Source organism: Homo sapiens, chromosome 5 (genome assembly GCF_000001405.40).
Source record: "Homo sapiens chromosome 5, GRCh38.p14 Primary Assembly".
Classification (NCBI taxonomy): Eukaryota; Metazoa; Chordata; class Mammalia; order Primates; family Hominidae; genus Homo; species Homo sapiens.
In genome coordinates, this window is record NC_000005.10 from 129,400,532 (window position 1) to 129,977,247 (window position 576,716).

Genomic DNA, 576,716 nt, shown 5'->3' on the forward strand with positions numbered 1-576,716 from the left:
AGGAAAAGTATCCATCAAAGGAAAATGTATTATATTACTAAATAAGTTGTATTTCTTTATAATATCACTAGGTGGCATATAACTGACTCGAACAAAAAAACTAGAGGAGAGCCAGGAAAGTTGATTTAAAAAAGAAAACAAAAAAGCTATATCTGGGAGTTGTCTGTATTTGTTTATTTGCCTATACATTTGGCAGCTCACAACTCAGATACGTCAGATTTGTATCGGGGATCAAGTGATATAATACATGTAAAAGTGCCGTTAGTGCCTGGTGTATAATTAGCACTAAATATATGTTAATTTTGTGTTACTAGTTGTCGTAGAAAGCATTTTTTGTTGCTTATATTGCCATTCAAATGTATAATCTTATTAATAAGAGTGGGTAAGAATTTCATTAACTAGGAATATGTTTCCAAGTGGTTTATAGATTTAAAATAAAAAATATGAAATGACAAAGTCATAAGCATTTTGAAATATTTTCTAATTATTTTAAATTTAGGTAAATATTAATGTCTTGTGAAAAATTAGATCCATTCAAATTCAAGAAAGGGTTCATAAATGTGCCTACCAAGACTCATCACCATGTACTGAATTCAAGTTTCTAAAATCTAGAAGTATAAACATATGTATCTGTATTACACTCATAGCCACAGGCATTTTTGTAACTAGCTTCTGTTCCTTTAAGAAATGATGGATTAGCTGGGGCACAGTGGTATATGCCTGTAGTTCCAGCTACTCAGGAGGCTGAGGCAGGAGGATCACTTGAGCCGAGGAGTTTGAGACCAGCCTGGGCAACATAGCAATACACCGTCTCTAAAATAATAATAAAATAAAATAACTGATGGATTACCAAAATTCACTCCTAAATATAAAAGAGTTTGATTACTTGTTACACACAAATTTCGCTTCCTTCTTACTTCTATGAAAAATATGTCTCAATACAATAAGAGAGAACCTGCAAGAAAACGGTAGATTTAATAAAGCAGTTTATATATGTTAGATTAGAAAAGAGAAAAATGGGAAGTTGCAGCAACACCTTAGGGAACTGATGATATTGATATAACCCAAGAAGAATAAAGATAACTAGTCAATTGATGTGCATACCATACATTTTCATTTTTCAACATGTAAAAATAATGACAGAATTAGCTTGAAACCAGGATTAAAATGTTCATGTACATTTTTCCCTCTAATGGTTCACTTAGATAGGCAACAATTTGAACACACATTTTGATGATGCCTCAAGTAGAAATTTGTATCACTTCCTCTAACAATCCAAAAATATGGACAAATAATTATAGAAAGGAAAAAACCCTAATCTTCCAGTCTTGGAAAAAGAAAAAGACTTGTTGACTACTTACTTTGTGGAAAACATATTTACATTTTAACAATTAAACAGTAAGAGAAGTATCATTATTATACATTATCTATGAGAAAAATAAAGTACACGTAAGTGAAAACATGCCCAAAGTCACTCATCTAATGTATAGAAAGATATGGATTAATGTTAACAGACATTTGTATTAGGCTGACCCTCACGAACACTTCCAATTAACAGATTTTATGGATGGTGAATTAAAAATACAATGAATTTTCATTAAAAAGTACATCTATATTTGATCACAGTTTTGCAAATAAAGACAGAAATTTGATTTTTTAATGTGCTAATACCTTGCATTGGAATTAAGGGTGTGTTTTATAAGACAACAAATTTAAAATTGATTAAGGATCAGAAATTCAAAGTGGGGCAATCACAAGTGATATTTAAATGATATAATAATTCAAATTGTTGGAAGCCCCTCTACTCCTAGTAAAGTAGATTAGGTAATTTGGACCAAAACTTTCATGAGGATAACTGGAAAACCTGGGGGAAAAAATAATGTGTTCTGAAAACACTGGAGAGTGGAAAAGATAGTTAACATTTGCTAAACCAGAATCTGAGGAAGAAACGATAGAGATCTACTGAGGTAAGCCTGAGACTTGGGGTTGTTTCCCCCCAAAAGTATTTGCCATTACTGAACAGCAAAGCCAAGAAACTCAGAGATGAAGTGTGCATTTTTACAGTCTGGCATAGACAGGAAGCTAATAATTGGAGTATAGGGACCTTCAAAAGGAGAGGAATTATAGAATCACTTTCACTTAAGTTTGGGACTCCAAAGAGCCCCACTCCAGGGTAAGAGTGATTTCTATATAGAAAGATTCTTCTGGAGAATAGAGTTCATGTTCAACTAATCTCAATCCCTCAGATTGGATTGAGGCAACCCCAGATTTCTACTGCCCCCGCATAGCTAGCAGAAGCACAATAAAAAGACTTGGGAACAAGATAACATGTTCATTCTCAAATGATTTCTCCAAACAAATTTCAAACAAAATTTTTAAACTACCCAAAATCATAACCAGATGCACAAGGAGTTAAGGCAGCATGACTGAAAGCCAGCAGCAAGAATAAAACATAGAAACAGATCTACAAGGACTCCAAATATCAGCCACAAATTTTGGAATAATTATACTACTTGTGTGAAGTAATAATAACCAGGATTGAAATTTCCAGAAGAAAATTACAAACTATAAAAACAAATGGAAATTCTAGCAGTGAAAAATAAAACAGTTGTAATGGAGGTCTCAATGGATTTTAAAAGCAGGTGAGAATTTGTTCAGTGAAAGAACTAAGGGGAGATATCATACAAAAAGACAAAAATAAAATAAACAAGAAATGGTAAAAGATATGAAGGGATGAATAAGAATGTTTAACATAATGGTATTTGTAATCCTAAAGTACAGAAGAGAAATGGAACAGAAATACATTTGAATAGATGAAAGACATAAAATCATTTTCCAAAAGACTGTGATAACAAGCCAGATAAATACAAAAAAATCCACAATTATATCAGTAACTGCTGAAAGCTAAAAACAAAGACAAAACTGTAAAGCAATTGGAAGGTTTAAAAAAAACCCTAGGGTTCATATTTTAATATGTTACAGTTAATTTAAAACCTGAGTACTATATCTACAATACAAAACAAGACAGCTCACTGATATTTTCAAAGTGCTGAAGAAAACAACTGCCAACCAGAATTTGATGTACAGCAAATATGCCTTTAAAAATTAAGGTGAAAAAAATATTTTTAGGTGAACAAATTCTGAAAGAATTATCACTAGTAGAATCTACTATTGTTAAGAAAAATACCTCTTCAGAAGGAATACATAAGATCTCATGAAAAATTAGAGATTCATGATGGTAGGAAGAGACAGAAAAATGCTAAAAATGAGTAAATCTAAATAAAGTTGAATGGTATGAAATGATAATTATTGTGGTTTATATTTTGTATGTGTGCTTATATAATTTAGTAATATATTGTTATATATAATAAAAATTTTTAGTTTATTTATAATTACTAAGAGAAAAAAAGCACATAAATTGGAAGTTGGAGTTGTCACTCCAATCTGGGTGACAGAGCGAGACTCTGTCTCAAAAAGGAAAAAAAAAGAAAAATGATAGTCAAATGCAATGCATGATTTTGAAATGGTTCTTTTTGTAATAAAGGGCATTATTAGGGATGACTGAAAAAACTTGGAGCCTGAGGATTATAAAGCAATTATGTGTCAATGTTGATTTTTCTGATTTTGATGATTGTAATGTGATTATACAGAAGAATGTTTTTGTTCGTAGAAATACACAAGAACGTATTCAGGGGTGAGGGGGCATTATGTCTGTAATTCTTTTTTTTTTATTTTTTTTTATTTTTCCCTTTGTCAGGGCTGAAGGGCGGTGGCACAAACATGGCTCACTGCAGCCTTAACTCCCGGACTCAAGCCATCCTCCTACCTCAGCCCCCTAAGTAGCTGGGACTACAGGCACGCACCACCACACTTGGCTAATTTTTGTATTATTTTATTGTTACTGTTGTAGAAACAGGGTTTCACCATGTTGCTTAGGCTGGTCTGGAACTGGTCTGGAACTTCTCAACTCAAGAGATCGGCCTGCTGCAGCCTCCCAAAGTGTTGGGATTACAGGCGTGAGCCACCACACCTGGGTGTAACTAATTCTTAAATGGATCAGGAAAAAATGTTCTCTTTACTGACCTTGTAACTTTTCTGTATTTGAAATGTTTCAAAAGAAAAGAAAAAAGGCAGATAGAGTACCTTCAAAATAAGTGGTGAATTTAGGGGACATTTTTGCACACATATAAACACACATGAATGTTTATAAAGAAAATATTGTAAACACCTCCTTCAATAACATAATTTATAGACAAATATTAGGAAAAATATACATGTGGACCACTTCCTCTATGACAGATTAACTTGGAGGAGACCAATTTTCCAGTTGAGAACAACTAGAAAATCTAGAAGGATTTTTAAAATATGTTTGAAGGATTTGGAGAAGTCTCAGGCAGGACTTGAGCAACCAGATTATACATTTTTTCTCTGAAGGCATTTGCAAATATTATCAACAAAGAGGCTGAGAAGCAGAATAGAAAGTGGCTGCATAGGGACAGGAAAGCCTGACAGAGTTTTTAGTTGTGTGGAAGAACAACTGCAAAATAGACATTTTATTCAAATACATAAAACAGTTAAGAATATATTTTCCATGTAGTGAAGTCTCAACCATTTCTAAAGGATGGAAAACACAGAGAACAGGTTCTCTGATGTCTAATAATTCTGTGAATTATTTCAAAAGTATACAGAAGCTATGGGTGAACAATTAAAATCCATCCAGTTTCCTCTGACTATATCCCAATTTCTCATAGTCACCAGAGTCACAATTATAAGGAATTTAGAGGTCGTGAAAGGAAAAGCCTCTTTGGAATTTGATATACACATTCAGAGATCAAGATACACACTTCTAAATAAACTATGGGGCAATAAAGAAGTCACAATAAAAATGAAAAATGTCTTGAAGTGATTAATAAGGAAAATATTACATGCCAACACAAGTGAGAGACAGCAATAACCATGCTGAGAAATGCCTAACTTTAAATGTATAAGAATAGCATTAGGAGATATACCTAATGCTAAATGACGAGTTAATGGGTGCAGCACACCAACATGGCACATGTATACATATGTAACAAACCTGCACATTGTGCACATGTACCCTAAAACTTAAAGTATAATAAAAATGTATAAGAATAAATGCAAAAATAAATGATCTAAAGTGCACTCAAAAAGCATGAAAAAAAGAGCCAATTAAATGTTAAGATAGAAGAAAGGAAATTAGATAAAGATAAATATTTTAAGCCAACCAACTACACAGCCAAAATTGTCTTTTAGAAAGGCTAGTGAACTAAATCCCTACTGAGAGTGATAGAGGCATAGATAACCTGAGTCAGGAATAAAAATAGTGATATAACCAGAGAACCCGCATAGAAAAAAAAAGACATAATTAGAAAAGATTATGAAAAACTTCATGACAACACATCTAAACATTTGGATTAAGTGAAAAACTTTCCTGAAAAATAAAACTTTAGAAAACTGGCACAAGAAGAGATAGAAAAAAAATGAATAGACCCTTAACTATTTCCAAGCATTCTAGTAAAAAGTAACAAAAATTTACAAAATATCATCTGGAGAATAGAAAACCAGGAATAGTTCCCTGGTTTCATCACATTGATAAAACCATGGTCGCCAAACTCTGGCGATTTTTATGTAGGCTGGTAAAATTTATGCACACACATGCAAAGATTATAAGATATCAAATCACATGTAATCTATAAACAAGACTCAAAAAAGCCCACTAACTGTAAACAAAAAGCTTGATAAATAGGACAAGAATAAAATTAAGAACTTCTGTTTATCAAAAAATATTATTAGGAAAGCAACAAGGAAGTTCCCAGACCAGAAGGATTAACAAAAACAAAACTAACCCAAAGAGGTATTTTTGTTAGTTCTACATATTGCAAATATATTTCACTCTTATATACATACTTAAGAATAACATACATATGAGCAGCAAGAACAGTGTGTAAAATGTTTATAGCAGCATTATTTATAATAAAATAGCTTAATAAGTTTTTATGGAGTCATATAATGGAATATGTGAATGAATAAACAAGCTGCAGACAACATGGTTGAGTCTCAAAAGCAGTGTTGAGCAACATAAACCATATAAAGATAAGAACATACTTTAAGGCTCTAGTTACACATAGTTCAAAAAAATAGGCAGAACTAAAGTGCTAGAAGTCAAGATTATAGTTTCTTTGACAGTGATGGAAAAGGTAACATCTGGGAGGAGAGAGCTTCTGGGAATAGAATATGGTCTCTTTTTTGACATAGGTAGTAGTTACCTATTGACTAGTGTTTGCTTTGTAATAGCTTGCTTTGACATAGGTAATAGTTACCTAGTTGACTAGTGCTTGCTCTGTAATGAGTTGATGAAAAAACTTATTGGGAATATCAAGGGATTATAAAAATGTTAAAGTTACAATGTTGAATAAATACTATAACATTAATACTTCTGTAACTGTACTTATAGGACAACGTAGTAATTTACCTGGTAATTTTATAAGAAATGGGGACATATCAAAATGTGTATTTTTGTTTGAAATTCTGTGAGTTATTTCAAAAGTGTACAGAAGCTGTGGGTGAACAATTAAAATCCATCCAGTTTCCTCTGACTATATCCCAATTTCTCATGGTTACCAGAGTCGCAATTATAAAGAATTTAGAGATTGTCAAAGGAAAAGCCTCCTTGGAATTTGATATAAATATAACAACCTAAGATATGCCCACACTAAAATGACCTATAGGTCTAATAATAATAATTCTAGGTTTAATATATTTACACATAAGGAATAAGGCAGCACCCCTCAGGTATGAAAATCATGCTAGCCCTACTGCTTCAGGATATAAATGGACACAGTAATCAATTTTTTAACTATGCTCTTAAGAATGCCTCTCTAGTAAGAAGTATCAACTTCAAAAGGACTCTTATTTTAGAAACATATGGTACAGATCACTAATAGAAATGCTTTTTATGACAGTTTATTCTTCATCTTTCATTTAAGCAGCTAGCCACTTGTGGCTTTATGAGGGATGTCTATTTTGTGGCCCTAGCCTGAAATCCTTAAATTCGAACATCTCTATGACACTATGATTCATCTTTTTGGATAGCATGGAGTTGAGGATGTATTCTCAATGTTTTCTCCTAATATAGTTTGGCTGTGTCCCCACCCAAATCTCAACTTGAATTCTATCTCCCAGAATTCCCACATTTTGTGGAAGGGACTCAGTGGGAGGTAATTGAATCGTGGGGCAGGTCTTAACCGTGCTATTCTCATGATAGTGAATAAGTCTCATGAGATCTGATGGGTTTATCAGGGGTTTCTGCTTTTCTTCTTCCTCATGTTTCTCTTGCCACCACCATGTAAGAGGTGCCTTTCACCTCCCACCACCATGTAAGAGGTGCCTTTCACCTCCCACCACCATGTAAGAGGTGACTTTCACCTCCCACCACCATGTAAGAGGTGACTTTCACCTCCCACCATAATTCTGAGGCCTCCCTAGCCATGTGGAACTGTAAATCCAATTAAACCTTTTTCTTCCCAGTCTCTTAGCAGCAGTGTGAAAACAGACTAATACATCTCCCTTGCTGATGATTAACTTTAATGAGTATTTAAAATAAAGTGATGTTTGGTTATATTTTTATTTGTAAAATCTTATCCTAGATGGTTAAAAAGTGTTCTAGGCAAGCTACTCAGGGGGCTGAGGCAGGAGGATTGCTTGAGCCCAGAAGTTTGAGACCAACCTGGGCAACACAACAAGACCATGTCTCTAAAATAAGTAAAGTAAATTAGCCAGGTGTGGTGGCACACATCTGTAGTCTGAGCTACTCCAGAGGCTGAGGTGGGCAGATTGCTTGAGCCCAAGAGTTCGAGGCTGCAGTGAGTGATGATCAAGCCACTACGCTCCAGCCTGGGTAACAGTGAGGTCCTGCTTCTATTATAAAAAAGTGTTCTAGGAATACATTATTACAGTTCTCTCAGTATGTTGACAGAAGGAAATTTTAAAAAATAATCACACAACACTGCCCAGAAAAGTCTGGGCTGCAAGATAACCTGAACTCTGCTTCCAGCCTGTGCCCTACATGGAGACATCAATCCAGAGGTGGTGGCCTTTTCCTAAACTGTCCCCCAAAGGGCACTTTCCTGGCCCAAATGATGTCACTATATAGATCAGTTTAGGTTCTGAATTGACCCTCAATTCTGTGTGTGTGTGCACTGACCCAGCTTGTACTACTATGGGTGACCCACTGAGATGTAAGCATTTCTTCTTGCAATCAGTCTTAAGGACTGTCTAGCCCATACCCTTCTTATGTGCATCTCCTTGCCAGAGAGACACTGTGCAAGTGCACTAGTTTTTTCTGCCCAATTGGGTCACATTGCATTCTGTATGCCTCCAAATTCCACTCAAGTTAAATGGAAGACATAGGGTCCTTTCTCCAGAATTCTTTTGCCTGGGAGCACTATAGTTCTCTAAATAACTTTCTGTCTCAGCTTTAGATGAAGCCCTCGAAGGTTAAAAGCAAAAAATATTGGTAGCAACTATGTGCAGACTTTGAAACCAAGTATGGTACTCATTTAGGGCTTACTAAGGATGTGAACATACCCCTATTTTTGTGATGATATCCAGAAAGAAAATACAAAAGGAGAGATTTTGATTCTGCAATTGAAGAAGGCAAGAGAGAACATCTTAGTAGAGGTGTGTTGGAATGCTACAAAATTTCCCATCCCTGGCCCCATCAGAGGGCCCCACACTTTCCCCTCACCTCGAAATAGTGATGTGGCTTCAAGGGGATGATTTAGATAATATTCCCCTGAAATGTGAGGAGGGAGGAGATGGCATCTTGCAGATTCTGATCCCATAAGACCAGTTGCCTCTCGGCACCACATGACCCCATGGTATCACTATTGAAATAATGACAGCCCCAAGAAGAGATGCAAATAACATGATGGTTGACCTTGCCACTAATAATTAGAATGGGATGTGATAAATACTCTAATAAAGGCATGAGGTTTTAAGAGAGTTAAAGGGAAAAAATGATGAGCCCTGTCTAAAGAACTCTACGAAAAGTGATGGCAAGAATAAAAGTTTGGGAGGGGTGATAGAAGGTGTATTGGGGTTATCCAGCTAACTGGAGAAAATGTTCTGGGCAGAAACAATAGGTTTGCTAAGTTTCTGATGAAAGAGAGACTAAGCACGCTTGGATAATGGCCGGGGGCTGAATGCTGCTGAACAGTAAAGAGCATAGATGCCAAAGGTCATAATCAGAGATGGGCTGGAGAAGAAGGTCGGGGAGAATTTGATGACTTTTTATATCATCCAAATATCCTAGAATTTTCAAAACTGACACTGTAGGGGTGAAGTTTTTCTATATTATTGAAAAGTGGAAATAATTACTAAACCTGATGAGAATGTTTGACAATTAGTTATAAAGTATATGTTGTAATTTAAACACCATGTGACTAACTTCTGTTAGATAAGTGAATATGTATGCTTTGCACATTGAAATAACACCTGAGAAAACCACTAAGTTTGTTGTTTAGTTTTCGCCTAAAACCATAAATTTTCAGAGAAAGGACAAGTGGGGCTGCTCTAAGATATGGGCTTCATGAGAATCTTCCACATTTTCACTCAGAGGTACTCTTACCTATCTCTGGGCAAACATGTTAGGGAATATAGGAATATTTGATTTCTTCTTGAGCTGATTGTCCCTATAGCATTAAATACCATAAAGTTTAGATCATTTTTCCCTCTAATAGCTTAATTCACCAGTTAGGTCAAATCTTTCAGATGTGAGATTTTTAAAATTTATGATTTGCTAAGAGATTTTCTTCACAGTAGAGGAAATTGAAGATGGAATATGTAATCTTTCCACTGTACTTTCCTACAATTATAAAAAGTAACCAAACTTCCCTAAAAATAATAGACAATTTCTTAAATTCTTTTAGGATATCCAAATCCATGGTCACTTAACTTTGTTCAAAACATCTTTGCCTCTAATTGTGTTAGAGTAAATTTTGTTGGAATTTGCCCTTGAGGTTACTCCCTAACCACGTCCACAAACATTCTTTTCATATTGTCACATCTAAAGAAGATCCTTCAGCCGTTTCATTTACATCAAGTGCCTCCCCTCTCGGTGTGAGCTTAAGTGAGAGCATAGGGCACACCAGGAAAGCTTCAGCCACTGAATGCTGATGAAGTGATAACTTCAAAGAAGATGTCATTGGCTCGTCACAGCAGGTTGGCAGCTGCAAGACAGGGAGCTCAAGTGTTATGCGCTCAGTGATTCCTATCCTTTGTGACTGCAGAATAGACTTAACACAGTGATTTCTAAGTTATGTCATGTATCTAGGTACCATTGCTAATATGAGAATTTATAAGAGATGTCTAAGAAACGGTGGCATAATATCTCAGAACACAAGTTGTCTATATAACCCTGTTAGTGTTTTGAAAGTTTTGGAATCTCAAGACTTGACATTGTCTTGTAAGCATTTTTTTTTTAAATGAAGCTACATATGTCTTTCTATAGCAGAGTCAGAGTGATGGATATATTGTCACCTGCTTTGGCAGACTCATTGAATATTCTTGAGGCAGAGCAAATGGGAGGACTGAATTCCCAAGATTTTGCCCTTTCACACTCCATGCACCCTACTATTCCCCTCAGTCTCCTCACTATGCATCAAAACTAGCAGGTAAATCCTTGGCTCATGATGCATCCATAAGCTTTTCTCTCACTTTTCTAAAATATTAGAATCATCAAAATAATCATAGTCATATTTTTGTGATTTAGGATTAATATAACCTACAGTCAGTGATATAATATAGATTATGTCATAGCAATGAAAGAAGAATTTGGAAAAAAATAATCTCTGGTATAAAAGCCATAACTCAAAGCACATATTCAACTTAAAGATAGGCTTTAGGTTTTCATTAAAACCCTAAAATCTTTAATTCTTGCTGTGTACTTTAAGAGTTAGAAACACATATTTAAGATAACTCTATCTTACATACAACTTGAGTATGCATTAAATTCATTCATAAAATTTTAGTGACAGCCAAGGCTGCTTTTAAACACTGCCTACTAACATTCTATTTCTGAATGTATAAGGAAGCTACTCATTCACTTTCATTAAGGAAAAGTTGATTAAATACTTTTTCAAAGTACTATTAATAGTTTACAGGGATTCATGCTTCTCTCATTAGTACTTCAACTCACATTCCTATAAGGTGAGTCAAAATATCCAGAATTTAAAAAATACTCTGAATAAACAATTATTCCTATAGAGTTAATTCTATAAATCAGGCACACTGAATATCACTTAGCATTTAACCTAAACAAAAACAATATTACATACAAAATGGAATGGGCTCAAAAATGAGCTCACATTCAAGTCTATGAAAGGTTTCATTTTGTGGATTCACACCCCTCAACCCCAGCATTATGACACTATGAGGTGTACTTAATATTTGCTCTTCTTGATAAATCAGATGAACTAAAATCAAATGACAGATTTTTAACGAGGATCCTAACCATCTAAGTTCTCACAAAGACTCAAATTTCACAGTCCCCTTTTTCCTTGCCTCATGTCCCTTGAGGTAAAGGTTTGGATTTAGTGTATTGTTAAATGTCTGCTATACACTAGGCTTTGGCTTACATATTTTCACACATGTAATCTCCATTCATTTTTAGTTTTTAATTTTTATTATTTTTGGAGATGGCATCTTGCTCTGTCTCCCAGGCTGGAGTACAGTGGCACGATCACAGCTCACTGAAGCCTTGAACTCCTGGGGGCTCAAGTGATCTTCTGTTTGAGCCTCCCCGTAGCTGGGACTACAAGCATTCAACACTACTCCTGGCTAATTAAAAAAAAATTGTAGGGATAGAGTGTCACTATGTTGTCCAGGCTGGTCTCAAACTCCTGGCATCAAGCAATCCTCCCACCGACACCTCCCAAAGTGCTTGAATTACAGTTACAAGCCTCCACACCAGGCCTAATTTTAAGTTTTTAAATGGCACACACATACATACCCCATACCTCTCTCAATAGCACAAATAAAAGGGAAGTTTGTTGGAGTTTTTGAAACCACTAAAGGCCTGGTTTGGGTTAACATGCAATGTCAGTAAATGTGAATAAATATATTTTCATGGATTGTGTTCATAGAAAGATTTGGCCTGATTATTTGAATAGGTATAGTTGCCACACATCCTGAAACAAAGCGAATTTGTTTCACATCTGTTCTGTGTCTATAGTACTTCACATTATCTTGATATAAAGGACATTTGTTTTGCTTACTCTCAGCCTGTAGCCCTGAAGTCTGCTTAGGATTGCTTCACGTTTATCCTAGATGATTCTGTGATTTCTCCAGAAACAGTAAAAAAGGTATGCATGTTATTAACAGTACTGTTTCTACTTTGATCTTTATCACCACACTTCTGCTGAGTCTTATACATGTTCACATTCTCACAAGTGGTATTTGCAGACACCACCTCAACTATGTGCTCTAAGTTAGCTTCACCAACTTTTACATCAAGGATTTTAGGAGAAACTAGGGAGAAATTAGCAAATTTCTGTGGTTGAAAAGCCTGTTTTATTATTATTACTCGATAGCAGTGCTGTTTGAGTATGTCAAAGCAAAACTACTGTTCTCCTCTCCTCAATGTCTCTAGAACTTCATTCACTGTTTACCACCTCCCACTTCTGATTCATTTATCTCCCTTCCTACAAATCATTGTTTCCTGTAGAAAAGCTAACTCTACCGAGGCAGGCAGATTATGAGGTCAGGAGTTTGAGACCAGCCTGGCCAACATAGTGAAACCCCATCTCTACTAAAAATACAAAAAATTAGCTGGGCCTGGTGGTGGGCGCCTATAATTCTGGCTATTTGGGAGGTTGAGGCAGGAGAATTGCTTGAACTCCTGGGAGGCAGAGGTTGCAGCGAGCCAAGATTGCATCATTGCACTCCAGCTCCGGCCACAGTGTGAGGCTGTGTCTCAAAAAAAAAAAAAAAAAAGAAAAGAAAAAGAAACGTTAACTCTAACAACGCACATCTTATTTTTAAAAAAGTCCCCTTGACCCACTTCCTTTTACTTTAGATTTTCATTTATTTCTCTTCCCTTAATAGCAAAATTTTATGGAAAACACATTAATATATCTTGCCTCTATTTCCTAACTACCCATCCAAGCTTCAGTTCATTCCAATTTGGCTTCTATCTCCAGCTTACTAACAAAACTGTTCTTGTCAGTGACCTCCACTTTTCCAAATTCCATTAGATTTTTACTCATATTGTGGAGATTCTCAGCAGCACTTGACGTAGTTACACTATTTTTCTGAAAATGATGAAACTGGAAGCTCTTATCTTTTCCTCTACCCACTGATATACCAAGTAAACATCTGTTCATAGATAAATTCCCTTTGGGAGAAAGTCAGAGACCAGTGGAAAAACTACACCTTCAGCAATTGAGAAAATGTCCATATTGAAGGGGTAGGAAAAGTAGAGACACACTTGGGCATGAACCAAACTTCTATCAAACTTGCATTGCAGAGTGAAAAAGCTCAATATATAGTAGCCCTTCAGCAGCCAGAATGAAACTTGACACTTCATGAGCCTTTCCGTCAGCTTATCCCAATGATAAATCCAGTTCTACCCATGTTGTTCACACATCGAATAACCCCAGCTCCTGGGAGGAGTTTGGCCATTAACAAATGCCACAACTTCTATAACTCCCACCCAAGGCACTATCTCCTTATTGACCCAGACCTGGGAGTCAACAATGATTTGCATTTCTGATTAGCCATAGACCACAGAAAACAAAGAGGTGGACACACAACAGGCACACTGTCAGCATCTATCTCCCCAGGGTCAGAGCACACAGTGGAACATTAGTACAGGTATTTGCCACAGATCCTTTCCCTGGCCTAGTACAGAGAATGTAAAGATAAACACCTGTGCTTAACTTCACCATGAAGATATAAGAAACGGGGACACACGTGCAGCATATTACCATTTCCAGTTACATTTATTATAATAGTTTGGTTCCTACCTTACCAGTCTCAGTACGAACAGGACATGGCACACCTGGAGGATAAGGAGTCACCAGAAACAGATACAGCAGTCTGGACAAACCCAAAGATTTGAGAGACACTTAAAAATCTCTGGCTGGACAGATGAGTGAGATCCTTCTCCTAAAGAAGGCCAGTCTGTCAAGACTGGGAGAGACAGTTATATTACATAATATGCAAAAACCAACAGAGAGTTAAGGAAAATGAAGAAACAAAGCAATATATATTCAAATAAAAGAATAAGATAAATCTCCAGGGATAGACCTGAGTAAAGTAAAGATATGTGATTTACCCAACAGAAAATTCAAAACAATGGCCATAAAGCTGCTCACTGAAGTTAGGGGAACAATACAAAAACAAAGTGAAAATCTCAACAAAGAGAAGGCATTAAAACATACCAAACAAGGTCGGGTGTGGTGGCTCATACCTGTAATCCCAGCAATATGGGAGACTAAGGCGGGTGGCTCACTTGAGGTCAGGAGTTCGAGACCAGCCTGGCCAACATGGTGAAACCACATCCCTACTAAAATTACAAAAATTAGCTGGGTGGGGTGGAACTTGCTTGTAGTCCCAGCCATTTGGGAAGCTGAGGCAGGAGAATCACTTGAACCCAGGAGGCAGAGGTTGTAGTCAGCCAAGATCATGACACTGCACTCCAGCCAGGATGACAGAGTGAGACTCCATCTCAAAAAAAAAAAAAGAAAGAAAGAAAAGAAAAGAACAGTACCAAACAGAAAACAGAGCTGAAGAATAATATAGCTCAACTAAAAAATTCAATAGAAGGGTTTTCCAGCAGAATAGATCAAGTACAAGAAAAGATCAATGAACTCAAAAAGAGGTAATGGAAATCATATAATCTGAGAAGAAAAAATGTAAAAAGAATGAAAAAAAAGTAAATAGTTTAAGAGACATGGAACATCATCAAGCCTAACAACATATATATAATTTGTGTATCAGAAGGAGAGGAGAAAGGGAAAGGAACAGAAAATATATTCAAAGAAATAGTGGCAGAAAAGTTCAAGCCTGAGGAAGAAAACAGAAATCTGGATCCAATAAGCACAAAAGACACCAAATAAGATGAATCCAAAGAGGCTCACATAAAGACACATCAAAATGAAATTGTCAAAAATTAAAGAGTTTTGAAAGCAGCAAAAGAAAAGAAAATTGCTACATCAGGGGACTCCTCATAAGATTATCAGTGGATTTTTTAGCAAAACCTTACAGGCCAGAAGGGAATGCAGTGTTATATCCAAAATCCTGAGACAAACATGTTAACCAAGAATACTATGCCCAGCAACCCTGTATTTAAAAAGAGAAGGGATGAAATAGACTTTCTCAGATGAACAAAAGCTGACAGAATTATCAGAAGTAGACCCACCGTACAAAAATTCTAAAGTGAGTTCTTCAAGCTGAGGGAAGAGGATGTGAAATAGTAACATAAAAACTCATGAAACTACAAACCTCACTGGTAAAATAAGAACATTTTCAAATCTCAAGCAGTCTAACTCTGTAATAGCCATCGACAAATCAATTATATCTCTTGTATATAGGTCAAAAGGCAAACTATTAAAAACAATCATTGTGACAATAATTTGTTAAGGATACAAATTATTTTAAAAATGTATATTGTAACATCAAAAACAAAGCATGGGAGAAGAGGAACTAGAAGTGTGGAGTTCATATGTGATCAAAGTTAAGTTGTTATCAGTTTAAAATAGCCAGTTATAAGATGTTTTAGGTAAGCCTCAGGATAACCACAAAACAAAAGCTTATAATGGACACATAAAAGATAAAAAGAAAAAAGCAAAAGCCACTATAGAAAGCCATCAAACCATGAAAAAGCAACAAAGGAAGAAATAAAAGAACTACTAAACCACCAGAAGATGGTTAACAAAATAGTGCAATTCAGTTATTAGCTATCAATAATTACTTTGAATATAAGTTGATTAAATCTTCCAAACTAAATGCATAGAGTAGACAAAGGGATAATGCATAAGACCAAACTATATGCTGTCTACAATGGACTCACTTCACTGTTAGGGACCCACACAGACTAAAAGTAAAGTGATGGAAAAATATATTCCATGTAAATGGAAACAAAAAAAGAATGCTATATTTACATCAGACAAAATAGACTTCAGATCAAAACTGTAGAAAGAGACAAAGAAGGTTACTATACACTAATAAAAGTTTAATTTATCAAGAGGATGTAACAACTATATACATACCCAATATTGGAGAACCTATGTATATAAACGTTAAGAGATCTGAAAAGAGACATAGACTGCAACACAGTAATAGCAGGGAATTTCAATACCCCACTTTCAACATTAGATCATCCAGACAAAAAAATTAATAAGGAAATGCTGCACTTGAACTATACTTTAGACCGAAGTAGCCTCACAGACATATACAGAACATTCCACTAAACAGCAACAGAATACATATTCTTAAGTGCACATGAAACATTTTCCAGGACAGTTTGTGTTAGGTCACAAAAAATTAACAAATATATGGAAATTGAACAATGTACTTCTAAACAACTATTGGATCAAAGAAGAAATTAAAGGGGAAATTTTAAAATTTCGAGACAAATGAAGATAGAAGCACAACACACCAAAATGTATGAAATTCAGCAAACACATTCTAAGGAGGAATTTTATAGCCATAAATGCCTCCACCAAAAAAGAAGGTAGATCTCAAGTAAACAACCTAAAGTTATGCCTCAAGAAACTAGGAAAAGACAAAGCTAGGCTCAAAGTTAGAAGAAGGAGAAAATAATAAAGAAAAGAGAAAAAATAAATGAAACAGTGACTACAAAACAATAAAGAAGATTAATGAAACAGAGTTTGTTTTTTGAAAAGCAACAAAATTTACAACCCTTAGTTAAACTAAGAAAAAAAAAAGAGAAAAGATTCAAAATCAGAAACGAAAGAGGAGACATTAAAACTGATAACAGAAATACAAAAGATCATAAGAGACAACTAGGAACAACAACATACCAACAATTTAGACAACCTAGAAGATGAAATATTTCTAGGAAAATACAACCTACCAAGACTGAATCATAAAGAAACTAAAAATCTGAAAAGGCCAAAAATAAGTAAGGAGATTGAATGAAAAATTTTAAAAATCTCCCATCAAAGAAGGCCCAGAACCAGATGAATCCTATCAAACATTTAAAAAAAAAAATACTAATTTTTCTCAAACTCTTCCAAAAAACTGAAGAGGAAGGAACACTTCCCAAACTCGTTCTTTGAGGCCAGCATTACACTGATACCAAACCTAGGTAAAGACACTACAAGGAAAGAAAATTATAGGCCAATATCCCTGATGAGCATAGATGCAAAAATCTTCAACAAAATACTAGCAAACCCTATTCAACAGAACATTAAAAGGATCATTCATCATTGTTGGGATTTATTCCAGGAATGCAAGTTTCGTTTAACATACCCAAATCAATGTATGTAATTCACCACAACAGAATGAAAAAAAAAATCTTACAATCATCTCAATAGTTGTAGAAAAGGTATTTGACAAAATTCAGCATTCTTTCATGATAAAAACTCTCAATAAATTAGGTACTGAAGGAGTGTACCTCTAGACAACAAGTCATATATTAAAAGCTCACAATTAGCATCACACTCACCAGTGAGGAGAAAGGTTTTTCTACTAATATTCAGAACAAGACAATTATTCCCAGTCTCATGACTTCTGTTCAACATAGTCCTAGAAGTTCTACTGAGAGCAATTAGGAAAGAGAAAGAAATAAAAGGCATCCAGATAGGAAAGGATGAGGTAAAATTATCTGTTTGCTGACAACATGATGTTATATATAGAAAATCCTAAAGACTCCACAATAAAAAACCTGTTAGGACTGATAAAATCTGTAAAGTTGCAGTATATAAAAATCAGCTTACAAAAATCAGTAGTTTTCTCTACACTAACAAATTTTTTGAAAAAGAAATTAAGAAAATCTCAATTTCAATAGAAGTTGAAAATATAAAATGCTTAGGAATAAACTTAACCAAGAAAGTTCTGTATGCTGAAAACTAGAAAACATTAAGGAAAGAAATTGAACATTACACAAATAAATGTAAAGGTATTCTGTGTTCATGAATTGGAAGAATCTTGTTAAAATATTAATGCTACCCAAAGCAATCTACAGATTCAATGCAATTTCTATCAAAATTTCAAGATTATTCTTCCCAGAAACAGCAATGCTAAAATTCATATGTCATCACAGTGGCTGATCTCAAAATCTATTACAAAGCTATAGTAATCAAACAGCATGATGCTTGCATAAAAACAGACACATCAATCAACAGAATAGAAGAGAGGGCAGAAATAAACCCACACATTTATGGTTGACTGATTTTCACCAAAGGTGCTAAGAACACACAATGGAGAAAGGACAATCTCTTTAGTTAATGGTGTTGGGAAAACTGGATATCTACATGCAGAAGAATGACGATAGACCCTTACTTCACCTCGTATAGAAGAATGAACTCAAAATGAATTAAAGACTTAAACATGAGATTTGGACCTATAAGAACACTAGAAGTAACATAGATGAAAGTTCCGTGACATTGGTCAGGGCAGTGACTTGAATATGATACTATAATAACAGGCAACAAAAGCAAAAATAGACAAGTGGGATTGTATCAAGCTAAAAATATTCTGCACAGCAAAGAAAACAATACTCGAATAGACAACCCACGGATTGGGAAAAATACTTGTAAATCACACATTGGATGGGCTAACATCCAAAATGTACAAAGAACTCAAACTACTCAAATAATAAATAACCCTTTTTTAAATGGACAAAGGACTTGAGCAGATATTTTTAAAAGAAGAATTACAAATGGCCTACAAATATATAAAAAATTGCGCAATATCTCTAATAATTATAGAAATACATATTAAAGCCACAATGAGATATCACCTCACACCTGTTAGATTGGTTACTATCAAAAAATGAAAGATAAGTGTTGGTGAGAATGTGAAGAAAAGGGAACCCTTATATACACTGTGGGTGGTATTGTAAATTAGTACAGCCATTTGGAAAACCATATGGAGATTCCTCAAAACACAAAAAAATGGAATTACCATAGGATTAATTCCAATACTGGGTATATACCCAAAGGAATTGAAATCAGTATGTCGAAGGAATGTCTGCAATCCTGTGTTTGTTCCAGCGTTAACAATGGCCAATACTTAGAAACAACTGTAGTGTCCATCAACAGATGATTGGATTTTAAAATTTTGTTATATATACACAATAAAATACTATTCAGCCTTAAAAAAAGAAGAAAATTCTGTCATTTTGACATGGATGAACCTAAAAGCCATGATATTAAGCAAAATAAGCCACACACAGATAGACCAATAAGGTATGAACTCTCTAATATGTGGAATCTAAAAGTCTAACTCATAGAAGGGGTGTGTAGATTGGGGGTTAGCAGAGGCTGTAGGGGGTGGGGAACAAATGGGGAAAGGAGAGACGTTGGTCAGTTAGAAGAAATAAGTTCTGGTGTTCTATTGTACAGGACAGAAACCACAGTTAATAATAATGTATTATATATTTCAAATTAGCTAAAAGAGAGTATTTTAAATATCCTCATCACAAATAAATACTTGAGGTAAAAGATATATGCTAATTAGCCAGATTTGAACATTCCACAATGTATACATGGATAGAAACATCACATTGTAGCCCATAAATATATATAATTGTCAACAATAAAACAAAAACCTAGATCAATAATCCCAAGATTATTGTTTTAATAATTCAAAGAATCTTCTGAACAGCCCTGTTATACATTATCTACAGCCCTAAATATGATCAACTGTTTGTCTCATGAATGCCATTTTTAAAGGAATTTAAGAGAAATAGTTATGCATGTAATTTAATCAGCATGAATGTTTTTCAACATGTGATTAATAAAACATTAGCTATATATCAACTACTAAATAAGATTTTGATACATTGTCATGATAGAAAACCAAACAGCATATTTAAGTGTATACATGTAAAACAAACAAACAAACAACTATTTATAACATTAAAATAAGAGCTGAAAATACTAACTATGTGGAATTAGTATTCATAGCAGTAATCTCTAGATAGTGGATTTTAAAATATTTGATTGTGTATGTCTTTTTGTATTAAAATTATTTATAATATATTACATTCATAATAAGAAAATTTAAGTACGTAAATAAAAGGCTTGTCTAATCCCTGTTAGGTTTTCTCTTTTTTTCTTTTTTTTTTTTTTTCCTGAGACAGTGTTGCTCTGTCACCCAGGCTGGAGTGCAATGGTGCAATCTTGGCTCACTGTAACCTCTGCCTCCTGGGTTCAAGCAATTCCTACCTGCTTCAGCCTCCTGAGTAGCTGGGCACCACTGCGCCCAGCTAATTTTTGTATTTGTAGTAGAGACAGGGTTTCATCATGTTAGCCAGGCTGGTCTCAAACTCCTGACCTTATGATCCACCCGCCTCAGCCTCCCAAAGTGCTGGGATTAGGTGTGAGCCACCTTGTCTGGCCAGGTTTTCTTCACTAAAGAAAATAGTGATGATTCTTCCTATTCAGACATCGCTAATATTCACTTCACTCACATTAGCCATTTTTTTCTTCCATATAAAATAAAGTCTTTGGCTTATTGGTATAACATATATCTCTAATATATGTAATAATTTATCTTATCGATGCCTTGAAAGTAGTTAAGCCCAATATCTTCCCTCTATTTCATGTCTACAAACATTAGCAAAAAATTTTTATAATAATTTTTATAATAATGAGTCTAAACATAAAGATATCGTGTTGGCATTCATGAGATTTCATTTACATTGGCTTTTTAGTGAAAGATCCATTGGAGCCTTGCTTCAATGATATAAATTTGCCCAAATAATAATAAGTATTTGGGCAAAAACTATATATCAAGTTCAGTCCTAGGCTCCTTAGATGTATTTTATTGCTTAATTCTAATAATAGTGTATGATATGCTGCTAATGCCATCCCAAAAAGAAAATGAGGTTTGGAGTTATGAAGTGATTCTCCCAAAGGCACGTAGCTAAGAAGAAGTGTGGATAGGATTCGAACCTAGGTCTACATAATTCCAAAGTCCATTAAGGCTGTTAGTCTGCATGCTATAGTAAACAGGTTGCTTCAGATTTGGAGGCTGTTCAACAGAAGACCACCTCCTGTGACCAGTTGTTTGTTGTTTTCACTAGTCTCCAAACATGTTTTTTGTTGCATACAACTTCATTTAAAAAGTCATGTTGGTATTTGTCAAAAAATAGTGAAAGCCATAAGCATCAATAAGAGTAGAATTAAAGTCTTTATAAAATAAAAATCAAGCTAAACTTAGACTAACTTTGCAGTTTTAAATTTAAAGAAGTTTAGATTTATAAGCAGGTTAAGTGTAAATATAATGGAAACATTTCCTCTGAAAAACCATTATTTCCCACTGTCTTCAATTAAAGGGTTGGATAGTTAGTTTGCCACTTAATATCCCTATTTAAAAAAGTGAGATGTCTTGGAATCACAAGGGAAGATTCATTGAAATGGGGAAGAGACTCATTTGGAGATCAGATTCTAATCTTTTAATGCTGACAATTTGATCCTCTGAAGCCTCTTAAATGATTTAGCTACATAAGTTGTAGAAAGATTCAACTGTTCTGAAGAATTGTACTGGACTTTGTTAGTAACTTCTAACTCATTATCAAAACCAATGAATAATAGAATTTTAGAGCTGGAGATGAACTGTTACAGTAATCTAGTCCTATTCTCTTAACAATGGAAAATTGTGAAAATGTATTTTAAAGTAGTTAAATTACTAGCTCAAAGTTTCACATCTAGCTATAGTAGATTCATTCAGCGGCCAAACTAGTAACCTTTCCACTAAAATTCAAGTTATAAATTTACACAAACTAGTCAATATTCATGTTCAATGTATAAATAGTTCTTGTTTGCTTAAGTCATTTGTTAGTTCTAGGAAATAATCCTAAAATGACTAGCTTGATATTTCACACCCAGCTAGATGATATTACATCACTATAAATAGAGACTTCTACAATTAGGCCACTGCAATTAAATTATTACAATTATGAAATATTAGCAAAAATTTCAATCTGTTTCCATTCATACATTATGTAGTTCTTACATATATGAATCATTTGTATTATGGACTTGGTTTTTGTAGAAATTAGTTGTCTAATAATTAATTCTAAAATACCAGAATCAGACTATGTGTGTACAGTTGAAAGCAAAAAATAAAAATAAAATTATGCTTAATAAAAGTTATCTAAGTAGAGAATCAGAGCTTACTTCGGAACACCATGAAGAATAACACAAATGTCTGGCCATTTCTTTGTACGTAACCAGCAAGAAGAATCATCCACTCAAACAAGGCTATGTGACATGCCATAGAGGTTTAATGAGGCCAGCATGTTTCCTGAAAACTTGTCTTGCAAAAGGTTTCCCTGTTTACAGTATTTCTCTGCATACTAAGGTATTGCTCTGGCACATTCAAAAGTGAACAAAGAGCTAGTTGTTAATACAAAAAAAGCACCCCCCCTTTCCCATGTTATCTGATACCTCGTGGCTATAAGTGATCTAAAGATGTCTGGGTGCTGAAGCAAATAAATGGAAAGAAGCTGTTCTGACATTTGTACTCAGACTTTTGAGTGGAAAGTTAAATAAGTTCTGCTTCTTACAGCTTCTTATAGATAAGGATCTGTAGTGGGCTCATTTTCCCTTGGCCACTTTCCCACATCCTAATCCAGATTTTGCTGTCAGGTATAGTTACGCATTTCCTTGACTCCTGAGACCAGCACTTGGGTGGGATCTCTTCATGGATTTTAGATACTGAATCATTTTTGTTGTTGTTGTATGTAAATGGGACCTGTGGAGAATGATGGTAATCCTGGAGCTGCTTGGACTGAAATAAGAAAGAGGCCAGCTCTTAAAAGCACTCAAGTGGCACAAAAGAAGAACATATGGGTAAGTGGTCTACAAAGGTGGTCAGCAATAATTTCTCCCATCCTTGTTCATTCATGCATGCCGTGACTTCTATCAAGTAGTGAGGTATATGGCCCCATTCCTTGAACTGAGGCTGGCTGTGTGATTTACTTCAGTCAAATAGAATGGGCAGAAAGAATGTTCTGGGACTTCTGAGCCCAGAACTTGAGAGCCCTTGGACAGTCCCCTTTTGCTGTCTTGAAACCCATCTGCCATTTGCAGAAGTCTGGCTCCCTAAAGGCTGAGACTCTAAAGCGGGGAGCGGGGCATGGGGGGAGGGGGAAGAGAGACCAAGACTGTCCCAGTTACTTCAGCCATCTCAAGTGAGGCCACAGACACATCAGTGAAGCCATCTTAGACTTGCTAGCATATTCCAGGTTCAGCTGAAGAACTTCCCAGATGAACCCAGCCAACTTTAGGAATCATGAGAGGTAACAAATCATGGCTGTTTGAAGCTGCTAAATTTGGGGGTAGTTTGTTATGTACAAACTAATGACTGAAACAGAATCGTGTTACAGTTGGCATAGCAAATAATCTAACTTCAGCCCCACTACCTTCTGTGAATCTGCTTTTGCTATGATTTCTCTACTGTATTTGTTACCTCTGATTACGCATTTTCGAAACTTTAAATGTCTCAATATTTCAAACATGGTTCTAAATTAAGCTACTAAATCATCTCCAGAAAACTGTGCTATTTTAAAGCGATGATTACTTTACCTATTTACTTTGCTCTCTAGCAATTCTTCTGAGCCATACATCTGAGCACCATCTTCCTATTGCCTCTCTTTCATAGTTCATCAGCCATGATATTTTTACATTTGTGACTAGAACATCTCACAGATGTGTCCCTTCATTTTCTTCCCATTTAAACATAAAGGACTCAATATTTATTACCTGAGCTAAATAAACCATCTCCTACATTGTTTCCTTGTCCTTAAACTAAAACGATTTTTCCAAACTGCATATAAAATCATGTAATTTTCTGCTTTAAATCACTAAATGGCTCTCCCTACCATGGGAGAGCTTCCTATTCAGTGTGTTGGGCACAATAATGGGTACGCATATTGGTGAGTCTATAAGTGTTTAACAACCTGCTTTCCATGATAAAAAGTATATACAGACACATACATGTATAAGTTTATTATGTTTTACTGATATAAAGAGTGCACAGCACATAATTTATAAGTAACAACATATGCATTACCCTTTCTTGTAAATTCCATATTGCCAATGAATTCTAACAGATTTTTTGTTGATTTTTGCCAAACTGATGTATCTGGAACAAAAATATAGTTCATAAGCAACTGTAGTTTCTGACATGAATGTTAATATTTTCAGTTATATTTATGGGTATGATGAAAATGAACAGTGACGTATGTTAGAACTTCACTCATTAATGGCAACTGAATCAGACAACAGTTTTCAAATACATATAGCATATTTCAATTTTTGTACTACTCACAATATAAAAACTTTAGATACAGCACACTTAAGTGTAATCTGAATTATTAACATTTTCTCCACCACTTTCTTAGGCCCAGACAACCAATCAACAAAACAACAAATAAAAAGCTGATTTGTAGAGTTTGCTGATTTTTTCCTGGCATGATTTTTCCTGGCCTCTCCATAGCCAATTTCAAGCTATCAACATGATGTCACTATAGGAGGAATTGGAAAGATGCATAGTAGTACAGAATTATATAGTATTTCTATTACTCTAGTCAAGTAGAAATAACCTCACAAGCATACAAAGAGTACAGTATAGTTAAAATCATTGGGAAGTTATAAGTTTTGAATATTTATTACCTTTGTTTTTAATTTGCTTAATTATAAGTTTAATATGATCTCTAATAATGGCTATGTTAATCAACTAGCTTGCATAATTCTTGAGACTTAAACAATCTACCCTGTCTTGCCAGTATTATTACCCGGCTCAGGCACCCCAACCTGTTGTGCCCAAGACCTCCATCTGTTTGCCTCTAGAGGAAGCTGGTAAAGCTCAGGCCTCAGTAATAGCTGAGCTTCTGGCCCTCATCCTCATGTGGAGAACTGTAGCCAATTTTTCACTTTGTAAATCAATCCTCCATGAAATGATCCTTTGCCCATGCAGACAGAGATGACTACTTATTCCCTTATGCCCTACTTTTACTTAGTTCTATGTCCTGCAATATCTATTACAAATATCATGACTATTTGTCATTTTCCTAATACATTAACAGTTATAATAGTCTGTAGTAAGGAACTGTGACCTATAACAGGTATTTTGCTTGTTATGTAAGAATAAATGTATGAAAAGTGAGTGGGTTGTTAGGGCTGACAGAGAACAGAAGATTGAAAATTACCGCCAGAATGCAGAGCTCTCTATCATCCTGGGCAAACCAACTGTCATTATCATCATCTAACATGAAAACCACCAGAGTGGTTCACTTTATTCAGAGTTAGTGAGATAGCACTGAAGAATAACAGAGCAGTCTGTCATCACTCTCCTAAGTAAATGATCAGTAAGTTCCTAAGAAGACCAAAATACTTCAAAGATTCTCCTTGGCAGAATCTGGCAAGATACTACACTACACACTTTGATGGAAACTTTAAAGTAATGAGAGTAGTCAGAGATAAAGCCAGTATAAACCTTAGTGATACAGAAGCTTTGTGAAGCAAGAAGGACTGACATACTTCTGATTAGTATTTCCTCAACACATGCGTAATCTCAGGATCAACTGGCAATATTATAATCACTTCTAGGAAAAAAAAAAGTCAACATCTATGGAAAATAACTGCAGAGCTTTGTGATGTTTTCCAAATACCACTATTATTTGAGCTTAAAAGCAAAGCAGTAAAGGCTGAATCCTGTCTATATTGCCTTCTTCCAATTAAATGTGTAGCTTATGTTTCAACATGTTCTGTTGTGAGGAACTCAATACATCTCTCACTGCTTAGGCTGTATTTGGCAAAACATGAAAACCAATAAGGCTGATAATAGGAGTCTGAAAGCCAGTCTCTGCACTACTTTCAAATCTATTCTTCTGGGCTGGGTAAAGCCTGGCAAAAGATTATACCACACCATGAAGGTCCTACATGACCATGGGTAGCCCTTGGCAGCAGGGCAAAAGGAGCTCTAAAAAAGATTAAAAAATCTGCATGCTTCCCACACTGACGTACACATCATCACAGGATGACCAGCTTGGCATGACCACGTTTTGTTAATACGGTGTAAATTGTTGAGGTTGCCACAGATCTGTAATAATAAAAATCAAAACATTTTTTGAACACCTACTCTATTCAATGCTTATTATCACCCATTTTGTAACAACATTAATGTTAATTGCTTATAGTAAATGAAGAAATGTACCAACATGTTGAATATTCTTATACCAGAACTTGTAGAAAATCTTACATGTGATATCCATATTTATAGATAAATTCAGAGACTCATTGAGGTGAATCTACACATCCCAGTTTACACAGGTGGGAAGTGGCAGAGCTAAATTTGAATACAGACCTAACTTGAAGGTTTATGTCCTTGAACCTACAGCATTCAATAAAGACATACTTCATGCATTAACGTTAAAGTTCCACAAGTTTATGCTGTTAATAATTAGTCAAATGTCAACAATGGCATCTTTAAAAAGAGGTTAGCAATAGCAACACAATTCATCTCACTGTGCTGAAACATAAGCACCTAAAATATTTGGATGTCGATATTCATGTCTAAACATATTCAGACATGCGTTGAAATGCAGAAAATTATGGGGTTCCTCACTTTTTGCTATGCATATTCCTTACTAGGATAAAGTTTATTTCTTTCATTCAGCAAATATTTATTGATTGTGGGTCAGGAAATGTGCTAAGCCTTCCTAATGCCCAATAAACAAGGCAAGAAGGGCTCTTGCTACCCAATGAACATTATAGTTGAAGAAACAGATATATAAATAAATAAATAGTAAACAGGTGAATGAATATCTATGATCATTACAAACTGTAAAACTTATTATGAAGGAAATAAACACTGTGATGTGGCAGAGAGTAACTAGAAGGCAACTACTGACAGCCAAATAATTTCTTATTGGTATTGTTTTCAACAGCAGTAGCACCAAGAGGGAATATTTGAGGCTTTCTTGGAAGGAAATATGTACAAGTGTTTATGTGTGTGCATGTGCATGTCTGTGTGTGTATGTATGTGAGGGGCAGAATTACACACTGATTGATGCTGCAGGTGCTATGGAAAAAGGAAGAAGCTTTATCAAGTGATAATTGTTTCTGAAACCCTCCTCATGTGTCAGCAACTTTTAGTTTTTTGCAGGTAATGATTTTTGGTTTCCATTTTGGAAAACTAAACTTCCCTCTCTTCTATATAGGATTCAACTGTATCACAACTACAGATATTTGAGTCAGTGGGTTTCCCAGGAACTATGAGAAAAAAGTGGCGTGAGTTGAAAGAACCAAGAGCCCCAATTCTAGTCGGGGAAACCCTGCTCCCTAGGATATGTCCTTGCACAGGTTATAACCATTCTTTGCAGTCTCTAAAATGAGAGAGTTGCATTCACCAAATGATCTCTGAGATTCATTCCAGCTCTAAAAATCTCTGATCCTGTGTTTAGGAGTTGAAAAACAAATTAACTGAATTACTAACTACAGATTATGTGTGTGTATATTTACGCACACACACATACATATACACACAATAATACATAATAATATAGTACATAATGTATATAGTTATACTATACACTATAGTTTTTTTAATGTATTGAGAAAGAGAAGTGGAGAAAATTTATTAAAGTAGGGAACACAATTGTCTGTTTGAAATATCCTTTAATACTCTATATTCTGAATACTGATTCAGAAAATCTAAACACATTACTGTAAAGACTTTTGGTGTGTACAACACTTGACTATTTAAAAGTTTTCTAGGGCCAGGCGCAGTGGCTCACGCCTGTAATCCCAGCAGTTTGGGAGGTTGAGGCAGGCAGATCATTTGAGGTCAGGAGTTCAAGATCAGCCTGGGCAACATGGTGAAATGCCATCTCTACTAAAAATGCAAAAATCAGCCAGGCATGGTGGTGCACGCCTGTAATTCCAGCTACATGGGAGGCTGAGGCAGGAGAATCACTTGAACCCAGGAGGTGGAGGTTGCAGTGAGCTGAGATTGCGACACTGCACTGCAGCCTGGGCGACAGAGCGAAACTCTGTCTCAAATAAATAAATAAATAAATAAATAAATAAATAAATAAATAAAAATTTTCTAATCTATTGTCTTCATTTTGGAGAGGAAATGGCAACCAAGAATGATGAGGAAATTGCTATTGGCCAAGAACACAGCAGCAGAAGAAGCAATGGCAGAACTGGTCCCAGGTCTCCCACGGTTGTCTCAGATCAACTCTGGATCACATCACTTCACATATTAAGTTTTCCCATTTGAACCAGCCATGTTCTATTTCTGATCTTTGTCCTTCTTTGTTGTGCTAATTTTATTAGTATTACTAATATTTTGGAGATATATTTCAACCAATATTATCATGACATTGTTTCTGATTCCAGACAATCATATTATAACTCCAGGTTACTGCTCATTAAAAAAAAAAAAAAAACTAGGGCAATACATTGTCACTTAATCTACATGCTTTGTTCTTTGCTCCTTTCGAACTGTATCTTCTCCTTAATGATAAAACCAAATTACTACACTATCATTAGAACAATGACAGTTTTACTGACTACACAGGATTTCAGATTTTATATACGGCATCAAAATCAAGAAATCAAGTCAAGTGGCCGGGCGCGGTGGCTCACGCCTGTAATCCCAGCACTTTGGGAGGCCGAGGCGGGCGGATCACGAGGTCAGGAGATCGAGACCATCCCGGCTAAAACGGTGAAACCCCGTCTCTACTAAAAATACAAAAAATTAGCCGGGCGTAGTGGCGGGCGCCTGTAGTCCCAGCTACTTGGGAGGCTGAGGCAGGAGAATGGCGTGAACCCGGCAGGCGGAGCTTGCAGTGAGCCGAGATCCCGCCACTGCACTCCAGCCTGGGCGACAGAGCGAGACTCCGTCTCAAAAAAAAAAAAAAAAAAAAAATCAAGTCAAGTACAAAAATGATTTAAGTTTTGTAATGCTTTCCCCCCTTGTGACGATGTTCATGCCATTCCTAACAAAGAAGGAAATAAAGTGGGAATTATAATCATGGACACTCTTCTTAAAATTCTTAGATTAATCTGGCTACCCAAATGAAAACATGCATCCACACAAAAACTTGTACACAAATAGTCATAGCATTATTCATACTAGTCAAAGAGTGGACACAACCTAAACATCCATCAAATGATAAATGGACAAACAAAACATGGTATACCTATAAAATGAAATATTTGGGAATAGAAAGAAATGAAGCAATATATGTGCTATATCATGTTGGGTGAAATAACCAGTCACTGGAAACTACATAGTATATGATTCATTTATATAAGAAGTCTAGAATGTGCAAATCTAGAGAGACAGGAAGTAGACTAAGGGGTAGCTGGGGCTAGGAGGTGTAGAAAGAGGGAATGGGAAGTACTCAACTACTGAAGTTGAGTACTTCCTTGGGTTGCTTTACAGGGTGATAAAAATGTTCTAAGGTTGGATTGTGGTGATATTTGCATAACTCTGTTAATACACTAAAACCACCAAATTTTACACTTCAAAGTGGTGAATTTCATTGTATATGAAGAAAAATTGTCTACTTTAGCATCACTTTACTGAACTACCTAGGAGCTCCATGCTCCAACTTATTTCTTAGAAACTGTGAAATGAGAAAGTACTTTCATTAATACAAGTTCAAGTTTCATGAGCTCAAAGGAACTTTTGAATTCATAATAATCAAAAGCTACCCCAAGATGTTGTGGAGCTAGATTACTTAGGATTGAATCCTAGTTCTGCTAGTTATAAAATGTATGACTTTAGACAATTGATATCTTCATTCATCTTCAGATTTAAGAGTATATAATACTATCTAGCTTATAGGTAAATTCCTATTTTGTGCAGTTTTAGCTAATGGGATATGGTTCAAATAGCTGAAGTAAGTCATGTGATAGTTGGAACCCCTCGTTTTATAAATTTAATATTATTGGCATGATGCTTTAAAGAAGTTATGTAGAATTGCACAAAATCATATAGTAAAATGAGATATTTTATAGCTCAGTATTCTCAACTGTAAGATATCAAATACTTTCTACTTATATTTAAGAAATAAAAATTGGATTTCATTTTTTTCACTTAAAGAACTACTTTATTTTTTCATGGAAATGTGTCTCACTTTAAAATAATTTAAGCAATTTAGTCTTTATAGTTTTTTTGTTTCTTCTGAAAGGGGCAATTAGATAAAAGGTAAAGAATATACTTTTTGTTCATACGCTGATTGTTTGAATTGATAGACACTAAAAATAAATTTTGTGTTTAATTCAGTTTATATGAAATGGGTTATCCCAAATAAACATTTATGAATTTTGAAGGCACATAATAGTGATCTTGAGTTCTAACGATATGTATTAAATTAGCCATTTTCATCCAGCAATCTCTAGTGGGGATAATAAAAAGAATTGTAACAAACACTTAAGATGCTAAATTTTCCAAATATTAGAAATAGACACAAATATAAAACAACTCAATAGTTAAATAAAATATTTTCTGCTGGGTTTTATTTCATGCTTTTGATTCCCAGGTAAGATTTAAATTGATTCAGGAAAGTGATCACAAAATTATGTATATTTGATTTGCTGACTTGGGAGACAAAAAACAAGAAAGTGAACAACAAAGAAGGGGAGAGAGAAAGGAAATGACAAAGACATACTAATGGCACTCTGGTTAGCAATTTTGAAAAGGGTAACAGATTATTTGATCTTGATATAAACATCCTTCTATCATAAAGCAGATATGCAACTATGGTCACTGAGCTGGAATGCAAAGTTTTATAGTCTGAAAGCAATTTATGCAACTAGTGTTTAAAAATACTGAAGTCATTTAGAAATGTAAACTGAAAAGCTTTTTAAACAGCATCTTTCTTATATGGAATGAAAGGGATAGGAGCAACATACAAACTTTGACATTTGACTGCATTTATAATCCTGACACATTTGGTAAACATTTTGATAACATTAACTTCAAGCTTAAAGAAATGGCAAGGATATGTTCAAAACTTGGGTTTCTTAAATTTTATATCTGATCAGTTACATCCCTAACTTTTTACATCATCTTCCAAGAAGAAAATATCTGATTAACCCAAGAATCAGTAGTTTCCATTAGCAGAGTTCTAAAATGTACAGCTTAAATATAGAGCAAATAAAGAATAGTTGTAATTGTGGTGTATATTTCATTTGTTCATTCTCCTCAATTAAAGCAAACATATCCCATATATTATTTCAGTTATACCTATTTTATTAAAATATATTCTGTGAGATCATATTCGAGCTATTATAGACATAAGAATTTAAAAAAACATGCTCACCTCTGTTTAAAAGCCCCTAGTCAGTGGAAGATACACACATAACAAATAATGGATTTCAGTTACCTATAATAAATGCCATAATGGAAGTATTTAAGAGCCCTAGGAAAACACCTGGAAAGGAGAGGTAATTATTACCTTAGGAAATCTAACAAGACTCCTTTAGTAGATAACAATTAGGCTGGCCTTTAATGGAAGGGTAGCTAGACAAGTAGCTATGGGTGATCAGGAAAAAAAGTAGAAGAAAGGTACAACAGGAGATAATAGTGTAAACAAAACAGGGCATAGTCTTTAAACAAAAGATTGATTGGTCTGAGCCTCTTTATTCCTCTACAATTCAGTTTTTCTCTCCCTTTCTGGATATCATAATTCAGCAAACTGTTAAGCAGCCATCCAGCATTTTTGCCACACTTCTATGTTCATAGATAATTTCCTAAGACTAACGCCATATTGAAGGATTCAAGAAAATATGACAGTAGCTTGATTCATCTTGGTGTAATACTAATCTTAAAAAACATATAAACAATCTATATGACAAATATTGCTTGATGCTTTTTAAAAATTTATATGGACTTATGTGGTACATTGTAATAACACTGCAGCTAACAAAGTTGAGAGAATTCTTACTATGCAAATACTCAGGTCATTATTTGCATACATCTCGAAAAAGTTAAGTTCTTTCAATATAGTATATATACAAAATTAGCCAACAGGAATATTAATCATTGGACTATGTCTCATGCCAATATAGAAAAAGCCCCTAAACTAGCTATCATGAAAATTACCGGAGTCATAGAATAGCCAGGCCTCAGAAAATCTGGGGACTGGCTAGTTTTTCAACATCCAAAGTAACCCTACCAACTATCTCCTCAGAATCAGAAACCTACCAATACCCATTTTGTTCATAGTTATCGGCTACTTTATTTGTTTCTTCACATTGTATATCTCCATCTTTGGCTTATATTGCTGCTACCAAACCAATATCACTCTTTTCTGTAAAGGTGTTTTTGGCTTGTACTTATACACAGATTCTGTTTACTCCTGTCCACTGCTACTTCATGGTCTCTTTTTCCCTCTCATCACTATCTATTCCCACTACCAGGTTGTAGTAGTCTGTTCTCATGCTGCTAATAAAGACATACCCAAGACTGAGTAATTTATAAAGAAAAAGAGGTTTAATGGATTCACAGTTACACATGGCCAGGGAGGCCTCACAATCATGGCAGAAAGCAAAAGCCATCTTACATTGCACCAGGCAAGAGAGAGCATGTGCAGGGGAACTCTCCTTTAGAAAACCATCAGATCTTGTGAGACTTACTCACTATCAAAAGAACAGCATGGGAAAGACCTGTCCCCATGATTCAATTACCTCCTACCAAGTCCCTCTCATGACACATGGGAATTATGCGAGCTGCAATTCAAGATGAGATTTGGGTGGGGACACAGCCACGGCATATCACAAGCAAACGACTTCTGGCTACTTACAGTTCAGATTGCTAAGAAAAAGAAGATGTGTAGTCCTTATGCAGTTTTTACACTGATAACTAACTGCTCTTGATTTACAGGCCAAATCTAATGTAATCACATTTAACCACAGCGATGGCAGCCTTGTAACAATGTCATGTCAACTTACACAAAAGGAAATTCTGAGGCTAGGTGTAATGTACACGTACTTTTCAGAATACTCAATTCTGTTACGAAACGTGAATAGGTCTACAGTTTGTAAAATATAAAAATTTTTCATGTTTTAAGTATTTAAAAACTAGCTTATAAGCAAAGACCTTGTTAGACATAGGTAGAAATCATAGGCGGTATTAAATATAAGGGATTAGAATATAAATGTTGAACACAGAAAATAATGGACAGATCAGAAGATACATAATATTCATAAGGTCCTTGTGTACAAAAGATTTAGGATATACTAAATATTGAGAATGTAGTAAATATGCATGAAGCATATGAAACACTCAATATTCTTGAGTAATTAGTTGGTCACCGATTGGAGACCCCCTCATTCTGGCCTCATATCACCCCTGCCCAAGAAATTCAAATGAAACTCAAAACTGTTCAGCAGGCTATTGACAAGCTACAGATCTGACAGGTACTGTCCCTGTGTTTCTCTCATAAGAGAAAGTTTATGTCATTGGCCTGGGCCACCTTCCATTTGTGGGCCCTCTTTCTCACATCTAAACTTACCAGTAACCACACCATCAGGGCGGAAGGTAGAAGAGAGAAAGGCAGGACATACGAACATAACATACCCCAAGATTCAGGAAATGTGGTCCTCTCACCCCACGTATGCTATCCTATATGTATTAACTACCTCTGTCTCTTTGCTCTTTCTTCCTGTTAGTGTTCTAAATATGATTCGAGAACATTCGTTTGTGAGCCTTTCTGTTCTGTGACCTCTGAGTTCACTTTCCTGGTACTTTACTTGGAGGTTACCATTGCATTAAGGTAATTTCCCACATGACATTTGATTTTCCCAAGACTCATAAATAAGACATCTTTATTTTAGGTTTGTTGCTTAATATCACCCAAGTGGAGTATAAAAAGGATATAAAACAATAGTATACTAGAAACCAGAGGGAGAGCCTTGGAAAGAAGGGAATTTTATTGCTCCTTGGCCTTTTGGCTAAGATCAAGTATAAGAAGGGAACTTAACGTTCACCTCTTTGTATTCTTTTTAGTATGAAGTAAAAAAAATACCCTCATAGGGTTCTATGTTTAATAGCTAGTTGTATTTATGTTTTATATTTTGTTACTAAGAATAATATAGCTTCTAATCAGGATCTTTCCATTATTGATTTAATGCAAATCCATCAGTATTTGCATTCTACAAAATATTATACCTCAGCTATATTATTACTCTAGTCAAATTTGCCTGAGAAACCCAATTGCTTTCACCATCCCAACATAGTAAAAATTGATATGATTGAAATTCATTTTGTCTTTTTTTTTTTTTTTGAGATTGGTTCTCACTCCATCGCACAGACTAGAGTGCAGAGGCGTGATCACAGTCCATTCAGCCTCAACTTCTTGGGCTCGGGTGATTCTTTCATTTCAGCCTCCCATGTAGCTGGGACTACAAGCACTCAGCACTATACTCAGCTAATTTTCAAATTTTTTGTTGAGACTCAGGCTGGTCTCCAACTACTGGGCTCAAGCAGTCTGCTCACCTTAGCTCCTAAACTGCTGGAAGAAATTCATTTTATATCTTTGTAATTTTCATTGGTAACATTTGGAAGAAACAATAGTCCTTGTTCTATCAATGGTATCAGACTGTATCCATAAAACATTTATGTAATAACTCATTGTTCAAGTAGAAAGGGATTTAATGTACATCTAGCTCAATATTTCCATGGTAAATAGGAGTAAACCCCTGTCCATAGAACTGTCACTCTGAAGGCCCTACAGGGAGTTTAAAAAGAACATGGATTAGCAGAATATCTCCTGACTTTGTTTTAATTATTCTAGTGTAACCTGCAGTTGGAATTGTAGAGTTGGAATTTATATTTGAATTACTTCCTATACTTTCTTTATACTCTGTATTAGTTTTCTATTGATGCCATAAAAAATTACCACAATTGTAGTGGCTTGTAACAATACATTTATTATTTTAGAGTTCTATAGGTTAAAAGTCCAACATAATTCTCATGGAGCCAAAATCAAGGTTTCATCAGAGCTCTGTTCCTTTCTGGAGGTTCAAAGGGAGATTTTATTTCCTTGTCTTTTCCAGTGTTAAGGCACCACCTTCTACCACTTTCAAAGCCAGCAATCTTATATCTCTCTGACCCTTATTTTTTTCATTGTCACATCTTCCTAATTGGGGAAAGGGTCTCCCCTTTTATAAAACCAAGTCTTCACTTTGGGTCTACCCTGCTAATCTAAGATAATCTGCCCAGTTCAAGGTTCTTAATATAGTGGTATTTATAAAGTCCCTTTTCTGAGAGGTAGCATTTATATAGGTTCCAGGGTTAAAATATAGACATCATTGGGTACTGTTAAATTCCTCCTACCATATACTCCATCCTTAAAATGATCCAATACTTTTTTCATTGAGGTTTTATAATCATGTTTCTTTAATGGCCTTTTTTTTTTTTTAAAAAAAGGTCAAGATATGAATATCATCGTATTGGAAGAAAAAATACTGAAAAACTTCTTTGGTAAAAATACAGTGATATACTAATGCAACTCTAATAGGCATTATAATTATTGTAAAACCATTGGTGAAACATATGAAGCTATGACAAACCCTCCTCTCCATTCATTGGTAATGATATCACCATGAAACATGGCCATTAGTTAAGGTCCGTTGAATATGGCACGTCTTTCCCATAAACTGCAGGTAAGAGAAGGCTCCAATAACTTACACAATTTAAATGGCTAGATTTCTACTTCTTAAGGACAGAATTCTGGAAGGTCAGGATAAAGCATGCATAGTTAGGACTAGATCAAAATCTCACCAAAAAGTGAAAGTGCCTATTGTAAAGCTATCAAACTTTGACTACTTTTCCTAATATTAAATAATTTGTTTAGTATTAATGATTTGTTAATACTAGGAAGAACAGTCAATCTAAAGTTGTATCTGATAGCCTCATAACTGCTGTGAAAAACAATGGTTTTATGTTGAATTTAAATATTTTGAGTTTATTTTTACTTTTTTGCTCTATGGCAAGGCTATTCCTAATTTTCCTGCTTGATTAGTTACATAGTCCTTTCAATACTCATTTTAGAAATATCCTGTTGCATCTTGCACTTTCATTTGTATTAAGAAAAATATAATGAATAGAGAGGAAATATAAGAACAAGAGGGCCCAGTTCAGACATATCTCTTCACTACTTGAGTGAAGTGAACTAAACTAGATACCATTTACCTAATGTCTAAAACGAAGGAATAGAATTATCATCCCACTTCTTTCAACTTCAAAACACTATTGTACTAATTGATCTAATCTTTTTCAATCTCAATGTGAAATGTGATTTTCCCCATTTCTAACTTGCAGCTAAGTTTTGTCTTTGATGGAAAAGTTGTTGTCTTTACTGCTAAAACTTTTGAACTGTATTAATGCAGTATCTTTTTTAGTTTAGTTTAAAACTAAACATATTACAAAACATATGGATATGTTCTCCTAATTATTAAACAGTAATACTTAATCTCCATTGAGCCACTCTTCTAAACATACTACATGTCTTTTGTTAAAGCTTTACAACACCCAAATCAGCAATGGAGAAATGACATACTAGCAACCCATTTTTGCTATACCTCGGATAGACATTAGAGCTTGCATGATTAAGACTGCTTATTGAACACAGCAGTCAGAACATTGCCTATAGAGAACATTGCAGAATGGGGAATCTGAGTAGCACTTGCCACTTTGTGTTATTAACTTCAACTGTCAATAGGTTACATGTCCTCCAGCTACAAGAAAGGCTAGCAAATGAGTTTTTTACTTCTACCTTGGGGGGGACATAGACAAAAGAAAGAACATTTCTTAAATATATGTTTGGAGCTGGTGGGGAGCCAAAAACATGACAAATATGCACTACTGTGAGAAATAAAAATTACTGAATCCTTAGTCCCTGTATTAAATGGAGAGGCTGATTCATTTAAACATTAGGTCATGCATGCATGTTAAAATTACAAAGATTAAAAAATAGAACCAGAATGAGAAACTTCCCACCAATAAGAGGGGTTACTAAAATATTTAGTCAATATAGTTTGAAAGAAGGAAAAGAAGAAAAAATTTGATGACTGAAATTTCAAAATAAGACAGTAAAAATAAGTCAAAATTTATCAATAATTATTGGTTAAAAGATAGACACACTGAACTTGTAGATAATAATTTTTAAATTCAGCTATATGCTACTTCTAAATCAAAAGATTGAAATTAAGGGGATTTAAAAATATATATTTTATATGTATGTGTATATATATATAATATATAGAAATAAAAAATATATATAAAAGAAAACAATATATACCTCAAGGCAGAAATTGAATATAGCTGTATTATTATTTTTTTAAAAAAGGAGACTTCAGGCTTCTTGAGCAAGGTGGCAGAATAGGAGGTCACTTGGTTGTATAACCCCCACAGCAATAAGAAGTCTACTTTGGTGCATGAACAAGTCTTTTGTGAGAGCCTGGGATTCAGGTAAGAAATCATGAAACCTCAGTGGATCCCAAGACCTAGGAGGGTCATTTTAAGAGTAGAGACCTGGCTGGGCACAGTGGTTCACACCTGAAATCCCAACACTTTGAAAGGCTGAGGTGGGAGAATCACTTGAAGTCTGGAATTCTAGACTAGCCTGGCCAGCGTGGTGAAATCCTGTCTCTACTCCATAAAAAAAAAAAAAAAAAAAAAAAAGGCATAGTGGCACATGCTTGTAATCCTAGCTGCTGAGGCGGGAGAATCACTTGAACTTGCAAGGTGGATGTTGCAATGAACCAAGATCGTCCCACTGCACTCCAGCCTGGGCAACAGAATGACTTCATCTCAAAACACAAAAACAAAAAAGAGTGCAGACCTGCATCCAGGTGGCAGACATACTAATCCTGCTCCTGGGTTCAGACTTGAAAATGGCCCCATTCCATGCCCTGTTTGGCCTTATGCCTGCTGCCAACACTATCCACAAGGGGTCCAGGAGAAAGCACATACACTAATGCCTCAGTCTTGGAAACAGACCTGAAAGTTTCTGTGTAACTTGACTTTTGCCCCCTTTGTCTGTGGTCCCAGCTTAGTACGACTCACACAAGGACCCCAAGAAAGATTTGCCCTTCTGTGCCACAAAGACAATATGCTGCTCTATCTCACCCCACATCCTGAAATGGCCCTGTCTTGGATCCAGTCCCTGTTGCTGCAGTCTGGGAACTATCAGGAAGGTATAGAGATCTGCCAGATTTGCCCAACTGAGTCCCCAGGCAGGCTTCCCCGCCTCTGTCTCACAGCAGATCCTGAAGGGCCTGGTATCAGACTCACCTGCTCTGTGCTGCGAGTAATCTCTCCCATCCAGAGAACTGATGGACTCACCTATCTGTGCCACCATAAGAGGCATGCCAACCTCCATTCCACAGCAGATCCCTAAGGGGCCCTGAAGCTCAGCTTCCACCCTCTTGGCTACAGCCTGAGAGCAATCTTGACAAACAGTGAACTTCTGGGAGACACATCCATTTGTGCCAATGGGACAGGTTTTCTAGCCTCTGTCCCACAGAAGTTTTTGAAGAGGCCGTGATTATCAGCTCCAGATCCTCTCAGCTACAATCTAGGAGCAAATATGTTCTTTTCTATTTCAATTAGAAAGATCATAAACACTTTGTGTTCACATGAAATAAACAATATGGACTTAGAGTTTTACCCCAGAACTGTATTATCCCTCCAGCCCCCTGTCAGAATACATCACAAAGAAGTCTCAATTTTTCTGGACATCCTCCACAACATCACATTGATCTATTACAGTGATAATTCATGTTGATCAGGTCAGACGAGCAAAAAGTTACCAGTATTCCTGAATCTTTTGTAAGTCATGTGAGCTCCAGAGAGCAGAACATAAACTCTATGCCTAACAAACTTGCAAAATTGTAGGGGTTCATTGATCAGGAGCATACTAGGACATCTTTTAAACATGTTAAAAAGATAAATTGACTCTTGCAGGTTCTACCACAAAGAAGGAAGCATAACACCTGGTGGGCCCCTTGGAGCTTTAGAGGCTGCAAATAGCACACCTGGAGGTAAAGCTCCAGCTCATATGCCAGGTGATGCAAATGGCTGCTTAATTTGAATGAGGCTCAGAGAAGGAAAGGCTTCTACAGCAGGTTCAAGCTTAGGCCATATGACCCAGCAGACCCTATAGTGTTGGAGGTATCCATGGTGCAAAAAGAAGCTATGTATAGTTTGTGGCAAAGCCCCTTGGGAGAACACTAGTGAAGACCTGTGAGGCTGTAGGCATGGACGTGCCATCTGCAATGAGAATTATACATGTATTTTCAGAAACAACCACTGGTATATAAGTCCTTCCTGGTAGAGATGGAGGACCTGACTATAGGACATTAAGTAAATAATAGCCCACAGCCATAGTAGCTCATCATGAGCTGGATCTTGTCAGACCCACCCACTTATAAGTTGGGCAGTTGCAGCAAAATTCATCATAACTCTGAAGTGCAACATCTGGGAACAAGCTTGAGCAATATGAAGCCAAAGCAATCTGTTCTAACCAGTGTTCTCCAGAGAGACAGAACCGATAGGATACAGTGAGAGATCTATGAAAAGGATCTTATTAGGGGAATTGACTTACACAATTACAGAGGCTGAGAAATCCCACAATAGGCCATCTGGAAGCTGAAGAACCAAGAAAGCCGGTAGTGTGGTTCAGACCAAGTCCGAAGGCCTGGGAATCAGGGAAGCTGGTGGTAACATTCTCAGTCCAAGGCTGAAGGCTGGAGAGCCTAGGAACTGCTGGTATGAGTCCTAGAGTACAAAGGTGGAAGACCTAGAGCTCTGACATCCACGGACAGACAAGCACTGCCAAGCTCTAGGAGAGAGTGTGCGAGAAATTCTCACCCTTCCTCTCTCTCCAATCCATCTGGTCCCCCAGCCAATTGGATGGTGCCTGCCCACATTGAGGGCGGATCTTCCTCACTCAATCCACTGACACGCACCAATCTCCTCTGGAAACACCTTCACAGACACACCTGGGGCAGTCTAATCATTCTAATCAAAAGTAAAACTACCTGGGTTTCCCTTTCAGCAGAAGCAGAATGGGCTCAGTGCCTATTGAAACATTGAAAACAAACAATTCAACCTATTCATTTTAACTTCAACCTAGTCAAGTTAACACCACAAATCCTACAAGCTTATGAAAAGTAGCCCCAATTCCCCTGGCACCCACCACTGTTGTACCAGCAGCTTTCCCTCAGATCACGCCTAAGGTTGTTTGGGGGCTGACTTAGTGTATGGGTGCATAATGGATGGTAGCTGAATTACAGCCTAATGCAGGGGTGCCCTGAGACAGTGGGGACAATAGGTAGGAAAAACTTTGTTAATTAACAAAGCTTCAAATTATATGTCTGGTCATCTACACTGTGTAAAAAGAAAAAAAGGCCTGAAGACTCACTGGCAGTGGAAAATGCTTTGGATGTTTGACACGGAAAAAAAGGAAAGGAAAAGATTGGAAAGAAAGCTACAGGAGGTATGAGATAGAGGCATATGGATGGACATATGGAAGCAGCACAGTGTGAATATTGTTACATCATATGTTAACACCCATGACAGAACATCCCCCATAAAAGAGGCATGAATTTAAAAGGATCCAGCTGGTGGTGTCAGCCAGCCCATATCATTGGTCACTCCAGTGCTGGCACAATGGGCATATGCACAAAGTGGCCTGAAAGGCAGATGTGGAGACCATCTCTGTGCCCAACAGCATGTGCTCCTACTAGATGACCTACCTAAGGCCAATGTCAAATGTCCAAACAGATAATAATGAAGACCAACATTGAATCCCCATTTTGGCACCATTCCTTGAGGAGCCCACTGACCAGGTGGTGGCTTATTGACCAAATTTGGAAAGGCTAGCAGTTAGTTATCAAAAGAATAGACATTCAGAGTTTGGGTTTGTCTTTCCTGTATACAGGGTCTCAGCTAGCGTCACTGTTTGAAGATATACAGAGTGATCAATCTACTGGCAGAGGATCTCACCAAATACTGCAAAAGACCAAATGACCAACTTAAGAGCAAAAAAGCCTTTGCTTACCTGGCGCATACACAACCAGATGCTATATAATGTAATAAGAAGATGCAGTGAAAATGTTCTAACAAATTGCCAAAGACCAAACATGGCTGGCATCAGAATGTGTAGCTTCTGGGAGCTGCAGCTTGTCCTCCCTGAATCCCAGCACGTGTTCAAGGTGAAGATTAAGGGAAATCCTGAGAAAGCTTCCCTAGCAAAGTCACCTGGGGGAGAGGAACAATTGCCCCTCTTAGAAATTCCAAACAGACCCATCTCACCAATCTTCCTTAAAGAAAAAAGCCATAATCTTCAGGGGAAACAGAAAGAACAATTGTCACCTTAAGGCACTAGAAACCCCTTGCAACTAGGAAAAGGGAATTTAAAAAATAAAATTAAAAGCTCTACGTGGAGGCGGGGCAGGAATACTTGCTAGTCCCAGTACTACAGCTAGAAGAGGGATGAGAATGATTGCAAAGGCCACACTCCACAAGCTCATAGAGACTGCCAAGACTAAGGTTTAACGAGTACATTAGAGAATACCCTTCCTTCCCAGCTTCCCACCACCTAGGTAACAAACATTGAGTGAAAATCACAGTGGAACACAACTGAGAGAGTGGCAAGAGACAGATTCTCATCAGGAAGCAGACATTGAGAAGCACTCTCCAATAAATTAGCCCACACCTAAACATGTGGTATCACTAAAGGCATACAAAGCCTTTAAGCACTGAGCATGACCATAGCAACATCAAAGTTCAACCCAAACCCAACTTTTGACTAGATCACTACAAACTTTCACACTAAAGCTGTAGAGGAAGGAAAAGTATGCTCACCTCCAAGCATAAAATACACTTGCCTCAAAATCTGCTCTGCTATAGAACATGTCTGGCTTCCGACCAAAATTACAAGGCATTTGACAAGTTGAGAATAAACACAGCCTGAAGATACAAAGTAATTATCAGAACAAGACTCAGATGTAACCCAGATGCTATAACCAACAGGGAATTTAGAATAACTATAATTAATATGTTAAAGGTCCTAATAGAAAAGTTATACAATATGTAAGAAAACACGGGTAATTTTAGCAGAGAGATGCAAACTATGGGGAAAGAATCAAATCAAATGTAAATACTAGAAATAAAAAACACAGTAACAGAGATGAAGTGTTCTATGAACTTCAATTTTCAGATCTCTAAAAATGAAATTTAGTTATTTAGCACTTCATACTTCTACCAATATGAAAGTTCAGACTGATTTGACCTATCAAGTGTTTTTAACTTACTAGTATCTCGTTTGGATTGCTTGAGTAATAAAATTAATAAAAACAAGAAAATCCACCATAAAGTTATTTTACTGACTCAGTTGTGTTTAAGACATGTGTATGTGTTTGTGTGTGTAATATGAAAATGTACCTTTTAACTTCATTAAATTTAATCAAAATAGCTGAATTAATTTCTTCATATAGCCCAATTTTGAGTAGACATGTTGGGGTGCAAAGACGGGAAAGGCCTTTGTGTCTGAAACTAAGAATGTTACTTATTCTATAAATTTCTGCATATCACGGAAGTATGCAACCTTTCAGGCAGCAATAATTTTCTATTACAGCCGAAGGTAAACTTCCTGGAGAATTCTGTTAAATTAAGTTGTTCTGTGAGAACACAATACTCTACGTGATATAAAACAGCCTCCAGAAATTTACTAAATCGCTTTCTCATTAAGCTGTATTTTGGAAAGTATAAATGATCAGTTTAAGCATTTCTACTCAGCAGAGTGCACATAAGACAAGATCAAGAAAAACTTGGATGACAATTCAATTAATGTTCTGTGGAATAGTGCTGTTAAAATACAATAATCATGCAAGTTTTGCCCACAGGTACTGCTGTTAATAATACTCTTTGTAATTTGTTAAGTGCTGACAGTGAGCAGGCACAGCCCCTGCCCTGGGACGCTATAATATAGAACTTAGACAGCCAAGGAAAGTTGAATAAACTATACCAGTTAATGTTAGGCTTTGGGGCTTAGGTCCGTCTATAAATTTGTCTTTCTTTTCTCTTCATTTCCTCCCCTTTATTCTTGTAAAACATCTTATATAAAATAAATACCCTACTGTATATTTTTTTCAGGTTTCTCATAGCTAGTTTACATTAAATAATTCATGAGCTAATTTATAACATGTAAAGTCCTTTACAATTGTTTAAGGCGGTATCGCTCAAACTCCGTGACAACTTTTTGCAGAAAGAATTTGACATTAAATTCATAAACATTGGTAAATAATGAAATATACTAATTACTAAAATTATCCTATCTCATTGTCAGTAAAGGGGTTCTATTTTATAATAGTTGGAAAACAAAAAAGAAGAAAAGAAGGAAATAAGACCCGTTAACAACACTATTTGTTCACAGTCGTTGATATCTTTGTTTCACCTAACAAGTTTTCTGTATTGTATTTGAAGTGGATTTTGTTCTAAAGTGAGTTTGCCTTAAGACGTTATTTTTAAAGTCTTTGTTTGAAGTAATCTCAAACATACACATGTATATTTATAATTTTAAACAAATCTTTTATTTAAGCACATAAATATAGAGTAGAATTAGACATTGAACATTTGGAAATCATGAGTTTGATGTTAATTACTGTTTAGATAAACAGAAATACATTGTTACCTTCATAGAAGAGAACTATACCATCACAAAGCCATTTAAACAAAAACCAAGATCTAGCACATATAAGTATGCTTCTAGGATGAAAATCCAGCTTATAATCTATCTTCAATTTTTATGAGCTTATTTATCCTGAGATAACATTTGAAAGGCTTTCCAGAAATAGGAAAGCACACGTTTCTGGTTCTAATTTAAATAGTCATATGTGACCTTAATGTAGTAAGAGGTATTCCAGCCAGGGTAGTTTCTTCTATGGATCAAGTATATTTTTGTTAAATTGTAAAAATTTAAAACAAATGTCTCCCAAGCTGAAAAAAAATCCTCAAGGGCATCATCAGTCATAGGTTTAAAACACATGCCCAAATAATTAACAGCCAAATCATAGTAGAAAAAAATAAGAGCTTTTCCTGAACAATTTGTGGTATTATTTAAAGTCTTCTCTTACAAGGAAATTGTTCTAGAATGACTGAGTTTCTCTTTGCACTTTCACTCAATAAACATTAATGAGTCGATTATGTAAAAGTAAAGAAAAACAGAGATGCATTGAGCACTTTTGTGATTTTATCCTTTAAAAATTCTTTAGATTTTTTTAAGTTATAGAGAATTAAATGACACGATAGAAAATATTATTTAAAAAGCTTTCCTCTCCCTCAAGCTCCCTTTGATGCCCAACATACATTCCCATCTTTTCAGGTGTTTCAACAGTTTGTTGTCTATTCCCCAATTCCTTTCTACATACTCATACAAGCATATACACACACATCTCAAAGGAAATACTATGTGTACTGCATTGTGAATTCATTAAAATATTGTGATATAATTTATACTCCTTTCCATATCAGTAGAAAATGTCCATTATTAAAAAGTAATCGAGAATTTTTCATAATAAGGTGAGCCATAAATTATTCATTCACCTACTGACAAATATTGTGGTTTTCCTCTAGTTTCATGCCACTATGAACAATGAGCAATAAACATCCTTGTACAATATCCCTATGTGCCCTGACTTATGTATCTCTAAGATGGGTTTCTTCAGGTAATACTTCTGAATCAGCAGCATGTGTCATTTAATTTTTTTAAAGATGGCCAGTTCCGTTTCCCAAGGGGGTTCAGCACGCACTTGCAGAAGCAAGGTATGACTACTCCCACCTCTCACATCCTCATTTCCACTGACTCCTGTATTCATTTTATTTCAATGGGTGAAAAAAAAATCAAATCAAGATGTTTTGGCTATAATCCATATTATTCTCCATGGTGAAGTTGGGAAACTTTTCATGTGATTATTTCATGTATGCATTTCCTGTTCCCTCAATGGCTTATTCTATCCTTTACCCACTTTCCTTTTTGACTACTGCTCTTTCAAAACTAATTTATAAGAGCTCTTTTTACATTAAAGATATTAATACTTTGTTTTATGTGTTTTTCTTACTTTTCAAGTGTGATATGTTATAATACACACATTTTTAAAATGAAGTATATTTTTTAATGACTTTTAGTTTTTCTATATTATTTCAGAAGGCTTTCCCAACCAAAGATTATTCAAATATTCCCTGATAATGTAACATTTGTGTCACTTGCATATTAGGGAATCCACCATAATAGAGACTGTGTAAACTTTAGTAAGGAAAGCTGACATTTGAGAGTTTACGAATAGCTTCCATACATTGTCACCCATGATATTTGCTCGCACTCTCATTGATCAAAGACAAATAAGTGAAGAAAGAGGCTGGCAGATGTCCTCAAAGAGTACTGTCCTCTGTAACCTAAGAATGAGCACCTCTTTAACAGAGGGAAGTTAGAATGAATGGAAGTTAGAGATTATTTAGTCCACTTATTGAGTGGACTTTTAAGGAGTATGCATATGGGGCACAAATGTCTTCTACTCTAGGGCCACTTCAAAGTTCAGGTGCATAATGCTTATGTGGGTTTCTTTCTCAGCATCCTTTGATTGGGTTCCTTCTTAATTTCTTACAACCTTGGGAAACCATAAACCGCTGTTCATTAATCAGTATAGAAACTTATTTCATACCAACCCTCTTTCCAGCCAGGTGGACAAAAAAGGTGTAGATTTGATATTCCGTGGGGGATCTTCAGGACTATCCTGGACACGGCTGTAGCATTGCAACAACGCACTAGTGGTTTGTTGAAGACAGCAAATTTCAGAGAAATCCATAAACAGAATTGTTTCTATTGCTGTAGATTTTTAGAGTTTAAGAGAAAAAATTCCCAAATCCATAGCTGCGTATTAATTATTGGAGGCTATACTTGTTTGCCCAAGTAAAAAAAAAAATCACATCTAGAATAGCAATTAACTTTGATTACATTTACAACATTCCATTATTATTCTCCAGGGCCATCTGTCATCTGCACAGGTGAGTTAAGTAGGAATGTGGAAAAAAAAAGGCAACACTCTTGCATCTTTGAAGCCTTTTACAGAGGCACTAATCACTGCGGTTTCCTCAGTAATTCAGGGTTGCTTTGATTTATTATTTTGGTTTGGAGAAGGAGTTCTAATGGTTTACATTTGGTGTCTGATCACAATAGTTCTTACCTTATATGTCAGGAAAACTCCTGATCTTCCAATTCCATAGTATTTCTATTCATAGTACGCATTCAGCAACTGGAGAAAAAACATAGCATTGTGACAGAGATTGCAACATTTTTACCAAAATACATTTCCCGTTTCTCCTTGAGAACATGTTAGTTTATATTTCCTACCCTCCCATGTAATCAGATTTTGCCAAAAGAATGTGAGCCGCCATTATGTGTGCCACTTTAAGGTATTTTGAAAACAGGTCTACTTCCTTTTGTGCCTTCCCCTTCCACAGGCTGGGTGCAGACAACAAGATTATAGGAGATGAGTAAACCCTAAGAAGAAAGGAGCTTGGTTCCTAAAGCATAAGGAACATTGCCTGGTTTGTTACAAAATTGTGAAATAAATTTCTATGATGTTTGAACCACTTTATATTGTTTGTTACCATTGCCTAATGAATGCAGAAAATATATTTTTGTTGTGTTTCAGCTATATTGAGGATTATATTTGTTACTATCATGAATACAGTATAGATTCAGGATTTCATTAGGCCTATCATATCAGACTCAGATCAAAATACATTTTTGACTTTCAGAAGTCCCCACCCAAGCATGTAAATTGCCACGGATATTGAGTCTTCAGGTATTAGTGTGCTCGGAGCTAGTAAGCAACAATAAGGCCTAAAAGATCTGAGCAGTAGTCTACTCCTCAAAGCAAAGTGATCTTAGTAGTACCAGGTTCTCTTCTGTCAGGCAAGGAGGAGGGTTCACTTACAATATTATCATCAGGTCTTCTCAGGGCCGTCCAGGTTTTCCTTCATTCAAGGGCCTGTGGACTATCTGACTGAGCCAGGCTTGAGAATTCAGTAATAAAACGATTATCTTCTCTTATAATGGGTGGTCAGACCTAGAGGATATTTTTGTTTTCTTGTTCTGTTTTGTTTTTATGTTTTTTTAACCCAGAAAAAATAGGTGGCTCTAGGAAGCTGCCTGTTCATTTTGCCTCTAACAAGCCTATGATATATTAGCAACCACCCAAATCTCTGTGGGTCAGGCCATTTGGATTATCTTGCCAGTAACAAATCTACTTTGCCTCTGAGATTAAGTGCCGCTATGTCACCCAGGATTTTAATTGCCACATTGGAGTCAGGGAGACCATTTCAACTGCATCCCATATCAGCACTGGCAGCCTCAAAGAGGAGCCACTAGTGTATTTTTAAATATGCTGATAAGCCTCTCATCAACTCCTGTCATTTCTCAAGGCCTTGGAGAAAGGAGTAGTTTCTAGACCTTCTTGAGAGTCATAAATTTCATATGATCAATGCTCTCTAGCATCGCAATCTCCTGGCCTTTGATTTTTTTCTTCACCAATACACCAAGGAAGTTCTGAACTGAATGGAAGTTAGAGATTATTTAGTCCACTCATAGAAAGCCCGTGAGTTTCAGCACGCGCTTTAAGCTGATAACTTTGAAATTTGGGCCTCTCATTGGCCTTTTGTAAGGCCATTAGAAGTAGATACCCGACCCCAAAATTCTTATATTCTATATGGCAAATATATGGTTGCAGATAATTCTGCTTTCAGTGCATTATTTAATTCCAGGAGATCGCAGACAATAATTTAAAGAAAATCTTTGTCATGATGTGTCATGGACTGACAGATTCTCAGTAATAAATATAAACAATATTCTTGGCCTCCAACTCTAACTACATACAACTCCCTGGATTTTTCTGTGGTCCCTTTGACTGCAACCTGCTCCCCGATACTAACTTGTCTAAGTCATGGTTCTTACTTGTAGCAACAGAACTGGATTCCGGCTCACCTTGGCAAAAAACAGTTTAATGGAATGACGTCATTGTGTAGATTAAAGAATTGATGGAAGGCTAAAAAAAACCAAGCTGTGAAACAAGGAGAAACCACAGGAAGCTGTCATTATAGCCAAGCCCCTGCCGCTGGAACAGCTGGTGAAGATGCTGGTGCATTGTCTCAGGATACTAAACAAACTACTGGCACCATCACCACCACAATCCCTGGACAATTCTGTTGAGAGGAAATCTAAAGTGCTCTTACCTTTGTGTTACTTGTTTCAGATTTGCCACCTATGGACATTCTATTAGCTGAGGTCATAAACCTGTACCCCAGTAGATAATGAGAATGAAAACCTAGACTATTATAATACTCTAGTGGAAATCAATCCCCATTTACCACCCCAAACCAGCACAATTCTTACCTGTGGGATTCCTATAATACATAACATGGGAAGGGGATTCCCATAATTCTCATCTGTGGGATTCACATAATGAGAAAAGAGGTCAAATAGTGGTCAGCCAAAACCTTAACAAATCAAATGTCACAATATCCTATCGACTTTAAATTCTATTTTCATTTCATGCTAATGGTTACCTTCCCATCTCTAGTCAACAAATAAAGGGAGTACTGTTCAAACTTTTTTTCTTTGCCAATGGACCCCTTTTTGTCTAAGAATAATTCTGATAACCATTTTTACTCACCCTTCTGTCTCTCTCTGTCTCTGTTTCTTTCTCTGTCTCTTACACACACACATACACATTTTGAATACCTGAAATAATCATAGAACTGTAAACAAAAAAGGCCTATATCAGTCTCATGTGAGTCAACCTCTTACCTCTGGGAAAACAGTGACATGGATATGGATGGCATTGTCTTTAGTTTCAGTCATTCAATTATCCAATAAACATTTATTGATTATTTAGCAAATGAGGGCATTCCTTCTAAGACTTGACACTACAAATAGTGTTGGAATTAAGCATCTTGCTAACTGGGAGAAAGGTATCACATTGTATAATGCAAGAAGCTTAAGATTTGTGTCAGACACAGTGATTTTAAGTCTTCAGGTAATGATCATTATAGTGATGATCATTGGTACTCAGTGGGATGCAGCTCAAAGGAATGCAATGGAAAAGTCCAAGCAGGGAGCTCTTGGCCCTGGATCAGTATTTCTTAATCTTGGAATTGGAGTCTCAACGGTTCTGTGTAAATTATGAGTGAAACTTTCAGTAGCAATGAAATTCCTGTATATAAGATCTAAGTGGTATGTGGAAAGGCCTAAAATATGGCCTTATATTTTCATAAAGCCAGAGAACTTTATTATAACATACTTTACTGCTTTGAGAATAACATACTTTATTGTTTTGAAGGTTGGGGATTCTCATTTTTAGATTTTTAATCTTGACCTCTTTTACTATTGAGAGGATCTTAAATACCTATTTAGGCAGAACAAATTCCTATATTGAGTTTTATATGTAACCCAAACAAACCTGAGACAGCCATGTGCTACGCTCAGAAATAAAACACAAGTCCCACATGCCTCCTCCTGTCCCAATAAGAATAGAAATAAATTTCATATGCCTTAAATGCATATATGCATAACTCATAACAAAACTTTGTAATAATCTCTTTTATTTATCACTTTTTCCAAAGCCCTTTTATCACTGCATAGAGGTTGCCCCTACAACATTTTGTATTACTTTCTCGAAAATTTCAATAAAACTCTCAAAACTCAGTTTTCACAGACTATTTTCTTTCTTGTTCTTTTTCCTTCCTTCCCAGTTTTTTTATTTTCATTTAAAAATATTGCTCTTCATACTAATAGGATTTGAAAGACCAGCTTTCATTCTTTTCACCCATTACTTGGCCCAGGTGCTGAGCAGGGGGGATTTAACATGTCCATTAGAAGGCAAAAGAGAGGGAAGCCTATATATATTTCTATCTTTTAATTTTGTGTGTCATATATTATTATGCTGACACTCGTCAATACATTTTTCTTTCATAATAGTCTGGAAGGCACAAAACAGTGATTGCATCTAGGGAGCAGAATTTTGGGATGGTGAGGGGGTAGGACAAAGTCATATATTGAAATGACAATTATTAGGTTGGTGCAAATGTAATTGCAGTTTTTGCCATTTGGTGCCATTTGCACCAGCCTAATATAAATAGATGCTATATCAGTGAAGACTGAATAGAAACACCACGTGCTATAATGACATAAAGCAGCAATGAGACCTAACTTGGTACTTCTGATGCTTGCGAAGAAGAAAGGTATGTGAAGAATAAGGAGGAGTTGTCATTGTTAATCTACAGGATGAGAAGGGACATGTTTCCATTAGAGGAAATGGTAATGTATACACAGAGACAGGAAAAACTATAGTATGCTATAAGAATTTAGAAAAATCCAAAAGGGAAGAATAGAATGTGATGGGACTGAAAATACGAAAGGACTGGGATCACGCAGGGCCTTTAGATTTTGTTAAGGAGTTTGAATTTTGTCCTGAGAGTAACTAGAGAATGACTGGAGGATTTTAATCAGAGGATATTATTTTCATTTTAAATGATCACTGTGGCCACAGAGTAAAGATTGGAATGTGGTAGAGCAAAGTGGAAGCAGGAGAAAGGTTAACAAAGTGTTGCAGTGGTACCACGGAAAGATGACTGCATCAGCTTAGTGCTAGAAGCACTAGAGAGAGGTGAGGAATTTAGGAGCTAAAGAAAAGAAAAAGAGAACACACGGACACAGGGAGGGGAACAATTCACATCGGGCCAGTTGTGGGTTGGGGGGCAAGGGGAGAGCATTAGGAAAAATATCTAATGCATGCGGAGCTTAAACCCTAGATGATGGGTTGATAGGTGCAGCAAACCACAATGGCACACGTAAACCTAAGTAACAAACCTACACATTCCACACATGAATCCCAGAACTTAAAAAAAAAAAAAAAAAAAAAAAACCCATGACTTGACTGGTTGGATGTGAGTGATAAAAAGATGCATGAGTTGGCCGGGTGCAGTGGCTCACGCCTGTAATCCCAGCACTTTGGGAGGCCAAAGCAGGTGGATCACCTGAGGTCAGGAGTTTAAGACAAGCCCGGCCAAGATGGTGAAACCCCATCTTTACTAAAAATACAAAAATTAGCCTGGTGTGGTGGTGGGCACCTGTAATCCCAGCTACGCAGGAGGCTGAGGCAGAGAATTGCTTGAACCCAGGAGGTGGAGGTTGCAGTGAGCCAAGATTGCGCCACTGTACTCCAGCCTAAGCAACAGAGTGAGACTCCGTCTCAAAAAAAAAAAAAAAAAAAAAAAAAGCATGAGTCAAGGACGGCTTCTTAGGTTCATGGTTCGAGCATTTGGGTGGATGATAGTGACTCTCACTTACCTGTGGAATCTTGAGGAAGGTCCCTATTCCCTTAACATTTAGTCACTAATGGCTAAAAATGAAACACTGAGAGTGTCACATATTTAGCTTAAGTCTTTCTGTAAATAGAGTCATCGAGATATAATTTATATACAAAACATTTAACCATTGTGAAGTGTACTATTTGAATGATTTGTGAAAAATATATACAGTTGTGTAATGAGTACCTTAATTGTGATAAAGAAGATTTTTATCACCTAAAATAGTTCCCTCATAGCCCTTTTCCCTCTTTGCCCCCAAGACCATCCCTAGCTCCTGGGACTGAACTGCTTTAATTACTTCAGTATTATCTTTTCTCCACTTTCATATAAAGGGAAGCTTCTTTCACTTAGAATAATGCTTTTGCAATTCATCCATTTTTGCATGCATCAATGGTTCTTTTCTTTTCATTGCTGACTTATGTTCTGCAATCTACTACAATTTGTCTATCTATTCATCAGTTGATTGACATATAGGTTTTTAGTTTGGGGCCATTATAAATAAAGCTGACATAAAATTCACATGAAAGTCTTGTGTATACCTACATTAATTTTTCTTGGGTAAATATCTAGGAATTGTGTTGGTGAGTTGTTGGGTAAATGTATATTTAAGAATCATAAGAATCTGTCAAACTGTTTTCCAAAGTGTCTATGCTAATGCTTTCACATGAACAATGCATGAGAGTTTCAGGTGTTCCACACCCTTGCAAACATTTGGTAATGTAGATAATTTTTATTCACTCTAATAGGTGTGTAGTGTTGTCTCCTTGTGGGTTCAATTTGCACTTAACGTGCATTGTCCTAGTTACTAATAATGTTGGCTATCTATATACAAAAATATGAACCTTGATGCTTATCCTACCTCATTTATCAAAATTAGGTCAAAATGGATAATAGTCCTAAAATTAAGAGTAAAAATTTTAGATCTAGAAAAAAAGTAGGAGAAAAGGATTTGATCTTGGCTTAGGAAACACTTCTTAGAAAACCAGAAAGACATTCTATAAAGGACAAATTAATAAATTGGACTTCATCAAAATTAAAAACTTTTGCTCTTTAAGATATCATTTAGTAAATAAAGGGCAAGCTACAAACTAGGACAAAATATTTACAAACTATGTATCTGTTAAAGGATTTTATTGAGAATATCTACATACAGTCATGCAACACTTATTGATGAAAAATTACATTTTTATTTATTTATTTTTTGAAATGAAGTTTGGCTCTTGTTGTCCAGGCTGGAGTGCAATGGCGTGATGTCAGCTCACCGAAAGCTCTGCCTCCTAGGTTCAAGCGATTCTCCTGCCTCCACCTCCCAAGTAGCTGGAATTACAGGCACCCGCCACCATGTCTGGCTAATTTTTTATATTTTTAGTAGAGACGTGGTTTCACCATGTTGGCCAGGCTGGTCTTGAACTCCTGACCTCAGGTGATCCACCCATCTTGGCCTCTCAAATTGCTGGGATTACAGGGATGAGTCATGGCACCCAGCAGAGGATACATTTTGAGAAATGCATCATTAGGTAATTTAATTGCTGTTTAAACATCATAGAGTGTTCTTATACAAACCTACATGATGTATTCTATGACACACTTAGGCTGTATGGTATAGCCTATATCTCCTTTGCTATAAACCTGTACAGCATATTACTATACTAAACGCTGTAGGCAATTGTAAAATAATCCTAAGTATTTGTTTATCTAAACATACCTACAGAGAAAGGTGAATTAAAAATATGATATAATATTATGGGACCACTGTCATATATGTGTTCTGCTGTTGACTAAAATATGCTTATATGAGGTACATGACTGTATATGTCTTCTTGTTTGCATAAGTTTTGAGGAGAAGTTTGCTGTCATTCTTAACTTTGTTTCTATAGATAATCTGTCTTTTTCCTCTGGCTGCTTTTCACATTTTCTATTTCCTTTCTGTTTTTAGCAATTTGCTTAAGATATGCCTTGGCAAAGTTTTATTAAGTATGTTATGCTTGCATGTATACATTATAGTTTTCATCAAATTTGGAAAATTTTCAGCCATTATTTTTTCAAATAGTTTCTCTTCCCATTTCCATTTCTCCTCTTCTTCTAAAACTCCAAGTACTTATATATTAGATATCTCGTTATTATCCCACAGTTCACCAACACTCAAGTCAACTCTTATCTTTTTCTTTCTGTGCTTCACTTTGGATAGTTAGTTTCTTTTGCTATGTCTTCAAGTTCACAGATACTTTTTTTGGCAGTATCTAATCTGCTGTCAATACCACCCAGTACATTTTTCATGTAAAATATTGTATTTTCCATCTCTATAATTTCAAATTGGGTCTTTTTATGTCACTCTTGATCAGGTTCATGCTTTCCTCTATCTTCATATACATTTACAGCATATCTGTAATAGCTGTTTAATGTTTTTGTTGGCTTATTTTATTACTTCTGTCATGTCTGGATCTGTTTTTACTAAGTGACTTTTCTCCTTGTTATGAGTCATTTTTTTCCCATGCTTGGAATTTATAATTGGATTTCCAGAGAATGAAAACTTTACATTGTTGTTGTTGTTGTTTTAAAATATTATTATTCCTAGCCAAGTGCGGTGTCGCATGCCTGTACCCTAGCCCTTTGGGAGGCTGAGACAGGTGGATTGCTTGAGTCCAGGAGTTTGAGACCGACCTGGGCAACATGGCAAAACTCCATCTCTACCAAAAATACAAAAATTAATCAGGCATGGTGGTGTATGCCTGTAGTCCCAGCTACTCAGGATGCTGAGGTGAAGGGACTGCTTAAGCCCAGGAGGTCAAGATTGCAGTGAGCCATGATTGAGCCACTGCACTCCAGCCTGGGCAATGAAGTGAGACCCTGTCTAAATGAAAAAGTATATATCTATATATATAATAATAATTATTAAGTAAAATGGACCTTGTTCTAGCAGGAAATTAAATTACTAGGAAACAGATGAACCATTTTGCAGCTATCTTTTAAGCCTTGTTGAGATAGGCCCACATGAAACCTTAATTACAAGGCTAATTTAATTTTATTACTAAGCAGATGCTTTTCTAAGAACATTATCTAGTACCCCTTGTATTATGATGACCTTCCACTCTAGCCAGTTGGAACTCATCACATTTGGAGTATTCTTTGGCCTTTAACGCTTTATGCCTCCCCGTCCCACCACTCACCCTATGCTGTAGGTGGTTTCTTCACATACATGTAGAAATCAGAACATAGACAATTAATTCAAAGTTCTTCCAGAAAACATCCAGAATTCTCCCTTCCTCTCTTTGTCATAGCGAATATTAGAGACATCTCAATTGGTTCAATTTACATTATCCTGACCAAACAAATTAAAATTGATCAAACTTTCCACCTGATGGCTGCCAAAACCATTGCACCCAGCTCAGCTACAAACAATAGCAGGGCTTTCAATGGAAATTTTAAATCAGTGGTACCAAAACACTGAAGCATTTCTTTGATGAATTGCAAAAGGAAATGGAATGTGGCTTCCCCAGTAAAATCCTGAAGACAAAGCACAATCAAAGCAATGGCTACCAAGAGGGGGAAGTGGTCCATTCAAAGCAAAAGCAGACCAATTAAGAGCAAAGGTCATGGCAACAGTTTTTGAGATGCTCAAGGAATTTTGCTTGTTGACTTTCTGGAGGGCCAAAGAATAATAACATCTGCTTATTATAAGGGTACTTTGAGAAAGCTAGCTAAAGCTTTAGCAGAAAATCTCTGGGAAAGCTTCACCAGAGTCCTTCTCCAAATGACAATGCTCCTGCTCAGTCCTCTCATCAAACAAGGGCAATTTTGTGAGAGTTTTGATGAGAAATCATTAGGTATCCACCTTACAAGTCCTGATTTGGCTTCTTCTGACTTTATTTTCTAACCTTAATCTTCAAAAGGCATTCAATTTCCTTCAGTTAATAATGTAAAAAAGACTGCATTGACATGGGTAAATACCCCACAGCTTTCAGTTCTTCAGGGATGGGGTAAGAGGCTAGTATCATGGCTTACAAAAGTGTCTTGAACTTGATGGAGCTTATGTTGAGAAATAAAGTTTATATTTTTTTTATTTTTGCCTTTTACTTCCATTTTCCACATACTTTTTGAAGTTCTCTAGTAATTTATGGTCAAGGCAGACAATGATGGTTTTAAAAATATGTCCACAAATTCTTTGATATTTCCCCATTTGAATGTTGGCTGGACTTAGTGACTTGTTTTTTATGATGAGAATATGATAGAAGTGGTGGTATGTCACTTTCAAGATTAGGTTTAAAAAGACCATGGCTATATTTTGGGTGCTCTCTCTCTCAGATCACTTGTTCTGGGGGAATGCATGTAATGAGCAGCCCCTATGGGAAAACCTGTGTAGCAAGATGCTGAGCTTCCTGTCAATAACCAAGTGAGTTTGAAAGCAGAACCTCTTCTTCCAGTTAAGTCTGCTGAAATTATAGCTCTGGCCAAGAGTTTGACTGCAAACTTGAGAGACAGCCTTAATCAGAAATACCTGGGCTTATCCAGGCTTCGATTCCTGACTCTCAGAAACTATGTCAGATGATAAATTGTTTGTTGTTTTAAACTGCTAAGGTTGTTATGTAGCAATAGATAACTGATTCACTCTCTGTGTAGTTCCCTCCTTTCTGATACTCTGCCCTATAAATTCTAGCCTCCTTCTCTGCCTCCTCAACTCAGCTTGTCTTCAGGGCTCTGTTTGGCTTTCTTCTCTCTGTGTTAAGTCCTGAAACTGCCTCCAGGTTGTAAGCTGGGGAAATTGTAGTGATCAATTCATTTACTTCTCTTCTCTCCTAAGTCATAACCCTAGGCTGCCTGTTGTCCAATGTCTAAAAACTTTTATTATGTTTTCTAATTTCCTAAGGTGAGAGTTAACTATGGTCCCTGTAATTCCATTATGGCCAGAACTAGCTTAGGACTTGATGTCAATTTAGATGTGAGTTCTACTGGGAGTTGGTATCTTCATGGAACTCAGTGAAAGGGTTCTTTGTATTTTCTCAAGATTTTAAGAATTTGGTTGGGGGAGGGCGGGTGGATTTAAGATTAGCTTAGGTTAATTTTAACCTAGGGTAAGATTAGGTTGTGAGGGGCTTAGTACCAGTGAGTGAAGAGAATAAGGGAGATTTGACAGCATCAAGGCCAACTTTCTATATGGAGAAGCCTGGATTATAAATGGCAATATCAGCACCAAAACAGTTGATTCCACTTACTCTGATGCTTTGTCATTTACCTCTTCTCCTTCTGTCCTTATTCTGAGAACACAAAAGCAGTGCTCTATTGGTGCTAGCTACCATCTGGTGACATATATAGTGATCTGTCTTACCAACATATTTTTCCCAGCTGCTCTTTTCTTTCCTCTAAGGTTGGTAATGCACACACATGCCTCAGTCCTGCCTTTTCTTCTCTATTTCACCACACACAGTTTACTCAATTCCAAATTAGGCTAGTTCTTTCTTTTATATACATAGGTACTTGAATTCACTTTAACGGACGCTCTCACTTGCATATCTAAGTCTCTCCTAGAGCACAAAAATTCCCCACACATTTCTCTCTTAGGCCTGTTCCTTCTGTAAACCAGATAAGTCATGTTGATAGTTGCTAATCACCAGCAGAGTTAGTGTTGCAACTCCTGATCAAGGAATTCAAATTGGAACAAAATACCATAGACAAATCAATTTCTATCACTTTCTAAAGCACCTTGGAGAGAATTTCCTGATAATTTCTGAACCTATTCAGTGTAAATCCTTGAATTAGTCAGGGTGATATATAAAAGAAATCATTCCTACCTTTCAAAAACATTGATAGTCTAGTAGGAGAAATAAGTACATAAGTCATTAAAACCCAAATGACTTATAAATGTCTCTAAAATATGTAAATAAATTATAACAGTATTTCAAAAGGGAAAAAAGAGAAGAGTTATCTGGGAATTAGACAAATCTTTCCATAACAATATTAACCTTTACCATGAAGGATTGGTAAAGATTATATATTAGTGGGAAAAAAAGGCAGCAATGCAAACTTACATTGGTAAGCTGTGCTTCTGAGTATATTTAACTTAGTTATACAACTCATTTGGTTTTAAAAAATCATGAATGTACTCTAATAAATATATACAATTTAATATGCATTATTCCTTCAGTTCTGCTTTTTGTTGTTGTTGTTAAAATATGTGTGAGAAACGTGTTAAGACTCATCTCCTACTGGAGGTGTTTCATTGAAATTAGCTTTCAATCTAAATAGCTTGCTATACTCAAAAAATAAACTGCCTCTGATTTTTTGCCTAGCTTTAAATCTGTAAAATTGAGTCTCATGAAAAAAAGCATTTAGGTTTCTAAGTAACCCAGATATTTCTTGAGCATCTGGAAACCCACATGTTAGTTACTCCAGCATTAGAGATTTTATAAGACAGCGTTTAGAGGCAGATCACTCTTGACAAAGTCACCTTGAGTGTTTTTGCCTTTGTTTCTAAACTCTGGACAACTCAAAGAAAGTATTATAGGACTCAGCTAATTCAAACAATGGCTTTCCTTTGAAATAAGATCGTCTGCTTCCCTTAAAGGCATAGTAGTCACCTTTGACACAAGGAACAGAAGGTAAAATAACAAAGGAAGTGGTGAACCAACCTCAGTTCTGGAATTAAAAAAAAAAAAAACTGATTTGCATTAATTATCATTTCTAGGTGTCTGGCCTAGTCCAGAGGATGCAAATGGCAGTTCAGATCAATCATCCTTAAATCGGATGTGAACGCTTTGATGTGGCTGAGGGAGAGTTGTGGAAAGGGGAGTAGGTACCATGAAGAGAATTGCAACAAAGGAAAAAAAAATATATGGGGTTGAATTGCCCCAAAGAGGACAGAAACAGCAAAAACATATTTTTTTATGTACAAGTAAAAAGTACAGAAGACAAAATAATCTCACCTGGTCTGAGATCTTTAGAATATAATGTTTAATGTTGATTCCCTTACTCTTACTCCTTTTAGGACTCGTGTGTGTGTGTGTGTGTGTGTGTGTGTGTGTGTGTGTGTAATGGGGTGGGGTAGGGGAAGGAGAGAAACTGATAGTACTGATGAATGGGGAGCTAGAAAGACAAGGAAGGAAAAGAGGCTCTGAAACCTAAGGGTGCCTACTGTCCTGGGAAACTTTAAAGCATATTCCATGACGAATTACATTATCTCCGGGCTTAGAAAATTCCGAAAAAGATGGGAAGACAAATCAAAGGCCTTTGATAAATGAGGCCTCAGTTTTGTGGTCAAGTCTGCACTAATTTTTGCCTTGTGTGATGTGCGAATTTGACAAAAAGAGGCGCTGGATTGAGGAGTGGGATGGGAAGGGGGAGGCACCTCTACCTGCACACGGGGGCAGGGGATGGATGCAAATCAGGCCTTCCCGAGTGGCCAATCAATAGTCAGGTGAGGGATTTTGGGTCCCCACCCCATCCCAACCGGCGTTTGAGCACGTGCACGGTGTTCTGGGACCTTTGTCCCGCAAAGTCACGCTTGGCGGGCACCCCTTGGTCCCTTTTTCTGGTCAGATGTGCTTGATTCTTTTCTGCTCTACAACCCACCTCTCTAGTCGTGTCTTCCCATCTCCCTACTCATTCCCTCCCGCGCCGCTGCGGGTGAGAGCCTTCAGCGGTGCGTCCTAAGGAGCGTGAGGAGTGTGCGGAGCTTGGCACACCAAGTTGCTGAGACTGTGACACCAGCCTCCGCCCGTTCCGCGCGGGTGCAGGCGGCGAGCCTCGGCTCGGACACCACAGCTCTCCTGCCCGCGCCGGGCAGTCCTCTGCCTGTCCAGAGGCAGCACTCCCGGCTCTCGGCTGGCTGTGGGTCTGTCTTGTGGGGCTCCAGCACTAGCCTGCTCGGCCTCGGAAACTCCTGCAGCGTCCAGAACACAGAAAATAGACTCATCTCCTAATTCGCCAGGGAGCTCGAGGGCTGCGGGGCCGCGGGGCTGCCTCCCCCGCTCCTCCCCCAACCCGACCCCACCCCACCCCCGCCAGGGCTTCGGCGGCCTCCCGGAGTCACACAGCCTACCCCCCCACCCCAACACCCCCTCCCCCGGCAGACAAAGGGCCTGGGCAAATTCGCCGCCCGGCCTCCTAGCGCTCCGGGGAGGCCGCTGCGCCCCGGAGTGGATCGCGCTGGAGGCGTGCGCCGGGCGAGAAGCCGCGGCCGCGGGAGCGCAGTATGGGGAAGAACCGCGAGATGCGCCTGACTCACATCTGCTGCTGCTGCCTCCTTTACCAGCTGGGGTTCCTGTCGAATGGGATCGTTTCAGGTAAGTTCTTCCGTGACTTTCTCGCTTCCTTTCCAGCCATCCCAGCGGAGACCGCGAACGTACGGGTCGGCAGGGCTGGTGCAACCGGTGCGTGGAGAGCAGGGCTCAGTGGGTAGCAATAAAAATGAGCTTGAGGTGCAGGTTAAGGGGTCAAGTTCGGAAATGAAGCACACTTCTGCCGGCCTCGTTTTAACCGTATGTGGAATAGTTTCCTTCTAATTAGAGCAATAATATTTGCAAAGGTACGTTTACAGCACCTGGAGGAAAATTAGAACGTACCTAAGTTGATAGCAACGCTCTGCTCTAGCATACACTTCAGAAATCGTTTACTCGTGCTGGAGTCTTTGCATCGGTTTTCTTTTCAACAATGAAGTGCGGTCACCAAACTTTGATTCCCCCTCCCCCGCCCCTAATATAATCGTACTTTTACTCTGAAAATGCTGGGGTCTGTAATCTGATCGCAAGGCTTCTGGGGTTGCAGAGTTTCAGGGTCTAGACGGGTGGTCTCCATTGCATTCAACGCGAGCGCCCTGTATCTATGGACTGTGAGCTTGGAAATGTTTGTGCTACTGGAACCGCGGCACTTTAAGCCCCGCACTTCTGTCTGCCCCGCCCGCAGAGCTGCAGTTCGCCCCCGACCGCGAGGAGTGGGAAGTCGTGTTTCCTGCGCTCTGGCGCCGGGAGCCGGTGGACCCGGCTGGCGGCAGCGGGGGCAGCGCGGACCCGGGCTGGGTGCGCGGCGTTGGGGGCGGCGGAAGCGCCCGGGCGCAGGCTGCCGGCAGCTCACGCGAGGTGCGCTCTGTGGCTCCGGTGCCTTTGGAGGAGCCCGTGGAGGGCCGATCAGAGTCCCGGCTCCGGCCCCCGCCGCCGTCGGAGGGTGAGGAGGACGAGGAGCTCGAGTCGCAGGAGCTGCCGCGGGGATCCAGCGGGGCTGCCGCCTTGTCCCCGGGCGCCCCGGCCTCGTGGCAGCCGCCGCCTCCCCCGCAGCCGCCCCCGTCCCCGCCCCCGGCCCAGCATGCCGAGCCGGATGGCGACGAAGTGTTGCTGCGGATCCCGGCCTTCTCTCGGGACCTGTACCTGCTGCTCCGGAGAGACGGCCGCTTCCTGGCGCCGCGCTTCGCAGTGGAACAGCGGCCAAATCCCGGCCCCGGCCCCACGGGGGCAGCATCCGCCCCGCAACCTCCCGCGCCACCAGACGCAGGCTGCTTCTACACCGGAGCTGTGCTGCGGCACCCTGGCTCGCTGGCTTCTTTCAGCACCTGTGGAGGTGGCCTGGTAAGCGCCTTCTTTCCCTAGCTCTCCATTTTCCCCTGCTGCTCCTCTCCTTGCCCATAGGTCAGGATGATTTGCATGCACCTTCTCCCCTTTCAGTGTGCTCCTTTTGAGCTTGGCCCTAGACTGCACCCCCAGGTGTCTACATCGTTTGCCTCCCATGGAACATCTCCAGGGCAGTTGTGTAAATCGGAAGTTTAATTGGGTGGATAAATGGCCTTCTCCTTCCAGATGGTTATGTGTCTTTCAAAACTGCGTGAAACTCTGCCTTTTCGTAACTTCTTCCCAATGGCTCAACTTCTTTCTGTTCTCCAGAGTTTTCCAAACTAAGCGCTCCACGTGATGTCTTTTAGGAACTCGAAAGACAACCAGTCGGCTCACTGATGAATCTCCTTCGTGTTTGCGCCGCACTCTCAGTTCCTCATCTGTTATCTTAGAGCTTTTTCATAACCTACTTCAAAGTTGAAAGAACAGTTCTATAGGGGATTACTCTGACAGTTGTCTAGAATTTAAACACATCCAGAGTCATACTGGACACCTGTTCACTGTTCTTGTGAAAGGAGTTGGGAGGGACTCAACTGAGAGACTGGAGGTTGAGTAACGGGTGACATTAGAATCCGATCTGTGTTCAAAGGGTTATGGTTCTGTGATTTACATTTCATTTGACAGTAGTTCCTTTTCTTCTTTCCACTTTTTGGAGGAAAGGAGCAAGGTGGAGAGCCTTGTTAAAAGGCCTGTTGGGATGGAAAGTAAAAGCCATTTGCTCTGTCAATGTAGAACATCATTTGATTTTTCTCCCTCTGTCACGATTCAGGGGTTGGGACAAGCTTCTATAAGTTGACCTTTGTGTGTGTGTGTGTGTGGGGGGGTCAAATATGCATAACATAAAATTTACTATTTTAACTGTTTCTAGATGTACAGGTACGTGGCATTAAGTACATTCACGTTGTTGTGCAACACCACCATGTCCTTTATGGTTGTTGCCACCACCATAGGCTTTACTATTAATTGGTTTAAGACAAAACTCATAAAATATCAAAAATGCACTTGTGATTTGTGGCTTCATTTTGCTGTTCATAGTGAGCCACTGAGAAATCCACAAGAACTTGCATGGAAGCAAACTGCTCATTTGGAGAAAATCCAACAGCAGTGGATAGCAGAAAATATCAGCACAATCAAAGCCACCCAAAACTACCACCTCCCCTGACCCAAGATCCCATAGTCAAATGATGTAAACTGTTGGACAGTACTCATAATGATGAATATTCAAATACGGGCATTTTTAGGCATAATTGAAAAAAATTGGCATGGAAAAATTACATGAGAAGCTTTTATTAAAAGGTTTTATGTGGAACTGATGTTTGAACATTTCACTGGGGAAAACATTTTGTGGAGATTTCATTGTCCACTAGCTTTTGGCTGGGGATTAAATAATCACATATAGAAAGTTCCTGGTGTGGTAGTAGCAATGGGGGATAAAGAATTTCACTGTGTTGAAATGTGCACTTTTGGTCAGATTTTCCAAATGACCTATTCCTTCTCTCCATACTTAAGGAAGCAAAGTTAGAATTATAAGTAGGTTTTTTGTATGTAACAAACCTGCAGGTTGTGCACGTGTACCCTAGAACTTAAAGTATTTATAAAAAAAGAATTATAAGTAGGTTTTTCATAGACTGAATAGGAGTTTGACATACATCCCTGTTTATCATGTTGGACTTTTACTCACTGTTCCTATTAGCTACATATGTATATGTTCTAAACTGGGAAGTCTTTGTTATTGAGGAAAACTGCCATTGCCAGTGTTAGGAGTTAGATTTTCAGTAAAAAAGTTAAGCAAATAGCCAAGAAGGGTGGGTTTGTTACTCTAGACTCTAACATGCCAGCCCTGTTCCCTTATGAGCTGGTGGATAAGGAAAGAGTGAGCTGTTATCTGTACTCTGGAAGAGGTTTGTTCCCTGATGATTGACAAGCTCCTTATCTCTTTAGGCTTCAGTTTCCATAAGTAAAATTAGAGAATTAGATGATTTAATTTAAAAAATTGAATGATGGGATTAAAATTCTATTGGATATTTAATGTATTATAGGTCCCTTGTTTAGGGGATAGAATGTTCTGCCTTTTAGGGGCTCACAAGTTAAGAGAAAGATATCACCTGTAAGTGGAAATGACACAAGTAGTCACAAGACAGTGACAGACCAGCATGATGAATCAAATGTTATGCTAAGGTAAAAATCCCTTGGGAGAGGTGGGGAATGCTTCCCAAAGCAGAAGAAGTTGAACTGGATTTTAAAACATGGAGAGGATTTCACCAGGCAGAAAAAAAAGCTGGAGTGTTGTAGGTAGAGGGAGGAGACTGAGTGCAGGCATGAAAATGCAGGACCTGTCAAGGGAATGATAAAGAATGTCTCCTATGACTAGGCCAGAAGATGCAATAGAGAGAAATGATCTTAAAATGTCTAGAGATCAAACTTCAAAAGCCTTGTCTGCAAGAATATGGGCTTTTTCTAACTGAATAGTCATAGAACTTCTTACCTCTTCCTTTATATCTCAAGAATTCTGTGATCCTGTAATTCTAATGTGAGGAATTATGATGCCTTTATATAGAGATGGTGAATCATTTATAAATGCAATGGCCATGAGTTTGCAACAATTATTTTCTTCTCAGGGAAAGCTTTCTTATTGTCAGTTGCAGAGAAGAGGGTAGTTCACTAACTGTACCTTCCCTTACCCTCTCTTGATAGTAAGCTTTGCCTACTGGTACCTGAACTTTTCAATATCTTTTGGATTATTAAATATTTAAAAGGATCCAAAAGTCTGTACCAAAGGAAATAGAACATCAGCTATCCAGTAAAGTGAACATTTATAAGATTGACCATTTCACTCTCCAGGTACTACTCTAACTTGTGTTATCAAAGGATAAGTGCCAGAATGGAGATTTTGGATACAGGGGCAAAGCCTGCCTCTTCAAAGTTTTTAATCTTTCTGGATCTCATATCTGGATCTCTCTCTATATAAAATGTACAAATTGTACTTATATATCTAGCAATTGATCTGTGAAGTGTTATTATTTTTGTTTGTTCTGATTAGTGTATTATTGAATAACAGTCTTATTTGAGTCATATATTAGATCTTATAAGCATGCAAATATACTACCACTAATCAATTAAACATTTATTGAACAACTCTTATGACTAAGGCCTTTTCCAGATATAGAGAATACAAAAAGAAGATGAAGCAGTCTCGATATATTTCACAGGGCCCTCAACCTAACTTGCCAGTTACCAATGAAAACAGGGAAATACAATAGGTTGAGATACGTGAAAATACACTTATACCATGAGTGATCTGATGACACTGTCTTGTTCATCTCTTTTCATTTCCAACACTTTACTTTTTAGTTGGCACTCAATAAAAATCACTGAATAATAAAATACAACACATGAAGTACTTTATGCTACTTTAAAATCATCTTTAAAAATTAAAACACACAAAAGCAATAAATTAAATCCCATGAAACTGTGCAACAATTATCTTTGCTCAAAGTTAACACAATGTTTTTTTTTTTTTTTTTCTAAAAACATGCTTATAAGCGCTGGGCCAAAATAAGCTATATTAGTATATACCTGGCCTATTTTTTTTTTAATGGACTATTGACATGGCAGACTACTTAGATTATTTTTTCCAGATGATGAAGTGTAGATACTAAAACTAATGCCACCTTTTCCTACTTAAATTAAGAGTTTTATACAGTAGTCTTTTTGATTAGCTTTTGATACAGAATCTGGAGCCTTTTGTAAATTCAATTATTTTTTATCTTATTTGCATTAAAGTATTGTATTCTGTGGAAAGTTTTAAACAATTAAATATTTTTGTGACTCCCATTTAGACAAGGCAGTATATCAGTTAGCAGTGTGAAAGCTGCTGTCAGGGCAGGAATGGGTAAAGAGAAATAAACACATAACGAGGAGAACCAGTGGAATCAGTCAACATCCAAATGAAAAAATTAAGATTACAGACTGACCTCATATGTCTACTTTCTTCATTCAAGCAAAATCTTAGGAATGATAGAAAAGATATTCTAAATAAATATAAAGCAGTATTAGAAGAGAATGTCATCAGGACATCAGATATTTCAAATATCTCCTGAAAGATTGAAACAGTTTGGCTTGGATTAAGGGAAACATATAGACTTTAGAAAACATCTGTGACTTGCAGGAGCCATGCCAGAAGTGCCGCTGTACATGCAGGGAAAGGCAATGCAGTGAGCAGAAACGTACCTAGAACAAGAGCAGGATTTCTTTTTTCTGTTATCCCATTCTGCCAAGCACCGGAAGCCACATATGTGTCGCTAACACAGGAACAGAGAATAGAGGCAGAGCTTACCCAGGCCTGTGGGTGACACCCAGGAAATAGTCTCTACTCTCAAAAGATGAGCTGTTGGCTTCTTGCACTGAGTCAAAGGTCCCATCTGTCTCTAACTCAAGGAGAGCTGAGTAAACTGAACTAGTTACAACAGATAGGTGAGCAGGGAAACCAAGAAAAGATGAGCTGACACCCAGGAATATTACATTTTGAAGAAAATAATATTAAGAGTCTCAAACTCTTGTTAATTAATACAAGAAGCAAAAAATTAATAAATAGAATAACAGAAATCTAATGCCCAGAAGAAAAAGAGCAGGTATATATTCATGGAAAAAATAAATTAAAAAAATAGGAACAAACTGCTATCCATAAAAAAAAGGTTAGATACAATGGAACTGAAATTATATTTTTGTTAGAATAAAAACTCAATAGATGAGTTGATAGGTAAATTTGTGATATGGAAGATCAAACCCAGAAATTATCCCAGAACACAATACAAGGGCCAAATGAATATAAAATAATAATAATAAAATAGTTGTAAGCCATTGATTAATAGGTCTAGATCAAATATTTCTCTAATAGGAATGCATTTAAAAAATCAGTATAAAGACTGAATTGTAAAAATACATGCCGTTATACGCTACCTATCAGTTACACTTTGGATGTGAGGCCAGATATTACTTCTTTGAGGGTAGAGGGTAGATGAGATAAGTGGTGTTCTGGATGATCCTTGCTCAGCATACACCAAAAGCAATTTTCAACACAGGTTTCCATATTTGGAATTAAAAATAAAGACATGGAAAGCAGTTTATGTGTAGAATGCTTGATTTTAAAAATTGTTATTCTTTATAATTGTTTCATTTCAAAATTATAGCAAAATTTTTAAACAACTTTCTTATTTTTCCAAAGTGTTCACAGAAACAAAAACGTATTTTGCACTCAGATTTAATTATTTAATATTTAAATATTGATTAAATTATACAATTACAGAATGTTGTACCTACCTGTGTTCAGACAAATATGGCTGACTCTTGTCACAGGCTGACTGGTGGAAATGGTTGTATGCTGTAAGACAAAGGAAGCGTCTGCTAGCTATGAGCATTCAGCATGCTGTATGCCTCAGTGACATATTTTCCAGATGGTGTGTGGCGTATTAAGTCAGCGATTCTAGTTGATTTTGTTGATATAACCAAGATTAGTTAGGGAGAGGTTAAGAGACCAGTGGTTCTAATTGAATTGGTTGATATAACCAAGGTTAGTTAGATAGAGGTTAAGAGACCCCTTTTTCAGCGTCAGAAACAAATTTATCAGAAATAAGACACAAACCTTCAGATTGAAGGACCAACCACAAAACTCAGCATGGCATAAGAGGGACCCAAATCTAGATATACATTCACAGAATATTAGAAAATCAAAGAGAAAGAGAAAATCGTATGCATTTAATAGAGGAGAGATGATCTACAGTGGGATGTGTGTCAGATTGACTTTAGAGGATTGAATCAGTAATACTGGGTGCCAGAGGATCAGGTAACTTCAGGATTCTGAGGAAGAGTCATTTAAAATCCTGGATTATATGGTCACACAAAACACCATTCAAATCTGAGGCCAAAGTAAAATCATTTGCAAAATTATAAGGACTCAGGTGTTACCACACAGAATCTCCAAAAAGGTATGCAATGAAAAATCTTCCTCAAATACCTATTCCCCGGTTAGTACTTAGTTTTCCATCCTAGAGGTAACCAGGGTTATCTGCTTATAGTGTCTGATCTGGAGGTAGTTTATGCATAGACAAATATATATACATGTATACACTTACAGCTTTTTAAAAACCCATACTATTTACACACACACACGTGGTATTACCACAATTGAGTGTGTAAAGAGATTCCCCTTTTTTTACGTCCTCTTATATCTGATTGCAAGGATCTTTTGTAATCTACCTAATGAGTTTGGTGTTCCTGGATATTTGATTGAATACAATATTTTCCTATTAAGAACAAGGCTAAATATATAGGATTCTGTAGAAAAGCTGTTTTGCCTCTAATGTATATCTATGTTAAAGGGCATGAGTATTGGTAATTCGGAGAGAGATTGCTTAATTGTACCCCATAGAGATGGTGCTACTTTACAGTCTCAGACCAGGAGAGTAGGAGAGTTTCTCTTTCCCATGTCCTGTTACCAGTATGGACGTTATTATTAAAATTTTTGACCTTTGTGAAATCTAATAGATAAAAGATGTTATTATTATTATTATTTTTGAGACGGAGTCTCACTCTTTTGCCAGGCTGGAATGCAGTGGCACGATGTCGGCTCACTGCAGCTTCTGCCTCCCGGGTTCAAGCAATTCTCCTGCCTCAGCCTCCTAAGTAGCTGGGACTACAGGCGCGCACCACCACGCCCAGCTAATTTTTGTATTTTTAGTAGAGACGGGGTTTCACCGTGTTGCCCAGGATTTTCTCGATCTCTTGACCTCATGATCCGCCCACCTTGGCCTCCCAAAGTGCTGGGATTGCAGGCGTGAGCCACTGTGCCTGGCCAAAGATTGATGTTATCTTAATATAGTTGTAATTTACATTTTTTGTTGTTATGGTGAGGTTGAGTGTCTTTATATTTTTTATTCTCATTTCCTTTCCTGTAGACTTTCCATTCATATCTTTTACTTATTATTATTATTATTTTAATGATGGATTCTTGTTCTGTCGGCCAGGCCAGAGTGCAGTGGGGCAATCTTGGCTCACTGCAACCTCCGTCTCCTGGGTTCCTGCCATTCTCCTGCCTCAGCCTCCGAAGTAGCTGAAATTACAGGTGCCTGCCACCACACCCAGCTAATTTTTGTGTTTTTAGTAGAGGTGGGGTTTTGCCATGTTGGCCAGGCTGGTCTCAAACTCCTGACATCAGGTGATCTGCCCACCTCAGATTCCTAAAGTGCTGGGATTACAGGTGTGAGTCACCACACCAGGCCATCTTTTACTTATTTTTCTATTATATATTTTTATTTCTAATTCCAAAGTTCTTTATATATTAGTATTTTAAAAAGACAAATGTTAATTACAAAATAATATATTCTAAGTATAGGACATTTAGAAAATATATAAAATAAATAATCTGTAATTTTACCATCCAGAGATAGACAACTAACTTTTTAGTATTTATGCTGAAAAGGACATAAACATATAAAATAAACCTCAATTTTCAGAAGATTTGTTGGTAAGCTAGAAAAAGCAAATTTTCTCAAACATCTTTTTTGGTTTATAAGATTGGCACAAATTATGCAGATTGAGACTATCTAGTGGACATAATTGGGGAACATTTAATCTTACACCTTGTAGGAGAGTAAATTTGTAGAGTCAATATATACTTTTGTGTAGTATCTATTAGAACATTAAATATGCTTACCCTTCTTTTTAGCAATTCTGCTTATAGTTGTCAATTTTAGAGAAATATCTATATATGTGCAAAAGGTTTATGTATAAACCTATTCATTGCAGAACTTAGAACTCTCTAGATATTCAGCAGTAATGGACTAGTTGTATCTATATATTATGCTGAAGGCCAGGAGAATGAAAAGATAAAAGAAACAGTTCTTTGCTTCAAGGTGTTTACAGTTTTGAAGGAACCATTTTCTTTGTCTCAACTTTTTATCCTTTTAGAGTTCATCACAGTTATTCGATTTAGTAAGTACTCAATCTCTCCTTATTAATAAAATAACTGGTTTTTAAGTGTACCTACCTTTATGGCATTCTGTGGATTTCCAGTTTAGCATTAGAGTGGCATGGATAATATAGTTACATGTGAGAGAAGTTTCTGGATTATGAGAGGGGCAATATGTAGATACATCAGTCTTCATTAAAGGAAGCTACATAGTGAATAAACAGAATTGTGATGCTGATCGAATAAGCTACATCGTACATTAAAAATAAACTATTTAATCATATATTAACCTATGTCTTCATTCTCAGAGATTTGAGACATGGGCCAATTTTGTGAGAAGAAATTTTCTTTATTTAATAATGAATAAATAATTGTATGCATTTATTTGAAGTTTGTTAACTGAATCATATAGTATTCTTTTAAATAACAAAATTCTTTATAAGAGCCTGAAAATATGTTTATGCAACACTAAAACAGAGCACATATTTATTGAGTTCATGCACAATTGAATGTTTCCACTTATTTGCAATTACATTTTTAACCCAGAGGGTTTTATGTCTTTGTATTTGCAAAATGAAGAAGAATCAGAGGAGTTGCAGGTTCCTGGTAGGTGGGATATGTTTTGGAGCAGTGGGAGAACCAGTAGTCCCCCTTGAATTATGATTTGGAGGTTTCCTGAAAGGAAGTTTTAAGATTCTCTTAGCAAAGTGAGAACCATAATTTGATGCAGAGTGCATTTAGGGTGCAGCTATAGTGAACACATCCATCTCATCATTATTCTGATGCCAAGCCCTAGACTGAGAGAAGTGAGAAAATGGGAGCTTAGCCATTCCAGTGCTACACAGATATTTTTATAGAATTATTACATGGTGGTGTTGGGAAGTACCTTAGGGATTAGATAGTTTAGTGCCTGCCTTTTCCAGAGAGAGAAACTTGACTTCATCTCATAATTAATGTGCCTATATCTGCAATAAATTATTAACTCTTTAGACTCTAACTCAGATGATCAGGGAATGGTGCTGGTGAGCCCAGGCCAGTTTGGGCATTACCAAATGCTTCTGCTTTTCTATTGTTTTCCGTTTAAAATAAATGAAATCTAAATATGTTTTTTTTTCCTTGAGCACATTCAAAGGATAAACATAAGGATATTTTGCCCTCAACTCTTTTTGTAGTCTACTAGCCTCAGCCTGGCTTTACTTAAAATAAGACCACTTCTGCAGTGAGGCTACATCATCAGCCATTTGACCATGCTCCTTGATGTCCTGTTTCTTCAAGTGTGGTGTGTAGATATCAGGATCAAAATCAGGCGGTGGGATGTATGGGGGCGGGGGTGGTGGGGGGTGGTTTGGTGAGGTAGAGGTAGTTGGTAGAGGAAGTCTCTATTAAAAATAAGGCTTCCAGACTGAATGACAAACCTAAAATATGAAGTTAAAAAGAATCTAAGATAAAAATAAGCCTGGGGTGGTGGCACATACCTGCAGCTCCAGCTACTCAGGAGGTTAAGGTGGGAGGATCACCTGAAGCCAGGAGTTAGAGGCTGCAGTGAGCTGTGATTGCACCACTGCACTACAGCCTGGGTGACAGAGTGAGACCCTGTCTCAAAAGAATGAAAGAAAGACAGAGAAAGAGAGGGATAGGGAGGGAAGGAGGTAGGGAGGAAAAGAAAGGAAGGAAAGAAAGAAAAAGAAGGAAGGAAGGAAGGAAGGAAGGAAGGAAGGAAAGCAGGCAGGCAGGCAAGACTCTGTCTCTAAATAAATGAATAAATAAATAAAAAGAATACAAGGTACTTTTTTTTTAAACTTTCAAGTTCAGGGGTACATGTGCAGGTTTGTTAAGTAGGTGAACTTGTGTGATGGGGATTTGTTTTACAAATTATTTCATCACCCAGATATTAAACCTAGTACCCATTAGTTATTTTTTCTTATCCTTTCCCTCCTCCCACCCTCCACCCTCTAGTAGGCCCCAGAGTCTGTAGTTCCTCTCTATGTGTCCATGTGTTCTCATCATTTAGCTCCCACTTAAAAGTGAGAACATGTGGTTTTTGATTTTCTGTTCCTATGTTACTTTGCTAAGGATCATGGCCTCCAGCCCCATCCAGGTTGCTGCAAAGGACATGATATCATTCTTTTAGGGCTGCACAGTGTTCTATAGTGTGTATGTACCACATTTTCTTTATTCAGTCTACCATTGATGGAAAGTTAGGTTGATTCCATGCATTTGCTATTATGTATAGTGCTGCAATGAACTCACACACGTGTGTGTCTTTATAATAGAACAATTTGTATTGCTTTGGGTATATACCCAGTAATGGGCTTGGTGGGTTGAATGGGGTATTTCTGTTTTCAGGTATTTGAGGAATCACTTCACTATCTTCCACAATGGTTGAACTAACTTAAACTGCCATCAACAGTGTATAAGCATTCGTTTTTCTCTGCAACCTTGCTAGGATCTATTTTTTGACTTTTTAATAATAGCCATTCTGGCTGGTGTGAGATGGTATCTCATTATGCAAGCTAAAATTTGAGGGCAGCCACTCCAGTGGCTCTGAAAACAGCAGAGCTCAAGATTCTTTCCTACTGGATTTGCATCCACTAAACTTCATACCCTAAGGATCTTGCATGAATTTTAATCCGTATATACTCTTTTTGGAAAGTTCCAGTAATGGTAAAATTAGATACGTCCTGTCCTTACTTAATAATATCCTCCCAGAAACCGACTCAGATGCTAGTGAGCTAGAAAGGATTCTATGGATTTAAAATTATTAATCAACACGTTATACATGTGAACTAGTTGGAAGATAACACAATGGAACGTTAATGCCAGCATAAGTGTTTTCCCACTCTTCAAATAAAAAGAAAGCAACAGTTGAAATCTGCTTCCTATTCTAGAATCTGGAAATATTAAATAGAAGTAAGTAGTTTCAGTCATCAGCAATTTTATCAGTAAAATTGTAGCAGGAGAATTACTCCAGCTGTTTCACAATATTATTATAGTTATATATTTATGTTATTATATTTCTTAAATACAATTTTATATTTATGTATTATCTATACATTATATTATTATATTTGTTATAATAAAATTTATCAGAAATACAAGAAGAAATATACCTTCAGACTGAAAGGGACCAACCATACTACCAAGTTCAGATGCGGATAAAGGAAGACCGAGGCACATTGTAGTGGGATATTAGAAAATCAGTGGTGAAGAGAAAATTGTAAACTCTTTGTGAGAGGTTATCTATCCTGGAATAGCAGTGCAGTATGTTCAGGTTAAAAGGACCTTGAAAATGCATAAGAATTGAATGGTAAACTCTCTCAAATGACAAAAAAATAAAAATAAAAATAAAAAAGCAGGTCTTTTCTACTCATTCACATTCCAGGTATTTGGATGTCAAATGTCCTGTAAAACTCATTAAAATAAACAGTAAAAAAAAAAAAAATTAACCTGCCAAGAGCAGTGGACAGGCAGGTGATTATATCAGCTAATCAGATTAATGCATTTGGTCTTTCTCCATTATGATTGGGATTTGAATGTTATGTAAAATGTGATAGGTACATTTCCATTATAAGATTATTATGTTACCAACAAATATGTTAGTCTGCCCAATTTATAGATAGGCAATTAACTTACTGACAGAGGAAATTGTGTATACTTAACATATCTAGGGTGTTTGTGTTGTCTGACTCTGGTTATATTCTTACAGATGAAGTAAATAGAACTTTAAACTTTTATTACAAGATAGAAAGTTTGAGTAATTCATCATGGAAATAATATTTGTATATAAATATAATTGACACATTTAAAGGTTGAGTAACTCATTGTGAAAATAGCTGCCTGTTCATAAATTTAATTATTTAGTGCCCCATTTTGTTTGCTAACATGGATAATTTCTCTGTAGATTGCCACTTAAAATTTTGTTAGTTCAAAATAGGTGGTTCTATTTAGTAATATTTTAAAATATATTGAATTGATATTTTAAAATGAAAGTTCCTATGTAGAAATTTTTCCAGGTGCACCCTAATTATCTCTCATTAGTAAGATACGTTCATGGATATGTCAGGCTGATTTTTTCAGGGTAAATCAGTATTTAAAATGTAACAAACTAAAAAGGATATTGCGAATGCCCTTTTTTCCAACATCTTTTTTGAGGTATAATTTACATACCCTAAAATTCACCCAGTTTAAGCATAAAATTCAGTGTTTTTTAGTTCATTTACAGAATTGTGCAACCATCACAACTTAGTTTTAGAACAGTTCCATCAACTAGAAGGGTCCCTCATCCCCATCTGCAGTCACTGTGTTCCTATCTACAGTCCCAGGCAACCATTCATCTACTCTGTGTCTCTATAGATTTGTCTTTCATATAAATGTAATCATATAAAATTTGGTCATTTGTGTCTGTCCTCATTCACTTAGCATGATGATGTTTTTGAGGTTCATCCATGTGGTAGCACGTATCAGTAGTTCATTCTTTTTTTCTTCATGGATTATTTCCACTGTCCTGAAATACCACATTTTGTTTATTCATTCATCAGTTGGTGGGCATTTGGATTGTTTCCATTTTTTGGCTATTATGAATAATGCTACTATAGATATTTGTGTACATGTCTTTGTGTAGATGGGTATTTTCACTCCTGTTAGGTAGATACCTAGGACTGCAATTACTAGGTCATACAGTAAATTTGTTTAGTATTTTAAGATACTGCCAAACTTTTTTTCAAATTACTATATCATTTTATATTCCCCCCCAGTAATGTATGAGGATTCCAGTTTCTCAACATCCTCAACAATACTTGTTTATATACCACAAAAATCTCCCAATTTAAGTGTACAATTCAATGGTTTTTAGTACATTTACAGAATTGTGCAACCATCACCACAACTTAGTTTGGGAACATTTCTATCAACTCAAAGGCTCCTTTATAACCATCTGGAGTCACTCTGTTCTTATCTCCAGCCCCAGGCAACCATTAATCTACTTTGTGCCTCTGTTGTCTCTTTTGGATTACATTTGTGGATGTGCAGCGGTATCTCATGTGGTTTTAATTCTGTTTTCCTAGTAACTAATTATATTGAGCATAGGTTCATGCGCCAGTTCATAGCCATTGTAATATTTGTCATCTTTGGTGAAATGTCTACTCAAAACTTTTGCCAACTTGTTAATTAGTTTTTTTCTACTATTTAGTTTTAAGAGTTCTTTATATACTCTGGATATAAATATTTTATCAGACAAGTGATTTGCTAATGTTTTCTTCCAGTCTCTCGCTATCTATTCAGTTTCTTAATGGTATCTTTTAAGGCCAATTTTTGAGACTTTTGATAAAAATCTAGTTTATCTTTTTTTTTTTTAATGGAACATGTTTTTGATGTTGTATCTAAGAACTCAGTGTCTAACCCAAAGTCACAAGGACTTCCTCCTGTTTTCTTCCATAATTTACATAATTTAAAGTTTTACATTCAATCCTATGATTCATTAGCTTTTGTGTATGGTGTTAAGAGACTGTAAATTTTTCTCTTTGCATGTACTTCTCCAGTGGTATCTCAGCACCATTTGTTGAAAATACCATACTTTCCTCATGAAATGCCATAGCATTTTTGTTAAAAGTAAATTGACCGCAAATGTGCGAGTTTATTTTTGAACTACTTATACTGTTGTTTTGATCTATATTTATCTTCGTGTCAATACCATACTGTATTGATTTATGTAGCTTATAATATTTTTTGAATTTGGGAAATTTAAGTCCTTTAATTTTAATTTTCTCTTTTCAAAATTGTTGTGGCCTGCCAGACACAGTGGTTCATGCCTGTAATCCCAGCACTTTGGGAGGCCGAGGCAGGCAGATCACTTGGGGTCAGGAGTTTGAGACCAGCCTGGCCTACATGGCGAAACCCCATCTGTACTAAAAATACAAAAATTAGCAGAGCAGGGTGGTGGGCACCTGTAATCCCAGCTACTCAGGAGACTCAGGCATGAGAATTGCTTGAAGCTGGGAGGGAGAGGTTGCAGTAAGCCAAGATTGTACCACTGCACTTCAGCCTGGGAGACAGAGGAGACTCCATCTCAAAATAAAAATAAATTGTTTTGGCCATTCTGGCCTCTTTATATTTCTATATACATTTTAGGATCAGATTGTCAGTATCTTCAAAGAAACTTCCTGGACTTTGATAGGAGGGTTTAAGCTTAATCTGAAATTCAGTTTTCTGAAATTCCATTTTGGAAGAGATTTTATCTTAAACAATGCAAAACCGATTATTTTTTTTTCTCTGTGAAAATGATTATTACTAGAGAATTGGTAGGGTGTGTTTTTGAATACGCTGTTTATTTGTTTGCTTGATTTGAACCCTGACCCTAACAACTTTGGTCTTTTTCATAGCAGTAGGCCTGAAACACAATAGTGGAGTCTTGATTAAAAAGAACAAAATAAGCTACTGGTAGTCCATATTACAGTATTTAAAATGAACAATTTCAAACCACTAACAAGATTTAAATTCCATAAAGGATTTATGAGAACAAGTAATCTAAGCTACTCATTTGGAGGCATACAAATAAGGAATACAAAATAGGAAATCACACAGATAGTGTTTTTGCAGGATTAGGACATGAACCCAGGATTCAGACTCCAGATTCCACTCTTATTTCAGTCCTACTGCTATGAGAAAGACCAAAGTTGTTAGGGTCAGGGTTCAAATCAAGCAAACAAATACGGACAAATGAACAAAACCCAAACTAATCTTTTCAGGAAGTGGATTTCACTCACAAACATTCAGAGTTATTCTCTAAATGTAAGCTTGTACAAAATTATTGTATGTGTTTAGTTAAACAGAACCAAGGATATCAGTACAGTACTTTTTATTAAAAACCAAACCAATATCTCCTCTCTGGTAATGTAAGTTTCAAGAGTTGTCTCCAGACCACAGGAATTATGATTGAGTAAATGTTAGGGAAATAAAGACCCTTAGATAGTTAATCCATTAGTATTAATTTATTAATGAGATAAAGAAACTTAGTAAAGGATAGAAATGCTGTATTTAGTTAATTCCAATGAAAATTTTCTCATTTTAGTAGCTCTTACATAGAGGTGTGTTATGACACTAATGACATCCTGGAGTTATGAAATTTGATATGAAAGCAAATGTGGAATCACTATCATTTTTGGAAGTGAACATTTATAAAGTTCTAGTTGCAACTGTTGCCCTGGAAACACTTGGCTCAGGAAGTAAAAGGGAATGCTATCTGAATGGTTATATTTAAGTCTTTTGCTTTAGAATAATAATATATATAGATATACACAGGAAATCTTTATAATCTTTTAAATAATATGCTTGAATTTCTTCTATTTAAGTTGACTGTAGGTGAAGATTAAATCAAAATTTTATTCCTGTATGTTTTACACTCAGTTTGAGCTTTAAGGGATAAAATGATGACTAGGAATTCTATCAGGAGAGATGTTTTCGAATGGTCAGAGGGAAACAGCCAAGTATCATTTGAAAGTCAGTTCCAAATCTTAGCTGATAAAACAGTAAATTAAAGAAATAGATTTCATTACTAATTTAATGTCCATGGTTGTTTATTTTGCATTTTCAATTTCTGTAGTTCCTTCTTTTGTCAGGCCCCAAGAGATTACACAATTTGTGTGAATTGATACAACCTTCGTATGAGGGAGGCAGAATCAATCATAAAGGAGGTTAGTGGGCGGAAAGATGAAAGAGGAAAAATAAAGCCACTGATGTGTATTTAGAGTGTGTTTTAAGTTTAAGAATATGGAAACCCCTATTTTCATTTGAAATGCTTTGGAGTAACATACTAAAGCATCCTTGGGGACACCCTAACACTGCACATTAATATGGTTTAAAAGGTCTCCAAAGCATTTGCCTATAGTTAGCTCTGTTGTAGTATTTTAGTAAGTGTTCTAATAACTTGGCTGCTCTTGCCTTTGGCTGTGAAGTCTTCACAAGTGCACAGTGTCCAATTTTTGGGTCCTTGGTCACATGGTCTTACATGTTCACGTTCTGAACCTATTAATAACTCAGCATAGGATTGTAAGAAAATACATCAGACTCTATACTGGAACTGCATAATCAACTGTCTACTTAATCCTTCTCTCATTTCTTTCCATTACCTCTCACTGTAGAAGATACACATTCAACCATGTGTTCAGTGCCTGTTTCCCCTTCTATTCTCAGTATTCTTAAATTGATTTCCATAAATTAGCCTTAGAGAGTTAAAAAAATTCAATATAAGTGAAAGAGAAAGCGGAGAACCATCACAATAATATAAATGGTTATAACCATGATGATAACATAGGTTTTTAAAGTATATTATAAACTGTATTTACAAATTCTTATGGCTGTAGTAAGGTTACATACTTTGTAGAAAACAGCTGACCGGCTTGAACAAATGCTTGTGTGTAAATCTAGTTTTTAGAAATGAAATTATATTTTATGGGCTCTATAGGGTGTTGCTATGTAAGGGAAACCAATTGTGATTTTTTTGTCATTAATAAAATAATAACCTAGAATTTAGTATCAGTTCCTTAGCACAAATCTGGTTTGCACATGCTTATTTTATCTTTTAATAATAATGTGGGATACTCTTAGACATTTTGAAGGTGCTATTAAAATTTAAAACATATATGAAATAATTAAACAGCTTTCTATATTATGTCAGTGGTGGATTTTAAATAGCAAGGAACATATCTGCAAGGAATGGGAAAAGTACCACATTCTCCTTTTAATCATACCTACAAGGATACGTAGAAAGTGGAACCCCTACCTTTTTTTGTTTGTTTGTTTTTAGAAACAGGGTCTTGCTCTGTCATCCAGTCTGGAGTGCAGCGGTGTGATCATAGCTCACTGCCACCTCGAACTCCCATGCTCGAGCAATCCTCCCACTTCAGCCTCCCCAGTTGCCAGACTACAGGTGTGTGCCACAGCTAGTTTTTACATTTTTTTTTGTACAGATGAGGGGTCTCTCTGTATTACCCAGGTTGGTATTGAACTGCTGAGCTCAAGTGATCCTCCTTATCATCTCCCAGAGTACTGGGATTATAGGCATGAACCACTGCACCTGGCCACCTCTACCTTTAGTAAAAATCAAATCACAAGAGGAAAATCAATGAATGGAGGCGCTGTAGTTTTCATTTGCATTGATTTTTAAAAACAAAGAGGACCAGAATATAATAGCCACTGTTTATTCAACACTGCTATATGCCATATACATATTGCCATAAGGTATGGCAAATTTTTCACAGAAACCCACTAAGGTACGTGTAGTCACTCAGTTTTATAGATAAGGATGCTGAAGCTGAGGGAGATTAAATGTCACCCTAGAGGGGAAGCTGATGAGGCCTAGAGGTGAAATTTAAAGCCGTATGTGTGTGTGGTGTGTATGTTTGTATATGTCATGAAGATACTTTGTTGCTTCAGTATTATTTATCAGAGATATATAACACATTCACATCATTTTAATCCTTTGATCCAAGATATGGGGTAGAAATTGATGTGGAATAAGTATAGGAGTAGAAATAGTAGAATTTAACATAGAAATTTGCTGATTTGTAATGTAATCTATCTTCTCTTTCTCTTTCTGTTTCCTTTCTGATGTTGGTATATTTAAAATTTTTAAGTAAGAAATTATCACGTTAGGGAGATTTCCTAAAAAATAATCCTGGCGCAGTCCAATATCATCAGTACTTCTAGAAGCAAGGAACTCACTAAGGCAAGAAAATAAATAAAAGGTATTCAGATTGTAAAGGAAGAAGCAAAGCTGTTTTTTATTCACAGAAAACATGATGGTCTATAGAGACAATCCTGCTAAAACAAACGTGCGAGGTTTAGCAAGATGGCGGGATACAAGTTTCATGTACAAATACGAGTTTTTTTATAGTACTAATGAACGATTATAAATTAAAATTTTATAAGCACATTTACAATACTATAAAAACATGAGACACTTAAACATAAATTTAACAAAATATGCCCTGCACCTGTATACCAAAAACTGTAAAATATTGCTTGAATATTATAAAATATTGACAGAGATTAAGGAATATCTACATAAATGGAGATACATACAAAGCTCATGAATTAGAAAACTCAATTTTAAGATGTCAATTATTTCTGAATTGATTTATAGATTTGGTACACTCATTTTTTAAAAAAACAAGCTTTTTGGGTAGAAATTGACAAATATGTTTATAGTTATGGAATTCCAGAGAACTTAGAAAAGCCAAAACAATTCCGACAAGAACAAAGTTGGAGAACTTACATGATCTTATTGAAGTGATAATGTTAAAGCTTTAAAATCCAAATAATCTGATATTGGAACAAAGAGGCATATGGAACATAAGACGGAATCCAGAAATAGTTCTACTTAAATATGGCTAGTTGATTTTCAAGAAAGTTACCGATGTAATTCAATGGAGGAATTCTAGTCCTTGACATATGGTGCTGGAAGAATTTGACATCAATATAGGAAGAATGAATCTTGACAGCTGCCTCACAACAGCCACAAACATTAATTTGAATAAACTATAAATCATTAGAAGAAAACCTTCACTACTTTGACATAAGCCAAAAATATTTTAGGTAGGATACAAAGCTACAACCTTAAAAGAAAAATACATTACATAATTTGGACATCTTAAGTATTAAAATCATCTCTTTTTCAAATGACACTGATATAAAAACATAATACAAAAAGTGGGAGAAAATATTTGCAAAAGATATATCTGATAAAGCATTTGTTACCAGAATATGTAAAGAACTATCTTCATTAATAAGAAGGCAGACAACATGAAAAATAGGCAAAATGCTTGAGCAGTCTGTTCACTAAAGAAGATACCAGATGGAAAAAAAGTTCGTGAAAAAGATGGATAATATTATTAGTCATTAAGAAAGAAATAAAGGTGAATATCCACATAAAAGTTCTCAAAGATTCACAGCAGATTTTTTCATAACAGCCTCAAACTGGAAAATAAACAATAATGTGTTATTGTCCTACAGTAGAGTACTACTCAGCAAAAATACTCATATATTCCGCAAAATGGATGAATGATGGAAGCTAAACACCAAAAATTACATAATATTTTATTCTATTTGTATGAGATTCTAAGAAGGAAGGACAAAACTGTGGATCAGTGATTGACAAAAACCAAGTAATGAGGAAAAATAATTCATTATAAAAGTGCACCAGGAACTCTAGGGGTGATAAAAATATTTTATATAATAATTGTAGTGGTTGTTACATGACTGTATATGTTTGCCAAAACAAACGAAAAGCAACGTGCAGCCTTTTACCCCTGTATTAGTCTGTTCTCACACTGCTATAAAGATACTACCTGAGACTAGTTAATTTATAAACAAAAGAGGTTTAATTGACTCACGGTTCAGCATGGCTGGGGAGGCCTCAGGAAACTTACAATCATGGCAGAAGGTGAAGGGGGAACAGGCACCTTCTTCACAAGGTGGCAGGAGAGAGAGACAGAGAGTGCGAGAGTGCAAGTGCAGGGAAAACTGCCACTTTTAAATTATCATATCTTGTGAGAACGCCTTCACTATCACTAGAACAGCGTGGGGGAAACCACCCCCCATGATCTAATCACCTCCCACCAGGCCCCTCCCTTGACACCTGGGGATTACAATTTGAGATGAGATTTGGGTGGAGACACAGAGCCAAACCATAGCAACCCTTGATTACCTAACCATCCTCTGATTAACACTCTTGCTCCCAGGATAAAAGCAAGTGTCCTTAACAGTTTCCTATCTTTTTGAACCTGGAGGTACAGGTATAGTCTGATAATAGTTGTAGTAACACTGTTACATTTCTTAACAATGCATTTTAGTGGTGCGATCTCAGGTGATCTTTGCTTGTTTAGCCCACATTTCACCTAGTCTGACAGTTCTTTTAAATCAAAACATTAAAGGATTGTTTTGTAAAATAGTAAAACAACACTGAAGTAAGTATAGAAAGAGAATCCCCAGTTCCCGAACCCTCCCCAAAGGTGACTTCAGATAGCAGCTTGATGTGTTTTCATGGAGGTCTTTATACACACTACGTATAAATAGAGTGCAGGTATTACTTGAAGGCCTTTTTGCCCTAAGATCTCCAGGAAATTCCTTGAAGCCCACGAGTGTCTAAGGCCTTGAATCAAGATTTCTATCCAAGCTTGGGGTAAGGAGTTAAAAAGCATGGACATCCTTTCTGAGCTCCTTCCCTCACTCTGCACCTGCATGCATTGCCTTTGCTTCCTCTGCATCAGCTAGCATAGAACATTTAAGGACTTCACTGCTTTCCCAAAAAATAGTTTCAGACCAGTCATTTTTAGGAATTATAGGAAATTTTGATGAAGAACTAGGGTGTTTGAAAATACAATATATTGGAAGACCTCAGCCTTCTAGTACTTCATTTTCTCCCATGCTTTCTCCCTGTCCATCTGTGCTCTCCCCCTTTTCTTTCAGTGTTGTTTCCAGATATTCTGAATTCTTCACCCTCTATCACGCATAATTATTCACCTCTTCACTTCTCTCACCCAACAAACTTTCCATCTCAAATCTGTCAAGGTATACAGAAGAAAAAAGGGCCTTCCAGTCAATGAAATTCTCTTATAAGGAGTCAGTTTGAATTACCACCTTCCTCTTTGGATTTTTGCTGTTCCATATATTTTATAATAGAAGATATTTCATGTGCAATATTTTGGACCTGTTTTTCTCCAAATTAAGGGAACTACCAGAAAATAGGTTTCTTAATTCCCAAATTAATTAGCTAAAGTCAAAATATCTAAAATCAAATCATTTAAAATCAATTATCTAAATTATACAAATTAATGAGCTACAAAGATGAGTTATCATACATGTTTGCAAAATTCAGTGAAGTGTTTTAAGCACTTGTTTATATCACAACAGAACTTATAACAAGCAAGACCTGTCATGATTCATGTGCTATCAATAATGTCCCATGATATCACTCCATGACCATCCCTGCCATTCTCCTAGTTATTACCAACTTCTTATTCACATTTCTATGTTCACAGTATCACCATATGCTCAGTCCCATGTCACATATTTCTTCAGTTATCTTTGTGTTGAGAGTTTCTAAATGAATACTTATACAAAATTATCCTTTTAGGATACTTCCATTCTTATTATATTTTGGTATTATAGGGTCATAAATAACAAAATCTTTTCACATACAAAATTTTGCTCATATAATATAAATGGGATTACATATTATATGTGTTCCATAACTTTTTTACTTGTTTATTGACTTGTAAGAGATCTTTATACAGCTTGAATACTAATCTTTTATTAGCTGTATACACTACAAATATCTTCTCTGTGACCTAGAGATCATTTCATGATATTTGTATACATCTACTTTTTTAAACAGCCATATAATAATCCATCATATGAGAACACAATAATTTATCTAGGCTTCCTATGTAACTTCCTTTTTAAGAGCAAGAAGCTCTGCCTCCTATTAGCTGTGTTACTTTGGATAAGATATTTAATCTCTCTGAGTCTCTGTTGCTTCATATTTAAAATGAGGAAAAGTATTTTCTACCTCATATGGTTATAGGTGAGATTAAAGAAATAATGCAAATAAATTATTCCAGAGCTGGGTTTCTCAACCTAAGTACTAATAATATTTTGGGGCAGGATAATTGTTGTAGGGGGCTGTCCCATGCATTGTAGGCTATTTAACAGCATCTATGACCTCTACCCCTAGATGCTCAGTTGTGACAGCCCAGAATGTATGCAGACATTGCCAGATTTCTCCCTGGTATGTGTGTGTGTGAAGAAGGAGGCACAATCACACCCAGTTGAGAACCAATATTTTGGAGAAGGGCCTGGCAACTAGTGTCAGATATACTACTACATGAAAGTGGACATAGGCACAGCCAAAATCTGTAAGATGCTCTTCATATGGATTACATTATGGGTAGCTCTTGCTGCAGTTGTGCATGGTTGTGGCCATGAAGAAAGGTGGCCATATTGCTAGGCTTTTAGGTTTGTGTCATTTTTACACTAAGGCAAATAACAATAATTTCATAATATACAACTAATTACATAGATCTTTGCATGCCTGTGTGAGCATGCCTGCAAGAGATATTCCTGAAAATGATGTCTTTGAATGGGGGGTGGGGAGACACAGGGCTTGCGTTATTAAAAGTTTTATATATTCTGCCAAATCAACTTCTAAAAATGCTAGACCAAGTTACACTCTCACTAACTGTAGTTAAGAGTGCCTTTTTCCTCATATCTTTATCCATAGTGAATATTAACACAGTTATTAAATTTAAACATACTTCGTGAATTTTTAATGTTTATTTCCACAATTTACATTTTTTCTTTTGTGCATTACATCCTCATCATCCTTTTTATATGTTTCTGTTAATCTTTTAGTCTTTAAATGCTGTACCCAGATCTCGAATTATAAAACTATTAGATTACACAATAAAAGCACAGATATAAATATAGGTAACACCCAGATTTCATGAATGTTAACATTTTATTTTATTATTTTTGCTTAAGACCTTTATTTTAAATTCTGCACATCATGTTGAAGCCCTCAGGGTACTTCTCTCCAACCAATTTTTTATCTGGGTCCCCAGATGTAACAACGATTCCAAATTTGCCTATATATTTCCATTCATATTTTTATAATTTTGTTAGGCATATATGCAGCCATAAAAATGTACATAGCATTGTTTTGTTTTTAAAATTTGCACAAATTTAGTTGTACTTTACAAATCCTTTTAGAATGCCTTTTAAAATTCAAATCATATTTTTAAGGTTTGTTCAGGTGGATGCGTGTAGTTTTAGCCTACGGTTTAAACTGCAGTGTTTATATAATTTTTGAATATTTTATTCATTACCTTATTGATGGAGGTTCATTTTTTCTCATTTTCTTAATTTTTGGGATTATAAGCAATATAATAATGATGATCCTGTTGTAAGTCTTAAGTGTACATGTGCAAGAGTTTCTCTTTGGGTCATAGCTATCAGTAAGATTTTGGCTTGTGAAGATATACATCTTCATATTTATTAAATGCCATCAAATTGTTCTTCATGGTGATTATAATACTTCATCCAGCTGTTTAGTTTTTGACATCCATACCAACCAACTACTGGTACTTTCAGTCTCTATTATTTTTTCTTCTAATCTTTACTCATCTCTCAGTAATCGGTAGAACAAGCAAACAGAAACTCAAAAACAAAATTTAAACAGGGAAAACAGAGCAATACCATCAACCTACTTAACCTAGTTTACAATTAAAGAAAATTTTATATCTATTACACATGGAACAGTTATCAAGATAGATTATATACTGGGCCATTAAATTAGTCTCAACAAACTTGAAATAACTGAAAACACATTGGTGTAATCTTAGGCAGGAGTGGAGATTTAATGGAAATGAATCACAAAAAGATCCTTAAATATTACTTCAAATTTAGAAATAAAACAATGCGCTACTAAATAACATGAGACAAAGAAGAAATCCCAAAAGAACTTATAAAATATTTGAGCTTAATGAAAATGAGAGCAAAATGTCTCTAAACATGTGGGATGCAGCTAAAACAATGGTTATGGGAAAATGTATAGCATTAAATACTTTTGTTAGGAAAGAGGATGGGTCCATCCTAAATTTAAAAAGAAGAAATTAAACCTGAAATATAAAGAATAAAGGAAATAATATAGATAAGAGCAGAAATCAATGAAATTTTTTTAACCTGGAAAAACACTAGAGAAAAATTAATATTCTGTAATGAACAATAAAACTGATAAATTTCCAGCTAGACTGAACAAAGAAAAATAGAGAAAATACAAACTATTAATGAAAGGGAGACATCACTATAGTTTCTTTGAAATTAAAACAATAATAAGTAAATATTTGAACTCCTTTATGTTGAGAAAGTTTACAACTTTGGATAAAAGGGACAAATTCTTTGAAAAATACATATTAAAAATTAATTTTAAAAATGTAGAACATGGTGGAGCTGTCTCTAATTGAATGTGTTCATTTATTTATTTATTTATTTTGAGATGGAGTCTCATTCTGTTGCCAGGCTGGAATGCAGTGGTTGATCTGAGCTCACTGCAACCTCCACCTTCCAGGTTCAAGTGATTCTCCTGCCTCTGCCTCCTGAGTAGCTGGGATTACAGACGCCCACCACCACGCCTGAACAATTTTTGTATTTTTAGTAGGGACAGGGTTTCGCTACGTTGGCCAGGCTGGTGTCAAACTCCTGACCTCAAGTGATCTGCTCGCCTCACCCTCCCAAACTGCTGGGATTACAGACGTAAGCCACCGCGCCTGGCCTATAATTGAATTTCTAATTAAAATTTCTCCCACACAGAACATTCCAGACCCAAATGACTTCATTGGTAAACTTTGTCAAACATCTAAGGAAGAAGTACTAGAAATTCTTTAAGAAATTTGAAAGGAGGGAACACTCCCTATTATTACTTATGAGGCCAGAATTATTCTGATACCCAAAAAGATGGATTAATTATAAGAAAAATCTACATTATAATTCTACATGAACATAGACACTAAAATCCTTAACAAATATTAACAAATCAAGTCCAGCAGTAGATAAAAAGAATAATACATTATGACAAAAAAAGAGTTTATCCTAACACTGCAAGGGTGGTTTAATACTAAAAACATCTGACAGTGTCATTCACCACCATAAATGAAATAAAAAAGAAAAATTATAACAGTGTGAATTACATGCAGAAAGATAACTTGACAAAATTCGGCAGTCATTTATGATCAAAACTGTCAACAAACTAGGAATAGACATAACTATCTCTATCTGTTAATGGACATTTACAAAAAACCCATGGTTAACATCATTCTTAATTTTGAAAAGCCACTTACTTCCCCCTATTATGAGAAATAAGACAAGGATGTCCATTCTAACCACTTCTATTCAACATTGCAATGAAGATTCTAGCCACAACAATAAGCAAAATAAATAAATAAATAAATAAATACAGTAAAATAAATTAAAAATCAGAAGCAGGAGGATAAGAAAAGAAGTAAAATTGTGCTTATTTGCAGACAACATGATCATGTACATAGAAAATATTAAGTAATCTAAAATAGCAACTAGAGCTAACAAGTTTAGCAAGGTCACAGGATGCAATGCCGGTTCATCAGAAATAACCACTGAGTGTGCATGCACATGCATTTATCACAGTCCTTCTCTCCTTTATTTCTGGCATCCTCTTACCCCCTTCCTGTCAGGTTCACATACTATTTCAGCTTTCTACATGTGAAATTTGAATGAGAAATGTTTTCCAAGAATAATTTTTAACAATTAGGGTAAAGTTAGAGGTAACCAAAACAGAATAATTTCTTCCTTAGAAGACCATATAACCTAGTCTTTTTATTTATTTATTTTTTTACATTTTTAAGGCATGGAAGAGTTTATTTTCTTCTTTTCAAAGGAATACTTGGGCACTGCCAAGATATGGATAAAAATTTCAGTCAGGGCTTAAAATGCAGGATGGTAGTTTTTCAATATATGATGCTATATTTTGTGTAAACAACAATGCATTTCGACAATAAATTTAAAACTCTTACCATTTTAAACTTCTAAAATTAATAATATTGCCCAAAAATACACTCTGTAGCACCTCAATAAAAATACTTTTATTCACTCAATGGCTTTTGAGGTCTATTTTTAAATTTAACAAGTGTGTTTTATAATAAACATATTTTTATAATAATATTAGGGAAATCCTGGCTTACCACTTTGTATAATATATAATCCACTTGTAAATATCAGAGTTCTATTTGTGGATCATGATAGTACATATATATGTGTGCTAATTAATTAATGCAACTGGATTTAGAGGTTTTGTGTTTCTCTACTTTTTATGTATGTAAGATAATGAACACGTTGATCTGTTTCCTTGGCACTCAGGGACTGAACTCTAAATAGCGTAATATTTTCTAGATGTGCTTTTTTCTATACATAATTAGTTTCAGTTTGTCTGTAGGAGAGGTCTGTGGCATTACTAATTAAGAATCTAATTCAGCAAAACATATGTCTTCAATTCTAAATTAATTTACTCTGGTACATATTGAATTAATGAGAATTGCCATATATACATATTTCTTTGGGTAGCTGTTGAATTAAACTGAAGTGATTCATATCCATGTATGGATTTGAAGTCTACATGTGGGATAAGTTGAATAAATAATAAATCACAGATAAATTGCAAGATCAAAAGAAAGTAACGTTGTAACTCTGTATTGTGTGTGTGGTACGATTTTATCTCTCTGGTTTTACTTCTTTTGTGTAAGAGACCCTATAAATACTCACAGCAAAGAAAATACACCGAGATTTTATGTTGAATTGAAAATATTAATTATTCAGAGATAAAGTACTTGTGCAGGGCTTTGTGAGATAGAACAAGAATAGTGTAAATTTGTACTTGTAAATAATGTACTTTCTATAGAGATTTATAGTTGTACAAATTGTTCACATATGTCATTTCATTTCACGAACAAAAAGCTGTTATTTGTAAGATAGGAAAGAGTCACTTTAATTTCAGTCTTATTGTTACCTTTTTCTTGACTAAACTTTACACAGACCACTCACACCCATTTATATTTGCCGACACATCAGCCCAGGTCCTCAGGCTGAAAAACAAAGTAATTTGGTTTTTTCAAATTGTTGAGTGGTGTTTAAGAAAATTAATCTAAGTATAGAATATATTTTTAAATGCCACAAAGCTTCAGTGATCTGTAAAGATCAGGTTTTTAATGTTACAATTGAGCTTATTTAGCTGTATTTTATAGTCTCAGTTTACTACCCAAGCCAATAGAAAATAATTCTGAAGTCATTGTCATCAAAGGCCCACATTTCTTGAGTGCCCATTATGAAAAGTAAAATGTGATTTATACATTTGATTATAACAATTTGTGGCACTTTTTATCTTAAAGATTATTACCTGAAAAATGACATGGTGGAAGTGAAAGGAAAATAATGACTACTGAAGAAAAGGGTTACTTGGAATTTCTACTTTCTACACTGTTTTTTGTATTTATCTGTCACTTGATAGGAACATGCTAGTCCATAAGGTCCTTATGGTCCCTAAGGTGATCTCATCTTAGCATACGTTGGGATGCTGATGTTGTTCAAAAATATATTGGCCCAATTGGCTTCAGTTTTCAAACAGAACTGCAGACACTTAACCTTTCCTTTCTTAATAATTTGAAATCTTCCATCTTATCTTTTATGAGAATAAGAACAGTTGGCTCTTAGTTTTCTAGGTGCGTGAACAATTTAGCTATAATTTCCTGAGATTGCTTGTTTTTATATTTTCTAGGAACTAGGAATCATATCATCAGTTGTGTAAATGTTTTAGAAGTGTCCATCTTTTGTAATTAGGGCTTTGGCACTGTTCTTTGGGATAATAGTAGATAGTATGTGTTTTGTACATAATAGTTGATGAGAACTTTTTATAGATTAAACTATTTATTTTTCAGATAGCAGTGATCAACAAGTCTTAGTAGTCCCATGTTAACAATAAGAAAAATAAAGACCAATGTGGTTATATTATTGCTTTAAAGACATACAGGTCCCATGTGACAGAATAAATACTGAGTTTGGTCTTCCAGTGCCACATCTTCTTCCTTTCCCTTTATGCATAAGGTTTCCTCTGGTTAAGTTGAATTGTATGAAATTCTTGATATATGAATATTTGACCTACAGTAAAACAAAATTTGTATGCTACAACCTACAAACAAAACAAAACAAAAAACTGCCAATTAGGAAAAGTACATTTTACATATAGCTAAAACTGAACAATTTTTTAAAATGTTCATTACTATTAGTAAGTTTGAGGGGGAAAAAGACTTAGACATTAATGTGTGAAAATGAAAGGCCAGAGCAAAAAAGTTTACTTTTGGAGTACTCTGGGCTCTCTTAAATTAAGAGTGTGGGCTCAGCAGCCAGAGTGTGCAGTTTCAAATCCAAGCTCCTCAAGTAACTTGCTATGTAACCTTAAGCAATTTGCTTAACCTCCCAGTGCTTCAGTTTATTCCTATTAAGAATCAGTAAGATACTTAGAACAGTATCTGGCATCATTGCAAATCCTGTAAACATATTTGTTAATTAAAATGAAAATGAGAAGTAGAGATAGAAAATGTTTCCTTCCATGCATTAAATAATTTTCTGAACTTTCAAAATGCTACCTATTAGGTACTTTGGAATTAATTAAATTAATGCAGAATAGTAAATTTAATTAACCCAAGTAATATTGTACTCATGGGCAATTTGTACATTAATTTTTCAGGCAGATCTGAAAGAAAATGTATGAAATGAATTACTCCCGGCATTCCAGGAAATGTCTGTTGGTTGGCTGAGCAGTTGAATGAAGTTTTGTCACTACAGTTCTCCTCCCAAAATTCTTTTCAAATTTTAAGTGCTGAAAAGCCATCCAGGAACTGATTTCTAACAGGACTCTAATGCTTCCCCATTCTCTTACAGATAAGTGATATAGTAACTTCCCATGGCCAAGTGATCAACTGTAAAATGCACACCCATGAGATGATGGGTTGATTGGCTTGTTTTCCTATAACCTCCAATTTCCTATGTGGCTTTTCAAAACATCAGAAGAATGTGTAGGAAACAGAAGTGAGAAAAGAATATGCATTGGTAGCCTGCTAGGGGCTGTGCTAAGTACATTATAAGATAAGAATTAATTTGTAATATTGTGATAAAAGGCAACTAAAGCTCTCTAATTCCTATTTGTTTCTAGGAACCAAATAAAATCAAAGGTATATAGAATTATTTTCAGTTGATACATCTACTATCCTGCTTGTGAAATATAGAATAAATACTGGCCAAAGGAAAGTAAAGTCTAGGTAAATAATGAGACAAGAGACCCTAAGTCTTCAAATAAGCCCATTTTCTGGTGCAGATGTGTCAGTTTATCCCAGATTACTAAGAGAATTTGCAGAGTAAACACTGAACTGCTCTCAGTTATCTTTGTAAAACAGGTATTTTATAACGACTTCATTAAAATGCCACAGTCAGAGGTCGCTTAGGTTGTTTTTCGATTTTTTTTTTGGTAAATTATGAGATACAGTTTGCACTGCCAATTTTGTACTCCCTCGTTCTCTTTCGCATTTGTGCAAATATTTTCAGTGAAACTGCCAAGCTGATGAATAAACATATATTGTTGTTAGAGATAATGTGGAATTGCCCCTCAGTGTTTTTTCTGAGATGGAGTCTCGCTCTGTTGCCCAGGCTGGAGTGCAGTGGTGTGGCACGATCTCAGCTCACTGCAAGCTCCACCTCCCAGGTTCACGCCATTCTTCTGCCTCAGCCTCCCAAGTAGCTGGGACTACGGGTGCCCACCACCACGCCCACCTAATTTTTTTGTATTTTTAGTAGAGACAGGGTTTCACCATGTCAGCCAGGATGGTCTCGATCTCCTGACCTTGTGATCCACTCACCTCCGCATCCCAAAGTGCTGAGATTACAGGCGTGAGCCACCAGGCCGGGCCACTCCTGAGTGTTTTTATCACTTTATGCCACTGATAATGTTTCGGAGTACCTGTTTTTCTAATTACCTCTAATTAATTGTCTAATTTTACATTTTATTTCCAAGTAGATGACTGTGAAAAGCATTCTGTTATTGTTTCCATTTTAATTTCCTTGCTTATTGGTCAGGTTGACCATCTTTTCATGTCATCAGCCATTAGGGTTTCTTCTATTGTGAATTTCCTATCATTTAATTTGGAATCCTTCTACTCGATTAACTTTGTATATCAGAATTATTTTACAAATATATTTCTTTGTTATATATTGTACATATTTTCTTCCTGTCTGCCAAATTTATGACTGTTTTGTCATGAAACAGTTTTACATTTTAATGTGGTCAAATTTGATAACACTATCCAATATGATTGTCACATTTTGGCATTCCTTAAGAAGGTTTTTCTTCTCCAAAGTCATAATCAAATCTCACTCTACTATTCTCTTTTAATACTTTTGTATTGCTGAGGTTCAATAAAAAGCAAATTACAGAGTGATACATAGATTATGTTACTTAATTATTATTTAAAAAAACTCACAATATTTGCATTTTCTTGTGGGTACCTATATGTGTATGCATAAAGATATAAACATGCCTGGAAGAAATCACATCAAATTGATAATAATGATTACTTTTGGAGATAAGTTGTATTCGTCTGTTCTTCCATTGCTGTAAAGAAATACCTGAGACCAGGTAATTTATAAAGAGGTTTAATTGGCTTATGGTTCTGCAGGCTGTATAGGAAACTTAGCAATATCTGCTTCTGTGGAGGTCTCAGGAAACTTACAATCATGGCAGAAGGTGAAGGGCAGCATGCATCTCACATGGCGAAAGCAGGAGCAAGAAGAGATATGGGGGAGGTGCCACACACTTTTAAATGTGCGGCAGATCTCCTGAGAACTCATTCATTATTGTGAGAACAGTATCAAGGGGAGGGTACTAAACCATGCACGAGAAATCTGACCCCATGATCCAGTTGCCTCTCACCACCTCCAACACTGGGGATAACAATTCAAGGTGAGATTTGGGTGGAGACACAGATCCAAACTGTATCATAAGTGGAGGGGTCTAAGATTGAGACTGGTGGTCAAAGAGATTATTAAACTTACTGATAAATTTGAAAAACCATTTTGACAGAGAGTACTGATGTATTGCTTGTATAATTAAAGGTCAGTGTGTGTGTGTGTGTGTGTGTGTGTATGTGTATATATGTATGTATGTGTGCGTGTATGTGTGTATGTAATGAAAATAGTGTAACCACACCACATAATAAATTTGAAAAAAAAGAGGGACTTGCTTATGTTTTCATTACCTATAATCACTATTTGAATTTTGCTATACTGCTTTAAATACCAGTCTGTTTTCCTGTGACTGTATTATTTTAAAATAAATTCAAATCATAGTGTATATAACTTTTCCCATTTTTAAAGAAACTTATCACACACATTTCGCAGTATTGCCACATAAACTTCAGTAAAGCCAGATTTAGACTATATAATGTGTTTTTCCCGAACATGCCATAATAGAGTTTACCATTTTCTTAATTGTGGATGTTGAGATAGTTTCTGTTTAAAATTATGAAAAGTGAATATTACACTATATAGTTGCTGCTTTATGTGCTTCTTTAAGAAGAACTTCCCTACTCCAAACTCATAATCAGATCTTCTCTATATATTTTTCTGTAATACTTTTATACTGTTGAATTTCATAAAACAAACAAAGGAGGTCTAATTTTGAATTTAACCCAAGAATAAATTACAAGAAGTGTAATTTGTGAACCCAGAGTGGTAAGTAACATGGTTCTTCAAGGATTTCCCAGAGGGCACTGATTTAATGAGTCATCAGTGAAGTTTGAAGGTCCCAGGTTCACTTCATTTTTATCAACTATATGTTATAATTTTATGTGCTATTTTTAATTGCTATTTGAAACATTGAAATTGTGCCTGATTGTTAGAATTTACATTCTTTTAATTGCTGGCCAAGAATGATCATGATTCCACGCCCGTTTCTCTACTTGTTTTTATTTTTTTGTGAATTATATATATCATTTACTCATTTGGCTACTACAGGTGTGCTATAATCATATGTATACCAAATGTTTTCTCAATTCATTTTGCATTTCATCTGTTAATTCCCCTTTCAGTATTTTGAATAACTTTCAACTAAGATGCTTTGTAATTTTTTAAAAAAGTAACTGTTTAATCACATAGGATGAGAGTATTTGGTAGATTTCTAGCTATTTAATGAAGATTTAATCTCAACTATGAAAGAGATTGCTAGGAAGCATCATGATTCTGTCTTTGACTCTACCTGTTCAATAATTTCAGTCAGTCTCTTAGATAAGAACATTAATGTTTCTAATTCTGTTAACAAATGCTAAAAATAATTTATGAATAGTTATTAATTCCTTCAATGAAGAAATCAGTATCAAAAATATTTTTAACGTCTTGGCTGCATATAGCAGTTAAAACTTGCAAGGATACTAGAGAAGTTCTACCATTAGTTTAAATAAAGCTTTGGATGGATGAACTCATTCTTTATGACAACCAAGATGGAAGACAGAGATGACTATTACTCACATATTGTCTATTTCATAAGAATCACACCCTAGTTACATTTCTGTTTGTTCTTGGTGGATTGCTCTCAAATATTTTATTTTTTATATTTCATTTTCCTTTCAAATTACAAAACTTCTATCCATTAATATTAAAATTATAAAGTCCGTATGTATGCATGATGAATTTTGAAGTTGGATATTTTCCCCATCTTCCATAAAAATTATATTGCTTTTAGTATTAATGAAATAAATAATGGAATGGTAGTTATATTTACTTTTTTCATTTGAATTATAAACAGAGAAATATCTATATTTCAAAATACTTAATTATGAAGGATAGAGGCTATGGAGCTGCTGGGGAAAAGTATTCCTGTGGGGCTACTGATTTTCAGTGCTTAGCTTATCATCAGTAACACTGGAAGTAGCTGATCATGCCTTGGTTCTTGATACATGTTTTTGTCATTGGCCATCCTGGACACCACATGTCTGACTCCTCCCTTTTAGATTGTTTTATTGATTATTAGTTTTCTCTGTGTATCCTTTACACTGGCATGTACTAGTGCTCAGTCTTAGGCCTTCTTTTCTTCTCTGTCTACAGTCACTTGGTAATCTAATCCAGTCTCATGGCCTGAATGCCAACTATCTGCCAATGACTTCAAAACATATAACTCTAGTTCAGACCTCTTTGTTTAACTCTGTGATTGTATTTCCAGCTACCTAGATGAAATTTAAATATGAAATCTAATAGACACACCAAGTTTAACATGTTCTTAACTGAATTGGTCTCTTCTTCCCCTGCAATCTCCAATTCTGCTTTCCCCGCATTATTCTCTATATTATCGATGGCCATATTGACATGGGCCAAAATTATATTGTGATCCTCATATTGTGAATTCTTCTTTCTTTCAAATTACACATCCAAACATCGGTTCATTCTTTTTGTTCTACCTTCAGAGTTTATCTTGATACTGACCAGAGGGAACTCTTAAATAAGTCCAGTCATTTTCATTGCAACATTTGGCAAAGCATATGTAGTGAGAGTAAAAAACCATGGGTGCAAAAAATACCACCATCTTCTGTGTAGTAATTACTTTTGAGCCATAAGAAAGATAATTGGCTTTGGGAAGTTGTATAGGGTCCACTTCAACTGAATCAATAAATTGTTTTTTATTTTTTTTAAAGATCTGTAGCAAATAATTATTAATATTTGTTAAATACTGAGGGTGGATATGTGAGCACTCTATTATTGTACATTTCTGAAGGTTTGAGGAATTCCCTAATAAAGGATGATTAAAGACAATAAATTAAAACACTTTCCATTTTGTTATCCTGTGCCAGTCTGCACCAGGCTCCTAAAGGCATGCTTATAGTCTCTTATTTCAACGCATTCTTCATTCCAGAGACATTTTTCATTCAACATTCATTGCCCTAATTTAGAATCAAAGGAAATTGAATCTAAGAAAAGCATTCATACGCTACAGAACATCCAAGAAAAATACGAATGAAGAAGGACAATAAGCCCATCTCATATCACAAATGGTTATACTAACGGGACCATGAGAATATTTGTCATATATTTGAAGCAGAAAAAGGTGCTTAAGATACAGAATCAGAACTCAGGGTATATAGTTATGGTGAGGAAGCATTCTGGACCTTTTATAAAAACTTTAATGGATAGTCACCACTGTCTAGTAGAGAGTTGAATTGCCTCAGAGTAGTGATTACTCTACTGGTGACTGAAAGGAGTAAACAGAATTTTAAATATTTATCAGTAACATTGATGAATGGTTCCTTCTTTGGGTTGAATTTGGAACCAACTTACCCCTAATTTCTTTTGATGTTCTTCTGTTTATAATTGTCTTTCTTAAAACGTGATGCATGGTCATGCATGGACATAATAGTCTTGACGTGGCCTGGTATACACAGAGTGTTTTGGGATTGATTCAGGGTTTATACCATATTATATCAGCTCTTTAGGTGTATGATCTCCTATAGCAGCCTCTGATAAATCAGCAAGAGATTACAATAGATTTTTAGCCTCTGTTCTCACTGGTGGGATATGTATAAAAGGGAGAGTATGGAAAGGCTGGGAAGAAAAAAAGGTCAAATGTGTTCTTTAAGTTCTCCTTTCATAGCTACATTTGTATTTGGGAATGTCATGATTGGGAAACAGGCCATGAAAGAAAGAATTTTGTTGGTACAAAGTACATTGTTCCTTTTAAGGGGGGGCACATAATTATAATTTCTTGGGTTTTATTTATGTCATTTAGAATGGGAATTGGGGAGAATTATCCAAGGGTTCTAAGTGGGGGAAAAACACAACACCATCACCACATTTTGCTGATGGTGCAAGTGGTAACGAGGACATGAAATCCATAATAAGTAAATTTCTTAATTACTGTAAAGATATTTAAGATTGTCAGCCTGTATTAAAATGACTGTTTTGCACATTGCTATATTTCCTGCATCTGGAACATTAACACAGAGTATACACTCAGTAAATATTGTTGAATACATTATTGTATTCATTTGACCTTTAATTGAATCATGAAAATAAGTTGCAGCAGATTTTCCATTTCTCTGACTACCAGTGCTATGGTCCTTGAGTAGTTTGCTCCACTAATCTTGTTTCCATGGTAAAATGAATTTGCATCTACTCTCTAGGGGTATGTAGGAGGTTGGCAACATCTCTGTCAATTGTGAGGTCACCAGTAAGACCTGGCAGTGATGAGTGCTTCCCCAAATCACAGCTGTGCAGCTTTCTCAGTGGTCTCATTCTCTTCTACTTAAAGCACATAACTAGGCTGGAATTGCATGAGATAAGTGCTGCAAAGGCTCATCACCATGGTGAATGGCTCCAAAAAATCACTGAGTGACTAACCCTTTAACAACTAGGTGTACAATTGAATACACACCAACTCATTAAGTGCTAGGGTGGGTGGCGATTTGGAAGCCACCTTTCTGGTTAAGAAATAATATAGGTCAAAGTTAGTTAATAGATTTAAATTCTTCTCTTAACTCAACAATATGGAACATGTAAAATTTTCTCTTTTGCAACAAAAAGAAGCCACGTTGTTATGACTTTGGAGAATCCTGATGGATGAAGACATGGAAATGTTTCTTTGCTCAGCTCTTGCTATTGAATTTAACAACAGCATGAACACATGTGTTTGATCATCTTGCATAGCACTACTAAAATTTTAAGCCTGAGCAATGTGGGTTAGACACGGGCAGGAGCTTCCTCCGAGTGAACTAAAGGAGAGCTTACTCTTTTCTTTTCTTCAAAGCCAAACTGAGAAGGCATTAATTCTGATTTTGTTTTTTGAAAAAAAAATCAACCTTATACAAGCTTTCACTTTTTCTTTAACCTCACTAGCCCTTCCTCCACAATCTCCTTTGCTTTTTCTTTCTCTTCTTCCCAGTGTTAGGGTCCTCAGGGATTGATCTTAGGCCCTGTTCTGTTCTTTCTCTATCCTCTTTTACTGAATAATATCATTCAGTCTTAGGGACTGAAAAATGATCATTATTTTGGCAACTGCCAGATAGATGTCTCTAGCATAAAACTATCCACTAAGCTTCATTCTCCAACTACTTGACTTTTCCCTTTGGATGTCTCACAAATATATCAGAGCTGATAAGTGCTCATCAGAAACTTTGATTCTCTATCCCTAAAATCTGTTTCAGCTCCATGATTTGACTTTTATATCTCAATTACAGGCAGCTGTCTCTTCCTTCTTAAGTACTAAAGCTAGAAACTTTGGAGTAATCCTCAATTCTTCTGTGCCACTGTTCCCCCATGTCCCAATATCACACCATTAATGCATTTGGATGATTGCCATCTGGTTTGGGTGAGAATCCAAAATAAATGTCAGATCTGTTTACTTTTTTCCACATCCTTAGTCCAGTCACCCTGTGTTGCCTCCTTAGCCTAGCCACTGTGATCTTGCACCTGGATTATTGGAACTGACTTCAAACTGGCCTCCCTCATTCTACTTTTGGTCACCCTAGAATCTGTTTTCTGAAAAAAAGCAAGAATGGTTTTCTTCAGATTTACATTAGATCATGCCATCCACCATCATTTGCTTCCAATTACACTTCAAATAAAATCTAAATGGCTTAGGGTCTTGAGAGCTCTACATGAATCATGTCCTGCCAACCTGTCTGCTCTGTTTTTGCTGCCATCATTGTTTATGTATGACTCCTATCACTGCCTCAGTCTCCACACCACCTGTCAGTTTTTAACTGAGTTTGGCTTGTATGTAGGTTTTCCTAATAGACTTTACACTAATGACACCATTATTTATTGCTTTAATTACTGTAGTAGCCTCCCAACAAGTCTTGTGTCTCTCCATTTCAATCTTTCTTTTAAATTAATCTAAGTCATATGTACATCATTTACAAAGCTAATGCTTACTATAAGAAAGAAAATATCCTGCCCCTTCTCCCCATCTTTGACTTCTGCCCTACAGGAGCAATACCATTTCTTGTGGTACTAAGTATTCTAGCTATATTTATTCTTTATTTTTCATTTTGAAAAATGAAAGCTTTATAAAAGCAATCCTGTTTCTTCTGGTACTAAGTATTATAGCTATATTACTTATTCTTTATTTGTTACTTTTTGAAATATGTTTTGCTGTGACATATACACATGGGACACAAACATGTTGTTATAAATGATAATTAGAAGTGTACACCTTTGTGAACATAAAGTACATTTGTTGAGTTTCTCCCACATATCTTCCAGAATTACAGCCTTGGTTTATGGCATCGCTCACCTGGGACACCATCTTTTCCCAATTTAAGTTCGTTTTCATATGGCAGGCTCCTTCTTTCACTTTAGTTATTGCTTCAAATGCCATCTCCTTAGTTATTGAGCTACCCTTTCTGGCTTCTCTAGCATTCACTCTATTTTTTTTTTTTTTTGATCTTTCTTTGTTTCTTTAATACTGCTTTTTACAATTTAGAATTTCTTAAGTGTATTTTTCTGAATACCTGATTTTTGTCTGTCCTTCCCTCATCATCCCCACTAAATATACAAAGTCCATGAAGACAGGGGTCATTCTGTTTTCATCTTTGAATCCTCAATTACTTGCCTACTGCTGCATGGCAGGTATTTAATAGGTATATTTATAATGAACATTAAATAATCATCAGGAAGTTACAATGGAACATAATAGATTTGGGCTAGACTGGTAAACAACTAAGAAGTAGATTTTAAAATAAATTCGCTCCCTATATTTAACATGTTATTTCTCTATTTAAAGAATTCATAGATAGCCCAAAATAATAATTACAAATTATTACATGTAACAAGATTACAGTAAGGTGAATGGATACAAGAAAGTATATGAAAATAGCTTCTGTTGATATTGAGCAAAAATTAGAATATACAATGAGAAATGAGATAACTATCAGAACAAGAGCAACAACAACTAAAGCAGTCATTTTGAATATCTAAATGTGAGGATGGGGCACTCATTTTCCACTTGACCAGTCTTCACCACTTCCTTTTTACTTCTTCACCACAGAGGCCAAAGAGTAGCTTCTATTTATTCTCATACTTGTGATGTTGTATATGATAGAGTTGAAAAGGCACATTTTGAATCTTTTAAAATCTCTATCTCTATTAAATGTCAAAGGAAAAGATAGAAAAGGCCAGCAGTTTACAAGAAAATGAAGAGCAGCCATATATTTTTCATTTGTAGGAGTGAACTTGTTCCTGTGTAATTATGTAAGTAAAATATGACTGTGTTGAAAGATATACCACAAGAAGCCCTCATGAAGCACACCATGATAAAATTTGTAAGCAGTGTCCAAGAAAATATAGATGGTTTAAAAAACAAAGGGGACATTCATCAGGGATTGTTTTTGAATATGAATCTAGTAAGTGAATCTGCTATGGAATGCCCCTGGGTTTCTTTCTGATAACCATTTCACATTCCCACTTCCCATACATGAAGTCTCTTCTCTGAGGTCCCCTCATTTAAAAGGCCATTTCTACATCACTCTGTAACCCATTCCTAGTACTTGGCACTACTTGAATTCATATTATACATGTATAGCTTTTCATTAAGTAAATAAGACTCAAGGGTCATAATAAAACTCTTGCCCGCCCCTCCTAGTTTTATCTCTGTTGTTTATTTGTAGGTTCTGAGAAGACTTCTGGTAAATTTAGTCACAAAATTCTGGATTTAATCTTTCAAGTATTTATTATATAATCATCAAACTGTCAAAATTCACATAAAGTTAAAATGAATCAGCCACATGCCCTCCGCATTCAGGCTTTCTTAGAAGAAATTACATCCAGTGAAAAAGGGAGAATGAAGTCAGAGTCCTTGTCATTTCTGCACCTATGACTTTCAGTCCTCCTATTCAGTGCACTGGGCTTTCTCTGGCTCCTCTAGCATTGGAACTGTTAACGGACACCCAGAAGGAGGGGCAGGTTCTTAGGTGACAGATGGCATTTTGGGATATTATTGCTGAGCTCCGCATTTGCCAAGTGCTTTAAATGGAGAGTCTTTCATGGGTCACATTTGTGGCTTCTTGGGAGACTCTTTTCTTCAGAGATGCTCCTCAGTCTCTGGGGATCTCAGTCTTTTCCTGTGAGGATGGTGAATTCATCTTCTCAGGTAGTCACTTGCAACGCCTGCCTTAGTCTTTGGGTATCTGTTGGGATACTTTCTGGCTATATTTTCATCTTTGTTTTAATTGCAAAATAGAACACAGACAGAAATAAGATTACAAGTAATCAACATAAAGCTTAGCAACAGATTATGAAGCAAATATAGATCTTTTTGACCCAGCTGGATAAATGGTGCATCATTTTCTTTCCTAGAGTGTAAGTTGATGATGGGCCTTGACCACCTTGTTCACTACTGTTCCCTGAGCTCTAACTGTACAAAGTTGATACTAATAAGCATTTATTGAATAAAGAGTTGGATGAAAAAATAAGTAATAAAATTATGATATATTTAGAGGATAAACTATTATTTGGCAATTAAAAAACACACAAAGATCGCATAATGCTATTAAGAAACAAGCTTTTCTTAAATGGGACAAAGTAGAATATAAAATTCTAAAATATATCTATGCCTGTGTGTACATGCAAACGTATGCCCACACACAGATACATATACAATACAAATATATATGTGTATTTAAATTGACTAGAAGTATATACATACATTCATATGTAATTATCCTGTATGATAGGATTTAGAAGAATTTTTTAAACCATATTTTTATGTTCCACTACGTTTAAATTCTGGTTGTATGATCAGAAAAGATTGTAGGAAAGAAAATAGAAAAGAGAATTAAAAGAAAGGAAAAGGAAAAACAAAAACCTTGAAATATTCTACCAAGTCTGCCATGGGAGAATTGTTGGGGCATCCACCACTGAAGGAAGCCTGGAGGTGAAAACTCAGTCCACTTAGAAAGCCAGTGTGCCTTTGGCAGCCAAGAAGTCTGATCATATAGAACAGTCAGCTCAAGATAAAGTTCAGAGCCTTAATGTACTATTTTTGTCTTTTGCTTTGGGAGGGATGGGGCCTGGCCTGGCTATTGATATCAAATTTTGGATAGCTACCATCTGTGAGGTGTTATGCTTGACGTCCAAACCCTTAGTGTACAATTTTTTAAAGATGAGGATTTTTTTTTGAAATAACACTTATATGGCAGGCCTACCCTTTTGCAGAAAGTTTCACAAAGGCAGTATGTGCTTGAAACCAGACAGCCTTTCATTTGAATCCTGTCTTTACTACATACTGATTTGTGATCTTAGGAGATAATAAATCTTTTTGAAGCTGACTTATTTTTTTTCAATTATAAAATGGATGAAATTAGCGTGTGTCCAAGGCTTTATTTATAGATTAAATGAAATAATGCATATAAAATGCCTTGTAAACAGGCCTATTATTATATTATTGTTTTCTTATAAATAGTTTTAAATAGGCTTGAAAAAGAGTAAAGGTCCATATAATTTTTAGCTTGGGTAACTAAAAAAAGGTACAGCCATAAACAGATATACAAACTTTGAGAGGTGGCACTAGTTTGGAAAGAATAATGATATGACTGAAGTGAAACAAGGGAAGTGAGAGAGGAGAGTTAATCTTGAAGGGTGGCGGTGGACTATGAGTGAGGGGGTTGGGGAATCATCTCCATAAAGGAGGTTATAAAACCATTGAGTGTGATAGATGCAGAGAACAATTGCTGATCAAAAACCAGCCTTGGGATGAGAAACATGACCTGTTTAAGGGAACAGAAATAGTTTCTAGAAACGAAAAGGACCAGGGCAGTGGAAATTCAAGGAGGAGAAAAGTGGGCAAGGATCAAATGCCGCAGAGAGGGGAATAAAAAAGGAAATTGTGAGCAACCTCAGAAAAATTTCTGAAGTTTGGTGATTTGGGGGTGGGGACTAGAATGTAAGTAAAAATTTAAGTAGAGTGTAAGTAGCAAGCAAAGATAGCGTGATGTGTCAAAACCAAAAATTAACATGGAAATTGGGAAGCCTACACTCTAGGCCTGACATTCACATTAACTCTCTGTATAATTTTAGGCAAGCCACGCAATATTTCTAAGGATTGATTTTCGTTATTTTAAAACTCCTGTAATGCTCAGATGATTTCTAACTTTCCTTCTATCATTGGAGTTTTATGATTCTCTTTGGAGCCCTTTGGCTAGGAAAGAAAATGGAATGAGGTTAACAATGTGATCATCTGAAAAGTTTTCCTAAAGATACAACTTGGGCACACAAGGAAGCCAACATTGGAAATGCCCAGTGGAAGAAATAAAATTCTAATTTCCTCTTATGAAATCACAGGTGGAGTGAATACCTGCTCTTCAGAGCAGTGATGGATACATTTTCTGTTATCTCAAGAAGGAAGACTACATTTGAGCACCTGTTATATATTAGACCTTATGTATTGAAGGCATGAAGATGAGCACTATTCCAAAGCCTCAAGTAGCTCATGGTCTAATCAGAAAGACATGAAACTATAACCACAGTAGACATATTAGTGCAACAACAGAAAATGTCTGGTGTAGAATTAGAGAGGGAAGGCAGTGGTTACTTTGGAGAAAGGACAGGGTCTGCTTGATTTTGAAGAATTGATAGCTCTTCACAGGCACAATGGCATTCTGGAAAGAGAAGGCAGTATGTGCAATATGCCAAGATGTAATCATGCAACTAAAGGTTATTTTGAAATGTGTTTGTTCACATAGTAAAAGCTTGTCTGTTATTGTTATATATGAAGTTTGAGTAGTAAAAGTAAAACTGGAGAGGCAGACAATACAATTCTCATAGCCTTATAGGCCTCGTATACCTTCATGAAGGATTTTATCTTTCTGAGCATACTGTGGAAACATTGAAAGGATCATCAGGAAGAGTGTTTTAAGATGATAAGACAATAGGATAGATATGGTGTCAGAAGTGTAGTTTTATACAGATTTATATGTAGATATAGAATACACAAATGCATGACAAATCACTCCCATTTACAGTAATACTGAAATGATATTTTATTTGAATATATCATAAGAAAAACATGAGGTATTATAATTTATGCCAAGCCATATGTCATGCCTACACTTTGAACTATATAATGCTTTATAATGAGATATATTAATAAACTATAACCTTATGAGAAAATACTTAAGAAAATAAAGCCAGGCTGGGTGCCATGGCTCACGCCTGTGGTCCCAGTACTTTGGGAGGCTGAGGCATGCGGATCACCTGAGGTCAGGAGTTCAAGACCAGCCTGGCCAACATGGAGAAACTCCATCTCTACTAAAAATATGTGGGTGGTAGTGGGTGCCTGTGATCCCAACTACTAGGGAGGCTGAGGCAGGAGAATCACGAGAACCCAGGAGGCGGAGGTTCCAGTGAGCCAAGATCATGCCATTGCACTCCAGCCTGGGTGACAGAGTGACACTCCATCTCAAAAAAAAAAGAACCTTACATAGAAGTTCAGATCATGTACTGCATCAGACATTTGTCTAACATGTTTTTACAAGCATATACTGATTCTAAAGCCTTTAAGCAACTTCTCTTACCACTGTTTACAACCGAAACACTTCTGCTTCTTCGAGTGTCTCGCTAATTCTCGGATGTACTTTATATTGGGACAATAGACTTATATCCTAAGATATTCAATATTCAAGACATTGGCTTTCCTTGTCCTATCAAGAACATTGTCATATTTTTTCAATTATATGAGTTTATTTTATTTTCTGGCTATATTTTCCCATTTCTTTGCTCAAACCAGACATCTTCCACCTGTTGCCTAGACTCTCCATCCTATTTGCCCCCACTCATAATGCCTCCTCTATAAGGAGCATCCTTGCACTTGTCTTATGCAAATCCTGCTGTCTCTCAGGACCTTTCTCAGATCTTAAATTTATAATGATCTATCACCTTTCACATGTCCATGAGCACTTAGGACATTTAGTTATTATGATATGCTATATATTTTTAAATTACTTTAAATGACAAAAATTACAAATACATACATCACAAATGCACATATTTTTGGTGTGCAAAATGTTTTGATATATGTATACACTGTGCAAAGATTAAATCAATTAATGTGTCTGTTATCTCACATACTTATCAGTTTTTTGTGATGACCACATTTAAAATCTACTCTCTTGACAATTTTCAAATATACAATGCATCATTTTTAATTACAGTCACCATGTCGTGCAGTAAATCTCTTGAAGTTATTCCTCTTGTCTAACTGAAATTTTGGATCCTTTAACCAACATCTTCCCAAACTCCCTTTCTCTCCTTCTGCTGACCACCATTCTACTCTCTGCTTCTATCAGTCTGACTTTTTTAGATTTTACATGTGAGATTGTGCAGTATTTGTCTTTCTGTACCTTGCTTATTCTACTTAATATAATGCCCTTCACATTCATCCATGTTGTCACAAATGACAGGATTTTCCTTATTAAGTCTGAGTAGTATTCTGTCTACACACACACAGACACACACACACACACACACACACACACACACCATTTTTTAATCCATTCATCTGTTAATGGACACTTAGGTTGATTCCACATATCGACTGTTGTTAATAGTGGTGCAATAAACATGAGGGTGCAGATCTCTCTTTGACATACTGATTTCATTTCCTTTGAATATATACCCAGAAGTGGAATTGCTGGATCATGTTTTTTAAAAATAGGATTTTATCACGACTGTTACAATATTAAGTACCTAATGAATTCTCAATACGTATTTGTTCAACTGAGCCTCAAAACATACCTTAAGCCAGTTCAGTGAAACTTTATCTAAAAATCTGAGGTTCAGGAACATGAAGAAAATTGCAATAAATGAGCATGGAAGAATGAAGAGAAAACTTCAGATAATTGTAGTAGTACTTTGGTTATGTCAGTGATTTGGAAGTGAGATAGTTGAAGCGAAATAGTCATCCCCATAGAAGTGGGGAAAGAATGGAGAGTGTTATATTGCTTTCTGTTCCTTCTAACTTTTTAGTTAGCTCTTATATGCTGTAGGATCTGTTTATCTATTTAATAGCCCATAGTTAACTTGAATTTGAATAAATGAACCATTTATAATTAATGAGGTAAAGTAACAATATATGAACATCCCTGTACATTGTCCAAATCAAATTTTATGTTTTGATTAGAAGTTGGTTTTAGTGTCAGCACATCTACATGGAGATAAAAGTTAATGGTTATTTTAAAAAGCACCGAGCCACATAAATAGAGAAAAAGAAATTTCAACCAGTAAGAAAAGAAATGACTGGTAGCTTATTTTCACAAAAGCAATGCTAAATTGCAAAATATGGAAATTCTTACTAAATTGAGAAATCAAATAACATTAAATGACAAAAGAACAGATGTCATCATATAAGAAAATGCCTATGAAGATAGAAATAAATTAGAAAACAACTGTTAAACCTTATTTTACATCCAGATATTTACATGAAATGACTCGAGTTAAAATTATTTTGAAAAATTTAAAAAGGAAAATATGAAAAACACTTATATACTCTGCATTTATTTTAGATAGTGCATTGTGTCATATTAATTCATATAATCTTATTTCTTGCTAAAATTCAGAGGACGATATTCGCAGTAAAGCAAAGGCTGCCTAATTGTGGATTGCCCAGCACAGGGGCACTTGTGCAGAAAGGTTAATATGGGTTCATGTTCTTTCATAGCTTGTAAAATCACATTGCAGATAAAACAATTTATTTTGTTAATGGAAGAAGTGAGCCCTTTGCGGGGACACAGAAAACCTCAAGATTTCCTATAATTCTGCTTTAATATGAGCCAGTATCTTGAATGACACATATTCATGCTAGGGCACTTTGTGTGCCATAGGATAGTATTCTAGGCCCAGAAAGAAAGTTCATGGTATGACTCTTGGTGCTAAATATGCCAGAGTGAACTGAGTTGGAACACAGTGGTCAGACTATAAACATGTATTGAATGAATGAGTCACCACTTATAATTATTCCAACTTGTTTTTTCCTTTTTAAAAGTAGCTTTCTTGTTTTTAAAAGTAGCTTTCTTGTTTTTTTTTTATTATAGTTTAAGTTTTAGGGTACATATGCACAATGTGCAGGTTAGTTACATATGTATACGTGTGCCATGTTGGTGTCCTGCACCCAGTAACTCGTCATTTAACAAAAAGTGTCTGTAGATAAAATTCTAATACAACAGAAAATGTTATGTAATGAAGAAGCTTCCAAATCCTAACAAAACAACAATATAATTTATTTCAGACTAATTTACCTGCTAACAGGGATACAAAATTTAATAAAGTTAGATCCTTTGGACTTTGTGAGTTTTTCAGCCTGTACTCAAATGTTTGGATGCTTATATTTATTATGATTGTCCTTATTATTAAAATTAAAGTAACAGCAAACATTTATTGACTAGTTACCCATTATCAGAGCATTACCCATGATAAGAGCATTGCTTTCTGTTCCTTCTAACTTATTAGTTAGAAGGATATGTGTATTTTTAAAATATATATATATTTTTTAAAAAGTTATCCTCCAAATAACCCTATGAAGTTGGGGTTTGGATAAAGGTGCTGTAACTTTCCCATAGTTACACAGCTAGCAGTAAGTTATGAACCCAGTTCAGAATCTTTTCTTGGAGTCATTAAATTTTATGTGATAGTGTGCAATTAAATTTTATAAGGTTTATTGTTATAAACCTAACCATGTTTATAACCTGGTTGAAAGGATGTATAGAATCACAAATTTATGATTTTCAGAAACTGAGCATGTTTGCCTGAGCTGTGCTGAGCAGCATAATTCTTATTTTAATCATCAGCCTCACTGTCAATTTTATTGGCAACCTTGAAAACTTAATGACTCTCAGAATTACACTAATCCATAAGACAAGAATAACATATTTCTTTATTTTTAGCCTAGATCAATAATGTGTAACACAACACCACCTATTCTCAATTTATGTGTAGATGTACTACATCTTTAATGGCTATTATTTAATAATTTTATCTTTAATATTTTCTTGTTTCTCATTAAATTAAGCTCAAGGGAAAAACTGCTGGATTTGATGTAATTACCTTAAAATTCAAGCTAGTTTCAGACTGAGAGAAGTAAAATATGTATGGAAAATGAAAGAACTTACTTGAAGTTATTTGAAGGCATATTAAAATTATACAAATATTTGGCCCACATATGTGTCTAGTATTTTAAAGGTTCATTAGAGTAAATCTTTCTTAATTATCCCTACCCCTGAATATATTTGTGTGCCTGTGTACGTGTGTGTGTGTGTGTGTGTGTGCGAGAGCCAGAGTGAGATCTAGAGCGAGAGAGAGAGAGAGAGAGAGAGATTGAGACATAGGGAAAGCAATAGAGGCAGAGAGAGAAAGAAAGGGAGAGAGAGGAGGGGGACAGATCGAGGTGATAAAATTGCTTATTCTCGTTCTTGATAATTTTTTAGTGATAAAACTCATTCAATAAAATGAGATTGATTAGGATTTTAAGATTTACCCTCGATTTACTTTATTTGGTACAGAATGCAATGAGGTAGAATATTGGCAGTGGAAGATGCAATACTAATAATTCAAACAAATTAAAAAAAATTCTGCTATACTTCCAAAGAAAACATGCATTTCCTTCAGGATATATGTATTTGTTTAATTTTCACTTTAGAAAATAATTATATTATTATTGTGCCACTTATAAGTGGATCAAATTGAAATGAAATATACATAAAATTCATATTGATAATTCAAAACAGAATTAAGAACTTTGATATTAGCAGATTGGGTATTAGTAATACAGGTTTTAGTATATGATTTATTCAAAACTATTTGCTAAAGAGATAATATAGTTGAATGTATGCTATCTATATGTATTAATTATACAGAGTTAAATACTAAAAATGGAAAAGATCAAGTCATAGCATGTTCTTTCATGTGGAATACTTTCCTAGTTATAATGTAAATTTATATTCTAGAAAAGGAAAGGAAGAAATGACTAGGCTTAGCCTCAAAATATTACAAGTATACCTACTTGTTATAAGTACTTTTTATTGATCATAACTGTATTATACAGTTTCAACCCTCTGTCTCACAATTGGATGACTTTTAAAACATGTCACTATGTGAAATGAAACTTGTTTATGTAAGTAATGCTTCATTTTTCTCTAACTTATTCTTCAAGGGCTTTTAAAATACGTAGTAGAAGACTTTAAGGATATTTTATATATTAATTTGATGCTTCTTGCATTTGTCTCTTGCATTTGTCTTAATATGTTATATGAATTACTTTATTAAATAATGACTGTCAAAAATTTGGACTGTGCCATGTATGCAATTAAAAACTGTATTGCTCTTTCTGTACATGCTGTACATTTAAGTGACCCCATGGGTCTCCCAAAGTGAGCCTTTAACATTCCAAAATTTTTACTGTGCATCTGTTGCTGGCGTCTAGCCTCCCACCCACACGGATTAAGACTAACTAAATGAAGTTTATGTTAGTGCAATAAAGTACATAAAGATGAAGTAATAAAATGGGAAGATAGTTACCTTGCTAGTGGGGTTGCTAAGTTAGTTTCACTAGAAGACTGTATGCATGTTTGTTAACAAAAACAGAATGTATGAATGGAAGAATCTAAAAGTATTTTTTCAAATGATATTTCTTACATATCTTTTTGTGTTATATATTCCAGATGGGATTTATACAGCTCAATGAGGACTTCATATTTATTGAGCCACTCAATGATACAATGGCCATAACAGGTCACCCACACCGTGTATATAGGCAGAAAAGGTCCATGGAGGAAAAGGTCACAGAGAAGTCAGCTCTTCACAGTCATTACTGTGGTATCATTTCAGGTAAATGCCTTCTCCTGAAAGAGTTTTAAGTAAATATTCAATGTGAGATGACTACTTTAAAAAAACTCTCTCGTCTATTTACTAGCTTTACTTATTTTTAATGTAGAATCTTTTAATTAGTAACAATTAAATGTATCAATTATAGGATTATCTTTTAGTTTTTTATGAAGCACTACATTTTAATATCAAAAAGTAGAACTCAAAAGGACTTTAGAGATGAACATATAATATATCCTATACTTTTCTTGAATTGTAAAGTGTTCCTCATGGGATACTGTTCACTTTACTGGAATAGAAATGACACAGATAATTCCAGATACCCTGAAACTGAATACTGTGAGCTCAAAGCCTTAATTTAGTCCACCTCTGTGAAAGCATCATAGATATCTCTTGGACTAGAAGCATCCTCATCTTCTCTTTCTTTTTCCCATCTAAAATCATTTTGGAGGTTAAAATTAGCTGCAGAATAGGAAGAAGAGTAAAGATTTATACGTTCGAATTTTGTTCTCAGTATTCAAATCCCTTAAGTCTGGAACTTTTCAGAGGCTCATAAACATTCCCAACCATCAAATCCTTGGCTCTTTTTGTCTGCCAGTTCTTTACAGGAACAAAATGAGGGTGACTGTTTCATGTACTTTCTTACTTCCCTTAGGCAGAGATCTGTGGTGTTTGCAAGTATGGTGAGGAAAATGAATGAATTCTGTTACATAAGTAGGATCTGAAAGTCATAGCTAATATTCAGAAAAAAATTAAAAGTTTTCCTAGGAAAAATTTTTAGACATGGAATCCAGACATCTCAGGGTATTTACTGATCTAAGAAATATTTCCAGTTAGAATCTGAGGAAATATAAATTTATTGAAAAATTTTCAGTGTAAGGACTTTAAAATTTGACTTGCAGATTTTAATTGTCAATGTAGCTTGTATCAAGATATCAATTCTAAAATTGATTATGATACTTGAGGCCAGATTAGATATGTGCATGGTGACAATAAATCACATTTGTAGAGACCAGAGGATGTCTATATCATCGATTGCCTAGGATGTTCGGATTCAGAAAAATATTATAATATATTTCTATTTAGAATATATTTTTATCTCAAATTAATCTGTTACTTCTGTTTTCTTTTGTAAAAAGTCATGATGTCAGTCTGTACAAGAATCATCATCAAAAGCAGTTGAGTCTCTCTCCACGTCACAGTATTCCATGTCCACAAAATCAAGCCAGTTTAAATAAGACATATCCCTCTTCTCTATTACAAACACTGTAGATATAAAGGAGAAAAAGTCAGCTGAACAAAAAGTGTAGCATTACGAACAAGCAAAAGAAAAGCTTCTGTATTGGGAAATGATAAAAACGACAGCTATAGTTTGGATTTAGTCCATTTAAGGAGATTGCTTTGTACGAGTTATACTGAAAATCTGCACTGTGTAACTTTTGAATAATTGTTAAGTTCCAGCTGTTCTAATTACTCATGTACTCTGATGACACAAAGCAGGCTCTGTATGCCATTATGCATAGAGAAAAGGTTTCTAGAAAATTCTGAATTATATAGGTTAATAAAGGATAAATACAGAGTTCATGTTTGGCAAATGTTGTGCATAAAGTTTCTGAGATATATATATATATATATATATAGTAGGCATGATTGTTACATGTAAATGTTGACCTACTTGGGCCAAGAACTTGCATGTAAGGAGTGCTAAGCTATCATCAGCTAAATGATTTACTGAGCTTACCTATTTTCAGATGCTTTTTGAGGGCTCAGAATTTTAAAAATCATTTAAAAATTAGGAATCTGTGAAATAAAATATTTATTTACGGGTACTGACATGTCCAATTGTAGCCTTTCTCTTCTTACTTCAGGCTGTTACAGTAACAAATTAATAACATGGTCCAAATTTTGATAATGTTGCAGTATTTGACTCTGGAAAATGAGATTATTAAGTTTGCTTGTCTTCAACTTGGTCTTTGTACTCTCTTAGTGTTTTCAAGGTTTTAGGTAGATTATGTTTATATGTATTGCTTACATGAATATTTTTTTCCAAACAGGGATTTTCCTGTTTTAAAATGACTTTGTTGTGTTATTGTACTAGAACATAATGTAAAGGAGGGGAAAGCACATGAGTTTTAGAGTCAGAGGCCTCAGGTTCAAGGCCCAGCTTTAGTCTCACTCCAGCCTAGGTAATCTTGAGCAATTCATGTAACTTTTGAAACTTAGCTTTTTTGTTTGTAATATAAGCACAACCAGTCACCTTACAGGAATGTGGAGATAAATGACACAGTTTCTATTCTCAAGAGGTGAAGAATATATTATTTTAACAAACTGGTAACTCAGCAATTACACCATAGTGTGATAAGAACTACAATAGACTTAGCATACAAGATCCCAAGCTCCTGAAAATGGACAATTGAGTCTCAAAGATCAGGTAAAACTTATTAAGACTAGAGGGAGAAAAGGGAACAGAGTCCAGGTTGAGATAATGGACTTCGGGATCAGACTGCCTGTGTTCATATCCCTATCTGTCTGTGATCTTGGGAAGTTTACTTTCTCTCTCAAAAGATTCACTTATCATATACAAAATGGGAATAGTGATACTTCAACCTCAAGACTGTCCTCAGAATTAAGTGACATTATGTATTAAAAGTGAGAAACATGAAGTTTTTAGTGCATGCTGTTACATGTTAATGGGTCAAGAACATTTCAGGCAGAAGGAATAACACATGAAAAAGTATAAAGGCATGAGAAGGCATCAAGGGAACAGAAACCAAGTTTCTGTACTTGATAAGACACAGCCCTGGAAAAGTGGTCATGGACCAGAAACTGAAGGGACTTGAGTGCCCTGGTAAGGACTTTATCTTCAAGTGACATTATCAGTTTGTATTAACATTTTAGTATAAACGCATGAGTATGTCTAAGACTCAGTAGGAAAAGAGAAGAGATTTACAGAGCTGAAGACAAAGGTTTAGGCAGGATGTAGAGATCATCTATCTCCATTCTTCGAGCTGACTTAACCAGGCCACTACTGAACTAGTTCCCATACTCCAACCATAAGTATTGTGGAGATTATTGTCAATCTGTGGAGGGCATTAGAGAGAACACACACTGAGTACTGGTGAATAATTCTACATTTCTTCTCTGACTGGAAGTGTACGGTATCAACTGTGTTGTTTTTATACATGCATTTGGATACAACATGGTCTAAAGATTTAGGAGATGAAGAATGAGCTCTGCATAATTGTACATAATAAAAACATCAAAGAGAGCAACTTAATAAAAAGATTACTTCAATATGCATGATTTTCACAGACAATGGATAACTTATATGGCAGAGTCAGCTGTGAAGTTGAGATTCTTTAGAAACCTAGAATCTTCCAGGTAGCCTATTTAAGTGAAAATAAGGACACAGGAAACTGACAGATTGGGGCCAACACAGCTGTCACCAGCTGGGACACTGAGGGAAATATACTTTTCTAACTCTCTCTTACCTGATCTATCTACCACTCTTGGTACAGATAAAAAGCCTCTCATTTTATAAACTATCCCCCTCATTTTATAAACTATCCTCCTTTTACATTTCTTACATCTCCATCTCTGTCTCTTCTATGGGAATGTCTTCTTCCATCTGTTTACCCCTGAATACAGGCATTTCTCAGGACTTCCCTTTTTTTTCTACTTCCTGTTCCACCTACTTTCCCAGGTTGATATAATCCGAAGCCAATGTGGGTTCAGCTTTACATTGATTAATTCCAAAGTGTCTCCATTTCAATTTTTCTCCTGACTTCCATATATATGTAATAGTAACTTCTATTCAGATGTCATCAAGCATCTCAGATTTAATAACTCTGAAACTGAACCCATCATCTCTCCTCCCAAAGGCCTCTTCCAATATCCTCGACTATTTATCTAGTCACTTGAAAATTAAAAATAAACCCCCCAACCAAAACACAAGTAACAACTAAAAAAAAAAAAAGTATTAATCTAACCTTCTGTCTTTGTTCCTCTAAGTCTGATTGAGTTTACTCATGATGCTGTCTACCTCCTAATATTTTGCCTGTCATCTCTTTCTACCACTTCTGTGTTATTATTATAATAAGAACATTTATTTAGCCAGTCACAGTGGTGTACCTATAGTCCTAGCTACTTGGGAGCCTGAGGTGGGAGGATCATCTGTGCCCAGGAGTTTGAGGCTGCAGTGAGCCATGATCACACCACTGTACTCCAGCTTGGGTGACAGAGTGAGACCCGATCTCATCTCTAAAAGAAAAAAAAAGAAAACACATTTCTATAAAATGTACCATGTGCCAGTTCATGTAGTTATGTTACATGTGTTATTTTATTTTTATGTTTTCTATAATCCTTTGAGGTAGATAGTATTTGTATCCTCATTTCTTATTTTTTTTAAATTTTTTTGTGGGTACATAGTAGGTGTATATATTTGTCAGGCACATGAAATGTCTTCATATAGGCATGCATTGTGAAACAAGCACATGATGGCAAATGGGGTATCCATCCCCTCAACCACTTATGCGTTGAGATACAAATAATCTAATTAAATTATTTAAGTTATTTAAAAATATACAATTAAGTTATTATTGACTATAGTTAACCTATTGTGCTATCAAATAGTAGGTCTTATTCATTTTTTCTAACTTTTTTGTACCCATTAACCATCCCCACCTCCCCTCAAACTCCTCACTACCTTTCCTAGCCTCTGCTAACCATCCTTCTACTGTTTATATCCATGAGTTCAATAGTTTTGATTTTTAGATCCGACAAATAAGTGAGACCATCCCATGTTTGTCTTTTTGTGCCTGGCGTCTTTCACTTAACATAATGATCTCCAGTTCCATCCATGTTGCTGCAAATGACTGTATCTCATTCTTTTTGTGGCTGAATAATATTTCATTTGTATAAGTACCACATTTTCTTTATCAGTTCATCTGCTGATGGACACTTGGATTGCTCCCAAATCTTAGCTATTGTAAACGGTGCTGCAACAAACATAGAAGTGCAGATATCTCTTAGATACACTGATTTCCTTTCTTTTGGGTATAAACCCAGCAGTGGGATTGCTGGATCATATGGTAGCTCTCTTTTTAATGTTTGAGGAACCTTCAAACTGTTCTCCATAGTGGTTTTACTAATTTACATTCCCACTAACAGTGTACAAGGGTTCCCTTTTCTTCACATCCTTGCCAGTATTTGTTGTTGCCTGTCTTTTGAATAAAAGCCATTTTAACTGGGGTGAGATGATATCTCATTGTAGTTTTGATGTGCATTTCTCTGGTGACCAATGATGTTGAGCACCTTTTCATGTGCCTATTTGCCATTTGTATGTCTTCTTTTGAGAAATGTCTATTCAAATATTTTGCCTATTTTTTGATTGGATTATGAGATTTTTTCCTACAGAGTTGTTTGAGCTATTTACATATTCTAGTTATTAAATCTTTGTCAGATGGATAGTTTCCAAATATTTTCTCCCATTCTGTGGGTTGTCTCCACTTTGTTAATTGTATCCTTTGCCGTGCAGAAGCTTTTTAACTTGATGTGATCCCATTTGTTCATTTTTTGCTTTAGATGCCTGTGCTTGTAGTGTATTACTCAAGAAATCTTTGCTGAGACCAATGTCCTGGAGATTTTCCCCAAAGTTTTCTTGTAATAGTTTCATAGTTTGAGGTGTTAGATTTAAATCTTTAATCCATTTTGATTTGATTTTTGTATATGGTGAGAGATAGGGATAAAGTTTCATTCTTTTGCAAATGGATATTCAGTTTTCCCAGTACCATTTATCAACAAGACTATCTTTTCCCCGGTGTATGTTCTTGGCACCTTTTTCAAAAATGAGTTCACTGTAGGTATGTGGATTTGTTTCTTTGCTTTCTGTTATATTCCATTGGTCTATGTGCCTGTTTTTATGCCACTACCATGCTGTTTTGGTTACTGTAGCTCTGTAGTACAATTTGAAGTCAGGTAATTTGATTCCCCCAGTTTTGTTCTTTTTGCCGAGGATAGCTTTGTCTGTTTGGGGTCTTTTAGTGATTCCATATAAGTTTTAGGACTGTTTTTTTTTTCTAATTCTGTGAAGAATGTCATTGGTGTTTTGATAGGGATTGTATTGAATCTGTAGATTGCTTTGAGTAGTATGGACATTTTAGCAATATTGATTCTTCCAACCCATGAACATGGAATATCTTTCTACTTTTTGGTATCTTCTTCAATTTCCCTCATCAGTGTTTTATAGTTTTCATTATAGAGGTCTTTCACTTCTTTGGTTAATTCTTAGATATTTAATTTTATGTGTGGCTATTGTAAATGGGGTTATATTTTTAAATTTCTTTTTCACATTGTTCACTGTTGGCATATAGAAATGCTAATGATTTTTGCATGTTGATTTTGTATTCTGCAACTTTACTGAATTTATCTGTTTTAATAGTTTTCTTGTGGAGTCATTAGGTTTTTCCAAATATAGGATTACATTATCAGCAAACAAGGATAATTTGACTTCTTCCTTTCCAATTTAGATGCCCTTTATATTTTTCTCTTGACTGATTGTTCTAGCTAGGACTTACAGTAATATATTGAATAACAGTGGAGAGAGTGGGCATCCTTGTAGTGTTACCGATTTTAGAGAAAAGTCTTTCTGTTTTTCCCCTTTAGTATGATACTAGCTGTAGGCCTGTGGCGTATGATTTTTATTATGTTGATGTATGTTCCTTCTATCCCCAGTTTTTTGACAGTTTTTATACTGAAGAGATGTTGAATTTTATGAAATGCTTTTTCAGCATCAATTGACATGATCATATGGTTTTCTCCTTCATTCTATTTATAAGATGTATCATGTCAACTGATTTGCAAATGTTGAACCATCCTTGCCTCCCAGGGATATTTTCCAACTTGTCATGATGAATGAACTTTCTAATGTATTGTTGCATTCAGTTTGCTAGTATTTTGTTGAGGATTTTTGCATCAGTATTCATCAGAAATATTAGCCTGTAGTTTTTTTTTTAATTTATGTGTCTTTTTTTCTTTTCTTTTTTTTTTTTGTATCAGGGTAATACTGGCTTCCTAGAATGACTTTGGAAGTATTCCCTCCTCTTATATATTTTTTGGAATAGTTTGACTAGGATGGGTATTAGTTCTTCCTTAAATGTTTGACAGAATTCAGCAGTGAAGCCATAGGGTCCTGGACTTGACTTTACGGGAAGACATTTTATTATGGCTTCAATCTTGTTACTTGCTATCTGTTCAGATTTTTGATTTCTTCCTGTTTCAATCTTGGTAGGTTGTATATATCTAGGAATTTGTCCATTTCTTCTACATTTTCCAACTTATTGGCATATAGTTGCTTATCGTGGCTACTAATGATCCTTTGAATTTCTGCAGTATTGGTTGTAATGTCTTCTTTTTCATTTCTGATTTTATTTGTTTGGACCTTCTCTCTTTTACTCTTAGTCTGGCTAAGGGTTTATCAATTTTGTTTAACTTTTCAAATAAAGCAACCTTCTGTTTTATTGATTTTTTTTGTATTTTTTATTTCAATTTCATTTATTTCTGCTCTGATCTTTATTATTTCTTTTATTCTAGGTTTAAGTTTGGTTTGTTCTTACTATTCTAGTTCTTGTTAGGTTTTTTGAGATTTTTCCTTTTTTTTTTTTTTTTTCGATGTAGGCACTTATAAACTTCCCCCTGAGTACTGCTTTGGCTGAATCCCAAAGGTTTTGGTATGCTTTGTTTCCATTATCTTTGTTTCAAGAAATTTTCCAATTTCCTTCTCACTTTCTTCATTGACCCACTGGTCTTTCAGGAGCATATTGTTTAATTTCCATGTATTTGCATAATTTCCAAAATTCCCTCTTGTTATCAATTTCTAGTTTTATTCCATTTTGGTTAGAGAAGATGCCTGATATTATATTACTTCAATTTTTGGAATGGTTTAATGCTTGTTTTATGATGTAGCATATGGTCTTTCCTTGAGAATGATCCACATGCTGAGGAAAAGAATGGTATTCTGCAGCTCTTGGTTATAATGTTCTGTAAATCTTTATTAGAGTCATTTGGCCTATAGTGCAGATTAAATCTGATATTTCTTGGTTGATTTTCTGTCTGGAAGATGTGCCCAGTGCTTAAAGTGGGGTGTTGAAGTCTTCAGCTATTATTGTATTGTGGCCTATTCTCTCTCAATAGCTCTAATAATGTTTTCTTTCTTTATATGGGTGCTCCAGTGTTGGTTGCATATATATATTTAAAATTGTTATATCCTCTTGTTGAATGGACTCCTTTATCATTATATAGTGACCTTCTTTGTCCCTTACAGTTTTTGTCTTGAAATCTATTTTGTCTGATATAAATATAGCAACTCCTGCTCTTTTTTGGTTTTTATTGGCCTGGCATATCTCTTTCCATTATTTTATTTTCAGTCTATATGTCTCTTTATAGGTGAAGTGTGTTTCTTGTAGGCAACAGATCAATGGGTCTTATTTTTTCATCTATTTAGCCATTTTATGTCTTTTGATTAGATAGTTTAGTTCATTTACATTTAATGTTATTATTGATAAGTAAGGACTTATACTCCTGCCATTTTGTTATTTGTTTTCTGGTTGTTTTGTTGTCGTATCTTCCTTGTTTCTTTTCTTCCTGTATTCCTCTAGCAAAGGTGATTTTCTCTGATTATATGATTTAGTTTCTTGCTTTTTATTCTCTATGTATTCACCATATGTTTTTGGGTTTGAGGTTACCATGAGGTTGCAAATACTATCTTATAAACCATTATTTTAACCTGATAACATCTTAACAGTATTTCCACGAACAAATAAGCAAAAAGAAATCCAACAAAAACTCTCTGCCTTAACTTTGTACCCCAACTTTTTAAACTTTTTTTGTTTCTATTTATATCTTTGTACTGACTATGTCTTGAAAAGTTTTTATAGTTATTAGTTTTGATTGTGTCATTGTTTAGTCTTTTTACTTAGGACAAAAGTAGTTTGCACACCACAGTAACAGTGTTATAATATTCTGTGTTTTTCTGTGTACTTACTATTACCAGTGAGTTTTGTACCTTCAGATGATTATGTATTACTCATTAATGTCCTTTTCTTTCTGAATGAAGTACCTCCTTAAGCATTTTTTGTAGGACAGGTCTGGTATTGCTGAAATCCCTCAGTTTTTGTTTGTCTGGGAAAGTGTTTATTTTTCCTTCATGTTAGAAGGGTATTTTTGCCAGATATACTATTCAAGGGGAAATTTTTTTTTACTTCAGCACAGTACATGACACGCTACTCTCTCCTGGCTTGTAAGTTTTCCACTGCTGCCAGTGTATTGGAGCTCAATTGTATGTTTTTTGTTTCTTTTCTCTTGCTGGTTTTAGGATTCTTTCCTTATCCTTAACATTTGAGATTTTGATTATTAAATGCCTTGAGGTAGTCTTCTTTGAATTAAATCTGCTTGGTGTTCTATAACCTTTTTGTATTTGGATATCGGTATCTTTTTCTAGGTTTGGGAAGTTCTCTGTTATTTCTTTGTAAAAACTTTCTACCTTTATCTCTTTTTCTACCTCTTCTTTAAGGCCAATAACTCTTATATTTGCCCTTTTGAGGCAATTTTCTAGATCCTGTAGGTTTGCTTCATTGTTTTTTATTCTTTTTTGTTTTGTCTCTTCTGACTGTGTGTTTTCAAATAGCCTGTCTTCAAGATCACTAATTCTTTCTTTTGTTTGTTCAATTCTGCTATTAAAAGACTGTGATTCACTCTTCAATATGCTAATTGCATTTTTCAACTCCAGAATTCCTGCTTGAGTCTTCTTAATTATTTCAAGTTCACTTGGTGTTCTATCACTCTGTGGCTCTGCTGGTACCTGAAGCCAGTAAGTCTCAAAGGTTCACCCAAAGTCCTCGATGTAGTACCTGGGTGTCACTGCTGGTTATTCAGCGCTTTTCAGTTAGTAGGTGGCAAATACTGCCAGGACTGGGTTCCTTTCTTCAAGGCAGTGGGTTCCCTTCTGGCCCAGGGGATGTCTGGAAATGTCTTTTGGGAGCTAGGACCTGGAATGGAGGCCTCACAACTCTAACTGGCACCCTATCCTGTGTGGTTGTGCTCATATCCTAGATGTAAGACAAAGTCTTCCACACGTTTCCCTCTCCCCTCCTCAAGCACAAGGAAGGAGTCTCTTTGGAGCCACCAGCTATGCAGCCTGAGGTTAGGGGAGGGGTGATGCCAGAACTCCCTTGGCCATCCTAGCTGGTGTCTCAGTATATTGTGTGTACCTCCTAGTCCACTGTCTCTAGCACTTGCCTAAGAGTTGCAGTCCTTATGGCCTAGCCTGCCTTTCAAGTTTTCTTGGAGGCTCAGAGTGCTGTAGCCTCAGTATCAAGGTTTATAGGCTGCCCTCCCTATTCTCATTTTATAGGAAAAAAAAAAAAAGAGACAGGAAGCGGAAAGATTTTTAAGAAATACACAAGGGATGATGTGATTCCCACTATGCCATTTTGCATACCAGGAGACCCTGGACCCTTGACTCTACAGCCAATTTATATATTGCTTGGATTACTGCAGTTTATTGCCTTCTCTGTGTCTTCTTGATTTCCGTCTAACCCTCTCATAATCTAGTTTCCAATTTTTCTAAAAGGTGCATTTTCTGGGATTCTTCACAACTTCAGAGTAAAATTCATACTCTTCAGCTAGGCGCACAACAACCTGAATATGGTAAGTAGATTAAGTGCACCAAAATCACCTGGAGATCAAAGTTAAAATGAAGATTTCTGGATCCCATCCAGATGCACTAAGTCAGAGTTACTGAGGCCGGGACCCAAGAGAATCAGCATTTTAAACATGGACCCCGAAATGTGATTTTTGTGCATATTTAGAGAAACATCTGAGTTTATAGAGATCTTTCATTTCTATCCCTATGTACCATACTCCTTCCTGCCTCTAAGTCTCCTGGTTTTCTTCAAAACTTTCTCTTCTTTTCCTTTAACCTTCTCATCCTCCAAGACTTAGTGCCTTAGGGAAGTCCTTCTGAACCCCCTGGATGCTACTTTCCCTAAGCCTTTCCAAGCTATTGCTTTGTAGTGCTACCATTGCATTTTGTGCATGTGGTGTTACACACTAGGGAGCCTAGTAAAATGCTGGATATAAAGTTTCTTCACGTTAATTCCATAAATATTATTTACTGCATGCCATACCCTGGACACATAAATATGAGTAACGTCAGCCTCTAAAGACAAAAATATGGGAAGACACAATCTTCTTTGTGAAACCTAAGAGAGTAAGATGACATTTCAATGATAGGAAAGATAAACAATGTTTGTAAACACCTTGAGGAAGAATTTGTTTCCACTAATTATTATTATTTGGACAATAATTATTCAGAGTCTTACTCTGTTAAGAGTTGAGATAAATACATTTTTTCCACCAGATATTTTGCTATCCAGTTGTATGTATTTGGACGAGTCATTTCTCTGCCAATTGGAGTAGATACCCATGATTCTGAGATTCATTTACATGATTTCTAATGAGTCTGAAGTTGTAAAATTGTTGTATTTTATTATCTCATTTTCTAAATCTGCATGGTTTTCTCTTATCTGCTGAAGCTCATCGCTCAGGACCCTAAGTCTCAGCTCTGAATGAGAGCTCACCTTTTTTCTATCTCCTGTGATGCCAGCTCCATGCCCTAATTTGTCTCTTCTCTGAACTCCATGAGGTTTTCCCAGTGATACTGTGAATGAGATGGTCACTGTAGTGATATATTTTATATGCTTATAGCTTTCTATTTTATAGCCTTCTAGAATGGAATCCAGTTTTCTCTTTTACAAAGGAAAACATCTTTGAAGGAAGAGATTTTCATGCGGGCTGTGGCATTATTAGATTGCTTAAATATTGCAGTAACAAAATAGTTGCTGTAGGAATTTTCTTGAGTTCTGACTATCAAAAAATAGTTTTAATATGACCAGTGATTATTTACTCTAGGTTTTAGTAAATTTTATTTGATAATCAAAATGTAATAGTTTGTTAAAAGCAAAATTTTTACCGAGAGCACAGAGTATACATCTAGGTGTACCTTTAAACCCATGTAAGTGTGCATGTTCCCATTTAGAGATCAAATAAATATGAAGATTCATTTCCATATTAAAAATGTCATCCTAGTAGCTAACATATTTCACATTTAATATATGAATTAGATATTGCAATAAGCAAGTTACATATACATGCTCACATATTCCTATTCATATACAATTTTTATCTATACAACAAATAAGTAGAAAAGTAAGTTTTTGTCCCACAGTCCCAAAGCTAGTAAGTAGCAAATCCAAGATTTTTATCTATGCATTTTGACCCCAAAGAATTGGTTTAACATCCCCCAGAAATGTTATCTTCCAATGTCCACCTAAGCTCTCTATACTTCGTCTAGCTTCTAGCCTATAGGATGAAGGAAGGAAAGTAGGAGCAAGCAATTTTCTTTAAAGGGTGACCCAAAAGTTTTACATACTAGTTCTGTTCAAATTCCATGTTTTACTACTCAGTCACATAATTACACTCAGTTGAACAGTAGACTGAGAAATGTTTCTGGGTGCATAGCCACACATCTAACCAAAAAGCAGTGGTTGAGTGGGGATGTGGTTAAGGAGTTTTTTATTACTAAAAGTAAGAAAGGGAGAATGAATACTGATAGACAATTAATAGTCTCTACTACAGCATCTCATCCAGCAATGAAGACAGGAAGGTGATAACTGGAAGAAAGTAAGGAAAATGTGGAAAAGTATCTAAGTAGAAGGAGGTGTCTCTTTTTAGTTATTGGATGTATCCATATTAATCTCATTCACTTGGCAGAAGTTGACACTGGTGAGAAGCTATCACTTGTCACAGTTGGTGAATATGTGCTGGATAATACTCAGATTCTCATTTCCCTTGAAGGCCAATTATATATCCATCTAGAAAGGTGATGTTGAAAAAAAATATATATATATATACACACACATATGTATATATGTTAGAATGTAAGTATATACACACACATAATATATAAACAACATATGTATGCGTAGTTGTATGTGTGTGTGTGTATATATATATATATATACACACACACACACACATATATATATATATATATATATATATATATATATGATCAGTTTGGTCTTTGGTATTAACTGCTGGTACTGAATCTGGATCCATAAAGTTTACTTTTAACTATAGTGATTCTGATTCAGATGGCTAGTATTGTTTTTGTCATCTTGCATTGACTTGTTATATGATATAAATAAGGAATATTTGCATTAATTGTTACAACACTTCAGTTAACTTTGTTAACTGATTATACATGATATTTGAGTAAAACTGGATTTATTACATATTTTTAAAATCTCCATCATTGCTAGAAAAAATGAGAAACAGTAACTTATGGGGATAGTCTACATAAGATTAGTTTCCAGCAACAGTGGTGGGATCCGGTTCTTATTAGATCACAGAGCTGACAGGTGGGCATAGAAGTCATAATACAAAGGAAACAGTAACTCAAGAATCCAAGAGATAAGGCTGGGAACAGTGGCTCACACCTGTTATCCTAGCACTTTGGGAGGCCAAGGCAGGCAGATCATCTGAGGTCAGGAGTTTGAGACCAGACTGACCAACATGGCGAAACCCTGTCTCTACAAAAACTACAAAAATTAGCTGGGCATTGTGGTGCATGCCTGTAATCCCAGCCACTTGAGAGGCAGAGGCAGGAGAATCACGAGAACCCAGAGGCAGAGGTTGAAGTGAGCGGAGATCGCGACACTGCGCTCCAGCCTGGGCGGCAGAGTGAGACTCCATCTCAAAAAAAAAAAAAAAGAATCCAAGAGAAGATAAATTAATTCTGTAAAAATGAAAATATGTTAGAGGTCAAAGCAAGGTAGGATATGTGGTTAGTAGAATAGGATAGAATAGAAGAGAATAATAGAATAGAATAGGCAAGCTAAAACCCAGGTACCTGGTATAAGACTCAAGGAATTTATCAGAAACCATAAAGATAGATTAGAACTGTGAGAACACATATCCTGAATTCAAAACACAGTTAGAGACATACAGGGAATCATGACTAATTGAATATACATGTTTCACTCCACTCTTGAAGAGACTTCACTGAATTTGTATTAAATAGTAAAGAAATATAAAAGGTGCCAGTCAACAGTGCAAGTTGTGGAAAGATGATAGCAGCTTAGAGACATCAACAGAATATGATAAATGACAAGGAGAGGGGCAAGTGGTAGCTGATTTAACAATATACCATGGAGATTATTCTTCAACTGTAGAAAATTCTTAAACTTGATTGTACACATGAATGGCTGCATAATGTGACATGTAAGTTACACCTCAATAAAGCTGTTATAATCGCAAATTTATTATTGAAGCACCATGTGCATACAGGAAATTGCAGAAACAGTATGTTCAACTGCTGAAATTTCCCAGTGTGAACATAACCAATAACTACCACTGGGATCAGACTATAGAGAATACCTAGGAATTCAACTTGCAAGGGACATGAAGGACCTCTTCAAGGAGAATTGAAAACTACTGCTCAAGGAAATAAGAGAGGACACAAACAAATGAGAAAAAAAAATCATGCTCATGGATAGGAAGAATCGATATTGTGAAAATGGCCATACTGCCCAAAGTAATTTATAGATTCAGTGCTATTCCTATCAAGCTTCCATTGACTTTCTTCACAGAATTAGAAAAACTACTGTAAATTTCATATGGAACCAAAAATAGCTCGTATAGCCAAGACAATCCTAAGCAAAAAGAAAAAAGCTGGGGGCATCATGCTACCTGACTTCAAACTACCACAAGGCTATAGTAACCAAAATAGCATGGTACTGGTACCAAAACAGGTATATAGACCAATGGAACAGAACAGAGACCTCAAAAATAACACCACACACCTACAACCATCTGATCTTCGACAAACCTGACAAAAACAAGCAGTGGTGAAAGTATTCCCTATTTAATAAATGGTGCTGGGAAAACTAGCCATACGCAGAAAACAGAAACTGGACCCCTTCCTTACACACTATACAAAAATTCACTCAAGATAGATTAAAGACTTAAATGTAAAGCCCCAAACCATAAAAACCCTAGAAGAAAACTTAGGCAGCACCATTCAGGACATAGGCATGGGCAAAGACTTCATGACTAAAACGCCAAAAGCAATTGCAACAAAAGCCAAAATTGACAAATGGGATCTAATTAAACTGAAGAGCTTCTGCATAGCAAAAGAAACTATCATCAAAGTGAACAGGCAGCCTATGGAATGGGAGAAAAGTTTTGCAATCTATCCATCTGACAAAGGGCTAATATCCAGAATCTATAAGGAACTTAAACAAATTTACAAGAAAAAAAAAAAACATCAAAAAGTGGCCAAAAGATATGAACAGACACTTCTCAAAAGAAGACATTTATGCAGCCAGTGAAGTGGCACAGCACATGTACACCTATGTAACAAACCTGCACGTTCTGCACATGTATCCCAGAACTTGAAGGGAAAAAAAAAAAACGAAGGAAAAGAAAATATCAACACCACAGATATCTCCCTTGTGCCCATGCCCAGGCTCTAATTTCTCCTACCCTAAGATATTCACTGAGTTGGTTTTTAAGAGCATTTCTTCCCAGGCTTTGATGTGTCTTTAAATGGAATCATACTACCTAATCTTTTGTACTTGGCCTCTTTTCGTCAGTATTATGTGGATGAACCTCATTATTTGTGAGATTCTTCCATAGTTTCACATGTTACAGCAGCTGGCTCCTTTTCATTGCTATATAGTATTCCATTATATGACTATTCTAACATTTCTTTATCCATATACTATTGATGATTATTTGAATTTTAAAAATAGTGCCACTCTGAGTAGTTTGTACATGCGATTTGTATGCATTTCTGATGGCTGTATGTTTTAGATCATTGATTAATAGGTATGCAAATATTCAACTTTAGTAGACCCTGCAAACTAGGTTTACAAAGTGTTTATCCCAGTTTAATCTCTCAGCGTGTATGCATATGATGCTTCTATTTGTCCCCACAGTCTTGTCAGCACTTGATATAGTAAGTGTCTTTAATTTTAACTTATTCCAGGGATTTTAATTTATTTAATGTATTTTGGTTTTAATTTGTATTTGCCTGAAGACCAGTGAGGTTAAACATTTTCCCATGCTATTAGGCATTTAGATATCCTATTGTGAGAAATGGTTGTTCAAGTTCTGCCCATTTTTCAATTAGACTGTCATTGATTTAGAATAGCTCTTTATTTCTTTATTCTGGAAAAGTATTGCAACTATCTTCTGTCACTTGGTGGCATGATTTCCACTATGATAGTGGAAATGTTTTAATAGAACATTAAACATTTAATAGAACAATAAAACATTTGGACATGTTTTAATAAACGGAAGTTCTTACTTTTTATGTAGGCAAACCTATACATGATTTTTGTTTCTGCTCTGATTTGGCTTCATTTGAGGAATCTATATTCCCAAGCAGTTATAGCTTCTGTAAGATCCTGATGGAAAGTGGAGCTGAATCCTTTGTAATTCATGCATAGTAATTTAGTAATCAGGAGCACCTGCCTGAAATTAGGATGTGTGGTGGCAGTCACTTCAGGCACTTCTTTCAACTAACAAGACCTTTATTTTGCCATTGATGTCAAAAAGAAAATTGCAGTATCTTTTATTTATTGAGTTATTTTGTTTATATTGGAGCTGTTTGCTAGAAATCTAATTAATGTGATCTTATTATAAGCCATCAACAACTCTGAAAGATAGGTGTTATCATTATCCACTTTGCAGATAAGGAAACTCAGGCTGACTGAGTGATGTTAGTTTGCTAAAATGGCAGAACTAATAAGTGGGAGAAGTTCAGTCTGTCTCATTCTAAAGTCATATTTCAAAGCCAAATGCCCTTTAAGATTTTATGTGTGTCGGGAACTTATTTGGGTTTGCTCATTATTAAATATGTTTAATATTATTCACTTTGCCAATATGAAGGTGCATTGAAAAATTCAATTCTCTGTTGCAGATAAAGGAAGACCTAGGTCTAGAAAAATAGCAGAAAGTGGAAGAGGGAAACGATATTCATACAAATTACCTCAAGAATACAACATAGAGACTGTAGTGGTTGCAGACCCAGCAATGGTTTCCTATCATGGAGCAGATGCAGCCAGGAGATTCATTCTAACCATCTTAAATATGGTAGGCAAACTTTAAAGTGCGCTTGGAATTTTTTCAAGAAAACTCTAAGGAAGACATGTGTGAGTATTTATAATGAAATTCTTTAAAATTAACTCATTACTATTCCTTTCTCTTATTGTCATCAGTAAAAAAATACTTAGGTATATAAAATTGATCCATCTCAAAAGCAATATCAAAATAAAAATTCACATCTTGTAAACCCTTGTTAATTTTGATGTGGCAAAGCTCTTTCTATGTTACTCTTTTCTCTCTTTTTTTGGTACTGTTCTTTTCCTTTTTTAAAAAAATGTTTCTAGCCCCATTTTATGTATGTATTTATGTCTGTCTGTATGTATGCATGTATTTATTTATTTATTTATTTTTTTGGTACATAGTAGATGTATATATTTATGGGGTACATAAGATATTTTGATAGAGGTATACTTTTGGTGAAATTATCATAAATATTTTAATATATGTTTATATATGTGGCCCCACAAAAGGACCATAGGTTAATTATGATGCGATATAAAAATGAATGTTGGTAATCCACTGACCTATTATATACGTATGTAAAATTTGATGTCAGATATGATTCTAGTTGATGAGCTAAAATTTTAACCAACTAAATCACAGGTGGCCTACTGGAGTTGATGATTTCTGATTGTAGAAATCCTAGTATCTATCATGTTAGGGATGCTTATTACCAGATTAATCCTTTGACTTAATTGTGTACTCTGTTGGGCAAACCTCATTCAAGGAAGAATCAGAAGGTTGTAGTGAAGAGTGATTCTTCAATGAGAATAAACAGAAATAAATGTTCAAGGCAAATGTCCATTTATAAGTCAATTACCATTTAAGAATGGCTGATGTAAGGATAAATATAGTCCCATTTTTTACTATCTTTGCTATCATTTGGCTGTTTTCCTGGGGAACAGAGTTTTTTTTTTTTTTACACTTTAGATATTTCTGTCCATATTCCATTACCTCCTGAGCACTCCTCTAAAATGCGATATGTGGTAGATTAACACTGCCTAACAACCAGTCTTTTCTAAGTAGAAATATCTCTGAAAGCATGGGTTTGGTGTGTCAGTTATATATTTTCTAATACAAGTTAAATCAATACTAAGTTTTCTTTTAAATTCAATGTAACAAATAAAAAATTACTTTGCTTTACAAGCTTTTTTTTTTTTTTTTTAAAAAAAAAAAAAGATGTCTCAACTAAATTGAGACATCTCCATGTATGGGCCTTGAGAAAAATTAAGATGATTTTCAGTTTAATTTTAGGATTTTTATTTTTATTTGTTTTTAGGTATTTAACCTTTTCCAACACAAGAGTCTGAGTGTGCAGGTCAATCTTCGTGTGATAAAGCTTATTCTGCTCCATGAAACTCCAGTAAGAAAGTCTTGAGTTTTTTATTAAATTAAATGGGGGAGAAATTTTGTTCAGAAACTTTTAAGTAAAGGGAATGTTAAGGATGTGCTTAAAAATCCAGAAATATCCACTGAATCACTTAAAGTATACATAAAACTGGCCTTTAGTTTTGGTTAATGCCCCGATCTTATTTAAAAAATAAGATGTCGTTAGTTTCCAAGAATCCTGAAAACAAATCTTAACTTTCCAAAGTATAATTTTAAGAAGTCATTTTAAGTGACAGTTTTATTCTATTATTTAGATGTCTACTTTTAACACTTTTTATTTATTTTAAATGGGAACTATTCTGTGACATCATTTTGATATGCTGCTTAACTGGCACTTTAGAAAATGGTGTTCTACATAGAAAATGTTGTTCTTAAATTGTAGAAACAAGTTATTTAAGTATAAAAGTTCCATATTCTTAATTGAACCTCTTTGCTTTTTCAGAATACCATTAAACAAATTTTGTAATTATTACACCTTCACCAAGTTTTAAGCTTTTAAGCTCAGGGTAAATTAAACCTGCATGTCTTCCAGGTTCTAATTAATGTTATGGTCAGCAGTTTGCTTTAGTAATTCAAGAGTGCCTTTGTTATTGTTGTTGTTGTTGTTGTTTTGTATATACCTAAGAATAATATGCCTTGTGATGAGCTCTGTTCTTTTGCAGCCAGAACTATATATTGGGCATCATGGAGAAAAAATGCTAGAGAGTTTTTGTAAGTGGCAACATGAAGAATTTGGCAAAAAGAATGATATACATTTAGAGATGTCAACAAACTGGGGGGAAGACATGACTTCAGTGGATGCAGCTATACTTATAACAAGGTAAATTTTCCAATGCCAATTAAATGGCATTCCTAATTCAATCACTGCACTGTTGATCCCATTAATCCCTTAATAGATAATGTTTTTATTTCAGATTTCGTGTTTCAAGAGTGATTTTGGCATAATGATGTTAGTCATCTCCCTCAAATCATAATAACTGATTTGTAAACAGCTAAATATTGGATGGCATATTGACAAAAAATTTGGTTAGTTAATTCTAAAAAATTACCCAAAATTTTTGACCTCAAAGGCATAGTCATTGATAATGATAAGCTAAAACTATGGTGAATTTTGTTGTAAGTTCCAAATTATGAACGTAGACTGTATGTTTTTCAGTCATCACCATATAAAGTAACCTAATATGTTAAATTCAGCAATTGAAAAACTTTCTGGCTCCATGTGAGAAACAATTTCAATTAAGTCTCTGACTGATTAATTATAAGCTACATTGTGAATGTACTACTAACAAATATTTTTAATATAGCATTAAGTATAATATGTAAATAAATGTAAGTGAAATAATGAGCAACAATATGCTCTATATGATTACTATATTTAATAATTATACATAATTTGTCTTGCTTAAAGCTGGTAAAAATAAGTAATTCATTGTGAACTAGCAATTTAATTTTAGTCATCAAAAGTGTTAGCGTTTCACATCACAGTAGCGTAAATTACACATGATTTTCTGAAATGAAATCATTGAAATCATTGTAGTTTCTTGTAATTAATACTAAAGGCAAATAATTCATAAGGTTGAAAAATCTCTATGCAGGAACACAATTGGACTTCTACTTTCGGCTAAGTAGGTAAAACTGTTACTGAGTTTCTGCAACAAGCAATCATAACATTGGAAAATAAGAAGTCACTGCTTTTAGTCATTGGAGAATGAACAGCATAAGACTGCAATTCCTGAAAGAAGGGAAATTTATTATGCAAACATCGCAGTCAACCCAGCTTTTTCCTTGGGAAAAAATTCTTAACTAGCGTAGCAAGCTAGAATCTAGGTAGAGCACAGTGATCCTGCTGAGGACACCATAGATAAAAGTCTTAGGCATGGAGAGGTGCCATGAAGTACGTGTGCTGACTGTACGTGAGAACTTGGCAAGGGCTGGTCTGAAGATAAACAGATAGAGGAAACTGCCCCAAATTTACCATAGGATTGCTGCTATGGAGTTCAGAATTTAAAAAGATAAGAGGAATAAGCAAATTCAAAGCACAAGAGTGGAACAATCTTGTGACACCTTATCAACATTTTTAGCCTTAGGGGAGACAGAGCTTGGAGGTTGAATACCACCAATTTACAGAGGCTTGGGTATCATCTTGGATTTTTGATAGATCTCCCCTACCAAAGAATAAAATCAAATTTATCCAAGTGCAGGATGATGAGCCAGTAATTGAACTGCCTCCTAAAACAGCTGTAAGCACTCTTCAGAGGAAGATAACAGAATAGCAAATCTCTAAAAATATATCATCCACAATGTCCAGAGTATAATAAAAATTAGTCAAGCAAAGAAACATGAAAATGTGACCCATGGTCAGGGAAGAATTAGTCAATAGAAACTGACCTCAAGATAGCCTAGATGTTGGATTTAGCAGATTAATGTTGTTGTAATTGGAGTCTCCGAAGGAGAGAGTAAGAATGGGTAAGAAAAATTATTTGAAGACATAATGGCAAAAATTTCTGCAAATTTGATGAAAGGCAACAAATATGGACCTAGGCACATCATAGGAAAATTGCTGAAAACCAAAGAAAAACATAAAAATTTCCATCAGCCAGTGGGTTGAGCGTTGTGGGGAGCAGAGGGAACATTGAACAGGAGGAACAATGTTCAAATAAATGACTGACTTCACATCCGAAAAACCATAAGTTCAAAAGACAGTGAAACAACATTTCTAATGTATTGAAAGAAAGTAAAATAAAGAAATCCTATCAACCAAAAATACTTATTGAGTTCTTGAGGTACTATCTTAATCTCTGAAAGGGTATCTATCGAAACATATATCTACAACTAATATCACAGCAAAAGGAGAAAACTGAACATTTTCTCCTTACAACTGAAAGCAAGGTAAGGATGTCCCCTCTTACCACTTCTATCCAATATCGTACTGAAGATCATAACCAGTGCAGTAAAGCAGGAAAAAAAAAAAAGGAAAAGCATACATATTTGGAATAAAAAGAAAAAATGTCTCTTATTCACAGATGATATGAAATGGTACAAAGAATATCTTAAGAAATCTAACAAAAATTTGCTAGAATTTATAACTGGGTTTTCAAGGCCACATCATGTAAAATCAGTTTTCAAAAACCAATTATGTTTATATATACTGGAAGTGAACAATTGGAAAAAAACTTATAGTGACTTCCAAAACCATAAAATACTTAAGAAGAATTTTAGTAAAATATGTGTACAACCTCTAAAATGAGAACTATACAGCACTCTTATGAGAAATTAAATATCTAAATAAAGATTAATTCATTGGAATACTAAATATTATTAAATGTCAGTTTTCTCCAAATTGATTTATAGATTCAATATACTCCCAATGAAACAACCTTTTCAGGCATGTTTTGTAGAAATTGACAAGCTGACTCCAGTACTAATTTGTAAAGGCAGAGGACCTAGAAGAATCAAAACAGTTTTGAAAAATAAGAACAAATTGAGGCCAGGTGTGGTGGCTCACACCTGTAATCCCAGCACTTTGGGTGGCTGAGGTGGGCAGACTGCCTGAGGCCAGGGATTCAAGACCAGCCTGCCTAACATGACAGAATCTCATCTCTACTAAGATTACAAAAATTAGCTGGGCATGGTGGTGCATGCCTGTAGTCCCAGCTACCTGGGAGGCTGAGCCACGAGAATTGCTTGAATCTGGGAGGCAGAGGTTGCAGTGAGCCAAGATTGCGCTACTGCACGCCAGCCTGGGCGACTGAGCAAGACTCTGTCTCAAACAAACAAACAAACAAACAAAAAAACCCCAAAATCTTCCCATTCTGTCACAGGAATGAAAATGTTTATATATATATATGTATGTATATGAACAAATTGGATGGACTTACACGATATGATTTCAAAACTTACTATAAAGGTTTGGAAATCAAGATAGTATGGTTTTGGCAGAAAGTCATGCAAATCAATGAAGCAAAATAAATGGTCTAGAAATAAACCCAGATATATAGGGTCAATTGATTTTTAATAAAGCTACCAACATAATTCAGTTATAAAAATAATCTATTCAGCAGATGGTATTAGAATACATCAAATGGTACAAATGGAATATCTGGACACCTTTGCGAAAAAAATGAGTATCAGTCCTATTTAACATGTGTAAAATTAATTCAAAAAGGATCACAGAATTAAACATGAAAGCTAAAACTCTATTGTAGCAAAAAAAATAACATCTTCATGAACAAGAGGAGGGCAATGATTTCTTAGATAGGGTAAAAAAAAGTACTAATCAAGAAATATTGACAATCATCTGGAATTTTTAAAAATGAAAACCATTTCCCATTCAAAAGATGTTACACCTTTTGTGAATTTGAGAAAATAGTTGTCATGCATATACTAACAAAGAACTTGTATCCAGAATGTTTACGTATGTGTGTATATACACATATACAAATACAAAAACATGTTAACCTTTTAAAAATAAGAAGAAGAAATATGAATCTCCAATAAGCATATAAAGAGATACTCAACATCATTAGTACTCAGGAAAATGCAAATTAAATTCACACCCACTTGAAAGGCTTCAGTTATAAAAATTGAAAATACTCAATGATGGTGAGGATATGGAACACTCCTCAGTTGTTGGTGGGATTATAAAATGGTTCAACCACACTGGAAAATGAGTAGTTTCTTATAAAGTTAAACATTTGCTTACCATTTAGCCCACATCCGCTTCTTAGATATTTACTTAAGAAAAATAAAAATGTTATTCACATAAAAAATTGCACTTGAAAATTTATAGAAGCTTTCATAATTTTTTTTCATAATTTTTCATAATTGCCAAAACTTATAAATAAATTTTCATCTACAGGTGAATGGATGTATTGTGTGATCATACAATTGAATACTCTTCATCAAACTGCTAATAAATGCAACCACATGGATGGATGAATATGAATATCATTATACTGAGGCCAGGTGTGGTGGCTCACGCCTGTAATCCCAGCAATTTGGGAGGCCTAGGCAGGCAGGCAGATCACTTGAGGTCAGGAGTTCAATATCAGCCTTGTCAACATGGTAAAACCCTGTCTCTACCAAAAATACAAAAGTTAGGCAGGCGTGGTGGCTTATGCCTGTAATCCCGGCTACTCGGGAGGCTGAGGCAGGAGAATTGCTTGAACCTGGCAGGCGGAGGTTGCAGTGAGTGGAGACTGCACCACTGCAATCCAGCCTGGGCAACAGAGTGAGACTCCACCACAAAAAAAAAAATTATACTGAGTGAAAAAGCCAAATTAGAAACTGATCAGAAGATGATTCCACTTATATAGAGTTTGAAAATAGGCAGAATTCATCTGTGGTGTGACAAATGTTCCCACCTTTAGGTGGGAAAACTGACTGCAAAAAGGCAGAAGGAACTTTCTGTAGTGCTGGAAATATTGCATATATTGCTTTGGATACATGTGGGTTTATACATTTGTCAAAATTCACCAATCTTCTCATTTAACTTGTGTATATTTTATGTAAGTTTTACCATAATAAAGTTGGTTAAGAGTAGTAAATTGGTAGTTTGTATTTCTGTGGGATCGGTGGTGATATCCCCTTTGTCATCTTTTATTGCGTCTATTTGATTCTTCTCTCTTTTCTTCTTCATTAGTCTTGCGAGTGGTCTATCAATTTTGTTGGTCTTTTCAAAAACCCAGCTCCTGGATTCATTGATTTTTTGAAGGATTTTTTTGAGTCTCTATTTCCTTCAGTTCTGCTCTGATCTTAGTTATTTCTTGCCTTCTGCTAGCTTTTGAATGTGTTTGCTCTTGCTTCTCTAGTTCTTTTAATTGTGATGTTAGGGTGTCAATTTTAGATCTTTCCTGCTTTCTCTTGTGGGCATTTAGTGCTGTAAATTTCCCTCTACACACTGCTTTGAATGTGTAACAGAGATTCTGGTATGTTGTGTCTTTGTTCTCGTTGGTTGCAAAGAACATCTTTATTTCTGCCTTCATTTCGTTATGTACCCAGTAGTCATTCAGGAGCAGGTTGTTCAGTTTCCATGTAGTTGAGCGGTTTTTGAGTGAGTTTCTTAATCCTGAGTTCTAGTTTGATTGCACTGTGGTCTGAGAGACAGTTTGTTATAATTTCTGTTCTTTTATATTTGCTGAGGAGTGCTTTACTTCCAATTTGTGGTCAATTTTGGAACAGGTGTGGTGTGGTGCTGAAAAGAATGTATATTCTGTTGACTTGGGGTGGAGAGTTCTGTAGATGTCTATTAGGTCTGCTTGGTATAGAGCTGAGTCCAATTCCTGGATATCCTTGTTAACTACCTGTCTCATTGATCTGTCTAATGTTGACAGTGGGGTGTTAAAGTCTCCCATTATTAATGTGTGGGAGTCTAAGTCTCTTTGTAGGTCACTAAGGACGTGCTTTATGAATCTGGGTGCTCCTGTATTGGGTAAACACCTCTACGCAAATAAACTAGAAAATCTAGAAGAAATGGATAAATTCCTCGACGCATACACTCTCCCAAGACTAAACCAGGAAGAAGTTGAATCTCTGAATAGACCAATAACAGGCTCTGAAATTGAGGCAATAATTAATAGCTTACCAACCAAAAAAATCCAGGACCAGAAGGATTCACAGCCGAATTCTACCAGAGGTACAAGGAGGAGCTGGTACCATTCCTTCTGTAACTATTCCAATCAATAGAAAAAGGGGGAATCCTCCCTAACTCATTTTATGAGGCCAGCATCATCCTGATACCAAAGCCTGGCAGAGACACAACAAAAAAAGAGAATTTTAGACCAATATCCTTGATGAACATTGATGCAGAAATCCTCAATAAAATACTGGCAAACCGAATCCAGCAGCACATCAAAAAGCTTATCCACCATGATCAAGTGGGCTTCATCCCTGAGATGCAAGGCTTGTTCAACATACGAAAATCAATAAACGTAATCCAGCATATAAACAGAACCAAAGACAAAAACCACATGATTATCTCAATAGATGCAGAAAAGGCCTTTGACAAAATTCAACAACCTTCATGCTAAAAACTCTTAATAAATTAGCTATTGATGGGGCGTATATCAAAATAATAAGAGACAAATCCACAGCCAATATCATACTGAATGGACAAAAACTGGAAGCATTCCCTTTGAAAACTGGCACAAGACAGGGATGCCCTCTCTCACCACTCCTATTCAACATAGTGTTGGAAGTTCTGGCCAGGACAGTCAGGCAGGAGAAGGAAATAAAGGGCATTCAATTAGGAAAAGAGGAAGTCAAATTGTCCCTGTTTGCAGATGACATGATTGTATATCTAGAAAACCCCATCATCTCAGCCCAAAATCTCCTTAAGCTGATAAGCAACTTCAGCAAATTCTCAGGATACAAAATCAATGTGCAAAAATCACAAGCATTCTTATACACCAATAGCAGACAAACAGCCAAATCATGAGTGAACTCCCATTCACAATTGGCTTGAAAGAGAATAAAATACCTAGGAATCCAACTTACAAGGGGTGTGAAGGACCTCTTCAAGGAGAACTACAAACCACTGCTCAATGAAATAAAAGAGAATACAAACAAATGGAAGAACATTCCATGCTTATGGGTAGGAAGAATCAGTATCCTGAAAATGGCCATACTGCCCAAGGTAATTTAGAGATTCAATGCCATCCCCATCAAGCTACCAATGACTTTCTTCACAGAATTGGAAAAAGCTACTTTAAAGTTCATAGGGAACCAAAAAAGAGCCCGCATTGCCAAGTCAATCCTAAGCCAAAAGAACAAAGCTGGAGGCATCACGCTAGCTGACTTCAAACTATACTACAAGGCTACAGTAACCAAAACAGTATGGTACTGGTACCGAAACAGAGATATAGACCAATGGAACAGAACAGAGCCCTCAGAAATAATGCCATATATCTACAACTATATGATCTTTGACAAACCTGACAAAGACAAGCAATGGGGAAAGGATTCCCTATTTAATAAATGGTGCTGGGAAAACTGGCTAGCCATATGTAGAAAGCTGAAACTGGATCCCTTCCTTACACCTTATACAAAAATTAATTCAAGATGGATTAAAGACTTACATGTTAGACCTAAAACCATAAAAACCCTAGAAGAACACCTAGGCAATACCATTCAGGACACAGGCATGGGCAAGGACTTCATGTCTAAAACACCAAAAGCAATGGCAACAAAAGCCAAAATTGACAAATGGGACCTAATTAAACTAAAGAGCTTCTGCACATCAAAAGAAACTACCATTGGAATGAACAGGCAACCTACACAATGGAGAAAATTTTTGCAACCTACTCATCTGACAAAGGGCTAATATCCAGAATCTACAATGAACTCCAACAGATTTACAAGAAAAAAACAAACAACCCCATCAAAAAGTGGGCAAAGTATATGAACAGACACTTCTCAAAAGAAGACATTTATGCAGCCAAAAGACACATGAAAAAATGCTCATCATCACTGGCCATCAGAAAAATGCAAATCAAAACCACAATGAGATACCATCTCACACCAGTTAGAATGGCAATCATTAAAGAGTTAGGAAACAACAGGTGCTGGAGAGGATGTGGAGAAATAGGAACACTTTTACACTGTTGGTGGGACTGTAAACTAGTTCAACCATTGTGGAAGTCAGTGTGGCGATTCCTCAGGGATCTAGAACTAGAAATAACATTTGAACCAGCCTTCCCATTACTGGGTATATACCCAAAGGACTGTAAATCATGCTGCTATAAAGACACATGCACATGTATGTTTACTGCGGCACTATTCACAATAGCAAAGACTTGGAACCAACCCAAATGTCCAACAATGAGAGACTGGATTAAGAAAATGTGGCACATATACACATGGAATACTATGCAGCCATAAAAAATGAAGAGTTCATGTCCTTTGTAGGGACATGGATGAAATTGGAAATCATCATTCTCAGTAAACTATCACAAGGACAAAAACAAACACTGCATGTTCTCACTCATAGGTGGGAATTGAACAATGAGAACACATGGACACAGGAAGGGGAACATCACACTCTGGGGACTGTTGTGGGGTGGCGGGTCGGGGGAGGGATAGCATTAGGAGATATACCTAATGCTAAATGATGAGTTAATGGGTGCAGTGCACCAGCATGGCACATGTATACATATGTAACTAAGCTGCACATTGTGCACATGTACCCTAAAACTTAAATTATAATAATAATTTAAAAAAAAGAAAAAAGAAAAAAACAACCCCATCAAAAAGTGGGTGAAGGATATTAACAGACACTTCTCAAAAGAAGACATTTATGCAGCCAACAGACACATGAAAAAATGCTCATCATCGCTGGCCATCAGAGAAATGCAAATCAAAACCACAATGAGATACCATCTCACACCAGTTAGAATGGCAATCATTAAAAGGTCAGGAAACAACAGGTGCTGGAGAGGATGTGGAGAAATAGGAACATGTTTACATTGTTGGTGGGACTGTAAACTAGTTCAACCATTGTGGAAGTCGGTGTTGCGATTCCTCAGGGATCTAGAACTACAAATACCATTTGACCCAGCCATCCCATTACTGGGTATATACCCAAAGGATTTTAAATCATGCTGCTATAAAGACACATGCACACGTATGTTTATTGCGGCACTATTCACAATAGCAAAGACTTGGAACCAACCCAAATGTCCAACAATGATAGACTGGATTAAGAAAATGTGGCACATCTACACCATGGAATACTATGCAGCCATAAAAAATGTTGAGTTCATGTCCTTTGTAGGGACATGGATGAAGCTGGAAACCATCATTCTCAGCAAACTATGGCAAGGACAAAAAACCAAACACCGCATGTTCTCACTCATAGGTGGGAATTGAACAATGAGAACACATGGACACAGGAAGGGGAACATCACACACTGGGGCCTGTTGTGGGATGGGGGAAGGGGGGAGGGATAGCATTAGGAGATATACCTAATGCCAAATGACGAGTTAATGGGTACAGCACACCAACATGGCACATGTATATGTATGCAAACCTGCACGTTGTGCACATGTACCCTAAAACTTAAAGTATAATAATAATAATGATAATAAATACACAAAAAAAGAAAAAAAAGAGTAGTAAATTGAAGTTGGTAGAAGGGATGGAAAGATTTGCATGGATGGAGAGGGGACTTATAAGGTTTGAGGTGAGTCTAGGTTAAACATTTGCATTGGTCAAGTCTTTCTTCCTTCTTAACAGTAATAGATTTGAGAAATATTGCTTCTGAGACTAAAGAAGACGATAATCATAATTTGATTACTGATTTATAATTTTCTCTTATTACAAATGCAATATATATTACAGAAAACTGATAAGTACAAGAATAAAGATAAAAATTAGCTTATAGTCCCACTACACAGGAAAAAGTATAGTTAACATTTTAAAGTATATTTCATCAGTGGTATTTCTTATGTATGCATATAATTAAATACATGGAGTTACATTATTGGGATCATAGTCTACATACAAGTTTTGTTTCTCACCAACAAAATATATTGTGGCATTAATTTTATTCCTTATTTCCAATGCCATTTTTTCTTTCAAAACTCTAAAAAAAGCTTTAGAATTTTCTGCATCCAATTTTTTTAGTGTTAAAAACCTTAAAACTAGCATGTTGAACTGACCACTCTTCATTATTGCCTCCCTTGTTGCTAGCTTTCCCTAGCTATGCAACACAAGAATTCTATTAAAAGGAAAAGAAGAAAGCATAGTGTGATATATTTCATATATACAAAGAGCATAAAGAATAACATAATTAACAACTACCTGTTTACCCCTCCACTTAGGAAACAGAATGTTATCTATGTTGTTGAAGTCATCTTACATACTGTTTTATAATCCATATTTTCCCTTAAAAGTCTGTTTCAAACAATTGCTTATTTTTGTATACTTTTCTTGGAAATGTAGCCTAATATGGTTTTATTTTCCAAGTAATGCATATTCTCATGGCAAAAGTTTAAGTATAACTTTTAAATATATTGTCATATTATAAGCATATTCTTATGGTAAAAGTAAAAGAAACACCTTAGTGTTTACATAGTAAATTAACTTTTACCAACTTCTACTCTGCTCTCCAACCCTAAGGTAATCAATGTTAAGAGTTGGTGTGTATGTAAAGAACATTGTTTCATGCTATACACAGTTTTCTCTGTTTGTTTGCTTTTTCACTTTACGATTATGTCTGGCAAGTATTTTTATGTTATTTATTGTGGGAGGCAGAATAATGTCCCTCCTCCCCAAATATTCACGTTCTAATCTCCAGAACCAGTGAATATGCCATCTTACATGGCAAGGGGACTTTGCAAATGTGATTAAGGATCTTGAGATGGGCAGATTATCCTGGCATATTTGAGTGGTTCAGTGTAATCACAAGAGTCCTAAAATAAGGAAGAGGGAGGCAGAAGTTCAAAGTCAGAGAAGGACTGGAAGATGCTATAAACCCAGTTTTGCAGACAGAAAAACAGGTCAAAAGCCAAAGAATGCCAGCAATGTCTAGAAGCTGGAAAAGGCCAGGACATAGATTATACCCTAGTGCCTCTAGAAGGAATGCAGCTATATGGCACTTTTATTTTGTCCCATTAAGACCTGCACTTGACTTCTGACAAGATAACAAATTTGTGTTGTTTTAAGCCACTAAGTTCATGGTAATCTGTTATAGCAGCAATCGGAAACTGATGCATTCCTATATCGGTCTGCATCATTTGTGAGGGGGAGCTGACATACTATATATTGCATAAAAGTATCCTAATTTATTCAACTACTTATCTGTTTATAGAACTTTCTAATTTTTTGCTGTTAGAGAAAATGTTCTATAAATATGTTTATATATGGTTGTAAACATGTGCTGTAATAGTATTTATTTAGGGTAGATTAAAAAGTACTTGCTCTGTCAAAGGGTACACATATATAAAATACTGACGAATACTGGCAAACTGTTCTCCCTTTACTCACTTGTGGGACAAGGCTTCTGTGGAGGATCACCCTTTCTCCATATTTGTTTCCAGTGCCATAATAGTGAAAAATCACCCCACTAAAGAGAATATTTTATTCCTAAGTGACCTAGTACCATTTGGTTAATAAAGATTAAATGAGTGCTTCATGTAGTTAAGGAAAAAATATCCCTTTCTAGTTAGGGTAAAGATGATCAGCTATTTAGCTTTGTAAGAAAGCTGTGAAAAATAGAATAACATTGGAAAAAATGTTAATCTCCCTGGATTGCATGTTCTTATCCATATTTGGCAGAGTAAACTCAGAACCAGGCTCAGTTTCTAGTAAATGCTCATCGTAGATAACTAGTAAATGTTGGGGGTTATGTGCATACATTAATAGGAAGAAATTTTAGCTCAGGGGTCAAGTTTGGTCTCACATAAAATGCATAATGCTTCTACAAATCCAAACCTATCTGAGGTCATATATTTGTCAAATTGTCCTGTGCAGTACAATAAAGTAAATAGTTTAAAGCTGACCTAGTTATGCTTCTGGGTTCATAGTAACAAAAACACAAAACATGTTCTCTTAACTCTCAACTCTATGATTTCTTAGTGCAATTTTCACATTTCTTATTGAAATCATGGAGAAGGCATATATCTTTATGCCCTTTGAAAATACTCTTTAAAATTCAATTTTATTAATGATAGCTTTGCCTTTCCTATTTGCAGAAATGCTTTTGGTTTACGTATAATACATGTGAAAGTTAGTTTCAAACTAATGCCATTGGCAAGTAAGAGAAAATTTAATAAAACATATGAATTGCAAAAGTAACTTGATTTAATACAAATTACAGAATAATTTTTGAATGAATCACTTATAGGTATATCCCCAGGCACTATTAAACTCTACAGTGAGACTTATTCTCAGATGCATCTTCATTCTTGGAAATTAAAGGCTACATTTCATTTTTTTCAACATAAATCAGAACTTAGGCAAAATTTATTGGCCTTCCCAGTTGCCAAAGTCTAACAGTGTCATTTCTATAAATTCACATAATGAAACTCTGTGATGCAGACTTCGGGTGCACAGTCTACATGAGCCAAAAATGAGAGAATTTGAATCCACATGATCAAAGGTCTAGTCAGCAAATAATCTCTATCCCCATCCCATAAAATAAATATTTGAATATTTTGAATTAGGAATACATTACTTTGGTCTTCTGCAAAGAAGTTGATTATTGGAGAACTGAAGATTAAGAATTATCATCTGATCTTTGGTTTATAATGCTGCTGACAATTTATTTTTCAATTTTAGTGAGAGGTACTTCTAGTGTTTCTGGATGAAATAACTAGATTTTTTTTTTTTTTTGTAATGTGCTTTTTTCATTTGTTTGCTAAGTGAACAGAAATTGGCTACGTGGTGGACTGTAAATGCCCTTGACGATAAGCAGTGCATTTGTCATAGTTTTATCGTGTTGTTTAGTTACAGATGAAGTCCCATGTTTCACATTATGTAAATCAAATAGTCATGTTGCAGGTTCATGCATCATGATATGATGTATTATATATTTAGAAAAATCACCCCAAATCCCTTTCCCCCTACATCTGAATATACTTTATACTTAGTGATTCTTGACCCTAAGGTGAAGATTTGATTTTATGTGGTTCTTTAATTTTTTGCATTGCCATTTTATTCAGTATCATCTGTTTTGGGTGTTTCCTTCTCCATTTGTTTGCTGGCAAAGGCAATTGAATAATAGAATTATTCATTATTTAATATAACTCCCCAGACTTCTTTCTCACTGCTCCTGAGACCCTTACCACGTTACAGAGGTGATATGTTTTACCCACTTCTGTGCCTTTCAAGTAGAAGCCTATTTTATTTATCTCTGTTGTGTCCTTCCCCTTATTTAGTACATGGCATATTAGAGACGCTTAATGTATCCCACAATATTCAGTTGTATAGGCAGTACACTACACAACAGTAGAGGGAGCCATTTATGTTGTGTATTATAAATGTGTCCATAGAATTATGCAGTATACAACTTCTACCACCAGGCGTGATGTTCTCATAAATATTTGATTTCTATAGTTTCCTATGTAGATAAATGATATTTTGTCATTTATTTATAATAATAATGCTAGAAAACCTTTCCATTCATCTTCATCTATAGTTATATTGAGACTCTGAATATGTTTTGCTGCCAGCAGAAATTATTTTCCTTTATCATTAGGATATTGTTTGTTTTGAGCCACAGAGACCAACTTTGCCTAAGTTGAGCAACAGAAGAAATAGTTGGCTTATTTTGATTCGATATTCTCAGAATCAAAGGAAGAACTGAAGAATCAGGCGTCAGGAAAGATAGCAAAGAGGAAAGCTCTAGGCATCTCATCTACTGAGTTTGGATGATTCAGAGCCATTCATATTTTACTATATTATCTCTTTTCCATCCTCTGAAAACATGGGTTTCAATGTGGGGGGATAATCCTATGATTGGAAGCTGATGACTAGAATACACTGAAATACACTGACCAGAAAATATGATGCAATAGAAGGTGATTTCCCAGTGGAAAGATGCTAGGGACTAGAGTTGGGGAAGGATAGGATTTACCTCAGGACTATGAAGGAACCATTTGGCTTCACAAAAACCTTCCATTATAACCCTGGGAATAAATGTTCTGATTGAGAGCAGCCTTGTCTTGCCCAGACTTACAAGGTTTCCTGTTTTGTATCTTGTATATTGAAGGGGATGGTGACTGCTTGGAAAAAGTAGTTGCATGCTGCTTACCATGGGAAAAGTTTAGGGTAGGACAGCTATAGTGATTGTGTTTTATGAGATAAAATTTGGATGTATCTTCCCTCATTTATCTAGAGTTTTCCCTCTAATTTTGGTACATATTTTCAGAAAGATATATATATTTACAGTAAAAGTTATAAATATTAAAACTCCCAATACTGACAATCAAATTATTTACTTCATCAAAATTTATTTGCTTTCTTTCCTATTGACTTTTTAATAATTTACCAAAAAATGCATCTACTTTTCAACATCCATTCTGTTGGGTCAGTAGACTTTTAAGGAGTATGGAAGCAACCTGATAGGATTATATCATCTATATACAAAAGAAGTGAAGATTAGTGTACCAAGTGCTAACAGCCATCTTTAAATTATCAAGAATGGATTAACTAGTTTTTGTTGTTGTTTTTTTTTGTTGTTGTTGTTGTTTTGTTTTTTTTTTTTTAATTTAAGAAGGAGTTTTGCTCTTGTTGCCCAGGCTGGAGTGCAATGGCATGATCTTGGCTCACCACAACCTCCGCCTCCCAGGTTCAAGTGATTCTCCTGCCTTAGCCTCTTCAGTAGCTGGGATTACAGGGATGTGCCACCACACCTGGCTAATTTTTTGTATTTTTTTTAGTAGAGACGGTTTCTCCATGTTGGTCAGGCTGGTCTCGAACTCCCGACCTCAGGTGATTCACACGCCTCGGCCTCCCAAAGTGCTGGAATTACAGGCGTGAGCCACTGCACCCAGCCTGGATTAACTAGTTTTTGGATTTACTAGAATACAAAAATAATAGCATATTTGAGAAAAACACTAAAATTTGTACAAACTGATAAAAACATGTTATACTGTTTCTGTTGTCTGGAAATATACAGTAATCAGTAGACAGCACAGTGTAACATTACATTATGTCTACTGTGTTTTAGGGAAAACCTGCTCCCTTGCCAGTATAATGAGGTGAGCTTTACAGTGGGCAGCAGGCCTTCTTTAGAGCAAAGTTTCCTCTGGATGCATTATAAAGGCAAACAGAGGTAGGGGAAACATGGCCACTAAAACAAACTAAAGCCAAGTATTTGAGGGTGGAGTTAATTAAGTAAGGAAAGAGAGAAGGGATAACATGCAAGCGGGCCTGAGTCTTTGCCTTGCTTAAGTCCTAATGAAATACTGGAGAAGTGTTCTCAGCTAAGAGAACCACAGGAATAATACATCTTCCACTGATACTTCATGAAGCAATTCATGTGATAACCTATCATACTTGGATTATTTTTGTTATTTATAACTAGAGAATGGTAAATGTATTCCTAAATTTTGGGTGTGATTTAAATGAATTAAGTTTACATTAAGTTCATTTTGTGCCTTGTATTGAAAAGATATTATTTAAGGTTATGTTTTATCTTCTCTCTTTTAGCTCTACCTTTTCCACATTACTCTCGTAATTGAGTCTATATTTGTTTTGCATAGTCATCTCTTTCAGAATTTGCCAGGAGAAACAGAGAACAATTTTAATAATTAATGTTGATATTAAAATACTTCATCCCTATCTTATACTCATGGCTAGCAACAAATATTTTTTTCTATCTCCAACCATTTGGAAGAAAAATAACAATATTGTAGTAATCACTTATTTTTTACAATAATTTATAAGTAAAATAATCCCCACTTGTTGAAAGACATTTTTGAAAAACTATTAAATATCAACTGAACATCTTATTGAGACAGCTCTGCAGTCTTTTAAAGCATTTGGTGAAAGTAGCTGCATGATATAAAATGTAATAATAAAAAAGGCCTATGGCTTGTTTCTATATATATTTAGACCTAATGCTAACAATAAACTAATGTATCATTTTACTGCACTTCATTCCTATATGGTAGGTCACAGATTAAGTCCAGTTCTTTTAATTATGTGAGAATCTGGCTGTCTAGATAATCAGAAAATGTTCCCATTATGAACATCTATAAACCATAGCAAAAAATACAATAAGCGCACTTTCACTTGCACAGATGAGCCAAAAACAAAGCAAGTTCTGGCAACAAGTTTAGTAAGCAACTAAGGTAATGTGGTAGCTTCCCTGAGGGAGTTTTTTGAACTAAAAAAATCTAGGTTTTTATGTTTTAATGAGTCTGTGCAAAGTGGGGAAGTGGAACTGAAATGATTACACACAACTAGAATTTGCAGATACTTAGATCCTTAATAAAAGTATGAACTGGTAAAAGTTCTGCCAGCAAGCACAGGTTGTGAACAAAGAAACATTCTGCCTCATCCATCACCCCAGGTTAGGACAAAAATGCTTCCTCTGGGTATTCATTACCATGAATCTGATTTCAAAATTGAAGCACTTAGTGAAAGCATATGCAAAACTGCTCTGAAGGGACTCTCTTTCAACTTACACCATGAGGCAACCACACTTAACATCCCACTGACTGAGTTCATAATATAATTCCAAAATGACCAATGATAACATATTCCATTGTAAGAACCCAGAGGCATATTAAAGAAAAATAATTTTTAAAAAGTACTAACAGGGATTATAAAACAAGCATGTCCACCTAATTAAAAAAAATAAAAAATTTCAAAATATGAGAATAAGATGTTTTGGGGGAAAACAGTTGATTTGAAAACTGATGAAAATAAATGTTCTCAGGAAGAAATATGGAATATGGTATGTATACTTAAAATTTCAATTTCTAAATTGAAGAGCAGATTAGATCCATCTGAAGAGAGCATTAGTGGATTGGATGATAGATCTGAGGGATTCTCCCAGCAGGCTACATAGAGTGGTTAAGAGATGCAAATACACAAAGGTGCCTGAGCACTACAGACATCAGAATGAGAAGAATTATCATATTCCTAAAGAAGTTCTAGGAGAAGAGAATGGAATGTCGGAGGGATTAACTAAATAGATAATGGTAAGAATTTTTAAGGGTTCATGGATCTTTAAGTTGAAAATATACCAAGTACCAAAGAAGATAAATAAAAACATGAACAGACACTTCTCAAAAGAAGACATTTATGCAGCCAAAAAACACATGAAAAAATGCTCATCATCACTGGCCATCAGAGAAATGCAAATCAAAACCACAATGAGATACCATCTCACACCAGTTAGAATGGCAATCATTAAAAAGTCAGGCAACAACAGGTGCTGGAGAGGATGTGGAGAAATAAGAACACTTTTACACTGTTGGTGGGACTGTAAACTAGTTCAACCATTGTGGAAGTCAGTGTGGCGATTCCTCAGGGATCTAGAACTAGAAATACCATCTGACCCAGCCATCCCATTACTGGGTATATACCCAAAGGACTATAAATCATGCTGCTATAAAGACACATGCACACGTATGTTTATTGCGGCACTATTCACAATAGCAAAGACTTGGAACCAACCCAAATGTCCAACAATGATAGACTGGATTAAGAGAATGTGGCACATATACACCATGGAATACTATGCAGCCATAAAAAAGGATGAGTTCATGTCCTTTGTAGGGACATGGATGAAATTGGAAATCATCATTCTCAGTAAACTATCGCAAGAACAAAAAACCAAACACCGCATATTCTCACTCACAGGTGGGAATTGAACAATGAGATCACATGGACACAGGAAGGGGAATATCACACTCTGGGGACTGTGGTGGGGTGGGGGCAGGCGGGAGGGATAGCATTGGGAGATATACCTAATGCTAGATGACGAGTTTGTGGGTGCAGCGCACCAGCATGGCACATGTATACATATGTAACTAACCTGCACAATGTGCACATGTACCCTAAAACTTAAAGTATAATAAAAAAAATTAAAAAAAAGAGAAGATAAATAAAAACAAAATCAGTACCTTGACCCATCTTCGTGGGACTGTAGAATTATAAAGACGGAAAGAGTGTTAAAAAAGTAAGCAGAAAGCAAATGCATGAAAAAAAGGCAAAAACTGTAATCAGAGACTTCTAATCAATATTTATGAATGCTGGAATAAAATGAAATGGTATCTTCAGTGTGTTGAGAGTCAATAAAGTTGACTTTATAACAACTCAGTTACTATTCAGTTATGAATACATGCAAAATAATAAAAATGAAAGCAAAAGAAAAAACAAGCAAAGTTTACCATTCATAGATAGATCCTCATTGGAAGAGATGCTGAAGAATGTACTTAAAGAAAAAGAATAGTGAGATGTCTAGAAAGTAAATTATAACTGAGAAAATAAATTGCTAAATAAATAGGCAAATTGCTACATAAGCCCTGATGGTTTTTAAAAGAAACCGTCTAATTTTAGATTTGAAAAATCAAGATGGAACCATAATTTCAGATTAAAAACACATGAAAAATTGAAGGGAGAGATTGGATTAAAAGAATGTTATATTCTTGCCTTTTTCAGGAGGAAGAGCTTTAGACATTCTAAGGATATGTGGTAGGCAGGAAAAGTAACATCCCCTGCAAAGATGTTTATGCTCTAATTTCCAGAACCTGAAAATATGTTATCCCATATGGAAGAAATGACTGTGCAGATGTGATTGTATTAAGGATCTTGAGGGGGCGAGATTATCCTGGTGTGAGGAAAAGAGAGAGAGTGGAAAGTCAGAGAGGGTCATATGAGGATGGAAGCAGGGGGCAGAGTGATGCAATCATTGACCTTGAAAATAGAAGGAGGCCCTCAGTCAAGAAACCTGGGTAGCCTCTGGAAGCTAGTGAAGGCAAGGAAACATATTCTCATCTAGAGCTTTCAGAGGGAACATGATACTGCTGACACATTGATTTTAGTGCAGTAAAGCCCATTTCAAAATTCGGGCCTTCAGACTGTAAGTTAAAGTTTTGTGTTGTTTTAAGTCACCATATTTATGGAATTTTTACAGCAGCAATAGAGAACAAATATATCATACTTTAGAAAGTAAAAGGAATCATACATCAACCACAATTTAATGTTACTTTCAAAGTAGCCAAAAAAAGTGAGTGAAAAATAAAAGGAAGAAAGAGAAAAAGAAGAACAAAGAAATATAACTTGGCATTGAATCTATAAATAGATTCAATGCCATCCCCATCAAGCTACCAATGACTTTCTTCACAGAATTGGAAAAAACTACTTTAAAGTTCATATGGAACCAAAAAAGAGCCCGCATTGCCAAGCCAATCCTAAGCCAAAAGAACAAAGCTGGAGGCATCACACTACCTGACTTCAAACTACACTACAAGGCTACAGAAACCAAAACAGCATGGTACTGCTACCAAAACAGACATACAGATCAATGGAACAGAACAGAGCCCTCAGAAATAATGCCACATATCTACAACTATCTGATCTTTGACAAACCTGACAAAAACAAGCAATGGGGAAAGGATTTCCTATTTAATAAATGGTGCTGGGAAAACTGGCTAGCCATATGTAGAAAGCTGAAACTGGATCCCTTCCTTACACCTTATACAAAAATTAATTCAAGATGGATTAAAGACTTAAACGTTAGAACTAAAACCATAAAAAACCTAGAAGAAAACCTAGGCAATACCATTCAGGACATAGGCATGGGCAAAGACTTCATGTCTAAAACACCAAAAGCAATGGCAACAAAAGCCAAAATTGACAAATGGGATCTAATTAAACTAAAGAGCTTCTGCACAGCAAAAGAAACTACCATCAGAGTGAACAGGCAACCTACAAAATGGGAGAAAATTTTCACAACCTACTCATCTGACAAAGGGCTAATATCCAGAATCTACAATGAATTCAAACAAATTTACAAAAAAAAAAACAAACAACCCCATCAAAAAGTGGGTGAAGGATATGAACAGACACTTCTCAAAAGAAGACATTTATGCAGCCAAAAAACACATGAAAAATGCTCATCATCACTGGCCATCAGACAAATGCAAATCAAAACCACAATGAGATACCATCTGACACCAGTTAGAATGGCAATCATTAAAAAGTCAGGAAACAACAGGTGCTGGAGAGGATGTGGAGAAATAGGAACACTTTTACACTGTTGTTGGGACTGTAAACTAGTTCAAACATTGTGGAAGTCAGTGTGGCGATTCCTCAGGGATCTAGAACTAGAAATACCATTTGACCCAGCCATCCCATTACTGGGTATATACCCAAAAGATTATAAATCATGCTGCTATAAAGACACATGCACACGTATGTTCATTGCAGCACTATTTACAATAGCAAAGACTTGGAACCAACCCAAATGTCCAACAACGATAGACTGGATTAAGAAAATGTGGCACATATACACCATAGAATACTATGCAGCCATAAAAAATGTTGAGTTCATGTCCTTTATAGGGACATGGATGAAACTGGAAACCATCATTCTCAGCAAACTATCGCAAGGACAAAAAACCAAACAGCACATGTTCTCACTCATAGATGGGAATTGAACAATGAGAACACATGGACACAGGAAGGGGAGCATCACACTCCGAGTACTGTTGTGGGGTGGGGGGAGGGGGGAGGGATAGCATTAGGAGATATACCTAATGCTAAATGACGAGTTAATGGGTGCAGCACAGCAACATGGCACATGTATACATATGTAACAAACCTGCACATTGTGCACATGTACCCTAAAACTTAAAGTATAATAATAATAAAATAAATAAATAAATAAATAAAATAAAAAAAGAAATATAACTTGGTAAATAGAAATCATAAATAATAGAAATCCAAACATATCAATAATAGAAAAGGATTAAATGCATTTAAAAGATATTATATAACTAGCTTTTAAAAATTTCACTATGTGTTCTTTATAAGAGACTCAGAGAAAATGGATGTTGAAAACAAAATGAAAGAGATAGGACAAGCAAATATTAGTGCAGTACTGTATATTAATATTTGTTAGTATCAGACACAATCCACCTTAGCAAAGTAAACATATAGATTTTACACAATAATAAAAATAATAGTTCAAAATAAACAAACTTAGAGACCGAGTACTTAATAAACAATAAACTTTGAGATAAACAAATCAAAAATTAGAATCACAGGGAAACATCAAAAAATTATAAGCACAATGGAATTTTAACAGTCTTTTGTCAGTACAATGTAAAAATCAATCCAGTATTGATTATTCTACTTAACAATTGTATATCAGAGCTTTTAAGAGCTAAATGTAATGAGCATATATGGAACTGCACTCCAAAAAATTAAATATACATTTCTAATATGCAAGGAACATTTACCAACACACACACACATACATATATCTATATATACATATACATGTATCCGTATATGTATATATGTATCTATATATACATATACATGTATCCGTATATGTATATATGTATCTATATATACATATACATGTATCCGTATATGTATATATGTATCTATATATACATATACATGTATCTGTATATGTATGTATCTAGATATACATATACATGTATCTGTATATGTATCTAGATATACATATACATGTATATGTATATCTAGATATACATATACATGTATCTGTATATGTATGTATCTAGATATACATATACATGTATCTGTATATGTATGTATCTAGATATACATATACATGTATCTGTATATGTATGTATCTAGATATACATATACATGTATCTGTATATGTATGTATCTAGATATACATATACATGTATCTGTATATGTATGTATCTAGATATACATATACATGTATCTGTATATGTATGTATCTAGATATACATATACATGTATCTGTATATGTATGTATCTAGATATACATATACATGTATCTGTATATGTATGTATCTAGATATACATATACATGTATCTGTATATGTATGTATCTAGATATACATATACATGTATCTGTATATGTATGTATCTAGATATACATATACATGTATCTGTATATGTATGTATCTAGATATACATATACATGTATCTGTATATGTATGTATCTAGATATACATATACATGTATCTATACATATCTGTATATATATACATATACAGATACATCTATACATATATCTATATATACATATGTATACATATATAGATATATGTATGTATTAACTCACAAATGCTGCTGATGAGCCAAGCAAGATGTGAATTGAAAGCTAACCATTATAAAGATCAATGTGACTTCATTGGTGAATAGGCAAAAGTATTGTGCTTAATTTTAAGTCTTTTTTTTATCATTTAGATACAGCTTTCAGATCCTGTAACAGAGAGGAAATTTTTTTAAAAGGATAATTTTACATTTCTCATTTATGTACACACAAAAAGCCTATTGTAATATTGTTTGTGATAGTAAAAATTGTATAGAACCTAAAAGCTTATTGCTAAGAAGTTGCTTATGTTATGATACACTAATAGCAGCAATAAAAAAAATCCCCAACCAAAACATCACAACTAACTTTTTAGAGCTTACTTTGTGTGTGGCGCTGTTTTCAATACCTTATATGTGTTAATTCATGTCCCTTGCACAGTAACCTAAGTTTTTAAGGTTTTATACATGTTAAATCATTTAAATTGAACAATAAACCTAGGTGGTAGATATTATTACTACCTCTATCTTTATGATGAGGTGACAGAGGAACAAGGTTAAATAATTTGCCTAAGATCACATAGCTAGTAAGAGGTAGATTAAAAGTTTTGCTTTCATATATTCTGCCCCCAAATCTCATAGCTCTTATTAAGGTCTATTAAATTTTGCTCTATGAAATCCTGAATAATTGATAACAACAGTGAAGCATTCTTAGGAATGCTAAGATATAATTTCAGATAAAGAGTAAAAATTATAAAATATTATACATAGATCCCATTTATGTAAAATAATAATTTCCTTATACCATTAATAAAATGATTATCAGTCTTTTAAAAATTTTGCCAGTCTTATGATAGAAAATATTATGTTGTTTTAAGTTGTATTTCTTACATTTAAATCTTTGATCTGGAAATAATTTTTGTGTTACATAAAGTAGGTATCTTCCAGTAATTTTTCAAATGGAAAGCCTTGTCCCAATACCAGATTTTTTTGTAATAAAACAATAGAATACTGTAAAATTCAAAACAAGATGGGATCTTACTTTTGAAATATTGTCCATCATATGGGAACTGTCTAATGTCTGAGGATTAATTATATCATGTGCTATAAAATTTAATTAATCTTCCATATCTTAGAATTAAAAATTAATCTTATTCACAGTTTTATTAGATTCTTGGAGATGACAGATGTGCTTCAATTAATCATATAACTATTAAAAATGAGTCACTTGATGTCTTGTTTGTACAAAATAATTTATCTTTATTTCAGTTTTCTATTTTTCTTTCTAGGAAAGATTTCTGTGTGCACAAAGATGAACCATGTGATACTGTTGGTAAGTGTGAAAATTCTCACACTTTTGGAGTTCTGGAGAACTTGAACATATCACTTGTTTAAGTATAGGAAATTATTTGTGTTCTGGTTATAAAGGAATAACTTCAAAATGTCAGACATACATATTTTCTACCTATATGTTTAATCATTTGTCAGCACTTCAGTGTAAAAGACATGTATCAACTATATATATTGGAGACAATCTTTAAGTGATGCTTTAAGGCTATAATTAGTCCTTTTTTGTTATTTTCTCAGAGATACACACATGGGTTCAATAAAATTTTATTATTATTAATAACCAAAGACAAAATATATTAATGACATTATGTTTGACTAATTTGCAGGATAACAGATTATTTTTTGAGTTATGTATGCTTAAAGACCTTCGCAGACTGTGTCGAAATAAACTGCTAGATTCAGTATGATTCTTCTTACATGAAGTGGCAAATTTTTCACCATTTGTATTAGATATCTAAAGTGCCTAAAACAGAACCAGATAGCCAACAGAATTCATGAAACCACTGTTCTTCTAATTTTGAGAAAATGGTCACATATATGTTCATGTTTTAAAATGTATCTATATAAATATAAATGTATCTATCCAAAGATACCCCAGTCTTTATATATAAATATATATATTTAATTTTAAGTTACATAGCTGTGTGTAACAATATATTATTGGTAAGGTTCATTTAAGAATTGTAATCTAATTTTGGCATATCATGTAGGGTTCATTTCTACAGGATGAGCAGTATTTTAACTTGACCATTTTGTTGTGTCATTTGTTTTTTTATAAAGTGAATAATAAATAAAAGGGTGTAGAAACAGAACATAGGGATATTAGTATTTTAAAAGATAATTCTAACTAGTTCCATTAACCTAATTTTTCATCAACCTCCTCATATGTTTAAAATCTTAGATAATGTAAGGATTTTTGACATGTATTATTCATAAAACTTATGATGGAAAGTAGTTATAATAATGTAAAGTGGATGATGATGGAATCAAGGGAATATTTGGTTCAGAAGGAATTGTCGGCATGAAAAGAGCTGGGCACCTAAGGAAAAGCGGAATTGATGTAGGGACCATCTTCCTACTGTTGACTCTCTTGCCTGCTTCCCCCAGTTTTCTTCTTTTCCTGTCTGAATCTCCAGAATTTAAAACTTTATATCTGGTTTTTGTTACCCTAACCATGGAAGCTTTTGATTACCAGTAAAGCTTGTCTCAAAATAATAACCTTTTCTTTCATGTAAGCAGCAATGTTGCCCCCAAAAGCCTTGTTTGATAGGGACAGCTCAACATCTTGCCTTGCTTGAGCACATGTGAGAAATCAGCAACTCAGGCGCCATCTTCCATAGCTATACACACGAACTGACTCTTTATAGCCTGTAAGCAGCTACTAATAAGAAGAACCAATTTCTGTTTTGATGACAACAGAACTTCACATCTTGCTAAATCTGCTAATTCAAAATTGTGTGTATATTTGTGATATAGTATATGTAAATCTTATTTTCTAATTTAAAACACATTTGAATAATTGAGTACCTCAGTGTGTTCTGATAATCAGAGTATGTAAGATTTGGCAGGAAAGCAATTTATTGAATCTTTGGCTCTGTTTGTCCTGTTCATTAAGATCTTCAAATAAATCAGTTTTAAATATTACAGCATAGGGTGTGAAAAGTCCAGTGCCCTTCCTGAATTCTCTCTGTTTTGCTGATTCCTTAGGTTGTCATCAGCACCTCTGACATCACTAAAGCCTAGTTCTCCCTTCCGTATCTTATGGCAGATTTTTTTCCTTTAGCCCAAATATAGATGGGATCTTTCCCTATGCAGTCTTGACAGAGTAAAAATCTGAAATATTTCTTCAAGAGAGGTAAAATGAAAACTTATAACAACCAAGTCAAATTAATCTGTTTCACCCAAACCCCACAAAAACCTTCTTGTCACACTACCTATGCCTATGTCTGGAGTCATATACAGTCAGCCTTCTGTATTATGGACTCCATCTCCATGGATTCAACCACTTGTGGTTCAAAAATATTTTGTCTAAATAAAAATAAGAAGTAAAAATGCAGCGATAACAAAAAATGCAAATTAAAAGTAATATAGTATAACCACTATTTACATAGCACTTATCTTGTAAGTGCTAGGTATTATATTAGGTATTAAAGGTAATCTAGAGATGATTCGAAGTATAGGAGAGGATGTGCATAGGTTATAATCAAATACCACTCCATCATATAAAAAGGAATTGAGCATCTATGGATTTTGGAACCAATCCCCCATGGATACAAAGGGATAACTGTATATTTATAAGATTTATAAAGATATTTGTGAGACATATACATTGTGGTTGCCACCTCATCATCCATGCATCTACCACTGTGTAGCTGCAATGCTATGTTAGGAAAGGGTAACCCTATGGGGTTGGGTTATGATTAGTCTAGGCCTCTCATGGGGATTGTTTCAGGACCCTAGGCCTAAGCCAGTCAGCACATGCCATTGCCCTAGTTGAGACATATGATCTATTCCCTATATTTGCCTCAACAAGCTGAAAAAGGTAGAATTTTTGATGGTTAGAGCTTGATCATATATGCCTCCACTGGATATAAAGAAGGAAGAATGCAACCCTGATCACTATAATCAGGAAGGAAACCATCCTTAGGATGAATCTGACATCATATACTGCAGAATGAAGAGATGGAAGGTTTCTTTCTCCTGGATGATATTGTTGAATCCTCCAACCCTGGAGCCCAGTCTAATGTTTGGGTTTCTGAATATGTGAGTCAGTATATCCTTATTACTAAGCCAGTTTAAGACTTTTACGTTACTTGTAGCCTAAGGCATAAAAATATTCCCTGATGTTCATATTTTCATTTACAGGGCAAGAAAAATATGGCGCAATATTAATAACCTCTCTATTGTTATTAAGAGAAAATGCTGGTAAACTGCTCTGTGACTTGTTAAAAAATTAAATGAGCATATATATAGCTTATCAATCATCTTAACAGCTATCACTCTCTAGTAAAACAAAGCCAAAGTGATTTAGGGTTAATATCAATAAAATGTTTATTCGTACACATTTTAAAATCTCCTCATGTAATCCAAAGGGATATATTTTTTGACAGATGCTTTTAAGTCATTGTTTACTTCTTTTCTCTTTTATCTATAACCGATGTGAAGTCAGCCATTTTACTTTTTTTTTCTGTAATGAAAATATGGAAAGAGGAAAGAGAAAGGGAAGAAGTGGATTTAGTATTTATTAGTTTGGATCATATAGGGTTGAATGATAACTTTAAGATGCTTCTCCCTATTCTCCTAGGTATAGTAAGAGGAAAGAACAGCACTTACAGGATTTGAATTTATATTATTAATGTGAGTTATAAATGGAGAGGAATGCTTGTATTTTCAAAGCAATGGTAAGATTTATGCTTTGCACTGTAATTCAAACAGTATTTTCATGGACATTATCTCATTTAATTCCCTCAAAATCTGAACTCCCTAGTTTTGTTATCATTATTATTTTACAGATGAAGAAAGCCCTGAAAAACAAAAGGATCATAGATTTTGAAGTCAGATGTCTAGATTTAAATCAGGGCTATGCTACTTATTGACTATGTGAATTTAGGCACACTAATATCTCGAAAGCTTGGATTCCTCACCTTTAAAATAGAGGCTACATCTTCTATCTCACAGAATGCTGTGAAACTGTGACAGTCGCAAAGCAGCTAGTTAACTGGCATTTTATCTACACCAGTTTCTATCACATCCTGTTATTCCCCATGGAGAGGTTACAGATTTTCCCAGAATCACTGATAGTAAATGATAGTGCTAGACTCTACCTCAGATCTTCTGACTGTACTGTCACCTTTCTTTTATAACATTGTATTTTTATACAATAGATAAAAATACAACTAGAAAACTGAATGTGAGAACACTGTCTTCAGATGAAGATATAGAATTAAATTGGAAATGACAAACACAAACTTAGAAATAATTTTATTTACCAATATTTCAACTTTAAAACAATAGAATATTGTGCTCATTCGCTGAGTCAAAAGGTTTGTGCATTTTAAATGAGTTAGGCTATGTTAATGTTACAGAATATTATTAAGCAAGTGCTTCCGTTGATAAATTATAGTTATTTACTAAGCTTATATTTGAAAAGCTACATGGGGGATAAAAAGTAAAAATAATTTTTACCACCTTCTCAATTACACACTTTTTCCTGTTGATATAGTTATGTAGATGGTTTGGTAGGTCAGTAGGTAGGTATGTAGATCATGGAAGAAAATACATGCTATTATATGTTTTAACCCATAAAAATATCAATTTAAAAACATATGTGCATTTTCCTTTTAAATCCCTGAAATTAGGATTCATTTCACAATGAATGGCTTACCAGGGTTGTCAGAATTTAATTCAAAGTTTTTAAAATCTTAGATTGAATGAACTATAGTGGTATACTTAAATTTCAAGGGAAATAAAGTATATTTCATTGTGCAAGTGGCAACTATCTCTTTGCTGCTATTGATTATGAAGTTGCCTTAATTTTTGTGGTAGGCAGAATAATGGTCCTCAAGAGTGTATTTGCCCTAATCCCTGGAATTTATGAATATGTTAGGTTACAAAGCAACAAAGAATTAAGGTAGTGGATGGAATTAAGGCTGCCAATCAACTGACCTTGAAATAGGGAGATTATCCTGTATTATCATGGTAGGCCCAGTGTTGTCACAAGAGTTCTTAAAAGTGGGAGAGTGAGGCAGAAAAGTTCTGAGTCAGAGAGAGACATGATTACTAAAGAAAGACAGAGATACAATATGAAAAGAATTCAACTCATTATGGATGGTTTGAAGAATGAGGGGGTTACTAGTGAAGAAATGTGAGCAGCTTCTAGAACATGCAAAAACAAGGAAATAGAATCTTCCCTAGAGCCGACATAAGTGAACACAAACAGCCTTTTCAACACTTGATTTTAGCCAGTGAGGTCTGTGTCAAACTTCTAACCTAGAAAACTGCAAGAAAATAAATTTGGATACCTTAAGCCACTGAATTTGCAATATTACAAGCAGCCATGGAAAACCAGAACACTTTCTAAGTTAATGTTGCCTCCATCATTTAGAGAAAGAATAAAGAAACGTGGTGATTTCAAATCTTTAAACTGTGGTATCAACAATTCTGTTTCTGTGGTTAGTTTTGAGAACTGGTAAAGAGCTTGAGATTAGATAAAAAGTAGTAATTGGTACCATGATATATAAATATATATATAAGGAGTAACAAACTCAGGTTCTGTTAACAAACATGATTAATTATAGTTAACTATTTCTAGCTGAGAGATTAGCCAAAAAGAAGCCTATCTCTTCTTTTAACAATTAAATAAATTGAATCAATTCTTTAAAAGCTACCCATGGCCAAGCACAGTGGCTCCTGCCTGTAATCCCAGCTCTTTGGGAGGCTGAGGCAGGCAGATTGCTTCAGGCCAGGAGTTCGAAACAAGCCTGGACAACATGGTGAATCTCTATCCCTACTAAAAATACAAACAAATTAGCTGGGCATGGTGACACGCACCTGTAATCCCAGCTACTTGGGAGGCTGAGGCAGGATGATCGCTTGAACCCAAAGGCAGAGGTTGCAGTGAGCCGAGATGGTGGCACTGCACTCCAGCCTTGGCAACAGAGTGAGGCCCTGTCTCACAAAAACTTATAATAAAATAAAAATAAAATAAAATCTACCTACAAAAATACTAGGCTCTGATGATTTTTGTAGTTGATTTCTATGTTCCAAAGATGGATTATTTCAATGTTATACAAACTATTTTAGAAAATAGAAAATGGAGGGATTAAAACTGTATAAATGTCTTACTAAATCCTAAGAGGACAGAGTAAAATAGAAAAATGATAAGCCCTTCTTTATTAGGAAAGAAATTAAGAAAGTCAAAACCAAATATTAGCAGATATTATCTTACAATGCTTTTTTTTTTTAAATAACCAAGTACGGTTATTTTATTGCAGGTTTATTCCAGAAATGCAAGAGTAGTTTAACATTAGAACATTTTAAAATGTAACTATATATTCCAATTAAAGATAAAAACCATATGATCATCTTGTTTGGATAAAGAAAATGCCTTTCATACGATTCAAAACACATTCATGATAAAAACTCTTGGCAAAGTAGGAACTTTATTAACCAGTAGAAGTCACTTACAAAACAACTTGTAAATATCTTTCCTTTTAAACAGTGGAGCATTAAAAGCATTCCTTTTAGAATCAGAAACAAGGAAACAATTCTGCTACCACCACTTCTATTCGACAATGCACTGAAAATTTTAGGCATTACAATAAACTAGATAATTGTATTATCTACATAAAGAAAAAACAGATTATAGAATTAAATTATGAGAAATAGTAGGAGAGTTTAATTGGTGGTTAGATATCAAATCAATATGCAATAACCAATTGCATTTTATTTTGGTAATAGGCAGTAAGAAATTAAAACTTGTTTATTTTATGTAAAATATGAAATATATTGAAATATATCTAATGACAAATATGTAAGACATATGGACAATATTATAGACTATATTACAATTCATTAAAGAAGACCTTGATGAAGAGATACACTCTACTCATGGTCTGAAAGACTAAGTATGATACAAATGTTCATTTCCCTCAAACTGATCTATTAATACAATGCATTCCATTAAAATTCTAACGAGAGTTTTGAAGGAACTAGATAGGATGATTCTAGATGTATAGAGGAACATAGGTCTGAAAATTGCCAAGGTACTGTTGAAGAAAGAATATGGGAAGGAAGGAAACCTGCGCTATCAGATACCAAGATATAGTACACAGTAAATATGAAAATGCAGTTGCCTGTATTTGGAAATTGATGTATACTGCAGATCACTGGGTAAGGCATAGTTCAATACATTATGTTAAGTTGGTTATTCACATGAAAAAAATTTGAGATTAATTCATATGGTTTAAATTTGCAAAAACAGGAGTCTATTTTTGATGTAGAGACAGACAGATTTCTTAGAGAGTACACAGAAATGTTAATCATAAAGAAGCTATATTAATATTTAAAATGTATGCATATTAAAAGACATAGTAATGAAAGTGAACAAAAGCAAGCTTCTGTCAGGGAGAGGATACCATATTTCATGGATTTTAAAGTATCTTCAATTTTCATTGATTTCAAGACATACCATTACTTTATGTATCACTAAATAAATAAGACAATGACTAATTTTAATTCTCAGATATTATTGAAGACATTACAATGTGAAATGAGGTGAATCTTAGAATTATTGATGTATATTAATAGTATTTCCAATACATGTAACCAACAAAGTATTAGAACCCAGAGTATAAAAACAACTTTTCTAAATCAGTAAGTAAGAAACAAACAAGGAAGTAGACATGCCAAATAGGGCAAAAGACTCCAAAGACCATTTTTGGAAGATAATACATCAAGGGTGAATTAAAAAAAAATAAAATGGTAAGATGCCCAACTTCATTAGTAGTAAAGGAAATGAACATTCAGATCACAAGCAGATTTCTACCAGTGGGATTGATGAAATTAAAATCTTACATTATAAAGTGATGGCAAGTATGTGAATCTATGGAAACAATGTGCTTCAGGAGTGAATTTAAATTGGTGTAATCATTTTGGAGAACTTTGGGCGGTATTTAGTAAAACTGGCATTTGTACAACTTGACGTCATTAATTACATTCTTACACATACACCTTAGAGAATCCTATATGCATTAAAGACATGTTTATGATAGAAATGCAAACATATATCCAAGTCCAAAGTTTATCTTTTCTTTTCTCTCAGGAATATAAAGCTCTTAAAACATTCTACATCCCCTGTCCTTATTGTAGGCTGTTACCATTTTTTAAAACAACTTATTTGATTTTTAAAACACACAAGATGTTATGTTTTTCTACAGTCAGTGCTCAATTAGATTTATTCACATATTTATTATTTTATTAGTTTTTATTAGTTCTTCATTCTTTCTTACAAACCAGTTCTCTATCCTAATCTTACTTTCCTCCTATTGAAGCAATATTTATTAGAATTTCCCTTAGTAAAAGTCTACTGGGGACACACACTTAAGTTTTATTTGGTATGAAAATGTCTTAATTTTACTTCAATTCTTGAAAGATATTTTAAGTGAGTATAAAATCCCAGGATTCTGGATACCTATTTGGTATTTTTGTTTTTTCAGCACATTTTGAAGATTTAGTTGACCTGTCCTTTGGCATCCATTGTTGCTCTTGAGGATTTAGCTATCAGTCTAACTTATTTTAATGCCATTTGTTCTACAAAAACAAAACAAAAACAGAGTCTAGGTTAAAGTAGACAAGTTTTCATGCTATAACTTTTTTTTAGGGAGCAGGTTGTTTTTCTTATCATTTCATTGAGTTTAGTTATTTGTGTGGGAGGGTGGGGAAAGATGGTATCTTCTCCCACTCACTTTAATTAGAAGTTTCAGTTCTGAGACCTCACCTTGAACAGGCATTATCTTTGTCCCAGTGCGATGGCTAAGGCTGAACATTTTGGATCTGAGATTGGCAAATGCCTATAGGCAACCAGCACATCAGTGCCAGCTCAGAACTCTTCCCTGCTTTTCCTTCAGCCCATGGAAGGATTTCCCTTAAGAGTGAACTCAGCTATGCATTTAAGATGATTTTTGTTATTTTTACTCCGTCATTTATATGTTCAGGTGATTCGCAACCAGAATTTTCTCACTGCTGGAAGTAGAATTTCAAGGAAAACTTTTTAAGTACTACTGTACTTTATGTATGTATTTTTATACATACATATGTTTATACATCTTGCAGCAACATTTAGTCACACAATTCAGTTTGCTCAACATTCACATGTGTTGTGACACTAACTTGGATAATTGGTTTTATAGTTAAGATGTCACCGCAAGTTTTTTTAAAAAAATAGTTTTAGAAACTGTTTTAGAGATGTTCAGATTGTCTGTATGCCTCAAGGTAGTAATTATTAAACTTTTTGGTCTTTGTACTCCTTTACATTCTTGAATTATTTAAGATCCCAAATAGATTTTTATGTAGGTTACATTTATCAATTATTGCTGTATTAGAAATTAAAATAGATAAATTCTAAAAACATTTTGATTTATTTAAAATTAATAAAACATCAAATGTTAGCATAAAGGACATGCATTCATAATTTTTACAAAAATTAGCTATATTATCTAGAACAATAAAAATAGTGAGAAGCCATGGCTTTGTTTTATATTTTTGAGAGTTTCTTTGTTTGGGTTCTAGAAGACAGCTGAATTTCATATCTACTTCTGCATGTAAGATGTTTCTGTATGTTATTACGGTTGACCTGTATGAGGAAAATGTGGCCTTACCCAGAATGAAGTTGAAAAATGGAGGACTAATTCCTGGCTAACAAGGTGAAACCCCGTCTCTACTAAAAATACAAAAAATTAGCCGGGCGCGGTGGCGGGCGCCTGTAGTCCCAGCTACTCGGGAGGCTGAGGCAGGAGAATGGCGTGAACCCGGGAAGCGGAGCTTGCAGTGAGCCGAGATTGCGCCACTGCAGTCCGCAGTCTGGCCTGGGTGACAGAGCGAGACTCCGTCTCAAAAAAAAAAAAAAAAGAAAAATGGAGGACTATTTTCAGATTATTGTGCGTTTTCTAAAACGCATGTCGTAGTGTTTTAAAAGTTTGTGGAATGGGACAATGTAGAACCTGAAAGCATAGGATGAACTTTCACACTCTATTATATTAATATCTATTGGTATATCTTACACTTTAAATGGATCTTTTAACCCTGCATGACTTTTTAGTATCAATTATCTATTGATTGGAATATATTAGTTCACTGAGTCAGGCAGATCTTCTAAATGTTGACACATTTCACCCTACTATCTATCTATCTATCTATCTATCTATCTATCTATCTATCTATCTAATCTATCTGTTAATATCACCATCTATATTATCAGAAAAGTATTTAAGTTTTGAGAAGCTGTCAAGCTCATGGTGACAGATGAAAGTTTTCCAATATTCTAATTTTTCACTTGAAAACTTGAATTTTATTCTTGGCAAGAAAAATAGTCATAATACCATCAGTTGGTTTTTATAGAGTGACAAGTTCACTTTGTTCATTTTTAGGCAAGTATTGCTCAGATTTCCAAGTCTGAATACTGTTTGTCACTTATTATTTCAGTGAAAAAATGATGCTTCATGAAAAGCACAGCTGGCTCAGCTCATAACTCAAACAATCTCACAGTACTTTTAACTGAGACATCATATTTTAGCCTGCAACAGAAATGCTTTATCCATACTTCCTTTTTGTTACACAAAAATATTTTTTAAATGTATATACTCAAGTGTTGAGATTTGATAAAATGAATAAATGTTACTGCTACATCTGGAAATTTTGAAGTGAAATTGTCATGGTACCCCTCCTGGGAGTAAGCGGCAGTGAATAAAATGACTGACAGTGAAGTTGGTGCCACTGTCTTGACTAGGCAATTTTACCTACCATTACTTTGGCACCATCACTACAAATGTCAACACAGTTTTAACTTTGTATATACCTCTTGAAAAGGTCTTAGAAGACCCACTGAAAGGGTCTTATGGAATCCCAGGTTTCTGCATAACCCTCTTTGAGCAATTCTGCCATAAGCTGAGAATGATTGATAATCAATGGGGATAGTCAGTGTTTACGTGTGTGTGTGCGTGTGTGTGTGTGTACACGTGTTTCATGAGACTTTTTAAGGACTTTAACATATAGAAAATTGGTAAATACTTAAAGCTGGCAAAGATAAATGCTGATTGAATAAGTTTCCTGCTGTGAATATTCCTCTAATACTTGTTGATGAGAGAGGCTGTGTATCCTTTACCACCAAGTTCCCAGCTCTATGATGCTCTGACTCTCCAGGCATTCTATGGAAACTTAGTTGCTTCAACATCCTAACTTTTTTTTTTCTGTCTTTGAGCAGGTTGGAATGATCCAGGTTATTCTTCTCTATGCTTCTGAATATTCTGATTTTATGTACTTGACATATTGTCAAATAGGTATACAGACCACCCAGGAAGCAACTGCCAAAAAGAAGCATATCCATACACTAAAACATATTTAAATAGCCCTTTATGTCAACACTGTACTGTGAGAATCTCCAGACCCTTCCCTTTCCAAACATCAGTACATTCTTCATACCACATTTCAGCAGAAGTAATCATTTTTGCCAGGTGAGAAGAGGTTAAGCTCATTTTAAAATAGCTTAATTTTTATTAAACAGCAATTTGGCATTTTTTTTTTTGCATTATAGCACCTCAACCATAGAGAATTTCAGGGACTTAAAATACTTAAAGCAATTATTGAGGTCATCTTTTTACTTCAATACCTTTTATGATAGAATTATATTGTTTGTACTGAAAAGCCTTATTAGTTTAATATATTACATATTTTTAAGCCTTTGGACTAGGCGAAGAATAGGTTAACTTTTGTCTACATAAATCTTAGTTTCTAATTGAATTGGTAGTGTAATTAAGTATTCAAGGGAGTTCCAATGCATTCATTGGGGATTTATATATTCAAAGTCCAATATCAAGCTCTATGATGGATTCAAGGTTGACAATCAGATTTTTGCCCACTCAGTCTAGTGGGACATATACTTTTGCAGAAGAAATTAGCAAGCATATTAGAAGCCTGTGCCCACCTTCAATGGGTAAACTTTTATAAAAAATATTTTTTGAAAAATTTTTGAATATTTAGAGGTCTTCACATTTGTGAGAGATATGCTGTTATAATGCACTGCTCAGTGATTAACACAGGAAGCTTCAGATATGCAAATAGAATATATTCAGTGTGGTAGACAGAATTCTAAATATGGCAATCCCAAGATTTCTGACCTCTAGCTATTCAATCAAATGCTAATCTAAGTACTGCTGTGAAGGAATTTTGCAGAGGTAATTAAAGTTTTTCAGTTTACTTTAAGACATGGAGATCTAACCAGGTGAAACTTTTTTTTTTTGACACGTAGTATCTCTTTGTCACCGAGGCTGGAGTGCAGTGGCGCAATCTCGGCTCACTGGAACCTCCGCCTCCTGGGTTCAAGCGATTCGCCTGCCTCAGCCTCCCCCTTAGCTGGCATTACAGGCATGTGCCACCATGCCCAGCTAATTTTTTGTATTTTTAGTAGAGACAGCGTTCCAGGTGAAACTCTTAAAGCAGAAGCAAGGCACTGAATTGTAGCAAAAACCTGCATGAGTTTGTAAGCTGATACTTTCCAAAACCTTTAAACAAGAGCACAGCCTGAATGATATATTGACTTTGGCCTTGTGAGACCTTAAGCAGAGAACCCAGTCACGCCCACCCAGACTTCTGACCTATAGTAATGTGGAATAATAAATGGCTGTTACTTTAAGCTGTTACATTAGTGGTAATTTGCTACGAAGCAATAGAAAACTAGCTCATTCTGACTAAAGGATGCATATTATTTCATATTAATTGGGGGCTTTTATATGGGAAGAAAACAAGTCCACCTTGGATGCAAGTATATACATGATCCTTGGTGAGGACAGAATAAGAAGGAAGAAAATGTTTGTTAAGAAATAAAAGTTAAGGGGAGAAATTGGAAGAGATTTTCATTTATCATATCCGATGAGACAGTAAAACAGCAAAAGGATTTTACGAGGATTTTGGAAGGACTTAATACAATTCTGTAATCATTCCAATTTCTCCATATTTAATATTCATTTCCCTTGTCCCATCAGTGATGAACAAAAGCATATTAAGGTGATATGGCTCTAAACACTTGACTGTGGTACAGAAAGGAAAGGGGTCGGGAAAATTGGTCCTTCAAGGAGGTAATTTGGATGGTGCCAGCTTGGAATAGAGGAAATGCAAGTCTCTGGGCCTCCAGCAGAGAAGCTAAGAAAATCCAATGGAGTCAGATTGGGCCTGGGCATGACATTAGCTTTGAAATAAAAAGGCCTGTGAGGTTTATTTATATATAAGGTAAACATATATTTTGTAGTTCATACCAAGGAACTTTTAAAAGTTAAGAGACATAATTATGCTTAGACAAAAGCAGAAGTTGGGATGCCCTAGGCAAAGTAGCCCTATGGTCACTCTATTGTTGATGAACATGTTTAAGATATTAAACACACTAATCAGAATTTTTAATAATAAATTTAAAATTACTTACTTCAGAGATATTAACCATCACAATTATTTCTATAATTTAGATTTTTCATTATTTAATCTCCCAATAATTATAATTAGACTTAATAGGAATAAACCTATGAGCATTTGCTACATGTATTAGAAGCTGATTCTATACCATTTCTCTTAACTTTGTTTTCATTTAATCCAGATGGCCACAAAGCATTGGCTATTGGCACATTATGATGGTCTGGGTCTCAGATATATTCGATACACAGAGAGTAATAACCTTCATCTTGTACTAAATTCTCATATCTGAGAGGCCTGGAAATATACTTTGAAGATAATATGAAATGTGCTACTGTATCCATTTTCCTCAATTTTTATTGGTTCTTGCATTTCAGATGATCTTCTTTTCACTTCTCTTTCTTATCATTTATTCAATTTCCTCCAATATTTTGAAACCCCTATTCTGTGCCCAAGTTTGTGTTAGGTGCTAGATGCTAGAAATAGAGTGGTGCCTAAAATGATCCTATTTATATATTCTTTAAATGTTTTCCTTTTTCCTAGCCTTTCATTATTGTTGCCCAGATAACCTAAAAAGTTTCCTATTTGTCTCCCTTTTATACTGAGCCAACATTTTATCTTTTTCTATCATAGCTTACGAGAATAAATGTATTGATACATATCTCTTAAACATAGAGAAGCCTTAGTATTTTCTTCCAAATCTGGATGTGAAGGGAAAAAAGGTCTGCCATCAAATTTTAATGATGTTGGTTTGATCAGAAAACTCTATTTTGAACTCAGTAGAAATTTTTCTTAGCATTTTTTTAAGCAACAGTATTGGGGAAAATTGGCAAATCTGTTTTTTTCCTTTTTGTTTAATCATTAGTATGCTAATAATATTAATACAATTTATATTATTTTAAAGCAGATGTCTAGTAGGTTAGTTCTACTATGGTGTATAGAATATTATCAATTATTACATGACAAAATATAGAAACTGTATAAGCCCATACAGAAGAAAATCCTTTTGTCAAATATTGCAGTGCTTTGGGACTTTAATATGTAAATAATCTAGTGATATACCAAAGTTGTCTCTGCATTTTCCAGGTCCTTCCCAATCCTGTCCTCTAAGTAGTTGGACAGTGGAAATAACTCTAAAGAATGCTGAGATAATGGAAATGTTTGATTTGCATCATAGAAAAAAAATATAATTCCCTAGGTAGTTTTCTTTGAGTTATAAGATGCTAGTGTTGGTTTATTATTTTTATTTTTTGCAGAGAAGTAACTATCTCTGTCTAGTTTCAGGTAAACTGGAGTAAACACACTCCACCCTTCTCTCTCCCATTGAATGCACCTATAAAACTTGAGAGAATGGAACACCTGTTTGAGGATTTTTAAAAGTAAAAGTAACAGGCTGATTGGGAAGAAGATATGAATTTGAAGTGCCACCAAACCAGCAGTGAGTTTATAATTTTTCTCTCTTTTTGTATTCTCCATCTTGGATTCAACACAGCCCACACTTGTAAGTTGTCATTAGGGCCTGTAGAGATAAAACACTAGGAGAAGCCCTCCCATTCTGGATTAAGGACCAGGAAGGGGCCCTGATGCTCAGAGAAAGTAGGAGAAGCCCTTCCTTTAATGTCTACATTCTCTTCTGCCCCATCTCCCATCTTCTACAATCCCATGATAGCAGCAGCAGGGGTAGTAACAGTGGCAGGAAGATGAGCCATAAAAATTTGGATAAATCTTCCTCTCTGATCTGAACAGCTTTAATCCCATGAGGATGGGGTAGACGCCATTGCTTCTCATCTCTTGATTCCGTCTGCTTGTACGTGGAAACAGACACAATTATGAGAACACAGCAGAGAGGTAACTAACTCCATACTTTCTGAAAGCAGGAAATGAGAACTGCATGGAAGTGGAAGGTGCGAAAAAGAGCATGGAGAGGGAAGGGCTTAGGAAAGTGACCTCAAAGCTGTTTACCAACTTGTGCTCAACCTTAAGCTTTGTATGTGTGGATATGACTCTAAAATTTCTTTGAGAACAGAGCTATTACAATAGCAATGCAAAGGCCTTGAAAATTGACAATTTAACCAAGACACGCAGAAGCCTTGTAAGTTTGGAACTTATAGCATGAACCAAACTAGGTTGATTTTATGCTAAAAAAATTAACATTCTTCATAAGATTTAAATAAGTCTCCTAATGTTATAGGTAAAATGTCTAGAACACAATTCAAAATTATTTTACATATAAAAACATGAAAATCTCAATTTGCATGGGAAAAGACACCCAACAGATGCCAATTCTGAGATGGCACAGATTTTGGAACTATCTTGCTAGACTAAAGCATTTATTATAAAGATGATCTAACAAGTAAGGGCAAGCATATTTCAAATGAATGGAAGGGTAGAAAGTCTTAGTAAATAAATAGAAAGAAAAAGCAAATTGAAGTTTTAGAATTAAGAATAAAATAATTGGAATAAAATCTCTCTGGATAAGCTGAATAGCGGCATGGAGCTGACTGAGAAAAGAGTCAGTGAACTTTAAGACAAATCAGAAGAAACTATCCAATCTGATAAATGAAGAGAAAAAAGATTGGGAAAACAATACCAACAGAGCCTCAGAAACTCACTGGTTCCTGAGGCACAGTAGTTATCATGGGCTCCAGGAGAAGAAAAAAAAAATATGACTGAAGACTTCTCACATTTGGAAAAAAATTTAAACCATCAGATTTAAGAATCTGAGCAACTCCACACAAGAAATACACAGAGAAATGCACAGCTGGAGACATCATAATCAAACTGCTGAAAGCTAAAGACGAACTAAAAATGACACCAAAAAACAAGCTGTTATTTATAAGGAAACAGTGATTCCAATGACAGCCGATTTCTCATGACAAACCATGAAATCCAGAATCCATGAAAGAAAGGATTGTCAATGTAGAATTCTATATTTTCAAAAAATATTTTTCAGACATAAAGGTAAAATAAGGACATTATAAAATGAAGAAAAACTAAGAGAATTCATAGCCAAAATTGCTGCTTTAAGAGAATTGCCAAAGGAAGTAGTTCTAACAGAAGGGAAATGATACTTAAAGGAAACTTGGAACATCAGGAATGCAGAAAGTAAAAGAAATGACAAATATCTGGATAAATAAAATAGACTACTCTCAACCCCAGAATATTTTAAATAGCCTTGATATTTGAAAGCAAAAATTGTAACATTGTCTGTTGGAGTCCATGATGTATAGTAGATTTAATACATAAGACAACAACAGTAATACATGGGGGGGGATAAAGGGACTTTCATGTTGTTAATTAAGCTTTCAATATTCCATTTGAAATGGTAAAATACTGATTCTAAGTAGACTTTTAAGGGTGAATATTATGTAATGTAAAACCTATGGGAAGCAACCACTAAAAATATACACAGAAGGATGAAATTAAAAACACAATAAATACACTGGGCATGGTCACTCATGCCTGTAAGCCCAGCATTTTGGGAAGCTGAGGCTGGTGGATCACTTGAGGCCAGGAGTTTGAGACCAGCCTGGGTAACATAATGAGACCTTGTTGCCACAAAAAAAGTTTAAAAATTAGCCAGGCATGGTATTGTGTTCTGGTAATCTCAACTACTCAGCAGGCTGAGGTGGAAGAATCACTTGAACCCAGGAGTTTGAGGTTACAGTGAGCTATGATGACACCACTGTACTCCAGCCTGGGTGACAGAGCAAGACCTTGTCTCTTAAATAAATAAATAATTAAACAAATCATTTAATATTGAAAAAATATTCAAAAAAAATAGAAGTCAGGAAAGGATAACAGAAGAAAGGATAACAGTAAAAACAACATCAACAAAAAAAATAATAAAATGTTAGGCCCAAATTTTCACATTTCAATAATTCATTAGATATAAATAGTTTGAACACGCCAAATAAAAGGAGTTCTTCAGAACTGATTAACAATTCAAAGACCCCATCTTTGCTATCTGAAAGAAACTCACTTCAACTATAATACACAGGTTAAGAGTAAAAGGATGAAAAAGATATACTGTGGAAAAAGTAGTAAAAAGTAAAAAACAAAAACAAAACAAAAAAACCCTCAAGTGACTATTTATATCAGATGATGTAAATTTCAGACCAAAGAAAATTACCAAGAATTAAGAGGGACATTACATAATATTAAGGGATCAATTAACCAAAAAGATATAGTAGTTTAAATGTTTTAGCACTTAACAATAGAGCTTTAAAACTCATGAAGCAAAAACTGACAAACTAACAGGAAAAATGGACAAATGCACAATTATATTTGAAATGTCAACACTCCTCTAAGTAATTGATAAAACCAGTAAACAGGAACTTAACAGTGATATAGAAAAATTGAAAACCACCGCTAGCTAACCTTTACACACTGCTCCACCCAACCATAGCAAAATATGCATGCCTTTCAAATGACATGGAAATTTTTCCAAAGGGAAAGGAACATTTTCTAGCTCATAAAGCAAACCTTTACCAATTTAAAGGAATTTAAATCAAACAAAGTATATTCCTGGGCAAAATGGAATTTAACTTCAAATTAATTACAAAAAGATAGCAGGAAAATGTTCTCTAAATGTTTGGAAAATAACAAATTCTCAATAATTTATGGGTTGAATGAAACATTTCAAGGGAAATTACTAAGTGTTTTGAACTGAACAAACATGAAAAGACAACATACAAATTGGAGGATGCAGAAAAAGCCATGCTTAGAGAGGAATGTATAGGGTTAAATGTTCTTATTATAAAAAAGGACAGATCTCACATCAATAATCTAAGAATCTACCTAAACTGGCTGAAAAGGTAGAATAAGCAAAACAAAACACACTCATATCAACCAGAAGGAAAGAAGTAGTAAAAATAGGAGCATAAATCAGTAGGAGAATTCCCCTATTTCTTCGGATAATTCTCCTATTGACTCTCCAAAAGAATTCTCCTAAATCAGTTCTCCTGTTGATTTATGTTCCTATTGATTTATGCTCCTGGGAAATCAAAATGGAATAGCAATAGTGAAAATCAGTGGAAACAAATTTTTTTGTGGAATTGTGAGTAAAATTTCAAACCTCTAGCAAGTATGACAAAGAAAAATAGAAAGTAGAAACAGTTTACTGATACCAGCAATGAAAGGGAAGATATCATTATAGACCCCACAGACATTAAAATAATCATTAGGGAATAATAAAAATAGCTCTGTGAGCATCAGTTTGACAGTTTAGATTAAATGGACCAGTTCATTGAAATCCTCAAACAAAACTTATCCAAAATAAAATAGATAATCTGAGCAGTCTTATTAAATATTAAAGAATTTGAGTTTTTATTTTAAAATCACCCAAAAATAAAATCTCCAGCACTAGGATGTTTCATTAGTAAATTAAAGAAAAAATTAAGTTAAAGAAGTTTCATTGGTTAATTAAAGAAGAAATAATACAAATTTTACATTAGATCTTTCAAAAAACAAATGTCAAGGATACTTAGATTTACCGATACTAAAAACCAAACTAAGGAGTACAGGAAAAAAATTAAAAGAAAAAACGTATACACCAATATTTCTCATGAACATAAAAACAAGTATTAGCAAATTGAATTGAGAAATATACGAATAACAGAAGAGAATCAAGTGGGGCTTATCTCAGGAAATAAAGGCTGGTTCAATATTTGAAAATCAATCCATGCAATCAAATACATTAAAAGTCTAAAGAAAATGCATGTTGACCATGTCAACTGATGCAGAAAAAGCTTATGACAAAATTCACCATCTATTCATGGTTTAAAAAACTCTCAGAAGCCTGTGAATAGGTGGAAACTGCTTTAACCTGATAACAAGCATCTACTGAAAAGAAAAAAGGCAGTTAATGTCACATTTAATGGTGAAAAAACGAATGCTTTCTGACTCAGACTGAAGCAAGGCAAGGCTGTCCACTCCATCCCTCTTAGGAAAAAATAATCCCAGATATGCAATTAGGTGAGAAAACTAAATGAAAGGCATAACAAATATGAAGGAAGAAATAAAACTGTCTCTGCAGAAAACATTATTGTTTACATAGAAAATATCAAGGCATGTATGAAAAAACTCCTAAAACTAATAAATGAGGTTAGCAGAATCAAAGAATATAAGATTAACCCACAAAAATCTAATGTATTTTTATGTACTAGAATTGGATACTCAGAAACCAAATTTTTAAATATGTACATGTATATGTGTGTGCATATATGGGTGTTTATGTGTATATGTGTATGTATATATATGTATATGTATAAACATTAGGACATGATATATATGTGTTTCTGTGTGAGTATATGTGTGTGTGTAATCAGAGCTCCAAAATGAAAAAATGAAATATGTAGGTATAAATTTAACCAAACAGGTACAAAATCTGTATACTAGGATCTACAAAATGCCGATGGGAGCAATAAAAGATCTAAATAAATGGAGAGAAATACCATGTTTATGGAGTGGAAGACAGCATGGTATGGATATACCACTTCTCAGACTGATCTATACATTTAACATAATGCAAATAAAAATTTAAGTGCTTTTTTGTAGATATAGACAAGATGATTCTAAAATTTATATGCAACTGAATGATCAACACAATTTTGAATAGAAAAATCGTTTCGGAGAAATACTACTCATTATATCATTTATAAAACAAGGGTTTAGTAATCAAGACAGTGTACTGTCAGCGAAAGAAAACATACATAAATCAATGGACCAAAATAGAGATTCCAGAAATAGATCCACACAAATAGGGGCCAATTGATTTTCTACAAAGGTAAAAAGGCTATCCAATGAAAAAAGTTTTATCTCTTCAAAAAATGGTGCTTAAAAAATTGAATATCAGTATGCAAAAGAATGACCATTATACAAAAGTTAATACAAAATAGACTATTAATCCAAATGTAAAATGCAAAACTATAAAAACTTAGTAGAAAACATAAGAGAAAATCTTGATGACCTTGGATTAGGCAAAGAGTTCTTTCATATGACACCAAAAGCTTGGTCCATGAAAGGAAAAATGATAAACTGGATTTCATCAATATTAAAAAACAACAAAAGTACTTTGTTCTGTTAAGGGATTAAAATACAAGTAATAGCCCTGGAGAAAAGATTTGCAAGTTGCATATCCAGATACTAGGACTTGTATGCAGAATATGTAAATTACTCAACATTAAGAAATCAAACAACTCAACTCTCATACATTGTTGCTGGGAATGGAAAACTTCACAACCGCTTTGGAAAATGGTGTGGCAGTTTATCCTAAAGGTAAATATGCACTTAACATATGACCCAGCAATCCCACCCCTGAGCATTTACTTCAAAAAAACGAAAACTTACATTCACCTAAAGCCTGATCACAAATGTTTATATCTGATCTATTCATAATTGCCAAAATTTAGGAACAGTCCAAATGTTCTTTAACAGGTGAATGGATAAACAATCTGTGGTACATCCATACAAGGAAATGCTATTCAGCAATGAAAAGAAATGAATTAGTGATCCATCTAACTGCTTGGAAGAATACCAAAGCATTATGCTGAGGGAAAGAAGATAGTCTCAAAGGTTACTTACTGTACAATTATATTTATGTGTCATTTTCTAAAAAACAAACATAATGACCAGATGAGTGATTACTATTGATGAGGGAGAGGGGAGGCTGTAAGTTTACAGGAATAGCACAAAGAAGTTTTGGGGTGTGATGGAAATGTTCTGTCCCCTGATTATTGTGGTCATTGCACAAATCAATAGAAGTGTTAAAACACAGAGGACAGTACAGTAAAAAGAAAATGTTACTGTATATGAATTTAAAAATTAAAGTTAGAACAAAACAAAAAAGAGTAAGAAATTTTATCTGATTGTTAGATTTGCTTTTAGCATTACAACTGTGTATTCCACAAAAGGTTTGTGCACGTTGTGCCCTTTGCAAAGGTACCTAATCTATAGGGCCTACAGGGGAGTACATATTGAAATCCATCCCAGACTTCACCTGCCAATCCCTTTTTCTAATCCTTCCATGAACTTGAGAAGCCTTTTAAAAATATCCATCTTCCCAGTTTTGTACCTCTTTTAATTGACATTAACATACTGTCATAAATGAAGCCTTGCTTAGGACCAATATTTTTTGCAGATTTTAGTGAGTTTCTGTGTTCAAATACATTGTTTTAGAAATTCCAAGTGGAGAGCTATTTCTTCGTTGTTCCTTTCTCCCTTTATTCCTTTTCCACATTTGACCCATTCTTCAGAACTCTAAATAAATTCTTTTAGATATCCTAGGTTGTTTCTCAGCCGACCACGCATCACATTTCAGTATGCCTTTCTTATAACTTGCATTTTATTCATTCTGTCTCCCCAGTTAGATTCTCATCTCTGTGTGATCAAGGATCTTACTTAATGCATGTCTGTCTCTTCAGCACATAGCATAGTCACCTGAGCTTCCCATATCTATATATTTCGGAATAGAAGTGAATTTCTGATAAGAAAATATTTCCTATGGTTCACAAGAAAAGCAAAGCTGAATGTAATCATGTTTAATTTTTGGCTGTCTTGTATATTTTATTAGGCACTGGCCAAAACCTAAATTGGACACTTTATATTTCTATTTTAGCAATAGGGATAAAACTTGGATACATTGTCAAAGTTGATTGTTCTTAAGATTTTTCTCTTCTCAAGATTCTTTACTGTTAACAATTGACTTTAATTATAGCATTTTGCTTCTATTAAAAATGTTTTGATGGTGCTATTAAATAATATATGAATATTAAAATATGTTGATTATATCCTTGGGAAATTTAGACCATTTGAATTTAGAAACCCCCCAAAGTCCTCATATTTTTTTTCAGTTGTTGGGATAAACTCTGGAAAATGGCAGCTTTCTATTCATCACACATTTACCCAATGTTGTCAGTGAACAATAATACTTGTTAAGCATCTACTAAGTACCACGGGTTTTAAAATGTCACCTCTTTTAACCCTTGGAGAATTCAATGCAATAAGAGATTATTTCATTTTACAAATAAAGAAAGCCACAGTTTATGTTTAATGGTTATCATATTTTAGACCAGCCAATATATGCTTGAAATATGTGTCTAAATTACTTAGCATTCCTAAGACAAATTATCACAATTCTACCGGTGGGAAAACTGAATGTCAGAAAAGACAACTAACTTTTTTTTCGGCATTTTTTTCTTTATTTCTTCTAAAAATAAATAAATAACAAATACACGTGCAGAACGTGCAGGTGTGTTACATAGGTATACATGTGCCATGGTGGTTTCTGCACCTATTGACTCATCCTCTAAGTTCCCTCCCCTCGCACCCCAATCCCTCGACAGGCCTTGGTGTGTGTTGTTCCCCTCTCTGTGTCAATGTGTTCTCATTGTTCAACACCCACCCACTTATGAGTGAGAACATGCAATGTTTGGTTTTCTGGAAAACTGACTTTTTTATAGTCACAGATTTAAAACTGAGGCTGGGATTCAAACCCTACAGTATTTGACACAAGACCATTGGTTATTATTTTTAGGCAGGTCCTTTTTTAAAAATAAAACATCTTTATTGAGGCAAAATTAATTTATAATAAGCCTGTTTTGCTTATACAATTTGATGAGTTTGGATGTATATATAAATTCTTAAAATTTTATTCTCCTCATTTGACCTTCTTTATACTTAATGCAGAAAAAGGTAAAAAAGCATCTATTATTAAGTTCCAATCAGAAATCAGAAATTTTTTTAAGTATCAAAGCATTCTTGAAAAAAAAAATTAACGTGTTTATTTACTATGGCAATTTCCTCAATGTACAAACCTAAAAACTGATGTCTTAAAAATACATCTACAGTTTGAGTCACTTGAATTTAAATATTTATTCTATTTAACAAATTATGTCAAAAACTATATTAAACTTTATATTTTAAATAGTAATATTTAAGAGCTTCAGATATTTGTAGGTATAATTGCTTTGAAATTATAACTATTTTCTTTATATTTCTGCAGTTTATAGATTACTTGAATAAAAATGCTGATCACACTGAGTAGAAAGCAAGTTGTGAAGAATAACAAAATGATTAAAAATTGGAATGGTGTAAAAATATTGTGTCCAACTGTTTGGAAGTTTGAGTTGGTTTGTAGTTGTAAATGAATGCTGTCAGTGCTTTTGCTAGTATACTAAAAAAGCAATTTATACAGCTTTTTGCTAGCATGATATTTAATTTTTTAATTGTCCCTATTTAATGCCTTCAGGATATGATTATGTTATAACATTGTAAAAATGTGTCAGCCAGAATTCCTGATTTATGTGCAATCAGAACACTTTTAAATTTTTCCAGCTGTATCCTTAAAGTTACTTCATGAAAATCTTTTAACTGTGATTCATCTTACCTATTTTTCAGAGTTATGACAGTTTGTTAATCTCCAAGGCAGATGAAATCATTAAACCTAAATAACTTCTTTGGCTTGTGAGCAAAGTCATATAGAAAGTCTAAGAACTCTGACTTTTATCTTTCTTTTAATTAACATAACAATGAGAATACCAATTTTCAGCTGTTTCTGTGTAGACTGTGAAGTAGTGTTCCCATTACTGATTTACAAGAGTTAGTTGTGTAATCTACCATGTATGACTTTTTGATTGTGTCATAAACATTATATTTTCCGAGGTACACTGAAATCTAAATTAAAAATTTCAGATGGGGTATTTTATTATGATCTGTCAAAACTACAATAATGTATATCAGAGTTTGGCTTAATTCAAAATCTCTAAGGATTTGAGGGTTTATCTTCTAAAGCCATCCAATAATCTACCCTTATATTTTCTGAAGAGGGATAAGATGTGAATGTGAAGTAGGATAAATCTGGAACAGGAGCACAAAAGCTAGCTGCAGACATAATTTTTTTTAACATTCTTCCTTCCATATAAAAGCAATCCATCTCATCATCTTAATGCGGGGAGGAAGGGGGTGGGTGGGTCTCGGTGGTGTAGTTTGTAAAAAAGCTTAAAGGAAATATAAAACAATAACAGCAGAAACAAACCCTATTTTGGAATGTGTTCTTTACTATGACATCCTTCTCATTTCAAAGAGCAGAATTTAGAAATCACCACTGCTGCTCCTACATACCATTGTCCCTGTGATTGAATCTCCTTTCTTTCACTTTTTCTCTAAACATTTACTTGAATCATCTTTCATCTTCTTCCTCCTGTACCATATTAATATTTTATATAAAAGCTTGCCAAAGATGTAGAAGTGACCTATGTGTGTACACACACTTTTAAAAATATAGGTATTTCCATCTGTACTTAATTTTGTCTCCATACACGGAGCAGGGCAAAAAATTATACTAAATTAGGCAAAGAAAATGTAGCATTTAGCTTTCTACAGTGTATTAAATCTTTCTCATAAGTTTCTATTTCACTTAATTCCAAGAAAATCAAAACTTAAAATTGTCAATTTGTGTTATTTTCCCTCTAGTTTAAATTGCTTTATTCTTTTTTTTTTTTTTAGTTAAATACCCATTTTTTCCAAATAGCCCCTCCTAACCTCTCATCTGGTGCTTTCCAAGGAGCTGGGAGGGGGACTTTGTGTAGGTCAGCAATCACAGGTTCTTTCACTACTCTCTGAAACTTTTTTGATCTTTGCAGTAAATTCCCTTACTTCTGGGCAACCAGAGCACACTGTTGGATTTGGTGGCCAACCATGCAGTTGGCGAGTGCAACTTAAGCATATTGGCTGACCTACCTATTCAATTCATCTACACCACAATTTTTTATCTTTCCCCTGATGCTTACCCTACTAGCTTGTACTGCTGAAGACACTGCTGAGCTTCAGGCACATCATCCATAGGTTCCCTGTGTTAAACTGCCCACCTCTCTGACTTCCATGGCAGTCGGAGTCAACGTGGGCTCAGGAATAACTCAGCCCTTCTCTCTGCCTAATTACTCAGTATTTTCACTGCTTTTCTTCTTGAGCCATCCTATACTGACATGGAATAGAGTTCCAAAAGTGTTCACTAATCCTAATTCCTCCTCACCTGCCATCAGAGAGAAGCCTTTAGAGGACTAGAAAGACATCAGTTACATGGAAATAGAAGAGAGATGCATATTAATGCATTTTCAAATTTTTTATTGCTACACTGTACGAAACATACCTGGACTCATAATTTATTCACCTAAATATTTTTCAGGTTCCCACAAAGAATTCCAGAAACTGTTTCACACATTGGGAATTAACATATTGTTTTATTTCCTGTCATTGTTGTGCTTACATTTTGATGGAGACAGAGAATATACATATTAAATAATTAGTTGGTATATTAAAAGATAAAACTGATATAGAAAAAATAGCCCATACAAATAAGGGATAATCCGGGAGTTCCAGGGGAGAAGGAAATTTATAATTTTAAACAGAGTGATCAAGAAATGTCTCACTGAAGAAAGTGACAAGTGATATTTGCATAAAGGTTTGATGATGATCTGGAAAATACATCTAAGGAAAGAATGTTCCAGGCAAAGTGAAATCCAGTCAAGAGGTCCTAAGATGTAACGATGCTTGCTCACATTTGAGAAATGACCAAGAGAAAGCCAAGGTAGCTGGAATTGAATTAATGAACGATTACAGGAATTTCAGATTTTGTATTTCTTTTTTTGACTGATTTGACAAATTGTAAAATTTATTTACATATATTTGTTATATTGCCTTGATATCTTTAAGAATTGTAGAGATGTTTCCTTATTTATTTTGATGCTGGTAATTTGTATTTATCTCTCTTTTATCCTTGATAGATTTACCAGGGAATTGTTCATGTTTTTGCCAACTTTCTTATACATTTATTTTATAATTCATTGATTTTCCTCTTTTTTACTTCCTTTTATTTTTTTAAGCTTTAATCGTCTTCTTTTTTTCTTTAGCTCCCTGAAGGAATTTATTGATTTTCAAACTTACATACACACACACACACACACACACACACACACACACACACATATATACATATACATACATATACATATGCATGTATATGTACGTATACGTACATATACCTATATGCATGTATATGTACGTATACGTACATATACCTATATGCATGTATATGTACGTATACGTACATATACCTATATGCATGTATATGTACGTATACGTACATATACCTATATGCATGTATATGTACGTATACGTACATATACCTATATGCATGTATATGTACGTATACGTACATATACCTATATGCATGTATATGTACGTATACGTACATATACCTATATGCATGTATATGTACGTATACGTACATATACCTATATGCATGTATATGTACGTATACGTACATATACCTATATGCATGTATATATACACACATATACACACATATATATACTTTAAGTTCTGGGGTACATGTGCAGAATGTGCAGGTTACATAGGTATACACGTGCCAGGGTGGTTTGCTGCACCCATTAACCCGTCATCTATGTTAGGTATTTCTCCTTATGCTATCCCTCCCTTAACCCCCACCCCTTGAAGGCCCTGGTATGTAATGTTCCCCTCCCTGTGTCCATGTGTTCTCATTGTTCAATGCCCACTTGAGTGAGAACATGTGGTATTTGGATTTCTGTTCCTGTGTTAGTTTACTGAGAATGATGGTTTCCAGCTTCATCCATGTCCCCACAAAGGACATGAACTCATCCTTTTTTATGGCTGCATAGTATCCCATTGTGTATATGTGCCACATTATCTTTATCCAGTCTATTATTGATTGGCATTTGTGTTGGTTCCAAGTCTTTGCTACTGTGAACAGTGCTGCAATATACATACGTGTGCATGTGTCTTTATAGTAGAATGATTTATAATCCTTTGGGTATATACCCAGTAATGGGATTGCTGGGTCAATTGGTATTTCTGGTTCTAGATCCTTGAGGAATTGCCACACTGTCTTCCACAATGGCTGAACTAGTTTACATTCCCACCAACAGTATAAAAGCATTCCTGTTTCTCCACATCCTCTCCAGCATCTCTTGTTTCCTGACTTCTTAATGATCGCCATTCTAACTGGCGTGAGATAGTATCTCATTGTGGTTTTTATTTGCATTTCTCTAATGACCAGTGGTGATGAGCTTTTTTTCATATGTTTGTTGGTCACATAAATGTCTTCTTTTGAGAAGTGTCTGTTCATATCCTTAGCCCACTTTTTGATGGGGTTGTTTTTTTCTTGTAAATTTGATTAAGTTCTTTGTAGATTCTGGATATTAGACCTTTGTCAGATGGATAGATTGCAAAAATGTTGTCCCATTCTTTAGGTTGCCTGTTCACTCTGATGGTAGTTTCTTTTGCTGTGCAGAAGCTCTTTAGATTAATTAGATCCCATTTGTCAATTGTGCCTTTTGTTGCTATTGCTTTTGGTATTTTAGTCATGAAGCCTTTGCCCATGCCTGTGTCCTGAATGGTATTACCTAGGTTTTCTTCTAGGATTTTTATCATTTTAGGTCTTATGTTTAAGTCTTCAATCTATCTTGAGTTAATTTTTGTATAAGGTGTAAGGAAGGGGTCCAGTTTTAGTTTTCTGCATTCTAGCCAGTTTTCCCAACACCGTTTATTAAATAGGGAATCCTTTCCCCATTGCTTGTTTTTGTCAGGTTTGTCAAAGATGAAATGGCTGTAGATGAGTGGCCTTACTTCTGAGGCCTCTGTTCTGTCCCGTTGGTCTATATATCTGTTTTTTTACCAGTACCATGCTGTTTTGATTACTATAGCCTTCTAGTATAGTTTGAAGACAGGTAGCATGACGCCTCCAGCTTTGTTCTTTTTGCTTAGGATTTTCTTGACTATACGGGCTCTTTTTTGGCTCCATATGAAATTCAAAGTAGTTTTTTCTAATTCTGTGAAGAAAGTCAATGGTAGCTTGATGGGGATAGCATTGAATCTATGAATTACTTTTGTCAGTATGGCCATTTTCACGATATTGATTCTTCCTATCCATGAGCATGGAATGTTTTTCCATTTGTTTGTGTCCTCTCTTATTTTCTTGAGCAGTGGTTTGTAGTTCTCCTTGAAGAGGTCCTTCACATCCCCTGTAAGTTGTATTCCTAGGTATTTTATTATCTTTGTAGCAATTGTGAATGGGAGTTCACTCATGATTTGGCTTTCTATTCATCTGTTATTGGTGTAGAGGAATGCTTGTGATTTTTGCACATTGATTTTGTATCCTGAACTTTGCTGAAGCTGCTTATTACCTTAAGGAGATTTTGGGCTGAAACGATGGGGTTTTCTAAACAGACAATCATGTCATCTGCAAACAGACAATTTGACTTCCTCTATTCCTATTTGAATACCCTTTATTTATTTCTCTTGCCTGACTGCCCTGGCCAGAACGTCCAATATATGTTAAATAGGAGTAGTGAAAGAGGGCATCCTTGTCTTGTGCTGGTTTTCAAAGGGGATGCTTCCAGTTTTTGCCCATTCACTATGATATTGGCAGTGGGTTTTTCACAAATAGCTCTTATTAATTTCAGATACGTTCCATCAATACCTAGTTTATTGAGAATTTTCAGCATGAAGGGGTGTTGAATTTTATTGATGGCCGTTTCTGCATCTATTGAGATAATTGTGTCATTTTTGTCATTGGTTCTGTTTATGTGATGGATTACATTTACTGATTTGTGTATGTTGAACCAGCCTTGTATCCCAGGGGTGAAGCTGACTTGATCGTGGTGGGTAAGCTTTTTGATGTGCTGCTGGATTCGGTTTGCCAGAATTTTATTGACGATTTTTGCATCGATGTTCGTCAGGGATATTGGCCTGAAATTCTCTTTTTTTGATGTGTCTCTGCCAGATTTTGGTATCAGGATGATGCTGGCCTCATAAAATGAGTTAGGGAGGAGTCCCTCCTTTTTCTATTGTTGGGAGTAGTTTCAGAAAGAATGGTACTAGCTCCTCTTTGTACCTCTGGTAGAATTCTGCTGTGAATCCATCTGGTCCTGGGCTTTTTTAGGTTGGTAGGCTATTAATTACTGCCTCAATTTCAGAACTTGCTATTGCTCTATTCAGGGATTCAACTTCTTCCTGGTTTAGTCTTGGGAGGGTGTATGTGTCCAGGAATTTATCTATTTCTTCTAGATTTTCTAGTTTATTTGCATTGAGGTATTTATAGTATTCTTGGATGGTAGTTTGTATTTCTTGTGACCAGTTTCAGAACTTGCTATTGCTGTATTCAGGGATTTGACTTCTTCCTGGTTTAGTCTTGGGAGGGTGTATGTGTCCAGGAATTTATCTATTTCTTCTAGATTTTCTAGTTTATTTGCATCGGGGTATTTATAGTATTCTCTGATGGTAGTTTATATTTCTTGTGACCAGTGGTGATATCCTCTTTGTCATTTTTTATTGTGTCTATTTGATTCTTCTCTCTTTTCTTCTTTCTTTATCTGGCTAGTGGTCTATATATTTTGATAATCTTTTAAAAAAAAAAAGCTCCTGGATTCATTCATTTTTTGAAGGGTTTTTCGTGTCTCTGTCTCCTTTAGTTCTGCTCTGATCTTAGTTATTTCTTGTCTTCTGCTAGCTTTTGAATTTGTTTGCTTCTTGCTTCTCTACTTCTTTTAATTGTGATGTTAGGGTGTTGTTGTTATAACTTTTCCACTTTCTGCTGTGGACATTTAGCGCTATAAATTTCCCTCTAAATACTGCTTTAGCTGTGTCTCAGAGATGCTGGTATGTTGTATCTTTGTTCTCATTGGTTTTAAATAACTTATTTATTTCTGCCTTAATTTCGTTATTTACCCAGTAGTCATTCAGGAACAGGTTGTTCAGTTTCCATGTAGTTGTGCGGTTTTGAGTGAGTTTCTTAATCCTGAGTTCTAGTTTGATTGCATTGGGGTCTGAGAGACTGTTTTGATTTCCATTCTTTTGCATTTGCTGAGGAGTGTTTTATTTCCAATGATGTGGTGAATTTTAGAATAAGTCTGATGTGTTGCTGAGAAGAATTTATATTCTGTTGATTTTGGATGTAGAGTTGTGTAGATGTCTGTTAGTTCCACTTGGTCCAGAGCTGAGTTCATGTCCTGAATATCCTTGTTAATTTTCTGTCTCATTGATCTAGTATTGCCAGTGGGATGTTAAAGTCTCCCACTATGGTTGTGTGGGAGTCTAAGACTCTTTGTAAGTCTCTAAGAACTTGCTTTATGAATCTGGGTGCTCCTGTATTGGGGGAATATATATTTAGGATAGTTAGCTCTTCTTGTTGCGTTGATCCCTTTACCATTATGTAATGCCCTTCTTTATCTTTTTTTTTAATCTTTGTTTAAAGTCTGTTTTATCAGAGACTAGGATTGCAACCTCTGCTCTTTTTTTTGCTTTTCATTTGCTTGTAAATATTACTCCATCTCCCTTTGAGCCTATGTGTGTCTTTGCATGTGAGAAGGGTCTCATGAATACAGCATACTGATAAGTGTTGACTATCCAATCTCCTAGTCTGTGTCTTTTATTTATTTTTAATTTTTTTAATTTTTTGAGACGGAGTCTCACTCTGTTGCCCAGGCTGGAGTGCAATGGCATGATCTCGGCTCACTGCAAGCTCCGCCTCCCAGGTTCATGCCATTCTCCTGCCTCAGCCTCTCGAGTAGCTGGGACTACAGGCGCCCACCACCATGCCCAGCTAATTTTTTTTTTTTTTTGTATTTTTTAGTAGACCATGTTAGCCAGGATGGTCTTGATCTCCTTGACCCTGTGATCTGCCTGCCTCAGCCTCCCAAAAGTGCTGGGATTACAGGTGTGAGCCACCATGCCCGGCCCAGTCTGTCTTTTAATTTGGGCATTTAGCCCATTTATATTTAAAGTTAGTATTGTTATGTGTAAATTTGATCCTATCATTATGATGCTAGTTGGTTATTTTGCCCGTTATTTGATGCAGTTTCTTCATAGTGTTGGTGATCTTTACAATTTGGTATGTTTTTGCAGTGGCTGGTACTTATTTCTCCCTTCCATATTTAGTGCTTCTTTCAGGAGCTCTTGTAAGGCAGGCCTGGTGGTGACAAAATCTCTCAGCATTTGCTTGTCTGTAAAGGATTTTATTTCTCCTTCACTTATGAAGCTTAGTTTGGCTGGATATGAAATTCTGGGTTGAAAATTCTTTTCTTCAAGAATATTGAATATTGGCCCCCAATCTATTCTGGCTTGTAGGGTTTCTGCAGAGAGATCTGGTATTAGTCTGATGGGCTTCCCTTTGTGGATAACCTGACCTTTCTCTCTAGCTGCCCTTAACATTTTTTCCTTCATTTCAACCTTGGTGAATCTGACGATTATGTGTCTTGGGGTTGCTGTCCTTGAGGAGTATCTTTATGGTGTTCTCTGTATTTCCTGAATTTGAATGTTGGCCTCTCTTGCTAGGTTGGGGAAGTTCTCCTGGATAATATCCTGAAGAGCGTTTTCCAAGTTGGTCCCATTCTCCCCGTCACTTTCAGGTACACCAATCAAATGTAGATTTGGTCTTTTCACATAGTGCCGTATTTCTTGGAGGTTTTGTTCATTCCTTTTCATTCCTTTTTCTCTAATCTTGTCTTTGTGCTTTATTTCATTAATGTGATCTTCAATCTCTGATATCCTTTCTTCTGCTTGATCAATTCAGCTATTGATACTTGTGTATGCTTCACGAAGTTCTTGTGCTGTGTTTTTCAGCTCCATCGCATCATTTCTGTTCTTCTCAAAACTGGTTATTCTAGTTAGCAATTCCGCTAACCATTTCCAAGGTTCTTAGCTTCCTTGCATTGGGTTAGAACATGCTCCTTTAACTTGGAGAAGTTTGTTATTACCCACCTTCTGAAGCCTACTTCTGTCAATTTGTCAAAATCATTGTCTGTCCAGTTTTGTTCCCTTGCTGGCGAGGAGTTGTGATCATTTGGACGAGAAGAGGCATTCTGGTTTTTGGAATTTTCAGCCTTTTTGCGCTGGTTTCTCCCCATCTTTGTGGATTCATCTACCTTTGGTCTTTGATGTTGATGACCTTCAGATGGGGTCTCTGACTGGATGTGCTAATCCTTTCTGTTTGTTAGTTTCCCTTCTAACAGTCAGGCCCCTCTGCTGCAGGTCTGCTGGAGTTTGCTGGAGGTCCACTCCAGACCCTGTTTGCCTGGGTATCACCAGGAGAGGCTGCAGAACAGCAAAGTTTGCCACTGGCTCCTTCCTCTGGAAGCTTCATCCCAGAGAGACACCCACCAGATACCAGCCAGAACTCTCCTGTATGAGGTGTCTGTCAACAACTGCTGGGAGGTGTCTCCCATTCAGGAGGCACGGGGGTCAGGGACCCACTTGAGGAGGCAGTCTGTCCCTTAGAAGAGCTCAAACACTGTGCTGGGAGATCTGCTGCTCTCTTCAGAGCCGCAGGCAGGAACAATTAAGTCTGCTGAAGCTGCACCCACAGCCGCCCCTTCACCCAGGTGCTCTGTCACAGGGAGATGGGAGTTTGATCTATAAGTCCCTGACTGGGGCTGCTGCCCTTCTTTCAGAGATGCCCTGCCTAGAGACGAGGAATCTAGAGAGCCAGTCTGGCTACAGTGGCTTTGCAGAGCTGAGATGTGGGCTATGCTGAGTTTGAACTTCCTGGTAGCTTTGTTTACACTGTGAGGGGTAAACCGCCTACTCAAGCCTCATTAATGGTGGATGCCCCTCCCTCCACCAAGCTTGACCATCCCAGGTCGACTTCAGACTGCTGTGCTGGCAGCAGGAATTTCAAGCCAGTGGATCTTAGCTTGCTGGGCTCCATGGGGGTGGGATCTGCTGAGCTAGACCATTTGGTTCCCTGGCTTCAGCCCCCTTTCCAGGGAGTGATTCGTTCTGTCTTGCTGGTATTCCAGGTGCCACTGTGGTATGAAAATAATCTCCTGAAGCTAGTTAGGTGTCTGCCCAAATGGCTGCCCAGTTTTGTGCTTGAATCTCAGGGCCCTGGTGGTGCAGGCACCTGTGGGCAACTCCTGCTCTGCGGGTTGCAAAGACAGTGGGAAAAGCGTAGCATTTGGGGCCGGAATGCACCCTTCCTCAAGGCACAGTCCCTCATGGCTCCCCTTGGCTAGTGGAGGGAGTTCCCCAACCCCTTGCACTTCCCAGGTGAGGCAATGCCCTGCCCGCTTCTGCTTGCCCTCCGTGGGCTGCACCCACTGTCTAACCAGTCCCAGTGAGATGAGCCGGGTAACTCAGTTGGAAAATCAGCGATCACCCACTTTCTGCGTTGATCTGGCTGGGAGCTGCAGACCGGAGCTGTTCCTATTCGGCCATCTTGCCAGCAACCCTCCAGTCTTTTTCTTTCTAATATATATTATGAACTTCCCTAAGGACAGTTTTCATTTTAGGCTACACATTTTTAATGTGTTCTTTTTTGTAATGACTATGTTAAAATATTTTCTAATGTCAATTATACTTTTTTAAAAATAACTTTTGAACACTTGTACTATATCCCTACTACATATTGTTGCATATATTTTGAATTTGGGGAGATATTAACATTAATGTTTTATGTATTCAATATTTGTTTATGGCCAGTCTTCCTGGTGTTCTTCATTTCTTCCTGCATTTCCGTGTTTCAATTTGCAATGATTTTTCTTTCTGTCTGAAGAAACAGTTTTTGTATATAGGAAAACATTCTTATGGTACCTGTATTTTTAAAAAAGTTGTTTCACATAGTATAGAATTAGAGGTTGGCAGATTCTTATTTGTTATAAAACTTTAAACATGCCATTTCATTATTTCCAGCTTGTATTGTGATGTTGCAGACACCTGTCAGCTTTATTGTTGTTACTTTGAAGTGAAGTTTCCTTTTTCTCCTGGGCACTTTTAAGATTCTCTTTTTTTCCTTTTCATTTTCAGCAGTTTTGCATTGTGTTTTGTTCTGTTTGTTTTGTTTGATTCTGCTTGTTGCTTCCCAAGCCTTTAAATTTCTTATAGACTATTTTTTAGAGCAGTCTTAGGTTCACAGCAAAATTGAGTGTAAGGTACAGAGGTTTCTCTTACACCCCCTGTCCACACATATGCATAGCCTCCCCCATTATCAACATTCACCACTAGAATGGTACATTATTTTTACAATTGGTGACCTTACATTCACACATTACTATCACCCAAGTCCACAGTTTTCATTAGAATTCAGTCTTGGTATTTTAAATTCTATGGGTTTAGACAAATGCATAATAGTATCCACATTATAGTATCATATAGAGTAGTTTCTCTGCCTTAAAAAATCTTCTGTGTTCCACCTATTTATTCCTTCTTCCGCTCTTAATCCTTGGCATCCACCGATCTTTTTACTTTTGCCATAGTTTTGCCTTTTTCAGAATGTTACATAGTTGAAATCATGCAATAGGTAGCCTTTTCAGACTAGCTTCTATCACTTAGTAATGTGTATTTAAGTTTCCTCCATCTCTTTCCATGGCTTGATAGCTCATTTCATTTTAGCACTGAATAATATTGTTGGATAGAGATACCAGTTTATGAAACCATTCACCTTTTCCAAGTTTTGGCCATTATGAATAAAGCTGCTATAAACATCCATGTGCAGGATTTTGTATGGACATAAATTTTCAGCTGCTTTAGGTAAATACTAACTAGTGTGATTGCTGGATCATATGGTAAGAGTATGTTTAGTTTTATAAGCAATTGCCAAACTACCTTCCAATGTGGCTGTACCATTTTGCTTTCCAATCAACAATGAATGACGGTTCCTGCTGCTCCACATTCTCTTCAGCATGTGGTGTTATCCGTGTTTTGAATTTGGGCCTTGCTGAGCTTTGTTTATTCTGTGTTGCCTTACAATTTTTTTCGAAATACATTTAATGATTAATTCTCAAATAAAAATGTCATATTTTGTTGTCTGTTTCCTCTAAGATTCAAATTAGAAGAATGCAACACCTGTGATTGTGTCTCACATGTATACTATGTTCCTCTTTAAAACATTTTCTAATTATTTTCTTCTCTGTTGCTGGAATTTGGGTATTTTAAATTAATCCAGGAAACTATTTATCTCTCCTCCTATGTTTAATTTGCAGTTACATTATCTATTGAGATAATAATTTACTGATTATCAACTACTAATTATATATGTAATTATATAATCTACTGATTATAATCTACTACTAGAGATCATAATCTACTAATCTCAAATACTGTAATTTTCAAATCAAGAATGTCTGTTTGATTTTTTTTATAAATCCCAATTCTTTGAGAGTTTCTGCATCTTTTATCAATTTTGTCTAACTTTTACTCGATGTTCTTTTTTTTTTTTAAATCTCATCTGCTAACTGCTATATTTGGTCACTCCTTGGTGACAGTTTATTGTCGTGGTTTGTTCAAATTGACCTGCTCACGCAAGCCTGGTATTTTTTGAATCAATGATTAATTTTTAGAAATCTCTGCAGCAATGGAGGTTCCAGATGATATTATTATATAGGAGAAATGATTTAGTCTTTCTTTGTCTAGACAGATAGTATGGGAACTAATGATCTAATTTGGGACTGTATTGTGTCACAAGTTCACATGGAGATTCTGTTCGGCTCTTCAGAGGTTTGGGGTTTTGCTATTTAAAATACCATTCCATGCCAATTTTAGAATATGGCAATTTTCTTGAAGGAGAATACTCTATGGCTTCTCAATTCTCCAGTTTTGTTACTCCGGCTTGTGCTACTGTCAAAATCTCCAGCCTTTTATGAACAGTAAAATCCAGTGCTGGGTGGCACCTCCCACCCCCAGGTTTTTTGTTGTTGTTGTTGTTGTTTCTTCTGCAGTTGTACTCTTCTGGATCAAGTCCAGCTTCTCAGTCTCTAGTTCTTGCTAAAAATCAGCAAATACTAACAGGGAAAAAGTGCCTTTAGTGATTTTGCTCACCTTTGAGACTCTCTCCTATTTTTAGGATTTAAAAACTTCTAGTCTTTTTTGTTTCTATAGTTCACTGATGCCTTTACAAATATTATTTTCTGTTTTATCCAGCCTTCATAGTTGTTCCCAACAGGAATATTGGAACACTATGAACTACTCTACACTGTGTACCACTGGCTTTGTTATGTAATGAATGGATACGTTTACTTCTACAATATTTATTATTTCCACTGTAGTTCCTCTTCTTTGATCCATACATTATTTAAAACTCTGTTCCAAAATATCCACTTTTTAGGAGGAAGAAGAGAGGGAGGAATTGGAAGGGTAACCATTTTCTTGTTGATTTCTAATTTTATTGCAATGCAGTCAGAGAATATTACCTCTATGACGTTGTTCTTTGTATAGGTAGTAAGTGTTGTTTGGTGGCATTGGCAACTTTAGAAAAAGTTCGATACATGTTTGAACATAATATGAATCTTCTAATTGTTAAAGTCTGTGTGTGTGTGAGAGAGAAAATTAGATAAAACTTTTTAGATGGAATATTTAGATTCTCTGTATCTTTACTTTCTTTTCATCTATTGAATCTATCAATTATTGAAAGATCAGTTATTGATACTAGTTTAGAATTATCTATATTTTATCATTAGTTTGAGATGAAATTGCAACATACACATATATTAAATACTATCAAATACTTCTTATAATTATATAATTATTCCTTTTATGCATAATAATATTTTTACCTCAAGGTATATTTTGTAAAATATTAATATTGTGAGCCAGCTCTTTGGGGGTTATTTTATTTGGTGATTCTTTGTTGTTGTATTAATTATTAAGCTTTACATGTGTTATTTATGGCCAGATATATGGGAATTTTATTAAACCCAATTCAAGAGGTTTTTAAAGCAAGTTCCTTTTACCCTAATTTGACTACTAATATATTTTACTTTATTTCTGTTTTCATTTTACCCGATATTTTCTCTCCAGTTGTTTTCTTTTTTACTTCTATTGCAATGATTATTTTAAATTTTCTTTTCCCCTATTATTTTGCTAGTTATTAATTATAGTTCTTTATATCAGTACTCATTTTAAAAAGTACATATTCTTATATTAACATAGTCTAAAATTAGTTATTTCTATCCTGAGTCTGAACAATAGTAGAGTTTAGATTTGTTCATGTTTTATCTAATTTTATGCTATTGAATTCACTATATTACTTCCTTCATTGCATAAATCTCACATACCTCAAAACTTAGACATTATTATTACTATCACTGTTTTTTTTTAATTGAGAATGTTTATGAAGATTTTCATGCCAGTTTTCTTGTATTTGCCCCTTGTTTCTATGGTCAGCTTCCTTTTTTTTGTAGCACTTTTTTTACTAGTTCCTTCACTGAGGGTCTTTTCCAGATTAATGCTTATTGTAATAGATAAATTTTCATTTATACATTTGTGTAGTTATTTATACATTATAATTACATATATGTTATCCAAATGTATAACGGATATATATGTATACACACAAGTACATTACAACTGTATACATCATACATTTGTGTATTTACTTGAACAACTTTTATCACAGATCAGTGAAAGTTTTTATTCTCAAAAAACTGTTTATTACACCAATAATTGTATATGAAGTATTATTATGAAGTGGTTTCTTTCTCTAACTTACAAAAAGATATATTTGGATTGTGGTGGCCCAGTAAATGTGAACTTCAAACTCTCTCTCTTTATGTTAAAAAAGTATTTATTTCATCATCATTTTTCTCTAGTTTTATATCTGTGGTCTGTCTCTTCACAGGGAAACATTTCTTTACTTGGTTTGTAATTATGATTTGTGAGCTCATATTCAGTGGAACATGTTTCCCCTTTGAGAACTTCATGCTTGCTGAGGTGATAAAGTGTCTTATCATAGTCATATTTCATTTGTTATCACAGGACTAGCAAAGATCTCCACATAATAGGAGATCTTTTATGTTACATATATGGCTTAGTATTTCTTAAGCTTCATACTGATGTTCATGTGCTCACGGTAGCTTCGGGTTTTGATTTCTAGCATTCTCAGATTTTTTTTAAGCCAAGTTTTCTTGATACTTCCCTGCACTGACAGATTCTTAAAGTTATTTTCAAATATGCTTGATGGTAGTTAACAACAGCATTTTCAGGCTTTTTGATTTATGCATGAATCTCCATCCCCTACTCACCAGTACCTGTACTCACAGACATTTTGAAACCACACATTTATTTAATCAGTTATATATCTTATCTGATACTCAGGCAGTGGCAGCATCAATTCATGATTTTATCTCTCCAGATTTGAATTTTTTTAAACTTTAATTTTGCACCTGGGAATTATCTTTTCTTCTTCAACCTCAGCTATACATTCAAAAAAATGTATTTTACCTATGATTTGTGATTTCTACGTGTTTTTAGCGAAAGGGGATTCAGTCTACCATGAAGCTAGAATGCATAAACAACACTTTAATATCCATACAATATTCTATCTTATTTGATCAGAGATTTATTATAACTTTTATTACACTCACTCCTTTCTCTTTCTAGATCAGTTTTTTCTTAGTATTCATAAAAACTGCACGTTAAGAGTGTTGTAAATTACTTAAACATTTAAGAAAATCTAGAAGGCTTTTTTAAAAATATTTTTTTAAAAATAGAAATTAACTGCGCTGACACCAAACTTGTAACTTCCGTAAGAGTATTTTTACATTCCTAGATCACCTTCTTGTCTTTTAATGAAACAGGCAGATTATTAGTCAACTAGTGAGACAACTTATTATTGAAAAATATGTTCAAAGCCCAATTTGAATTTAATCATGTAAATGGGTTTCATATTATCTGGGTACCATTCTTATATCATTCCATATTTTTTTCTCATTAGTAGATAAAATGAATTTTGGTTCTTCACAATTACATTTTTGTTGGATTGCACTGGATCACATTACATGTTAATCTTTGTTTCAGACAATTTCACCTGTGCAGTTCCTTTAACACACCCTTTACTGAGGAAATCCTAAATACAGTGTTGATGCGGAGATGTGCTACATGGTTGGCACCCTAGGCCACCACCTCTGTGAGAGACATTAACTTTCATAAGCATCGCTTGCCCTTTTACCCTGTTTAGTCCTTTGTTCAGGGACTCCCTCCAACTCCCATTGCCTTTCCCTGGCTAACCCCTGCCCATTCAATGGTATCACCAAGTTGTTGCCCTCTCTCAAAGCCTTTCCTGCTTACATTTTTCTCTACCTTATTTCCCTTTTATATTCTCCCATAATATCTTATGTACATCTTTATGTGTTAATGAACAGATTTTAAAATGAGCATTTTAAAATTACACTTTTTTTTTTTTTTCTGAGATGGAGTCTTGCTCTATTGCCCAGGCTGAAGTGCAGTGGCACAATCTCGGCTCACTGCAACCTCTGCATCCCAGGTTCAAGCAATTCTCCTGCCTCAGCCTCCCGAGTAGCTGGAACTACAGGCATGCACCACCACGCCTGGTTAATTTTTGTATTTTTAGTAGAGATGGAGTTTCACCATGTTGGCCAGGGTGGTCTCGAACTCCTGACCTCAGGTGATCCATCTGCCTCAGCCTCCCAAAGTGCTAGGATTACAGGCATAAGCAACCATACCCAGCCAAAGTCACACTCCCAAAGTCATACTCAGCATTTTTGCACCTTCACTGCTTGTCATGTATTATGATTTTTCTTCTGTTATGCTTCAAATAATAGTAAGACTCATAGTAAGACTCACAGATTACAGTCATAGGACCAGTAATTAACTGGAACTTCGCCAGGAGTTTGTACCAAGAGTGCCTGGATTTTGAACTCAGGTAGCTTAGATAATGCTTAAAAACAGCACTTCTGGAGCCCAGAGACTTAACTTTTGTTAGAATGCATCCATCTGATCACATAAAAACTCTGATTTCTTCATTAGTTCCATTATTGGAAAAGGCATCCTGGAGGGTTTTAGGAGTCTGTGATCATCTTATGAGGTGTGTCACATAACATCTGGCTTGTGTTTTGTTTTCTGATGAGAGATTCAATTGACTTCTTGTACATGACTCATTTTTAGTTGAGAAATGAGAAGGCTGTTTTTGTTTGCTTTTTATTTCCAGAACTTTTTGTATTAAAAAAAATTGAGCTGGGTGCAGTGGCTCACGTTTGTAATCCCAGCACTTTGGGAATCTGAGGTGGATGGATCACTTGAGGTCAGAAGCTTGAAACCAGCCTGGCCAACATGGTGAAACCCCATCTCTACTTAAAATACAAACAAATTAGCCGGGTATGGTGGCAGGTGCCTGTAATCCCAGCTACTTGGGAGGCTGAGGCAGAAGACTCGCTGAAACCGGGAGGCGGAGGTTGCAGTGAGCCGAGATCATGCCACTGCACTCAGCCTGGGCGACAGAGTGGGTCTCCGTTTCAAAAAAAAAAAAAAAAAAAAAAGTGCTTTGAAAAGGGCCTCTATTGCATCTATCTTTAAATAACATCTGTGTTAATTCCTTTCCCTTTTAAACTCATCTCTTATTATAATAACACACGTGGGTTATTGAACTGAAAAGCTAGGCTTTTAAACAGAATAATTCAAATCATTTACATTAGTCGTGGTTACAGTCATTCTCTATAACTTTCAAATCAAATAAAAAATTCCTTGGTGTTCCAAATCTAAGAACAATGAAATTTAAATTTATCAGAGTCTCAGTTGAAGATTCTGACTTTACACTTGAGCAAAATAAGAATAGGAATAGATGGTCACTTTAAGGGTTCTTTTGGGTCATTCTTTGTCTTACAGACCTCACCCTAGTCTATAAGAAGTTCTACTAATTACCATTCAAATTTCATAGACATGATTATCATGTTTATAAGACTTTAATTTTCTCATGATAAAACTGTATCTTTTTGTTCATATGAATATATGATGGTATGATATTTTTGATACATAGTTGCAATCATACCTCTATGTAAGTATGCACTCATCGTTTTTGAATATTTTATATTTTATATACATTTACATTTTATTGCATAAACATGCTATTATATTATAAACTATTGGCTTTATCATCGTATTTTTTTACATGACCACATGATAGTCATTGATTTCCTATAACTGGTGTTTATGGGTTTCCATAATCCAGAATTCCAAGAGAGGCCCCTGTATCATAGGGCTGGAACAAGAAAGAAACAAAAGTTGTATACTTGTCACATTCCTCCTGTTCCCCACTGGTGCTTCTAAACCCAAATCTCTCTGATCCTGAAGTTTTTGAGCCTTAGCATCTTAAAGCTGTGATTGATCTTGATTCTCACCCACATTTCTTATGGATGTTGGCCACCTACCACTGTCCCAAGTTCTTTCTGGTCATGTGCAATTTCACGTTTATATTATTAGTTCACCCAACACTATTTAATAATGATTTGACCTCAATCTAGATGACCTCTACCTGCACCCTTCTTTACTCTTGTGACAATACCTAGTCATGTCTCAGAACTTTCTCTCTGAAATCTTAAATACCTAAATCTCACTCCCTGATAAAGTTCCTTTTTTTTGTAAAATGTCTGCTCTTTTTCATCACTGATGATTCCATTCTCTTTACTACTGTATTCTTTTCTCCAAATTATCGGGCTCCCTCTAACCTTACTCTTTTACTCATTCCCCATAGATCCCTGTAAGTGTTATGCCTTCTTTCACTTTCAACTTCACTGACAGCTTTTATACCTTTGGTCTTTCTCCACACATGATCTGCAAAACGTCAACCTAAATTGAATCTAAATTTACTCATCTTTGTTTCAGCCACTAGGATGAATATCACTCAACTGAGTACTATGTTAGTGCTCTCCAAACTCATGCACTCCATCCTCAGCTGAAGCAACATATTTTCTGACTCATTACATTAAGCACTCCTGTAGTACTTATTCAGCTCTTCCATATTTCCCTCAGTGGCTGTTCTAATCTTTGAATCCTTTTCCAAATATTACTAATAAACTTCCATTCACCTTTGACCTATATATCAAATAATGTTGCCTCCTTCTTCACTCAGACATGCATTGATATCAGAAAGTTATTTCCCTAAGTTAGTAAGGTATTCTATGAATACCTTCAGCAAACATCATATGCAACTGTGAAACTGTAAACATTCCTGTTAAACTCAGAAGGAAAAATAAGGAGCTCAGTATTGCCCATATATTTCAATAGTATGTTGGAAATCCTAGCCAATGCAAATTAGAAGAAATAAGAATTAGAAACAAGTGGCAGTACTATTTTTATGTGGGGAAAGTATAATATTAGAATGGATACTGGAGAAGACATGTAAAACTCATTAAAGTGACTGAAGTTTATATGTCCTAGTCCATGTGACAAACAGGTATATGACATATGATAACCCATGTTAGCTGAGTTTTAAATCTGAACAGGGTGGTGGGACTGTTCTAGCTGTGGTGAAAAAAAGTGGCAAAATATATGGGAATCTTAAGAGAAAATTTGTACCAATCAATGGTAGCAGCATGCTAATTACAGTGAGCTTAATTTAGTATTTTGGGGGGACGTTTAATCTCAAATTATTATTTTATTTTCAAATGCTGTAACTTTTAATACCCTATTTAGAGGAGATATTTTCTTTTATCCTCCTTCTTTCTTTTCTTTCTTCCTGCCTTCTTCCATTTGATTATAATGCAAAATTAATTATCTCAAAATCTTCGTTTTCCACTCTTTGTTGTATTCATGTGATTTAGCTCTCTTAAAATTCATGTTATCTTTTATGTTTAAATCAAATTTTAAAGTTTTTATTTCATCTGTTGTTTAATAGAACTATAATAAAAATATGATTTTCTCCTTCTCCCCTCCTCTTCTCCCTTCCCCAATCCCTCTCTGTGTATCCTTACCTTCATCTTTCTGTCCTACTTTGTCTTAATTTAACCTTGAAGTAATTTCAGTTACCTTAATAAGCCAAATGAAGTAACTGGGCTTATCATCTGTCTATTCATCCATCCGTCCACCTAACCACCCATTCATTAAGAAGTCATTTCATCTGTTTGTAGATGATAAATTTCTATAAAATCTATTTTAATTTGTAAAGATATAAAAAAAACTACATCCATATGTGTATTTCGTCTTTTTGCTGTTTCTTCATGTAGTTATGTTTCTAAAAATAATATGTTCATTCTACCTTTTGCTTAAAGATTACATCTCTACTTTCCTGATAGGCCTGTGGATACCAGGCCTTGACATTCTGCGTGAAGGTTTAAATGAGTTGTTGAGAACTTCAGATATACTTTCAGCTAATCTCCATTTTCAACCCTCCTGCATTGCTTTTCCCTAGACCATGTGTGCCTCAGTCTTGAGACTTTCTGGAGTTCCACCCAATTCAGAAGTTCTCTTCTCATCAAAAATCTTCCTCTTGTCATTTAGGCTGTAGCTTTCACTAAATCTGTTCCTATACTTCCCTGAATCTTCTAACTTTGCCACACATGGGCAAGGTGATTCTTTTAAAATTTTATTAAAATAATTTATTTAAATTATTTCTTACCATTATGTTTTGTTTCTGGAGACAGAAAAAAGTCACAAGCAGTCAGTTGACCATCTTTAATTAGGGTAAGCTCTGCATTAAATTTTTTTTAGAAACAAAATATCCAGCAGATGGATTCAAAGGTGAAATTAAGTCCCCATTCCATCATGTTTAGTAATTATGTGATCTTTGGTAAATCAGAACCTCCTACGCCTAAATATCTTAATCTATAAAAGGAGTTTAAAATTTATTTTATGAGGATATGGGAAATAGAGAACATATAGTGGATCAAAAATAATTGATATTATGATAACTTGTTATTTGAAAATAACATTATAACTTACACTTGGTAACAATTCATTTTCTGAAATGATTATTCAAGTATATGTCTTCATTAGTAAAATAGAACATAAATATTTAACTAAAGAATATCAAGGAGTTTAAATATTGCCATTTTTACTGATAATTTATACCAAAAGATCAAATATCTTGCTAAAATTTTATCTTAATATTTCAGTATCATATACTATGCAACACACCATTTAGCCAAGAAATTTTCAAATAAAATCTTTCTAGTATTTTAAATATGATAGATAGCTCTATGCCATATTAGTTAACATAGTATTTCATAAATAGAATTTCACAATTGTATTAATTCAAAATATAAATGTAAGTTCAAGACTGCTTTATATGTAGTTTATTTTGCATTAATTTTTTTGAAACTGTGTTCTTCACAATAATTGAGTATATTTAAAATAATCATTGCTGTTTGATTATATTTTCCAAGTTATAACTATTCATTTGTCTTACATGATGATGAAATTGGTATTTATAACCTATATTCTTATATTATTCCTTTTGGGAACTTGATAATTGGTAAAATAATTTTATCTAAAATATGAAAATGAAAATGATATGAACATTTTTTTGCCTGGCCTATACATATACACTTGCCCCTAAAATTTCATTTATTAGGGCTAGATTTCACAGATTAATACTGACATTTTAGTCGTGACAACTGCCATTTTCATTCCTGCTGCTAATAACTAGTATAAATATTTGCATATTCATTCAGACATATAATAATTAATGTTTGTATTTTTTAGGTATAGCTTACTTGAGTGGAATGTGTAGTGAAAAGAGAAAATGTATTATTGCTGAAGACAATGGCTTGAATCTTGCTTTTACAATTGCTCATGAAATGGGTCACAAGTAAGTAAAAATCATGGCTATGTTAAATATGTTAGCATATAACTTTGTAATTCGAGTTACTGAATTACCTGGATATCTTCTGATTTTTAATTTGGGCTTCAAGTTTTTGAAAAACTAGGGAGACAAGAAGGGGTGAAGACTGACTACATTTAAAGAATGTCTTTTGAGTGTTGCAACTATTCCTGCTTCTTTGAATAAAATCTTATTACATTATTAAAATCCCTATCAAGACAGTCATTACATAGTGCATGATTGATTTCACTACAGATTTGTAAATGATACAAATATTTCCATAATCTTGAGACTACAAAGCTATAAACTTTTCAAACGCTTAGTACAAATGAAAGTAATTCCAGCCTATGGTAGTACCTGTATTTGTTATTACCAGGCATAAGTGAAGGAATTAACCCGCATGGTTTAGATATAATGTATTTGAAAGACAATGAAATTAGACATATAATTAACACATATTGAATATTAACTATGTCTCAGGAACAGTTATAAACATTTTCAATAGATTAGTTCATTTAATACAAAACCCAAAGAGGTAGTTATTGTTCTAATTTTCATTTCACTGAAATTAATAATAGGAATAATTAGTAATAGCAACACTTACATAGTACTTACTATTAATGTTTGCCAGACACGTTTTTAAGTGCTTTGTAAGTACTCACAACAATTTTGTGATGTGTTATTAGTGTACCCATTTTATTGGAAAAATACAGAAATATAGAGAATTTACCCTCCTGAAATTATTAAAATGGCAATTGTTGGAGCGAGGGGTTTGAACTCAAGCCATTCAACTCAGGTCAAACTGTTCCATTAAGTTATCTGTTATCTTCTGGCCTAGATTCCTCGTCAGTGAATCGGGATAATACCTTTGTTATGGGATTAGTTTAGGATTCAAATTACATAAAGCTGTGATCATATTTTTAGGAAGTTTATTAAAGTAGAAATGGAGACCTGGCACGGTGGCTCATGCCTGTAATCTCAGCACTTTGGGAGGCCGAGGTGGGCGGATCACGAGATCAAGAGATCGAGACCATCCTGGCCAACATGAAACCCCGTCTCTACTAAAAATACAGAAATTAGTTAGGCATGGTGGTACGCGCCTGTAGTCCCAGCTACTGGGGAAGCTGAGGCAGGAGAATCGCTTGAACCCAGGAGGTAGAGGTTGCAGTGAGCTGAGATTACGCCACTGCACTCCAGCCTGGTGACAGAGTGAGTCTCTATCTCAAAAAAAAAAAAAGAAAAAAAGAAAAAAAAGAAATGGCACAGGTTGGGGAATCAGACTTAATTTTGAATGCAGGCTTCCCTAATTGCTGGCAGTATCAGCAGTACAAATGAAAGTATTTTAATTGGACTCAGATTTAGTGAGGCCCTACTAGGGAGGTGATCTTTATGGAGGGAGGGCTCTTTAGTTAAAGACATATTTAGTTTGGCCTTCAGTGTTTAAAAAATTCAATTAGTTGCCAACATTAAAAAAGTGTAAATTTGACATAAAAGTAAGATTTGCAGACCTGGTAACACTCAACCCACAGCCCATATGGCAACCATTCCTAGGAGCTGTGTAGGATCTGTACCCTTTAAATTAGACCCATCTTTCTCAGTTCATCAGAGGCCGCAACACCCTAGTATATGGTACACCCAGCTCACTTCATTTTCATTATATTCCTGGAGTCTGTACGCACTTCAGTAAAGTTTAGTTGGCAGTGGAATTTGATTGGTAAAGGAAAGCTTAGAAGAAACAATTTACATTGGACATGACAGTAGTTGATTTAAAAAGTTATTCAAGTAAACACAAGTGATCAAATTGTAATTACACAGCTCACTGAATTAACAAAATTAAATATAGCAATGTATCCATCACCCAGCCCAAGAAACAGAACAATATCAATACCAATTGATTTCTAATTTTTTAATTGACCAAAATTTACTCCATACAAATGTTTTGAAATGTGTATACATTGTGGAATGGCAAAATTGAGCAAATTAACATAAGCATTACCTCACATATTTAGCAGTTGTGTTGAGAACTTAAAATCTACTCTCCTAGTAATTTTCAAGTAATTGATTTTTGATGTCACCATTTTTAAATGTATAGATATGCAGTTGTCCCTCGGTATTTGCCAGGGGATTGGTTCCTGGACCTCTGCATATCCCCAAATCCATGCATATCCAAGTCCAGCAGTTGGTCTTGTGGAACTCACTTATTTGAGAAGTTTGTCCTCTATATATGCAAATTTAGCAACCTGCAAACACTGCAATTTTGATCCTTGTTTAGTTTTTAAAAAATTGCCTGTAAGTGGACCTACACAGTTCAAACCCATGTTGTTCAAGGGTCAAGTGTCCTTTCAGATGCTCCCATACAAGCTTTCAGTCTTCAGTCAACTGACCAAGAATATGAAGAGTTAATTTATTACTTAAAAAAAAAAAGATAAATATACTTTAACATCATCATCCTTTAGGGAAAGTATGCAGTGCAATAACCTTGTTTAATATTTCATTCTAGGAATGATAGGCTATAGATTCTTAATTCCAAAACAATTTTGATAATTGAAAGGTATTTTCAGTTTAGTAATAAAACCTATGAAAAATCATAGGCATCATTTGAAGGAAAAATGCTGAGAATAATGTCTAGAGGCAAGAAAAAATTATTAATAATTAATTTTACAAAGATACATGTCATCATAAATATAATTCTCATAAAATACAGATTTATGAATAATTATGATTTTTGCTCTTGAGCTATGCAGTAACACCTTGATGTACAAACAGTGTATATTTTTGTAAACAGATTTTAAATAATTTTGTCAAGTACCCTGAATAGTTTACTTTTAAAAAGTATATTTTTAAACCGATATGTTTAAAACCAGATATGCAAAATTGATTTCTTCAATCTTCATTGTATTCTAAAATGTAGGAGAAACACTAAGGGAATCAAATACAATACGAGTTAATTTATTAACATCTAAACTGTTGACCATGGAGCTACAACTATTTAAACTAAAAACTAAATGAGGTAATTTAGGGAAAGGCCACTTCAGTTTTATGTAGTAGAAATGTTGGTTTATGACCAGGAGCTCAGATTGGAATAGCTCAAATGGTACGAAAATATTATTTTATTTGACTTTTATAGAGCTGTACCCAAAATCAATAGAGATGTGCCAAAGGTATGTGTAATACTTGATGGACTAGGACCAGAATGTGATATATGTTAAACTACCCCTTTACTAAAAATTCCCCATAGCAGTAAGCAATATTTGTCTCAAAAGTAGTGGCTGGTGTTTTCCTGATGCTAGACAGTGAGAGACAATAGCAGTCAGAATAATGTCATGTTTATAAAAAAACAAACAGGAAGAAAAGTATCTATATGAATTACATCATCATCATTATCATCCACTATAAGATATAAGGCACAATGTAAGAAGAAATGAAGAAAGAAGAATACAAGAAAAAATGTCCATATGCTCATAGTCTCTCTAGTAGGGAAAGTGTTCATGGATGTTAAATAATGGTATCTACAGATTCTATGTGCATGCACCCGTACACACACACACAAACACATACACGCAGAGCCCTTTTATTTAGAGGTATGATTAAGAGCTATGTAAGTGAAACTCTTTAATCCTATATTTTTCTTTTTCGTTTTGGATTTCCTTCTTTCTTTTTTTTGCGTTAAATTTTATAAGTGAAGACTATCTTCTAGAAACTAATAACGAACTATGATACCATGTAATTCTGCAACTTACAATCTTAGAATGACAGAATGATTCCATGTAAACTTTTCAAGAATACCTTTATAATCACATATAAAATGTTTATAAACAGATTTTAAATGAATGTATTTATGTTTGTTGACTTGAATTTGATTTCTAGAAATTCTCAGAACAAGTTCATATATAGCTGGAAAAATCAATACGGTCCACTAAGTATTTAAAAAAATGACTCTTGGGGATGAAAATTTGAGTAAATAAAGAGAACCAACAATTTTTCCTTACTAGTGCAAAGGAATCTAAAACAATGTCAGCAAAAATGTATCGACTTTCTCCTTTGGCAAATTATCAACTTATAAATATATAAAAAAGTGTAAATTAAGATCTACAGTAAGAAAGAGGAAATAAATTATTTAAGCCAACATTTTAAAATTGCCTTTCAGAACAATTTTGCTTCCTAAACAATAAGTAGTAGGAGTTATTATTATTATTATTATTATTATTATTGAGACGGGGTCTCCCTCTGTAGCCCAGGCTGGAGTGCAGTGGCTCGATCTCTGCTCACTGCAACCCTCCACCTTCCGGGTTCAAGCGATTCTCCTGCCCCAGCTTTCTGAGTCGCTGGGATTACAGGTGCGTGCCACCACACCCGGCTAAATTTTTTTTGTTTTTAGTAGAGACGGGGTTTCAGTATGTTGGTCAGGCTGGTCTCGAACTCCTGACCTCGTGATCCGCCCGCCTCGGTCTCCCAAAGTGCTTGGGATTACAGGCGTGAGCCACCACGCCCAGCCAGGAGTTATTATTTTTCTGGTAACTAAAATTTTTGACAAGAAATATTTTTACTGGTAGTGCTGAATTAACACATATTCATCAAATATAATTGGGATCTTCATAATTTAATGTGATGAAGTCTAAAACTTTATTTTTGTGAATGAAAATACTTAGTTTTTCATGAATTTGATGTTTTATTGAATTCATATATATGCACATATTTATTATGTCCACTATATTTTATATGATCTTTATGAACAACAGGTTGTTAAAGTAAGGGATTTTACTTTCATTTTAGGCCAAAACTTATTAATATATTAATTGTTATTAGATTGCTGTGCTTTGAGGGAAGAGGCCCTAAGACTAATCTGAGTTGATTTGCTAGCATAACTCAGAAAACTCAGCAAAGTGGTTTTGCTCATGGTTACAGTTTATTAGCATGGAAGGATATAGATTAAAAGCATCAAAGGAAAAAGTCACATAGGCCAGAGTCCAGGAGACACCAGGCTCAAGCTTCCAGTTGTTCTGTCCCAATGGAGTTGTGCAGACAGTGCTTAATTCTCCCAACAACAATGTGTGAAATCATGCACAAAGTATTGGCAACCCGAGAAGCTATATGAGGCTTGATATCCAGGGATTTTACTGGCGTTTGATCATGTAGGCTTGGTTGACTCCCCACAAGGCAAACCTTCAAGTCTCCATTCCCTCCTGAGGTTAACCTGGCCCTAGTCCCCAACCATAAATCACATTGTTAGCAAAAACCATCCTGGTAGAAGGCCTCCAGCTAAACAAAGATATTCTTGTCAAAGATACTTTGGAGGGATATCCCAAGGACTTAGAGGTTACTTCCAAGGAGTCAGGCAAGGACTAAATAGTTCTTTGGAATGTGCAGATTTTAGACCACTCAAACTTGTGAACTCTTTACTGCAAAATTACACAATTTTATTTTATTTTTTTTGAGACGGAGTTTCACTCTTGTTGCCCAGGCTGGAGTGCAATGGCACGATCTTGGCTCACCGCAACCTCTGCCTCCTGGGTTCAAGTGATTCTCCTGCCTCAGCCTCCCAAGTAGCTGGGATTACAGGCATGTGCCACCACACCCGGCTAATTTTGTATTTTTAGTAAAGATAGGTTTCTCCGTGTTGGTCGGGCTGGTCGTGAACTCCCGACCTCAGGTGATCCGCCCGCCTCAGCCTCCCAACGTGCTGGGATTACAGCACTTCGCACCCGGCCTTACACAATATTTTTAAACTTTCAAAATCCCATATTTTATATTGAGTTGCCAAAGGGTTTCTAATAAAAACAACAGTGTCTTCTTTTATTAGCAGGTATTTTGCTAAATACTATGTATTCATATCTAATTCAACTGCATAAAAATTCTTGAGCTAAGTATTGTTATGATTGTCATTTTACAGATGAGAAAATAAACTAATAGAGATTCATTTTTCAGTTTATGCAATATTAATGTCATTCTCTTTTCATTAAGTATATTGTAAAGATTTTCCTAGTTCTAATAATTGGTTTATTCTTGATTTTTAATGTTTATAACTTGTAGATTTTTTTAATTGTCAAATTTCATACTTTCATAATTTCTTCCGTAGGTTTTTGCAATTACAAGTACTTTCTCATTCTAAAATTAGGGAAACACATTTTTGTATTGTTGTCTTATATTCTCTGTGTGTGTGTGTGTGTGTGTGTGTGTGTGTCTTTCACTGTTTAACACTTTAAGCCATCTAGAATTTACTTTATTATGCATAGTAAATTTCTCTCCACTAAGTTCGTATTTTGCATTAACTGCTCAGTAAATGATCTTACTACTCAAGTGTGGTCTGTGATGAGATAGGGATCTATGCCAGAATATAGGACACTGCTTCCCTCATTGAAAGAGTCTTGACGTGAAAAAAAAAAGCTGAAGTAAACTGTGTGCTTAGTGATGTAGCTGATTTACATTCCGGCACCAGCTACTTATCTGGATACAAATCAGTAATAAAAAGAGTTCATCAAATGGCAGCGAGTGCACAGATCACACTCTGAGTAGCCCTGCCACATAACAGATGTGACAGTCACTGTTCAGTCTAAGTCAGTGTTGCACTAGGAAGTTGCGTGTGAGTTGCCAGAAAGCCATTATTTTTATCTTTGGCCTGAAAGGTGGTCTATACTTGCATATTTTTGTCCTTTTTGTGAAGCATGTAGACATAATCCTATGATACCATTCACTGCAAATAATAAAAGTTGTTCTTTTGTACAAATATTTAGTGGTGTCTTAGATTATTTTGTTATATAAATAAAGATACCATATTTTTATATACACACATACAACGTAGGCTTTTTTTCTTTAGGTCTACAAATAATTCCATTTGCGTTGTGGATTCCAACCAAAAGTAAACTAACCCTTGCATTATTGTGTATGGTTTTAGGAAAATTTAGCCTAAGTCTAAGATATTGTACAATATCTAAATTATCTGGGAAATAATAATTTTAATATACCTATTAATAGCATAATCCCGTGACCATTTTCTGACCTTGCTAAATCTGGACATTTATTGAAGTGCAGAATTTTGCACTGGCTTAGCACATTGAGGCCAAAGACTTCTGCTCCCACCTAAAGATGGAAGGCAATAATATTACTTTAGAGATGATGATTGCCAAAGCTCACACAGCTAATAAGTGCCTGAATCCATGATCAAAGCCAAGTCCATCCAAATCCAAAGCCCATGTTATTAATTACAGTGCTCTGTGAGAAACATGGAAGAGTTCTTCTAGCTAACTTTACTCAACCTACTTCTGGGCTGGCTCGGGATTATCTGTTCCCACTTTATCTCTTCAGCCATACTTCATTTCACACCCCCTTTCATTCTCAGCACTAGAGTTCCCACAGTGTTTCCAAAGTACCATGTTCCAGTGAGAGCACATAGAGACAGGGAGGGGAACAACTCATACTGGGGCTCGGTGGGGAGGAGGTGGGGAGGGAGAGCATCAGGAAAAATAGCTAATGCATGCTGGGCTTAATACTTAGGTGATGGATTGATAGGTGCAGCAAACCACCATGGCACACGTTTTACCTATGTAACAAAAGGCACATGTACCCCAGAACTTAAAAAATACCATGTTCCTTCACACTGCAGGACCTAAGTACATGTTGTTCCTTTACCTGGAGTATACTGACTTTTTAAGCTTAGTTTAATTATCTCCTCCTGCTCAAAGTTCATATACCCCCTCAATAGTCATGTTCTAAAGAAAGCATTCTCTATGGGTCAGTCTCTCTATTAAGCATTTTAGTGGCACCACCTCCTTCGTAAATGCACATTTGTTCATCTGTTAGATATATGCTTCATTAGGCTGTAAGCTTCAAGAGGTGAGGAACCATATCTGTTTTTGCTTATAATGGGATTCTTAATGCATTTGACAGTGCATAAGAAATATATACCAAGAAAACCTGCTTGGTAGATATTAGGCTCTTGATATATATCAAATAAGTGAATGACTGAACATAGTAATCTTAGTAAAGTATCATTATGCATAGATTATCAGTGAAACTTGATTCAAAACAGATGCTGTATGCATATTCAAAGGGTTTAGAATTTTTTTTGATATTGCATGAGACTTTCAATAAAGTATCAGGTAAATTCTTATAAAAACAATATTCTGTATTTTGAAATGTACCCAAGACCACATAAATGAGACTTTATTCTGGTACACACATGCAGAAATGACTACCCCAGCCCTAAAAGTGTTGCCCCTGAAGTCTTCCTATGACAGTAAATGAAGCTCCATCCTTCTAGTGGGACAACCAAAAGCCAAAGAATTATCTTTGAGTGTTCTCTGTTTCTCATAGTCCACATTCAGTTCATCAGCTGTTGACTCCACCTTCAAAATACATCCAGAATCTGATTACTTCTCACTAATTGTCCTGCTAGTTCTTTGGACTAAGCTACCAACACTTCTCATCTGGATTATTATAGTAGCCTCTTAAATAATCTTTCCTTTTTAGCCTTTGCATCCTATAGCCTGTTTTCAAATTAGATTCAGGGAGATTCATTTACAACAAAGCAAATTGCCTGGCTTCTTTACTCAGAACCTTCCAAGAGCTTCCTGGTTCACTCTGTAAAATCCCCAGCCCACACCACAGCCCACCAAGTTCTACATGTTCTAGCCTCCTTCCCTATAGCCTGTCATTCCCTTCTTACCAACTGTGCTCCAGATTCATTGCCTCTTTGTTGAAACTCAAACATAAAAGACTAACAGTCACTTTGGGGACTTGGCCTTTCCTTTGATTTCTGCCTGGAAAGTTCTCCAGAGCAGCCACATGGCTGTCTCCCATTCTTCTTTAGTTCTCCACTCACGTATCAGGGTTCAGTGAGGCCTTTCTGATAACATTTCTTAAAATTGTAAGCACAACCACTGTCTGGCCTTATTCCCCTTTGCCTTCCTTAATTTTATTCATAAAACTTCAAAATGTAACTCTCTACCCTATGTCTCTTTCTTCTGTTTGTATATAATGAGATCTTGTCTACTTAGTTCACTGTCATATTCCCAGCATGTTAGCCATTTATAACTTATGCTTGTAATAGATAGTCAAGAAAATAACCAATATAGCCCTAATAGAGTTTTACATTTGTACAAGTTGAAAGAGACTGCATTAAACATATACCACTTACCCACTGATTGAGAACTTTTTATGATAATTAGACTGTCTACTTCCTAGAGATGTTGAGTTGGGTAAAATTATATGAGTTAGGGGAAATTACTTATATTTCATTTCATTATAAAAATGTCAAGCTTGTTTTGATATGGCCAAAAATGCATATGTATTTTTCATTTTTGTTTTGATTTTTGAACCAGAGAAAAAGGTCTAATATATATAATTAAACTTTGGCATGGAGACATGGTTTTTCCACCAAGTAGGCAATTCAGGAGTTTCTTTGGAACTAAAAGGCTAATGGGGCAACAAATATGCAAAGTTACCTCCTTGAAGGCAATAAATATTTGGGGCACCTGCTAAAATTTTAAGAATTGCCAGAGTACCAAGAATACAGACGTCTTGTGACTAGTAAGCCTTTGGAATCAATAACATTTACATACACACTTACTTCTCTGGAAATTGCGCCTGGATAGAATAGAGGGGAGGGCCAGGTTATATACCTGCTTCTTCAGACATCTGTATTTCTGTTATTGGCACCATTATTGCTACAAGGCCTTTAGTTGAGACATCTGAGCCATCTTTAACTCTTTCTCCCCTTAGTTACTTCCATAATCTGTGGCCAAATTCTATTCATTCTTCGTCCGAGAAAGCTATCTCAACTGTCTATTCTTTCTTCTGTTATTCCTTCTGGCTTGGACTCTTGCAGTATCCACTTAACTGGTGTCGTCTCCTTTGCTACCTCATCTTTCTAATCTACTCACACATTAAGATTCAGCTTCCTGAATTGTGGTCCTAACCTTCATGTCAGAAAACTTTATTGCCTTTCACAACTTAATGAATGAATTTGAAATTCCTTAGCCTGAGATTCATGACTTCTATAGAGTGACTCTAGTCTATTTTTGTAACTTTACAATGGACTTCTCTATTTTATGAATGCAAATGAACTGTAATTTTCAAACATCATGCCTTTATTCATTTTTTTATTATCCCAACTTCCAGCACTAATGATTTATACCTATCCCAATTGTACTTACCTGTTAATGGCCACAACAAATGTTATCACTTTCGTGAAAGTAAATTTGAAAGCCTGGTTGGAAATATGTTTCCACTTTATTTATTTATTTATTTATTTATTTATTTTTGAGATGGAGTCTCACTCTGTTGCCCAGACTGGAGTGCAGTGGCACCATGTCAGCTCACAGCAACCTCCATCTCCTGGGTTCAAGCGATTCTTCTGCCTCAGCCTCCTGAGTAGCTGGGATTACAGGCGCTCAGCACCCCACCCAGCTAATTTTGTATTTTTAGTAGAGACAGGGTTTCACCGTGTTGGCCAGGCTGGTCTTGAACTCCTGACCTCAGGTGATCCACCCGCGGTGGCCTCCCAAAGTGTTGGGATTACAGGCATGAGCCACCACACCCAGCCTGTTTCCACTTTTAAGTCTCTTACACTGATTATTTTAAATATCATTTGTCACTTAGAATTATTTCTGAGATATACTGATTTATACTGATATTTACCTATATATAGGTTCCCAACTGAATAGCAATCTCTGTGAAAATATGATTCATGTCTAATACATTTTTTTCACAGCACGAAGTTGAATGTATTAGACATCATAAGTCTCCAACATATGTTGTACAAGTGAATAAACATTTGTTGTATGAATGCTCATCTGTTGGTCATCTTGAGGTGCAGGACATAAAGCAATTGAGTCCCAGAGTGGAAGAATCAGTTTGGGTCAAGGAATGCAATTGTCTTGACTAAGTAATATGATTTTATGAGAAAATATGGTTTTATTGCTACACAAATATAATGGCAGTATATTTTTCCCTTTTGGTACGTGATATTTTGAATTCCTGTTTAAGATAAACTGTATGAAAATACAATACTTCAATTATATTTCAGTTATGATGAGTCTAACTTAAAGTCTGGTTATAGGCCTGTCCAACTATTTCATCCAAATCCTAAAGTTATGAATGTGAAAGGGCCAAATCTAGCAATTGTAGTAATAGGAATATTTAATTGAAATTCTGTTAATTCACAACAGGTATGGAAACATACCTGCCAAGATATGAAAACAACCTGCATCTGTTAACAGATGAATGTATAAAGATGGATGTATAAAGAAAATGTGGTGTGTGTGTGTGTATGCATATATATATACACACACATATATATATTTCCATTATATAAACAATTCTATATATATAATGGAATATTTATTATATATGTATTACTATATATGTATATATACACACAACAGAATATTCATTATATAATTGGAATTTTATATATATGTGTGTGTGTGTGTGTGTGTGTGTGTATATATATATATATATATATATAATGGAACATTACTAAGTCTTTAAAAAGAGGGAAATTCTACTATTTGCAACAGTGTGGATGAAACTTGAGGGTATTTTGCTAAGTGAAAAAAGCCAGACACAGAAAAACAAATATTGCATGATCTTATTCATATGTGGAATCTGACAAAAACAAAGTCAAACTCATAGTAACAGAAGAATGGTGGTTACCAGGAGCTGTAGGATGAGGGGAATGGGGAGATACTGGTCAAAGGGTACAATCCTTCAGTCACAAGATGTATAAGTACTGGAGGCCTAATGTACAGCATGATGACTATAGTTAAAGAAGTTAGCATATGCCCCAGGAGGCATACATAGATTTGGTTACACTCTCTCAGCTTCCAAGAAGAGTCCTTTTCAGAAGTGAATTAAATTTGGCACTCATTTGCATTGATGTGCAGTAGTATATCTGCTCTAAGAAGAGAGGATATGCTCTAAGAGGAGATTAGATATACACTAAGAACTAAATAGAGACCAGTTATAATGGCTCACAGTGGAGCACACCTGTACTCCAAGCACTTTGGGAGGCCAAGTCAGGCGGATCACTTGAGTTCAGGAGTTCAAGACCATTCTGGCCACCATGCCAGCTTGAGACCTGAGAATTGCTCAAACCTGGGAGGCAGAGGTTGCAGTGAGCTGAGATCACACCACTGCACTCCAGCCTGGTCAATACAGCAAGACTCTGTCTCAAAAAAAAAAGAAAAAAAAAAAGAGAAGAAAAGAACTAAATAAGAAATGCATATAAAGTATATCATCTCCTAAGACTTTTAGAATGGGAAATAGATGAAATAAGAATAAATTGTTATAACAGGCAAAAACCAAATATGCTCTTCTAGAAATACATTGCTCCTTAAAATGTTGAAAATTAATTTTTTTGTAGTTATTGTTGACCAACTATAATTAGTAATGGCTATCTAAATATACTGTCCCCATTGTACTCTTTAGAATTTTCTACAGCAGATGTCACAGATATCTTCCTCTGACACAAATGCCTTGGTAAATGTTAAAAACTACCTATGTGGATAGTTGAGAGGGAAAGTGCATTATTAGACATACAGCCTTGGGCTTGAATTATTGTTCTGCCAGCTACTTAATGAATGAGCTTTGGATAAATCAATCTGTCTGTATTCATTTCCTTTATTCCTAAAATTTGGATAGTTTTTAATTTCAAGATTCATTGTTAGGGTTTGTGATACTCTAGTGTCATGGCACAATGATTGGCACAAAATACAGAGTGACTGAATAATAACAATAATTAGTAGTATTATAGTTATTTTATGAATACCTTAATGTGAAAAGGAGATTTTCAGCCTTCACTGGCCTTTCATTTTTCTGTTCTTTCTTGGAGTGATTTCATGCCTTTTAGAGGTTTTTAACCAGATTGACAGGAAGTTTACTTATCATGAAGACTTGTAGACCACTAGCACGGCTTTCGTATTTGATATTTTATTTAGACAACGATACCACGTAGAATAATAAGCAATTTTTCCAAGTTAACTTTCATAATGAGACTTCAACCAGTATAGATGTGGCAGCTCTCCCATACCAGATTCTCTCCAAATGTAGGTTTGGATGTTGGAGTGAGTTAGTGGAAGACGGAAAAAAATCACCCAGCAAATGAATGACCTTGGAAGAGATAGCTTTCTGTTTGCAATTCTCTGATGTTTCTTGGCAAATGCATGTCCTAGAGTAAAGCAGGCAATCTTCCTGGAGTAGATCATCTATTAACTTTTTCATGTCACAGTTTCTCTGTGTTGGCAAGAGGCCACAGTAGTTTCACATCTCTAATTGTAGCATATTTGGTGTTTCTATGATCCTATATTAGTTGATAAATCAGTAGACATTTAACAAGACATTCAACTAAATAATTAAAGGAAGTAAAAAGAAAATATAACAACTTCTGTTCTCTGAATGCTTACATTCTAGGTAGTGGTATTATATATATATATATATATATTATTTAAAATTAACCAGAAATACGAGGCAGTTCTGATATGTCTTACACACCATATATGTGAAGGGTGTAGAAGTTAAAGATAATGATAAATATGGGCTATAATTTATTGAATAATCCTTTTTAAAGGCAGAAAGTCTGTGTAAACGCAGATTAGAATGGAAGGTATTCTTTTTTATATATTCTTTTTTATCATACTTTAAGTTCTAGGGTACATGTGCACAATGTGCAGGTTTGTTACATATGTATACATGTGCCATGCTGGTGTGCTGCACCCATTAACTTGTCAGTTACATTGGGTATATCTCCTAATGCTATCCTTCCCCCCTCTACCCACCCCACAATAGTCCCCAGTGTGTGATGTTCCCCTTCCTGTGTCCAAATGTTCTCATTGTTCAATTCCCACCTATGAGTGAGAACATATGGTGTTTGGTTTTTTGTCCTTGCGATAGTTTGCTGAGAATGATGGTTTTCAGCTTCACCCATGTCCCCACAAAGGACATGAACTCATCATTTTTTATGGCTGCATAGTATTCCATGGTGTATATGTGCCACATTTTCTTAATCCAATCTATCACTGTTGGACATTTGGGTTGGTTCCAAGTCTTTGCTATTGTGAATAGTGCCGCAATAAACATACGTGTGCATGTGTCTTTATAGCAGCATGATTTATAATCCTTTGGGTATACACCCAGTAATGGAATGGCTGGGTCAAATGGTATTTCTAGTTCTAGATCCCTGAGGAATCGCCACACTGTCTTCCACAATGGTTGAACTAGTTTACAGTCCCACCAACAGTGTAAAAGTGTTCCTATTTCTCCACATCCTCTCCAGCACCTGTTGTTCCCTGACTTTTTAATGATCGCCATTCTAACTGGTGTGAGATGGTATCTCATTGTGGTTTTGATTTGCATTTGTCTGATGGCCAGTGATGATGAGCATTTTTTCACGTCTGTTGGCTGCATAAATGTCTTCTTTTGAGAAGTGTCTGTTCGTATCCTTCACCCACTGGTTGATGGGGTCGTTTGCTTTTCTCTTGTAAATTTCGTTGAGTTCTTTGTAGATTCTGGATATTAGCCCTTTGTCAGATGAGTAGATTGCAAAAATTTTCTCCCATTCTGTAGGTTGCCTGTCCACTCTGATGGTAGTTTCTTTTGCTGTGCAGAAGCTCTTTAGTTTAATTAGATCCCATTTGTCAATGTTGGCTTTTGTTACCATTGCTTTTGGTGTTTTAGACACGAAGTCCTTGCCCATGCCTATGTCCTGAATGGTATTGCCTGGGTTTTCTTTTCGGGTTTTTATGGTTTTAGGTTTAACATTTAAGTCTTTAATCTATCTTGAATTAATTATTGTATAAGGTGTAAGGAAGGGATCCAGTTACAGCTTTCTACATATGGCTAGCCAGTTTTCCCAGCACCATTTATTAAATAGGGAATCCTTTCCTCATTTATTATTTTTGTCAGATTTGTCAAAGATCAGATGGTTGTAGATGTGTGGTATTATTTCTGAGGGCTCTGTTCTGTTCCATTGGTCTATATCTCTGTTTTGATACCAGTACCATGCTGTTTTGGTTACTGTAGCCTTGTAGTTTAGTTTGAAGTCAGGTAGTGTGATGCCTCCAGCTGTGTTTCTTTTGGAAAGATACTCCTCGAGAAGAACAACTCCAAGACACATAATTGTCAAATTCACCAAAGTTGAAATGAAGGAAAAAATGTTAAGGGCAGCCAGAGAGAAAGGTCGGGTTACCCACAAAGGGAAGCCCGTCAAACTCACAGCTGTTCTCTCCACAGAAAGTCTACAAGCCAGAAGAGAGTGGGGGCTAATATTCAACATTCTTAATTTTTGATCTTTTTTAATCTATTTTATTTTATTATTATTATATTTTAAGTTTTAGGGTACATGTGCACAATGTGCAGTTTGTTACATATGTATACATGTGCCATGTTGGTGTGCTACACCCATTAACTCATCATTTAGCATTAGGTATATGTCCTAATGCTATCCCTCCCCCCTACCCCCACCCCATAACAGTCCCTGGTGTGTGATGTTCCCCTTCCTGTGTCCATGTGTTCTCATTATTCAATTCCCACCTATGAGTGAGAACATACGGTGTTTGGTTTTTTTGTCCTTGCGATAGTTTGCTGAGAATGATGGTTTCCAGTTTCATCCATGTCCCTACAAAGGACATGAACGCATCATTTTTTATGGCTGCATAGTATTCCATGGTGTATATGTGCCACATTTTCTTAATCCAGTCTATCGTTGTTGGACATTTAGGTTGCTTAAAGAAAAGAATTTTCAACCCAGAATTTCATATCCAGCCAAACTAAGCTTCATAAGTGAAGGAGAAATAAAATACTTTAAGACAAGCAAATGCTGAGAGATTTTGTCACCACCAGGCCTTCCTACAAGAGCTCCTGAAGGAAGCACTAAACATGGAAAGGAACAGCTGGTACCAGCCACTGCAAAAACATGCCAAATTGTAAAGAACATCGATGCTAGGAAGAAACTGCATCAACTAAAGAGCAAAATAACCAGCTAACATCATAATGACAGGATCAAATTCACACATAACGATACTAACCTTTAATGTAAATGGGCTAAATGCTCCAATTAAAAGACACAGACTGGCAAATTGGATAAAGAGTCAAGACCCATCAGTGTGCTGTATTCAGGAAACCCATCTCATGTGCAGAGACACACATAGGCTCAAAATAAAGGGATGGAGGAGATCTACAAAGCAAAATGGAAAACAAAAAAGGCAGGGGTTGCAATCCTAGTCTCTGATAAAACAGACTTTAAACCAACAAAGATCAAAAGAGACAAAGAAGGCATTACATAATGGTAAAGGGATCAATTGAAAAAGAAGAGCTAACTATCCTAAATATATATGCACCCAATGCAGGAGCACCCGGATTCATAAAACAAGTCCTTAGAGACCTACAAAGAGACTTAGACTCCCACACAATAATAATGGGAGACTTTAACACCCCACTGTCAACATTAGACAGATCAACGAGACAGAAAGTTAACAAGGATATCCAGGAATTGACCTCAGTGCTGCACAAGTGGACCTAATAGACATCTACAGAACTCTCCACCCCAAATCACAGAATATACATTCTTCTCAGCACCACATCACACTTATGCCAAAATTGACCACATATTTGGAAGTAAAGCACTCTTCAGCAAATGTAAAAGAACAGAAATTATAACAAACTGTCTCTCAGACCACAGTGCAATCAAACTAGAACTCAGGATTAAGAAACTCACTCAAAACCACTTAACTAAATGGAAACTGAACAACCTGTTCCTGAATGACTACTGGGTACATAACGAAATGAAGGCAGAAATAAAGATGTTCTTTGAAACCAACGAGAACAAAGACACAACATACCAGAATCTCTGGGACACATTTAAAGCAGTGTGTAAAGGGAAATTTATAGCACTAAATACCCACAAGAGAAAGCAGGAAAGATCTAAAATTGACACCCTAACATCACAATTAAAAGAATTAGTGAAGCAAGAGCAAACACATTCAAAAGCTAGCAGAAGGCAAGAAATCACTAAGATCAGAGCAGAACTGAAGGAAATAGGGATACAAAAAACCCTTCAAAAAATCAGTGAATCCAGGAGCTGGTTTTTTGAAAAGATCAACAAAATTGATAGACTGCTAGCGAGACTAATAAAGAAGAAAAGAGAGAAGAATCAAATAGACCCAATAAAAAATGATAAAGGGGATATCACCATCGATCCCACAGAAATACAAACTACCATCAGAGAATACTATAAACACCTCTACACAAATAAACTAGAACATCTAGAAGAAATGAATAAATTCCTGGACACATACACCCTCTCAAGACTAAACCAGGAAGAAGTTGAATCTCTGAATAGACCAATAACAGGCTCTGAAATTGAAGCAATAATTAATAGCCTACCAACCAAAAAAAGTCCAAGACCAGACGGATTCACAGCAGAATTCTACCAGAGGTACAAGGAGGAGCTGGTACCATTCCTTCTGAAACTATTCCAATCAATAGAAAAAGAGGGAATCCTCCCTAACTCATTTTATGAGGCCAGCATCATCATAATACCAAAGCCTGGCAGAGACACACAAAAAAAGAGAATTTTAGACCAATATCCCTGATGAACATCAGAGCAAAAATCTTCAATAAAATACTGGCAAACTGAATGCAGCAGCACATCAAAAAGCTTATCCACCATGATCAAGTGGGCTTCATCCCTGGGATGCAAGGCTGGTTCAACATACGAAAATCAATAAACGTAATCCAGCATATAAACAGAACCAAAGACAAAAACCACATGATTATCTCAATAGATGCAGAAAAGGCCTGTGACAAAATTCAACAGTCCTTCATGCTAAAAACTCTCAATAAATTAGGTCTTGATGGGACGTATCTCAAAATAATAAGAGATATTTATGACAAACCCACAGCCAATATCATACTGAATGGGCAAAAACTGGAAGCATTCCCTTTGAAAACTGGCACAAGACAGGGATGTACTCTCTCACCACTCCTATTCAATCTAGTGTTGGAAGTTCTGGCCAGGGCAATCAGGCAGGAGAAAGAAATAAAGGGTATTCAATTAGGAAAAGAGGAAGTCAAATTGTCCCTGTTTGCAGACGACATGATTGTATATCTAGAAAACCCCATTGTCTCAGCCCAAAATCTCCTTAAGCTGATAAGCAACTTCAGCCAAGTCTCAGGATACAAAAGCAATGTGCAAAAATCACAAGCATTCTTATACACCAATAACAGACAAACAGAGAGCCAAATCATGAGTGAACTCCCATTCACAATTGATTCAACGAGAATGAAATACCTAGGAATCCAACTTACAAGGGACGTGAAGGACCTCTTCAAGGAGAACTACAAACCACTGCTCAGCAAAATAAAAGAGGATACAAACAAATGGAAGAACATTCCATGCTCATGGATAGGAAGAATCAGTATCGTGAAAATGGCCATACTGCCCAAGGTAATTTATAGATTCAATGCCATCCCCATCAAGCTACCAATGACTTTCTTCACAGAATTGGAAAAAACTACTTTAAAGTTCATATGGAACCAAAAAAGAGCCCACATTGCCAAGACAACCCTAAGCCAAAAGAATGGAAGGTATTCTAATGGAAAGGAACTATACAAAAGGTTAGGCTGGAATTAACTATGAAAATCAGATTGATATCAGTTTACAGATATTTTGAATAATGAGATAAAGAGTGGATTTCATCCTGTAGATCATTGCTTTCCAGAATTTTAAGTAAATAAGAATCATCTAAAAATGTATCAAAATGCCATTTCTTAGACCTTACCTCTAAATATTCTATTTTAATTCGTTGGGGGCAGGCCCATGAATCTGCATTTTAACTACTCTAATGTCCTCATGCCCTATGATTCTGATGCAAGTGGTTCATTATTAACATTTTTAGAATCTCTGTTTGCCAGGGCAAATGAAAAGTTTTTGCATAGGAAACTAGCTTTTTTATATTAATACACTCATAAGAACTAGCACCATTAAAGCATGGTTTAAGAGGCAAAGAGTTAAAGAGCAGGAGGACAATCAGGCAGACAGTACAATAATCTAGAAGTAAAAAGAATCAGCACCAATTTTGGTTGATAGCAATAGAATTGAAAAGGGGCAGATAAGTAAGTAGTAGAGGTTTAAGGAATATAGGACTAACAGGATCCAGGCATCCATTGGCTATCCAAGAGCAAGGGATAGTGTTCCAATCCCAGTAGATAATACACTCTTTGAATGTAGGAACTGAGTCTTACTTATCTTTTTGACTACAGTTCAGCACAGTAGTGGGTTCTCAACAAGTGTATGTGCATTGTTAGATAAACCTGTAATATAATGCACGACAACGTCAAAAGGAATCTCTTTTTGTACCTCTACTTTTCTTCTTTTAACCTCTAATTTTTTACCTTGCTTTTATATAGCCTTTTGACTTGCCAGTAAAAGTAGGTTTCATTGTTTGTGCAAATTGAAATGACTTAAAATATAAAAGGAAATATGATACAAAAATATATTGTATATCTGAATGTCTGAATTTTTTCTCCATGAACACACAATAGTGAAATTATATAGACTTAGATATACCACTGAATTCTAAGAAATATGTAATTAAATGTCATTTTGTATAAATATAATCTACTTCCAGTAAGACATTGTAATAGTTTGTTTCTTTCTTTTATTAATGTTTCCACATAATATATGGCTTTAGTGGGAAATATTATGTCATAAAATGCTTAATGTATTCAGCATAAAAAGCCTACTCTTTTAAAATATTACTGTTTACAAATCAGATCCTTTCCAAATTATCCAAAAAAATGAGTGAATTCATAAGGCTTCTCCTCCCTAATTCTTTGAACATCAAAAGGGACCATCTTCAAAATCCAAATGCTTCTCCAGCTTTCCGCAGGATATCACAAAACTTCCTGGCAAAGATTTTTAAACAAGCTGAGAAGTTTTATAAGATAAAAATATTTTTTCAGTTGACTTGACAACCATGTACAATGTTAGTGAAGAGTTTATTTGCCCAAGGCTCTTTGTCAAAATGAATTTAAACTGAGATTATTAAAATGTAGTTCAATTGCAGTGTGAGGAGAGGTGTTGCTGATGTCTTACTTAGAGAATGTTTTCCATGCAATGCATGTGACTTGGTTACAAGGTTCTACATGTAGAGGTACATTTCTGCTAAAAGAACAGAGGCATTTAAAATTATTCAGAAAACAATAAATCATCTCCAAAAGTGAGAGTTTTGATCCAGAAAGAAAAGCACCATTGTGTGGTAGTTTAGAGGTTCATCTGTGTGAGCATCAAACTGCCCGGATTTGAGTCACAGCTTCACCATTAACCTCAGCACCTTCCTCATTTGTAAAATAGAAGTCATGATAATAGATACATTATGGGAATATTGTGAGGATTAAGTGATATCATTGTCAGTGGTTAATAGAGTAGCTGGCACAGATTAAGGAACACAATTAATTGTTTTATTTCAAACCTGTAGAGTCAGGACTAAGCATTGTTTCCTGATAATTCCAGATGTGTGCTTAAAAAAGCCTGTCCCAATTTAATGATAATCTTTTCTGTTATGAGTTAAATGGCTTTAGGAAAATTTAACTACTGGTAAACAATGCTTGAATCACCAGACCTCCCCATGGCTGAAGCTAATTTCTTACATCAGAATCAGGACCAGGATCACAAAAGGAAAATGATTATCTGGATGAGAGGTTGTAATCATCCATATTTGGAAAATCCTATTACACTATGTTGGGAAAATGTCCAAATTGCCAAATCTTGGAAGCAATCCCTCTCCTTCCCTCATTGGGACACATTATTTAGGAAGGTTTATTATTTTTGAGAAAGACTAGTTACCCTTCAAAAATAATAGCATTTGTGTATGGTTTGAAAGATTATGCCACCACAGATGGAAGAGTCAAGCACGTTCCACATGGCAAGTGTTTGTTAATTAACAGGTCACCCATTGATGTGGGCTGTAGCCAGAATCCATGGCAGAGAGGAGACAGGACACTGATGGGCTGCATTTGAACCACACAGTTAGAATTACATTAAGCCACTTTTACTGATTTGTGATATTATGTCATATTTATAATTTCTTATTTTAACTTAATATCTAAGTAAATTCTTTTGATTGTTATTTTCTTGGTTTTTCTGAAGGGCACACTTTCACCAAAGAAAGCAAAATACAGCAAAGTGAATTTAATATAATTAATGATAAATCTGTTTATGTATCTTTTGACAAATTAGAATCATATAATAAAATTTCTCTGATTTATTTCCCCAGTATAGAGGATCATTATGGTCTGTCTGTATTCCAGGCACTGGTCAGGCACTACATATCATGTGATGCAGTCATCACAACAAATCAGTCAAGGAAGTATATTTAACAAATAAGGCAACTGAGGCAGGTTTATTTATTGTTAAATTGCCTTTGGTCACATTAACAAGGGGAAGATGCAGAGATTAAATCACTTTCTACCTTCAACATCTTTTTACTCTGCCTTCTAATATTTTAATTGAACTGGTTCATACCTATTTCATATAATCTCTTATTTTTCCTCTTTATCTTCAAAGTATGAAAACATTTATCTTCCTATTTTCTCTGTTGTTTATTCTATTAATATGTGTTGCTACAGACTCTATTTGAAGAAATTAATTAGAATAGGAAAGACAAGTATGATTCACTGGTGAATTTTTCTAACACCAAAAGTGAAAAGTAATATTCAATAATGTGTTTTAGTTTTATTTATACCAGAATTTTTATAGTTAAATTTAGCATGGTGATAGAATTAGTCTTAATTCATTAATGATATGGATGGAATTTATTTATTCCTTTCATATTATCTTCTTCCTTCAAAAACATATTTAATTTTAACAATTTTGATTCAAACTCATAATTCATCTTAAAAATATAGTTTGGTAGTTTTTAAAAATTTTATTTTGATTTGCAGAAACATAGATACTCTCATTGTAATTTCCCTTAGCAATTTCTATAACAGTTCTTTTAATTTCATGTTTTAAAACACAATATAGATATTCTTGTGAATTTTTCATTATGAAAACAATTTTATTTAATATCTAGACCATAACAGAAAAGAGAATAATGGACTATCCTGCCATTATCTCAGGCTATGCATGTACAAAAATGGACTTTTCTCTGCTTCTTCAGTACTAACCCTCATCCACAAAAATATTTTACTGGCCTCATTTATGAGAATTCACAAGAGACTATATAATTTTTTTTCTACATGATCATTGAACCCATGATTCAACATTGGTTACAGAGTCTCAAGAATTTGGAGAGTGAACCAAAAGTAAAAATTTATAATGCAGTATAGAAAATGCTGTAACAATGTTGTTCACAGAATCCTATGTTGTTTCCAGAAGAGATAGTACAAATGGGTGAGGTAGGGGATAGTGAAAGAAAACCTGATAGAAGTAAACTGCATTAATGTTGATGATTAAGTAGAATTTGAGTTTGTCCAGGCAAAGGAGCTGAAGGAGAGGCACTTTAGACAGCATATGGGGTTGCAGGATGGAATTTATAGACGCCCAATGTGGAATGGTTAATCATATGAGTTCTAGAGCCAGGCACCTCAGTTCAAACATTATTACTTTCCAATTTCTCAATGTATAATCTTGGACAAGTTACTTCTCATCTGCAAAATGCATATTATAATCATTTCTACCACATTTGGTTGTTTAACTCAAGTTTATAAATTCCCTTATATGATTTATGATACCTAGAAAATGCTAAGTAACAATTAACTGCAAGAAAATAAGAAACAACATAATGTTTGGGAAACTACAAGTCATTTGGTATTGCTGAAGTAAAAAACTAATAATGATGTCGAAGAATATGAAGGGGATATGTATCATGTTAAAGAGCTGGAAATTGTCTTATGGATAATGAGAAAACATAGGAATGGCATAGGCAGATTGTGTTTTAAATAGATCTCACTGGAGCAGGGTAGGAGGAGGGGAAGGGAGAATGTTGGTAAAGATTAGAGGGACAGAATTCAGGTACAATACCATAAAAATTCAAGACTTTGTATATACTGTCATAAGGATACGATACAATAATTTTAATAGTAACTATAGGATAGAAGGGAGATGACAGTTGAGTGAAACACTTAGAAGGTAGAGTTGGCAAGGCTTGCCTCTAACAGTAAACAAAATAGAGGCTATGTGATAATTCAGGAAAGGAAAAAAATAAATGATGACTTGAAGATTCTTTATTTGGTGGAACTTAGTAGCTAGCAAAAGCATAAAAAGAGAGCAAGAGAAAAATAGAATAGAGGAGTAAGTAGAGAATTGAAAGAGAAAGTAAGAAAGGCAGTCTTTAGACGTACTAAATTGAAGGTATTTCTAGAACATCTATTTAGAAATAAGTCCGACTTTTAGAATAGAATTTCAACAGATTCAGGATTCATTAAAAAAAGACAAAGAAGGCCAGGATAATTTGTGCTATATGATGTGGGAGGAAGAAGATGGTCTAATGAAAGACATAGGAAATTAATAGATTAATGAGGTTTCAAATTTGGTAAAAGATGTGTTTGTTTTCAAATCAAATTTTGAAGAAAATTTGATTCAGGCAACAGCAAGAATCTAGTGTGGTTAAACATAAATGTATTATTTCTGAGTTTCATACATACTATTATGCAAAGAATATATCTGTAGGTCATTTCCGTATAAAGGACCTAAACATGTCATTTTATAGGTTGATTAGGGAAATGTTTTTTATTAAATAAAAATATTTACCTTAAATTGGGGTAACAAAATTTAAAAAGTTAACTTAATCTGAAATCTAATTTTATTTTGAAACTAATTTCCTTAAAACAAATTTGGCCCCCAGTATTTTAAGTATTTTAACCGTTATTTAACTGCAGTTATAAAAAGTTAACAAGTAACATTTACTTAGTGTAAATTTTAAAATTTTATTATATTCCAAATCAGCATGGGCATTAACCATGACAATGACCACCCATCGTGTGCTGATGGTCTTCATATCATGTCTGGTGAATGGATTAAAGGACAGAATCTTGGTGACGTTTCATGGTCTCGATGTAGCAAGGAAGATTTGGAAAGATTTCTCAGGTATGGAGGTCACTTATTGTTTTTGCCTTGTGAATGATTATGTGTGCTGTTTCTTTTTACAAATAGAGAAGCCAGTGTGGCAAAGTGGAAAGGCCACCAGAGTAAAACTGAAGGTACTTGGTTCCAATCCTGGCTTTTCCATTAACTCATGGTGTAGTTTGGGACATGTTATTTAACCCCCTGCTTTTTAATTTCTACATTTTTCAAAAAGGACAGTTAAGATTATTTGTAAGATTGAAAAATTGTTATCATGATTTTAAAAATCTGTCACAGTATTTAATTGCCTTTTCAATTTTGCCCAGTGGAAATATTCACACTGTTCATCACCCAGCACGTCTATTATCACGAAGATCAGGGCCCCTCTAACAAAATCTTCACTTTTCGTTTGTAATACATCTACACTTCTAATGTTTTTTCATTAATAAATAGTTTCCACCATTATCATAGCCCTTTCCATGTTCAGTGGCAGTAACACTTAGCTTCTGTCTTGTTCGAAAAGTAAATGAAAAATATTACTGTTATTCTCATTTTCATTTTAAAGCACTTGTTCATTTTAAAGCACTTATTTCTATAATTATAGAAGGATCACCTGAAGCAGTAAGCAATATGCAAAGTAGTTAGTGAGATGTTTAAGGTATCCAAAACAAGTCTTAGTGAGAAATACAGGAACACCTAGCTTGCTAAACTCACTACACAGATGAACTTTATTCACTTTTGTATATCCTTTAAATAGTTAAGCCCATTTTTCTATTAAATGGCTATATGTACAATATATTCTGTGCATGCTGTTTGTCATAACAGTCTAGAGAAGAGCACTCAGAGCATGTGATATTTCAGACACACCATCAGTAGCTGCATCAGCAGCCCTTCTGTAGGCCCTAATGAGTTCCTAAGGAACATGCATGATTTTGTATGGCTGCCTTCACATGAATCAGGACTCCTATGACATCAAATACCACTTTAAAATATATTACAGAGTTGTATACAAAGTTGTATTACAATGTCAAGCACAAATATATCTACACTGTTAATATTCACCTGAGGATGCTTTCCATACATTCTTTAAATCCCCAAATATAGCTGATATCTTATATTCACATACTACTTTTGGGCAAGTTACTCTCTGACTCTGAGCCTGTATACCTATTAAATGCATAAAATAACACCCACTTCACAATGTTATGTAGATCAGCTGAGTTAATTCATATGAATGTGTTTTGTACACCATAAAGTTCTTTTAACTTGAAAATTATTTATTACGATTATCTTCATTGTAAATAAATGATTTTTGACATATAGAATAATTTCTATGAGTATTCAATGGAAGAGCTTAGAGATATATTTTTGATATTATTAAAGTGTTTCTTGTTGTATGCTAACCAATCATATCAGCTTTTTACATTAAATTCAAAAGTTTACACATACCTGCCTATTGCCAGGTCAAAGGCCAGTAACTGCTTGCTACAAACAAATCCGCAGAGTGTCAATTCTGTGATGGTTCCCTCCAAGCTGCCAGGGATGACATACACTGCTGATGAACAATGCCAGATCCTTTTTGGGCCATTGGCTTCTTTTTGTCAGGAGATGCAGGTAAAGATCCAGGTGGGGATTTTGTGCGTTCATTCATTGTTTAGAAGTATTGATTGGTAGGAGAAGGTAACATTATTTTAGGGTTTGTGGATCAAAAGCACCCCAATATATAAAAGAAGGATTTTCTAAGAAAAGGTTTGTGCATTTTTTTCTTATACTTTGGAAGCGATAGAAATAAGATGTGAGCATTTAATCAAAGTGAATAAAGAAAGACCTAATAATTTCTACTTTGAAAATTACATTGATATCAGGGAAGTATTTTTATTACGTCAGTTCAATGCTTCTATTTTAAATCCCATACAGTTTTCTCTCCATTATCTGCAGGAATTGGTTTCAGTACCCACATCCTGTTCCCTGAGCAGATACCAAAACTCCCAGCTGCTAAAGTCCCTTATGAAAAATAATGTAGTATTTGCATATAACCTACCCACATCCTCCCAAATACTTTAAATCATCCCTAGATTACTTACAGAACTTGATACATTGTAAATGCTATGTAATTATTATACTATGTTATTTTATTATTTGTATTATTTATATTGTTGTATTGTTCTTTTTTTTAAATTTGTTTTTATCTGTGGTTGGTTGGATCCCTGGATGTGGAAACTACAAACGGGGAGGGCCAACTGTATTTTCTTATATGGAAATGGGTAAAAATGCGATATGAAAATATAATTGATAAAAATGCAATAATATGAACATGTAATTGTGGAGGAGGAACTATACATTTTAATCCTGAAAATAAATTTTTAGAAGTATCTTTTATAGGAACAAAAATTAAGAGAGTACATTTCTACATAAACTGGAAGAAAAGGGAAAATGTATAATGGTAAAGCAGTGTTTATGTATTAATATTCCAGTAGTCAGTAATTACTCAGAGAGAACAGTAGTGTTAGGTCCTTAAAATCTAAAGGATGAAGCAAAATGACCTTCTTAACTGATGGAAGAGTTTAAGCTCTAGTAACCTTTTTTTTTCTTTCCTGCTGCCCATCCCCTATCTGCCCATCTCCTCTCGCCTCTTCCTAACACACACACATACACATTGTACTTCAGGAATAAACTGATAACCACACTGAGAGTAAATTGGTTAAGTATCGCTGAAACATAGCCTATTTTACCCAGCCACAGTTTCTGTGAATGCCTCAAAGGAGTTTGGCTTTGTTGAGGATAATGCTGTTTTGGGTAACTGTCAGCATAATTAAGATGCTTTATAACGAACAAAGCATATGACATTATAATTTATTGAATGCTCTCTTTGGTTTGTGGTTCTTATTAAAAGAGTTGTGCACTTATTTGTTTATTAATTGCTTTTGATCAGTTTCACCCACCAGTATGTAAGCTGCATGAGGGCAGAGTGAGTTTCTCCAGCATCTAGCCTAGGGACTGGCACAGAGTAAGTGAAATATCCAGTGAACAAATGATTTAGAATTAAAATGAGTGAATGTATGGAGTTGGAGCTGCATCAGATGTGATGTGTAAAAGGCTGTATGGACCAGGCGAGGTGGCTCACACCTGTAATCCCAGCACTTTGGGAGGCCGAGACGGGCGGATCACGAGGTCAGGAGATCGAGACCATCCTGGCTAACACGGTGAAACCCCATCTCTCCTAAAAATATAAAAAAAAAAAAATTAGCTGGGCATGGTGGCGGGCACCTGTAGTCCCAGCTACTCAGGAGGCTGAGGCAGGAGAATGGTGTGAACCTGGGAGGTGGAGCTTGCAGTGAGCCGAGAACGCGCCACTGCACTCCGGCCTGGACTACAGAGTGAGGCTCAGTCTCAAAAAAAAAAAAAAAAAAAAAAAAAAAGGCTGTACGGACTATGGAGCTTGAAAGGAAATGGTGTTGCTATGTAATTGTGATCTAATTCCAAAGGGTTTACATGTGGCACAGTCATGGATCCTTGGAACTCCACATCGTGTGTGACAATTATGACATTGGTTCTGTAAGGTCTGTCTCCGGTACCTCTCTGACCTCATCTACTAACCTCCACTCTGCTTTCACCTCTGAGTCTTTAGACAATCAAAAGTCTGGTCACAATCCTCTTTCTTAAATCTTCATGGTAAAATGAAAGATTTTGAGGTACAAAGGTTTGGGTTTGTGGGCAGACACTTTTACAGGCTGAAGTTACTATTATTTTAGGCAACAAAATAGGCTCTTTGTGGTCACTGTCACTGGAGCATTGCACAGGAGACAGTTTCAGTTCATGTGGTATAGAGAATTGATAGAACTGATCAATGGATCAGTTCATCCAAAATGTTCATATTTTATAAAGCATTCCTACTGTAAAAGCTCAGTAGATGATCAACTACACACGATTCTGTTAAATTGTAGATTCTTTTCCATAAATACTATTTTACAAGCTTTTAGAAATTATTTTAATATATCACATGCAATTAAATTTTGCTAGTGCCATTCTACAATGTTTTGACCTCTGAATATCTTCCACATAATGTGTTTAATTATTTATTTTATGATGTAATTTGACACTTTTTTCTTTTTTTATTATACTTGAAGTTCTAGGGTACATGTGCACAATGTGCAGGTTTGTTACATATGTATACATGTGCCATGTTGGTTTGCTGCACCCATTAACTCATCATTTACATTAGGTATTTCTCCTAATGCTGTCCTTCCCCCATCCCCCCACCCCACAACAGGCCCTGGTGTATGATATTTTCCCCGCCCTCTGTCCAAGTGTTCTCATTGTTCAATTTCGACCTATGAGTGAGAACATGGGTTGTTTGGTTTTCTGACCTTGCAATAGTTTGCTCAGAATGATGGTTTCCAGCTTCATCCATGTAGCTACAAAGGAAATGAATGCATCCTTTTTATGACTGCATAGTATTCCATGGTGTATATGTGCCACATTTTCTTAATCCAGTCTATCACTGATGGACATTTGGGTTGGTTCCAAGTCTTTGCTATTGTGAATAGTGCCACAATAAACATATGTGTGCATGTGTCTTTATAGCAGCATGGTTTATAATCCTTTAGGTATATACCCAGTAATGGGATCACTGTGTCAAATGGTATTTCTAGTTCTAGATCCTTGAGGAATCGCCACACTGTCTTCCACAGTGGTTGAACTAGTTTACAGTCCCACCAACAGTGTAAAAGCATTCCTGTTTCTCCACATTCTCTCCAGCACCTGTTGTTTCCTTACTTTTTAATGATTGCCATTCTAACTGGTGTGAGATGGTATCTCATTGTGGTTTTGATTTTGTTTTTCATTTCTCTGATGGCCAGTGATAATGAGCATTTTTTCATGTGTCTGCTGTCTGCATAAATGTCTTCTTTTGAAAAGTGTCTGGTCATATCCTTTGCCCACTTTTTAATGGGGTTGTTTGATTTTTTCTTGTAAATTTGTTTAAGTTCTTTGTAGATTCTGGATATTATACCTTTGTCAGATGGGTAGATTGCAAAAATTTTCTCCCATTCTGTAGGTTGCCTGTTCACTCTGATGGTAGTTTCTTTTGCTGTGCAGAAGCTCTTTAGTTTAATTAGATCCCATTTGTCTATTTTGGCTTTTGTTGCCATTGCTTTTGGTGTTTTAGTCCTGAAGTCCTTGCCCATGCCTATGTCCTGAATGGTATTACCTAGGTTTTCTTCTAGGGTTTTTATGGTTTTAGGTCTAACATTTAAAATTAATTCAAGATGGATTAAAGACTTAAATGTTAGACCTAAAACCATAATTTGATTCTTATAACCATTAAATACCATATTGTCTAGTCCTATTTTACAAATCAACAATTTGAGGTCTAGAGCAGTTAAATAATACTTTGAAGTTCTTATACCTATTAACAGAGAATGCTAGATCCAAACTCAGATTATGTCTAAATCCCAAAAATCAGATGCTCTCCAGTCTCCTATGGAACTCAAACTTCTTTATATGCTATATTGTCTTCTCTATGGAAAAACCCTTAGATCAGATCTCATATTTAAACTAATTTTTTTGTCTCCTATAGCACCTATACTATCAGTTTTAACCAGTATCTTAATTGATTCATTTTGCTAAACTATTTGCTCTATTTATATGATTATTTCCCAATAACCTACCTGCACAGATTTTTTCCTTGATCTCTGAAAATATGATTGTTTATTTAGGTTTTTTAAATCTGTTTCTCAGTATCCTAGGATGTTGCCTTGTTTTAAAACTACACATTGTGCTAATAAAGTTTTAGGTTTAAGGTTTCCAGAAATGTTCTCCTTTTTATTTTCTCTCCACTCTTATACTCCAGTCCCAAATCAGTACAGCATGTAAAGTGTAGTAACCTAATAGACGATAGATAGGTAGCTAGAACCATGGAAAAGATAATTTACATATTTAGTCATTGATTTGACAAATATTTATTAAGTTCCAACTACTTTCCAGGCACTGTATGAAGCACAAATAATACAGCAGGAATCAAAGATCCTACCTCCATGGAACTTACATTTTAGTTGGAGGAAATATAAGCAAATGCATATCTAATATGTTAGTTGATGATAATTGTTTAGAAGAAATATAAACTCAGGTAAAACAGGAAGTACTACCAAGGTAGATGGTTAGGATGGTGTTATTTCTTATAAGGTGACCTGGGAAAGTTTCCTAGAAAGGTGACATTTGTTTAGAGATCTGAAGAAAGTGGGAGAACAAGCTATGCATTTATCTTGGGAGGAATACAGCAAGAGAAAACAGAATGCAAAATGCCCTGGAATTCATTGTGGGTCATGTCGTGAGATGCCCATTACACATCCAAGTAGGAATGTAAGCAGGTCCATGATATATATTTGGAAGTCATTAAGAAGTATAAGATATTGGGGACATGATACTAAATAACAATTGCAAGTGAGTTAGAAAAGTTTCAAGGACTAAGACCCAGGTCAATGCAATATTTAGAGTTTAGGAAAATGAGGAGAAAGAAGAAATAAAATGCCGAAGTATATTGAGGTAGGAATAGAACCAAAGCAAATTAAGATCTTGGAGGTAATATGAGGAGGATATTTTTGAAAGAGAGATTGATCAGCTGTATCAAAAGCTGAAGACTTAAATGTAAAACCTAAAACTGTAAAAACCCTGGAAAACAACCTAGGCAATACTGGTCTGGACATAGGAATGAGCAAAGATTTCATGACAAAGATTCCAAAAGGAATTTCCACAAAAATAAAATTTGACAAATGGGACCTAATTAAACTTAAGAGCTCTGCACAGCAAAAGAAACCATCAATAGAGTAAAGAGACAACCTACAGAATGGGAGGAACTTAAACAAATTTAAAAGGAAAAACCGACCCCATTAAAAAGTGGGCAAAGAACAAGAACCGACACTTTCCAAAAGACATGCAGCCAACAAGCATATTAAAAAAGGTCAGTAACACTGATGATTAGATAAATACATATCAAAACGACAATGAGATAACATCTCACACCAGTCAGAATGGCTATTATTAGAAAATCAAAAAATAACAGATGCTGGTGAGGTTGCAGAGAAAAGGGAAGACTTATACACTGTTAATGGGAGTGTAAATTAGTTCCACCATTGTGGAAAGCAGTGTGGCAATTCCTCAAAGAGCTAAAAAAAAAACTACCCATAATTACCATTCAACCCAGCAATCCCATTACTGAGTATATACCCAAAGCAATATAAATCATTCTACTATAAAGACACATGCATGTGGATGTTCACTGCAGCACTGTTCACAATAGCAAAGACATAGAATTAACCTAAATGCCCAGTAGTGACAGTTTGGATAAAGAAAATGTGGTACATATACACTATGGAATACTATGCAGCAATAAAAAAGAATGAGACCGTGTCTTTTGCAGGAACATGGATGGAGGTGGAGGCCATTATCCTTAGCAAACTTATGCAGGAACAAAAAACCAAATACCATTTGTTCTCACTGATAATTGGGAGCTAAATAATAAGAACTCATGAACACAAAGAAGGGAACAATAGACACTGGGGCCTACTGAAGGCTGGAGGGTGGGAGGAGGGAGAGGATCAGAAAAAAATAACTATTGAGTACTAGGCTTAGTACGTGGGTGATGAAATCATCTGTACAACAAACCCCTGTGACATGAGTTTACCTATATAGCAAACCTGTAATATACCCCTGAACTTAAAATTAAAGTATAAAAAAAAATTTTTAAAGCTGAAGACAAGTGGAGCAAAATGAAGGCTGAGATTAGACGGTTGATATTTTTTCCCAAAGGGTTTGACACATCATTATTTGAAGCTATATGGGAATGCCTGAATATATAAGGTGTCAGGAAGTATAACTTAAAAGTATAGCAGAAAATAGTTATAACTGTAGAAGACTGAAAATAGTTGTGCACTATGTAATGACATTTCAGTCAATGGACCACATATACAACAATGGTCTTATAAGATTATAGTCCGTATTTTTACTGTAACATTTCTATGTTTAGATGCACAAATACTTAGGATTGTTTTACAGTTGCCTACAATATACAGTAAGGTAACATGCTATACAGGTTTGTAGCTTAGAAACAATGGGATACACCATATAGCCTAGGTGTGTAGTACGCTATATCATTTAGGCTTGTGTAAGTACACTCAACAATGTTCACACAATGACTACATTGCCTAATGACACATTTCTCAAAATGTATTCCCATCATTAAGCAAAGCATGACTGTAGTTCTGCTACATACATATACACCTTCAATTGGCTCTATGTGGAGTCACCCTACCTGGCAGTCTGTCATCTAAGTGCTATACAAAACAAATCTCCTATATGGTAAGCTCCTTAACATTAGCAGAGTTGTCAGCCCTTTTGTCATTGTATCTCTAGCACCCAAATAAGTGCTCAATAAATATTTGATGAATAAGTGAATCGATTGAATAATGGAGTACTGATTCTAAATTTTTCACTCATGTAGATAACATGATAACCTTTTAGAATATTAATGCAATGACTACATAAAAGCCTACCTATGCTATAGGGCAGGTATCTTGTTTCACAGCTTATTCATAATTCAATTAGGCATCCTTATGACCAGCTCATTTCTAATCAATTACAAATAAACATCAAGATTTGTAGTGTGAGGGTTCACAGCAACCTTCAATATGTATGTTTCAGGCAAAATCTTAAAAACAAGGTAACTCTGAATCTGACAAAGGCAGTTGGGCCATAGCATCTAAATTAGATGTATCACTTCCATACTTATAAACAGATATTTAAACACAAACACTAGAGGCTCAGCATTATTGCATAATGCTGATCTAATTAATGATATAAATTTACCCTTAGGATAACAACTTACATCTGCAAAGTGTTTAAAGGCACAGATGTAGAGATTCTGGTGAAAAATGTTGATCACAGGCAATAATAGCTCACTCTTCTGCATAAATTTGCAGAATTAATGGCTGACTTCTTGGATGGCTTTGTTCCTGAGTCCTAAGCAATTGGTGCTGGGTACCTTTAGGCCATCTGGCATCTTGTGGCTGAGCCAGCTCCAACTGCATCAAGTCATTGTAATAGCTTCCTGAAATTACTTAGACTGGCTAAAAATACAGAGGTATGGAAGGATTTTTCCCTAGAAATAGTAAGAAGTGGCCCCGTAGGAGTTAACCTTTTTCTGAAAAGGAAGGAAGTGTGATAAAACTGAAGACCTCCAGGAAACTTAAGATCCTGTCTTTGTGAACTAGGCACACTATGAATTGCATATGTATTAAATGGATAGAAAAGTTTATAGTATAACTGAATCATATGATTACTTTAAATATTGACATGGAAAGTTCCAGTTTTACATTTCTCCTGTATCTACTTGATTCATCCAAGTTTGTAGGACTCTCTCAAACCTCTCCTTGAAGCCAATGCACAGACTGGAATTGAAATAAAGTAATGGCAGAAACCGCAATTATGTTTGCACCAACCTAATATTATGAAGAACTATAGAAGGCCTAGTCTCTGTAATTTGGCATTGCAAAATTCCAGAGGCAACAAGAATTTGGATTTAAAAAAGGCTTAACATGAAATAGTTGGAGGACATAAACTGCATGATTTAAGACTTACAAAGCTGCAGTAATGAAGACAATGTGGTGTTGACGAAAGGAGAGACTTAACTCCTCAGTGGAACACCATAGAGAGTCCAATTATAGACTCTCACATATGTGTACAATTGATTTCAACAAAAGTAACAAGGCAGTTGAATGGGTAAATAAAAGCTTTTCAACAAATTGTGCTGGAACAATTTGACATTCATCTTTTAAAATTACATCATATCATAAGATAAAATTAACCCTAAATGTATTATTGACCTAAATGTGGAATCTACAAAACTATAAAACTTCAGGGAAAAAGGTAGAGGAAATATTTTTTTTAATAGGACACCAGGAGCATGAACCATAAAAGAAAAACAAAACAGAAAATTATTGTTTGAAATGTATCAAAATAAATTATTTTATCTTAGGAAAACTCTGTTAAGACAATGAAAAGGTAAGCCACAGAATGGGTGAAAATATTTATAATAGGCATATCTGACAAAGGGTTGTTGTCCAAAATATATAATCCCTGTAATAGTAATAAAAGACCAAGCAATACAATAAAATGGGCAAAACATTTCAACAGACAATTCAGAAATGAAGATATGCAGATAGCCAACAAACTCCTTAAAGGATGCTTAACATCATTAATATTGTATCAAGAAATGCAAATTAAAACCATAAAGACCTACATTTGCATATACATTGCAATGTCTTAAGTTTAAAGAATTGAAAAAACTAAATTGTTGCTGATAATACAGAGCAATCAGAATTCACATACCACTATTGGGAATATAGTATAATCACTTTGGGAAAATTTTAGGTTTTTTTTTTTTTTTTTTTTTATCACTTAAGCATTCACCTCTTATATGATCCAAACTTTCCACTCCTAGATCCAAAAATATACTCTGCATGATCTCTTTAAATTTATTGAGACTCATTTATAATCTATCCAGGTGAATGTTCTATATGCATTTGACAGAATGCATTTCCACAGTTGTCAGTGTTTCATAAATATTAATTAGGTCAAGGTTATTAATAGAGTTATACAAATCGTCTTTTATTATGTGTATGGATGTTCTAATAATTGCTAAAGTGGGGAATTTAAATATCCTACTATGACTGCAATTGTCTACTCCCTTCGATTATGTCAGATTTTGATTCATACCTCGTAAGGCTTTATTGCAAGACACTAATACAGTTATTATTGTTATGTCTTCTTGATGCATTATGTCTTCTTATTGCATTTCTTTTCATTATGAAAAAGTCTTCTTTATCACTGGTAGAAGTATAACTTTTTTATATTGTAGTTTATTATATCTGATATTAATCTGATTTTGTGTGTTTATTTTTTTGCATGGTATATTATGCTTTTATTTAGTTTAAATGTATCTGTGTACTATTTCAACTGAGCCTCTTGTAGTATAAGCATGTAGTTGTCTTGATATTCATCTGTTATAAAAATTATAACCTTTTAATTGAGGTAGTTCATTAATGTTTAATCATTGATTAAACAATGTGTTTGAATTTAGGTCTAGATTTTATAATTTATTTTTTAACTCTTTATTTCCCTCTGATCCCCATTAATTTACTTTTATATTATTTGAATTCTCTTTAGGATCCTACTTTATCTATTACATTTTTAGCTATAATCCTTTACCTCTTTAAGAGGCCTGATCTGGGTCTAGGTCTGGGATCACACATCTTTATTTAAAGGGCCAGATAGTAAATATATTAGGCTTGTCAGCAGCAGAGCCTCTGTTGCAACTCAAATCTGCTGCTCTAGCTCAAATCAGCCATAGATAATATGTAATGGGATGAGCAAGACAGTTGGCCAGTCTCCAGGCCACAGTTTGCCAAACTCATCTCTAGGGATTAAAATATAAACTCTCTATTTTTCTGAATCTATTTAGAGTTATTATAGTACTATTTCATTTGGAATTATTGGAATATGCAACCACATATGTTCATTTAGACTTCCTCATTCAGTTTTTCTGTACTATAGTCATGATATATATATATAGATATAGATATAATATAGCATCTGTGTACATTGTAGACCATACAATAAAATTGTATACATTTTACTTAATATACATTGCATGTATTTTAAGGATTAAGAATGTAAAAATAGTCTTTTACTTTTAGCTTGATATTTACCCTTTCCATTGTTCTTCATGACTTCCTGAAGATAGGAGTTTTCCTTTGGTTTCATTTTCCTTCTCCATGTCTTTTAGTTGGGTTGCTAATGACAAATTCTCTTAATTTTCTTTCACCTGAAAATTTTCATTTCATCATAATTTTTGAAATATATTTTCACTAGATATAAAATTATAGGTTGACTTTTTCTTTTTCTTTTACCATCTCAGAAACCTTCCTCTATCTTCTCTTCTCCATAGTTTAAGATGAGAAATGTATAGCCCTTGGATTGTCATTTCCCTGTAAGTAATCTGTTGTTTCTCCCTGTTTATGTGCAAGATAGTCTCTTTATCTTTGGTTTTCAGAAGCTTGACTATAATGTGTCTACATATAATTTACTGCATATTTATCCCATTAGAGGATTGTTGAACTTATTGATTTTGTAAATCTATGCCTTTTCTCAAATTTGGAAAGAAGTTTTAGTGATCATTCCTTTAAATACCTTCCTACCTCTCCATCCTCTCCTGAGAATAGTTACACACATTAATTTTTTTGATATAATCTCACAGCTTTCTGTAAATCTTTCATATTTTTCAATATTTTCCCTTTCTCCTTCAGAGTGGGTAATTCCCTTTAAACTATTTTCAAGCTTACTGAATTTTTATCATTTCCATCCTGCTCAAATCCATTCAGTCAACTTTTAATTTTACATATTGTATTTTTCACATCTAAAGTGAAAGTTTCAATTTACTTTTTTTAAACTTTTCTCTTGAGATATCTTTTCATTTATTACAAGCCAATTTCCGTTACCTCACTAGGTATATTCATAGAGTCAGTTTCAAATTTTATGAAAATCATAACACATGTGTCATCTCAGGTTTGAATTGTTTATTTACATTTTTAAAGAAAGGGTTGCATTTTGCTATTCTACATAGCCAGTAATTTTTACTTCTATACTAGAAATGTTGTTGTTATATTATAGAGCAAACATGAGCAAACTATGGCTTAAAGTTTTACTGGAACACAGTGACACACATTTTTTCATTTATTTTCTATGGCCGCCCTCAAGCTACAATGGCAGTATTGAATAGTTGCAACAGAGACCACCTGGCCAAGAAGCCTAAAATATGTACTATTTGGCAATTTACAGAAAGAGTTTGCTGACCCCTGTTGTAGAGACTCTGGATTCTGTTATATTCCTTCAAAGACTGTTTTTTGTTTTCACAGGCAATTATATTAATTAGATTTAAACTGGAAATTTTGTCTCATCTATTGTAGGCAGCAGCTCATATCTTAGATCAATTCATTTTTCTCTTATCTGTGCTATTTGTAGTGCGTGTTGTGTATGTATGGGTCAGTTGCCAAGGGGAGACTTAAGCTCTTCTAATTCTATTCCCTCTGGAAATCTCCCTTCAGTTTATGGCAGCCTTGACCACCTCAGTTTCCGTCTTCACGAGTCTATAAGATGATATGTTTTTCCAGTTGGCACCTAATGTCAGGACACTCCCTTCAGTTTATGGCAGCCTTCACCACCTCAGTTTCTGTCTTCGTGAGTCTATAAGATGATATGTTTTTCCAGTTGGAACCTAATGTCAGGACACAATAGTGGGCATCTATCAGGTTAAAGCTGCAAAGATGATGAACTAACCTTGTGCCAGTGTTTTCGGTTTCCCTCAAAAGTGTGCCTGCTGAAAGCAATCACTTTCATAATTGCCATGCACAAAAAATAAAATACCTAGGAATACAGCCAAGCAGGGAGGTGAAAGATCTCTACATGCAGAAATAGAAAATACTGCTCAAAGTAATCAGAGATGACACAAATGGAAAAACATTCCATGCTTATGTATAGGAAGAATCAGTATTGTTAAAATGGCCATACTGCCCAAAGCAATTTATAGATTCACTGCTATTCCTATTAAACTACCATTGATATTCATCACAGAATTAGAAAACCTATTTTAAAAATCATATAGAAACAAAAACAAGCCCAAATAGCCAAGGCAATCAAGCAAAAATAACAAAGCTGGAGGCATGATGTTACCTGACTTCAAACTATACTCCAGGGCTACAGTACTAAAAACAACATGATACTGGGACAAAACAGACACATAGACCAATGGAACAGAAGGGAAAACCCAGAAACAAGGTTGCAAACCTACAACTATCTTATTTTTGACAAACCTGTTCAATAAATGGCTCTGGGATAACTTACTAGCCATATGCAGAAGATTGAAACTGGGCCCCTTTTTAGGCCGTACACAAAAATTAACTCAAGATGGATTAGATACTTACATGTAAAACCCAAAACTGTAAAAAACCCTGGAAGACAAACTAGGCAATACCATTCTGGACATAGGAACAAGCAAAGATTTCATGACAAAGACTCCAAAAGCAATTGCAACAAAAGCAAAATAAAAGAGAGAGAGAGAGAGAGAAATGGGATCTAATTAAACTAAAGAGCTTGTGCACAGCAAAATAAACTATCAAGTTTCCACCAAGAGTGGACAGACAGCCTACAGAGTGGGAGAAAATTTTTGCAAACTATGAATCTAACAAAGATCTAATATCCAGCAACAATAGCAAACTTAAGTTTACAAGCAAAAAACAAGCAACCCCAATAAAAGGTGGGCAAAGGACGTTAACAGACACTTCAAAAGAAGACATACATGCAGCCAACAATCATATGAACATCGCTGATCACTAGAGAAATGCAAATCAAAACCACAATGTAATACTGTCTCACACTAGTCAGAATGGCTACTATTAAAATGTCAAAAAATAACAGATGCTGATGAGATGTGGAGAAAAGGGAACACTTATATACTGTTGATGGGAGTGTAAATTAGTTCAACCATTGTGGAAAACAGTGGGGCAATTCCTCAAAGAGCTAAAAACAGAAATAGCATTTGACCAGCAATCCCATTAATGGGTATATACCCAAAGGAATATCAGTTATTCTGTTATAAAGACACATGCATGTATGTGTTTACTGCAGCACTATTCACAATAGCAAAGACATGGAATGAACCTAAATGTTCATCAGTGATAGACTGGATAAAGAAAATGTGGAACATATACATCATGGAATACTATGCAGCCATAAAAAATGAGATAATGTCTTTTGCAGCAACATGGATGGAAGTGGAGCCATTATTATTAGCAAACTAATGCAGGAACAGAAAACCGAATACCACATGTTCTCACTTATAAATGAGAGCTAAATGGACACAGAGGGGAACAACACACATTGGAGCCTATTAGAAGGTGGAGGCTGGGAGGAGGGAAAGGATCAGGAAAAATATTTAATGGGTTCTAGGCTTACTACCTAGGTGATGAAATAAACTATACATCATACCCCCATGACACAAGTTCAGGTATAACAAACCTGCACATGTACCCCTGAACTTAAACGTTCAATTTATTTATTTATTTATTATTTGAGACAGAGTCTTGCTCTGCTGCCCAGGTTGGAGTGCAGTGGCATGATCTCACCTTACTGCAACCTCCAGCTCCCAGGTTCAAGCAATTCTCTTTCCCCAGCCTCCTGAGTAGGTGGAATTATAGGTGCCTGCCACCACGTCTGGTTAATTTTTGTATTTTTAGTAGAGACAAGGTATTACCGTGTTAGCTAGGCTGGTCTCGAACTCCTGACCTCAGGTGATCCACCTGCCCTGGCCTCCCAAAGTTCTGGGATTACAGGCACAAGCCACCATGCTTGGCCAAAAGTTAAATTTAAAACAAAAAGTATGTTGCCTTGGTTCACTCTCCAGAGACTTCAGGAAGTTGTTTTTTGTATTCTGTTCACAGTTTATAGTTGATACCTACAAGAGGGTTGGTTTTTTGAGAAATTAATCCACCATTCCAGAAGGGGAATCTTTTTATCTTAATTCTGTATCATTTTCTTTAAAAATTTAAAATAGGTTCTTCCTTCTTTTTATTGTTTTCTTTTCTTTGAGGGCCTCCATTATATAGATATTAACAGTTCTCCTTTCTTTTAATTTATTTTTATTCCCTTTCTTTAACACTTCCTGATGTAACCATGAAAGAGTCCCTTGCAGCTTGCTGCTTCATGCATTGGCTGTCCATGGGTTACATTTCCCTTTCTATGCCTATCACTCAACTTCTGCCAGTAGCTATGTATGTGGAGTGGAGGAGGTGAAAGAGAGAATGTCAAACTTATTCAGTGGACAGTGGTCAAATCTCCTCTGTTAAAGGATAAAGTTTCTAGGATGTAAATGAGCTAGATTTCTAGCATTTCTTCCCACTAAAATAAGGTTTATAATTAATGTTTAAATCCAATAAGTGTTACATTATGTAGTCAATGTTTATTAAGATTTATCCTCATTTTTATCAGTCTATTTGCTTACCATTGCTTTTCCGTCCTTTCTTATAAAGTCTTATTTCTTTTTCTTAAAGAACATCATTTAGAAGCAACTTTGGGGCAGATCTATAGAAGGTAAACACTCAGTGTTTGTTTCATTGAAAGGGCCTGTTTTTAACCTTCAAACCTGAATAAAATTTTAGCTGAGTTCAGGAGTGTAGATTGACAGATTTTTTTTTCTCTTTTTTGCCTCTTTGAATATATCATAAATTCACCTCCTTACACTGATGTCAAGATGTCATCTTTGCCATGTGCCTAATGTGAAAAGAAAACTTGCCATATTTGACATATTTGCTATAGATTTTCTTAGATGCCCTTTAATTATACAGAAATTAATTTCAATGACTAGTTTGCTAAGATTTTTAAGTGAATGTTAAATTGCATCACATATTTTGTATCCACAGATATAAAAATCATAGATTTTAAGTTATTAATGTGCCGAAGTATATTAATTAAATTCCTAATATCAAACTTACCTGTATTCTGAGGAAGAAAACCTAATTTGGTCATGGATAGATTCAGTCTGTTGAAATTTGTTTAGCATACTCAGCTCTAAATTAATACATGAAGTAGATCACTATTTTTACTTTCTTTTAAAATCCCTCCTAGTTTGGATATCACAGATTTTAGAAGTTGTGCAGGGACATGGATAGAGCTGTAGGCTATTATCCTCAGCAAACTAACACGGGAACAAAAAACCAAATAATGCCAGGCGCGGTGGCTCACACCTATAATCCCAGCACTTTAGGAGGCCGATGCGGGCGGATCAGCTGAGGTCAGGAGTTCAAGACCAGCCTGGCCAACTTGGCAAAACCCTGTCTCTACTAAAAGTACAAAAATTAGCGGGGCATGGTGGCGGGTGCCTATGATCCCAGCTACTTAGGTGGCTGAGGCAAGAGAATCGCTTGAACCCGGGAGGTGAAGGTTGCATTGAGCCAAGATGATTGTGCTACTGCACTCCAGCCTGGGTGACAAGAGCGAGACTCTGTCTCCAAAACAACAAGAACAACAACAAACCAACTACCACATGTTCTCACTTACAAGTGGGCACTAAATGATACGAACTTAGGAACACAGAGAAGGAAACAACAGACCCTGGGGCCTACTTGAATGGGGAGGGTGGGAGGAGGGAAAGGAGCAGAAAAGGTAATGATTGGGTACTGGGCTTAATACCTGGGTGATGAAATAATCTGTTCAGTAACCCCCTAGGAAACATGTTTACCTGTGTCACAAATCTTCATATGTACCACTAATCCTAAAGGAAAAGTTAAAAAGAAGAAGTGATGCTCTCTTTTTCTGTTCTCTAGAAAGTTTCTCTGTGTTGAGAATCTAAGTTCCTTGAAAGAGTGTTAGTCTCTGGACAGGTGTATTTTTGTGGGAAGATTTTTAACAGGCTTAACTATTCTGTGATTATAGAATTGTTCACCTTTTCTATTTCTTCTTGGTTTCACTTTAGTAAATTTTTAGTTTCTATTTTTCAGTTTCATATACTTTTCAAGTGTATTGGCATAGACTTAATTATAATGTCTATTTTCTGTTTGAACTGTTATCTTTTATGCCCTCATTTGTTATTCCTAATAGTATTTATTTTTGCCTTCTCTTTTTGCTTGATTAATTTTCAATTATATTAGTCTTTATAAAGAATTAGAATTCAGCTTTATTTTCCCTTTTGAGTCTTTGTTTCCTATTTTAGTACTCTCTGTCTCACACACACACACATACACACACACACACACACACACACACAAGCTATTCTAATAATTATAATAAAGTTCTGTTATTAGAAAAGAATGTTTCTAAAATTTTATTTTATATCTGAATTTCCTTTGCAATCTGTTAAGTTATTGAAAATGTATTGTAGAGAGTAATGCAGGGAAAAGAAGGTAGTTATATGTCCAAGGATTAATTATTACTTCAATGCATACGCAGTTAAAATTGTCTTATTTTAACATAAATTTCAGAACATCTTAATGGAACTATTTGCTATAAAGAAAGGCATGGGCACAGGTTAGCTCTGAAGATAAATTTTATAATATTTGTACAGGACAATTAACCTTCCATTTCAATACATAGTACATTTATGTAATATTTAAAAACCTATTTGAGATAAACATCCAAGTACATATTATATTCTTTTAATAAACTCTTTTTACTATAGAAGCATAACAAAGGAATATCGTATTATTTTTATTAGTTTGCGAGAAAATGCTGGGTTTTGCATCTCTGTTGTGGATTCCTATGCCAAGCATTTTAAGTTATAGAGTTATTTTCGTAACTGACCTATTAAGTGGTTTCAGCAACTAAGTTGAAAAAAATATTTGACCCTTGCCTGTGTAACATATGGACAGTGTTTGTCTCTAATATAATACCCGTAATGCCCCATTCTGCCCTTTAGAAAGGGCTTGCTGTTATGTACCTCTAATGTGACATATCTGAGGTATTCCACTTTTCAAGGTGAAAACTATCCATACTATTTCTTCAACATTTTCTTGCCTTACTTGTGGGATTTTGGTTTGAACTTCTAAATCTGAGTTATTTTTAAGACCGAGGCTGTAATTTATTTACCATAAGATCCCTAGACCTGCAGAACAGAAAGGGTAAAAGACATCTCTGAGAGAGATTTTATTCTACGTGACCATGCTTCTTTTGAAAAGCTGCCAAGTTTGCTTGTATGCTCTGAGTGTCTCAAGTGGGAATCAATGAGAGTACCTGCCGTTTCAAATAGCAGCAGATAATGGTGGAAGGGCAGAATGTAGACCACCAACAACGTTCAACAAGCAAGCATTATTCCAAAACTACAGTGTAGATTTGCTTTTTCAGTTCAGTATGCATTGGTTAACTAATGAACTTGAATAAAATAATTATTGTTATGAGATAACTAAGTTTTATTAAATGCAAGTAAAGAAAAATTCTTCTTTGAATTTTCTTCTAAAGAAAAATCAACATTTGACCCCATAATTATCAAACATCCTTGACAGAAAGTTCCTAGATGGGTGAAATATTTTTAGAATCAAAAATGCTCAGGTTAGACATCTGTTAATTGAAATACTCTTAAATGTCTCCACAAAAGTACATGAAAAACAATTGAACTCTTTGCCTATTTTCAATAGTTTAAAATATTACAAAGGGGCAATATGATTTATAGGCATTCTTTACAATAATTTTCTAGGTGAATTTTTGGTAAATGCTATGGGCAGTTAGAAGAAGCACACTAGTTAAGCTAAACCATATCCTAAATATAATAAGATATATTTGTGTGACATATTTTGAAGCTGGAAAAAAAGTCACAGAAAAGAAAATAAGGTAAATTAAATATATCTCACTCTCTCCATAGACTTGAATTTCATTGGATCTGTCATTTCTTTGTGTTAGGAACATTTCAATTTCACTGTTAGATATTTTGAAATATACAGTAAATTGTTGTTAAAAAAAGCTTACAAACAGTTCAGAAATCTAAAGTATAGGAAAATAATATTTTGGGATTTGCAACAAAGTAAGTATTAGGGTAATTAAATATTAATATATTGAAAGAATGTATGTTTCAAATAGGTCTGTTACAATTTAAATATATTCTTCAAATATATCTAATAGATTTGGGTCATAAGTTGACTTTAATTTTGCTGTGATTTTTAGTCTATTTTGAACACCAACACCAGAATAAGTTTCCTAAAATAACCTATTATCTTATCAATCTGCTGCTGGTCAACTGCTAAATGGCTTATTTTTCCCTACAAACATAAAGTCCCTAGTCTTTCCTGGCTCTTCTGTCTTTTCAGCCTTGTTCTTTACTACTCTCCCCCATGATATTCCTACTCCCTTTGCACCAGTCTGCTCACCTTTTCATAACTATGCCTTCCCCATTTCTACTTGTTCTGTCTTTATTGACCTGTTCTCCTCCACTCTCTTCTCCCAGTATCTGGATAGGTAGTAACACAGTCATCTTCACTACAGATTTAATACTCAACTTACTTTTTTTTTTCTTTTTTGAGACAGAGTCTCACCCTGTCACCCAGGCTGGAGTACAGTGGCACGGTCTCAGCTCACTGCAACCTCTGCCTCCCGGGTTCAAGCAATTCTCGTGCCTCAGCCTCCTGAGTAGCTGGGATTATGGGTGTGCACCACCACACTCAGCTAAATTTTTAAGTCACTTTTAAATGTCCTTTATGGATTTCATATTTCTGTACAATTGTTAACAATATGTGTGAGTCTAAAAAATGTCAACCACCTTACAGAAATAGAAAGTCTTTATTAATATGTGTGTTGGCCTCTTCATATCTATGTCTCTGAGCTGACCACAATTATAGCTGTCTAAGGTTTTTGACAATTTTTCTTTTACATTTCCTCAGAGTTATCTTTGCTTATTGTTGCCATGTTTCAGCTGCCTTATCCAAGTATTTTTTATTCCCTTTAACATTTCCGTAGAAAAAATTTCATTGTGTTCTGAAAATGTAAAAATCCTTCATACTGAAGTAAAAAGTACTGATAACAATTTACAGAAACATACACACTAAGACTATATTGTGTCAGGGGTCAAGACTATATAATGAATTAATAAAGTACTAACCATGGCATTTAAGCATAAAAGCAGAGCATAAGTGGGAATAGACCTTAGGGCAGCAGACACTGAATTTATAACACAAAAACAAACACTTATTCTTCCAGCCTGGTCCATGTGTCATAGCATATAAATGATGATTTCTGTCTTAATTTTTTCTGTTGTATCTACATCATCTTGTATAACCATATGTGTTTTATTTAAGGAAGTTTTAAAAGATTTAACTTTATGAAATAGATTTTTCTATCATTATGTATCAATCTTCCCATCACTATAAATGAGCCCTATACTATTTCAATTACAGATTTAATATTTTAATTACCTAAAGCATATTTTTCTTCAAATAATTTTTGTTATTCTATCAAAATAGCTTTCTTAACAATGATTGGCTTCACTTAAAAAAATGTGATACCTTCCCCTTATTAGTTATTGTGCCTTTGTTTTCAGCATGTTATTTGCACAGGATTATGGTGCAAGGTAGAAGGTGAGAAAGAATGCAGAACCAAGCTAGACCCACCAATGGATGGAACTGACTGTGACCTTGGTAAGGTAAGTCATTTGTGTTGTCTGAATTTAATGAGCATACTAGATGAAACTTGAGAATCTTGCATTTTCTCTGCCAGTTACATTTGTATTCATCTTAGCACTGATGGAATAATAACAGTATATACAAAAATATTAGTATTTCATCAGTTTTAACATTTATACTTTTTAAAATCCATGGTTGTTTTGTTAATATCAATGTGGTGAGGTTTTATTTTATTTGTTATTTTATTTGTTGTGAGAATGTTGAGAGTCATATATATGCATTAATATAGCAAAAATGTGAATTTTTTTACTTTTTAAACAGAAGTAAATTAAGCACAAATAATAGCATAAATGGTAAAATTTCTCATTGCCAATGGATCTTTTCAAGTATAAAATAATTGACTTAGGAGAGCAACTGAGTATTTTTTCTTTGTCAATATAATAATCATCCATAAAATATTCCAGTTGACATTTGGAGATTAGTAAATATTTGGCTGTCTGTGTAGTTTAATGTACTTCATAAGGCTTTAAAAATTTGTTAGTATACATTTCCAGATCTAAATAACTGCTTTTGAAAATTAATTTTCCTTTGAGGAATATGAAGAAGATGGATTTCACATGTATTTAATAATTATGGTTAACATAATCAAAAGATAACAGATCAATAGTTTACATAATTTTCTAATTTGCATACTGTGATGGGAAAGTAGAATTGTTATCACTGTACTCAATTGTTAAGATCAGAAAGCTTGCCTCTGAAGAGCATGAATGTGTATTACATTTGAAAATAAATAGCAACGTAAAGAACCTATAGATTTCTTATGGTGAAATACTTGAAGAAAACATGAAATTAGGTGGAGTTTTATTTTAAAAACATATCGATTTGAAAAATGGACAGAAATGAAGCTATTAACTTCTAGAAATTCGTCTTAAGAAAGTACACACACAGACGCACCTACACACACTCACACATGCACACACAGATGCTTAGGCAAGGATGCAGTTTGTAATGGTGAGAAGTGAGAAACAATAAAAATATTCATTAGGAGACAAATGGTCACAATGTAGTTGTTAAAAAATGAGGGAGATACATATGTTCTAACCTGAAGAGATCTATAAGACATGGCTGTTAGTTGATAGGCATGTCAGAAATTTTGATACTTTACAATACAGTTTGACATTTAAGGAAAACACAGTGTGTATACAGATGTGAATACACACACAAAAGCACACACACACACACACACAAGTATATATTTTCAAACTCATAAAATTAGCTAGGCTTGGTGGCACATGTCTGTAATCCCAGCTACCCAGAAGGCTGAGGTGGAAGGATTGCTTGAGCCTGGAAGGCAGAGGTTGCAGTGAGCCGAGACTGCACCACTGCACTCCAGCCTGGGCGACAGAGCCAGACCTTGTTTCAAAGACAAAAAAAAAAAAAAAAAAAGAAAAAAAAAAGAAAATATAAACACAAAACTCCAAAGTGTAATTAGAAGTTACCTCTTGGGAGGGAAGTAGAATTGATGGATTGATGGCTGGGAGTACATCAATGAGAGGGATGGGTGAATATAACTTTTCTGCAGCCATTTCTGGATTGTTTGACATAAGCATGCAGTGATTTATTACTTCTATGATTTCTTTAATTAGAAAAGAAAAAATGTACAAATTGTTTAAATCCAAACTATTTTTGAAAAAAAACTAGAAATATTTTATCACTATATATTATCAATAAGAAAATGATTCCTTAGAGGGAATTTCTGTGAAATATCAGTTAATTGTTTACAGACTGTGCCAAATATTTCCTATAAGCTTAAACAAAGCATCAGAATTTGGGTCTGTTTTATTTTTTAAATATATACACAAAAGTATAAGAACCTGTGTATATCAAGCAAGTCTCCTGATATTGTGCTAATTTATTGCTTGAATCATAAAACTTTGCACCAGCAATCATTTTTATCATCCCTGAAACACAAAAGCAGTAATATTAAGAGATAACCAAACATACTGCGATGAGCCCTCAAACATCACATAGCTTGTTTGTCTTTAGTTTTTTAGCAATATAAAAATATCTTTATTTTTATATCTGGCACCTTCAATATTTTTCTGCTATGATTTTTTCCCTTGTATATATAAACATAATTTGCAATCTTGAAATCTTTAAAGTAAACTTATTTTGGCAGTTAAAACTGTAATTACTAAACAAAAGTAAAAAGTTTTATTTTCCTATAATTGTGTTAATGATAACTCTCTTAGAGGTTCTGTAATGCTTTGTATATTGAAATAACTAATGAACCTCTCAGTTTTCCAGGCCATGTGGGCTTCTTCAAATATTCATCTGTTTCAGCTCTTTTAGAAGCCATCGTGAAAATAGCTTCCAACACTCTGCCATTGTGTGCAGTAGTGCTAAAATATTTGAATGCTTGCAACCTCACACCAAACACTGCAAGCTCAATACATTGCTAACCAAGAGACAAAGCTTGGGATTTTGTAACTGATAACACTCTAGTGATATTAATCAAACTGTATAAATCTAGTTAATCTAAGAGTATATAATTACATCTGAGAAGGTGCTTACAGAATTCTATGCTTCTGAATGATTTTGAACAAAGAGGTTTATATACTCTTTATGGACAGCATAATGCAAATTGAAAACAACTTGTTTTCTTCTCTTTTTATAATTTTTATATAATTTTCATATTTTTCAATTTACAATACAAATATCAATGTGTTGGCATTTACATTTCAAAGAGATTAAGTAGTGGGCAAATGATTTATTCAAAAATAATAAATGTATGTATTTTACTTACAGTACTTACTAGAAATGAAAAGAGCGGAAAGAGACATTAAATACCAATTTACTAGAACCTTAGACTGTTTGGAAGGATTCTATGTAATATATTTTAGTTATTTATTTTCCCAAATTGAGAATCTTGAAATTACCATCATAATTTATTATTGGAAACAATGAAGACTGTAATATCCTAACAGTCACAATGTGCATATGTACACAGCTTTTTCCCTGCCTTCCTCCTCTTCTCTCTTCCACAATATATGTACAAGATTTGATCAGAGACTGTTCAGGCTCCTTTGACATCTTCACAGACCCCTTTCAAATGTGTGTTTTCATGAACTTCCTATACATGTCCACATAAAAATTTAGGAGTATAGAACTATAATTAGTGTGTTGGGTCATGCACTGTCCCCAGGTGGTCTATATTACATAATCCCTTAGTACTTTTATAAATCAGATTGAATTAGTAGATAAGACAATTTTTTAGTGTTTTCAACAATACATAACTTCTTTTTTGAGGCTAAAAAATGCAAACGTTGTATGAAACAAATCATGCTGCTCTCCATAATATCCCTAATGATATTTATGGAAAGCATCATTGGGATTATTTTACATATAATCTTATATAACATATTGTATAATAGTTTAAACAAAACATTTAACACTTTCCTCATTGTTGAAGCACAGAACCATATAGAAGACACAAAAGCAGGTACCCTCTAGCTTCATCCAGACATCTGGTTATCTGCAAGGTGACAAACTTTAAATACTATGCTGTAGTACTTTCTTCAAATTTCACTGATGTGTATATGCAAATAGGTTTGCATTTCTGTATCCATTTCTCTTCATCAGCCAGATGTGTCATTGTTTAAATGATGTACAAATCTGGGTCCCAGTGATTTCCAGAATATTTTAGTCTGTTATGAACTCTAGCCCAGTCTTTCAATGCCAGCTTGCTGCTAAATGGCCAAGGAGGTATGATATGCACTCTGGGAAACATAAACACCCTTAAAGTAGGCTAAAACAATGTGACCAATTGAAGTTTGACAACTTTCACATTGAATTTTTTTTTCCATGAATGGCATAACTTTTTTAAGTCCTTAAAACAAGTAAGTAATGTAGAAGTTTTCACATGGTTTCTTTCTCCTTTTCCAATTTTTTTTTTTTTTTTTTTTTGAGACGGAGTCTCGCTCTGTCGCCCAGGCTGGAGTGCAGTGGCGGGATCTCGGCTCACTGCAAGCTCCGCCTCCCGGGTTCACGCCATTCTCCTGCCTCAGCCTCCCAAGTAGCTGGGACTACAGGCGCCCGCCACTACGCCCGGCTAATTTTTTGTATTTTTAGTAGAGACGGGGTTTCACTGTTTTAGCCGGGATGGTCTCGATCTCCTGACCTCGTGATCCGCCCGCCTCGGCCTCCCAAAGTGCTGGGATTACAGGCGTGAGCCACCGCGCCCGGCCTCCTTTTCCAATTTTTAAACTGCATCTTTGTACAAAATCCAAATTTATTTAATGAGAATCTTAGAATATTGATATTCTCTGAGTTGTTGATCTTTATTTTGTTTTTCAAGTTTAGATTAAAAACTTTTTGAATCTAAAAGAGGTTGAATTTAAATGTTGACATTATTAGAGAAAATCTACAGAGACTAATTATTTTATGGCCTATAAAAGTAAAGCACTAACAGGGCCCACACAAAACTATATGGTATAGTTTTAATTCTCTTTTCTAAAAACAGCAATAAAAACATATTATCAAGTAAATTCTAAAAACAGATGAATAAATATCAGAATGAACAGAATTTTGCTTAGATTTCTGAAATTATTAACATAATGATACTTATAACTCTATTATTATTACAGTTAGCCCTTATTAAATCCTTAGTAAGGGCTATACATTGTGTTTAGTCTTTCATTCAATTCCTAAAAAAAACTGTTAGGTAACTATGATTATCATTCACATTTTAGAAATGAGCAAGCTGAGAATCAGAGCATTTCTGTAATTTCCTCAAAATCCTTTGTAAATTGTGTTGCCATTAAGTGTAGAAGTTCATTTAGGGCTAGGAGGATCAACTTACTCAACCTCATCGTTATACAATCACTAATCTAAATGCTTGTAATCTTACTTATTATTCTCAATATGATTTTGTTACTCTTACCATGTTTGCTACGACCATCATCTATTTGATTTTCAGGAATGAGGAGAAATTTTAATAACCTGTCCCCCAAATTCTAGCAACCATTCCTGGGTGACCATCAGCAATCTCTCTCATTGCTTTTGTTTTCAGTGAATGAAAAAATAAAATAAAAATAAAAAAGAGAATGACTACACTTCTTTCTCTTATTCCAGTTATCTTTACCAGTTAATAGATACCAAGTAAAGTATAAAATAATTGGCATGAAATAACAGAATTTCAGCATCTAATTGCCCACGTCTTTCAAACCAACTTGCTGTAATGTTAATGTTTGAACTTGATGGGAATTCTTTCAGAAAAAAAAAAAAAAAAAAAAGCATAAAGGAAAGTGCTAAAATCAAACAGTACTTTTTAAAAACTACAAGTTAAAAAAGTACCCTGAGTCACTGACATTTCATACGAAAATTACTAAATTTGCTAAAAATGTCTGCTTTGACGTAGGACATTTATTTCTTGTTTCCATTCTTATATATTACTCTGATTTTTTTGTCCCTTTTAAATTATTATCGGTTTCTTAAATGTGTTGGATTTTCTTTCCTGGTTGTGCAACCTCAGATTCCCTACCCATAATCTTTACCCTGTCTCCATCACAAAAACTGAATTCTTAGGGCTATAGTAACAAATATCTGCGCACTGCTTTCCCAACAAGACTGTATCTGTGAGAACTGGGCAATTATATTACTATGACAAAAAACAAGTGCCAACTTATTTTTGGTCTTTCCTAATTCCCCATGTTTGTGGCTCTAGTAGACCTGATTTAATTGCAATTCCAGTGACATTATAGGCCAGCGAATGATTTTCAGTTGTGCCCTGATTTGTTCACCTAAGACATAACTTTTGGAATAGTGGTGTAAGGCTGGAGAATGTACCAGCAGGACCTCAGCACCTGAACATCTGGCCGGAGAGTGGAGCCTGTGGAGTCCTTGTAGCCGAACCTGCAGTGCTGGGATCAGCAGTCGAGAGCGCAAATGTCCTGGGTAAACTCAAAGTTCCTGGTTGGGGGAGGGCACTTTTCAATTTTGGAATGCAAAGGTTTTACTGATAAAGCATGTTGGAAAGCAAAAGAAGCTCCTCAAACTCTACTCACGTTGGAAAACAGAAAAGTCCTTCAAATTATTTATTTTATATAAAAACTGCCTTTAAGAAGAAAATAAAGACCAACCCTTCTAAGAATAAGTAATGAAAGCTATAAAAGGTTATTTCTTGAGTAAATCTATAAAATATTTCAATAAACAGGAAGATGTGTATTAGAAAAATTATGTGAACATTTACAGGAACTGGGAGAAGAGCAGAAGGATGATAAGAAAGAGAATGAGAACAAAATTAATGACAGCAAAAGCTAAGACTAACGAAAAACAGAAACATGCTAAGCACAGGTACAGACAGGAATTATTATGGGATCAGCTTGTTCAACCCCATTATTCCTAGAGGAATTCTAGCAAAGTATGAGAAAGTCATTCCAGCTTGTGAGCTTTAAACTCTATTGGTGTAGAGGTCACATGCAGTCTTAAAGAATTTATATGAATTTATGTAAAAACACCTCCTTAAAAATTCTAAGAACCAAATTTCTTAATGGGCATTTGAAGGCTTTCTATTTTCCCTTCAGTTTCTGCCCTTTACTCTAATGTATCATTTTCATGGCAAGTGGGATTTTATTCCTCATATATTTTGGAAGGTATATTGATCAAGGATTAGAAAATATATATAGTTAAAGAAATAAATATATGAATTTGCTACTACTATCATTTAATGTGTCCAAGTTTTCAAAAGTAAATATAATATAAGGGGTTATATATTATTAATATAATGGCTTTTAATTTAAAACCTAGGTAGTTAACATAAAAAACATAAAATTGATTATTTGTACTTTCTTTTCTAGGCTAGATTCTGAAGCAAGGGATTGTAATGGTCCCAGAAAACAATACAGAATATGTGAGAATCCACCTTGTCCTGCAGGTTTGCCTGGATTCAGAGACTGGCAATGTCAGGCTTATAGTGTTAGAACTTCCTCCCCAAAGCATATACTTCAGTGGCAAGCTGTCCTGGATGAAGGTATGACCAACCAGATCACCACCATCTTTGTTAACTAGATTTCTAGGTTTGCGAAGTGTTTTTACAATAGTCAGATTATTTTACCTATTATCTTCAAAATATTTCTGAACTTTAATTTTTTCTACCTGTATGGACATATAATAACCACAAGCACTGACAAAAATATATTTTAAAAATATGAGGAGCTGTTACCCCATACCTATTAGAACAACTAAAATACAAAGCAGTGACAACACTAACTGCTAGTGAGGATAAGGAGAAACTGGATCTCTCAGGCATTGCTTGGTGGGATTGTAAAATCGTGCAGCCACTTTGGAAAATATAGTTTGACAGTTTTGTAAATAACTAAACATACACTAACAATACAGAAATCATACTCCTGAGTGATGGAATACTCCTCAGCACTAAAGAGGAGCAAACTATTAATACATGCAACAACCTGATAGATCTCAGAGCATTATGCTGAGTGAAAAATGCCAATCTCAAAAGGTCCCATGTTATGTGATTTCATGTGATAATATTCTTGAAATTATAAAATTATAGAGATGGAAAACAAATTCATACAAATTAGTGGTTGCCAGGGATTAGGGATGGTGGTGGGGAGAGGGATGGGTATTACTATAAAGGGGTAGAATGAGGAAGATCTTTGTGCTAATGAATAGTTTCAGACCTTGATTGCGGCAGTGGTTGCACAAATCTACAAATGTGATAAAATGGCGTACAGCTATACACACACAGGTACAAATGCCAGTTTCCTGGGTTTGCTGTAGTTCTATAGTTGCTCAGGTATAACCATGGGGAGAAACTGAATGAAAGGTAGGTGGGAACTCTCTGTACTATTTCTGCAAGTTATTCCAAATATTTAATTATTTCAAAATAAGAATTTTAAGAAAATTGTATGCTGCCTTATTAGTTAAGAATGATATGCCAAGCAAGGTGGCTCACACCTGTAATCTCACCATTTTGGGAGGCCAAGGCAAACAGATTGCTTGAGCTCAAGAGTTTGTAACCAGCCTGGGCAAGATGGCAAAACCCTGTCTCTACCAAAAATACAGAAAAAAAAATTAGCTGGGTGTTGTGGCATGTGCCTGTAGTCCCAGCTACTCAGGAGGCTGAGGCAAGCCCAGGAGGCAGAGGTTACAGTGAGCCAAGATGGTGCCACTTTACTCTAGCCTGGGTGACAGAGTGAGACCCTGTCTCAAAGAAAAGAAAAATGATAATACTTGCCCATGGTGAGTGGGCTGTGGGTGTGGGCTGAGTTGCAGCCACCAAAAGTGGTGACAGATCATCTGATTTCATTGGTTATGATGCCACTAGTCTCTCTTTTCTCCCCTTAGTCAATTTGAACTTTGCTTTCCATCATTCCAGTTACACTCTTCTCAATAACCTAAACTCCATTGCCTGTCCATTTCAGTGCCCCCATCTGATGAAACCCTTTTCTCACAGTAGCACCTACATACAAGCACTAATGGAAACAGCCAAACAATAGGGCAGATTATTCCACTACTAGTGGTGGTGGGGGGAAATATAGCAGCCACCAGATTACCTCCTTATTTTCTGCTATCAAGACACGTTAGCCTAACGTAGGATACTTCATCTGCTTTCTGCTATATGGCAGAATTTTAATTCCTCCTTTCCAAGGCCAGTCCCTCCAGTTGTGGCCTTGATGCCATCCCCATCTTCCTCTTTCAGCTATCTTATTGATTACCCCCACTTTCTCTCATATAGTTAATCTTCTCTGTTTTGGATCATTCACATTTAATTTTTTAACATATTTAAGACTCTCCCACTAAAACATAAAAACTTCCCCTCAAGATCATAGCCATCTTGAGCTGGTGCACCTACATGTTTCTCTCCTCACAACCACCCTTCTCAAAAGACCTGCCTATATCCCAGCCCTTTGTGTTTTTCCCTTCAATCTGGATTCCACCAACACAAGTCTTTCTAATGTCATCCAGGAGTCTCATGGAAACAAAACCTAATAAATAGTTTCCCATCCTCTTCTTAGTTGACTCTTAAATACATTAAGGTGGCTGCCCACCCCCATGGTTCTTGGAACACTCGTGTGCCCTGCTTGGTTGCTGTGTTGTTAACACCTACCCGGCTTTCCTACTACATCTCTGGTATGTTCTCCTTCTGCCTACTTCAAACACTATTCTGTTTTCACTGTGCATTTTCTTTTTAGGTGATATTATCTATTCCTATGACTTCAAATATGCAAATAATACATGAGTTTACGTCTTCAACTAGATTTTCCATTTGAGCTCCAAACTTGTATGTACAACTCCCTTGTTGATATATCTAATTGGATATCTGCAGGTTTAAGACCAAACTCATGATCATAACCCTTCCTATTCATGTCCATTTGATCCTCTTTAGTGTGTCCCATATCATTGAAGGTAACACTTGCTTTTCAGTTGCACAAACTTGATCACCTGATTTATAAGGATATTTCTGTGTCCTGCCCCCTTTAACTTCTCCTGCCTCATTTCCATCATTCTCTTTTATAGAATCCTATATGGCCAGGCTGACTTCCATTCCACCCCTTAGATACATCTGCTCTCTTATTTTTGGGCCTTTATACCAGCTGGGTTTTGACATAATAGGCTTTCCTTCTCAAGCTTTGACATCGTTCTTTATTTATTTACCTTGAACACTTCTGCTGATTTTGGGGTTCAGTGTATGTCAGTTCCTCTAGGAAGAAAGAATCCCTCTGATCCTCCAAATTATGTGTCCCTTCCAAGTACCACACACACAACCTGTAATAGCACATTTTATTGTGTCTGCATTCCCTCTAATGTCTGTCCCTAGTGTATCATCTACTGTATATTAAGTGTCCAATGAATATTTGTTAAATAAATTTGAATACATAGCCAGTAACTTTTTATTATAAAAATATAATCAATATGACTGTTCACATCATGAAAATTTTCTGATTATTTGAATGTTAATCCTGTCTCTACTTCCAACTGGCTGTGACAGTTAATAATGTCAAGTTTATTTGAAACCCATTTACTTACGTGTGAAATAAGAGATAGAAAATAGGTGTTCTCCAAATTAAAAAAAAATCAGAGTTGGATGGGCATGAATTTAAAACACTAAAGCTGTTAGAAATCACAATTAAAGGAACTTCTGACTCTTACAAAGTGATGTATATCATCAAAATAATCCACAATACCTATTTGTATAATCAGCAGGTTACCATTTGTGATGATTTTGCAACACGTATCAATCAAACTCATCAGTCTATATTTCAAATAAAATATACAACAGTCACTAGCCTACATGTATTATAGCGCTGTGGAAGAAATGGAAATACACAATTCTTTTAAAAACATGTGACACCTTAAAATACAAGTGGCTGTATCTGTTATATAATACTTGAATCCCTGCCTAGGAGAATTAAATGTGGGGTAGCAATGCAGCAGTGAACATTTATTTTTAGAGAAAAGACATGCATGGCTTCAACATTCAGGTATTTCACATACTTTGTGTGTGCCAAAATTTGGCTGAAATCCATGTCTATTGCATATCTTGGAAAGAGTTGGTCTCTTAAATCAAGACAGAACCTGCCTGCCAAGTATGGCATGTTACATGGATCACTACAGTGTCACAGCCTTGAGGGTATACTCCAGAAATGAAGAGTGGTATCAAATGTTTATGTCATCTGTACAGCTAAAGTCAGCAGAGTGTGTTGGCAATATGTTTTAAAAGGAGAAATAAAAAGATTTTTATCTGAATTTTTGCTTGGAATATGAATGGAATTTTCTAGGAGACTAACTCCTTTCAATATTATTTATTCATATATCTGGTTTGCTCTTCTCTTCAATGAAAACTCCAGAAAGAGCATTATATATACCACTTTTAAAGTGTTGCAATTATAGCAGCTGTTTTTAAGTTCAAAGATATGACATAGTAAGCAGTCATTGAATAAACATAACCTACTTTGAGGTGTGAGAGCACACGGAAATGCTTTATTGCGGCTTATAATGGCATCTTAAAGGAAAATTTCAAAACCATGCACATTAAAGGCCATGTTCCAACTCCCCAAAATTGTTGAGAGCAGTATTCAGAAGCCACATGTGAAAACTGTTTGAAATGTTCACTTCTGAAGGTTCATTTAACTGTCTGTCTTCTCTTTGCAAAGTGATACCCTGTTCCATGCCTCTGGCTGTTATTTGGTATTTATAGAATCCCATCAGCATACGTGGAACTTTACTGAAGACATAAGGGAAGATCAGTGTCAGAGACTTTAAACTTTTTTCCATTCTATTTATATAAGCTTAATAAACAGTAAAGGACCTGACTGGCATCAAGCCAATAGAGTAGTAATGTAGCATGGAAATTGCTCTGACGTTTCAGATTTGGATAATAGTATTACTAGTGTTACCAAATACTGCAGCTCCTCTGTAGGAGGCTTAGAAATGGACATAGCACTTTAAAAATATCGTGCCACTTTCTGAGCCTAAAAGGCAAGTGTTTTAACCCCAAACATCCTATCTGATTGCTCAATGATGCACAAAGAAGACTCGCAGCTGCTTAGGAATTATTTACCTGGAATAAAAGTTCTCAACCTAGATATCGTACACAACGACATGGTTTCTGCATAAGTAGTGAAGGGGACAGAGTTCTCACTAGCACATCAGCAGTTGCGCATAACTATGGATGCTCTCATGGGATGGTATTGCATTTCAAAACAATATTTCTGTTGCATTGTAGTAACAATCCTAGTAACAGAAATGTTTTTTACAAATGCAATTCTTACTACAATCCTAGTAACAGAAAATTTCATGAGAATTCTCATCTTAGAGGCTCTTCTTTCTCCCTTTAGACATTTTTTCAATTAGAAAATGTCAACTATATAGAAATAAATACTAGCACATTGAAATTTAGAAGTAAGACATCAATAAATAATTCAAGCATGAAGTAAATCTTAACCAGGACTTAAAGACAGGTAGAATCCTGGTGTCTACTAAAGATGAAGAGGATATCATTTCAAAAAAAATATGAGCATAAAATTGGGGTGTGCCAATATTATTCAGGGAGGAGGTCTGGATTGTGTGTGCTAGATATGTTCTGCCATAAAATAACAAATGATACATTTTAAGGTAATTTGAAGCCAGATTTCTTAGAAGATTAATATTCATTAAACATCTCCAGGCACCTAATTTATTGCACATAGAAATCTTCTAATGTTATCTACTCTAACATTACATTACTTAATTAGCATTGAATTATATTTTTTACTCAATAACGATTCTTAAAAATGAAGCTTAAGATAAAAATATTTATGGGGTAACTTTTTCTCATTTCTTTTTATCTACTCTGTATGTAGAAAAACCATGTGCCTTGTTTTGCTCTCCTGTTGGAAAAGAACAGCCTATTCTTCTATCAGAAAAAGTGATGGATGGAACTTCTTGTGGCTATCAGGGATTAGATATCTGTGCAAATGGCAGGTGCCAGGTAAGACATTCCAAAAAAAAAAAGAATTTATATGTTGAAGGAAAATTGTGGGACCACTGAGCAGCTTCACAGCATGGTGGAAAGCTTTGGACTTAGATTCAAAAGATGTTGCTATAGTCCTGCCTTGACTGTGACCTTGAGCAAGTCTGATTTACTTTGAAACCTCATTTTTCCATCTGTGTAATAATGGGTTTGACTTGGTACTCCATAAAATCTATTACTAACTGAAAGAATCTGAGATTTTGATTGTGTAATATATATATTACAGGTTTAAAATTGGAGCACTTTGGACATTTTATGTCAAAATATTTCAGACCAAAAATTCAAGCACTCTAGTTCTCCATGCTTTGTGTCTAAGACTGAGCCATGAGTCAAAAATCAATAAAATTGACCTTATAACTCATATTCAAGTATCATCAATATACTTGAATCAGATGATTTTTAAATGCATATTCAACTTTCTTTAATAAACATTTTATTTGCTTTTCTCTCTTTTAAAAAATTTCCATTTATATGCATGTATGTGCTTTTCATCTATGTTTAGAAAAAGTAGAATTCCTGTTAAAGTGATTATGAAGAACATAGTGGAGAGATCAAAGTGTAGAAGTGAGCAGTTGCTAGTCATGGTTCTGCCACTGTCTCAAGTTGACATTCCCTGGAAGATTAATATGCACAAAGTTTAATGCCAAGTGTTTTCATGATCAACATCTATGTGGAGATAAGGAAGAGGCAGGTTTGGGCACAGGGTGAAATCAGGTTCTGGTGCAGTCACAAGACCTTAGCTGACCCTGTGGGAAGTGCTTAAACTGGCATGGGGCTTGAGAGTTGTTACCATTTTGGTGAGAAAATCAGGCCATTTACTCTCAACATCTACTATTGTTTGGATACAAGCTGCCCCAGGAAGTGGCTACAACCTTGGGGAAAGCAGGTTTCCTTAGTCTAGATAGTTTCTGATAAACCTTCCAGAAGCAGGAAAGAAATAAATCCTTTGGCAATGAAAGAGGCTGCTGAGTGGAGTGGCACTGCATCCATGACAGCCTTTAGGAAACTGTTAACTGGGCAAATCACTTAAAATATATTTGCATGCATGAACTAATCTGTAAAACAAAGTTGGTAGACCATTGGTCATTGACTTTGTGCTATATACACTCCTTTGAGAATTTGATGAATTTTTTTTTCCTCGTAAAAATGCACAACTGAACACACACATACACACATACCTGCACACAAATGCCAAAAATTGAAAACAATTTCAAGCTATGAATGGATCAATCCATGATCCAATAGAAGTGTATGTACTTCTGGGTAAGAAGCTGGGAACAACACGAAACTTAAATCCTTTCTCAGCTCTGAGATTCCATATTTTGCCAGTAGGCTATAAAGTTTAAAGCATAGAATCATGTAAAACCATTGGCATAAGAAGCAGTCTTTTGACTACATATTAATTTATTTTATTCCTTAACAGAATACGGCAATTACCAAAATGTAGTTTTTCATTAAAAATTATAGATATTTTACCTATACATATTTTGTTTTCAGAACTATATTCTGTACTAGTAGAGCTTTCATCTCATCATTATATATAAATCTGTTAGATTATTGTATGTCTTAAATGAATTTATTTCTTAAATTGTGCATGTCAAATATAATAGCCTAAATTGCTATGCTTTTTACTTAACAGTATTGTATAAGCCAAATTTTTACAGAGTCCCTGGGTAAAAATTAAAATTATAGCAACAACAACAAAGATTTTGCACAAATGCTATGTGGACCTGATGATTATAATTAAATTAGAATTATTTGAAATGGATTGTGGCTTATAATGGCATTAAAACACTTCAAGATTCTGGCTTTTTAATTAAAATGCTTCATTTAGTCTTTCAGTAAAATTGAAAACATGCCTCTTTAGTTTTTCTGACAACCCTCAACAATTGGGGGTTTGACTAGAGAGTTTTATCACTAAATATATAGCACCAAAGCTGAATGTAGCATTCCAGACTTAGTGAACGAAAGGCAATTGAAAGCAGACAACTTTCTCTGGTGACCCATTTTGGTTCTGTGATTTTCTCTTACTGAAAACGATAAGGAAGGCTGGAGCCTGTATGATCATGTTATTTGCGTATCTCCCGCACACCAGTGGTACCTCAGGTACTTGCTACCAGTCACGAGGCATTGCCTCTTCAAAGTAGTTCATCTTCAACTTTTGGATTTATGTGAGCATATTTTGATATGTGTGCATACTTAAAACTACCAATTATAAAATACAAAATATTTACCTTTTATTTTTAAAATATATGATTATTGAACTGTAGTATATATGTCTATTCCTTACTTTTACTTTAGATTTACAGACCTTGTAATATCCTAGTTAAAGGACTGGGAAAAACTAAGAAACTACTAACTACCAACGTATTTAATAGTTGAACTATTACTTACTGTTTTCTCACCATTTGCCAAGAGGCAATCTGGGTACCAGGGATAGAGCAATAAAGATACTTTTATCATTTCAAAAGTACTCTAGCTCTCCTCAGCTTTTTCCCCATTGGAACATGGAAAGACTTTTCTTCTCAATCCAGGACTCCCAGGTCAGGCTTCTGCTTAATGTTCTCTTCACATACTTGGTTGTGTTCTGCTCATTTCCTGTGGTGGCTACTTCTTTCATCTAGACATTCTCTTTATTTCTCCCTGAATAAGCTTTGACTTGCTGATCAGAGTTTTGTGCTAACACTTTGTACCTCTTGACACTGATAGGCCCCGCTTGACAAAAGGAAGGAATGCTGTATTGTGCAGTTTTAATGTGACTTTTGCTCCCAGCACATTCATCCTGCGGCTGCATTTAATAATCTGCTAGCTTCCCCCACCCCAACACCAGCAGCACCAGTCACAAAGATTCTGTTTTTGTTTCAGTTGTATTTAATATTTTAAAATTTCCTCTAAAATAATTGGAACCTATTATAAATGGATGTATCATCAGTCTCTGTTCCAAATCCTTCTTAATTAGGAGGAATTATGTAATACTACCATTTATTTCTGACAGTACTGACATACTAAATCCTGCCCTTTGAGTATGTACAGCTTTGCCTCATCAATGGGAAGTAAACATTATTTACAAGAAAAGAGGCAATTGATTTGGCCTTAGAAGATTCCTATGAACGAAATTCTTCTGGGGGCTTATAAAAATTAATTCCCCAACTGTTCATATTTTCTTAAAGCAGCCATAGGTTGTGAGGAGTTCTTACTCACATTCATGTGCTAGGTGCCAAAGGAGATAGGGATGGATAAACTACAGTTGATTCATGAACTGTAGTAAAAATAAACATCTATGTTCAGTTTTCCAGAAAGTTAATATTTACCATTTAGCACTTACTTTACAATCACTTTAAAAGTTAAGCCATCCATATAGTGAAGTATATCTGTTCCTTGTTGAGTAGAAGAAATTAAACTAATCATGTTGTATTTAATAGAAATGTGATTTCCTTTGAGACTTATGTAAATTGCATTTTTCTCAATAATATTTTTTCCAAATTACTTTATGGTATCATTTAATACTTACTATAAAAGATACTCTAAGCTGGTCAGAGTGGCTCACACCTATCATCCTAACAGTTTGGGAGGCCAAGGCAGGCAGATTACTTGAGCTCAGGAGTTCGAGACCAGCGTGAGCAACATGGTGAAACCTTGTCTCAACAAAAAAACACAAAAATTAACCCAGCATGGTGACGCATGCCTATAGTCCCAGCTACTCGGGAGGCTGAGGTGGGAGGCTGGCTTCAGCCTGGGAGGCAGAGGTTGCAGTGAGCCGAGATGGAGCCTCTGCACTCCAGCCTAGGTGACAGAACCAGACCCCATCTGAAAGAAAAAGAAAGAAAGAAAGAAAAAGAAAGAAAGAAAGAAAGAAAGAAAGAAAGAAAGAAAGAAAGAAAGAAAGAAAGAAAGAGAGAGAGGAAGGAAGGAAGGTAGGTAGGTTATCTCTCATCACTATCTTGGTAATTTTACAGATTATGTTATTTGACATTGGCTTGTGTATTAGCTTGCACCAGAGAATGACATTTTATAATATGACATTTCATAAGTTTTACAATTAAATATATCTGGTTTATAGAGACTAGGTTTGTCCCAAATTAGTAGTAAAACAAGAAAAGAATACTGCTATTTATGATGTGCTGTCACTCTCTTGTTACAGAAAGTTGGCTGTGATGGTTTATTAGGGTCTCTTGCAAGAGAAGATCATTGTGGTGTATGCAATGGCAATGGAAAATCATGCAAGATCATTAAAGGGGATTTTAATCACACCAGAGGAGCAGGTAATTTTTCTTTATTTTTTCATAAATATTAATCCCTGCAATCTTTGGGAACACAGATTATATTGAATTTAACTTAAGAGATTATAGTTCTAATTCTATTGAAGACTTGCAATGGGTATTAAATTATTTTTGTGATGACATACAATACATGTGATATGAGCCAAAAATTCTAACAAGCCCATTTCCCAATAATGCAAATATGAAGTCATCTGTTGTACATTTAATAAGTTGGAACAGCAAGGGAATAATCTAATTTGCATTGGCTAATGTTATCAGGTTTCTACAGACCTTATTCTCCAATGCAAAGAATGATGTCTACTGGAAAATAATGATTTGTAACAGCCTAAAGCAACCATTGAGAATAGGAATCCTCTGGTTTTCAGCTTTCCATCTTTATTTTTTTCTTAATGTTTTTGCTACATTATCAGGGAGTACGTTTTTGGAAACAGAGGGTCCATGACATTGTAGCATACAACCAAGAGGCGTCAGAAGATGTGAGATAATGTTCCAAATAGATTAATAGCAGAGTTCATCCTCCCTTGTTTTCTCATCTATAAATACTAATACTCAGGGGATGTGAGATTGAAATTATGAATGATCTACATAGTATTCATTTAAAGTAATTCACAACAAAATATGATATTGTCTTTACTGAAATATAATGATCCCAAAATGTGCTTTATGTACAGAAAATGCTTTATACTCAGGATCTTAAGCTTACTGGAAAGAAGCAAACATTTTCTGTGTTTACATTAGTCTGTTACCTGGGCATGTGTCTTGCACCCTTAATACTGGTATCTATTTTCATGATTGATATGCTTATATCAAATATACTCTTTTCTTTTTAAAATTATAGATGTGCTTTTTGAGAGAGTGTTACTCTGTTGCTCAGGTTGGAGTGCAGTGGTGCATGGCTCACTGCAGCCTTAACCTCCCATGCTCAAACAATCCCCCCAACTCAGTCTCCCAAGTAGCCGGGACTAGAGGCATGCACCACCATGCCCAGCTAATTTTTTTTTAATTTTGTTTTTTGTAAACATGGGGTCTCACTATGTTCCATAGACTGGTCTCAACTCCTGGGCTCAAGCAGTCCTCCCATCTTGGCATCCCAAAGTGCTGAGATTATAGGCATGAGCCACTGTGCCCACTCCAAATATGCTGTTTTCATCATTGATATGCTTATATTACAGATACCAACATTTTCCTAGTTTAAATTTCTTTTTGAAAAGAACAAGAATTCTAGGCCTAATATATGAATTAATTTTAATACAAAGAACAGGGCATTTATGTTTGAGTAATCGAGAAAACAGTTCATTCCAGATAAAACAGTCCTTCAGAAAAGAAAATTAGTCACCATCTTCTAAAGTATGAATGTAAATTGTTTGCTAGGCCTAAGCAGAATAAAAGATAAGTGAGACTGAACATCTTAAAGCCGAGAAATGAGTAAGGCCTATGGTAAATTGCAGATCAAACTCTTAGTCTTCAAAGTGGTAAAAAAGGTGATAGGTCCCACACATCAAAAATCTGCTGGCACTCCTTTAGAAAAAATAAATAAATAAATACTTAGCTGAAACAGGCTCTCAGACTTTCAACTAAGAAATTTAATTATAATAAGCTTTTTCTGCCTGATTGTGATGGCAGAAGTTTTTTTTATAGTGCAGAAATTCAAAAAAATTTGGAAGACTAAAGAAATTTAAGCATATTAGAGTTTTTAAAGAATATTCTTTCATATTTATTTAGTATGCCTGGAAACAGCTCACAGAATACAGATGCACATTTAGCACTGATGCCTTTATTTAATTGTAACACTTCATATTTCCACTAAGCATAGAAAACAGAAATACCATTAAAAATCAGTGACTCTTTTTACTCTGACTGTAGTTATGTGAATATATATTTTCCTAGATTTCTATTTCAAATCCCTTTTTTATTCCACTTTAATTTCTACTTTTGTTCACTGTAGGTAAGTTATGTTAAAAGCATGTTTATTTGGAAAATATCAGAAGTGCCTAAGATACTACAAATATTAAAGATTAATAAGGCCACTTTCTTCCTTACAACTCTATGTTAATTTCACATTGCTCACAGGGAAGAATTCTTAGCTTGGACCTTAAGGTCTACATGTGTTGTCCCTGTCTGTCTCTCCAGCCTCGTGTCACACCAAGGTCCTCTTCCTTCTCTAAGTTCTTACAGGTGCTCACACTGACCATACCCCCACTGCCACCCAACAGCCTCCGCCACACACACCCACATCTGGAATTTCCAAATGTGTATCGATCAGCTTTCTCTTGGCTTTGATGGATAAATTCCTAGATATCACGTAGTTCTCAGTTCAAATATCATTTCTTTAATGAAGTGATCCCTGAAGTGATACCTGCTATGACTAATGACTATTTTAGTGATGTTTACCACATCTGTATCCATATCGTTTAGCTCTAGTCAGATTTATAATTTTATGTTCACTTGTCTTTCATTTCCCATTAGACCTTAAGCTCAATGAGAAAAAAAATCATGCTATTTTTGTTTAACACCATATTTGCAATTATCAGCATAGTATGCGATCCATTAATATTTGCTAATTTAATAATGAAATGTTAAATTTGTATAAGTTTCAATTTTAAAAATTCTGCATGAGTTATTAATTCTATCACAGGCACCATCTACTTTTGACTTCAGGAATATTGTATTTATTTCTCTTGAGACAATTTTATCCCTACAGTTATGTACTTCCTAGAATTTTTTGAAGGCCATACAGCCCTGTTTGTCCAGTTGGCCACGCACGTTGTATATATTGTATGAGTAACCCACGTGCAAACACACATGGGTGTTTTCAGTCCCTGTGCTCTATTTAGAGTTTACTAAATCATTCTTGTTGGAGCTGGAAAATAAATTCAAGAAGCGTTTTCTTTTTTTTCCTTAATACTTTATCATGTCTTCCATTGTAACTTGCCTAGCCAAGTGATAAATTTTCAGAGGAATAAAAGGCAAATTACATATTGGCCAGTTGTTGAAATGCATAGTTAACCAGTAAATACTAAGAAGAAAATGGGCATAAAAAATGTTTTATTCTTTATATAAGAAAATGAAGTATAAGGAGGACATGCTGTAAGAGCTTTTGCGTGTTTGGTTGTTTGCCACAGCAGTCGGGGAGTCATAGTGTTAACTATTTTTTTCTATTTTAGGAAATAGTTGCAGTGAATTATAGCAGGAAGTGAACAGGAGAAACAGACAGACCTGAGTTCAAAGCTTGGGTCAGCTAAATTACTGACAATGCAGTGTTGGAAAGTGTTTTTTTCCTCTATCTTTATTTTCTCATCATACTAAATTAGAAGTGTAATATCTACCTTGGAGACTATAATTATGGTTAAAATTAATAATTTCTGTAAAGTAACTATAATAATGATTAGCACATAGCAGTTTTTCAAAATATGGCGTTTGTTACTTCGCTGTTGCCATGAAGATGAAGATTGCTATCAACATTTTAAGATGGCTGATTAAAAATGGGATCTCTGGTTATAAAATAGGATGTTACTGTGTGCAAAGTACACACAAGGATCAAATTTACGATATTGACTTCACTGGCTTCATGATCCAACTTCTAAGCTTCTAAGTCAGTACACTGCTAATTGTGCCAAATGGCTTATTTACTGAAAGTATTTAACTCCCAGTCATTGGCTTTCTCTCTTCATATGTGTTTGATTAATACTTTTCTACCTCTCTTCTTGAAAATCAGTCTAACCTGTCCTTTAAGCCATCCCAACTCAATAATAGAGAATCGCTGTAAATATAACTATAAACTTAGATATAACTATAGTTCTAATGTATAACATACCTCAGAGAGTACTATTAAACTCAAACAAGAATTTGCACATACTACATCTACTTTGTTATATCTATTCTTCTTTTTTAATATTCTGAAGTTCAACATCTGCTCCCAACACTTTGCTGAACTCATTTGCTCGGAGATTAACAGTTATCTCTTGATTGGGACACTCAGAACTGACTGTCTTTAGTCACCTTTCTCTTTGATGCCTCATGTTTGACATACAGCTTTTGACAGTTCACCAGCAATTCTTCTTGAGATATTCTCATCCATAGGGTCCCACTTCCCAAAACAGATGAGATCTCCTCCTTCTCATGATTCTTCTTCATTTTTTTTTTTTTTTTTTTTTTTTGAGACAGAGCCTCACTCTGTCACCCAGGCTGGAGTACAGTGGCACAATCTCTGCTCACTGCAACTTCTGCCTCCCGGGTTCAAGCGGTTCTTCTGCCTCAGCCTCCTGAGTAGTTGGGACTACAGGCATGTGCCACTATACCCAGCTAATTTTTTGTATTTTTAGTAGAGACGGGGTTTCACTGTGTTAGCCAGGATGGTCTTGATCTCCTGACCTTGTGATCTGCCTGCCTCGGCCTCCAAAAGTGCTGGGATTATAGGCGTTAGCCACCACGCCCGGCCCCATTCCTTTATCTTTTTTCCCGATTTATTTTTATCTCTTTGTTAAAAACTATGACCATCACCAAAGTTAAGGCCTTGACTTCTCTTCTTGATTTTCTCCACTTATTTCCATGCCTTAACTTGGTGATTCTGCAAGGATATCTTGAAAAGCTACGTCAATAGCATGACTTTTCTCTAGATTCCAGATGTTACAGAGTTCTTACTGGATGTTTCTACTAGTGCGCTGTACCATTTTGTTAGATACAAATTGCAAAGCCAAATTTATTCAGTTATTACCAAAACTAGATGATTTCTCTCTTGACTTCCATGTTCCTGTAAATGATGCCCCATTGTCACATAACTAATAATAAAGCATTGTGTTCAATATTTATTATACCCACTTTCTTTTGGTTACTAAGTTCAGAAATTTTTTTCTACAGAGTATCTTCTGGATTTTCTCCCTTAGCCTCCACTACTCCTGGATTTTACCATTAGTGTCCTGACACTGTTACCCACAACTATATCCCTGTTCCTCTTGGATATCACTGTTAGTCAAAGCCTCTTAAAGCCAGAATCCAATTACCAAGGTCCTTGCTATAGAATGTTTGATAGTTTCAAATTGATAAATTCATTCTCCTGGGCATGCATTTAAACTCTCTTTAATAGAGCCACTCTCTTAAATCTTCTCATTCCATCTGAATTATTTTATTCAAGTGCCACTAACCACACCACATATCCCTTACTCTTCCTTATACACAGTGAACTCATCCTTTTTCTGTATGCATGTGAATGCTACCCATTCTCCAAAGGCAGTTCATCTATTTACTTTTTTGTGAAGCTTTCCTTTATAAGTTGTTCTCTCCTTTGAATCATAGTGATTCTGTCTGATGACAGTGTTTCCCAAGTATGAGTAATTTTTAACAAGGAAAAAAAAAATCCTACCTCTGTGAATAAAAATAGCAGTGAAGCCTTGAAGGTAGTAGCTTAAACAACTCTGGTTTATAACCTTCAGCAGAGAATTAACCATATCATTTTGCATATTACCTTTTTAACATGATATTTGCCATTGTATTCAACTCATTTATATAAGGTAGTTATGCCTGTCTTTCCAGTTCAATTATAAGCTCACTGAGGGTAGAGATCATCTTACCTGACTTCTGTGTGCAAATAGCCATTATGCATTTGTTTCCATTTTAATTGCTGCGTATTTTGGTCATGTGAAAAAATGACAGTGCTTTTATGTTTAGTGTTACTGAGAATGGCTTAGTGTTGCTGAAATGTGCAATTCAATAGTTAATTAAATAAACAGTGTTCTTGAATGGAAATTATGATTCTAAAAGCACATGCCACTAATTCCAGCCACTACCACCAGGGGGGGTATATGCTACCTTTTGGTATACGCCAAATAACTCAACAGTCTCGGGAAGATGAATAATTAATAAACAGGAGACAACTCTGGAATTAGCTCTTGTGCCTTTTCTAAAGCTTAGAAGGTAGACTTTTATAAGATACATGGATCTTCACAGAACTACTAAGAACAATATTTTAATATAATTGGAAAATAACTTCAAGCAAAAGTAGGCATCTGTTCTCACTATTCTGCACTAAGTGAAACTTGAGTCTGTATTTTTCTGCACATTTTCTCTTATCTCACTTTACCTTATCATTTTATTTCTCTTCAAGTATTATATCCCTACATCTGCTGAAAAATGTTTCCTGAGAAGCACCTAATCATGTCTTGGGTCTAGCTATCTGACATCTTCAGAAATGACCCTAGATTGCTTGGCGCGACCTTACACTTTCTGTCTCCGGCATCGGTTTCAAAACCCTTTGTTAATATCCTCCAGAAAATGCTTGGTCTCTAGTGTCCTATACTTCAGTACTCCAGGGATTTAGTCCAGGCCTGCTATATTTTCTCCGGCTATATATTCTTTTTCCCCACACTTTCTAACCTAAAGAAGTTCCCACAACAAAATCTGAGGTTATCTGTTCTATTTCAAGATCCACTGTGTTTCTAACCAGGCTGTTCCACTGGGTTTTTTTTTTTCCCTCCTCACAATTCATAAGGTATCAATGAGATTTTTTTGTTTGTTTTACATAAAATAAAAGTGCCTGTTTGTCCTCCGTAGTGCTGTAGGCTCAACATGTTTCCAAGAAACTTCACTGGAAATCATGACAGCTTTTATATATAAAAATTTTTCTTTACGTAAGTACTGAAATATCATAGCAATAACCAAAACCAAAAGGAAAACAAAAGGCAAGTCAATGAAGAAAAGAGATTTTGAAGGAACTCAAGATTTATTTCATGTTTTATTGACTCTTACAGGTTATGTAGAAGTGCTGGTGATACCTGCTGGAGCAAGAAGAATCAAAGTTGTGGAGGAAAAGCCGGCACATAGCTATTTAGGTAACCTGTGTTACAGACACAGAGAAGATCCAAGTACGAGCCCAACTCCCTGCCCTGAGAGTTCTATGATGAGGAGGAAGTCAATCTGTTTCTAGTTTTATGTTTGAACTTCCCAGGAACTATCTTTTGTCATATCAAGTAGGAAAATTTTTCCTTCTCTCCCAAGGACTTCCCAGGAGCAAAAGCAATCTGGTTGTCTGTATGTTTTTGAGGGGTAAAAATTGCTTCCACATGTTAGTCCAAGATAAAAAAACAAAACAAAACAAAAACCTCATTGAATGATTTGGGTATGATTTATATTCATATATATATATATATATATATTTCATAAATATATTTATTTCACATATATACATACATTCATATATACATATTAATTGCATTTATAAATGAATTTATGTATATATATATATAAAATGATCGTTTCGTCAGGAAATCTTGTGGCGTTTTTGAAGTAATGTTCTACATACTAAAGGACTTGATTTTTTAATGGAAAAGGGTTCTCTCTCTTGCCTCATTTTAGGAAATCTCACCTATGAAGAAAACATTTTTAAATTTTTAACTATTCCTTATGAAAAGTACTGTATCAGTTATTTTAATAGTTTAATTAGGTCAATTCATGATTTTAAATATATGAAAAAAATACTAAATTGTCAAAATATACGTGCTCATATGTTAAAGTTTCAATCTAATTAAGTCATGTGAAATTAAGTTTTATCTGGCATCCAGAGATAGAGGGACCTAATATGATTATGTCAGGCAGACATTTTTCCAGAATTGTAACACTGTGTTTGTATTATCTTTACATACACAAAAAAAGCTCTCAAGCCTATTTTTTTAACAAAAATAATGTCCTCCCTATTTTTTTTCTTTAATGAGCAATAATGTTCCAACAAGGAATCCTTTGTATATAGAAACAACTCAGCTTACGTGATTGTTTCTACTCTGCAGTATCAAAAATACATAATCTAAACTCAGATTGAATTTTTTTCAATAGGAGTTGAAGTCTAGGACTAGAAAAATTTGAGGAAAGGGGACTGTAAAAGGAATTCTTTATCATGTGACACACTCATTACCAATTATTACCATTTGTTCCCAAAATATGCATTGGTATTTAATCTATTTTACTTACTATGGTACAAATAGATCATACAAGATTTTCAAATACAGATTAAAAGTCCTGATACCCAGTTTTTAGAGACACTGGCCATAATCTAGACAATTTCAATACATTCATTCAATAGCAGACAAGTTGTTATTACACTTGCATGTATGTTTTCTTTTTTCCAAGCTGGAAAGGAATATAGATATCTCAAATGGAATTTCTCAATTATACAAAATTCTAAATTATAATATGGGTTTTAGTAACCTGACACATGTGGCTAAATAAGCCAGGCAATATTACAAAGGTGACATCTTCATGCTGTCTCCAATTTCTTACCTCCCAGTCTCTTCAACCAATCCAGTCCTGTTTCCTGTCTCCCTCTACAGTAAACGCCTTTTATAAGGTCAGCAAATGCCCTCCATGTTGACAAATCCAATGTTACTTGACCTGTAAGCAGCATTTAAAACTGTTGACTTCTCCTCATTTCATTAAACACTTATAGGACCACTGGATGCCACTTACTGGTCTCTTTTGTGAGGTCTTCAGCCTCTTTGTTTCCAAATATTCCCATACTATGGGGTTCAGGCCTGGGTCCTGATCTTTTCTCTGCTATATTCTGTCCCCAGGGAATTACATCTAGCTCTATTGTTTTGCATGTTTATTTGATGTAAATTATCAAAAGTTTCATAGGTACCTCAGAAATAATAAGTCTGATATAGTTTGGATGTTGTCTCTTCTAAATCTCATGCTAAATTCTGATCCTCAATACTGGAGGTGGGGCCTGGTGGGAGGTGATTGGATCATGGGGATGGATTTCTCACAAATGGTTTAGCACCATCCTCTTGGTGCTGTCCTCACAATAGTGATTTCACGTGAGATCTGGTTACTTAAAAGTATGTGGTATGTACCCCCCACCCTCCTGCCCCTTGCTCCCTCTCTCCCCATGTGAGATGCCTGCTCCACCTGCACTTTCGGCCATGATTGTAAGCTTCCTGAGGCCCTCATCAGAAGCCAAGCAGATGGCAGCACCATACTTCCTATACAGCCCACAGAACCGAGAGCCAATTAAATCTATTTTCTTTATAAACTACCCAGTCCCAGGTGTTTCATGATAGCAGTGCAAGAACAGCCTAACAGAAAGTCCAAAATCAAAAGTCCAAATAAAAAATTTGATTTCCACTCCATGCTAAAACCTCTTCTTCCTTTGGTGTTCTCCACTACAGTGAATGTCACTGCATTAGTGTCCTATGCCTACTATAACAATTACTGCAAACTTGGTTACTTAAAACAACAAAAATGTATTCCCTCATAGTTCTGTAGGCCAGAAGTCCAAAATCAGTTTCACTGGGCCAAAAATCAGTGTTTGCAGTGTTACACTATCTCTGGAGACTCTAGGAGAACATCCATTCCCTGCCTTTTCCAACTCTAGTGGCTGCCAGCATTCCTTCGCTTGTGACCTTGTCACTCCATTGTCTACCTGCATGGTCTCTTTGCCTTCTCCTTTCCTTCTATGTCCAAATTTTCCTCTTCTCTCTTATAAGGCCTCGTATTTAAGGCCTACCTGGATAATTCAGGATAATCTCCCATCTCAAGATCTTCAACTTAATATCTGTAATTTTTTAATGTGCCACAGAAGGTAATTATCTAGTTTGTTTGTGCTGCTATAAAAATACCATAGATTAGGTAGCTTATAAACAACAGAAATGTATTGCTCATAGTTCTGGAGGCCAGGAAGTCCAAGATCAAGGCACTAATAGATTTGGTGCCCTTTAAGGGCTCATTTCCTGATTTACAGATGGCATCTTCTTGCTATGTCCTCACATGGTGGAAGGAGCTAGCTAGCTTTCTGGGATAAGGACACTAATCCCAATTATAAGGGCAGCGCTCTTATGACCTAATCACCTCTCAGAAGACTCCACCTTCTAATGCTTCTAATTCTAACGTGGGGTTAGGATTTCAACATATAAATTATGGGGGGGGACACAAATATTCAGACCATTGCAGTAGCATTCATAGGTTCCAAGGATTAGGATGTGGGTATCTTTTTCCCCCTCAATAACATATTTTTTATTGTGGTAAAATATATATCACATAAAATTTACCATCACAGCTATTTTTAAGTGTCAAGTTCAGTTAATTCAGTGGCATTAAGTACATTTACATTTCAATGAAATCTTTTGAAGGAATACAAAAAACCATTTTAAAATTCATGTGAAATTTTATATACGGAAGTGACCCTGAATAGTCAAACCAATCTTGAAAAAGAACAAAGCTGGAGGATGCAGACTTTCTGATTGCAAAACTTCCTACAAAGCTATGGTAATTAAAACAGTACGATCCTGGCATAAAGACAGACATCTAAACCAATGGAAAAGATTAGAAAGTCCAGGAATATATATATGTGTATATATATATATATTCAAATGATTTTCAACAAGGGTACCAAGACCATTCAACTGAGAAAGGACAGTCTTTTTCTCCGGTGGTGCTGGGAAATCTAGATATCCACATGCAAAAAAAATGAAGTTGGACCTTTGCCTAAAACTATATGAAAAAGCTTTTTTGTCCAGGGCTTTTGATTTTTGATTACTGATTTAATCTCCTTGCTAATTATAGGTCTATTTATGATTTCTCTTTCTTCATGATTCAGTTTTGGTAGGTTTTGTTTTGGGAAGTTTGTACATTTCATCTAGGTTATCTAATTTATGGTCCTAAACTTGTTTATAATACTCTCATAATCCTTTTTATTTCTGTAGCATTGATTATAACAGCCTCACTTTCATTTCTGATTTTAGTAATTTGAGTCTTGTCTTTTCTTTTGTTCCCTTAGTCAGTCTAGCTAGACTTGTTAATTTTGTTGATCTTTTCAAAGAACTATCTTTTGTTTTGTTGATTTTTCTCTATTGTTTTCTATTCTCCATTTCACTTATCTCTAATCTAATCTTATCTGCTTTCTTCTACTAGTTTGGGATTCAGTTTGTTGTTTTTTTGAGATCTTTCTTCTTTTTTAATATAAGAGTTTATAGGTATACATTTTCTCCCTAGGAAAACCTTTGCTGTGTCCCATAAGGTATGGCTTTGGCATGTTGAGTTTTCATTTGTCTCCAGATAATTTCTAATTCCCCATGTGATTTTTTTTTCATTGTTGCATTGGTTGTTAGTGTGTTGTTTAATTTCTACAAATTTGTGCATTTTCTGTTTCTGTTTTTGATTTCTAACCTCATCCCTTTGTGGTCAGAGAAGATATTTTGTATGATATTTACCTTTTAAGAGCATAGATAGATATGTGGTGGGGGGTTGTTATTCAGCTCATCATATTCACTAATTTCTATCCAGTAGTTCATGTAAAAACTGACAGTCTTCCTTGATCCTTCACTTTCTTTACTGCTCTAATGTGACGCATCAGGAAATCATTTCAGTTACTCAAAATTATTACTTTTTCTCTGTATACACTGACCTCTAACCAAGCCACTCTGTATTACATTGTCCTGCTTTATTTTCTGTATTGCATATCCTTGTCTGAATTTTTTATTTGTTTAAATTCTTGCTTTTCTAATGTCAATCTCCATTGTTAATTCTGGAAGGCATTTTGTTCTTTTGTCTACAATATCTAAATCAAAGTCTGGCACACAGGAAATTATAGACTTTTTGAGTGAATTTGTTTAAGAAAAAGATGTTTCACACTTGGTTAGTATAGGCCAGTGCATTACATACATCCATAAATCCTCAGAATACCTCTATGAAGTAGGCATTATTAATTTCCCAGTTTTTAAAATCTGGTAATAGAGTAACAGAAACTTTAAGTTTCTTGCCCAAGGTTACACATCTAAGAAGCTGTGAATCTAGATTTGAACCCGAGGCATCTGGGGATAGCATCTGGGTTCTTAGGCACTGAACCATGCTGCCTCCTTTTTAGTTTTCTTATTTTAAGTAATTGTCGTCCATGCAACACTTGTGATTTTAAAAAGTACATGTCATATTTGAACACATTTTCTTTAAACTTATCCCATATAACCTCTTTTTCCCCCTTTTAAACCAGGGTGATCAACTAATTGTATAGAATTAACTCAGAAGGGTATAAATCATGAAATGACTGTTTTCTTCTCTACTCACTGTCTCCAATTCTACTAAATCCCATCATTTTTCTCTGTTAGTGACCTCTAAACATAAGTCTCCAATCACTCTTTGTTTTTAAAAGACCACTCAGTTTAAAAGTTGAATCACATATCCGTCTCAGTTAGTTACCGTAAATTCTCCTTGTGCTTAGCCTTAGGCCTAAGTGAGCAGGGTCTTTTACTTGTAGAAAGAAACACCATCTATGCCCCTAAACAGACTGAATGCTGCTCTGGAGATTAAATCAATGTTGAAAATACTAGTAATATGTTACCATGTTTATTCAAAAACACATTTCCTTACTTGCTGACTCAGAAAAAAATAATTCACCTCGGATGAATCAGAGGAAGGGTGCCTTGGAGCACACATTCTTGGAGGGAAAGAGACCGGCTGCATAAACCTAACTAGAGAATAGAAATAGGAAACACCCAGTAGCTTCCAGAGACATTGAAGAAGTTGAACTGATGGAACTTGCTGAAAAATAGATGTGAGTGTTGATAGAGGATAAAAATTCAAGGATGACTTCTAGGTTTCTGGTAAGTAATAGTAACACCAATGTAGGACACATGGATGAGGGGCAAATTTGGAATAAAGAAGAAATGACACTGTGTTGAAATCACAGATTTCAGGCCTAAAGACTTGGCAAATAGATGCATTTCATAAATCACATTTCCTAAAGGCTCCTTTGGGTATAGGAAGGAAGTCATTGGAAATATTCATCTTGAAATAGCTTTAGCAAAAAGAAAAGAAAATAGAACCTTGGCAAACTGATCATTCTTAAAGAAATTAACCTGTCTACATCAAACTATATATTATTTTATAGAGATAATTAATCCCTTCCCAATACAATTATTGTTTTTCATCATTCCTTCTTTAAACTGTATTCTTAATTGCAATTATTATTTGCTTTTCTGAAGATTCTGGCATTATTGTCTTGTTCGTAATTTATCAAAAAGCCTAAAATGGAAAATACTTCAGATAGACCTATGTTATATCTTTGCAAAATCATTCCATCTCATGAGTTTTTTAAAAAATCTCAAAAAGGTCATATGGGTCTACTTACCTTCCACGCAGTTTTGTATGTAAAGCACTATGGACAACTTCTCACTAAAAAAAAATTAAAATGAGCAAAATTCAAAAGAAAAAACACTTTTTATAATGTACCTGTCATTTAGTCTCTTTGGGCTGCTATAACAAAGTGCCATGGACTTTGTGGCTTATAAACAACAGAAATTTATTTCCCACAGTTCTGGAGGCCAGAAGTGTGAGATCAAGGGTGCCAGCATGGTGGGCTTCTGGTGAGGGCCTTCCTTCTGAATTGCATACTGCCGACTTCTAGCTGTGTCTTCACATGGCAAAGAGAGAGAGGAAACAAGCTCTCTTGGGACTCTTATAAGAACACTAATCCCATTCATGAAAACTTCACTCTCATGACCTCATCTAATCCTAATTACCTCCCGAAGACTCCACCTCCTAATAAGAACACATTAGGGGGTAGGGTTTTAACATGAATTTGGGGGAGGGCACCAATGTTTAATCCTTAACACCTCTGAACTGGAAAGAAATTAAAGAACCCTTAGATACTAAAAACAAAGTGGGAACAGGAAGCCAGAGAATTAAGCTAACTATAAAGACCCACCTATACTTGATTCTGGTAAGCAGGTGTAGACTTTGAGAGCCACAGGGACTCTGTGGACAGAAAACAAAACCTAAGGCCTTTACAAAGTGGGAGCTCTAGTAGGAGAGCCCTGCATAAAGCAAGAACTCTAAAGAACTACAACTTCATTGTGGTGGAGAGAGAGAAATTGCACCACAAAAGGTGGAAGAAAGAAAATGTATCTATATTAACCTTAGTACTAAGTGGAAGTAGAAAAATCAATTTTCCTGAGAATTTATAAGGCAAATCAAACCCTCATATGGGTTTGCAGCACCAATTTACCTTAACTGTAAAGTTCAGGGCTCTCAAGACTTATATGGTTACTAAGTTGGTTGGCATGTGCAAGTCCAAATCTACACACACACACACACACACACAAATACATACATATATGGCTATTCAGATATTCTTATATATGTTTTATATATATATGGCTATTCAGATATTCCTCTTCTTTTTGTGTCAATTTTGGTAACTGTTATCTTTAAGAAATTAATTCATTTCCCTTACCTTGTCAATTTCATTGGTTTAAACTTGTTTATAATATTACCTTATTATACTATAATACCTATAAGAATAATATTTTGTCTCTTATTTCTAATATTTTTAGTTTGTGTCTATTTTTCTTAGATAAGCTAAAGTTTTATCAGTTATTTGATCTTTTCAAATAACCAACTCTTGGTGTTAATGATTATCCCTATTGTTAATTTACTTCTATTTAACTGACTTCTGCCCTTTATTAGTTTCTTGCTTCTATTTACATTGGGTTTATATTTATTTTTTCTACCATTTTAAGGTAGAAACTTAGATCATGAACTTCATTGCTTTCTTCTTTGCTAATGTGACAATTTAAAGCTATAGGATTCCCTCTAACCACTGCTTTAGTTTTATTCCACAATATATTCTTAGTTCAAAAGATTTTCATATTAGCACCATGATTTCTACTTTGATTCATGAGTTACTTATAAATGGATTGTTTAATTTCCAAATTTTTTTAGTTTTTAAAATAGATATATTGTTACTGATTTTTAGTTTAAATCTGTTCTGATAAGAGAATATATTCAGTGTAATTTCAATTTTGAGACCTCTTTTATAACTTATGGCATCTATTGACCAATGACCCGTTTATACTTGAAAAAATTTGTGTTCTATTAATACAATTGCTGAGTACAATCTCTAAATATCAATTAGTTTTATTTGGTTCTAGTCTTCTATATTCTTACTGATACTCATCTTTTTTTCAGTTAAGTATTGAAATTTTCAACTAAAATTGTGGATTTTTCTGTCTCTTTTCAATTATGTCAGTTTTGCTTCATGCATTTTGATACTTTAGCATACACTTAGGATTGTTAAGTCTACTCAACAAATGTTATGTCATTTTAAAATTTAAATTTAATTAATTTTAATGTAAATGACCTTTAAAAACATGTCTTTTTTTAAATCTCAAAATATTTCTTGCCCTTGTCCATGGTATCCATTAATAATATGGCCATTGGCCGGGGACGGTAACTCACGCCTGTAATGCCAGCACTTTGGGAGGCTGAGGTGGGCGGATCACCTGAGGTCAGGAGTTCAAGACCAGCCTGACCAATATGATAAAACCCTGTCTCTACTACAAATACAAAAATTAGCCTGGTGTGGTGGCATGCCCCTGTAATCCCAGCTACTCAGGAGGCTGAGACAGGAGAATCACTTGAACCCGGGAGGCGGAGGTTGCAATGAACTGAGATCACACTATTGCACTCCAGCCTAGGCAACAAGAGCGAAACTCCATCTCAAAAAAAAAAAAATCATTAAATCCATTTTTTTTAATATTTAGTGTTGCATGCTACATCTTTTTCCATTCTTTTATTTTAACCAATGTATTTTTAAAGCTCTTTGAATACTGTGAGATTTTTCGTTTTCTTTAGCCTGACAATCTCTCTTTTAACCAATGTCCTTAGTCCACTTAAACATAATATAATTTTGGCCATACTGAATTTGTTTTCTATTTGTTCCATCTCTTCTTAATTCCTTTGTGTCTTTTTCTCTGGCTTCTGTTGGACTGAGTACACTTTTTACTATTCCAGTGTCTTCTTTACTTGCTTATTAGCTATAATTCTTGCTTTATATTTTTAATGGATTGTCTAGCATTTACAGTATGTATTTTTAACTTATTACAGCCTCCTTACAAATTATTTATACCACTTTATATATAATGTAAGCTCCTTAAAACAGTATACTCCTCTTTTTCCTTCCTTTTTGCTATTATGCATCTTACTTTCACATTTCCTATTATCAGTTTAATTCTACATATATTTTAAACACCAAAATACATTGTAATCATTTTGCCTCAGTTAATTATACTAAAAATAATATCGATACTTTTTTATACATTTACCACTATCAGCTTCCTTCCTTCCTTCACATAGACACCACTTTCCATCTTGAACCATTTTATTTCAGCCTGAAGAGCATTCTTTAATTTTTTTAATAGAGTAAGTCTCCTGACATTTCTCAAATTTTGTTTGTCTGAATATATTTTTACTTTGCCTTCATCTCTGAAGGATATTTTCACTGGATATAGAATTCGAGATTTTTTTGTTTGCTTTGTTTTCTTTCTCTGAATGTGATATTTTATCATCTTCTGGCTTGTATTAGTTCTGATGGTATATCCAGTGAATTGTTAAATCTTTTACCCCTGTTTTAACGTGCTTTTTTCTCTCTAGGCACTTTCAAGATTGTTATTCCCTATTATTGGATTCCAGCAGTTTGATTATAATGTACCTTGTATGGCTTTCTTTATGCTTATTTGGCTTAGATTTCATTGCATTTTTTAGATTTGTTTATGTTTGTAGACTGTATCAAATTTGGAAATAATTTTGAGCACAATGTCTTCAAATAATTTGTATGCCCCCACCCGTATTTCTGGAATTCTAGTTACACATACGTTACTCTACCAGGTATTTCCCATGGGACAGTTATGGTCTGTTCATTTTTTTAGCCTATTTTCTTTTTAGAATCCAGTCAGTTTCTATTATATTAGCTTTCCTTCAAGTTCACAGACTTCTTTTGCAATATCTAAAGTGTTTGTAAATCAGTTCAGTGAATTTGTCATTACAGATATTATGTATATTTTTCTATTCTGTGACTTTATCATTACAGTTATTATATATATTTTTTCTATTTCTATTTTACATATTTTATTCTGTGAAATTTGATTTTTCATAGTTTCCATTACTCTTCAATATTACATATTTTTCTTTGAATTATTGTGCATACTGAACATACTTACAATAGCTCTTCAAAAGTCTTGGTCAGCTGGGCACAGTGGCTCACACCTGTAATCCCAGCCCTTTGGGAGGGCAAGGCAGGCAGATCACTTGAGGTCAGGAGTTCAGCCTGACCAACATGGTAATACCTCGTCTCTACTAAAAATACAAAAATTAGCTGGGCATGTGGCAAGCACCAGTAATTCTAGCTACTCAGGAGGCTGAGGCAGGAGAATTGCTTGAACCCATGAGGCAGAGGTTGCAATGACCTCTGCAATGAGATGGCGCCACTGCACTCCAATCTGGGTGACAGAGTGAGACTCCATCTCAGAAAAAATAATAATAATAAAAAAAAGCCTTGGTCTACAAATTCTGTCATCTCTATTATTCCTGGACCTCTTTTTATTGGCTGATTTTTCCACTGATTATGATAGGTTGCAATCCCTGACTTTTTCCCATACCTAGTACTTTTTGGTTGGATGCTGGATATTATGAATGTGACATTGCTGAATGACTGTATTTTGTTATTTACTATTGAGTATTGAGTTTCATTTTGCTGGACAGTTAACTTACTTGCAGATCAGCTTAACTTCTTGAGGCTTTTTAAAAGCTTTGTCAGTATGCAACTAAAGTAACCTTTGTTCTAGGATTAGTTTAACTTTATTTCTTATATGTAGCCTTTTTTTGTTCTCCACTAAAGACTTCAGCTGCTTTAGCCAATTTGAACTCCGTTCTCTGTGTCCTCAACTCACTGAAGCCCTCGCCCTCATCATCTGTCCTCTGTGTGGGTTCTACCTCCCAGTCAGGGGGTCTGGTAAATATTTTCAAGCAGAAAGCCAAGCAGTTTTAGAGATCAAATCATTTGGTCTTCTCTTAGGGATCGCAGTTCTCTGTTATTTAACCAACATCTGAGAACAGCTGTTTCATACATTGTCTAATTTTCTAGTTATTTACCATAGGAGAGCTAATACAGTTTTAGTTATTCAATCATGGTGAAGAGTATGATTTCTAAAAGCACATTTTTTAAATTAACAAATTAAAAACAAAAAGCAAGAAACATATATACCTAAAGTATTGATTCTTTATGTGAGGCTGCTATTAAATGGTGTGGATTTGAAGGTACATGTGTGAGTGCCATTTTCTGGAGAATGCTGAATGTCAAAAATACCAATTGAATCTAAATGTACTCTAGTGATCCCCAGGATTTGTAAAGGCATTTTAATTAGAGATTTTCTGAAAATATTTCTTTACATTGTGCCCTAAAAATGTACTGAATACAGGAGAAAAAAATGGAATTGTACCGACCTTAGTACATATCTAGGCCAAAAAGATTCCTCAAAATACTTAATAGACTTTAATGAAAAACAAGGAAATAATTTACCTTTTAGGAAAAATCATTAATTATTTTATCAATTTAGCATGATCAAAATTAAAAAATTATAAAGTTCAATAGGAATAAAATAATAGATCTTTAAGAAAAGTAGATTGGGCCCAGCACAGTGGCTTACGCCTGTAATCACAGCACTTTGGAAGGCCAAGGTGGGGAGATCACCTGAGGTCAGGAGTTCCAGACCAGCCTGGCCAACATGACAAAACGCTGTTTCTACTAAAAATACACAAATTAGCTGGGGATGGTGGTGGCAGCCTGTAATCCCAGCTACTCGGGATGCTGAGGCAGGGGGAATTGCTTGAATCTGGGAGGCAGAAGTTGCAGTGAGCTGAGATCGGGCCACTGCACTCCAGCCTGGGTGACAGAGTGAGACTCCGTCTCAAAAAAAAAAAAAAGTTAACTTCTGATATTGCTCCTCAACTATGTTCTTTTGACAGTTTTTACCATTTCATTATTTGCCATCATAACCCATCTGTTTTCTCATCCTAGAACCCTGGCATCATACTTGACACTTCCCAGGGGAACCAATTCATTACCATATTCTGTCCATTTTACTCTGAAACAAATCTTGATATTTTCATCCATTCCCTTAATCCAAGCCACCATTACTTTCAGTTGGGCTACCATGTTAGTGTTATATCTTATCTTCCCTGTGTAAATTTACCCTACACCAGCCCATTTTCCACAGAATATTTTTCGAAATACTTTAAAGCTTTACTTTCCCCCCCACCCCGCCAGACCACATCTGGTTCTGTTGCCCAGGCTGGAGTGCAGTGGCATGATCTCAGCTCACTGCAACCTCCACCTCCTAGGTTCAAGCGATCCACCCACCTCAGCCTCCCGAGTCACTGGGACTGCAGGCGGGCACCACCATACCTAGCTAATTTTTGTATATTTTGTAGAGATGGGGTTTTGCCATGTTGTCCAGACTGGTCTTGAACTTGTAAACTCAAGCCATCTGCCCACCTTGACCTCCCAAAGTGCTGGGATTACAGGTGTGAGCCACCACACCGGCCGTTACATTTTTTTCTTAGGAAAACTCAAATACTAACAAGGCCTCTCTGGTCTGGCTAGTCCTCATTTCTCCAGCCTCCCTTCATAATCTGCTTCAGCATGTTTGACTTCATGCACATGGGTCTCCTGGTCCTGGTCAAGCTGCGATGAGCTTTAAGACCTTTCCATGTATGGCTCCCTTAGTCTAGAATGCCCTTTCCCTTATTTCCCTTCACTAATTTTCTCAGTAAATAACATCCCTCAGAGGAGCCTCTTTCAACTCTGCCACGCAAGTGTCAGCATGTTGTAGTCAGTTGCCTACGTAACTTGTTTAATGTCTGGCTCTGCAGTTAGAGTGTAAGTTCCATGAAGACAGAGAACATATACATGTTGTTCATTTTGGGGGTTCCAGAACTTTGAATGTTGCCTGAGTTATGGTTGATACTAGATAAGTAATTATTCAATCATGATTTTATATTAGGTAAGAGAAATTTACTTTCAGTGCTGTGCTCAGAAATAAACACTCTCAGTCACTATTATGGAAGTATAAATTGATGCAACCTCTAGGAAAATCAATTTGAAACTGTTTTTCAAAATCTTTAAATGTTCAATTTATTTATTATTGTAGTTCCAAATCTGGATATTTAAGGGAAATATTCAGATATACACATAATTAGTATATAGCATATTTATTTAAACATTATTTACAAGATAAAAACTTGGAAATCTTCAAACATCTAATACTTGGAGATTAGCCTAAATAACTAGCAGGATTTATTGGCTTAAGTTATCAAAATGTTTTCATGTAATTTTGACATAGCCTTCAATGAATCCTCATGTACATGTCTTTAGGAAAGACAGTAAAGTTGTATGGAAGAGTCTAAAAGTTTAAATTAAACACTAAATCATTTGAAGGAAAATATTTTAAAAACTTAATTTAAAATGGTAACCATGATGTCTCATTTCCGTGTCACTAATCTTATTTAAATTGTACACAGATTAGCTCAAAAAGAAAAAAAATTATGTAAACAGAATTATTCTGTAAAATCCTATATAGATGATTGTTGCTTGTGGGTGAGAAATAACATTTATCTTCCATTCTTGTTCACAGCAAATCACAAACAGATGTTAAAAGGTCCTGGGTCTGTTTTTAAATCCAACATATTATCTTTGAATTGTTTTATAATGCATATAACCCTGCCATTTTGATCAGTTAATTAATGTCCTGCTTAATGATCCTTCTTTAATCACATACTTTTCTGAATGGGCATAGGAGAGACAGAGCATGTATGAGATATAAAGCCAGTATTCACAATGCTCATAGGATCACTGGATAGACTAAATAGATACACATAGCCTGAATATAGTAATGTGTTAAAGAATAAATGATTAAGGACCAAAATAAGGAATATATACATCAAAGGTCCAAGGAGATTAGAGAAGGCAAAGATAAATATGGCTATATAGTTATGGACAATTTCAGGACAGGAGAGCTATGGCATCTGCCATGATTGCAGACTTTTCCTAAAAAGAGCTGCCTCAAGTTTTACATCAGGGAATGTTGATCCATTTGTTTGTAAATAAATGGACTAGTTTTAACAAAATAATTTGTAGTAGATGTTGATCAATGAAGCTGACTTGTTAATACTCATTATATTTTTGAACCTCTTTATAGCTCTCCGAGATGCTGGCAAACAGTCTATTAATAGTGACTGGAAGATTGAACACTCTGGAGCCTTCAATTTGGCTGGAACTACCGTTCATTATGTAAGACGAGGCCTCTGGGAGAAGATCTCTGCCAAAGGTCCTACTACAGCACCTTTACATCTTCTGGTATGAGGGAATGAATTGATAACATGGCATAATCAACTTCTCATGGCAAGGAATATTCCCAGTGCACTTCCTCTAATATTTTTCAGATTTGAATTGTCACACAGACATTTAAAATTATTTAAAAAGTGGAATTTTTAGAGGTTTTGTAAAATGTGTTTTAAATCATGTTGTCTAAAAACAGCAATTATTACAGGAGGAGCAAGATGTTTTAGGGAATTTACAGATGCAAAGTACAGATGGATGACAGGGAATCCAAAGAAAACCCTTCTTCCTAAAAACATACATTTACTAACTGAAGAGGATGTCTATGAAGAGAGTACTATAATATTGCATGCAAATCACAGCGTTTTATATATCCATGAATGGCCATTATCTGACTCTGCATAAAAACCTTAGATAAAATGTTATTCTACCCGAGAGAAGGAATTTGATAAATACATGTTAACAGTGCTCCCCATCACCCTGTTTGTTATTAATGGATTTTTGTAAAGAATTACGAAAATTTGAATATTTGGGATGATAAGCTTTGTTACCATTAGTAAAAAACTGTATATAGGCCAGACGTGGTGGCTCACGCCTGTAATCCCAGCACTCTGGGAGTCCAAGGTGGGTGGATCGCAAGGTCAGGAGTTCGAGACCAGCCTGACCAACACGCTGAAACTCCGTCTCTACTAAAAACAAAACAAAAAAATTAGCTGGGCATGGTGACGCATGCCTGTAATCCCAGCTACTCAGGAGGCTGAGGCAGGAGAATTGCTTGAACCCAAGAGGCGGAGGTTGCAGTGAGCAGAGATCAAGCCACTGCACTCCAGCCTGGGTGACAGAGGGAGACTCTGTCTCAAAAAAAAAAAAAACAAAAAAAAAAACTGGATATAAGTGGGTTAGAATTTGAAGAGAAAAAATCAGGATGATGGAATTCTGTCCAGGCTGGTGGCAGGTCCATGTGCCCCTTTTGACCTTGATTATGGCAGTGCGTGCTAATGGCACATGAGCCAAATGACTGACTACACAGCTGGTGTGAGTTTTCTATCCTAATGGCAAAAAGAAGTCTAAAATTCAGACACTGCAACACCTCCTTAAGTCCACATATAAAACAACTCTAAAACACGATCAATTAACTGTTTATTTGGAGTATGATGTGCTGCATTATTTAATATCTCCACATGATTTAAGATAAATTTGTCTTCAATTGGAGACATGTGTGTTGCTAGTCTAGAAGCCAGAGGTTCACATCATATATTGGCCTATTTGCTTCTACTACTTTAGTGTGCCTGCAGATTACCTGGGGTTCTTACTAAAATGCATAGTCTGATTCATTTGATTTGGGGCAGGATCTAAAATCTGTATTTTTCACCACCTTCCACGTGATACTGCTGCTACTGGTCCACAAACCACATTTTAAATTACAAGGTTCTATATAACTGCAATTAATATGCTTTACCAACAGAAATAAAGGGAGCAAGGTGAGTGGTGTGTGTACCTTCTATTCCAAATCAGAATAATAATAATATCCATCATTCTTGAGGACTAAGAATTAGACACTATCCAAAAGTGCTTTATGTTCATTATAGCATTTAATCCCCCAAATAATCCTGTGTAATATATATTATTATTACTCTAGTTTACAGATTAAAAAGAATTAAATATGAGAAAAGTTAATCAATGTGCTCAGTGTTGTCCAATAAGTTATTTAGCTGTAAAAACCTAGGTATTAGTCACTCTTCTATGCTACCTCGCTGACACAGAGGTCCAAAGAACTTGGATCCAAAGCTTAGATCCAAGTTCTTTATACCAAACTGCCTTAAATCAAAAATGTAAGTATACTTTGAATAATCATTTTGTGCATCACCTCACAGTCCCATTGGATCCTATTATTTAATTTCAGCTGGAAACCCTACTCTCTGCCTTATGCCATCTAGCGAGAGAAAATAAAATGAAGAAACAAATGTTATATGAACAATATCTGTTTCATTCCATGATTTGGTCACTTATAATAACAGTATCAACAGCAAACATATGTTTAATGATTGTATTGCATAAAATGCCATTGTGTTCCCTGCCTTTAATAAATGTAACCTCCCCTGTTTTTATTTTATGGTATAAGACCAAGGCTTCTTTACTAAGCTTCAAATTCAGAATTTTAAAACACTATATGTGAGACCTTAGTGTTGGGTGGAGGGAGTTTCCTTGCTGCAGAATCCTTAATCTAACTGGTAATTACCAAGGTTTTTCCTGGAAGCATGAAGCATAATTAAACTCAGTGAACTATGTCTAAAAGAAGGCATCTATGTGACCTGGATTTATTCAGTAATCCAAGGGAAACTGCACTTCTAAGATATTTTTTCTTTAATGACTATTACAGATTGAAGGACTGTACTGAATTTTTAAAGGCAATCCCTTCTGCTGCCATGCTTCAGCATGTGCCCCTCAACTGTAACATGGTCACACTTTCCTTTTTGCAAAGAATACTGCCAAATTCAAATGGTTTAAGAAAGAGCTAATGGTTTTGTAGCCAATGTCTCTGTTTTAAGTGGCATTAGATATTCAAGGACAATCTAAAGTTCTATCAATGAAAAGGTAGTTTATTAGGAAAAATAGACACATTTTTATGTAATTAAATAAGTTGACAAATAGCTGGTATTTACATGTTCATCCCATTCATTTAAAAACTATGTATTAATAATAGTCTGGGTATAGTCGTAAGGTATATCATTTTTTAAAAACCCATTTAAACTGTCTGTCTTTAAACTCATTAGGCTGAAAGTCACTTATAATCAGCAACATCAAATGACATATTTAAGCCAAAATAAGTACTATGATAGAATTAGTACACTGTATGTGTTACGCATTTGTGAACTTAAAATTATTGTTTTTATTGATATAGTTATTTATAAAGTCGACACACTAGTCTCCCAATCCGCACATCAAAATACATCTTAGGCATTCTGTTGATATACTGAACAAAACTCTGAGAAAAAGAAGGAAAGAAAATATAATAAAAATGTTCAGACACTTAAACCTAGGCCCATTTCAATTTTCCTATGGAATGTTAACTCTGCATTACCTATCATTACGACTACCTTGATGCAGGTAAAATACTAAATAAAGTTCTTCAATAATTTATCATAATTTTAAAATTTGGGTACATATGTTTTTTAATGTATCATATTATATTATATAGATTGTTTCCATAGATCCTCAGATCCATAGAAGTGATATATTCCATGGGATTGCTTGACACATTTTCTAAAAATAGATGTATAAAGAAATATATATATATACTCATTAACTCTTTCATTAAAATATGTGTGTATGTGGGGGAGGGGGGTGGGTGTATTTATGTATAATTGGCCACACTATCCAATTCTGAGCCTGGCACTGGGAACCAGTAGAGAACAAAACAGACATGGTCCCTGCATATAGTTCAGTCCAACGTGTAGCCCCATATTCAGTCGTTTTCATGTATTTTTATGGTTTATTGAACTATTTATATATATATATGTGCATAACTGTACAATTATTAATATTAAAAGTTCATGTAACATAAATTTAACTTCAAAGAAAACAATATATACTACAAGTGGAAAATCAGTAACCTTGCTTGCTACAATTAAAGGTTAACTGTAAGCATACCTGGAGTGAAATTCTTGTCCTCCAGTTTGCTTAGAAATTCTCTGCCCTTATGAAGTTCAGTGATCCCCAAAGTCATCTATCTATCTTCCTCTTTTGACTCAGCAACTTCCTGTCCATCTTTTCTTTTCTCTACATTTGGCATTAGATTGTGGGTCACACCTTGATATATGATAGAACACATACTCCTGCCGCCACTTTTGCCCACCTCCAACTAAAGTCATCTTATACATTTACTATGCTTTGGGAAACTGTCTAGTCCATCAAATTGAAAGAAAATGATCTAGTATGTCTGACCTCACTCAAATGAGCTTTTCTTAAGATGTTTTTAGCATGAAGGTAAGTACGAAGCTCCAGTCTTTTCAAAAGCATGGCAATATCTACATTTAAGAATAATGTCACGTTTCTAGTGTGCATTAAGAGAAGGGTATGTCCACAACAGCAACAACAACAACAAAATGCACACAACACAATGAGCATTTTAAGTATCAATATTGTTAATTTTATGCTTTACATTGCACGTGCTCTAGTTTGACCCATCTGCCTTGATCATTTTTGTATACTATAGGTGCTCCTGTTTCAGGATCAGAATTATGGTCTTCACTATGAATACACTATCCCATCAGACCCTCTTCCAGAAAACCAGAGCTCTAAAGCACCTGAGCCCCTCTTCATGTGGACACACACAAGCTGGGAAGATTGCGATGCCACTTGTGGAGGAGGTGAAGGATTTTTAAACATTTATCTTTCCAAAACATCAGTTGTTTTCTGATTAAGCATTGATAATTAAGACATATCCAAAATCCCTAATCTGCAATTCCAAAATCCATAAAGAGTTAGAAATGGAAAGTTTTATATGATATGTTTAGTGGCTAAACACCTGAAATACTTAGAATGGAAGAACAGCTATTTAGGATTGTTAACATATCTCAATATGACTACTCTTTGCATTACATTACATTACATTACATTACATTACATTACATTACATAAGTATTAATATATTTGTTTACAGGGGCCTCCCCAGACACCATTCAGGTTGTTAGGTACTATTTATGCACTGTGTTATTTCTATGAAATCTTAAAAGTTCTAAATTCCAAAGTACACCTGCCCACAAGAATTACAGACCTGAATTGAATATAAGAATTATTTGGGCCGGGCGCGGTGGCTCACGCCTGTAATCCCAGCACTCTGGGAGGCCGAGGCGGGCAGATCACGAGGTCAGGAGATCAAGACCATTCTGGCTAACACGGCGAAACCCCGTCTCTACAAAAAATACAAAAAATTAGCCGGGTGTGGTGGCGGGCGCCTGTAGTCCCAGCTAGTCGAGAGGCTGAGGCAGGAGAATGGCATGAACCTGGGAGACGGGGCTTGCAGTGAGCCAAGATCCTGCCACTGCACTCCAGCCTCAGTGGCAAAGCGAAACTCCATTTCAGAAAAAAAAAGAAAAGAAAAAAAAAAAGAAGTCTGTGGAATAGCAGGATTAGAAGAGAGTTTTATTTGAAATGTCTGTTGGACATCTAAGTGTGATGTCAAGTAAGCAGTTAGGTATATAAGTCTGGCATTCAGGAGAGAATATCAGGCTACAGATAAAGAATATATGGATATTTTTAAATGCCAACTGAGAATAGTCACCAAAGACTTTATGTATCCTTGGCATTTAAAAATATCCATATATTCTTTATCTGTAGACTAATATTGAGTGAAGAGAGAGAGAAGCTATTAGAGGATTGAAACTTGGGGTATGCCACCATTTAGAGTTTGGAGAGATGAGGAGAAATAAGCAAAGCCTATTGAAATGAGTAGCCAACAACATAGCAGGAAAAAAAAACATGCAGGAGACAATGCTCTTCTGTATGGCAAGTGAAGAGTATTAGAAGAAGGAGGGAATGATCAACTGTATCAAAAGTTGCAATAAATAAAAAATAATGTAGACTGACAATGATTGTTATACTTAAATATATTATAGTCATTATATTTTATAAATGAAATATATTTGGAACATGAAAGTCAATGGTTATCCTATAAAAATTAATAAAGTGTTTGGCTCCAAAGACTGTGTGGATGGATTCCACAGAAAATAGCAGAAGAATTGAAGAAAGAGACTCTAGGTAACTCAGGAATGTTGCTGAAAGGAGAAAACAAACGTGGCAGGGGTAAAAGAGGATATGAGTCAAAGGAGTTTGTTGTTGTTTTCAATAGGGTATATTATACAACATTGTTTGCCAATGTGCATTTTTAAGAATCAAACAAAAAACTAGGGATGCAAAGGAGAGAGCAAAAAAATTGCTGAAGTGTTATCCAAATGGGATAGGATGGTGAAGTTGGCTTTAGGCAAAAATATGGACAACTCATCACTAGTAACAGGAGAAAAGATAGGTGTTCGGAAGTTACAGTTGAAACTATTTTGTCAATAAAGGCTATCTGGCTGAGAGTTAGGGTGGAAAAGGAAGTACTGACATTTTGAAAAGAGAAAATGTGAATCAATCACTTAGATAATGAATGAAATGGGTATGTGTATTTTGATTATCTGGAGTAATAGTCTGTTTAAAGTCAATGGTCATGAATTTAGGATGATACCAGTCCTTATGATGTATGTTACCTTCTAGCAATGTACAGCATGCGAGTGCACTTGTGAAGTGAGTTTGGAAATTGCCAAGTGAGTATGATAAAGTAAGAGAGGAGTAAGTGCTTGACCTGAGGTTGTATGCAAGAGGCTGAAAGTGGTGGATCATGGAATTTAGGTGCAATAGGAGGAATATAAAGATATGGGGGCTGGAAAGACAGTAAAATGGTGATAGGATTGATGGAGTATAGGGTCTTGAGGGGTTAAAGAATTCTTAGTCTCAGGGTGCTAAAGGGAAAGACTTGTTAGTCTCATGGCACTAAAAGGCTAGAAATATAGAGGATGATATCAGAAAATAGAGCTGAGATTATAGAACAGAAAGGGAGAGGGGTCTGGTAGTGGCAGGGAGGAGCATGGCAGCTGCACCACGTCTAGATCCAAAGGTACCTGGAAGTGATCAAAACAATGGTCACCCCACTGAAGGCTACAGGGAGAGTAAGAGGCTGTGTCCTTAGGAGAAAGAAGGTGCCAAGAATATTCAAGGAGCATAGAGTGGGAAGGAGCATCCTTTGGCAGAGGGCTCAGAGCTTTGAGGTTCTCACCTGACTCCAGGAGCATCTTTGCCAGAGCAAAGGCAACATCAGGGGCAGAGGAATGGTGAAGTTATAAGGAATTCACTTTGTGCCCCAAGGATAAAAAGTGGTTACAACAAAAACATTTCAAATCGCTCTCTCAATTTAAAAAAATGTTATCAGTCACCCTTGCCACAAGAAATTTTCAGTGGCCATGTTTCTCTTCCTGGGCCCTAATACTGCCCTATGACTTGAGCTCTTCTATCCTCCCATCCTCTCCTGCTGATGCTCCCATATGCACCCAAATTCGCAAATTCCTGTTCCTCTGCTCCACTCATCCTACACTGATGCCAGGGGCTCATCTTTCTTAAGGGGCTGTACTTCACCTTCTCTACCCAAATAAAAAACAAAGGCACAAAATAGAAGCAAACACATTCACAACAAAAATATAGTTATATTTTTCTCTTTAACATAGCTCAGATAAGATTCTTAGTCATATCTGCAATCCTACCAACAAGCGCCCATCTTGTGGTTGGGGGGCAGGCAATGGAGGAGTAAAGTGATGGACAGACAGGCTGATGGTTCACCTTATACCACTGAAACGCAGTTGTTAAAATCCATTTACATTTAAAACTCTAGACAGGAAAATGTTTGCCCAGTAAATGTTTTTATTCTCATTTTTTCCTCCTTCTGCCATTTTTATCTAATAGAAGCTGCATCAGAAGGAGTTAAACATACAGAACTTGTCAGTCTTCAATTTTAAAAAGCAAATTGTCTAGGATCAACATTCTTCCCCAAATTACATTAATTACTTCCTAAAATATGTTCTTCCAATTGCTAAGCATCAAGGAATAGAGGTTGACTATAAATTTTTTTTGTTTCAGGGTCAGGAGAAATATTATCTATTCTTAAACATAACTTCTTAATTATCAACATGAGAAAATTGAAGGGCTTAGAGGTTAAGTGACTTCCCAAGGTTGCATGGCCCATTTGGGTAGAGCCAGGATTAGAATCAATGACTCAGGGGTTCAAGTCTTCTTTCCTGCTCATCATACTGCCTTCATGAATGGCTCAGGAGGCTTCATGTAGTTTATTTCCACAAAATACAGCATGTCTTCTAGAGATTATTTAGGTTTTCTTTGGATACAAATGGACGTTTTATTATATTCTGTTATGTAAGAATTTAGATATGCTTTTATTTTTACTTCAAATGGCTGATTTTATAAAACAGTCATTCTAATAATACACAACTCCTATATGATTTGTGCTTGAATAGATCTCCTCTTCCAACTCTGCTCCATTGTGTTTAGTCAACAGTTTTCGATTATCTCTATGTTAATGGGGTGCATATTCATTTCAATGCCAAAATATTTCTGGGCTTTTGGATATTATTTTCCTTTGCAGTTCATAAATAAAGTGGATGGACAGAATTTCAAGGATCGCATCATTTCTGACTTCATATCATCGATTTTATAGCCAGAAAGAGCTTTCTAATCTTTCAGCATATTCATGAATTAAATGAGAGTAAGTTCAAAGCACAGAATATTGGAAACAGATTCATGCAAAATTTATCTTCAACAGCAAAGAGGAATAATAATAGCAGTATTCTACTTCATAAGAATATATTAAGAGCAAGTAAAGTATCACAGGGCAGTATAAAATGTGTGTATAAGATGTTATTTTTCTAATTCTGTTGTAAGATATTAAATTGCCAATACTGTAATAAGTGGGAAAATAAACACTTAAAAGGATATGGTTATCTAGCTAATTTTTATCATAATTATATTTTACATCAGCATCTCAAACTAAGTTTTAAAATGGTAACTCAAACTAAACTTATTTCAAATATGTATTTATTATTGTCAGTTATTATAAGATATGAAAAGCCTAAGAGATGAAAATTCTCTCTTTTAAAAGGAATATTGCCTTAAAATCTCTGATGAAGGCTGATCATCTCAGGTAAATTTTTTCAACAGTTTAACATACATATATAAGTTATCACACTTTCCGTCACAGTCTTTTGAGTCTAATGATAATTCTAGAAATATTTGAATTGACATATCATTTTGTATTTTAACATCAGTCATTAAAACTAGTTCTTTTATTTTCAAACAGCTTGAAATGTTTTTGTGAAAGAAATGTTCACTTTGCGTTAGAGTTCTAAAACATCTTAAAATATTTGGAGGAATGGTTTAAATTTATTTTGGCATCTCAGAAGTGTGGATCAGTTTGCTACAAGGTTCCTTTTGACATTGAAGACCTGTTTTAAGTGATCTTAGTCTCCAGAGGCATTATAAATATATTACTCCAAAATATCTGAGGATTGTGTATGGAATCAGCATTAACTGCATAACTTTAAGATTTGTTTTGATCTAGTGAATAGATTACTGAAATAAAATAGAATGAGGACCCCAAAATTCAATAACCCCTTATGAAACACATGAAGAGTTAAACATGCTTTTAGGAAATCCTAAGCAGATCTACTTTGAAGGAAAAAAAATAAGCCAACATTCCACATTCTTCACACCAGTCCAAGTCTGTCTAGCTTATGACTGTCCTGGGATCCTCTAGACACTGCTTCCCTTGTCCATATCCAGATCATAAGTAGATATCCAAGCCTTTGGGTCCAAGTTGAGGAAAACATTTCAGTATTCAAAAGCCTATACCTTTTAAAACCCTCTAGAATATATTTAACAGGAAAGAACATCTATAAGGGTGTGATTTGTTCTGTTTTTACTTTTTTTTCTTTTTGAGATGGAGTTTGGCTCTTATTGCCCAGGCTAGAGTGCAGTGGCACAATCTCAGCTCACTGCAACCTCCACCTTGCAGTTTCAAGTGATTCTCCTGCCTCAGCCTCCCAAGTAGCTAGGATTACAGGCACACACCACCACACCCAGCTAATTTTTTTGTATTTTTAGTAGAGACTGGGTTTCACCATGTTGGTCAGGCTGGTCTCAAACTGCTGACCTCGTGATTCACCTGCCTCAGCCTCCCAAACTGCTGGGATTACAGGCATGAGCCACCGTGCCTGGCCTGTTTTTACATTTTAAAGGTACTATACATGTACCAAAATAAACATTATTTGCCAAAGAAAATGCACCAGAATATATTTTCCATTTTTTCTCTGCATTATTTTATTTCAATATTTAATAAAATTTGATATTATTTCATTTATTAATAAAAACATCTTATATTGACAGAAACTATTCATAACCTTGATTTTTAATACCTAAGCGATAATCCATGAACTGGATTTGCCATAAGAAGAACTGGATTCCTGATAATTTGTCATTTAGTTTGCAAATGATTTTGTCACCATTTTAGAAAACATAGTATTGAGATGAACCTCTTAGTATAGAAAGCACTGACAGCTTGAATTACATGCTTATATTTCACTCATTCATTCCTTTACCAGTATTGACCATGCATCCACTATTGCTAGGTGGTCCAAAGATGAATATGTCTTGCTTTCAGAGAACTCACAGTCCATCTAGTGGAAGTCAGATAATAATAAAATCACCTTACTCAGTGATAAAGGAAGATATAGAAAGCCTTCCAAGGATATACCTCGGTGCAAAGGCACCCACGTGCCAGGTGGAAGGCTTTCTTGGAAGTGAAAATGTTATTACTATAGTGTAAAGTATGAGGATTGGTGGGTGGGAAGTGATTTGATCAGAAAAGTAGGATGAAAGCCAATTCATGAAGGTCCTTGAGTGTTATGCTAACAGTTAAATTTAACTTGACAGCTATGTGATCTCATTAAAATATTTGCATGCATATAAATGGCAAGATCAGATTAGTTATATATTAGGTGTTGTGAACAAAGCAAAGTAAATTATTTTCATTAAAATAAAAAAATGAACTAGTCATTTTAACACTCAGACAATATCCTTAGGGAATAATATTTTTTAATGTAAAAAAAGGATAAAAAGTAAATGGCATGACATGATTTTGAAAGTCGTTTAAGTTAAATAAATGTAGGTGTAAAAAATAATCAGCATTTTACAAAGATCTAGGAAGCGCTCAGAGAAAAGTCCTTCATCCTCATTAAAGTATATTTACTTTTGGTTCTCATGCTTACTGGCCATTGTTAATCCAAAAGAAAATTAATAAGTAGAAATTTTAAAAGAAAATTATAAAAATTATAAAGAAATTTACAAACACACACAGGCATACCCACACACATAGTCTCTGTCTTACAGAGTTCTATAATTTAATTTAAAATTTTAGAATGTTAAATAATGTATAGAAAATTTCAGTTATGCATATTGAAACACTGAACCCACAACCAAGAATATGTTTCAGCATTTACAATGCAAGTTCTAGTAATGTGAGGTACCTCAATAGAATTTAGTTTTATTTTGAAATATCCATTTTATGGGTTAAATACAGAGCATATATTTTATAGTAAAAAGTGTCAGCTTATCTGTGAAACTGGAAAAGGCGGCTCACTTAATATAATGTCTAGTCTTTGTTAAATTTCCAAAGCACAAAGAGTTAGTAAATAAAAGTTACCCTTCATTTTCAGATATTGCAATTCAATAGAGATGAATGCATAATGGTTATTTTATTTTATTTATAATTGTATTCAAAACATCCAGATTTCCCCAAGACTAATTTAATGGGAATGACCAAGAGGTGAAGTTAATCACCATAAAGCAAGTAATACTCTGTCAACAGCCTACAGCTGTCATAATTCAGGCAGAAGGTCAGTTATTTCATCACTTTCTGTTTGTCCCTATGTGCCACAGTATTGGATGCATTGTAGATACTGCTATTAGATGCTAGAATGGAAATTTCCTGTGTTGGCTGGGACATTTAAATATATAAAAGAAAAACTCAAACAATAACATTTCCATATGGCTTTAAGATCTTAGTTGTATTTTCATAGGTGTAATACGTCTGTAGCTGAGCAATGAGTTTTTTTCTAATTCTATTGTTTTTGTTCAATGAAATTTTTAAAAAGAGCTAAGCTTCCCCTAGCTGCCAAACCTTACAATATAGGAGTCCTTTCTTACAATGTAAATGGAAATGTCTCAATTCATACTCATGCACCTTCATACTTTCTTAGAAAACTACTAACATGTCCCTAAAATGATGCCGATACCTATATCCCTTTTGATATAACAATACTTATAGTTAAAAATTTCTTTTTCAGTATCTCAGTACGTAAGCAGTAGGTGAATATAACTAAGGTTAAATATTTTCTGAGGATGGGGAAAAAAGCATTATAATCAGCCTTGGGTTATTTATTCTGTGACTATATATATGTTCAGCAAAAGCTTTCTGGATAACGCCCATCATCTTTTTGTGTTGCAGTTGGCAAAATGTCATCATTTAAATGAATTTAGGCAACTGCATCTATTCTGTAAGTGTCAAGGCTTCAAGTTAAATTTTAGAACTAACATTTATACTTCATAAAAGTAGTATTTATTTTAATCCTGCTTTTGGCTATCGCATCATAATAATGTAGAAATAATACCTAAGCTAGCATTATACAAAATCTGCATAATATCTATTTGATATATATACTTCAGGTCATAAAAGAGCCCCTGAAGCATAGGAAGCTAAGAGGAAGCTGACCAAAAATCTGTCCCAAAATTTTACATTTAGGTAAATCTTACCTCGTGATGCCTGTTTTCTCCATGTGAAAAAAAAAAGAGCATAATGTCATTTCTGCTTCTCTAGCAGTTTATTTGAAAATTATTTGAAGTTGTTGGGTTTTGAGCACTGCTGTGATTAAGTCTGAATCTACACTTATCCTTCTTGACCTACCAAGGAATAGCATGGACAGCTTCTAAGTATCTGCCAGAGACGTGAAAGACTGCCTTTCCTCTGCAAGTTAGCATTAGGTCACCTTGTTGCATGAGCTGCAAAGGTTCACTCAAGAGGACCTCAGAGGGTGTAGTTTCCACATTCAGGCAGTTTCTGCACTGCATAAAGTCTTCAGCCAAGGGGACTGCAATCCAGTCCATGTTCCATTTGCCAAGCCATGCAGCCTGCTGTGGGGCCACCTCTATGTGGAGGATGAGTACTGTTTTCTAATTCATCTGCCTATAGGCCATGATTTTTTCCTAATCCACTTTTTAACCTGTGGTTGGATGCCATCTCAAGGCCCTCCCCATTGCTGGCCCACCAGTGTACACTTCTGGAATGCCATAGGGTACTGGTAGGAGGCACACCTCATTCCACTCAAAGGAAAGGGCCTGTTACCTGCCTGACACTCTTGCCTATATGGAGCTCCCATAGAATAAGTTGCATTCCATCAGTACTCCAAGATTTCCTAAAAAGGAAATAACTTAGCCAACATTGTGTTATCACTGTTGATTGAACTAAAGGTCCAAATGGTTTTAATAACATTATATGCAATAACCACAGAATTATTATTTAATTTACACATGTATACAAATGCAGTTATGTTTTTATACTACAAATTGCGGTAGGACTATGCTCAGAGCTATTGAGAGGAAATCAAGGAAAGACTCTGAACCTAAAGCTATTTTTTGCTGTTTACTTAGCCAACCAGTTGCCTCTTACCATCTCCCATTCAAACTAAAGTAAAATGTACTCCAAAATTATTCAAACTGCCTCTCTGTCTACATCCCTTCCTTCCTCATTCTTGATGCCAGCTGCTCTTTCTGTTAATTGAGTGGCAGAATGACCTCCCTGCCACCAGCCCAGCTTTTCTTGTTTGTCATTACCAGCATGAATTCTCTAAGCTTCCATGTCAGTCATAGTACCCTAACTAATGGGCCTTTCAATAGTGAACCAGCAGACTTGTGATGTCTTCTTACTTCTTCATGATCAATCTGGCGTCAAAATTTTGGGCTGATTTAACTGTCTTATAGTGTCAAACAATGGATTAAATAAGATTATTAAATATTATACAGATGTGTATCTTTTTCTACTCACAAGAAATCTGTATATAAGACTTTTTCAAAGAGAAGCAGAAATTAGCACATACTTACTAGACATTTTAATTGTAAGATGAATAATATAACTCCTGTAAAGGAAGTGTGCTTACAGGGCTGTGTAAGCAAAAGGAATACAGCATATAAATTGTCATGTTTACATCCTATAATCAAATTTTATCATAGTAGAGAAAGTAGAAAAGCCAAGTTTTCTGAAATCTGGTAAAAGATGGTAAGAGTCCCATTTCTTTTCTTACAGATGATGACAATCATTTGGGTAAAGATTTCTAGAATTCTTGGGGTCTTTATTAGAGGTGATAAGAATAAAGGTTTGAGTTATACTCAAAACAAATGTGCTTTCCATAACTTATTATAAAGCACTAATGATGTACAAACCAAATGATAAAATGTGCACACATGTTTATGTGCTTTCAGAAAGGCTCATTAGGGAGATTAACTTTATGGAAATAGAGCTTTCCACCACTTAATGCTAAAAGATGGCCACAATCCTTTACAATGTCTTCAGTTTGTATCTTGCTAATTTATGTTGCCATGATCACTTTGTATATAAAACTTGCCATTTAATTTGTAACAGGGAATATTTATTACTCATCCCTTTTAAGCCTAGAGGTACATTTTGTTATGTAAATTATAAATAATATCTTCATTGTTCTAAAATTTGTTTAAAATATCTTTGAAAAGTATAATAACATGTAACAAACCTGCAGGTGTACCCTCTGAATCTAAAATAAAAGTTGATGGAAGAAATAAGACCTGGTGTTCAATAAATCAATTGAGTGACTATAGTTAACATTAATAGATTGTACATTTCAAAATAACTAGAAGAGAATAATTCACATGTTCCTAGCATAAAGATAAATATTTAAATGATGAATATCCAACTTACCCTGATTTTATTATCTGAATATATCAAATTATCACATATACCCTGAAAATGTATACATCTAATATGAATCAATAAAATTTAATAAAATAAAAATTTAAATTATAAAAAAGTTTTTTAAATAAAAAATAAGCATAATAAGCTTATGAACACCTCCTAAATCCATTACATAAAGGCTTATAATAATATTTCTTTGTTTATTTGTTCTTTTCAGGAGAAAGGAAGACAACAGTGTCCTGCACAAAAATCATGAGCAAAAATATCAGCATTGTGGACAATGAGAAATGCAAATACTTAACCAAGCCAGAGCCACAGATTCGAAAGTGCAATGAGCAACCATGTCAAACAAGGTAACTCTATTCCAAGGGCCCTTAAAGCATTATTTGTCCATTAGATTGCTGTCCTTTAAAACATGCTCAGAATATCATTGAAATCACATTTTCTTAAAAACATTGCCAAAGGATACGTACCAAAATTTAAAGTCTTAAATAAGCAAGATCTAAGAAAGCAAGGTAGCAAGGCCAAGATTTTCCACTTAAGGAAGGGGTATTGGGAGGGATGGTTGCTGAGGAGTAATTAAGATCACTTTTTATTTAAAATCATTTCATAACCTCTAGGTCACCTCTTCAAAAACTTTGTTATTTGGTGGAACATAGCTGTTTGCTCCTGAATTCTCCAAAACGGTGTGTTAGAATTTGCCCACAGTAACATAAACCAAACTGGGACTGCCATGACCCAGATCCCAGCAGAGCCAGGCCAGTGTAGTGTTTCTGATTCCTCTGGCTAAATTCTCACTTCCTAGCCCAGAGTTCCAGAAGCAAACTGCCCAATCCCTGATCTCTCACCACCAACTTTGTGACCCAGGTCCCAGTTACTGTACCACAGATGCTTTGGTTTCCTCTGACACCCCCCAATGAGTATTAGGTAACAAAGCAGGCAAGAAATTCACAAGTAGAGGACAAAACAGCAATGCTGAGCAGCTGTAAGTGGAATAGGAAGAAAGAAGCCCATGCCTTGGTTACTGGAAGTTGGGGTAAAGACAGGTGAGTGGAACCTGAGTATAATTTTGGACCAGCCTAGCAACGAGGCTACTTGGCATGGCTGCCAACACAGGGCTCCAATCTACCTGCTTTCACATAAAAATTAAGGCTTAGCTTGATTAGGACTCAGCCCTGGTGTCCAAAATCCTGAAAACTTTTAGGGATGGGGTGACAGAAAGAGTGAGGCTGGATTGATTCCTCTGAATATTGGGACAGGAATATTTACTTTGTCCTGACACTCAGGAATTTGTTGAAGCCCGGTGAGTTAGGAAAGAGTTGTAAGTTCTTAGGTAGTCAGAGCATTGATCTTCCCCTCACAAGAGCTTCTGTAATGGCTTCATGGTGAATTAACACACCCTACAATTCAGATAGGCAGATAATGTGTCATTTTATAGCAGTTTATAACTGATATAACCGTCTTCATGGCCATCTACCACAAAGAGTAGGTATGGGGGAGGGAAGAGGGAGAGGAACAAAGTTGCTAATTAACCATATTTGAGCTTTTCTTTCTTAATCTCTTTGGGAATTAGTGTCATGCAGACGAATGGTTAGTCCTGATTTCCCTATTCACACCCCCAAGGAAAAGTCAATTACTAAAGCCCTCTAAATCTAGCCATGCTATGTTAATGAGCGCTTAAAAGAATTTGGGATCACCTGAGATCGGAAGTTTGAGACAAGTCTGACCAATTTGGAGAAACCCCATCTCTACTAAAAATACAAAATTAGCCAGGCATGGTAGCACATGCCTATAATCCTAGCTACTCGGGAGGCTGAGGCAGGAGAATCACTTGAACCCAGGAGGTGGAGGTTCTAGTGAGCAGAGATCATGCCATTGCACTCCTGGGAAAGAAGAGCGAAACTACATCTAAAAAAAGAATTTGGAAAATACTTCATCTACGAAGTTTGAATTTCAAGGCTTGCTTTCTGTAGATTCAATATATTTTAGATACTGTAAACCAAAATGTATCTGACACAGGTCTCCAATCAATTTAGAAGCTTATATTGCCAAAGTTGTGGATCATGACCCATGACATGGTCTCACAGGGCCCTGAGAACATTTGCTGAAGGTGACTGGGTTACAGCTTGGTTTTATATGTTTTAGGAAGACATAAGATGTCAGTCAATAAATGTGAGGCATAACTTGGTTTGGTCTAACTCAAAGCCATTGGGGGAGGGGTGACTTACAGGTCAAAGGTGGATTCAAAGACTTTCTGATTGGCTATTGGTTGAGGGTTAAATTATTATCTAAAGACCTGGAATCAAGAGAAAGGAGTGTCTGGGTTAAGATAAGGGGTTGTAGAGACCAAGGTTCATATTATGTAGATGAAGTCTCATAGGTGGCTGACCTCCAGGGGCAACAGATGGCAGTGTTTCCTCTTCAGATCCTTAAAATGTGCTGGACTCTCAGCCAATCTCTAAAGTATCAGCAAAAGACCTGGAAAGGGAAGGGGATTCCCTATAGAATGTCAGTTTCCCCAACAAGACACAGCTTTGCAGGGCCATTTCAAAGTATGTCAAATTATGGGGTAAAATAGTTTGGTTTCTTTGAGGGCCCTGCTGTCTGTCATGTGATATTATAGTAGAGTCAGGTTGGAATTTAGTATCTTATTGCTACAAAGAGTCTATTTGGTTAGTCTTAGGATCTCTGTTTTAATGTCAATGCTGTTCAGTTGTATACCTGAGCCCCAAAGGAAGGAGAGTAATAATGAGGCATGTCTACCCACCCTCCTTTCATATAATGGTCTGAACTAGTTTTTCAAGTTTAGTTTTGTCCCCTTAGCTGAGAGAGGAGGGTCCATTCAATCAGCTGGGGGGCTTAAAATTCTATTTTTGGTTTATAGTAGTAGAAGCTGATTATCAACTTTTCCTGTCTTTTGCATTCCTGCTCTAACAGTCCTACCCCAGGCAAATATATGCTTTTAAAAGAATAGGAAAATGATATATAAAAGGATGTGCATAAGGGAAAAGTAATGGACATATCTTCAGTAATGTCATGTTCTTTGCACCTTCCTGAGTGTAGGCTTTTCAGCCTAACTGCATAAGTGTGTGAACCAGTAAAGCTTTTTCATGATACAGAGTAGTAATCAGGTACAGTGACCTAGGGAATTATTCTTGCCTACTGTCAGGTCCTTGGGTCATTTCCACTCAGTGCTGGACAGATACATAAAGTAGCATTTTTGGCCTTGGCCCTGTCAGCTAAAGAACCAGGATCCTTGCTGTTACTGCTGTTCCTCAGAATTCTCTTTTTCTCTATCCCCTTTAATAGATATTAAGATGCTAAATTATCTGTGTTAAATAATGTTAAAATACTTCAAAACACAATTTGTTTTATATTGCCATATAGTTGTTCCAATTTGGTGAAAGAGCCATGGCTTTTTCTGATACATCAGGAATCTTGAAAGAGCTGGATTTGAGGATTAGAGCATGTTTGTTGTTTCCCAAGTTGGTCTGTGAAGGAGCAGAGTGTACAATACAACACACTATTTATTTTTCATTCCCTGAACTCAACTATCTTGGAGAAAAACGTCTCAATAATGACTTGGTAAAATGACTAGTTTCAAAAGGTCAGTACATTTCTGAGTGAGAAATTTTTGCAGCTGGAGACTGGAAGTCTTTTTGTTAGAGATTATTATCTCCCTTCCCTTGGAAAAGGAGGCAATTTATTTTGAACCACCAAGCTGTGATGTTAGTGAGGTTAAGCAAAATATTGGAAAGAAAGAAATGAACATGGGCAATTATTAAGGGTCATCACAGGAAACCTTTCCAAGACTTACTGGAAGAGTACATCCTTTATTCCTCCTGTCTTTCCCCTTTCTCCAACCTAGTAAAAAAATTCTAATTCCCATTCACATTTATTGAGAAAGTCACTAAATGGCCCGATGGCATTCTATGGGTGAAATATAAAATAGATGAATTCACTAGTAAATACCTTTGTAAGTGAAGGTCTCTTAAAGATAAGGAAATGGGATCCTTCCAAATTAAGTTCTAAGCCACGAAAATGTTTTCTTTCATTAGAATACGTTTTATATTTTAGTTCTTATTTTTCAGTGGTTTTCATAAGGAATAGGAAAAGTAACTTTTTATAATTATATTGAGGATCTCAAATTTTTATTTTACTTAAAAATATGAGATTCCATGAAATTGCAAATACTTCTCTTTTCAGTATGGAGAACCCAGTAGTGTCTTCTGAGTTCCATAGTTGGAAAAGATATGTAGATGGACTTAGATTGGGATTATTTTTTGGATATTCTTGTGCAGAAATATGAAGCAGAAACTAAACTAAATTTGGAAGATGTGCACTTTAGGAGAAATCCACCAGGGGACTCCAAAGCAAAATGGCAGGTCTGCAACATGCTGGATAGATGAGGAAAAAATAACCTTGTAAAGCCTTCTATTTCCTTTCTCAGAAATAGAAACATAAAATCATTTACAATTAAACTAACTTACAGATGAGATTTACTAGGCTGTAAGAGGATGTGACTCCTCAAAATGTGGATCATTGCTAGGAATACTTGGGTTTGGTAAATCTGGAATAATTAAGGTTACTTCTGTAAAACAGAGAGAAACATAAATTCTATTTCAAGGAATGTTTATGGCCAGGCACAATGGCTCATGCCTGTAATCCCAGCTCTTTAGGAGGCCAGAGCGGGTGAATCACTTGAGGTCAGGAGTTCAAGACCAGCCTGGCCAAAATGTTGAAACCCCTTCTCTACTAAAAAAATACAAAAATTAGGGGGACATGGCGGGCATGCCCATAAGCCCAGCTACTTGGGAGGCTGAGGCAGGAGAACAGCTTGAACCCAGGAGGTGGAGGTTGCAGTGAGCCAAGATTGTACCATTGCACTCCAGCCTGGGCAACACAGTGAGACTTCATCTCAAAAAAAAAAAAAAAAAAGAAAGACATGTTTATCAAAACCTATTATGTAAAAGTGTTATGGATGCTAACAAAAACAAAACATTGATACATGCCTTTGAGGAGCTTATATATTACAAAGAAAAGAAGGCCAAATTCATTAGGTAGCCTTTGAGCCCCTCTGCTTCCCTAGGGAATATCTAATAAGTCGTGTGAGTGCTACAAGCCAGGCAATAGAGAGCAAAGAAAAGGCCAGTCCCCATTGGTTGAATGGAGAAGCCCTTCTAGGAGGAATGGGCGTGGGGCTGGCTGTCAAGGATCCAGGCACAGGATTCTACAAATATCATGAGGTGAAAATAGAAAGTGTTTGGTAAGCAAGATGAGCATATGGTTTATTTTCCGAACAAGTGGGAGATGAAGCTAGAAAAATATATGAATAAGTATGAATCATTTTAAAAATGCTACTATATATAATATATCCTGAACCTATTGTATATCAGGAAATAATAATAAACCCTTTTACAAATTAAAAAATAGAAACTTACAGCTAATAAGTATTATTTCAGGAATGTGCACAGCTAATAAGGTACCTACAAATAACCTCGGGGATTCTGACTGCTCTATATTGTGCTGAAATAGTTAATTTGGGTCTCCCTAGAAGATTGCCCAAGTAATGAGAAATACAGGGAAGATTTTAATTGACAGGAATCACACAAATACCAAATTTTAAGAATCACTTTTCTGTCATAGGTTTTAGTTCTTTCCTAAAGTGAATTTGGGCAGGTGTTTAGTGGTCCTTAAGGTAGCTCTCCATCTAGATATTAAAATACGTATGTATTAGCTGCTGAATCAGTGAGATCAAAGAATAATATTGGAGTCCTGAGAGCCTGTAAAATGGAGTCATGTTAAGTTTAGCCCTGAGTCTGTCACTCCAGTGTCTATGCTCATATCAAAGCTAGACATTGGCTAGCCTAAAGAAGCATGTGTAGCTCCATGTGGGAGGATATAGCCTGGTCACAGAAATCTAGTTGCTGCTGATAAGTGTAATACCTTGGTGATTGCTTTATCCAGGTAAGAGGTCAATCACAGTCTTCTGTTACTTTGCTAATACCCCCATATCTCTCACTGTTAAGTAGTCTACAGCCTCATTTGAATTGTTGGTGCCACAATTTTGTGACCTTTGGTAAGGTATTAAGCCTCTGTGTGCCTGAGCTTCCCTTTCTGTAAATCTGGCCACGATATTTGTGATACCCAATACATAGGGCTATTGTAAAGATGTAAATTACAAAGAATAAGAATAACTCCTGGATATTAGCAATTTTATACTTACAAAGTCCCACAGTATAGTGATATGGTAAGCAGTGAAAGGCAGTTTATAATATGACATGGAAAAAGTCTGATGGACACTGAGAGTCTAATAAGAACAAGTTCCAAGAGAAGAAATATGGAGCACTCAAAGCAAGAGGAAGCCTGGGCATCTTGCAGAAAACTATTGTGTTTGGTTAAAAAAAAAAAGGTATAAAGTCTCCATGTAACATTCTGCTAACTCTAGACGTGTCAAAATATATGGTAGTGATACGCTTTGACTGTGTCTCCACCCAAATCTCATCTTGAATTGTAGCTTCCATGATTCCCATGTCATGAGAGGGACCGGTAGGAGGTAATTGAATCATGGGGGTGGGTCTTTCCCGTGCTGTTCTCATGATAGTGAATAACTCTCATGAGATCTGATGGCTTTTATAAAGGGGCATTCCCCTGCACACACCCTCTCTTGCCTCCTGCCATACGAGATGTGTCTTGCTCCTCCCTGTCTTCCACCATGATTGTGAGTGAGGCCTCCCCAGCCACATGGAACTGTGTCAATTGGACCTCTTTCCTTTGTAAATTGCCCAGTCTTGGGTATGTCTTTATTAGCAGTGTGAGAACAGACTAATACAAGTAGATAGGTATCTTTTAACTTGTTTCCAGTGACTCTTGCTTTACTTTCAGGTGGATGATGACAGAATGGACCCCTTGTTCACGAACTTGTGGAAAAGGAATGCAGAGCAGACAAGTGGCCTGTACCCAACAACTGAGCAATGGAACACTGATTAGAGCCCGAGAGAGGGACTGCATTGGGCCCAAGCCCGCCTCTGCCCAGCGCTGTGAGGGCCAGGACTGCATGACCGTGTGGGAGGCGGGAGTGTGGTCTGAGGTGCATACATGCCCCCTTTCTTTCCCCATTCCTACTCTGACTCCTAGCTTGTACAAGATCAGGTTGGATCATGTTCAGAATCTGCATTGAAGTTGATATTTTTCTATACTATTTATTAATTTTGTTGATGATTAAAGGAATACATTCAAATAATTTTGAAATAGAAAAATACAAAGATATTTACTTTCTATTCTATAAATATTGCAACATAATCAAGGGCATATTTTATACACATTTTAAATTCTGCATTTTTACTTATATACTATGACTATACTCTTGAGTTGGCACACATTAAAATACACACTTAACTCACTGCATATCCCTGAACATTTAAAATGGAAAGAAGAAAATTAATGTTTAATTATTATATGTGAACAAGGAATGTGTTTTTACTTAATGTTTAGTATATTGTTTATATTTAATCACCTGTGCAGGAAACTTAAGTTTCATCATTTTATAAGTAAGAGTAATATAGCTCAGAGAAAGTAAATAGTTTACCCTAAGTCCTACCTAAGTGGTAGAGCTGGGATTTGAACCCAAGGTTGTTTAACTCATTGCACCCTCCCAACCCCTACAGGCTTGTAGTGTATAACATACAGTTGTGTTCCATGCCAAACCATAGTGATTTATTTTCTGTTATCATGATATATATCTTTGCGTAATAATAAATGGCACTCATGACTTACACTTAGTGGTTGCTCTGAAGCACTTTAGGTGAAGGTCTGGCTGCATTTACTCATATAAACATACTTATATACTCATGTTCACACATGTACCAACACACCTACACACATAAAAAGGAAAATCATCCATCTATGTAATTTCAAAATATTATACAGGATGCAAAAATGATAATTAAAAAATGCTGTATTGAAGTAGCTACTTTTTTGAAAATGAGGATAACATAGCTTAGATAATACAGTTTCTAAATGTCTGTCAATTAACCCAACCCCCTCCAAAAAGCATATTCACAAAAATCCTGGCTTTCTCTTTTCTTACTATTCTAGGTTATACTGTTTAATGGATTCTTTTTCATTTATAATGTATACTTTTGCAAATGAATACCATATCATATTTTACATTGAAATGAATCAGTTCAGTCTGGAGAGAAGAATCACATGAGCATCAGAGAAACAAAATACCCCACCGCAACCCAATCAAAACATTTTTGCAAACTCTTCGGGAGAAAATTGGTCAGAAATATTCTACTATACAGATTTTTGGCACCAGCTGAGAGAAATAATATGTCATAATGCAATATGCCAATTGAAAAAACGTCTATTGTTTTACTTTAAGTTAAAACTCAATTTTATGAATCAGGCATAGTTTGACTTGCCAAAAAAAAAAAAATATATATATATATATATATATATATATATACAAATACATATATATATGTATTAAAGGGCCAAATCACATAGTCCACTTTAAAACTGAACATATTCAAATACAAACTTTAAGTTATGAGACAATTACTTATTTGTGCAAGATTTAGGATACCTATTTAAAATGTCATTAGTTCCATGCTTAAGCTTTCAGGATATCTGGTATGCCCCACACACATATCCAGAACAATTTTGGTCCCAATGTCCAGGTAGTCAGTGGTGCTTGCCTTTAGACAACAGGAATACTTCATACATATTCCATGATGTGGAGGATAAATGTAAATGAGAGAAGAGATTGCACCTAGAGAAAATTAGTGGAATATACATATGTGCTTTTATATCACCCTCATCCGTTATACATCTCCTATTTATTAAACTAAAGAATTTTGAACCAAATTGTATTTTAATTCCAAAAATTATTTAGAATTATAATTTCTAGGAATATATAATTATATACAGAAATTCTAAATTTTGGCTAGGCCCGGTGGCTCACACCTATAATCCCAACACTTTGGGAGGCCAAGGTGGGTGGACCACTTGAGGCCAGGAGTTCAAGACCAGCCCAGCCAACATGGCAAATCCTATCTCTACTGAAAATACAGAAATTAGCTGGGCATGGTGGTATATGCTTATAATCCCAACTACTTGGGCAGCTGAAGTGAGAGGATCACTGGAGCCCAGGAAATGGAGGTTACAGTGAGCCAAGATCACGCTACTGCACTCCAACCGGGGCGACAGAATGAGACTCCATCTCAAAGAAAAAAAAATCTGAATTTTATTTTTGCTAAGATTTTCTCTATTTCATCTTTGAAACATGTTTTTTGAGAAGTGACATGCTGGGGAAATTGTTATTTTTCACAAACATGTCTTCCATCTAAATAAAAGAGTACATCTTAGAAAAAGTAAAATGAATTTTTTTACATAATTATGTTTAAAATGTGATATCAAATTTTAGTAATTTTAATTTTGATCATAGTGCATTATTTATCTTTCTTAAATAATCCCTGTTATATTACTCTCTGTAATAATGGCTCAGTATTTCTGAAACCACTTATCTCCAGCATTGTGCCTTAAGCTCCTTCTGGCATCAGATACTGGTGCTTAGCCTGTTGTTACCTTTAAACTTATTATTTATAATTTTATCTGGCTTTTATGGGTGATGGGCTCATAACAGATTATTGGAAACCAGTACTTAATTGAGCCTATCATCTATATCTCCAATTCACCAACTTTATCTAAAACCTCTGATGTTATCTTCCAGTGTTCAGTCAAGTGTGGCAAAGGCATACGTCATCGGACCGTTAGATGTACCAACCCAAGAAAGAAGTGTGTCCTCTCTACCAGACCCAGGGAGGCTGAAGACTGTGAGGATTATTCAAAATGCTATGTGTGGCGAATGGGTGACTGGTCTAAGGTGAGAACCATTCTGTATATTCTCAGTAATAGGTTTCAATAATGTCAGCATTGCCCTGGGTACTATAACCACATAGCATGGAGTTTAGGAGGGAAGGAGAGTAGAATTAAACATCATGGGATATGGGGCAGATTCTGGCTGGCTGTCCATGATCATGATCTCTATAAAACTGTGTTAAAAATGAAGATAAAATGTACAAAGCACTTAGCACCATACTTGACACAAAGGAAGCTATCAAAAAATAATAGCTGTCATTATTGCTTTTTTGTTAATTATTCATATAGTTCTCAGAATATTGTTGCATAAAACTATCTAAACAAATAGAATACTGTCAGACAAGTCAATTCAAAATATAATTAAGTAAGGTAGCAGAAGAACCAAATAAAGGGAACTCAGCTCTTACTAGATAAAAGACAGTCATTTTCCCACCAATTTTGGGAGTTGTGTATGGTAGAAATGGAAAGGAACAAAATGTTGACATCCTTTGGTCAAATCAAGTGAACACAATTTATATGGAAAATGAACAGTAAGTTTAATTCACGATAACAGTAATGCCTATTTAAAGTTTATATGAGTAAAGTAGAGCCTCATATAGGGCTGTAGAAAATGTCTGACCTGTTCATTCTATGAAATACTAATAAAACCCATGTTTTAAGATAAAATTCTGATCATTTTGGGGTGAAAATAGATCTCACATATTTTTCAGAAATGTAAATATGAATCAATTATCCCACTTTCAGCTGTGATATTATATACTGACTATCATGAAATCATAAAATTATAGGGCTTAGTTCCATGCTTAGATGGTCATAATGCTTTAGATGAGACATAATAAATCCTCTCTCCTTCCCCTTTTATTGTATAAAAGAGAAAAGAAAGTGATGGCTGCTGGGGTATGGAGAGGAGTATAATAGTTTTTCATAAATAACCCTAAAGGGCTTTCTGGGAGAAATATTTTCAATATAGAAAATACTGTGATTATCCCACTTTCACAGTGTTGCCCCAAAGCAATCCATGGCATTTGAAATATAAGCTATTTTCTCATGATTATGTATGCCTTTTGTCTCTAAGAAAAGTTTGCATATTAATATTGCATCTGAGTTATCAGTAAACTAGACTCTCTTTCTACTACTTACAACATTCAAAATTCACATTTGAACTCTAAAAGGATGCTTTTGTAAACAACATAAATCGATCCCTAACTACAGCAGTGAGAAATATTCAGCTCAATCCATGGGAATTTTGACTGGTGAATCACATAAGGAAACTTCACACTTCAGAATAAAAAACTTTGAGGCAGCACAGAATTCTAAATTAACTACAACTAATTTATTTTATGTTCAAGATTTGTTTCCTTAATTCTAAGGGAGACAAATAGAGCAGGATAATAGGGAAAGACAGTGGCTTGGAAGTCAAGAGATACGGAGGACAATTCTCACTCCCTCTTTGCATAGATGGGTAAAGTGGTTAAGCCACTGAATTAATGCCTTTGTGTCTTTGTTTCCATATGAGTCAAATAATGAAAATGGAACAGTGTTTTCAAGCTATATGTATAACAACTTTTCCTTTTTTAATTTTATTTCAATAGTTTGTGGGGAGCAGGAGGTTTTGGTTACATGGATAAGTTCTTTAGTGTATATGTATAGCAACTTTTCATTCATCATTGAAGATATAGGATAGAATAAGGAAGAAGAAAAAGTACTAGCAGCAAGAGGGCAGGGAAAATCACCTGTTGCTCCCTTTCCATTGTAGGAACTCATTTGTTTCTTTTGGCTAGTGAAATTCTAGATATTTTCTTAGAATGAAACCATTCTGCTCTGAAAATATTTACAAACCACGTAAAAAACTGAGCTATATTTTTCCAACTTTGGTGATAAATAGAAAAATTTAAATGTAGGCCAGCCGCAGTGGCTCACGCCTGTAATCCCAGCATTTTGGGAGGCCAAGGCAGGTGGATCACTTGAGGTCAGCAGTTTGAGACCAGCCTGGCCAACATGGAGAAACCCCGTCTCTACTGAAAATACAAAATTAGCTGGGCATGGTAGTGTATGCCTGTAATCCCAGCTACTAGGGAGACTGAGGCAGGAGAATTGCTTGAACCCGGGAGGTGGAGGTTCCAGTGAGCCAAGATAACGCCATTGCGCTCCAGCCTGGGTAACAAGAGTGAAACTCAAAAAAAAAAAAAAAATGAAAAACTTAAATGTTAGTTGTTGTTAACCTCCAACTAACTATAAAATACAGAAGATGTAATTGCAAAAAAACCCAAAAGATTCAAGTTTTATTATAATATGTGACACAGAATTATAAGCTCATACAATGCTGCATGTGGAAATACGGCTAGCAAATCCTATTTGCTTGACAAATACTATTACTTTTGGTTAATGAAACGTGCCTACTGTGTGGCCTCTGGGTTAAATCTTAGTTAAAACCAAAGTTCACTAGGGAGATCATAGGGAACACTGATTGTGGTTTTTTATGCTAAACTAAAAAAAATTTTTTTCAGTTTTATGAATATATGTATGTAATTCTTAAATATAATTGGATTGAATTACTTTTAATTGGTTTTGTGGTGTTACTGTATGGCTACCCAACTAGAACATAGCCTTTGTGAGTGAGGAAAGAAAAGAATAGCTTCAACAAATACAGTTGACCCCTTAACAAAACAGATTTGAACTACACGGATATACATACATATGGATTTTTTCAACCAAAGGCGGATCAAGAATACAATATTTCCTGGTTGTGAGACCCACTTTAAGGAGGGCTGACTTTTTGCATATGTGGGTTCTGCAGGACCCACTCAAGTTTGCATGGACTTTGATTATACTTGGGCTGTCCTAAAACCAATGCCCTCATATACCCAAAGAAGATTGTATTCATCTTTATTCCTGGCCTTTTAACCTTTGCTTGTTGGCCTGTTTGTTTCTTTGTTTGGTAACTTAGAAGATCCAGTAAATAGTGCTTCTGTTTGTCTACTTTCGGACTTTATATGAATATAAGTGCTTTTTTCCTTAAAGCCATTTCTTTCCTTTTTCATTATAACGATCTCAGCATCACAGACTCAAACAGTGTGCACAAATTAAAACCAGTGGCTCCACGTGAATTTTATTGGTTTCACCCTTCATTTTATACTTCTATGACATTACTTTCATGTTAAAATGAAGACCATCCCAAAATAATTACAGAGAAAAGGAATAATGAATGCCATGATTAAGTTTCAGTGATTAAAGTATTCAGGGACAGAGAAAACACACAAATCTCTTATTCTTATCAGCTGTGTCCTTGAAACAGGAATAGCAACAAGATGTATGTGATTGTAGGTGGATTTCTGTGCTCCTCTGAGGTCAGTTAATCTGTCAGTTTCACGCAAAGTCTGCCCTATTTTTAAAGTGTCAATACTAAAGTGGACTTCAGCCTTGGATTTACTTTAATCAGGAATATTAAATGTACAATTTTTTTATAAAGCTAGCACTGAAAACCTGCTCCTCCCTTAATAATATAGATGAGTCCCTGGGAGAATCAAAAGAAAATACATCCTTAGATTCTCCCACTGCCTAAGAATCATTGACTGCTATTGGGCAAAGGTAGTATTGACTAAATGGAGGATGACTGAAAAGATGGCTTATGCCTCAAACTATGTTCACTGCATTTGTATCAGCCTACATGATTTATATCATATATATTTTGGGTGGTTTTGTGTAAATAGTGGAAAAATTGCTCTGGGCTTCTGAGGGGGAAAAACAGATTAAGGTATATGCAAAGAGTGAAACTTACGTCATAAAATTGTTGCCTTTGATTTCTAAGAAAAAGTAATGCAGCCTTTGTTGAAAAATGTTCACGTTTATTTCATCAGGATTACAATGATGGCAAAAATAGGACACATACAATGTGGCTGCTTTGCCCTGGCTTGCATTAACTTACACAATTATATGCCACGTTCTGACTATATCTCTCTCTGCTATAGACATGTTCTTCGGATCTTTCTTGGGAGAAAAGAACATTACACACATTTCCTGCCAACTTAAATCTTCATTCACTCATTTAAGCTCTTCTTAGTATGGAACACTGACTTGAAAAATAACATTGTCTCTAATGTTTAATGAAATGACATTTTTTTTTTTGGTCTGAATTTGACCTTCCTTCCTTTATTTAAACTTCTGCAACTCCTGATTTTCATTACTGGAGACCAGCAGAGAAGCAAAAAAAAAAAAAAAAAAAAAAAAGAGTACTATTTTATCTACCTGTTTTACAGGATCTGATTATTTATGAAGTTTTATAGAGTTAACCCTTTCATGCAGTATTAACAAGTGATTTAAACTTATTCAACAGAATTCTGTTGAGAAACAAGGCACCTTAAAATTGCACATAATTGTTCCTGGTTTATTCTTATATTTATATTCTACAATTCAAACTTACTCCTTTAAAATTCTAGGAAATGATTAGTTTTGGACACATATAAAGTTATGACATATTAACAGATATTTGGACAGGGGATTTATGAGCCTTTTTGAAATGACATAATCTAAAATAATGCTGGAAGCACAGTAAATCATTTTGGATGATTTAGTTATACAGCCCAGCCAGTTGGGTATATATTTGTTTAGAAGTGATAGATACAAAGCCTGCAGTATAATGAGTAATTTTTAACTTATCCTCCAAAAGGAAATCACAATTATATTCAGCATGTTGTATTGAATAGGAGAGGAATTAGACAAATGAAGAATCTAAAAACTAATTTTTTCCTAATGAATAAGCAAAATATACTTATCTAGATACCTGCTTTCTAGCAATAAAAATTAGATTTATGTTAATGGGAATTCTACGTATTCTGAGCTCATGCTCATAGTGAAAATTTTCTAGTTTCCTTAGTTACAAATCTCAAAATGGTGTTCTACAATAAATTGTTTTCTCATTTTCTATGGGAACAATGCTTTGGCTGAAAAAAAATATATTGACTACTTAGTAATTTATTTTTATAATTAAAGACCTGTATATATCTGGATTATTTCTAGTAAAAATAATTTCTTACCATAAATATTATTGATGTTACTGAAATCCACTTCATATATTATATTGTCATAGGAATCTGTAATAACTATAAGCAAATAAGTATTCCTAAGTTGTTAGCACTCTAATTGTTTAAAAAAGTTCAAAAAAAGTACAAATTAATTAGTTATGCCAGCTCTTTAAGTGTGCTTTGCATAATCAAGCATTATAACCTTAAAGTGTTCTCCTGTTGCATAATTATTAAATTAGAACAACTCATAACAAGTGCAAGATCAAAGAAACAACAATTTAACAAAAACATTCCTTACGTACATACTTAAAACAAGTCTAGAAAGACAATACAAGATTTATTACCTTGTCATTTTGAGCCTTACCTATATTCAGATTGGCCAGCAGTCAATACAAGTGACTTGATTTGCGCCATTTCACATATCCCTAAAGAAAACATTTTCTCTTACTTTTTGTTATATTGGATTCTTAAGGTGTGTAAATTTGAAGCTCTCAGTAAATTAATAGGCTGTAGGCTCATAGGATCTTTGGCCTGACCATCTGTCCTCTATTTTCTTTTTTTTTTTTAATTTAATTTTAAGTTCCGGGATACATGTGCAGGACCTGCAGGTTTGTTACATAGATAAATGTGTGCCATACTGGTTTGCCGCACTATCAGCCCATCACCTAGGTATTAAGCCCTGCATGTATTAGCTATTTATCCTGATGCTCTTCCTCCCCCTGCCTCACCAACAAGCCCTAGTGTGTGTTGTTCCTCTCCCTGGTCCATGTGTTCTCATTGTTCATCTCCTGCTTATAAGTGAGAACATTCAGTGTTTGCTTTTCTGTTCCTGTGTCAGTTTGCTGAGGATGATGGCTTCCAGGTCCATCCATGTCCCTGTAAAAGACATGATCTCATTCCTTTTTATGGCTGCATAGTATTCCATGGTGTATATGTACCACATTTTCTTGATCCAGTCTATCATTGATGGGCATTTGGGTTGATTCCATGTCTTTGCTATTGTGAATAGTGCTGAAATGAGCATATGAGTGCATGTATCTTTCACGAAAGAAGACATTTATGCAGCCAACAAACATGAAAAAAAGCTTAACATCACTGATCATTAGAGAAATGCAAATCAAAACCCCAGTGTGATACCATCTCACACCAGTCAGGATGGTGATATTAAAATGTTCAAGAAAACAACAGATGCTGGCAAGGCTGTGGAGAAATAGGAACACCTTTACACTGCCTTCTATTTTTCTATACAGAAGCTTGTCACTTCTTAAAACTAACATTGACAGTAGTATGTCAGACTTATCACAGTTGGTAGCATTTTTTTAATAATCATAGAGGACATTTCTTTCCACTGAAGGAAAACTCAGTGAGTCTTTGAAAGAAATTTGAAACCTTGATACAATCAAGAATATACTGAAGTAACTGACTAGATAACACTGTTTTGATCATGCACCCCTGATGTCTAATGTTTTTTGCTTTTGTTGTTTTTTTCTTTACATTGCCAAAAGGTACAAAAATTACCAGAACCAAAAATTTTAAAGGGGGATTTCTTGCTGCCCCAGGGCTAGGCTAGACCTTAGGACTATGGATTCCAACATGCCTATACTGACCAATGATGGCAAATACACTACCCCAATTAAAATCAACTTGCAGGGAGTCCAGAGTCCTAGTGAGAATTTGTATAGCTTCCTAGTTTTAACATAACTAAATGAAGCAGGCTATTAGAGGGAAACTCAATCCCTTGTTGAAAGGATACTTATTTAAATTTAAGGGAATAATTAGCAGCAAAAGCAAATAACCTAATTAAATACTCTAGTAGAATGTAAAAATAGAAAATGTTAAGTATCCACTGAAACTAGAGAATAAAATAAACACAATTAGGAAAATAATATCTTGTCAAGTAGACACATTAGTAAAATTGGTATATGCCAGAGGCCTGAATGTCATTATTTTTATAAGATCAAATACATATTAATCTGACAATTCTTGACTGGGCACGGTGGCTCACGCCTGTAATCCCAGCACTTTGGGAGGCCGAGGTGGGTGGATCACAAGGTCAGGAGTTCAAGACCAGCCTAGCCAACTTGATGAAACTCCATCTCTACCAAAAATACAAAAAAAATTAGCCGGGCGTGGCAGCGGGTGCCTGTAATCCCAGCTCCTGGGTAGGCTGAGGCAGAAAATTGCTTGAACCCAGGAGGCAGAGGTTGCAGTGAGTGGAGATCACACCACTGCACTCCAGCCTGGGTGACAGAGTGAGACTCTGTCTCAAAAAAAAAAACAAAAATTCTTTAGGCTAGCATTTCCAAAATTTTGTTCCATGGAGAGCTCATTCCTTGGGGATGTGGTCTCTATGTATGAAAAATGCTGGTGTTAAATAAAGAAAATCAAATATCTTTGCTGTAGGACTTTTCAGGTCTTTTAATATTCTACTGTATTTGGTAAATCGCAAAGAGGAAACTAAAGTATTTCTCCTTTCTTTCTGCTTTATACCAAAGATCGCTTTTGCAGAGGACATAGCTAATTTGTTATTTAACATAATACACTTTGGGTGACTTCACATTAGATTATTCAACTTTCAAAGAATAGTTATGTAAATTTTTTTTTCTAGCTAGAGAAAATGTGTAGATTGAAACTAAACTGAAATTATCTATAACATAGGGAATTATTCCTGAAATAGGTTAGCATTTTATTCAAAATTGGTTTCTAATTATGTCTGCAAATATACTGATGTTTGGAGAAGGTAATTGCTTACAATTTTTGTAATTACAAATAATCATGTAAGACAGGAAAATGTGAACAGCTATCCCCTAAAATAGAAAACTATCACACCGAAAGCTCTCATTGTCAGATCAGTCCATCATCTAAAGAAATCAAAGATTGTGAGCTTAATTTTAAAGCGTTTGGACATTGAAAAAACCTATCCCAAGATATCCTAAAAAAGAAACATTTTACATTTTATTTTCTTTGAAAACTGTTCACAACAAATAGATTAGTCAGTAATAAGTAGGATCCCTTTCCTCAAGAAAGACTTTCCATTTTGTTGTTTAGATATATCCACTGAGTACTTACAAAACTTGCTACTCACCATTATATCTGGAGAAACCATGCAAAATTTCCTAAACAATGACTATCAAATTGTTTTGTCTCTGTCTCTTTGCACTAAAGAGAATGGATTTTTTTTTGCATTGCTGTTATTTTTATTTTGAAAATCTCCTGAGAGTCTTATTTATTGCCACTAGATATACAAAATTTAAAAATGAATTTCTAAAATGTTTGGATTGCTGAAAACAGTCAAGTACATTGGCTGATATGATCGATCAGAGCAGAAATACATTAACTTAAGGACAATGAGGCACATATGCTGTTATATATGCTACCCTAAAAAAATGTATACTTCAGAGAGACTGAGATAGTATCTCTCTCTCTTTCTCTCTCCCCTACGTGTGTGTATGTGCAACACATACATAAGTATAAATGCAAATATAAGAACATGTGTTTAATGCCATTTATTTTGGAAAATGCAAGAGAAATATTGTAAAAATAAAATCCAGAGGGTTTAATAATATTTCCTTCTTCATAGCTTCTAGCACAATTACTAGACTATTAAAATAATACTTTTGATCACTATTCTTATGCAGCGTAATAGGGAATCTATAATTTCATCTCCTAAACCATATCTCAGATTAATTCAGAAAGTAAATGTGATGGAGTTACTTTTGATATTCCTTATAGAAGGATGGAGCATACATGCTAAATCTCATTTTTGTGATGTTGAACCTCAAAAGGATTCTATGTTGCAGGGGGTGAGCAGGTATGTTCACATGAACAAATATGAGAATTTGATATGAATTTTATAAAATTATAAGCAGTAGTCTTAACATTGAGTGTATTTTACTTAGATATGGTGAAATATGTGTTCATCAACTACTAGAGACTATCCAGAGATAGACATAACCAGATAACCAGGATAACTAGAGAAATACAAGTTTAAGACACAAGAAAAGTATACAAATGATCAGCCAATTAGAAAGATATCACATGAGGTCTTTGGATTTAAAATGTAACAAACAGGCTGGGCACAGTGGTTCACACCTGTAATCACAACACTTTGGGTGGCCAAGACAGGAAGATCAATTGAGGCCAGGAGTTCAAGACCAGCCTGGCCAACATGGCAAAACGCTGACTCTCCTAAAAATACAAAAATTAGCCAGTGATGGTGGTACATACATGTAATCCCACCTACTTGGGTGGCTGAGGCATGATAATTGCTTGAACCCAGGAGATGGAAGCTGCATTGAGCCGAGATCGTGCCACTGCACTCTAGCCTGGGAATAGAGCAAGACTCTATCTAAAAAAAAAAAAAAAAAATTAACAAAATGTTTTTAACAAACAGAGCCATGGGCCCTGAGCTGGGGGTTCTGGCCTTGAGATTTTGCTTCAGGATGACTGGATGGCACTCCAGCATCTACACAACCAGGGTTTCAGATTGGTGTTGATCTTGTTTGCAGAGGAACAGTTCCTTAGTCCCCCTAGCCTCAAACTCCACATTTGTAAAATGTACCAAAGTAACAACAGGTTTCTTGGAATATCAAAATGCTCTCACCATGCAAGTAAAAGTAATAATCCAGTGTCAATGATGTGTGTAGTCCAAGGAAATGTATTTTGAAGTCCTTAAAATGAAGAGTCAATGAAACACAAATAGCAGAATGGATTAGAAAAATACATATCTGGCCGGGCGCGGTGGCTCACGCCTGTAATCCCAGCACTTTGGGAGGCCGAGGCGGGTGGATCATGAGGTCAGGAGATCGAGACCATCCTGGCTAACAAGGTGAAACCCCGTCTCTACTAAAAATACAAAAAATTAGCCGGGCGCGGTGGCGGGCGCCTGTAGTCCCAGCTACTCGGGAGGCTGAGGCAGGAGAATGGCGTGAACCCGGGAAGCGGAGCTTGCAGTGAGCCGAGATTGCGCCACTGCAGTCCGCAGTCCGGCCTGGGCGACAGAGCGAGACTCCGTCTCAAAAAAAAAAAAAAAAAAGAAAAATATATATCTATAGGTCTGTGCTATAGGACAAAATATGCATAAGTATATAGAGCGTAATAAATAAATCTAACAAATATGTTTACAAGTAAACATGCACACACAGAAGTAATATGGGAGAAGTGGAGTGAGGGATATCAGGGGGCAACCAGAAAGCTCCATTTAAAGGGTGCAGACGCTACGTAACTGAGTCCAATTGCGTTCACGTATCTCTTTCTGCACAGCACTTCTAATATTGGATGTTATCACTTTTTTACACCAACTTGATAGGTGGAAAAAAATTACAACTCATTTTGAAATGCATACATTCTTTGACTCAGCAAAAATTTTCCTTATGAACATTTTAAAAAATGTTTAACAAAAGATTTTCCTTATGAGCACTTTTGCATAATTTGCTAACCATATTTATGAAGTTGCTCATTGCTGTAGCTTTAAGTCAAGAAAAATTTGCAAACAATCTGTGTGTCCATTAACTAGTTATAGAACTCATGATGCTATTTTAAACAGTAGAATATTGTAGCTTTTAAAAAAATTTATAGATAAATACATGCTGATAAGAAAATTTCTCCAAGACCTACTATTAAGTAAGTAAATGTCATGCAGGAGAGTTATGTAGTGTCAACAAAGGTTATCATAGGTTTGTTAATCATATACATATTAAAATGTTTCTACACAGATGTACAAAGAACATTTTATTTGAATTACATTGAGGGAAATGAATTTTTTTACTTATAATTTTACCATATCTATAGAATTACTTTTAATTTTATAAAACTCGTTAACAGTTTCTATCTGGAATTTTTAAAAAATTCTTACTTTTTTAATCCTTACAATTTTTCAGGCTATACTATTGAGAATGATTGATATTATGGATACAGGGAGATGTGAAAATACTATAGAGTTTTAGGAGAGAATTGAGGACTTGGGACTAGAAGAGGTAAGATAGCTCAGTATATCTGGTTTGAATTCTGTATCTTCTAAGTTAATGAATCCAAATGAAATAATTCATGGAAAATTCTGAGAATAGTGTCACATACACAGTAACTATGTAAGTGCTGGCTATATTCGAATTGTAGTATCAGTGGGGCTAGGGAGAAATGGTTGAGTTTGAGAATTTTTTATGAGATTAAAATGAAAAGAACTTGGGTTGATTATCTGTAGTGGGAGGTAAGAAAGCAGGAGGTGTTAAGGAGAACTCCCAGGTTAGTTTTCTGGCCTGAGCAACTTGTATGGCTGGTGGTTTGTGATATGAGACAGAAACCCCTGGAGAAAGATTAAGTTTGAAAGGGAAGATTGTGAATTCTATTTTGGACTATGTTTCAATGTGCTCATCAGATAGTTAAATACTGGTGAGTAGTAGGCAGACTAGGGGAGAGGTATGGGATGGAAATAGAAATTTCTGAGTTATCAGCACCTAAACGGTGTTTAAAATTTCAAAGTATATGTGTACCTGGGGAGAGAGTGTAGCATGAGAAGAAAAAAATGCAATTCTGAGAAACTCCCTCTGTAAAGGTGTGTGAGAGAAGCAGCAGCTGCGGCAGATGGAACTGAGAAAGGGTTATTCAGAGGAGCAAGAGAGAAATCATGAGAAACAGAAAAAAAAAAGTATTTTTAAAAATATTCCATGTGATGGGGACTGAATCAGAGGGAGTTGAGAGTACCCTATCTTTAGTCTCAACTCAAACTTCAGCTGCCCTAGGAAAGTGCTTTTGGCATTCCAATAACTCCTCATTTTTATTTATTTTTTTTGTATTTGTATTTATTTTTTTGATACAGGGTCTTGCTCTGTTGCCCAGGCTGGAGTGCAGTGGTGCAATCTCAGCTCACTGCATGCCTCTGCCTCCTGGGCTCAAACAATCCTTCCTTCTCAGCCTCCTGTGTAGCTGGGACTACAGGCATGCACCACCACACCCAGCTGATTTTTGTACTTTTAGTAGAGATGGGGTTTTGCCATGTTTCTCAGGCTGGTCTCAAACTCCTGGGCTCAAGCCATCTGGCTGCCTTGGCTTCCCAAAGTGCTGAGATGAGTCATTAGCCACCAAGCCCGGCCCTCATCTTTAAAATATACATATTTAACCCAAAATTCCTGATCTTATTTTCTCAAGACTACAGCCCACTTCCAGTTTCTTTTTTTTTTTTTTTTCCAAAACATTTCAAAATCCTCTCCCTACCTACCCAGGCTAGAAGCTATCCTTGGCACTTCTTCCTCTATACACAAGTAGGGTTTTGCCTCAGTTGCTCTTAATTCCCAATATAATACCACAATCCCTTCCTATATTTCACCAGAATTAGAGTAACAGTTTCCTTACCTGCATACTCCTCCTCCCACAGCTCCGTCTATTCACGAGATGGTTGCATCATTCTTTCCTATACTCTTAAGTACTTCCAGAGATCCACCATTGATTGCGTCAACTACCAGATACTGTGGCTCAAAGCTTTCTGTATTGTAACCTAACCTACGTCTCCAGAATTTTCTCATCATTTTCATTAACTCAAGTGTTTCCACTAAGCTCACGCCTGAGCAGTTTTTACTTCTACAGTCTCTATGTCTTTGTTTATACAGTTCTCTTTGCCTACAATTTGTTTCTTCCAACAATCCAAGTCCTCAAAGACCAGCTGGAGTACCTAGTTTCTCAAAGGGCTTCATCAATAAATGACAGCCTTAGAACTCCTTGGTACATATTGATTACATTAGTTTTTCACAATTATTGTCTTACATTATTGCCATTTCAGTAAGAAAATCTTAACTCCTTTACCCTTCTCAAAAATATCTCAGCAACCAGAACATTGTACTATATGTGTAAGCAAAAAAAATTTAAAAAGTATTACATATTTAAGCATTGTATTTTTTAAAATTTTAAATTATTTTAAAATTTTTGGGGGGTACACAGTAAGTGTATATATTTATGGGTTGATTTTTCTGACTCTAATTTGATAACAACTAAGATTTCATATATTTTACAACAAAAGATTTATTCACTGATATTTTCCATGAAAGTTAATCAACATAATTTTCGTAGTCATACAACTCTCTTCACCTTTTCCTATATCGTAACTCAAACTATTTGAAAATATGTTTTTAAGTAAATTCACCCTTACTTTAATAACAGAATACTTGAGACCAAAAACAGTTTTTAAAAAAGTTGAGTTTCAAGGAAACAGGCAGACTTCTTTTGTGTCGTCTTGAATCCGTTTGGCTGGAATACCCACCATCAGGTTAGATAGCCATTATCTACCTTAGAAAAGAAGTGGTGGATAGAAGCAAAGCTCATTTAAGAATTTTCTCCTGAATTGGCAAATACGTGTTTATTCTAAGTTGGAATAAGTTAAATATAGCTATAAAATGCTATCTGTGCTATTTTAAATCAAGACTTTACTTATTTAAACAAAACAGAACAAAAAACACACAGTTCTCTCTCACATGGCCACAGAGGGATCTGATCCACTTTTGACATACAATTGTTGGACTAGACATGGAAAGTATTTTATTTGAAAAGGAAATTTAATGATTGTCATTCCAAAAAGTTCTCTCTGGTGGGAAGATGTTTCACTGGAATGACAGTAATAAAATAGAAATGTCTTGATATACTTTTTTCACTTTAGCAAACTGATTTCTGATCTGAGTTCTCACAGAATTGCAAGTGTGCCCAAGACTTTGTGTCTATTAATTACTTCTTAATGCAAACATCATTTTTTTCTTCCATTGTTGTGGTGATCAGTGTACACTTTGATTTAAAACACATTTTGATTATTTTGACAGTCCTTTCACAACATATTCAGTTCTTTCTAAATCATTCATAAGCAATCTGTTTGATTTTGTCACACACATTTCCTTGATTTGCTATAAATATATGTAAACATTTTCATTAAAGAGGCAAGAAGAGTTTGAATGTTAGATCCAAAAAAAATAATGAATTAATTAAACACATACACACACATACACAAAAAAACACCCTCAAATGCCTGACCTCTAGGAATGGATTCAATTCCAAATATCCATGTGTTAAATAAGGCAGACAAATTGCTTTAAAAAGACACTGAAACACAGACCAAAATGAATAGCAAATCTTTAAAAACAAACCTAACTTTTGTTCTTTAGTATGCTTGTTTCACACTCACTTTATTAAAAAGTTGAAAGATAGAACTGCCAAACATATACATAAATGAATAGGAATGCAGCGCTAATAATTTCCAGTAGAAGTCATCATTTGGTTTCCTTATGAGGTCCTCTCTCCACTGTGAATGCTATTTCTTGTTAAACCACTTTGGAATAATCCATTATTCCCAAAGACAAATTACCCAAGTCTATGCTGTTAACCTTGTTACAGATTGGCACTTATCATTACAGATTATATCAGGTTCTATAAGATTGTCTATTATATTGGTTGAGGAAAAAACATTTGTGCTCTGCCAGTGACAATTTTCCCTTAATTTAGGAATTCCTATTTCTTACAGAGGCCAGCTGGAAATGAGTAAAGCATAACAGAGCCTTCCTTAGCTGTTGGCCTGGAGAATACACATTCTCTCCAAAATATATATCTTTGGCATAGTCTAGAAGTAAGGAATCTTGGGTAATCTCTGTGCTGGCCAAGTGTGAGAATTATGATTTTTAACCCCTAAATGCACTGAAATGTTTTTTTTTCCTTTAAGAATTAAAAAACAGACTGCTGTTAGTTGAGTTTTTTAATCTAACAAAAATTTAAATAAACACCTTAGAGTGATATTTTTACTGTTGTGTTTTCTGCCTCCTCTTTGGTAAAGTATTTAACATGACATTTATAGGATTTACAGCTTGAAGAGTTTTACAGTTTCTTTAGGATGTGTTTAACATGCATAGATTAATAGTTCCATGAACTCACTGACAAACTAGTAGATTATATAACCTAAATCTACGCATTTATTTATACCGTAATCTCCCATATGGCCCCCAAATCTAAGTAATCTAAATATTCAGAGTGACAAATGACTAGCTAGTACTGAAACAGTACTTATATGACTTTTCTGAAGTCCTGACATGAAAGGTAGAAACTAACATTTAGTTAATAATTTTAAACTTTGGCATTTTACCATGGATTCTCCATGTATAAAACTAGATGTGGAAGTCTTTTCTTTAGCCCCATGTTCAAAATCACGTATTACTTCAAATTATAACTTAATGGACAAATATGGAACATTTTCTCTAACAGCAGTTGTTAGTCAAATAAGTAGAGTTAGTAATTATCTCAATGCATATTTTCAAAACGATATGATTAAAGTAAAATATCAAACTGCCAGTTGAAGAAATATTTCATTCTAACACTAAAACATTTATCAGCTGGGCGCAGTGGCCCACATCTGTAATCCCAGGACTTTGGGAGGCCGAGGTGGGCAGATCACTTGAGGTCAGGAGTTCAAGACCAGCCTGGCAAATATGGTAAAACCCCATCTCTACTAAAAATACAAAAATTAGCTGGGCATGGTGGCAGCACCTGAAATCCCAGCTACTTGGAAGGCTGAAGCGGGAGAATCACTTGAACCTGGGAGGCAGAGATTGCAGTGAGCCCAGATTGCGCCACTCCTCCAGCCTGGGCAACAGACGGAGACTTCATCTTAGAAATAAATAAATAAAATTAAATATTTATCTTTTTTTCTTTTGAGCTTTTTGTGCCAATCAGTAAGAGCTTCTAACATATACTTTAATTTTAGGACAGTATGTGTGTATGTATATATATATATATATATATATTTATTTTTTTTTTTTTTGGAGACAAAGTCTTGCTCTGTCACCCAGGCTGGAGTGCAGTGGTGTGATCTTGGCTCACTGCAACCTCCGCCTCCAGGGTTCAAGCGATTCTTGTTCCTCAGCCTCCCGAGTAGCTAGGATTAAAGGTGTCCGCCACCACGCCCGGCTGATTTTTCTATTTTAGTAGAAACAGGGTTTCACCACGTTGGCCAGTCTGGTCTCAAACTCTTGACCTCACCCACCTTGGCCTCCCAAAATGCTGGAATTACAGTTATGAGCCACCACGCCCAGCCTAGGACAGTATATTTTTATACTTCTTCATTCACTTTGAGAAGTATTAATAAATCCTTATTTTTACAAAGAAAGAATTACAAGACTCAGTGTCACAATTCTAGTATAGTTGTTTATGCAAGTTAAATACAGAAAAATAGCATAATTGTTGGCTGCTTGCTGGATAGCAACAGTGTAAGACTTCAAAAATTAGCATGCGGGACAGTCCAGTGGATGCCAGAGCCCATGGAGTGCAGAAGCCATACAAGAGTCAGAGGTCAATGGAAAGAATGAGTGTCTGCTCTCTAAACAGGAGAGTAGTTAAGAGGTTTTTAGGAATAGCCCATTTATAAAGTGTTTAGTGAAATGAAGTTGTTCAGAAGTGCCTACGTTGCTTCTTGGACTAGCAGACAACAATAGTCTTTGGTGAATTTGGCAGAGACATGATAATGGCTAGCTTATACCATGAGCCATCACATAAATTTCTACGTATGATTCATGAATTTTCAGTGACAGAAAGATAATTTTATACTTTACAAAAGTAGATTCAAGTTGTACTATGTATAAGCCTTGAAGAACCCATTGACATCATGGTTGACTATTCTCTTGTCTCATTTGGGCACTTTAGAAATTTGTGGATGGCTATTTATTGGAGCTTGTGTAGCCCCTTTGAATTAAACACGTTTTACTTATTTCAGTATATTTCAGAGCATGTTTGCTATGATTCACCGGAATTGAGTGGATACCTACTAAGCATAGTGGTGTTCATATAAACTATGGGAAAGAATACATGAAGATGATCTTGATAAAAATATTCAACTATATCATAAAAGGAACATTTCTATATAAAATAATGAAAATTTAGCAACAGAGTACTTTCATGTCTTCTGTGTAGCATTTGACCCATCAAAAATTTCTTTATAACATTGTGCTATTTTAGACCTAATTAACCTCAGTTCCTAAAATGTATCAGATTACACTTGAAAAACTTTAATTTCATCAGGCCACAGATTTTCAACAGTACACACTCACTGATCTTGAACATACTGGAGCTATGACATCTGTAAATGTCTCAAGGTAAATGGACATTTCTTTGAGCATCTTCTATAAGGTTGAAGTTCACCTATTTTTCAGTGTTAAACCAAGGTCTTTTTTTTTTATTTATTTTACTTTAAGTTCCAGGATACGTGTGCAGAACATGCAGGTTTGTTACATAGGTAAACGTGTGCCATGGTGGTTTGCTGTACCTTTCAACCTGTCACCTAGACATTAAGCCCTGCATGCATTAGCTATTTGTCCTGATGCTCTCCCTCCCCTTCTCCACCCCCAACAGGCCCCAGTCTGTGTTGTCGCCCTCCCTGTGTCCATGTATTCTCATTGTTCAGCTCCCACTTATGAGTCAGAACATGCAGTGTTTGGTTTTCTTTCCCTGCGTTAGTTTGCTGAGGATGATGTCTTCCAGCTGTATCCATGTCCCTGCAAATGACATGACCTCATCCCTTTTATGGCTGCATAGTATTCCATGTTGTATATGTACAATATTTTCTTTATCCAATCTATCACTGATACACATTTGGGTTGGTTCCATGTCTTTGCTATTGCGAATAGTGCTGCAATAAACATATGTGTGTGTGTATCTTTATAATAGAATGATATATATTCCTTTGAGTATATACCCAGTAATGGGATTGCTGGATCAAATGGTATTTCTGGTTCTAGATCCTTGAGGAATCACCACACTCTCTTCCACAATTGTTAAACTAATTTACATTCCCACCAGCAGTGTAAAAGTGTCATATTTCTCCACAGCCTCACCAGTATCTGTTGTTTCTTGACTTTTTAATAATCACCATTCTGACTGGTGTGAGATGGTATCTCACTGTGGTTTTGATTTGCATTTCTCTAATGATCAGTGATGTTGAGCTTTTTTTCATGTTTGTTGGCTGCATAAATGTCTTCTTTTGAGAAGTGTCTGTTCATGTCCTTTGCCCACTTTTTGATGGGGTTGTTTTTGTCTTCTAAATTTGTTTAAATTCCTTGTAAATTCTGGATATTAGACCTTTGTTAGATAGGTAGATTGCAAAAATTTTCTCCCATTCTATAGGTGGCCTTTTCATTCTGACGATAGTTTCTTTTGCTGTGCAGAAGCTCTTTAGTTTAATTAGATCCCATTTGTCAATTTTAGCTTTTGTTGCAATTGCTTTTGGTGATTTCATCATAAAATCTTTGCCCATGCCTATGTCCTGAATGATATTGCCTAGATTTTCTTCTAGTGATTAAACTAAGATCTCAGCAACACTTTCCATTAATGCCATAAGTAATACAATTTCAGGAGTGAAATTTCCATGTTCACTTTTCTCGTGTTATTTAACTTGTCAGCAGTGTCTCCTGTCTCATTCATCTTTTGTGATAGAAGAAAGGATTTCACACCTTGTTTTGTCCAGGAAATGGACTTCACAACTATTCATAGTTCATTTCATCCCTTTGTTTCTACAATAATGTCAGAGTTAAGAATTTGTTAAGATTTTTTGCGTGTGTTTTTATTTCCTACACATTTTCATTTTCTCTCATTTGTCTGTGTTTAGGCCAATCCATAAATTTGTCAAATCATTTTGTCATCTGAGCCTATGTTTATCAGTAATGCCAAACCCTGTCTGCTCAGTGCTATCATCTGTCTTAGTAGATATAATTTTATAAGAGATCATGTCTGTATCTGTTACTACATCATCCATGGTCATTTGTAGAAAAAATATAAACATCTGAGTTAAGTAAACTTCGACTCTACACTTCTGTAAACTTGAACATTGCTTATACTTCCCCCAGGTATTTCCCTTTCAGCTAGTTTATTTAGATTAAATTATTTTCAGGTAAAATAAAGTCATTCGGCTCTTATTACCTGGCATAAGAATGGCAGGTAATAATGTAGGAAATGGCAGGAAATTAAGCTTTAGAGACTGAAAACAAGTATAGGGTTTAAGAAGGTATATTTCATTTGTAAAGAAGATTAAGCCTTTTTCTTGTTACCAAGTTGATTTGCTAGCATTTCTATTTGAGCTTCTCATTTACTAAACTATTTCTCTAATCATTTTGAGAGTCCAAAGTGTTTAAATTATTGAGAATTATTCTATCATGTTTAGTGTTTGACATGTGAGCCACAGCATAGACATAATTTAATATAATCTTAGACATTGTCACTAATGTCCAGGGCAATAAAAGATTTATTTCATTATAAAAGAAATATAAGGTTGTCAATGAAAAGAGTCAAACTGTGTAAAATATTTAAAGAGATTTATTCTGAGCCAAATATGTGTGACCACAGCCCATGACACAGCCCTGGGAAATTCTGAGAACGTGTACCCATGGTAATCAGGCTACAGCTTAGTTTTATACATTTTTGGGAAACGTAAGACACCAATCAATACATGTAAGATGTGCATTGGTTTGATACAGAAACAACTTGAAGAGGGGGCTACCAGGTCATAGGTGGATTCAAAGATGTTCTGATTGGCAATTGATTGAAAGAATTTATTTAAAGACCTGGAATCAATAGAAGGGAGTGTGTCTAGGTTAAGATAAGGGGTTGCGGAGACCACTGTTCTTATGCAAGTGCAGCCTCTACTTAGCAGGCTTCAGAGAGAATAGATTGTAAATGTTTCTTATCAGATTCAAAAAGATGCCAGATTCTTAGTTAATTCTCTTCTGGATCAAGAAAAAGACCTGGAAAGAGAAGGAGATTCTTTACAGAATGTAGATTTTTCCCACAAGAGCAGCTTTGCATGGCCATTTCAAAATATGTCAAGAAAATAAGTTTTGGAGTAAATTACTTTGATTTCTTTCAGGGCCTGCTATCTGTCATATTCTTATTGCTACAAAGAGTCTGCTTTGTCAATCTTAAGGTCTCTTTTTTAACGTTAATGCTGGTCAGCTATGCCTGAATTCCAAAGGGAGGAGGGTATAATCAGGTGTGTTCTATTGTTACCAGCAGCAAATCCATTGAGTCTACAGCAACCTCAGTTCTTGTCTCCTCAGAAGAAAGAATTTGACTGAGAAGCATAAGGCAGAAGGAGAGACCAAGGCAAGTTTTATAGCAGGAGTGAAAGTGAAGCAGCATCATTATCTGGGGTAAATACCCGAGGTTTGTTGTCTCATGCCAGGGGCAGACACACAATAAGTAAGCTTAAGAGCAGAGGTTTAATAGGCAAAAGAAAGAGAAAAGAGAATAACTCTCTTTCGTAGAAAGAGAAGGACTCCGGAGTGTGTCTTCTGATTTTGTGGTGAAATGCAGGAGGTTTTATAGATGAGGTTGAGGAGACAGTATCTAATTTACATAGGGCATGAGAGATTGGTTGGACCCAGTGTGCCGTTTGTTTGCATAGCACAGGAAGAAGCTGGCCACCCCACCCTAATCTTCTATTATGCAGATGGGTTCTCCACTTGGCTGGCATCATGTTGACTGTTCTTTATTCTACACCTGGATGACAAAGAAAAAGGGAGAAGGACCCTCAATGTTGAACATATCTGGGCCCCAGGTAGCCTTTTCCTATTGGCACAGTTGCCGGCATTCACCCATGCAAGCTTCTAGTTTCTATGTCTGCAGTTCAATTTTACAGGCTGCTCTTTGTTAGAAAAGAAATGATTTGGGGGCTGCTTTTCATTAAAAGAAAAACATTACTAAGGACTCTCTGACTCTCACAAACTGCCTAAATAATTTCTTTCTAGCTAGTGTATGAAAAATGTATTAAAAAACTTTAGAGCAGGAATGAAAGGACGGAAAGTAAACTTGGAAGAGGACCAAGCAGGTAACTTGAAGGACAAGTGTGCAGTTTGACCTTTTGACTGGGGGTGTTATATGTTGGCATGCTTCTGGGGTCTTCCATTCCTTCTCCCCAGTTCTTCTTTTGGGGTGAGCTGTCCACATGCACAACGGCCGGCTCACACTTGGGAGGGGAGCATGCGCAGTGTGTTTACTGGAGTTGCATGCATGCTCACTTTAAGGTGCTCTTCTCTTACTAGTCTAATATTCCTAGGAGGTCATATACGAGTTAAACTCCACCATTTTTCCTCTTAATGCTTATGCTTGAGCCCACTTGCCCAATTCCTGAGATCTTATTGGAAAGTTGCTGATCACCAGTTTCAGGTTTTTTCTATCTATAGAGAAACTGCCTTCCCCAGGGGCTGGTTGCAACTAATTATTATTTTAGAGAGACAGTTAACAACCTCCTGACCATCACCTGATGGTCGCCTGACATTCCTGGTTGCGGGGGAGGGAGAGTCCCACTTCTGCCCTGGTCATGTCTGCCTGACTATCTAGCATAACACTACCACCCATTCATGGCCTAAATTTGTGTTTCAGGTTTACTTCTAGAATGCTCTTGGCTGAGGGGAGGGGTCCATTCAATTAGTTGGGGGACTTAGAATTTTATTGTTGGTTTACATGGTGAAATTATCTCATGTGTACCCAAGTACAGAGAAGATTGTACTTTCCTTAGGTAGATTTAATTGATGAATATCACTACGGCAATGGAACAAATTTTGCTTTCAGAGACCTTGGGGCTTATTTTTTGGTGGGGAAAAGGGATTATCGACATCAACTTTCCTTGTGTCTTGTTGTTTGTCTACGTCAAAAACTTGCTTAAGTCCTAAATCCTTGTAAGCAATTTTCTAAGCTGTTTAAGTTTGCTCTAAAGATGATTGCTTTCGTTTTACTCTAGTAAACCTGGGACATCATGATTGTGTTTCCTATTCAGAATTAAATCTCGTACATGGAGTAGATTCATGAGGTGCTTTGTTTCAAAGGTCTTTTGGGGCAATATTAAACTGTTTGGGGAACAGAATATCTATCAGACAATACAAGACTCTCTTTTTAAAATACTCTAGTCAGAAAATTTTCCTTGTAAAAGAAATTTCAATAGCAAGTTATCTGGTAAACTCTGTATTTCTTTCCCATTTGCTGGCAAATTGATGTTGACATTTTAGCATTTGGCTTTTTAGTGGAACTCTATAGTGTGTCTTGTTTCAAATATACATTAAATTACTTGATACACATGTGAAGAGCGAGATTTAGCATTTATTAGAAAGAAGGACTGAAAGAAGGGAGAAGGGAAGGAAGGGGAGAGAGAGAGCGCCATGGAATCTGAAGAAACACCTACTTAAGGGTCCACTCTACTCATTTGCCCCCTTGTTATTAAACATTTTGGAACATCATAGCACACAAATGTATGAATAAAACTATATAGTGCATATAGTGGAAATAACATTATATCTGGAATCAAAAGACTTGCATTTGAGGTTTGTCTGTCCTTATGGGGCATGTCTTTGTATGATCTCCTTGAGTCCTACCCTGATTTTCCCATTTGAATTACAAAACCCCTTATCCCAAACATTTCTCATCCTCTCTCCCAGCTTTAATTTTTTCCATAGTACCTGTTAACATGTAAATTATAGTATACTTTCCTCCTTTATTTTTTTGCTCTTACCCTCTCCCCCATTAAGATGTAAGCTCCTGGGGGCCCCTGTTCTTGTCTGTTTTGCTTACTATTACATCCCAGTCTCCAGACATGGCACATTGGCTCAGTAAATATTTGTTGAATGAATAAATGAAATACATGCCTCACACTTTCCATTAGCAATGTTGTTAGGGTTATGAGAAAGATAACCAAGATATTCTATGTAAAAGCATATTAGAGGCATGGAATATAATAGGTATTTCATATGTCTGTTCATTTGTGTTTATTGTCTAATACATGATCTGTCAGTAGGTTGTCTGTAGAGAAGGTGACTAGATGTTTTAGTTTATCCAGGACTGTCCCAGTATGCCTACAGTCTGGCAAAAATTATTATCAGCAACTTATTTCACAAATGTCCTGATATGGATAATAAATTATATGATCACCCTATCTAAAGATGAATCATGCATATGAATTGTCCTTAGAGCAAAAGTTTACCTCATACCATATAACCTGAGTTATACTAAAAATGCAATAAAAAAGCTTTCAAAATTCATTAATGTTTAATTTAACAGTAAAGTAGGATAATAGTCTAACATGGCAGTATGTGGAAAAGGGAAATATTTCGGTTTTAACATAAGAGAAATATTAGCAACTTTCAAGTATTAAATAGTGCTTAAGCATTTAAATGCTGAATTCAGTATTTTTTAAGTTAAAACTCTAATTCCAGCACTTCTTGCCTGTAAAACCGTAGACAGTAGACAGTTTGTGAATTTATGTGAGCCTCTACTTTCTCCTCTGTTTAAAAGGGATAATAGTATTCATGGCCTTCATGTGAGATATTAAAATAAATATAAGCTTTAACAAAGTGCCTGGCATATAATAAACACTAAATAAGTACTAGCTTCTTTCTCTTAGCATTGAATGGAGGAAAAACTTTCAGAAGTAGTACTGTCAGAGGCTTTGGAACCAGAGAGACTCTGTCTTGCATAGGGCCTGGTAAAATAAGGCTGAGACCTACTGGGCTGCATTCCCAGGAGGTTAAGGCATTATAAGTCACAGGATGAGATGGGAGGTGGGCACAAGATACTGGTCACAAAGACCTTGCTGATAAAACAGGTTGCGGTAAAGAAGCTGGCCAAAACCCACCAAAACCAAGATGGTGATGAAAGTGTCTTCTGGTCCTCCTCACTGCTCATTATACACTAATTATACATTATGCATTAGCATGCTAAAAGACACTCCCACCAGCACCATGACAGTTTACAAATGCCATGGCAACATCAAAAAGTTACCCTATGTGGTTTAAAAAGGGGAAGAACCCACAGTTCTGGGAATTGCCCACCTCTGTCCCGGAAAATTCATGAATAATCCACCTTTTGTTTAGCATATAATCAAGAAATAACTATAAGTATACTAAATTGAGTAGCCCATGCCCTGCTCTGCCTATGGTGTAGCCCTTCTTTTATTCCTTTATCTTCTTTTTTTAAATTATACTTTAAGTTTTAGGGTACATGTACACAACGTGCAGGTTTGTTACATATGTATACCGTTCAGGACATAGGCATGGGCAAGGACTTCATTTCCTTTATCTTCTTAATTACCTTGCTTTCACTTTAAGGACTCACCCTGAATTCTATCTTGTAAGAGGTCCAGAAGCCCCCTCTCTTGGGGTCTGGATCAGAGGCCCTTTCCCATAACAGTACTATTGGTTTCCTTTGATCACAAGGCAACAAAGTGGCTTTGTAGTGTAACTGATTATTTAAATATTACATGACTGGCTAAAAGTGGATGAAATTGCCTAGCTTCCACAGTGGTAGTAATCTACTTCTAACTCCATTGATTTTATGTCATTGTGTTTTGTTAATAAATGTTATTGAATAAAATACCAGATCCATAGTAAATAATCTCTGGTGTTTGTATTTTTTACAAAGGACCATGAACATAATGAGTGGTCAGTAAATATTTGAAAACAAAAATAAATAATGTAGTATTCTGAGACATTCAAGCAAACTGTAATTTTAAGACTATGTTAGACAGGACTTCTACTTGCAGAAAGCTAAGACTTGTCACAACTGTAAGCTGGCAAAGTGGATAATAGTTAATGAGATTAGAGTCTTTACTCTTAGGTAGCTTCACCACTTAGAAATTTTCACCACCTAGATGACAGTAACTTTTAATAATAAATTATTTGGAGTTTTACTTTGATAGTAATTTAGACCTGAACCTGCAGCTATGATCTACTACAATACCTTGTCTAACAAAAAGGAAAAATAAGTTTCAGGTAAATTATTTGCTAAAGGCAAATAATTAGAAGCCAGGTCTCCTAATTTGGAGGTCAGAATTATTTTGGCTTTTTCTTTAATGTCTGTGTGTTTTTAATCATAGTGACATTATTTGAAAAGATATTTGATTATTCAATATTGTCTTCTATAATAAAAATAATAAATAGTTTAGAAGATAACTTGGGATTTCAATTGTTCTATTTTGAATGACTGTCCATTTTCCATATATTTGTAATAAAAGTTTTACCAAATTATATTTTATAAAGAAAATACTTACTAGTAAGAACTTGATATTTTATTATTAAAATATTCTAATGAAAATTAGATTCTAAGGCTAAAAGATTATTTATTTTAATAATAAAGCAAATCTATTAGTTATTAGTTTCTCAAGCAGAAAATTATACTGTTTTAGTTTAATGAATTACAGAATTTCCATTATTTCTTGGAGAATATTTTTATTTCCAGGTTATGCCCAAATAGTTACAAAACGTAATTTGCCTATAAAATGCAACTAACATCTTTTCTTAGACCCCAAAATTTTATAAAAGGTGCTATTCAGCCATTATCTGCTAAGATTATATATTGTGAGTTATCATGTGTCTACTGTTATTTTATGTCATTTTCAATAATACTGAAAAATGATGTGTTACTTTGCTTTGCTCATATCCCTTGGAGTTGATTATGTAAGATTGACTAAAAGTGTCAGGAATAGTCTGTGACTAATTATGGGCCTCTTTGAAATATCGAGAACCTTCTTTATCACATCAGAGTGAGCTCATCTTTCTAAGCCTTCTGTTATTCTTTTGGTTTCTCAAATATTGTGATCTTTTTCAAGATTTACAGAAATTTTAGGAATAGATACTAGAACAGTATTTTGTTCTATGTAATATTAATCCCTTAAAAGTTTTAGTTAAACTGTATTGCATTGTCCTGAAAATACTTTTCTAAGCATGTCTTTATTTATATGATTATATCCATTGTATAGAGTGGTATTGAGATTAAGGCTTTTAAAGGAGAAAGACCATGTCAAAGAGTCCTTCTATAATAGCTGGAAATTATAATAAAGCTTACACTGAACTGGAAATATTCAAATCCTGTAGAAGTTTAAGAGAAAAAGTCAGGTTTAAAGGACATAACATCCTAGTTTGTTGTTCTTTGATCTGCTATTTGCAGAAAGCTAAGAATTCATCAGATACAAAGATAATATTTTGCAGAAATATATACAGAGTAAAACTTAGAAAGTTATGTTATCTGTAGATTCATGTTCATGACATGCACATAAAATTCCATTATTCTGCAGTAAGCTATTGTCATAACAGAAATATAGGCTTCATTATTGAACATGACATACAAACAACTCTAACATAATTTACCATGCAAATAGTAATACATAATTTACCACATAAGTAGTACCATGATACTACTTACAGACAAGAAGCAATACAAAGGGTCTATGTTAAATACAGAACATGTACTTTTGGCCAGTAATTTCCAAACTCAGACCGCACAGCATAATCAGCTAAATACTTTTACTAAAAATGCAGATTCCCAGATCTCACATGAATTTATTGACTAAGAAATTCTACGTCTTAAAATCCATCATTGTCTTTAAAGAAAAATCTCTCCTGTCATTCTGAAGTGTACACTCAACATATGAATATATGGTTTAATTTATAAATATTGCATAAATATGCATAGGTAGTTAGGATAATGTGGAAGCTTTCATGGAGAAGCTGGATTTGAGATAGTGTTGTTGTTTTTTTGTTTTGTTTTGTTTTGTTTTGTTTTGTTTTGTTTTGTTTTGTTTGAGACAGAGTCTCACTCTGTCACCCAGGCTGGAGTGCAGTGGCATGATCTTGGCTCACTGCAACCTCCGCCTCTTGGATTCAAGCAATTCTCCTGTCTCATCCTCCCCAATAGCTAGAATTACAGGCCTGCACCACCACACCTAGCTAATTTTTGTATTTTTAGTAGAGATGGGGTTTCGCCATGTTGGACAGGCTGGTCTAGAACTCCTGGCCTCAAGTGACTGCCGGCCTCAGCCTCCCAAAGTGCTGGAATTACAGGTGTGAGCCACCACACCCAGCCTAAGATACAATTTTGTAAAAAGACATGGCATTTAGGAAAGGAGTATTACTCTGAGCACAACTGTAGAGGTAGAAATAGAAATTGCATGGAAATGATTAGTTTATAAAATAACAAATTGTTTTTAATAGGATGGAGTCAAATACAAAGTTAAAGAAGTAAACACATGCCAGCCTGGATATAGTGGGATACTGGGCTTTATCTTGTAGGCAATGGTAAACTCAATAACCAAAGATTTTTGTCCAAGGAGCATATATATGTAAATAAATTTTGAAGGAATGCATTTTCAATTAATATGTGCCATTCATTGGTAGGCTGAGGACTAAAAACAAATCATACAATAGTACATTAGATTTGAGATAATGAGGATTTGTGCAGAATGCTTCTTGTGCTAAGAAAAATAAGAAAAGAGATGAGCCCAATGATGATCGTAAAGGAAGAATTGACAGCAAAGAGAATGCAATACTAATAGTGACTTAGGAAAATACAGGGGAAAAAAGTATTACAAATGATATGTCTGTATACTTAAAAGATGACAATCAGAAAATATTTACCAATTTGTAATCAGAATAGAATACACCAAGATAATTCATTTAAATAATTCTAATTGTATTAATAAACCCTTTAAGCAAAATATTCTTTATCTTTTTACATAGAAAATAAAATGGCTAGTAAATAAATCATTATTTTCAGAAACACAAGCACATTTCCCCTCTTACATATAGTTTTGATACCATAAAATAACGGTATTTTCTCAGACAAATTAGCATCAGACTATTTGTGTCAAAAAACAAATTTAGTGATATATGTATGAAACCAAGAGACTTCCCTGGTAAAAATTGTTACACATCAAATATGTTCTTTGCAAAATATTTTACAAATGAAAATAACATTTAGTTGAAATGCAAGAAATCGGTTAAAAGTGCACTTGATTAATAAAAGCCGTATATGACATACCCACAGCCAACATCATACTGAATGGGAAAAAGTTGAATGCATTTCCCCAAAACTGGAACAAGATAAGGATACCCACTCACCACTCCTCAACATAGCCCTGGAAGTCCTGGCCAGAGCAATCAGGCAAGAGAAAGAAATAAAACATCCAAATTTTAAAAGGGGAAGTCAAATTATCTGTGTTTGCTGATAATAAGTTTGTATACCTAGAAAACTCTAAAGACTCCTTCAAAAGACTCCTAGACTTGATAAATGGCATCAGTGAAGTTTCAGGATACAAAATCAATGTAGAAGCATGTCTATACACAAATAGCATTCAAACTGAGAATGAAATCAAGAAGACGGTCCCATTTACAATAACCACACACACAAAAGAATTACTTAGGAATACGTTTAACTAAGAAGGTGCAAGACCTCTACAAGGAGAGCTGCAAAACACTGATGAAAGAAATAAGTGACACAAACAAAAGGAAGAACATCCCATGCTCATATATTATAAGAATCAATATCATTAAAATGACCATACTACCCAAAGCAATCTAGAGATTCAGCACAAATCCTATCAAATTATCAATGTCATTTTTCACAGAATTAGGGAAAAAAAATCCTGAAATTCATACAGAACTCCAAAATAGCCTGAATAGCTGAAGCAATCCTAAGTAAAGAACAAAGCTGGAGCCATCACATTACCTGACTTTATGCTACAAGGCTATAGTAACGAAAATAGCATGGTACTGGTACAAATATAGATACACAGATCAAGGGAACAGACAAAAGAACTCAGAAACAAAACCACATACCTATAGCCAACTGATCTTCAACAGAGTCAACAAAAAAATGCAATGAGGAAAGGACAACCCTATTCAATAAATGATGCTGGAAAAATTGGATAGCCATATGCAGAACAATGAAACTGGACCCCTATCTCTCACCATATACAAAAATTTACTCAAGGTGGATTAAAGACTTGAACATAAGACCTGAAAGTTAAAATCCTAGAAGAAAACCAAAGAAAATGCTTTTGGACTTTGGCATATGCAAGGAATGTATGAGTAAGACCTTAAAAACAAATGCAACAAAAACAAAAAGGCACAAATGGGACTTAAGTAAATGAAAGAGCTTCTGCACAGCAAAAGAAATAATCAGCAGAGTATACAGAAAACTAACTGAATGGGAGAAAATATTTTCAAACTATGCATCTGACAAGGACTAATACTCAGAATCTGCAAGGAACTCAAACAACTCAACAAACAAAAAAACAACTAGCCCCATTAAAAAGTGGGCAAAGGACATGAACACACATTCCTCAGGAGAGACACACAAGCAACCCACAAACATATAAAAAATGCTTAACATCACTAATCGTCCAAGAAATGCAAATTAAAACCAAAATGAGATACCATCTCATACCAGTCAGAATGGCTACTATCAAAAAGACAAAAAACAACAGATGTTGGTGAGGTTGGAGAGAAAAGGGAATACTTATACATTGTTAGTGAAAATGTAAATAAACACAACTACTATAGAAAACAGTATGGAGGGTTCTCAAACACCTAAAAATAGAACTACCATTTGACTCAGCAGTCCCACTATTGGGTATCTATCCAAAGGAAACAAAATCCTTGTATCAAAAAGACACCTCCACTCATGTTTATCACAGCACTATTCATATTAGCAAAGTTATGGAATCAATCAAAGTGTCCACCAACAGATAACTGGATAAAGCAAGTGTGTGCGTGTGTGTGTGTGTGTGTGTGTGTGTGTGTGTGTGTGTGTGTGTGTAATAATATGCAGCCAAAAAAGAATGAAATTATGTATTTCACAGCAACATGAATGGAGCTGGAGGCCATTATCCTAAGTGAAATAACTCAGAAACAGAAAATCAAATATTGCATGTTCTTACTTGTAAGTGGGAACTAAACAATGGGCCCACGTGGACATAGAGAAAGAGAGAAAATAGACATTGAGGTCTCCAAAAGCAGAGAGTTGAAAATTTAGGTACTTGGTACAGTGTTCACTGTCTGAGTGGTGGGTATACTAGAAGCCCAAACCTTACCATTTTGCTATATATCTATCCCCTGAATCTATAAAAATAAAAAAGAGAAAAAAAGTACCTTTTACCTGAGAAATTCAGATTATCAAATATTTTTATTAGCATAATACTAACATCATCTAATCTACCAAGAAAAAGCAATTACTTTAATAACATATCTGGCTAAGACATCTTGATATAATTTATAAACATTTTAAGGCCAGAGAAAATAAGGCAGATGAGTATATTTAAAGACTGTAACAAGGATCCAGCTCTAAAAGTAGACATGTGCTAACTTCTGAACATCGATGATTAAATTAAATAATAATAAATCAATTATTTGTTTGCAAACCATGTGTTAGACCTTGGAAAGCTGTCTGCTCAAGCATTACTGGTGTCATTCACTCTCTTTCTCTTCAAGTCATACTGTACCTTTTTCTTTATCCTTCTTTACTCTTATGTCCTTTTCATTACCCAAAACTCTGTCTCAGATCAGCCAGAGGTTCTCAAAGGCATTGTGCCCAATTTATGAGCATCAATGTTTCTGACCCATGTTTTGCATTGACTGTGGATGTTGCAGCTCATATTTAATTTTAAGAAACATTTAGAGAATGTTCCCACACCCTAGAAAATAATAACAGCAAAAAATAAAAATAAAAAAGAACCTAAACAAACCTTGTATTTCTCCTAGTGCTCAATTACCTGTGGCAAAGGAATGCAGTCCCGTGTAATCCAATGCATGCATAAGATCACAGGAAGACATGGAAATGAATGTTTTTCCTCAGAAAAACCTGCAGCATACAGGCCATGCCATCTTCAACCCTGCAATGAGAAAATTAATGTAAATACCATAACATCACCCAGACTGGGTAAGCAGACAAAAAAAAAAGATGCTTTTGAAAAACATAGAAATGCTTATGGCTTCTTGTATTTTGTATATTACTTTAAACCTTGATAGTTGTAAATCTATACTGATTATTTTGGTTTGCACTAAATTGGATCCATTTAAATATGATTTCGTCCAAATGGTCAGGTGGGTAAAAAAGTCCTAAAAACTTAAACTGCTTTGATTCCCAAAGTTGTCCAATCAGAGCCAGGTCCAGGAAATAATGCCACACCACCCCAGGTCTTTTTGTAACCAAAATTTAGACTCGGATCAATCTCATGGCAGAACTATCAATTAAGTTAATATCTGTGGAAAGATGAGATTGTAGTGTAAGCCTTAGATTTCTCCATGGTTGATAGCCTTCCTTGTGATCTGGGTATAAATTATTCTTTGGAGGGACACAGACTAAAAAATGTCTTTCAAGAAGAATGGGTGCATGGATCTACACCATTAAACAAGAAGTTCTATTTTCTTTTTAAGTTTTGAGAATATGATACTAAATAAAAAATACATTCTAGTAATATTGACTATATTGATATTTACATTGTTTTATGTTATGAAATGCCTTCATATATATATCCTCAATTTCTGTTATTTAATCTAACCCATAATTGAGAATTAGACTACATATTTTAAGTAGATATAGCCTACACTTGCATAACAAATACTAATGAATGATTTAGCATTTACATCTTGACTATTAGTAGCATTTAACAGCACTCTTGCCTCATTGTCAGTGGGTTAATTTATATTTAATACCTTTGGTTTTAACCTGTGCATATAATCTCCAGGGGAACAATTGGAATCATACAAAATAATATTACCAAAATGTAAGAAGATAAATTATCATGTGTATTTTTCCAGGCATAAGACTCAATCAAATGTGAAAGCTTGGTTTCTTCGAAATACAAAAATTCTCTTTTTAGGGCCAAATAATTAACTAGCATTCCTAAGAAATAATGAGTTCAAGGTGAATAACACTAATTAAGACAAAAAGTTAAGCAATTCTAGAGCAGATGTACTAAATCCATTTATTCAATAGCAGTATAATTCCTTTCTCCAACAATTAGTTGGAGTCCTTGAAATATTACATGGCAGAAAATAATGGATTAAAAGAAAAAATTTGTTAAAATTGCATTTTCTCTATTTATTATTCCTTGAAGGTATACCCCAAAATACAGAAGCACAATGGTTAGGAAAATCTAAGGTGTTTAAAAATAGAATAATTATATTAGAATACGATTCATTCTCATATGCAAAAGAAATAATTGTAGCAGCAGTGACTTTCATTATGCATTCCAGAACACACTGTTTTACAAAAAGGGAGGCCAAGTCTACATGACCAAATATTCTATACCAACTTCTCATTTCAAACACTTCAACTATTGCTGTAAATCTCAGTCGCTTGTGATGATATGCATTAATTTTTATAGAAGCCTGAAATCACAGCTCCAGGTAATCCATTTAGATGTGTCTGTTATCTGGGGAAACTAGGAATATGAAATAACTGTGAGCATATTTTTACTTTGCTGTTTCCTTGTAATTTCAACCCTAATAATAGTATTTATTAATTTGTATTCACATAAAGGTAGATATATTGAGCACATTTATTTTTCTTTTTAATTTTCTCTACTAAAATTCAAAAGCAACTTAAATGCAAGCTATGAAACTGAAGCTTAAAAGTACAACACATTGAACCTGGGAATTATATCTTTAATAGGCCTAAAAACATTTATAAGTAAAAATATTATTCATTCTTTACTTTTTAATCATAGGAGGTGTGTATGTGTGTGTATCTCTTTCTTGTTTAAATTCCAGAAGGTAATATAAATGAACCAAAGAGAGTGTACAAAATCCGCCCCACTTAAACGCTTGAAGTTGGTTTTTACTGACATATATGATATCTGCATGGAGTGAATTCACTATGTTCTGTTTCACAGCTGCTCTGACTTTCAAGTGCCTGGGAGATCAGTGGCCAGTGTACTGCCGAGTGATACGTGAAAAGAACCTATGTCAGGACATGCGGTGGTATCAGCGCTGCTGTGAAACATGCAGGGACTTCTATGCCCAAAAGCTGCAGCAGAAGAGTTGACCTCTAGCAGGCTGGCTGGATCACAGCTCTTGGCAATTACATTATTTATAAACACACACACTAGCATGTTTTTCAGACCAAATATTATCAGATTACATATAATTTAATCAAATTAATTTATTTTTTTGCCTGCCAAACATCCAATGTGGTGCTTGTTTTGGTTACACAAACATTTTGATTTATACTATATGGCTTCATAAATAATTTTATATGAATGAATTAGTTGGATCCAGTAATATAATAAAAAGAAAAAGGAAAAAAATAGATCATTATACTTAAAACAAGTTTTCGTTGTTTGTTAGGGCTATCTCTAAGGTGCTACTCTCTCCCCACCAATAACATTGAATTATCCAGAATGTATACTGACTTAGCATAATAGTTTAGGTGTATATGAAGAGAAACTATTTTTGTTTTTTGGTGTCCTGCTGCAGAATTAGCCCATTTTCTGTCACCTGCAGGAGATGTGTAAACATAATGAACCTCATGCTGTTGAACAGGTTTTTAGAGAATGTATTATGAATTTGGTTCAGATTTATAGACATCCATAGGAAAAATTCTGCTGTAATTATAACCTTATTTTGATATGGAAAAGAAAAGTCAAAATAGAGACTTTGATCATGTTCATGAACATGTACTTGAACACAAGTATTGTAACAATGAAACACTGTAATGATTTACACTGAATCACAATTGCACTGTTGATATAGTGTAGAGAAATCGTTAGAAATGGTGACATCTTACAAAAAATGTGTATTATTTTAACATGTTATCACTAGATTTTAGCTTTTTTTAAATATTTTTAACAAAGAAAACATTGATCCACCCATTTCCCTGTATCTTTTTAGCAGATTTATTAAAGAGTATAGTACTTAGCCTCACGAATCATAATTAGAAAATTTACTAGTATTTCTCAGCCTTTTCCCTAGGAACAAGGAAAAACAGAAAGCATATAATACGGTGGTCGTTTCATTGTGTTTTTCTTCCTTTTAAAAATTAAAAAGTTTTACAATTATGTGAAACGTTCAAAAGCCAGCTTAAAATTTTTCTTGTGAGAAAATATTATACATGATTCACATGATTTCTTAGATTTTTCAATAAAATATGTAAAACTTCCCACTGAGAGACAATTCTTCATAGACTTGTCACATATCCACATGTCTGATGAACAAAGGTACTGTCTACTTTTGTTCTGGAGTATCTTCTAGAGGATGTTTATAGAGTGAACTGCCTTGGAAGATAGTATGTCTCTTGGGAGCAAAGGGCAAACATACTTCTCATTATAAAAGTTTCAGGTTCCCTAAAATTGGGGTTTCTTTACTATAAGACAATCCAATGTATGTTCTGAGGTCACCTGGCTCTCTTCATGTCACCCTTTGGGAAATGGGGCTCAACGAGCCAGTACAGGAAAAGCTGATTCCCTGGCTACTACTATCGCTGTGAGTAATAAAGTCCTTTGTGTCTAATGCAGGAGTCTCATGTCTTCTACCCTGAAATCATAACAGGCTAACTTGATAAGTTGCAAGTAAGGTAAAACCTCAAAAGCTTCACAGTTCTTTACATTTCTGTCATTAATATTTTTCGCCTTCATTTTAATAAATGTGTTTTAATATCGAGGTCACCTTTTTCCTAGATTGACCATTCCTATGTAGGTCCTTTAATTTAATTGCTGAGATATAGGGTTAACCAATATCAACAAATTTTATGTGAAATAGTAGACGAATGGGAGAAGGAAAAATTGAAATAGTAAGTTCCATCCCTTGACTCCTGAATCCATAAATCTAGGTAGAAATAGCACCATATATTGGTTGATAGTTCAGAAAATATACATCTTAGAGAACATTATCTCAGACTCCAAAGTGTTTTCATCCACCTGGTAGGAGACTAAACCTTTCTTAAAAAGACATATCATTCTGTTAGGCCATCTGCTTCGGGGTGATGGGGAGCATGGTACTATGAGAGATTTACACAACAGTGAGCCCCTGTCCACACTTTATTTGCTGTCACACAAGTTCCTTGAACAAAAACAATATTGTATGAAATGCCCTAACAGTGAGTGAGACATTTGTTTAGTCCACAGATGGTATTTTGGCAGAAGCATCACAAACTGGGAAAGCAAATATATTTTCAGATCAACTGACTACTTCTGCAAGAACAAGCCATGGCCTCTTCTGTGATAGGAGTCTAATGTAATCAACCTACAACCAAGATGGTGTGTTGCTTCTCCCATAGAAGGGTACCATAATGTCTTCTCTGCTATTATTAGGTGGAACCCTCAGCAGTGACTGTAGATAGATTGACCTTGGTGAAAATAAGTTCATGTTGCTTAGCTCATGCATAATCTCCACTCCTGCCACCATTATCTCTTTATTTTTGAGGGTATTGGTCGAGGACAGAGGTGCATGGAAGAGACTGATGAACATTAAAAGAACATGTCATCTTATCCACCTGATGATTGATCAGTTTCTCCTGAGTATGCTGTTTGGTGAACATTCAAATGAAATATAAGTATATAAACAATTCAAGGAGTTCTATCCCCATTCTTTTTCCTCAGAACTTCATTATTACCAGTTTTTATCATGCTCCTTTCAAGTTCCTACCAAACCCATTAGACACAGCCCATAAATTAGTGCATATCCATACTTCTGGCTGTTTTTTCTTCCAGTCAAAATAAACAGCCAGATGCACAGCTTGAATTCCTTCTGCGAGGATTTTTCTTACTAATCATTCAGGTCACCTCTGTGCAGGGTTGCAGAGCTACAGCTGTCTACTCCTGGTTATGCTAGCATATTGTGAAGAACCATTAGTAAACCAGGACCAAATGTTTTCTGTCTCAGTCAATTCGTTATAATAAATTCTCTATGAGGCTGTGTGGGTTGAGAGAGTGGAGGCAATGTAGCAGTAGTAGGACCCTTAACCATCAGATCCAATTATTCAAGGAACTTATGCCTTCAGCTTGTGCTCAAGACAAATCTTGTACCCTTGATGATGGAGTGATATTCTGCACAGGTAACCTGGGTGGTGTCAGACACCACCCAGGTTATAATGAGCAGCTCAAGTTACATGGGAATTTGGTGACCTGTGGTCAAGCATTAAACATTTACTAGCATTTCAATGCAAACCAGAAATAGTTTTTCAAAACAGAAATAATTATTTGTAAAAAGGACACAGCTTTCTCCAAAGTTATTAAGACCTCACTGTGATTCACCAATAGGATCCTGCCAGAAGCTCCATATAGGATCCTTATGTGCCACTGATTCTTTAAATACCATCATATCTGCTGTGCCATATTGCCTAAATAGCAGAGTAGCTTCTATTGCAACCTGAACTGATTATAGATTCTCTCCTTATTCTGTGCACTACATGAAACTGGAAGTCTTTGGGATTACTCAGTAATAATGTGTAAAGTAGCATTCTAAAATGAGTTATACATTGTCACAGCCCAAATGGGATGTGTGTCTCTTAGGAAGGGCTAGAGGCAGGAATTTGTCCTTTACTTAGAAGGGATATCTCAACATGTCACTGAATTCCTAGAAATTTTACCAAGCTGTGAAATTCCGGAAGTTTTTGAGGAATCATTCTCAAAGAGAACTGGCCTCCCCTTCATTCAGGGAGTTGTGGGTCTGAGAATCATCTCTCCAATGAAAACTGAAAAAGGGAATGCAATTATCTGGTATGGTGATTCATATCCAACTTGTGTTCACTAAGTATAGAGATATAATGGTTATATAAATCAAGAAACACTTTAGTAGAATGCCCACATATTTCAGTCCTAAGGACTCCCTGGTCAATTGGCCAATACCAAAAATTTTTGCAGGTCAAACCGTTACTGTCTTAGTCTGTTTGGACTGCTATACCAAAGTACCTTAGACTGGCTAATTTATAAACAGAAATGTATTGCTCATGGTTCTGGTAGTTGGGAAGTCCAAGATCAAGCACCAGCAGATTTGGTGTCTGGCAAGGACATGTTCATCATAAATGGTGCCTTCGTTTTGTCCTGACATGGCAGAAGGGGTAAGGATGCTCGCTAAAGACTTTTGTAAGGGGTTACTTCCATTCATGAGAGCTCTGCCTTGTGATTTAATCACGTCCTTAAGGCTCTACCTCTTAGTGCTATCACTAAGTGGGTATTAAGTTTCAACACATTAATTTTGTGGGGGTGGCAGGGGGAACCAACATTCAGACCATAGCAGTTCCCTTTACTACATTGAATCCGCTGCTCCTTATAATATCCATGCACGCATGGTCTTTGGAAGTTAAATCCTGTCACTTGGTTCCTGGCCATATGGAACTTATTATACTCATTAAATTCTATAAGATCAGTTCTATGGCAGCATTTCCCAACGTTATTCCTGGCTTCCAGAGAATAGCCACTACAGAGTTCTTTAAGGATTCCAACGCTGCCTTCACCACTGTATCTTTCAAAGCCTTGATTAGGGAATGCCCTCTGGGCCCTCTTGGGGAATATATTTAACAGGTGGATGAACATAACTATCTTATTAAAACCAATCTTCCTAAATGTATACCTTTCTCTATACTACATTGTAGCAAAGAAGTCTGGCATCTCAACTTTGCTCAATATGAACCACTATTGGGCCCAGTTTTCAGTCAAACTGTTAGAATTACTCTCAGTCACATCAACTAACACGTTAAATCCAGAATCTCTACTTACCACACACATATCAAAAAAAATTCAAGCTAATCCAAGATTGTATATCTTCCATCGTAATCTAACATCCATAAGAAACATCCCCACACAGTTTATATGACTTTGCAAAATCTCATAATTCTTTTAGAACCTTAAAGTACAACCTCATCAGTCACAGTTTTTACCTGGTCCCCTTGGATCTTCCAGGACTTAAGTCTGAGTATGGATTTAGAAGACATGACAGATAGGGAAAGGTCCTGAGGAAAATCAGCAGTACAATTAAAAAAGGTTTGCCGTGTTGAGGTGCCTCAACACAGTAAAGACTGTGTGTGTCAAACCCATAGTTAACATCATATTAAACAGAGAAAAGCTGAAAACTTTTCATCTAAAAATGGTAACAATCAAGGAAGACTACACCACTCTTATTCAACATAGTGCTGAGAATCACAGCCAGAGAAATTACAGAAGAGAAAGAAACAAAGGGCATGCAAATTAGAAAGGAAGAAGTAAAATTTGGCCCTGTTTGCAGAGGAGATGATCTTATGTATTAAAAAAACCTAAACACTCTTAGAACTGATAAACAAATTCAGTAAAATCTCAGGATACAAAATCAATATACAAAAATCAATAGTGCTTCTACATGCTAACAATGACAACCTGGAAAAGACATCAAGAAAGCAATCCCATTTACATTAGCTCCAAAAAATAAAAATAAAATAAAATACCTGGGAGTAAATTTAACCAATGAAGTAAACAATCTCTACACATAAAACAAACTATAAAACACTGATGAAAGAAATTGAATAAGACACATACAAATGGAAAGGCATCCCATGGCCATGAACTGGAAAAAAATAATCTTGTTAAAATGACCATACTCCCCCAAACAATCTACAGATTCAATGAAATCGTTATCAAAGTGGCAATGACAGTCTTCACAGAAATACAAAAGGCAATTCTAAAATTTGTATGAAACCATAAAAGGCTTCCATGCTTATTGCAGCACTATTTACAATAGTCAAGATATGGAATCAACCCAAGTATCTATCAACAGATGTATACATAAAGAAAATGTGGTATATATAGACAATGGAATACAGCTCAGCCATAAAAAAGAATAAAATCCTATCATTTGCAGCAACATAGATGAGCCTAGAGGACATTATATTACATAAAATAAGCAAGAAACAGAAAGTTAAACACTACATGCCTCACTCAAATGCAGAAGCTAAAATATGTTGATCTCATAGAAGTAAAGAGTAGAACAGAGGTTGCCAGAGGCTGGGAATGGTAGGGGAAAAGGGGATAGAGAGAGATTTATTAAAGGAAGCAAAATTACAGCTAGATAGGAGGAATAACCTCTAGTGTTCTATATCACTGTAGGATGACCATAGTTAACATTAATATATATTTTCAAACAGCTAGAAGAAAAAGGATATTGAACATTCCCAACAGAAAGAAATGATCAGTGTTTGAGATACTGGATATGCTAATTACCTTGATCTGATAACTATACGTTGTAAGTACTGAAACATCACTATGTACCCCAAAAATATGTAAATATGTGGCTATATATATATGTGTGTGTGTGTGTGTAACTATTATGTATCAATTTTTAAGATAAAAATATTTAAAGGTTTTATTTCAGAGCAGTCACAGAAGCTTTTTCTGCTCCCAACTTAGACCTTGAACTTTAAATCTCATCTTATCATTTTCTTTCTCTAAGTTCTTCAGCACATTTAGAAGCAATGAATCAACTCCACAGTCATTATTCTCTTTGTTTCTGTGAAACGGTTCTAATGCAGCAGATACTTGGTAACTCTGCACATTGCCTCTGTAGCCACTTAGATTATACAGGCACTAGGGGTGACTATAAGTGAGAATTTAAATAACTGTTGAATCACTGCATGCCATGGATGGCCAGGCTCCCACTTACCCCTGGTAATAGGGTCATTCATGTCTTTAAATCTAGTCAGATAAGAGAACCAGTTTCAAATTTTATTTTTAAAGTTCTATTCCCCGGAAACACTTCTGGCTGGTTCAGTCAGCAGAGCAGTTTCAGAGGGTTATAGGATAATGTAGTTGAGCTCACACAACTGTGAGAGGAGATGGGAAACTGAAGGGCTGTAAGAGGAGTTGGAGGATTAGGGGAGTCACCAGCCAATCAATCCAAGGAGCAGGCACAGCCAGCTAAGAAAAACTCTGAAAGGGTAGTCTGCAAGGAAATCTATGGGATATTGTTGCCTCTGTGCACTTTCCTTCTTTATAGGTTCACAGCCAACATCTGGTAGTGAATCTGACTTTTCTGTTGGTCAACAGGACCAACAGTTGGGAAGAAAAAACGGGTCTGGAGTTCAAGAGAGCAAAGTCAGGCTGCAGTCTGCCAGGCACATGCTGCATCTGTCTAAAAGAGACTTTCAGGTTAATGGATACTGTTTCAATTTTGCCTTCAGAATCTCATGGAAGTCCCTCTTTTGGTCGATTCTCACCTAGAATCACACAGGGAAGGGGGACTCTGGGAAACATAATTGATTTTTTAACTATAGATTGTTAATATGGCTTTAATTTTTAACTTTTCCCATTTTAGTTTTATAGCAGTTATACCTAAAGTGAAAAATACATGTTCATATGCACTCTCAAAATAACAGCAAACTTTTTTAGTGCTTAATATATGCTGAGCATTCTGTTGGCCACTATACATATTACATCTCACAGCAACCTTTAAGGTACCGTTAATATCTGTTTTTAGCTGAGGAAACCGAACCTCAGTGAGACTCAGAATGTTGCCCAAGAACACAATTTAGTTGGATCTATAGAGGCTCCCTATTACATAAATACTGTGCATTCAATTATTCTAATTGCCACCCTTATTTACCAATTTTGAAAATATAAGAAATGCACAGGATTTATATAACCCAATCACAGTCTTTCCTTGTAATCAAAACTATGGAAATAATTTCTAAATTATCTCGGTTTGATGAACCTTGATGGCTCATCTGATCATTGAACAGGCACTGGAGCTGGAAATACTTTCAGATATTTCCACTGGCTTTCAGTGATCTTGAAAGCTAGAAAGAAAAAAGAAAGAGAGAATAAAAGGGGAAAATGTGAATTATTAGGCTGGTGCAAAAGTATTTGCAATTACTTTTAGTGGCAAAAACCACAATTACTTTTGCACCAACCTAACAACAGATAAACAGTTTTGCCTGATGAAGCTGTATTTAATTCTATTTTTCCAATTCTTATGGTTCAGAAACAATTACTATGGATGCAAATCCATCCATGGGAAAATGGTACTGTAATTTTTTTAAATGCTGTAAAGAAAGAGCAAATGATTAGTTGCATGGTAAGAGTTGAGAGGCCTCAGATACCCACATTCCCACCACACTGCTCTTCCAATATAGTAACTCTTTATATGTGTTTATACCCTACATCACTCTTGAACAAAGGTATTATTGACAATAAGGGACTAGAAACCCTAAGCCAGTATTTTTAAAATTATGATCAAGTAACTTATTTTTTTAAGAGTTAACAGGAAAACAATGAAGGAGTTGTTATGTGATCAGATAAATTTTGAAAATGTTTGAGTTAACAAAACAGAATCTCTCCACCTTCATGATGAGCTTATGAACTATAAACTACCAGAAGAGAATTATAGAGGATGTCATTTTGGGCAATGGAATCCTTTTTTTTTCACTGAGTATGGTTGGAATTCAGATTTTAAAATGGAGCACCAAGACATTTTTTTAAAGTTTAATTGGATTATCAACTTTCAATCATAGTTAAGTCCTAATAGACTGGAAGAGACAACAGCAATCATTATTTATTGAGCAAAGGGCTTCATTAGGGTCTTCAGACATGACTTATTTGGAAGAGGCCATGTTATAGGGCTGCTCTTTTGTGAAGTATCCTTTAGTGTAAAGGCCCTTAAAACAAAAATGTGAAATACAGCATCAAACAAAAGATAAGAAGATGAGAGTAGAAATAAATCACTGTAAGGTTTCAAAGGAGAGAAAAATGATACCTTCTAGCAAAAATATGTAAAGGTTTTGTAAAAGGCTAGGTATCAGCGATGACCCCTGAATGACAATTAGGAGGTAGTCAACAGCCACGGATGGGAAGGAAGGTTCCAGGCAGCAGAGCTGGCATTAGCAGAGACACAGGTTCTCACTTATAACTGAGGGCTAAGAAATGCCCACACATGGATATAAAGATGGAAACAACAGACACTGGAGGCTTTATAAGGGGGGAGAAAAGAAGGGGGCCAAGGGCTGAAAAACCACCTATCGATACTACGTTCACTGTTTGGGTAATGGGTTCACTAGAAGCCCAGACCCCACCATTACGCAATATACTCAGGTAATAAACTTGCACCTTTACCCCCTGAATCTGTACTTTAAAAAGTAAAAGCTTGATTTCCTGATTTTCAGTCATTTAGGCTACCTACAGGGATAGCAATGAGAAATAAGAATTGATGGTTTTGGGGTAAAGGCAGACAAAGGATGGTGGGAGAAGATGGAGAGGCTGAGACGAAACTTGTAAGTAGAACGAGACAGTATCGAAGCCTCGGGCAACTAGGGAATGACAGAAGTATTGAAAGGAAGGATGCCTAAGGAAAACTGAAGGCTCATACCACCTACCTCATGCTTTGGCTAAGGAAAAAGCCTAATCAAATATATTTGGATCTAGGTTCTGTGTCTCTACTTGCCAATATAGAGAGCCAAAGACAAGTAAATTTCTTCTTGAAGGTGTGTGTTATTCCCCAAAGAATCTTTTAGGAAGAGCAAGCAGCCTGAGAAATATTTGTTCATTAGATATATTCTGGCAGCAACCAGGAAAATCCAGAAAGTACCAAGCACATGCACATACACATAATATACTTGACTCTTGAAACACTTTTGGTTTCACTGTTTTGTTATTAACTGTCATTATGAAGTACCTATTTCTTTATCTAGTAAATGCATTTATAAAACCATCCAAACCTATTTTAATATTGTAAAACAGTGATAGAGTTCTGGTCCAAAACATTCTTAGAGAAAATGTTAACTGCTTAATTCAGTTTTACAACTATAAGTAGGGCAGATATTTTTTAATACAGCCCCTCATGTTTATTGCTGTGAAGAAGATAAGTACTCTCCAGTGTCCTGCTTGATTCAAGAACACCCCGGCTGCTGACTCTTGTAAGGCATATGGCACTCTTCTGAGATCTAGTGCTGATACATTCCACATGTAACCCCACTGCCCCTGGAAGAGAAACTTTCCTGCTGAGTCAGAGGGGTTTATAGAGATGTGAAATTAACAGACAACCTATGTCTTTTAGAAGCTGCTAATATATCTATCCTTTGCCGTCTCACAAGTGGGGAAGTTTCTCCTCCCTCCAGATGGAAATCCATACTTTCCCAGTGAGAAGTATGGGTCACCTAAAGCAGAGTGCCTTGTAAAGAGAGAACATATCTCCATTAAAGTCATCACGACTTGCTGGCTGGCTACAACTGCCCACAGCCTCACTCCCACCACCTTGGCTCTCTTAACAGCAGATGGGTTCACTTAGAAGAGCGTGTCATCCAAACCCAGCAGCCATGTTTTTTTGGGGTTCCAAATGTGCCGTGTGAACACCAAAGCACATTGTTAAGAGCATATACAGCTAGGAACAGAGTCAAGGGGACCTAAGATAGTGAATGGGTCAAGGTGGTAGACTGGGGCACTAAATTACTGTAGCAAACTATAGAGCAAATTCTTGCCATTTCCCTCCCCAGAACAAAGCTAACAACCTAAACCTGGTTAGGTTGCACAAGAGTTGAGGCTCTGGAACATGAGAAGAAGCATAATCCTGAGTATCACATGTGAGGCTGTGGAGGCAGGGCCTAGTCAGCTGTGTTAGCTTAGCAATGTTCGAAGAGAAAAATCAAGCACTGTCTCCCTATACGTGACTGTTTCCTGTGCTCCGCATTGCGGGTTGTAACACAGATTCTGGCAGCCTTTATTCAAACAATAGTTTCCCTTAAATTGTTATTTCTGACTCTGAATGAAGAGATATTACGTGCTACACATATCTAATTCTGTCACCCTATTAATTGTAATGAGTATAGCCCCATCTGTTTCGGTCAAGCACCCTCCATGTACATGTGTGTGAGAAAGGTAGGGCAGTGTGCTGCTTTGTTTCTTTGTCCCTGTGCATTGATGTATCATCTCGAGAGCAGTGGCTGCGTGCAGCTGAGAGACTTGGTTTCAGATGCAGTCAGAGCATCCTCAGGCACATTAATAATGGAGGAGTCTGACAAGAGCAGCTTTGCCTGTCTTTGTTTTCCACTGTAGGTGAAGGGAGACATGGATCTCTCTGTTTTGCCAAATAACAACCATCCTGACAAATTCCTGCAGCTTGACGTAAAGTCTTTAACGAGGAGCTCAGCCCTCCTTCAGGCCAGCCTGGTGAGGTTTCCGGGTGGAAATTATCCTGCTGCACAACACTGGCAAAACCTTGTCTACTCACAGGTAAGATCTAGGGGCACAAAAATACGGGGATGGAGGCTTGTTTCTTTCTCGCTATCTGCCATTTCACCATTTATGCAACAAGAAGCCTATAGGAACAGAGTACAAGGTAGCTGCTCTGTCTTCCAACTTAGTCTTTCTCTCTTCCTTAACATTAGGAACTTTTCTTTAATTTATTCATAAAATACATGGATTCTCTCATTCATTAATTCCCCTCCTAGCATTAGCTTCTCTGCCTATCCTCATTTTAGATTTCAGGTGGCCCTCATTTACTCCTTCCCTTCAAAAATTTTCAAACTAATTGTTATATGCACAAATAAGACTTTGGGGGAAAAACTCCCGTCCCTATCTTTTGGTGTAATCTAAGCATAAAGCATCAGAAGTTTACATTGTGGGCATAAACAAGCCTCTAAAACAGCTGGAGATCTTGCTTCTGCCTCCCTTAGACTAGCTCCCTTTCATAGCATACACAGAAGACTTAGAAAACAGAACAATGGAAACCTAATTATTGAAGGGAAAAAATACAGCGAACTCGCCACTTGAAAAAGTGCTAGCTATTACTGTAGATACTCTTATTTTCCACAGGTGTCCATGTGGACAAGGAATACCAATTAGACCTTCAAACCCAGTGCAGGTTTTATTTCTCTTTTCTTTTGCATTTTCCTTCTTTTTGCTGACCAAAAGAGAAGAATAAAACTGTGATGAGTTCCATCAGCTGGAGTAAACATAAAGGCCCTAACTGTTGCACAGCTAATGAAACAGAAATAATCTTTGCTTTAAGACATGAAGGCTAATGGGGTTAAGAGTTAGTCAATTTAGAAACAGGAAGAAGCATTTCATTACAGAACAGATGTGACTGACCTACAAACCCCTGCAAGTCATTAAATCCTTTGGAGTGGTTCAAATTCCCTGAACAGAAATTTGTTTTCTTTTAAGAACAGTTGCTACTCATGAGTCCTGGTGTAAAGTGACTCCTTTGTGGTAAGTTTGTGGGCTCCTTGGGACCTTTATCATGAGATCATTCAAAATCAAGTACACTCAAATGATTATGTAAGTGTTTCCTCCACCTATAAGGATTTTAATTTATTTCCATTGTAAGGCAGCCTATTATGACAACTGGCATTTTTTGAATTTTGCATCAATCACTTTGGTAATCCTCAAACCCTTCTGCCATTTCATACCCAGCCATCTTGTTGTTGTTGTATTTGTAGGCGTTCTTTTTTTAAGTTTTAAATGAAATGAAATGAAATGAAATTGCTCCTTTTTCCTCCTTATTGTTTATATCACAGAATAAAATGATTCAAAAATCAGTTCAGAAAACTTGGCCCTTCTATGCTATGCAGTTTAGTCTAAGAAAACATATCCAATAAATTCCTTTGAGGTTGGAACACATTGATCTAACATCTTTTGTTTGGTACTGAAGTTGACCTATTTCCTTCATGTGGAACTTCACAGTTTAAAACTCTGTTGAATGTTGTTCCTAAACCTAAATGAAATGCAAATTTTTAAAAGGCAACTTTTTCTACAGGCCCCATTGGGTGGAAATAGTTATTCAAAGAAAAACCAAAGAGGTAAACTTCTGCTTCATAGGTCTTTGAATATGTGTTGTTAATCATTATAAACTTCAAATAAACTTGATTTAGGTATCCTTTTAGCCTAAGAAGAAATGTTAAATGACCTAGTGAAGGCCAGTGTACTAATTGGCCAATTATTAATGCATGGAGTGGAGAGGCAGGACATCAAGTACAAATTCAGGTAATCAGGTAGATGTGGCACAAAGTATGAGTAACAACAACAATATTCACCACTTCACTGTGCAATGCATCATTAACTAATTCTCTTTTGGGGATAGATCTTAAAATCCATGATTGATATATTCATTGGATAAAACAATAAATGTCATAGAAATGGCCATATAGAAGTTTTAAATATTTGCCATGATACCACGATAGCATGCCATGAAAGAAGACACTGAATATGCAGGTACACTGAGGTGTTGGGCACACATAAGGTGGTGGCTACCAAATAGTTCTTAATTTAAAGCTCACACTCCATTGGGGAGTCAGTAAGTCAATGGGAAGAACATGGAATAAAGAAGTTAGAAACTTGGTTTCTTATCTCAAATTCACAATAAACCAGTTTTAGAGACATCTGTCATGACCCTTAATTCATGCCTCAGTATTTCCACTTGCAGTATTAGGATAATATTTATTTTCCATATTTCCTTAAAAGTGAGAGCAAATGAAACATGAAGTAAAAGCAACTGAGAGCCAGATTTTCCTATAAAAGATCAAGAATATGTATGGAAGTATGTACATATGTATTGTTATTTATACCAGTATTTCAAAATGTATTGAAGTTATCCTTTCATTAGAATTTATTAGCAGATAATTCCATTTCCATTATTTTATAAATATTGTGGATGAAGGGGTGAGTGTATATGTGTGCACGCATGCACGTGTGTGCACATGGTGGTTGAGGGGATGTACTCAATAAATACGTCAACCTGCGTGACTAAACCAAGCAGTAGATATAATACCACATGAAATCTACACAAACTCCAGAGTTGTGTCAACTGATCCTTTCATCCCACACCACACAAGTGCATGGTGTTTAGGATATAGACTACCTTACCGAATGGCAAAGCACTTAACCTGCAGTCATTACCTTCAAACTCGGGGTAACTCAGCAGTTAAAACAGAGATTCCCTAGATTTGAAATGTCACATTGAATTCTTAAATATTGGTATCATTTTATTATCAATGACTTATCATCTAACTTTTAAAATTCACTTTCCATTTGCAGAGGAAACTCTCCTGGTCATTTTTATATGAGCTAAAGCAATACCATTCAATCTATTTTTTTTTTCTTTCTGAGACATAGTCTCACTCTGTCACCCAGGCTGGAGTGCAGTGGCACAATCTCGGTTCACTACAACCTCTGCCTCCCAGATTCAAGCAACTCTCATGCCTCAGCCTCCTGAGTATCTGGGATTACAGGCACCCGCCACCATGCCCAGCTAATTTTTGTATTTTTAGTAGAGATGGGGTTTCACCATGCTGACCAGGCTGGCCTCGAACTCCTGCCTCAAGGTATCCATCCAATTTGGCCTCCCAAAGTGCTCAATTATAGGCATGAGTCACCATGCCTGGCCTCAATCTAGGAAAATAAGCAGTGATGGTCTCAGTTGATTCAGTAACCAGGGACATTGTAGTTCCCATCTATGCAGATACTCAGGTCTCCCATATTTGCAGAGAGTATACACAGATATTATTTGATTCTATTATATTTATACTTCTCCTTAAATTCTTTCACCAGAGAAATAAAGAAGCTTCACAACAAATTTTATGTCAGTGTAATGAAGAAACATTCACCAAAATCTAATGTTTCTACCTGTTAGATTAATTTTGGGGATGTTTCTGATGAAGGCATTTAGAAATGTATTCCAAATATTTCTGCCAACCCCTTTATAAAACAAGTAATGAAAAAAGGCTGATTTTTTTAAACAAATGTGATAAAATAATGTGTTTTTCAAACAACCCCATCAAAAAGTGGGCAAAGGATATGAACAGACACTTCTCAAAAGAAGACATTTATGCAGCCAACAAACGTGAAAAAAAGCTCATCATCACTGGTCATTAGAGAAATGCAAATCAAAACCACAATGAGATACCATCTCATGCCAGTTAGAATGGTGTTCATTAAAAAGTCAGGAAGCAACAGATGCTGACGAGGATGTCTAGAAATAGGAACGCTTTTACACTGTTGGTGGGAATGTAAACTAGTTCAACCATTGTGGAAGACAGTGTGGCCATTTCTCAAGGATCTGGAACTAGAAATACCATTTGACCCAGCAATCCCATTACTGGGTATATACCCAAAGGATTATAAATCATTCTACTATAAAGACACATACACATGTATGTTTGTTGAGTCACTGTTCACAACAGCAAAGACTTGGAACCAACCCAAATGTCCATCAATGTTAGAGTGGATAAAGAAAATGTGGCACACATACACCATGGAATACTATGCAGCCATAGAAAAGGATGAGTTCATGTCCTTTGCAGGGACATGGATGAAGCTGGAAACCATCATTCTCAGCAAACTATCACAAGAACAGAAAACCAAACACGGCATGTTCTCACTCATAATAGGAAGCTGAACAATGAGAACATGTGGACGCAGGGAGGGGAACATCACACATCAGGACCTGTCCGGGGTTTAATGGCAAGGGGAGGGATAGCATTAGGACAAATACCTAATGCATGCAGGGCTTAAAACCTAGATGATGGGTTGATGGGTGCAGCAAACCACCTTGGCACAGGTATAACTATGTAACAAACCTGCATGTTCTGTACATGTATCCCAGAACTTAAAGTATAATTTAAAAAAATTCAAATGGCAAGAAAGAAAAATGTGTGTCTTTTTTTTTTTTCCATTTATTGTGGTGGGCCTTAATTTTCTAATTAGCAGTTGCACGTCAGAATATTTTCAGACTAACTCCTTTGTTATATCTTTTCCTGGCTTCTGTCACATCAGTTTCAGAATCAAGGAGCATTCCAGACTAAACCCGTGAGATGGAGGGAAAGGCTAAGGGCGAGAGGCTGCTCTTCCATTGATTTCTAGACAATGTCATTTACTGAATTTATTTCCTAATCACCTTTCTGCACTCTTTTTCAATTCAGTCACACTCTTTTTTCCCATAAATTTCAATGTCTTTCCTTTTTATCATGGGTTTTTTTTTGTGTATAATTGTATTTCTTCTGTCTCTGAACACACGTCATGCCTTCCTAAGACTGTCTCTATTTTCAATCTTCCATTTATTGTTTTGAAAAAAACAGTGCTGGGGCCGGGTGCCATGGCTCATGCTGTAATTCCAGCACTTTGGGAGGCTGAGGCGGGCAGATCACTTGAGGCCAGGAGTTCAAGGTCAGCCTGGCCAACATGGCAAAACCCCATCTATAGTAAAAATACAAAAATTAGCCTCCCGTGGTGGCATGGCCTGTAATCCCAGCTACTCAGGAGGCTGAGGCATGAGAAACACTTGAAGCTGGAAGGCAGAGGTTGCAGTTAGCTAAGATCGTGCCACTGCATTCTAGCCCAGGCAACAGAGCAAGACTGTCTCAAAAAAAAAAAAAAAAAAGTCCCAGCACTTTGGGAGGCCGAGGCGGGTGGATCAGCAGGTCAGGAGTTCGAGACCAGCCTGACCAACATGGTGAAACCCCGTCTCTACTAAAGATACAAAAAATTAGCTGGACTTGCTGGCGCGCACCTGTAATCCCAGCTACTCCGGAGGCTGAGGCAGGACAATCGCTTGAACCGGGGAGGTGGAGATTGCAGTGAGCTGAGATCGCGCCATTGTTCTCTAGCCTGGGCAACAGGGTGGGACTCCGTTGAAAGAGAGAGAGAGAGAGAGTGAGAGCGTCAGAGAGAGAGAGAGACAGAGAAAGGAAGGAAGGAAGGAGAAGAAGAAAAAGAGAAAGAAAGAAGAAAAAGAAAGAAAAGAACAATACTGCACAATACAATCATTTCTCCTTTCTAAGCTTATATTGGATGACAATGTGGTACTTTGCAGGTGCTTATATTATCTACGAAGTAGATTGATAGCATCATCAAGTTCTTCAGGGTACCAAGTTGTACTAAATTTATAGGATTAGGGAATTGGCCACGGATGGTATATTTCCAAAAAGAACACCCAAATTGCTCCTCCAAACTGTTCTTAGTTGAGACCCAAATGTCTCTGGCATGAAAGCCTATATTAAAGGTACCTTGTATGTTATAATACCACCTGTGAGCACAAAGAGCCCTGGTTATCTGCAGGGAAAGGCAGGACATAAGGTTTCAGAGAAGCCTGAATCACACCATGGAGGGTCCATGGGCTTTGTCTAAGATTTTGAATTTTACCCTGAAAATTTTGAAGAATCAGTGAAAAATTTAAGCAGAAGAATGACACAATCAAATATGTGCTTTAGAAAGCTTTCCATTCTAGCAATTTAAAACAAAAATTTTGTGTTCACAAAAGAGCTGATTTTCTGAGAAAGTGTATGTGCTGACATATGAAATACATGCAAAATGCCTTCTTTTCACTAAGATTATGATAAGGATTACACTGAATGCATAGATCAAAATGGAGAAAACAGAAATCTTTATATGACCTTGATTCTCTCAATCCATGACCATGATGTATCGTTTTATTTTTTCAGTTCTTCATATGGCCTTCGATAATATCTTGTAATTCTCCACACAAAACTATTCCATATAATTTGTTAGGTTTACATCTAAATACTTACATTATTTTTCTCTTGGTAATAGTACCTTTTAAGTCATGTTTTATAATAGAGCATTACTCATGCATACTATTGATCATTATATACTGATTTTGAATCCAGAAAGTGTGTTAACATCTATTTTGCCCATAAACATCCCTGTAGATAATCATGTCATCTGCTATTTGTTTATTTATAACCCTATTTCTTTTATTTACTTATGTTTCTATTCTTTTTGCATTGCTTTGAGCTTCCACTGCAAAATTATATGGACATTGTGATTACTAGCATCCTTTTATTAATTCTGAAACTAAAATAAGTGTTTCTAATATTAAACCATTAAGTAAACTGTGTTCTGTAAGTTTGGGGCCCATTCCCTTAATTAGCTTAAGAAAATTTTCTACTAGTTCTAGTTCACTAAGAGTGTTTGCTTTAAATATGTTTGAATATTTTGAAAGTCTTTTTCTGACCTATTGCAAAATTTAATGTTTTTTTCCTGTTAATGTGGTAAATTTCATTAATATTCTAATATTAAACCATCCTGTTGGTATAACATCTTTCCCTGGTAAAAATCTGTTTTATCTTGTTACATATAATTTGTACATATTGTAGGATTCTGTTCAGCAATATTGCATTTATAATTTTACATTTATGTGTATAAGAGAAATTGGCTTATACTTTTCTTTTACTGACTGCCCTCATCTGAAGTTTATACTAACTTCAAAAGTGAGCTGGGGATTGTTCCTTTTCCTATTTTCTGGAAGAATTTGACTAATAAATTATATATTTTGAGAATGGTAGAAGTTGACTGCAAAACCCTCTGACATGCTGTTCTTAAATGTGTGTGTTTGGAGGAGGTTTAAAACTATTGATTCGACTAGTCAAATTATCACAGGTTTGTTAATTTTTTTTTTAGTTTTTCTTAAATAAGTTTGGTAAGTTATATTATGTAAGAAATTGTCCGACTGCACATAAATGTTTTAAGTCGCTCAGATTATTTTCTGATTGTTTCTTAATTTCTGCTGTGTCTCTTGTCAAGTCCCCTTTACATTCCTAACTGGGTGCATTTGTGTCTCTATTATTTTTCTTGAGCAGTATTGCCAGAGATATTTCAAATGTGTTTTTCCAATGAAATAGCTTTCAACTTTGTTTATCTTCTCCATTGTATATATTTATTCCCTTTAATATGTGTTGATTCTGTCTTTACATTTATGATTTTATTTTGACTGTTTTATTATATTTATTCAATGGCTTTATTTTTAAGACTTTGAATTCAATGCTTAATACCTTATTAATTTTCTCATTCTGCTTTATAATGCAAGTATATATGCCCATAATATTCTCTCAAAATACCATTTCAGATCCAGCCAACAATTTTGTAATGTAGCATTTCTCACTTTCATTCTGTCCTAAATTTTAAAATGTTTATTATTATTTCTTTGAAATGTATTTTTAAATGTCAGCAGAATGTTTTATTTTATGTTGTTGATAATGATTTCTAGATTTATAACTAAGTTGTCAATGGTCGAAAAGCATGGTCCAAGTGATTTTGAGTCTTTGAAATTTGTTTTGGAATTTAACATGCTATCAATTTTATAAAATTTTCAGTATATATTTTTAAAATAAGTATTTTCAATTGTTTAATAAAGACATCCATATATGTCACTTGAACAAACTTTTGATTTTATGGTTCACATCTTCTTTATTCTTTTTTTTTTCCATAAGTTATTGAGGTACAGGTGGTATTTGGTTACATAAGTAAGTTCTTTAGTGGTGATTTATGAGATTTTGGTGCACCCATCACCCAAGCAGTATACACTGCACCATATTTGTACTCTTCTATCCTTCACCTCCTCCCACTCTTCCCTCCAAGTCCTGAAAGTCCATTGCATCATTCTTATGCCTTTGTGTCCTCATAGCCTAGCTCCCACATATCAGTGAGAACATACGATGTTTGGTTTTCCATTCCTGAGTTACTTCACTTAGAATAATAGTCTCCAATCTCACCCAGGTTCTTTATTCTTAATGATTATTTTGCATGCTTGAGAAAAATTACATGTATAAATTTCTCTGTGTAATTATTTTAAGTTTTGTTTTATAAATGTTGAGACTATTTTATTAGATGCATACAAGTTTAGAATGACAATATTTTACTAATGTTAACTAACTTTATTCATTTTCTAGAAACATTCTTTATATCTAGCAAAGCTTTTGACCGTGTCTATTTTGTCTCCAAGGATCTTGCCAGGAATTTTACTGGTCAAGCTTGAGTTTCATTAGGTTTGCTGAGTGTCTAGTAAGGCTTTCCACAGTAAAAAAAAAAAAAAAAAAAAAAAACACACACACACAAACATATATGTATATACACACATATATACACATATGTGTGTATATTTATATATAATGGTATATGAATATATTATATATGCCATATGTATCACCTAATATATATATATATATATCTCATCACATATGTATAATCATCTTCTGCTATATAGAGCACATTCACAAGAGTCCTGAGATGTGTGTAGTGTCACAAAAAAAGAAAGTGAGCCAAAATCTTGTGAAAGATTTCAAGGGCCAGGCTTGGAAGTGGTCTTTCATCCACAAGTCAATGGACATAAAACATGTGGCCCCAATATAAAATCAGAAACAGACTGGGAAAGGCAGATATCCTCTGTGCTTAGGAAGTGGAAACAAAATTAGCGAGCATTTAGTCAGTCACAACACCCAGTTCTCAATGTTTACATTTGTCTAGTATAAATTTTTATATTTTTTTACTCTAATTCTTTCTGAATCTTTATATTTTAGGCATTTCTGTTGTAAATATTTTATAATTTAATTCATTTTTTGAAATCTGATCTGACAATCTCTGTCATTGCAATAGGGAGTTTATTCCATCTACATTTAATGTGATTATTTATAATTGTTTTTCTGTTTCTGAGATTTTCCACCTGTATTCTTTTTTTGTAGTCTTTTTAAAGATTGTTTAGTCTTCATCTTTTTCCTACTGCTCTGGTGACTTAGAAGCTGTACATTCTTTCTCTGCTTGTTAGTAATATCTCTATCTCCTCACTGAAATTATTTCTTAAAATTTTCTAATAAAAAATGTGTGTTAAACTTACTATACTCCAGTGTATTCATTTCTCTTACTTTAAAATTCACAAATTAGTGATTATTACTATTTTCTCTATTTCACCTAAATCAATACTTGCATGGATTCACACACACATTTATCAGTTTTTTTGCTTTCTGTCTTTCTTTCTCTCTCATATTTCTCTTTTACCTTAAACGTCTGTTATCAACTTTCTTCTTCCTGAATTACATTTTTAGAGTTTTTACAATAAACTATGAATTTTGTACACTTAATTTTCTTTGTTCAAAAATGCCTTCTATCTCACTCTCTTTATTGAATTATAGTTTACTTCACACAGAGTATATAATGATTAAAGTGTATAAATGATAAATGAATAAAGTTATGCTTAATACAGAAAAGCCTAGGTAAGCTTTGAAGTGTTACCTTTTTTAAATAAATATTTTAAAAGGTAATTTATTTTAGTGCCCAAGTAATTAAAATAGTTGAATTACTACTGAGTTTTCCTCTGGTAAATGTATTCTTTCTTGTGCAGTACAGTGAAGGGTTTTTTGTTGTTGATGTTCTGAAAGTTATTTTAAAAAATTTATCAAGATACAAATAAAAGCTCAACCAAAAGCGTATTGCTTATTTTGTGATTAAATTCATAATAAATTTATACTATTAATTTTCCTTCGTCTGTCTCTCAGACATAAATTCACATGCAGTGCAAAAATAAATAGCACTATGCTCTATAATAAACCTCACAACTTTCAAAAATATCATCTAGAAATAAGGGTTTGAATGTTCTTTTAAAATGTATCTCTGAGTATTTTGCTACTTTTACACATTAGATTTTCTAAGTCTATATACATTGTAATAGAGTGTGTACTTTTTTTCTTGATCTCCCCAAAACTGTATTTTCATTTATAGATCTTTCTTATTTAAGAAACTTGGCCAACAGTGTAGAAGACAATCTGACAAAGCCAATTTGTCAGTGTCAGGAGAATTATCCCCCTTCAGAGATGATCAAAGATGCCTAGCCTTGAAGAAAAAAAAAATTAAGTAAAAATTATGCTAAGCTCATATCATTTAAATTTCTTATCAAATTACTTTTTTCTCAATTCAGAAACATTACTTTTGAAGCAGTCTATCTTTGAGATAAATGCTAAGCCAAGAAGATTTATTATTTCATTGCAAACTACAGTTTTACAGAATGTAAGTTGACTTTGAGCAGACCAAGGACCTATTAAACTCAGAGAAGGGTCTGCAAGTTGAGCTCTAAGTATGTGAAAAATGCATGGATTAAGAAAATTAGGGAAATCCAACACCGAAGAGAATGGGAATGGTTTTATCTAGATGATTTTTTTTCCTGCTAGCCATTTCAGAAGGAAACTACATTTAACAGTTTCCAACTTTAGCTTATATAATATAAATTAATGTTACCTATATACACTAATAAATGTTGACAGCATCAGAGTATTGATAATCATAAATATGACTCAGAAGAATAAAATTCCTATTAAATATTCTCTGGGGTGTCTAAAATACATGACATACATTTACTGAAAAATATCTGTGAATTAAGGAAATGAGCCACTTCTTTTTAAAGATTAAAGATTATCTAAAATTAACTTATATGAAATCCCTCTCTTGATGTCCCATGACAAATGAAACATGACTCTATAAGCTTTTTGATTCTTCTCAATTTGTATTTGACCAATGAACAAATTTTAATTTCCAAAATGAACAAATTTTTAATTTCTACCTTCATGATAGCTTGATATACTTAAGAAGGAAACAAAACAAAGTAAAAATCTGAAGGTCAAGCCAGACACAGAAAAGCGCACATTATATGATTTTATTTATAGAAAATATGAGATGAATCCAAACTAATCTATGCTGTTAGAATTTGGGTGCTATTATAGTTATGCTTTGGGCAGGGGGAGGGAGGGTGACTGGAAAGGAGCATGAGGTGTGCTACTAATGTCATATTTCTAGGTCTGGATGTTGAATCTTGAGTTTGTTTGGTTTGCAAGAATTTATAGAGCTATGTATTTATATATATGAATATTATGCTTCAATTTGAAAAGTTTTTAAAAACCTGAAAATCAGTATTAGAGCTATCTAACAGTCAGTCTTTACACACACACATGCTAAATTACATGTACAGTGCTAAGTTAGCTTAGACCTCAAAGCTGTCTGAAATGGGAGACATGATAGTATTTGTGAAAGTCGAGGCATATCTCTAAAATGTCTTTTAATTTTGACTTTGCTGGATTAGCACAATAATATTAAATACTATTTTAATAAGTCATGGAATATAAAAATAGAGATAAGTAAAATATCATTAAATCTCAATGCAAATAACCTGAGAAAAGTTGGCTTTGTTTGGAATTCTACTGTTTGAATTAGAGAGTAAAGAAGGCTCTTTCTCTGTAGTTATAAAATAGCATTTTAATGAATGATTAGTAAAGCTGTTCAAGATCACACACAAAGAAAAAACTCAATTAATGTTAGATTTCTAGGTCAAACGAAACCCTAGAATCCTTTTCTCATTCATTGTCCTAATCTGTTGTGTTTCTGCACAAAATCAGCACATTATCAGGTAGTTATCTCACATTGCATTCCCTACTATCAGAAGGCCCGTTGCTAAGAGATGCCTTGTTTCTTTGCCTCTTAGAGGGAAAAGAAGAATATTGCTGCTCAACGAATTAGGGGATCCAGTGCAGACAGCCTTGTCACTGCTGATAGCCCCCCACCATCCATGTCATCAGTTATGAAGAATAACCCACTCTATGGTGACCTAAGTTTGGAGGAAGCTATGGAAGAAAGAAAAAAGAACCCCTCATGGACCATTGAGGAATATGACAAACATTCCCTGCACACAAACCTCTCTGGACATCTGAAGGTACTCACGACTAAGAGTCAACCTCTTCAACTGATAAGGGAGATCAGTCAAATAATCCTAAAAGAAAGCAATATTGAAGTGACAGGTACTCTTCACTAGGCGCAGAATCTCTAGATTTCAGAGCATTTTGGCTCCTGGCTTTTCTTTCTCCCTCCTAGTCAGTATTTGTGTTTATTTGTTTTGAGTTTTACAGTTTCAACAGTTACTGGCAACTGTACAGTGTAGAGAAGAAAAAAGCCATGTGGTACAGAACAAAGGTTTTCCAGGAGGGTAAAAGGTTTATTGAAAATTAATTTGCAAGATCACATTTTCTGTCAGTTTGTAAACATTTATGTTCATGAACACTTAAGAGCTGATTCCCTAGTCTACATTTATTCAAAAATATTTATTAAGTGTTCTGTGTTAGGCACTGTGCAAGGAACTTCTCATCAAAGATTATTTTATCTCAGCCCTCTCAGTGATTTAAGATTGCAGATTTACATTTTGGTTATTTTCCTGTGTCTCAGTAACAAAACAAAACAAAAACATTTCAACACAGGAAAAGTATGCAATGAACTCATTCACCCAGCTTAAACCCAACTTAAGTTTTTCTTTCTTTGTTTGCCCCCACTGGTGTCACCCCATCACATGAAAAACTTCAAAATACCTGAAAAGCAAGGAAGCAGCCCTCTGTTTTCTGAATGGACTGGATTCCTACCCAGCCTTGGCTTGCCTCCACCTGCCCTAGGCCAGGAAGGCCTGCCATTTTCCAAGTATATACCCTTCATTTAAAAATGTTTATCTAAGCTAAGCCCCATACCTTAAGCACTCGAGAATTTTTTTCTTTTTTTTTTAAAGAGGACAGCACCCTGTCTCCTTGAATCCTACTCACACTTTTTACAATTTCAAATATGTGCTGCTCAAAAGATCCACTGTCCAGAATCTTTGAAGTTTCTTAATCTCTTAGTAGATTGAATGTATCTCCTCCTTTACGTAGCCCATTTTCCAGAGAAGTTTACATAACAGATGCTCTCCACAGAAACAATAATCTTGTGTTTCTTTTTCCTTCTTTCTTTAAATTTTGCATTCCTTACCAAGAGTCTTAAGGACATCTAAAAAGTCACCCCTACTATTAGAAAAAAAAGTACTGATTTATTTTACAGACATTTCTTGACTGTATGTTAGGGCCTCTTCCTTTTGCTGTTTACATGCAAAATAAGGGAACTATGGAGGTGAATGTTCCTGTCCCTACCCTCAAAAAGTTGATCTAACTGAGCAAACTAACAGACAATAACTATAGAACAAGATAAAGGAAGCTAACGGTAATAGTAACAGAAAGTGCCATGCAGTGTTCTAACTCATAAGTGGGAGCTGAACAATGAGAACACATGGACACAGGGAGGGGAACAACACACGCTGGGGCCTGTGAGGGGTGGGGGACAAGGGGAAGGAGAACATCAGGACAAATACCTAATGCATGCGGGACTTAAAACCTAGATGACGGGTTCATAGGTGCAGCAAACCACCGTGGCACAGGTATAACTATGTAACAAACCTGCACATTCTGCACATGTATCCCATAACATAAAGTAAAAAAAAAAATCTGTACCCCAAATTCTCAAGATACACTTTACCTATATAGAAAACTAGCACATGTAACCCTGAAGCTAAAATAAAAGTTCACAAAAAAAGAAACCAAAATGCCTTTTCCCTCACATTTGCCAATACTGGTTACTTTTCAAATAAATTATCAATGATTGGAAAAAATGGTAACACATTGTTTGCTGATTTTCATTTTTCTGATTACCAGGCAAGGCTGAACATTCCAGTAAAAGTATAAAATTTGTTCACTATAAAAGCCCAAATTAGGATTAGTGTGATAGCACATAATTATCTCCTGTTAAATGTTGCCATAGGCTTACCTATGATACTCTTCATTCTCCGTCCTAGGAAATTGCTGATTTTCAGGTTTTCTGCTCTTTGTGGAATTAGTCCATCATCACCATTGCCAGCAGCAGCACAATCAGTCAGGTTTTCTGATAATCCCATGTTATTACTTCCGTGCTTCTTTATTTCTTCTTCAACCTTGAGTAGAAGTTTGATATTAAGAATGGTTATTACTTTATACAATAAAAAGAAGTTTTGTTTCACTGAAAAAAAAATAAAGAAGAAAAATAAAGAAGACAAAGTGCCTGTAGGATAGGAAGGGGGCACAAATCACATCTGATTATAAAAGGACTTCATGAAAAAATAAACTTATGGGCTTGAAGGATGTATAGAATTCCCAAAGGTATAGATGGTTTGCCTAAGTGGGAAGGCTCTTTTGTCAGGAGTAGCAAGAGCAAAGGCAGAAATATAGGAGATACAGGTTAAGTAACAGAATAATGAGAAAATAAGGCTAGAAAATAAAGCTAAAAAATGTTTGAATGCTACACTTAGGAAACTGAATATTATTGGCAATAGGGAGTAATTTTTTAAGCTGGACAATTATATGAATTATGTTTAGGAAGAATGAGCCATATATACAATGAGTGCCATGTTTTACTACAATTAGGACCTGCTCCCTCCCCTACCCAGTCCTCTGTTTACACTCTCACTCTCCCTAAAGCAGTGGACTCTGAGGTCTGAGGCCTGTTTTACAGGTCTCATAAGGTTATTCGTCAGCACTAACTTCCTGAGAGAAGCTTCTGGAAACCATAACTTTGGTTTTCATTAAAATTTTTTCTTATGCCTCATTAATTCAACTTTCATCTTCACCCTTGTCTATATCTCATAGAGCCCCTAACTTACTTTCTGAAACCTTGACACCACTTTTAGGCTATAAACCCAAGTCCCTGTGGTCACTCCCATTTTTCTACATTGGTAAGAGTTTATAAGCCAGAAAAGAGAAAAGAAATCCATGTTTAATTACAAAGGAAAGCTATATGCAGAATGTGACAAAATAGTCTCTATTAATGAAGCTCTTAGTGGAGAACAGAGGCATTAAACTTACAGAGTGCAGGCCTCTGATGATAGGACACAAAATGAAGGATAGGCATGAGGTAGATGAGGATTTTTACATCATTACCCTTCTTCACAGATCATCCATATTTTATTTTAACATTTTAGCATTTCTAAAACTAAGAAGTTCCAACTAGTACTAGGGTAATGGGAGAATTATATTGCCATCAGCAGAATCTATCCTCGCTTTCTATTAATACATGCATGCACATTCCTCTCCTAGCAGTGCACCTGGAAGTCTGAAGCTAGTTCATTGACCCCTGATGCTGATAAAGAAAACTTGCTGTGCCACATTTCAGCTAGCTTTAAGTCTCCTGAGACTGGAGAGGCAAAGAGAGGGTAGGCAGTCCACTGTAAGCCATTACAATAAAGCAGATGAAATATAATGAAGCATGAAGTAGGTTTGTGAAAGCAGAGATTGAGTATTCATTGTAAATTTGTTGTATAGAAGGCATAGACACCAAATCTACAGCACCAAAACATAGCAAGAGATGTAATAGGAAAAAAATGTATTTTTATAAATGTATGGACAATAGACTTTGCAGGTGATTTATCAGGTACAGGAGATCAGGTTGACTTGATAATTCTATGGGCCTGAAGGAAAGATGAAGTCTGTGAAAGAAAGAGAGACATGGGGAATAAATAAGAGCTGATGTGGGGAAGAATATAATGGGTCCTTTTTTCAGGAGGTCAAACAAAGTTTCTGCATGCCAGACATGTGGCAGCCCTCTACAAGGAAAATCAGTGGGTCAAGAGTAATGGAAGAGACTCCTGACTTTTAGCCCTACTACTTCCATGAAAGTCAGCTTCCGGGTTTACTGAAAACCCCACCAAGCATGTTTATTCCTGGCATGCAGACAAAATCAAACCTCAAAGGTTCATCTAAAGCAAAGAATTTTCATTTTATTTCAACTTACTATGCTGAATTACATGCACTATTTATAGGATGTAAGGAACACCAAATTGGCTACAATGTGATAGAAACACCGTTGTGTTTCTGACCCTCTGATGTGAGCAATTTAATTAAAGAATCATGAAGGCCTCCTAATTAATTCTGATGCAGACCTACAAATTGGAATTGCAGGGATTCCTTGTCAGCCAGGAGACTGTAGCTGCAATTTTATGCTATTCAAGGAAGCCTCATACCGCTCATGTGAGCCATGACATTGAAGCCTTGCCCAGGACAGAGTGAATATGGACCATCAGTCCCCATGACAGTGTCTTGTTCTGCAATCTCAATTAATTTGTAACACTGACTGATTACTGATTAATCATATTCTCTATGTAATTTTCTTTTAGGAAAATCCTAATGACCTGCGGTTTTGGTTGGGAGACATGTACACTCCAGGTTTTGACACTTTATTGAAAAAGGAAGAGAAACAAGAGAAGCATTCAAAATTCTGTCGTATGGGTCTGATTTTACTTGTCGTTATCTCCATCTTGGTTACCATAGTGACTATCATTACTTTTTTCACCTGAGGAAACTGCAACAATCAGAGCTACTTTAAATTTCCTAAAAATTTTTCTGATAAACATTTGAAACCCCCCCCACCAAAATAACAAAAAAACACATGTACATGCAGTGTGAATGGATTGTTGATTGTATTATTAAATGTAATTGTCCTGAAGAATGTGAATGTCAGGCGTGGTATGCTGGCTTCTCCACTTTGTTCTATAAAAGCTTTCTAAGAGTGCCACCCTGAACTTTGGGAAGCAGGAATTCTGAGGACCATAATCACAGAATAGTCACTATATGCAACCCACATTAAATATCTTTATAGGGAGCAAACAGTATCAAAAATTGTCAGCAGCTTTGTTTTCATGCTTAAACTATATTAACCTTGTTTTAAAAATACTGTTAACTCTTTACCACCTCATCCTCCTGTGATCACCAGAAAAGTTTGAGCTGATAATTTTTTTTTTAACCAACTGCTGGGTAGCTAGGATAAAAATCTTCCAGTTGTGCTGCCAACTGAGTTAGATTCATTCTCTGTTTTATTTTCCTGTATTTCTGTTTAAGTCAGAAAAAAGGAAAAAGGGAAATATCTTATTCAAATCTATTCTTATTTCCCCAGTAATCATCTATGATGCCCCAATTTCATGTTGCAATTTTAATAGAATTAAACTTGGATAGGCCATAGTTACATAATTAATTACATTTAGATCCAATTTATCCAAATTGGCTGTGACCCCTGGTGGCAGTCAGTGTGCATATATTACCAACCATGGTCTAGGTTGGGGGTCCCTAGGAAAGCAGAGGGAATACTGCTAAGAGAACAGAGTTTGAAGCCTAACTGCTACTTGCTAACAGACTCTGGCAAGTTATTCTCTCAGAGAAGGAATGATATTACCTGCCCAACAGGGCTGGCCAAAGGACCAAATACAAAACAGGTATGAACAGTATCTGGCTCGAAATAAGCAGTTGCTTAATTAAAGGCAGTTGTTATTATTAATTTATGCTAGCTAATTGACAACCTGAGTTTACCTTCCATTGTCTGCAGATACCTGGGGACATGGTTGTAGACACAGATGGGGAATCAAGTCACCATCCTGCCCTTCCTTCTAGAACATCCTTTCCTAAGCCCCTCATTCCCACTCTTTTCTCATCTTTAAACAACCCAGCCAAAGGCTATCTTATGCAAGAAACAAAAGAGGGACTTTCTCTTCTTCTCATGAGCCTAAAGTCAGATTTTGTCCCTTGATATTGCCATATCATTTTGTTGTATTTGTCTTAAAGATGCTTGAAATAAAGTACAGTAAAAGACAGTTTGGGCTGGGCGCGGTGGCTCGCGCCTGTAATCCCAGCACTTTGGGAGGCTGAGGTGGGTGGATCATGAGGTCAGGAGTTCGAGACCAGCCTGGCCAACATAGTGAAACCCCGTCTCTATTAAAAATACAAAAATTAGCCGGGGCTTGGTGGCAGACACCTGTAGTCTCAGCTACTTGGGAGGCTGAGGCAGGAGAATCTCTCGAACCCTGGAGGCAGAGGTTGCAGTGAGCCGAGATTGTGCCACTGCACTCTAGCCTGGGTGACAGAGTGAGACTTCCATAAAAAAAAAAAAAAAAAAAAAACAAACAAACAAACAAAAAAAACCCCAAAAAAAGAGACAGTTTTACTGGACAATAAAGTTGTTGTGTAGAAAAAAAACGGCGTTAGTCATATTTGTAGTCCCTGATTTTTTATTCCTCTTCTCCTCCGTGGAAGGTTCCAGTACAATTTAAAACTGAATTACAGGAGAAATTTAAAACTGAATTACAAGAAATAAAGTATCAGGGACTTTATCACTCTCGCTGTGGACAGATATTGCTTGCTGTTACTCTGCCTTCAAAGCTTACCTGCCTAAAGTTTACCTCTAAGGGATTCAAAACATGTTCAGGTCTCTGCCACACGTGGAAAACATCTGTGCTGCATCAGGTCACATGTGGCTGCCTAGGATTAAGCATGGGTAAGGCTTCTAAAGGCAATAAGCAAGAGTAACCAGAAAAGTGTAAAGCCTGCTTACCTGAATTCCTGTCTCCCTTGCCCCCATCTCATTACCTTTCTCTTCTGCCTAGTCAATTCTGGTCAAGCACCTAGTATTCTTCTATTCTCCCTATCCCTCTTCTATTCTTATTTATGATACTATCAGTCATTTAGGTTTCATCATAAATGAGTTTATTACTTTCCTATTGCTTCCAAACCAATCTTCAGTTTTAGCTTTCAATGTAACTGTAAAATCAAAATATATTATTGCCCTGCCTTGAATTAATGTTATGCATCTACATGTGTGGGCAACTTATAAATAAAGAGAATTTACCTGTTTACACTCAAAATAATACCTTAAAAGAAGTTCCAATTTTGCCTTCTACAGTACAGATTTTTGTGAAAATGGAGCAGAAAGAGCATAAAGTCATGGAAAATGCAGAGGCGATGGCCCTAAACAGGCTTATGTTGAAATCGGCTTTCTTGAGAAGCTCTCATCCAGATTCAATGAAAAAGTGTCTCTAAAATATTTAAATGCAATCCTTGGCAAATAACGGGTAGTCAATAAATAATAATTATTATTATCTTTAACACTGACTATTTTAGTAACTTTTAACCTAAATTGGGGTGAGAACACCTGGCTCCACCAGTTCTTAAGTTATAATAATTTAGTTTCAACAATAATCTTCCCCAGGTTTTTGTATACCGCCCCACACCCCCCCCCCCGCCCCCGCCAAGAAAAGGTATCTTTTGTATTTTTGCTTTGTTTTTGTATATTAGGTGAGTGTGTGGGAGGCCTAAAAGCAAATGGTATATTAAATTTTCTTTCAAAAAAAATTCCAACTGTGCATACTTTTTAAAAGTGCTCCTCCCAGACTCAACAGGAGGATTAAAGTTTTTTTTTTAACATAATCCATTAATGGCCGTTCCAATTATATTCATGCTGCTGTCACCTAGTGGAGAGTTTAGTGAGTGGAAAACAGAAAAGGGAGCGTCCTGGATACGTTTCTCCAGAGTGCACTACTGCCATCTGGTGGTGATATTTACTAGGCCTGCCCTCAACTCATGAAAAAGCATTTTACCAAAGGGATATGCCTCTGTAATTACAATCAGTGTGATGGCATGACTCACAGCTCCTGCAACCACTAATTTTGATACCCTCTCATCTTTCAAGAAAAGAAATATGATTGGCCTTGAGTCATACTGACACTTGAAGGCAGAGCTGTAACCCTCAGCATCAACTCTTGACTCTGAGGCACATCTTATGCTAAAGCTAAAAGCTAGAGGAATGCCTGGAAATTGCCCCATTTCTAATCTCTTCAAATGGGTTAAAGTTTTAGGAATATTAAACAACTTACTGCTTGTTTCAGAGTTGGTATGATCGCCTGAATTTCTACATTTGTAGCTCTCTGTATTGAGGGTGTCTTTAAATATTATTTTTTAGTAATTTTTTACTAAAATTAAATTTTAATAATGTTGAATTATTAAATGGTATCTGTACCCATTGCTTAACACAGGTCTTAAGTTCTCCCCTCATATAATTGAATAAATATAATTTTATTATATCTGAGAAATAATTTTTAAAACTGTAATTAGGGCCCTTAAATCTCAACACCTCTGGATTTCTACTTCCAAACCCACAGAGTCTAAGAGAATATACACTTTAGAGGAAAGACAACTTTTTTGGTTTCTTCCAAATAATCACTTAGTCCAGGCTCTTGCCTAACGTAAGGTGAGAATATTCAACCAAAGTGAACGACTTCAGAAACCGAACCCAGATTTCTACCAGAGCAGTTCTGCTTTCATTTTATAGACACTGTAACTCATGTACCTCATCCAGTTTCCCTCGTTTTGCAGACTGTAGGAAAGGGAGTGGATAGGACTTCCTTGTGTGTATTTTGAGCCCTTCCCGCATTCCTGGCTCCATTTTATAATCTGCCCTTTCCTGCCTCTTACTTTCTGCCTTAAATACACGGTGCTCTGTCTTTCCTCAATGCCTTATACTTACTGAAAAGATGCAGAGTATATAGAACTATATGGACTATATAAACAATTGTGTGTCTGTATTTAAAATATATGCATATATACATAAATAAAATCTAAATGCAAAAGCTCTGTCTCCCAGGCTGGAGTTCAGTGGCAGGATCTCAGCTCACTGCAAGCTCCGCCTCCCGGGTTCACGCCATTCTCCTGCCTCAGCCTTCCGTGTAGCTGGGACTACAGGCGCCCGCCACCACGCCCGGCTAATTTTTTGTATTTTTAGTAGAGACAGGGTTTCACCTTGTTAGCCAGGATGGTCTCAATCTCCTGACCTCGTGATCCATCCCCCTCGGCCTCCCAAAGTGCTGGGATTACGGGCGTGAGCCACCGCGCCTGGCCAAAAGGCTCTCTTTCAAAATAAAAAATTGAAATAAATATTGTATCTTTTAAATAAAGAAATTCTTTTTTCAGTATAAAATATTCTCTGACTAGATTTCTTTAGCAAGAAGGAAAAAGATTCAAGGCTTACACAGTTTTGCTTATCCTGTACGCCGTTTTTAAGTTCCTGACAAAGAAAAGGTAGTAATTCTTCTTATGCTAATTAAACTGGTGGGTTTTTCTCAGCTATGAAATAAGCGCTAAAATCTCTCACATTAGAATTAGTTTCAAAGTTGGGAAATATTGTTTAGATAATTATTTGAATAATAAAACAATGGTTAGGCCAGATTCAAAAGTATATCAGTAAATATAAATGAAACAGCAGTTAACTAAGTTTCTTTCTTAAAAATACATTATTTTAAAGGCTGAAACATTTCTAATCAATACTTAATAGAATAATTTTATTGTTCCTGCTGCAAAAGTTTTCTTTTTTTTTTAATATAATGATCAGAAACCACTTTCAAGAATTGCAAACCCAGGAAAAAAGTTTTATTTTGCTTATCATGAACATATAAATGTACAGCTTTTACAGCTGTTTTCCAAGTTATTCAGGAAGATTCTTGACAAAGACTCTGTCCTTGATCTAATGCTAGTTAGGCTCCCCCGAGTGTCTCTCTGACTAGGCTCTGGATCTTGGGTTGTGTCCATGGTTGGCTTATTCCACTTTTGGCAAAAATCTTGCTAAGTCAGTTTACAGTAAATCTGACTACCCTCTATACGATATCTTATCACCCTGGCCTTCCTTCAGTAAAAATCCTGTTAGGTCAGTTTAGCAAAATATTACCCTACTCTTAGTAATATTCCATCCATCAAAGCCTGACTGTTCCCCTTAGCTATAAGTCTCCACTTTTCCTTATCATATTCAGAGTGGAGACTGATCTCTCTCCTCTACTATAAAACCCCACTGCAGAAGCCTCCCTTGAATAAAGTCTTCTTCACTGCCTTTAACATGTGTCGTAAACAATTTTTCCTTTAACAAGTCCAGTGGATGCCCATGGACAGCAGTGTCCCATAGGGCCCTATGCCTGCTGCCCACCCACCTGAACATTTCCATCCTGGCCTTATTAAGAATTCAACAGAAATAGTTGTAGCTTCTACACTGCATAATTTTTAAAACCCTACCCCTTCTACAAGCTCATTTCATCTCAACTATAATCTTGAGAGATAAGTGTAAAAGCCGTATTTTACAAGAAGAGATTGAGGCTCAGGGACATCAAAAGACTTGTCAGAATCAAATTGCAATGAGAGCTTAGATCTACTAAACCTATTCTGACTATTCTTTCTGCTAAAGTTTTTATTTTCTCATGGCTGTAGTGGGGGCTTGATATGGTCCAGCTGTTGATGAAGACAACGGAAGTGCGTCTCCTCTCCTTCGACCCATAGCTATACGTACACTCAGCCCCAGTCTCCAAGTGAGTACAAAAAGACCCTGCTTTAACAAGGGCAAACACAGTTATGCTCAGAATCCCAGTAAATCTGAATGCCATATGCTTGTACCATTTTGTAATTTAGGCTTGTGGGGCTTCTTTATAAGGTAAAATATTAAGTGATAGACTCTATGATTAAGAATATGTATGAGTTAATTACTCTTTCTTAGTAAGTGTTATGGATAGAATGTCTTTCCCTTATGACAATGTTCCAGAGTACAGGATCTGATTTCTCTAACTTTGCCTTAGATTATCCCTAAATTAGATGTCAGTCCCAGGAAGCTCCAACGCCTCTGTGTCAGGAAGGAGTTTGGCTTCAGAGGAGCTGACATCAAACCCACGCTGAAGAACCTCACCTCCGGGAAACCTGCAGGTCTGTGTCGTCTGCATCAGAGGTTTGGTGGGATGAATCCCTCAATCACTCTCCAATGTGCTGCCATGTAAGGCACCTAGTCATAGTTTGGCAACAGAATTTGCTCCCAGGATTTTCTCATCTTTGTAGACTATGCCTTTAAAATGCACCTTTCTTTACTGTACACTGGCCAGACACCGAGTTTCATCTTGTTCACCATGATAAAGAGCAGAAGGGAAAGGATCTTTTATTTCCCTATAGCTTGGAGTTACTCTCTCACCACCAGAGGGCAGGTGTGTACCAGGATGCCAAACCACAGCTTGCCTATTTTGAGGGCGGTATTTCAGTTGTGTCAATATACGGGTATCTTGACAAATGAGTGAAGAACTTCCAAAGGAATACAAGTGATTAATTGTGCTGATTAAGCCCTAGGGTAGGGAGCAGGAGAGCCTGCCGGGATCACTGAGTGTGCATCAGCACAGAAAAGTGACAGTAATTGGGGTCCCATGCTGAGAAGTCTTCAGATCAAGGAAGTTCAAGCTGGGCACATGGACTTCGTTAACCAAATCTTCTATTGTGTCTTTACTCAAGTTGTGGTTCATGCTTATTAAAAAATGCAGACTCTCAGGGCAGCTGCATCAGAATCGTCATGTTTAACAAGCTCCCTGGGTGATTCTTTCTCTCTTAAGTTTGAAACAGGATCTTGAGAGTGTCAGCAACTCAGCAAACTCTTTCAAAGCTAAGGTTCAGGTTGGGGAAACCCACAAGTGTTCTGGATTTTGTTGTGAACTTTTAAAAGCCCCGTCCAGGCGCCCATGAACGTAAGGCCTACTTGGTGGCACTTCCCTGTGGAACAAACAGGCAGATGTACAGATACAAATCATCTCTTTGTCTTGGCTCTTTCCTCGGCCTTTACACACTCCTCAGGAATACAAGTTTCATGAGCAATTTAACCCTCAAGATGTATACAAACAGATTTTTATTTAACAGATAAATTATACTTTAAAGTTGAGCTGGAATTCGTACTCATTTTAAATGGAATCTTAGAAATATGATCATGAGACAGCCTCAGCCATCAGGGATCATGCAATAATGACTTCTTGTGCATCAGTAGGAATTTCGTGTGAATCAGTGGCAGAACTCCAGCCATATATTGTCCCTAAAGATGGTTTCTAGGACACAAAGCCACTCCTTCTGATTCTAAATTTATGTAACAGGTTTGAATTCTATAGACACCAACTTGAGTGCGAAGAAATAGAACTCTTGTCCTGTCTCCAGAAATATAGTATTGGGGCTAAATTTAGTCCAATCAGTCTTTTATCAGAATTACTAATTCAGTCAAAATTTAATTCAAATTTTAATTCAGCTTCCTACTTCTTCCTCTGGAAGATATGCAAGTCTAGAGAGGAGAAGTCCATTCATTCGTGGCAGGGAGGGTGAGATTCTGTCTACTTTCATTATTTTGTGGCACAGTGCTGGATGGTGCTGGCTCCCACAGGTGACACAGTCATCACCAGTACAGTGTGCAGGAGATACCAGCCAGCATCTCACTTATAAAGGTCCACATACATCACAGTAATGTGCATCTCCTTGATCTATGACCTGTTTTTGGCCAGGTAGCCTCTGGCCATGATCATCAGCTCATGCTCCAAGTTACTTTCCACAGCTTACCATGGAGCCTTGGGAAGAGTACAGACCTCTTCATTGCCACTCCCCAGCCACAGGGAATCTCAGGTAGAGCTGGGCCCTCCTTTCGTCAAAATGTATCATTTCTGTTTTTTCCCCAAGCCTCATGGTATATGGTATCTCGGAGGTTTCTACTCTTAAACTGCATCCCAAACATGGCAAATCTGTTTTCACATCTCTCAGAAATGCCACATTTTTCAAGGGACATATTTATATTTTCTTCCTTTCCCTTCTTCACCTACCCCAGGGAGGAAGTACAAATTCCTCTCTTCGTCCAAAACAGCATTCCCAGGTCAGCTATGTCTTCCTGGAGCTCAAATTTTTAACATCCTTCCAAGGAAAGAAGGGAAATCAGTTTGATCTCTTATACCCTACTTGAGTCGGTCCTGTTTTGTGATAAGAGCAGCATCATTGCTCATTTAGACTGTCAGTCCTTGCTGTCCACGGAGGTCTTCACATTCGTCAATGCAGTTTGAGTTAGAAGTCAGATGGGAATATGGCTACAGGTATCTTCAGGAAAGAGAAAGGAAATAGTGTTAATAGTTGGTTATTCTGTCCTATTTTGCCTCGCCATACATGCTTGTGCCCAGAGAGAGTGAGTCACGACACAATCTTAATCTCCTTTATCTATTTCGGTACGTTCTCAGAGGCTATCCACAGAATATGATTAATGTTACTATCTTCACCCAGACAATAAGAGAGTTCTGGGATTTCCCTGGAGTGCTGGGACCCCTTGTGGGAAACACTAAGTAAAATGTATTTGACAAGAGGCAAATGGAGAAAAGACTAGCTGGAGCCAAGAGCTGGTGTGGTTTCAGTGTGTGCATACAAAGGGAAGCATAAAGAATATTTTTTGTTGAGCAGTGATAGAATTGCTCTGTATCCTGATTCTGGTTGAAGACGCATTAATCTATAAATTTTTTAAAATTCGTAGAACTATGCACCAAAAAGTCACTTTTACTGGATGTTGCTTATCTATCTGTCTATCTGTCTATCTATCTATCTTTCCGTGGAAGTTTCCATATTAAATAGCTTCTACAGGTAGGCTTAAATGAGCTGCCATTTACAAAGAAAACAAAAATTGAAGCTACATTAGGATTCTGTTTTTTGTATTTATTTTCTGAAGCACCATGGTTCTACCACATACAAATAAATTTGTAAAACAAATATTCCAGTATATTTTCAAAATTTTATAAAATATTAATAAAAATGATCTCATGGTGTTTCATTTATAGATTTGTTAATCTTTCCATTATTATACACATATAATATTTTGGGAACCGTTTCAATTTAATTCAATATTTTAAAGTAATTATGGTTTTCATTATCTTTTCTTTTAAAATAATCTAAAGTTACATCCTGTGTATGCATTATATGTGCTTGCTAAATCTTTATAGCTTACTTATACTTGACACTCAGCAACAGAATTCTATGTCTTCATATCCTCTCCTTTAGAGAGCACAAAATGTAAAAGCAGAGACATTCTTACTAAACTCCTGGAATAAACACTTCTGGAATTGTGTGTTAATATAGTTTTAGTAAAGATAACAGAAATAGTAAATGTGGTCTCTGACTTGAGTTTTCAGCTTTTTTTTGTTGGATTAGAAGAGAACAGAAATTTTGAGGATTTTTCATAACTATATAAAGGAAGGAAAAATTTTTAAAAGACCTAAAAATTAAAAAACATGGCAAAAATCCAGAATCAAGTAATATAACACACTTGATAACACAAAAGAATCTTGCAGCAGGGGTAACAACAAATAACATATAAGCATATTTTTAAAATTAAGAAGACATAATCAAGAACAAAAGTCAAAATTCATATACCTATGTAACACCATCTATGTTTTGTTTCTTCAATAACTAAAATCCAAGATCACAAATATTTTCAAAATACTAGCTCTTATTTCCGTAGTGACCTACTATCTAGTAGTTATCCCCACTATTTCTGGCTAATTATCTATTAGCTACTTAACAACCTAACTATTACTACTACAAGAACCTACTACTACCATTGCTGCTGCTATTTTACAAAAACTGCAATTACTTTTTCACCCACCTAATACAACTACTACTACTACTGCCACCTAGCTAACTGCTCTCTCCTTGGCTAGCTACGAGGGAGAATAAAAAGGATTTTCACCCCGCAGTGCTCAAGTACATATGTCTAATGAAAATGGATAACACCCATGAAGCTAAAAGGCAAAAGATAGTATGTCATAAATGCACTGCAGTTGCCACTGATTACATGTACTATAGCAGGCCGAAGGTGAATGAAATAAGCCTTTGCTGATTGCAGGATTAGGAAACTTTCAGAGGATGTGTGTTTTAAGGGGCCCAGCACAGTGGCTCACTCCTGTAATCCCAGCACTTTGGGAGGCTGAGGCAGGTGGGTCATCTGAGGTCAGGAGTTTGAGACTAGCCTGACCAACATTGTGAAACCCCGTCTCTACTAAAAATACAAAATTAGCCATGCGTGGTGGCGGGCACATGTAATCCCAGCTGCTAGGGAGGCTGAGATAGGAGAATCACTTGAACCCAGGAGGTGGAGGTTGCAGTGAGCCAAGACTGCGCCATTGCGCTCCAGCCTGGGCAACAGGAGCAAAACTCCATTTCAAAAAAAAAAGAATAGTATAATCAAAGGCACAGAGGACAGAGGTAGGTAAGCCACAGGTTCAGGAAATGATATGCAAGAAGGACATGACTTTGTTTCTTATTTCACGCAGAAAATAAAAGCAAACGAGAATAATTCATATGCTTTCACTACACCCATATATTCTTCTTACTTCTTTTAAATTGATGAATGCTCTCTTTTTAAACCTGAAGTTCACTGGATCCTGTTCCATCTGTTCACTAAATCCCTTTCTCTCCCCTCGAGGACTTGCCTTCTGCAATTGACACTGACCCTTCTCTTTCTTGCACTGACAAAATATTTTCCTCTACCAGGTCATTCCTATCAACAGATAAACATGTTAAAATATATTCCATCTTTAAAAACCAGCCAACAAAAACAAAAACAAACACCAACTTCATTGTCCCTATATTCCTCTCCAGCTATTGCCTCATTTCTCCATTCTTTTTACAGCAAACTTGAAATAATTGTCAAAATCACTCTCAGCCTTCTCTCCTCTCCTCTCATTTTTTGTTGAACCCACTCCATTCATGCTTCTGTCTCCACCACTCTTCTAAAATTGCCCTTGTCAAGATTACTGAAGATTTCCACATTGCCAAACTCAATGATCATTGTCAGTTCTCAATTACTGTTTGTCAAAAGCATTTGCTGGGGTGGTCCTTTTAAAAACATATCCTTTACTTGGCCTCCCTCCTGACACTGACTGGCTATTCCTTATTCTTCTTTGATGGATCCTCATCAATTTATTATCCTCTAAATGTAGAGTGCCCCAGAGCTCTGTCCTCAGCTTCTCATTTACTCTTATTTCTGTAGTAATCTTATACAACATCATGATTTTAAATTCCAATCACTGATAATTCCAAAGGCATATCCCAATTCCTGACCTATCCTCTAAACTCCAGACCTGTACATCCAACTAGCATATTTCAGAGAGGTCTTCTCTAATCAGTCTGTGTGAAATAGTCTACCTCACTCCATCCTACTCCAGATGTACTTCTCTACTTACCATAATGGATTTTCACCACAGAACCTATCACTGCCAAACAAATTACTCATTTTTTTGTTTCCTATCATGCTACCCATAACTTCTTCATTCCCCCTTCACATACCACCACCGTTAGAATGAATGAACCATAGGAGCAAGGAATTCTTTGGTTTTATTGACTATAGTAGCCCCAGTATTCAAATAAATCAACAAACGTTTAGCTAGACTAAGCAAGAAGAGAGAAAGGCCAAATAAATAAAATGCAGATGAAAAAGGAAACATTACAATCGATACCACAGATATATAAAAATCATTGGAGATTATTATGAACAACTATATGCCAACAAATTGGGAAAACCAGAAGAAATGGATAAGTTCCAGGACACATAGAGCCTAGTAAGATTAAGCCACGAAGGAGGAGAGTGGGGGTTGGTTACTGAGCACAAAAAAAAATAGGAAAAATGAGTAAGACCTGGTATTTGATAGCACAACAGGGTGAATATAGTCAATAAGAATTTAATCATACATTTTTAAAAAACTAAAATAGTATAATTGGATTGTTTGTAACACAGAGCATAAATGCTTGAGGGGATGAATACCCCATTTTACATGATGTGATTATTACACAATCCATGCTTGTGTGAAAACATTTTATGTATCCCATAAACATATGCACCTACTATGTGACTACAAAATTTTTTTTAAAAAATTTAAAAAGGGTTAAACCATGAAGAAACAGAAAACCTGAACAGACTGAAAACTAGTAACAAGATTAAAGCCAAAAATAAATAAATAAATAAAAGCCCAAGATCTGATGGATTTAATGCTGAATTATACCAAACATTCAAAAAAGAACTAATACCAATTCTACTTAAGCTATTTTTAAAAATTGAAGAGAAGGGAACACTTCCAAATTATTATGTGGGGGCCAGCATTACCCTGATACCAAAATGAGATGAGGACACAATAAAAAAATAGAAAACTCCAGGCCTCATAAACATAAATGCAAAAGCCCTCAGTAAAATACTAGCAAACCAAATACAACACATTAAAAAGATCATTCTCCATTATTGGGTCGGATTCATCTCAGGGATATAAGAGGATGGTTCCACATATGCAAATCAAACAATGTGATACTTCATATCAACAAAATAAAAGGACAAAAACCATATAATCATTTCAATAGATGTTGAAATAGCATTTGATAAAATTCAACATCTCCTCATGATAAAAACTCTCAACCAATTGGGTATGAAAGGGATATGTGTCAGCACAATAAGCACCCATATAAGACAAGTCCACAGCTAATATCATACTAAATGGGGAAATACTGAAGTTCTTTCCAATAAAATCTGTGATTCTCAAAATCACAGGCAACAAAAGCAAAAGTAGACAAATCTGATTACATCAAGCTAAAGAGCTTCTGCATAGTAAAGGAAGCAATCAACAAAGTGAAGACACAAAGTGAAGAAACAAGTCAGAGATGCCACTTTTATCACTTCTTTTCAACATAATACTGGTCGTCCTAGCTAGAGTAATTAGGCAAGAGAAAGAAGTAAAGGGCATCCAAATACAAATACAAGAAGTCAAATCAACCCCATTTAAAACAGCTTGAAAAAAAAACCCTAAACCTAAAATAGCTAGGAATAAATTATGCCAAAGAAGTCAAAGATTTCTATAAGGAAAACTATAAAACGCTAATGAAAGAATGTGAAGAAATCTCAAGAAAATGGAAAGCTATTCTATGTTCATGATTGAAAAAATTAATATTATTAAAATGTCTATAGTGCCCAAAGTGATCTACAGATTGAATGCAATCTGTATCAAAATACCAAAGACATTATTCACAGAAATAGAAAAAGCAATCCTTAAATGCGTATAGAACCATAAAAGACTCCCAAAATCCAAAGCAATCCTGAGCAAAACCCAGAAGGCATCACGCTACTTTATTTCAAATTACAGTAGAAAGCTATAATAATCAAAGCAGCATGGCACTTGCATAAAAACAGACACATGGACCAATGGAATGGAAGAGAAACCCTAGGAATAAATCCACACACTTAGAGCCAACTCATTTTTTACAAAGATGGCAAGAACATACACTGGGGAAAGGATAGTCTGTTTAATAAATGATGCTGGGAAAACTGGATACCTACAGGCAGAAGAATGAAACTAGATTACTATCGTTCACCATATACAAAAATACATTCAAAATTGATTAAAAACTTAAATATAAATAGACCTGAAAATTTGAAATTACTTAAAGAAAACATTGGGGAAATGCTACAGGACATCAGTTTGAGCAAAGATTTTTTTGGTAATACCTCAAAATCACAGGTGACAAAAACAAAAACAGACAAATGGGATTACATCAAACTAAAGAACTTCTACCTGGCAAAGGGAGCATTTAACAAAGAGAAGAGATAACCTGAAGCATGGGAAAAATATTTGTAAACTCTCCATCTGCCAAGAGATTAATAAGCAGAATATATAAGGAACTCAAACAATTCAATAGCAAAAAAGCAAATGCCATGATTTAAAAATGGTCAAAAGAGCTGAATAGTTATTTCTCAAAAAGACATACAAATGGCCAACAGGTATATGAAAAAAGGCTCAACATCATTAATGATTAGGAAAATGCAAATCAAAACCACAATGAGCTATCATCTCACCCCAATTAGAATGGCTATTATGAAAAAGATAAAAAATAACAAATGCTGATGAGGAGGCAGAAAAAGGTACCTTGTTGGAGAGAATGTAAAGTAGTACCCTGTTTGATGGGAATATAAAGTAGTAGAGTTAGTATGGAAAACAATATGGAGGGTCCTCAAAAAAACTAAAAATATAACTACCTTATAATCTTGCAATTCCACTGTTGGGTTTATATCCAAAAGAAAGGAAATCAGCATATCAAAGAGATATCTGCATTCTCATGTTTATTTCATTACTATTCACAATAGCCAAGATATAGAATCAGCTTAAGTGTCCATCAGTGGATGCATGGATAAAAAATGTGGTACACATACACAATAGAATATTATTCAGCCATATAAAATCATAAAATTCTACTCTTTGAAGCAACATGGATGGAACTGGAGGCCATTATTTGAAGTGAAATACACCAGGCACACAATAACAAATATCACATGTTCTTACTCATAAGTGGAAGCTAAAAAAGTGGATCTCACAGAAGTAGAGAGCATAAATGCTGGTTACCAGAGGCTGAGAAGGGAAGTGGGGAGAAAACAATAAAAAGATATTGGTTAAGTGATACAAAACATAGTTAGATAGAAAAAGTAAGTTCTTGTATTTGATAGCACAGTAGGGAAACTATTGTTAACATTAATTTTTTGTATATTTCAAAACAACTAGAAGAGATTCATAAAGTTCCCAACACAAAGAAAAGTTAAACGTTCGAAGGGACAAATAAACAAATTATCCTAATGTGAACATTACGTATTGTATACAAGTATCAAAATATCCCATATACCTCCAAAATAAGTAAACTGTTATATACCAATACAAATGTTTAAAAAATATAAGGCTCACATACTACAAGAGATTGCAAATGATGGTCACAGATGTGTTTTAATTGTCTTAAAATACAAAATTGTAATTAAAATTTTGACAAAGTTATCAACACATAAACTTTGGAATTTTATATAAATATTTGGGTTTATGATTTCTACTGAAAAATTAGAAATTGCTTATTTTAGTTTACATGTAGTACATGCTAGGCACTGTTGTAATTGCTTGTGATAGTTTTATATGTCAACTTGCCTTGAGCACCGGATGTCCAGATATCTAGTTAAACATTATTTTTGAGTGTGTCTGTGAGTTTGTTTCCAGAAGAGATTAGCATTTGAATCTGTAGACTGAGTAAAGCATATTGGCCACCGCAATATGGGAGGGCATCATCCAACCCATTCAGAGCCTGAACAGAAAAGACAAAAAAAAAAAAAAAAGTGGAAGAAGGGAGGAGTCAGCTTCTGTCTGTCTTATTGTTTGAACTGGGTCATTGATCTTCTCCGGCCCTTAGAGGTTCCTTTCTCAGGCCTTCAGATGAAGACTAGAATCTACACCATCAACTATCCCCAGACCTCAGGCCCTCAAAATCAACCAGTGACCTTCCTGGGTCTTCAGCTGGCAGATGGCAGATCATAAGACTTCTCAGCCTTGATCACTGTGGGAGCCAATACTTTACAATAAATCTATTTATATATGCATCCTATTGGTTCTGTTTTTTGGAGAAACCTTACTAATACACTGCAATTATTACAAATAATTACCACATTTACTCATTAAACATCTCTATGATGAATTACTAGTACTGTAGCACAGAAGAGTTAAGGGCTTTCCTAAAGTCTTCTATCTAGTAACTTTGGCGGTGGGACTCAAACTCAAATAATGTAATTTTCTGGTTCAGGCCTTTATCACTATCTTCTCTGAACCAGCATTCCTGAGAGGCTACAACACCTAGAGCTCAGTGCCAGCCTCCCTATGTAGCTGGAGCAAGCACTCTGCAGTGTGTCAAAGATGCTTCTCTCTTTTACCTCACCTGCTTTAACCCTACTGACATTCACCAGAATCTGTAATCCTTGTCACACTGAAATGTCATACTTGAATCAATGATCATTTGAATGTCCATTTACATATAATCACTAAATTGGGTTCTAAATTTGTTAAAAGGCAAGTAAAATATAATCCTTGTTTATTCATGAGTACAGTCATATTGAATATAGCTTATATAGAGTTGACGTTATTCATCAAAAGAGTAGTACAAACCAAATGAGACACTGCAATAAATTTCAGAGTTCAACAGAAAGAAAAATTTTATAAATACTCACCAGCCATGGGGACAGGGGATTTCTTTGTTTACTGCTGCATCCCAGTGTCTCCACAGTGTGTTATTGGAGCTCCATACATATTTTTGAATGAATGTATGAATGGCTAAGTCTTAACTCCTCCTCCCTGATTCAGTTTAATTTCTGATTTCTCTTTAGCATTTTTCTACTCTCATTTTATATATTTAGTGGGAAGGCACATGGGAAGAATTATATCCAACAAAAAAATCAAATAAACTCCAATGGAAGTTCAAGAGAAAAAGGGATCATATGCGGTTGGGGGGAACTAGAGGTTTCATGGAAGAAGCAGGCCCAAAAGAACTGGTAAAATGTCCGCAGGCAGAGATAAATGGAAGGAGTTTCCAGGCCCTTGAGTGAGTCAGACCAAACTATTTGTACTATATGCCATGGAGTTTGGCAGCTGCTGAGGGTTTTGAGCAGGTGGATGTTGATTTTCTTTTGACATTTACTTGGCTTAAGAAAATAACTGAGAATGAATCTATGCTATAAAAAATTAATAACTAAAGCAAAAGTGAAATTCTGGCTTGGATTTGTTTACAGGAGGATCTTGGGCAGTATCTGTGGCTTTCAACCTCATGCAACCCGACAGTTTTGTCAGATTCATCTCTTTCTCCAAAAAGTTATTCAGAAAGGATATTGGGTTAACATAAGACTCAGGATCCTAGAATTCAGTATCAATTAGTTACCAATGGTGTGACCTTGGGCAAGTCACTTACTCAACTGGAACATCTTCATCTGTTAAAATATTAATAATTTCATATTTTCCTCATAACCTGGAATTATTTAATGAGTGAACATACTGCAGGAATTCTTTGGAAGTTGTAAAGTGCTCTATTCTGCCCTTCTCTGCTGCCCCCAGCCTGCTTCAGCAGCATAATGATAACATGTGTAAAACATACAAAAATGTAGTGGTGAAAATTGTATTTTATTACTCTGCATTTTTGGTTGTTAATATATGCAATGATGCTTGGTGAGAAAAAATGCTCCTGGCCACCTGGAATCCAAAGTGACATTGTGTTTTTGTATTCCTCTGCTTTTGGAAGAGTGTATCCTTTTCAATTTGTTGAGAAAGCCATTAACTAAGAGAAAAAGATTTAAAGCCATGAAATCTTTTCTCCCTAGAGAAATAAAAATGAATGACAAATATAGTAGCCCAATAGTTGGTCTAAACAGTGAGATACTACTTACAAAAGTGAGAAATTTGAAGATGATCTAGAAATTTTACAGCCTAGAATTTTAAGTTACTAAAGAACAATTGTGGGAAATAGAGTTAATTTGTAGCATCTTAAACTTCTGTTCTTTGATTTTTAAAAGACTCTCTGAGAATTTCCACACCCTCAATATAGAAACATTGAGATTAACTGAGAGTATAATTTAGTTCTGACCCCAAGAAAAACCCATTAAGTAAGCTGATTTTGTTTGTTTTATAATTACTTCCCTCACTCCCAAACCCACTGTGAAACTTCTTCCATTGTCATTCCTTTTTAGACACTTATTTTCTTTCTTCCCCACACCCTCCCAACATAAATATATTTATTGCATCTTGTGCAGTCATCTACACACCAGATAACCCCTTCCACTATGCAAGATATTCCATTTCCATCTCAAATATACTCTAGATATCAAAATCTACCTGTACTGGGTTCTAACCCCTCTGGAACTTCCCTTCTACTCTTTTAATGATAAGTGATTGAAGTGTCCCTCATTCTAATAAATACATTTATGTTTTAATTGGGCCCTCTGAAAACATAAATTCAATACAGTGGCATTTCAAGTAATGAGAATTTTAACTGTAGAAGTCAAATAAAAGAGATTTTGGACTGAGTGCGGTGGCTCACGCCTGTAATCCCAGCACTTTGGGAGGCCAAGGAGGGTGGATCCCTTGAGATCAGGAATTTGAGACCAGCCTGGCCAACATGGTGAAACATCATCTCTACTAAAAATACAAAAACATTAGCTGGGCATGGCGGTGCACGCCAGTAATCCCAGCTACTTGGGAGGCTGAGGCAGGAGCATTGCTTGAACCTGGGAGACGGAGTTTGCAGTGAGCAGAGATTGTGCCACTCATTCCACATTCCAGCATGTATGACAGAGCCAGACTCTATCTCAAAAAAAAAAATTGCAATAAGCTTTGCAAAAGTGTTTCTTATAACCACAACTATTAAGGCTAAACTAGATGATATCTGATAAACCAATTTCAATATCGCTTCCTTAGAATCAGTATTAAAGGTCTCTAAACTACTTAAGCACGAGCCAAAAGTTTACACACTTCCAGAGTCCAATCTGTAACAGGATAATGTGAAGTGGTAGAGTATTATACAATAAGAAATGTTGTAAACTGGGGTAAACTAGAGCATGCATGCACAGCAAAAGAGGAATAATGCATTAAAAATATAACACCAGAGGGGGCAGAGCAAGATGGATGAATACAAGCTTCCACTGATCTTCCTCCACAGAAACACCAAATCTAACAACTACCTACACACAAAAAAAAGCACCTTCATAAGAACCCAAAATCAGGTAAGTGATTACAGAACTTGGTTTTAATTTCATATCATTGGAAGAGGCACTGAAGAGGGTAAAATGACAGACATGTATTGCCAGTATCACTCCTACATGATCCTCCAGCAGTGGCCACATGGCACAGAGAATCCATGGCCTTGGGGTAAGGAAAGCAATGATTGTGGGACTTTGCATTGAAACAGTGCTGTCCTGTCACAGCAGGAAGCAACACTAGGCAGAACTTAGCTGATACCAACAGAGAGAGGATTTAGACCAGCCCTAGCCAGAAGGGAATCATCCATTCCAGCAGATGGAACTTGAGTTTCAGCAGGCCTTGCCACCACAGGGTAAAGTGCTCTGCAGTTTGAAATAAACTTGAAAGGCAGTTTAGTCCACAAAGACTGCAACTCCTAGACAAGTTCTAGTGCCATGCCGGGCTTAGAGCCAGTGGACTTAGGGGCCATGTGACCTAGTAAGACACCAGCCAGGGCAGCCAAAGGAGTACTTGTACCACCCATCCCCTAAATCCAGGAAGCACAGCTCACAGCTCTGAAAGAGACTCCTTCCTTCCACTCGAGGAGAGGAGAGGGAAGAGTTAAGATGGCCTTGTCTTGCAATGTGGATAGCAACATAGCCACAGTAGAATAGGGCACTGGGCAGAGTCCTGAGGCACCCATTCCAGACCCCAGCACCCAGAAGACATTTCTAGACCTACCTTGGTCCAGAAGAGAACCTGCTCATTTAAAAAGAATGACCCAGTCCTGGCAGGATTCATCACCTGCTGACTAAAGAGCCCTTGGCCTCTGAATAATCAGCAGTGGTTGATAGGTAGTACATGCCATGGGCCTTAGGTGAGATTCTGAGACATGCTAGTTCAGGTGTGACCCAGCACATTCCCAGCTGTGGTAGCTATGGGGAGAGACACATTCTGTTTGAGAAAAGCAGAGGGAAGAGTAAGGGAACTTTGTATTGCAGCTTAGGTACCAGCTTGGCCACAATAGGGTGGAGCATCTAGTGGGGTCTTGGGATCTCTGATTCCAGGCCTTAGCTCTTGGATGGCATTCCTGGACTTGCCCTGGTCCAGATGGGTGTCCACTGCCCTGAAGTATGGGTCCAGGCCAGGCAGCATTCACCACAAGCTCACCAAGGAGCCCTTGGGTGTTGAGTAGACATTGGAGGTAGCCTGGCAGTACTCCTTTCAGGCCTTTGGTAGTGGTGGCCACAGGAAGAGATGCCTCTGCTTATGAAAAGGGGAGAGAAGAGTAGGAAGGGCATTGTCTTGTGGATTTGGTGCTATCTCAGCTGCAGTAGAATAGAGCACCAGGTAAATTCCTCAGGTTTCCAACTCCAGGCCCTGGGTCCCGGACAGCATCTCTGGACCTGCCTTGGGCCACTAGGAACTCACTGCTCAGAAAGGAGGGACACAAGCCTGGCTGCTATCACCACCTGCTGATTGTAGAGACCTAGGGCCTTGAGTGAACATAGGTGGTAGCCAGGTAGTGGTTACAATGGGCCTTGGGCAAGACCCAGTGCTATGCTAGCTTTAGGTCTGATTCAGTGCAGTCTCAGTGGTGGTGGCCATGGGAGTGCTCATGTCAACCCCCCCCCAGATCCAGGTAGCTCAGCACAAAGAGAGAGAGTTCATTCGTTTGTGAGAAATTAAGGGGAGGGAACAAGAGTTTCTGCCTGGTAATCCAGAGAATTCTTGCAGATCTTATCTAGGATCACACGGGCAGTACCTCTATGAGTCTGCAAGAGCCACAATGTTACTGGACAAGGGATGCTCTCTAATAAAGATATGGCTGCAGTGACCAAACACAGATCACAACACCCAAGTCCCTTCTAATACCTCAAAAGTATTCCCAAGAAAGAATGGTACAGACAAGCCCAGACTGTGAAGACTAGAATAAATACTTAACTTTTGAATGCTCACACACTGATGAACATCCACAAGCATCAAGATCATCTAGGTATAACATGACCTCATCAAAAAAACTAAGCCACCAGGAGCGAATCCCAGAAAGACAGAGATATGTGACCTCTCAGACATAAAATTCAAAAATAGCTGTTTGGATGAAACTCAATAAAATGAAAGAGAAGGAATTCAGAATCTTATCAGATTAATAAAGAGACTGAAATAATTAAAAAGAATCAAGCAGAAACTCTGGAGTTGAATCATGCAATTGACATATTGAAGAATGCATCAGAGTATTTTAAAAACAGAATTAATCAAGCAGAAGAAAGAATTAGTAAGCTCATAGACAGGCTATTCGAAAATACAGTCAGTGGAGACAAAGAATAAAAAAGAATGACACACATCTACAAAATCTAATAAATAGCCTCAAATGGGCAAATTGAAGAGTTATAGACCTAAAGAGGAGATAGAGAGAGAGCTAGGAGTAGAAAGTTTATTTAAAGGGGTAATAACAGAGAACTTCCCAAACCTAGAAAAAGAGCAGATTTAACCGAAAGAAGACTGCCTCAAAACATTTAAGAATCAAATTCCCAAAGGTCAAGGATAAAGAAAGGACTCTAAAAGCAGCAAGAGAAAAGAAACAAATAACATATAATGGAGGTCCAATACATCTGGCAGCAGACTTCTCAATGGAAAACTTGTAGGTCATGATAGAGTAACATGACATACTTAAAGTGTGGAAGAAAAAAATACTTTTATTCTAGAACAGATTACCTGTAGAAAATATCCTTCAACCATGAAAGAGAAATAAAAACTTTCTCAGACAAACAAAAGCTGAGGGATCTCATCAACACCAGACCTGTCCTATAAGAAATGCTAAAGAGAGTTCTTTAAGCTGAAAGAAATGGATGCTAACAAGCAATAAGAAATTTTCTGAAGGTATAAAACTCACTGGTGGCCAGGCTCTGTGACTCATGTCTGTAATCCCAGCATTTTGGGAGAAGAAGACAGGAGAATTGCTTGAGCCCAGGATTTCAAGAACAGCTGGGCAACATGGCAAAACCTAATCTCTACACAAATTAAAAAATCAGGTGGGTTTCGTAATGCATGCCTGTAGTCACAACTATATAAGAGACTGAGGCAGGAAGAGCTCCTGAATTCAGGACATTGGCCTGAGTAATAGAGCAAGATCATGTCTTAAGAAAATAAAAATAAAGAGAATAAAACTCGCTGGTAATAGTAAGTACACAGAAAAACAAAGACAACTATAACACTGTAATTGTGGTGTGTAAACTGCTCATATGTTAAGCAGAAAGACTAAAAGATGAACTGATCAAAAATAATAACTATAACAACTTTTTAAGACACAGTACAATAAGACATAAATAGAAGCAAAAGTTAAAAAGCAGGGGGACAATGTTAAAAGTAGAGTTTCTATTTGTTTTCTCTTTGCTTATTTGTTAGTTTGTTTATACAATTAGTGTTAACTTGTCATCAGTTAAAATAGTGGATTACCAGGTATTATTTACAAACTCCATGGTAACCTCAAATCAAAAAACATCCAATGAACACACACAAAAAAATAAAAAGCAAGAAATGAAAACATACAACTAGAGAAAATTATCTTCACTAAAAGAAAGACAAGAAGGCAGAAAAGAAAGAAGAGAGGACCACAAAACAACCAAAAAGCAAATAACAAAATAACAGGAATAAGTCCTTACTTATCAATAATAACATTGGATATAAATGGACTAAACTCTCCAATCAAAAGACTCAGAGTGGCTGACTGGATAAAATAAAATAAAAAAAAAAAAGCAAGACCCAATAATGTTCCCTATAAGAAACACACTTCAACTATGAAGACACAAATAGATTTAAAATAAAGGGATGGAAAAAGATATTCCCTGCAAATGGAAATTTAAAATCACAGCCGGAGTAGCTTTACTTATATCAGACAAAACAGATTTCAAGATACAAATTATAAAAAAGGCAACGAAGGTCATTATATAATAATAAAGGGGTAAATTCAGCAAGAGGGCCTAACAATTTTAAATATATATGCACCCAACACTGGAGCACCCAGATATGTAAAGCAAATATTATTAAGTTAAACAGAGTGAGATAGACCCTAATACAACAATAGCTGGAGACTTCAACACCTCACTTTTTTTTTTTGGGCAGATTATCCAGAAAAAATTCCACAAAGAAATATCAGGCTTAATCTGCACTATAGACCAAATTGGCCTCATAAATATTTATAAAACGTTTCATCCAGTGGCTCAGAATACACATTCTCCTCAGCACACGGATTATTCACAAAGATAAGCCATATGTTAAGTCACAAAACAAGTCTTAAAATATTCAAAAAAAGCTGAAATAATATCAAGTATCTTTTCTGACCACAATGTAATAAAGATAGACATCAATAGCAAGAAAAATTTTGGAAACTATAAAAATACACGGAAATTAAACAATATACTTATAAATCACTAGCGAGCCAATGATGAAATTATGAAGGGAATTTTAAAAATTCTTCAAAAATGATAATGTGAGCCAGGCATGGTGGCTCACGCCTGTAATCCTAGCACTTTGGGAGGCCGAGGCAGGCGGATCACCTGAGATTGGGAGTTCAAGACCAACCTGACTAACATGGAGAAACCCTGTCTTTACTAAAAATACAAAAAAATTAGCTGGGCATGGTGGCCCATACTTGTAATCCGAGCTACTCAGGAGGCTGAGGCAGGAGAATAGCTTGAACCCGGGAGGCAGAGATTGCAGTGAGCGGAGATCGCACCATTGCACTCCAGCCTGGGCAACAAGAGCTAAACTCTGTCTCAAAAAAAAAAAAAAAAAAAAAAGAAAGAAAGAAAATACGATGTACCAAAATCTGTGGGTTATAGCCAAAACAGTACTAAGAGGGCAGTTTATAGCTATAAGTACCTACATCCAAAAAGTAGAAAAATTTCAAATAAACCACAGAGCAGAAATAAATAAAATTGAAATGAAGAAAACAATACAAAATGTCAATGAAACAAAGCATTACTTTTTTGAAAAGATAAACAAAATCAACAAACCTTCAGCTAGACTAAGAAACAAAGAGAGAAGACCCAAATAAATAAAATCAGAGATAACAAAGCAGACATTTCAACTGATATTGCAGAAATTCAAAGACTCATTAGAGACTACTATGAACAATTATATGACAATAAATTGGAAAACCTAGAAGAAATGGATATGTCCCTAGATACATGTAACCTACCAAGATTGAACCATGAAGAAATCCAAAACCCGAATAGAACAATAACAAGTAATGAGAGTGAATCTGTAATAAAAATTCTCCCAGCAAAGAAAAGCCCAGGACCTGATGGCCTCACTGCTGAGTTTTATCAACCACTTAAAAAGCAACTAATACTATTCTACTCAAACTATTCCAAAAAATAGAGGAGGAGAAAACACTTCCCAAATGATTTTATGAAGCCAGTTTAACCTTGATACCAAAACCAGACACAGAAACCTAAAAAAAAAAAAAAAAAAAAAACTATAGGCCAATATCTCTGATTAACATTGATGCAACAGAATGAAGGACAAAAACCATGTGATTATTTCAATTGATACTGAAAAAGCATTTGATAAAATTCACCATCCTTTCATGATAAAAATTCTCAAAAAACTGAGGATGGAAGGAACACACTTCACAATAAAAGTCATATATGACAGACCCACAATATCACATTAAATGGGGAAAAACTGAAAATCTTTCCTCTAAGGTCTGGAACATGACTAGGATGCTCACTTTCACCACTGTTATTCAATATAGGACTGGAAGTCCCAGCTAGAGCAATCAGAAAAGAGAAAGAAAGAAAGGGCACCCATATTGGAAAGGAAGAAGTCAAATTCTCCATGTTTGCAGATTACATAATCTTATATTTGGAAAAATCTAAAGACTCTACCAACAAACTATTAGGATGATAAAAAAATTGAGTAAAGTTGCAGGATACAAAATCAAGACACAAAAATTATAGCATTTCTATATGCCAGCAGTGAACAATCTGAAAAAAAAATCAGGAAAATAATCCCATTTATTATAGCTACAATTATAGTGAAATATCAAGGAATTAACCAAAGAAGTTAAAAATCTCTATAATGAAAATTATAAAACATTAATGCAAGAAATTGAAGATGACACACACAAAAAATGGAAAGATGTTCCTTGTTCATGGATTGGAATAATTCTGTAAAATGTCCATACTACCTAAAGCAATCTACAGATTCAATGCAGTCCCTACCAAAACACCAATGACATTCTTCACAGAAATAGAAAACACAATTCTTGTATTTATATGGAACTATGAAAGACCCACAATATCCAAAGCTATCCTGATCAAAAAGAACAAAACTGGAGGAATCATATTACTTGGGTATTTTCACCAGAGAGATTAAAACTATAAGAAAAAAATCCAATGGAAACTATAGAAATGGAAAATACCATAATGTCTTTGACAGTCTCATAGACCTGAGACTGTGGAAGAAAAAAATAGAAGTTGAAGATAGAACAATTGAAGCTATCCAAACTAAAATACAATGAAAAATAGAGAGTGGAAAAAAAAGCATAACAGAGCATTAAAGAGCTGTGGAACAAGATCAAGTGGTTTAACATATGAATGATTAAAATCCCAGAAATATAGGAAAGAAAGATTGGGGAAGAAAAAATATTTGAAATAGTCATGGCCAATAATTTTTTAAACTGATGACAGAATCTCTCCTCATCCTGACAAACACTCACACAAATCCAAGAAATTCAAGTTTACCAAGCACGATAAATGCCCCAAAGAACACCTACGATATTATAATTAAACTGCAGGGGAAAATCTTGAAGGCAGCTAGAAAGAAAAGACACATTACATATAGATAAGAATTACAGCAGACTTTATGTCAAAAATCTTACAAGCTAAAAAAATGGAGTTACAATATTTAAAGTGTTGAAAAGAAAACAAAAATAACCATCAAACCAGAATTACAAACCCAGAGAAAATATCTTTCAAAATGAAAGAAAAATACAGAATTTATCAGCCAAATAAAATGGAAGGAATTCATTGCCAGCGCACCTACTCTACAGGAAGTGTCAAAGAAAATTTCTCAAACAGAAGGAATATGATATCAGACAGAAACTCGGATCTACACACAAAAGTACAGAGTCCTGAAAATAAAGAAAGGTAAAATAATTTTCTCATTTCAAATTGTTCAAAAATTACTGACTTTTTAAAGGTAAAAAATAGTACTAATGTATTGTGTATTTATAGAAAATGGAAAAGTGATAATGAATGATCAACAAGAAAATTAGGAATAGATTGCTGAAAAGTGTCTAAACTATATGTGACATTTAGATTAAATAATAAAATGCATATTGTAAAGACTAGGGCAATCAGCAATAAAATAAAAAGAAAAAAGAGATGTGAGTGAGAAATCGATAGAGAAGATTAAATAGGAGCATAAACTGTTCAACTAACACAAAAGGATGCAGAAAAAGTAGAAGAAAGTTGAAGCAAATAGAAAACAGCTAATTCAAAATGGTTGATTTTTAACTCAACCATATTAGTAACCACCTTAATACAAATAGTCTAAATGAAACAAAAGGCAAGTTTAAAAACAAAAGGTGGTTGAAAATCATTTAAAAGACAAATATTATCAGATTATGTTTTTAAATTTTTTTTATTTCCATTGGTTTTTGGGAAACAAGTGGTGTTTGGTTACATGAATAAGTTCTTTAATGGTGATTTCTGAGATTTTGTTGCACCCATTGCCCAAGCAGTACTACACTGTACCCAATGTGTAGTCTTTTATGCCTTGCCACCCCTGACCTTTTACCCTTAAGTCCCCAGAGTATCAAATGTATCATTCTTATGCTTTTGCATCCTCATAGCTTAGCTCCCACATTTGAGTGAGAAAACATCATGTTTGGTTTTCCATTCCTGAGTTACTTCACTTGGAATAATAGTTCCCAATTCCATCCAGGTTGCTGCAAATGCCATTATTTCTTTTCTTTATATGGCTGAGTAGTATTCCATGGTGTGTGTGTGTGTGTGTGTGTGTGTGTATATAATACCTATGTATTAAAAATAATATATATTAGATATATATCTATTACAGAAATAGAAAAATATATATCTAATATTTTTAATAGATATATATATCTATTATTGTTTGATTTTTTGATTATGGCCATTCTTGCAGGAGTAAGGTGGTATTGCATCTTGGTTTTGATTTGCATTTCCCTGATAATTAGTGATGGCAAGCATTTTATATATATACCACTATATATATATATATATATATATACACACACACACACACACACACACCCCAATATATATATTGGTATATATATGTGTGGTTTATATATTTTATATATATATAATGTGGCATATATATATATATATATATATATATATATATATATATATACCACATTTTCTTTATCCACTCATTGATTGATGGGCATTTGAGCTGGTTCCAAATTTTTGCAATTGCAAATTGTGCTGCTGTAAACATGCAAGTGAAAATATCTCTTGTGTACAATGACTTATTTTCCTCTGGGTAGATACCTAGTAATGAGATTACTGGATCAAACGGTAGTCCTACTTTTAGTTCTTTAAGTAATCTCCACACTGTTTTCTATAGTGGTTGTACTAGTTTACATTCCCACCAACAGTGTAAAAGTGCTCCCTTTCACCACATCCCCACCAACATCTATTATTTTTTGATTTTTTGATTATGGCCATTCTCTGCAGGAGTAAGGTGGTATTGCATCATGGTTTTGATTTGCATTTCCCTGATAATTAGTGATGTCAAGCATTTTTTCATATATTGTTGGCTATTTGTATGCCTTCTTTTGAGAATTGTGTAGTCATATCCTTAGCCCAGTTTTTGATAGGGTTTTATTTTTTCTTGCTGATTTGTTTGAGATCTTTGTAGATTCTGAATATTAGTCCTCGTCAGAGGTTCAAATTATGAAGATTTTCTCCCATTCTGTGGGTTGTCTGTTCACTCTGCTGACTATTTCTTTTGCTGTACAGAAGCTTTTTAGTTTAAGTCCCATCTATTTATCTTTGTTTTTGTTGCACTTGCTTTTGGGTTCTGGGTCATAAAGTCTTGTCTAAGCTAATGTCTAGAACGGATTTTCCAATGTTATCTTCTAGAATCTTTATGGCTTCAGGTCTTAGGTTTAAATCTTAGATCAATCTTAGTTGATTTTTTTTATAAGGTGAGAGATGAAGATCCAGTTTCATTCTTCTACATATGGCTTGCCAGTTATCCAAGCACTATTTGTTGAATAGGGTGTCCTTTTCCCACTTTATGTTTTTGTTTACTTTTTCAAAGAAAATGTTGCTGTAAGTATTTGGCTTTATTTCTGGGTTATCTATTCTGTTCCATTGATCTATATACGTATTTTTATACCAGTATCATTCTGTTTTGGTGACTATGGCTTTACAGTATAGTTTGAAGTCAGGTAGTGTGATGCCTCCTGATTTGTTCTTTTTGCTTAGTCTTGCTTTGGCTATGTGGGCTCTTTTTTGGTTCCATATCAATTTTAGGATTTTTTTTTACTAGTTCTGTGAAGAATGATCATGGTATTATTTATTTATTTATTATTTTATTTTATTTTGAGATGGAGTCTTGCTCTGTCACCCAGGCTGGAGTGCAGTGGTGCGAACTCGGCTCACTGCAAGCTCCACCTCCCAGGTTCACACCATTCTCCTGCCTCAGCCTCCCAAGTAGCTGGGACTACAGGCGCCTGCCACTGCACCTGGCTAATTTTTTATATTTTTAGTAGAGATAGGGTATCACCGTGTTAGCCAGGATGGTCTTGATCTCCTGACCTCATGATCTACCCACCTCGGCCTCCCAAAATGCTGGGATTACAGGAGTGAGCCACTGCGCCCAGCCGATCACGGCATTTTGATGAGAATCACATTGAATTTGTAGACTGCTTTTGTCAGAATGGTCACTTTCACAATATTGATTCTACTCATCTATTAGCATGGGATATGTTTCCCTTTGTTTGTGTCATCTATGATATCTGTCAGCAGTGTTTTGTAATTTTTCCTGTAGAGGTACTTCACATGCTTGGTTAGGTATATTCCTAAGTTGTTGTTGTTGTTGTTGTTGTTGTTGTTTTTCCAGCTATTGTGAAAGGGGTTGAGTTCTTAATTTGATTCTCAGCTTAGTCACTGTTGGTGTATAGAAGAGCTACTGATTTATATACATTAATTTTGTATCCTGCAACTTTTCTGAATTCATTTACCAGTTCTAGGAGCTTTTTGGATGAGTCCTTAGGGTTTTTTAGGTACATAATCAAATCATCAGCAAACAGTGACAGTTCGACTTCCTCTTTATCGATTGGGATGCCCTTGATTTCTTTCTCTTGTCTGATTGCTCTGGCTAGCACTTCCAGCACTATACCAAATAAAAGTGGTGAAAGTGGACATCCTTGTCTTGTTCCAGTTCTCAGACAGAATCTTTCAACATTTCCCCATACGGTAGTATAATGTTGGCTTTGGATTTGTCATAGATGGCTTTTATTACCTTAAGGTATGTCCATTCTATGCCAATTTTCTTGAGAGTTTTCATCATAAAAGGATGCTGGGTTTTGTCAAATGCTTTTTCTGTGTCTATTGAGATGATCATGTGATTTTTGTTTCTAATTCTGTTTATGGGGGTTATCACATTTATTGACTTATATATGTTACACCATCCCTGCATCTCTGGTATGAAACCCACTTGATCATGGTGGATTATCTTTTTAATATGCTGTTAGATTTTGTTGAGGATTTTTGCATCTATGCTCATTAGGGATGCTGATCTGTAGTTTTCTTTTTTTATGTCCTTCCCTGGTTTTGGTATTAGGATGATACTGGCTTCATAGAATGATTTAGGGAGGATCCCCTCTTTCTCTATCTTTTGGAATAGTGTCAATAGGATTAGTACCAATTCTTCTTTGAATTTCTGATAGAATTCAGCTGTGAATCCAGCTGGTTCTGAGTTTTTTTTTCTTGGCAATTTTTTATTACTATTTTATTTCAATCTTGCTTCTTGTTATTCATCTGTTTAGAGAGTCTATATCTTCCTGGTTTAATCGAGGAGAGTTGTGTATTTCCAGGAATGTATCCATCTCCTCTAAATTTTCTAGTTTATGCACTTAAAGCTGTTCATAGTAACCTTGGAAAATCTGTTGTATCTCTGTGGTATCAGTTGTAATATTTCCCATTTCATTTCTAATTGAGCTTATTTGGACCTTCTCTCTTCTTTTCTTGGTTAATCTTGCTAAAATCTCTCAGTTTTATTTATCTTCTCAGCTAATTAGCTTTTTGCTTCATTTATCATTTGTATTTTGTTTGTTGGTTGGTTTGTTTCAATTTTATTTAGTTTTGCTCTGATCTTTATTACTTCTTTTCTTCTTCTGGTTTGGGTTTGGTTTGTTCTTGTTTCTCCAGTTCCATGAGGCATGACCTTAGATTGTCTATTACTGTTCTTTCAGACTTTTTGATGTAGGCATTTAATGCTATGAACTTTTCTCTTAATACTGCTTTTGCTGTATCCTTGAGGTTTTGAAAGGTTGTGTTACTATTATTTTTCAGTTCAAAGAATTATTTAATTTCCATCTTGATTTCATTGTTGGCCCAATGATCATTCAGGAGCAAGTTATTCAATTTCCATGTATTTGCATGGTTTTGAGAGATCCTTTTGGAGTTGATTTACAGTTTTATTCCACTGTCATCTGAGAGAGTACTTGATATAATTTCGATTTTTATAAACTTACTGAGACTTGTTTTGTAGCCTATCATATGGTCTATCTTGGAGAATGTTCCATGTGCTGATGAATAGAATGTAAATTCTGTAGCTTTTGGATAGAATGTTCTATAAATATCTGCTAAGTCCATTTGTTGTAGGGTGTAGTTTAGGTCCATTGTTTCCTTGTTGACTTTCTGTCTTGATGACCTGTCTAATGCTTTCAGTGGAGTATTAAAGTCCCCCATTATTATTGTGTTGCTGTCTAGTACTAATTGTTTTTCAAATTTGGGAGCTCCAGTGTTAGGTGCATATATATTTATAATTGTGATATTTTCCTGTTGGACTAGTCCTATTATCATTATATAATGTTCCTCTTTGTCTTTTTTAAACTTCTGTTGCTTTAAAGTTTGTTTTGTCTGATATTAAGAATAACTACTCCTGCTAGCTTTTGGTGTCCATTTGCATGAAATGTCTTTTTCCACCACTTTACCTTAATTTTCTGTGAGTCCTTATGTGTTAGGTTAGTCTCCCGAAGACAGCAGAAACTTTGTTGGTGAATTCTTACCCATTCTGCCATTCTGCATCTTTTAAGTGGAGCATTTAGGCCATTTACATTCAATGTTAATATTGAGATATGAGGTACTATTCTATTCATCATGCTATTTGTTGCCTGAATACCTTGTTTTTCTTTTCATTGTGTTATCGTCATATATGTCCCGTGAGATTTATGCTTTAAATGTATAGTTTGGTGTATTTCAAGGGCTTGTTTCAAGATTTAAAGCTCCTTTTAGCAGTTCTTGTAGTGCTGGCTTGGTAGTGGTGAATTCTCTCAGCAATTGTCTGGAAAAGTCCATATCTTTCCTTCATTTATGAGGCTTAGTTTTGCAGTATACAAAATTCTTGGTTGATAATTGTTTTGTTTAAAGAAGCTAAAAATAGGACTCCAATCCCTTCTAGATTGTAAGGTTTCTGCTGAGAATCTGCTGTTAATTTGATAGGATTTCTGATGCTTTTGCCTCACAGCTCTTAACATTCTTCATCTTTACTTTAGATAACCTGATAACTGTGTTCCTAGGCAATGATCTTTGTTTTAATTTTACTTTAAGTTCTGAGGTACATGTGCAGAACGTGCAGTTTTCTTACATAGGTATAATGAGACATGGTGGTTTGCTGCACCCATCAACCCGTCACCTGCATTAGGTATTTATCCTAATGCTATCCCTCCCCTAGCCCCCCACCCCCCAGCAGGCCACAGTGTGTGATGTTCCCCTCCCTGTGTCCATGTGTTCTCATTGTTAAACTCCCACTTATGAGTAAGAACATGTGATGTTTGGTTTTCTGTTCTTGTGATAGTTTGCTGAGAATAATAGTTTCCAGTTTCATCCATGTCCCTGCAAAGGACATGAACTCATCCTTTTTTATGGCCGCATAGTATTCCATGATGTATATATACCACATTTTCTTTATCCAGTCTATCATTGATGGACATTTGGGTTGGTTCCAAGTCTTTGCTGTTGTGAACAGTGACTCAATAAACATATGTGTGCATGCCTATTTAGAGTAGAATGATTTATAATCCATTGTGTATATACCCAGTAATGGGATTGCAGGGTCAACTGGTATTTCTAGTTCTAGATCCTTGAGGAATCACCACACTGTCTTCCACAATGGTTGAACTAATTTACACTCCCATCAACAGTGTAAAAGCATTACTATTTCTCCACAGCCTCACCAGCATCTGTTGTTTCCTGACTTTTTAATGATCACTATTCTAACTGGCATGAGATGGTATTTCACTGTGGTTTTGATTTGCATTTCTTTAATGACCAGTGATGATGTGCATTTTTTCATATGTTTGTTGGCTCCATAAATGTCTTCTTTTGGGAGATGTCTGTTCATATCCTTCACCCATTTTTTGATGGGGTTATTTCTTTCCTTGTAAATGTGTTTAAGTTCTTTGTAGATTCTGGATACTAGCCCTTTGTCAGGTGAATAGATTCAAAAATTTTCTCCTATTCTGTAGGTTGCCTGATCACTCTTATTATAGTTTCTTTTGCTGTGCAGAAGCTCTTTAGTTTAATTAGGTCCCATTTGTAAATTTTGGCTTTTGTTGCCATTGCTTTTGGTGTTTTACATATGAAGTCTTTGCGCATGCCTATGTCCTGAATGGTATTGCCTTGGTTTCTTCTAGGATTTTTATGGTTTTAGGTCTTACATTTAAGTCTTTAATCCATCGTGAGTTGATTTTTGTATAAAGTGTAAGGAAGGGGTCCAGTTTCAGTTTTCTGCATATGGCTAGCCAGTTTTCCCAACATCATTTATTAAATAGGGAATCTTTTCCCCATTGCTTGTTTGTGTCAGGTTTGTCAAAGATCAGATGGTTGTAGATGTGTGATGTTATTTCTGAGGGCTCTGTTCTGTTCCATTGGTCTGCATATCTGTTTTGGTACCAGTACCATGCTGTTTTGGTTACTGTAGCCTTGTAATATAGTTTGAAGTCAGGTAGCATGATGCCTCCAGCTTTGTTCTTTTTGCTTAATATTGTCTTGGCTATGTGGGCTCTTTTTTGGTTCCATATGAAGTTTAAAGTAGTTTTCTCCAATTCTGTGAAGAAAGTCAGTGGTAGCTTGATGGGGATCACATTGAGTCTATAAATTACTTTTGGCAGTATGGCCATTTTCACGATATTGATTCTTCCTATCCAAAAGCATGGAATGTTTTCCCATTTGTTTGTGTCCTCTCTTATTTCCTTGAGAAGTGGTTTATAGTTCTCCTTGAAGAGGTCCTTCACATCCTTTGTAAGCTGTATTACTAGGTATTTTATTCTCTTAGTAGCAATTGTGAATGGGAATTCATTCATGATTTGGGTCTCTATTTGTGTGTTATTGGTGTATAGGAATGCTTGTGATTTTTGCATGTTGATTTTGTATCCTGAGACATTGCTGAAGTTGCTTATCACCTCAAGGAGAATTTGGGCTGAGACGATGAGGTATTCTAAATATACAATCATGTCATCTGCAAACAGAGACAAGTTGACTTCCTCTCTTCCTATTTGAATACCCTTTATTTCTTTCTCTTTCCTGATTGCCCTGGCCAGAACTTCCAACGCTATGTTGAATAGGAGTGGTGAGAGAGGGCGTCCTTGTCTTGTGCTGGTTTTCAAAGGAATGCTTCCAGCTTTTGCCCATTCAGTAAGATATTGGCTGTGGGTTTGTCATAAATAGCTGTTATTATTTTGAGATACATTCCATGGACACCTAGTTTATTAGAGTTTTAGCATGGAGGGGTGTTGAATTTTGTCTGAGGCTTTTTCTGCATCTATTGAGATAACCATGTGATTTTTGTCATTGGTTCTGTTTACGTGATGTATTACCTTTATTGATATGCATATGTTGAACCAGCCTTGCATCCCACGGATGAAGCTGACTTGATCGTGGTGGATAAGTACTGGGGGAACCCACCCCCAATATTTCAACGTAGGTTCTATTTTCCATAAGTGTCGGCCGGTTGAGAAATAAAGAGAAAGAGTACAAAGAGAGGAATTTTACAGCTAGGCCTCTGGGGGTGACATCACATATCGGTAGGACCGTGATGTCCACCTGAGCTGCAAAACCAGCAAGTTTTTATTAAGGATTTCAAAAGGGGAGGGGGTGTAAGAACACGAGTAGGTCACAAAGATCACATGCTTCAAAGGGCAAAAAGGGGAACAAAGATCACAAGGCAAAGAGCAAAAGCAGAATTACTGATAAGGGTCTATGTTCAGTGGTGCACGTATTGTCTTGATAAACATCTTAAACAACAGAAAACAGGGTTCAAGAGCAGAGAACCGGTCTGACCTCAAATTTACCAGGTGGGGTTTTTTTCCCCACCCTAATAAGCCTGAGGGTACTGCAGGAGACCAGGGCATATTTCAGTCCTTATCTCAACTGCCTAAGACAGAGACTCCCAGAGCGGCCATTTATAGACCTCCCCCCAGGAATGCATTCCTTCCCCAGGGTATTATTAATATTCCTTGCTAGAAAAAGAATTTAGTGATATCTTCCCTACTTGCACGTCTGTTTATAGGCTCTCTGCAAGAAGAAAAATATGGCTCTATTTTGCCCAACCCCACAGGCAGTCAGACCTTATGGTTGTCTTCCCTTGTTCCCTAAAATCACTGTTATTCTGTTATTCTGTTCTTTTTCAAGGTGCACTGATTTCATATTGTTCAAACACACATGTTTTACAATCAATTTATACAGTTAACACAATTATCATAGTGGCCTTGAGGTGATGTACATGCTCAGCTTACGAAGAAAACAGGATTAAGAGATTAAAGTAAGACAGGCATAAGAAATTATGAAAGTATTATTTGGGAACTGGTAAATGTCTGTGAAATCTTCACAATTTATGTTCCTCTGCCACAGCTCCAGCCGGTCCCTCCATTTGGGGTCCCTGACTTCCCGCATCAGATAAGCTGATGTGCTGCTGGATTTGGTGTGCCAGTATTTTATTGAGGATTTTCTCATCGATGTTCATCAGGGATATTGGCCTAAGATTTTCTTTTTTTTGTTGTGTCACTGCCAGGTTTTGGTATCAGGATGATGCTGGACTCACAAAATGAGTTATGGAGGTTTCCCCTTTTGTATAGTTTGGAATAGTTTCTGAAGGAATGGTACCAGCTCCTCTTTGCACCTCTGGTAGAATTTGGCTGTGAATATGTCTGGTCCTGGACTTTTTTAGGTTGGTAGGCTATTAATTACTGCCTGAATTTCAGAACCTGTTATTGGTATATTCAGGGATTTGACTTCTTCCTGGTTTAGACTTGGAAGGGTGTATGTGTCCAGGAATTTATCCATTTCTTCTAGATTTTCTAGTTTATTTGTGTAGAGGTGTTTATAATATTCTCTGATGGTAGTTTGTATTTCTGTAAGATTGGTGGTGATATGTCCTACATCATTTTTTAATGTATCTATTTGATTCTTCTCTCTTTTCTTTTTTATTAGTCTAGTAATGGTCTATGTATTTTGTTGATCTTTTCAAAACAACCAGCTCCTGCATTCATTGATTTTTTGAAGGGTTTTTCATGTCTCTATCTCCTTCAGTTCTTCTCTGATCTTAGTTATTTCTTGTCTTCTGCTAGCTTTTGAATTTGTTTGCTGTTGCTTCTCTAGTTCTTTTAATTGTGATATTAGGGTGGTGATATTAGATATTTCCTGCTTTCTCTTGTGGGCATTTAGTACTATAAATTTCCCTCTACACTCTGCTTTAAATGTGTCCCAGAGATTCTGGTATGTTTTGTCTTTGTTCTCATTGGTTTCAAAGAAAATCTTTATTTCTATCTTCATTTCATTATTTACCCAGTAGTCTTTCAGGAGCAGGTTGTTCAGTTTCCATGCAGTTGTGCAGTTTTGAGTGAGTTCCTCAATCCTGAGTTCTAATTTGATTGCACTGTGGTCTGAGAGACTGTTTGTTATGATTTCCATTCTTTTGCATTTGCTGAGGGTGTTTTACTTCCAACTATGCGGTCAATTTTAGAATAAGTGCAATGACGTGCTGAGAAGAATGTATATTCTTTTGATTTGGGGTGGAAGTTCTGTAGATGTCTATTAGGTCTGCTTGGTCAAGAGCTGATTACAAGTCCTGAATATCGTTGTTAATTTTCTGTCTTGTTGATTTGTCTAATATTGACAGTGAGGTGTTAAATTCTCCCACTATTATTGTGTGGGAGTATAAGTCTCTTTGTAGGTCTTTAAGAACTTGCTTTATGAATCTGGGTGCTCCTGTACTGGGTGCATATGTATTTAGGACAGTTAGCTCTTCTTGCTGCATTGATCCTTTTACCATTATGTAATGCCCTTCTTTTCCTCTTTTGATCTTTGTTGGTTTAAAGTCCATTTTATCAGAGATTAGGATTGCAACCCTTGTTTTTTCTTGTTTGTTTGCTTTTTGTTGTTGTTGTTTTCCATTTGCTTGGTAAACATTCCTCCATCCCTTTATTTTGTGCCTATCTGTGTCTTTGCATGTGAGATGGGTCTCCTGAATGCAGCACACTGACAGATCTTAACTCTTTATCCAATTTGCCAATCTATGTCTTTTAATTGGGGCATTTAGCCCATTTACCTTTAAGATTAATATTGTTATGTGTGAATTTGATCCTGTCATTATGATGCTAGCAGGTCATTTTGCCCACTAGTTGATGCAGTTGCTTCACATTATCGATGGTATTTACAATTTGGTATGTTTTTGCAGTGGCTGGTACCAGTTGTTCCTTTCCATATTTAGTGCTTCCTTCAGGAACTCTTATAAGGCAGGCCTGGTGGTGACAAAATCTCTCAACATTTGCTTGTCTGTAAAGGATTTTATTTCTCCTTCACTTATGAAGCTTAGTTTCACTGGACGTGAAATTCTGGGTTGAAAATTCTTTTCTTTAAGAATGTTGAGTATTGGTCCCCACTCTCTTCTGGCTTGTAGGGTTTCTGCAGAGAGATCCACTGTTAGTCTTATGGGCTTCCCTTTGTGGGTAAGCCAACCTTTCTCTCTGGCTGTCCTTAACATTTTTTCCTCCATTTCAACCTTGGTGAATCTGACGATTGTGTGTCTTGAGGTTGCTCTTCTCAAGGAATATCTTAGTGATGTTCTCTGTATTTCCTGAATTTTAATGTTGGCCTGTCTTGCTAGGTTGGGGAAAGTCTCCTGAGTAATATCCTAAAGAGTGTTTTCCAACTTGGTTTCATTCTTCCCATCACTTTCAGGTACACCAATCAAATGTAGATTTGGTCTTTTCACATAGTCCCATATTTCTTGGAGGCTTTGTTCACTTCTTTTCACTCTTTTTTTCTCTAATCTTGTCTTCTTGCTTTATTTCATCAAGTTGATCTTCAATCACCGATATCCTTCCTTCTGCTTGATCAATTCGGCTACTGAAGCTTGTGTATGCTTTACAAAGTTCTTGTGCTGTGTTTTTCAGTTCTATCAGGTCATTTATGTTCTTCTCTACACTGGTTATTCTAGTTCACAATTCACCTAACCTTTTTTCAAGGTTCTTAGCTTCCTTACGTTGGGTTAAAACACACTCCTTTAGCTCACAGGAGTTTGTTATTACCCACCTTCTGAAGCCTACTTCAATCAAGCCATCAAACTCATTCTCTGACCAGTTTTGTTCCCTTGATGGCAAGGAGTTGTGATCTTTTGGAGAAGAGGCATTCTGGTTTTGGGAATTTTCAGCCTTTCTGCACTGGTTTCTCCACCTCTTTGTGGTTTTATCTACCTTTGGTTTTTGATGTTCATCACCTACAAATGAGGTTTTGGTGTGGACGTCTTTTTTGTTGATGTTGGTGCTATTCCTTTCTGTTTGTTAGTTTTCCTTCTAACAGTTATGTCCCTCAGCTTCAGGTCTATTGGAATTTGCTGGAGGTCCACTCCAGACTCTGTTTGCCTAGGTATCACCAGTGGAGGCTGCAGATCAGCAAATATTGCTGCCTGATCCTTCCTCTGGAAGCTTCTTCCCAGAGGGGCACCTGCCAGATGCCAGCCAGAGCTCTCCTGTATGAGGTGTCTGTCGGCCCCTACTGGGAGGTGTCTCCCCGTCAGGCTACACGGGGGTCAGGGACCCACTTGAGGAGGCATTCTATCTGTTATCAGAACTCGAATGCTGTGCTAGGAGAACCACTGCTCTCTTCAGAGCTGTCAGGCAGGGATGTTTATGTCTGCTGAAGCTGTGCTCACCGCTGCCCCTTGCCCCAGGTACTCTGTCCCAGGGAGATGGGGGTTTTATCTATAAGTCCCTGACTGGGGCTGCTGCCTTTTGTTCAGAGATGCCCTGCCCACAGGGGTGGAATCTAGAGAGGCAGTTGGCCTTGCTGAGCTGCGGTGGGCTCCACCCAGTTTGAAGTTTCTGGTGGCTTTGTTTACATTGTGAGCATAAAACTGCCTACTCAAGCCTCAGCAATGGTGGACACCCCCCCGCCAAGCTCCAGCATCCCAGGTCAATCTCAGACTGCTGCACTAGCAGCAAGATTTTCAAGCCAGTGGATCTTAGCTTGCTGGGCTCTGTGGGCATGGGACCCGCTGAGCCAGGCACTGGAGGAAATCTCTTGGTCTGCCGGTTGTGAAGGCCATGGGGAAAGTGCAGTATCCGGGCAGGAGTGTACTGTTCCTCCCAGTACAGTCTCTCATAGCTTTCCTTGGCTAGGAGAGGGAAATCCCCTGACCCCTTGTGCTTTCCAGGTAAGGTGATGCACTGCCCAGCTTTGGCTCACCATCTTTGGGCTGCACCAACTGTCCAACCAGTCCCAATGAGATGAACCAGTTATCTCAGTTGGAAATGCAGAAATCACCCGTCTTCTACATAGATCTCACTGGGAACTGCAGACTGGAGCTGTTCCTATTCGGCCATCTTCTATGTTCTTCTTTAAAGTGGTTATTCTAGTTAACAATTTGTCCAACCTTTTTTCAAGGTTCTTAGCTTCCTTGCATTGGGTTAGAACATGCTCCTTTAGCTTGGATGAGTTTGTTATTACCCACCTTCTGAAGCCTACTTCTGTCAATTCGTCAAACTCATTCTCCGACCAGTTTTATTCCCTTGCTGTCAAGGAGTTGTGGTCCTTGGGAGGAGAAGAGGCGTTCTGGTTTTCGCAATTTTCAGGCTGTTTGCCCATCTTTGTGGATTTATCTACCTTTGGTCTTTGATGTTGGTGACCTTCAGATGGGGTCTTTGAGTGGATGTGCTATTCCTTTCTCTTAGTTTTCCTTCTAACAGTCAGGTCCCTCTGCTGCAGGTCTGCTGGAGTTTGCTGGAGGTCCATTCCCGACCCTGTTTGCCTGGGTATCACCAGCGGAGGCTGCAGAACAACAAAGATTGCTGCCTGTTCTTTCCTCTGGAAGCTTTGTTCCAGAGGGGCACCTGCTAGATGCCAGCCAGGGCTCTCCTGTATGAGGTGTCTGTCGGCCCCTACTGGGAGGTGTTGCCCAGTCAGGGTGACATGGGGATCAAGGGCCCACTTGAGGAGGCAGTTTAACCTTTAGCAGAGCTTGAACGCTGTGCTGGGAGGTCCACTGCTCTCTTCAGAGCCATCAGGCAGGAAAGTTTAAGTCTCCTGAAGCTGTGCCCACAGCTGCCCCTTCCCCCAGGTGCTCTGTCCCAGGTAGATGGGGGTTTTATCTATAAGTCCCTGACTGCGGCTGCTGCCTTTTTTTCAGAGATGCCCTGCCCAGAGATGAGAAATCTGACACTCTGGCTACAGCAGCAGCCTTGCTGAGCTGCTGTGGGCTTGCCCAGTTCGAACTTCCTGGTGACTTTGGTTACACCGTGAGAGTAAAACTGCCTATTTAAGCCTCAGCAATGGTAGATGCCCCTCCGCCCACCAAGCTCAAGCATACCAGGTGGATCTCAGACTGTTGCTGGCAGCGAGAATTACAAGTCAGTGGATCTTAGTTTGCTGGGCTCCATGGGGGTGGAACCGGCTGAGCCGGACCACTTGGCTCCCTGGCTTCAGCACCCCTTTCTCGGGGAGTGAATGATTCTGTCTCGCTGGTGTTCCAGGTGCCACTGGGGTATGGAGAAAAAAAAAAAAAAAACCTCCTGCAGCTAGTTCCGTATCTGCCCAAACGGCCGCCAAGTTTTGTGCTTGAAACCCAGGGCCCTGGTGGGGTAGGCACCACAGGGAATTTCCTGGTCTGTGGGTTGTGAAGACCATGGAACAAGTGCAGTATCTGGGCCAGAGTCCCCGGTTCCTCAGGCTCAGCCCCTCAAGGCTTCCCTTGGGTAAGGGAGAAAATTCCCCAACCCCTTACGCTTCCCAGGTGAGGCGATGCCCTACTTTCCTTTGGCTTACCCTCCATGGGCTGCACCACTGTCCAACCAGTCCCAATGAGATGAACCAGGTACCTCCGTTGGAAATGCAGAACTCACCCACCTTATGTGTGGATCTCGCTGGGAGCTGCAGACTGGAGCTGTTCCTATTCGGCCATCTTGATCAGCTTCAGGCAATGATCTTATTGCAACAAATTCCCCAGGTGTTCTTTGAGCTTCTTGTATTTGGATGTCTAGATCTCTAGCAGGGCTGGAGAAGTTTTCCTCAATTATTCCCTCAAATATGTCTTCGAAACTTTTAGATTTCTCTTCTTCCTCAGGAACACCAATTATTCTTAGGTTTGGATGTTTAGCATAGTCCCAAATTTCTTGGAGGCTTTGTTCATTTAAAAAAAATTCTTGTTTGTTTGTCTTTGACAGATTGGGTTAATTTGAAAGTCTTGTCTTCGAGCTCTGAAGTTCTTTCTTCTGCTTGTTCGACTTTATTGCAGAGATTTTCCAGTGCATTTTGCATTTCTCTAAGTGTGTCTTTGATTTCCAGAAGTTGTGATTGTTTTTTATTTAGGCTTTCTATTTCACTGAAGAATTTTCCTTTCATATTCTGTATCATGTTTTTGATTTCTTTAACCTGGACTTCACCTTTCTCTGGTGCCTCCATGATTAGCTTAATAATTGACCTTCTGAATACTTTTTCTGGCAATTCAGAGATTTTTGTCTTGTTTGGATCCATTCCTGGTGAGCTGGTATGATCTTTTGAGGGTGTTAAAGAACCTTGTGTTGTCATATTACCAGAATTGTTTTTCTAGTTCCTTCTCATGTTGGTAGACTATGTCAGAGGGAAGATCTGGGGTTCCAGGGCGGCTGTTCAGATTCTTTTGTCCCATAGGGTGCTCCCTTGATGTGGTGTTCTCCCCCTTCCCCTTGGAATGGGGCATCCTGAGAGCCCAACTGTAGTGATTGTTTTTGTTTTTCTGGCTCTAGCCACCCAGTAGAGCTACTGTGCTCTGGGCTGGTACTGAGGAGTGTCTGCAGAGTCCTGTGATGTGATCCCTCTTCAGGTCTTGCAGCGGTGGACTCCAGCATTTGCTCTGGTGGAGGTAGCAGGGGAGTGAAGTGGACTCTGTGAGGCTCCTTGGTTGTGTTTTTGTTTAGAGGGCTGGTGTTGTGTTGGTTGGCCTCCAGCCAGGAGGTGGCACTTTCAAGAGTGTATCAGCTGCACTTAGTTTTTTGGCATCTCAGGGAGCCTGCAGCAGCGATCCACTTCCTTCAAAGGGTCTGTAGATTCACTCAGCTTTCCTGGTATGTTCCTGTGGTAGTTCTTGGAGCAAAAGTTTACACTGTGAGTCTCCACATGCTGATCTATCCATCTGAGTGGGAGCTGCAAGCTAGTCCTACTTCCTACCCACCATATTCCAGATTAAATGCTTAAAAAGCAAGTCACAGCTATATGCTGTGTAAGAAACCCACTTTAAATATAAAGATGTAGATATATTAAAAACTAAAAAAAGAAAAGCTATATGATGCCAACACTATCCACAAGAAAGCGGGAGTAGTTATATAACATCAGGCAAAATGGACTTCAGAAAAAGGAACATTATTGAGGATAAAGGGAACATTACGTAATGATAAAGGGGTCAGTTCTCTGAACAGACATAACAATCTGAAATATGTGTGCACCTAATAACAAATCTTCAAAGTACATGAAAGAAAAATAATGGAACTTTAAGGGGAAATAAGAAATAATTGTAACTATAGTGGAAGACTTTAACACTCCCCTCTCAGGAATTGACAAAACAGTAACAATAAATTAGTAAAGATCTTGAGGTGCTTTGTAGTGTTATTTTGCTAGGCTGACCCACATTTTTCATAATTCCATTTCCTGTATGTTTCTGGTTACGAATAATCAATAGAAACATTCTTGTACCAGATTAGAAAGGTGGAAGTGAAAACACAGCCATTTTATAGCTCACACACGTTATTGCTTATCTGCTAGCTAATTTTGTGGGGAAAAGTAAGTACAGCAACCAAATATGTAACTGCTGTACCTTTCCCTGATCCTCCTTCAGTTCCACTAATTCCTGAGCCAGGAGTGTGTCAAGTTCTGTGATGAGGGGCAATATCAATAGCTCTCCTTGCAGGAAATGCATATCATTAAGCACAGAGGTAGTAATCACTGAAGTGTTTCAGTCTATCTTATGATCCAGCTCTTGTTTGCAGGTCACAGCTTGTCCTGGCTCTTCCCTATATTACGTCACCTTTTCTTCCTAACTGCATGCCCTGTCAATTGCAGCTTCAGCATCAAATTCAAAGATGAGAGTTTTACAGACACTAACAAGTTCCTATAATTGTATAACATCAAATCCTTTTAATAAATCCATTAATTTATCTATATCTGAATCTACATGTCTCTATATATATCTGCATCTCCATCTCCACCTACATGTATATTTACATCTACATCCATATTCATATTGACAGCTTATGGTCTGCTTCTCTGATTAAAGCCTATTTAGTACAGAATTTGATACTAAGAGTGGTTCCAGAGTAACAGAAACTTTAGAATGAGTTCTCCGAAATGGTTCTTTAAACTGGATTCTTGGATCTGATTAGACTTAAAGGCATTAATAACCTCATTTCTGAGGCTAAAGGGAATGTTGATCATCTATGACATGCAGCGGTAAAACAGTTACTCAAATTATCACCTGCAGATAATGTAATCAGTGCCTATAGAATGCAAGTAATTGCTGCCATAGACCATTTTCGTGAAAATAAGAAATATAACGGGATGGGTTGATTGCTTATGCTGAAGAAATATGGGAAAGAAAATTATATCAGGACCTTAAATCCTAAGCTTACAGGCTGCATAAGAGAACTGAAAGCTTCAATAACTGTCCTAAAGTAAACTTTTATTTCTTGTAGCCATAGGGCAGATATTTCCGAACACCAGACCCAACATCTGATCCTGCAGGTGGCTGAATTACAAATGCAAAGTGAATATCCAATTCCATAGTATCTCTTTTGTTAAAGTTAGAGCATTGATATGGATGGAGTAGAAACTGGGAAATTGCGAAGGCGACAGATAGGCAGAATCCAATAATGCTGGGAACTTTGAACTCCAAAATTCTGCTGAGCCTGTGGAAGATCCTTTTAACCATTGCCCTAAGGAGGTTAGCCACCCTTGCCTAAGAACCTGTAAGGTCTTTCCCTGAAGTAGATCTCTTGCAAGGTGTTACTGATGATCCTCAGGACCTATTCCCACTACCTGTCTTTGCTTCTAGACCTATAATTAAAATCAAGAACCAGTAGGCCTCAGAGGGTGAAACATAAAGTATGGCCTGTGATGAGATCTGATATACATAAAAAAAGACTTTATTCAGAAAACTGGGAAATATGTGTAGGAATGGATTTTAAGAGCGCAGGATCAAAATGGAAGGAATATAAAGTTGGATCGTGATGATTTCATTGACAGAGCTCATTAATCAGAGATTCTGAATTCAAAACTGAAGGACTGGAAATGACTCTAACAGTTTTCTTGGTTAGTTTTCCAAAATGTGGAGCAAAAGGTAGCCTCCACTACCAGATCTTTGGTAGATTATAAAGTAAGTGCCAGATCTTTGCTCGTACAATATAGAGTACGTTATCCAAAGGTTTAGGGAGACTGAACTATTTTAAGTGAATGTAGTGACTGTTTAGTGTTTGCATTTTCTTTTTAAAATTTTTTATCTTAATTTTTGTAGGTACATAGTAGGTGTATTGCATGAATTCTCTGCTTGTTGTATGAAACGTTTTATTTATTGCTATTTGTTTGAACTTATTAATTATGTTATTCAACTTTGATATCTGTAATAATTTTTGTCTTCACCTGTTTTTGAGAAGCATTTGCTAAAACACTCTGACATCAATGGTTGATTAGTCTGTTTCTTCTCCTAATTCTGTTAGTTTGCTTTTTTATGAATGTGATTCTGTAATGATAACAAAAGAATGTATATTTCTTTCTTTTAACTTAGTCTTTCCTTTGGACTTTTTCCAAACAAGTGTCTATTCACAAAATAGCATTAATAAATTTAATGGTGATTTTATTAAAGCTTACATAGGACATATGGAAAAGGGTTATATTTTACAGTGTGTAGCATTCATTTTAAAAATTTTCATTATAGTTGGCTTCTTCCAAGTTTCTCTTTTTGGCCTCAAATCCACCAGATGTCCTCCTTTCCTTTTCTTCCTTTTGGCACTACAATTCCTGACTCTATCCTATGCCCCTGCCCCAGCTCACTTGACTCACTACCACGAAACTGCCACCAATCTCTCTTTTGGTTTATTATGTACAGAAATTCAGCTCTATCCAGGATTCTTGCTCTCAACTGTATGATTTTGCCTGCCACTTCGTATAAATTCAATACATCACGGACCATTTTGATGAAAAGAGACATATTGATTATGCTCAGAAAATGAATTATTCTTTGCTAACTAGGCCCCATCTTCCTTAGGAGGCAGTTGAAACTTATGTATGTGATTAGTACAATATTTTTCCTTTCAAATATTTCAATTTAAAATGGTGTGTTTTTTATTCAACGAGGAGAGAGACAAAATTGCATTTTGTTGTTGTTATCTAAAGACTCATGAGTAACAACCTGAATTAATGAACTGGTTCTTTGTTTTGACTGCAGGTTTTACTCAGATTCAGTATGTTTCAGCATCTCTTAAAGGCAACCATTCCACTGACTGCTGGTCTGACATGTCTCTTAATCCAGTCCTGATCTAAGATCATGACAAGAAAAAATAATAAACTTCCTTGGAAAATCAATGAATTTAATGTTCTTTTTATCTCATTGAATGATTTGTCTATTGACTGTGTTTCTCTCTTCACAAACTTACACACAGAAAACCTCTTTTTGCCTGGGCATGGTGGCTGGCACCTGTAATCCCAGCACTTTGGGAGGCCGAGGCAAGTGGATCACTTGAGGTCAGGAGTTCGAGACCAGCCTGGCCAACATGGTGAAATGCGGTCTCTACTAAAAATACAAAAATTAGCTGGGTGTGGTGGCATGTGCCTGTAGCCCTAGCTACTTGGGAGACTGAGGCTGGAGAATCTCTTGAACCCAGATGGTGGAGGTTGCAGTGACCCAAGATCGGGCCACTGCACTTCAGCCTGGGCGACAGAGTGAGATTTGGTCAAAAAAAAAAAAAAAAAAAAGAAGAAAACTTTTTTTAAAAATAAATTATATAACGTTTTAGATGACAAGACATCAGTCTGAGATCAGGATTGGTAATTACAATAGTCTCAGGTGACATAACTCAGGAAGGCAAAATTATGTAACTTTACCCTCTATCTTTATTTTTATTTCAAGTCTACACATCTTCTTTTGATAACATAAAATAAAAACGTAGTCAATCCTAGGCGTGAACTCAGCTCTGGAATTTCTCCCAATTTGTTTTCTGTCTGTGGCATCATGTAAGTTCAAGTGTAATCAGATGGGGTGAATTACGTGGTCTGTGATCACTGACTTTGTCCACTTTGGTATCTGCTGAGATTCCCTCACCCAGGCTTGTCTGTATGCCTGATATCTTTCCTCTGTTATCTTCTCCACCTATAATGTCAGGCCAGTCATTGACACTTGCACCCTGAAACCTCCATGTCCTAGTTGAGTGATGTCTTCAGGTCTACCAAATCCGTCTCTCACCCAACTCTGTACCTTGTTGATAGCAAATGGGAAGTTGGAACTATTCCAATCCATTCCAGAGCCTCAAAGATTTCATCTGAGGCCTATTTGGACTCAAAAAATCCATCCAGCAAATTCTATCTACTGCTTCAATATCAGGATAACCACTCCGTGCTGCTGCTCCTCAAATGGGAATCAGGCCATTGTGCTGTCTGCACTTAAACCCCCAAATTCAGCTATTTATATTGGCACACACTCACATGCCTTGAAGAACTAGTTCTAAGTGAAGAAGAGTGAAAGCTCAAAACAGCATCTAACTCTCTATAAAGCACTTTCTCTTGACCTATTATTTACTAGAGTATTTTAAGTTTAGTGCATAGCAATTATTGAATATTGACTATTTTGTTCTGTTAGGCTCCCCATCCCACCTCTCCACAGTTTAGCTCCTGCCCAAAATTAAAGAAGAGGAACAGCAACAAAAATAAGAATGTTCAATTCCAAAAAGCACATCAATTTATATCACTGCAAATAAATACTGACTTTCTAATCATGGCTCTTCCATTAATCCACCCTATTACACTGTGTGAATCAGTTTACCTTTCTGAGTGTTAGTTTCCTCATCTGTAAATTACGGGGGTTAAACTAGGTGCTTTTTAGGATCCTTAGCAGCATTAATATTCTATGATTGCATGTTTTCAGATTACAATGCATTCAAAGTCCAGCATTGACAAGTTCCATCTACAATCAGCCCCCCAGAGTTTAAAGGGGGAGACATTATATAATTCACATTAAAGTACTTTGAAAAGTTAAATGTACCATATAAATAAACCTTGGTGTACAGCAATTTGATGTCTGACAATTTTCTTTTACAGCCTTCAGCCAATTAAATGTGTGTTAGCAATTTACTACACTCATTGCTAGCAGAGCACACAAATGAACCTCAATTTCCATTCGCCTTTTTAATCTGCTCCAGATACTAGTTTCAGCGCCATCTAACCTCTCACACTTTCCTATAACCTTCCACCCTTCCTTCTCCGTGGGGTCAGGCAAGTTAAGCAGAGAAAACAAGAGGCAAGAGACTTTGGGTCAATGTCGAGTGCCTTGACTAAGTGTACTGGTTTTTATCCATTATTGTCCTTTTCATGTGTTAAGTGCCTCTTTAAGCCATTTCAAAGGAAGCGATGCCAAAAGATAAGTAGTTACTTCCCAAATATCTGCTTTGAAGAATTCTACCCTACTGTTGTTCATGTTCATGATTTAGTAAGAAAGAGCTTAGGCTTTAGAGTTGGACAAACTAGAGCAAAAATCATGCTTGATCCTTAGCACCTTTGTGGCCGTGGGCCAGGCCAGTTGTTTAGCCTCTTAGAGCCTCAATTATTCCTCTTTTAAAAATGTTGATTAAAATATGAAAAAAACCTGGGTGTTTGTGTGGATTATAGATTAGAGTTAACATATGTACTGGCTGTGAAGTACTTTATGTGCTGTGGATCCTCAATGCTTGGTCAATAATATCTATGGCCAGGCGGCCCATGGATGTGGGTGGTCCCAGACAAACATTTTGTATGGAGCCACCCACTGTGTATATAAACAATTTGATTTAAAACGATTATTATACAATTTATTTGCGTGTGAAGTTTATTGATTTATTAATGGTTAAGTGTAATGAGGAGAGAAGAGGCACATAATTAATAATTATTGTTTAATTAGTGCACATGAAAATTCTTCATGGTGTCCAGACACAATTTCTACCTGTTTATGTCCAAGAACCACATCTTGCATTTTTTATTGTCAAATGCACTATCCTTACCGAGTTTCTTATTCCTCACTGTGAGAAAAGAAGTACTAACACTATTGTTATAGACAATGTCCTGGTCTTCAGAATCTGTGTATATTGAAACAATGTCAATCTTCCTGCCTCTGTAATCTCTAATGCCATTTCATTTATTCTTGGTTCTCTCATTACTTATGACACTGCATTATTCTTCATGCAGCCTATGAATACCAGCTTCCAATGACCCTATCAAAAGCTGTTGCTCAGCTTCGTTAATGAAGATCACAAATGCATGTGTACTCAGAGTATGCAGGAAAATGTGACCAATAAGTTTTTTTCTGGTCATGTTAATGTGTCATTTTATAACATAAAATATAGACCATCTTTCAACTGTGTCTCCCTAGGCCACATGTAATTAGAACATTCTTAGAATGTAATCTCTTTCAGTGTTGACCACATTCCTGCCTTCTACATGCTATCATTGGCAAAGAGGATAAGAAAGTATTCATAAGCAGAATGAGTGGAGTGTCACTCCTTTTCCAGCATGGTTTAAGAATGCACTGGGTGCTTACATGTAAGGTAAGAGAGGACTTTCTCAGAAGGGCCTGTGGTGTTATGAGCAACAGTTCTGAAAGCTCTCAAGTCCTCAGAAGAGATAGGTGGGGCCTCTCCAGAAGGTCTACAGACACAGGGTGCCACCCTTTCAAAAAAAAATTGTGGTGACCATCCCGGGTGCCAGTGGAGAGAGCACACAGGGGAAAGGATAGCCATGCTACCCTCTTCTAACCTTAGGTGCTGTATGAGACCACAGAAGGCCTCATGGTTGGAACACAGATGGGGGAATGCCAATATACAGGCTCACACATATAGCCCAGGTATTGGCAATGGACCCTAGGTGTCCCAGAGCCCTGAATTTATCTTGTACCCAATGTGAGTTGCACCCATAATCAACGTGTAACTACTGTTCTGGAGGCACAAATTTGTACAATGCCACAAAAGAAATACTATACTGGTAGTGGAAATAGGCTGCACCAGGCTACCCACCTGGAATCAGGGCCTGACCACTAGCAACTGCAATGACCTATTAGGTAAAGCTTCTTGATATCTCTGGTCAATCTCATGTGATTCGGAGGGGTATAGATTTGGAGACCTCTCCAAAATGGAGAAACAAGGACTAAGGCCCACTAAATACCTGGCTGGATGTGGGACTTCAGCCTAGATGACATTGTTGATGTTGATGGGTTCCAGGCACCAGACGAGGACTTAGAACATTTTAAGAAAGAAACTCCAAAGTGTGGAGCCCTCTGAGAAGCCAGGAGCAGAAGTCCTGTTTGTTCAGTCCTAAAGCAGTATTACCTGTTGTCACAGGCAAAGTCAATCTTTAACAAAACTGATTGAAGGAAATGGTGCTCCAGTGATCTTATGAGCCATCCTGTGGGGCAAGTGAAGGACTTTAAGATAGAATAAAAAGACTTATTTCGAGGATTGGGGAACTGTTTTAGAAAAACTCTCGAACCGTGTTTTTCTTCTACTCTCACACCACCACAACAAATGTTTTTCTTTTACTCTCACACTACCACAATTGTTCCATCAACAGGAAAGAGGACTTATGACCAAATGTGTGAGGGTTTCTCCCCATCACCAAGCAGTGGACACCAGCTGTATGTCCTCTAATTCAATTCTAATTCTATACACTTGGAGACAGTGTCAGATTGCACAGGTTGAGGGCTCAGTCCCCAAGACTGCCCCACCCCTGCCAGGCACCTGTTGTAAGTCTGGGCCTCTGGAACTTCTGACTGACTGGTTTCAACTTGGGGTTCCTATGACCCCCTCTTTGGGTTTGCTTAATTTGCTGGAGAAGGTCACAGAACTCAGAGAGACACTTACATTTACTGGTTTATTATAAAAGATATTATAAAGGTACAGATAAAGAGATGCATAAGGCAAGGTATGGGGGAAAGGCATGGAGGGAAGCCTCCCTCCATGCCCTCCCACAGTGTGCCACTCTCCTAGAACCTCCATGTGTTCAACTATCTGGAAGCTTCCCAAACACAGTCATTTTGGGTTTTAATGGCTCCATGACATCAGCATTCCTTCCCTTAGGGTATAGAATGGGAATGCTGATGTCATGGGAACAGTAACTACCTATTGAATTGCCCAACCAGGTTCTTCTTGCCCACAACGCAGAAAAAGCCACCAATACACTGAGACAGAAAGTGTTGCGATAGAGAGTTTAATTATCACCAGGCTGCTGAGCAGAAAGACAGGAGATATTTCTCAATTCTGCCTTCCCAAGAACTCGGAAGCTAGGGTTTTTAAGAATAATTTAGTGGGCAGGGACTAGAGAATGGGTACTGCTGATTGGTTGGGGATGAAATCATAGGAATGTCAAAACTGTCGTTGTGCACTGAGTCCATTTCTGGGTGGGGGACACAGGACCTTTCGAGTCTGTTTCTTGGTATGAGTCACAGGTCCAAGTGGAGTTAGTTGGTCACCAGAATGCAAAAGTCTGAAAAAGATCTCAAATGTTGTCTTAGGTTTGACAATAGTGATGTTATCTATAGGACCAATTGGGGAAGTTACAGATGACCTCCAGCTACATGACACCTGGGCAGTAAGCAGTTATAAAAAGACAAATTATAAAACAATGACTGGTTAGAATTTAACTATGCCCACATTCTAACAGAATTTAGGCCCCTACCATAACTCTCACCTTGTGGGCAATTTATTAGGTTTACAAAGGCAGTTTTGGTCCCTGAGCAAGGAAGGGGTTAGTTTCAGGAAGGGACTCTTATCATCTTGTCTTAAAGTTAAACTGTAAACGAATTCCTCCCATAGTTGGCTTAGCTTATACGCAGGAATGAGCAAGAACAGTTAGCTTGTGAGGTTAGTAGAAGGATGGAGTCAGCTGTGTTAGATTTCTCTCACTGTCATAATTTTGGAAAAGGCAGTTTCACAATGCCTTTAATTATTAATAATTATTTAATGTTGAGCTCTGTATTCTTTCAATGTGATGTCAGAAACCTACTCATGAACACAGTCTCCAGACATGGAAATTTAACATTGTTTTGTTATAAGCTCTTTGAGTTAGAGAAATTGACCATTTTTATTTCTAGGCTCCAGGGCCAGTCATCTATTGGGAAGAAGATAAGAAAATGTGAGAAAATATTGTTGGAAATAAAAAAAGGAACATTGTTTAGTTGGCAAAATTGACTAAGTTGAAAATGTAGTATTTCAGCCTATTTTGAAAGACTGAATATTCTTCATGCAAAGTCAGGTGGATGAAGCATACATTTAATATGTCAGTTTACCTATAATGTCTGTCACCAATGCACTGCTCACGATAGGAAATTCCACATTGAAAAAGTAAAAGAGCATTTTATCTTATGTCTTTACTGCTGACTTGCTGTCTCACTGACACCATCTCTATTCTTTCTCTTTACTTGAGTAGTACATTACTTCCAGCTTCAGCCATTGTCACCTTACTGTGGAAAACAATTTGCAGTAATGAGTCTCTCATTGTTTGCAATCATAGCAATGGATATAATTGGCTCATAATTTACGTTATATGGAATTTGATGTAAGGTATTACTTTTTAAATTTAGGAATATAGAATGAACGTGACAAAGTGGACAATTAGAGGATTTTCTTTCTAGTGAATAAGATATATTCTGTGTTCATTAGCCTCAATATACCCAGCCCTATTTTGGGCTCACTAGAGCACTAAGCAAAGAACAACTTGCCTCTGCTCTCTTGGATATTATAATCTGGATTGAAATATAAAAGCAAAACACACACACATACACGCGCGCACACACACACACACACACACACACAGACACCATAGCTAACAATTCTTAACTCTAATAGTATGCTAAGTATTATGGGAATTCAGAGATGAAGCAAAAAGAGGACAATCTTATTTTACATTCCGAAAAAGGCAGCAGCAAAAAAGTACTGGCCAAAGGGTAAACATTTCTTTTCTTACAGTTCAATATTTTTAATGTAAACGTAATTTCTTACTCTTTTTTCTAAATAATTCAGATGCACAAAGTGTCCAAAAATAATACACCCTCCCAAGACTAAACCAGGAAGAAGTTGACTCTCTGAATAGACCAATAACAGGATCTGAAATTGAGGCAATAATTAATAGCTTACAACCAAAAAATGTCCAGGACCAGATGGATTCACAGCCGAATTCTACCAGAGGTATAAGGAGGAACTGGTACCATTCCTTCTGAAACTTCCAATCAATAGAAAAAGAGGGAATCCTCCCTAACTCATTTTATGAGGCCAGCATCATCCTGATACCAAAACCTGGCAGAGACACAACAAAAAAAGAGAATTTTAGACCAATATCCCTGATGAACATTGATGCAAAAATCCTCAATAAAATACTGGCAAACCGAATCCAGCAGCACATCAAAAAGCTTATACACCATGATCAAGTGGGCTTCATCCCTGGGATGCAAGGCTGGTTCAACATACACAAATCAATAAATGTAATCCAGCATATAAACAGAACCAAAGACAAAAACCACATGATTATCTCAATAGATGCAGAAAAGGCCTTTGACAAAATTCAACAACGCTTCATGCTAAAAACTCTCAATAAATTAGGTATTGATGGGACGTATCTCAAAATAATAAGAGCTATCTATGACAAACCCACAGCCAATATCATACTGAATGGGCAAAAACTGCAAGCATTCCCTTTGAAAACTGGCATAAGACAGGGATGCCCTCTCTCACCACTCCTATTCAACATAGTGTTGGAAGTTCTGGCCAGTGCAATCAGGCAGGAGAAGGAAATAAGGGTATTCAATTAGGAAAAGGGGAAGTCAAATTGTCCCTATTTGCAGATGACATGATTGTATATCTAGAAAACCCCATCGTCTCAGCCCAAAATCTCCTTAAGCTGATAGGCAACTTCAGCAAAGTCTCAGGATACAAAATCAATGTGTAAAAATCACAAGCATTCTTATACATCAATAATAGACAAACAGAGAGCCAAATCATGAGTGAACTCCCATTCATAATTGCTTCAAAGAGAATAAAATACCTAGGAATCCAACTTACAAGGGATGTGAAAGACCTCTTCAAGGAGAACTACAAACCACTGCTCAATGAAATAAAAGAGGATACAAACAAATGGAAGAACATTCCATGCTCATGGGTAGGAAGAATCAATATCGTGAAAATGGCCATACTGCCCAAGGTCATTTATAGATTCAATGTCATCCCCATCAAGCTACCAATGACTTTCTTCACAGAATTGGAAAAAACTACTTTAAAGTTCATATGGAACCAAAAAAGAGCCCACATTGCCAAGTCAATCCTAAGCCAAAAGAACAAAGCTGGAGGCATCACTCTACCTGACTTCAAACTATACTACAAGGCTACAGTAACCAAAACAGCATGGTACTGGTACCAAAACAGAGATATAGACCAATGGAACAGAACAGAGGCCTCAGAAATAATGCCGCATATCTACCACCATCTGATCTTTGACAAACCTGACAAAAACAAAAAATGTGGAAATGATTCCCTATTTAATAAATGGTGCTGGGAAAACTGGCTAGCCATATGTAGAAAGCTGAAACTGGATCCCTTCCTTACACCTTATACAAAAATTAATTCAAGATGGATTAAAGACTTAAACGTTAGACCTAAAACCATAAAAACCCTGAAGAAAACCTAGGCAATACCATTCAGGACATAGGCATGGGCAAGGACTTCATGTCTAAAACACCAAAAGCAATGGCAACAAAAGCCAAAATTGACAAATGGGATCTAATTAAACTAAAGAGCTTCTGCACAGCAAAAGAAACTACCATCAGAGTGAACAGGCAACCTACAGAATGGGAGAAAATTTTTCCAATCTACTCATCTGACGAAGAGCTAATATCCAAAATCTACAATGAACTCCAACAAATTTACAAGAAAAAAACAACCCCATCAAAAAGTGGGCGAAGGGTATGAACAGACACTTCTCAAAAGAAGACATTTATGCAGTCAAAAAACACATGAAAAAATGCTCACCATCACTGGCCATCAGAGAAATGCAAATCAAAACCACAATGAGATACCATCTCACACCAGTTAGAATGGCAATTATCAAAAAGTCAGGAAACAACAGGTGCTGGAGAGGATGTGGAGAAATAGGAACACTTTTACACTGTTGGTGGGACTGTAAACTAGTTCAACTATTATGGAAGTCAGTGTGGCAATTCCTCAGGGATCTAGAACTAGAAATACCATTTGGCCCAGCAATCCCATTACTGGGTATATACCTAAAGGATTATAAATCATGCTGCTAGGAAGACACATGCACACGTATGCTTATTGCGGCACTATTCACAATAGCAAAGACTTGGAACCAACACAAATGTCCAACAATGATAGACTGGATTAAGAAAATGTGGCACATATACACCATGGAATACTATGCAGCCATAAAAAATGATGAGTTCATGTCCTTTGCAGGGACATGGATGAAGCTGGAAACCAGCATTCTCAGCAAACTATCACAAGGACAAAAAACCAAACACCGCATGTTCTCACTCATAGGTGGGAATTGAACAATGAGAACACATGGACACAGGAAGGGGAACATCACACACCGGGGCCTGTTCTGGGGTGGGGGGATGGGGGAGGGATAGCATTAGGAGATATACCTAATGTTAAATGATGAGTTACTGGGTGCAGCACACCAACATGGCACATGTATACATATGTAACTAACCTGTACATTGTGCACATGTACCCTAAAACTAAAAGTATAATAAAACATCTGCATTTTCAACAAGTTTCATAAATTAAATATTCTTGACAAGAATAAAATATAAAAGAGAGAAATCTATTGTCTATCCTGAAATGTTACCTCCTCCTACCCTTTGCCCTCATTTGCCAGTATCTAGTCTCTGCACACCAGGCTCTTCTCAACTCGGATGATATCATAGAGACCCATTTGGTACAATGTAAGTGCTGCCTTTTCAAGTAGAATTTCTGGCCTAGAATGAAAAACCAGAAAACTTGTTTCCAAAGGGTCTAATGTTTTTGTCATCAATCTGTTCTTTGAAGAGAAGTTTGGGGGCACTGAAATGACGTAGGGTTTTTTTGAAAGTGTGGGATATTCAATCTAGCATTTTTACCTCTTATACTCTTTCAAGTTGGCCTTCTAAATTATGCCAACATTTTTCTGGTCTGTCTTGCTATTCAAAGTCCCAGTTCAGTTGAGGTTCTAGTAAAGAACCTAGAAAATATGTATATCTAAATAGAGCTACAACGTTGGATACAGAAACTATAATGGGTTCATCCATATAAAAATTCAGTTTAATCCAAAATTATGTTTTATCATCCTTAGTTAAGGACTTACAATATCCATTTCTATATGCATTCCCCCAGCACTTTAAATTCATGAATTTCTATAATATTTTTACTCTTTTTTTTATTTTACTGCCTAAGCAAAATTGATTTTTTAAAAACCCTGTGTACTTAGAAGCAATAAGACACTACTGGAAGTTTCAGCTCTCTTTCAAGGGAAGCATATTCTATTCAGCCAAGAGAGGAGCAATGAAAATTATTTCAAATGGATTAATTAGTCCAGGTTTCTCCAAGCCTTCAAAATCCGAGATTTCATTATTTCAGATATCAAAGTCTCACTTTTATTTGATCAGGGTTCTTTAACTTAAAATACTTGGCAGAGCTCTCAATCCAAAGGCTGCTCAAATTCAGCAACTCAAAAAAAAAAAAAAATCAATCTCCCAACTGATTTTCAGTGATCTCTGACCAAATGCTATAGTCAGTAAGGGTATTTAGTTTAGCATTGTCACAGGAAGGTCAATAGTTTTACTCTATGTCCTGAGTGAGCATTTCACAATGTGAGCTTGGTTGCTCTAGCTTTAAGTTATCCAACACCACCAAGATCAAATATTCCACCCCACTGTCTGACATTCCTTATCCCCTTTAAGTTGGCCTATTGGAATTGCATCCTATCCCAGAGAGTGGCATCATGAGTGAGCACATGGGTCTGGGGGAACAGACTTGATAGACTGCTTACCCCTATTGCCATGGTAAAACATAAGCAGCTATTCTTTCATTCCAGAATATAAGCATGACTTTTACTATATTTACTCCATCTCAGCCAAACACCAAATCCAGATAGCTCACATTTTCCTGGGAGTCATTACCGAGAATTCTGTTTCCATATCTAATTTTGTTAGATGTCTTTGGCTGGAATCAACAGAAACAAATTAAGGGAAAAAAAGAACTTATTAGAAAATAAATGTGTAGCTCACAGAATCAAAGGAACAGTTGAAAACCAAATTTTAGGGCAGACGAAAATCAGCATAGTTTTAAGTATTTTATTTTATTTTTATGTATTTATTTTTGGAGACAGGGTCCCACTTTGTTGCCCATGCTGGAGGGCAGTGGCACCTTCATGGCTCACTGCCACCTTGACCTGCTGAGCTTAAGTGATCTTCCCACCTCAGCCACTCAAGTAGCTGGGACTACAGGCTTACACCACCATGCCTGTCTAATTTTTAAGTTTTTTTTGTAAAGATGTTTACACCATTATCTTGCCAGGTTGGTTTCAAACTCCTGAGATCCTCCCAACTCACCCTCCCAAAGTACTAGGATTACAGGCATGAATCACCATGCCCAGCCAGTTTTAAGTATTTTAGTATCAGAGATTAGCCAGCATTGGTCATGGACCTGCCTTTTCATTGGTGAGAGGTAGACTTGGCCTCACAATTCTTCCCAAATTACCCAGATTAGGAAAAGAGCAAATCTTACTCCACCTGCCAAAGAAAGGATGCCGTACTGGGAAGACTATATGCATGAATATGTACATACATAATGCAAACACACATGTATGCATGCATAAAAGACTGTCACACATGGAAAATAATCAACAATTCTTATTAATTTGGGCAATAATTCTAGAAAAGAAACTAGACTGCTCAAATGATGGTAAGTGCTCTTAGTTCAACTTCATACTTCAGCCACCACAGTCATAGCTTTGTGGAAATTATTTCCAGTACACAAATTCTACATACTCTCACTTCTGAAACTGGATCCTCACTCACCCTAGCTCAAGGAAGAAGTTCGTACATAGAAATGTTAGACAAATGAAGGAGGAGACTGGTTATCAAGGATTCACAGCTGTCTTACTATTCAACATATTACTTCAAATTCCACCAAAGATGCTAGTCCTGCTGAATTTCTAATTAGGTGATCTTTTAGCTGTATAAATCCAGATATTGATGACAAATTACAGGACAAGCAATTACAGATTGCAGCTAATGCTCTACTTCTACCACCAACTCCTCATGTGTTTTTGTTTTTTAACACAATAATTATATTGTTCTGTGATGGTAACTTTGCTCTGGGGCTTTTTTTTTTTTTCCTAAAGGAAAACTAGATAACATTGGCTACTGAAACACCATCATGCTGTTCAACCTTGAAAACAATTCTCTAGTGTTGGGCTACAGTTTGCCACTGTGATATATTTTCAGAAATTAGAAAAATTCCCCCACTTTGAGCATGGGATTAGAAAATCCACTCTCAGAGTGACAACAACCCTGAGGGTATACAACTTGGTAAGCAGAGCAAGAAGAGAGCTTCAGCTGTCCCTCATCTCATGGCCTTGGCCTTAATGCAATGCATAACTTGATTCACAATTCATGATACTCTTTTCTTGGGGTAATTTGGACAAACTGGAACAACTCAAAACCTTTTACAAACTGAACAACTCAAAACCTTTTCTTTGAGTCATCTGGTTGGAAGCTTCAGAAAAAAATGGTCACAACACATCCTGAATTGCAGTCATGCAGTATTTCTACATCATTCAGATTACTAAAGAAAATCATTAAACCTTACTCATTAAAAATAATTTTGTGGAATAGTTCCTACCACTTGAGCTGCTTCAATTTTCTCAGTGTTCAATGTGATACATCATACTTAAGGTGCTGGGCCCATAGAGAATGCAGTCAAAATTGCAGAAACGTAGCTTCCTGAACTGCCCCACCTTCCTTGTGTTTTATCCTCACTCCTTGCTTTTGATTCCTGTTGCTATAATTCACAACATGCCTTGGCTCCTTAAGTCAGATTGGTTCAGGCTCTCACATCTTGGCAACTATCCTGGCTATGAATGGCATTGTCTCTCTAGCTCAGCAATGCCTTCACGGACACAATTAACTAATGTTCTTTGCATTTTAGCTGGGTCTTCAGGACACCCTCACCTGTATAATTCTGATAGATTCGCTCTGGTTTATTTTCCTTCCTTACCCAATTTAGACTAAGGCTTACTACTTCAACCCCGGATTTCTCAGCACTAAGCATTTATTTTGATCCTCTGTCACCACTCCCCAGCCAAGATCTTTAACCTAATCATTCTCAAACTATGTTCTTGTAACACTTTAAACCAGTGGTTCTCAAATATAATCTGGGACCCCTGAAGGTCCTTGAAGCCATTTCAGGGCATTGGTGAGGTGAAGATCACTTTTATAATAATAATTATATGCCATTTGGCTTTTTAATTCTCATTTACTCTGAGTAATGTACAAAAGAGTTTTCCAGACTGAACACAGAAGCAAATATGAGAATTTGCCTGTTTTGTGTTCATCCATACATTAAAGAGGGTTCCAAAAATTTTTAAAAATGCTACACTTGCCACTAAATTATTTGCTCTTCATACACAGTTATTTATTCTAAAAATGTTCACATGCAAAGGCTTTACTTTTTAATGAATTAATAAATAACTTTAAGGTTCTTAAATGCTATGTGGCAAAAATTTACAGATATACACAATTATAAAGCTCTGTGGGGACTCAATAATTGCTAAGACTGTAAAGCTCTTCTGAGACCAAAAATGTTGAAAATTCTATTCTAAAATGAGCTAATAACAAAAAGTTCTGAACTTAAACTCAATACTTGACCAGTAGGAACTAATAGACATCCATAGAACTCACTCCACCCAACAACTAAAGAATATACATCCTTCGCCTCTACAGACAGAACATACTCTAAGATAAACCACATGCTTGGCCATAAAGCAAGTCTCAATAAATTCAAAAAAATTGAAATCACACCAACCACACTCTCAGACCACAATGCAATAAAAATAGAAATCAATACCAAGAAGCTCTGTCAAAATGAACAATTATATGGAAACTTAAAAAACTTGCTCCTGAATGACTTATGGGGAAACAATAAAATTAAGGCAGAAATCAAAAAATTCTTTGAAACTAATGAAAACAGAGACACAATTTATTATACCAGACTCTTTAGGATACAACAGTATTAAGAGGAAACTTTTATAGTGCTAAATATCTACATCAAGAAGTTACAATGATCTCCAGTTAACAACCTAACATGGCACCCAGAGGAACTGTGAAAACAAAAACAAACCAACCCCAAAGCTAGTAGAAGAAAATAAATTACCAAAATCAGAGCAGAACTGGACAAAATTGAGATGCAAAAATCTATACAAAAGATCAACAAAACAAAAGTGTTTTTTTTGAAAGGATAAACAAGATTGATAGACCGCTAGCTAGATTAACAAAGAAAAAAAGAGGGATGATCCAAAAAAGCACAATCACAATTCACAAAGGTAACATTACAGCCAACCACACAGAAATATAAAATATCCTCAGAGACTATTACCAACACCTCTATGCAGCCAAACTAGATAATCTAGGAGAAATGGATAAATTCCTGGAAACAAACAGCCTCCCAAGAATAAACTAGGAAGAAAGGAAAACCCTGAACAGACCAACAATGAATTCTGAAATTGAAACAGTAACAAAAATCCTACCAACCTAAAAAAAAAGCCCTGGACCAGACAGATTCACAGCCAAATTCTACCAAATGTACAAAGAAGAACTGGTACCAAACCCACTGAAACTATTTTTAAAAATTGAGAAAAAGGGCTTCTTTCTAACTTATCCTATGAGGCTGGCATCATTCTGATACCAAAACCTGGCAGAGACACAACAAAAGAAGAAAACTTTAGGCCGGTATCCCTGATGAACATAGATGTAAAAATTCTCAACAAAATATGAGCAAAACCCACCAGCAGCACCACAAAACATTCACTGTGATCAAGTAGGCTGTATTCCTGGGATGCAAGGTTGGTTCAACAAATGTAAGTCAATAAATGTCATTCATCACAAAAACAGAATTAAAAACAAAAACCATATAATGATATCGATAGATGCAGAAAAAACTTTCAATGTAATCCAACATTCCTTCATGTGAAAAACCTTCAACAAATAAGCATTGAAGGAACATATGTCAAAATAAAAAGAGCCATTTATGACAAACCCACAGCCAGCATCACACTAAACAGGCAAAAGATGGAAGCTTTCCTCTTGAAGACTGGAATAAGACTAGGATGCACACTCTCCCCACTCCTATTCAATATAGTACTGGTAATCCTAGCCAGAGCATTTGGGCAAGAGAAAGAAACACAAGGCATCCAAGTAGGAAAAGAAGAAGTCAAACTATATCTCTTTGCTAATATGATTCTATACCTAAAAAGCCCTAAAATCTCTGACAAAAGTCTTCTAGGTATGATAAGCAACTTCAGCAAAGTTTCAGGATACGAAATCAGTGTATAAAAATCAACAGCATTTGCAAACATCAATAACATTCAAGCTGAAAGCTAAATTAAGAATGCAATCCTGCATACAATAGACTAAAAAGAATGATATATCTAGGAATACAGTTAATCAAGGAGGTAAGAGACACTGGAATAATAATTACAAAACAGTGCTGGAAGAAATCAGAGATGACACAAATAAATGGAAAAACATTCCATGTTCATGGATAGAAAGAATCAATATTGTTAAAGTGGTCATACTGTCTAAAGCAATTTACAGATTCAATGCTGTTCCTACCAAACTACCAACATCATTTTTCACAGATTTAGAAAAGGGCTATTCTAAAATTCATGTGGATACAATGAATAGCTTGAATAGACAAAGCAATCCTACGCAATAAGAACAAAGCCAGAAGTGTCACATTACCTGACTTCAAACTATACTACGAGGCTACTGTAACCAAGACATTATGGTACTGGTACAAAAACAGACACATAGACCAATGGAACAGAATAGAGAGCCCAGAAATAAATATACAAACCTACAACCACCTGATCTTTGACAAAGTAGAGAAAAATAGGCAATGGGGAAAAGATTCCCTATTCAATAAATCGTGCTGGGATAACTGGCTAGCCATATGCAGAAAAATGAAACTGGACCCCTACCCATCATCATATACAAAAATTACCTCAAGATGCACTAAAGACTTAAATGTTAGACTCAAAGTAGAAAAACTAGAAGAAAACCTAGGTAATATCTTTTTTGATATTTTACTTGGCAAAGAATTTATGGCTAAGTCCTCAAAAGCAGTGGCAACAAAAACAAAAATTGGTAAGTTGGACCTAATTAAACTAAAGAGCTTCTACAAAGCAAGAGAAACTATCAAGGGAGTAAACCAACAACTTAGAGAATGGAAGAAAATATTTGCAAATTATGCATCTGACAAAGGTCAAATATCCAGAATCTATGAGGAACTTAAACAAATCAACAAGCCAAAAACAAATAATCCAATTAAAAAGTGGACAAAAGACATGAACAGATACTTCTCAAAAACAGACAAACAAATGGCCAACAAACATGAAAAAATGCTCCTCAGGTCGGGCACAGCGGCTCACACTTGTAATTCCAGCACTTTGGGAGGCCGAGGGGGGCAGATCACCTGAGGTTAGGAGTTCAAGACCAGCTTGGCAACATGGTGAAACCCTATCTCTACTAAAAAGACAAAAAATTAGCTGGGCATGGTGGCCTGTGCCTGTAATCTCAGCTACTCGGGAGCTTGAGGCAGGATAATCACTTGAACTTGGGAGGTGGAGGTTGCAGTGAGCCAAAATCGTGCCACTGCACTCCATACTGGGCAACAGAGCAAGACTCCGTCTCAAAAAAAGAAAAAAATGCTCATCATCACTAATCATCAGAGAAATGCAAATGAAAACCACAATGAGATATCATCTCATACCAGTCAGAAAGGCCTTTGTTAAAAATTCTAAAAACGAGATGCTAGAGAGGCTGCAGAGATGGGGTAACACTTATATACTGTTGGTAGGGATGTAAATTCGTTTGGAGATTCCTCAAAGATATAAGAGTTACACTATCATTCAACCCAGCGATCCCATTCTTGGGGTATCTCCCCAATGGAAAATAAGTCATTCTACCAAAAAGACGCATGCACTTGTATGTTCATCACAGCACTATTCACAATAGCAAAGACATGGAATCAACCCAGGAGCTCATCAACTCTGGATTGGATCAAGAAAATGTGGTATATATATACTATGGAATACTACACAGCCATAAAAGAGAAGGAAATCACATCCTTTATAGCAACATGGACATAGTGGAGGCCATTATCCTAAGGGAACTAATGCAGAAACAGAAAACCAAATACCACATGTTCTCACTTGTAAGTGAGACCTGAGCACTGAGTAGAAATAAACATAAAGATGAGAACAATAAGCACTGGAGAATACAAGAGGGAAGAGGCAGGGGGTTGGGCAACGGCTGAAAAGCTACCTGTTGGGTCCTATGCTGACTACCTGGGAGACAGATTCACTCATACTCCAAACCTCAGCATCACAGAATATACCTTTGTAACAAGCCTGCACACATACCCCCAGAACCTATCATAAAAGTTGAAAAAAAAGTGGAGTTGCAAACAAAATAGAATAAAATAAAAGAGTTAAGTTGTGAACACTTTGGAAGTGTTATATTCCTGGGTGCTTATAAGTCTGGATATCATGCCCCATAGTAGTTGGATATGGGAGTGAGGAGGTCAGAATACAAATAAGTGAGAAAGATGCATCGGAGCTTTGTGAGTCTTTGGTGTGTAAATGATAATTTAATCAATAGGTATGGTTGAAATATTCCAGGGAATGTATAGAGCAAGACAAAAATTAGGACCCATTACAAGGGAACAGCTACCTGAAACAATAGACATTTAAAGAAGAGTTTGCAAAGAAGGCCAAAATGAAATGTCCAGAGCAAGGAAATGAGGACAGTGAAATGTCACAGAAACCAAGGAAAACTTGTTTCAATAAGAACAGTACTCAGCAATATTAAATGCTGCTAACGGATCAAGTAAGAAATCTCATTTTGCAGCAGGGAAGGCCTTAGTGACTTCAGTAAGAGATTCAGTGATATTGTGGGTGAGGGGTTGGCAGAAAACATTTAAATGGTTTTAGATAAAGTAGAAGATGAAAAATTTGAGATAGTAACACTCTCAAGGAATTTACTTGAGAAGAAAAGAGGTAATGTGATAACTGGGTGGGAGTGTACATGGGATAGGTAAGGGTTTTGTACAGGAGGGAATATTAATAACTAGCTCACAAAAGGACTTAATAGTCTCTTAATGCAATTATCTCCACGTGTCTGTGTTTCGTGCATAATTAAAAGTACCTTGAGTTAAATGGTCTATTGAATATCTCTATATATTCTCAGCATTTGCTACTCATCTGGAAAATTATAGGAACGTCATACAGATTTGCTTCTAATTATTTAATTACCTATATTAGTGTTTCTTAATATAAAACAAGGCTTATAGTTTCTCATGAACAATAGAAATACAGAGCTAGTTATCATTCTGCATGAAAGGGGCCTTAAAAATGCTTATGTTTACAAGGCCATGGCAGCTCATAAATATCATATAGACAAAAGAATATCGTATTAAAATTCTGAAAAACACAGATCATTGTTAATTCTCAGTAAAATGTGTATTCCTTGTTCCTCAACAGAAGACAGGATGTGTACTAATGACATCTATTTCAAGCCAATGGCAGCAGGTAGAGCAGAGGAGAAACACTAACTGCGGGAACTCGGAGAAAATAACTGATTTTTGACTAATGTAAAGATGTCCTCATCTGTCTATGTATATCTATACGTAGAACTTTGAAATCCTAAATAGACATTGTAGTTATTAAGTGATCTTTTAAAGGTCTATGAAGTATTAGTGAAGTGAAATCATTACAGAAACTCATACGTTCAGAAGAAAAATAAAATGAGCTGAGTTAAAAGGTATGGTGATTAAAATTTATATGTCCATTTTATAATTCTTCAATTATTTTCATGAGATTACTCTAACATCTGTGTATAAACAATTTCATTACAAACACAGGACACATAGGGGCCTCTATAGACTCACAAATAAATGAAAATTATCACAACTGAGAAATCAGCAGTACGCTAATTATTATTTGTTTTATTCATTTGTGAGATGGATAACTGGTGAAGTGAATATTCTCTGCAATAATTTTTCATTAAAGAAACATTTCTCTTTCAAACTAGCAGCTTGTTTTAAAGAGAATAGGGCCAATGATAACGCTCTCAAAATGTGTTAGTAGATGGTATCTAGCTCTAATTACCTGACTTCAGGACTAATAAATGATTATCTTTCAATATGTAGGAAAAAATAAAGTAAAAATCAGACTTTGACATTGTTTCTAGTGGACATTATCATATTATTGCCCACTGCCTTTGTATGGCCTTTTTGTTTGGGGGGAAATGTCCACATTGTGACCATTGACTCTCCAGTGTGGAAATCAAAAATAAATTCTCAGCCTCCCTTGCAGATAGGAAGAAGGCATGTGACCAGAGTGCTGCAATCAGACATACCTGCTTCCCAGTGGGTGCAAGTCTGTGTTTCTAACACAGAAGTGCAATCTCTGCTGGCAGCAGTGCCAATCGGTTTGGACTTCTGGCATTTAACATCTAACAGAGGCTGTGGGCACAGTATCCTGAATAGTCCTGTTCTGTGTCATGATTTCGCATATTGCTGCTAGAAGCTTGGTTTTGAGACTATTCTTTTTTTTTTCAATGCCATCCCAGTGAATCTATTAATCACCAGATATTCTTGAATACATCACTGTTCTGATAAAAGTAGCCAGCACAGATTCTATTGTTTGCAACTAAGTGATCTGACTGATACACCTTTGTAACTCAGGAACTAAAAAGAATTTCAAAATCTCAATGCTTCTTTGAGTTATTAAAATACTTATTAGAAAAAAACTTATGGGAAGTCAATATATTGGCCATTTCTATTCTGAAAGTGTAATAAAACTGAGGAATAGAGTATAAGAAGTTCATGGCCTGCAGAGCTTGGAGTTTACATCTTGATATCACTATTGCTAGCTATGGGTAAGTAACTTAACCTCATTGATTCTAAATTGAATCACATGATAAATGATAATAATACTTAATGATTATTAGGATTAGAAGGGATACTATTTATAAAGTATTAGTCCAATCTTTCATACTTCAAGCTGACTGACAAAGAGCTTTTTATTCAGCTATTGCTAATGCCACATAATATTGGTGAATTTTCTGTTACAGAGAATGTAATCCACTCCAACTACTTTAAGCAGAAAGGGATTTATTTTAGAGGATTAAATGACTTTTAGAATTTTTAGCAGGGCTGAAGAAATTGAGTCTAGTGTGAACTTCTAGAAAAACCCTGAAAGCCACCTGCGGAATATGCTAACAGGGAAGCTGCTATGCAGGTCTTGACAAGAAAAATGTAGACTCAGGAAGCTTTGTAATAATTAGAAAGTTTTTGCTATTGTTTCTGGCTGTACCACTTGTGCTATGCTAAAGAAGCTACCTGCTGAATCACGAAATTATTATTCTACTTCCTGTTACTATATGTTAGTTTGGTCTATTTTTTTAACTTACATACACAGAACCATTCCACATTATGGTTGTAAGATTCATACATTTTATTCTGTGTGAAGAAACAAATACAGTCTTTTTTCACACCGTATAGCAGTGTGTGGTAGGCAGAATAATGGCTCCCCAAATACATCAAAGTCCTAATCCCTAGAATCTGTGAATATGTTATAATATATGGCAAAGGAGAATTGACTTGCATATAGAATTAAGGTTGCTAATTGGCTGACCTTAAAACAGGGAGATTAGCCTGTATTCTTCAGATGAGTCCAACTGCAATCATGAGGATACTTAAAAGTGAAAGAGGGAAGCAGATAGTAGGCTAGAGGGATGCAATATGAGAAGAACCTGGCTGCCTTTGCTAGCTCTGAAGACAGAGGAAGGGGTCCAGGATCCAAGGAAGAAAAAGTACAGAATTCAATACGAAAGGTGGGTGTTCTTTAGAAGCTGGAAAAGGTAAGGAAAGAGATTCTCCCTTGAAGACTCCAGAAAGGAATGAAGTTCTGATGACACCTTGATTTTTGCTCTGTGCATCTTTTGTTGAAATTCTGACCTGCAAAACTATAAGATGATACATCTGTGTTGTTTTAAGCCATTTAGTTTGTGGTCATTTGTAAAAGGCAATATAGAAAACTAATAAGAAGGATTTCTCAACTTCAGCACTATGGACATTTGGGACCAAATAATTATTTTGTTTTAGGAACTATCCTTTGTAATGTAGGATAGTTAGCAGCTTCCCTGGATTCTCCCTACTAATGCCATTAGCATTTACACCAGTTGTGACAATAAAACATGTCTACCAGACATTGCCAAATGTCCTGAGGAGTGGGGAGCAAGATCACTCCCAACTGAGAACTAATACTGTGTGTCATTGTATTTTATAAATATGTCATGAATTATTTAGCCACTCTATTATTTAAAAATATGTGGATTGTTTCAAAATTATGATTATTACTAGAAATGCTTCTATGAGTACCTACATGTGTTTTGGTTAACATATGTTCACCTTGCCATTATATATACACCAGAAAAGTAAGAAAAGTGGAGTAACTTGATCACAGAACATGCCTTTTCTACCAATTTGTAATTCTATAGACAATGTATAGAAGTTTCTATTGTGTTCTGTTCTTGCTAACACTTGATATTGCCTGCCTTCTTCATTTTAGTCACTCTAGTGAGGGTGCATAGCATCTTTTTGTGATTTAAATTTGCATTTCCATGGTAACTAATAAAATTGCACATCTTCTAAATATGTGTATTCTCATTACGATACTCTGGTTTATGAAGTGTCTGATCAAGTTTTCAGCCCAATTTTTTTTGCGCTGCCTTTTTTTTTAATTTGTAGGCTTTATTTTTATATTCAAATACAAGGGCTTTGTTGGCTACATGCAAGTTGACTGGATGATTGATCCTAATTATCTCAGTGTGGTAAGGCTGCTGTTATTGAATGGGGTTGGGATTAAGTCTGGAATCCAGGTGAAACTCTGTAGTGTCTGTTATGTGGGCATCTACCCCATTTTTGCATCCTCAACATTATGAGACTACCTAAAACTGTATACTCCTTTGCAGTGGCTTTCTGAGCTGTTTTTTTTTTTCACTTTTCAAAAATTTATTTTTATTTTGAAATTTACTCCATGGTTATTTATTTATTTTTCCATAGGTTATTGGGGAACAGGTGGTGTTTGGTTACATAAGTAAGTTCTTTAGTGCTGATTTATGAGATTTTGGTGTTCCCATCACCCAAGCAGTATACACTGCATCCTACTTCTAGTCTTTTATCCCTCACCCTCTCCCACCCTTCCCCCCAAGTCCCCAAAGTCCATTGTATCATTCTTATGCCTTTGTGTCCTCATAGCTTAGCTCCCACCTATGAGTGAGAACATGCGATGTTTGGTTTTCCATTCTTGAGTTACATCACTTAGAATAATAGTCTCCCATCTCATCCAGGTCACTGTGAATGCCGCTAATTCCTTCCTTTTTAACGGTTGAGTAGTCTATCTCAAGTGTCTTGAGAAGAAACACCTTCAAGTATAGGGCTCACATCAGCATCAGTGTCTCCCTTCTCTTTGGGATCCTGGTCATTTTGGCAGTCCCAAATTTCGTCTTTGTCTCCCTACTTCTAAGCAGTTGCCAAAAGCTCTGCTGGCTTCTCTACTTATTACCTGTAGTCCTTTTCCCAGTTTCTTTGTCCTCCAACATCTTACAAAAATTGTCAAATACCCTGAGGGGAAAAGGCAGAATTCAGTTCACTTATCCATACTTCTCTTACATTTGTGATCTTGTTTCTCATATTCTGGTTGCTTGGAAGCTCGTCATACCCTCTAACAGATGATTCTGTATTTGGAGCATTGTATAACTGGCTAAGTATTCTCAATAGGAGACATGGTCTGCTGAATCCTATAATAACTGGAAGCAGAAGTCCCTCAGTGGAATTTTAAAGCCTTAAATCTCACATTCACTCCTATTTGTTCCAAATTCCCTCTCCCTCATTCTTCCAGTCCTACGATTTTTCAAACAATACCACTGTTTTACACTGTGATTCAACATCTACAATATTAAACTGGTTTCTGATTTTTTTTTTTTTTTTTTGAGATAGAGTCAAGCTCAGTCACCCAGGCTGGAGTGCAATGGCTCCATCTTGGCTCACTGCAACCACTGCTTCCTGGGTTTAAGCGATTCTCCTATCCTAGCCTCCCGAGTAACTGGGATTACAGGCACTCACCGCCATGCCCAGCTAATTTTTTTGTATTTTTAGTAGAGATGGGGTTTCACTGTGTTGCCCAGGCTGGTCTCGAACTTCTGAGTTCAGGCAATCCACCTGCCTCAACCTCCCAAAGTACAGGCCTGAGCCACCGCACCTGGCTTTGTTTCTGATTTTTAGCTATGCCAGGCCTTGTAGCCTGTGATTAAAGAGTCTTTCAGGAAAATCACAGAATTTCCATCAGCCTTTGATTGTTCCTTTTTCTGAGAATGTAAAACAAAACTATGAGTATATGTTCTTTCTTCTCTAGTACAGTTGGAAGCAGTGAGCCTCCCATTATATCCTGTTTGCATTCTTCTTTCTCACCCGAATGTTTCATTGCAACAGCCACTTGTTCCAATAAAAATTTAGTATCATTTCATATTAAATGACCACAGACAAAAATTAATTGTTTTGCCATGGTACAGCATGGACCATAAATTTCTTATTTCATGTTCATGCATTTCTTTCCAGGTAAGATAACCTGTCCCATATCCCCATTTCTTGTAGAGTTCTGTGACCTATACACACTTTCCTGTTACTTAGAAGTGCATTATTTCAGATACAGATACTACATGGTTTAATCAAAAAGAGAACTTTTTACCCTTCTTCAAGAATGGTTGGAAGAACTAAAGAAATAGACCATAGACTAAACTGCTATGACCAACAAACTGTAGAATCAAAAATTCCACTGCTTCTGTGTCTCCAGAATCATGCTGTCTCTGCTGTGTCCTGGGTTGAAACAAGAGTCTAGCCCTGCCTTTTCCTCGTTTCACTCAGTTTTGAATCCACGTCTCACAGGAGCATATCTTATTATCAAAATCTTGTTCATTGCTAAGACCCTCACTGCAAGAGATGAGGGAAATACAGCATTAAGTTTCCAGCCTTTGTAGTACCAGAAAACATCCAAGAAGGGAGCTGGAACTAATGATGAGCAAGTTGACCTGCTGTGTCTACCAGTCTCATCATTGGGACTTTTATAATTTATCCCTTAGATTGTTTTAATAGCCTCTTAGTTGTTCTTCCTGCTAAGCTCTCTTTCCACATATCCATCTCCCAGCAGAACACATCCTTGCCACTAATGACGGCCTTTCCCACTTCGTTCTGTGCATCCCAGGTATGCACTCTTTACACAGTTACTAGTAATTGACCAAGCTTAATTTGTATTTTTCTACTTCCTTTACCTCATTCATATTATTCCCTTTGCCTAAATGTTTCTTTCTTTTCTTAAGTCCTATCTATCCTTTAAAATTCAGTCAAGTGTCATTTATTACAGAAAGCCTTTCCAAACTTCCATCTGCTCTGGATGTGCATGACAGTATAATGCCAATATGTTCCCTATTCATCAAGGCTTTAGTCGTCAGGTTCTTTCAACTAGAGTCTCAGATCCTCAAAGACAGCTATCACATCTTCTTAACTGTTGCTTGCCTGAAGTATAATATTATAAGTGGAGCTCAGTATCCAGGCACATTGTGAAGAAAATCAACAATTAGTGTAGAAATCTTAACAGTATTTTGCAAGGCTCATAAATTTGATTAGATTTTTGAGCTACTTATAAGCTGGAATTTGATAGCCTGTCTTTCACATTTACTATGGTCTCAGTAAATGTCAGTGGGGATGAAAAAACTTTACTTATTTGGGCCAGAAAGATTTATACCAAAAAATTATTCTCCATTCAAGTAAGGATCCCAATATTTTTGAGAAAATTCATGAATGTTATGTCTCACAGAAATTAGGGCATAATTTTAGTGTCACTGATTGGGCATAACTGTCTCAAAGAAACTTCCAAAATGGACACATTGTAAGGGGGGGGAACCTATAAATTTAACAAACTGTATTAGAATTAAATTCTCACATGGACAACTTTTTCTACAGAATTAGATGTTTTTTTTTCTTTAAACCGGTTCTAACCTAACAAAGAAGTTTGCCTTACTAAATATACACTTAAACCATATTTCTTAAAACTTTTCCAGGAAAAATACACCTCTGTGATATGGCACACATAATCTGAAAAAGAATACTGTCCTCTATATACAAAGACCACACCACTGACCAGAGATCAGTAGCCCGTGTACTTTTCCAAAAACAGATAATAAACATCAAATTGTAAATCTAAGCTATACCAAACTTAGTTCTGAAGTTTCCAAAAACAGCATGCATTTGCAAAATGTCCAGCCAAAATTAGAGGCTTATCTCTGACTTGGAAATAGAGCAAAGGTAGGTTCTAACCAAGTTGTTTATCAACTTATATTTAAGGGAACATTGATAACATTTTAAATGCATTCCTTGAAAAGTGGCTGTGTGGCAAATAAGTTTTGGAAATACTAGGTTAAACAAATTTGAATAAGCTTGTTTTCATTTTGTGTGATGTTTAGTTTTTACAACAAGACTTCTGAGTCTTGATATGGTGATAAGAATTTCTATGATTCTCCAAGAAAGCATTTGACTATGGAATGTCCCCAAACTTAAATTTATCCAACCACAGAATTGTCCTCTCCCTCCAAATATGCAAACATTTTTCTTCTTTTCAGATTACTGGTTTACATTTTTCAGAAAAAACAACTCTAAGAGCTCAGTTAGGAAAACATTATTCTAACAAAAAGAACTGAGTTACCAGGAAATCTTAACAGCTTTATAAAGACAATTCAAAACTCTAAATTGAAACTTCTAAATCAGAAAAAAATTCTACAAAAATTTAAATAATTTTAAAAATCAGTAATAAAAATATAACTGTTGAGTCCCTTCACTGCAGGGAGAACAATAGCTGGTTTGCAGGGTGGCTAGGTTTTGTTTTGTTTTCCATCTACAGCGTAATTAAATATAAATTATTAATTAATATTGCCAGAAATGAAATCTCCCCTTAGAACTCATTCGTATATTCAGTAGCTAGCTCTAGCTGGAATATCTCCCTTGAATCTAAACCATTCAGATTTGCTCCTGGTAAGACAACCTCTGAGAGATGCACTAAATTCACTTTCAAGTCTCAAATTCTATTACTTAATCTATTAGTGAAACAGTATATTAGTCCATTTTCAGACTGCTATAGAGAACTGGCTGAGACTGGGTAATGTATAAAGGAAAGCAGTTTAGTTGACTCACAGTTCAGCATGGCTGAACTTACAATCATGGCAGAAGGCAAAGGGGAAGCAAGGCACCTTCTTCACAGGGCAGCAGAAAGGAGAAGTGCCAAGCAAAAGGGGGAAGAGCCCCTTATAAAAACATCAGATCTCGTGAGAACTTACTCACTATCACGAAAACAGCATGGGGGAAACCACTCCCATGATTCAATTACCTTCACCTGGTCTCTTCCTTGACACATGAGGTTTATGGGGGTTATGGGGATTACAATTCAAAATGAGACTTGGGTGGGGACACAAAGCCTAACCGTATCAATCAGTGTACAATTAAATGACATGTTCTGAGCCATAATTGGTACCTGTCTCTGCCTCTTATACTTCTGACTAATTTTTATTAAGATACAATTCATAAAAGATAAAGACACCATTTAATGTGTACAATTCGGTGGGTTTTAGTATATTTACCATGTTGTGCAATCATCACTATCTAATTCCAGAACATTTCCATGACCCTTCCAGAAAAACTTTGTACCTATTAGCAGTCACTCCTAATGCCTCCATCTGCTCATAACCACTAATCTACTTTTTCTCTTTATGTATTTGCCTATTCTGGGCATTTCATATGAATGCAATCATACAATGTGTGGCGTTTTGTGCCTGACTTCTTTCACTTAGCATAACTTTCTCAAAGTTCATCCACATCATAGCATGAATCAGTACTTCTTTTGTATTTTTGAATAATATTTCATTGTATGAACTACAACATTTTATTTATGTATGAATGCATTCAGGGGCATTTAGAGTGATTCTACTTTGGGGGCTATTATGAATGATGTGCAATTTTTATGTGAACATGTTTTTAATCATTTTGAGTATATACCTAAGAGTGGAATTGCTACATTATATAACTGTGTTTAACTTTTTGAGGAACTGCCAAAATGCTTTTCATAGAGGCAGCCCCATTATAGATTCCTATCAATAATATATGAGGGTTCCAATTTCTCCATGTTGTCACCAACATTTGCTATTTAACCCCTAACATAAAGAACTCTTAAAACTGAGCAAGAGATAATAAGCAAATAACCTAATTAGAAAATGGGCAAAGCAATTAAATAGACAATTCTGCAAATAAGATATACAAATGGCTAACATGCATATGAAAAAAATGCTCCAACATTATTAGTATTTAGGGAAATGCAAATCAAAGCCATAAAATCCCACTTCTAGTTCTTTTGAACTTGAATAGAACAATATCCTGTAAATTTATCTCAATTTTGTGTTAGGAAATTCATAGCACCAGGGCAACTAACTTTATCACGTATCAAAACCCTGGTAATCTTTGTTCTTATGTAAGTTTTTCATTAAGTGTTATTTTATAGACATAGGCATTCATACTCAACTTGCCATTTCACTATTAGCCCTGTTTCTCTTTTTATACAGATTTCCACTTCATGTAGTTTGGAAACATTATCAGAGATAGAGTCTATATTGTCCCCTATGTTTTTCTAGTATCTGTGATAACCTTTTGCCATCCAGAAGGGATTAATTTTCCATTTTCAAGAGAAGAGTTTGTCTCTCAAACAGTATTTGACTATGTGCTCCTTATGGACTATTGCTAACACCTCTTTCCTATCATTCCCCAGCCTCTTACCATTCCATAGTTTAATCTTTGGTCCAAGAATTTTTCTTTCTTAAATGGGTCATACTTCCTTTCAAAGACCATGTGAGAGCCTCAATGTTAAAACACAGTTAAACATAACAATATCACATTAAATGGAGTTATAAAGGTCATATTTCAGAGTATATCAGATAAGACATTAACATTTTGTGCCTAAAATGTGTAAAAATAACATCTTCTTTGCAGTTATGTATGTGTTTGAGAAGTGTTTCTAATGTATTCGCAACACTCAGACACAGACATACACATGTTCTTAGTGAAATACCGAGAGAAAAACCTTTCTAATAGAAAGGAGTGGCCTATTTAATCTTCTCTTTATGTTCTATCTTTGGGACTACAGAATTTTGCAGGTAAAGGTTTCGTTTAAAAGATAATGGACAGTATCTCTAAGAATCACTCCATGTGAATGTTAAATCCTTTTCTTCATGACAAGGCATAAGATCATTTTAAAATATAAGCTTGTGCTCATTTTTGCATGCTAGTAAGAAAAATAGGTATAGCCATGTAATTGCTTTAAAATAGGTCATTAAAAGTGAGAAATATCTTTGCACAGCATTTTTTATTTTATAAAACTGCTCTATTTCCCAATCTAGATGAGTATGCTCAAGCATGCAGATAGATGTTTGAGAATAAATTTCAGAGACCATATTGGCAATACTGATTTTAGAAACATATGTCTCCTACTGGAATTTTGATGAATGTCTTCAATGTATATTTATGCATATTAATAGCATTTAAATTCCTCCTTCATTGCATTTCAAATATTGAGCTTTAAAGCTGGCCAAAAACATTTTATTAAAGATGATGTTTTTCACTTTATTGCCGGGCATACACTTGCTTATTCCTCATTCTAGGTGGATATACCTATGCTAAAGAGAATAATGTACCTTCATACTTCCAAACACTAATAACTTTAATATGATTAAAAAGCATTTTCTCTATCTCACTTCCAGTTTGTTTCCTTTAACAGTCATCTGCATTACATAATCTGTTTTGTTTCAGTGGTAGGATCTTTTCCTTTTTCTCAGATAATCATTTCGGAAGGTAGAACCTAAGCCTTTTTAGAAACCAAGGTGTCTCTTGTGAGGTAACCTTTGGTTTGTAAGCCATTCTCAAGCCACCAAACAGACAATCAATAGTAGTATTACATACTCAAGACTGGTACCCATGACTTGAACATTTGAAGGACTCTTAAAGCAAGGTTGACTTATTTCTTTAGTAAGAGGCTAAATGTTCTTTTTTATTATTTGACTTCAATATGTGATCCTCTATCAGGTATGCTGCTTGTTGATGATTTATATTTAAAAGGCCATGCTAAGTATTTTTTAGATATTTTTTCATCTACCCTCACTGCTAACGCATTTGAAAACTCAATTGTTTTTCCTCTATTACTGATTTTTGTCACATCCCCTGTGACAAATGTGGGTTCTTGTCTCTTGACTCCAAATGCACATATCAGCATATTTCTGTTTCATTTGCTCTTTCATTCAGAAGAGAGTTGAAAACTGATGGTAAAATGTGCAGTAGAATCCCAGAACTGTCCATAAAGAGTCAATGCCTCCTGAGCATAATCCACATGTATTCCACCCATTCTCCTTGTCATCAAGCCTGGCCATTCCCTGTATCTCCAGAGCTATAGCACAACTTCCATACCTTGATCTTTCTCAAGGGCCTCTGGGGTACAGGAGAAGAAGAAATTATAAGAGAATGGACCTAGTGGCATGGTACCATTATGGGAGCTGTCTGCAAAAATCTTCCCCAAATCTCTTTCACTATTTTTTTCAATATCTTTAATTAGATTTTTCCAACTGTTTGAAAATGGGAACTGAATTGCTAACCATGTAACACTATATCAATAGAGATATCTGCTGGATCCAGATATCATAGCTTCATGGGAACAGCGCTTTTTCCATCCCTTCTTAACTCATATTTTAAAAGTAGTCATTTTTCAAATACATTTTTTTAAAAAATTAGGTAAAAGAATATGGAAATCGGCATAAAAAATAACAGCAAAAGCATCAAAATGAACAAATAAACACACATTTTATATACTAAGTCAATTATAATTTCTCACATTTATTGAACTCTCATTATGTATAAGGCAATGTCTTGAATGTTTGTCATAGATAATCTTGTTCAGTCCTTACAGCAAGCTAATGAGGTAAGTAATATTATCATTCCCATTTCACCAACTAGAAAACCGATAATGAGTACATTGCCCAGGATCGCACTGCTAATAAGAAGTGGTACTGTGGTTAAGATTAAAATCTTGCAAATTGGCACAGCTTGAAGACAACAGACACTGTGCTGCTTAGATCAGCCCTGTCTAGAGAAACTAGACTCTAGGTCACTGCTTTAACCTGTTGAACAATTAATCTTCTCTGAAGGACATAATCTAAATAATGAACTTTAGTTTATACTACATTTTACATAATATCTATTCCCTTTATCACAAAATCTTTGTGGTAACACTGAATGAAATAATGTGAAATGTAAAAGACAAAATATGGAATATAATGTGAAATATAAAGATAAAATTAAAGTATTATTAAACTAATGACTTTAGTAGATCTGATGAATAGGATGATGGCTTCTTTCTAGGTCGAAACTGGAAACCTTTATTTCTCTTGTGATACAGCATTTGAAAATACAAGAAGATTTATGCCTTCACAGAGCCTTCTGCATGCTTGACAGTATCTACTGCAGTCATGAAAACTACAGATGTTCTAGTTCCTGCAGAAAGACTTAGAGATTTTGGTGGGCATCTCTTAATCTAGGGGTTGTTTTGTCTTGAAATTTGCAGGAGACCTTGGATCCTAGTAGTAATAACACATGTGATTTCAAAGGCTATGGATTCCTTTGCAGGGCATGGAGAGGCAACAAAAACAATCATCCATTTGTGCCAAACATTACATTGTATTATATATGCATACATACATTTCATCCTCATAAAAACCCTTGGTGGTAGATTTGGATAGTCAAAAAGCATAGGCAAGTTCATGGGCAACAAATGAAAGAAGGACAATTCTTCCTATTAGTAACAGGTGATATTTGTGAAGTAGACGATGGAGAAAGACAATCTCTGTAAGACACAATTAATAGATAATATATGTATATGATGAACTTCAGCTGTAAAAATTGATTATCTAAAAATAGTAACACCAGTGACAGTCATTCTTCAACAGAACAGAAGTTCTGTTGGGACAAGGAGAGTTGGTAGAAACATAGAGGTCCATGCTAATCTGGTTGATTACAGAGGAGGAGCTCCTCCCAGAATTGAACAAAAGGAATTCTTGAGGCAATAGCTTAGTGTTTTAACTAAATTCTGGCTTTAGTAGATCTGGTAAATAGAATGATGTCTTCTTTATTCTAGAAGAATGCAAATTTTATACTAGAAATCTACTATATACAATTAGTATAACTTAGGCATTTGTGCTAAGTTAATTGCATAAGAACTTTGATATGGTTATCTTTCCTAAAATCATGAGTTAAAAGAACCCTCCATATATTTTGTTATAGATAAGTATCTGGATTATATATAAAGGAACCCTCCAGATACTTCGTTATAGATAAATATCTGGATTATACATACCTATGTTACAACTGCAAGAAAAATAAATGAGATAAACTTAGTCATACAACTTTTGGGGCCACCTTGGCTTAAGAAGACACCACTGAGATGGTGCATGCTAGAAATACTTTGTTATGATGGGCAGACATGGGCAGAAAAGACTGTGTCTCTGTGAGTGGCATTTCTTGATGCTCCCTTCGTAATGCTGGGGCCTCAAGTGGGCTGGGGTGGGAAATTGAGCCATCCACAGAGGCTGCATATGAACTGGAATACCATGTATTGGAGTCTTTTTCCATCTCTCTACAGAAAGTACTTTGGAAGCAGCTTATGCTGAGATCCATCCTGTGTATAGGTTAACACAGAAAAATTAGGCAAACAGGCTAAGTTTAATGTCCCTTGATATGCGGAGGCAAAACACAAGTTAAGGACAAATACAGTATGTTTGGCTGGACCTAAAGAAAGGATCAGTAAATCTGAGTCCCAATGGCAGACAGATCACTGCTTATTAGATGACCTTCATACCAAGCTGCTTTGAAGCCCCTCCAATTCTGGAGGCATCCTATGCCAGGCCTGTCACCCTGAGGAGAAACTTCATCTGCACTGTTGCTATCACCAAGGAATGCAAGGTTGAAAATAATTGCAATGGATTGTTTAGAATCAAGAAAGCTGACAGAAAGCCTGGTAGGAAAAAGACCTTAAGAAAGCTGTGACTCCTGATCATGCTTGCCTAAGGAAGAAAACATATACATATATTGAGACATTTCAAATTAGATCAAAATCCCAGAGCAACTGAAGGAGACAGAAGATGCAAAACCTCCGCAAAATCTTTTGCATCAGAGCAAGTCTCAAAGTAATGAAACCCAGAGGGGCAGCAGTGCATAGTGGCTGATGGATGACAATTCAGCACTCTCTGAAGCTTTTCTCCACAACAAGCACCAGTCCCCAAAATGCCTAGTAGGTCTAGTGCTGAGTTAAATTCGGCAACAAGGAAAGAAAAAATATTAACAATGTTAAAATGTCAGGAAACAAATGTGAAAAGTGTGTAGAAAGACATATTAACCTGTCAACCATATAATCTCTGAATTGTACCATTGTGATTTGTTTTTATTATCTGCAATTTATAAATTATCTACAATGTTACTGAAATAAGAAAAAATAGTAAAAATATTATTTTTTAAATCTCTTTTCATTGGGGTCATTTCTCATGCCATCATTTTTATAATTTGTTTTCACTTTCTATTATTACCTATTGTTCCCATTGTTAGATATTAAATGAGTTCTTATTATGCATATTTGTCTGGCATTGTCTGATTACTGGCATTAGATAGTCCTTTAAATACTGGGATAAAGCTTGATCTAATATTATCTAATTTGGTAATTTAGTAATATAACTCTTCTATATCTGTATCCTCATCTGTAAAGTGTAATATTTAGGGTTACTAAAAATTATATAATTAGTGCATATAATATGGCTATGTATAGGAGGACTTAATTCATGGTAGTTATTATTTTTCAATTTATTCAAAACTTATTTTCATTACATCATGAGCAAGAATATTAAACTCTTCTATGGCTCCAAGTGGCATTAACTAGTTACTCATCTCAGTTGAAACTGCACTTTAAGTAACTCCTAAAATATGTTGCTCAAAGAAATTGATTGCATACCTCTTACGTATATGCAGCTGAAATTGGTGATGTGTGGAAGGATAATTAGCTAAACAATTCCAAGCAGGAAAGAGGTGATTGTCTAAAATGTTTCACAGGTACACACTGACATTAGGAGTAGGAATAGTTTTCCTAGAGGTGGCTGAAGCAGGAAGTGGAGAAGAGAGCAGATGGGAGCTAGAAGGGAGATGGTCAAGACTGCTGATGCTGCCTAACCAGAATGAGTGAGAGAACATGAGAATAAGGAGTCAACCACTGGTCTCTGCACTGTTAGAGAGCTGACTCAGAAAACAGCATACTGTAGAAGAAATAACCTTGTAGAAGGAGTCAAAGGTCTAATCTTTAGAGCCAATGCTACAATTTATGAGTTTTCAAATCCTTAGCAAATCTCAAACTTCCAGATTGTCAGTGTTCTTATCTTTATAAATAAGAACAATTACCAAACTTACTGTGAAAATAAAGATATGTTTATAAAATTGCATCTTAAAATATTATTTAGATGTAGTTTATTATTACTTATATTGACAGCCTTCTCCTTTTGACTGAGGCATCACAGGTGCTGTGCTAGAAGACCGACAGGAATACAAGAAGACCAAAGTTATATTGCATTTGCCAGGGATGTTCACACATTCATTAACTAAGCAAATACTTATTAAGTACCAACTGGGTGGCAGACACTCTCCAAGCATGGAGGCTACAGTGATAAATAAAGCAGAGAGGATACAATCCCTCAAGGTTACAAACTATATTACAATAAGTTCTATGAGGGAGATTGTAAGGCTGTGTGAGATGCGGAGAGGATCTGACCAGGTAATTCTCAAGGAAAGGATATTTGACATGACAGCTAAATGATGAAGAGAGATAAACCAGATAAAGAGAGGGAGAAAGAATCTTCTAATAGGGAAGAATGCACAAATGCCCCAAAACCAAAGGGAGCTTGTATACTGGGGGAACTGAAAATAGCTCAGTAAGGCCAAAAGTGGGAGGCAAACAGAGTGAGTTAAGGTTCAGATGTAGTCCAGGTTCAGTCTGTGCAGGCCATTACTGGCCACTCTGAGGGTTTTGGTCTTGTGGCAGGAGGCAATATCCATGTCTTCATTGTGACAAGAGTGGTGGCAGAGATGTATGAATGAAAGAGACATACTGAAAATCAACAGGATTTTCTAAGGTAGCCAAATCAATAGGATTTCCTAACATTAGAGGTGTGTCAGTGTTAAGAGTGAAAGAATAATAGGTGTTTTGTAGGTTTATGGCTTGTGTATTCTGATGGATAATAGTCCACTTATTGGGAGACAGGTTTGGGAAAAACACTATGAGTTCAATTTTAGCCTGATGAGTCCAAAGTTATTTTGTGATATCAGATGAAACATGCCAAATAGGTATATGTAATTTCAGCTCTGGCATTCAGAAGAGGTCTGGGCTGAAGTAATGTGATCTTCATTGAAGGGTATAGGGGCTTAAAGCCATGAACATGTAGATGGGATTGTACAGGATAAGAAATGCAATTAGAAAAGAACATGTACACAAGCCTAAGATAAAACTTTGACAGCTGTGGTGAGATATATGGTCCTTGCTTAATCTTGTACAATATTGAAATATCTCTGCAGAGTAAGTGTCCATAGATTGCACAGTTGAATGCCCAGCCAACCCCCAAACTCAATTTTCAGATGCAAATTGGATCAATTATACATCTTTTATAGCTTGGAGATACTCATGCTATAATCATGACATTTTTAGTGCTCCTTCTCTTTTGTTGTTCTTTGCTACCACTTTAGATTATTAAAAGAAATACAGCCTATTTTAGAGAGCAAGGCACTTACTGAAATTGTGCCTTAGTGCCAGAAATGTCACTTAGCAAAATAAATGGAAAAGAATACAAGGCACTTTGATGTAAGGACTTATAAAATAGTATACCAAAGCAATTAGGGAACCCTCTAAAATGTTTTTCCAAGGTTAGAAATGTAATCTCTGAACAGAATTTCTAACCGTTTAACATTGGAAACCATTCCAGTAAGTTGGTTCTAAAAATGACTAACTCTACTAAGCCTTTCTCTGTTTATCTCACCGCCATCCTTTTAACTGCCATAAAACAAAATCATTAAAGATGTGACCATGAGAGACAAATGTAGAAATGACAATCTCCACCTTTTTGGGTTCATGAACAACCACACCCTTTCACTGACCCAGCCAAATTGCTAAAGGTAATGGAAAATAAATGTCCATTAAGCTGAGCCATTCTGAGCTTGACCTTACTTGTTAATGAAACTAATCCTACTTTAACAGTGTGAGTGAGAATATCCATTTTCTTGCCTTTTAGGTGTAAATTATTTGATCATAGCAGATCAGCAAAAAAGCTAAGTAGTTCAGATCAATTAGGTTTTGTTCCAAATGAAAGATTTTTGCAGAAACCAGAGAAGCTGAGCAGTCATCTAGATGAACCACTGAGAGGGTTACAGTGAATTAATAGGCTGCAGCAGGGTGCATTTGTTTTGAAATTTAAGATGTAGTCTTGCAACGTTTTGCCAGGAAATATTTCATAGAGATTCTGGTAATCCAAATAATACAGCAGCATTCATGGTTCTGTCATCTCTTTCTCTTTCTCCATGTATCCACATATCCATCTGCCTTTCCGCTTTTTCATTGATTTATTAATTGATGATACACATGAAAAAATAGGCTCTTTACTTCCGATTCAGCTAGATGAGGTTTTTGGATGATTGTTCCTAATGACAAGTGCACAATCACAAGTGATTAAGCAAACACCAACCCCTTAGTCTACAAATGCTGACATGGATAAGTACTAGGTAATAAGCTATATATCAAGAACTTATTTATACGTTTTTCAAAATTTATTAAAGTTTGAAAAGTGTTTAAGCAGTGTGAATATTGTAAAATTAGCTAGAAAAAATAAGAGATTCAAAAAGAATGAATTTATAGGAGATGAAAATGCAAGTCTACAATGATCACAGAGAATATTAAAGAGAGAGGACAGTGGAAACAAAAGCAGTGAAACAGTATCAGGTGCAAATAACAAGCATTAATTATGTTTCAGAAAAATAGCACAATAAACAACATAAAATTAAACTAGACATTATAACATAAAATATAAGGAAGGAGAGTTAAATCAGTTTAAGATAATAATAATTTTGGTAGCAACCATAAGTTTTCCTGGATGAATATATGTTTTGCTAGGCCGATTATGAACGAAGTTACTTGGAAACCAACATTGAAAGACTACATCAGCAATAGAGCAATAGATAAGTTATTTGTGAATGGCACCAGACCTGCCTTCCCCCCAAAAAGGAAAATCAGGTTTTTTAAGTTTTGTTGTGACTATAATACCATATGTAATTTTAAAACCAAAATAAATCATGAAGACAAAGTTGGGGATAAAGTATGACAAGAGGAGTTAAGAATTATAGTTGTGGGGAGGGGAAGAGACAGGAAAAAAGGAAAGTCATAATCTATTTACATTAGCCAATACAATTTTCTGATTTGTATACATCCTTTAAAGATTCACCTTTAGCAAAGAATGGTTTTAAATGGATGTTAAGTTTCTTTCCGAGAAACAAACCAAACAAGCAAACATGGATCCAAAAGAGCCTTCAGTCATCAATATGTGTTCTTTTGCCATCCATGTGTTTAAAAGTATCTTTGGATTTTGAAAAGTAACTATAGGTTACAGAATGAATTTTGACATTGCCTAACAGGAAGTAGGGATTTGAATGTTCTAAAGTCAGGAATTATTGCACTTCAATACAAGCTAACATTTTTTAAGGGATTTGTGTCAGATGCTTTGATAAGGAGTTTACATGCTTTGGCAGGTACTGTAATTAACCCAATTTTTCCAGGTGAAGAGTCTGAACATAGACATTTTCACTAATAACCCACGGTTGCTCAGTGATGAAGCCTGCTTTCACACTGAGCAGTGCAGGGTCGCAGCCCAGGTGCTTCCCTACTGGGCTGAATTCTGTAATGCTGGGAGGAAAGAGACAGAAGGTTCAGGTTAGACCTATACAGAACTGAACTGCTTGTCACTAGGTGAGAAAACCTGTTGTTCCAATTTTATTTCATTTCTCTGGTTGTGAAATTAATATAGCAGGAAATTCAGGAGTACTAACTGTATTGCTATCATAGTAAAGTTCACATACTAGTTAGGCTTCACATCTGAGTTAGCTATGGTTTGCCTACAAAAAATGTGGAACCACCATAAAAATAAGGGAGAAAGGCTTGTACCTGAGCCTCCTTTGGGCAGGCCTGCTTTCACGTGGTACCCAGATGGAATCCAGTCTCATATGTGATCATAATTATCAATAATGGAGTCGCAGCAACAATAGCAAAATAACGAATCCAAGGTAGAATATTATTGGAATTCGTTTAGGGAACAGAGGAGGAAACCAGCATCTCATAGCTCAGAATGAAGTTCTCAACAGTCCTTTGCCATCTTCCCTATTTCTGTAAACTTCCTCTTAAAGACCACTGTCAAAGTATTTACGGCTTTCTTTCAATGTCTCTCTTCTTTGTCTTCTTTTCCAGACCTTTTACCATCCCCTTTCACCTATAGTTCCTCTTTGTCTGTGAGATCTGCATCTTCCCCTCAGTGTTTCTCTTTCCCTTTTGTATGTAGCATGATGTATCCCCATCATGCCCAAGATGATAGGAAAATCCACCCATCATCTTGCTCCACAAAAAGAATTTCAGGATTCACTCTTTTAAGAAGGTTCAGGATGGGGAAAAATGTCACTATTAATCCAGCATATTTTCCCTAGTTACACCTGTTACAGCATTACAATAAACAAAGAGGAGATTTGCTGCTGGAGCCCTTATCTCTAACCTGCCCTTGGGTCTTCCTAACAGGTTTTGTGTGAGGGACTTAGATCTCCACTTTCCCCACACATATTTGGAAATGTTACAATGCAAGGGACCACCATGTATATATAAAGAATAGGCAACGCTTTCAAGTTCAGATGTTCACATTCTGTCTGCTCATGGGGAACTCAATTCTTATTGATCCAGGCTGAGAAGAGACAGGAGTCCTTATGAACAGAAATTGGAAGTGGAATGTTTGATGGCCACATTCCTCTAGGTGCCCAGGTGAGACTTTTCATCATTATTTTCCATACCATGTGAGAGGCACCAAAAATGAGGACTGTTCTCCAGGAAGGTGTCCCTGTCACTTTTACTATTGTAGTTTAATTTCTTAAAATGTTGTCAAAGAGGCCTCCTATTTTATCACACACTCACATATATATACTGCAAAGGAGGACATTCATATGATTAAACGTGTCCTCTTTACCGCTGTCAGCAGGAGTAAATAAGAGACCATGAGCAAAGGATAGCATCACCCCTCTACAGGCAGGGAGTGTCTCTGAGCTCCCAGGAAGACTGTGCCACTGTGGGATTGTACACCTCCAGCAACAGGAGTTAAGTGAGGCCTCTAACTCTGCATGGGGCTAAGGAGAGCCCTATGCAACCCTCTCAACACTCACAGCCTCTCACCACTATCTGCCCTAGGAACATTGGACCTAATATCCCATTCTCATTCTTGTAGGTGTAAACTGCCACAAGAAAGGAAGACTTCAAGTCATCTCTCATTCACCACTAATCTCTAGTGGGTTGTCTGTTGCCTTTTCTGACCCCGTCTTTTATGCCTCCATGCCTTTTGAAATGAAAAGCCTCCCTGGCTTTTGAAAGACTTTCATGTGCTTTCTAGTACTCAAAGTATTTTCTAACAAAATCCCCTGTGTCCTCATCCATTTCTCTGAGCATTTTCCTCACTTTTTTGCTCTAGTAATATCTGAACCTCAGTTAAGGACACTCCTTCCTCTGCTGCTCTCTAAATAATGGCTGTTTTCTCTCCCACTCCTGCCATTCCACTGGCCTGGAGATGGGAATCAGTGACCTCCTTGGTCCTCATTGCTGCTTCCATGCCATTATCCCTCTATCTCTAAAAATGTCATTTTGTATTTTATGTTATCAGGCTATACTTCTCCTGGCTTTTCTTATTGCCATTATCTACCACTGCTGGGACATTGTCTTTCATTCCCTGCATGTTTCCTTGCCACTGTCAATCTCCACCTCAACTCCTTAGTAACATTCATATGCAACATAAATGATCTATCTAATACTCTGCCTTCTTAATCCTTGATATCTTCCCCCGCCATGTTACTTACATCCTTTAGTCATCCCCTTCACCTAGTCACTATAAATAATTACAATCCCTCCAAAATCCCAATTTCAAAGATGCTACTCTCTGAACTCATATCTCTCCAGCTCGCTCCTAGTAACCCCACAACATCAATCCTACAATATCCTCAAAATTTTCAAATCCCTGATCCTGTCATTTATGCATCTCTCCTCTCCCAGCTTAAATGTCACCGTCAGTCAAACCCATTTCCCAGCAAATGCCCTCGCCTCCTTTATCTATTGTCCTTCAAGTCTCTCATTTGATTTTACCACTAGCCGGTTAATTTCAACTCTATGAAGCCAAAAGTGACTAAGGAAAAATACACAACTATGCTAACTTGTCTCACTTCAAACACGTGATCACTAACCTCAGCTTGGAATTGCCTTGGAGTTGCCTGGTAATCAGACTATATTCCTTGAGTCCATTTACTCAGCCACTATACTGAATGATTAGTTCATACTTTCTCTTCAATCGGAAATAAATTTTAACAAGTTATTGCCATATCTACCTGTTGACCTGCATCTTTGCCCAGATGCTTTACTTAATCTCCTGTTACAGGATATCGAAAATTCCCAAATCTGTATCTAGCCAGCTAGAGACATAGAGAGGGGTAACGAAGTAAATGTGGAAAACGTTAACATGGAGGGAATGTAGAAGTTTTTATACTGCTGTTTTAACTTTTCTGTGGAACTGATATTATTTTAAGAAAAAAACAGTCCTTACTTCCTGACTATGCTTTATTAGGTACTACATAATCTGGATCCTTTTACCTCTCTGAGCTCATGCGCTACTATGTATTTTTGCTCTTTCGATTCACTCTCCACCCTTCTCCACCCTGATCTGTGCCTAAAGAGCCTCCACTATGTGAGCACATCAGCAGGTTCCCTTCTCAGCTCCAATATGATTTCAACAATGGGGAGCACTTTCAGAAGAGGGAAGAGTAGGAGACAAGAGAGGTAGGGATATTTATTCCCCTAGATCTCTCCTTTCCAGGCCTCATATTTGTGGGAACTGTGTTCTGTATTAGTCTCCTCTACATCTATAGTAAAAGCTCCCTCCATGCTTTGGCCATCCCTCTCTCTACTCCATTGGAAGCCTAGACCTCCCTAGGGCCTTCATTGTCTCTTGTTTGCTTCCCTTACCTCCATTCACATTTATAAATACTCCATTCATCAAATTCTCAATTATCCTATGTGATTGTCCACTTTTCCTTCCAGAGTCTGAATGGAAGAAAACACCTCTCCTGCTACTCTGTCCCCAAAGCACTCTGTTTCATCTATACTGGCTTCCATGCTGATCCTTGGACCTGCTAGGGACATATTTGTTCTGTTTTCTCCCCCTGAAACACTATTCCACGAGATATTCACATAGCTTGCTTCCTCATCTCCTTTCTGCATTTAATCTAAAGTCTCTTTCCCAGTGAAACCCAAAATTTCAACCCCTGATACTTCCTACTGGCCTTATCCATAACACTAACTACTCACTAATGGATGTATTTTATTTATTTGCCTTTCTCTTACCTGTTTCACCTTTAGAAGATAAGCCACAGGATTGCAGAAATTTCTGTCTCTTTTTTACAATGCTGTATCCTGGGGCTAAGAACAGGGCCTGGTACATAGTCATGGCTCATTCAGTATTTGTTGTTGAATAAATTGAATCTTTGTGTCCAACATAAGGTGATCAATGAAGTTTTTGATGAAATACTGATTGACTTACTGACCTACTGAATAAATTTTTAGACACTGAATGAGAAGCCTTAGGAGCTGAGTGGAACTTGAGGGTTGAGAGATGATTTGCCTCAACCTGCAAATTTCACAGATATGGAAATTTGAGGCCCAGCTTTTAGTGACTTATAGTGAGACTCAGTGTCTCTCACAGCACAAGTGAAAAACTAGGTCAGGATGATAATCCAACTCTCTGCCCTCTGAGTCCAGTTCTCTGCCACATTTGCAGATTAGTTTTAGGAAAAAAAAAGAAATACATTTCATATTATTCTAACTAGTACTTTATATAAAACATGGCCAGAATTTTGGAATAAACCCCCCTGAAGCTTATATTAGTGCCACAGTCATTTTCAGGGCTTAAGCCTAGGTAGCTCTGGCTTTAGGCTGGTTTATTATCAAAGCCTCTGTAACCTGTCTCTCAGCTTTTCAATATTACTTCTCACTTTATGAGTGATGGGTGACCTTTTTGATTCCACTAAGCTTCTGAAGCTAATAAAAGTAAAGGTCCTTTTGCCTCTCCAGCACTCCTGTTGATGCAGAAATTTTTTTTTCTATGTTCTTTTGCACTAAGTCCTCTTGTTTCCTAATTATCCAGAGTATGGAAACTAAAAGAAAAGAGCATTTGTGCCCAGCCCATACTGGAACAGGAGAAAATAGTTTCCAAACTATTTCTATTTTTAAAATAGATTTAATAACTAAAAAATCTTTTTAACTTAAATCTCCCTACATTGTTTGCCACTTAAAAGTGACTCATAAATAATCATTGTTTTTGGAATAGGCAAAAGAAAACATCTGAGATTTTGTTAATGATGTTTGTTGCTAATAGACCATTTGTTGGTTTTTAATTTTTATATACTTATAGCAGAATAGAATATTTTTTAAAAAGTAAATATAACTAGTTGTCTTTGCCTGAGGAAGGCTTAGTGATAACTCAGTAAATTAGCCTCATCCCATTTTACGGAGGAAAAAATTGAAGTAAAATAGTTTGTCTAAGGACACATAGCTAGAAAGTAGCAGAATTTGGTTTTAATTCAGATCAGTCTGATTCCAATATCCAAGAAGTTTTGGACAGTATGGTATGTCTATAAAGTGAATTACTTCCCATGAAAATACAAGTTGTTCCTAAACTAGTATTCTTAAAATTCTTTTACATATTTTAAAATATTTAAACTGTGCTTCAGAAGCACTGAATATTAGGATTGGAGGTCTCTATGGTTATCTAGTTCAAACTGCTTCTAGAAGCTTGAATGTCTTTAACAATATCTGGTCAGCAGAGCATGTGGCCTCAAGTGATAGGAATTCAGTTATTCTACCCAAAGTAGGTTTCACTGTAACACTCATGATTAGAATAGTCTTTTATTTTGAGATGAATTCTGTATCTTTATGATTTTTGAATTGTGGTCTTTAGAACCAAGATATGGCTAGTTCATCAAAATATATATTCTAATTCTCTTAACTCTCAACTTCTTTTTAGAGTGTAGGGTCAGAACACAATACCATAAACCCTCACTGTAAAACATTTTGGGGGTGAGGAGTCAAACAGCTTTTAAGTTTAAAATGAAGATGAGTTCAATATTCGAATCTTTAAAATGCATGTGGAATATTGTCAAGTCAATTAAATAACTGATGAGCCAGAGCTCCAGGGTCTGTCTTGTGATCCAAATCCACCCTCATCCCTGCTGTGCTTTGGCGCCACCTGGTGGTGGTTACTATGTGACAGACACTGTGATGTGTGGGCTGGGTATTCAGTGGGTTAGATGCTAGTGAGTGAACAGACAGATTCAAACGAACGATGACACAAATAAGAATAGTATAACAAATTGTAATAACTTCAAAGAAGAATAGAAAGAGTTATTAGGAAAGAATAGACCACAATATTTCATTAGCAGTGAAAAATGAGGAAAGGCTTAAGAAAGTGACATTTTAGACCTGGAGGATTACAGAAGTTTTACATGTGAGTTCAAGGAAAAGAAAACAGCAAGTGCAAAGATCCTCAATAATATCGAAACATGTATTCAGAAAACTACGAGAGGCTCAATGAGGCTGACAAGTAGTTAATAGGAGGAGAATGAGACTGGAGAAATAACTAGAAGCCTGAACTTGAAGGGTCTTGAAGAGATTTGGGGATCTTAGGCTGCAATGGGAAGCTATTACAGCAAGAACTGATATTATCTGAGAAAGAACAAGGGTAAAAGCAAATTAAGAAAAAATATTGCAATGATTTAGGTGAGTGGTGCTGGTGGCAATAGAAATGGTGGCTAATTTGTTGGGAATTCCCTTTCTCTTGATTTCATTTTATTTTCCATTTTTAACCCTTATGTGGTTTATGAACATGCCCCTGAATTTCAAATGAAGAAAATGCAGTAACTAGAAGCACCATTGGTTGAAGTAAGACCGAAGTTTTTGTTCTCATTTTGTTTGCTTCCTTGTTTTCTTGGGTAGACTGTTTGTCGGGGATCGCTCTCTAAGTTGCAACTGCAGCCTTTAAAAACCCTGACCTTCTTCGTGTCCCCTTAGGAAATGAGAAGAAACACTTCAAGGCTGCTGACAACACACTGGTCATCTGACCTTCATGCAGCTACTAAAGAAGAGACTGGAAATTGCGGGCTAGGAAGGAAATGTTTCTTCCTTCCCTAATCTGTCAGGATGTTTGTCTAGCTTCCTCTCAGATGTGAACAAGAAAAGTATACACTGAGGCAGTATAATTTATTGGGGGAGGAATGCAGGGTCTGAGTCAAAACTGCCTGATAGTTATCTCAGTGCCACCTCTCTCTTGAACAAGTCATGTAAACTGTTTGGGCCTCAGTTCTACATCTGTACAATGAAAATAATCAAATTCATTTTATAAAGTTTTGAGTATGATGAAATCAATCAGTATATATAAGTCTTTAGAAGAGTGGCAAATAGGTGATGTTAAAAAAATTAGCTTTTAAGTTTGTGAAAGATTGGTATGTAGTTGCTTATTAAAGTACTTTGAGCACGATAAAATTGCACCAATAAGGGGGTTATATATTTAGAGTGAGAATAAAAGTACAGTGTTTCAACATTTTCTGTCAGCTACCTGGAGATGAGTCATATACCATAAATACTTTCTCTTAACTTGAACACCCACAAAAATCTAAGCTCAGCAAAAGGATAAAATGAACAGGAAAATGAAATAAACTAGGGTTTCTACTTATATCCCATTTCGATTAAGAATTTTAAGGAAGAGGCTCTTAATGTATATTTTCTATTTCTCCAAAGGTTAAAAATCTGTTGGAAGGAATCTCCCCACCATCCACTTAAAAGCATTTTGATGCCCCTAATCAGTGTATTGTAAATAAGGAAGAAACTAAGTAAAAGAAAATGCTGTCAAGACAGGAAATGGACATTGTGGTGACTAACCTGAAATATAACTAAAGACATAAACTCTTAACTGCATTTTCTCTTAAAGGATTTTATGTATAATGTTAAAAAATAGTTTTGTCTGGATAACTGAGTTGGACTATAAACAACAGTCTGCAAGAGTAATACTTCCCAAGATGGCACTCTGATTTTTTTTTTAACCAGCAGACCACTTTGGCAATAGCCAAAAGATTCAGGAATAACTTAATGACATAGCCAGATGTGTCTTAGAAAATCAACTGTCTGGCCAAACCACCAAACCCTACAAAAAGGGAGAATGAGCTCAGCAGGTAGAAAAAAATTCCGTCATGCACGATGTATGCTAGGAATATTATTGTGACTCAATTAATAGCATAGTCTCTATTTGCTATTTGGTTTTAAAACTCTTTCTCATTGAAGCCAGTTTCTCTCAGTGCTTCTGCAAGATAACAAATATACCTTTACTAAGTCATATCCTAGCATCCTGAAAGTGTTCCTGTGTGTTCCAGCAGTGCTTGATGTACTCCCCAGCATGCTGTACTCAGCTGTTGATTCTGGCCTATTATTACAGAAAAGCAGCATGCGTTAGTCCTTTAGATGTATTGATATCTAGTGAACCACTAAACTATGGTTTGTTTATTAACATTTGATTTGCAAAGCCAGTTACTATTTAAAGATGTTTCTTTAAAGAAAGACAAGTTTATCTTTCTATGAGTGGGCAACATGTCTTCCTATGTGTGGGCTCACATGTCTCCCTCACTTCTCCCTACCTCCTGATGCTTAATATGTTCCAGAATTCTTCACCAGAGGTGGCTTGTCCTTGCCTTTCTCTCATTCTTTCCCAGAGAAGGAAGATATTTTATCTGATTTGAAAGTTTGGGAGCTCATTCAGGTCAATTTTTCTTTCTCTCCCTCATCTCTGTCTCTGTCACTCTGTCTCAGTCTCCATCTGTCTCCCTGTGTCTCTCTGCCTCTCTCTGTCTCTTTCTGTCCATCTCTCTGTGTCTTTCTGCCTCTCTGTGTTTCTGCCTCTTTCTATCTCTCTCTCTCTGTCTCTGTCTCTCTGTCTGTGTCTCTCTCTGTGTCTCTTTCTGCCTGTCTCTCTTTCCCTGTCTCTCTGTTTCTCTCTCTCTCTCTGCTACTTTCCCTGTCAGCTAGCTACTGGCAGAAAGATGCATTCTCTACTACTCTTTGCTCCACAAGAACTTTCTTGCCTATGGGTATTTTGCAGTTTCACCTGCTTTCTGTCATCCCGGTAACCTTACTAGCTTAAGTTGTCTCAGGAAATTGGGGAAGAGAAGTGAGAGGGCTCTGGCAGTTGATTCTGGAGAGGGGAATAAATTCATTTCAGGGCACAGGAGCCCATTTGAGAAGCAGGCCTTAAAATCTGTTCTCCGATTACATTCATGTATAGCAAAGGCATCTATGTCTCGTTGCTCAGAAACTGGGCAAAGAAGAGGTGTTTTATATTGACCTCTACATTGTCAACTCTAGCCTGGGCAACATGGCAAAACCCTGTGTCTACAAAAAAAAACCACAAAAAATTAGCCCAGTGTGATGGTGCATGCCTGTAGTTCCAGCTACTCAGGAGGCTGAGGTGGGAGGATCATTTGAGCCTGGGAGGCAGAGGTTGCAGTGAGCTGAGATCATGCCACTGCACTCCAGCCTGGGCAACAGGGTGAGACTGTGTCTCAAAAAAATAAATAAAATAAAAAACACTTTTTAAAGAAATGAATGATGAATGCATGTTAAAGTTTTTATTTCAGGTTTTCCATGAGGGAAGTGTTCCGAAGAAGCCAAATCACAGAATCTTTCCTGATAGGGTCATTTCATAGGAAAAGAGAGTAAGAATAGATACAAGTTTTTAAAAAAGTATCTAGCTCAAGCTCATTAGACCCCTGATTGACAGTCACCTGGGAGAGAGCTGCCTACCTAAAGCTCTCAATCTTTTCCAAGTTTGTCAGAAAATTGCTTAAACATTTAAAAAGATATGCATATTTCTCCCCAGAAGGAGAACATAAATTACTGCATGTACAATTTTTGTCCCAGACCAAAATATGAACAATTTTTGCTTTATCATTTCTTATGCTAAAACATTACAATAATGAGATGTTTGACTTTTCTTCTATATGACCCTTTTTGACATCACGTAGGTACTCACATCAAAGTACACTTCAAATAACTGTCAGAATGACGTGCCAAATAGTAATGATGATAATAATGATAAACAACCATATGTTAAGCATTTATTATGTGCCAGGTATTATTATAACTACTTGATATTTACTAAATTATTTAATCTCACAACCCTATGACACTGTTGGGCCCCAATCATATCCCCCGAGACCTCAACATTATAGTGTAGGTTGGATGCATTTTCAAATTTTAGCATATGTATCTATTTGCCTGAAACTTTTTCTGGATGCTTGAGCCTGTTCTGCCTGTATTCACTGAAGTGTCAGAGAATTAAGACTTCCTGGAAGAGCCTTAAACCAAGTACTTATGGGACTAGGTGTTTAAAAAACCCAGCTCCTTCTCCCCTTAGATGAGATTACTCTGAGGTCATGTGTTCCCCACTGGCTCCCAGGAGGTTTAAGCCCCACTTATCTACAGTGGTAACTTGCTTGACAATGCACTTTTCATTGGCTGCTTTTACTTTCATTTCTCACTTCCCCACTTCCCAAGAGTATTTCCTGGATCACTTCCCAAGAGTATTTCCTGGATCTCCTCCCAAATAAATTACTTACAATTGAATCCCTGCCTCATAGTTGGCTTCTGGAGGAATCCAAATGAAGATAATATGTACGAAAAATGATTCTAGGATGCAGACTTTTGGGATGGGATTATGCAATTGGATTGTATACTGGACAGATGGCAATAATTACCTAAGTAGGTTAGTGGGGTGTGATGGACTGGTGACATCTTCAGAAATGCTAGAATAAGACTCTTACTGCTGGTGAAATTGTTTTGAGTTATAGATGGGAGGAATGTACTGGGTTATACAGTGTTTCCAGCATTTCAGCAAGATAGACAGAATGATAATTATAAGGATTGTGAAGCTGGTTAGTAGTTGTTCTGTGCTGTTTATTCAGTTTCAGATGAGTTGACAGTTATGTCAAGTCAGTTCAATGTGTGAAAGGCCTAGAAGGACTCTGTAGTAGCATTTAAAGCAACCCTCATCTTCTCATGTCAGAGGACAGCACTGTTTTAAAGTTCAGTCCCAGGACCTGATTTTGAGAGAAGCAGATTTACAAGATGGCTAAATTAACAGCCTTGGCAAGTCTTCTAGGCTAATGTTGGGGCCACAATAAAGGAGGAGAGAGATCCTGAGATCTGAGATGAGGATATACGGATGGCTGACCTTGAGGCCTACACTCCAAGATTTACCCTGAACCTTCTAAGCCAGCAGCAGAAGTGTCCCCTCCTGTTGCTATAATATCCATTCCTTGCTTGGAGATCATTTGAAATCCTCAAGTGACGTATATGCCTTGTAAAATGATGCTGGCCTACCTCAAGATTTGTCCAAATTCCCTCATTGCTTCTAGACCACTAACTAGACTCAGTGTCAACATGGCCTGATCAGTAAAGCATTATTCTTGCTTTGGAGGAAATGGATTATTCATCAAAAATACTTTAGGACCTGGCTAATGTGTATTGGCAGGGACCAAAATAACATACAGTGAATGGATTAGGATACCCTGTGATTTAATGTTTAATGTCCTAGCAATGACATTTACTAATAGATCACTAATTCCTAATAGATCACTAATAGAGCTCTCTGAGGTTGGAAAAAATGATGGCTGGATAGGCTGGAAGTCTATGAATGAGTATTGAGGCAAGGCTCAGGAAACTAGTCATTTAAGAATAGATTTATTACAACACCAGACTATAATTGACTATGTTCTCCTGAAGGTCCCAAGGAAACTCCCCTTCACTCTAGCTACAGAAATGTGCTAGTAAAGCAGATCCAGCATCAGTGGGAAGCTCAGTTGTGATTGTCCTCTTTAGGCAGGACTGAGAGTAAGACATACTTTTATGGAACTGAGCTACCTGGAGATGATAGGATACCAGACTAGTCAAGGCCAGGTGGCAGCACCAAATTATCAGAGTCAAGATGAATGTAATTCTTGTAATGGGCAGCACTGTGAGAAATCCCTAACCCATGCAAATAAACAATAATGACTTCTAGACCCTAGTGATCCTAGGGTCAAGACAAATGGGAAGCCAATAAGAGTATTTCTTAATATCTATAATAAAAAGTGATCAAGAGTGCAGAAGCAGAAGGCTTATGTTAGCCACAGCAAAGGAAAGTCATCATCTCTTGTCCAGTTTCCAGACATGAATCTATTTTCAGAATTAGACTCATAGATTTAAGAAAAGACTGAGTCCTCTCGAGGAAGAATGCTGAAATGCCTGCGTAGTGTTTACAGTAGTGACTCCCCAAGTCCTTCTTCTAAGAAGTCTATGACCATTTTCTCAGATAATGTGCATGATTGAGGAAAAAGAAATATTCAAATCTCAGGGGAAATTGTATATAGGGGTCTAAGCTTTTGCTAATAGAGGAAACAAAAAAACAATCATGGCTTCCCTGTAGGAATGCGAAGGCCTGTGACAGAGTCTTGCTCAAAATTTATCTCACAGTGGAACCAACATTTCAGTTCCCTGGTCCCTGAGTGTGGAATTGTGATGGATATACTTGGTAGCCAGCAGTACCCTCATGCTGTTCCCTAGCCCATGGAGTAAGAGCCAGAAGGGGAAGAAAGGCCACATGGAAGCTCCTGAACCTGCTCAGCCCAGTCAGGCTCTAACAAATTAGAAGAAATACACCATCCTGTGTGGAACCCTTAAAAGATGTAAAGATACAAGTTCTCATTATAGCTTCCATTTAAATGATCCCTGCAAAAGTGAGATGAATGAAGGCAGATGACATGAACCCCTTCTATAAGGTGATATGAAAAGGTGCCAGGTTTGAGTGGGGCTCTTCAGTAGATTCAAGCTGGATTACAAGCACTGCTGCTGTTTGGGCCTTATATTATAGCAGATGCTGTGGTGATAGAAGTTCCTGACCTAGATAAGGATATCATATATGGTTTCTGCAAACTCCAAGAGAAGTCACAGCACAGACTGCCTACGGTTTTGGAGCAAAATCATGCTGTCTTCAACACAAAACTATTCATCATTTGCACAGTTGCTCCTAATCTGCCACTGAGCCCTAATAGATGCCTATCATCATTATTTGTATATTGTCAGAACTGCCAAGTAATAAGATTGAGGAGTAATGCATATAATGGAAATGATACATTCAAGATCAGGCCAAAGGGGGGCATATTGAATCAGAAACTTGAAGACGGCCCAGATTCCCTCTCCATGTCACTTTCCCCTATTAGAGTGAGGCCAATCCCACAGCTCATACCTATGGCCATGTGGGGGTTCCCCAAGACCGGCTGTCAGAATGTGATGCATTCAAGTTGTCATGTTGGTAACATTCAAAAGTGTATTGCTTCTATATTACAATCCCACTCAATGTTGGCCCTAAAAGAGAGCAGTGAGAAACCCTCCTTTGGGCCCAGCTTTGAATGGTATACCTGCCATCAAGTAGATGTGGAAGGGAAGTGATCTGAAGTAAAAATATACATAGACTTCTTGGCATTAAAAAATGGCTTAGTCAATGGGTCAATCACGTGGAAAGAGTAAGATTGAAATATTAAGAACAGCTAGGAAGACACAAGGGAGTAGGAACAAAATGTGCAGATTTTTGTGTCTCACATCAATGTCCACAGACACTGCAGAAGAGGCACTGAACAAATAGAAAGATAGGATGATTTGTGAAATAGTGAAAGCCATTTAGGCCCCCTTCAAGTCAGCACAAAGCTTGAAAAATCAGCCTTTAAATGGGGTTGTAGGGTGACAGGGATAAAGGCTATGCACGTGCTCCCTTTCACCAAGGCTGACATAGTTACTACCATGCTACTACCATTACCACCTGTCAATAGAAAAGATTGATGTTGAACTTTCAATACGGCACCATTCCTCAAAAACCACATAGCCATTTAGTGGCAAGTTGGGTAAATCAGACCTCTTTCAGCCTGGAGAAGGCAACAATTTGGGGGTTGGTGAAATTGATGCATGTTTTTTCCATCCTTTCTTATAGTACTTTGGCCACCACTACTAACTGAGGGCTCAGAATTTCTGATTTATTGTCATGGAATCTTATATAACACCACCTTGAATAAAGCAGATATGGCATGGGGCACATGTCCACTGGTCCCAACACATTGTCATTCTTCATAAGCTGTCAACCCAATAGAACATTAGACTGGCCTCTTAGAGGTAAATCTAAAGCACCAGGATAGAAACGACACCCTCAAGGAGTTGGGGTGCTGTTCTTCAAGATGCAGCATATCAACCAACAGCCATTATAAAGTTCAGTATTTCAAGTGCAATAAATAAATGCATCTAGGAACCAAGGTGTGGAAGAAGGTGTAGCCCTCTTCACCATCAACCCCAATGATCCACTGGGTTCCCTGGACAAGAGGCCCTGGTTTCTGAGGAAATGGGATTACTTCTATTAGACCAGAATATAGGTTCCATGAAACCTAAAGCTATGCCTTCCACTTGGGCATTTTAGATGTAGCAAACCTATAGACTAGCAAGCAAAGAAATGGTTCATTATATCAGCAAGGAAAATTGACACTGATTGTCATGCAGAGATAAGAGTTGCTGCTACATGGGGATAATGCAGAGTATTTTTGGAATTCAGAGGGTTCATTAGGGAACCCCCTATTTTGTTCAGGCCTGGTAATGCTCATGCAACATGATAGAAACCTACCAAAGTAAAGAGTTCAGACCACTCAAGAATGAATATCTAGGTTGTGCAAGGGACAAATACTGTAGAATAGCAGAGGTGATAGCCAAAGTAAAGGATCTACAATGAGTGGTAGAAGAAAGAGATGATGAATATCATTTGTGGCCTTGGGACTAACTGCAGCAGGAAAGAATGTAGTTGGTCCTACTAATCCATATTTTATAAGTATTATAACTCGCCACCACCTTGAAGATTAAGTTAGAAAGTGGAATAAACTAATGAGGGCCTTGAGTGGATTTGAGTGATGCAAAAGGTGAACTGTGGCAGATGTTAAGACTTGCATTAATATCTTCATTCTATTGATGAGGAAACTGAAACAAGAGAATGGAAAGTCAGCTTGCCTAAGGTTATCCAGCTAGTGATTGGCGGGGACAAAGTTTTAACTCAGGTTCTTCCTCATTGATAATGATTTGAACAAATAGAAAACAGTGATAGTCAGCTGGGCGCAGTGGCTCATGCCTGTAATCCCAGCACTTTGGGAGGCTGAGGCAGGTGGATCATGAGGTCAGGAGTTTGAGACCAGCCTGGACAACATGGTGAAACCCCATCTCTACTAAAAATACAAAAAAATTAGCTGGGCATGGTGGCACATATCTGTAATCCCAGCTATTCGGGAGGCTGAGGCAGGAGAATCACTCGGACTCGGGAAGCGGAGGTTGCAGTGAGCCGAGATTGCACAACTGCACACTCCAGCCTGGGTGACAGAGGGAGACTCTGTCCAAAAAAAAAAAAAAAAAAGAAAGAAAGAAAAAGAAAAGAAAAGAAAATAGAGGTAGTCAGGTGAGGGGCTCATGCCTATAATCCTAACACTTTGGGAGGTCAAGGTGGGAGGACTGCTTGAGTTCAGGAGTTCAGGGCCAGCCTGGGCATAGTGAGGTCTAATCTCTACTGAAAAAAATTAAAATAAAAAAAAAATTAGCCAGGAGTGGTGGTGCGCACCTGAAGTCCCAGCTACTTAGGAGGCTGATGGAGGAGGACCATCTTGAGCCTGGGAGATCAAGGCTGCAGTGGGCAATGATTGTGCCACTGCACTCCAGCCTGGGTAACAGAGTGAGACCCTGTCTCAAAAAAAAAAATAGATAGCAAGATGTTAATTCATGGATTCACTTTCAGAGTTAGAATTTAAATAAAAGACAATATAATGATCTGGATATGATATGAAGCTATAAAATATGAATATAGGATTTGTTTACTGAACTTATGAATCTATCCTAGTCTATCCTAGAGGACAGAAGGGTATAATAGTTCATAAAAACCTTACTGTTCCAAGTCAAGAAGAAACCCAGGGTTCAAAGTAAAGAAATAAACAGTTCTTTACTGTGAGTTCAAGTGTTACATTTCATTCCACACGGAGCTCCCAGTTGGGTCGGTATTTATGGGCCATTTGTCCACTCTTTTCAACTTGTCCTAGCTCTCCTCAAATGGTCTTTTGATCATGTTTTAGGGGCATGGCTCTGGCTATCCCTGTTGCTGGTAGGGACATTCTCTTGGCCTTCTTTTTCATTTGCTCAACATTCCTCCAGCTCTATGATTCTTTCAATCACGTTAACCCCCTAGGTTCGGTCCCTTCTCCTTGGCATCCAATCCAGGCTCAATCAGTCCTTCAAGTCCAGTTAGTCCCACTCTGGATAGGGCCTGGAGAAGGGAGGTGGGAGGGAGAATCTTGTGGGAACTGGGAAAAGAAGTACTTCAGACCTTGTGGCTCAATTAGACAAACTGCCAAGTTTGTTATGCTAGAATCTCCGTTCCTCTGCTTTAGTTCACATCACTAAATGTCCTTTTCTCAGAAATTAGCCTTCGAGTTTTTATGTATCAGGAAGAATAATGAGGGAAAGGGAGAAAAACGCTGCCACACATGAAATTGGCTGCTGTTTTTTCCCCAGGAAAGTGTGCAAATGTGTGCTCACTCACATTTGTCAGATTCAAGTTAGTAATATGAATTAGTAAGAATAGGCAGTAATCCACAAGTAGGCAGTAACCCATACAATGAGATTTGAATAATAAGAAACAAATTTCTATCCAGAAGTACCTTCATTAACCAGTTACAGGACTTTTACCCCTTATGCCCTCAAGGTGATATGTATTTGCCCTACACTGAATTAAGCAACACTTGATATTACTGAAAAATACTTAGAAAAGAATTTTGATGGACTAGTATACAAAATTTTAAAATGAAAAAAAATCAGTAAGAAGAAAATACTTTGGTAAGATGAATAAGAAACACCAATTTAGAAACAAAAGAATTCAGGGAAACTGACAGAAGGTGGGTAAAAACTCATGAAGATAACAGATGCTAAAGAGAAGAAATCTGGAAAAAGGTACATAGGGTTTTATATAAAAATTATATATATATAAATTTTATCTTCATAATTTTTATATTGTAGCTACGCTTGTATATAAACAGCTTTTCAACAGGATTTCCTATCCAAGGAAGTAACATGTATTTAATTGTTAAGTTCTCCCATACATTCTTATTTATTATAAATTCATATGTATGTATTTGTTATTTTATTTATTTGTATCATTTCCATTTGTATGTGTTTCCTTTTTTTTTATTTGATCTGCAAATGTATGGGCAGTACTTAAATCTATTTGAAGACTGTGGTTTCTCAATTTATTTCTAAACTTTTAATTAATGGTTTTATGCTATATTTTAGGCACAAAAAATGTATTACTATATATCTTCTTGGTGATTAACACACATTTTCTTTTTTCATTTTTAATGCTTTGGACTTGAATCATTTTATCTGATATAAATTTTATTGTAACCCTTGTTTTTCTCTTATTCAATTTGCCTGAAATATCCTTCTGTCCTTTCACTCTAAACTTTCTGCATCATTTTGGCAACTGATATAACTGGCATTTGTTTTGTATATTTTTGCCCTTTCTATTTTTCCTTTCTTTGGAGTTTCTTGGTGGACTGATAGAAGATTTTATCCCCCTCTGAATTTTAGGATGTTAAACATACTTTTACTGTTCCCTGGTGGTTACACTGATATTTTTGAAACAATTTCTATAAGTGTCACTAGGAATTGATCACTATATCCTCTCTGTGGAGAACATGAAGCACACTTTCATCAGACATACTACTACTATCTTCCATGTTTTCTTGTAATACTTTAAATTTCATTTCTATAAAGTAATTAATATTTTTCTGCAATCTAAAGTTTTTAGTAATTATTTGTACTTGATAGCTTTCTTTATGCATATTTAACTTTTGCAAATTTCATTGTAGCTACACACACGTACATACAAACATATATATATTTTTTAATACTTCATGGCCTCTGAAAATAAACCAATTAACCCTTAAATAGTAACAGTTCTAACAGTGGAGGAAAGCTAGACTGTATAAATTTATTGAGAAATGATAATACAGATTTACAGAAAACTATGAATATTTCACTTTATTAGCAATTTAAATCTCTTTAGATTTAAAGAGTAATATTGATAATATACAACAGTACTCTGTAGACTAACCAAAGACTCTAAAAAGCCCAATAAGATATAATTCACTGTAAGGTAGAGAGTAGAATGATAGATACCAGAGGCTAAGAAGGATGTGTGAGGGAAGAAGATTAAAAGATTGGTTAATGGGTACAAACATACAGTTATACAGCTAGATAGAAAGTTCTAAGGTCTGACGGAACAGTAAGGTGACTATAGTCAGCAATGATATAGTGTATATTTCAAAATAGTTAGTAGATAGGACCCTAAATGTTTCCAACACATAAAAATTATAAATACTGGAGGTGGTAGATACTCCAAATACACTGACTTGATCATTACAAATTCTATGTATGTAATAAAATATCACATGTGGCCTATAAATATGTATATACATTATGTATCAATTTTTAAAAGAAATAAAAAGATGCTCTTACACTGTATATTTCATTGATTTTTCTCTTCGTGGTCCACCATGTTCCACCATCTTCTAGGATACAATTTAATGTATGGCTTGGGTACATCTCTGAAATAGCTTTCAGGAATGTATTTTAAGTGATGTATTTTATGACTGCTTTCATATAAAACGTATTTATTTTGCTGAATATTGTGACAGTATTAAATATGGTAGACAGACAGAGAGGAAAGAAAGAAATAAGAGAAAAGATAAAGTAGTAAAAAAATGACTTATATTTTGTTAATGATCAGAGAGAGGGGAGCCAGTGATACCATGGGGAACTTACAATTAGAGCTAAAACGCTGAAATGTTTGACTACTTAGATAATCAATTTATTTTAGACAATAAAAAGGGTAATCTTTTCCACAAATGGTTCATGAATAATTGGTAATAATAATAAAGGAAGGAAGGAAGGAAGGGTGGGAGGGAGGGAGAAAAGAGATGGAGGGAGGCAGAGAGAGAGAGAGGTAGTAATACAGAGAAAGAGAATGAGAGAGAGAGAGAGAGAGAGACACTAAGGGAAGAAGGAGGAAAGGAAAGAAGGAAAAGAAAAAAACAGAACCTCAACCCTTTCCTTACCCTGTATACAAAAAGTAACTTAACAGGGATCAATGACCTAAATGTAAAGTAAAAACCACAAACTTTCTAGAAAAATAAAGCAGAAAATCTTAGTGATGTGGACATAGCAAATATTTCTTAAATATGCTACAAAAGTATGAACTATAAAAAAAGAAATTAACAAATTGGACTTCTTCAAAATTACACATGGGGTGGGAGAGGGAGGGATGTGTGACAAAGAGCACAAGGAAACTTTCGGGGGTGATGTACATGTTCATAATCCATTATTTAGGTGATGGTTTCATGGATGTATGCTTTTGTCAAAACATATCAAATTGTGCACTTTAAATATGTGCAGTTTATTTTATGTCAGTTATACTTCAATAAAGCTGTAAAAAAATAAAGTTATATTTCAGTAAATCAGTCCAGGATGCCCTAAATATAATAATAAGAAGTCTACCCCATTAAGGATATTATAATGAGAAAATAAACACATGCAAATAAAATATATAGTATGTGCCAACTTGATTTACCTGCCTATGTGCCCAATTTGTACTTGTGAGATGATCTGGGGAGGAATTTGGGTTCATGATGCAGACTAAGCATCAGGACAGAGAAAAAGAGTGTGAATTGTTTAAGGGCCAACTTGACCATACATGTCTGTACATCTAGAAAGCTTCTAGTTACTCCTTATTGCTTCTTTCATGGACTCTGATCAAGCTGGAGTAAAGAAGGGGGAGAAAGCAAACAACTTGGAAAATATTTCAGGATACTGCCCATGAAAACTTTCCAAACCTTGCTAGAGAGGCCAACAGTCAAATTCAGGAAATACAGAGAACTTCTGCAAGATTCTACACAGGGAGACCATCCCCAAGACACATAATCATCAGATTTCCCAAGGTCAAAATGCAAGAAAGAACGTTAAAGGCAGCTAAAGAGAAAGGTCAGGTAACCTACAAAAAGATTCCCATCAGGCTAACAGCAGACCTCTCAGGTGAAATCCTACAAGCCAGAAGAGATTGGGCGCCTCTATTCAACATTCTTAAAGAAAAAAAAACTTCAACCAAGAATTTCATATTCAGCCAAACTAAGATTCCTAAGTGAAGAAGAAATAAAATCCTTTTCTGATAAGCAAATGTTGAGGAGCTTCATTACCACCAGATCTACCTTAAAAGAGATCATGAAATATAGAAAGGAAAGACTGCTACAAGCTAATACAAAAACACACTTAAACACACAGAGCAGTGTCACTGTAAAGCAACCCCACAAGCCAACAAAATAACCAGGTAACAGCACAATGACAGGATCAAACCCACACATATCAATATTAACCTTGAGTGTAAATGGGCTAAATGCCAAACTTAAAAGGCACAGAGTGGCAAGCTGGATAAAAAAGGAACACCCAATGGTGTGCTGTCTTCAAGAGACCCATCTCACATGTAATGACACTCATAGGCTCAAAATAAAGGGATGGAGATAAATGTACCAAGCAAATGAAAAACAGAAAAAATGAGGGGTTGCAATCCTAATTTCAGACAAAACAGATTTCAAACTAACAAAGATCAAGAAAGACAAGGAAAGGCATTACATAATGGTAAATGGTTCAGTTCAACAAGAGAACTTAGCCATCTTATATATGCACCCAACACAGGAGCACCCAGATTCATAAAGTAAGTTCTTAGAAACCTACAAAGAGACATAGACTCCCACACAATAATAGTGGGAGATTTCAATACTCCACTGACAGATGAATAATCAAGGCACATCATCAAGGCAGAAAATTAACAAAGATATTGAAGACCTAAACCTGGCATTGGAAAAAATGGATGTGATAGACCTTTACAGAAGTCTCCACCTGAAAACAACAGAATATACATTCTTCTTACTGCCACATGGCATATACTCTAAAATCAACCACATAATTGGACAAAAAACAACACTCAACAAATGTAAAAGAACTGAAATCATACCAACCACACTCTTGGACCATAACACGATAAAAATAGAAGTCAGTGCAATGAAAATCACCCAAAACCATGCAATTACATGAAAATTAAACAACATGCTCCTGACTTTTGGGTAAATAGTGAAATTAAGGCAAAAATCAGGAAGTTCTTTGAAAATAATGAGAACAAAAATACAACATACCAGAATCTCTGGGACACAGCTAAGGCAGTATTGAGAGGGAAATTCATAGCACTAAATGCCCACATCAAAAAGTTAGAAAGATCTCAAATTAACAACCTAACTTCACAACTGAAAGAATCAGAGAAGCAAGAACAAATTGACCCCAAAGCTAACAATACAAGAAATAACAAAAACGAGAGCTGAACTGAAGGAAATTGAGACATGAAAAACCATTCAAAAGACCAACAAGGCCGGGTACAGTGGCTCATGCCTCTAATCCCAGCACTTTGGGAGGCTGAGGCAGGCAGATCACCCGAGGTCAGGAGTTCAAGACCAGCCTGGCCAACATGGCGAAACCCCATCTGTACTAAAAAATGCAAAAATTAGCTGGATGTGGTGGCACATGACTGTAATCCCAGTTATTTGGGAGGCTGAGGCTGGGAATCACTTGAACCCGGGAAGCAGAGGTGGCAATGAGCCGAGATCACACCACTGCACTTCAGGTTGGGCAACAAAGTGAGACTCTGTCAAAAAAACAAAAAAACAAAAAACAAAACAACAACAACAACAACAATAAAACCAAATCAACAAATCCAGGCATTGGTTTTTTGAAAAAACTAATAAAATAGATAGGCCACTAGCTAGGCTAATTAAGAAGAAAAAAGAGAAGATCCGAGTAAATACAATTAGAAATGAGAAAAGGAATGTTACTACTGACCCCACAGAAATAAAAACAACCCTCAGAAACTACTGTGATCCCCTCTACACAAACAAACTAGAAAACCTAGAAGAGACAGATAAATTCCAGAATACATACACCTTCCCAAGAATGAGACAGGAAGAAAATGATTCCCTGAACAGACCAATAATGAGCTCTGAAATTGAATCAGTAATAAATAGCTTAGCAACAACGAAAGAAAGAAAGGAAGAAAGAAAGAAAGAAAGAAAGAAAGAAAGAAAGAAAGAAAGAAAGAAAGGAAGGAAGAAGAGTCCAGGACATGATGGATTCACAGCTGAATTATGCCAGATGTACAATGAAAATATGCAGAAATTATTTTAAAAAATTGAGGAGAGGGGACTTCTCCCGAACTCATTCTATGAGGCCAACATCATCTTGATACAAAAACGTGGCAGAGACATAACAAAAAAGAAATTTCAAGCCAATATTCTTGATGAACTTTGATTCAAATATCCTCAACAAATACTTGCAAACTAAATCCAGCAGCACATCAAAACACGAAGCCACCATTATCAAGTAAGCTTCATCCTAGGATGCAAGGTTGGTTCAACATATGCAAATCAGTAAATGTGACTCATCAAATAAACAGATCTAAAGACAAAAAGCACATGATTTTCTCAATAGATGTAGAAAAGGCCATTGATAAAATTCAACATTCCTTCATGTTAAAAAACTCTCAATAAACTACATATTGAAGCAACATACCTCAAATTAATAAGAGTCATCTATGACAAACCCACAGCCAACATTATACTGAATGGGCAAAAGCTGAAAGAATTCCCATTAAAAACTAGCATAAGGAAGGATGCCCTCTCTCACCACTTCTATTCAGCACAGTATTGGAAGTCCTAGCCAAAGTAATCAGGTAAGAGAAAGAAATAAAGAACATCCAAGTAGGAAGAGAAGAAGTCAAATTATCTCTGTTTGCAGACAGCATAATTCTATATCTAGAAAACCCCATAGTATCAGCCCCAAAATCTCCTTCAGCTGATAAACAACTTCAACAAAGTTGCAGGATACAAAATCAATGTACAAAATTCACTAGCATTCCTATCCCACCTACCACCAACAACAAAACTTAGAGTCAAGTCAGAAAGGCAATCCAATTCACACTGCCACAAAAACAAATTAAAAAAATACCTAGGAATACAGCTAACCACAGAGGTGAACAATCTCTACAATGAGAATTACAAAACATTGTTCAAAGAAATCAGGGAAGACAAAAGCAAATAAAAGAACATCCCATACTCATGGATAGGGAGAATCGATATCATTAAAATGACTATACTGCCTAAAGCAATTTACAGATTCAATGCTATTCCTATCAAACTACCAAAGACATTCTTCTTAGAACTAGAAAAAATTATTTTAGAATTTATATGGAACCAAAGATAATCCTGAATAGCTAAGACAATCCTAAGCAAAAAGAACAAAGCTGGACGAATTATGTTACGTTACTTCAAACTACATTATAAGACTACAGTGACCAAAACAGTATGGTACTGGTACAAAAACAGGCACATAGACCAATGGAACAGAATAGAAAGCCCAGAAATAAGGCCGCACATCTACGACCATCTGATCTTTGACAAAGCTGACAAAAACCAGCAATGGGAAAAAGACTCCCTATTCAATAAATGGTGCTGGAATACCTGGCTAGCAATATGCAGAAGATTGAAGCTAGACCCCTTTCTTACACCAAATACAAAAATCAACTTAAGATGGACTAAAGACATATATACAACCCAAAACTATAAAAACCCTGGAAGCCAACCTATGCAGTACCACCCTGGACCTAGAAATAGCCAAAAAGTTCATGACAAAGACACCAAAAGCAATTGCAACAAAAGCAAAAATTGACAAATGGGATATAATTAAACTTAAGCACTTCTTCACAGCGAAAAAAAAAATCAAGAGAGTAAATAGACAACCTACAGAATGGGAGAAAATGTTTGCAAACTATGCATCTGACAAAGGTCTAATATCCAGCATCTATAAGGAACTTAAACAAATTTGGAAGAGAAAAACAAACAACTCTATCAAAAAGTGGGCAAAGGACACGAAAAGACACTTCCCAAAAGAAGACATACATGTGGCCAACAAGCATATGAAAAAATGCTCAATATCATTGCTCATTAGAAAAATGCAAATCAAAACCACAATGAAATACCATCTCACACACCAGTCCCAATGGCTATTAGTAAAAATTCAAAAAATAACAGATGCTGCTGAGGTTGCGGAGAAAACAGAACCCTTATACGCTGTTGGTGGGAGTATAAATTAGTTCAACCATTGGGGAAAGCAGTATGGTGATTCCTCAAAGAGATAAAAATAGAACTACCATTCAACCCAGCGATCCCATTACTGGGTGTATGCCCAAAGAAATATAAAACATTCTACCATAAAGACACATGCATGTGAACGTTCATTGCAGCACTGTTCACAATAGCAAAGACATGGAATCAATCTAAATGTCCACCAATGACAGACTAGAATAAAGAATAAAGGATAAAGAAAATGTGGCACATGTACACCATGGAATATTATACAGCCATAGAAAAGAATGACATCATGTCTCTTGCAGGAACATGGATGGAGCTGGAGGCTATCAACCTTAGCAAACTAACTCAGGAAGAGAAAGTCAAATATCACATGTTCCACTTATAAGTGGGAGGTAAATGGTAAGAACTTATGAACACAAACAAGGAAACAACAGACACTGGGGTATACTTGAAGTGGGAGGGTTGCAGGAGGGAGAGAAGCAGAAAAGATAGCTATTTGATATTGAGCTTAATGCCTGGGTAATGTAATAGCACGTACAACAAACCCTTATGACACCTGTTTATCTATGTAACAAATCTTCACATGTATCCTCAAACCTAAAATAGAAATTAAAAAAATTCTGTTCACTGCTCAACTCTTCTAAACTCTAATACTGCCTTGCTATGTGAGATTTACCATGCCTTTACAGACTCATGGTGTCCAAGATTAACTTTAGCTCAACTGCCCCTTCCTGGTAGACTAAAGAGTTGATGATATAGAAAGTTTGGTAAAATTTTACTCTAACATCCCCAAAGCGAAAAAAGAAGATGGTAATGAAGTCATTTCCTGTGTAATGAACACAGCTAAATGTAAACGTTAAGGTAATTGGCCTGGGTAGCATTACAAGGAAGGAAGGGCAAGGAAGAGGAGGCAGTAAGTCACCCTTGGGTGCCATAGGGAGGGAAGAAGGCAGTTAAGGCTTGGGAGTTTGTGTTTGGTGATAGTCTAATTACAGCTGCCCACTGTGGTGCATAGTAAATTTAATTTTTATTAATCAAATTCAGACTTCTGCTCTTAACTCTGATAAGCACTACCCTAAGAACTGGCTTAAGGGACTCAAGCGGCTTGACTTTTAACTCGGCATCCTGAGGTATCTTAAGAAATTCATCCCCGTATATGCAGAGGAATGTGTGGATGGTTGAAGCATTGATAGCAGTGCAATGGCAGATTTGGGGGAAAGATCATTTTGCTTAATTCTTTATTTTAAAAAATGGCTACTTGTTATAGATGTTTCTTTTTTCCCCCTTTCTTATGTTTGCTGGATTAATCAGTTTTTGGGTACTTTTTTTTTCACTCTTTTTTGTGTTGTGTTGGTAATTTTGTAAATACTATTATAGAGTTCTATTTTGCTAATGGTTAACTTCTTAGTTTTAAACACCAATATCTCCTTCTATATTTCTCAATTCATGTAACAAATTTAAATAATAATATCACCCCCAAATAATATAATCAGGCATTAAATAGAAGTTTTGACTTGAAAACCCTACCTCCATTGATTATATAGCTATGGGAGTGGGCAGTGGGGACAGGCATAGGTGGGTATGGGAGGGGTGGGAGAATGGTCCAAGGTAAAAACCAGAGTCAGTTACTCAGACTGTGTTAGTTCTTCTGTTACCTTTTTAAACCTACATTCTCATTCAGTCCTTGCTGTGCTCTCTAGTCTTGTGGTTATTTTTAGGTTCAGCTAAAAAAATATTTTTTTCTATATCACCTTTATAGAATTTCAGAGTTTTCAAATTTTTGAGATTTTTGAGATCAATTTTTTTCCTGTCTGCTTTATGGCTTTCACGAATTCCCTACTTTTCTGGTTTTGCTATGTTAACTCTTCCTGTTTTTCTGGGAACCTATGAAATAGACTTGACATTTAGTGTTTCATTTCAGCTGCATTTGTGAGGGAGGTAAAGTCATCATACTTGGTCACTGTGATTTCCATGTAAAAATCCAAGGGAAAGAACTGATGGGTAAATGACAAAGTACTATTTATATTTTATTTGTTTTATTTGAGAAATAAGATACATAATTTTACCAAAAGTTTCTGGAGATAGTATATGATGGATTGAGTTTGAAAATTATATAACTCACAGCCATGACTTCGTTTTATGTAAGTACAAGATAAAAATTTAGGAGATTTTATTTTAAAATAATTGTTGCTGTAAGAGTTATTCAAGGGAAATATGTAAATCCCTATAACTTCTTGCATTTATTATTTTTATTCTCCTTGCTACTTAATTTTCCTTGTCTTCGGCATACAAACATGCAACTTCCATCGACCACAAATCTGTCTACTGTGAGTCCCTGTTTTGTTTTCTACATTAGTATGATTCATTTAATCCCTACTTTCATCTTTGCCATTGCTGTGCTAGAAACTGGTGGTGAATGCAGAGTATGGTGCACCTCAGTGTGTGTTTATGCAGCGTTTCACCACCCACTGTTCCTTGTCAGTAATTGAAAGAGAAAATAGAAGCTAACAGGAACCAAAGTTGATGTGGTGGCAGACCAAGTTAATGAAGTGGAGGAAATATGAAGATTCAGTAGATGAAGGAAGATTCACCCCATCGATTAAAGAAATAACTATTTCCCAATACTCCTATTGTGCAAATTCTCAAAACATCTAGGGTTGTATATAAAACCAGAAAGTAATTAAAATTCCAGAAAACTTAATGGATATGGATAAATGCCATAGCAGAAGGAATAGAATTGAGAGTATGGAAAGAGTTGATCTAAAAAAATATTGTGAATATTAAAGAGAATTAAGAAATAGTAATTCAAGAGAAAAATTAATGTCTCAAAAGAGAACCAAGCTGTGACTGTAGGAGGTAAATAAAATTGTGTAACCAGGAGACATCAACCAATATGCAGCTATAACTATCTATGCATATAAACCTAGAAAAAGCCATTTATGCTGCTGTAAAAGTTTAAACATGTGTTTACTTTGTAGCAACTAGTACAACAATTCAAATCTGGGAAAACAGCTTTGTTAACTAAGATATTTTGATAAGCTTATTAAGGAGAGCAAAACCATCTTAGGTTAGTTCCCACGATCCTATATGAAAAAGAAAGCAACTCTGCAAAATGAAATGTGAGGGGAGGGAAGAGCAGGGATACTAAGTGTTATAGCCAATGATAATTTACTAAATTATCAGTTAGTGAGTTTGATTTCTTCCATCTCACCTATAAAATTGTCGGCAAATTCTTAATTCCCCACTAATGGTTTTTTTAAATGAATTGTTTCCATGGGAAATTTAAAGCTTCATATAAAGAAATGTAATTTGTAAAGAAAATCAAAACGCTCTGGAAAGCCAAAAGCTTACAACCTCAGTCAATTTTACTTTTAAAATAAAAATAAAACCAAGTCGGCTGGGCTTTGTGGCTAACACTTATAATCCCAGCACTTTAGGAGGCTGGTGGAAGTGGATCACCTGAGCCCAGGAGTTCAACACCAGCCTGTCTCTAAACAAGAACAAAAAATCCCTACAAGCCTTTCTTTCATTAAAAAAAATGTATGGAAAACACCTACTTCTACTTATTATGTATTTTAATTCATTCAACCATGAGTTATTGACTTTCCTGAAGTGCTTAGGCACAATTGAATAGTTACATTTATTCAAAAAAGAGAAGGTAAGTAGCAATGAGTTCCTACATAATCAAACACTAAAATAATTTAATAGACACGAAGAATCATGGGCATTAATCTAAGTACAAGTATAAATTGCTCTAAAGAGGAAACTGAAGATGCAGGAGGGCAGGTCCCCAAAGGGCCTTGGCTGATTCAGCTGTCCCCTCTTCCTGCTTGTAGTTCTCAGGGGAAATATAGAATGTGCTGAGAAGAAAACATCATGAGACAAGGATGAAATTTCTGGAACAACCCTCATCCCTCCTAGAGCAGTCTGGTCTGCAACACTTCAGTCCAGCAATTGCAGTGTCCCTTGGGGTATATAAACCCAGAGCAGAATGCTTTTCGGGTCCCTCAACTGTGTTGAGACATGGGGCGAGCACAGACAAGAGACTCCATCCATGCCTGGCAGCTTTCCTGAGCCTTAGGGGCTGGCTCACCATCCTAGGCTTCTGTTGTCCCTTGCTGCCTATCTGAGAGTAATAAAGCTGCTTTTAACATGTGAGTGAGTGTTCCCGCAAGTGGTAGATAGAATAACTGGTGCAAAATGAACCTGCTTCACAAAGGAAAGAACTCAAAAGAAAATTAAATATGAATTATAACTTTAAAAATAGGTAAAATTTTGTTAAGCAGAGAATAGAGTCCGCATGATGCCCAACAGGGAGCTGGACACACCTGAGTAACAATAGGATGGGTAGGAAAGCACAGCGTGCTCAGGTGAGAGTGGAGATGCAGGTCCAGGGGAAACAGAGAATGTGCCTAAATAGTACCAACAACAAGACAGAGTCTGATCCTGCAGTGGAATTATCCTGGCTCTCTAGGACTTTTGGGTAAAGTCTAGGGGTTGACTGAAAATCAATGGCACATTGAGAACTGAAATGCTGAATTTAGGCTAGAAAGGAATGAGTCTGAGAGCCCCGAACAAGCAAATCCTATAAAACTTCCCTTGACAACTGAGGCCACCTCTCCTCTCTCTTCTGATGAGCTGGCTCAGCTTTGCTTAACAACGCAGTAATGACCTCCACTGAAGTAGATGTGTGGATGAAATTTAAAAGTGCTAGACCAGAGAACGAATACGACATTAGTGGGACCATCTCATATGCATTCCCTAGATTTGTCTGTGTAACTCAGCAAAATCTTTCAATTCTTTTTGAGTGTAAGCTGTCTCCTCCTGAGACTCTGTATTTGTTCCCCAGTATATTAGTTTCCTATTGCTGCAAATTACCACAGACTTAGTGCTTAAAACAATAAAAATGTATTCTTTCAGTGTTTTGGAGAAGTCCTAAAATAGTCAGCAAGGCTGCATTCCTTCTGCAGGCCCTAAAAGAGAATCCATTTCCTTGCCTTGTCTAGCTTCTAAAGGTCCCCTGCAGTCTTTGGCTCATGGCCCCATTCTCCACATTTAAAGCCAGACTGATAGCATCTTGTCACCTCTCTTTCTGAATCTTATTCTCCTTCTTCCCTCTTATAAGAACCCTTGGGTTACACTGAGCCTCCCAGTTAACCCGGGATCTCAAGATTTTAAATTTAACAACGTCGGCAAAGACTCTCTCGCCATGTAGGTAATATAATCCCAAGACCCAGGAATTAGGCCATGGACATTTTGGGGGCAGCATATTCAGCCTATCATACCTTGAGCGTGCAGGGATTTTATGTTAGTTGTGGGTCTGGAAGCAATGAAAACTGTAAAGAGTGGTACATAAAGAGGATAGGCATTCCATTGCAAAATACTTGTTTCAGGGTAGCTGAGTCAACAGTAATGATGTAGTGACAGCAAGAGTTTCCAGAATTATGAATGGTGGTAATAGCTTCCTGAATTCTGGATGACAGTGTCAGAGGCATGATTCTTAAGTCAAAGTCCAGTAATACGTCTGCCCCTCTAGTTCATCTGATGGGTTTGTAAGAACCTAATGCTTTCTGTGCCTCAGTTTTCTTGCCTGTAAAATGGGTGTTATAGTATTACCTACCTATCACCCAGAGTTTATTTTCTTTCTTTTTTAAAAAGTTCAATTAATTAATGTATTTAGTAATATTTTTAGAAAATATATGGAACATATTGATATTGCTATACAGAACATCATACCCCCAAAACGTAGCAAATACTTTATTTTTCAATTCATAGAAAAATCACAAAAAGAAAAACAACATAAGTAATTTTCATCTAGTAAATGCAAAAAAGAACACTAAGGATCACAATAATATCAACTGCGGGAAGCATCTATTAACACTAGATTTGAGGAAACAGTGAATTTTGAAAACAGAAGCTTGAAGGAGGGGCCCTATGGAACTGAATCTGATGTCTCTCAGGATGGCACAATCTGGACAGTGCTAGGGTTTTTAAGGGAAATATAATAAGGTTGATTCTAAAAGTGTTGGAAAAAATATGAAATGGATTCAAACACTGCTACTGAAAGGTACTGCAACTTCCCTTATCAGAAATTCATTTTAGAAGTATTGATAAGATGATGCTTATGGAAGTAGGAAGCAAATAGGAAACAATCACAAAGCAAACAGGAAACAATCACAAAGCAAACCAGATGAAACAGTTTATTTTCCCTCCTATAGCCTCGAGTCTCTCTCTAGTGCTTGATATCAGTTAAGCCGAAAGAAAGCCAGTCAAAAGCAGCAATGTGATTTGCAGATTCAACTCCAATATCTCAAAGTGAATATGGAAGGATGGGTTTGCCGGGTAGAGAGAATAGCATAATAACCAGCAAATTCACCTTTGACTATGCAGCATCAATATAAAGCTTTATAACAAACATTTGAAATTCCATAATTTTCACCCAATGTAATGCAACTATTCTTCATACAAATGAAGAAAGATGTCTTCCCTTTCCTCAAAAAATAAGAGGAAGCAAAGTTTCTACCTCTGGAAGATAGTCATTATTCATTTCTCTTCTATGTTGATTATTCTTCAAATACAGTCATAGTTCTATTCTTGTGTAAAAGACAACTGAAATGCATTTCTTAATTAAAGTACTAATGGGAAGGAGGGGATAATTCATGGACAGAAGCGCTTTGAAAAAGAAAGCCATGTTGCTCCATCTTTTACCACTTTTTAAAAAACAGTCATAATGCTCGGTGGACTTTTTCAGTTTTCCAGGGAACATATGCCACATTTGAAAGACATCTTTATAATTTTCTCACAGAGTAAAATTTTATTATGTTTAATCCATTGTTCATTTGTGAATCTAATTGTTATATATGCTGAATTTAACACTTAACAATGGGTTATAATTCAGTATGTTTTCTCTAATATTTTCTAGCATATAAACAGGTAGTTACATTTCCAAAATATTTAGATTATTACAACATCTCTCATATATTCTGTAAATACACTCACTCTTCTTCCTATTTTCATATGCTTAAACTTGTTTTGCAATCTACCTAATTTTCTTACTCATCTATAAGCCTTCATGATGCCTAAACACATTTAACTTGATGTTGTCATTGATGATAACAATGCACGTGTGACCTTTCACCACTTCTGGATAAGCAAAGGATTGATTTATTCTAACTGAAATGTAAATAATAGATTTTGAAATGTAGTCTACATTTTTTATCTTTCTAAAATTCCTTTTATGTGACTCTTCTGCCTCCATTCTTCCATGGGCATGATTTTTCCTCAGGACAGGTTTTTATTGTTACAAGAAAGGTGCCAAGAGGAAGAAGTCAACATTTAACATTTGAATTTCAGAATGGAATTTTTGAGTCAAAACCTGAAAATAAGCTCGAAAGTCACACTTTGTTGAGAAAAGGATTTTATTAATGTATCTGGAGCTAGGACTTGCTGACCAGATAGTAGAATTTTACCATAAACCAGAAACAGAACCAAATCAGAACAATGGAGAGGCAGTCATTATCATACAGAGAGGAGAGAGAGAGAAAGAGAGAACCCACCCTTATTGACCTAGGATTGAAGGAGAGAAAAGGCAACAGAGGCTTTGGAAGTAGAGGTCAAATACCTGGGTCCTGGCTTCCCATCTCCAGGTTAGTGTCCCTGGCATCATAAGGATGTATACTATGTGTGTTGGGTAGAAAGGGGAAAACAGAACAGCTTTTGCTTTGTCCTCTATTTGGAGAACTGGAAGACCACACAGAGGGTGAGCCCTCTTCACCATTACGGGTTAAAGCATTGGTGGATAGGTGAGTAGAAAGATCTCAGCCACCTTTACTGGCTTGCCATGGAGAAGCCCTTACTCTTTCCTCTATACCCTGCTACCAGTTTAAGGAGGAAAGTGAAAGGGAAAGCGCTGCGGGCAGTTTAACTTTGGATTTAAAAAAAATTAATGCATTAAAGACTTTTAAAATTGAAAATACACTATTTAAAACAAAAGATAATCATTTATTGTTGAAATTCCCCTTAATTCCAGTGCCTATTTCTCCTTGTGGAGTTTAGAAAAGCTACAGAAAATAAAGGATCCCTGCATTCTTTGGACATCTGTGTAGTATATGTGTGAATTTAATACCATAGCAATTATCTAGTGGTTTAACAGAGCTCAGTGTATTCACATAATTATATATAATCTAAGTGTGGCAATTTAGAGACAATACTCCAAATAGCAGAAAAATGTAGGGATTATATTGTTTAAATATTTATTTAAATTATTTGGTTGTGTTGATATTATATAAGATGAAATAATTAGTTACAATAATACTCAAATTGAGTCACTCTTATTCATTCATTTATAGTAAAATGGTAATATTTGTAGTCTTTTATGATATTTTGCTATCTTTCCTTTCCAAAGCATACTTACTGAATTCATATGAGAGAAAAAGTAATTAAAATTATATTAATATTTGTTAAAAAATAATATTTACAGAACAGGTGGATGCATTTACAAGATATTAACAAAAAAGTCTGTGTCATAAAAAGTCTTGATGATTTGTTCTGTGTGTTACACTACATTAGTTTACATGTGGTTTAGATTCTTACATTTTGACTTAAGCCTAGGAATTGACTACCTATACTTAAAATAAAACACCAGATTTAATAAAAAATATCATTGTAATATAATAATTGTTACTATATAATTTATTTTCCTGTTTTAATACAGATAATTTAATTTTAACATATTATCATTTTAGTTGCCTCATTAACTAATTAAAAACCCCAGACAGGAACCATATTCCAGTAAATACCTGTTATAACATGTCTGTAGAAATGTCTGCTCTATGTGTATAAAATTTCCAGAAAAGTGGAAACTTAATATTCAAGTTTTTATAATTCTGTTAACACCACCCTTAGAAAAAAATTAAGGAAAATTTATGAGTAAGGTACTGAAATAGCTAACAAAAATTCTGCCAATTTAGAATATCTGCTGGTTTGGTGCTATCCATAGAGTTTTTGTTTCAGTGCCAGCATCAAATATTCCGTTTAAAAAATAAAATAAATAGAATGTCTGGAGCACTGGTTGGCAACTTTTGATTCATGGATTTTGTGCTGCTGGTGTCATCAAATACATGAATTTATGTCTTCACTTTTTTATGTTCTTATTTTTCACTAAGAATTTATTCACCTTTCTTTGAGCTCCATTTAATTTCACTGCCCTATATTTTCTCTATCTCTTCTTTGCTGAAGTATTGGGTTTTTAAAAACTCTATACTGTTACTTGGTTGTTTTAAATGTATCTCTTCTTAACCATGTAATATTTTAATGTACACCTTATTTGGTGTAATAATATCTTGCATTTATTGAGCATATCTCATGGTCTAGACACTATGCTATAATACACACACACAAACATACATGCACACAATCTCGACTAATATGAAAAGAGCTGGGATTTGATTACATGAAGTCTGACTTCAAAGCACACTTCACCATTTATGTGTGTGTGTGTATGTGGGTGTGAAAATTCTGTTATTTGTGAGTGGCAGAAGTTCATCATAAAGTAGCTTACAAAAAATGGCATAAATTGCCTCACATAACTAAAAATCTAGAAGTGAGTTTCCAAACATTGCTGTATTTAGATGCTTAAACAACAAGAAGGTCACCTGTGTGGCTTCATACTCAAACTGTTTCCATATGTCTAAAATGAGTCCCCCAGCAGCTCCAGGCTCACAATGCCCTTGCAGTCAGACATCGTGGAAAAGTGAGAGCATCTTTCCTATAATCTCTGGCAATGATCCTGTGGAGGGGTATGATTAGACTTATTGGGGTTACATGATGGTCAGAGCTTTGAGACAGCTATGTACTATATTTGGCCCCGCTTAACCACAAAGACAGAACAGGATTACTATAGAAGAGCGGTTAGATGATTCCCCAAAAGAAGGATGCTGGGCAGGCAAATAAATAAATAAATAAAATTTCAAAAGCTATTAAATGCCCATTAATAAAAATTAACATTCGACCTTGTGAATTACTAAACTTGTTTAAAGCACAAAACACCACATAAAATTTCACAAAAACATCATGAGGTAAATTTTATCTTCATTTTTCAGTTAATAGAAGCAAAGACAAATGCAAATTGCCAAAGTTCACATTATGTCTAAGTCATCAGACCTTTTAAAGATAAATTATGTATCCAACTGCACTGCTATTACAGGAATAATGTACAAAATTCACATGTCTAGGCTAAAATGTAATGACATCACATCTAAGTATCAAATTTTAAGGATTAAATATATTTAAATGGATGAAATTAGACATTAGTCTGATTTAGTATTTTAGCATATGGTGATAATATTTTTAAAATAATCTAATATCTTATGCATCCTAACTCTTGTAACTTCCTCAGAGTATCAAATCAGAGTGAAAAATTTCTATAGGATGAATGTCAGATTTATTCATATTCTTTAGCTGAATAAATGTGATTTCTAAGAATCATGTTTAATGAAATACGTTCAGAAGTTACAAGAACTTGAAGCAACGGCAAGCACTTAATTAACATTTTATGTAAAAAGGAAGTGTCATTGGGAAAGAGAGCTTATTTTTAAAAAATTTCTAGGTCATTATTGCCTGAGGGAGAGAAGATTGTGGATGCCATAAGTCTTGGTCTACATATTCAATATATATGCCATGCAACATTTATTTTTTTAAGTCTTCTTAAGTTCATCTTCAGTCCTCTATTTTGAGGGGACAGTATGAAATCAAATCTCAGACATTTCTAGGATACATCTTCCCATCAGGGCTATTTAAAGTCTTAGGGTTTTGCACAGGATCAAGTATCTGAGATGCTTCAAAGGATATGGGTCCTCAGTGGTTTCTGCTAATATATCCATCACTCCTTTATGCATGGTACCTTCTGGTCTAGTGACTCTCTCTGCTCTTTCTATTGGGTGTCCTGGGTTTTTGTTGAGGTGGGACCACTGTGTCTAGGGTACCAAATCCCTGGAGGCTGCTACTAGAGGGACTCAAGTCACCAAACATTATGGGACGCACAGATCTTGGTCCCCTTTTAGAAACTAGAAATGTCATCACTGCCTGGCTTCAAAGGTCTCACTCCTTTCTCCACTCTCCCCTTACCTGCTGGGATAGCCAAAATGCTCTCATCCATGAGCTAATACTTTTTTCAATAGATAGAAACAGCTGTTGTCCTCAGGAGGACTCTACTTCCAGCTCTGCAAAGAGCAAAAGAGGCTGGGAGCAAGGAAATATAAACGGTCTGGCTACCAGCTTGAAATAGGAGGAAGAAGGAGAAAAACTGAAGATAAATACAAACTATTATCTGAAAAAAACCCAGCAACAACAATATTCCTGTCACACATACATAACCATGATCTGTAGCTTGACTTAACAGTTTCATTAATGATACCTCTGAAATAATATAGCAAGTGACAAGAAAATCTCATCAACTTTAGCCATCTTGAAGTGCTATTAATCAAATACATCTAAGCTCCAATGAGTTGGAGATAATGCCCAAAATAAATGCCAGGAGGATCCCTAATCAGCAGCTAGATGAAGGAATAAGGAGATGCCATTTGCAGGAAAAGAAGAATAACTATTTAAAAACAGCTAGAGAACGAACTAAAGAGGTCAGACATAAATACCTATAGCTGGAAACTAAGTCAGGCCAACTTATCTGGCATTCTGAGACTGAGGATTACACAGAACATTGAACTAGAAGAGTTTTTAAGCTCATCTAACTCAGGAGACATCAGCCTATGTTCTGTGGGTCCACAGGTGGGGTCTTAGGGGTTCCAGAAATGTTTGATTGGAATTCATTCAAAAATAGTGTTTTTGGCTATTTTTAATGCTGTAATGAAAAAATAGCAGGTAAACCTAAAAGTTTTATATTGTGAAGAAATGTGTGTGTAGCTTAAAACTTAATTTGAGAACCTATCACATAAGATGTTACTCCATGAGGCCCATTCGGGAGGAATGTGTGTTAAAACTTAAGCGAGGTCAGAGGCCTCCTCTGCTCAAATCTCTGCAATGGCTTCCCATCTCACTCCAAGTGAAAGCCTTACATTGGCCAACAGGTGCTACAGGGCATATCCCTTACCTTGCTAACCTCATCTTTTATGACATTCCCCTTACTACACTCCCCTTCAGCCATCCCAGCCTCCTTGCTGCTTCTGGCACATATCACGCTTCCATCTGCCTGGAATGCTCCCTCCACAGGAATCACAGCGTTTTGCTTCCTCACCTCCTTCAAGTATTTGCTCATATGTGATCTTCTTAATGAGACCTTTCCTGACCACATCTTTAACAACTGCCTCCCTATCCCTAAGTTCTTAACCCACTTCTCTGTCTTATGTTTTCTTTTCTTTTCTTTTCTTTTTTTTTGAGACAGGGTCTAGCTCTGTCGCCAGGCTGGAGTGCAATGGCGCCATCTCGGCTCACTGCAACCTCCGCATCCCGGTTCAAGAGATTCTCCTGCCTCAGCCTCCCGAGTAGCTGGGACTACAGGCGTGCCCCACCATGCCCAGCTAACTTTTGTACTTTTAGTAGAGACAGGGTTTTACCATGTTAGCCAGGATGGTCTTGATCCCCCTTGACTGCGTGATCTGCCTGCCTCGGCCTCCCAAAGTACTGAGATTAGAGGCGTGAGCCACCATGTACTGTACAAAGTTAAAATATGTTTCATTTTATTGTCTGCCACTCCCCACCAGTGTGTAGCTCCCCAAGACAAGGGTGAGAGAATTTGATCTGTTTTGTTTAATGAAATCCCAGCACTTAGAACAGGACCACAAAGCAAGTGCTCAGTAAATCTTTGCCAAATAAATGAAAAGGGGACTAGATGATGGGTGGAGTCAAAGAGCAAAGGCCACTAGGCAGATGGACCAGGAAATCACATTTTTCGGCTGGGTGCGGTGGCTCACGCCTGTAATCCTAGCACTTTGGGAGGCTGAGGACGGCGGATCACGAGGTCTGGAGATAGAGACCATCCTGGCTAACACGGTGAAACCCCATCTCTACCAAAAATACAAAAAAATTAGCCGGGCGTGATGGCGAGCGCCTGTAGTCCCAGCTACTCGGGAGGCTGAGGCAGGAGAATGGCTTGAACCCGGGAGGCGGAGCTTGCAGTGAGCGGAGATCGAGCCACTGCACTCCAGCCTGAGTGACAGAGCGAGACTCCCTCTCAAGAAAAAAAAAAGAAATCACATTTTTCTATGTAAATGTGTGTGAGTGTATATTTCAGTCATATTCAAATATAGGGAATATCTATTAAGCACTTTCTGTTTTCCAGACCTTATGCTGGGGGTGTTCATCTTGTTTAACTAACTTAATCCACACAACAATTTGCAAAGCTATTAAAGAATGTCAGTGGAAGATAAACATTGAACACAAGGAGTATTTCTGAATTCTCTACCCACCCTGTACTCACTGCAAGGGTGTAGTAGGTTATTTTAAGGGCAGAATTCTCAGACATATGAATATATTCTTTCCTCTTAGTCTAGTTCCGTAGTCCTCAAACTTAAGTGGCATAAAATGCATTACATAAAGATATACATATCCAAAACCATGTATAATCTACTTTATAGGCAAATAAGGAGTTTTCAAGGGTAATTTTCACTCAACCCAATTTTCACCTTGCTTTTAATCTAATCTCTCATAAAATATAATGCCAAATTATACTAACTTTAATCCCATTGTAATTTAAAGTTACCTGTTTCTTCTTGAACTTCAGAATAAAGCTGCAACTGTCATATTTATGCACATACTTGAACATTATGTTAAGGAACCATTAAGCAAGAAGGCTGTTGTTTTTCACTGATATCTTTTAAATTCAAGCTTGCTTATATCCACTAACATAAAATTAAAGCAGCAAATTGATCTGTTGGTTGCCTGCTCCTCAGTGATGCAATGACAAGAAAACATAAAGTGTTGGCCGGGCGCGATGGCTCACACCTGTAATCCTAGCACTTTGGGAGGCCAAGGCGGGCGGATCACGAGGTCAGTAGATCGAGACCATCCTGGCTAACACGGTGAAACCCCGTCTCTACCAAAAATACAAAAAATTAGCCGGGCGTGGTGGCGGGTGCCTGTAGTCCCAGCTACTAGGAGGCTGAGGCAGGAGAATGGCGTGAACCCGGGAGGCGGAGCTTGCAGTGAGCCGAGTTCGCACCACTGCGCTCCAGCCTGGGCGGCAGAGCCAGACTCCACCTCAAAAAAAAAAAAAAAAAAAAAAACAGAAAACATAAAGTGTTGAAATATAGACAGCTTTATCTCTTATTTCCAATTGTCGATGCTTCTTGTCTAATTACTATTTTTTTGATTACGAGAGCTCTTCTTGGATGTTGTAAGTAAAATCAAAATTTTCTACTTATTTTTAAAGAATTTGGATCAGTTTAATTTCAGAGTGTCCTCAGATGGCAAGGTGAGTTGTTAAAAAAATGCTACTATTTATAATCACTTATCTACTTGATGCAGGATTTTATATTTGAACTAGTCTAACAAAAATATCCACAGGAATAAATTGTAGGCTGTATCTTCTTTAAGACTGCAATTGCTATCTACAATCCTCAATGTCAAAATTGTTCCTTCCTTACGTCTATCATGTTCATCAAACCTCATTGTTCCTCACTGAATTTTTTAGTAAGCAATTATTAACAACTTTAAATTGATTTAAGTAAATGTACAATTTATTTGTTTTAAGCAGAGGAGTTTGTATCATAATTCTTTTCTCTTTTTTAAAGTTCCGCTACTGAAAACAGATTAAAAATCACTGCTGTAGCCAGGGATTGGTGAACTTTTATTTAAAAAGCCAAATATTAAATATTTTAGGTATTGCAGGCCAAATGGCAAAATTGAGGATATTGTGTGGGTACTTACATAATATTTAAAATGTAACAATTTAAAAATGTAAAACCATTTTAAGATGTAAAAATCATTCTTAACTTGTAGGCCATACAAAATCAGGTGATGGTCTGGATTTAGCCTATGGGCTATAGTTTGTTCACCTCTATTCTAGCCCAATACCCCTATTTTTACTGGTGAATAAATGATTAGCAGAGTTGAATTTTCTATGAAAGTTTCACAGATATTGTAGCAACCCTACAAGCATGGACTGCAATGTAGGTCTCTTGATGTCCGACATCACTGTATCATTAATGAATAACCTAAGAAGAAAAGGGGCATCAATACAGACAGGAAAAGACAGCAAACCCCAGCTGAAGCCAAAACCACATAGAAAATGACTATATAAACACTCACTGTATAAAAGAACCATGTTTAGCAGGTTTTTTCCTTTCCCAAATTCAATCCCACTGAACTCTTTTTGAGCACAATTTCCTACGATTCATAAATAATTCATATATAATATACCAGAAGTTCCAGATGGCTAGGAACTGTGTGTGTACCTCTCTCTCTCTCTCTCCATATATATATATATATATATATATATATATATATATATATATATATGTCCAGCTTTCTACCTTACCTTCATAGCCTACATGTTTCCAAATTTTAAAAGGTCAATAAATACCACCTAACGAATAAAAAAGTAAAAATGGGAAAATATAGCTTCTTTTTCTTCTCACAGCCATAACTTATGTCTTGATGTGTAGGCTGAAATATTAGTGATATGATTAGGGATTACATAGCAGAAAATAAGATTGCTTCTAGTGTAAATAAGCTTCCATTTTGGGATTATTTCAATTAGTTTTACTTAGCAAGGTCTTCTAAGGAACTGAGCATAGACATTGGTATTAATCATTTTTTCAAATCTCTAGATCACCAAAAACTAAGAGTAAAAGGAAAGACCTATTTATCTTATTTTTATCCATATTGTACCACTAGATAATAGTAAGTTTTCTCTTTATAGAAGTATTTCAGAAACAAGGAAGAACAATGGTAGAATTAGAATATTGCCATTTGCAACTTCAAATGAATTGATGAATATAGGAATTAATTATAAACAGCTGCTTACATCAGAAATAGACAAATATTACATGTCTCCTTCTGAAAGAACATAAAGCTGTCTATGAAGTCCTTTGGTTCAAGAAGAAAAAAGTAAACTTGTATTGGCAATTCTCTACACCCTATACCAACTTACCAACTCACAGGGCATACAGAACATAGAGACGTGTGATAAATGACACCACAGGGGTGGAATCTGCAAAATCTCAGGTTGTAGGAAACCCCATAGGGCAAATGACCCAGTTTTTTCTTTTTAACTAAATATAATATAAAAAAAAGACAAAGACATAGAGGCATAACCTACTAGAGAAGCTTGAGAAGCATATAAAACAATACTGATTATAGGGAATTGATGAGACTATTGTGAAAATATGGAACTGATGAGACTGTTGGGAATTTGAATAATATTTAATAATATTAGGAAATGTTTCTTGGGTATTTTGTAAGGTCATGAAATTTGGTTATTTTAAAGTCCCTATCTTTTAGAGATACATACTGAAATATTAATATATAAATGATATTGCATTTGTGATTTGCTTTAAAATAATCCATTAGGGATCAAGCCGGTGGTGATATAGATAAAATTGGTCACGAGTTGAAGTTGGATGAACTGTACAGAGAGTTCTAGTCTATATACTTTGCATATGTTTGAAATATTCCCTGGTAATTTTTTTTAATAGTCAAAGGGAATCCCCCAAAATAAGACATGGTATGATGGCAGTAGTGGTCCCCTACCATGAATTCTGGTAGTTCAATAGGAAGTGGCAACAGGGAAAACATCAGCAGCCCCAATAGTCCCATAAAGTGGATTGTATACATAAGATACATTCCTCAATTTACAGAACTCTGAATTTGCAAGGCACATTTTTTGAAAATTCACTTGGTGTATTAAGGGTTACTTACATGGTTTATATCTGTAGTAGTATAGAAATTTGCTTTAGGAGTGAATATCACTTTCAATTAGTGGGTTAGAGCAGAGGCTACCAGGGTCCTACCCACATCTCCTCTCCTTACCACTTCAGTGTTTGCTAATGCTCTATCTTGCAATTACCAGCCCTTTTAACTCTTCACTGAGGGGCTTCCTCTGGCAGGTGGAGCGCAGTCTGACTGTGCAAGGGGCTGGCTACAAGTGCCACAATACAAGATAGTGTCCCCTAGGATGATGAATGAAGGTGTTTGTGTATAAATATCCCAACTTCTTTTCCAGTCGATAAGTCTAAGGGCCATGGCCTACACTGACTACCAGAATTTCCCAAGCAGAGTTATGCTCTATTATCTACAATGGTAACTGGCTTCAGAATTTATCCTTTTTTGGCTACTTTTCTTCCCTTAGTTTTCCTTTTACACTTTTCAACTTTTATACCAGTATTCCCTGGGATCACTTTACAAATAAACAACTTATTCTCACATCCTTATCTCAAAGTCTGCTTTATGAGTAATTCAAACCAAGAGTTAGGGAAATATACATATATTCAATTTGAAAACAAAATTAAATGAAGGTAATTTTGTTCTGTACTGGAGAACCTAGGATTTTAGCCATCAATCCATGTTTTTGAGATTGGTAAATGTAAGTAGAAGGGTATAATAGTTTTGCTTTTCATATTAGTTTTTATATTAACTTAAAGTATGCTGTTAGGACTTTGAATTATCAAGTTATCAAGAAGATTTAAACAGTAGTTCACAAGCTCTAGTATGCTTAAGAATTGCTTAGCATTTCTAATTCACATTTATTGTGTTATAAATGTGGATTCCTGGCCCCTACCTTCAGAGATTCTAATTCAGTAGGATTTCAGATTTACTATTAATAGTTATGCCACAAAAAAGCATTAGAAATACTTATGTAATATTCCACTTTGAAAAACACTGACCTAGGTGCCAACGTTTTAATTATTTGTATACCGTCATGGCCAACTGGGTTCTGCATGCATACAAGAAGGTTTCAGATGACTTGGATGACTGTACTGTGTCCTGGAATCCTAATGCTGTGCTGCTAATACTAAAACCTAGATTTAATTTTAATCTGATTCAGATGGCACTGTTTTATTCCTGTCTGCTTTTCTGTAAAGGTCGACATGGGGAGAGCAGTCTGGAACAAAAATAATGTGTGTTGTAGAATGGAGGGTGAGCAAAGCTTCAGTGGGGGTCTAAAGAATGTAGTGCTTCACCCTAACTTATAATATTTGCTCTTATTCTTGGCTTGAAGCTATTCTTCTTGTCCTCTTTCTGCCTAATAAAAACTCAGAGATAAGGCCACAGGGGCCCAGTGAGAGAAAGCATCATCACCATTCTCCACCCCATACTATGGATCCTGCACGATAGTGTTGTTGCATTTTCTAGATGATGACCACTTGTAAATTCTTCTAGAATTTAACTTATGCGTGCAATTTTACTTTTTTCATACTCACAAAATTTAATTTGGAGTTAGCATTCCTTCTATTCCTAGAGCTCCAATTGGCATCAAAAGGAAAATAATTGCTCCTTCAACTTTATTGGTATGGCAAGGTTATCTTCCTTCCTCACTAAATTTTATGATTGTCCAACTATAGAATTAACTAATCAAGACATTATTTCTTTGATGGAATAATATAAAATGATTGGAACTTCAGAGTAACGCACTATCCTGGAGCTTATTTTTGTAGAAATGAGAAGTATATTCCCCAAATTGTTAAAGGTATTAATTTGTTACTGTATATAAATTAGAGAAGTCTTGAAAAATTTAAATTATATTGGTCTCAGACGATTCATTCAAACTACTGGATTCCTAAAAAACAATAGGTGTGACTCTAGAAACATGGAGACAATCATGTACTTAAAAACATTTCACTTGCTTAGGATTGTCTTGCCTATACGGGCTCTTTTTTTGTTCCATATGAAACTTAAAGTAGTTTTTTCTAACTCTGTGAAGATAGTTGATGGTAGCTTGATGGGGACAGCATCAAATCTATAAATTACTTTGGGCAGTATGGCCATTTTTATGGTATCGATTTTTGGTATCCATGCTTATGGAATGTTTTTCCAGTTGTTTGTGTCCTCTCTCATTTCCTTGAGCAGTGGTTTGTAGTTCTCCTTGAAGAGGTCCTTCACATCCCTTGTAAGTTGTATTCCTAGGTATTTTATTCTCTTTGTAGCAATTGTGAATGGGAGTTCACTCATTATTTGGCTCCCTATTATTGGAGTATAGGAATGCTTGTGATTTTCACACATTGATTTTGTATCCTGAGACTTTGCTGAAGTTGCTTATCAGCTTAAGGACATTTTGGGCTGAGATGATAGGGTTTTCTAAATATACAATCAAGTCATCTGGAAAGAGAGACAATTTGACTTTCTCTCTTCCTATTTGAATACACTTTATTTCTTTCTCTTGCCTGATTGCCCTGGCCAGAGCTTCCAATGCTATGTTGAACAGGAGTGGTGAGAGAGGGCACCCTTTTCTTGTGCCAGTTTTCAAAGGGAATGCTTCCACCTTTTGTGCATTCAGTATGATATTGGCTGTGGGTTTGTCATAAATAGCTCTTATTATTTTGAGATACATTCCATCAATACCTAGTTTATTGAGGATTTTTAGCATGAAGGGGTGTTGAATTTTATCTAAGGTGTTTTCAGCATCTATTGAGATAATCATGTGGTTTTTGTCATTCATTCTGTTTATGTGAGGGATTAAGTTTATTGATTTGCATATGTTGATCCAGCTTTGCATCCCAGGGATGAAGCCGATTTGATCATGGTGGATAAGATTTTTGATGTGCTGTTGGATTCGGTTTGCCACTATTCTATTGAGGATTTTCACATTGGTGTTCATCAGAGATATTGGCCTGAAATTTTCTTTTTTTCTGTTGTGTGTCTGCCAGGTTTTGGTATCAGGATGATGCTGGCCTCACAAAATGAGTTATGGAGGAATCCCTCTTTTTCTATTGTTTGGAATAGTTTCAGAAGGAATGGTACCAGATCCTCTTTGTACCTCTGGTAGAATTCAGCTGTGAATCCTCTGGTCCTGTGCTTTTTTTGGTTGGTAGGCTATTAATTACTGCCTCAATTTCAGAACTCGTTATTGGTCGATTCAGGGATTTGACTTCTTCCTGGTTTAGTCTTGGGAGGGTGTATGTGTCCAGGAATTTATCCATTTCTTCTAGATTTCCTAGTTTATTTGTATGGAGGTGTTTACAGCATTTTCTTGTGGTAGTTTGTATTTCTGTCGGATCAGTGGTAATATCCCCTTTATCATTTTTTATTGTGTCTATTTGATTCTTCTCTCTTTTCTTCTTTATTAGTCTGGCTAGCGGTCTATTTTATTATTAAAAAAAAACAGCTCCTGGATTCATTTATTATTTTGAAGGGTTTTTCGTGTCTCTATCTCTTTCAGTTCTGATCTGATTTTAGTTATTTCTTGTCTTCTGCTAGCTTTTGGATTTGTTTGCTCTTGCTTTTCTAGTTCTTTTAATTGTGATGTTAGGGTGGCTATTTTACATCTTTCCTGCTTTCCCTTGTGGGTATTTAGTGCTATAAATTTTCCTCTACACACTGCTTTAAATGTGTCCCAGAGATTCTGGCACATTGTGTCTTTGTTCTCATTGGTTTCAAAGAACGTCTTTATTTCTACCTTCATTTTGTTATTTACCCAGTAGTCATTCAGGAGTAGGTTGTTCAGTTTCCATGCAGTTGTGCAGTTTTGAGTGAGTTCCTCAATCCTGAGTTCTAATTTGCTTGCACTGTGGTCTGAGACACAGGTTGTTATAATTTCCATTCTTTTGCATTTGCTGAGGGTGTTTTGCTTCCAATTATGTGGTCAATTTTAGAATAAGTCCAATGAGGCACTGAGAAGAATGTATCTTCTTTTGATTTGGGGTGGAGAGTTCTATAGATGTCTATTAGGTCCGCTTGGTCCAGAGCTGAGTTCAAGTCCTGAATATCCTTGTTAATTTTCTGTCTCTTTGATCTGTCTAATATTGACAATGGGGTGTTAAAGTCTCCCACTATTATTGTGACTTCAAAGTATACTACAAGGCTACAGTAACTAAAACAGTATGATACTGGTACCAAACAGATATGTAGACCAATGGAACAGAACAGAGGCCTCAGAAACAACACCACACATCTACAATCATCTGATCTTTGACAAACCTGACAAAAACAAGCAATGGGGAAAGGATTCCCTATTTAATAAATGGTGCTGGGAAAACTGGCTACCCATATGCAGAAAACTGAAACTGGGCCCCTTCCTGACACCTTATACAAAAATCCACTCAAGATGGATGAAAGACTTAAATGTAAGACCTAAAACCATACACACCCTAGAAGAAAACCTAGGCGATACCATTCAGGACATATGCATGGGTAAAGACTTCATGACTAAAACCCAAAAACAATGGCAAAAAAAGCCAAAAGTGACAAATGAAATCTAATTAAACTAAAGAGCTTCTGCACAGCAAAAAAAAAAAAAAAGAAAAAAAAATCATCAGAGTGAACAGGCAACCTACAGAATAGGAGAAAATTTTTGCAATCTATCCATCTGACAAAGAGCTAATATCCAGAATCTACAAATAACTTAAACAAATTTACAAGAAAAAAAACCCCATCAAAAAATGGGCAAAGGATATGAAGAGACACTTCTCAAAAGAAGACATTTGTATGGCCAACAAACATATGAAAAAAAGCTTATCATCAATGGTCATTACAGAAATGCAAATCAAAACCACAATGAGATACCATCTCACACCAGTTAGAATGGCGATCATTAAAAAGTCAGGAAACAACAGATGCTGGAGAGGATGTGGAGAAATAGGAATGCTTTTACACTGTTGGTGGGAGTGTAAATTAGTTGAATCATTGTGGAAGACAGTGTGGCGATTCCTCAAGGATCTAGAACCAGAAATATCATTTGACCCAGCAATGCCATAACTGGGCATATACCCAAAGGATTATAAATCATTCTACTATAAAGACACATCCACACATATGCTGATTGCAGCACTGTTCACAACAGCAAAGACTTGCAGACAACCCAAATGCCTATCAATGATAGATTGGATAAAGAAAATGTGGCACATATACACCATGAAATACTATTCAGCCATAAAAAGGATGAGTTCATGTCCTTTGCAGGGACACGGATGAAGCTGGAAACTGCCATTATCAGCAAACTAACCAGAAGAACACAAAACCAAACACCACATGTTCTCACTCACAAGTGGGAGTTGAACAATGAGAACACATGGACACAGGGAGGAGAACATCACACACTGGGGACTGTTGTGGGGGTTGTGGGGCTTGGGGAGGGATAGCATTAGGAGAAATACCTAATGTAGATGACAGGTTGATGGGTGCAGCAAACCACCATGGCACGTGTATACATATGTAACTAACCTTCACATTCTGCACATGTATCCCAGAACTTAAAGTGTAATTTAAAAAAAAATTCAAAGTTCAAAAATGCAAATTCATGGCCAGTTACTCTATATGTCACCCCACTATTGATGTTCCATCACGGACAGAAAATTATTTTACTATTATTATTTTTATTATTTTTCTTTTGAGATGGAGTCTCACTCTGTCACCCATGCTGGAGTGCAGTGGCGGTATCTCGGCTCACTGCAACCTCCGCCTCCCGGGTTCAAGCGATTCTCCTGCCTCAGCCTCCTGAGTAGTTGGGACTACAGGCATGTGCCACCACACCCAGCTATTTTTGTATTTTCAGTAGAGATGGGGTTTTGCCATGTTGGCCAGGCTGGTCTCGAGCTCCTGACCTCAGGTGATCCACCTGCCTCAGCTTTCCAAAGTGCTGGGATTACAGGCATCAGCCACCGCGCATGGCCAGGACAGGAAATTCTAACTCTTGTTAATTTTTCCTAGGTAATTTTTTTTGGTACTTCTAGCAGAAAAAAAACTAAAGTAAGGAATTTCTTTAGACTAGCAATCTCAAACATTTTGTTCTTAAGGGATCTCAAGCATATATTGCATGATAAATTTAAAATGAGATAAAATTAAACATTTATTATTTCATTTAAAATAACAAACCTAACACATGTTAACATGATTAAATAAGATTGTGAAAATAATTATATTTTCTTTTTTTAATTTTATTTTATTAATATTATACTTTAAGTTTTAGGGTACATGTGCACAATGTGCAGGTTAGTTACACATGTATACATGTGCCATGCTGGTGTGCCGCACCTATTAACTCGTCATTGAGCATTAGGTATATCTCCTAAACCTATCCCTCCCCCCTCCCCCCACCCCACAACAATCGCCAGAGTGTGATGTTCCCCTTCCTGTGTCCATGTGTTCTCATTGTTCAATTCCCACCTATGAGTGAGAACATGCAGTGTTTGGTTTTTTGTCCTTGCGATAGTTTACTGAGAATGATGATTTCCAATTTCATCCATGTCCCTACAAAGGACATGAGCTCATCATTTTTTATGGCTGCATAGTATTCCATGGTGTATATGTGCCACATTTTCTTAATCCAGTCTATCATTGTTGGACATTTGGGTTGGTTCCAAGTCTTTGCTACTGTGAATAGTGCCTCAATAAACATATGTGTGCATGTGTCTTTATAGCAGCAAGATTTATAGTCCTTTGGGTATATACCCAGTAATGGGATGGCTGGGTCAAATGGTATTTCTAGTTCTACATCCCTGAGGAATCGCCACACCGACTTCCACAATGGTTGAACTAGTTTACAGTCCCACCAAAAGTGTAAAAATGTTCCTATTTCTCCACTTCCTCTCCAGCATCTGTTGTTTCCTGACTTTTTAATGATTGCTATTCTAACTGGTGTGAGATGGTATCTCATTGTGGTTTTGATTTGCATTTCTCTGATGGCCAGTGATGGTGAGCATTTTTTCATGTGTTTTTTGGATGCATAAATGTCTTCTTTTGAGAAGTGTCTGTTCATGTCCTTCGCCCACTTTTTGATGGGGATGTTTTTTTCTTGTAAATTTGTTTGAGTTCATTGTAGATTCTGGATATTAGCCCTTTGTCAGATGAGTAGGTTGTGAAAATTTTCTCCCATTTTGTAGGTTGCCTGTTCACTCTGATGGTAGTTTCTTTTGCTGTGCAGAAAATCTTTAGTTTAATTAGATCCCATTTGTCAATTTTGGCTTTTGTTGCCATTGTTTTTGGTGTTTTAGACATGAAGTCCTTGCCCATGCCTATGTCCTGAATGGTAATGCCTAGGATTTCTTCTGGGGGTTTTATGGTTTTAGGTCTAATGTTTAAGTCTTTAATCCATCTTGAATTAATTTTTGTATAAGGTGTAAGGAAGGGATCCAGTTTCAGCTTTCTACATATGGCTAGCCAGTTTTCCCAGCACTTTTTATTAAATAGAGAATCCTTTCCCCATTGCTTTTCTCAGGTTTGTCAAAGATCAGATAGTTGTAGATATGCAATGCTATTTCTGAGGGCTCTGTTCTGTTCCATTGATCTATATCTCTGTTTTGGTACCAGTACCATGCTGTTTTGGTTACTGTGGCCTTGTAGTATAGTTTGAAGTCAGGTAGCATGATGCCTCCAGCTTTGTTCTTTTGGCTTAGGATTGACTTGGCGATGTGGGCTCTTTTTGGTTCCATATGAACTTTAAAGTAGTTTTTTCCAATTCTGTGAAGAAAGTCATTGGTAGCTTGATGGGGATGGCATTGAATCTATCAATTACCTTGGGCAGTATGGCCATTTTCAAGATATTGATTCTTCCTACCCATGAGCATGGAATGTTCTTCCATTTGTTTGTATCCTCTTTTATTTCCTTGAGCAGTGGTTTGTAGTTCTCCTCGAAGAGGTCCTTCACATCCCTTGTAAGTTGGATTCCTAGGTATTTTATTCTCTTTGAAGCAATTGTGAATGGGAGTTCACTCATGATTTGGCTCTCTGTTTGTCTGTTATTGGTGTATTAGAATGCTTGTGATTTTTGTACATTGATTTTGTATCCCGAGACTTTGCTGAAGTTGCTTATCAGCTTAAGGAGATTTTGGGCTGAGACAATGGGGTTTTCTAGATATACAATCATGTCATCTGCAAACAGGGACAATTTGACTTCCTCTTTTCCTAATTGAATACCCTTTATTTCCTTCTCCTGCCTAATTGCCCTGGCCAGAACTTCCAACACTATGTTGAATAGGAGTGGTGAGAGAGGGCATCCCTGTCTTGTGCCAGTTTTCAAAGGGAATGCTTGCAGTTTTTGCCCATTCAGTATGATACTGGCTGTGGGTTTGTCATAGATAGCTCTTATTATTTTGAGATACGTCCCATGAATACCTAATTTATTGAGAGTTTTTAGCATGAAGGTTGTTGAATTTTGTCAAAGGCCTTTTCTGCATCTATTGAGATAATCATGTGGTTTTTGTCTTTGGTTCTGTTTACATGCTGGATTACATTTATTGATTTGCATATATTGAACCAGCCTTGCATCCCAGGGATGAAGTCCACTTGATCATGGTGGATAAGCTTTTTGATGTGCTGCTGGATTCGGTTTGCCAGTATTTTATTGAGGATTTTTGCATCACTGTTCATCAAGGATATTGGTCTAAAATTGTCTTTTTTGGTTGTGTCTCTGCCAGGCTTTGGTATCAGGATGATGCTGGCCTCATAAAATGAGTTAGAGAAGAATCCCTCTTTTTCTATTGATTGGAATAGTTTCAGAAGGAATGGTACCAGTTCCTCCTTGTACCTCTCGTAGAATTCGGCTGTGAATCCATGTGGTCCTGGACTCTTTTTGGTTGGTAAGCTATTGATTATTGCCACAATTTCAGAACCTGTTATTGGTCTATTCAGAGAGTCAACTTCTTCCTGGTTTAGTCTTGGGAGGGTGTATGTGTCGAGGAATTTATCCATTTCTTCTAGATTTTCTAGTTTATTTGCGTAGAGGTGTTTGTAGTCTTCTCTGATGGTAGTTTGTATTTCTGTGAGATCGGTGGTGATATCCCCTTTATCATTTTTTATTGCGTCTATTTGATTCTTCTCTCTTTACTTCTTTATTAGTCTTGCTAGCGGTCTATCAATTTTGTTGATCCTTTCAAAAAACCAGCTCCTGGATTCATTAATTTTTTGAAGGGTTTTTTGTGTCTCTATTTCCTTCAGTTCTGCTCTGATTTTAGTTATTTCTTGCCTTCTGCTAGCTTTTGAATGTGTTTGCTCTTGCTTTTCTAGTTCTTTTAATTGTGATGTTAGGGTGTCAATTTTGGATCTTTCCTGCTTTCTCTTGTGGGCATTTAGTGCTATAAATTTCCCTCTACACACTGCTTTGAATGTGTCCCAGAGATTCTGGTATGTTGTGTCTTTGTTCTTGTTGATTTCAAAGAACATCATAAAGAAAATAATTATATTTTCAAACACCCCCAAGAATTTTGAAGACTTGCAGAAAAATAATCTGCTCTCCCGGTGCCAATATTCTGTTGAAAGTCATAAATCCTTACTTTAAATAACTATTGAAATATTTGTGTCATTATTAGTTCACTACAGACTTAAATAAAAATCCACTGCTGTATGCAGCACCTTAAGATGAATTATAAATTATTCCTGTCTCATTCACTCAAGATACAAAATCTTAGATAGAATACCCAACTTGCTAAGCCTAAGCCATATCCCCTTGACACGGGGTTGAGAGATATGGTATCTAACTTCTCCTACATCCTAGTAAGGTATCCTAAAATTTAAATAAGAGTAATCATTACGGAAAAGGAAAGACCCCTAATCTCTCCTCTTATGTTTAACTTGTCATGATATGTGGTTATAAAGAAATGTATATATGTGTGTTTCTATATGTACATACACACACACACATATATATAGTGTTTCTGTATGTAAACACATACATACATACATATTTATGTGTATAAATATGCAATGTATTCATATGTTGATATCTCGGAATGCAGCACAATGAATCCTGTAAACATCCTGAAATCCAATTGTCTCTGTCATTTAAAATGTTTTTAGGCTTAATAGTCAGAAATGGTATTTTTTTAATTTAAAAAATGTTTTAGCTTCCCCCATCCGTTTAGTTTTAGTTGACATGTAATAATTGTATATATTTATGGGATACAGAGTGATATTTTAATACATGTACATAATATATAATGATCAAATCAGGGTAATTAGCATATGATACCTATCACCTGAAACATTTTACCTTTCTTTGTGCTGTGAACATTCAAAAATCTTCTCTTCTAGCTTTTTGGAAATATACAAAAATGATAATGAACCATATTCACCCTGTGATGCTTCAGAACACCCAAACTCATTCCTCCTATCTAGCTGTAATTTTGAATCCTTTATGCAAGTTCTCCTCCTCCTCCCCCTTATGCTTCCCAGCCTCGAATACCCACAACTCTACTCTCTACTGGAACTGGATACATTAAGGAAAATAAAATAAAGTATATTAGTAAGATTAATTTCACATGTCCTTGCTTTGTAAAATGTGGCTACTAAAAAATTTTAAATTACATATGTGGATAATATTATATCTCTACTGAACAGCACAGATCTATGGGACAGGAAAGGAAACCAATAATTAACAGGGTTGACAATTAAAGCAACAGAAAGAAGGTGGCACATGCATTTTATTTTAAGTTTTCCGAGATAGGAAATATTGAATTGGAGATTATTCATATTTTAGGAAAGTAGTGAACGGAGGCAATTAAAAATAAAAATCTTTTTTTTTTAGCATAAATTCAGTTTAGTGATTAGGAACTTGAGATTTTGCAGCCCATTACCTAATCAGAGACTATTACTACTTACGAAAAAATTCTCATGTGTAAATAGTCCCTTTTTCTTTGTAAAAGCTTGACCGAGTATTTTGCTTATGTCTCAGACTGTCATGGGGCCAAGAAGGGCTGGAAGAAGTGGATGTTTTTATTTCAATTGATTGCTTTTTGACCCTTTCCTAAGTGACAGGAGGAGTTTCATTCTTTCCTCCTCAATTGATCTTCTCACTGATTGTTTAAACAAGTGGACCATATCTTGGTTAGGTAAATCTACAGAAAATAAATGAAGAGTATGTTCTGACCTTAAACAAATGAAGTATTTTTTAAAAATCTTTTTATTATAGAGATCCAAATTTATCTGAAGATAATTACCTACCCTAATAGTAATCAATACCTGGCCAATCAGACCCTATTCACATCTACATCCATTTAGCACCTCCCTCCATCCCATATATTTAAATCCCAGATATCATACCATTTTATCTATAAACATTTCAGTATGTATTTCAGAAAATAAGGACTCTTTGTATAAAAAAACAAGGCTACAATAGCATTATCATACCTAAAAAGTAATTCTTGATTAATAAACCTTTGGTAGCATCAAATCTGCTCAGTGTAAAAAAATTTACTGGAATATTTTCATGGTGATTAAATGCAGATTAATACCAGGCTCTGAAACTTACATAGTTTTATGATATGCCATAAATAATTTACCTTTTCATGTTTCAATATATGAATTTTGATCATCTTCTCATGCTGATTTCTGAGAAAATAAAAATAGAATCAAATTGTTATCTTATTATGTCCCTCTGATTATAATACTCCTTGGCAATATAAAAATATTTTGTAACACAATTTATCCCTTAGGAACAAACTGAATTACCATTATGATTATTAACCACTAGATGCCACAGTTGCTTCACACAAATGAAATTAACTCAGCCTTGATCTGTCAAGAAAAAATGATAACATTCAAAATAGCTTAGTAAAATCCTGATTCAAAGTGTCAGTACAAGCCTAATCTTGATTATACCTTGTAACAGAAGCATAAACTGAACATTCATGTATATATTGACCTTTTACTTTCATAAATGATCAAAGAATGATTCCACCCTTTAAAGTCACTTGCGCCTTTTCTGTGATTTTAAAGTTATTAGTAACCTTTTCCAATTAGTTTTAATATCTAATGTAGTCCCATTAGAGCAGTTTGCTCAAAGACTCTCTGCTAAGTATAGCAGACTTTGTCTTGGGGTGGTTGACATTAAAGTCTTTCCAAAGCCACAGGAACACAATCTCTACAAGAAGAAATCTGTCTTCACTGTGAATCCAGATGATACCTTATGTTCCAGTAGCTACAGCTCAGAGAAGGTGGCAAATAATTCATATGTTACTGTAGTCTAATATGGACATATTTGAAATAGTTAAAGGGTTTAGGAAAGACAGAAAATCAGTTTTGTAATTTTCTTTGTAAACTATTATAATTTTAGAAGGATTTTATTATTGCTTTTTTCTCAAAATCCACTATAGAGGTGCTTCACAGAGATTTTATGAGATGGTTCACAAGTATACTTATTGGCACATTCTTGCTTAGATAAGAACAGCAACTATATGAGACATTTTTTCCAGAGTTATTATTATAGAATTACCTATATTTGTGTATTCTTTCCTCTAACACAGTATATAGATTTTTATTATATTTTGGTATGCAATTATGTTTATTTTTCTTCAATGTTAGTTCCATGAAAATTTCCTCCTCAACAACCCTTACATCCAATTGACATTTTTAAAAATTATTCCTATAACTTATTACTTAATGTTTTGAAAATAAAAAAGTGAGTTCTTGATAGAGATTTCCCAGAAAATTACCTCCTCTAAAAGTCATGTATCTTCAGAACTAAAGTGAGATGAGAAAATTACTTCACTGACTTTGGGAAACGCCCACAAATAACACCCACAAATAACAGGAATCTGAATACATATAAAATTAAATTTACATAAAAATCTTTTCCCAAAGCTTCTACTTATTACAAATAAGGAAAGGGGCAGACACTGTGCAGGAAGAAAAAAAAAAGAGGCTTGTTTTTTCCCTTCTATTCTCAAGTGATGAGGTCACTTCAATAAAGATTTAAATGTTTTCTCTAATTCTACCCTTGTCCCACTGCAGTTTATTTTCTCCCCATAGGAGCTAGAATGATCTTTGTAAACAATAAATAAAAACCAGATCACTACTCTACACAACAGCTTCATTGTCACTCGGAATAAAAGCCAAAGTCTTTATGAATGTCTGCAAGGATCTATATATGCACTGTCCAATATGGTAGTCCCTAGCCACTTGTGTCTATTGAACATTGGAAATGTGGCTAGTTTGAATTCAGGTGTGCTGTAAGTGATGAGCACACAATGGTTTTGAAAAATTAGTACTAATAAAAAGGATGTAAAATATCTCCCGATATTTTGGGTATATTAAGTTGAATAAAAAGTATGAAAATCAATTTCACCTGTTTTTAAATGAGGCTTCTAGAAAAAAATTAAATTATATATCTTGCAGTTGTGGCTCACATTATAATTCTATTCAGCACTGACCTAAATTATCAACAAGTCATCCGCTTCCTCCTTTTTCCAATCTACTTTGGCCTCTGCTGCGTCTCAATATGCCATGTCTGTGTCAAAGACTTGTGTTAGCTACTCCTTCTCCTTGAAAAGTATTATTTCAGATATCTTCAGGATTAGTTTCCTCACTTTTTTCTGTTTTCTGCTAAAAGTATCAGAAAGAACTTTCCTGACGTATCAGTTTTAAGTGGCCTCACCCAACACATAATACACTCACTATCCTTCTCTTTTTTTTAAATAAACACTTACACCGACATATTACAGATATTTCTTTATATGTAAAAATACTTCATATACACACATGCATGCGTGTGTGTGTGTGTGTGTGTGTGTGTGTGTGTGTGTAATCTCCTCTTAGAATACAAGTCCCATGAAGTCAGGACTTTGTTTTGTCTACGTTTTTTTTCTCAGTGATAGTGTCTGCCTCACAGTACATACTAAATAAGTATCTGTTAAATAAATGAAAAGATGAAATGTAATAAAAATAAGATGATAGATACCATGAGAGAGACGTTTTAGCATAAGGGAAGGGATTAGAAAATGAGAACATTTCCCAAGTGTTTACAATGAACTAAACATTATGTTAAGCACTTCATATAGTATATTAATAAAGCCTCACAGAAATGAATTTACAGATGAGAAATCAAAAACTTAGAATTTTCACAACTTGCCCAAGGTCACTTGTCTCATATGTAATATCACTTCAATGATTTCATTTTATCTGAATCTTTTCTAGTGCCTTCCCTGACTCCCATACTAAATTAGATGCTCTTATAAATATTCTCAGAGTACTCTGTATTTCTATTCATATCATTTATCACCATTGTAATTCATTTCCTAGTGTGATGTTTAATGTGTCTTCTTCAATGCACTATAAGCTTCATGATGGGAAGCACTGAATAGTTTGTTGACATCTCCATGTCCAGAGCCTTCCACCTTGTCTAATGTTTAATCTCTAATATACACTTGTTGAATAAGTGAATGAAATTAACTTCCTCTCCAAATATTCCAAACAGTTGATGAATTGGGTTATTTATGCCCAATGAGAATTAATGATTTTGTAGATCAACAATATGAATGGCATCCATTACCATAAAGCCCAGTTGAATACTGCAGGGGAGAGGGTACTGGTGTGTAGGTGGACTTATTTGTCCTTTACTGTTGACCATATGCAATAGGAAATCCTCTGTAAATGTGCTGTCCTACATGGTAACCCCTAGCCACATGGGGCTATTTAAATAAAAAGTAATTAAAATTAAATAAAATGAAAATTCATTTCTTCAATCACACTAGTCACCTTTCAATGCTCCATAATTTTATGTGGCTACTGTCTTATCAGCACAAATAAAAAAAAATTTCCATTATAGCGAAAGTTCTATTGAATAGTACTATTCTAGAAATTTTAAAATGCCTTTGACGATTTAAAAATCAGAAGGGGCCTGTTTGACTAGCTTTGTATTCTAACTAAAATTTAACTTTGAGAGAGCCCAGTAATCTGTATTCCCAAGTGTCTCTGGGAAAAACCTAGACATGGAAAAGGAGCTTCATTGTCCAGCAGATGAAACATTTAGTCAGACGTGCTCATGCACAGCCAGGGACCGGTGTGGAAAGAACCATTCCTCCAAAGGCTCCAGGCAGGCCTAGTGTTCCAGGGACGCTGCCAGCACCTCGCTGGATCGAGCCATTATGTCTAATGCCATTCAATACCATCCCTTTGCGTTTGATGTCTAAAACAGAAGACTGAAATTTGAAGAGAAGGAAGTACTTGGGATGCCAAATGCACCCCAGACTATAGCTTTATGCACAACCTTTAGAGAGAAATTTGTTAATGCTCCCTTCTTCAAAAATCATATACCTTCAGGTAATTTCTTCCTAACGTAACTAAGGCACAATGATTTTGGCCAATACAGCTTAACTTTTTTTGAGATTCTGTTGCTGGACAATTTTCCTCCCTCATTGGAGAGGTAAAATTTTCCTGTCTTTGCCTTAGAAAATAAAACGGTTCATAGGCAAGAATAAAAATCATATCCTCCATTTTATTTTTTGATTAAGTTCACTTATTTTGTGGGGGTAAGAATTTCTTTCGTTTGGATCTTCAGGGTATTGGCCCTGTGAATGTGTGCCCATTTCTCCACTATTTGCCAGTCCCACTGAGCCAATCTTCTACCAAGACTGAAAATAGACCATAGTTCTCATTTCTTGAACAGATATCATCAGGAGAGCCGAGGGGGAGACCATTAGGCAGCCCCACATTTTCCAACTCAACAGGTGGAGGACATGGGATTTTTACGTTCTTTGGGGATTGAACCCCCACACACCACCAACTCCCTTAGCCTTTCAGGATAAGTATTTCCAATCCCTCAGAGATTTTCTTAGGAGAGACCCTAACGACAATGGTGCTTCTGTGAAGGACTGAGGAGAGCTGGTGGACGATGCAGGTAGGAGGGAAGTTAGGCTGGGAGGAGAGGTGCTGGGATGGGACGTTTGGTTTCCTGACAAGTGACCGACTAGAGAGAGAAGGCGCGGAGTGGCAGCGGTAAGAACAACGTGGAAAGGACGGAAAACGCGAAGAGTGGCGCCCTGGCGGACCTGGGGCGGGGCAGAGTGGTAAGGGTCACGCCAGGACGTACCCGGCTGTGGGCCGGGGGAGGAGAGCACGGTGGGACAGCAACGAACTTGCTGGGGGCTCCCGGACCCGAGCTCCGCCGATGAGGTCAGCGGAGCCTAGGCGCCGGGAGGAGGCCAGTAGAGCCCCCAGACACGAGTGTCGGGAGGCCAGCGGAGGGGCGGGACGGGACGGGAAATGGGACGAAGAGCAAGAGCTGGGGGAGGAGGGAAGAGGGGGCGTCGGCGCTGCAAGCCGGAGGCGGCCCGACAGGGATCGTTTCCTTCCGGAGAGGAGGCCGGCTCTGGACTGAGGCGCGGACGGGGGGCGTCCAAGGGCGGGTGACGGGGAAATACCGCGGCCCGCGCTTCTCTCCGGCTGGCAGCGGTGCCGCCTGCGGCTCCTCCTCCGGGCCAGCTCGGAGCCCGGCGGCGGGGGGAGCGGGAGGCGGGAGTGAGGGCGGGGGCTCGGGAAGGAGGGAGGAGGGAGGGCCCAGGCGCGCCACTGACAGGGTGGCAGCCTAGGAGCGGACGCGTTGCCGCCGCCGCTGCTCCTCCTCCTCCTCCTGCAGCTCCTCCAGCTGCCGCTGCTGCCGCCGCTGCCGCCACCGCCGCCGCCGGGAGAAGTTTCACTCCCGACCCTTGCTCGGAGCCCCGGCCCAGAGCTGAGCGGGAGCCCGGCAGGCAGCTGCAGCCCGCGGCAGTCGAGGCGTCCGCGGCGCTTCGACCTCCAGCCGGTGTCGGCGCCTAGGCGGCCGGCTGCGGCCGCGGCTGGGGGCGCAAAGGCGGAGGAGGGGCGGGTGTGAGCCGGGGAAACCGCGTGCCGCGCCGCGACAGCCCAGCGAGCGTCCGCGCCCGGGACAGCCGCGATGGCTGTGCGCTCTCGCCGCCCGTGGATGAGCGTGGCATTAGGGCTGGTGCTGGGCTTCACCGCCGCGTCCTGGCTCATCGCCCCCAGGGTGGCGGAGCTGAGCGAGAGGAAGAGACGTGGCTCCAGCCTCTGCTCCTACTACGGTCGCTCTGCTGCTGGCCCCCGCGCCGGCGCTCAGCAGCCGCTCCCCCAGCCCCAGTCCCGACCACGGCAGGAGCAGTCGCCGCCCCCCGCGCGCCAGGATCTCCAGGGGCCACCGCTGCCCGAGGCAGCACCCGGGATCACCAGTTTTCGAAGCAGCCCCTGGCAGCAGCCACCTCCGCTGCAGCAGCGGCGGCGAGGACGCGAGCCTGAGGGCGCGACGGGGCTTCCCGGTGCTCCAGCGGCCGAGGGGGAGCCCGAGGAGGAGGACGGGGGCGCGGCTGGGCAGCGGAGAGACGGCCGGCCGGGGAGTAGCCACAACGGCAGCGGGGACGGGGGCGCTGCCGCCCCGAGCGCCCGACCCCGGGACTTCCTGTACGTGGGGGTGATGACCGCGCAGAAGTACCTGGGCAGCCGCGCGCTGGCCGCGCAGCGGACCTGGGCGCGTTTCATCCCGGGCCGCGTGGAGTTCTTTTCCAGCCAGCAGCCCCCCAACGCCGGCCAGCCCCCGCCACCCCTGCCTGTCATCGCGCTACCGGGTGTGGACGACTCCTATCCTCCCCAGAAAAAGTCCTTCATGATGATCAAGTACATGCACGACCACTACCTGGACAAGTATGAGTGGTTCATGCGCGCCGACGACGATGTCTACATCAAAGGTGACCTCCCTGCGCCGGCTTTCCAGCCTGCCAGTCTCCCCGACTCCTTTCTCTGTAACCGGTCCTAGCCCCTGCCCAGCCCCTCCGCTGCTTCTCTGCCAGCACGTGCTTCGGGCTCCCACAGGCCCTGGCCCGCCCTCCCCACCCCTTGCATCCGCCCACAATTCGTAGCCCGTTCCTCGTCTTCTGCAATCTGGACCCTCCTCACACCTGCCTGGCTTTATTCGCCTTCCTCACTTGCTGTTTTCGGTGCCGCCTCGCGCTTGTCCCTTAGTCTTTACCTCGTCGGAGAGGTTAGAAAAGGAACCTTAGAGCTAAACCAAAGGCCATTCCCACTCTGCCCTCCTCTGAAAGCCCCTGCTGATGGTAGTTTCCCCAATCGGTCCAGAGGGGCGTGGTCTTCAGGAAGGGAAGACGGAGGATGCTAGCTACAACTAGTCTGGAGATCCAGTGTTCTGGCTTTGGATCTTGCTCTTTTGTTTAAACTGGATCTAGCGCACTTTTGGAACTGCTCAGATTGAGGAATCGTCTTCGCTGTCCCGGACCCTTTCCTATGTGTTCCCTTCCCTTTGGCTCAACTCTCCACATACTGGGAGTCCTTGGCCATCCCCACCGTGCCAGCGCGCTGCTCCTTCCAGCCGCTACAGTTCAGCACCAAGCCGTCCCCCATCCCCCCGCCACACCTCAATAAAACCCTGAGAGGATGGGCATGTTGTAAGGAATTGGTGGTGGGGGAAAAGAGGAAAGCACCCGCTAATAAGCCAGACCCCTGGGAACAGCAGACTGTACTAGCACACACTAGTATTGGTTCCTTTCCAGTGCATTTTGTTGGCCGCGGTGATAAGCAGAGGCTGGAAGTCCTTCCCAGAACCACAGGCAGCCACAGCAAGAAAAAACTTTTTTTGTCAGTTTAAAAGAGGCGCGGTCTTTTTCCCGGAATGTGGGCGGCTCTGGACAGAGAATTTCTAAACTCAGCGGATCAAAGTTCTTTAGGTCAGAGAAGTGAATCTTTCCAGTCCAGCCAGTTGCTGAGATGGGGAGCAACGCAAGGGAAGCAGCAGGGTTGTACCGAATGAGGTTTCTCTGTGTTTTCCACATTTCCTTGCTTCCCGGTCAAAGGGGGGCAGCCCTTCCTTATTTTATGCCTTTCTACTCGTAGCCTCATTGCTTCCTCCTGATTCGGATAGTACTTTTCACATAATGCAAGAAAAACGAACAAAAAGCCAAACAATAAACCCAAACTGTTGCATTTTGGCACAAGGAATTAGTGTAATCATAATAACTAGAGATTTCTTGGCTTTGGATTGGAAGGAGGGAAGTCACTCTAGAGCAGGTTGGAATAGAAAATACTGATAATTGGATATAAAAATAAAGAATGGTCTCATTACATTTTTAACAGTGGTATTTAGGATTGACTCAAAGAAGAAAGCTTCCTCTACTTTAAGTTCCTTGCCTTGGATATCTCAAAATTACAAAGGTTTCCTGGCAGAAGTTTGCCACATTTTGCAGGGAATTTATAAAATGCATTAACAGCACCTACTTCTTTCATTTGTTTTAATACTTTGAAAGATTGTCCTTCAGAACATTAAAATGACATATTATTTCAATTTCTATTAAGAATGAAATGTGTTTTGAATTAAGAATCCAATAATAGCTGAAACTCATTGAGATACACGGGGCAAGGCATGGGATCAAGATAATGACTGCAGATGCTGTGCTCATCAAAAATGGTAGTAAAGATGCTGACTGGGAATATGAAGAAGGTGACTCTCTACTTATTCCAATGTATCACTTGGAATACCAAGTGCTTCTCAACTGTTTTAGCTGCAAAATTTTATTTTTAAACGTTTTTTCTGAACTTAACAAACTGCAAGTGAAACCAATTACACTAATTTTTGACAAACTTTTTTCTAAAAAGGTGCCTTCCCAAATTAAATTTCAAGACAGGTTTGATTCAAACATCCTCCAAAACTGTGCGGGTTGTATATGACTGAAGTTTAGTTAATGGCAAAACACTGAACTAAACCAATTATGAGTAAAAAATAATTATTAGGTATTAAGAGTCAGCCAAAACAATGCTAAATACCAGTATTTAATATTATTTTATATTCCTGGGAACTTCTTGTTACTTCAAATGTACTAAGAAACCTGTCTTTACTTTCCTTGTCATTATTTCACTTTTTACAGAAAATTGATGATTGTCAGAGCTGTTAAGGTTTTTCAGTGACCTTAACCAGAAGCTGGTACAATTTTAATATGTTTAAATTAATAACTATGAATTAGTCTTTTAAAAATAATAGAGTATTGGAAGAGGCTTTTTCTTCTTTTCAGTTGTGTAAGACTGAGGATTTTAAGCACAATGTTGAAAGTTCTGTCCCTTACCTTGTACATGATAAGTGATTATGAAATAAGGAGACATAGTAATTGTTGCCTTTCTTTTTGTAGGTGATAAATTAGAAGAGTTTCTTAGATCGCTAAACAGCAGTAAGCCTCTCTACCTGGGACAGACTGGCCTGGGGAATATTGAAGAGCTTGGAAAGCTGGGACTGGAGCCTGGGGAAAACTTCTGTATGGGAGGACCTGGCATGATCTTTAGCCGAGAAGTTCTCAGGAGGATGGTGCCACATATTGGTGAATGCCTTAGAGAAATGTACACGACTCATGAGGATGTGGAAGTAGGAAGATGCGTTCGCCGTTTTGGTGGGACTCAGTGTGTCTGGTCTTACGAGGTAAGCATGGAGCTGTGATGAAAATGTTCACATAGTACATATACATGCCATTTTATAATCTAGGGCAGCGATTCTATTCATTCTCTCTGTATCTTTGTATTTACTTGAAAGTGATAGTAGCAGCCCTTAAGGGATACAAGAGTGGGAGATAACTTTCTCATTAGGTGTCAGGCCTGTCTGAGACTTTGTTATTAGCATGCCCCTTAACTTTAAGCAGTGGCCTATACTTATGGCCACATCTCTGGAAGATGCTTATATCCTCCCCTGCTTGATTTATTGGTGCTTATATACATGTGAATCTATTTCCCTTTTCTAACAAGAGGTTTAATTTTACTCTTCTCTTTAGCTGTAGCCTTTAGCATTTGGTACTGTGCCTTTTTATTTTATTTTATTTTATTTTGGTTAGGTGTGTAATGGCATCTCTTTGTTTTTAAATGGTTAAAATCTGAAGTTTCTTTGGATATTTTCCAGTGGAAATTTAACATATTTTTAAAAGTATCAGAAAAGTAAACTAATAGTGTATCATTTATGGTAGATGTATTCACAAAATTCCAATCACTGTATTTCCTTAGGCATACAAAAGGAATGAGTTGTCTGGAAAAAAGCAGAAGTTTAAATGGTGTGCAGTAGCTGCTTAGTATTTTTGACAGGTTCCCTAAAATTTGTTTATGTCTATTCTTATGCTATTTTCTGAAAAGGAACCATTATTTAAATAATCTTAGCTATTTATTTATTGCCGTGATCATTTTTATGAAATACTTAGAGATTTTTTCTTCAGAAATTGATTTTGAAATGTAATAACATTTTATTTAAAATAGATTTCCTAAAAGATAATTTTAGTAAAAATTTATTTAACATTAAAATAATGTATTGTTTTTAGTATAGTTTGGTTTTCAAGTAGTTGGAATTTAGTATTATTTTAGCTACGGAGTGCACAGCTTTGTAAATTATATCTTAACTCCTTTGCTTATGTTTTCAAACTTTTCATGTCACTTAGTATAGAAGAAACATTTTATGAAAATATGTTCCCTGTGAAGTCACCAAACACACAGTTTCATTTGTTTTTTTTGTATTGTAAGTGTAGTCTCACTATAGTTAATTTTGCTTTCTCTTTCATACTTTGTGGTATTTATACTTTGGGGACATATTTTATACATTACAGAAAGTAAAATTTATTAGTCATTTGAAATAGGCATGAAAATTTGAAATGATTATGTTGCTGATTTCTTTTGATAATAAAATGGTAATTTGTAAAAACTATCCTACAACTACCCTTTAGGATAAAAATTTATGTAAAAACATTACAGTTTAGAGACAGGTAATCTAGAATAAACTCAATAAAATATTTCTTCCTTTGTTATAAAACAAAGTAAAAGACAAAAATATTCAATACAGAGAACATATTCAGTTGATTTTGTTTACATGCTGTTATTGTTTTGCAGGTATTTACTTTGCATGGATAAGTAAAAAAATATTTGTGTGGATAAGTAAAAAAATCTCACCTGTAGTTAACAATATAGATGGGAAATTATTGTGTTTTATAGGATACTTTATTACCTTAACATAATATATAAAATTTTAACCAAGATAGTGTTTAGGTGTTCTTCTTTTCAAGTTCTCATTGATTCTGCTGTGAAGGCCTAGTCTTCACCTAGCATTCCATTCATTCATGTTCAAGACAGTAAGATATGCACAAAAATTGGGAGCTCAAAAATTGATTTAATATTTTATTTATAATATAGGCCTTTGTTCTGGTTAAAGTGAAGAGAAGTTATATTATAGATGTGCACCCTGTCTATTAGAATAAGTGCAATCTTAGATCCTTTTATTAACTGATGTAAGAGCAAACAAAAGAGATTCCAAGTCTTACAGGCTGTAACCTGGTGAATATAACATTTTCCATAACTTTTCGTAATACATTTGAATTTAGACTGACACTTGACCATCACTGACTTATGAATCCGTATAAAACTAAACTAATTGTCTCAACATGTTTTCCTAGCATTATAAAATATTTTCTAGATAAGTACTGTTGACTTTATGTTTTGCTAAGTTATTATATAGAATTTACTTTGTATTGGGATTTCAGTCATTAAAGGAGCTATTTAAACAGTATTTATTTAAGGGAGGCATTGATTTAATTCTAATAAAAAATCTCAAAAGTCTTATATAGAGAAATGATGGTAAATTTTATTACCAAGAGATATGTGAAAAAGCATTGTTAGCAAAACTAGTAAAGATACATATACAAAGAGATTATATCTAAATTTTAATACTAGATTGTGTTCTATGTTTCATGAGACACCTAAGTACGTAACTTGGGGCACAGCTAAACTGGTTATAACATTCACAGATCCCATACTTCACTTTCTAATTTGGATTTTATGTTAGTGGAAATGGTGTCCATATATGATACTGTTCATATTATATAGAAAGATTGGTCTATTCTACTCCAGGTTGGCATTCTCAGTAAAGGTGAGATTTTACATCTGCTCATTAAAAAAGCTATGAAATTGATCATTACTTTTTTTCCCATAGTTCTTTTAAAAGCACTATCTGTGATAGAATTTTGGTAAATTTTTAAATTTCTTTTATCTATGCCTTTCACAAATTTTAGGATTTTTTTTTTTTTTTTTGGTTTATCCTCCTAACAAAAGTTCTTTCAGAGTTGAGAGTCCTGTTAAGGTGGCATGTTCATGATTTTTAAGTTTGAATAGATGAAGTGTTCATGATAGAATGTCATCTTTTAAAAATGGTGAACGTGCTTACAGATCTTATAAAAAGAGAATTGAAATAATTATTAAATAAAATATATAATTGTATAGTTTCCTTGAATATAAGTTATATTTTTTAAAAATCCAGGATTGAAGCTTCTAGTATTCTTCTTAACTGCTAAACTGAAATTACTTTCTCTGTGTTTGTATATACTATTAAAAATATGTTGTAAAAGAGAAAGAGAGAGAAAGGTAATAGCGGGATATGAACTGGGGTTTGAGCCACCATCCTAACACTTACTAGTTTAATTGTCTTTTGCAAGTTACTTCTTTAAGTCGTGTGTAATTCAACTGAAAGTGGAGATTTTAAGAGTGTTTATCTCATACATTTCAGGAAAGATTAGGTGAAATAATCCATGTAAAGCCCTTAATGTAGTGTCTGTCACATAGTAAATTTTCAGTAGATGTTAGTTTTTATTGTTCTAATGTTATAGATATCACGTACTATATTATACAACATGGATTCATATATTTCACTTAATAATCATTAGTAATGGATGGGTGATTCATTTACATCAAAAGGGTCAAAATAAAAAATAAATTCTCAGAGAGTTAAGCTTTTTTTGGCAAAGAATAAGAAACCAGTATGTTGCAGTATTTTAGAAATATGAGGAATTCAGTATTAGTAAAACTTACTATGGGCTGGGCGCAGTGGCTCATGCCTGTAATCCCAGCACTTTGGGAGGCTGACGCGGGCGGATCACTAGGTCAGGAGATCGAGACCATCCTGGCTAACATGGTGAAACCCCGTCTCTACTAAAAATACAAAAAATTAGCCAGGCGTGGTGGCGGGCGCCTGTAGTCCCAGCTACTTGGGAGGCTGAGGCAGGAGAATGGCGTGAACCCGGGAGGCGGAGCTTGCAGTGAGCCGAGATAGCCCACTGCACTCCAGTCTGGGAGACAGCAAGACTCCGTCTCAAAGAAACAAACAAACAACAACAACAAAAAAACTTACTATGAAATATGGACACCTGTTTTAAAAATGCATTACAAATATCTGTTTCAGTCTTTGCACCTAATATGTATAAGATATATATAACTGAATTTGAGGATGTTGTGTGGAAAATATTACTTAACAAGTTATTATTTAATATACATATATAAAGAATCCCAAACAGATCTACATAAGGAAAAAAATTACAGTATAGATTTCTAAATTAATTGCCAGAACAATGGCCCCCTTTTTTGAATTTCTCTGGCATCTTCAGTAGGGAAGGAAGTGAGTAGTATCTCATTCTCCAGTCAACTCATGAACACCCAGGGGCTTGTCTCTCAAGGCAGTGGGAACCTCCTCCTGGTGTACCTCAGGTCTTTGAGGTAATGATCTGCAGCTTCTGGCCTTTCTCTCAATAAGGCCCAGGTGGTCTGGGGAAATATGTCTTGCTTGTTGGTCTCTTGCTCTTTTTCTCTGTCTTCTCTGCTCACTTTTTCTATTTCCTTCCGCTTGGTGATAGATAAAATAAATTTCAAATGTATTTTGATATGTACTGCTTTTCACCAGGTTCCTAGTAAATTAATGTGCTCATATAGGCCAATCCAGATATCTTAAAAGATCACTGGATGTGCACCCAGACCACAGTAGATCACAGTTAGGCCTCCAGCATGGTCTGACCTGTTCAGAATAAAGAGGCCTTTGGTTGAGGGTGAGCCTTATACAGACTGGTTCTTTGTGTGCCTGTGATCATTGGAGAGTCTAAATTGAGATTCTCCCTTTCCCACTTAGGATTGAGGCATCTTGTTTTAAGGCCATATGGCAGATGTTAATAACCAACAGACTTCATGGGTTATACCTCAAACTTTATAAGCAAAGATTACTAACTGAATGAAGCATGCATTCTATTCTATTCACTCTGCAAGTGTTAGAATTTATTGGCCTCTCCTGTTGGCAAAGATCACACTTTTGGTTGAGCTCTATCTTGGCTACTGCTTTTCTAGAGCTGCAATCTGGCAGTTTGGGAGGCTGCATATGGCTCTTAAACACTGTTTGGCACATAGAGTATTTTAAGGTTTTTTGCTTTTGTTTTTGTTTTTTGACACCTTTAGCAGAGGCAGGCAATCTACAGTTCCCTTCATGTCCTCTTATTATTTGTAAGACTCTTCTTTCACGTTTATTTTCCCTGCCTGGCTTACATAGGCATAAAAGTTTTGATCTTTTGAACTAGATAATGCACATATTGCAAGTTTCATGATAATATTCTGTAGAAAATGAAGTGATTTTCCAGTGAGACTGAGAGGCATATTTAAAATACTTTAATTTATGGAAGAGTTAATATGTTACAAATTTGGCCATTAAAATTGTATATCATATAACATAGTTACATTTTATTATAGATATGTTTTTAGTAAATAACAAAAATATTCTCACTGTTAAAAATTATTTATACATTCATGTTCATTTTGTGTATTAGCAGAACTGAAAGTTTTGTTTTTTGATTTTGTTTTTAACAAGATCACTTATATTCAATTCATAAAATAATTTTAATTCTGATTATTGTTCTTCTCCCTTTGAAGGAGTTTTGCATTTCTTCTAAGAGTCAGTTTAAGAATAGTTTGTATTTATCATTTTAATGTTTGCAGTAAAATAGAGCCAAAGAAGATATCTATTTCATTCAATTAAATGTTATTTCAAAGACAGCAGGGTTCTATGTTGGTAAAAATATTTATCTGTAGTTTTAAAAATTATTTCATAAGACTAACTAGATTTTCATTAGACTCCTTAAAGTGATAATTTTACACTAGAATGTTTTATGTTCAATCTTAGTTTCTTAAAGTCTGTAAACACCCTAGGAAATTACATTATTTCACAAAAGGATATGTTCTGGAAGTGTTTTCCTGAGCTTGTAAGTAATATCAGAAAGCTGTACCATATGAAACTGAACTATCAATAAGTTCTTAATAACATATTTTTAAGGTTAAAATATCTGTGTTATTCTTATAGGGCTGCTGCACATCCTTCTTAGCTTCCTATTCCATATAAATTTCCCTTTTTTTTTGACACAGAGTTTCACTCTTGTCGTCCAGGCTGGAGTGCAATGCTGCAATCTTGGCTCACTGCAACCTCCCCCTCCCAGGTTCAAGTGATTCTCCTGCCTCAACCTCCCGAGTAGCTGGGATTACAGACATGCACCACCACACCCAGCTAACTTTGTATTTTTTTTAGTAGAGATGGGGTTTCTCCATGTTGGTCAGGATGGCCTCGAACTCCCAACCTCAGGTGATCTGCCTGCCTTGGCCTCCCAAAGTGCTGGGATTACAGGCGTAAGCCACCGCGCCCAGCCAAATTTCCCTCTTTTCTAATGTTGATTTTACTCAATCATGAACATGTTTATGCCCCCAAAGTATATTCATATATATGAAAAAGTATAAGACAGGGATTTTGATTTAAAATTCAGTCTTTCAAAATCTTTTCTTGGTCTGATTCAGTCACAATTTAGTTTTTAACTTTACTAAAAGCAGTAAGCTTCTCACACCTACTCTTCCCACTCTCATCCCACTTGTCAGATGAAATCATCATGCATCGATTTTGTAAAACTTCTTTTCTTCCACACTGTTTTCTTCATTATACAAAATAAAATTGCATTCTGAGTTGATGGAGAAGCATGATATGGTAAGCGTTGTAGGCTTAGATAGTTCATTTTTATCACTAACTGATGTCTTATCACCTAAATTGTGACAATTTATGCTTTCTAAGAAGATGATTTACTACAATTATGAAAAATGTTAAGTTTGGAAGATGCCTACAGGCAATTCGAAATAAGCTCTGTGATAACAAAAATACTCATATTAATTTAAAAACTTTGAATATTCTTTCTCTTTAATTGATCACAAACATTCTAATTTCCTGAAATAATTCCAGGTCAGTTTCCTACTTTCCCCTTCTTTGTCTTAGTCTCCAAAAAGCTATGTTTTGGGAAACATTTATTTTAGTCTCTTTTCTATTTAGTGAATTATGCTGAAATTACAGAGAAATATATTCTACTATATAACTATATTGCATTTAATTTTTATTATAGCATGTTATTTTTGCACCAGGTATAGCTGTTAATCAGGCATTTCAGTTAAAAAAATTCATTGAAATTAGAAACAAAATCAGCTGAGTTACATGAGTCATTATCTGATATTATTGAACCACAAAAAAGCCTAAGTAAACTGAAAAATTGAGGAGTTGCAGTTCTTCACAATTCTAATGTTCTCTTAAATACTGTCCTAACCATTAAACAACATTCTAGTTGAGGCTTAACTACATATAAATCGGTTTGAGTCGTGATCTGTGTTTAAAGATACTCTGTCTTAGAAAGTGTATAACACGTTTCTAAATTAACTGAATCAAAATAATGTGTTTAAAAAATAAGCAGGCACAATTTTTGAAGTAACAGATGAACGAAATGCATTTATTAATTTTTTGAGATTTAAAAAGTTTTACTCAACCTTTGTAATTTTGAAAGCTATGCTAATCATTCTTCACAGTCAGTGGTATCTGAACATGTCATTATCTCTTTCAGTTTCATTATTTTTTATTGCAAAGCTATTTGTTTATTTGTAGAGTTTCTGTGTCTCAAAAAGTGGTGGTTTAAAGAAATTAATATGTGTAATATTAATATAGATACTTTATAGTAAAATACAATTAAAATGTGAAGAAATAAGAGAAAAGTATGCAGAAAATATGATAAAACCATAAAAATACATGTTGGGTTCCTGTTTTCCTGGCATGAAAGAGAACTCTAACTTCTTTCGATACTGAGACCTGAGAAATCTCCCCTAGAGAACAGAAGGAAGTTGTGAGGGATGTAGCAGATCACATCCTTAGCACCACTTTTATAAATAGAGTAGCGTGGTTTAATTTGGATGTTCCTTAATAATTCTCTCAATAGAAGCCAGGGCTACAACTGAAAAGGGCAATTCTACAAAAGAAATTCAACTTAGAGATAATACAGTTATGGTCATAGTGTACTATTATTTGGTTCCTTGCTTGATTTTGTTTTAAAATATAACATACTCTTCAAAGAGCCCTTCAAGGATGTTATGTCTCACTCAAATGTTTGATATGAGGTTGCCCAACAGGAAGTTTGAGATATGCATATTCTCTGGTGAGAACCCAGAGTGTGGCTATTGTATTGTTGATTAACGGCAGATCTATAGTTATGCTTTGCTAATCAAGAGGAGGGTAGACATTAAATATACCAACCACAAATGGAGGAAACCAACTAGGTAAGGACAGGATGGCCCCCCAAACCGCGGAGCACAGAAGAGGTTCAGAGAATTCTAAACAGCTTGGGTTAGAAATGTGGTCACCTAGCTACTGAGATGATTATTTAAAAGGTCTGCTTTTATAATAATAATTTAATTTTAAGGTAAAACTTTCATGTAAAAATTAAAAAATGGAAAAATCGGCATTTTTATTAAAACTGTATTTTAATAATCTGATAACCCATTGTACAGAAATAATGTTATATGAAGTAAGGATATTTAATATACGTGAGTATCTCATAAAATATGAAAAAATATGGTGTTAAAATAAATTGAAAATGTTCTGCCTTAGAATTCAGTCATTTCACATCTTATGTAGCTAAATGATTTTATTTGCTCAAATGTATTTATTGAGCAGTTTTTATCAGCAGTAAACAACACACATGCCTTCCTTGTCTTCATGGAGTGCATAAGAAGGAGGAGTCAGGCTTCCTACTGATCTCTTGGTTTCAAATCTAATATAGAGTTGGGTTTCTCATCTCTGACATCCTTCTAAATTGTTTTTTTTTCATTGTAGGTCATGAAATATCTCTAGTTGGGTCCAACTTTGGTACCTCTCTCAGAACTAGGACGAAATTATTCTTATTTGAGTTTTCTTAAGTAAGCCTCTTCTTTTGTTTATATATCTATCCCTTGAAGAGGAGAAAAATAAAGACATTTTTAGTAATTTTCTTGTATATTAATATATTTTATGCCTGTTGAATCACACAAATAACTAGGACTTTGTATTTTAAGTTTAGCACTAGATTACCTGGCTTCTTACTCTAGTTTTGCCATTCACTAGCTGTGTGGCCTTACACAAGTTATTTGACCTCTCTGTGCCTTTGTTTCCTCATCTGTCTACAATGGGTCAGCCCTCATATCTGAGGTGCATTGTTTCTAAGACCCCCATGGATACTAAAATCTATGGATGCTAAAGTTCCTTATATAAAATGGTGTAGAACAATAGGCCTTCCATATCTTTTGATGTGGATGTTATTACAACAGAGAGCCTGTTGTAATAACAGTGCTTACTCACTAGAGCTGTTATGAAGATTAAACGAGTCAATGCAAATAGCAGCATTCAGAGTAATGTCTCACAGTGTTAAGCATTCTACAACTACTAGCTATTTTTGCAGAAGAAAGGCATGAAATAGTGCCAACTTCACAGAGCTGTTGTGAGGCATAAAAAGGTCAGTGTATTAGAAGCCCTTAGAATAATGCTTGCCACACAATAAACTCTGCATAAAGGTTAACTATTATTACTATTTTCCAGCTTATAATGTTTATATTATTTGTTCCCCTCGTGGGAGTGGGATAATGTTGATTGGATAGGTTTTCATTGCTATTTATTTTTGTATGGTGGGCTTTGCTGTAATAGGGAAGGTGTTCATTCAGAGTGGTTCCTGACAGCGCAATAGAATTTTCAATGGACTTTGAAAAAATTCTGATGCTGGACCCCACCCTTCATCCGTTATGTCAAAATCTCTTACAGGTGAGGCCTGCAGCATGGATAGTGTTTAAAACTTCTCAGGTGACCCTAATTTGGCTTCAGGGTTTCGACCACTGTGTAAATTTGTTTTTATCAATTTTCCATATTCAAATATCAAGTCTATTTTAATCAAACTAACTATTTGTTAAAAGTTAGTTTTGCTTTGTTTTCCTTTTGGGGAATCACAGGAGAGTAATGAACACTTCTGCATTTCTGTTCTTGTCTGGCCTGTTACTCGTCTATTCCAAAGAACTAATCATTGGACTTTAAGCCATCACTGACAACTCTATGTTTTCTCACGATCTGATTTTCATGGTTCATATATTAATTACCCTTTTCTTAAAAAATATCCAAGGTGGATTTTAAAACATTCTCATAAAGATATGTTTTCACTGTACAAGGCTTAAGGTTTATAGTTGTGTTTATTTATTATATCTCAGTAATACGTAATAAGAGAGTTCTTATGAGTGGAATGTCTACATTGGCTCGATTGCTTTAACATTGACTTAAATAATTTGATCTCTGATGGACGAAGGTATCAGAACTACATGTGTGATTAAATAATAACTTTTTAGATTTTTTAAAAGCTTAAATGGGTAATTTTGATTCTATGCCATCACTCTCAACAAATAGTTTTGAGCCCACTGCTATAGGTGACTGCTATGATGGCGGAAAGTACAGGATACACAGGAGTTTAAGGGAAGAAATGCCCGAGGAGAGCAGGAAAATGCCTCCTCCAAACTGGAAGTAACACATAGGGGCAATGCCAGGTGAGTGGGGATGCATGGGCAGGCAAAGATGGAAGAATAGTACACTGGATAATGTGTTTGGTTCCAGCATATGTACAGGTGGGAGATGTGAGGCCCAAAAGCTGTAGTTAGAATCCAATTGTGAAAGGCTTTTTATGTAATATTCAAAGGTTTAGATCATACATTGTAGATCAGTGATTCTCTTTTAAAAAAAAAAAAAAATTGGCCGGGCGCGGTGGCTCACGCCTGTAATCCCAGCACTTTGGGAGGCCGAGGCGGGTGGATCATGAGGTCAGGAGATCGAGACCATCCTGGCTAACAAGGTGAAACCCCGTCTCTACTAAAAATACAAAAAATTAGCCGGGCGCGGTGGCGGGCGCCTGTAGTCCCAGCTACTCGGGAGGCTGAGGCAGGAGAATGGCGTGAACCCGGGAGGCGGAGCTTGCCGTGAGCCGAGATTGCGCCACTGCAGTCCGCAGTCCGGCCTGGGCGACAGAGCGAGACTCCGTCTCAAAAAAAAAAAAAAAAAAAAAAAATTTATTCTGCTAATATATTTTTTTAGAAGGTAAAATCATGATTCTTGCAAAAATATACACATTGAAGGTCTTATTTATTTCATCAATTAATAAAGAAATAATGCTACCAACTGTTCAGAGAAGAACCCAAAGACAGTTACACATATCAGTATTACAGAATGCTGGGATAAATGTGCAAATAGATGCAAAGGTAGGAAAACTGTTAATATCTATAAGATGTTGTCAACTAATCAGTTGCACTCAGTGGACATAGTTGGTGTATTAGTCTTTTCTCACACTGCTGATAGAGAGATACATGAGACTGGGTAAATTATAAAGAAAAAGAGGTTTAATGGACTCACAGTTCCACGTGGCTGGGGAGGCCTCACAATCATGGCAGAAGGCGAAAGGCACATCTTACATAGCAGCAGGCAAGAGAGAGAATGAGAACCAAGTGAAAGGGGTTTCCCCATGTAAAACCATCAGATCTTGTGAGACTTATTCACTACCATGAGAACAGTATGAGGGAAACGGCCCCATGATTCAGTTATCTCCCCCGGGTCCCTTCCACAACACGTGGGAATTATAGGAGCTACAATTCAATATGAGATTTGGGTGGGGACACAGCCAAACCATATCAGTTGGCATTCTGTCAATGACACTGATTTGTATAACTATAATAAAACATTTTTATTCTTATTATATATTAACAAGTTATAGTTGTATATGTATGTATAAGGTAAAAAGTGGTATAATGATTTTTTATACAGTGTGGAGTGATTAAATCAAGCTAATTAACCTATTCATCACCTCAAATATTTGACAATTTTTTCTGAAGAGAACATTCAAGATTTACTCTTAGTTATGTTGAAATGTACAGTATTCAATTATTAACCATGTTTACCATGCTGTGCAACAGATTCAATTAAAAAAACAAACTTTTTCTATCTAATTGAGGCTTTTTAATCTTTGATTGTCATCCCCCTATTTACCCCACCTGAAGTCCCTGGTAACCACCATTCTACTCTCCATCTATGAGTTCATTTGCTTTAGATTCCATGTAGAAGTGAGGACATGTGGTACAGTGGTCCTCCACTAATCCACAAGGAATAGGTTTCTTTTTTTGTTTGTTTGCTTTTTGTTTTGAGACAGAGTCTTACTCTGTCACCGAGGCTGTAGTGCACTGGTGCACGATCTTGGCTTACTGCAACCTCCGCCTCCCAAGTTCAAGCTATTCTCCTGCCTCAGCCTCCTGAGTAGCTAAGATTACAGACATGCGCCACTACATCTGACTAATTTTTGTATTTTTGGTAGAGATGGGATTTTGCCATGTTGGCCAGACTGGTCTTGAGCTCCTGATCTCGTGATCCACCCACCTTGGCCTCTCAAAGTGCTGGGATTACAGGTGTGAGCTACCATGCCCAGCCAAGGAATTGGTTTCAAGACCCCTGGTGGATGCCTGAAACCCTCTGTAGTACAGAACCCAGTTACCATCAGTTGGAACACATTTCTCATTGTCTTCTATCCATAAATTTAACGCCCTTCTGTTATAACTAAGCACTTATCACACACTGTGGTTGTAACTTTTACAGTTTGAAGTGTATCAGTAAAGCTAGCACTAATTTCTTTCTCTTTCTTTGTAATTTCATGGATAGAAGTGTCATTCTTACATTAGACCTTAGCAACCCCACCATAAGATTTTTTTTTTTCTTTTTTATTTAAGACTGTGTTTCACTCTGTCACCCAGGCTGGAATGCAGTGGTACAATCACGACCCTCTGCAGCCTCGACTTCCTGGGCTCAGGTGATCCTCCAACTTCAGCCTCCTGAGCAGCTGAGACTGCAGGCATGCACCGCCATGCCCATCTAACTTTTTTATTTTTTTGTAGTGACGTGGTTTTGCCACGTTATCCAGGCTGATCTCCAACTCCTGAGCTCAAGTGATCTGCCTGCATTGGCTTCCCAAAGTGTTAAGATTATAGGCGTGAACCATCGTGCATAGCCGATTTTTTTTCTTAAGTCCAGAACTTTCACCTTTTCACTCCTAGGAGACATTATATGGCTTCTCTTTGGCATACCAAAATTGCCAGCATCGCTACTCTTGCACTTTGGGGCCGTTATTAAGTAAAACATGTACTATGCACAAGCACTATGATACCTTGACACAAGCATTATGATACCTTGAGCACAAGCACTATGATACCTTGACAGTCAGTCTGAGAATCGAGGTGGCTACTGAGTGACCACCAGGCAGGTAGCATCTATAGCAGGGATCCACTAGATAAAGAGACGACTCATGTCCTGGGCAGGATGGAACAAGATGACTCAAGATTTTATCACTCTATCAGAACAGTGTGCAATTTAAAACATATAATTTGTGTATTTCTAGAATTTTTCATTTAATATTTTTGGACCAGAGATGAGTACAGGTAACTGAAACCCTCCACAGAAAGTGAAATGGTGGATTAGGGAGGACTACTGTATTTGTCTTTTTGTGCTTGCTTATTACATTAGCATAACGTTCTCCAATTCCATCCATGTTGTCACAGATGAGAGAATTTCTTCTATTTTTACTTTAAAACATTTTTATTTTTAATTTGTATGGTATGTGTTGTATATATTTATACAGTGCATGTGATTTTTTGATACAGGCATACAATGCCTATATCAATTCAGGGTAATTGGGATATCTGTCATCTCAGGCCTTTTATCATTTCTTTGTGTTAGGAACATCCCAATGTCACTGTTTCGGTTATTTTAAAATATACGATGAACTATTTTCATCTATAGTCACCCTATTGTGCTACCAAATACTAGATCTTACTCATTCTATCTAACTGTATTTTTGTACCCATTAACCATTCCCACTTTAACACACTCTACCCACCCCCAGCCTCTGGCAACCATCATTCTACTCCCCGTCTTCATGAGTTGTTGTTTTAATTCCCACATGAGTGAGAACATGTGAAGTTTGTCTTTCTGTATCTGGCTCATTTCACTTAACATAATGCCCTCTTGTTCTATCCGTGTTGTTGCAAATGACGGGATTTCATTCTTGTTTATGGCTGAACAGTACTCCATTGCATACATGTAGCACATTTTCTTTATCTGTTCATCCACTGATGGATACTTAGGTTGATCCCATATCTTGGCTATTGTGGGTAATTCCGTAATAAACATGGGTGTGCAAATATCTCTTCAATGTACTGATAACATTCTCCTTTGGATATATACCCCAAAGTGAAAATGCTGGAACATGTGGTAGTTCTATTTTTATTTTGGGGGGAGCCCCCATATTGTTTTTCATAATGGCTATTCTAATTTACATTCCCACCAAAAGTGTACAAGGGTTCCCTTTTCTCCACATTCTCACCAACACTTGTTATTTTTGATCTTTTCATAATAGTCACTCTAACAGGCATGAGGTGATAGCTCATTGTTGTTTTAATTTACATTTCCCTGATGATTAGTGATGTCTAACTTTTTTTTTTCATGTATCTGTTAGCCATTTATATGTCTTTTCAAAAATGTCAATTCAGGTCTTTTGCCCATTTCTTAATCATATTATTTGTTTTCTTTCTGTAGAATTGTTTGAATTCCTTATATATTTTGGTTATCAATCTCTTACTAGATATGTGGTTTACAATCATTTTCTCCCATTGTATAGGTTGTTTCTTTACACTGTTAGCTGTTTCCTTTGTTGTGCAGTGATCAGTTGTTCTTAGAATTACCTGGAGTGATATAATTTGTCTAGAGCCGTGCCCATGCATAGTATTGTTGAAAATCTTTCTGGATGATTCTAATGAGCAGTCATGTTGGAAAATCAGTTCTGTAGATAATGGGGAGCTTTGAAGAGTTCTGAGTAGGTGAGCACCGTGATCAGATTACCTCTTGATGGCTGGAGCATAGAAGGATGTATTGGAGGTTTTTGTTCTTAGAGATTGTGACAATTGACAGCTATTTCCCCAGACCCAGTGAGAGATGAATTTTAAGTCATAGTGGAAATGGAAGTGAGGAGATGGACTTAAGAGCTAAGGAGGAGAGAGAATTTGCAGAACTAGTGATTGATTAGAGATGTAGGAGTGGGATGTGGGAATTTTTAAGATGATGCCTAGGTTTGGATTTGGATGATAATAATATTCCTAGAGATAGGGTATAAGAGAAGAAAAAGAAAAAAAATAATATTCCTAGAGATAGGGTATAAGATAGGTGGTTGTTGTGTTTGAGCCATTGGGAGAGGGTGAAGAGGAGTGAGTTTTGCTTTGTGAACATCGAGTTTCATTCATTATTCATTTACTCAACAAATACTTATCGAGCATCTAATATGCCAGGCACTGTTCCAAGTGCTGGAGTTGTAGCAGTCAAAAAAAATAGACAAACTTCCCTAACTTATTTTATAATGGGAAAGACAAAATATAAGCAGGGGAAATGAATGCAGGGTGGTAGGTGTGCAGTTATGAATAGGGTGGTTAGATGGACCTCACTGAGAAGATGATATTTAAGCTATGCAGATGTCTGAGGGAGAAGCTTTTCTGCAGGAAAGAGTAGGTGGACAAGTCCCCTTGGAAACACAATTGGCAGATCAAGAACTAGGCAGAAGGCAAGGGAAACTAGAATTGAAGAAGGCACTTTGGGACAGTAGTAAAACGGGATGAGAGAGGAAAAAACATGGGATATGAGGGCAGATATCATGTATGGCTTTGCAGCCCTTTGTGAAAACTTTTTAGTAGAAAAGTAAGGATCATCTAGCTGAATAACTTTCCCAGATTAGGCAGGCAGGGGTACAAATCCATTGTGAGTATTATCAGACTGCATAAATGTATTTGTTTTAAGTAAATTATATTCATGGGTAAAGTAGTTAATATTTAAAATTAAAAAATAAATTGTATCACAGCCATAGAATTAAAAAGTTTAATTTAAGATTTGATTTATTAAACTTAGTAATTTGTTTGAAAATTATATAAAATTTAAGTTCTATTTAGTGATTTGAACTAAATCACTAATATAAAATGGTTCAAACACTAAAAAGCATAAAAATACATATAATGAAAAATCAATTTCTGTTCTCTATCTTCCTAGAGAGCTTCCCCCAACCCCCTACTAACCACTCTTTTTTATATTTCCATAGTTTCTCTCAAACATTAGACAACTTGATACATATGTTACCTCCTCTGCCCTCAATTTTTGTTTATCTCAAGAGGTGACATATTACTCAACATTGTTCTGAATGCTTTTAAAATTAGAATTAACGGCCGAGCGCAGTGGCTCATGCCTGTAATCCCAGCACTTTGGGAGGCCGAGGCAGGCGGATCACGAGATCAAGAGACCAAGACCATCCTGGCCAACATGATGAAACCCTGTCTCTACTAAAAATACAAGCATTAGCCAGGCATGGTGGCATGTGCCTGTAGTCCCAGCTGCTCGGGAGGCTGAAGCACAAGAATTGCTTGAACCTGGGAGGCAGAGGTTGCAGTGAGCCGAGATCATGCCACTGCACTCCATCCTGGTGACAGAGTGAGACTCCCTCTAAAAAAAAAAAAAAAAAATAGAATTAACTTTCTGTAGTTATTCTTATGCCAGTACCTAGATATCATCTTTATTCTTTTTTTTTACTTTAATGCTGCCTAGCATTTCAAACCAATTGAATTATTGTTTTAAGAGAAGTGCATGCACTTCTATGAGAGCAAGAGGAAAATGCACTGCATAGCATCCTCCAATTAACACACAAATTCCCAGCCTTTTTAGACTACTAAAAAAATTTTTAAAAGAGGAGCAAATTCCTCAAATAATGATTATCCCTCTTTAATATGTCTCATTTGTTTATTCTACATTTACTGAGTATGTCTTGGAAAACACATACTTTGCTGAGTGGTGGGATAGGTGAGTTCTCTGTCCTTGTGGAATTTATATTTTCATGGAGGGAGATAAAAAATAAGTAAACAAATAGATGATCACAAACTCTGAGAAGAAATGAGCTATATTATGCAGGAAAGATTAAATGCGGAGGCCACTTCAGAGTATTTCACCAGGGAAGGCTTCTGGGAATAGGTGACATTTGAGCCCAGAAGTAAAGCATAAGAATGAACCTGGGAAGAGTTGAATATCTAGACTAAGGCCTTACTGAGATGTGTGTAGAATTGGTTATGGGCTAATGTGGTTGATATATAAACATTCAGGGAGAAATGACATGAGAGTAAGGTTCCAGAGAGGCAGGAGCCAGATGATGGAAGAGAAGTTTAGTAAGAGAAATGGGAAGGCTTGAAAGATTTTAAACAGCTGAATGATCTGCCTTATTTATAACTTCATGTTCTTTTTAAAATTTTATTTTTCAGTTGACAAATAAAAATTGCAAATTTCTGTGGTGTACAACGTGGTTTTGATATATGTATACATTATGGAATGGCTGAATCAAGCTAATTAGCATGCGTTACCTTGCATACTCATCATATTTTTGTGGTGAGAACACTTAAAATCTACTATTTTAGTTGTTTTCAAGTATACAGTATATTATTATTAACTATAATAATCACAACGTACAATAGCTGTCTTGAACTTATTTCTCCTATCTAACTGAAATTTTCTATCCTTTGATCAAAATCTCCCAATTTTCCATTCCCCAACCTCTGGTAAACACCATTCTACTCTCTGCTTCTATGAGTTCACCATTTATATTTTTTTAAAGAAATGCTTAGTGTGATCTGAAAGGGAGAAATTGTAATATTAAAACACGTTTTAGGTATTCTTGAATATTTCTTATACTAATGTGTGTGTATATATGTGTGTGTGCATGTATATATATATGCATTTATATAAAGCATTTATCACTGCATGAGATTGTGAGGGCAGTTATGGATATTCTTTATTATTAAATGGCCAGTAAGAGGATAATGGACATATAGGATAATAAATCTCCAGTTGTAAATTTGAGTTTCTGTGTATTTTATGTGATTTACCAGCCCTTGAATGCAATATATTCTGTCATTGAGAGTTTCTGAATTAGGATTACAAAACAAATTTGGGGCCATTAAAGCATATAGCATGGAACTTGATCACACATTATTATTTGGTCACGAACCAAAGTTCTTTTTATTTCCCTTGAAAATTCAGTTTAGATGGCCAACTTATTGATTATTTACATGATATTATTTGTCAAGCCCACAGGTTATTTTTGTAATACAGAATCATTTAATAAAGTTTCCATCTGAAATGTCTTTATTTTGGTGTGCCAAATCTCTTAAGATATGTGTCTTATTTTGTGTAACTGGAGTTTAGATTTATGAACATATAGTTTTATTTTGTGTCTTAATTGAGTTGTAGGTACTTCTACTGTAAACAGACTGAGAGCAGCATAACCTTGGATTAATTTAAAATATAAATCCATGATCATTGATTTTCCACCCATATAATTGGTTATGTTAAGATTCATGTGATTCCCCTACGGTTGTTTAAAATTCTGCATTTCTCATATTTGACCTTCATCTTGTTTTGGTTTCCCTTTTTTTTTAAATAATCTTAATGATTTATGCAGTTGTGGTAAATCAAATTTTAGCAAGAATGTCTTCTGACTTTAGAAAGTCTATAGAAACATTTACCATAATCAAATAACTTTTGTTATTGAGCGTTTGCTCTTCTGATGACATATTTTATAGTTTTGTTTGTGTTTTTTCCATTGGTTATAAGCATATAGTTGATAAATACTCTTGTTGGTATACATATTTGTTACATAATATTTATATATTCAATTCACTAACTTCTGCATGTCGATTGTCTAACACCTGGTCAAGTGTATAAATAATTTTAAATTTATTGAAATTGATCTGTTGTTTTATTTAAAGAGCATTTAACAGTATACCACAAATTGGTTTTGTTGAAACCTAGGCGACCTAATGAATCATAGTGTATTAATAATAAAACAAACTTACTTGAAACAAACAATAAATGTAGATATTTTCATGAGGTCCTATAAGGCCCTGATTTACGTAAATTTTAGTATTCTGTTTTTTTCTTAACTAAGTTCTAATTTTTTTAAATTTCAACTGAATTTTCATTTTATGTTCTTTATGCCTCTAATATTTCTTTGTTTTCTGGTCTTCATATTGTTCAGTGCTATCAGCAGGTTTTATTTTGCCTCAATTCATTTTAGAAATGGTTCATTTTCTGTTAAATACTACCACATTGCTCTGGAATTCTTGGACACATTATGAATTTCAATTACATTTTTCTTAAAAAAAACTTTTGACATTTGTAACAAATGGTCACAAGAACTAAGTTTTGTGTTTGGGACATTGTGTTTGTAGATTAAAAAATCAACCTACCCAAAACCCTTAAAATATCCAAGCTTGTAAAACTTGAATTGCATTTGAATTACACCAAATATCCATTTCATCAAGTATGTCGTTTGCAGAATTGATTGAAACAGTTGATATCGAGTGAAATTGAGTTCATCAAATTTGGCAGACAACTGTAATAATTGAAGGAAAATGTCTGTGAATGATTGAAGGAAAATGCATTTCGTTGTATTTCAGGTTTTATTGTATAGTGGCACATATCAGTTTCGTGTGTAAATAAGTAATAATACTGACAATTCCTGGTTATGTAAAACATTTACACTTGTATTTTTTTTAAAGAAACTGTATTTTCATTTTATTTTTTTCCCAAAAGATTTGTGGTTGAACACATTACAGGAACATTTTTTTAAAGGATTGGAGTGGTTAATCCCTTTCTTGTTTTCCATTTCTCCATATTAGTGTTAAATTCCAGTTTTTGTGTGTGTGTGTGAGTTTATAGGATATGTAGTTGACCTGAAGCCCCCACAATTCCTAGGAAAAATGAATCAAGAATGATAATTTTATGTGATTCTTATTGGCCAATTCATGTGGTTATTAATCATAAATTTTAGAATAGTAGAAAATTATGAAAATACATTTTTAAAACTTTTAAGTTCGGGAGTACATGTGCAAGATGTGCATGTTTGTTGCATAGGTAAATGTGTGTCATGGGGGTTTGTTATACAGATTATTTCATCACCCAGGTATTAAACTTGGTATTCATTTGTTATCTTTCCTGATCCTCCCTCTCCCCACCCCCCACCCTGTGAAAGGCTCCAGTACTCAACTTCACTGATCATTAGAGGGAGAAAATAAATTTTTTGTTAGTTCATATTTGTCATTTTTTCAGTAGAATAGAATTTACATGGCTTGGCCAAATTAATCTAGAACTGTATCTAATAGTTTTTATTTTTAAATAAAACAAGTTTTTTTATTTAACAGTTTGGTAGATAATGCTGGCATCATTTTGTACAGCTGCTTTGATTAGCTTTGTTTCTTTTGGATGCTATATTTACAGTTGAAGTAAATTTAGGTGAGTCTCTGCATCATTTTAACACTTAAGGTATCATGTAACTTGTGGAGGAAATGGCAGTTGGAACAAAGACTTATTGTAGCATAAAAACCAGTATAGATACCTAACTAAATGCTGATCTGTAGCTCGGTGTGGTTCTATTAATTTCTACCTTCTTTCATTATAGAATTAAAACTATGCTAAACAAGTCTCAAATATCTGGTATTTTATTATGCTGCTGATGAACAATAATCTAAATGAACATTTCTGAGTGTATAAAATAATGATAGTAATAAGCATAAAATTGATTTATATTGATATGTAGCTAAAACAATATTGACCACATTTATGTACCAAGCTGTGTACTGGGTGCTTTAACACAGTTTTCTGAGCTATAAAGGGGATTAAGTGAGTTCTTTGCCCTATGCCACAAATGAGGGAACAGGCTCAGAGAAATTTAATAACTTGCCCAAGATCACACTGCTAGAGAGTTGTTAGGGTCTTGCTTTGAGCTCTGGCTTATTTTATCTCAAAGACTATATATTCTTCTCACAATGTTACACTGAAATTCTGCTTATGAGTTCAAAGAATGGCATTTCATTTTTATTTTAAAACTGCAATGTCAGATTGGAATAGACAAGTTCAAGTATATATAATATAAGGAAATGGGAAAGAAAAGAGGTAGGTGACAAAGGTCAGACAGTAAAGGCCCAGAATGAACTACTGTCATCCATTTTAGCATTCTCTCTACTAGACAGTTGGAGCTAGAGTCACTTTGTTGTTCTAGGAGAGATCTGTGAGGAGTGAAAGAGATCAAAATTGCTACATTTCTTCTAGTCCTTAGCATGTTTACAGGAAAAATATGTAAGAATAAAGTTTTCATTTTCGGTAGAAACAGAAAATTGTATCTTTTACTGTGCCTCAGGGCAAGAATAAAAATATAGGCTGTCAGTTTTATTTAATGTAATTGTTTTTCTTTCAGCTATACTATTTAGGAACAAAGTGCACATGGGACATGGGCACACACATCACACTAGAATTTCACTTGATGGGCTGTATTCTGAAAACTCATCATTGTAGTGGAACATGTTCCTTGTTCTGGTGATTAGTGTAGGTTAGAATGAAGATTTCTCATTTACTGCTCAAAAATATATACACATAGTGGAAATTTCTCAGGAATAGTTAAATAGCAAAAATAAAAAAAAACCACAAACTAGCTACAACTTTGTTGAAATCCTTATTGCTCCAGGAATTTTTAACATTAGTGTTTAATAATTTTTAATTTCTAGGAGTGTCTTTTACATTTCTTTATATTGTTAGTAAATCCTTGTGAAAATCTCTATGGATAAATGGGGTTATTACCACCTTTATTAAAATTACCATAGTAAGCAAGTTTGTGTTGAATTTAGCCATATGCTTAGCTGTTGATAGAATATGAAAATGATGATGCTCCAGATAATCTCTTTAGAAAGGTACAACTATTTCTCGAGTTTAAACAAAATGTTAACTCGTACAGTAAAAATATCAGGACATCAGAGTATACCTGAATGAATGTATTGGAAGTACTTACCAGGTATAAAATTCTATGCCTTCGGGCATGGTGGCTTAAGCAAGCATGGATGGAATCTTAGCACTTTGGAAGGCCGAGGCAGGCAGATCACCTGAGATCAGGAGTTGAGACCATCCTGGCCAACATAGTGAAACCCCATCTCTACTAAAAATACAAAAATTAGCCAGACATGGTGGCTCATGCCTGTAATCCCAGCTACTCAGGAGGTTGAGGCAAGAGAATCATTTGCACCCAGGATGCAGAGGTTGCAGTGAGACAAGGTCTCGCCACCGCACTACAGCCTGAGCAGCAGAACCAGACTCTATCTCAAAAAAAAAAAAAAAAAGCTATCCCTTATTCTAAGCACATAACCATTTTTCTTGAAGAGTGTAGCTATGGAAACAAGATAGCCAAGTAAGAATATGAGTCACATAGAAGCTAACATGGCATTGATAAGTTATACATAGATAAGCACCATAGATGTTTAAAAGGAGGCATCACTGGCGGGGGGGGGGTATGAAGTTTTGCCTGGAGGACTTCATGATAAACTTTCCAAGCATAGAGAAGGAATGAAACAAGGTGAGCTGCATATGATGCCCTGAGGGGAGGACGGTCAGGCTAGTTTCACCTACATCAAAGCTGTAGATGAGGCAGTCACAGAACCAAAAGAGGAAACCCGAGACCCTTACCCCCATAAGGCTGACTGCATCAGTGACTACCTAAGAGTCCCAGCTGTTGTCAAAAAGCCATGGGAAGACTACAGATGAGATGACAGCCACAGAGGGACCACGAAAAGTATGAAGGAGAATACTCTCCTACTGCTGGGGATTGAGCATCTCTTCTACCCTACCAATTAAAGTAACATCTTAGAATTCTGGGAACACGTAGGTAACTAGGTTAATTTCATTTTATTTTGGAAACAGCTTTATGCAAATTTGTGTCTGGTGCACATCAGTCTTTCCATTTCAGTCGGTTTTAAATTGCCTTTGTCTCAGCCTCCTGATTTTATTACAGTCTGCCTATAGTAACAGTTGTAAGGTCATATATCATGCTAACTGAATTTTTTTTTTGTCATTTTGAATAATGCACCGAAAATAACTCCTGTTTAGTGTGGCTTTGAAAATAATTTAAAACATGTATATTTGTGAAAAATATATCCGGCCTACACATGTGTCTCCATTCTTATTTGTTAGTGTTGTCCTACAACCATTTGTGCCATGGACAGACTGACATCCTCATCTTGTTTCATGGATCTCAGCTGATTGGAAGGGCTGATTTCTTCCAGCGTAGCTCTAAATGCGAGCCTATTAAACACAGCCATTATTTAATTATTATAATTAAGGAAATCATTAAGTGCTTGATAAGTTATACGTGGGCTTTGAATAGTTCTATTTTCTTAAAATTATATTTTACTAACCTTTTAATAAGGAAAGAGATATTTACCAGCTGAATGCTATAGATATTTGATCTATAGATATTTGAATAGATGTGTATAAAGACATTATACAAGTTATTGTGGCAGTTAATAATGTATTTTACTAAAGAGAACAGAAAACTTGGCCACAGTGGCTTTTGCTTTTCAATTTTCCAGATGTGTAGGTGATGTATAGGTGATGTATAGATATATAGGCCGTTACTAAATGATGCTGTTAGGGTCTCATACTTTTTTGTCTTTTTACTCTGCCTTTTCTTCAAGTGTTGGCTTTTGTTCTCATGCATATAGATTTCAGACACTTTTTAAGTATCTAATTCTAGTTTTAGGTAGGGAGGGGGAAAACTGTTTCCTGGCATGGATTTTGTCTTTTCTGCATGGATGAAAGTCCTCCCCATGGACTTCTCCCTAAATTGTGTCATATAACCAAGTGTAGCTGCAAGGCAGATAAATTGAGTATTTACATTCTAGCTTTCTTAGCAGAAGAAGGGAAAGGAGAAGGATCTTGGGAAGTGGTGTTGATAAAGCTAATCTACTCTGCTAGTTAGGGTTCTCTACAGAAAAAGAAATAATAGGATGTATGAAAAAACATGTATTTGTATGTAAACAGTAAAACCATATATTTGTATATAAACAATAAAACCATATGTAATGTAAACCATAAAACCATATATATATATATATATATATATATATATATATATATATGTATATGAGAGTTAGCTATCTATCAGAGTCTCTGATAGTTTTTTTTTTAAGGAATTGATTCACACTGCCATGGGGGCTGGCAAGTTTAAAATCTGCAGGACAGGCTGAAAGATGGGAAATTCTAGCAGGAGTTGATGTTGGGGCTCAAGTATAACGGCAGTCTGGAGGTAGACCATCTTCTTCTTCTTCAGGAACCTATCTTTCCCCTTAAGACTTTCAATTGATTGGATGAGGCCTACATACAATATGATGGAGAATGAGATTTATTCAGAGTCCACTGATTTAAATGTTAATTATGTCTTTGAAAATACATTTACAGCCACATCTAGACTTGTGTTTGGCCCAAAAATTGGACACCATAACTAGCCAAACTGACACATAAATTTACCCATCACACCTATATTATCTACAAAGGATTAATAATAATCAATGGTTTATAACTTTTGGATACTAAAGTCCAGCATCAACTTCTTAGGGTTGACATCTTCTTGATCCATGTATTAGTTTATGTATATTAAATGCAATAATGTTTCCGTGTTTCCCAGAAAGTTCTTATGCTAATTCTGAATTAGAGTTAAAATATTGACTAATACCCATTTTAAAAAGAGAAAGTCTTTTTTTTTTAAAGGCATATTGAGAATTTCTAAGGCTCTTACTTTGTTTTCAGGCAGTAAATGACTTATATAACAACATTTTAACCAATAAGATTACTCTTGCTCAAATGGCCTGGAGAACGTTAGAAGAAATAAAGGAATGTTGACTGGCCTGGAATGAGGAGACATAGGTTTTTATATTAACTCCGACATTAGCTAGTTTATCACCTTGCTTTTCTGAACTGAAGACTGATAATAGATCCCCTACCTTTCCTCCCAGATTGTGGCAGTTACATGAGATAACAGATCTAAAAAATGCTTTATGTAGCATAGAGTGATACAAATATATAAAGCAGCACTGGAATATTGAGATAAATGTCTCATGATAACCTCCTCCATGATTGGAGGATGGCATGGCTGATGAGCCATCAAACAAAGGTTAGAACTGAATGCAGACTCAGAAGTGACCCGGTGCAAACTCTGTTAGCCTGGATGGCCACAAAGAAACATCCATTATCCATCCATTAAAAGTAAAATTCTGTGGAAAGGAGGGCCATTTCTGTCAGCTTGAGGAATATTTTGAAATTAGCATCAGGTTGTCAGGCTTAGTCAGCATGACAGCTCTTTCAATTCATGTTTGTCCAACCCCTTTCCTTGGAAATACACAAGCAGTTACTCTGCTAATGTTGGGAAAAATCCAATGTAAAAAATATTTCATTTTAATAACAAATTTCTAAATCTGAATATTATATTTAAAATACTAAATAAAGAAGGGTGTAACAGAAGTGTTTACTTGATGTATTTATTTTTAAGAAGATCTTTTAGTCAAAGTAATGTTAGCTAAGTTAATTTTACTTGTGTACAGAATCATTAGGTACCACTAAAAGTCATTGACAGTTTTTTAATTCAGTGAGACTTACTCAATCAGCAAAACTTCCAAAAATAGTTGATAATAAGTATACCCCTGGAATGGGATTTATATAACCCTACACTCATTTAACATTATCTCTAAATTCTTTTGTATAATTCTATTCTTTCATGTAATTTTTTCATATAATTCTAAATTATTTCATATAATTCTAATTCTAATTGGATGAATTTTTTAGAAGTTGTACCTAGCATTTAATTTCTTTAAAGATAGTAATTTTGAAACTCTTGAACACCAGCTGTTAACACTTTTTCTTGATGTTCATGTGAAATGGACACTTAAAATTTCAGTGTTGGTTTCAAGTTTTCAGTGTTGCTTATGCATAACCTATCCTTTGACCTAACAATGCCACTTTTAGTTATTTATCCTAAGGAAACTAGAGATGATTTTAGATTTGTGTGAAATGATATTTATTATGTGAGGCAACCTAGACAATAGATGGAAATGGTTAATAAACTACTGTGCATTTGTATTGTAAAATTTCAGACAAAATTATAAAAAATGATCTCAATATTTATTATATGAAATAGAAAAATGCTTATGACATAATATGTGAAAAGAATGAGATAAAATATAATTCAAATCATTATCTTTATTTAAGATATACATTACAATATAATTAGGGCTGTGGGGGCACTACCTTGAACTCTCCTATATTTGATCAGATTATGTTAATATGTATAATGGTGTGGTTGCCCTGTTTACTGCAATTTAAAGTGCTTTTTTTTTAATGTGAGAAAATGAAAAATAAACAAACATAGTGGTTTTATTGCCAGTTGATAGGCATAGAGTAAATATAGAAGAAATCATTTGAATTTAATGCAGTTTATCCTATGTTGTTCAGTAGTGTAGTTCTGTGATTATGATAGCCTATTAGGAAGGTAACTGGAGCAGCAGTCTGTAGCAGGTTCTGGAGGAGTAAGTCTGGATTTGAAAAGGTTAGGAGGAAGCTTTTGTTTGTCTGTCAGGATAGTCTCTTCATTTGCACTGGCATGTGAAAATAAGGCTGAGTACTGGTCCTGGATAGTGCTGGTAATTAAACATAGATACCCCATATTTTGTTTTCCAAAAATAATGCTGACATATTTTTATTTCCAATAGCGGTCTGTTGTGAATAAGATTTGGGAAAAGAGAAGGGAAGCAATGAGAAAACAGGTTGCTTTATTAAAAGGCGTAGGTCTCACTGAGAGGGACTTTGCAGAGTAAAATCCTACAAACTTAGGAACACTTAGTCTAAATTTGGCACTCCGAAATGCAGAAAGAAATTCTTGCTCAAATAGAAACTCTACACTCACATTAAATGAATCAAAACGAGAGCTAGGTTATCAAAGAAAGACAAACTACTTAAAAGAGCTATTTTAATTGCCATACAAGAAGGACATTTCTCGTAAAGATAAACAAAATTTCCTTAGTTACATCATGTTTTCTCTTGGTAGTTATCTCTCATTATTGTGAGAAAATTTTAAGAATTCAAATTCACATTTCTGAGGTAAACATTCTGAAATTTTATTTTGTTTTGAGCAGTCCCTTTAGTGTTTAAATAACCTCTCTTTCTGATCACAAACATGGAAGAGGTTTCTTTGTTACGTATCATCTTTTGTCCTAGTAGTCACATATACGTGAAATATGAAATAAGAAGATCAAAGACGTTTTTTGTTTAATTTTGGCAGTCTATATTTTTACTCTGTGTCCCTAAATTAGAGTCGCTACAGGGCCTTACCTCAGAACACTCATGTTCTTCTGCCAAATAAATAAGGACAGACATCACTCTTGAGGCCTTTATTAGTCATCCCTTAGAAAGGTTGGTTCTTGACAATGTATCATTTAGACAAAATATTCATCTAGCACAGTTTGTATTTTCAGGGCGTATTCATCCACAACAGGGATAACAAATAGTTGCATAAGGGGAGTTATTCACAAATTGAAGTGCTTGAACAAAAAGGAAGAATAGATGGAACAGAAACCCCAAAATTGTTCCACTTAGAAATGAGATGTGGCTACTCTTTGATTCATCTTGTACCAAATTCTGAGTCAATCACATGGAAATATTGCATTTTAAAATAAGTGTTACAGCACAACATTTACAGCTCTCAAGCTCTAAACTGAAGCTGCCACATGTCAAGTGTTGACTTGTATGGCTCATAAATCACCAGCTGTTGTTTAGACAGTATCCATCTTCAAAGTTTGTACAGCAAAGGGGTCTATTCAATGCATTTTTAAATCAAATTTCTGCAGAGGAGTTTTGGACGAGACAGATCTGGGAACTACACTGAGAACAACCTCTTAGTTGTTGATTCAAACACACTTTTGGCAAAATTTAACTCGGGCTGAAAAAAAATCTGAATTTCAAAGCTGTAGTAAAGTACTGATTAAATGGTAATCTATATTTATAGTGTTTTAAACCTTTAATTAATACACATGTCCTTATGTAAAAGTTTGGGGAACTTGAAAGACTTTATGAAATTCATTGGAGGATAAAAAGAAATAACACTTCTAAATCAAAGTCAGATTTGGAGAAAACTAATTTGCCTCTAATTCACTTTTGTTTCAATGTATCCTATAAAATAAAGGCCAAGCAATTTTGCGTGGCATGTTAGGATTCTTGGTTGAAAGCAAAAGGAACACCTCTGGTTAATTTATATAGAAGGGAATTTTTTTTAAAAAGGATCTTGTGCAATTCACAGAATCCTCACATAGCCTAAGAAACAGATTGAGTTCTAGGCTGACAGCGACAGGGCCTAGAGTTTTGGGTCAGCCCCTATCTAGTGTGATGTCAAGTGCCACTGCAAGGGCACTCACCAGACCTTAGTCACCAGGCACTGACCCTGGAAACATTTTCCCTCCTTGCTGCTTCAGTGGTCACCACTTTTGCAGGGAAGGAGCCTGCACTATATTTGTTTCTCCATGTCACCAGCTTGCTGGGCAGCTGGGTCTGATGTGGAGATCCCAGGCTAGATTTCTGCACCATAGCTGTAAGGAAGGTTGTGAACATGACTATGTTTCATTTTTATTGTTTCTTTGAGAGACATAAGATAGGGATCTTGTATAGGGCATTCCCCATGTAAGAATGGGGTATAGACGATGACAGTACAGAAAAATATTAAAACATATATGGTATACAAGGTCTTAAACTACCATTCCCATTCATGTTGCCCTGCATTCTGGCCATAGGCTCCTCATCATCCCTTTGGCATTCCTTATACTTTTCTGACACTGTGGTGCTGCTCATGTTATTCCCTTGATCTGGAATGCTCTCCTGCTCCATTTATATAGACTTTCCTTCAAGGGGTATCTTAAAGCTCCACCAAGTCTTCCTCTTTTCCCTAGGTAGAAGAATTAGCTTCCTTCATTTGGAGTTCTCTCTCTTTCTCACTCTCGTTCTCTTTTTGGTTTCTGTCTCATCCACTTGAAGGTAAACTCTTCCAAATGAGACACTATATTTGTCCATTCTCATACTGCTGTAAAGACATACCTGAAGCTGGGTAATTTATAAAGAGAAGAGGTTTAATTGGTTCATGGTTATGTGGGCTGTACAGGCTTCTGCTTCTGCAGAGCCCTCAGGAAACTTTATGGTGGAAGGTGAAGGGGAAGCAGGCACATCTTCACATGGCTGGCAAGAGAGACAGGGAGCTAAGGAACAAGTGCTACACACTTTGAAACAACCAGATCCCATGAGAACTATATCAGGAGACAGCAAGGGGGAAGTCCACTCCCATCATTCAATCACCTCCCACCAAGCCCCTCCTCCAACACTGGAAATTACAATTCAACATGAGATATGGGTAGAGACACAGAGCCAAACCATATTATTCTGTCCCTGGACCCTCCCAAGTCTCATGTCCTTCTCACATTTTAAAACACAATAATGCCTCCTCAACAGTCCCTGAAAGTCTTAACTCACTCCAGCATTAACTCAAAAGTCCAAGTCCAATGTCTCATCTGAGACAAGGCAAGTCCCTTCTACCTATGAGCCTGAAAAAAAAAAATAGTCACTTCTAAGATATATTGGGGGTACAGGCATTAGGTAAATGCTCCTATTCCAAATGAGAGTAATTGGCCAAAACAAAGGGGCTACAGGCCCCATGCAAGTCTACAACCCAGCAGGGCAGTTATTAAATCTCAAAGCTCCATAATAATCTCCTTTAACTCCATGTCTCACATCCAGGCTACACTGATGCAAGGGTTGGGCTCCCAAGGCCTTGGGAAGCTCTACCCTTGTGGCTATGCAGGGTACAGCCTCCACAACTGCTTTCACAGGCTGGTGTATGGGGGCTCCAACCTCACATTTCCCCTCTTCACTTCCCTAGTCGAGGTTTTCCATGAAGGCTCCACCCCTGCAGCAAACCTCTGCCTGAACATCCAGGCATCTCCATAATCCTCTGAAATCTAGGTGGAGGCTCCCAAGCCTCAACTCTTGCCCTCTGTGCACCCAGAGGCTTAACACCATGTGGAAGCCACCAAACGTGGGGCTTGTACCCTCCAAAGCAACAGCCCAAGCTGTACGTTGGTCCCTTTTAGCCATGGCTAGAGCTGGAGCAGCCACAATGCCAGGAGCCCTGTCCCAAGGCTGCATAGAGTAAGGGGGCCTATGAAACCATTCTTCCGCCCTGGGCCTCCAGGCCTGTGATGGGAGGGGCTGCTGGGAAGGTCTCTGAAATGCCTTTGAGGCATTTTCCCAATTATCCTGGCTACTAACATTCAGTTCATGTTTACTTATGCAAATTTCTACATCCAACTTGAATTTCTCCCCAGAAAATGAGTTTTTCTTTTGTGCTACATGCCTGGGCTGTAGATTTTTCAAACTTTTATGCTTTGCTTCCCTTTTAAATATAGTTCCAGTTTCAGATAATCTCTTTGTTCATGCATATGAGCATATGCGGTTAGAAGCAGCCAGGCCACATCGTGAACACTCTGCTGTGTAGAAATTTCTTCTGCCAGATATCCTAAATTTTCTCTCTCAAGTTCAAAGTTCCACAGCTATCTAGAGTAGGGGCACAATGTCACCAGTCTCTTTGCTAAAGCATAACAAGTGTGACCTTTGCTCTAGTTCCCAATGAGTTTCTCATCTCCATCTGAGACCTCCGCAGACTGGGCTTCGTTGTCCATATCACTATCAGCATTTGATCACAATAATTTAACACGTCTCTAGGAAGTTCCAAACTTTCTCTCATTTTCTCATCTTCTTCTGAGCCCTGCAGCCTGTTCCAGCCTCTGCCCATGGCTCAGTTCCAAAGTTGCTTCCAATTTTCAGGTATCTTTATAGCAATGCTCCAATACTCTGGTACCAATTTTCTGTATTAGTCCATTCTCACACTGCTATAAACACATAACTGAGACTGGGTAATTTATGAAGAAAAGAGGTTTTATTGGCTCACAGTTCTGCTGGCTGTACAGGCTTCTGCTCTTGGGGAGCCCTCAGGAAACTTACAATCATGCCAGAAGCTTACAGGGAAGTAGGCATACCTTCTCATGCTGTCAGGAAAGAGAGAGAGTGAACAGGGAAGTGCTACACACTTTGAAATAATCAGATTTTATGAGAACTCTATCTGGAGACAGCAAGGGAGAAGTCTGTCTCCCCAACCCCCGATTCAGTCACCTCCTACCAGGCCCCTCCTCCAACACTGGGGATTGCAGTTCAACATGAGATTTGGATGGGGACACAGAGCCAAACCATATCAGATGCCATACTTTAATCATTCTGTGGAGCTTTAAGTCATAATGAAGATTAGGCTGTATTCACTCTTGTCAAAAGAATTTTTAATATGACCCTTTAAAACTTGAATTTTGTAATATTTGTATAGGATTTTACCTTTTCATTTATTTCCTTCAAGTGCCATTTCACATAGAGCCTCAGGTACTATGTTTTATGTATAATTTGAAAAATAAAATAAACTTAGAAATTACATACTTTGGATTTTTCTCTCCAAATAAGAAATGAAAACCTAGAATATGGAAAGTCTTGTCTATCTGAATGATGCTTTGAATTAATGTGATATAGTGAACTTTATTTCAGTGAGTCTGAATTTACATTTGGAATATGAATAATCTTCACTTATGTTGAAAATGATAGGCTGAAAATAAACGTGCTCATAGCTTTTTCATGCAGATCCTTTACTATCAATTAACATAGGAAATCTTTATAAGTGCTGCTTAAAGTTTAGATGATAACTTAAAGTCTGAGGATATAAAGACATAATGATCAGACATATCTCAAAATTCTGATTATTCAATCTCATATTGTATTGGGAGATATTCCCATTCACTAGGGAACATTGTATGTTATCTGAGTTATAGGACTGTTTAAACAGTATGATTTCCATATATTATATTAGATTTTAAGAGTGATTATGCTGATCAAATTATAACACCGTTGAAAAAATTCTTTAGAGGCTTGTCATTAAATAGAAATGTTCTAAATTCCTTTTTCCAGTTTGGATTATCTTCACCCCTGAAAATATGAGGACACATATTCTCATTGCCTACATACACCATGCAGTGTCTCTACACAGAGTATAAGAAATTTAAACCTATTATCTAGATCTAAGGGGATATGAGCAGGCATCTACCTAGATTTTCTTAAAAAAAAACAACTGAATTCTTTGTTTACTACCTATATGAGTTGAAATTCTGATTATTGAGTTAAGATGTGATGAATCTTTTGATTCTTGTTAACTGAACTCATTCTCAGGATTTGTAGTGATGACTTACATGTGAATCAGAAATTAAAGTTTTTCAAAAGAGTAATTACCAAAATTATATCATTATATTGTTGTACAAGTATTGTTTTTAGGAATATAACCTGTAGATGCTATGTTAACCTTTAAAAGATAGGCTGAGAACAAATCTACACATTAGTAATTTAATGTAGATTCCTAAATATGTAAAAATATGCTTTTTACATTTTGGAAAATTACATAAAATTGACCTTTTCCCTCTTTTTATAAACTCTGATTTTAAAATTTCACTATTATAAAAAATACTGCAGAGCCTATCTTTATGCATGTGTGTGTGTGAGTGTGTGTGTGTATGCCGATGTATGTATATATAGTATATACAGGTGTATAGATCTGTGTGAGAGTATATTCATGTGTGTAGACTTTATATATACATATATATATGTTTTTTCACTTTCAGGATAATATTCAATAAATTACATGAGATATTCAACACTTCATTATAAAATAAGCATTGTGTTAGATGATTTTGCCCAACTGCAGGCTAATGTAAGTGTTCTGGACGCATTGAAGGTAGACTATGCTAAGCTATGATGTTCAGTAGGCACGGTGGCTCATGCCTATTATCCCAGCACTTTGGGAGGCTGAGATGGAAGGATTACTTGAAGCCAGGAGTTTGAAACCTATCTGGACAACATAGGTAGAGCCTGTCTCTACAAAAAAAATACAAAAATTAGCCGAGCATGGTAGCACAGAGCTGTGATCCCATGTGGTCCCAGCTATTCCGGAGGCTGAAGTGAGAGGATTGCATGAGCCCAGAGGTCACTGCAGCCCAGGCTGGGTGACAGAGAAAGATCCTGTCTTAATAAATTAATAAATAAATAAATGCAGTTTTAGCTTATAATGTTTTCAATTTATGGTGGATTTATTGGGATGTAACCCCATCATAAGTCAAGGAACATCCATATCTTTGTATAAACACATGCACAACAAATGTATTATTTACGTAAATCAATATCAAAATCATAGACTCTTTATTCATTATATTAAATTATATGAGACAGGGCCATATTATCATTTTTTCAATTAGTAAGTAGCTTTAATGGTAGACAGATTTATGCCAGTGTCTTAATTATGATTTTTATATGATGTTTCTTGGTATAAGTGGAAATTTCCCAAAGTGGCGTATGCTTTTGATAAAGCAAAGCCCATTTAAATTTTCATACTATGAATACTAGCCTATAGAATCCATCTAACAAGTGAAGATTACCAGAGAGTGTCTGTCAGGGGAAAAACTTTCTCAAACCATGTTTTTCCTCTAATCTCATACTACCGCAACAGTCAACACAGAATACTATGACAAAAGCAGCAGACACCAGCTGGGTGTCCTCTAATTCAGTTCTCATGCTCTCTACTTGGAGGTAGTGTAAGATTGCATGGGTTGGAAGCTCAATCCCCAAGATTAACCACACACCCCAGAAACCAGTCAAAAGTCCAGACCTCTGGAACTTCTGACCAACTGGCTTCAAGCTGGGGTCCCCACAACCCCCTCTTTGGATTTGATTAATTTGCTAGAATCGCTCACAGAACTCAGGGAAATGTATTTAGTGGTTTATTATAAAGGACACTGCAAAGGATACAGATAAAGAGATGCGTAGGACAAGGCATAAGAAACTTCTGGAACCCAGTCCTCTTGGGTTTTTATGGGAGCTTCACAGTGTCATCATTCCTTCCCCCAGGGTATAGGGCAGGACTCTGGGGAGGATCATAAAATCTACAATCAGAAAGGTGGGGAAAGATTAGAGTCTTGCCTTGGGATAGGTGAAAGGAGGGCAGGAGAGAGATTCTGCTTCCTGAAGCCTGTGACACCCAACATTGTATCAAAAAACTATAACTAGAGCTTTTGGAGTTATGAGCCAGGAAGCATGGACAAAAAACAGTATATAGTACCACAGTAACACTTGTCAACACTGTAAGAACACTAAATTTGTTTTATTTAAATGAGTTCATTATTTTCTTATAAATGTTGATCCCTAAAATTTCTATTATATATTTGGAGAATTACATTAGTCAACTTACATAAAATTAATTTTCTTTATATTTTTGAATATGGATTTTATTTAGATGTAATAACATCAAATAATTATCTCTAAATTTTCTTCCCAAAGGAAATAGTACAGATTAGCTAGAATGAAAGAAGAGATTTATATTTATTGTACCAGACACCCTGCCTAACATGATCTATGTTAGCTTGTTTCATTTTTACAATAGCCTGAGTGTATATTTTATCTCCGTTTTATAGATAATGAAACTGCCTCTTAGGGGAGGTTACCTAATATTTCTAAAAGTTTTCTGATTTCAAAGCCTATTATCTTTGCATTCTACCTAACCAGATCAAGGAGAGAGTGTACGCTTTGGTTTGAATGTTTAAAACTATGTTTTATTTGGTCATGGATTTGGCAGATAGAATTTACATTTAATGTTTTCTTCACTTATGACATGTTGCAAGTTGAGTAGTTAATGGATATATATGAGAATAGCTTTTATTGACTCATGTGTTTATCCTGCCTTCAACCAAAATTCTTCTTTAGAGTGTTTTCTTGGATGTAAAAGAGTGACATTTGCATTCGTATGGGTCTGAAAGTTTTCCACAAAAGTTATATATTTTTTTATCTTGATGATAATGAAATAATATATATTGGCACATTGAACAGATTCTGCATCGTTTTTATGATGCCATTATAACAGTTTTGGCATTCAGTAGTAGTATGCATATTTGTGTCCATTTTTTCTTTCATTTGAACTAAATAGGTCTCTTTTCATTATCATGAGCTAAGGTTAACAGAAGAGAGTCAGACTAATATGGAGCTAATGCATTAGCACCAAATGAATATTAAAATATCATCAATGCATACTGTGAGAAAGGTTTTGCAGTAATTCAGTTACTGAAAACTGCTGGAGGAATTGATTTATCAAATGTTGATCAAAAAATCATGCCGAACTCCAAAGAGCCTGTGCCATTGTATGCAATACTCTAAATAAATTGCAAAACAGCGATTGTCATATTAAATTAATGCTAAAATTTTCGTCAGTTCAAATTTTATTGGTTTGCCATGCTGGCATTTAATTTGTAAATTAAATATGTGTAGATAAAACTATATTATTATTGTCAGATATAAGCTGACAGATTTTGTAATTAGTGATATGTTTGTAGATATTTAGGTAATGTATTAATAATAGCCATTTAAATCAACAATCATGATCCTTGAGAATTTTTTCCCTTTAAACGTATTTCGTACATAAAATTTCATGAAGGGTAGATTAGGATATTCTAACTACTTTGCAGACAGGTACCAGATCTAATTCGGAGCTGTAGAGAATAGATGTTTTCAATAAATTTGTGAATAATTAAGTTTTATCATCCACATATAGATAGTATTAAAGAGACAGCTTATACACATAGATTATAATGATGAGCATTTACAGCTTTTTTGGATTAAATATTAAATATTGCCATAAAATTTGAAAGGCATTAACTGGAAATCTCACCAAATTAGATAAATGCTAGGTGAGTTGCACAAGCTGGGGAACACACAAGTGTGAGTGTTGTAGTAAAGTTGAATGGATGCCCTTCTACTATTCCATGCTGCTTCTCTTCTGTAATGGCAGCTCTTTTATGGTTTGTATCAAATTTAGAGCTTCCACTTGGAAAGTGATAGTTACAGAACTATCATTTTCTCCTGGGCTTCAATGCTAAGTTGACAACATCCCCTCCTGTGGCGCTTGGCCAAGGGCCAGCTGAAATTAATCTGTAAAAGAGACAGTGCCTCTGACATAAAGGTCTCCTTACTTCAACAGAGATAAGTGACCCATCTGAACATCCATGAGTTTACTGGTAGGTGGAAGAAGGAGGGAGAAGACTAGTTGTTCTAGACTGGTAATGCAAGGTATCCAGAAAGAGATCAGTTTTCATTTGCCTAAACAGGATTACAAGCTGTGTGTAGATGGTCTTATAAATTGCCTGTGATAAAGTCACTCATTTGGGACAATTAACGAATTTTTTTTTTTTGAGTTGGAGTTTCGCTCTGTCAGTTCAAGTGATTCTCCTGCCTCAGCCTCCTGAGTAGCTCGGATTACAGGCGAACACCACCACACTCAGCTAATTTTTGTATTTTTGGTAGAGACGGGGTTTCAGCATGTTGGTCAGGCTGGTCTTGAACTCCTGGCCTCATGATCTGCCCACCTCGGCCTTCCAAAGTGCTGGGATTACAGGTGTGAGCCACCGCGCCCAGCCCAGTGAACAAATTTATTATTTTGAACTGTTGACCACAGATATATTTTAACTATTTAATTTTTAGATTAATATATTTGAAAATGTTACATGAAAACAAATTTATAGTGAGTATAGATGAAAATTCCAAGTGCTGTAGTTTTACTTCCTTTTTTATTACAAAAGTAATGCATGCTTCTTATAAATAACAAAACAATGCAAACAAGTAAAAGGGATAAAGTAAATGTCTCTTTTCTCTGTATATTTCACAACGTATGTGTTAGTAGCTTAGACAAACAAAAAATAAGTGAGTTTTTTGTTTAAAAAAGGAATGAAACAGAAAGGATTGTCACTTCCTTAACAAATGCTGATATCATATGATAATTTTAGAACACTTATATTCCAGGCTAAGACATCCATTATTTTCTTTTCATTTCTTTGAATTTATCTATGCAAATTAACTGGATTGGGAATTAAAATGAGCCTGTTTGTTGGGCCATTTGTGCTTTAGTAAAAACAGATGTGTTTAAACACCTGGTTACTGCAATATTCAAAGTTTGTGAATCATTCTGAAGGCTTTTGTAATCTACTGCCCTGGATATTGTAGTGAAGATGGACATTAGGAAACTCTGTGGGCAGGAGGAATGTGGAACATGGCACTTGTGCCTGTTGGGAGAAAACAAAAATTGCTAGTCTGTTCTTTTCAGAGTGGCCAAACATCCCAAGAAAAGCCACAGAATAAACATGGCATAACTTCTTGAAGTATCAGCTTTGCTTAAAGTTGTGAGAGAAAAACATTGTAATGAAATAAATAAGGCTATGTTAAGAAACAAAATCAAATACTTAATTTATAAAATTTTTAAAGTTTTAATATAAAACAAAAGAAATTACTCATAAACATTGACTTTATATATCAAGTCCCTGAGGGTATGTGTCTCATTTCCCCTTCTGTTAAGGGTACTACTTTTTGGGCAAAGTTGAGAAACTGCTATATGAGGACTTGGGGAAAGAAGAGAGAGGGGAAACTTTTGGATTTTTCCTTCGGACAGTATGGAAGGAGACAGACGGGTAGGTAAAAATTGAGGATTTCTCACTTATTTTTTATTCCCCACAGTATTTAGGATAATACCTTGCAGATGGTAGGGTGGTAGGGCATATAAAAATGTTTGTGGGATTTTTGATTCTGTTTCTTTTCTTATGAAGGAAAAAAACATGCGTTATTGAACACTAGCTTCCAAGTTTTGCCAATAAGGTTTATAAAAAGTTTTTTAACTGGCTGATACATTCTTTTTTCTCTTTTTTTTATTCTGTAGATGTGAGCTCTGACTCAGAGAAAAAAGAGAGATTTTGAGTAAAGTGAACCTATAAAAATATTATTCCAACCACAAAACTTATTTTTAACAATCTTCCCACACTTAGCTGTGACTTGAATAGCAGCACAGAAGCACAACTGCACTAGGTGAAGTACAGTGAGGGTGCTGGGCAGAATTTTTCACCTTTCTGAATATTCTTACTTTGTTCACCAGTTATTTCTTTTGTCCTTAGGTATGTGGCTTGATGTTAAATAGTGCAGTTGAAGAATTTTCTTTTTTGGAAAAAAATAGGCATTTCTAGAAATTTTTATTTCTCATTTCCTAGATGTTTTCTAAAGAATACTTTTAAGGTCAGATTAGGGGATCTTGGAAGTAAGCACATTTCCAAAAAGGATTTCTACATATAAGGAAATTATTAGCCAAAATTAGGCCAGGGCAAAATTTCAGATTATAGTATTAGAAAGTTTAAAAAGTATAGGTTTTAAACTTAACAATCCAAACACAATCATAAATTTAAGCGACTGTTTTGTTTGGATTGAAATTGTATAAGTATTCATAGATAATTTTGTTTTAATCTATAATTTCCATACACTAAAAAAACTATAGTTACTATGCTATACATTAGGTCTCCAAAATTTATTTATAACTGAAGGTTTATACCCTTTGACCAGCATCTCCCCCATTTGCCCTGACACTTGAACCCTGATAACCACGTTTCTGCCATTTCTATGAGTTTGACTCTTTTAGATTCCACATATAAGTGCCTTTCTGTGCCTGGCTTATTTCTCTTAGCATAATGTCCTCCAGGTTCATCCATGTTGTTGCAAATGGCAAGATATCCCCCTTTTTTAAGGCTAAATAACATTTCATTGTATATACTTGACACATTTTATTCATTCATTTATCCACTAACAGACACCCAAGCCGTTTATATATCTTGCCTATTGTGAATAATACTACAATGAACATGCAGATATCTCTAGACATAGTGATTTAATTTCCCTTGGATACATACCCAGATGTGGGATTGCTGGATCATATGGTAGTTGTATTTTTAATTTTATGAGGAACCTCCTATATTAGTCCGTTCTCACACTGCTAATAAAGACATAACTGAGACTGGGTAATTTATAAACAAAAGAGGTTTAATTGACTCACATTTCAGCATGGCTGGGGAGGCCTCAGGAAACTTACAATCATGGTGGAAGGGAAGTAAACACGTTTTTCTTCACTTGGCAGCAGGAAGGAGAAGTGCCCAGTGATAGGGGGAAAAGCCCATTATAAAGCCATCAGATCTCATAAGAACTCACTATCATGAGAACAACATAAGGATAACTGCCCTCATGATTAAATTACCTCCCACCCTTTCCCTCCCACGACATATGGGGATTATGGGAACTACAATTCAAGACGAGATTTGAGCTTGGTGCAGTGGCCCACACCAGTAATCCCAGCACTTTGGGAGGCTGGGGTGGGTGATTCACTTGGGCCCAGGAGTTCAAGACTAGCCTGGCCAACATGGTGAAACCCATCTCTACTAAAAATACAAAAATTAGCCGGGTTTGGTGGCGCATACCTCTAATCCCAGCTACTTGGGAGGCTGAGACATAAGAATCACTTGAACCTGAGAGGTGGAGGCTGCAGTGAGCCGAGAGTGCACCACTGCACTCCAGCCTGAGCACATAGCGAGACTCCATCTCAAAAAAAAAAAACAAAACGAAACAAAAAAAATGAGATTTGGGTGGGGGCACAGCCAAACTATATCAAGTCCATGCTGTTTTCTATATTGGCTGTACCAATTTACATTCTTTCTATCAGTATAAATGTTCCTTTTTCTTCATGTCTTTACCAACATGTATCTTTTGACTTTTTGATAATAGCCATCTTAACAAGTGCGAGGTGAAATCTTGTGGTTTTGATTTGCATTTCCCTGAGGATTAGTGATGTTGAACACCTTTTAATATACCTGTTGGCTATTTGTATGTCTTCTTTGGGAAAATATCTATGTTCTTTGCCCATTTCAAAAATCAGATTATTTGTTTTTGGGCTATTCAGCTATGTATGTTTCTCATATATTGTGATACTAGCCATTTATCATATAAATTGTTTGCAAATATTTTCTCCAATTCTATAGGTTGCCTTTTAATTTTCTTGATGGTGTCTTCTGCTGTGCTGCTAAACAAAATTGACAAAACTGAACTAGACTAAGAAAACAGAGAAGACTCAAATAAATAAAATTGGAAAAGATGGAAGATATTTTTATTTATTTTTTTATTTCCATAGGTTTTTGGGGAACAGGTGGTGTTTAGTTACATGAATAATTTATTTAGTCGTGATTTCTGAGATTTTGGTCCACTCATCACCCAAGTAGTATATGTTATACCCACTTTACGGTCTTTATCCCTCACCCCTCCTTCCACCTATTTTCCTGGGTCCCAAAAATCCATTGTATTGTTCTTATGCCTTTGCATCCTCATAGCTTACCTCCCACTTACAAATGAGGACATATGATTTTAGTTTTCCATTCCTGAATTACTTCACTTAGAATAATGGTCTCCAATTCCATCCAGGTCACTGTTACTGTGAATGCCATTGTATTGTTCTTTTTAAGGCAGAGTTATAAATATATGTTCACACACACCAAAATTTCTTTATCCACTCATTGATTGATGGGCATTTTGGCTGGTTCCATATTTTTAATTGCGAATTGTGCTGCTATAAACATGTATGTCCAAGTATCTTTTCCATATAATGACTTCCTTTTCTCCCGGTGGATACCCAGTAGTGGGATTGCTGGATCAAATGGTAGTTCTACTTTTAGTTCTTTAAGGAATCTCCATATGGTTTTCCATAGGGGTGCACTAGTTTACATCCCCACCAGCAGTGTAAAAGTGTTCCCTTTGCACCACATTCATGCCAACATCTATTATTTTTTTATTATGGCCATTCTTGCAGTAGTGGGATTGTTGAATCAACTGGTAAATCTACTTGTGGTTCTTTAAGGGTTCTCTATGCTGTTTTCTATAGTGGTTGGGCTAGTTTACATTCCCACCCGGAGATTGCAAAGGTTTTCTCCCACTCTATGGGTTGTCTGTTAACTCTGCTGATTATTTCTTTTGCTGTGCAGAAGCTTTTTAATGATAAAAGGACTAGTCCAACAGGAAACTATCACAGTCACATGTATATATGCAGCTAACACTGGTGCTCCCAAATTTATAAAACAATTAGTACTAGACTTAATAAATTAGATAGACAGCAGCAACAAAATAATAGTGGGGGACTTCAATACTCCATTGACAGCACTAGACAGGTCATCGAGAGAGAAAGTCAACAAAGAAGTTGGAAGGTATTACAGCTAATACTGCAAAAATACAAAAAATCATAAGAAACTATGAACAATTATACACCAATGACCTGGAAACCTAGAAATAATGAATAAATTTCTAAAGACATACAACTTACAATGACCAAATCAATAATAAATAGAAAATCTGAAAAGACTAATAAGGAGTAAGGAGACAGAATTAATAATAAAAAAGTCTCCTAACCAAGAAAAGAAAAACAAAAGTTCAGTGACCTGGTGACTTCACTGGTGCATTCTACCAAACATTTAATGGAGAGCTAATATCAATCCTTGTCAAACTCTTCCCAAAAATTGAAGAAGAGGGAATACTTCCAAACTAATTTTGTGAGGCCATCATTATCCTGACACCAAAGCCAAGATGAGGACACTACAAGAAAAGAAAACTATAGGCCAATATCCCTGATGAACATACATACAAAAATCCCCAACAAAACCAGAGTAAACCAAATTTAATAGCACTTTACAAACATCATTCACCATGATCAAGTAGAATTATCCCTGAGATAACAAGGGTGGTTCAACATACACAAATTAGTAAAGTTGATACACCATATTAACAGAGTGAAGGATGAAGGATAAAAATCATATGATGGATAGGCTGGGCGCGGTGGCTCATGCCTGTAATCCCAGCACTTTGGGAGGCTGAGGGGGGTGGATCACCTGAGGTCAGGAGATCGAGACCATCCTGGCCAACATGGTGAAACCTCATCTCTACTAAAAATACAAAAATTAGCCAGGCATGGTGGCAGGCGCCTGTAGTCTCAGCTACTCAGGAGGCTGAGTGAGGCAGGAGAATCTCTTGAACCCAGGAGGCAGAGGTTGCAGTGAGCTGAGATTGCGCCACTGCACTCCAGCCTGGTGACAGAACAAGACTCCATCTCAAAAAAAAAAAAAAAAATCATATGATGAATAGATGCAGGAAAATATTTGACAAAATTCAACATCCTTTCATGACAAAAATTTTAAACATATTAGGTGTAAAGAAATGTACCTCACTACAGTAAAAACCACATATGATAAGCCTGCACCATCATACATAATAGTGAAAAACTTAGTTTTTCCTGTAAAACCAGGAACAAAGAAACGATCCCTACTCTCATCACTTCTATTCACCATATCCCTGGAAGCCCTAGCCAGAGCAATTAGGTAAATAAAGAAAGAAAAGGCATCTAAATAGGAAAGGAACTAGTAAAATTGTGTCTGTTTGCAGATGATATGCTCTTATATATTACAGTTTCTAAAGACTCCACCAAAATACTGTTAGAGCTAATAAATATATTCAGTAAAGTTTCAGGACACAAAATGAATATACAAAAATCAGTTGTTTTCCTGTACACTAACAGTGAAATATCTGAAAAAGAAATTAAGAAAATAATTCCATTTATGATAGTATGAGAAAAATAGCAATAAATTTAACAAGGTGGTGAAAGAGCTGTACACTGAAAACTGTAAAATATTGATGAAAGAAATTAAGACACAAAGAAATGGAAAGGCATCCTGTGTTTGTAGAATAAATAACACAGTCAATATGTCTATACTACCCAAAGCGATCTGCAGATTCAGTGAAATCCTTATCAAAATTCCAATAGCATTTTTCACATAAATAGAAAAAGTAATCCTAAAATTCACATGGAAATACAAAAAATCCTGAATAGCTAAAACACAAGAACAAAGCTGGTGGCACAACATTTCCTGATTTCAAATTATATTACACAGCTATAGTACTCAAAACAGTGTAGTACTGGCATAAAAGCATACACAAAGACCAATAGGGCAGAATAGAAAGCCAAGAAATGAACCCAAGCATTTATGGTCAACTAGTCTTTGACAAAGACACAAAAAATACACGATGGGGAAAGCAGAGCCTCTTTAATAAATAGTGTTAGGAAAACTGCTTATTCACAGGCAAAATAAAAGTGAAATTGAATCCTTATCTTACATCACTCCCCAAAGTCAACTCAAAATGAATTATAGTTTTAAACTTAAATCCTAAGCCATAAAACTCCTAAAAGAAAACAGAGAAGAAAAGCCCCATGACGTTGGTCTTGGTGATTATTTTTTACATATGAAACTAAATCTCAGGCAACAAAAGCAAAAAATAAACACATGAGGCTACATCAAGTGAAACTGATTTTGTACTTTTAATTTTAAAAGGCACATTTACACAAAATATGACATTTTCTATTTGAAATTAAATATGAGTTAAATACCAAAGCATCTTCTCTGTAAATTGCTTTTTTTAAATTAATAATGTATATCAATATGAGTAATAACATTTAAGCAACACATGTCATCTTTCTCCCTGGTGATTCTGCCTGTAAAATCACATGGCTGTGGTGGGAAGCTTGGGAAGACAGAGCCCCACCTGATAGGGATCTCCACCCATTGTCTCTCCATGTGGACCCTGAAGAGATTCTGAGAATTCATGTACATAGAAGCGGTCTAAACCATTGGCCATCTATGTAGATACTTGGCTTTGTAATTTACATTTTCTTAAAATATGATATCCAGATATGAATTGAAAGGCAGACTTCTCCAGGTATGTAATATTTTTTTAAATTATCTGTTTTGGCAAACAATGTAATTACCATTTGTTCTTAACTGTTTTTCAGCTTTACATTACTAGCACAGACATTTATTGAGCATCTGCTAAATCCTGGTTATACTAGAAGGAATGACACAATCAGCCTGGATAGGAAGAGGGAGCATCTATGTAGAAAAATCATTATCACATAATTAGCTTTTAACTTACTACCACATTGGTATAGGCGATAAGAACCCATAAATATTCAAGGCAGGAGGTAAAGGAAAAAGAGCTGAACCAGGTTGAGAGGTTTTAAGGCAGTCAAGAGACTGATGTTGGAGGAAGAGTGGAGCCTCTAATACTCGTTTCAAGTAAAAGTGGAAAGAATGCCTGTAGCTCTTAGAGCAATAAGCAGAGCCCTTGTCCTGCTGGGTTGGAGGGTTTGGATAAGAGTGGTAAGCAGTATCAAGTTGGAAGAGCAATTGAAACCAGATGTAACAAACACTGATTTCTTTTGAAGACCCCTGGAAAGTGTTTAACATCTATTAAAATCTGAAGGTCAAATATGCTTTTTATTAATATAATTGAAATAAGTATTAATATATTTACATAAGCAGTGCCATTAAAACAGAATTGTATTCATTTTGCTTTCAGAAATGAGCGTATAACTTAAGATGCTAATTTGCCTAATAATCTATGTTTTCACCTTATGTTTTAAAATCTTTCTTTGAACACATTTGAGGAGTCATATTTTCTACCAAATGCCTTTAATGAAAATGTCCATTTGATTCTTTAAATTCTGCAATTTCTTCTTTATAGAATTTGCCTAGCCTGTTTCCAGAGAGTGCGTTTTATTTCTACTTTAGTTCAAATTATTAGATGTCTTTTGCATCCACTAGGAAAGCACTTTGGCATGCTGTGGTAGTTGCCTAGGAAACACTAATAAAGATAGGATGAGTGCTGAGACAGGAAGAGAGGAAAAGTAACTTTTAATGTCTACTATATGCCAGGCAGTGGGATGGATATTTGGATTATATTGTTTTCTTTAATCATCAAACACTGTAAGGTGAATATTATTGTCCCCATTTTTAAAATTGTATGGCAAACTTTTATTTGAGACTTCAGTACACGAACAAATAAGAATGACTGAAAATTGTGTAGTATCCTATATCTTCTTTTTTTAAATTATACTTCAAGTTCTGGAATACATGTGCAGAACGTGCAGGTTTGTTACATAGGTATACACATGCCATGGTGGTTTGCTGCACCCATCAACCCGTCATCTACAGTAGGTATTTCTCCTAATGCTATCCCTCCCCTATCCCCCTACCCCCAACAGGTCCCAATGTGTGATGTTCCCCTTCCTGTGTCCATGTGTTCTTATTGTTCAACTCCCACTAATGAGTGAGAACATGTGGTGTTTGGTTTTCTGTTTCTGTATTAGTTTGCTGAGAATGATGCTTTCCAGCTTCATCCATGTCTCTGCAAACGACATGAACTCATCCTTTTTTATGTCTGCATAGTATTCTGTGGTGTATATGAGCCACATTTTCTTTATCCAGTCTAACATTGATAGGCATTTGGGTTGGTTCCAAGTCTTTGCTATTGTGAATAGCGCTGCAATAAACATGTGTGTGCATGTGTCTTTATAGTAGCATGATTTATAATCCTTTGGGTATATACCCAAAAATGGGATTGCTAGGTCAAATGGTATTGCTGGTTCTAGGTCCTTGAGGAGTCGCCACACTGTCTTCCACAATGGTTGAACTAATTTACACTCCCACCAACAGTGTAAAAATGTTCTTATTTCTCCACATCCTCTTTAGCATCTGTTGTTTCCTGACTTTTTAATGATCGCCATCCTAACTGGTATGAGATGGTACCTCATTGTGGTTTTGATTTGCATTTCTCTAATGACCAGTGATGATGAGCTTTTTTTGTATGTTTGTTGGCCGCATAAGTGTCTTCTTTTGAGAAGTGTCTGTTCATATCCTTCTCCCACTTTTTGATGGGGTTGTTTGTTTTTTTCTTGTTAATTTGTTTGAGTTCCTTGTAGATTCTGGATATTAGCCCTTTGTCAGATGAATAGATTGCAAAAATGTTCTCCCATTCTGTAGGTTGCCTGTTCACTCTGATGATACTTTCTTTTGCTGTGCAAAAGCTCTTTAGTTTAATTAGATCTGAGTTGTCAATTTTGGCTTTTGTTACCACTGCTTTTGGTGTTTTATTCCTGAAGTCTTTGCCCATGCCTATGTCCTGAATGGTATTGCCTAGGTTTTCTTTTGGGGTCTTTATGGTTTTAGGTCTTACATTTAAGTCTTTAATCCATCTTGAGTTAATTTCTGTATAAGGTGTAAGGAAAGGGTGCAGTTTCAGTTTTCTGCATATGGCTAACCAGTTTTCCCAACACCAGTGATTAAATTGGGAATCCTTTCCCCATTTCTTGTTTTTGTCAGGTTTGTCAAAGATCAGATGGTTGTAAATGTGTGGCATTATTTCTGAGGCCTCTGTTCTGTTCCATTGGTCTATATATCTGTTTTGGTACCAGTACCATGCTGTTTTGATTACTGTGGCCTTATAGTATAGTTTGAAGTCAGGTAGAGTGATACCTCTAGCTGTGCTCTTTTTGCTTAGGATTGTCTTGGCTATACGGTTTTTTTTTTTTGGTTCCATATGAAATTTAAAGTAGTTTTTTCTAATTCTGTGAAGAAAGTCAATGGTAACTTGATGGGGATAGCATTGAATCTATAAATTACTTTGGTCCGTATGGCCATTTTCACAATATTGATTCTTCCTATCCATGAGCATGGAGTGTTTTTCCATTTGTTTGTGTCCTCTCTTATTTCCTTGAGCAGTGGTTTCTGGTTCTCCTTGAAGAGGTCCTTCACATTCCTTGTAAGTTGTATTCCTAGGTAATTTATTCTCTTGGTAGCAATTGTGAATGGGAGTTCACTCATGATTTGGCTCTCTGTCTGTTATTGATGTATAGGAATGCTTGTGATTTTTGCACATTGATTTTGTATCATGAGACTTTGCTGAAGTTGCCTGTATCTTCTTAAATATATATATATTTTTTTGAGATGGAGTCTCGCTCTGCCACCCAGGCTGCAGTGCCGTGGCGCGATCTTGGCTCACTGCAACCTCTGTCTTCTGGGTTCAAGTGATTCTCCTGCCTCAGCCTCCCGAGTAGGTGTGTCTATAGGCGCATGCCACAATACTCTGCTAATTTTTGTATTTTCAATATAGACGGGTTTTCACCATGTTGCCCAGGATGGTCTCAGTCTCCTGACCTTGTGATCTGCCCACCTTGGCCTCCCAAAGTGTTGGGATTACAGGCGTGAGCCACTGCGCCTGGCCCATTTTTTTTAAATGACTCTTTTGGAGCTATAATTTTTACATAATGACTTTTATTTACACAGATTTTGACCAAATTATATGAAAATTAAGTATCCCCCTCTTTTCCTTGGAGACATCTTCTGGTGCCTTCTACCGTCTTGCCCAAGTTTGGGTCTGTTGTTCCAGAGCCAGCTGCAGAACTCTCACCAAGTGATCTGCATTTATTCTTTCCTGGTTATCATTGATTTTTACTTGGTTTTTGTTTTTGTTTTTAATATTTTTTCCCGTCTCCTTTCCTTTTTCCTTTTCTCCCTCCTTTCTTCTTCCCTTCCTTCCTCCTTTCTTTCCTTCCTTACATATATCTTAAGATATATGTATTTATTATTATATATATACATATAATCTTCAAAGTTTATTTAACTTTTAAGTTCAGGGGTACATGTGTAGGTTTGTTACATAAGTAAACTCATGTCATGAGGGTTTGTTGTGCAGATTATTTCATCACCCAGGTATTAGTTATTTTTCCTGTTCCTCTCCCTCCTCCCACTCTTCACTCTCCAGGAGGCTCGAGTGTGTGTTGTTCCCCTCTATGTGTCCATGAGCTTTCATCATTTAGCTTCCACTTATAGATAAGAATATGTGGTATTTGCTTTTCTGTTCTTGCATTAGTTTGCTAAGGATGATGGCTTCCAGCTCCATCCATGTTCCTGCAAAGGACATGATCTTGTTCTTTTGTTATGGCTGCATAGTATTCCATGGTGTACAAGTACCACATTCTCTTTATCCAGTCTATCATTGATGAACATTTAGGTTGATTCCATATCTTTGCTATCATAAGCAGTGAACCTACACATGTATGTGTCTTTACCATAGAACAATTTATATTCCTTTGGGTATATGATCAGTAATGGGATTGCTGGGTTGAAGGTTCTCTAAAAAGTTCTCTTTTTAGCTCTTTGAGGAATCGCCACACATCTTTCCACAATGGTTGAACTAATTTACACTCCCGCCAACAGTGTATAAGCATTTTTTTTCTCCAAAACCTTGCGGCGTGTTATTTTTTGACATTTTAATAATAACCATTCTGACTGGTAGTATTTAATAATAGCCATTTTGATGGTATCTCATTGTGGGTTTGATTTTCATTTCTCTAACAATCCGTGATGTTGAGCTTTTTTTCATATGCTTGTTGGTCGTATGTAGGTCTTTTTTTGGAATGTGTCTGTTGATGTCCTTTGTCCACTTTTTAATGGAGCTGTTGGTTTTTCTCTTATAAATTTGTTTAGGTTCCTTATAGATGCTGAATATTAGTCTTTTGTCAAATGCGGTTTGCAAAATTTATATCTCATCCTGTGGGTTGTGTATTTACTCAGTTGATAGTTTCTTTTGCTGTGCAGAAGCTCTTGTGTTTAATAATATCCCATTTGTCAATTTTTGCTTTTGTTGCAATTGCTTTTGGCATATTCATCGTGAAATCTTGAATTGATTTTTGTGTATGGTATAAAGAAGGGGTCCAGTTTTAGTCTTCTGCATATGGCTAGCCAGTTATCCCAGCACCATTTATTGAATAGGGAGTATGTCCTCGTTGCTTGGTTTTTTTTTCATTTTGTGAAAGCTCAGATGGTTGTAGGTTTGCAGCATTATTTCTGGGCTCTCTATTCTGTTTCATTGGTCTATGTGTTTGTTTTTGTACCAGTACCATGCTGTTTTCGTTACTGTAGCTCTTTAGTATAGCTTGAAGACAGGTAGTGTGATGCCTCCAGTTTTGTTTTTGTTGCTTAGGATTTCTTTGGCTATTCGGGCTATTTTTGGTTTCATATTAATTGTAAAATTGGTTTTTTTCTAGTTATGTGAGGAATGTCATTGGTAGTTTAATAGGAATAGCATTGAACCTATAAATTGTTTTGTGCAGTATGACTATTTTAACAATATTGATTCATCCTATCAATGAGCATGGAATGTTTTTCCATTTGTTCGTGCCATCTCTGATTTCTTTGAACAGTGTTTTGCAACTCTCATTGTAGTTACCTTTCACCTCCGTCGTTATCTATGTTTCTATGTATTTTATTCTTTTTATAGCAATTGTGAATGGGATTGTGTTCCTGATTTGGCTCTCAGCTTGATTTTTTTTGGTGAATAGGATTGCTAGTGATTTTTGTATGTTGATTTTGTATTCTGAGACTTTGCTGAAATTGTTTTTCAGCTTAAGGACCTTTTGAGCCGAGACTGGGGTTTTCTAGATATGGAATTATGTTGTCTGCAAACAGGGATAGTTTGACTTCTCTCCTCCTATTTGAATGCTTTTTATTCCTTTCTTTTGCCTGATTGATCTTCATATATTTGACATATAAATGTATGTGGGAGATAAACTGAATGAATGCCTGCAAGTATGAAAGTATCTGTAGTTTTTCCTCACATGTAATTAATATTTTGCTTTAGCATAGAATTTTAGGTTCAAAATATTTTTTTCCTCATACTTTGAAGATATGGATCAACTGTGTTCTATTTTTCACTGTGATATTGAAATATTTGATGACAATCTCATCATTTGGAAATCATTACTTCCTTGCCTCTCATGCCTTCAGGAGCTATTAGGTTCTTCCTTTATCCCCAGTGCTGTAAAATTTCATGATTTATGTCTAGGCGTTGTAGGTTCATATTAATTTCAATATAAACACTTGTGTCCTTCAAATCTGGGTTTCTTTTTTTTCTATTGTTTCCTTGATTTTTTCTTCCTCTCCAACTTCATTCTTATTCTTTCTTTTCCAAAATAAATCCCAATTGGCCATATCTGTAACTTACTATGTTGATCCTCTGTCTGTTTTATCTTTACTTTCATGTTTTTCTTCTTCTGAGGTTTATATCCTGGCTGATTCCGCTTTATGTTCTAAACTTTCTATTAATTTTTAAAATGTGAATTTTTAAAACTTCTAAATATTTGTAATGTTCTCTGATTGCTTCTTTTCAGAGCATCCAGTTATTTTTATGAATGTGATACTCTTCTTGAATATTAGAGTGTTATTAGTTTGTGTGTTTGACTTTTCTTTGCTATCTTGAATTATCAATTTGTCCTCTTCTTTCCTTGGGAATCTGTTGATTCTTGGTTTTCATCTCATATTTGAGTGAAAGGCTTGGTTGATTATTCTAATTATGCAGTGTGGATTTCTTCTACTGGTATATAACTAGACCTGATTCCAGCTGGGCCTTTCTTGGGAGTAGGGCATCTGACAGGGAACTATGTGTAGGAAGGATATGAGCGTATTTAAAATTATTCCTTGCATTGGGTGCGCAGGGAAGCTGCTGTCCAATGATTGACCCCCAAGCCTGCATTAGAAAGCCCTCCAGGTCACTTTAACATTTTTGTAACTTTTGTACAAAAGATTTTGTAACTTTTGTACAGAGCAAGATGGGGTTTTGCTCTGTTACCCAGCCTGGAGTGCAGCAGTGTGATCACAGATCACTGAAGTCTCAAACTCCTGAGTTCAAGCAATCTTCCTACCTCATCCTCCTGAGTAGCTGAGACTACAGGCACATGCCACCATGTCTGGCTATTTATTTATTTACTTATTTTTTCCAGGTGGGGTCTCACTTGCCCAGGCTTGTCTGAAACTCCTGGCCTCAAGTGATCCTCTTGTTTCAGCTACCCAAAGTGCTGGGATTATAGGAATTAGCCAGTGTGCCTGGCAGATGCAGATGTCTTCTTTGTAAGAAGACAGAGAAGCAATTTTTTTTAGAGAGAGATTATTTTTGAATGCCATAAATTGGTAAATATTAATCCCTAAAAGAATAAAATATAGGACTCAGTATTTCCTTGTTAGCCTAAATAAATGACATATTAATCTAGTTTGTTAGCTAAACATAGCAAACTCTACTATTCATTCAAATTTCAGCTTGAATCTTGCCCTTCTGAATCCCAAGTGAATATGCTCTCTTTAGTGAATTTGCATATTCATATATTTATTTTTCCTTCTCATGATAATTAACGTATTTCGCATTTACTAGTTACTGCTAGACATTAATCTTGTCCTGAATAAGATTTGAATTTTCATTTATCTTTCTTCATTTTTAGATACTTTTGCCTAGTATATATGTAAATAATATTGGTTAGATGACTAGAGAGATGATCTCATCATCATATTCCAGTAGTAATTTATTACTTGCTTTCTAAGCAAAAATCTTTGCCCATATATCCAGAATGTTGTTTTTTGATGCTTTCACATTTCCTATAGCTACCTATGGGATTGTAGTTTGTATTTTGATTTATGATTTGCATCTTGAAATTTGGATGTTATGAATAAAAAATTTGAAAACAAGGACTCTCTTCTCTATTTTCTTCACTTTCATATTTATTCAGTAGAGCAGAGATTCTTAATTTGCATGTAAAACTATAAGACGTTAATTTCAATATCGTTAAATAGGGAGGAATAACAATAAACATATATTTATGATCTGGAATAGTTGAGTTTATTGTTATTCAGTTTGAATATGCAGCTAAAGAAGCAAGATTATAAATAAGTGGTTTCCATAGATAGCATGTTTAGACTTATTTGCATTAAGATTTCTATGTCATCAGCATAGGAAAGATGCTGAGAGCTATAATAAATTTGAAATTTTTTTCCGATTACAGTTTTTACTTTGCATGTTCATTTTGTTACAGTTTAAGGTACTGTTTTCTTTTTCCTTTTATTGCAAGTGATGCGTATCTTTTTTTACTTGATAACAACACTTTAAAATTTCTCTGATATCATACTTGATTATTGCATTGCCATGAAGTTAAGTGGTGTTGAGTGTTTAAGCATATTTGATACTGAATATATTTTCAGACAAACCTTAGAAAATTCCTAACCCAAAGGACTCTGAATGGACTAAGTTAGTTTTATGACAAGAGATGATGATTTAATGAAGTTAGAAGGCTTTTCTGGGACCCCACCAGTAGAATTTTCCCTCCCTTAAGAAAGCTTCTTTCCATTCCCGGCACACTTAGCACATCTTCCTATCATGGTCCTGATGCTCTTTGTGGGCTTTACAGGATTCTTTCTCTCCCTGTTTGACGTTGTCCACAGAAGGGCTGGTAGAGTTTGGCATGAAGCAGACATTCACTTAATGTGGTTGAATGAATAAAGATTGAGCTTATAAAGTTTGGAAGATCTTTGAAGGTTTTTGGCCAAAAATGACATGGTGAATACAATGTCTCCAAAATATTTATTTCCTGATACTCTTTAAAATGGTCATTGAGGTTGGGATTTTGTCACTGGGTATACTTTTTAATAAATAACTTCAAGGATTAATGTGTTTTCTTGTGAAATGACTTGGGAAATTTAAATTTTTATCATTTAAAAAAGACAACTGTAGTATGATGAGCCAGTCATCATGCTACATTTTGGTCATTTTACTTAAATACGTGAGAAAACGGAAATTACAAAAAAGATTATTAAACTCCAACTTTGATTTTAATTAGATTTATTTGTTTTAAAGTTTTAAGACTCTCAATGTAATAATCTCTGATAATTTGGTAAATATGAAGCTTTGTATCAACATCTTTTTAGGAAATCATTTGTTTTATGTATGAAATATTTTTTAAAAAAATAATGCATGCCATTGTTTAAAAAGTAAACTAGTTTTTATTTTTCCTGCAAAATTAACAGATTTTTGTGAAACATTTTATATGTACCCTACTCCAAATAATAACATAAATAAGAAAGGGCATTATAAAAGACTGCCCTTGTAATTATTTTACTTTGTGCCTAGTGTTCGTAGTTATCAAATTATAATTTATTTTCCAAGTTACTCTGAAAGCCGTGTCCACCAGTGGATATGATCAAACCAGTAGACAATTTCCGCAGTATGTTCTGAGTTGAAATTCTTCCCAGAGTGACTTGAATTGGAATGTTTGGTTGATTGCGGCAAGTCTGACTTGCTTTTCACCATAAATGGTACAGACATGAGTTTTCAGAAAACGGGCAATGGAAATTACAGCTAATGCATGGAACACACCAAAAGGGGTAATTGCTTCCTTCCTTCCCTCTTTAAATTCAGTATTTCTGACATTGCTAACGTTGCTCAAAATGCTTACTTTTCTAATTGCAACATATAAAGTCAGTAAAAGCAGGGAAGGTATGTAACAGTGATGAAAAGGGTTTGAATTGAGACAGAATAAAATGTGTGTTCATATTGGCCTATTATTTCTTAAAATAGTTTTATGTGAAATAGCAATATACAGAGAATTATTCCTTGAATTGTGTGAACTTTTCAAATTGAACTCTCATTTGAGAAAAATAGTTTAGACCACTTACTGCCCCCTTTTAAGAAATGATAATCAGTGATGATCATCCATTTCTTTTTATATCTGAGCATACTGTACACAGTATGCACTTAGCCCTAGAAGTTTTTCTCTGATACCCAAAAGTTCTAAACTGCTCCAGGCTTTCCACACCTTTTGTTTCTGATTTTAAACACTACCTCAGATAACCCCTTCTCTGATCACACATTTTTTTTTCTTTGAGCATAATTATTCAACGATTCCCTCCTTTTCTCTCCATTAGCCTCTTTCTTCCTTTCTGATCCAGGATGGTCCACAATTTGAGTAACCTTTAAGCATTAATTTGTTTATGAAATTACAACCTGACATAAACTTGTGCAACAGCTGTACTTTTTTCCCTCTAGTCAATAAACTTTTTTAAAAAAACTTTCAATAACTATTTCAGATCTTCTCTATTCTCATGCTTTTTATTACTCACCTCATTTTCTACAGGTGACTCTACTCCTTCCATCCAGAAGAAAATAAAAGTCATTTGGGAACTCTCATATTCTCTCAGCCCAAACCAGGAAACTATCCATACCTGCAGCCAATCTTTCAACTTTGTCCCTAAGTTACATACATAACAGGGGTCCTACTCATCTCATACCAATCCCTGCTTCTGGGTTTTGTTTCCTGTATCCCCAACCCTCTCAGAAAATTTTCATTATGAATTATTTTCTCCTCTCTTCGGTACCAACTATTGCATCTCAAAAGAATCATTCCAATCAAGACTCAGACTCAACACTACTATGGCTGAACGCATAACCTTCAGCATCAAGCCTTGCCTTTTCTTCTCTAATCTCAGCAAATGGTACCACCACCAAGCCAATTGAACAGAAACCTAAGTCATTCATGAGATCTCCTCCTCTCTCCCTGAATTCAATCTGTCCCCAAGTCTTGTTGCTATTGCCTCCTAAATATCTCCTTTAAATCCACTTGTTTTCCTCTCTCCTCTTAACACCCTCATCTAGGCTGGCATCATCTGTTTCCAGAGACACTGCACAAACTTCCTAATGCATCAAGATTGTTCTCTGATTTGCAGCTGTATTTATCTTTTCTGATTGTAAATATGACCTGTCACTGCCCTGCTTAAAACTATTTAGTTGTTTCCCATAAAACACAATATAAAGACCACACTCCTTTCTGTAGCCCATGAGATCCTGCATGGTCTGACACCTGTGTGCTTTTGCAGCTCTGTCTCATGCTCTCTGCTCTCTGCTCTCCAACCACCACAGCCTTCTCTAGTCAAGCAAAGAAATCCTGCTTCCTCCTCTTTGATGGTGACATCAAGTCTCTGGACTCTGGCTTTTTTTGTACATATTAACTTGATGGCTGAATTCCGGCTTCAAGGATTGCATTCAAATGATAACTCCAGCAGAAAGAGCAGAATTATCATCCAGAAGAGCCAGTTGACTCTATGAGAGGTTAGAACACATGGGTTGTGATGTAGGCTGCACCTAACTTTGGTATTGATAGCCCATTCTGGAACAGCCAACTTGGGGGTCTTTGCGGGTTATGTTTTATATTCTGCTCCTGGTGTTCTAGTAACTTCAGGGTGGTTGCTGGGAGCCTCAAAGGTAGATGCCAGGGTTTCAGCTCCAGTGGTAAAGCCGGAATAATGAGAATTGACTATAACTTGTAATCGGTCTAGCAAAACTATGGTGGAATGGGGAGAGAGGGCCTCTATACTGAGCCTAGATCTAGAATGCTATTGATTATTGAAGAGAGATGTGTACACTGTTTTATTTCCCAGGCTTGGAAAGTGGATAATAGCTATTACAGATATGTTACATCTCTATAGTCTTTTGATGTTTAGGAAACTATTTTCATCTACTACCTTGGTTGATAGCTTACTTGATTGTTAGGGTAGGCATGAGAAACATTTTTCAATTTCTTTTTGTATAAATGAAAAAGCTAAGAGAAGGGTTATGACTTGCCCACGACACTTGAGTGTCAGAGTCCAGCATGAGCAGCTCCTTGTTCTGATTTCTGTGCTTCCCCTCATGGGACTGGTATAACATTTAACACTATTCTGGTCACGGTGTGTACTATTAACATATGAGTGAAGTGTGATGCAGTGGGAAAATGACTAGCAGATGACACTATGGAGTCAGTTTTCAGCTGCTTTTCACAGTGCAGCCCTCTATTCAGCAGTTAAATCGACCTATTTTTAGTTGTGTTTGGGACAAAGCCCAGAGCTGCACTTTACAGAGTCTACAACCTCCTGTTGGGTGTTATTGCCCTTAGTCATCATTTGAATGTTTCTTATGTCATCTGACTCAGAAAGTCCACATTTTCATTTTCTTCCACAGAATTGGTTTGGCTAATCTTGGGTCCTATATAATGTCAGTTTTTTTTTTCCTTTAAGAGTTTGAAAAAACCCCAGGGATGTGTGTGGGCATGTGTGTGCATATATGTATCTGTGTATATATGTGTATGTGTATATGTGTAGGTGTGTACATGTATCTATATGTATGTATATCTGTATGTGTGTGCACATGTCCTGTAATTCACTTGGGATAATAAATTTCTGAATCATGGTAGTGCTCACTTTCTCCATCCTCACTGTTTAGGATGGTATATTGCCAGTCAGAAACAGATACAGTGGGCAACCTTTCCCTCAAGCCCATCTGATGGGCATCAAGGAAGTCTGTGCTGGATGAGAGTGGAATAATGGTTTGCCTCCTTACTCTAGGGCCAGGATTTTATGTGGCTGGAAGTTGTTTTTAGAGAAGAAACTCTGATGTACTTTCTGGCTGTGTGATCCTAGACTAACTGACTGAAGGTCTGATTTGACCCTGAATACCCAAGGATACACCTGCTCTTATATACAAATATGTGAGGAAGAGAAGGTGTATCCTTGGGTAAGGTGGAATTCCCACTCCTACTGCCCTAGCATCTTCTGTTTCATCAGTTGGGCTCTACCTAGCTTGGGAGGGAGAGGATAGGAGAAGATGAAGAGAAGAGGGTAATTATAAATACCCTCCAGTAAAGAGAAGAAGGTAATTATAATTTTTCCCGAAGCTAGGGGCTAACACAGCCCAAGTGTGCATTCAGATATAGGACTCCAGTAGCTCTCAATCCATCCCTGTCAATGTTATGTGCCTCTCTTCTATTTGGGATTCCCAGCTGGAAAACAATGCGCAGTCCTATCTCGTCTTATTTTAACAGCCACTCTTTAACAGTCTGGGATTGAATTATTCAGGGCAATTTTCCCCCTGTGTATATAGCAAATAGTATGTAGAGAATCTTAATCACTTTAGAAATAATCTTAATTACTGTCATAAGACTGGTTATTAGTAATTCTGGTGTGTTTAAAATTCAAATTAGTATAAAGAGTTTTTATTCCTCACTGTACAAACTCTGGAGCAATGAAGCTGCTCACAGTGTAAATCTTCTCTTTTCCCCCACTTTTAGAGCTATGACTGAAAACACAAAAGGTTCTTGATTTTTTCATTCCCCATCTGTTTTCTGTCATTCAAATACCAGTACATTATTTGAAATATAGTTAGTCTGCAGCCACAGTACATAGGTTGAATCATGTGTAACTTTTCATGTTGACCAATTTAAACTTTACTTTTAATTGAAAAACATTTTCAAGTGCCTCATGACATCAGTTGGAATTTTCTTGGTTTGTGTGTCAGTGAGGATTTGGATTCACGAGTTTTCCTTCCAGGGGGAAGAGGCAAAGAGGTTAGATGGTGTGGGTGCACGTTATTTTGTGGAAAGAGCTCTGAAATGGGTGGTAGAAATCTGGTTTTCAGGTCAACTTCTGGGAAACACTGCCATTTGACATTGGGGAAGTGATGTTACCTCTTTAGAACTGAGATTTGTCATCTGGAAAATTGGCAGAAGTTGCCTAGATATATTCTACCTTACCAGCTTTGAAATCTGTGACACCATCACGTATTACTTTGATTTTATTGCAGAATTTCCAAATTACATTTCCGTATAATACAGTATGATGTGGAGCTGATCAAAAGTTTGCTTTAACTGTCAGTCCTGGTGGTTAAATAAATATTGTACATAGTTCACTTTGTGGACTCTTCAATTCTAGTTATCATATGCTATTTTGGTGCTGCAGTGCACCTTGAGGTTACTCCATTTAGATACACTGTTTAATCCAGTGCTTCTGTGAGTCATTAAAGAAAGGTTTTCATCGTACCTTTTGTTGAAACGAGATAATTGACAGGTTTCAGAAAGGAACCTGGAATCGTGGGGAGGTTACTAATTTCTAACATATAATTGATAAAGGGTAATTGTCTTTTCACATTTGTCAAACTTTTTTTCAGTAATTATTCTTTGCAGCAATAGGAAAGAAATTGTAGAGATGTCTCATTTAAGGTCACCAGAGATTTTATTTTATATTACAGAATACTGGTTGATCAGCTATTTGCCTGTTGATAAACTTGTTGGTATAAAAACATTTCAGTTAGTGAGATCAGAGCCTTAAATTCTTGTTTTAAAAGTTGTTACATGAGGAGTAGTTGACTAACTCGTCTCATACTCCACAGATTCTGGGTTCTGTCCATCAGACACATATTTTGGTGAGGGGAGCTCTGTACACACATGCAAAGATGTAAAGCTCCATCCTAACTTTTCTGACAACATGCTTTATTCCAGGTGATAGTCTGTATTTGTATTATAGGCTGTTAGAGAAAAAGCACCTTTAAAGTATTAGAAATACCAAATGATTTGAGAAGAACAGGTGTTGAAATGTCAAGGAATGTTTGTGTAGTGGAAGCAAAAGTGTGGAGTATTTTTCTTCTGTTTAATCTGTTGATCCAAATACATTCATCTTTGGCAACTATCCAGTGTCTTGTGCATAACAGGAACTCAGTAAGTGATTGGCAAGTGAAAATAAGGCCGCATTTTCAGTGCACAGCTCAGCAGGTAGGTAGTGCATTGTGTAAAATTTGCTGCACTGCACAAGTGTGAACCTGGGCTCTCTAACTACTTGCCAGATAACCGTTATCTCTCTGAGCATTTGAGCACTCATCTGAAAATGGGGGCAATGTAAGATCCATGTCATAAGGCTGTTATGAGCATTAAATTAGATAATATGATGTTAATAAAATGATAAAATTTTTAATGAAAAATAAGTAAATAACAAATACCTTTATTTGTGTCTCATAACATCTCGGAGGTATGAAAATTGAAAGATTCCCAAGACATACTCATCAAATCACAGTTTGGAGTTTATAGACCTCTACAAATTTGGCAGATATTCTTTACATGGAACTTTTGCAGCTCCATGAAAAGTTCTGCTTTTATCCAGTGTCTGCTCGAAGGAAAGACTCTCACCTACTGTTTGTGTATCAGTTTTCCTAAAGTGGGTTTAGTTCTTGCCTTGAAAAGGGAATGAAAAAAGTCACTAAGAAGTAACAATAAGAAGGGAACCAATGCCTGACTTTATTTTCTTTCTTGATGATCAAGTTGTCCCTCCTACAGTACAGATACTGTAAGTAACTTTATACTTAAGGTCAAAGTACTCCTTGTGTAGGGTCTCAACGTGTCTAGTGTTACCTGTGTCTAAAGCAATTTAAGAAGGCCATCATAAGTGATTTGACCATCTTCTATTTATATAACCAATTTAGAGTGGCAGAGTTGTAACAGAAAAAGATACTCAAAATCCAAAGCCCTTGTTTAACATCAGAATTCACTCCTTAACTGGCTTCAGTATCTTCATAAAATAAAAATCATGTACCTATCTCATAGACTCTGTAGTTTAATATGCCCATGCCACATTTATATAGGGTGAGAAAGACTTTGAAGCAGGGAAGATGGAATTAGTTAATGGAGAGCCTTTTTACATGTCTTAAGAGTCAACATTTGATACAAGAGGAATCAAGTCATGTAAATAAGGACTATTTTCAAATGATTATACTTGATGAAAAGTCTTATGTGGAATACCATTTTAGATATGTGTATATATATGCTTATCTTGTTTACTTTTAAATATCATTTTAAGAGAATTAAACACACTTATTTCTGTAAAATTGAAAAGTCATTTCTAACAGTTCCTTTTCCTGCTAAATATGGCATTTATTTAAAAGATCTAATATTTACCAGTCGCTGCTATTTGGTTCTCTGAAAACCCTCCTAATTATCTGTGAAAGCCAAATGTGATCTGAGCTTTCTTGGCAAAAGGATATTGACTTTCATTAAGACTGAATTGCAGTACAGACCTTTAAGCCTTTATCTGCATCTCATTAATTGGCATGTGATTTGGGAGAGTGGCTATTAATTATACAGAAGACGGTGAGTGAATAGAAAGGATCATTCAAAGGCAAACTATGCTTAAACCTGACCATGTCCACAGACAGTATATACTTCATCTGGCAGTCATTAATTTTCCTAAGTGTTTGAAATCAGCCATAGTAAGGGTTTTTAAATGGCACATCTAGAAATAACATTAATGTCTAGATTTTTACAATTTAATTTCCTGGAAAGTCATTTTTTTAAACTTGCATGAATTTTTGGTTGAAGTGGCAATAAGAGAGTATACATAATATGATAAGCTACAGATCCATTTTTAATAATAAAATCTCTCTTCCCCTGACAATAAACTATGGTAGTGTAGTCTTCAAAAAATCCACTAAGTTAAAATAAAGTTTTCAAGTTAAAATAAAGATACAAGAAGAGACAATCCTCATACCTATCTTTAAGATGTCAGCAAGTAGATTGTGCCTTGTTAAATATATACTGTTGGGGAATCTAAATTATTCTTTCAATTCCATTAGAGTGATATCTCATAATATACATCGATAAATCCACACATAAGAATAGACCAAAATGAACTTGCAATTAACTTTATGTGAATTCCCTGTTTTCCATTTTATCTGTGTAGCTAACATTTTTTAAATTTGAACATATATTTTCAAGTTGTCTCTTTTTACAGATGAACACTTAAATCCATCTAATTGTTGCATTGAAAAATCTTGATCACTTTCAATATTAAATTTATTTTTATTAATGCAATTCAGCAAACATATATTGAATATTGAGTACAAAATGTATTGTTCTACACTAAACCATTTAGATGGGGAAGTTGAAACTTGGTACTCTAACATTTAACTTGGGAGAAACAGAGTAGAGGATATTGATTCCACTTTTGATGTGAACAGTGTTTAGTCATCTCATCTGACTGGTTTCTCACTAGTTCCTTATGAATTTTGCTGTAACTGTAAAGGACAGGTGTTTCTCACACTTTGATGGGTCAGAAGCAAATGGGAACCAACAGTTTTGAATGAAGGTTTTTATTAAATGGTAAGCATACTGTTACAAGATCTCCCAGCAAACAGGCCAATGTGTGTTTAAAACACTTTTCTTCTTAAGATTATCCAGGCTCAAGGCAGTGTTTCCCAAAGTGCAGGTCACCAGTAGTCTACCTGCATCTGAAATATGTGGGGGTATTTGTTAATGCAGATTTCTTGGCTCCACTCCACAGTTAACTGAGTCAGAATCTATAGAAGTGGAGCCTGGGAATCTGTATGTAACACATTCCTTGGGGGAATTCTTAATCACTGACTTATTTTTCTGACCTTTTAGCTAGAATGGTTAATTTATGTGAAAAATGCTTATGATTAATGGATATCACATTATAGTTAAGTCAGTGTTGTTATGTACTGGTATATATTTTACAGCATTACTGTATCTTTCAAAAGAAATATCTGTGGGTCAATGGAAGTAAATTGATGCTGGTATGACAGATCCTTTCCTATTTTCCTATAAAATGATACTTCAAAAAATTTACTTTACACCTAGACACACACACATGAAGTTAAGAGGTGACATAGCTAGGGTTAAATAAGTTGGTATAAGATTGAGACCACATTTCTGGAAGCAATGCATATTCCAATATGTTTAAAGTAGTTGATACCACTTCCATTATCAATGTAATGATTTACTCATTAATGTTTAATATTAAGCATTACTTAATGTAATTAAATAGATCATGTTTTATGATGCATATTTTCTTCAACTAAACATTAGCTAATTGTAGTTAAGGCATTTATATACTGATTGCATGCTAAACACATTTTCTTGCTTTTTACAGACAATTAATTTGAAATACTGCATGAATATCAGTTATTTGCTTGTGACTGATCTCAAGCCTAAAAAGAAACTCTTTTCATGAAGAATTTAATTCAGTTCTTTTTACACTCTTTACAAAGGATATGTGTGTAATTTCAAAGCATATGTAAATGATTTTGCTAGATTGTTTGAAGAAATGGGTAGAAAAAATACTTTTCTCCCCGATCTTAAATAGGTTTATCTTTAATTCAGTGGCGGAATAATTTTGGTAAGGTTGTCTTAAGTGCCATTTCTACAATAATTGAAGGGTATCCAGAAATAGAAGCTTGAGAAAAATAGTTTACTTTAATTAATGCAATTAGGCAGTTTCTTTCTGTTGTATCAAAAAGAAAATAAGGAACTTTTCAACCAAAATACTAGTGAAGCATTATGAACATATTTATTTGTTGAATAAATAAAATGAACTCTGTACTTCTTTCAATTTCTCCAAAATTCCAGGCTATTTCCTGAACTGTGTTCTTGCCACATGCTGTCCCTGCTTATAGAAGGCCCCCCAAATCTGCAAAGCTGCCTCTTTCTCATTCTTTAGTTCCCCACTTGAAGGAGCTCCTCTCAGATCAGCCTTGCCTTACTACTACATTTAATGTAGATCTCCACGTCAGCCTTTTGTTTGCTTCTTTCGTAAGACTTACTGAAATTATTTTATTTGTCTGTTTACTCATTTCTTTTTTGTTTCCCACTGGGCTGTAAGCAACTTGAGATCAGAGAAAATGTTTGTCTTGTAAACATTTGCATCACCAGAGCCTAGCAGAATGCCTGGCACATAGTAGGTACTCAACATCTTTATTTGTTCGACTTTAGGGATGGGTAGATGGATGGATGGATGCATGGGTAAATGGGGTGGACAGAGGAACAGATTAGATAGATAGATAGATAGATAGATAGATAGATAGATAGATAGATAGATAGACAGACAGAAAGTGCTTTTGAGTTGAAAATGTTTACACAGAGATCTTAAATGAAGGGCTAGCATGGAATAATGCTTACATTTGATCAGTGGTAAGGAATAGATAAAAGTGTAATCTTATATTTATCTAAAGCATTTGAATGGAATAATCAGGCTAAAGAATTTTGTGGATTGGGTTGTTTTTCTGAAATGCTGTATTTCACTTACACTGTTGTGTTTAATTTGATATTGTAGATGCAATTTTCTTTGTATAACTGCATAATTTTTCTCATACTTATAAAGAAGATATGACTTGTGGGTAAATTTGATTAATAATGCTACCAGCTACTCTAGGCTATAAAACTATGCTACCAGAAGCCATGCTGCAATTTGAATTTGGTAAATGTCCAAACCTGATGATATGTGTGATAACATTGGGGAAACATGAGTTACTGTTTATAACTCTAAATTATTATAGTTAAATATCAATGTAAATGTCTCTACTATGCCAGATAAACATAAGGTTATAGCAGGTCTTTTTCATAAAGCTATGATATTAAGGCTTATTATAGTATGTGCCTATAAATGTATGCTCAGCACATTCCTTGGTGTTCTATTTAAAAATATGTGAAACTATTTAGAAGAAAATAGTATATTTGGAATTCAAAGGACATGTACTGAACAGGATGAGGAGGTTGAAAGTGACAGGTTTTCAGGATTATTCTGTTATCCCATTTGTAATAAGATGGAAGTAACTCTGCATGTATTTTAATTTTAATAATAATGTAGGGAGTGTACATTTTACATTTGGTATAATTTTATAGTAAAAGATAATAGATATTCAATTAATTAGTCAAAATATAGTAAATTATTTTAAGACAGATGCTGTTTTAAAGATATGAAATAATAATAATAAATATGAGGTTGGTTTCTAATTTTATTTCCATGCACTAATTTTATTAAAATTAATAAAATAATTTAATCTTTAGCTATGTAATTCTTCAATCATTGGCTAATAAAAGACTTACATCAGAATGCTATGTACTGTTAATTTAATTGCTTAGTACATTTTATTAGCAGGTGCTGAAGTAGGCAAGTTTTTAAAATTTCTGTCTTCACAGCAACTCTGTAAGTTAGTATCATGACCTCTATTTTACAAATGAGAAAATTGTGACTTAGGAAAATTACTTGTCTAATGCTATATTGTTAAAAAGTTTCAGGGTCAAGTTTACCTACTTTCAAACCCCTAATGTGTTATATGGTATATCACATTGCTTATAAAAAAATAGCTTTAGCCTTGTAAAATAATATTCAGAGACATTATTAATGAGGGCTATATTTTTCATTTAGCCAATCAGCAAGCATTTATAGGGAGTGACCAGGCACTGAACTGAGAACTAGAGATAGTCTAAAATTAGACATGAGACTTGTCTCCAAGGCCCTTACTGTTGTAAAGTGAGATTGTTGCTGGTGGCTGTAAATTTCTACACATGCTTGGATTCTACTGGGAATTCAGCTATGCTATTTTAAACATCTCTTCATCTGCAGCTAATTCAAAAGTGTTGAAGGGCTGCTTCCCCTAGAGCACTTCTAACTGTGCCTTGTTTAACCAACAATGCACTAAATCATTCTATCAAGAGATAGACTTTCCCTTAAGAATCAGATTAGAGTTTTGACTGAATTCAGATAGGTAACTTGAACAAAAAGAACTTCAGTGTTAACTGTTATTTACAGATTAAGTCAAAATTATTTAGAATGACTTAAAAATTATGACATAACCAGTCCCCAAGTTTAAGAACATTACAAATTATCTCCAGATTTTCCACTCTGTCTAAATGGACCTTAGGGTTGCAGAAAGATAAAAGATGAAAAATCATGAGTGAGAAGGGGATGACTTGAAGACCCCTAACAGTTATTCCTGGTATGTTTCCCTTCCTGCTTTCTATTTGTAGTATTCTGGGATGCAGTTATGCAAGCCCAGTTTAGTCCTCTCAGTCACATATAGATATATGTATGTATATGCTATATATGTCTATACATCCTATTATTTTTGTACAATCTAAAATTTTTGATGTTAATAGCCTTTTTTTTCCCCTAAGTAAAAGTCTTAATGTCTGTTTTAGGGACTCTCCAAGAAATCTGCATCATGAAAACAGCTACTGGCCTGATCTCTGCAGTGTGTGTGTGTGTGTATGTGTGTGTGGTCTGTGTGTGTCTTCATGAATATGGAAAAATGCTCTGCAACTGAACCCTTAAGGTTAACTCCCCCACACCCACTCTCCTACTCACAAAGCTTTCAAAACCAGACCTATAATAGGCAAGAAATGAGTGGGGAAACCATCTTTATTTCTTTTCAAATATCTAATTCTGACATATTGCCATCTTGAGTGCTGTCTGTTGTTGCCTGTGTCTTAGTTTTGTGCCTTGCATCTTCTCATGGCTGTCTTCTCTGTTTCATAGGCCTATCTTGCCTCCTCTGCTCTTTTCTCCCATGCACTGCCCTGTCCCTTCTTACTTGATCTTTAGCCCACAGATAGAGTCTTGTGATGAGTCAATCATGCTTTTTCATGGTGAGTTTTATGCCTTGTGTTGCTCTCATATTGTGATTGTAACTCTCTCACATGATGCTCCTGCTCCTCTATCCCCTCAATAACTCTTTCATTAAATTGCTTTTTTGTGAGTTATCTTTTAGCTATGGTGTTTATGAAACCTTTGTGTCATAGATTCTACACTGATAATGTGTTATCAGGAATGTAGTCCTATCAGCCATGATTGTTGATTCACATTATATTATTCAATCCAAGATCATAAGCTTTCCAAAAAGAACATATTATCCTTGTATTTCTTCTAATTTAATTACACTTTTTATGAAGAATTTCAGAGAATCTAGAATTCTATCCATAGTCTTAACTTACCCACCTCTAACTACATATTCAAATGAACTGAGAAAATTTTGCCTGTTTTTATGTGTCTGAATTATATTCTTGTATGACTAGCTATTTTATGCATATGAAGTTCTTTATTCATATTCTAATGGATATAAAATGTTTCTTTTTGAATTGTTGCCTTTTTTAAAGATAATTAAGTGCAATTCAGTTTCTTCAGAATTTCAAAATGATTATATACATATTTTCTCTCCCTAATACGCCCCACTGTTAAGTATGATTTGTTACAAATTTGCAGTAGTCTATATTGTCATTTTGTGAAATCTCCTTTCCTCAATTTTTACAGGCATTGCCTTGATTAAAGGCCTCATTACCTCTCCTAGAGGAATGATGAGCTGCATCCTCACAGTCCATCCCCTTACCAAGTGATTGTTTCCACAGTAATCTTCTAAAAAAAGTTTATCATTTTGGAGAAGTCACTTTTAGTCTTATAGTTCTTCAGTGTCTTGACAAAACCCAGACTCCATAGCAACATCTGCCCCTGCTTACTTTCTCAATAGAAATTATCCCACTGTTTATAAACCTCAAACTACTTGTGTTTTCTCCTAGAATGACATGCTATTACACAACCTCATGATTTTTCATAAGTTGGCTCCTAGGTCTGCAACGCTCTTGTTCTGTTTGTCAGTCTCTTGTCTCCCCTGCATTCTTAATAGATTGACCACCTCTGAACTCTCTATAATTGTAAAAATAGCCTATTATCCCAAATAACTGAATATGAAAAGTCATAATTTCATCAAGTCTATTTTGGGGCAAATGAGATTTCCTAGCACATAGCTTATTTCTAATAGCCTGTAATTGGAAGGGATGCCTTTGAGCTGATAAGGCCCTTTACACTGATCTGGTTACATTCCTGCTTGGTCCTCCTGGTGAATCATGTAAAAGGGATGGAATGTGCCAGTCTGGCTGTGCAGATTATCACCATAGAAAGGATAACTCAACTGACCCTTCTGTGGGCTTACCCTGACTTGGTGATACTGCGACCTTTAATATGAGTTAGACCAGTCAGAAGAACAGTAATTCCAACTGTAATATATAAAATGTGTTTATACTCACCCCTACCCCCAGTGCCCTTAATATAGTTTCTCTTGCTAATCTTTGAAGGAAGATCTAAAACACTGGAATTCTTTGTCTCCGCTGAAAATCAAAAATTACCATGGTCGAGAAAAAAAAGAAAAAGCCCCTATGTACTTATAGTTCCTCAAGGCTGTCAAGTGTGGTTGGGTTGCTGGTGCTCTCCACAATTCTAGAGGAACTTCATGGCGCAGTTGTAAGGGCTGGTGCAGAGAATGAGATTCGGGAGCAGAAAGTTGAGCACAGATTTCCTTTACTGAATGTCAAGGTGGGCAGCACAGCACATTGAAAATGTCACAGCTGATTTTACAGATTTCAGGACACCATAGAATGTCTGTTTTTTATCTGTAGAAAGGATCTAAATTGATTTTTACATGAACATATATTATTTGTGTAAGCTATAGTGTAGAGAAGTAACATTAATCATAATTGAAATCTAACACTAGTGTTGTATGAAAGGAGAGAAGGTTAGCACTCCCCTTGACAAGGATGGAAGAGGCCCTTGGGCCTGACAACACGCATACGCAAGGACAAAAACCCAAACACCGCATGTTCTCACTCATAGGTGGGAATTGAACAATGAGAACACATGGACACAGGAAGGGGAACATCACACACCAGGGCCTGTTGTGGGGTGGGGGTAGGGGGGAAGGATAGCATTAGGAGATATACCTAATGCTAAATGACGAGTTAATGGGTGCAGCACACCAACATGGCACATGTATACATACGTAACAAAACTGCACATTGTGCACATGTACCCTAAAACTTAAAGTATAATAAAAAATAAATAAATAAATACAATCTAAGACTATTAGTTTTGTTACCTCGGATACAATTATAGTAGCATCTACTCAGAACTTCAGTTTTCAAACTATATGTAATTATTATTTTAAAATGATTACTTTATAATTTATGACATTACAAAATGACTTATCGTTGACTTTCAATTTCTGAAGGAAGTAGCAAGTTGAAGAACACAAAGCATTGATTGAGAGATGACTGTCCTAATTTTTAATGTTAATACAATATTTTAATACAATAATGAATTATTAGTTACTTCATATGTAACAAAAGTATCTCTGGAAATTTGACTAAGATGGTCAAATATAAAACTTAAATAGAAAGTGCTTTACCTAATGTGATTATTTGATTTTTTAAATTTTATAAACCATTTTTGACATATATTACAATATGTAATTCTGTGAATATTTGAATAATATTTGATGTGTTCCACGTATTCAGGATAGTCAAGAACCAAGGTAATGGAAAAATTACTTTTAAGCCATCTTTACCATGGAATTTCTGTTTGGTGATGATGATGGTGACAATGATGGCATCATAGTTATGTATGAAATTTGAACTCATATTATGGACAAGTCAGTCCTCTTAAGTATTTTGTATAGGGTTGTTGCATGGATAAAATGAGATAGTTTATGTGGTAGGAGTCATCATTTTTCTCTTTATATGGGCAAGGAGACTGATGCATGCAGAGTTGAAGTAACTTGTACAGTTCAGTAAGCAGTTGTGTTCAGAGTTTCATCTTAGCTGTTCTGACCACATTCTGTGTTCTTCTGTGTGAAAAATAAATAAAAATAAATAAATAAAAATAAAATAAAACCAGTTTTATTCAAGAAGATCAGCTGTTTTGCTTTCACTCTACTTGATACAATAGTTGGTTGAAAATGTCTATATCCTTAGATCCCCACAGACCCTACAGATGTGAAAAATGAGTAGTGGAGTTCTCTCGAAGAAGAAATATGTGGTCAATTAAGACCTAGAATCAGTCTTTGATGAACTGGAAGTTTCCTGGATAGGCAGAAAATTCATAAGGAATCCTAGAACTTGGCCTCAAAGACTATCTATCCATGGCAGTTTAAATAGCTGAATGAACAAAATCTGAGTCCAAAGTGAAGAGCTAAGTTAAAAAGAAACCAGTTAATAAATAGGGATTTGCCCCCCCATAACCAATCTCACCTTGGTTTCATAGATAATATCCCAGTAAATGTGCACAGATATTTACTGTAACAGAGTGTCCACCTAAAAATACAGTGGATTGTCTTAGGACGCTAGAATAAAATGTTATAAAAGGGAATGACTGAATGAAGGATATCTGGGAACCTTTCCTTTTCATGAATTTGTATTCCTTTAGGAGTATTTAATATAGAACTTCCTGATTGGAAGACTTACATATACCTGAAAAGCTCTTCACATTTAATATTATATATTTTTTAAATGGTGGGATTTTTGGCTGTGTAGGAACTGGCTACTCTGGCATTTTTACTCATGATGAAGAAAACTCTAGTAATCCAAAAAACATTTGTTAAAAAGAGAGTTAAATAAAACACATTGTTTTTCTTATGACAGGCTCTGTCTGGGGGGTTCACTTCAGCAGTTCATAAAATATGTCTAATACTTTGCTTTGTTAAGACAAAGCAACCTTCTTGTTTATTACATATAGAGAAGACATATATATATATATATATATGATATTACTATGTATAAGATGTTCATTTTTTAAGTTTTGCTTTGTTTATTTCAATACTAGCCTAAAATTTTCATTTAATTGAATGGCTGCTATGTAAGGCACTTCCTGCTAGGTGTTTTACATTTTATACCTCGAATCTGAAAAATAACCTTATGGTAGAAATTATTAACCCTTCTTTACTTAGAAGAAAGTCAGAGCTCACATAGTTTTGGGTAAAGGGATGTGTTCCAAAGGTCCAAATGGCATGAAGGCAATCCAAACCTGAATCTCTGTGCCCCAAAGGTCACACACTTTTCATTACATCACACTGGCTC

General features: G+C 35.9%; 3 protein-coding genes, 2 long non-coding RNA genes and 1 pseudogene across 21 annotated transcripts in view, besides 8 other annotated features; 4 read left to right on the plus strand and 2 right to left on the minus strand.

The window, feature by feature from the left end:
- Positions 9,940 to 10,483: an enhancer, noted in NCBI's record as "OCT4-NANOG hESC enhancer chr5:128746164-128746707 (GRCh37/hg19 assembly coordinates)". NCBI's record gives its function as "activates a minimal SCP1, AML or CMV promoter by ChIP-STARR-seq in naive H9 embryonic stem cells {active_cell/tissue: H9 hESC(naive)}" and the evidence as "EXISTENCE:reporter gene assay evidence [ECO:0000049][PMID:30033119]".
- Positions 48,188 to 48,754: an enhancer, noted in NCBI's record as "NANOG hESC enhancer chr5:128784412-128784978 (GRCh37/hg19 assembly coordinates)". NCBI's record gives its function as "activates a minimal SCP1, AML or CMV promoter by ChIP-STARR-seq in naive H9 embryonic stem cells {active_cell/tissue: H9 hESC(naive)}" and the evidence as "EXISTENCE:reporter gene assay evidence [ECO:0000049][PMID:30033119]".
- Positions 58,726 to 59,688: an enhancer, noted in NCBI's record as "H3K27ac-H3K4me1 hESC enhancer chr5:128794950-128795912 (GRCh37/hg19 assembly coordinates)". NCBI's record gives its function as "activates a minimal SCP1, AML or CMV promoter by ChIP-STARR-seq in primed H9 embryonic stem cells {active_cell/tissue: H9 hESC(primed)}" and the evidence as "EXISTENCE:reporter gene assay evidence [ECO:0000049][PMID:30033119]".
- ADAMTS19-AS1 (ADAMTS19 antisense RNA 1) lies at positions 59,028 to 60,158 on the minus strand. Its single transcript, NR_125748.1, has 2 exons — positions 59,894 to 60,158; positions 59,028 to 59,548 (listed from the first exon to the last, which is right to left on the minus strand). It is a non-coding gene; the product is annotated as an ADAMTS19 antisense RNA 1 (long non-coding RNA).
- ADAMTS19 (ADAM metallopeptidase with thrombospondin type 1 motif 19) lies at positions 59,767 to 338,152 on the plus strand. 12 transcript variants are annotated; one of them, XM_047416876.1, is made up of 23 exons: positions 59,767 to 59,951; positions 60,571 to 61,226; positions 108,546 to 108,711; positions 125,753 to 125,925; positions 127,217 to 127,300; positions 127,989 to 128,146; positions 151,333 to 151,376; positions 196,028 to 196,133; positions 220,087 to 220,227; positions 221,667 to 221,829; positions 241,328 to 241,429; positions 247,234 to 247,364; positions 248,267 to 248,439; positions 253,775 to 253,902; positions 258,086 to 258,206; positions 264,968 to 265,081; positions 279,233 to 279,390; positions 283,589 to 283,742; positions 294,189 to 294,324; positions 300,857 to 301,061; positions 303,708 to 303,860; positions 334,401 to 334,578; positions 336,536 to 338,152. In XM_047416876.1, exons 1-23 carry the CDS (start codon positions 59,861 to 59,863, stop codon positions 336,685 to 336,687), a joined length of 3,687 nt encoding a protein of 1,228 aa, XP_047272832.1. In that variant the 5' UTR covers positions 59,767 to 59,860; the 3' UTR covers positions 336,688 to 338,152. The 12 variants fall into 12 exon arrangements, 11 of the variants coding, with proteins under 11 accessions (XP_047272832.1, XP_047272834.1, XP_047272833.1 ...); XM_047416878.1 differs by having other exon boundaries at positions 264,968 to 265,048; XM_047416877.1 differs by having other exon boundaries at positions 221,667 to 221,817.
- Positions 268,760 to 269,298: an enhancer, noted in NCBI's record as "NANOG hESC enhancer chr5:129004984-129005522 (GRCh37/hg19 assembly coordinates)". NCBI's record gives its function as "activates a minimal SCP1, AML or CMV promoter by ChIP-STARR-seq in naive H9 embryonic stem cells {active_cell/tissue: H9 hESC(naive)}" and the evidence as "EXISTENCE:reporter gene assay evidence [ECO:0000049][PMID:30033119]".
- Positions 338,153 to 347,562: 9,410 nt separating the features above from the next.
- Positions 347,563 to 366,201, plus strand: MINAR2 (membrane integral NOTCH2 associated receptor 2). The gene is made up of 3 exons (NM_001257308.2): positions 347,563 to 347,824; positions 359,847 to 360,074; positions 364,353 to 366,201. The coding sequence occupies exons 1-3, from the start codon at positions 347,660 to 347,662 to the stop codon at positions 364,530 to 364,532; spliced, it is 573 nt and encodes a 190-aa protein (NP_001244237.1). The 5' UTR covers positions 347,563 to 347,659; the 3' UTR covers positions 364,533 to 366,201.
- Positions 367,221 to 367,722: an enhancer, noted in NCBI's record as "NANOG hESC enhancer chr5:129103445-129103946 (GRCh37/hg19 assembly coordinates)". NCBI's record gives its function as "activates a minimal SCP1, AML or CMV promoter by ChIP-STARR-seq in naive H9 embryonic stem cells {active_cell/tissue: H9 hESC(naive)}" and the evidence as "EXISTENCE:reporter gene assay evidence [ECO:0000049][PMID:30033119]".
- Positions 367,593 to 367,652: an enhancer, noted in NCBI's record as "active region_23039". NCBI's record gives its function as "activates an Ori minimal core promoter by ATAC-STARR-seq in GM12878 lymphoblastoid cells {active_cell/tissue: GM12878}" and the evidence as "EXISTENCE:reporter gene assay evidence [ECO:0000049][PMID:35858748]".
- Positions 370,973 to 371,526: an enhancer, noted in NCBI's record as "OCT4-NANOG hESC enhancer chr5:129107197-129107750 (GRCh37/hg19 assembly coordinates)". NCBI's record gives its function as "activates a minimal SCP1, AML or CMV promoter by ChIP-STARR-seq in naive H9 embryonic stem cells {active_cell/tissue: H9 hESC(naive)}" and the evidence as "EXISTENCE:reporter gene assay evidence [ECO:0000049][PMID:30033119]".
- CHSY3-AS1 (CHSY3 antisense RNA 1) lies at positions 485,334 to 505,396 on the minus strand. The gene is made up of 3 exons (XR_002956248.2): positions 505,311 to 505,396; positions 498,930 to 498,978; positions 485,334 to 485,717 (listed from the first exon to the last, which is right to left on the minus strand). It is a non-coding gene; the product is annotated as a CHSY3 antisense RNA 1 (long non-coding RNA).
- The window catches only part of CHSY3 (chondroitin sulfate synthase 3), a 282,656-nt gene continuing 209,387 nt past the window's right edge, over positions 503,448 to 576,716 (plus strand). For 5 of the 6 annotated variants that reach the window (XM_011543365.4, NM_175856.5, XM_005271982.5 and 2 more), the window contains exons 1-2: positions 503,934 to 505,100; positions 507,546 to 507,829. In XM_011543365.4, coding sequence (XP_011541667.1) covers positions 504,299 to 505,100; positions 507,546 to 507,829 — 1,086 coding nt within the window. In that variant the 5' untranslated portion in view covers positions 503,934 to 504,298. Of the gene's footprint in view, positions 503,539 to 503,933; positions 505,101 to 507,545; positions 507,830 to 576,716 lie in introns of those variants that run through there. The other variant, XM_011543363.4, reaches the window with a different exon arrangement.
- Positions 504,092 to 504,301: a silencer, noted in NCBI's record as "silent region_16299". NCBI's record gives its function as "represses an Ori minimal core promoter by ATAC-STARR-seq in GM12878 lymphoblastoid cells {active_cell/tissue: GM12878}" and the evidence as "EXISTENCE:reporter gene assay evidence [ECO:0000049][PMID:35858748]".
- RNU6ATAC10P (RNA, U6atac small nuclear 10, pseudogene) lies at positions 574,360 to 574,439 on the plus strand (annotated as a pseudogene).

Excerpts from the sequence above, each read along its gene's own strand:
- ADAMTS19 (XM_047416876.1), top strand. The coding sequence starts at position 59,861 with ATGGGGAAGAACCGCGAGATGCGCCTGACTCACATCTGCTGCTGCTGC. Across the intron at positions 127,301-127,988 it reads TTCTGCTCCATGAAACTCCA|CCAGAACTATATATTGGGCA; the intron begins GTAAGAAAGTCT and ends GTTCTTTTGCAG. Across the intron at positions 196,134-220,086 it reads GCTCATGAAATGGGTCACAA|CATGGGCATTAACCATGACA; the intron begins GTAAGTAAAAAT and ends ATTCCAAATCAG.
- MINAR2 (NM_001257308.2), top strand. The coding sequence starts at position 347,660 with ATGGATCTCTCTGTTTTGCCAAATAACAACCATCCTGACAAATTCCTG. Across the intron at positions 347,825-359,846 it reads AAAACCTTGTCTACTCACAG|AGGGAAAAGAAGAATATTGC; the intron begins GTAAGATCTAGG and ends TTTGCCTCTTAG. Across the intron at positions 360,075-364,352 it reads ACCTCTCTGGACATCTGAAG|GAAAATCCTAATGACCTGCG; the intron begins GTACTCACGACT and ends ATTTTCTTTTAG.